General features: G+C 43.3%; 1 protein-coding gene and 1 pseudogene across 2 annotated transcripts; one reads left to right on the top strand and one right to left on the bottom strand.

Annotated features, from left to right (window-relative positions):
* Positions 1 to 93,577: 93,577 nt before the first annotated feature.
* On the bottom strand, positions 93,578 to 95,477 carry LOC121531175 (annotated as a pseudogene).
* Positions 95,478 to 155,963: 60,486 nt separating this feature from the next.
* Positions 155,964 to 448,953, top strand: LOC121531906 (nuclear receptor ROR-alpha A). 2 transcript variants are annotated; one of them, XM_041837448.2, is made up of 12 exons: positions 155,964 to 156,303; positions 279,200 to 279,220; positions 356,329 to 356,358; positions 431,561 to 431,646; positions 433,020 to 433,161; positions 434,145 to 434,540; positions 435,145 to 435,266; positions 435,432 to 435,564; positions 438,941 to 439,048; positions 440,073 to 440,183; positions 440,439 to 440,551; positions 442,575 to 448,953. In XM_041837448.2, exons 1-12 carry the CDS (start codon positions 156,150 to 156,152, stop codon positions 442,737 to 442,739), a joined length of 1,581 nt encoding a protein of 526 aa, XP_041693382.1. In that variant the 5' UTR covers positions 155,964 to 156,149; the 3' UTR covers positions 442,740 to 448,953. The 2 variants fall into 2 exon arrangements, with proteins under 2 accessions (XP_041693382.1, XP_041693383.1); XM_041837449.2 differs by lacking the exons at positions 155,964 to 156,303; positions 279,200 to 279,220; positions 356,329 to 356,358 and adding an exon at positions 384,700 to 384,831.
* The last annotated feature ends 9,599 nt before the right edge of the window (positions 448,954 to 458,552 follow it).

Genomic DNA, 458,552 nt, shown 5'->3' with positions numbered 1-458,552 from the left:
AAACTATAGTTTTGCCAAGTCGGTAAGGACATCTACAGTGGGGAAAAAAAGTATTTAGTCAGCCACCAATTGTGCAAGTTCTCCCACTTAAAAAAATGAGAGAGGCCTGTAATTTTCATCATAGGTACACGTCAACTATGACAGACAAAATGAGAAAAGAAAATCCAGAAAATCACATTGTAGGATTTTTAATGAATTTATTTGCAAATTATGGTAGAAAATAAGTATTTGGTCAATAACAAAAGTTTCTCAATACTTTGTTATATACCCTTTGTGTCAATAGGTGCTGTAGGTGGGTGTGGTGCAGGAATCAGGCGCAGGACGCAGAAACTTAGTCCAACAGACTTTAGTAAACACAACTCAAAATATGAGCCAAACGAGGCCGGAGACGATCGTTACGCACACAGGCGTAAAACAACAGTAATCACAAAATGCGCACAAAACGTGCGAAAACCCTCTCCAAACACAGAGGAGGAAAAACGAAGCACAGACTAACGACAGTAGGTTCAATCATACACAACACATGACAACCACAACGAGAACTTATAGGACACAATAATGAACACTAAACGATAACAGGTGTACAACAAACAGACAAAACCAAACGAACAACGAAACATACAACGGTGGCAGCTAGTACTCCGGGGACGACGACCGCCGAAGCCTGCCCGAGCAAGGAAGAGAGGCAGCCTCGGCCAAAACCGTGACAGTACCCCCCTTGACGCGCGGCTCCAGCCGTGCGCCGACCCCGGCCTCGGGGACGACCAGGAGGACGCGGAGCAGGGAGCGTCGGGTGACTACGATGGAATTCTGTCAGGAGAGACGGGTCTAAAATGTCCCTCCTCGGCACCCAGCACCGTTCCTCCGGGCCGTACCCCTCCCACTCCACGAGATATTGGAGACCCCCCATCCGACGTCTCGAATCCAAGATGGACCGAACTGTGTACGCCGGAGCCCCCTCGATGTCCAATGGGGGCGGAGGAGTCTCTCTGATCTCATCGTCCTGGAGTGGACCAGCTACCACCGGCCTGAGAAGAGACACATGGAACGAGGGGTTAATACGATAATCACTAGGCAGTTGTAATCTGTAGCACACCTCGTTCAATCTTCTCAGGACTTTAAAAGGCCCCACAAACCGCCGACCCAGTTTCCGGCAGGGCAGGCGGAGGGGTAGGTTTCTGGTAGAGAGCCAGACTCGATCACCAGGTGCGTACACCGGCCCCTCACTGCGGTGGAGATCGGCGCTCGCCTTCTGACGACGGATGGCCCGCTGCAGGTGGACGTGCGCAGCGTTCCACGTCTCCTCCGAGCGCCGCACCCACTCATCCACCGCAGGAGCCTCAATCTGGCTCTGCTGCCACGGTGCCAGAACCGGCTGGTAACCCAACACACATTGGAAAGGGGTTAGGTTGGTTGAGGAGTGGCGTAGAGAGTTCTGGGCCATTTCTGCCCAGGGAACATACCTCGCCCACTCCTCCGGCCGGCCCTGGCAGTACGATCTAAGAAACCTACCCACATCCTGGTTCACACGTTCCACCTGCCCATTACTCTCCGGATGGTAACCCGAGGTCCATAAACGCTCTCCAGACTCTGGAGGTGAACTGGGGACCTCGATCAGACACTATATCCTCGGGTACCCCGTAGTGCCGAAAAACGTGGGTGAATAGAGCTTCGGCGGTCTGTAGGGCAGTAGGAAGACCCGGCATTGGGAGCAAACGACAGGCCTTAGAGAACCGGTCCACAACGACCAGTATAGTATTATTCCCCTGCGAGGGGGGAAGGTCTGTGACGAAGTCCACCGAGAGGTGAGACCATGGTCGTTGTGGAACGGGCAGGGGTTGTCACTTACCCCTAGGCGGATGTCTAGGCGCCTTACACTGGGCGCACACCGAGCAGGAGGAGACATAAACCCTCACATCCCTGGCTAACGTTGGCCACCAGTACTTAGCGCTAAGGCAGTGCACTGTCCGGCCAATACCAGGATGTCCGGAGGAGGGTGACGTGTGAGCCCAATATATCAAGCGATCCTGAACCTCGAGCGGAACGTACGTCCGACCCTCCGGGCATTGAGGAGGACTAGGGTCGGTACGCAACGCCCGCTCGATCTCAGCATCGACCTCCCACACTACCGGTGCCACCAGACAAGACTCCGGCAGTATGGGAGTGGGCTCAACGGACCTCTCCTCCGTGTCATACCGCCGAGACAGTGCGTCTGCCTTACCGTTCTGGGACCCAGGGATGTACGTGATCTTAAATACGAACCGGGCTAAAAACATATTCCACCGCGCCTGGCGAGGGTTCAGTCTCCTAGCTGCCCGGATGTACTCCAGGTTACGGTGGTCAGTCAAAATGAGAAAAGGGTGTTGAGCCCCCTCAAGCTAATGCCTCCACACCTTTAGGGCCTGTACCAAGGCTAACAGCTCCCTGTCCCCTACGTCATAATTTCGCTCCGCCGGACTGAGCTTTTTGAAATAAAAGGCACAGGGGCGGAGTTTAGGTGGCGTGCCGGACCGTTGCGAAAGTACGGCCCCGATACCGGCCTCGGATGCGTCAACCTCTACCTGAAATGGTAAAGCGGGATCCGGATGCGCCAGCACCGGAGCCGAAGTAAACAGGTCCTTCAGTCTCCCAAAAGCCCTGTCCGCCTCGGCTGACCACTGCAAACGCACCGGACCCCCCTTCAACAGAGACGTGATGGGAGCTGCCACCTGTCCAAAACCTCGGATAAACCTCCGGTAGTAATTTGCAAACCCCAAAAACTGCTGCACCTCTTTAACCGTGGTTGGAGTTTGCCAATTACGCACGGCTGACACCCGGTCAACCTCCATCTTCACCCCTGACGCAGACAACTGATAACCCAAAAAAGAGACCGACTCCTGGAAAAACAGACATTTCTCTGCCTTGACATACAGGTCGTGCTCCAACAGCCTCCCCAACACTCGGCGCACCAGGGCCACATGCTCGACTCGGGTAGAAGAGTACACAAGAATGTCATCAATGTACACGACCACCCCCTGCCCCTGCATGTCCCTGAAGATCTCATCCACAAATGATTGGAAGACTCAAGGAGCGTTCATCAACCCGTATGGCATGATGAGATACTCGTAATGACCCGAGGTGGTACTAAACGCTGTCTTCCATTCATCGCCCTCTCTAATGCGTACCAAGTTGTAAGCGCTCCTGAGATCTAATTTTGTGAAGAAACGCGCCCCGTGCAATGACTCCGTCATAGTCGCAATCAGAGGGAGTGGATAGCTGTATTTCACCGTGATCTGATTGAGACTACGGTAATCAATGCACGGGCGTAACCCTCCATCCCTTTTCTTCACAAAAAAGAAGCTCGAGGACGCTGGGGAAGTGGATGGCCGTATGTATCCTTGTCTCAGAGATTCGTCTATGTAAGTCTCCATAGCTCTCTTCTCTTCTTGAGACAGAGGATACACATGGCTCCGTGGGAGCGCTGCTCCTGCCTGGAGGTCTATCGCACAATCTCCCCGCCTATGAGGAGGCAACTGCGTCGCCCTCGATTTACTGAACACGATTGCCAAATCCTCATACTCGGGGGGAATGCGCAATGCGGGCACCTGGTTTGGACTCTCCACCGAGGTCGCCCCCACGGAAACACATAGACATCGCCCCACACACTGGGCAGACCACTCCATAAGAGCCCTCTCTTGCCACGAAATAGACGGATCATGGATACTCAACCAGGGAATTCCCAGCACCACCGGATACGCAGGAGAGCCGATCAGATATAGCTGGATAGTCTCCTCATGACCCCCCTGCGTACACATCCTAAGTGGTGCTGTGACCTCCCTGATCAAACCCGATCCCAACGGACGGCTATCTAGGGCATGAACGGGAAATGGGACGTCAACAAGGCGAAGGGGAATCCCTAATTCTAAACAAAATTTACGATCAACAAAATTCCCAGCCGCGCCTGAGTCTACTAGCGCCTTATGCTGGGAATGAGGTGCAACCTGTGGAAATCGCACAGGTATACAAAAGTGCACAACAGAGAGCTCTGGGTAAGTGGGGCGCCTACTCACCTGGAAGGACTCCCCAGTGCGGGGCCTGCCGTCTTCTCCCCTAGGAGACCCTCCCCAGCACCTGGCCGCGGTGTGTCCTCCACGACCACAGTTGGTGCAGGGGACGGCCCCCCTCGTGCTCCGACCCCTCCTCTCTCTAGCGCCAGCACCCCCGAGCTCCATCGGGCTCGGCTCGGAGGTGCTGGAGGATGGAATGGACGGACCCCACTCGGAACGTCCGCGGGTAGCCAGCAGGGTGTCCAGCCTGATGGACATGTCCACCAACTGGTCGAAGGTGAGGCTGGTATCCCTGCAGGCCAGCTCCCGATGGACGTCCTCCCGTAGACCACAACGGTAGTGATCTATGAGGGCCCGCTCATTCCACCCTGCATCCGCCGCTAGAGTTCGGAACTCCAAAGCGAACTCCTGGGCGCTCCTCCTCCCCTGCCGGAGGTGGACTAGACGCTCCCCCGCCGCTTTCCCCTCAGGTGGATGGTCAAACACAGCCCTGAAGCGGCGGGAGAACTCCAAGTATGTGATGGTGGAGGCGTCCATCCTCCTCCACTCGGCGTTGGCCCATTCCAACGCCTTGCCGGTAAGACAGGAGATGAGGGCGGAAACGCTCTCGTGTCCCGAGGGCGCCGGGTGTACGGTGGCCAGGTATAGTTCTACCTGCAGGAGGAACCCCTGACACCCGGCAGCGGTGCCATCATACGCCCTCGGGAGCGAGAGCCGAATTCCCCTGGGTTCCGGAGCTTGAATGGGCTGACTGGCCGATGGTGATGGCAAGGAAGGTGGAGCGGTGGGTGTCCCTCTGTTCTCCCATCGTTGCAAGGTGGTGATAACGTCCTGAAGGGCGGTCCCGATACGGAGGATCTGGTCATTCTGCTCACGGACGCGCTCCTCCAGAGACTCAGGTGCTGCTGCGGCTCCTGCTGATTCCATCTTGGTGTATGATTCTGTCAGTAGGTGCTGTAGGTGGGTGTGGTGCAGGAATCAGGCGCAGGACGCAGAAACTTAGTCCAACAGACCTTAGTAAACACAACTCAAAATATGAGCCAAACGAGGCCGGAGACGATCGTTACGCACACAGGCGTAAAACAACAGTAATCACAAAATGCGCACAAAACGTGCGAAAACCCTCTCCAAACACAGAGGAGGAAAAACGAAGCACAGACTAACGACAGTAGGTTCAATCATACACAACACATGACAACCACAACAATAACTTATAGGACACAATAATGAACACTAAACGATAACAGGTGTACAACAAACAGACAAAACCAAACGAACAACGAAACATACAACGGTGGCAGCTAGTACTCCGGGGACGACGACCGCCGAAGCCTGCCCGAGCAAGGAAGAGAGGCAGCCTCGGCCGAAACCGTGACAATTTGTTGGCAATGACACAGGTCAAACGTTTTCTGTAAGTCTTCACAAGGTTTTCACACACTGTTGCTGGTATTTTGGCTCATTCCTCCATGCAGATCTCCTCTAGAGCAGTGATGTTTTGGGGCTGTCGCTGGGCAACACAGACTTTCAACTCCCTCCAAAGATTTTCTATGGGGTTGAGATCTGTAGACTGGCTAGGCCACTCCAGGACCTTGAAATGCTTCTTACGATGCCACTCCTTTGTTGCCCGGGCGGTGTGTTTGGGATCCTTGTCATGCTGAAAGACCCAGCCACGTTTCATCTTCAATGCCCTTGCTGATGGAAGGAGGTTTTCACTCAAAATCTCACGATACATGGCCCCATTCATACTTTCCTTTACACGGATCAGTAGTCCTGGTCCCTTTGCAGAAAAACAGCCCCAAAGCATGATGTTTCCACCCCCATGCTTCACAGTAGGTATGGTGTTCTTTGGATGCAACTCAGCATTCTTTGTCCTCCAAACACGACAAGTTGAGTTTTTACCAAAAAGTTCTATTTTGGTTTCATCTGACCATATGACATTATCCCAATCCTCTTCTGGATCATCCAAATGCACTCTAGCAAACTTCAGACGGGCCTGGACATGTACTGGCTTAAGCAGGGGGACACGTCTGGCACTGCAGGATTTGAATCCCTGGCGGCGTAGTGTGTTACTGATGGTAGGTTTTGTTACTTTGGTCCCAGCTCTCTGCAGGTCATTCACTAGGTCCCCCCGTGTGGTTCTGGGATTTTTGCTCACCGTTCTTGTGATCATTTTGACCCCACGGGGTGAGATCTTGCGTGGAGCCCCAGATCGAGGGAGATTATCAGTGGTCTTGTATGTCTTCCATTTCCTAATAAGTACTCCCACAGTTGATTTCTTCAAACCAAGCTGCTTACCTATTGCAGATTCAGTCTTCCCAGCCTGGTGCAGGTCTACAATTTTGTTTCTGGTGTCCTTTGACAGCTCTTTGGTCTTGGCCATAGTGGAGTTTGGAGTGTGACTGTTTGAGGTTGTGGACAGGTGTATTTTATACTGATAACAAGTTCAAACAGGTGCCATTAATACAGGTAACGAGTGGAGGACAGAGGAGCCTCTTAAAGAAGAAGTTACAGGTCTGTGAGAGCCAGAAATCTTGCTTGTTTGTAGGTGACCAAATACTTATTTTCCACCATAATTTGCAAATAAATTCAGAAAAAATCCTACAATGTGATTTTCTGGAGAAAAAAAATCTCAATTTGTCTGTCATAGTTGACGTGTACTTACGATGTAAATTACAGGCCTCTCTCATCTTTTTAAGTGGGAGAACTTGCACAATTGGTGGCTGACTAAATACTTTTTTTCCCTACTGTACTTTGTGCATGACAGAAGTAATTTTTCCAACAGTTGTTTAGAGACAGATTATTTCACTTATCACAATTCCAGTGGGTCAGAAGTTTACATACGCTAAGTTGACTGTGCCTTTAGACAGCTTGGAAAATTCCAGAAAATATTGTCATGGCTTTAGAAGCTTCTGATGGGCTAATTGACATAATTTGAGGTGTACCTGTGGATGTATTTCAAGGCCTACCTTCAAACTCAGTGCCTCTTTGCTTGACATCATTGGAAAATCAAAAGAAATCAGCCAAGACCTCAGAAAAAAAATTGTAGACGTCCACAAGTCTGGTTCATCCTTGGGAGCAATTTCCAAACGCCTGAAGGTACCACGTTCATCTGTGTATGTACACTTCTGACCCACTGGGAATGTGCTAAAATAAATAAAAGCTGAAATAAATCATTCTCTCTACTATTATGCTGACATTTCACGTTCTTAAAATAAAGTGGTGATCCTAATTGACCTAAAACAGGGAATTTTTACTGGGATTAAATGTCAGGAATTGTGAAAAACTGAGTTTAAATGTATTTGGCTAAGGTGTATGTAAACTTCCGACTTCAACTGTAACTGCTGGGCTTTTCTCAGAGCCTGGGAACTCTGTGATAATATGTGATTAGCAATAGGTGATAGAAGAATTGTAAAATAATTAAGTAACAGTTATGTCTAAAATTGACATTGAAGCAACAGAAAATTATGCCCTGCTCCATGTGTATAACAGGACTAAAGGCAGATTCACAGATGTTTTCATTGACAAAGGATGAATAATCAACCTAATGTGAAGGCTTGAATAGTGCTTTCAGTGCCCACTTAAAAAAATAATGAATCACTATAATTTACATAGCAGATTGAAGCTTGCCACAAAGACCTGCAAACCCTGTCCTTGTAATTGTTCAGATAGCAATGTGTGATTGTGTCCTTGTAGCCTTTTAGTACATGGGCTTTTTCATAAGAAAGCCTCCATTTCTGACGCATACACCCACCCCATCCCACATCCCAACCTACATTTTTAACAACACTGGTGGGGGCTGGCTTTGTCTCTAGACCCTGTGTAGGGACAGATAATGATGAATAGCTTAGTATCGACTGTTGACTCAGCTGTGTCATGCCTCGTAATAAACAGGAATTACCAGTGATTCCCCGGGCTGGCCATCCAGTGATTATTATTATTTATTTTTTCAAAGGAACTCAGCTTTAAACTTACTCTTGAAAGTTATAGTAGTAGAATGCACAAGGTGCAATTTCGAAATTGGGTAGTGCATCAGCAGTTTTCCTCTTGTCATGTTAGTCATTGCATACTTTAGAGAGCTATTGGTCCTCTGTAGCTCAGCTGGTAGAGCACGGCGCTTGTAATGCTTGTAACGCCAAGGTAGTGGGTTCGATCCCCGGGACCACCCATACACAAAAATGTATGCACGCATGACTGTAAGTCGCTTTGGATAAAAGCGTCTGCTAAATGGCATATTATTATTATTATTTATAACTTGTCAGAAATGTCCAGATCAACTAGCCCATGTCAGATAATGTTTTTTTATTTAGGTTTTTTAGCTCATAGATATTGTTGTAATTTTTTAGTCACTCAAATATCACATGAATACACATTAGACATGGCAAAATGTATAGAATTGCAAGAAAATTTGCTTTAAAACTGCAACATTTTCTTTGCACCCAATGACAAAATGTGTAGAATTACAGGAAATAAGCTTTAAACCTACAAAATTCTCTCCACCAACAAGAGGGGTGTGAACAGTTTGTGTCATAAACAGTGCTTGTGCCCATAGAAATAGATGTGGGTGGTGGGGGGCACTGGATGTTCCACAATGCTGGAAAGGGGGCCTTGAGTGAAAAAGTTTGGGAACCCCTGCAATAGAGGAAGAGCAGACTTTAGACTCCAGTGTCACAAATGTAAATGTCCTGTTGTGTGTCCGGCAGTTGCCTGGTTACCTAGGTGTTCCTCTGTTCTTTAAGCACAATGTGGAAATTACTACATGATCTTGTGCAGCTGATGCACCCATGTTGCAAGAAATGATTGCATTTATGGTCCATCTCAAGACATTCTGGAAGTGCTTGGTTGTATAGAAATATTTTACATTTTAGTCATTTAGCAGATGCTCTTATCCAGGGTGACTTACAGTTAGTGAGTGCATACATTTTCATACTGCCCCCCCCCCCGTGGGAAACGAACCCACAACCCTGGTGTTGCAAGCGCCATGCTCTACCAACTGAGCTACAGGGGACCAGTAAGGTCTATACCTCAGTAAGGTTATATGCCAGGTACCATTATCTTTAGGTATCTTTAGGTCTAACTTGCAATAAAAGGTATGTAGCCTATAAGCAAATTAAGAAACAAAAAACCTGTGCCCCCAATTTAGGACTACTTTAGAGTGATCTAACACATTAAAGCATCCTGCACTTTCTTTGCTACTACAAATATAATGCAGGAAAACATTTTACAGTAGAGGAAAATATAAATAATATTATTTGGAAGACAATCCAACCCAGTCTTCTGTATGAACTGACGTGTATTGAGTACAGAAATAAATCTGGATAAGGAAGAAGAAATGGTCTACCATTTATTGAAACAAAAACAGGCTAGTACATGCCGTTAAGAGATAAAAGTGTCTGTAACCTGAATGGTAGGGCTGAGAATTGTCAGGGATCTTATGATACAATATTATCACGATACTTAGGTGCCGATAACACTAGCTACAGTAACAACAACAACAACAATTATAAAAATATATATTTTTTACAAATAGATACTTGGAGTCAAATATCGATATAATATCGTCCAAAAATAATATTGCGATATGCAACTGTATCAATTCCCCCCATTACTACTGAATGGTTGATCTGGGTTTGGGAGGTATGTTTCATAGCAAAGCTGCTTAGCAACCCCACCGTCTATAATCCACTGTCACAAAAATACATTGTGTATCTTGATCAATAGACACAGCAAACAAACCTAGATCCTACCATGGCACTAACAGCTTAGTAGATGGACAGAACAATTGGAGTATAAGAATAAACATCGATATGTGTGAAAGAATAAAGGGTAATGGTTTACTGTTTGCTTTAGGTCACAGCTGATTAGATGTTCCAATCATATCACTGCATATAGCATTAATAAAAGTTAGATTTTCTAAAGCTGGCATATGTGAGTGATGTTTCTGGATATTCCACATCAATGTATTCCTTTCCTGTATTAACCTGATACTGCAGTGAACACTGATGAGGGTGAGGTAGTGGGACTCAACACCACCATGCAATAATTTACATTTTTATATTTTAGTCATTTAGCAGACACTCTTATCCAGAGCGACTTCCAATTAGTGAGTGCATATATTTTTCATACTGGCGGGGATATGCCTCCATCTATATTTAGTTTTATGACATCATGTTTGACCTACTCCACTCAAAAGGAACAGACTCCGGTATCAAGAGGTACATAATGCATATGCAACTATCCTCAGAAGTAGGCCTACTATTTATTAACACTGTTACTGTATGTAGTAAGTTAAGTAGTAAGGATAATCTTATTTTTTCATCAAGAACTTGGTGTTCTATCATAGGACCTTTACAGTAAATGTCCAGGGCAAGTGTAGGACCAACTCTATTTATGGTTATTTATTTTTAGTGAAATGGAAGATTGTTTTCATGCCAAAAAACACACACTAGTGCCTTCCTATTCCTTATCTCTCATGTCTATTTTAGAGCCTCACCTCCTGTTGTAAGACTTTGAAGACAAAGAGCCATACTGTGTAACTTTGTTATCGTAAATGCTGTTTTAACAGACTTTGTTAAGCTTGCCAAAATATATTCCACTTAAGTGATAATGCCCAAGAAGCCGGTGTTTGGAGAATATATTGGCACGGGTGTTGTTATGCCTGAGATGAAGTCCTCCAAACACCGGCTTCGAGGGTATTATCACTTTTATACAACAGGTTACCAACATTTTGAAATAGTGATTGACATATTTGCATTAAAAACGTTATTTTGATGAATTTATTCATACTATTTCATCCTTCCACAAGATATAGTCCCGACACAAATCTAGGGTTGCTACCCAAGCCGGCTGGTTGTTCGTTCTATCGGTTCGGTTGCTAGAGACACGACCCAGTCGTTCGTTCTAAATGTTCCATTGCCATACTGGCTGGCAACGTTCGTATCCCTTGCTTGCTAGCTAGCCAACTATGGCTAACTTACAGTCACGTCAAAAAGCAGCCAGAATAACAGCAATGTGGCTGCATTTGCATTTGTTTAAGCTGTTTTCTAGTGACATTTATTTGGATACATCCATAACAATGAGCTAATGAGGCGTGATTTTGCCTGGTATAGAAAATGTACTCACTCGTCAGGACATTGTTGTTTAGAGGATCTAGCCAACAACACAGCTAACACAATCACTTCAAACTGAAGCTGGAAAGACTGCAAACTAGCTGCATTTCGTTTCGTTTTACCTTTTTTCAATTGACATTTCTTTGTATATCCATAAAAATGATGCCAGCTGATTTCGACTGGCTGAGAAACGCTCCCTGCCTGTCTGTCTTGTCCCGACTCCCGACACGTTCATTACTATGGGACAGCTGGAGATCGAATTTGAATATTGAAACAATGTTGCAAATGTCGGAGAGACAGATAGCAGGGTTTATACAAATCTCCACTGTTGAAAACTAAATGTTAGTCTAAAAGAAATGTGAGATCATGTCTAGATGCTTTTTATAGTGGAGATCAAGTTTATAAAATGCCTGGCTGGGCTGATGAGACAGTGGATTACGCAGTCAGATGGAACAGAGTAAATAGGCATTTTAACGTCATAGATTTAGCCGGTGATAACTTGTGGAATAGACACTGGCTGGAATGTGGTTTTAACCAATCAGCATTCAGGATTAGACCCACCTGTTGTATAATAAATAATATTTCACAGGAAAAATACAAGTACTTTGGAATTGGACATTCCATTTAGCAAAAAACCATGATTATTTTTCTCTGAAATAAAACCATCAGATTTTAAACAAATACATGTCTGTCATTTTTTTTCTTTAAACACACCAATCTCTTTCATAATTCCTTTAAACAATAAAATCTAATTTACCAACATTTAAAAAAATTTATATATAGAGTGTTTTGGAATGAAACTCTTCACATGTTTCTGGTCTTGCCAGGTCTTGCCAGGTCTTAACAACATAATAATGACATTTGTTATAATTAGATTATATTTACCTTGAGTACAGTGTAAATGGTACATTCTATGTAAGTTGTTCTAAAAATAAAATAAAAAAGTGACCCACAATAATCCTTCTGATTATCCCTGTGACCCCCTAACCTTCCCTGTCACAGGGAGCCGAGGAGATGTGACCCCCAACTCAACAATTAGCCAATATTTTATGGCCACCCACATTAGTACTAAGTACTAAGCTCCAACCTGCTTCTCCATCTCCATTTCTCTATTTTGGCCTAATTTATTTTTGGTCTAGGAATATGGTCCACTCCTGGTCTAGGAGGTACTCAATTGACCTTCACAGCATCATGTAACGACAGCTTAATCTCTCTTGCTTTGTTCTCCCATGCCCATGAGCAGTACTGTTGTAACAGAAGCAGAATTAACCCAAAACGGATCAAAATCCAAATGCATTAAGTGTTCAATAAAAACAAAATCACTATTTTTAGCTAGTGACAAAGAGAGGATGAGAGGCGGTCATTTAATCACGCTGATATAACTGTTACCATGAGTTAGAGGTAGGCCCTCTGTTTATGGTACAGTCAGGCTAAATCAAGGTTGCCAAAGTCAATCCATGGGCCCAGACTCAGGCTAAGTCATTGGAAGTAATTACTGGGGTATAAATATTAGACGTGCGTCAGGGTCCTACGTCACGTCATGTGAGCTGAAACACGATCAGTCATGCAGAGTGGCCATCGGAGACTGTACCACGTCACTGCAAACTAATGCCTGCCTGAAGACCTACAGGGTGCCAGCCCGCAGTGATGCTAATTTGGGGGCACTCAAATAATTAATTTGCATCTGGAGTGACAGGAGATAGCATGTGTGGTCTGAATAAGGATTTAGCTAACCAAAAGTTGTATTGTATGAGCTGTGTTGAGTCAGTGTTGAGGGGATTGACGATTAATTATCTTAGGTTTATGACTTCATTACACAGACAGAGCAGATGCACTAAATTGACCCTCCTGTTTAATGATTGTTCCAGTGTCACAGAACTGATGGAAGCCTTACAAAACATAAACATTTTATTTTTCTCTTATAGTAAAAAATACATCTTCAGGAGACCTCAAATGATCCACTTCCTATGATGAACCTTGGACTATAGTAAACTTTAAGTCTTATGTGGCATTCAGCTATATACAGATATGTCAGTCATATGTAGTTCAGTTCACTACAATACATATGGGGGAATAAAATGCCAGATACACAATAAGTAAGAGCGGTCTCATTTAGCAAAGGCAGTGTAGACAAGGCCAATATTCTTCACCTACTAGCGACAGATTCTGTATACAGTCAGATATATTTTAGAAATACAACGTTCTGACCTCTGACCTGGCTCATTATGTGGTCAGCAGGAGGTACAGTAGGGTCAGGGAGGCTGCTTGAAGCATGTTGGACCGGCATGTACTGGCTGTGTCTGGAAGCTTCTGCACCTGCCTTGCTGCATTATATAGGGGCAATTCCACCATAACACAGTGATGCTGAGACTCAGGTTTTTCACATTAAGTTAAACAAACCATATAACCCTATTCACAAGGACTACCTTTAACAATGTCCACTGAACATTTTACTTAAACACTTTTTCTTGAAGAACAGTGCAGAAGCAAAGTTTGGTAACAGACTGACGGCACAAACAGCACAAACTGTCATTCTGTTACCAAACTTTGCATCTGCACTGTTCTTCAAGTAAATGTGTTTTTGAAAAGATGTCAGTGGACGTTGTTAAATCTTAGTCTCAGCATCACTCTGTTACCATGAAATCGCCCATAGCCATCTCAATCACTACAGGCCCTGTATGGATCTTACACCAACCATGATCTGCTCTGTACATAACAACCACACACATACAGTGCCTTGCAAAAGTATTCACCCCCCTTGGTGTTTTTCCTATTTTGTTGCATTACAACCTGTAATTTAAATTGATTTTTATTTGGATTTCATGTAATGAACATACACAAATAGTCCAAATTGGTGAAATGAAAAAAATAACTTCTTCAAAAAAATTAATAACGGAAAAGTGGTGCGTGCATATGTATTCACCCCCTTTGCTATGAAGCCCCTAAATAAGATCTGGTGCAACCAATCACCTTCAGAAGTCACATAATTAGTTTAAAAAAGTCCACCTGTGTGCAATCTAAGTGTCACATGATCTGTCACATGATCTCAGTATATATACACCTGTTCTGAAAGACCACAGAGTCTGCAACACCACTAAGCAAGGGGCACCACCAAGCAAGCGGCACCATGAAGACCAAGGAGCTCTCCAAACAGGTCAGAGACAAAGTTGTGGAGAAGTACAGATCAGGGTTGGGTTATAAAGAGATATCAGAAACTTTGAACATCCCACGGAGCACCATTAAATCCATTATTAAAAAATTGAAAGAATATGGCACCACAACAAACCTGCCAAGAGAGGGCCGGCCACCAAAACTCACGGACCAGGCAAGGAGGGCATTAATCAGAGAGGCAACAAAGACAGCAAAGATAACCCTGAAGGAGCTGCAAAGCTCCACAGCGGAGATTGGAGTATCTGTCCATAGGACCACTTTAAGCCGTACACTCCACAGAGATGGGCTTTACGGAAGAGTGGCCAGAAAAAAGCCATTGCTTAAAGAAAAAAATAAGCAAACACGTTTGGTGTTTGCCAAAAGGCATGTGGGAGACTCCCTAACATATGGAAGAAGGTACTCTGGTCGGATGAGACTAAAATTGAGCTTTTTGGCCATCAAGGAAAATGCTATGTCTGGCGCAAACCCAACACCTCTCATCATCCCGAGAACACCATCCCCACAGTGAAGCATGGTGGTGGCAGCATCATGCTGTGGGGATGTTTTTCATCGGCAGGGACTGGGAAACTGGTCAGAATTGAAGGAATGATGGATGGCGCTAAATACAGGGAAATTCTTGAGGGAAACCTGTTTCAGTCTTCCAGAGATTTGAGACTGGGACGGAGGTTCACCTTCCGGCAGGACAATGACCCTAAGCATACTGCTAAAGCAACACTCAAGTGGTTGAAGGGGAAACATTTAAATGTCTTGGAATGGCCTAGTCAAAGCCCAGAACTCAATCCAATTGAGAATCTGTGGTATGACTTAACGATTGCTGTACACCAGCGGAACCCATCCAACTTGAAGGAGCTGGAGCAGTTTTGCCTTGAAGAATGGGCAAAAATCCCAGTGACTAGATGTGCCAAGTTTATAGAGACATACCCCAAGAGACTTGTAGCTGTAATTGTTGCAAAAGGTGGCTGTACAAAGTATTGACTTTGGGGGGGTGAATAGTTATTCACGCTCAATTTTTCTGTTTTGTTGTCTTATTTCTTGTTTGTTTCACTTTTTTTATTTTTTTTTGCATCTTCAAAGTGGTAGGCATGTTGTGTAAATCAAATGATACAAACCCCCAAAAAATAAATTTTATTTCCAGGTTGTAAGGCAACTGTCACGACTTCCTCCGAAGCTGCCTCCTCTCCTTGTTCGGGCAGGCTTCGGCGTTCGTCATCACCGGCCTTCTAGCCACTGCCGCTCCATATCTCATCATTCCATTTGTTTTGTCTTGTCTATTACACACACCTGGTTCATATCCCCTCCTTAGTACATGTAAAAGTGTTCCCTCTGCCCCCCTTGTCCTTGTGGGTGATTGTTGAATGTGAGATGAGAGTAGCTCGGTTGAGCTACGTGTACTTCGTATTGCCGGGGTATATTTTCCCTGTGTGCCTGTTTTGTTCCAGTGCGCCTGTTTTGCGCACTGGACTGTTGGACGCTATCCAGCGTAACTTTGTACTACGGAATAAACTCTGTATTCTGTGATTTACCCTCCTGCGCCTGACTCCTTCAAATCACCTCTTACAGCAACAAAATAGTAAAAAGGCCAAGGGGGGTCAATATTTTCGCAAGCCACTGTAGCTAGCTTGGACTTCTCAGATTGGATCTACTGTAACTTATATAAACAGGAACACCCTACTTTCCCAACACATTGGCTGTTTACAGTATACATGCTAATAGGAAGTCCTAGAATACCCAATGGAGTGATGGAGGGCACCATAAATGCATTCATAATATGCAATTTTGTCCACAGACAGTATTTTCAGTCAACCTAATAGGACCTGATTCCTTCAGTATGTTTGAGGGTCCGTTCAAGTGCGGCATCTCTCTACTTACACCTTAGAGCAAGGTGCCTGCTGCCTGCCTGCCTGCTAGGTTGATTGTATTTCATGGGCTTACGCAATATTGTCTTAATACCCATTAAGCAGAGAGCAAACAGTGACTCGCTGTGTGACAACAGAGCTCTGACGTGTAAGTGGGTCATGTGAGCTGGTTGGGTGATCTGGTGGTCTCTGGTGGAGGGAACTGTGGGGGTGATCACTTTTCCTAAGTCTATAGATTTGGTTTACAGCAACTTATCTACCTTCCTTTTTCCTCCTTATCTCATGTCTTCATTCTCATGCCTATAGGTTAAACAATATTCATGTCTTTTTATGCATAATATATTCAAATGCATATTACATTTTCAGGCCTAAATTATTTAAAATTTCAAGATTCACAAACAATGACCAGCAGCTAAAAGATCAAGGATAATATAAGAAATGGCAATAAAGTAATTCATTTTGGACTGGGAGACAAGCAAATTCTGTGTTTTTCCCTCTTGCAAAGGCTCCTTTTGCTCCCATGGCAACGAAGCCTAGCTCCAAGGGGAAACCATGGAGATCCTGCCTTTCATGTGCAAGATCCTTTTATTTAGACACATACGCTGATAATGCCTGTTCCTGTCTGCTTTTAATCTGGTGCACCAAAACTCCCCATCATACTGTATCTCCCCAACCTAAGAGGTTCCTTCTCCAAATATTAATCAGAATTGTACTGAATGAGTCAAAAGATGGTTGGCATCTCTTGATTGAGATGTTAACATGCTGGAGAATGACTGCTTTCATTCATGGTGTTTTTTTAAATCTATGATTCCGCTTTAAAAAAAACACCTTCCTCCCAGCAAGGCCATAGACCACTGTGGGATTCATTCACATTTTTGTAACATAGCATTGTTAATGTTGAACTGAATGAATAAGTCATGAATAAAGTACACTTTTTGGGGCTCAAACTACAGTACAGCCTGTAGTTCACCTTATCAGTCAATAATATGCTCTGCCTACATGTAGTCTATTGGTGAGGCAGCAGCTTTTGATCCAGTTCCCTGAGAGGCAGAAGCAGCAGAATAAGTGAGACACATCTAGGTCTCTGTCTGTATCATCTTAACTAACCCACTTACTGTGATCCACTTCTCAACCTCCAAACCACAGAAAACTACTCTGTGAGTTGCTGTGTCAGTTCAGGATAAATGTCACAAGTTTGTCCGTGACATGAACTTGACATTTTACATTTATCCAAGTTTCTTAATAGAGATTATGTTTTTGATGGTTGTTATCAAAACATTGTCTTATTAGTTGTATAAGATCTGATACCTTGCTTAGAAGTATGCCATCCATAAGACTTAGATGACGTGATTTAAGGTGCACTGCCCAACTTTCATTTACAAACTGTCCTTTTCTTTATACGTCTGATGACATTATGTTGAGATAAAACCTAGTATGTGTTTGCCATGGGATGATACATTGCACAGATAATGCACACAGTGGAAGCTGCTATTGACTGACACGTTTTATGGGGTTTGAGGGCATCTTATATCATGACGTTAATAGTAGCTTCATTCCTCTGTAAGTAGGCAGATTCAATGAGTTCTTTGAAGTGTGATCTTCTAACACAACTATTGGAGGTTGACTGAGCTTGTTTTGCCAATAGCTTTGTAATGTTGCAGGATAAATATGTTAGCAGAGGGTCCATGTACTGGTTTGATTAGATGTGGCAAACCTGCACTGCCCCTGTAGGAAATGAGAGGAGAAACATGTAATTTAAATACTTACTAATTTGCTACAACAGTGTCTAATATATTCATCAAGTGTTTACTCTATTGTGTGCATTAATGATCATTGGTCTATCTGTAGACATGCATAATGTTTGAGTGTACAGTATGAACAGGTTCCCATGTACAGTGGTTGTCATCTTCCTTGAAGCTCTACATGAGAGTGCTTCAAACAGGAATTAATTTAACCTAAAGACATGATTGAAGTGTTGCCGCAGAACGCATACATTAATGCAATGCAGACATTGAGTGAATAAGGGCAATTTAAAGAGGACATGTGACAGTAAGACACGTGGTGAGGTTCAACATTCATACATTTACTAATGGTCACCACCAGTCACTAGTTACCATTCTAAATGGCAGCTCTTGTTTTCAATCTTTAAACAATGTTTGAGCGGCCGGTACAGTATTTAAAATATTGTACATTCCATTTTATTATCTTTATGTTTGTTCCAATACGATGCTTGCTAAAAGGGACAACTAAACTGAGACTCTTTATTTCAATATCTAACAAACAATGCTTTGCCTTTGTAGGGCTTAGACTTGGAAAATCTACATAATTTAGCCAACTATTCTTATTCAAACACAACATGAGCAAACATGTCCCATGATTTACATAAGGGCTCCAGATAACTTGGTTGACCAACACGTGGAGATAAAAATGGCCTCCATGGCCTCAAAGTCCTGTTCTTCCAAACTGGGCAAACATGTAAGTTAGGTGATGGATATGCCTTTTCCATCGGTTTTCAGGGCAATGGCAGATATACAGTATATTTGGAAAGTATTCAGACCCCTTGACTTTTTCCACATTTTGTTACGTTATAGCTTTATTATAAAATGGATGAAATTTTTTTCCCCCTCATCAATCTACACACAGTACCCCATAACGAGAAAGAAAAAACAGGTTTTTAGAAATGTTGGAAAATTTATAAAAAATAAAAAACTGAAATATATCATTTACATAAGTATTCAGACCCTTAACTCAGTATTTTGTTGAAGCACCTTTGGCAGTGACTACAGCCTCGAATCTTCTTGGGTATGATGCTACAAGCTTGGCACAACTGTATTTGGGGAGTTCCTCCCATTCTTCTCTGCAGATCCTCTCAAGCTTTGTCAGGTTGAATCGGGAGCGTCGCTGCACAGCTATTTTCAGGTCACTCCAGAGATGTTGAATTGGGTTCAAGTCCGGGCTCTGGCTGGGCCACTCAAGTACATTCAGAGACTTGTCCCAAAAGCCACTCCTGCGTTGTCTTGGCTGTGTGCTTAGGGTCGTTGTCCTGTTGGAAGGTGAACCTTCGCCCAGTCTGAGATCCTGAGCGCTCTGGAGCAGGTTTTCATCAAGGATCTCTCTGTACTTTGCTCCATTCATCTTTACCTCGATCCTGACTAGTCTCCCAGTCCCTGCCGCTGAAAAACATCCCCACAGCATGATGCTGCCACCACCATGCTTCACCGTAGGGATGGTACCAGGTTTCCTCCAGACGTGACGCTTGGCATTCACTTGGTGACGCTTGGCAGAACCTGGTTTCATCAGTCCAGAGAATCTTGTTTCTCATGGTCTGAGAGTCCTTTAGGTGCCTTTTGGCAAACTCCAAGAGGGCTGTCATGTGCCTTTTACTGAGGAGTGGCTTCGGTCTGGCCACTCTACCATAATGGCCTGGTTGATGGAGTGCTGCAGAGGGTTGTGCTTCTGGAAGGTTCTCCCATCTACACAGAGGAACTCTGGAGCTCTGTCAGAGTGACCATCGGGTTCTTGGTCACCTCCCTGACCAAGGCCCTTCTCCCCCAATTGCTCAGTTTGGCCGGGCGGCCAGCTCTAGGAAGAGTCTTGGTGGTTCCAAACTTCTTCCATTTAAGAATCTTATATAGACAGGTGTGTGCCTTTCCAAATCCTTTTCAATCAATTGAATTTACCACTGGTGGAGTCCAATCAAGTTGTAGAAATATTTCAAGGAGGATCAATGTAAACAGGATGCACCTGAGCTCAATTTCGAATCTCATAGCAAAGGGTCTGAATACTTATGTAAATAAGGTATTTCTGTTTTTTATTTGTAATACATTTCCCAAAAATTATTAAAACTAGTTTTTTCTTTTTCTTTATGGGGTATTGTGTGTAGATTGATGAGGATTTAGTTTTATTTAATCAATTTTAGAATAAGGCTGTAACGTAACAAAATGTGGAAAAAGTGAAGAGGTCTGAATACCTTCAGAATGCACTGTAGGTCAAAATGAATTGCAGTGTCATGTTTTACAATTCTTCTACAGCCCTTAGCTTTGAAAGCTTTGCTTGAACTCTTACGGTTTGGTTATCCATGAAGCCCTCCCTGCATAGAGAGAATGCTGACTCTACACACATCCTTACTCTTCAATAATTCATGGCAGACTATGTCATTTAGTCTTGTAAGGTTGTTAGGTATGCCTTAAAATTACATGCGAGCAGTTGGATAACACCAATCACAAAGCCTTGTTGGTACTTTTCTCAATAGCTTGGAAAATAAGTGTTTCATGCCAGCTGTTCTACCTGTTGGGCCAATAATAAATAAATATAATATTACATCAGTTCCATTTTGATGATGTAAACCCAGCACAGAGAGCTAGGATTTGGATTGTGCATCAGTCTCTCATCACTCAGGCTGTATGGTTTATATTTGCATGCTGGCTGGAGAGCAGAGATTCAGATCAGAGCTTAGTGCTGCCCGTCATCACTGCTGTAGCGAGTTCAAACTGTGTTTAGTGCAATGATCCATGCAAGGACTTTATGGCTTTGTTTATTTCGTATGTGGTCATGAGTGCAGCTTGTTCTTTTTCATACCTCACTGAGAACATACTTGTTTACAGAAATCCTAACCTTACATATTGAATCATGTCAAAAATAGGTGAAACCTATCCTTTTGTTGCTACCAGAGTTTCAAACACATGAGCGAAGCCTTTTTTTTCTTTTTGTTGGGCTGTGTACACACCCACGCAACGCAGTCTAGGATTACAGAGAGGGCTCCTCTGAGTGGTTACGCCATGCTAATGAGACTCAGAGGTAACGTTAGTCAAAACATCGGCTACCGGTGGATGAATACTAATTTCACTAAAGGCCAAGGAGAGAGTGCTTTCCCCATCCATTTACTAAGGCCTTTTTAATTACTAGATGCTTTGGTCAAACAGCTGTGGGAGCCACAACATAGTGTACTTGCAATACAATGTCACGTTCGTTTAAGGACGGGTCAGACCAAGGCGCAGCGTGATATGCGTACATGTTTATTTAAACTATAAACACACGAACAAAACAACAAACAAACGAAACGTGAAGTCCTAAGGCTGAACACAAAACAAGCCTAAACACGGAACAAGATCCCACAACTACCTAGTGCCAATAGGCTGCCTAAGTATGACCCCCAATCAGAGACAACAAGCGACAGCTGCCTCTGATTGGGAACCACACCGGCCAACATAGAAATACACATACTAGATAACACACCTCGAAAATACACAACATAGAATATACACACCCTGACTCAACATATAAGAGCCCCTGAGTCAGGGCGTGACATACAATAACATCGCAATTCTGATTTTAGGGTCAGTCAGCTATGTTATTGTACAATAATACACCTGATTTGCTCTACTTTTCATACACAGAACATTTTCTTTTTTACACAGCATTGTATTTTTTATATATATTTTTTAGGGGGTAGATCAGCTTTAATATTGCGGAAAGATTGTGGCTTCTATCAATGTAATTGTCTGCATCATTTCCAATCCCCCATATATTTGTTGGTAAATATATACAGTATATAATTTTAAATATATATATTTTACATATATTTTCTATATATTCTTTATTATTTTCCCCTACCCTACCACCCCTAATGAACAACAATACTTAGGCTTCTACTTCCAGCTTATACATACTATATACATTTTACGGACACAGTATATTTTACATTAGTTATATTTTATTTGTTTTTAGTCCCAGCCTTCAGCTACCCTCAACCCCTCCCATCTATCTCTGAAGACCATCCAGTTTGGATTTCTAGCTGCCATATATTTTTCCACTGTGCTGTGATGTTTCACAAAAGTTCTGAATCTTTCTATTCTCATAGGTTCTACAGATTGTAAATTAAAGAAACATTTTTGCTAAGAGTATTATTATATTATTGATCGATTGACTATGACTTTTCAAATCACCCAGCAGGGCTATTTTTTGAGTTAGCTTCAGCCATTCCTGAACCTGCGACTAAAAACAAGCGACGTATGGGCAGTACCAAAACAAGTGACCGAATTATTCTGTCTCTTCGCAGCAAAATCTGCAGAGCTGGGATGGCTATATCCCCCATATATATAACATCCTATTGGTTGCAAGAATTGTGTATAATAATTTAAATTAAATAATAAATACGTTTTGAATCTGGCGTCATTTTGTGTATCAGTTCATAAACCATGTGCCATGGAATCGGTACATCGAAAATCTCCTCCCAACTATTTTGCAACCTGTATGACACAGCTGTCAATTTTTGGTTCCTAATATGAAACTGGTATACTTTTTTATTAATCACAATTTTCTTTAGCCAGTTTTGGTCTTTAACGCAGGGCCGACAGACAAGTCCATTACCTTCTCCCCTTTTCACTTGTCTCCTCCATTTTTGCGGTAATGATGCAATCAGTTGGTTGTCATTTTGGATAGAGCAAATGCTTCCATATATTTTTGTTAACTGCATGTGTGACATAACTCCACCAGTCCTATTTATTATACAGTGGGGAAAAAAAGTATTTAGTGAGCCACCAATTGTGCAAGTTCTCCCACTTAAAAAGATGAGAGAGGCCTGTAATTTTCATCATAGGTACACGTCAACTATGACAGACAAAATGAGGAAAAAAAATCCAGAAAATCACATTGTAGGATTTTTTATGAATTTATTTGCAAATTATGGTGGAAAATAAGTATTTGGTCAATAACAAAAGTTTCTCAATACTTTGTTATATACCCTTTGTTGGCAATGACACAGGTCAAACGTTTTCTGTAAGTCTTCACAAGGTTTTCACACACTGTTGCTGGTATTTTGGCCCATTCCTCCATGCAGATCTCCTCTAGAGCAGTGATGTTTTGGGGCTGTCGCTGGGCAACACAGACTTTCAACTCCCTCCAAAGATTTTCTATGGGGTTGAGATCTGGAGACTGGCTAGGCCACTCCAGGACCTTGAAATGCTTCTTACGAAGCCACTCCTTCGTTGCCCGGGCGGTGTGTTTGGGGTCATTGTCATGCTGAAAGACCCAGCCACTTTTCATCTTCAATGCCCTTGCTGATGGAAGGAGGTTTTCACTCAAAATCTCACGATACATGGCCCCATTCATTCTTTCCTTTACACGGATCAGTCGTCCTGGTCCCTCTGCAGAAAAACAGTCCCAAAGCATGATGTTTCCACCCCCATGCTTCACAGTAGGTATGGTGTTCTTTGGATGCAACTCAGCATTCTTTGTCCTCCAAACACGACGAGTTGAGTTTTTACCAAAAAGTTCTATTTTGGTTTCATCTGACCATATGACATTCTCCCAATCCTCTTCTGGATCATCCAAATGCACTCTAGCAAACTTCAGACGGGCCTGGACATGTACTGGCTTAAGCAGGGGGACACGTCTGGCACTGCAGGATTTGAGTCCCTGGCGGCGTAGTGTGTTACTGATGGTAGGCTTTGTTACTTTGGTCCCAGCTCTCTGCAGGTCATTCACTAGGTCCCCCCGTGTGGTTCTGGGATTTTTGCTCACCGTTCTTGTGATCATTTTGACCCCACGGGGTGAGATCTTGCGTGGAGCCCCAGATCGAGGGGAGATTATCAGTGGTCTTGTATGTCTTCCATTTCCTAATAATTGCTCCCACAGTTGATTTCTTCAAACCAAGCTGCTTACCTATTGCAGATTCAGTCTTCCCAGCCTGGTGTAGGTCTACAATTTTGTTTCTGGTGTCCTTTGACAGCTCTTTGGTCTTGGCCATAGTGGAGTTTGGAGTGTGACTGTTTGAGGTTGTGGACAGGTGTCTTTTATACTGATAACAAGTTCAAACAGGTGCCATTAATACAGGTAACAAGTGGAGGACAGAGGAGCCTCTTAAAGAAGAAGTTACAGGTCTGTGAGAGCCAGAAATCTTGCTTGTTTGTAGGTGACCAAATACTTATTTTCCACCATAATTTGCAAATAAATTCATAAAAAATCCTACAATGTGATTTTCTGGAAAGAAAATTCTCAATTTGTCTGTCATAGTTGACGTGTACCTATGATGAAAATTACAGGCCTCTCTCATCTTTTTAAGTGGGAGAACTTGCACAATTGGTGGCTGACTAAATACTTTTTTTCCCCACTGTATACTTATTTCACCACTTACCATAATGAGATATATGTTTTAATTATACTTACCATAATATATGTTTGTAAACTTACCATTAAGAAGTATCATGATAATTGAGTGTCCATATAGCTGTACCATGATATTTGCATTGTTAGGCATACTGTAGCTGCGACTAAGTAAACCTCTAATTATCCTCCAATATTCCACCCTCTAAAACCTCCCCCTTCCCAAGTTGGGTTATCATCACAGTGACTGGCTAGCCAGTCCTAGGGCCTTTAAGACATAGGGGCCCATCCTTTAAAAAGAGCATGTGGTGTCACCTACAGTACATAACCAGATTCGCTGCCAACAGCATTTCAAACGCCATCGACTCGGTTGTACTGCATCTAGTTTGGTTGCCTGTTTTGCATGTTATTTTGGCATTAATATGTGGGGTTGGTAATGTTCTCTAGTTGTGTCGTGATTGGCTCAGTGTTCTGTCACTCATGGGGACACTACGTCACCGCAAAATCTACGGGTAGAGCTCGAAAATTCAAGCCCATTGGGTGCTGCCATAGAGTTACATTAGAAGTGCCCATCCAAGAAGGCTCAAGGTCATTGGCCACAGATAAAATGACGTAAAGTCACGTTATATCTACAGTATCTTTGATTGGACTGATCATGTCAACATCATACTTTAAAAATCTTAGCTATCAAGCTAGCAGTCATCATCATGAATCAAGTCGACAATCTGGCAAATCCATTTCAATCCTTGTGATATGAAGATAAATTATGATGAGAAATTATAGAGATTGGTGCTCATCGGCCATTGGACATAAACATTACACAACAAGTTGGAAATCGCATATTCAACAATTCATGATTTGGAAGGAATCAGTGGCTGACTGCAAGCATTGCAAGCAATCACTAGCCTGCTATTCAGTGGAGTGGATGTGTGGTCCAAGTCTGGGTTTAAGGGTCTCTTTTCCAGGCTTAAAAGGATGAACATTAAACATTGGCCACGCTGTCAATCCAGCATGACATCTGCCGCTTTCAAAACAACTGGACAAAGTTTGATGACAAAATTAGCCCACGAAGGACTCCCACACCACCTTCCTGTTCAAGTGAGCATAGCACAACAAGGTGGTATAGCCTGTTTTAGAGAAATGTAATCATCGAATATTGTACGAGCCTTCATAGTTTGCTTATATGCCCCCTTTATTTATCCTACGGTTCGGACTTGCTGTACAGGGAGAATACTGTAAGAAGCTTAGTGAAGAATAGACTCAATCACTGAAGGAATGAGGGGGAGAGGATAACTAAATCTAATCGTCTCCTTGTTCAGTGATCGATAATCAATGCACGGTCGCAGACCGCCGTCTTTCGTCTTCACAAAGAAGAAACTCGAGGAGGCGGGTGAAGTGGAGGGATGTATATACCCCTGGCCCAGGGACTCAGTGACGTATGTTTCCGTAGCCTCCGTTTCAGCCTGTGACAGGGGGTACACATGACTCCAGGGAGGTACAGCGTCTACATGAAGGTTTATCGCGCAATCCCCCGCCCGATGAGGTGGTAATTTAGTCGCATGCATCTTGGAAAACGCGTGCGCCAAATCGAGGTATTCAGGGGGAATGCGCACGGTGGAGGTACCGTCTGGACTTTCCACCTTGGTTGCACCAACGGAAACACCTAGACACCTACCCTGACATTCTCGCGACCACCCCGTGAGAGCCCTCTGCGGCCATGAGAAGGTGGGGTTGTGGAGTGCTAGCCAAGGGATACCTAATAGCACAGGGAAAGCAGGAGACTCAATAATCGAAAAAATAACCTGCTCACAATGTGTCACCTGGGGGATCATGGTGACTGGTATAGTGACTTCCGTAACAAACCCGGACCCTAATGGTCGACTATCAAGTGCTCGGATGGGGAGTGGAATGGATAGGGGAACCAATGAAATGCCTTGACGGCGTGCGAATGCCCTGTCCATAGAGTTCCCAGCTGCGCCTGAATTGACTAGCGCCTTACACTGGGGAACTATCATGTGATCGGGAAAGTGGATAGGTAGGGTACAGTGCGCAGCAGAGGGCTCTGAACAAGTGTGGGTGTTTGATACCTGGGGTGATGCGAGAGTGCCCTGCCTACCGCCTCCAGGCCCAAAATAACTTTGACTATGACGTGTGGTGTACTGTCCCTTCGTGCCATCAGAGTGGCACTATCGCTGTCTTCCTCCACTCTCTCAGACGGCGGCTCCACCCAGCTCCATCAGCTCGGGATCCGAGTCGTCCGGGGTGTAAACGGGCAGACCCCTACCAGGACGTCCTCTGGCTGCCAGCAGGTTGTCCAAACGAATGGCCATGTCCACCAGTTTCGTAAAGGACAACATGGTGTCCCGGCAGGCTAGCTCCCGTCGGACGTCCTCCCGCAGATGGCACCGGAAATGGTCGATCAGGGCCCGCTCGTTCCACCCGGACCCCGCTGCCAGAGTCCGAAACTCCAACGCGAAGTCCTGCGCGGTCCTCGTCCCCTGCCTCAGGTGGACCAGCCGCTCGCCCGCCTCTCGACCCTCGGGCGGGTGATCGAAGACCGCCTGAAAAAGGCGAGCAAACTCCCTGTAGTCCTCCAACGCGGCTCCTCCTTCGTTCCACACCGCGTTGGCCCACTCCAGGGCTTTCCCACAGAGGCAGGAAACGAGGACGGACACCTTCTCCCGCTCCGATGGCGTCGACTGATGCTGGAGAAGTAAAGCTCCAGTTGGAGGAGGAATCCTTGGCAGAGCGCCGCCGTTCCATCGAACTCCCGTGGTCGGGATATCTGGATCCCTCCGGGTGCTGGGGTGTAGGTGGCTGGATCCGGTTGGCCAGCTGGTCTCGACAGATCAGGTCCTCTCCTCTCCAGGTGTTGGACGACCTGAAGAACCCGATCCATCGCTTCCCCCAAGCTGGCCAGCATCGTGGAATGCTCCTGGACTCGTGCCACGACTCCAGGCATGCGCTCTTCTCCCGCTGACTCCATAGCGGGTGGGTGATTCTGTGATGCGTGTGATGAAAGGAGTCAGGCGCAGCAGGGTAATCACCGAATACAGAGTTTATTCCTTCATTATACAAAATACGCTGGAATAGCGACAAATGAAACAGGCACAGGGGAAACTATCTACCCTGGCAATACCTGTAACGGTATCTCCATACAATACATAGGCACAGGGGAAATATCTACCCTGGCAACAAAATGGTACGAGTAGCTCCACCGAGCTACACTACTCTCACATTCAAACAATCACCCACAAGGACAAGGGGGCAGAGGGAACACTTATACACGGACTAATGAGGGGATTAGAACCTGGTGTGTGTGATTGACAAGACAAGACAAATGTGATGATGATAATTGGGGCGGCAGTGGTTAGACGAACGCCGAAGCCTGCCTGAACAAGGAGGGGAGGCAGCCTCGGCGGAAGTCGTGACAGCTGCATTCCCCTCTTCCCCCTCCAAAAGGACCACAATGGAAATAAGCTTTTAAGCTTAATTGTGTTATCCTTGATGATTTTCTTAAATTGTATGTGGAGGCGACAAAAGCTGGAGCGCCCTTATGTACAGTTGAAGTCGGAAGTTTACATACACTTAAGTTGGAGTCATTAAAACTCGTTTTTCAACCACTCCACAAATTTCTTGTTAACAAACTATAGTTTGTGCATGACAAAAGTCATTTTCCAACAATTGTTTACAGACAGATTATTTCACTTATAATTCACTGTATCACAATTCCAGTGGGTCAGAAGTTTACATACACTAAGTTGACTGTGCCTTAAACAGCTTGGAAAATTCCAGAAAAGTATGTGATGGCTAGAAGCTTCTGATAGGCTAATTGACATCATTTGAGTCAATTGGAGGTGTACCTGGGGATTTATTTCAAGGCCTACCTTCAAACTCAGTGCCTCTTTGATTGACATCATGGGAAAATCAAAAGAAATCAGCCAAGACCTCAGAAACAATATTGTAGACCTCCACAAGTCTGGTTCATCCTTGGGAACAATTTCCAAACGCCTGAAGGTACCACGTTCATCTGTATAAACAATAGTACGCAAGTATAAACATCATAGGACAACGCAGCCGTCATACCGCTCAGGAAGGAGACGCGTTCTGTCTCCTAGAGATTTACGTACTTTGGTGCGAAAAGTGCAAATCAATCCCAGAACACCAGCAAAGGACCTTGTGAAGATGCTGGAGGAAACAGGTACAAAAGTATCTATATCCACAGTAAAACAAGTCCTATATCGACATAACCTGAAAGGCCGCTCAGCAAGGAAGAAGCCACTGTGCTCCAAAACCGCCATAAAAAAACCAGACTACGGTTTGCAACTGCACATGGGGACAAAGATCGTACTTTTTGGAGAAATGTCCTCTGGTCTGATGAAACAAAAATATAACTGTTTGGCCATAATGACCATCGTTATGTTTGGAGGAAAAAGGGGTAGGCTTGCAAGCCGAAGAACACCATCCCAACCATGAAGCACGGGGGTGGCAGCATCATGCTGTGGGGGTGCTTTGCTGCAGGAGGGACTGGTGCACTTCACAAAATAGATGGCATCATGAGGAAGGGAAATGATGTGGATATATTGAAGCAACATCTCAAGACATCAGTCAGGAAGTTAAAGCTTGGTCGCAAATGGGTCTTCCAAATGGACAATGACCCCAAGCATACTTCCAAAGTTGTGGCAAAATGGCTTAAGGACAACAAAGTCAAGGTATTGGTGTGGCCATCACAAAGCCCTGACCTCAATCCTATAGAAAATGTGTGGGCAGAACTGAAAAAGCGTGTGCGAGCAAAGAGGCCTACAACCTGACTCAGTTACACCAGCTCTGTCAGGAGGAATGGGCCAAAATTCACCCAATTTATTGTGGGAAGCTTGTGGAAGGCTACCCGAAACGTTTGACCCAAGTTAAACAATTTAAAGGCAATGCTACCAAATACTAATTGAGCGTATGTAAACTTCTGACCCACTGGGAATGTGATGAAAGAAATAAAAGCTGAAATAAATAATTCTCTCTACTATTATTCTGACATTTCACATTCTTAAAATAAAGTGGTGATCCTAACTGACCTAAGACAGGGAATTTTTACTAGGATTAAATGTCAGGAATTGTGAAAAACTGAGTTTAAATGTATTTGGCTAAGGTGTTTGTAAACTTCCGACTTCAACTGTATGTATTTTTTTTATTGTCTAATAAATTCATTCAATCAACCTGTTTAGCTAAAAAAAATATATATATATATATATATAAAAAAATTTTTTTTTGCCAGTTTTGCATGTTATTTTGGCATTAATGTGTCACATATCAGTTTGCAAACAATATATATATATATTTAATAAAGCCGCATACAAACAGCTCCAAAATGCAAGTGTTTCAGCCTAGCTAAGTGCTTTTGTGGTGGTGGGGCAGCCAGCAGAAAATACAGAGCGTAGGGTTGGTAATGTTCTCTAGTTGGCTCAGTGTTCTGTCACTCATGGGGACACTACGTCAAAGCAAAATCTACGGGGAGAGCTCGAAAATTCAAGCCCCTTGGGTTCTGCCATATATTTACATTAGAAGTGCCCATCCAAGAAGGCTCAAGGTCATTGGTCACAGATAAAATGACGTCAAGAATGTCTTGTATGCTGCTGCATAAATTATGTAATATGCCAAGGAGATATATATACTGTAGCTAAGAAAGTAATACTAAGTGTATGTTGTGTAGTAAGCTGTTAGTAGCCCATGTGCCTCACCCTAATAATTTGGTCCCTTTCCCTCTCATAACTTAGCCTACTGTTCTGAATTGGTGGTGCACGTGTAGCCTATAGCCTGTTTTAGAGAAATGTCATCATCGAATATTGTAAGAGCTTTCATTGTCTGCTTATATGCCCCCTTTATTTATCGTACGGTTCTGACTTGGTGTACAGGGAGAATACTGTAAGAACGGCCCATGTTATAAATAGTTATATTGACTCCGTTCGTCCTAGCTCGTTCATTAATGTCTTAATTGGAATTATGGATTGCCTCTTCTCCGCTCGTCGTCCCCTTATGCCATAGTTTGTACATCTCAATTGTCAGTAGAAACCACATTTGTTTAAGCAAGTCAGCCATATCAGCAATGTTTTTTTTAAAGGCAGTAAATGAGGCTGAATGAACTGTTTTGCTGCCAAACAAGGCTCCGCTGATAGCCAGGTGTAGCAGTGGTAAGGATTCACTCCATGGTGCTGAAAAGAAAGCTCTGCTGTTGGGACAGCTTTATGAAGGCCCTAACAGTTTGTGGGCAACGTTTGTCACCGTTATAGTGCAATTAATGTATTGTTTAGTGTTGTGTTGTGTAGTGGCTTTGCTGGCATGCATCAAAAACATTTTTTTTTAGTTTGCCCCACCAAGATTTACATACTAAGATTGCCCCTGAGCCACAGAGACACATTTTGTCCTCTGTTGGGTTTCTATGTTTGATATCCAGTTGATGCCAGAGTCAAAGGCCAAAAAGCTCAGATCTTATGGAGGTGCATTTGTTTTTTCTCTGTGTGTGAGGGTGCATGTGGGCATGCATGTGAGTGGTCAAAGTTGTGTGTGTCTTTCTATAACTGAGAGTATGCATGTGCCTGTATTAGTGTGAAAGTGTGTTTCCTTCACTCAATACTGTATAAATGTGTTTGTGTATTGGATTTCACTCCTCAAGGTCAGGGCTCCTATTTAAAAGCATGGTACGGAAGGTGCTCTACAAAGCCTTAGCTGTGTGGGGGTGTTTGTACACATCTCTTTTGATTTAGTCAGAGCTGACATTCTGTCTATCTGAGGGTGGAAAACCATGGAGCTGGTCCCATGGAAGCAGGAATCTCACAGCATTGGGAAGCTGCTGGCATCTCAACAGGCATTTCTGACATAATTACAGCATGCCTGTGTGGCAGTTTGTCTGTAATTGCCACACATGCTGTCTAAGCTAATTAGGGAAAAACATGCTCCCTGGCAGTGGAAACACAGAGTGCTTTGTCACTACCGAGCCCCTGCTCAATGGAATGAGGTCCACACTGCCATTATAGTGTAAAGCAGGGATGTTCTTGTGTGATAACCCTTGATCCCTAGCACTTCCTCTTTCCTCATTGAAATTACATAGTTTCCTTAAATATGGAAAATCTCATAGCGATGGTCCAGCATTTCAGGTTTGGTTGATGTAGTCAATGAACTTGACGTGACAGGCCGTGCCCCACGACTAAAGTAGCACACACCTGAATCATTACAGTTACAGCAGTTGTTTTACTGACTCAGTTTGGCAATCAAAATAAATCGTGTCAAATCGTTCTGATGGCAAACAAAGGATGAGACACAGGTACATTAGTGAGATACAAAATATATGACAGATCATCAAACAACTCATTGTTTGTTGTATAGATTGTCTCATATACTGTACGTTGACACTACTGTGCCACTGATTGTATGACATCATGTCATTAGATTCACAGCTTATGAATTAGTGCCCTTGTTAAGGTACACTGACAGTGCATGCATGAAGCCACTGCCTCACTGCTTATCGCAGTGCATCATTCTGAGGAGCATCCCGGTGGCCGGTACAAAGTCACTGTTACTACAAGGACCTCATGGCCGATCTCCCAACGCGACATACCTTCCTGCTGTTCACTCACTGCAACAACACTGTTGCAGTTTCCATGCAGTTTATTACGGAAACGTGTGTGGTTCAAAGTATGGCTTCAGGCATGCAGGTTATTTTGTCTGCTGGTCGGAAATGACCTGTAGAGACCTTGGAGTGATCTGTTGCACCATTAGTGTGAGGATGAATACGAGCATGGTCATTGAAACGTTATTTTAGGCTAATGGAATCAGGAAGAGATACAATCTTACGTGTGTGGCTTCAAAAACCATTTGAGTTTTGACACCTATGCTTTTGGCTTTGGTGACCATATTAGCATACTGTGTACACTTTATGTTTTTGCATTGTATTTGCATTGAGCTATTCTGTTTTCCACATCACCAACGGTATTTCTACAAGTTTATTTTTACTGGATGCATCATTCATGAATGGTCCATGTAAGGTCAGCATGTTGCCTGCAGTTGCAGCAGCTTGGTGTATGCCGCCCTCTCCTGGTTATTATTCCATATTTCTATGGACATAAATATTTAACTAGATATGCTATAGTCCAGGGATCATAGACTAGATTCAGCCGAGAGCCGATTTTTTCTTGAGCAGATGGTCAGGGGTTCGGAACATAATTACAAATACTTTGTGACTGCAAATTGACTGCAAGAAGCCCAAATATATATAATATTTGACTAAAACAATCATTTCAAACCTTGCCTACATTTGTATACGATTACATATCTCTCTATTATGCGTGGGAATACTTGGTGCTGATTTGCTGTTTTTTTCCAGTCTTTTATGTCCAACAATATATATATATATATATATATATATATACTGTATAATAAACATTTTGCTCCAAAAACTTTGGGGGCCCAATAAAATAACCGTCGGGACAAATTCGTCCCGCAGGCTGCCAGTTGGGGAACACTGCAATGGTCCATGAGCCAGGGGGGTTGGTCAGGCTTACCTGGGCAGACGATGTTTCATTGTGATTTTCTTGAAGGTCTATGTCCCTAGAGTTGGAAAATATGTGATAGCAGAGCAGCAATGGTAGATTTCTCTGTGTTATCACTCTTTTTTCATCCCTCTTTCCCATACATTTTTCCCATAGGGATTTTACCCTATGACAAAAAAATGTCAGGAAACAACAAGTTATTGCTCACACATACCCTGTAATCATATGTCCTTTGAAAGCTTAGATTCACAGCTATCAGACTCATTTTCAGATTGTTCAGGTCAACATAACTTTGACCATTGACCTCTAGGGTACATATCAGAATTACCTGTAAAAGAACACTTTAAAAAGGAAACCCTGTCAAGTGGTTCTGAAAGGTCATCAAATTACCTTTCAAATGATATATAACTATTGTTTCAAAATAGCCCATATTGTGCCATTGACATTAGAATATTGGTTAGCCATAGAATTCCATTATCACTTTGGTGATAGAGGCACCAAATTTCACACACCGCTAGATCCGGGTTTATAAAGACTTATAGACACAGGGCAATCACATAATTCATCCTTTAAAAAAAACCTAGAGTCGATGTCCATGCCCCTGTGGAAATGTAGTTAGCATTAAAAGAAATCCCCATAAAAATCTGTCAGTTTAAGCTAGAGCTATCCACCCCATCCACTGATGTCGCACTTCCGCATCTGCGGTGAAAGGTGACAGATTATGAGACATCCCAAAAATCGGTCTCCTCACAAAATCACCTGTAGAGTCCGAACGGTTTGGCCTACAAACTATTTCCCTACTAGATGAGAAAGATGAGACTCACGAACATGATGGTGTTCACTGTTTTGCTCTACATTTACATTTTTAGTCATTTAGCAGATGCTCTTATCCAGAGCGACTTACAGTTAGTGAGTGCATAAATTTTTCATACTGGCCCCCCGTGGGAATCAAACCCACAACCCTGTCGTTGCAAGCACCATGCTCTACCAACTGAGCTACAGGAGGCTCTACGACCCCCACAAGCGTCTTGGTACTCGTCTGAAGTCGGTACAGCCAATCTGTCAACTTCTGTCTGTAGCATCTGAACAGTTTAGGCTACACATTAATATTACCCCTCTGTGGAACGGTGAGACTATCACGAACACGTACATGTCAGTTGTTTTCCTCTAAGATGCCCACAGGCTTCACAAGACTTGAATGAAGGTCCCTGGTACCCTGGTATCCCTGGTATTTGAAAAAATGGAAGTACAGTATATATGGAGACTGTTTACTGCCAAACAGTAGTTTCCTGATCTTTCTTACAGTGCCTTCGGAAAGTATTCAGACACCTTGACCTTTTCCACATTTTGTTATGTTACAGCCTCATTCTAAAATTGATTAAATTGTTTTTTTCCCTCACCAATCTATACACAGTACTCCATAATGACAAAGCAAAAACAGGTTTTTAGATTTTTTTGCAAATTTATTCAACAAAAAGAAACTGAAATATCACATTTACATAAGTATTCAGACCCTTTACTCAGCTATTTTCCGGTTTCTCCAGAGATGTTCGATTGGTTTCAAGTCCGGGATCTGGCTGGGCCACTCAAGGACATTCAGAGACTTGTCCTGAAGCCACTTATGTGTTGCCTTGGCTGTGTGCTTAGGGTCGTTGTCCTGTTGGAAGGTGAACCTTCGCCCCAGTCTGTCCTGAGCGCTATGGAGCAGGTTTTCATCAAGGATCTCTCTGTACTTTGCTCCGTTTATCTTTGCTTAGATCCTGGCGAGTCTCCCAGTCCCTGCCGCTGAAAAACATCCCCACAGCATGATGCTGACACCACCATGCTTCACCGTAGGGATGGTGCCAGGTTTCCTCCAGACGTGACGCTTGGCATTCAGGCCAAAGAGTTCAGTCTTGGTTTCATCAGATCAGAGAATCTTGTTTCTCATTGTCTGAGAGTCTTTAGGTGCCTTTTGGCAAACTCCAATCGGGCTGTCATGTGCCTTTTACTGAGGAGTGGCTTCTGTCTGGCCACTCTACCATAAAGGCCTGATTGGTTGAGTGCTGTAGAGATGGTTATCCTCTGGAAGTTTCTCCCATCTCCACAGAGGAACTCTCGAGCTCTGTCAGAGTGACCATTGGGTTCTTGGTCACCTCCCTGACCAAGGCCCTTCTCCCCAGCTTGCTCAGTTTGGCCGGGCGGCCAGCTCTAGGAAGAATCTTGGTGGTTCCAAATTTCATCCATTTAAGAATGGTAACCTTCCCCAGATCTGTGCCTCGACACAATCCTGTCTCGGCGCTCTACGGACAATTCCTTCGACCTCATGGCTTGGTTTTTGCTCTGACATGCACTGTCAACTGTGGGACCTTATATAAACAGGTATGTGCCTTTACAAATCATGTCCAATTAATTACATTTACCACAGGTGGACTCCAATCAAATTGTAGAAACATCTCAAGGATGATCAATGGAAACTGGATGCACCTGACCTCAATTTCGAGTCTCATAGCAAAGGGTCTGAATACTTTTGTAAATAAGGTATTTCTGTTTCTATTTTTAATACATTTGCAAAAATGTATAAAACCTGTTTTAGCTTTGTCTTTATGGGGTATTGTGTGTAGATTGCTGAGGGGGAATAAATATTTAATCAATTTTAGAATAAGGCTGTAACGTAACAAAATGTGGAAAAAGTCAAGGGGTCTGAATACTTTCTGAAGGCACCGTATATCTCTCAAAAAGGACAGACACTTCAGAATAAACTTCCTTTATATTTATTTGGGGGACTATCTGTTGTTCCATGTATTGCATCTGTTATCCAATGCGTTTGTATGGGCTAATAACAGTAAGGCCAAAAATATTTTTTCTTCAAATATAAATAAATAAATAAATTGGGGATACTTCAAATCAGCTAAATGGTCCTTGGCATAATCTTCTTAAAACAATTCCCCCTCCCCCCAGCTTAGACAGGCCTTAGACTGTTATGGGATTTATTAACCCCAACAAGTAGAGACAAGTGAGGCACTTATTTTAAATCACGCTCTCCATAGCAGATGTGTGTAAGATTTTTAAACAGGTCAACATGCACAAGGCCGCAGGGCCAGACAGATTATCAGGACGTGTACTCTGAGCATGCGCTGACCAACTGGTAAGTGTCTTCACTGACATTTTCAAAATGTCCCTGACTGAGTCTGTAATACCAACATGTTTCAAGCAGACCACCATAGTCCCTTTGCCCAAGAACACTAAGGTAACCTGCCTAAATGAGTACCGACATGTAGCACTCATGTCTGTAGCCATGAAGTGCTTTGAAAGGCTGGTCATGGCTCACATCAACACCATTATCCCAGAAACCCTAGACCCACTCCAATTTGCATGTTGCCCCAACAGATCCACAGATGATACAATCTCTATTGCACTCCACACTGCCCTTTCCCACCTGGACAAAAGGAACACCTACGTGAGAATGCTATTCATTGATTACAGCTCAGTGTTCAACACCATAGTGCCCACAAAGTGCATCACTAAGCTAAGGACCCTGGGATTAAACACCTCCCTCTGCAACTGTATCCTGGACTTCCTGACGGGCTGCCCCCAGGTGGTAAGGGTAGGTAACAACACATCTGCCACGCTGATCCTCAACACGTGGGCCCCTCAGGGGTGCATGCTCAGTCCCCTCCTGTACTCCCTGTTCACCCATGACTGCATGGCCAGGCACGACTCCAACACCGTCATTAAGTTTGCCGATGACACAACAGTGGTAGGCCTGATCACCGACAACGATGAGACAGCCTATAGGAAGGAGGTCAGAGACCTGGCCGTGTGTTGCCAGGATAACAACCTCTCCCTCAATGTGATCAAGACAAAGGAGATGATTGTGGACTACAGAATAAAGAAGAGGACCGAGCATGCCCCCATTCTCATCGACGGGGCTGTGGTGGAGCAGGTTGAGAGCTTCAAGTTCCTTGGTGTCCACATCACCAACAAACTATCATGGTCCAAACACACCAAGACAGTCGTGAAGAGGGCATGACAAAGCCTATTCCCCCTCAGGAGACTGAAAAGATTTGGCATGGGCCCTCAGATCCTCAAAAAGTTATACAGCTGCACCATCGAGAGCTGCATCACTGCCTGGTATGGCAACTGCTCGGCCTCCGACCGCAAGGCACTACAGAGGGTAGTGCGTACGGCCCAGTACATCACTGGGGCCAAGCTTCCTGCCATCCAGGACCTCTATACCAGGCGGTGTCAGTGTTAGGCCCTAAAAATTGTCAAAGACTCCAGCCACCCTAGTCATAGACTGTTCTCTCTGCTACCGCACGGCAAGCGGTACCGGAGCGCCAAGTCTAGTTCCAAAACGCTTCTTAACAGCTTCTATCCCCAAGCCATAAGACTCCTGAACAGCTAATCAAATGGCTACCTGGACTATTTGCATTGTTCCCCCACCTTTACACTGCTGCTAGTCTCTGTTTATTATCTCTGCATGGTCACTTCAACTCTACCTACATGTACACTACCGGTCAATAGTTTTAGAACGCCTACTCATTCAAGGGTTTTTCTTTATTTTTACTATTTTCTACATTGTAGAATAATACTGAAATAACACTGAAAACACTGAAAATACTGAAATAACACATATGTAATTATCATGTGCAAAGCTGTCATCAAAGCAAAGGGTGGCTATTTTTTTGAATCTTAAATATAAAATGTATTTTGATTTGTTTAACACTTTTTTGGTTTCTACATGATTCCATGTGTTATTTCATAGTTTTGATGTCTTCACTATTATTCTACAATGTAGAAAATAGTACAAATAAAGAAAAACCCTTGAATGAGTAGGTGTTCTAAAACTTTTGACCGGTAGTGTACATAATACCTCAATTACCTCGACTAACCTGTGCCCCCGCACATTGACTCTGTATATTGCCTCACTACTGTTATTTTACTGCTGCTCTTTAATTATTTTAATTTTTAATTTTTTACTTATACATTTTTTACTTAACACTTGTTTTTCTTCAAACTGCATTGTTTGTTAAGGGCTTGAAAGTAAGTATTTCACTGTAAGGTTTACACCTGTTGTATTCGGCGCATGTGACAAATACAATTTGATTTAATGCAGCTTACCATTAGTTTTTGTTGGAAAGGACGAGGACCCCTATGGAACAATCCTTGGAAAGCTTTTCAGAATTGGTCCATATGGAAAACTGAAGGCATACTAACCGTAAATGACGTGGTAGGAAATGCAATTATTTCCATGACAGAATTAAAAAGCAATTTTGGACTGACCAATGTAGACATTTTCAAATATATGCAATTTAAAAGTTTTATATCATGAAATTTCGACCTGACAGCTTTTGGACAACAGACCAATATTGAGGGAATCCTCAAAAATATACTCATATGATAGGTAAAATATACAAAACATTGCAGAGAACCTATCCAATTGACAATCTCTTAGAAACAAATGTAAAGTATTGGACCCAAGATGTAAAAATAACTGATATTGGCACAAGATGGAGTGTTGGAACATAACGAACGAAATTACAGGTAACCAAATGACCGTTAACCAATACAGCACAATTCCCAGTTTATGCTACAAAACCAACTTTATAAGAGGTTTAAAAATGGGTTATTTTTGACTCAAACTTCCATGACATACAGTAAGGCATTGTTGGCAGAATAGATGGATGCAATTCAATGCATGATTAATATAATTCACAAAGACATTTCTTGGTTGTACAAAAAACATTGCTATCAGGTTGTAAATCACAGCTGGCCTGGTACACTGTTTGCGGCCTCCACCCATTTGAGATGCACTGTTTCAGTTTCAATGACTCAATATTTTGAACAAAAACGGACGACTGTAACTAAGGCTGGGAATGTCAATACAATCAAACTGGTAAGGGCAATGTCAAACACAAGGCGTGACACATTTCTATCCGGCCCGCGCAGTGATTTGGGTTTTGAATTCATTTCGCACACAGATGCGCTGCACTACAAGTCATAAGCAAGTATAAATTAGTCAACAGTTGAGTCATCTACTTTATGAAATTACAGCCTGATGCACTGGCATCGGTGAATTCAACTTCAATTGCGCTGCTTTCGTGTGTCCTGTTTACAGCATGCAGCGGAGGGAAAGTGTAGGCCTACAGACATGCCACAGTCCTAGCTAGGCTACTAAAATGATGCAGTCTGGCCTTGGTTTTTAAAGCTTGACAATGAATAACCAAAAAACAAAACCTGCAACAAAACACCATGCAAAGGTGAAACATTTGAGCAGTAGCCTAGGCTGGCTACTCAACTACAAGACATTTTGAGTGCACCATAAAGCAATGCTGCATTCAACCGCACTGGTGATCAATGCAGTGCAAAGAAATGAAAAACATGTTTTAAGTTTAAATGTTACAACAACCTATAGCTACATTTTTGTTATTTGGAGTTATTAAAAACTTTTTGATTAGGGTCGCAGCATAGTATGCACATCTGCAAGCATAGCAGCAAAGGCTGGACAAATACTATTTATCTCTTCTTTTGTTTTAAAATATGTTACAATTATATATATAGCATCCTATGTACATAAGTGGACATTATAAAGGGCCACATTTCTTCAATGTTGCCCTTTAAATTTTAGAAAAAAATAGGCTATGTCTGGCCCGCGAACTCGTTGTGTTTTTTCAATATGGCCCGTGCGCTGATTGAGTTTGACAACCCTGGGCTAGCATATCTATTTATCTAGCTATTTATTTAGCAAGCTAAAAACACGGAGCCTAACGTTAGCTAGCTAGCTAGGAGCTGGGAGGATGTCATGTCATTGGAGGAGTGGGTGAGTGACCAACTTTTCCCCCTCATATCGTTTTTCCCGCGACCGGGAGACTCATGGGCGGGGCACAATTGGCCCAGCGTCGTCCAGGGTATGGGAGGGAATGGCCGGCAGGGATGTAGCTCAGTTGATAGAGCATGGCGTTTGCAACGCCAGGGTTGTGGGTTCGATTCCCATGGGGGGCCAGTATAAAAAAAACACAAAAAAAACTGTAAGTCGCTCTGGATAAGAGCGTCTGCTAAATGACACAAAAAAAAAAGAAAAAAAAAAGTAAATGGCTTATTTGCATATAGGCCTGCTGTAGCTCTGAGTGGCTATGGCGCACCGGTCTGCGTAGACTCCAGTTCTGGACAAGACAGATGTTTTTATTAGGTTTTATTCACTGCCGTGTCTATTAATTGTCCAAACGCACAGCCGCTTTTCCACTCTATATTGTTACAGAAATTTAACAAATGCCTTACGTCATTCCCAAATATTCTATGAGTTCATGAAAACGTGAAAATTACCATATCTAAGTGCTCGCTTGTCAGAAAATGTAAAAAAAAAAGGTGTCATATTCTTCCTGGGGTGTATATGAACAGATATTATATTTAATGTTGCTAAAATGCTGTCAGTTCAACTTTAAGTGTAAAACTAACAATGATTCAATAATTAATGCCTTCTGCGAGTGCTATAAAGTCTATAAAGTCTATAAAGTCAAAAAGTTATGGGCAAAGTTTGAAAGCTGGCTGTTAGAAGTTTTACAATGTAAGTTTACTTTTAATCTGTCTATCTGCATATTTCAAGACATGGCATATGGGGGTGCGGTGAGATACCCAATGGGTTGGACAATATTCTTTACATAACTTATATTGAAGAAGCTATTACTTAAATATTGGAAGTCAAATGATACTCCAACATTAAGAGAATGGAAGAATCAAATGATTTATTATTTAAATATTGAAAACAATCAGACAGAAACAACATAATACAATTTGAAGTGGTATGGGGCAGAGTCTTACAAGCATTAGAAACAACATTGGGTGTGGATACGATGGGAACATGTGGGTCTAAGCAAGTGTGATGTTACAGACGCAAAACCAGATATCTCTAGCTTAAATTGACAGATTTTTATGGGTATTTTTGTATTATGCTATCGACCTTAAGGGGTTAATGTTTGTGGAAATGTAAAGTTGTCTATTGTTTTTATGTATGTTTTAGTTTATTGTCAAAAAATATATATATATCAAAAAAGGAAATGACGAGGAGTCAGTTGACATTAAATATTCAAATTTGAATGAAATTCTTTCAAATTTTATTGGTCGCATACACATATTTAACAGATGTTATTGCGGGTGTAACAAAATGCTTGTGTTCCTAGCTCCAGCAGTGCATTAATATCTAACAATTTACAACAATACACACAGATCTAAAAGTAAAAGAATGGAATTAAGAAATATATAAATATTAGGACGAGCAATGTCGGAGTCCAGAGTATAAATATATATATATGTGATGGGATGTATAGACATTATAGACATTAGGGACAGTATGTGGATAGAATATTTAGTATACTGTATCTGTAGAATACGTAGGATATAATAGTATAAATACAGCAAAAGTTCAACAGGATGGCATTGACTAGAATACAGTATATACATATGAAATGAGTAAAACAGTATGTAAATTATTAAAGTGACCAGTGTTCAATTATTACCAGTGGTCCTCTGTAGCTCTATTGGTAGAGCATGGCGCTTGTAACGCCAGGGTAGTGGGTTCGATCCCCGGGACCACCCACACATAAAAATGTATGCACACATGACTGTAAGTCGCTTTGGATAAAAGCGTCTGCTAAATGGCATATTATTAAAGTCCATTATTCAGAAAGTATTCAGACCCCCTTGACCTTTTCCACATTTTGTAACGTTACAGCCTTATTCTAAAATGTATGAAATCGTTTTTTCCCCTCATTAATCTACACACATTACCCATAATGACAAAGCAAAAACAGGTTTTTATAAATTTTTGCATACAGTGAGGGAAAAAAGTATTTGATCCCCTGCTGATTTTGTACGTTTGCCCACTGACAAAGAAATGATCAGTCTATAATTTTAATGGTAGGTTTATTTGAACAGTGAGAGACAGAATAACAACAAAAAAATCCATAAATGTTATAAATTGATTTGCATTTTAATGAGGGAAATAAGTATTTGACCCCCTCTCAATCAGAAAGATTTCTGGCTCCCAGGTGTCTTTTATACAGGTAACGAGCTGAGATTAGGAGCACACTCTTAAAGGGAGTGCTCCTAATCTCAGCTTGTTACCTGTATAAAAGACACCTGTCCACAGAAGCAATCAATCAATCAGATTCCAAACTCTCCACCATGGCCAAGACCAAAGAGCTCTCCAAGGATGTCAGGGACAAGATTGTAGACCTACACAAGGCTGGAATGGGCTACAAGACCATCGCCAAGCAGCTTGGTGAGAAGGTGACAACAGTTGAGACTTGTCCTGAAGCCACTCCTGCGTTGTCTTGTCTGTGTGCTTAGGGTCGTTGTCCTGTTGGAAGGTGAATCTTTGCCCCAGTCTGAGGTCCTGAGCGCTCTGGAGCAGGTTTTCATCAAGGATCTCTCTGTACTTTGCTCTGTTCATCTTTCCCTCGACCCTGCATGATGCATGATGCTGACACCACCATGCTTCACCATAGGGATGGTGACAGGTTTCCTCCAGACGTGACGCTTGGCATTCAGGCCAAAGAGTTCAGTCTTGGTTTCATCAGACCAGATAATCTTGTTTGTCATGGTCTGAAAGTCCTTTAGGTGCCTTTTGGCAAACTCCAAGCAGGCTGTCATGTGCATTTTACGAAGAGTGGCTTCCGTCTGACCACTCTACCAAAAAAGGCCTGATTGGTGGAATGCTGCAGAGATGGTTGTCCTTCTGGAAGATTCTCCCATCTCCAGAGAGGAACTCTGGAGCTCTGTCAGATTGACCATCGGGTTCTTGCTCACCTCCTTGACCAAGGCCCTTCTCCCCTGATTGCTGTTTGGCCGGGCGGCCAGCTCTAGGAAGAGTCTTGGTGGTTCAAAACGTCTTCCATTTAAGAATGATTGAGGCCACTGTGTTCTTGGGGACCTTCAATGCTGCAGACATTTTTTGGTACCCTTCCCCAGATCTGTGCCTCGACACAATCCTGTCTCTGAGCTCTACGGACATTTCCTTCAACCTCATGGCTTGGTTTTTGCTCTGACATGCACTGTCATCTGTGGGACCTTATATAGACAGGTGTGTGCCTTTCCAAATCATGTCCAATCAATTGAATATACCACAGGTGGACTCCAATCAAGTTGTAGAAACATCTCAAGGATGATCAATGGAAACAGGATGGACCTGAGCTCAATTTCGAGTCTCATAGCAAAGGGTCTGAATACTTACAGTATCAGTCAAAAGTTTGGACACACCTACACATTCAAGGGTTTTTCTTTATTATTACTATTTTCTACATTGTAGAATAATAGTGAAGACATAAAAACTATAAAATAACACATATGGAATCAGTAAGTAACCAAAAAAGTGTTAAACAAATCAAAATATATTTTAGATTCCTCAAATAGCCACCATTTGCCTTGATTACATTTTTGCACACTCATGGCATTCCCTCAACCAGCTTCACCTGGAATGCTTTTCCAACGGTCTTGAAGGAGTTCCCACATATGCTGAGCACTTGTTGGCTGCTTTTACTTCACTCTGCGGTCCGACTCATCCCAAACCATCTCAATTGGGTTGAGGTCGGGAGATTGTGGAGGCCAGGTCATCTGATGTAGCACTCCATCACTCTCCTTCTTGGTAGGTGTGTTGGGTCATTGTCCTGTTGAAAAACAAATGATAGCCCCACTAAGCCCAAACCAAATGTGATGGCGTATCGCTGTAGAATGCTGTGGTAGCCATGCTGGTTAAGTGTGCTTTGAATTCTAAATTAATCACAGACAGTGTCACCAGCAAAGCACCCCCACACCATAACATCTCCTCCTCCATGCTTTACGGTGAGAAATACACATGCAGAGATCATCCGTTCACCCACACCGCGTCTCACAAAGACACAGCGGTTGTAGACCTCCACAACTCTGGTTCATCCTTGGGAGCAATTTCCAAACACCTGAAGGTACCACGTTCATCTGTACAAACAATAGTACACAAGTATAAACACCATGGGACCACGCAGCCGTCATACCGCTCAGGAAGGAGACGCGTTCTGTCTCCTGGAGATTAACGTACTTTGGTGCGAAAAGTGCAAATCAATCCCAGAACAACAGCAAAGGACTTTGTGAAGATGCTGGAGGAAACAGGTACAAAAGTATTTATATCCACAGTAAAACAAGTCCTATATCAACATAACCTGAAAGGACGCTCAGCAAGGAAGAAGCCACTGCTCCAAAACCGCCATTAAAAAGCCAAACTACGGTTTGCAACTGCACATGGGGACAAAGATTGTACTTTTTGGAGAAATGTCCTCTGGTCTGATGAAACAAAAAAAAAACAACAACAAAAAAAACTGTTTAGCCATAATGACCATCATTATGTTTGGAGGAAAAAGGGGAAGGCTTGCAAGCCGAAGAACACCATCCCAACCGTGAAGCACGGGGGTGGCAGCATCATGCTGTGGGGGTGCTTTGCTGCAGGAGGGACTGATGCACTTCACAAAATAGATGGCATCATGAGGAAGGAAAATTATGTGGATATATTGAAGCAACATCTCAAGACATCAGTCAGGAAGTTAAAGCTTGGTCGCAAATTGGTCTTCAAAATGGACAGTGACCCCAAGCATACTTCCAAAGTTGTGGCAAAATGGTTTAAGGACATCACAAAGCCCTGACCTCAATCCTATAGAAAATGTGTGGAAAGAACTGAAAAAGCGTGTGCGAGCAAGGAGGCCTACCAACCTGACTCAGTTACACCAGCTCTGTCAGGAGGAATGGGCCAAAATTCACCCAACTTATTGTGGGAAGCTTGTAGAAGGCTACCCGAAACATTTGACCCAAGTTAAACAATTTAAAGGCAATGCTACCAAATACTAATTGAGTGTATGTAAACTTCTGACCCACTGGGAATGTGATGAAAGTAATAAAAGCTGAAATAAATAATTCTCTCTACTATTATTCTGACATTTCACATTCTTAAAATAAACTGGTGATCCTAAGTGACCTAAGACAGGGAATTTTTACTAGGATTAAATGTCAGGAATTGTGAAAAACTGAGTATAAATGTATTTGGCTAAGGTGTATGTAAACTTCCAACTTCAACTGAATGTATTTGTTTTAACTAATTGCTATAATTCTATCATATTTGCATCCACAAATACATTGTTTTGTTGTTTTCTTTCTAGGCACAAATGTGTTGACAGAGAGATTTGATTATCTACCATTTGCAATTTTCACAGTATGTTTTGAAGTAGGCTATCCCACATTCAGGCAGCTAGGCAGGTATGCACTAACAATAATTTTTCATTAACATATTATGGTTGGTTTTGTAGACTGTATATGTTAGAGTTATGGCTGACTTGACTGGCCTGGCTCGCAGTCGGCATTCCAATTAATCCCAAAGGTGTTCGATGAGGTTGATGTCAGGGCTCTGTGCAGGCCAGTCAAGTTCTTCCACACCGATCTTGACAAACCATTTCTGTATGGACCTCGCTTTGTTCACATTGTCATTGTCGTGCTGAAACAGGAAAGGGCCTTCCCCAAACTGTTGCCACAAAGTTAGAAGCACAGAATGGTCATGTGTGGCTCAGTTGGTAGAGCATAGCACTTGCATTCCCACGGTGGACCAGTATGAAAAAAGTATGCAGTTACTAATGTAAGTCACTCTGGATAAGAGCGTCTGCTAAATTACTAAAATGTAAAATGTAGAATCGTCTAGAATGTCATTGTATGCTGTAGCATTAAGATTTTCCTTCACTGTAACTAAGGGGCCTAGCCAGAACCATGAAAAACAGCCACAGACCATTATGCCTCCTCCACCAAACTTTACAGTTGGCAATATGCATTCGGCCAGGTAGCTTTCTCCTGGCATCTGCCAAACCCAGATTCGTCCGTCGGACTGCCAGATGATGAAACATGATTAATCACTCCAGAGAATGCGTTTCCACTGCTCCAGATTCCAATGGCGGCGAGCTTTACACCACTTCAGCCAACGCTTGGCATTGCGCATGGGGATCTTAGGCTTGTGTGCAGCTGCTCTGCCATGGAAACCCATTACATGAAGCTCCCGAAGAACAGTTATTGTGCTGAAGTTCCTTCCAGAGGCAGTTTGGAACTCGGTAGTGAGTGTTGCAACCGAGGACAGATGATTTTTATGTGCAACGCGCTTCAGCACTCGGTGGCCCCGTTCTGTGAGCTTGTGTGTCCTACCACAGTTTGGAACTCGGTAGTGAGTGTTGCAACCGAGGACAGATGATTTTTATGCGCAATGCGCTTCAGCACTAGGCGGTCCTGTTCTGTGAGCTTGTGTGGCCTACCACTTCACGGCTGAGCCGTTGTTGCTCCCAGACTTTTCCACTTCACAATAACAGCACTTACAGTTGACCGGGGCAGCTCTAGCAGGGAAGACATTTTACAAGCTTACTTTTTGGAAAGGTGGCATCCTATGACGGTGCCACGTTGAAAGTCACTGAACTCTTCAGTAAGGCCATTCTACTGCCAATGTTTGTCTATGGAGATTGCATGGCTGTGTGCTCGATTTTGTAGACCTTTCAGCAACGGCTGTGGCTGAAATAGCCGAATCCACTAATTTGAAGGGGTGTCCACATACTTTTGTATATACAGTGTATTTGTACTCAGTGCACACAAGCCCATTTTGGCAGTGACTGTCTTGGAATAATAGGGTGCAATCGAAGCAGCATGTATGTAAAAATACATAACTTAAGTTTACATTCACTTTCCATTCACCTGTATGGACTCTGCATCACTCTTTGTCTTACGATGTACCAACATAGACTGGCTAGCTTCCTGTCCTCAGCATACTTTGCAAGTCAATATTATTCAAAGGATGTCTATGTACAGAATATGGCTTTATATAGGCCAATTTGGGCTTGGAGCGCATGCATCTTGGAAGACAGGTTTATTTTGGTGAAACTCAATTTTTCAAGTCTCCTTGAGCGTCAGTGTATATCCTTGAGAAAGAGGCCAGAGGCAAAGATACTTTCTAAACAGTGCTCTAAGCTCTTTCCATACTAGTGTGGTGAACACAGCCTACATTGGAGTAGATGCAGGATTCCTTCCGTAAATTACAGGTCCTCCAGGTTCAGATGTGTCCACTAGGGGGTGGACTGGTACCCTGTTTGATATCTGATTCCTCTTGTCATACTGGCCTGAGGTTTGCCATGCACTAACTGAGGGTAGTAAATGGTTTCCATGGATGGAATTGGGGATAAGAGTTGAACTACCCTCCCCTCAGGTATCTTATATTTCATTTTGTAACCTCTAAAATAGTGGGATGTTCACTGTCTGATGGTTTCTGTAAGTACCTGTAAAAGGAAATGCTTGTATTTGACTCTTCTTGCACAACAGATTTGCATTGGAAAATCCAAGTGACTCAGTGTTGTGTATATGCCACACAAATAGGCTCCCAGTCCTAAGGCAAATCACTGAATTTTAGTGAGCCTGGCATTTCGCTAACCAATGTGCCTAAAGTGGCTTTGTGTTTTAAATTGTTACCTCTCTCATCCCTTCAACACAGGGTGGTAGACTGGGCACTAAGGGCCGGACGGCTGTTGTAGCCTCTTTTTGTGTCTTTGGAGCGGTCTTGTTCTTCTCCACTAGATGATGTGAGTTGGAGGGCTAGAGCTGATACAAATTGACGTGTCTCCCCATCACAGGAGCAGAGCTGCGGCTGAGCCTCGCTCGCTTCCCCCGCACTGGGCTGTTTTTGTTCGCCGGAGCTCATGCGGATAATTTGCGTAGATGTAGTGGAGGGCTGTCACAAGGATTTGGCTCAAGGGGTGTGGGAATATAACAGAAGCGTCTTCCATGCTCAAACCCAGCCTTAATGATTAGCATTAAATATGAATGTCTTCTTTTTGTAAGCAATGTATTAAGCTTCCTACTCGGCCCTCTCTCATCCGCCTTCCACTCTCTTTCATTCTTTCATTCTCCTTCTCTCTCTCTCTCTCTCTCTCTCTCTCTCTCTCTCTCTCTCTCTCTCTCTCTCTATCACTGTTTTCTGTCTCATTTGGAAATTGGTTGAATAATCCAGATGACAAGGAACCTTTAGGTCATGGCTTTTCTGTTTAGAAATATTCTAAATTCTCTGAGCAGGAAGAGTGCAAACACAGTCTATGCTACTGAGCTCATGCTTCTTTACAAATGTAGCAGGAACAGCTACAGAGACAACAATCTCTTTGTGGCTTCCAAGCTCTCAAACAGGGTCAGAGCCAATGTTTCTTTCAAGGGTGACCTCTTCACTACTTGGCTGATCTGAGGCCAGTCCAACAAGCCATGACTACCAGAGTTGGAGATTAAGTGATTTCACTGGGAAGTATAGGTACAACCCCCCCAAAAATAGACCTCCCCGGGCGTTGGAGCTAAGGACAAAGTGACATTGTGAATGCTAACATCTGTGCAGAACCTTGCAGTACCAAATGCCCCAGCCCAAGTTTGAGCAGACTCTGCCGCCATCCTCCAAGGAGCAGCCATTTTGGATGGCTTTCCCGGCACAGATGTTGCATATTAAAAAGTAGGACTGTTTTGGAGAGAGAGCTACAGCAGAGAGAGAGGGACCGGCTCTCTGAGGGGTTCACCTGTGCTGTCATCCGAGAAGCCAATCCAAGAGAGGGGCCTGACTAACCGACCAAAAACAAAATGACATTCATGATAAAGTCATTCCACTTCCTCTTTGACCCTGAGAAGGTGTGGATATGGACAAATTACTTCACACTTGAGAGCCTCTTGTTTACCACATACTTTTTTCATCACAATTTAAATGTTATTATAGCCCAATCATTTTAATGTTATTATTATTTCTAGGTTTATTCCAAAACCTATTCTATGGTCACATCTGCTTATGTATCCTCTTATAGGATCCATATAATACAGCATAATGAATTACATTAGATGCATAATTTGATAATAGAATGCTTTGCAGTGCTTTGACCCCAGGTGACCCTGTGTCCATCTACACGATTTGCAAAGACAGTAGAGTATGAAGATAGGCTAAAACTGCTTCTCCAATAGAACTCCCTGATCACACTTGTAGGCAATGTCATGGTGACTGACGTTGGCTAGCTAAGTTCATGCATAGAAACATAGAAACACGTCATCGGGTCTAACTGGCGTCTTGCGCCGAACTGCGCATGTGCAGGCTGTTAAATCAAAAGCACTTCTTCAATATAAAGTAGTTGTTGACGAAAATGAAAATGTGTCAGTTTGTCAATTTTACGACGTTGGAGTAATACCATGTTCAACTACTTAAGACATTGGCTCGAGTCTAGGTTGTGCCTTTAGATTTCGAGAAAATAAACAACTAAGGAATAATTTTTCACTTCTCTCATTGACTTCTCAAACCCCAAACCCTGGCCTGTTTGATCTGTTTCGCAAACGGAAGTCTCGCGATTTTCAGCTCTGGGTTTAGAAACTGTGCGATTAGTACTGTCTCCACAGCTGAGCACGCTGAACTATGAAACATACCAAGTGTCCACAAGATGGAGATATTGACCAAACTAAAGCTGGCTGTCTTTACCTGGCTGCACATGAAACACAAATTAGTGATAAATTGAAATAAAATATATGTTTTCTGTATGTGAATGGCTCTGCATTTGTGAATTCCTATGTGTGTGTGTGTGTGTGTGTGTGTGTGTGCGTGCATGTGTTTGCATGTGTATGTGTGCATAAGAGAGCAGCTGTGTACAGGCTATATGTTTGACTATGTGTTTGGGTAGGCCTATGTGTTTGTTTGTGTTTGTATACCGCTCCCTATCACTCCAGGAAGGCAGTGTTCCTGTTAGCAGAGTGCCTGGGAGTGGTCCCTGAGCTCATTGGCTAGTGTCTCATAGACTGTGTGTGGGTAGAGTTCAAAGGGGGTTGGCTGTGCTGTGTTGTGCTGTGCCCCGCTGCCCGCGGTGCAGGGGAGGGTTCAGGTGGGTGCCGACCTCCTGCTCCAGCGGGCTGTAAGTAAAGTGGCTTGGGCCCGCTGCTCTTATCCAGGGCCATGGCTGCTGCTCTGCTGTAGGGACGCCTTGGCCCTGATGATGAAAGCCTCTCCCTCCCCCACATCCACCTTTAGAGCCAATGGGGTTTTCGGCCATAGTTACAGTAGGAACATGATCATCAAATCACACAAATATTTCCTCAGTAAAAGTGTTGTGAAATCATTCTCCATGAAACCAAAAGCTTTGTTTTATTTATTGGAAATAATTATTGCAATTATTGTAATTATATTGATTCCATGCAGCCAGTTAGCGATGGAGAAAATAACTATTGTAACAATGAGAAATCCCCAAACCTTCAGCCTTAAAGACATAACAGCTGCAGTGTCTAGCCTTATTCCATTGTAGGTGTTACAAATGTAGGTCCTTAATTTGATCACCCTGTTACAGGAGAACGTTCCTGTAATGCAGGACATTTAAAACATGTAGTGTATTTGAGGTTTAAAAATGCTTCTGAAGTTTGTAATTTCCACTGATGAAAAATGTATCAACCCCTACAAAAATGTCCATTAATTATAATCCACATAATATTTCACATTTCCTGTTGCTGCAGGATTATCTTCCAGCTGTATCAAAATGGCTCAAATTAAGATCCTACATCTATAGAAATAATCGTTGTGTAACATTCGGAATACTATGCTTGCACACATCCAGATAAAATTCCACATTAAGCCAATGTATTAACCTGTAAACATGTTGTTTTTTTGCAGTAGAGCAGAGAAGGATTCATACCATGATGATGCTGATTTTGTTCTGTAGTAAACTAGAGAAATACATGAAAGGCAATTACATGAAAAGGCGAAACACTCCTACATTATATTAACATTGAAAGACATGTGCTGAACAACAACACATTTGCTCTATTCAGTGCTGCACTGAGCGCAGTTCACCCAAAGTACAATAAATAATGACGAGCGTAAAGAGGATAAAGACCCATCAAATTCATCCCTTGCTGCTCGGCTCCAAAACATCATTATAGAAACAATGCAGTCTATCCAAGGAAATATCAATAGAATGCACTGTTTCCTCTTGTTTCTTACATGGATGCTGTCTTTTTCCCCCTCTATCTCTGTCATAGGGCATTTCAGAACATGAGTCAGTCAAGGGCACCAGGTTCCTCTAGACCAGGGGTGTCAAACTCATTTTGCCCTGCGGGCCACATTCTGTCTTCAACGAGGTCCGGAGGGCCACAGTAAAAATTGGTTATAGTTCCTCGCCGTCAAAATTAGCAAAAAATTGTCCTCTATCCATCGTTTTGGGAATTTTCTATGCTCCCTGACTGTCTAGCTTTCATTTAGGTGATTATTAAGCTGGACACAGTCACAAAACTGTATGCTGTAATCCATTATCGTTTCAACACAGTTTCGATTTAGTTTGAGTCATTTTAAAGTATATTGAGTTTGTTTTTATTTATTAGGAGAATGGCGCCTCACAACCACCAGCCATAGATCTATTAGTGTGCGCAGTCGCCCTCAATGGTGTATGGTGACCACATTGTATTACTGCAGACAGTGGCACCTAGTCCTCTATTGGCATATTTTGGCTACCTTTTGTGCCCATGTAGTGTGCCACATTGCCCTCAAGCATTGGCCATCTGACCAGGGACAGAGCTTTAAACGCCATGCTAATAATAGGAGAACATGGCGAGGTAGGGGCTTTAAGCAATTATGTCCCACTGTCGGACGTGATGGGTGAAAGAGGCCAGTGATAGGGGAATGGAGAGCACATGGTAGTGAGGAGAAAATCACATCTCTGGGGTTCAGATCATCAGGTGAGTTGCTACTCCATAACTCAAGCAACTGCTGTTCTGATGCTAGTGGAGGAACGGCAGAATCATTAGCAGTGGGGGGAACCTTCAGAGGTTGAGGTACCAAGGACAGTCCAAGTGCATGAACTGTGGCAACAGCACTACCTGAACAGGGCACAGGGTTAGGCAATCCAGGCATGAAAACGTCCTCGGCTGTTTCCGCTGTCTGATTCCAAGGTCTTGGTGTCTCCCTGGGTTACAAAGACCTGCCCTTGAACTCAGCTCCTGGGGAATCAGCTCATTCTCTCTTGAAAAGTAGAGAAAATATACTATTATCCAACAGAGTGAATCTCCTGTGAAATACATTCTGAGATGATAAGAACACTGACAGGAGTATGAAGTTTAAGCAGGCTTTCAGACCAAAGTTTGTTTCCACAGTGACGTTCATATTTGTATGTTTATTGTGTGTGTGTATGTGAGCTCCAAAAACAGTATCACAATACATGTGCTCCTCACTGTGGCCAAAGACATGGTGCAATTTACATTATGCACACATATACGGAATAGAGCAGCAACAAATAAAAACCACCGCCTAAAAATAAAACAACTTGAGAATTAATTAAAGTGAGAGTCTGCAGCAACAAACACATATTTAGGCTAATATCAACTTTAGCTAACAAGTGGAGGGAACTTGTGATTGATAGCGTCTGCCACATATAACAGCTCCAACATGCCTTAATCCTCCTCTCCAGTCGTTGCACAGCACTAAGATGCACAATGGCTGATCTTTTATTCCTTTATTCAAATCCCATCGATTGAATGGAGTGATCAGAGGCGTTGCCCTCTCTAGAAGAGCTTAATCTCTCGCTGACACATAGAAGGCTTGCTGGACTTTGATGATGCAGCCGGCATATCCTTTTGGGCTTTCAAACAACTCTGTGTGCGCCTGCCTGCCTGCCGTACCTCAGTCAGCTGTCTGGAGAACAATCATTCAGTACAAAGCATTGTCAAGGCTTCAACAAGCACAATCCTTACCCCGCCCGGCTGCCTGACGTTAATTCACCACCCTCTGTCTCCCAGCCCGGCTGCCTGTAATGTACTGTGGGATAGGAGAATGAAATCACAGATGCAATTAATGATGCTTTTAGAGGCCATGGTTCAAGCAATGTGCTGAAATCCTCCGATTTGGCCAGTGTTCAGGTTGCGAGCTGTAAACTGTAGCCTAATCAGACTTCTAGCACAACCATAACCTCTGAAGATTAACTTTGAAGCAGTGGCGACTCGTCATTCAGGGCACCTGTTTTGATCCCCACCTGTTTAGCAAAAAAACCAAAATACAATAAAAAATTACCTGTTTTGCATGTTATTTTGGCGTTAATATGTGTCACATATCAGTTTGCAAACAATGTAAAAAATGTGTTTTAAAACTTTAAGTTAATAAAGCTGCATGCAAACATGGTCTCTTTTTTGCTTTCTTGAGTAAGGCAGCTCCAAAATGCAGTTGTTTCAGCCTAGCTCAGTGCTTTCTGTGGTGGTGGTGGTGCAGCCAGCGGAAAATACGGAGTGTAGGGGTTAGTAATGTTTTCTAGTTGTGCCGTGATTGGCTCAGTGTTCTGTCACTCATGGGGACACTACGTCACCACAAAATCTGCAGGGAGAGCTCAAATATTCAAGCCCCTTGAGTGCTGCCATAGAATTACATTAGAAGTGCCCTTCCAAGAAGGCTCAAGGTCATTGGCCACAGATAAAATTAAGTCAAATTACGTTATATCTACCATAGCTTTGATTGGACTGATCATGTCAACATCATACTTTCAAAATCTTAGCTAGCAAGCTAGCACTCATCGTCATGAATCAAGTCGACAATCTACTGGCAAATCCTTTTCAATCCTTGTCATATGAAGAAAAATTATGAAGAGAAATTATAGATAAAACGCATCGGCCATTGAACATAAACATTACACAACAAGTTGGAAATCGCATATTCAACAATTCATGATTTGGAAGGAATCAGTGGCTAACTGCAAGCATTACAAAGCAATCACTAGCTTGCTATTCAGTGGAGTGGGTGTGTGGTCCAAATCTGTGTTTAAGGGTCTCTTTTCCAAGCTTAAAAGGATAATCATTCAACATTGGCCATGCTGTCAGTTTAATAATAACTGGAAACTCGGAACTGGGAAATCTCAGACTTCAGTGACTCAGAAAAAAACGAGCTCCGACTGAGAAAATACGTTTTGAACGGTCATCCAACTCGGAATTCCAAGTCGGGAACTCAGGCCTCTTTCTAGAGCTCCGACCTGAAGATCACTGACGTCATGATTCGACATTGTTTTTTTCAGAGTTCCCAGTTGACTTGAAAGCACCATAAATACAGATAATGCCAGACTTTGATGACAAAGTTTGATGACAAAATGTGCACACGAAGGACCACCGCACCACCTTCCTGTTCAATGAGCACAGCACAACAAGGTGTCCAAAAATGTATTGTATGCTGCTGCATAAATTATGTAATATGCCAGGGAGATATGTATACTGTAGCTAAGAAAGTAATGCTAAGTGTATGTTGTGTAGTAAACTGCTAGTAGGCCATGTGCCTCACCCTAATAATTTGGTCCCTTTTCCCCACATAACTTAGCCTACTGTTCTGACTTGGTGGTGCGCATGTAGCCTATAGCCTGTTTTAGAGAAATGTCATCATCGAATATTGTAAGAGCTTTCATTGTCTGCTTACAGTGGGGAAAAAAAGTATTTAGTCAGCCACCAATTGTGCAAGTTCTCCCACTTAAAAAGATGAGAGAGGCCTGTAATTTTCATCATAGGTACACGTCAACTATGACAGACAAATTGAGAGAAAAAAATCCAGAAAATCACATTGTAGGATTTTTAATGAATTTATTTGCAAATTATGGTGGAAAATAAGTATTTGGTCACCTACAAACAAGCAAGATTTCTGGCTCTCACAGACCTGTAACTTCTTCTTTAAGAGGCTCCTCTGTCCTCCACTCGTTACCTGTATTAATGGCACCTGTTTGAACTTGTTATCAGTATAAAAGACACCTGTCCACAACCTCAAACAGTCACACTCCAAACTCCACTATGGCCAAGACCAAAGAGCTGTCAAAGGACACCAGAAACAAAGATGTAGACCTGCACCAGGCTGGGAAGACTGAATCTGCAATAGGTTAGCAGCTTGGTTTGAAGAAGTCAACTGTGGGAGCAATTATTAGGAAATGGAAGACATACAAGACCACTGATAATCTCCCTCGATCTGGTGCTCCACGCAAGATCTCACCCCATGGGGTCAAAATGATCACAAGAACGGTGAGCAAAAATCCCAGAACCACACGGGGGGACCTAGTGAATGATCTGCAGAGAGCTGGGACCAAAGTAACAAAGCCTACCATCAGTAACACACTACGCTGCCAGGGACTCAAATCATGCAGTGCCAGACGTGTCCCCCTGCTTAAGCCAGTACATGTCCAGGCACATCTGAAGTTTGCTAGAGTGCATTTGGATGATCCAGAAGAGGATTGGGAGAATGTCATATGGTCAGATGAAACCAAAATAGAACGTTTTGGTAAAAACTCAACTCGTCGTGTTTGGAGGACAAAGAATGCTGAGTTGCATCCAAAGAACACCATACCTACTGTGAAGCATGGGGGGTGGAAACATCATGCTTTGGGGCTGTTTTTCTGCAAAGGGACCAGGACGACTGATCCGTGTAAAGGAAAGAATGAATGGGGCCATGTATCGTGAGATTTTGAGTGAAAACCTCCTTCCATCAGCAAGGGCATTGAAGATGAAACGTGGCTGGGTCTTTCAGCATGACAATGATCCCAAACACACCGCCCGGGCAACGAAGGAGTGGCTTCGTAAGAAGCATTTCAAGGTCCTGGAGTGGCCTAGCCAGTCTCCAGATCTCAACCCCATAGAAAATCTTTGGAGGGAGTTGAAAGTCTGTGTTGCCCAGCGACAGCCCCAAAACATCACTGCTCTAGAGGAGATCTGCATGGAGGAATGGGCCAAAATACCAGCAACAGTGTGTGAAAACCTTGTGAAGACTTACAGAAAACGTTTGACCTGTGTCATTGCCAACAAAGGGTATATAACAAAGTATTGAGAAACTTTTGTTATTGACCAAATACTTATTTTCCACCATAATTTGCAAATAAATTCATAAAAATTCCTACAATGTGATTTTATGGATTTTTTTCTCCTCATTTTGTCTGTCATAGTTGATGTGTACCTATGATGAAAATTACAGGCCTCTCTCATCTTTTTAAGTGGGAGAACTTGCACAATTGGTGGCTGACTAAATACTATTTTCCCCCACTGTATATGCCCCCTTTATTTATTGTACGGTTCTGACTTGGTGTACAGGGAGAATACTGTAAGAATGGCCCATGTTCAGAATTCTGTCGCTGTACATTTCAAAAGTGCTGAACAAATAGTTATATCGACTATGTCCATCCTAGTTCGCTCATTAATGTCTTAAGCGAAATAACGGATTGCCTCTTCTCCGCTCATCGTCCCCTTATGCCATAGTTTGTACATCTCAATTGTCAGTAGAAACCGCATTTGTTTAAACAAGTCAGCCATATCAGCTATGTTTTTTTTAAAGGCAGTAAATGAGGCTGAATGAACTGTTTCGCTGCCAGACAAGGCTCTGCTGATAGCCAGGCGTAGCAGTGGTAATGTTTTGGGACTGCTGTTGGGACTCTGCTGTTGGGACAGCTTTATATAGGCCCTAACAGTTTGTGGGCACCGTTTGTCACTGTTATAGTGCATTTAATGTATTGTTTGGTGTTGTGTTGTGTTGTGTAGTGGCTTTGCTGGCATGCATAAAACATTTTTTTGTTTTGTTTGCCCCACCAAGATTTACATGCTAAAATCGCCACTGCTTTCAAGAGGGTACTGGTCCTGTGGCATGTACACTTTTTGTCCTTTTCGGATATAATATTATGTTATCTAATTCATCAAATTCTGTAATCGGGTTCAGGACTTATCACATCTATGATTTGATTTAGTTGATGAGTCCATTAGGTTTTTGGGTAGTGTGTGTTAGATGAGTGGTGACATGATAATATAATTGTCCTATTTTCGCTTACGTAATTTATCTACTGAATTAAGATAACATCGTAACAACATTGTCATAGCTGCTTTACGCCAATGTTTCCGTGGTAGTTTAATGATTACTGAAATTCATTCGCACCTACAATATCAACGCTTAGATTTTTGTCTTAAATAGACGGAAGCACAGATATGTTTTATCAAAAATAAAATCACAATGATACAGTATGTTCTTTTCAACAAATAAATCCCAGGTTTTAATATATCTCTCCATTAAAGTGATAGATTTGACTTGAAGAACACCCACACAGCAAAGGATGTCAGTGTAGAGAAATGAGCCTATGTAGTCACAGCAGGGGATAGAATGTCATCTGTGTATCAAATGTGATCATCGTTAGGGCCTCGTGGTTTTCTGGTAACATCCTCTGACAGCCACACAGAGACCATCCCTCACTCTGTGTCCGCCTTACCTGGGAAATGACCATTCCCATCAGACTAGGTTTGTCATCCACTGCACATGTCAACATAAGGATTCCTTATGTGCTCTGATGGGCTGTGGGTACACACGCATGCACACACACACACACACACACACACACACACACACACACACACACAGAGACACAGGTTAATAATAATCGCAGCTGAGGAGTGCACAGATTGTAGGTGTGCATTCATGTCTGAAACAATATCCATAAGGGTGGACTTAATGTATGAAGTCAACAGAAGCTGTGCCGGCCTTGTGTTAAGATAAATAGAAGCGCTAACAGCAATGCTGATGACTTGGTAAATACATTGTGTTTCACGTACAGTACAGCAATACAATACAGTTTTATTTATTTAACCTTTATTTAACCAGGCAAGTCAATTAAGAACAAATTCTTATTTACAATGACAGCCTGGCAAGAGGCAAAAGGCCTCCTGTGGGGATGGGGGCTTGGATAAAAAACACACACAAAAAAATATATAAGACAAAACTGACAACACAGACAGAAAACACTGGCAACAGCACAAATACAACAGCAAGCAAAAAGTGGATGTGTGTGTGCAGGCATGCGTGTGGTGTGTGTGAAGTAAAACAACATGCTTCCTTGCATAAGGCAACACAAACTAGTGACAACTAGAAACAACTACAACAACCTGTTCATCTATTTGTCCTTTGAACTCCTCCAGTGGACACCAGGTCCTGGAGTTTTAGGTTGGCTTGGAGGGAATTCAAAGACCATGGGGATGTTTAATGAAAGGACCTTTTTCCATGTTCGGTTCAAATTTTCGGGACTGTCAGCATAAAACAAGATTGAGATCAGAGCTTGTGAGAGTTTTCACTTCAAGCTAGAAGAGAGGATAGATAAAATGTCTGTTTTCCTAAAATGGCCTTACAAATAAGAATATACCAGTGTTTGAGCCTGCGTGTTGCTAGTTATGTCCACCCGACAGCACTGTAGAGATCACAATGGTGAGTTAGACGCTTCTAATTGGTGACAAAACGAAGGGCTGCATGATACACAGAGCTTGAGGCTTGCACATAAATAGTATCACCATAGTCCAACACAGAGAGAAAAGTACGACGAATCAACTCTTTTCTGGCGGCAAAGGAAAAACAAGCTTTGTGCCGGTAATAAAACCCAATACGCAGCTTGAGTTTCCTGACAAGGTTCTCTACATGGGTGGTGAAGCGCAACTTCTCATCCACCCAAACTCCCAGATATTTGTACGTTTTGACTTGCTCTGTAGAATGTCCTTCCAGGGTAGTAATTACATGGAGTGTTTAGTATTATAAAATACCATGCATTTTGCTTTAGAGGAATTCAGAACAGATGCTGTTGAATGATGTTAAAAGCTGTTTGAGCTTTTTCAAAAGCCAAAGTCACGCTGCTGCCACTTGAATAGAGAGCCATGTCATCCAGTGATGGGTAATTCGCGAACAAACAGCTCTTTTTGAACAGCTCTTTTTGGTGAACGTCGGGAGCCGTTCATTTGGCTCCCTGATTTGCATACTGCTACTACTGCTTTTTGAGCTCAAAACAACTTTTTTCTGCAGATAAGTTACAAAATAATTATCTAAAGTGGGTGAATCCTCCCTGCAGAAACAATAAATAGTGGGGATAGCGCATCAATCTAGTCCACGCAGATTCTTTCAGTGCATAAAAAAAGAAACATATTATTTGCAGGCCATCTAATAATTTGGCCAGGTAACATTTTGGGGGAACTTCCATTTCATGATCTGACATAATGGTAGTCACATTTTGGGCATTACATTGGAGATAGCAATTTCTTTCATGGTTCTAGGTAGATTTTTAAGCATTTTGAAAGAAGAGCCGTTTCGGAGCCAAATGAGCTGGCTCTCTTACGTGAACGGTGCCAAATGTGCCGGCTCACCAAATAGACACGGAATGCCAATCACTAGTGTCATCCACATAAAAACAGGGGTTGGAACCATCGTTTCTTTTGAACAGAACCACAAAAAAAAAAAAAAAAAAAGTTTGTTACTTGCAATATGTTTTGTGGACATCACCAGACAGATGTTGCTCTCCAGTTTTGTAATGAATCAAATGTGTGGTTGACTTTATTCTGCCACTGTGTCTTCTTATTGTCTCTGCCTTAGGCCTATACAGTGCATTCGGAAAGTATTCTGACCCCTTGACTTCTTCCACATTTTGTTATGTTACAGCATAAAAAAACAAAACAGATACCTTATTTACATAAGTATTCAGACCCTTTGCTGTGCGACTTCAAATTGAGCTCAGGTGCATCCTGTTTTCAATGATCATACTTGAGATGTTTCTACAACCTGATTGGAGTCCACCTGTGGTAAATTCAATTGATTTGACATGATTTGGAAAGGCACACACCTGTCTATGTAAGGTTCCACATTTGACAGTGCATGTCAGAGAAAGAACCAAGCCATGAGGTCGAAGGAATTGTCCGTAGAGCTCTGAGACAGGAATGTGTTGAGGCACAGATCTGGGGAAGGGTACCAAAAAATGTCTGCTGCATTGAAGGTCCCCAAGAACACAGTTGGCTCCATCAACTCCATCAGTTGGAACCACAAAGACTCTTCCTAGAGCTGGCCGGCCAAACTGAGCAATCGGGGGAGAAGGGCCTTGGTCAGGGAGGTGACCAAGAACCCAATGGTCACTCTGACAGAGCTCCAGAGTTCCTTTGTGGAGATTGGAAAACCTTCCTGAAGGACATCTCTGCAGCACATGTTTTTCAGCGGCAGGGACTGGGAGACTAGTCAGGATCGAGGCAAAGATGAACGGAGCAAAGTACAGAGAGATCCTTGATGAAAACCTTCTCCAGAGCACTCAGGACCTCAGACTGGGGCGAAAGTTCACCTTACAACAGGACAACGACCCTAAGCACGTAGACAAGACAATGCAGGAGTGGCTTCAGGACAAGTCTCTGAATGTCCTTGAGTGGCCCAGCCAGAGCCCGGACTTGAACCCGATCGAACATCTCTTGAGAGACCTGAAAATAGCTGTGCAGCAACGCTCCCCATCCAACCTGACAGAGCTTGAGAGGATCTGCATAGAAGAATGGGAGAAACTGACAAAATACAGGTGTGCCAAGCTTGTAGCATCATACCCAAGAAGACTCAAGGCTGTAATTTATAAAAACCTGTGTTTGCTTTGTCATTATGGGGTATTGTGTGTAAATTGATGAGGAAAAAAACAACAATGTAATACATTTTTGAATAAGACTGTAACGTAACAAAATGTGGAAAAAGTCAAGGGGTCTGAATACTTTCCGAATTCACTTTAAATCATGGTGTCAAGGCATATGAACTAACAAGTTATAGAGCAAACAACACAATAATCACAACACGTAGGTTGTAATATGGATGTTTTTTCTGGATTGGCTTCCGTGGTGATTTTACCCACGCATTGCTACTGACTATGTTAGATTGGCTACTGTGCACCCAGGTCACTTGCTAACAACTTGTTTGTGACTGCTAATTCCAGAAGCTAGATGTGTTGATTATATCCCCTGAACTATTATCTTCAGCAGGCTCTAACAGGCTATTAAGCTAACTAGCAAGTTAATTCACACAAATGCTCATGGTCATTTCCAGTTAGCTGCAGTGCAACATAACCAAAGTCAAAACCAACTTTTTTTAAACACATCAATCTATGCATATTTGGCCAGTAACAATATCATCATATGTGTATTTGTTTTGTAGATGGACATAACCTTGGCCTTAACATTATTTTTGAGTTATCCTTGTTGAGACTGTTGACAAAGCTATTGCTTGACTCAATAGGCCTACTGTTAAAGCGGCAAGACTCAATACTATTAAAGCTGCAAGACACAATACTGTTAAAGCACCAAGACATGGGCATTATTGCATATAGAGTTTGCTAATGTCGACTGTAAAATCAGAGACCTAGCCTAATTTATTTCTTTATTTTATTTCACCTTTATTTAAGCAGGTAGGCCAGTTGAGAACAAGTTCTCATTTACAACTGCAACCTGGCCAAGATAAAGCAAAGCAGTGCGATAAAAACAACAACAACACAGAGTTACACATGGGATAAACAAAACATACAGTCAATAACACAATAGAAAATCTATATACAGTGTGTGCAAATGTAGTAAGTTATGGAGGTAAGGCAATAAATAGGCCATAGTGCAAAATAATTAAAATTTAGTATTAACACTGGAGTGATAGATGTGCAGAAGATGATGTGCAAATAGAGATACTGGGATGCAAATGAGCAAACTAGATAACAATATGGGGATGAGGTAGTTGGGTGGGCTAATTACAGATGGGCTGTGTACAGGTGCAGTGATCAGTAAGCTGCTCTGACAACTGATGCTTAAAGTTAGTGAGGGAGATAAGAGTCTCCAGCTTCAGAGTTTTTTGCAGTTCGTTCCAGTCATAGCAGCAGAGAACTGGAAGGAATGGCAGCCAAAGGAGGTGTTGGCTTTGGGGATGACCAGTGAGATATACCTGCTGGAGCGCATACTACGGGTGGGTGTTGCTATGATGACCAATGAGCTAAGATAAGGCAGGGATTTGCCTAGCAGAGATTTATAGATGACCTGGAGCCAGTGGGATTGGTGACAAATATGTAGTGAGGGCCAGCCAACGAGAGCGTACAGGTCACAATGGTGGGTAGTATATGGGGCTTTGGTGACAAAACGGATGGCACTGTGATAGACTACATCCAATTTGCTGAGTAGAGTGTTGGAGGCTATTTTGTAAATGACATCGCTGAAGTCAAGGATCGGTAGGATAGTCAGTTTTACGAGGGCATGTTTGGCAGCGTGAGTGAAGGAGACTTTGTTGCGAAATAGGAAGCCGATTCTAGATTTAACTTTGGATTGGAGATGCTTAATGTGAGTCTGGAAGGAGAGTTTACGGTCTAACCAGACACCTAGGTATTTGTAGTTGTCCACATATTCTAAGTAAGACCCGCCGAGAGTAGTGATTCTAGTCGGGCGGGCGGGTGCAAGCAGCGTTCGATTGAAGCGCATGCATTTAGTTTTACTAGCGTTTAAGAGCAGTTGGAGGCTACGGAAGGAGTGTTGTATGGCATTGAAGCTCATTTGGAGGTTTGTTAACACAGTGTCCAATGAAGGGCCAGATGTATACAAAATGGTGTCGTCTGCATAGAGGTGGATCTGAGAGTAACCAGCAGCAAGAGCAACATCATTGATATACACAGAGAAAAGAGTCGGCCCGAGAATTGAACCCCGTGGCACCCCCATAGAGACTGCCATAGGTCCAGACAACAGGCCCTCCGATTTGACACATTGATCTCTATCTGAGAAGTAGTTGGTGAACCAGGCGAGGCAGTCATTTGAGAAACCAAGGCTATTTAGTCTGCCAATAAGAATGCGGTGGTTGACAGAGTCGAAAGCCTTGGCCAGGTCGATGAAGACGGCTGCACAATACTGTCTATTATCGATCGCAGTTATAATATCGTTTAGGACCTTGAGCGTGGCTGAGGTGCACCCATGACCAGCTCGGAAAATGGATTGCATAGCGGAGAAGGTACGCTGGGATTCGAAATGATCTGTTTGTTAACTTGGCTTTCAAAAACGTTCGAAAAGCAGGGCAGGATGGATATAGGTCTGTAACAGTTTGGATCTAGAGTGTCACCCCCTTTGAAGAGGGGGATGACCGCGGCAGCTTTCCAATCTCTGGGGATCTCAGACGTTACGAAAGAGAGGTTGAACAGGCTAGTAATAGGGGTTGCGACAATTTCGGCGGCTAATTTTAGAAAGAAAGGGTCCAGATTGTCTAGCCCAGATGATTTGTAGGGGTCCAGATTTTGCAGCTCTCTTAGAACATCAGCTGTCTGAATTTGTGTGAATGAGAAGTGGGGGGGCATGTGCAAGTTGCAGCGGAGGGTGCAGAGCTGGTGGCCGGGGTAGTGGTAGCCAGGTGGAAAGCATGGCCAGCCGTAGCAAAATGCTTGTTGAAATTCTCAATTATTGTAGATTTATCGGTGGTGATAGTGTTTCCTAGCCTCAGTGCAGTGGACAGCTGGGAGGAGGTGCTCTTATTCTCCATGGACTTCATAGTGTCCCAAAACTTTTTGGAGTTAGTGCTACAGGATGCAGATTTCTGTTTGAAAAAGCTAGCCTTTGCTTTCCTAACAGCTTGTGTATATTGGTTCCTAACTTCCCTGAAAAGTTGCATATCGCGGGGGCTATTCAATGCTAATGCAATACGCCACAGGATGTTTTTGTGCTGGTCAAGGGCAGTCAAGTCTGAGGAGAACCAGGGGCTATATCTGTTCTTAGCTCTGAATTTTTTGAATGGGGTATGCTTATTTAAGATTGAGAGGAAAGCACTTTTAAAGAACAACCAGGCATCCTCTACTGACGGAATGAGATCGATATCCATCCAGGACACCTGGGCCAGGTGAATTAGGAAGGCCTGCTTGCTAAAGTGTTTTAGGCAGCGTTTGACAGTGATGAGGGGTGGTCGCTTGACCGCGGACCCGTTATGGACGCAGGCAATAAGGCAGTGATCGCTGAGATCCTGTATTTAGAGGGTAAGTTAGTCAGGATGATATCTATGAGGGTGCCCACGTTTACGGATTTAGGGTTGTACCTGGTAGGTTCCTTGATAATTTGTGTGAGATTGATGGCATCTAGTTTGGATTGTAGGATGGCCGGGGTGTTAAGCATATCCCAGTTTAGGTCACCAAGCAGTACGAACTCTGAGGATAGATGGGGGGCAATCAATTCACATATGGTGTCCAGGGCACAGCTGGGGGCTGAGGGGGGTCTGTAGCAAGCAGCAATAGTGAGAGACTTATTTCTGGAAAGGTGGATTTTTAGAAGTAGAAGCTCAAGCTGTTTGGGCACAGACCTGGATAGTATGATAGAGCTCTTCAGGCTATCTCTACAGTAGATTGCAACTCCACCCCCTTTGGCAGTTCTATCTAGACGGAAAATGTTGTAGTTGGGGATGGACATTTCTGAGTTTTTGGTGGCCTTCCTAAGCCAGGATTCAGACACTGCTAGAACATCAGGGTTGGCGGAGTGTGCTAACGCAGTGAATAACTCAAACTTAGAGTGGAGGCTTCTGATGTTAACATGCAAAAAACCAAGGCTTTTACGGTTACAGAAGTCAACAAATGATAGCGCCTGGGGAGTAGGAGTGATACTGGGGCTGCAGGGCCTGGGTTAACCTCTACATCACCAGAGGAACAGAGGAGGACTAGAATAAGGATACGGCTAAAGGCTTTACATTTACATTTACATTTTCGTCATTTAGCAGACGCTCTTATCCAGAGCGACTTACAAATTGGTGCATATACCTTATGATAGCCAGTGGGACAACCACTTTACAATATATACTTTTTTTATTATTTTTATATATATATATCTTTTTTATATTTTATTTTGGGGGTGGAGTAGGGTAGAAGGATTACTTTTATCCTATCCCAGGCATTCCTTAAAGAGGTGGGCTTTCAAGTGTCTCCGGAAGGTGGTGAGTGACTCTGCTGTCCTGGCGTCGTGAGGGAGCTTGTTCCACCATTGGGGTGCCAGAGCAGCGAACAGTTTTGACTGGGCTGAGCGGGAACTGTGCTTCCGTAGAGGTAGGGGGGCCAGCAGGCCAGAGGTGGATGAACGCAATGCCCTCGTTTGGGTGTAGGGACTGATCAGAGCCTGAAGGTCCGTAGGCAAGCACCATGGTCTTGTAGCAGATGCGGGCTTCAACTGGAAGCCAGTGGAGTGTGCGGAGGAGGGGGGTGACGTGAGAGAACTTGGGAAGGTTGAACAACAGACGGGCTGCAGCGTTCTGGATGAGTTGTAGGGGTTTAATGGCACAGGCAGGGAGCCCAGCCAACAGCGAGTTGCAGTAATCCAGACGGGAGATGACAAGTGCCTGGATTAGGACCTGTGCCGCTTCCTGTGTAAGGTAGGGTCGTACACTGCGAATGTTGTAGAGCATGAACCTACAGGATCGGGTCACCGCTTTGATGTTAGTGGAGAACGACAGGGTGTTGTCCAGGGTCATGCCAAGATTCTTTGCACTCTGGGAGGAGGACACAACGGAGTTGTCAACCGTGATGGCGAGATCATGGAGCGGGCAGTCCTTCCCCGGGAAGAAGAGCAGCTCCGTCTTGCTGAGGTTCAGCTTGAGGTGGTGATCCGTCATCCACACTGATATGTCTGCCAGACATGCAGAGATGCGATTCACCACCTGGTTATCAGAAGGGGGAAAGGAGAAGATTAATTGTGTGTCATCTGCGTAGCAATGATAGGAGAGACCATGTGAGGATATGACAGAGCCAAATGACTTGGTGTATAGAGAGAATAGGAGAGGGCCTAGAACTGAGCCCTGGGGGACACCAGTGGTGAGAGCACGTGGTGCGGAGACAGATTCTCGCCACTCCACCAGGTAGGAGCGACCTGTGAGGTAGGACGCATTCCAAGAGTGAGCCGCGCCGAAGATGCCCAACTCGGAGAGGGTGGACAGGAGGATCTGATGGTTCACAGTATCAAAGGCAGCATATAGGTCTAGAAGGATGAGAGCAGAGGAGAGAGAGTTAGCTTTAGCAGTGCGGAGAGCCTCCGTGACACAGAGAAGAGCAGTCTCAGTTGAATGACCAGTCTTGAAACCTGACTGGTTTGGATCAAGAAGGTCATTCTGAGAGAGATAGCAAAAGTTTTGGAGAGAAAAGAAAGAAGGGATTCTGGTCTGTAGTTGTTGACATCGGAGGGATCGAGTGTAGGTTTTTTGAGAAGGGGTGCAACTCTCGCTCTCTTGAAGACGGAAGGGACATGGCCAGTGGTCAAGGATGAGTTGATGAGCGAGGTGAGGTAAGGGAGAAGGTCTCCGGAAATGGTCTGGAGAAGAGAGGAGGGGATAGGTTCAGGCGGGCAGGTTGTTGGGCGGCCGGCCGTCACAAGTCGCAAGATTTCATCTGGAGAGAGAGGGGAGAAAGAAGTCAAAGCATAGGGTAGGGCAGTGTGAGCAGGACCAGCGGTGTCGTTTGACTTAATAAATGAGGATCGGATGTCGTCAACCTTCTTTTCAAAATGGTTGACGAAGTCATCCACACAGAGGGAGGAGGGAGGGGGAGAAGGAGGAGGATTCAGCAGGGAGGAGAAGGTTGCAAAGAGCTTCCTAGGGTTAGAGGCAGAGGCTTGAAATGTAGAGTGGTAGAAAGTGGCTTTAGCAGCAGAAACAGAGGAAGAAAATGTAGAGAGGAGGGAGTGAAAAGATGACAGGTCGGCAGGGAGTCTATTCCTGTCCGCCCTGTTCTGTGAGCTCGCAATGATTCATCAAGCCACGGAGCAGGAGTGGAGGACCGAGACGGCCGGGAGGATAGGGGACATAGAGAGTCAAAAGATGCAGAAAGGGAGGAGAGGAGGGTTGAGGAGGCAGAATCAGGAGATTGGAGGGAGAAGGATTGAGCAGAGGGAAGAGATGATAGGATGGAAGAGGAGAGAGTAGCGGGAGAGAGAGAGCGAAGGTCGCGACGGCGCATTACCATCTGAGTAGGGGCAGAGTGAGTAGTGTTGGAGGAGAGCGAGAGAGAAAAGGATACAAAGTAGTGGTCGGAGACTTGGAGGGGAGTTGCAGTGAGATTAGTAGAAGAACAGCATCTAGTAAAGATGAGGTCAAGCTTATTGCCTGCCTTGTGAGTAGGGGGAGACGGTGAGAGGGTGAGGTCAAAAGAGGAGAGGAGTGGAAAGAAGGAGGCAGAGAGAAATTAGTCAAAGGTAGACGTAGGGAGGTTAAAGTCACCCAGAACTGTGAGGTGTGAGCCATCCTCAGGAAAGGGACTTATCAAGGTGTCAAGCTCATTGATGAACTCTCCAAGGGAACCTGGAGGGCGATAAATGATTAGGATGTTAAGCTTGAATGGGCTAGTGACTGTGACAACATGGAATTCAAATGAGGAGATAGACAGATGGGTCAGGGGAGAAAGAGAGAATGTCCACTTGGGAGAGATGAGGATTCCTGTGCCACCGCCCCGCTGACCAGATGCTCTCGAGGTATGTGAGAACACATGGTCAGACGAGGAGAGAGCAGTAGGAGTAGCAGTGTTTTCTGTGGTAATCCATGTTTCCGTCAGCGCCAAGAAGTCGAGGGACTGGAGGGTAGCATAGGCTGAGATGAACTCTGCCTTGTTGGCCGCAGAACGGCAGTTCCAGAGGCTGCCGGAGACCTGGAACTCCACATGGGTCGTGCATGCAGGGACCACCAGGTTAGAGAGGCAGCAGGCACGCGGTGTGAGGCGTTTGTATGGCCTGTGCGGAGAGGAGAGGACAGTGATAGACAGACACATAGTTGACAGGCTACAGAAAAGGCTACACTAATGCAAAGGAGATCGGAATGAAATTAGCTAAACACCTGGGGAAGCGAGGCCTCCCTCACTAACCTTTCACTGAAACACTCAAATACAACTCTTCCAACTTCCACTTTAGAAATTATAATTGCTGTAATCTACAGTAGTTCAATGTTTCCAGGAATAGACTAACTTAGTTTGTTCAGCTAGCTAACTTGGTACAGTATTCTTCTTGGTACAGTATTCTGCCCAGAGCACCGTATCCTATGACGCCATAGCTAACTAGCATGCTAGCATCCAATAACACACGGTTTAGCACCAATACTTGGTTAGAACAAACTACCAATGGATCATTCATGTCCGTGTCTAGTTCCTTTCATAACACAGAAGTAATTAAACGTTGGCTAGCTAGCACAAAGTCAGTCATGCTAGCTACACAAGTGGACTACACATCTTGAATGTTCAGAAAGTGAAGCTTACGTTGCAAAATTCTCATTGACTAAAATGATACAGTACTGCTAGCTGGTAATGTTGGCTAGCTATCAGTGGCTGCAGTGTTGACTGTTTGAAAATGTAGCTGGCTAGCTAACCTTGATATTTTCTCTATACTACACCTTTGTCTTTGATACCAAGACAACTATGTAGCTAGCTAACTTTACACTAATCAAATCGTTCCATTGAAATGTATTTAGTTGCTACAGTACTGCTAGCTGGTATGGTTGGCCAGCTAGCAGTGGCTGTGGTGTTGCTACCCGCTAGCTAGCTAGCTTTAATGGTCCAGGTAGTGGGTTAGCTAGCTAGCCTCGTGCTTCACCGGGCTCAGCCGAATACACTACAATACTTACCTACAATAACTACCTACAATAACTTCCTGGATAAACTACCTACAATACCTACCTACAATCTAAATGCATGGTTTAAGCTTTACTCAACACATATAAAGAAGAAGCCAAGCTTACCTCCCCGCTTAGAGGAACACAACCTCACCCCATCGCTCCTCACACCCCTAAGAACTGGTCTTCTAGTGTGTTGGGTACAGAGAATTAAAGGGGCAGATTTCCGTGCGTTGTAGAATAGATTCAGGGCTCCCGAGTGGCGCAGTGGTTTAAGGCACTGCATCTCAGTGCTTGAGGCGTCACTACAGACCCCCTGGTTCGATTCCAGGCTGTATCACAACCGGCCATGATTGGGAGTCCCATAGGGCGGCGTACATTTGGCTCAGCGTCGTCCGGGCTTGGCCGGTGTAGGCGTCATTGTAAATAAGAATTTGTTCTTAACTGACTTGCATAGTTAAATAAAGTTAAAATAAAAACAAAAAAGAAATAAAATGATGTACAGACAAGGATATGGAAGGATATGAGTACAGTGGAGGTAAACCTAAGTGTTGGGTAAGGATGAAAGAGATAGCATCACTGGAGGCACCGATTGAGCCGGTCTCCGCGTGTGTGGGGGGTGGGACAAAGGAGCTATCTGAGGCAGGTTGAGCGGGACTGGGGGCTCTACAGTGAAATTGTATAATAAGAACTAACCGAAACAGCAATAGGCAAGGCATATTGACATGGGAGAGAGGCATAAAGCAATCACAGGTGTTATTCGAGAGAGCTAAGACAACAACTGGTAATGGCGACGAAACTTTGGGCTGTGGCTAAACAGATAAACAGGACAAATAAACAGGATGGGGTACCGTGTAAAGGAACAATCCAGCAGGCATCAGCTGTGTAGCTGAGTGATCATAAGGTCCAGTGAACAGCAATAGGTAAGTCCAGGAGTAGTTTGATGGCTGCTACGGCGCAGGAGGCACGGCTGTTGATTGCGTGTGCTAGCGGGCCGGGGCTAGCAGATGGATCTTCGTGGTCGTCGCAACGGGAAGCCTGTTGAAACCACATCAGGCGATTACGTTGGCAGACCAGTCGTGATGGATCGGCGGGGCTCTGTGTCAACACTAGGAGGTCCCGTCCAGTTGACAGCGAAGTAGATAGCCGGGAGATGGGCCTGGCACGAGGCTAGCTCAAGGCTAAATGGTGCTAGCTTCGGGACAGTGGTGATTAGCCAACAACAACATCCATTCGGTTGCAGCTAGCTAGTTGTGATGATCCGGTGTTAAACGTCCAGTGATTCAGTGATTCTGGCAGAAAATCCGATATGTTCTGGGTCGATAGCGCACTGTGCAGACTGGCCGATAATTGTCCAGGCTAGAGCTGGCTGGTAGGTAGTACAGGCCACGGACAATGGTGAAAACCGCTAATGGTGGCTAATAGCAAGTAGCTAGCAAGTAGCTAGTTAGCTGGCTAGCTGGCTAGTTTCAGCCGGTTCTAGATAAAGCAGATAACAGTGTTTAATTAGTTCATTGATTTGTCATGTCCATGCCGTAGCAATCAGTCTGCACAATTAACAATCACAAATTATTTAATTAAGGTTATACCCCTTACTGTACACTTGGAGACCTGTGATAGAGACATTGTCCTACAGGTAACACAGTTATTATTGCCCTTAGAAGAATCACTGGTGTTCAAGAAACAGATGACAATTTCCACAGTGTTAAATTTACATTACATTTTCGTCATTTAGCAGACGCTCTTATCCAGAGTTCAACTAGTTTTCCTTGATAATGGTTTCCAACATACAGTGGGGAGAACAAGTATTTGATACACTGCCGATTTTGCAGGTTTTCCTACTTACAAAGCATGTAGAGGTCTGTAATTTTGATCATAGGTACACTTCAACTGTGAGAGACGGAATCTAAAACAAAAATCCAGAAAATCACATTGTATGATTTTTAAGTAATTAATTTGCATTTTATTGCATGACATAAGTATTTGATACATCAGAAAAGAAATATTTGGTACAGAAACCTTTGTTTGCAATTACAGAGATCATACGTTTCCTGTAGGTCTTGACCAGGTTTTCACACACTGCAGCAGGGATTTTGGCCCACTCCTCCATACAGACCTTCTCCAGATCCTTCAGGTTTCGGGGCTGTCGCTGGGCAATACGGACTTTCAGCTCCCTCCAAAGATTTTCTATTTGGTTCAGGTCTGGAGACTGGCTAGGCCACTCCAGGACCTTGAGATGCTTCTTATGGTTTTCTTTGAGACTGTGGTCCCAGCTCTCTTCAGGTCATTGACCAGGGCCTGCCGTGTAGTTCTGGGCTGATCCCTCACCTTTCTCATGATCATTGATGCCCCACGAGGTGAGATCTTGCATGGAGCCCCAGACCGAGGGTGATTGACCGTCATCTTGAACTTCTTCCATTTTCTAATAATTGCGCCAACAGTTGTTGCCTTCTCACCAAGCTGCTTCCCTATTGTCCTGTAGCCCATCCCAGCCTTGTGCAGGTCTACAATTTTATCCCTGATGTCCTTACACAGCTCTCTGGTCTTGGCCATTGTGGAGAGGTTGGAGTCTGTTTGATTGAGTGTGTGGACAGGTGTCTTTTACAGGTAACGAGTTCAAACAGGTGCAGTTAATACAGGTAATGAGTGGAGAACAGGAGGGCTTCTTAAAGAAAAACTAACAGGTCTGTGAGAGCCGGAATTCTTCACGAACTATATGCTCTGGTTTAGTGCATGTTGTCACAAGTTTACCCAAGTATGGTCTTATTGTAGTTCATTTAGGTGTTATATTAGGTTTTACGTAGTCCCATGTAGCTCAGTTGGTAGAGCATGGCGCTTGCAACACCAGGATTGTGGGTTCGATTCCCACAGGGGACCAGTATGAAAAAATATATGCACTCACTAACTGTAAGTTGCTCTGGATAAGAGCGTCTGCTAAATGACTAAAATTTTAAAAATTTAAAAATGTGTTATAGCACAGGTAGGGATGACAATTTACACACTGCTACCCTTCAGGGCCAAGGATGAGGAACACTGAACTAGTGCACACTTTGAGAGGAAGGGTGAATAATCAGGCCATAAACTGACCCTCTACACCTAAGCCGAAGTATGCATTCATACAATCCCCCTCATAGGCTTAAAAGGAATGAACCGGTGGTGTAAGGAATATGGCAGAACTCCCCCCAATCATGATTGCAGCAATCCATTGCTTTAATAAATCCCCCTAGAGTCGATTGTAAGTAAATAATAAAAACATCCCCATCAAAATCCGTCAGTTTAAGCTAGAGATATCCGTTTTTTTTGCAGTGTGCCTTGAATTCTAAATACATCACCGACAGTGTCACCAGCAAAGCACCCCCACACCATCACACCTCCTCCTCCATGCTTCACAGTGGGAACCACACATGCAGAGATCATCCATTCACCTACTATGTGTCTCGCAAAGACATGGCGGTTGGAACCAAAAATCTGAAATTTGGACTCATCAAGACCAAAGGACAGATTTCCACCGGTCTAATGTCCATTGCTCGTGTTTCTTGGCCCAAGCAGTTCTCTTTTTATTATTGGTTTCCTTTAGTAGTGGTTTCTTTGCAGCAATTTGACTATGAAGGTCTGATTCACGCAGTCCCCTCTGAACAGTTTATGTTGAGATGTGTCTGTTACTTGAACTCTGCGAAGCATTTATTTGGGCTGCAATCTGAGGTGCAGTTAATTGCCGATTTCTGAGGCAGGTAACTCTAATGATCCTTTCCTGTGGCGGTCCTCATGAGAGCCAGTTTCATCATAGCGCTTCATTGTTTTTGTGACTGCACTTTAAGAAACTTTCAAAGTTCTTGACATTTTCCAGATTGACTGACCTTCATGTCTTAAAGTAATGATGGACTGTTGTTTCTCTTTGGTTATTTGAGCTGTTCTTGCCATAATATGGACTTGGTCTTTTACCAAATAGGGCTATCATCTATATACCAACCCTACCTTGTCACAACACAACTGATTGGCTCAAACGCATTAATTAACTTTTAAGAAGGCACACCTGTTAATTGAAATGCATTCCAGGTGACTACCTCATGTAACTGGTTGAGAGAATGCCAAGAGTGTGCAAAGCTGTCATCAAGGCAAAGGGTGGCTACTTCGAAAAATCTCAAATATAAAATATATTTTGATTTGTTTAACACTTTTTTAGTTACTACATGATTCCAGATGTGTTATTTCATAGTTTTGATGTCTTCACTATCATTGTACAATGTAGAAACTAGTAAAAATAAAGAAAAACCCTTGAATGAGTAGGTGCGTCCAAACTTTTGACTGGTCATGTATATGTATAGGACTGACACTTCAAAACCTTGTTCCTTATGATTTATTTTTTCTGTATTTTTTACCATTTATGAATGTGTTATTCAATGCATTTCTGTGGGCTATAGTAGTAAAGGCCAAATTCCATATTTTATCAAATAACTTTAAGATATTTCTTATGGATACCTGAAGGGGTCCTACAATTCTAACTCAGATAGCTAAATGATCCATTGTATGACCATCTTAAAACAATTCTATATGTCAGCTTTGACTGTACAGTAACATGCTATACATGACGTCAGAGCTCAAGTTCTCCGCTTCACAGCGCTGTATGGGTTTTGACTGACAGCCGTTATAAACTTGAGCACCGTGTGCTACAAGAAGATGCCCCCATCCCTCCCACTAATTGGGCTACGTTTGCACATTTGTCGTTGTCTGAGTGAGAGAAACACTGTAAATTGAGAGGAGTCGATGTGTTCTGAAAGATGAGATGTTGAGGATTATAACAAATACCGCTTTGATGTCATACAATCAAACCACACACCTGTGAGTCCAATTGTGCACTTCACATCTCCATATTTGAAAACGCATGTAATTTACAGTATCAACGTTTATGATTGCTATGTTTGATCCACAGTTACAAGGATGACATGCGTTACACCCTAGGTTGTCCTGAACAGAGTGAGCCTATGTTTGTCATATTGTGAACACAATTAGCCGCGGAACACGCACTTGAATGCACTCATGACTCCATTCTATGCACACCAAAATTACAATCTGTTTGTCTGATGTGCCTTTTGAAAGCCTAACACTGTAAGATCATATTTTCTAACTTAGCTAGCCCTGTTGACAATAGAATATTCAAATGATGCCCACCTGACCCAGATTGTGATTTATAATGGAACGTTTTTGGATTGCGTAAACAACAACAGTTATTGTGTGACGGTGTGGAAACAGGGCTGTGTTCCAAACAAAAAACGACAAGTGTGCTTGCTTCAGTTCCTCAATGGCAAAGCTAGGAGAGCTCAAAAAAGCACATAGTTGAAGGCTCTTTCCTTGAGTCATAAAAGTGCATTGAAATTACATAGGAACTGTGCACAGTTTGGAGAGATGTGTGGCCACTTGGAGACACCAGTTAGACTTCTCACTCAAAGTACAGTAAATGTAAAATGCACATGAAATAAACAGTGTAATGTTTGGATTCAGTCTTGTGTCAGGTGAACTGTTGTGTCCTCACCTTTGGTCTGATCATTTCCCCATAATCTCCAAAGTGTCCTCTTTCAGTTGCTACCATGGTCATGCATATGCTTTTATATTTCTTCCGTTAGAAACATTTCAATTTGGCCCTTTCCATATAGGCCAATTTCCACGAGTGTAAGGGGTTAAATCTGAATATTGCTGTAGGCAAGAACAAGGGTACTACTACCCTTTTTATCTGAAATACAAACCAATCAAGCTTTTTAATACACTAGCTGACTAGTTAGCAGAAAACACTGTTGCCTCTCAGCATTGCCAGATAGCTAGCTAGCTATCTAACATAGCTGTACTGGCCATCGTTTTAAGCTGCTAGCTGGGATATAAACAATGAGGATGAACTGTCACTCCAAAACCAGTTGACCAATAGAGATGCATCATCTACGTCTCCCTCTAAACCCTTCCTACACTGAATGAATGTGCCAAAACTTTGCAATGGCAAAAAAACAAACAGCGAAAGCAAAGGGCAGGGTAATGTCACCAAAGATAGAAAAAATCGTAGGCAAAGAGGGAAGCGTTTCATCGCAATCACGTTATCATGGAAAATGTTTCCGATAATTTTTTACAATTGATTTGTTCTTGCCTTTCAAAATTTTGCCTTGCAATATTATTTATTTTGCTCTCAACACGTTTGGTTTAATGTTTTGCTTTCAATATCATATTTTTTTTTTGCAATAATAACAATTTTGTTCTCTTATTGAAAAGGTTTGCTTTATAGTAAAGGCACAAAAGCAAATCCCTCAATATGTCTCCCAATGTTGTTGACATAGATAATAAACAACAGGGGACCTAAAATTGATCCTTGAGGCACACCTAAGCACAACTCTACAGTGTCTGACTGGGTTTGATTTGACAGGTAGTTCACAAACCACTCCAGAGCACGACCAGTAATCAAATACACAATCTCTGCACAAAGACAGTATGGTCCACAGTGTCAAATGCTTCTGACAAGTCTATGAATACAGATACACAATGTAGCTTCTTATTCAGGGAATAGTGGATATCCTTCAAAACCTTCAAAGTTGCTGTGACAATGCTGTGGCTAGACTTGAAACCTGATTGCATACCACTCAAAGTATTGTTTTCCTGGAGGTAGGCCTTAAGCTTCTTATTGACTAGGGACTCAACACCTTTGCCAGAACAAACAATTTAGATATGGGCTGATAGTTATTTAGCAGAGTGGGATTGCCTCCTTTCAAAAGAGGTAGGACAAATGCTGATTTCCACAACTTGGGGATTTCATTACATTCTAGGGTGAGGTTAAATATGCATGTTAAAGGGGGAGCAATGATGTCTTTAATTAATTTTGGTAAGCAGATCAGGGCCAGGGGATTTTTTTGACATCAATTGCTTTCAGGTCTCTACGCACCTCTGAGACAGAGAAATGCGAGAAGGAGAACCTGGAGGAGGAGTGCTCGGGAGTGTCAGGTAATTTTACAGGGGGTTCATGTTGACATTTAACCCTATCAAATAATCTGCCTGCATCAAGAAAATGTTGATTAAAAGAGTTCAGAATAAAGGTTCTCTTAGTTACCACCTGTGAGTAAACCATGTGCATCTTTTTTGCACTCTAACTCTTTCACTACTTGCCAAATTTGGAACAATTATTCAGATTATCAACAGTAGATTTGAGGTAGTGGTCTGCTTTCAGATTTCAGGTGGGTCATAGCCTCACCCTGATTCTGAAGGTGTTTAAAAGCCTTCCAATCATCAGCTGAATTAGACCTTTTTCCTTTAGCCCACAAAGCATTCCATTTCCTTATGATTTCAGCTAGTTCATCTGAGACCCATGGGTTGTCTCTGCCCTTAATTATGTATTGTTTGAAAGGGTCATGCTTCTTGCATACATCCTGGAATGCTTTATGGAAGTAAGTACGAATTCAACTCTATTGCAGGCAATGTTAAAAAGCCACTGAACATGCCGATTGGCACGTGTGTTCTTCTGTTGCTCATTAGAAAAACTAGATTTCAGTCTTGGAGGTGTGTTTCCTGACCGATTCCCCGTTTGGTTAATGAGACACTGTACAGTAGATGCGGAAGCCTATTTCACTTTCTCAAAATAAATCTGTAATTCATTTGGACGTTTTTGCCGAGGATGTTTCAGTTGCGCAATTTTAATTCTAACTAAGGTGTTTGGTGCAGTATTTCTCAAGTACATTTGTTTTGCAACATGTTGTCTTATGTAAACAAAGTCGGAGCTGCTGAGCAGGTCTGCCTCACTGTCTATGGTATTGGATAGAGAGCAATCACATCAGCTGTTCACCCCATGTTAGTGGGCAAATGGACATTGTCAAATCGAAACCCAACCTTCATTTACCCGTTGTGACGCACGGATGTTCCAAACTCAGTTTTAGACGAGACTGACTTTATGAACAAAATTCTCCTATTTACACTTTGAAGTCAATTTTGACACTAGAATAACTGTTTCTGACTCGAATCATGCCACATAGGCCGTTCTCAAAAATGAGCAGTCGCTCATTAAAAACATAATGTAAAAAATACTGAGTATCATACTGCTTCCAGTTTCCTTTCATGATGATACGTGGAGGTAATTTTGGAATTTTACCATCCCTTACACAGGCAAAAGCACAGTGATCACAGGGCAGGCCTGGGTAGTTGGGTGCAGACCGAAAGGTGGGGGCCAAGCGGTGCAGCACGCCACAGGAGTAGCCTAGGTATCACACACACTTGGGAGAGGCTTGTGTCAGGAGGCTGGTTAGGAGAGGAGGCTTTCAACCAGACAGGTGCGTGGTGGAGGAGCGATTGATATCTGTTTGCATTCTCCGATAGATGTTAGATGTGTAGGTTAGATGTTAGATACTGACAGCACTGTTCAGAGGCAAAGGGTTGTTAAGGTGGGAAAGTCTAATGATTTCACCCGAAATAAACTACATGCTATAAGGTAAGAGCACTAACAAGGTTATGTGAGATGTCAGAGTACGGTCTTTAAACACATCTACAAAGTTAGAAACAACAAGACCTTTCAACAGGCTTTTCCACCAGAGAACACTCAACGTAGTGTCAAACACTGGTGGCTGGTGGCATCTTAATTGGGAAGGATGGCTCATGGTAATGGCTTAAACAAAATGAATGGAATGGTATCCGTGTTGAATACCATTCTATTTATTCTATTCCAGCCATTATTATGAGCTGTCCTCCCCTCACCAGCCTCCTGTGGTGTCAAAGGATGGCAGACCAACCCATCTCCAATGAAAGGAGGTTTTACATATCTGCAATCTTTTCCCTCATTTTGAATGAATGGATGTGATTATATTCCTTATTTTCTTTCCGGTCACAACAAACATAATGAATAAAACAAATTATTTGACAACATTTTTGTTGTGAAGATGTTGTGTAGCTCTGCAGGTAGGCATAATTGGGAGCCATTTTGGCCAGCTTTTGTCTTCTTCCTTATCAAGAGGTACTTTCTGATAGGACGCCTTTGAATTATTACTCATATGCCCAGTAAAACATAAAATGTTTTACTTACAAATCAGCTATTAACAAGAGCAACAAATACAGTATATTCCCTGCCTCTTCAAGCTCCATTACCCCCTTAAAATGTCACGAAATTGCCAGCACAGAATTCATATTTATCACTCTATTTGCATTCTGCAATGCTGATCATATTCAAACAGAGCTTTGAACAATGTGCACTTTTCCTGTCACAGAACTTTCATGTATTGTGTTGGATCAGGAAAAACTAAGCTTCTCGCCTGTGAATGTGTAGTGTCTATCTGGTGCAAAGTTTTACAAAACAAACCTGCACCCCTTGGCTGAGGAGACAGATACTCTGCTGACTTGCACACTTTTCCAGAGAATTGTACATTTGTAAGGCTGAATCGATACAATTAAAATGTGCCTTTGCTTTTAGAAGTTCACCTTCCATTTCAAAGTGGGAACCTCAGCAAAGTTGTTATTTTCTTGGTCTCCGTCATTTGCATCAATACTATCATCACTGACAACCTGCCTGCAAATTTAAAGAGCCACTGTGCATAAAACAAATCATTTCAGGATGTCAGCAATAATGTGTCGTGGTGGTGATGCTAATCTGTTTACGGGTTTCTTCATGATACACTATAGGTTTCTTTGTGTTAAGTGCTTTGATTGCATGTCAGGGAGCAATGATTTGTGTGTGGGTGTGGGTGTGCGTGCACACGTGTGTTGACACACTCTGCAACATTATTGGTAAACTTGTAACTTTATTGGTTTATTTATTGTTTTTTATGGATCCCCTTAAGCTTTTGCCGAAGCAGCAGCTATTCTTTCTGGGTTCCACATAAAAACATCAAACACAACAAGTAACAAAACACTGATATACTGATAGACAAGAACAGTCACACAAATGTCAAATACAACTATATACAAACAATACAACTAAAGAATAATGTGTGTGTAGATTGTGTGTGTTAGAGTGTGATAGAGTGTGTCTGTGTGCGCGTGTTTGTATGTGTGTGTATGTGTTATTTCACAGTCCCTATTGTGCCATGAGATATTTTATACATTTTCTAAAGGTATATTGCTGTTTGCTTGAGTAATTGGAGATGGAAGGGAATTCCTTACAATCATGGCTCTGTATAATACTGTGCGTTGCCGTGAATTCGTTTTGGACTTCGGAACTGTGAAGAGACTGCTGGTGGCATGTCTTGCGTGGTATGTATGGGTGTCTGAGCTGTATGTTATTTGATTATGCAGACAATCTGGAATTTTCATCACAGTAATATTTCTCATAAAAACTAGAAAAGAAGCAGTTCATATCTCATCTACCCTCAGCTATGTTGTTGATGCTAGTTCTGTATGTGCAGTTAAGGGCAAGGCTCTGTTTTGAGCCAGCTGCAACTTTTCTTTGCTGCACTTGACCCTATTACCGGACAGAAATTAAGATGGAACAAGACCAGAGCCTGAACAACTAGTACAGTTGATGTATGTGTAAAAAACGCAGACATACACTCCCCATCTTCACAACAACTTTGTCAATATGACTTGACCATGATAATTGACCATCCAATGTTACACCTAGGAGTTTAGCTTCCTCAACTTGCTCAATGGTCACACCCTTTACGCACAACTCCAGTTGAGGTTTAGGTCTTAGAGAATGTTTTGAATCAAATACAATGCTTTTAGCTTTAGATGTATTTAAGACCAGTTTATTATTAATCACCCATTCTGATACTGACTGTAACTCCTTATTTTGAATTTATGTGAGCTCACTGGCTTTGGGTGCTGACATATAGAGTGTGGAATCATCCGTATACATAGTCATTCTAGCTTCGTGTAAGACCAGTGGCAAATCATTTGTAAAAATAGAGAAGAGTTACGACCCAGGTCAACTGCCCTGAGGGACACCGCACTGTACATATCTGATGTTAGAGAAGCTTCCATTGAAGAACACTCTCTGGGTTCTATTGGATAAATAACTCTCCAACCATGTGATGGCAGGTGATGTAACGCCATAGCAACAATTTATGATCAATAACATCAAAGGCTGCACTGAAATCTAACAATACAGCTCCCGCTATCATCTTATTATCCATTTATTTTAACCCATCATCAGTCATCTAAGTCAGTGCAGTACAGTGCTGAAAGTCAGCAGTTAACTTGTTCTCTGAAAAAAAGCATTGTATTTGGTCAAACACAATTCTCTCTATCAGTTTATTAAGAACAGGCAGCAAACTGATTGGGCAGCTGTTAGAGCCAGCCATGGGTGCTTTACTATTTTTAGACAGTAGAATTACTTTAGCTTCCTTCCGCGCCTGTGGACACATACTCCTTTAGGCTTTGGTTAAAGATATATCAAATAGTGGTGGCAATACAGTCTGCTACCATGCTCAATAGTTTCCCATCAAGATTGCCTATACCTTGTGGCTTATCATTATTGATGGATAACAACAGTTTTCCCACCTCTCCCACACTAACTTGACCAAATTCAAACAGAAATCCTTCTCTTTCTTTATTAGATATTTTATACAAAAATATGATGGTTCACTGTTCAATGTTGTCATTTCACTTCTGAGTTTTCCCACGTTACTGGTGAAATAGTCATTGAAATAATCAGCAATATCGAAAGATTTTGTTATACCTAAATGACCCATCAACTTCAATGAACGATGGAGATGAATTGGGTTTTCTGTCAATTATATAATTTAAGGTACTCCAAAGTATTTTCTCATTGTGTTTTATGTCATTTATCTTGGTTTGGTAATATAATTTCTTCTTCTTTTTGTTAAGTTTAGTCACAACATTTCTCCATTTACAGTATGTCAACAAATCAGCTGAGCACCCTGACTTGTTTGCCACATCTTTTGCATAATTTCTTTTAACCATACACTAGGGCTGTGTCGCAGCCGGCCGCGACCGGGAGACACATGAGGTGGCGTACAATTGGCCCAGCGTCGTCCGGGTCAGGGCTGGGATGTCCTTGTCCCATCGCGCTCTAGTGACTACTTGTGGCGGCCGGGCGCATGCACGCTGACTTCGGTTGCCAGCTGTACAGTGTTTCCTCCGACACATTGGTGCGGCTGGCTTCCGGGTTAAGCGAGCAGTGTGTCAAGAAGCAGTGCGGCTTGGCAGGGTTGTGTTTCGGAGGACACATGGCTCTCGACCTTCGCCTCTCCCGAGTCCGTACAGGAGTTGCAGCGATGGGACAAGACTGTAACTACCAATTGGATATCACGAAATTGGGGAGAAAAAGGAGTAAAAAGTAAATAAAAAAATAATTAAACAAAACCTTCCTCTTGAGAGGACAGCTAGTTGCTAACCAGTCAATGTTATGATCACCCGGAAAATAGACCTCTCTGTTAAGATTACACACATTATCAAGCATTGCACACACATTATCAAAATATTGACTGTTAGCATTTGGTGGCCTATAGCAGCACCCCAAAAGAAGAGGCTTTAGATGAGGCAGGTGAACTTGCAACCACAACACTTCAACAACATTTGACATGAGATCCTCTACAAGCTTTACAGGAATATGGCTCTGAACATATACAGCAACAATATCCCCCATAGGCATTCCTGTCTTTTCTGTAGTTATATCCTTGTATTGCTACTGCCGTATCATCAAAGTGAGTTTCAGAGATGGCCAGTATATGAATGTTATCCGATGTTAGGAAGTTATTGATTTCATAAACCTTATCTATAACCCTACATATATTAATATGGGCGATTCTTACCCTTCCATATCAACTGAGGACAATATGTGTGGAAAATATGTAACTCATCTGAAGTGTGTCTTTAGGGCAACATGAACAGGCACCAAATATTCACATTATAGTGTGTGGAAATTGACTGATTCTCTATGCTGTGGGTGTGATGTGTTGATGTTGTATGTTCCTTGAACTACAGTGTATGTCCAATTTTACCCTGACACCCATCAGCAGTGATGTTCCCTAGTCATTAGGATGATCACGAGATCATCATGGGGTTCTTAAAAAGAGGGTCTCTCAAGCACTTCTGTAGAGGAGTAGTGGTAATGAACAGGCCAACCAGGCTGTCAATATGGTCTGTGAAGTGAGTTCAAAGGGGAAAATAAAGTTGGAGTCGGGGTTCAGTGAGTGTGTAATGGCTCTGGCTGGTTCTATTCATCTTCAGGAGCCCCAGCCTTCCTTCATGTTTGATAGGCCCTTTGTTTTCATCACGTATAATTATCATGAGGCTTTTCACACTCCTTACCCTCCTCATCGCTCAATTATAACACAATATTGATTTGTTCCTGGAGACACCATTAAGGATACACAGGCAGGAAATCATCATATGCAGACTGATATGATAAATGTGTATTAATCACGTGTTACATTAAAATGTCATCTTGTAGTGCTATTAAGCGCTAAATAAATGATTAAATTAAACTATTTTGGCTGCTGAAGAGATGGACTCCCAAACATGTTTTGGTCATTTTGTTCAGAGCTGACGGACACTGTGTGTACATATCTAATCGATCTGTTTCTTTGAATTAATCTTAATACAGTAACTTATCACCTCTACTTACAGATAACAGTAGTTGTAATGATACACACGCCCACTTGAAATCACTCATCGTTTTCCAAAAGGCTCCATAACTCTCCTCCTACTGTGACAGTGTTTTATTAGCTCAGGTAGGCCTACTTCTTTACATGGACATGGACTGAAGTAAATTTTTTCATTCTATGGCAGAGAGTCTGTGGTCTACATATTACAGTGGCACAGTGAGCACAGAACCGAGAACGAGATAGAGGGAGTGTGCATGCAGCTACAGAACAGGAGCATGTGGCAGTGTCAGCAGCCTAGCGCGGCGCCGGCCAGGCTTTCTGGGGTTGGGGCTGTGCTGTGCTCCATACGGAGGGCCTGTGTCGGGAGCCCTGGGGCCATACAGTCCCAGGTCAGCAGATGGGCCTGTGATTACTATTTCCAGGCTTGTCTTACCTGACCACTTCTTTACTCCGTGAACAGCTGTTTCACTCGCTTCACTGAGACGCTACATGAACAGCCATTTTTCTTCTGCTCTTTACTTTGTACCTAGTATAAATCTTTACTGTGACCCTGCTCCGGGCTCCATCCACCTGTGTCTTACCTCGGGCAAAAGCCCCCTTTGAGGATTCTTTTTCTTTTTTTCTCAGAAAGACTATGAACTGAATTGTGTTTTCTCAGACAAAGGACAAAGGTACTGTAAGGTTTCCATAATAATGAATCTATTTCTATGCCTCTTTTGTTCAATATAATTTTTAGCAATTATAAAGATATCCAAACACTGAGTAGTGCAAGGTCTAGTGAAGTGGAGTAGTATTTTAAGGAGAGCACATGCTTCTCATCTTTGCTGTCTATGCTGTATTGTGCCTGGATGTAAATAACGTATTCTGCCTGAAAATGTATTCTGCAAATGAAACTAAAACAAAGAGGAATAATAATAATAATAAATAATATATATATATATATATATATATATATATATATATATATATTATATTGCATATTTGAAATGTATTCCTAATTAGTTATTCAAATGAGAAATGCCTCAAATTGATGGCACTGCAAATTTAACAACATGAAATGAACTGTACATAATGACTTAACTTTTTGAAAATCAAAACGGCATAATACTGGTAAAGCTTTTACAATACAATATTGTACACAATATGAAGTAAAAGTGAAAGATACCCTTGTAAAAGTAAATAAACACCTTGTGATAAACTGTTAGAACAAGACAGAAACAAACCATAAAGACTGATAAAGAATATGTATTATCTGTGAAACCTTGTCAGGTCTAGGCGTTATATAATTCATGCTGTACCATTTTTGGGATGAATACCCTCTTTAGTAGACCAATTCATCAAACTGCAGGGAATAATGTTCTACATCTTTAGGAGCACCTGGTGTCCACACTATTTATGTATTCTAAACCCTAACAGTACAAACACTGTACTCCAGCCTAGATTGTACCTAAAACATCCATTGCTATTCAATATTCCTGGAGCTTTTTTCCTAGATTAGGAATTTTAAGGGTACAGTGGCTTGCGAAAGTATTCACCCCCTTGGCATTTTTCCTATTTTGTTACCTTACAACCTGGAATTAAAATATATATTTTGGGGGTTTGTATCATTTGATTTACACAACATGCCTACCACTTTGAAGATGCAAAATATATTTTCTTGTGAAACAAACAAGAAATAAGACAAAAAAACTGAAAACTTGAGCGTGCATAACTATTCACACCCCCAAAGTTAATACTTTGTAGAGCCACCTTTTGCAGCAATTACAGCTGCAAGTCTCTTGGGGTATGTCTCTATAAGCTTGGCACATCTAGCAACTGGGATTTTTGCCCATTCTTCAAGGCAAAACTGCTCCAGCTCCTTCAAGTTGGATGGGTTCCGCTGGTGTACATCAATCTTTAAGTCATACCACAGATTCTCAATTGGATTGAGGTCTGGGCTTTGACTAGGCCATTCCAAGACATTTAAATGTTTCCTCTTAAACCACTCGAGTGTTGCTTTAGCAGTATGCTTAGGGTCATTGTCTTGCTGGAAGATGAACCTCCGTCCCAGTCTCAAATCTCTGGAAGACTGAAACAGGTTTCCCTCAAGAATTTCCCTGTATTTAGCGCCATCCATCATTCCTTCAATTCTGACCAATTCCTGATGCTGCCACCATAATGCTTCACTGTGGGGATGGTGTTCTCTGGTTTTCCTTGATGGCCAAAAAGCTCAATTTTAGTCTCATCTGACCAGAGTACCGTCTTCCATATGTTTGGGGAGTCTCCCACATGCCTTTTGGCGAACACCAAACGTGTATGCTTATTTTTTTCTTTAAGCAATGGCTTTTTTTCTGGCCACTCTTCCGTAAAGCCCAGCTCTGTGGAGTGTATGGCTTAAAGTGGTCCTATGGACAGATACTCCAATCTCCGCTGTGGAGCTTTGCAGCTTTTTTTTATAACCCAACCCTGATCTGTATTTCTCCACAACTTTGTCCCTGACCTGTTTGGAGAGCTCCTTGGTCTTCATGGTGCCCCTTGCTAAGTGGTGTTGCAAACTCTGGGGCCTTTCAGAACAGGTGTATGTATACTGAGATCATCTGGCACACAGGTGGACTTTATTTAACTAATTATGTGACTTCCGAAGGTAATTGGTTGCACCAGATCTTATTTAGGGGCTTCATAGCAAAGGGGGTGAATACATATGCACGCACCACTTGTCCGTTAGTTATTTTTTGAATTTTTTGAAACAAGTTATTTTTTTCATTTCACTTCACCAATTTGGACTATTTTGTGTATGTCCATTACATGAAATCCAAATAAAAATCCATTTAAATTACAGGTTGTAATGCAACAAAATAGGAAAAACACCAAGGGGGATGAATACTTTTGCTAGGCACTGTATGTCAGGATGATATTTTCTGTGAGATATTAAAAGGAGAAAGGTTTTTGAGAAATAATTTGTGTTGGAAAATGAGCAAAGCTGCATGATCAAACCCCATGGTGTGAGAGAAATCAGACTTGAGTTGAACTTCCATTGTAACCAACTAAGCAGAGAGTGTGCTTTATTGGATGTGAGAGTTTGAGATAGTGTATGAGATACCTACAGCCTTTGGTCTGAGAAAACATCAACAAATCTAAAGTAACATCTACTCCACAATCCAAGAGAGACCAAAATACTTTTGGTGAGTAGTTGAGAGCAGAAACAAAAACCAACTGGAGGGAAACATTTAACCAGGAACAAAAAGGTGCAACTCAATATTAGGAAGGTGTCCTTAATGTTCTGTACACTCAATGTAGATTCAAGCTCTGGAGGAAAAAAAGGTAACGGCTCATTTATTGATGAAAATGACATGATTGAGAGAGAGGATGTCTTTGAAATGCACAACACATAATAATGACTGATATTCTTGCATGTAAGCACAGAGGAAAATTGAATGCTGGTGCTAGACGTGGCTGGTGCCAGACATGGCAAGCGAGGTAGTGAACATTTTGACAAAAATACATTCAGTATTTATCATTAGACATTCAACAAATAATCCTGACAGACTCCTTATGAACGTTATTGTTTGCTGATTAATTCTCACTATTAGGTTTCTACCACATGCTGCTGTCGATCAGAATTTCCCCTTTCATGGAGCGAGTACATTTAGATCCCCAGCCCCTCCCTTAAACCCTGCAGTGTGCTCTCAAGCAAATGTTTGGATATGAATTATGGACATTTTTGATGGGAAACTTAGTGCATTAGCGTTTCATTTAGCTTGGCCTTATCCTGAAGCTCTGCTCCAACCTGCGAGGGACAGTGCTGGACATATAACTCTCAGCAGCGGGAATGCCCAAAGGGACGCAGGCCTCTCTCAGTCAGGGCACGGGCTGGCCGATTTATCTGCCAGTGGCCTGGGTCTGTCTTATACAAGCTTTCACACAGGTGGATTTATCACCCCCTGCCTGGGCCTGCAGCTCCAGCCCTACCAACTCTATACAACACTCCATTTTTTATACTCGCTCAGTAACCACAACCATTTCTGCTCAGTCTCCTCAACCTCTGGAGCCTGGTTGGTTGTACTTTCCTAGACATGTTTTATTTGTGTCAACACTCTAATTTGAAGGTAGTTACAAACTACAAAGAAAGATATATGATATTGATGGTATTTATTTATTCTCTTTTATTTTCCCTGACGCAGAGATAATGCTTTAGCATATCTAAAATACCTGACAGGTACTCGCCACCCTGTGCCTTCTGTGAACCGGATGGCACTGCAATCGCTACTCCATCTTCCTCCTTCAAGGCACTCAGAATCAGAATCACCTTTATTCGTGAAACACATTTGCATGTATAGGAATTTGACTCAATTAAATGGCGCTGCCACAATAAACAGAATATACAGACAGACAATAAAAAATCTGAATATATAGACACAGAATTTACACAATGAACACCAGGCAAAAAAACTACAGACTACACCAGGGGTTCTTAAACCTTTTCAGCCTGGGAACCAAATGAGAAATCCTGTGTGTCAGTAAAGCTGTAGGTGGGTGTGGTGGTGGAATCAGGCGCAGGACGCACAAAATAAGTCCAAAAGACTTTAGTGGTTTAGCAAAACAACACAGCACGAAAATCAATGCCCTGAGGCGAGAAACTCCGCACGCAGGCGAAATAAAACGGGCGCACTAAACACGTGCGACAAAATACTCCAACATCAAATGGAGAGCCGCTCAACCGAGCAAACTGTATACACAAGCAATACGCACGACAGTGAAAACAATCACACACAACACTAGACAAACACAACGAGAACTTATAGGACACTAATTACACTAAACGATAACAGGTGTCACAACAAACAGACAAAAGCAAACGAACATAGAAACATGCAACGGTGGCAGCTAGTATTCCGGAGACGACGAACGCGCGAAGCCTGCCCGAGCAAGGAAGAGAGGCAGCCTCGGCCGAAACCGTGACAGTACCCCCCTTGACGCGCGGCTCCAGACGTGCGCCGACTCCGGCCTCGGGGACGACCAGGAGGAGCGGAGCAGGGTGCGTCGGGTGCCCACGATGGAATTCCGTCAGGAGAGACGGGTCCAAAATGTCTCTCCTCGGCACCCAGCACCGTTCCTCCGGACCGTACCCCTCCCACTCCACTAGATATTGGAGACCCCCCAGCCGACGTCTCGAATCCAAGATGGACCGCACGAGTACGCCGGTGCCCCCTCGATGTCCAATGGGGGCGGAGGAGTCTCCCTGATCTCACTTTCTTGGAGTGGGCCAGCTACCACCGGCCTGAGAAGAGACACATGGAACGAGGGGTTAATACTTTTATATTCAACAGGTAGTTGTAATTTGTAACACACCTCGTTCAACCTTCTCAGGACTTTAAATGGCCCTACAAACCGCCGACCCAGTTTCCGACAGGGCAGGCGGAGGGGCAGGTTTCTGGTAGAGAGCCAGACTCGATCACCAGGTGCGTACACCGGTCCCTCACTGCGGTGGAGATCGGGCGCTCGCCTTATGACGACGGAGGGCCCGCTGCAGGTGGATGTGTGCAGCGTTCCATGTCTCCTCCGAGCGCCGCGCCCACTCATCCACCGCAGGAGCCTCGATCTGGCTCTGCTGCCAAGGTGCCAGAACCGGCTGGTAACCTAACACACATTGAAAAGGGGTTAGGTTAGTGGAGGAATGGCGTAGGGAATTCTGGGCCATTTCGGCCCAGGGAACGTACCTTGCCCACTCCTCCGGCCGATCCTGGCAGTATGTTCGAAGAAACCTCCCCACATCCTGGTTCACGCGTTCCACCTGCCCATTACTCTCCGGGTGGTAACCCGAGGTGAGGCTCACCGAGACCCCCAACCGCTCCATAAAAGCTCTCCAGACTCTGGAGGTAAATTGGTGACCTCGATCAGACACAATATCCTCGGGTACCCCGTAGTGCCGGAACACATGGGTGAATAGTGCTTCGGCGGTTTGCAGGGCAGTAGGAAGGCCCGGCATAGGGAGCAAACGACAGGCCTTAGAAAACCGGTCCACAACGACCAGTATAGTGGTATTCCCCTGTGAAGGAGGAAGGTCAGTGAGGAAATCCACCGAGAGGTGAGACCATGGTCGTTGTGGAACGGGCAGGGGTAGGAACTTACCCCTAGGCAGATGTCTAGGCGCCTTACACTGGGCGCACACCGAGCAGGAGGAAACATAAACCCTCACATCCCTCGCCAACGTGGGCCACCAGTACTTGGCACTAAGACAGTGCACTGTCCGGCCGATACCAGGGTGTCCAGAGGAAGGTGACGTGTGAGCCCAATAGATCAATCGATCCCGAACCTCGAGCGGAACGTACTTCCGACCCTCCGGGCATTGCGGTGGACTAGGGTCGGTGCGTAACGCCCGCTCGAGTTCAGCATCGACCTCCCACACTACCGGTGCCACCAGACACGACTCCGGCAGTATGGGAGTGGGCTCCACGGACCTCTCCTCCGTGTCATACCGCCGAGACAGTGCGTCTGCCTTACCGTTCTGTGACCCAGGGATGTACGTGATCTTAAATGTGAACCGGGTCAAAAACATATTCCACCTCGCCTGGCGAGGGTTCAGCCTCCTCGCTGCCCGGATGTACTCCAGGTTACGGTGGTCCGTCAAAATGAGGAAAGGGTGTTGAGCCCCCTCAAGCCAGTGCCTCCACACCTTTAGGGCCTGTACTACGGCTAACAGCTCCCTGTCCCCCACGTCATAGTTTCGCTCCGCCGGACTGAGCTTCTTGGAATAGAAGGCACAGGGGCGGAGTTTAGGTGGCGCGCCGGACCGTTGCGACAGCACGGCTCCTATACCGGCCTCTGACGCGTCCACCTCTACCTGAAATGGCAAAGAGGGATCCGGATGCGCCAGCACCGGAGCCGAGGTAAACAGGTCCTTCAGCCTCCCAAACGCCCTGTCCGCCTCGGCTGACCACTGCAGACGACCGGATCCCCCTTCAAAAGAGACGTTATGGGAGCTGCCACCTGTCCAAAACCCCGGATAAACCTCCGGTAATAATTCGCAAACCCCAAAAACTGCTGCACCTCCTTCACAGTGGTTGGCGTTTGCCAATTACGCACGGGCCGACACCCGGTCTACCTCCATCTTCACCCCTGACGCAGACAACTGATAACCCAAAAGGAGACCGACCCCTGGAAGAACAGACACTTCTCTGCCTTGACATACAGGTCGTGCTCCAACAGCCTCCGCAACACTCGGCGCACCAGGGCCACATGCTCGACTTTCGGGTAGGCGAGTACACGAGAATGTCATCGATGTACACGACCACCCCCTGCCCCTGCATGTCCCTGAAGATCTCATCCACGAACGATTGGAAAACTGAAGGAGCGTTCATCAACCCGTATGGCATGACGAGATACTCGTAATGGCCCGAGGTGGTACTAAAGGCTGTCTTCCATTCATCGCCCTCCCCAATGCGCACCAAGTTGTACGCGCTCCTGAGATCTAATTTAGTGAAGAAACGCGCCCCGTGCAATGACTCCGTCATGGTCGCAATCAGCGGGAGTGGATAACTGTACTTCACCGTGATTATTGAGACCACGGTAATCAATGCACGGGCGTAATCCTCCATCCTTTTTCTTCACAAAAAAGAAACTCGAGGACGCAGGGGAAGTGGAGGGCCGTATGTATCCTTGTCTCAGAGATTAGTCTATGTACGTCTCCATAGCTCTCTTCTCCTCCTGAGACAGAGGATACACATGGCTCCGTGGGAGCGCAGCTCCTGCCTGGAGGTCTATCGCACAATCTCCTGCCTATGGGAGGCAACTGCGTCGCCCTCGACTTACTGAACACAATAGCCAAATCCCCATACTCAGGGGGAACGTGCAATGCGGGCACCTGGTTTGGACTCTCCACCGAGGTAGCCCCTACGGAAACGCCTAAACATCGACCCACACACCGGGCAGACCACTCCATCAGAGCCCTCTCCTGCCACGAAATAGATGGGTTATGGGTACTCAACCAGGGCATGCCCAGCACCACCGGATACGCAGGCGAGTCGATCAGAAATAGCTGGATCATCTCCTGATGACCCCCTGCGCACACATCCTAAGTGGCGCAGTGACCTCCCTGATCAAGCCCGCACCCAACGGACGGCTATCTAGGGCATGAACGGGAAGGGGACGTCAACAGGAAGAAGGGGAATCCCTAAGGCTAAACAAAACTTCTTATCAACAAAATTCCCAGCCGCGCCTGAATCTACCAGCGCCTTATGCTGGGAATGAGGTGCTACCTGTGGAAAACGCACAGGTATACAGAAATGTGCAACAGAGAGCTCTGGGTGAGTGGGGCGCCTACTCACCTGTCGTCCTCTCCCCTAGGAGGCCATCCCCAGCACCTAGCCGCGGTGTGTCCTCCCCGACCACAGTTGGTGCAGGAGATGGACCCCCTCGTAAGCCGACCCCTCCTCTCTCTAGCGCCAGCGCCCCGAGCTCCATGGGGCACGGCTCGGAGGCACTGGAGGGTGAAATGGACGGACCCCCTCGGGACGTCCGCGGGTAGCTAGCAGGTTATCCAGCCTGATGGACATGTCGACCAACTGGTCGAACGAGAGGCTGGTGTCCCTACAGGCCAGCTCCCTACGGACGTCCTCGCGTAGACTACATCGGTAGTGATCGATGAGAGCCCGCTCATTCCACCCTGCATCCGCCGCTAGAGTACGGAATTCCAAGGCGAAACTCCTGGGCACTCCTCTTCCCCTGCCGGAGGCAGACCAGACAGCTCCCCGCCGCTTTCCCCTCCGGGGGATGAGTCAAACACCGCCCTGAAGCGGCGGAGAACTCGTCGTAGGTGATGGTGTTCGCGTCGATTCTCCTCCACTCTGCGTTGGCCCATTCCAACGCCTTCCCGAAAGGCAGGAGATCAGGGCGGACACGCCTCGTGTCCCGAGGGCGCCGGGTGCACGGTGGCCAGGTAAAGCTCCACCTGGAGAAGGAATCCCTGACACCCGGCCGCGGTCCCATCGTAGGCCCTCGGGAGCGAGAGTCGAACTCCTCTGGGTTCCGGAGCGGGAATGGGCTGACTTGCCGATGGTGCTGGCAGGGAGGATGGCGGTGGAGAAGTCCCTCGGGTCTCCCAGCCTCGGATGGTGGTGATCACCTCCTGCAGTGCGGACCCCATCCGCAGGATCTGGTCACTCTGTTCGCGGACCCTGTCCTCCAGCGTCGCCTGTGCTGCTGCGGCTCCTGCTGATTCCATTCTTGAAGGTGTGTGATTCTGTCAGTAAAGCTGTAGGTGGGTGTGGTGGTGGAATCAGGCGCAGGACGCACAAAATAAGTCCAAAAGACTTTAGTGGTTTAGCAAAACAACACAGCACGAAAATCAATGCCCTGAGGCGAGAAACTCCGCACGCAGGCGAAATAAAACGGGCGCACTAAACACGTGCGACAAAATACTCCAACATCAAATGGAGAGCCGCTCAACCGAGCAAACTGTATACACAAGCAATACGCACGACAGTGAAAACAATCACACACAACACTAGACAAACACAACGAGAACTTATAGGACACTAATTACACTAAACGATAACAGGTGTCACAACAAACAGACAAAAGCAAACGAACATAGAAACATGCAACGGTGGCAGCTAGTATTCCGGAGACGACGAACGCCGAAGCCTGCCCGAGCAAGGAAGAGAGGCAGCCTCGGCCGAAACCGTGACACTGTGTTTTCCTGGGACCAAAGCTTATGTAAATATCGGTACATTTAATTGTCCTTATGCCTAAAACAAATACAACATAGACAAAAACAAATAACAATGAAATGAAATACCCATATAAATAGCAATTATTGTTTATTTTTCCCCATTAAAAACACTCTTACATATCTGTCTAGGTTGTAACTGTTGCTGTTAAAATACAATAAATCATTTCATTATGAACTGGAATAAACTGATTGATCACATCAAACAGATGTATAACAGAACACACACAGGCACAGTTTGATAGTGCAATCCTAAGTAACAGTACAGATGAAATATTATCAGGCTTACTGAAGAAAGTATTGTTTAAAAAAAGGTTTAGGTTGGAACTGTTGCCTGATAATTTTTCATCTTCATCTGTACTGTTACTTAGGGTTGCACTAAGTAAAGTAGCTAACTAACTTGCTTGGCTAACGTTAGCTAGCTATTAGCTGTGTACAAGGGGATTGTTTGAAAGAGAAACTCACATCTACTACTATGAGCGCTAGTACTCCCTTATTTCTGCTTATCATCACCTGTTAGAAAATGACAACAATGATAGCTGACTTACTTTTTCACTGTCGAAGCACTGTTTCCTGAAGCATTGTGCCCCGACAAGAAAGTGGAGCCGTATACGCCGTGAGCGATTGTAAATGGAGCTTCGTAGTATTCTATACCCTGAAGAAAGGTGAAGTATGAACCCACCCACACCCTTGAACACCTACTTATCACTTTGCACCTTATTCCCATCATTCTCATGATCCTTAAACCAGAGCTCATATGAGGCTGATGTTTCTGTAGATATAGTTTAACCAAAATATTAGATTGTGATTCTAAAGGCAGAGGTTAGAGTCCTCTTATCCACCGAGAGAAGTCTGTTCTGTGAAATACTGTTTCCTCAATCGGATCCCTCATCTCCTTAGTTGCTGTAATTATGTTCCTATTTATCCTTAGAGAAGTCTTTGCTGCCAAACGGTAGGTCGCATCAATTGAACTGACTTCAACAAACGTAGAGTGACTGCACGGGTGCCCTCTGATGATTATTTAAGTTAGGATAAACTTGCTAAGGCAATAATTAAACTTTGGGCAATTGATGTTGTTCATAACCACTTTGCAGGTGTTTTGAAATAACTCCCTGGGTTTACCGTCATGCTGTGGATGTTTGGTCAGGATGTGTCGTTTTAATTTGTTCGTTTTGAGAGACTCATTACTAAGCACTTCCCCGCACAAAACACATTGTGGGCGCTCCTCGTTATTTCTCAAAGGTTGTATGAAAAAAAGAGAGAGAAACTCATCTCTGTATTTGCGCAGTATGAGCTCAGTCAGAACTTGTGGCTAGCTTGAGTCCATTTGATGACAGCGGTGGGTGATGGTGAGTGAGAATGACAAGTCAGTGGCTGACAGCGCATCATCTGCTGCTGAATGACAGTGCTGCAGCGTGTGGGTCACAGAGTGATCTTCAATAAAACTGCAGATAAAAGATCTGGTAAACCACGAAGCAAACGGGCATCTCCCTCCCACTTGCACAGCTGCCAAACTGAGCAGAGACACCACTGCTAAGCAGAGAGCGCACTGAATGGAGAGCGCAGTTGCACTTGGCCAAATCAGTCCCAGTAATGAATTAAATAATTATACATTTACTATGACACGCCGCGATCCACCATTAAAAGGAGTTAAATATGTGTCCAAAAAACACAAATATTTCCTGAGCTTTCTTATATCTCCTAGATATAGGACAGACACTTCAGAACCTTATTCCTTGCGATTAATTTTTTGACTGTATGTTTTGCCATTTATTAATGTGTTATTCAATGCATTTCTATGGCCTATAATAGTAAAGGCCAAATTCAATATTTTATCAAAGAATAAAAATAAAAGTATATATTTTATACCTACAGGGGTCCTAAAATTCCAAATCAAATAGCTAAATGATCCATGATATGACCATCTTAAAACAATTACATATGTTAGCTTAGAGGATAAACACTATAAGCTCCACACCTAACTGGGATAGAGCTGAGTGGGACTTCATCGGGTTCTCAACTGGGCACCCCCCTTCATCTGTGTTTTGTCGATAAACCCACGACACCTCAGGGGGGCTCGACTGCAGAACCAGCGTCCTGGAACTACCCCCTCAATCCACCACTGCCTGCTTTGCTCTGCCACTGCTCATTCCTCTGCAGCCTGCTTGCTGACGTCAGCCACTGGCTTCTTCCTTGCCACTCCTTCAATGCCGAGTAACCCCAGGGCTCTCCAGAATGATTGGCCTGTGAAGCCGACCTCAACTGGTAGATTCCAGGCTCTCCATCTATTTTGCTGACTCTCAAGGATGAGGGACTGGTATTTCTTAAGCTTCCGCTCATGTGCCTCCTCTATCATCTCCTCCCAGGGCACTTTGAGCTCGATGAGAACCACCAGCTTGGTGTCTCTAGACCAGACAACGATATCTGGTCTGAGGCTTGTCTCCGCTGGGAATCTGAGCTGCTTCTTGAGGTCTGTCCGCATCTCCCAGTCGCTTGCTGTGGCAAGGATCCCTTTGCTCCTTCTTCCCTTTTTCTGTGATCTCTCCTGACCTGAGGAAGTGGATGAAACAGGGGCCCTGGGTGAGTTGCTTCGGCTTTCTCCATGCTTACTCCAGTCCCGCAGCCAACTGAGTCAGTATTTGGTCATGACGCTACCTGAATTTTCCATCGGTCAGACCTGCTAGGCAGGAGGAGAACATGTGCTCTAGGTTGTCTGGTCTTCACATTGGCTCTCTGCCAATCCCCATTTGTGGAGGTTTGTTGGTGTGTGCAAAACATCATACACAGAGCAAAGCAGATACTTAATCCGCTTCCCTTCCATGTTCCAGATGTTTTGCCAGGTGGGTGCCCTCTTTCGCACACTCTCTCATCGTATCCAGCTGCCCCGTTTTTTCATGGCTACTGCTCTGACATGCCTGCTTTCTTCCTCAGACTTTCGGACCATCTCTGCACCATGCCACAGCACTTTCTTCCAGCTTGACCTGGTTGTGCATCCCAGACCCAGCCTGCCTTGGTTTACCGACCCAACAATATCAGTGTGTTGCTGCCATTCCTCCACCTCCCTGGCTAACCACTTGATCACTTGATGTGGGGCACTCTACCCACATGTACATATTACCTCAACTACCTCGACTAGCCTGTGCCCCCACACATTGACTCTGTACCGGTACCCCCTGTATAGCCTTGCTACTGTTATTTTATTTTACTGCTGCTTTTTAATTATTTTGTATTTATATTTTTTACTTAACAGTTATTTTTCTTAAAACTGCATTGTTGGTTAAGGGCTTGTAAGTAATTATTTCACTGTAAGGTCTAGACCTGTTGTATTCGGCGCATGTGGCAAATAAAATGTTGTTTTATTTTATTTTATCTCTGCCTAGTGAACCCTGTCACCCTTGCTGTTCCGCAGCATCATAGCCTGACGTGCTTTTGTTGCCTTGTACTCCTCTACCACTTATGTAATTGGCAGCTGCAGCTTGCTGCATGTGCTGTACAAGCCGATAGCAAAAAAGCTTCTTGGGATCGCCAGCCATCTCCTAAGGAAGCTGTTCTTTTACATCTAAAGTGCCTCTACTGATGAAAGAGGTACTTCAAAGACAAGCAGTGGCCAGAGAAGTCTAGGAAGTACCCTGTGTTGATAGCCCCATGCCTTAAACTTGCCCGGTAGGCCACTCTTCTCCAGAGTTGTCCTCCACATGTCGGCTTGCAAGAGCATCTCCTTCACACTCTCTTTGTCATTGAGCTCGGCCCTGTACCACTTCGCCAGGCTCTTCACAGGCTTCTCTCTGACGGTAGGGATGGTATCCTCTTCGATCTTGGATCGGTACCGTCCCTTTTTCAGGACTTCTTGACTTTGCAGGCTTGAACTCTATTCTGGTCCATTTGGTAAACTCTTCCAGATCTTCCAAAATCCATTTGCCTTCTGGAACTGACTTAGCTGTGACTATCACATCGTCCATGAATGCTCTGATTGGAGCCTGCTGGATGCCGCATGCTAGAACAGCACCCCGTCTGAATTTTTCTGCTGATTTCACAAGGAGTTTCATCGCTCCTTGTGCTTTGAAAGGCTGGTCATGGCTCACTTCAACACTATCATCCCAGACACCATGGACCCATTCCAATTCACATACTGCCCCAACAAATCAAAAGATGACGCAATCTCTATTGCACTCCACACTGCATTCTCTTACCTGGATAAGAGGAACACCTATGTGAGAATGTTGTTAATTGACTACAGATCAGCGTTCAACACCATAGTGCCCTCCAACCTCATCAATAAGCTCAGGACCCTGGGACTGAACACCTCCCTCTGCAATTGGATCTTTCTGATGGGCCGGCCCAAGGTGCCACGCTGACCCTCAATGTCAACAAGACAAAGCAGCTGATCATGGACTACAGGAAATGGAGTGCCGAGCATGCCCCCATCCACATCGATAGGGCTGTAGTGGAGCGGGTCGAGAGCTTCGAGTTCCTCTATGTCCACATCACTAAGGAATTAACATGGTCCACACACACCAACACAGTCGTGAAGAAGGCACGACAACGCCTGAAGAGGCTGAAAAGATTTGGCATGGTCCCTCAGATCCTCAAAAAGTTGTACAGCAGCTCCATTGAGAGCATCTTGACCGGCTGCTTCACCACTTGGTATGGCAACTGCTTGGCCTTAGACCGCAAGGCGCTACAGAGGGTAATGCGTACGGCCCAGTACACCACTGGGGCAGAGCTCCCTGCCTTCCAGGACCTCTATACCAGGCGGTGTCAGAGGAAGGCCCTACAAATTGTCAAAGACTCCAGCCACCCAAGTCATAGACTATTCTCTCTGCTACCACATGGAAAGCGGTACCGATGCACCAAGTCTGGAACCAACAGGACCCTGAACAGCGTCTACTCCCAAGCCATATGACTGCTAAATAGTTAACCAATAGCTACCTGGACTATCTACATTGACCCCCTTTGCACTAACTCTAAGTTTGAGAAATGTATGCACTCACTAACTGTAAGTCGCTCTGGATGAGAGCGTCTGCTAAATGACTAAAATGTAACTCATCATTTCTCAAACTCGGTCCTGGGGACCCCAAGGGGTGCACGTTTTGGTTTTTGCCCTAGCGCCACACAGCTGATTTAAATAATCAACTAATCATCAAGCTTTGATTATTTTAATTAGCTGTGTAGTGCTAGGGCAAAAGTCAAAACTTGCGCGCCCCTTGGGGTCCCCAGGACTGAGTTTGGGAAACGCTGCACTAACTCTTTTGACTCATCACATACGCTGCTGCTACTACTTATTATCTATCCTGTTGCCTAGTCACTTTACCCCTACCTATATGTACTGTACATATCTACCTCAATTACCTCGTACCCCTGCACATCAACTCGGTACTGGTATCCCATGTATACAGCCATGTTATTGTTACTCATTCTGTATATATTCCTAGTGTTATTATCTTTCTATTATTTTTTATATTTTTCTCTCTGCATTGTTGGAATGGGCCCATAAGGTGGCTTGCGAAAGTATTCACCCCCCTTGGCATTTTTCCTATTTTGTTGCCTTACAACCTGGAATTAAAATGGATTTTTTGGGGGGTTTGTTCATTTGATTTACACAACATGCCTACCACTTTACAGATGCAATATATTTTTATTTAAGACAAAAAAAACGAAAACTTGAGAGTGCATAACTATTCACCCCCCAAAGTCAATACTTTGTAGAGCCACCTTTTGCAGCAATTACAGCTACAAGTCTCTTGGGGTATGTCTCTATAAGCTTGGCACATCTAGCCACTGGGATCTTTGCCCATTCTTCAAGGCAAAACTGCTCCAGCTCCTTCCAGTTGGATGGGTTCTGCTGGTGTACAGCAATCTTTAAGTCATACCACAGATTCTCAATTGGATTGAGGTCTGGGCTTTGACTAGGCCATTCCAAGACATTTAAATGTTTCACCTTAAACCACTCGAGTGTTGCTTTAACAGTATGCTTAGGGTCATTGTCCTGCTGGAAGGTGAACCTCCGTCCCAGTCTCAAATCTCTGGAAGACTGAAACAGGTTTCCCTCAAGAATTTCCCTGTATTTAGCGCCATCCATCATTCCTTCAATTCTGACCAGTTTCCCAGTCCCTGTCGATGAAAAACATCCGGGGTGATGAGAGGTGTTGAGTTGCGCCAGACATAGCGTTTTCCTTGATGGCCAAAAAGCTCAATTTTAGTCTCATCTGACCAGAGTACCTTCTTCCATATGTTTGGGAAGTCTCCCACATGCCTTTTGGCGAACACCAAATGTGTTTGCTTATTTTTGTCTTTAAGCAATGGCTTTTTTTCTGGCCACTCTTCCGTAAAGCCCAGCTCTGTGGAGTGTACGGATTAAAGTGGTCCTATGGACAGATACTCCAATCTCCGCTGTGGAGCTTTGCAGCTCCTTCAGGGTTATCTTTGGTCTCTTTGTTGCCTCTCTGATTAATGCCCTCCTTGCCTGGTCCGTGAGTTTTGGTGGGCGGCCCTCTCTTGGCAGGTTTGTTGTGGTGCCATATTCTTTCCATTTTTTAATAATGGATTTAATGGTGCTCCGTGGGATGTTCAAAGTTTCTGATATATTTTTATAATCCAACCCTGATCTGTACTTCTCCACAACTATGCCTCTGACCTGTTTGGAGAGCTCCTTGGTCTTCATGTTGCCGCTTGCTTGGTGGTGCCCCTTGCTTAGTGGTGTTGCAGACTCTGGGGCCTTTCAGAACAGGTGTATATATACTGAGATCATGTGACAGATCATGTGACACTTAGATTGCACACAGGTGGACTTTATTTAACTAATTATGTGACTTCTGAATGTAATTGGTTGCACCAGATGTTATTTAGGGGCTTCATATCAAAGGGGATGAATACATATGCACGCACCACTTTTCCATTATTTATTTTTTAGAATTTTTTGGAACAAGTAATTTTTTGCATTTCACCAATTTGGACTATTTTGTGTATGTTCATTACATGAAATCCAAATAAAAATCCATTTAAATTGCAGGTTGTAATGCAACAAAATAGGAAGAACGCCAAGGGGGATGAATACTTTTGCAAGGCACTGTAAGTAAGCATTTCACTGTTAGTCTATACCTGTTGTTTAAGAAGCATGTGACAAATAACATTTCATAAATTGCTTAGCTGTCTGTCATCTGTTGTCCGTCATGGCTGGCCATAGCAGTGGTCTGTCCTGTAGGTCAATCATCATTAGGACAGACATGGCTGAGACATGCCAGTGGGGCATAGTATTATCTATTTTTCATTTTTCAAGTTGCCTTTAAGTGGAATCACAGTGAAAACAACCCTTTATTCCATGCAAAATGGCTTCTTTGTGTGGTTTTCATCCACAGGGTTATTTCTGATATGTTCCATGATTACCTTAGACCAGACGATCAGTGAATAAAAAGAGACCATGTTTATCTGCTTGTTTCAGAGAGAAATGTGCCTTACATCAGACAGTCAGTGGGTCAGCATTGTGACCCTGTGCTTCCAGCGGTGGCTTTGAGGCACAGTGCTCCTGAAGGGCCACTCTAACCAGGCCCTGGCTCTGAGAGAGAGGCAGCAGGAGAGGGCACAACTGTATGTGAAGAAAGGCAGCTCTCAACAAGCATTAGCTCATAAAACCCAGGGGCCATTGTAGCACTTATGTAACTGGGAGAGCTCAAAATAAAGAATATATTTGTCACAGGTGTCTGGGCAGTTGGTGAATGCTAGGCTATGCATTATAGATGTGGGGTAGATGGGTCTCAGCCCATGACACACTCTGCAGTGACACCCCTATGGATTTGCCAATGGAACATTCCATCAACACTGTGCTTTAAGGCCACTCTTAAAAGTGATGCATAGAAGAAAACAACTGTCTCAGCAAATGTCCCTTTAAATCATGTCAACATAGATACAGTGCATTCGGAAAGTGTTCAGATCCCTTGACTTTTTCCACATTTTGTTACGTTACAGCCTCATTCTAAAATTGATTAAATTCAATGTTTTCCTCATCAATCTACACACAATGCCCCATAATGACAAAGCAAAAACAGGTTTAATTTTTTTGGGGCAAATGTATTAAAGATAAAAAACTGAAATACTTTATTTACATAAGTATTCAGACCCTTTGCTATGAGACTCGAAATTGAGCTCAGGTGCATCCTGTTTCCATTGATCATCCTTGAGATGTTTCTACGACTTGATTGGAGTCTATTGATTGGACATGATTTGGAAAGGCACACACCTGTCTATATAAGGTCCCACAGTTGACAGTGCATGTCAGAGAAAAAACCAAGCCATGAGGTCGAAGGAATTGTCCGTAGAGCTGGGAAACTAGTCAGGATCGAGGTAAAGATTAACAGAGCAAAGTACAGAGAGATCCTTGATGAAAACCTGCTCCAGAATGCTCAGGACCTCAGACTGGGGGCGAAGGTTCACCTTACAACAGGACAACGACCCTAAGCACATTGCTAAGAAAACTCAGGAGTGGCTTCAGGACAAGTCTCTGAATGTCCTTGAGTGGCCCAGCCAGAGCCCGGACTTGAACCCAATCTAACATCTCTGAGGAGACCTGAAAATAGCTGTGCAGCGACGCTCCCCATCCAACCTGACAGAGCTTGAGAGGATCTGCAGAGAAGAATGGGAGAAACTGCCCAAATACAGGTGTGCCAAGCTTGTAGCGTCATACCCAAGAAGACTCAAGGCTGTAATCGCTGCCAAAGGTGCTTCAACAAAGTACTGAGTAAAGGGTCTGAATACTTATGTAAATGTGACATTTCAGTTTGTATATTTAATACATTTGCAAAAATTTATAAAAACCTGTTTTTGCTTTGTCATTATGTGGTATTGTGTGTAGATTAATGAAGGGGAAAACCATTTCATCAATTTTAGAATAAGGCTGTAATGTAACAAAATGTGGAAAAGGTCAATGGGTCTGAATACCTTCCGAATGCACTGTATGCCCGTGTAAATACTGTCCACGGCAAGGTGGGCTGCCTTTTTGACCCATGGGCCATTACGCCATGTACACTACTTCTTTGGTGGCATCAGATCATTCATTTATTTGTTTTTAATCATCACTGTATGGGGTTTGTATTCAAGTCATGTTGAAAATAAGTTAACTGGAAAAATAGTAATTACTTTAATATCTTTCAGTACAGTGTCATGACAGTAAGTCAACAGAAATGGTTTACAGCCATATTAAAAATAACTTGTGTGGCTAGAGTAAAAGGTCAAATGTCAAAGGTCAAATTCCATTGGTGTATCATTAAATCAGGCAGTAAATACAACTCATAGCTCTTTATGGTTAACCATGTCTGGATAATATACTGTATTTTCTTGTAGGAATAGTAAAAGCAGTGAATTTATGCCCTTGACCTTACCTTATTCTTGCATATTCATGCTTAGAAAATCATAAAATCTGCATTTAATCCTTCAAAAAGGCATTCAGGGCCATAAACGTAATGTAAGTTATCTGACAACTTTTTTAGTTGTGTTGAGTAAGAGCTACACAACATAGTTCCTGCTCCAGAGTGCTGTAAATGCATAGTCAGCCCAATTGTGATAACAAATATCAGTTGGCTGCTACAGAAACACTGTAGCAGCCAACTGGACAATGTGCGGGAGGCAAGCCCTTCGGCCAGTAGCAAGCTGGTCCCAGCCCACTGGCAGAGGCTACGGCGTACCCGCCTCCAGCCTGAGCTGCGCCTCCACTCACAGTCCGTCACACCAGCCTGCAGTGCATGCCTGGCAAACGCTGTTGCGCCTTGCCAAGGAAGATTTATACCTGGTGCTTGACCTAGTTGAGTTTTCTTTGCATCTATATTAGTGGAGGAGAGGGCTTGGTTGAGGGAAAGAGAAAGGTCACAAAGAGCTCAGGTCCTCTACTGAGGCATCAGGATGATGGAGCTGGCTAATTTAGTCAGCAACAGTTGTCCTCTTGGCTGCCACAGATGGTGAGCTGCAGCTCAAGGTAGTGTGTAAACCACCAAGCCTTGAGAGCAAGTACTGTATCACCCAACAAAGGCCTGGTCATAAACCACACAGGTAACTAAATGTATAGCCCTTTTGTTGAGTATGGAAAATGTATTCACAGTGTTGAATGAAAATACACTCTTACCTCTATAGTGTCTTTCAAAAGGACTTACAGCACTGAGAAACCAGCAACTACGAATAAACTCCAGCACAGCAAGGTTAAGAAAGGCTATTCCTTATATTTCTTTGAAATTCTAAATGTTATAGATATTTCTGTCTTTTAAATCAGTGTGAATGACCTTTACAAAAAGTTATTGTACAGTAAGCATCTCTTTGCTGTAATCTTATTTGTGGAAAAAAAGGCACCCAGATATAGGGCCAAGTTGTATCATGACAAAGTAATACAACAGTAGCATTTGGAATATAGTATTTTTTTTAACCAACACTAATATATTGAATTTATGCCACAAACATTTCTCATACTATTGTATTCAACACAACAGCATTGTTTTCATTCAGTTTGGCAACGTTGAATCATTATAAGTCACATGGCATGACCAAAAATAATTTGATGTCTATGGAATAAAACACCTGAGAAATACAGTATGTTGGAGCACAGAAGAAATTTACATGATAGAATAACCTTCCTTGGATGAGAAAAAAATAAAAAGATAATGTATTCAGTGTATTTGTGGTCATGCTAATCAGTTCTTTATAACCAAGAGAATAGCATTAAATCACCTCGACAGGGGGAACGAGTCTCAGGAATGAAGAGAATGAAGGAGCCTCTGGATCTAATGAATTCCCCGTGGAATAAACACCTCAGAATAAAGCCTTAATAACAAATTAAGTGGTTGTTGCCATCTTACCTTTGTAGAACATACCCACAGATACGGCCCTGTGAATGTGTTCAAATTATTTTCATCAGCTCCGGCAACAGCAAGAAAAGATAAGAGGTAAGCTATCCAGTCCTCAGACAGTCTGTGTTAAAGATATGGCACAGCTCATTTCCAAAGTAATCCCCTGTTTCCTTTGCTCTGAGTTAGACTGGAGCACAGGGGTCACAAAATAATGATATTCAAAGTTGTTCCTGTCTTTGGAAGGTCATGCCACCTTCAGCCTCATGATCTGCCACCTTGGCAAACGACTGGACACTCTTACTTGTGACATAGGTACAGAAGTAACAGAGTGATCTTTCTGACCAATATTGGAACATACTCTACTAGCACTTGTGAACAAGGAAGCAACCAATGGACAAAGACATGGGCAAGTTTTTCTTCATTGAATGATCCCACTGAGCCTTCTTTGAAGGAGTTCTTCTTACAGCAGGAAGGTGGATAGGGCAGATTTTAATCAATACAGGAAAACAAGGAACTCTGGGGACGTGAGTAGCCTGCAACTCAGGATGAAGATTAAACACCTCTGTCTAAAACATGCTCTCCTCGTGTCAGGAAGCCTGGTCTACTTCAAATCCATCTATCACATGGTATCAAACTGTGTTTTTCTAACAAAGCAATGTTGTATGACTTGTATTCTTCCCTACAGCTGTAAGTGAGCTACTACATCATAAATCATTTCAGACAAAGCTCAGCTTGACCCCTAAACGGTTGTGTATCAGGTTATTCTGATTCAGGAGCAGAAAGGGATGTCATTTGGCCTCAATCGCTAGGCTGGCTTCATTTGAGCTTGAACAATGGTCGACTAACTGTCATGGGTTGATTCTTAATAACAAACGATCTTCGCTTTTGTCCCATGTCTCATGCCGAACTTTCAAGGAGACGTGAACATTCTCTACATCCTCAGAACTCACTATGTTCTTCACCTAAAGCAAGAGCTACTGAACATAAATAACATCTTATTTTTGAACGTCAAATGATAACCTTGTACAGACCTGGAAACCTCATTCTCTTGTTTAAGTCCTCTGCCTCACACACGTATGATGTATAAACCAATGTCTACGAAATCATTGTTTATGTCCTCATGGATTTATAACTAACAACTTAGGCCTATGTGCACTGTAATGGTTGCATCAGTGATTTTCTGAGGTTAGAATTTAGTCACGTTTTTCCAACTACAGTGGCTTGCGAAAGTATTCACCCCCCTTGGCATTTTTCCTATTTTGTTGCCTTACAACCTGGAATTAAAATGGATTTTTGGGGGGTTTTATCATTTGATTTACACAACATGCCTACCACTTTGAAGATGCAAAATATTTTTTTGTGTGAAACAAACAAGAAATAAGACAAAAAAACTGAAAACTTGAGCATGCATAACTATTCACCCCCCCCAAAGTCAATACTTTGTAGAGCCACCTTTTGCAGCAATTACAGCAGCAAGTCTCTTGGGGTATGTCTCTATAAGCTGGGCACATCTAGCCACTGGGATTTTTGCCCATTCTTCAAGGCAAAACTGCTCCAGCTCCTTCAAGTTGGATGGGTTCTGCTGGTGTACAACAATATTTAAATCATACCACAGATTCTCAATTGGATTGAGGTCTGGGCTTTGACTAGGCCATTCCAAGACATTTAAATGTTTCCCCTTAAACCACTCGAGTGTTGCTTTAGCAGTATGCTTAGGGTCATTGTCCTGCTGGAAGGTGAACCTCTATCCCAGTCTCAAATCTCTGGAAGACTGAAACAGGTTTCCCTCAAGAATTTCCCTGTATTTAGCGCCATCCAACATTCCTTCAATTCTGACCAGTTTCCCAGTCCCTGCCGATGAAAAATATTCCCACAGCATGATGCTACCACCACCATGCTTCACTGTGGGGATGGTGTTCTCGGGGTGATGAGAGGTGTTGGGTTTGCGCCAGACATAGCGTTTTCCTTGATGGCCAAAAAGCTCAATTTTAGTCTCATCTGACCAGAGTACCTTCTTCCATATGTTTGGGGAGTCTCCCACATGCCTTTTAGCAAACACCAAACGTGTTTGATTATTTTTTTCTTTAAGCAATGGCTATTTTCTGGCCACTCTTCCGTAAAGCCCAGCTCTGTGGAGTGTACGGCTTAAAGTGGTCCTATGGACAGATACTCCAATCTCCGCTGTGGAGCTTTGCAGCTCCTTCAGGGTTATCTTTGGTCTCTTTGTTGCCTCTCTGATTAATGCCCTCCTTGCCTGGTCCGTGAGTTTTGGTGGGCGGCCCTCTCTTGGCAGGTTTGTTGTGGTGCCATATTCTTTCCATTTTTTAATAATGGATTTAATGGTGCTCCGTGGGATGTTCAAAGGTTCAGATTTGTTTCATAACCCAACCCTGATCTGTATTTCTCCACAACTTCGTCCCTGACCTGTTTGGAGAGCTCCTTGGTCTTCATGGTGCCGCTTGTTTGGTGGTGCCCCTTCCTTAGTGGTGTTGCAGACTCTGGGGCCTTTCAGAACAGGTGTATGTATACTGAGATTATCTGGCACACAGGTGGACTTTATTTAACTAATTATGTGACTTCCGAAGGTAATTGGTTGCACCAGATCTTATTTAGGGACTTCATAGCAAATGGGGTGATTACATATTCATGCACCACTATTCCGTTATTTATTTTTAGAATGTTCTTTGAAACAAAAAAAATAATTTCATTTCACTTCACCAATTTTGACTCTTTTGTGTATGTCCATTACATGAAATCCAAATAAAATTTAAATTACAGATTGTAATGCAACAAAATACGAAAAACGCCAAGGGGGATGAATACTTTTGCAAGGCACTGTACCTTACTGTGGAATTTTGGGGTAGCTATTGCTCTCCAGACAGAGTACACACTGCAGATCCCCTATTGTAAAAAAAGGCCTATGTGGAAACCCAATTTTTTCCTTTGTGTTAATTAGCCACTCACAGCCAGGGATCAGAGTGGCTACACTGGGTTTTCCTCTGGAATAATGCCTTTGATTAAAAGAACCCTGCACTCATGAGTAGGTCCATGTGATGAAACCAGCTCAGACTGGGGGACCCCCCAGCTCTTGGAGAGAGAAACCGCCCGCCTGCCCGCCCGCCCGCACGCCCACCCCCTCCCCATTCTCCCCCTCCTCCCCTCAGACGAGAAAGGGGAGAAGAGGGAAGAACAACAACAGAGCTGCCCTGGAGTGCCCACACTGCTCCATCATTTCATATGCATTTTTTCCCCCATGCTGCTCCACCACTCTGTGTCATTTACTAGATGAAAGACAGTTACAGCAACATCTTAACCAATATCCACGGCAACTGAACACAAAAGGGTGTCTTTTTCAAAAGTTCAAGTGTGTTTTATATGATATAAGAACACTCTGGATGGAGCATGAAATGGCATAGAATGAGAGGAGCGAAGGCTGTCACGGACACGTCTGGCTGGGAAGACTTTGGGCTGTGTCTTCTCAGAACCCAGGTCACAGTCAGAGGCTCTGGCTGAATAATTGATCAATGAGTGAGCAGTGAAAACTGAAACACAGCTTAGCACTATGTTTCCCTTCTCCCCCTGTAATGTGCATGGAATCCCATAGATCCATCAGCCACATGCAAAGCTGCACTGAGTTAAAAGGCCTCCAAGTTCAGTTAAATTATTCAGCATCCCACCAAGATGATGAATTATTGAGATAAAAGTAAGTTCCCATATACGGCCATGTAGTCTGCTGTAGACATCGCCCACTCTGTGGACACGTATGGGTGCTAGCTGTGTTTGTGTGAAGAAGCAGCGAGACCGAAACTTTTCAAGTCATGAACACCCATAACCGTGGTTGATAGAGGAAGCAGTGATAAAACCATATTTGACCAGCTGAATGACCAGCTGAATGAATGACAGGTAAAATCAAAAGAAATGCTTGTTATGTCAGCTATTAAATTGAATATTCTGTGGAGACTTGCTTTTAAAGGGATAGTGCAAGATTTAGGCAATTATGCCCTTTTTCTACTTACCCAGAGTCAGATGAACTACGATGGTTCTTTCTTGAATTATGGTGGCATTTGGGCATGACATTTTGGAAAAAATTAACTTAATCTTTCTAGATTTATTTTCAATTGAAATGTATTTGGTTACCTTCCCATTCTAAATGAACTTATATGGTAGCTTAATGACTTTAAATAATGTTTACCATTATTTATATTTAGTATTGTATTAGGATCCCCATTAGCTGTTGCCAAGGCAGCAGCGACTCTTCCTGAAATAAAGCATTACATAATACAAAATATTGTGCACCATACAAATGTACTTTGCTCCATTATTACATTACAATTTTACAATACTACATTACATTACTAAGAATAATGCGTGGTGTGTGTAGCGTGTGTGTGTGTTAGAGTACATGTGTATTAGAGTGTGTGTGTCTCTTCACAGTCCATGTTGTGCATGTGAGATGTGATTTTATCTGTTTTTTTAATCAGATTTTATTGCTAGCTTGAGATACCGGAGGTGGGAGAGAGTTCCGTATAGTCATGGCTCTATATAAATGTAGTACTGTGCATTTCTTAGCCTCTGTTCTGGACTTGGGTACTGTGAAGAGACCCCTGGTAGCATGTCTTGTGGGGTATGTACAGTGCATTCGGAAAGTATTCAGACCCCTTGACTTTTTCCACATTTTGTTACGTTACAGCCTTATTCTAAAATTGATTAAATATTTTTTTTCCCTCATCAATCTACACACAATACCCCATAATGTCAAAGCAAAAACACGTTTTTAGAAATGTTTGCAAATATATTAAAAATAAACTACTGAAACATGACATTTACATAAGTATTCAGAGCCTTTACTCAGTACTTTGTTGAAGCACCTTTGGCAGCGATTACAGCCTCGAGTCTTCTTGGGTATGACTCTACAAGATTGGCACACCTGTATTGGGGGAGTTTCTCCCATTCTTCTCTGCAGATCCTCTCAAGCTCTGTCAAGTTGGATGGGGAGCGTCGCTGCACAGCTATTATCAGGTCTCTCCAGAGATGTTCGATTGGGTTCAAGTCCGGGCTCTGGCTGGGCTTAGGGTCGTTGTCCTTTTGGAAGGTGAACCTTCGCCCCAGCATGATGCTGCCACCACCATGCTTCACCGTAGGGATGGTGCCAGGTTTCCTCCAGACGTGACACTTGGCATTCAGCCCAAAGAGTTTAATCTTGGTTTCATCAGACCAGAGAATCTTGTTTCTCATGGTCTGAGAGTCTTTAGGTGCCTTTTGGCAAACTCCAAGCGGGCTGTCATGTGCCTTTTACTGAGGAGTGGCTTCCGTCTGGTCACTCTACCATAAAGGCCTGATTGGTTGAGTGCTGCAGAGATGGTTGTCCTTCTGGAAGGTACTCCCATCTCCACAGAGGAACTCTGGAGCTCTGTCAGAGTGACCATTTGGTTCTTGGTCACCTCCCAGGCCCTTCTCCCCCAATTGCTCAGTTTGGCCGGCCGGCCAGCTCTAGGAAGAGTCTTGGTGGTTCCAAACTTCTTCCATTTAAGAATGATGGAGGCCAATGTGTTCTTGGGGACCTTCAATGCTGCAGACATTTTTTGGTACCCTTCCTCAGATCTGTGCCTCGACACAATCCTGTCTTGGAGCTCTACGGACAATTCCTTCGACCTAATGGCTTGGTTTTTGCTCTGACATGCACTGTCAACTGTGGGACCTTATATAGAGAGGTGTGTGCCTTTCCAAATAATTTCCAATCAATTGAATTTACCATAGGTGGACTCCAATCAAGTTGTAGAAACATCTCAAGGATGATCAATGGAAACAGGATGCACCTGAGTCTCATAGCAAAGGGTCTGAATACTTATAAGGTATTTCTGTTGTTTTATATTTTTTTCGCTTTGTCATTATGGGGTATTGTGTGCAGATTGATTAGGATTTTTATTTATTTAATCAATTTTAGAATAAGGCTGTAACGTAACAAAATGTGGAAAAAGTCAAGTGGTCTGAAAACTTTCCGAATGTACTGTATGGTTGACTGAGCTGTGTGTTAACTGATTGAACAGACAGTTTGGTACTTTCAACACGTCAATACCTCTCACAAAGTAATGAGGCAGTCAATCTCTCCTCTACTTTGAGCCAGGAGAGATTAACATGCATGTTGTTGACGTTAGCCCTCTGTGTACTTTTAAGGTGCTTTTATATCTTTGTAATCAGTGATTTTCAAGACGGTAACAACAATTACATAAAACTGAGAGGCACACATTATACTAGTAAAAACAATAATATTTTAATAGCCTTCTTTGTTTTTATTGATCTATACAATATATTAAATACTTTTGTTCACTGTTGTCAGGCCCTAACTCAGGGGAGGCTTATATGTTGAGTCAGGGTGTGTATATTCCTTGTTGTGCTTGTTCTATGTATGAGGATCTAGTATGTCTAGTTCTATGTTGGCCGGTGTGGTTCCCAATCAGAGGCAGCTGTCGCTCGTTGTCTCTGATTGGGGACCATACTTAAGCAGCCTATTGGCACTGTCTAGTTGTGGGATCTTGTTCCGGTTAAGGTTTGTTGTATCTACCTTAGGACTTCACGTTTCGTTTCGTTTATTGTTTTGTCGTGTGTTTATTTAGTTGAATAAACATGTACGTATATCACGCTGTGCCTTGGTCTGTCCCGTCATTGAACAAACGTGACGGAAGATCCCACCAAACGAGGACCAAGCAGCGTGCCCAGGCGGAGCGGATGGCCATGTCACAGGTGGCCAATTTGTGGTCATGGGAGGAGATATTTGCGGGGAAAGGACCATGGGCTAAGGTAGATGCCCAGGCAGGAGAGGAGCAACGGCAACACGGAGGAGGCCGGTCGAGGAGGAAGCCCGAGAAGCAGCCCCAATATTTTTTTTTGGGGGGGGCACACGGGGTGGTTTGCGGAGCCTAGGGTTAGAGCAGAGCCAACTCACCATACTCACACGAAGAGGCGTATGACTGGGCAAGCTCCGTGTTATGCGGAGCTACGTACTGTGTCGCCAGTGCGCCGGCACAGTCCTGTACGTCCTGTGCTTGCACCACGCACGTGCCGTGCGAAGATGGGCATCCAGCCAGGACGGGGTGTGCCGGCTCAATGCTCCTGGTCTCCAGTACGCCTCCTCGGTCCCGCATATCCTGCGCCAGTTCTATGAACTGTATCGCCAGTGCGCGTGCACAGCCCAGTGCATCCTGTGCCAGCGCCCCGCACGTGTAGTGCGAAAGCCAGTGGTGCGCGTCGCCAGTCCGGTCCGGCCCGTTCCTGCTCCTCGCACCAAGCCAGTGGTGCGCATCGCCAGCATGGCCCGGCCCGTTCCTGCTCCTCGCACCAAGCCAGTGGTGCGCGTCGCCAGTCCGGCCCGGCCCGTTCCTGCTCCTCGCACCAAGCCAGTGGTGCGCGTCGCCAGCCCGGCCCGTTCCTGCTCCTCGCACCAAGCCAGTGGTGCGCGTCGTCAGTCCGGCCCGGCCCGTTCCTGTTGTTGATCCATCCTCGGTTTTCTCCTATCACAGCCATTAAACTCTGTAACTGTTTTAATAAAGTCACAATTGACCACATGGTGAAATCCCTGAGCGGTTTCCTTCCTCTTCGGAAAATGAGTTAGGAAGGACACCTGTATCTATGTAGTGACTGGGTGTATTGATACACCATCCAAAGTGTAATTAATAATTTCACCATGCTCAAAGGGACATTCAATGTCTGTTTTTTTATATTTTGACCCATCTACCAATAGGTGGACTTCTTTGCGAGGCATTGGAAAACCTCCCTGGTCTTTGTGGTGGAATCTGTGTTTGAAATACACTGCTCGACTGAGGGACCTTACAGATAATTGTATATGTGAGGTACAGAGATGAGGTAGTCATTCAAAAATCATGTTAAACACTTTTCTTGCACACATGGAGTGAGTCCATGCAACTTATTATGTGACTTCATAAGCAAATGTTTACCCCTGAAAGTATTTTGGCTTGCCATAACAAAGGGGTTGAATACTTATTGACTCAAGACATTTCAGCTTTGTAAAAATTTCTAAAAACATCATTCCACGTTGACATTATGGGGTATTGTGTGAAGGCCAGTGACACAAAATCTCAATTTAATCAGTGTTAAATTCAGGCTGTAACACAACAAAATGTGGAAAAAGTCAAGGGGTGTGAATACTTTCTGAAGTCACTGTTGTCGCCATAACTTGCCTAAGTTCTTGTCTCATGAGAGTGAATTTTCTCCCTGGTGTTGTAGTTATAACTGCCATCTGTTGACATGCACATCCAGCCAGCTCAAGTCCAATCACCCTCTATGATGGTGTGAATTGTACCCAGGCTTCTGAAGAGGAGTTTGGGTTCACTTTTCTTGGCTTGAATGGGAGAGGAAACAGATGATACAATTAATTATCAATAGCTGCCTCAGTAAATCAAAGGCACTTTGGCAGCCCATGACAAAGCCAAAGTGAAACTGCCTGAGTGTCTTAGCCATCTCCTCATCTCCTATTCTCAACAACTGCTCTCTGGCCGCCTGCCTCCCGTCCATCCACAAGGTGTTTGAATAGACTGTTCAAATATTTTCACTGTTGATTTCCTCCTCTCTCTTTTAGTATGAAGGAAACCTCTCTCAGGAAGAGAGCAAATCCTCCTGACTTACTGTATTAGACTCTCCTCCCCATCACCTCAGCTATAATGAGCGCTGGCTGGGTCCGAGGCAGGGAGGCCAGGGTAATAGTACCTCATTATCTCCCTGCCCAGGCCGATGCTGGCCTCTGTATTCATCTTTATTTCTTATGGTAAGGTAAACATTTACCCAGCGGAGAGGCGGTAGGCCTTTAGGCACTGGGGAGCTGTGGTAATGGAAAGAGGGCCCACTGGAGCTATGTCCACCTTCCTCTTTAACAGAATAACTCACTCACGCTCACTTTGGTGTGAACCTTTTATTGGAATTTACAACTGTCTTGGGACTACTCCTCTGCAGAGGTTGAACCTTGACCGTGGCCTCACAAAGCAAAGGCCATTAGGCAAGGTTTTTACAAGCTTAAGAAAGCTAGACAGGCCCTGTGGACAAGCAATCAATATTAAAACTGCCCCAATTTTTCTTTTTAATGCTGTTAAACAAATAGTGACCGTCCATCATGACCTGACCTGGTGGTCATTATGGTGAATGATGTAAGGGTGTTTGTATTGTGAAATCTATTAGTTACCCAGCAGAGGCAAATACGCTTCACATACAGAGACATGATCTATGACATACAGCAAACTATGCTGTACATGGTTCATTGCAAGTTATGTGTATGATAACTACATATAACTTGATTATTGCCACTGACTGTGTATGGCATGAACAAGTGAACATATCACAGATATATTATGTTTGTATCAGCTCCCTGCTGTGTGTTGGAGAGGCCAGGCATGTGGTAGGCATGGAGTTGAGGGTACACAGCCCCTCCCCCTACAGTGTGTGGGGTGAGAGGGGTGAACTCTCTGGGGTAACACAGGCTCATTAGGCAGCCAGCTCCTTCACATAACCCAGCTGGATCTAAGTGCCAACTGACTGGGAAGCCATCTCAATCTCTCCAACTCTGTTTCTTTCCATTTCTATCTTTCCCGCTCCATCTCTCCATATCCATCTCCATCTCTCTATCTCTCAGTGCCTTTTTTAGAATACTCTTACTGTGATGGGTAAACTGTACTGCAAACCTGCAAAGAAAAATGCAGACTCTGTTCCCCTCTCATCATAGAATTCCTCCCCTCTGAAATTATTAATTCGCAGAAATAAGTACTTGTTCTTGTATATTCATAAATTTTTGTACTAAAGGAATCAGCTATATTGTTATATCTCATTCATTATATATTAAATTGCAATTTTTTGGAATTTCAAAGATGGGATAAAGGTAGTGGTAATGAGTGCAGACATCATGCAGAATACCCCTGTCTACCTTGACTGAAATTGCAGGATTAATCCATACCGCCTCTCCACTGTTTTAGAATGTTTCTCAAAATTCTGTAATTGTTAGGTATTTTACTTCCACATGAATTTAATTTGACCTCCCACCGAGCAGCCCACCATTTTCCGAGCCTGTAATATCAAGTGTTTGATAATGATTGTTCAAAGGCCTTTTCAAGGACCCGCTGGTCACATACTTGTCCATGGCCTGATAAGCCATTTTGCCTCCCCACAAGCTCTGCTAATTATGAACTCAATTAGGGCCCTCTCTGTGCCTGCTGCCTGAAAGCTCATGTTGTATTATTGATATTCTGACTACTGCAAGAGTATGATTTTTGTGTTTAAATTAATTCTTGATAAAATACATTATTAGCTATGATACAGTATTTCAATTGTATTTGACCATAAGAAGTGTGCACTTAAGAATCACTTCGTGTATTTTCTTCAAGTCAGCATCCCATTTGTCTTTGAATAGCAAGGTACCTAGAATAATGTAACAACTGTGTTACCCCAAAGGATAATTGTGACACTATCACAGCTCATTGCTGTTGTTATGACAGTAATTGGTGCCTTACTACTCATAATCAAGTCATCAGTAAAACCAAACTAAATAGATGACCAAATGCACCAACAATGGGAATACGGCCAGAGCAGAGGGCTTTTTTGCATGACCCAAAGGGAATAGCATGCCAAGCGTTTCTCCTAAAACTTCACTAGGAATTCTGTGCTCTGTATTACTGAGTACAAAGGCTGCTAAGCGGGATAGCCAAATTGGAATTCAGATTCTATTAAAAAGCCATGCCCAGCAGCAAATAACTCATAATGGGCCCAGTGCAATGGGAAAGGAGACCATTAAAGGGGAAACATATTAAAGCACTGTTGATCTATTTTCCGAAGATAAACATAGCGAGTGCTGCCTGGCTGGCCAGGGCCGCACCAATGAAGATGTATTTTTGGGAGGTTGATTAAAAAGACAAGTCAGGAGATGTGCACTGCAAATGGGATGGAATATTTTTCTTACTGGGAACAGTTATGGACTCTACAAGGTGTCGAAAGCATTCCACAGGGATGCTGGCCCATGTTGACTCCCATGTTGACTCCATCCCACAGTTGCATCAAGTTGGCTCGATATCCTTTGAGTGGTGGACCATTCTTGAGACACACAGAAAACTGTTGAGCGTGAAAAACCCAGCAGCGTTGCAGTTCTTGACACAAACAGGTGCGCCTGGCATCTACTACCATACCCTGTTCAAGGGCACTTAAATCTTTAAATCATTCACCGGCTGAATGGCACACATACACAATCCATATCGCAATTGTCTCAAGGCTTAAAAATCCTTCTTTAACCTGTTTCCTCCCCTTCATCTACACTGATTGAAGTGGATTTAACAAATTACATCCATAAGGGATCATAGCTTTCACCTGGATTCTATGTCATGGAAAGAGCAGGTGTCCTTAATATTTTGTATACTCCGTGTATGTCTAGTTAACTGTTGTTGGTGGTTTGTTGCATAAATGTGACAACTCTATGTGTTCTGAAACAGCTGGACTTCAGACCCTCTTTGGATGAGTATCCAGTGTTGGGTTTTATGGTTTTGGGTTTAGTCATAATGCAGGATGGATACAGAATACATACAGAACTACAACCACCATATTACCACCTGTGAAGAGACATCCAAAGACCAAGACGTCTAATGTTCCCTCATGTGCAGCGCTTGTCTGTCGATTTCTCATTTGATGCTGTTTGACTCCTGACATTTCATCAGGGTCTCATCTCCAGGCCAGGGATGAGCCATCATCAGGCCACATCAGGCATGGAGAAGCAATCACAGTGGGGCCTTTCTTTAGTCATGGTGTGTTTCCCCAGTGACAGTAGTCACACTGGCTGTGTGTGCATGGTGGCAGGGTGTTTATCCCCCTCCCCAGGACCTGGCTCTGACTCTGGGCTGGAACTGGAGCTGCCCTGGAGTGTGGAGATAGAGACAGACAAGGAGAAAGGGAGCCAGAGAGTCAGCCACAGCAGGGTTGGTCTTCTGTAACAGTGCTCACGCCACACCATCAGCCTCACAGAGATACCTGGTTGTCACCAAGACGTGGCTCAGAGTTAGGATCCACAGACCGCTCATTCGGAGTCTGACCCATCATTGCCTTGTCAAGGAGAAGTATTATTCTCATGGCTAGTACTTATCACAATACAGGCCTGTTCAATCCTGTTTCTAGCCACAGAGCTTGAAGGGATGGGCAGTCACATGGGTTGTGGATTCATGGTGGTGATGTAGGGGGAGCAGAGTGATCTGTGGAGCACTGACACTGACTGCCATTTACAAGCTACCGTAATGTATTTACCCTTATGTGTCCCTCAAACCCCTTAATCATCTGTTTTCAATCAAATGGTTGAAATTATAGTATTTTACTAACATCATCATGTCAAGCATATTTCCATGAGTATCTTACTGCTTTAAAGAAATGTCGCCCAGTGTCCACATGATAATTTTGCATGTTCATCAATGTTGCACAGTCACACCCTGATCTGTTTCACCTGTCTTTGTGATTGTCTCCACCCCCCTCCAGGTGTCGCCCATCTTCCCCATTATCCCCAGTGTATTTATACCTGTGTTCTCTGTTTGTCTGTTGCCAGTTCGTTTTGTTTCGTCAAGCCTACCAACGTTTTTCCCCTTGCTCCTGTCTTTCTCAAGTTCCTGTTTTCTAGTTTTCCCGGTTTTGACCATTCTGCATGCCCTGACCCTGAGCCTGCCTGCCGTTCTGTACCTTGTCACACCACCCTGGATTATTGACCTCTGCCTGCCCTGACCCTGAGACTGCCTGCCGTTCTGTACCATTTGGACTCTGATCTGGATTACTGACCTCTGCCTGCCCTTGAACTGTCGTTTACCTGCCCCCTGTTTTTGTAATAAACGTTTGTTACTTCGACACTGTCTGCATCTGGGTCTTCTCCTGAAACGTGATATTACGAACTGGCCATCACTGACCCAGCAGATTCGGACCAGCTCCGCAACGCCATCTCCTCCCAAGGAGCCACCATTGGAAGACACAAGGAGTTGCTTTTTGGTCTTATGGAAAGGTTCCAGACCTTGGCCGAACACCATGACAGAGCGTTTAACACATTGCTGGAGCAATTCCGCGGGTTGTCTGTTAGGCAGCCTACCACGACGGTAACCTCCCAGTCCCTCAGTAACCCGGCTCTTAGCAGCGCGGCCTCCCTGGCCAGCCCGGTTTCCCGAGAACCCCGCTTACCTCCCCGGGAACGCTTCGCTGGAGAGTTGGGAAAATGTCAGGCATTTCTCGCTCAGTGTTTGCTCAACATCCAGCTGCAGCCCTCCTCCTTCCCCTCGGACCGCTCTAAGATAGCGTACCTCATCACGCTGATGTCCGGGAGGGCTCTTGCCTGGGCTACGGCAGTGTGGGAACAACAGTCGGCCGTATGCTTCAGTCTGGATGAGTTCACGCAGGAGGTAAAGAAGGTTTTTGATGCTCCATTGTCCGGGAGAGAGGCTGCCCGGAAGTTACTCCAGCTTTGGCAAGAATCCCGCAGTGTGGCAGACTATGCAGTGGATTTCCGCACGTTGGCAGCTGAATGTGCCTGGAACCCGGAAGTGCTGTTGGACACGTTCCTGCACATAGTATCGGAGGAAGTTAAGGACGAGCTTGCAGCCTGGGAACTACAGACGGATCTCAACTCACTCATCGCTTTGACCATTCGGATCGATGGGCGACTACGGGAACGAAGGAAGTAGAGGAAGTCCGATTCCACCTCGCCTCCGAGGCATCCCGGAAGTCCCCGACGGCTCCTTTGCCGAGAGAACCCGAGGCTCCCCGAGTTCCCCCGAGAGTCTCCGAAGTCTGCCGATTCACCTCTTCCCGAGCCGATGCAACTAGGCAGAGCTAGGCTGTCTCCAGGCGAATGGCAATACAGGCTTCACACGAAGAGTTGCCTGTATTGCGGGACTACTGGTCATTTTGTGTCCACCTGTCCACTAAAAGACCAGGCTCACCGGTAGGAGCGAGTACTCTGGTGGGCCATGCGGATAACTTTTCCTCTCCCCTTACTCGCACCCCCTTTCATGCCATCGTGCTGTGGGGGAACCAGTCGAAATCTCTCCGGGTGCTCATCGACTCTGGGGCCAATGAGAGCTTTATGGACGCAACCCTGGCTTCCGAGCTGGGCTTCCCACTCAGCCCCTATCCATTCCCATGGATGTTAGAGTGCTGGACGGGCGCTCAATAGGCCGGGTCACCCACAATTTTTTTATTTTTTATTTTATTTCACCTTTATTTAACCAGGTAAACCAGTTGAGAACAAGTTCTCATTTACAACTGCGACCTGGCCAATACCACCCACATCAACCTACGAGTATCAGGGAACCACAGTGAGACGATTAAATTCCTGCTAATTAAGTCTCCTCAGGTTCCCGTGGTATTGGGTTTCTCTTGGCTCCATCGACACAACCCCTTTATTGACTGGTCTACTGGTGCCATCATGGGCTGGAGCCCATTCTGCCACGCTCATTGCCTTAAGTCAGAACAGCCTGCCCCGGGACATCTTCCTGGAGGCTAAGTGGTTGCCTCGGACCTCTCCGTCATTCCCGCGGAGTACCAGAACCTCCGGGAGGTGTTCAGTAAGGCCCGGGCCACATCGCTTCCACCGCACCGACCCTACGACTGCGGAATCGACCTTCTCCCAGGCACCACTCCGCCCCGGGGACGACTGTACTCGCTGTCGGGTCCGGAGACCAAGGCTATGGAGACCTACATTGAGGACTCCCTAGCTGCCGGGTTCATCCGTCCTTCTTCCTACTCCGCCGGTGCAGAGTTCTCCTTTGTGGAGAAGAAGGACAAAACCCTGCGCCCGTGCATCGACTACCGGGGCCTCAACAACATCACGGTGAAGACCGCTACATGGTACCACTCATCCCCTCTGCTTTCGAGCCGCTCCAGGGGGCCAATGTGTTCTCCAAGCTGGACCTACGGGACACCTACCACCTGGTGCAGATACGGGAGGGGGACGAGTGGAAGACTGCCTTCAACACAGCCAGCGGTCACTATGAGTATCTGGTCATGCCATTTGGCCTTACCAATGCTCCAGCTGTGTTCCAGGCCCTGGTTAATGATGTTCTCTGCGACATGTTGAACCGGTTCATCTTCTTCTACCTCGACGACATCCTTGTCTTCTCCCGCTACGCCCAAGAACACGTGCTCCAGGTCCGACAGGTCCTCCAACGCCTCCTGGAGAACCAGCTTTTTGTGAAAGCGGAGAAATGCGAATTCCATCGCTCCACCACCCCCTTCCTGGGCTACATCGTCGCTGCAGGGAGTGTACAGATGGATCCCGGGAAGGTGAGAGCTGTGGTGGATTGGCCGCAGCCTACATGCAGAGTGCATCTGCAATGTTTCCTGGGATTCTCCATCTTTTATTGCCGCTTTATCCGGGGTTACAGCACCCTAGCTTCCCCCCTTTCTGCACTCACCTCTCCCAAGGTTCCGTTCACATGGTCCCCAGCTGCTGACCGGGCGTTCCGGGACCTCAAACACCGTTTCACCACTGCTCCCATCTTGGTTCATTCTGACCCGTCCCTCCAGTTCATGGTGGAGGCCGATGCTTCGGATTTGGCAGTGGGGGCGGTCCTGTCCCAGTGTTCGGCCCTGGACCTCAAGTTACATACCTGCGCCTTCTTATCCCAACGCCTCAACACCACGGAGAGGAATTTCGATGTGGGGAATAGTGAGCTTCTCGCGGTGAAGATGGCGTTGGAGGAGTGGAGGCACTGGCTGGAGGGGGCGGAACATCTGTTCATTGTGTGGACAGACGACAAGAACTTGGAATATCTCCGCACCGCCAAGCGTCTCAATTCCAGGCAAGCTAGGTGGGCCCTGCTTTTCACCCGGTTCAACTTCTCCCTCTCATACCGACAGGGATCCAAAAATGTCAAGCCTGATGCGCTGTCACGCTGCTATTGCCCCGCGGCTACACCCCGGAATCCGAGACCATCGTTCCCACCTCGTGCTTGGCGACGGCACACAGTTGGGGAATAGGGAAGCAGGCCCGGGAGGCGCAGCGTTCCCAGCTGAACCCCGGGGGAGGAGAGGTGCTGGGTCCCCGCTAGGGACATCTGGGACCTAGGCCTCAACGCTGAGTTTCAAAGCCGGCACCCCGGTCAACCAGGTATGCGCCCATGTAGGACGCCAGGTGGCGCCCCTGGAGGGGGGGTACTGTCACACCCTGATCTGTTTCATCTGTCTTTGTGATTGTCTCCACCCCCCTCCAGGTGTTGCCCATCTTCCCCATTATCCCTAGTGTATTTATACCTGTGTTCTCTGTTTGTCTGTTGCCAGTTTGTTTTGTTTCGTCAAGCCTACCAGCATTTTTTCCCCCTTGCTCCTGTCTTTCTCAAGTTCCTGTTTTCTAGTTTTCCCGGTTTTGACCATTCTGCCTGCCCTGACCCTGAGACTGCCTGCCGTTCTGTACCTTTTGGACTGATCTGGATTACTGACCTCTGTCTGCCCTTGACCTGTCGTTTGCCTGCCCCTGTTTTTGTAATAAGCTTTTGTTACTTCGACACTGTCTGCATCTGGGTCTTCTCCTGAAACGTGATACGCACAGGATGTGCCTTGTGCCTTGGCTGTGCATCCTCACTCCAGAAGTCTAATGTTGTCTGGTAAAGGCTTGTTTACTGGTTCACTATCCGTGCCAATGGTAAGGTGCTTACCGATGTTTTGAATAATCATCCAACATGTTTCAGCTTGTCAAACAATTATTCCATTATTTTTTATGAGGCTCTGTTGTTTCCCTGTAAATGAAGACAGGCAAAGAGCTTAAATTAAGTTTCTTAGAGACTAAACAACATAATTCTCTAGCAGAGAGAGAGAGAGAGAGTGTTCCAAACAGAGTTCCACTTTAAAAAAGCCACCCATTACTTGTGGAGTGACTGCTCTGTGTAGTTACCTGAGCTCCAGGTTTATTTTTACCCTCCCTATGTCCCTCATTCTTTAGCGGCTTCAGGAGATGGCGTTAGTTTGGCTTCATCTCTGACAAAAGATAAATGAGCTCTGGGTCTGTGGTGATCCACTATGGCTGCCAGGGGGTTCCAAAATAGCAAACTATTCTTTCATATGGGGCGAAGTGATATGGAGTGCGATGCAGTAGGCGCTAACATTTACAATCTCATAGTATGCAGGAATACATTTCATTCTTTATTTTTTGTATTACTTTACTTTAAAACTTAAAGCTGTCTGTGTGCATGGGGTAAGACAGTACTTTCGATATACTTACAAAAGCATGACAGCAACCTCAACTCAAGAAATATCACAAAGAGAGCATATCTTAATGATGTTACAATAATTTGTAAAAGGAACATGTATGCCAAATACATTGTATGTAAAAAGCTACTGGCCAAATTCAGGGATAATTACACGTCTGATGTAAGGAGAGCATGTTAAGTTAAGTAGATACAGTCTTTCCTAACATGCATGTGATGCGTTTATTATTTCCCCATATTTCCCCATCTACAGTAGGCTCTGTCATTGTATGTAACAATGTGTAAACATTAGGATGGATTTGCCGAGCACCACACATCGTTTGATAGCCTTTGGATCTCAGATGTTGTCATTAATCACCTTCATTAACGCGAACACAGAGGAGAGGAGAGGAAAACAACAGTGATGTGTTTTCATGGGGAAAATGTCCTGTGTCAACAGGAGCTCCACCAACGCTACCAGCTGAAAGAAAAGTTATATTTAAATGAGGCGCTACAGAGCTGTGGAGGCGCTTTGAAGAAATGTGCTCGGCACAAACAAGAGTGAGCGGCAGCCTCTCCTGTGTTTTTAACAGCCGAAACATGGCTGACACCTGATGGGTGATCAAACACAGATCCTCTCTCCCTGAATCCTCATGGGTTCTCATCTTTGTACTCTTCTCTCCACAGATGAATGTGCAGACCATGTTACTGGAACACCCCTCCACTCAATATTTACAAAAGCCACCAGACTGTCTCTATGTTCTCTGTAAAGGGAAAATTGTTCATGGGTTTTTCAGAATTATGCCTCTGTGTTGACTATAAACCTGTCATAGCTTGAGCTGTAATGCCACCCAGCTTGTTTTGAGTCCTTCAATAAATTCTGATTCTGATGTCCTGAAGTGAGAGTTAGTCTGCTAAATCACCTCTGAGTACGAACCGCCTAAGTCAAGGTGCCTTATGGGAAATGGAAAGGGCTTGTGGAGAACTCACAGCAGCGTCTCACAGTAAGAGAGGTTAGGATGTTATTCAGGCCATAGGGACTCCCATTTTTACCTTATCCATTTCTCACTCTAGTCTAGCTCCATAATGATGCACCCTTGGTGGGCTGCATGAGTACTCGTTAGAGCAGGGGTGGGCAAACCTTTTGGCTTGAGGGCCATATCGGGATTTCAAAATTCAATGGAGGGTCACACAGATTTTTTGGGGACCGATTTGTTTGTCAAAATCAATTTGCGGGCCAGATAAAGGCCAGTTATTTTTAAATATATAGGTCCATTATAATTTCTACATACTTTCTATCTATAATATAAGTATGTGCATTACGATGGGAAGCAATCAGAGGAACACAGGCAGGTCGACACCCACACAGGAGATGTGCACTGTGAGGGATGCTCCTTGTCACTGAGGTGAGGTGATTTATTATTTATTTTCCAGTAACTCCCAGCTTGCATTGAGCACTGGGCCCTCCTGTCAACAAAGTGTGGGTACCACAAGACCCTACTCGCTCTCTCTCTCTCTCTCTCTCTCTCTCTCTCTCTCTCTCTCTCTCTCTCTCTCTCTCTCTCTCTCTCTCTCTCTCTCTCTCCCTCTCTCTCTCTCTCTCTCTCTCTCTCTCTCTCTCTCTCTCTCACACACACATTTGACAGCTTCTCTGCTCCTTCCAGCATTGAGCCAATAGGAGTGTGAGCCTGCAGGTTACACTAATACAGCTTATTTGTACACGTTTATGTTGGGTAAGTGGAACAAGGAAAATAATGGTGGCTAGATTAAAAAGCATTGAATGACAGAGCTCCAGTGGTGTTGGACTGAGATGGAGTCTGGCAGGCTCTGCACGCCTGGGCCTCCAGGCAGATGGTGAAGGCTGGGATTACATAACGCCAGGTACAGCCATATGTCTCTCCACCACACACAAACTACTTCAGGAAACCATAGGTTCCACTCCCACTGCAGCCCAACTGAGACCAAAGGCCAAGTTTGTTGCACCCTGATCCCAGACCAGGTGTTCAGCAAGTTGTTTCCTCATGCTGTCGTAGTGAAGGCTGGCAGGAAGACAGACAATGCTCCACTGTATGGAGAAGTCAATGACCATTACCACAAAGCATTACATCCAGACGGATATTGTACAGGTACTATTTTGTACTGTGCTAATGAAGCCGGGTGTACTGTAGAAATGAATGTTGCATGTTTTCTGGATTAGTGAAGGAATTTATATATTTTTGCTTACCTGTAAAGGAGATACTTTTTCTATGACAGACAATGAATTCCAAGGTACATGAATTGGGTGTGAGATTTTAAGAAAAGATGACCCATGTCGAATAAGTGATGTCCGCTTCCTGAACTTTGGTTATTGTTAGCTCCAGGACTTAGTAAAGAAAGCTTAGGCAATCTCTGAGCTTCTTAGACCTTCATTCTTGACTAATTTCATGGTAGATTTCCCTATTATGATACAACTGGTTTGAGCAGAGAAGTCTTAAAATACACACACGCGAGCTGTCACGACTCCCTCCGAAGCTGCCTCATCTCCTTGTTCGGGCAGGCTTCGGCGTTCATCGTCACCAGCCTTCTAGCCAATGCCACTCCTCTTTTCATCATTCCATTTGTTTTGTCTTGTTTTCCACACACACCTGGTACATATCCCCTCATCAGTCTCTGTATAATTATTCCCTCTGCTCCCCATGTCTTTGTGTGTTATTGTTCCATGTGGAGCTGTCGCTAGCTCGTGTTGAGCATTCTTTTACATGTTTTACCGCAGTGAGGCCCCGGTCTTTAACCGGATGATCGGGTCTGGCTCTCGACCCAGAACCTGCCCCTCCGCCTGCCCTGCCGGAAGCTGGGTCCGCGGTTTGTGGGGCCGTTCAAAGTCCTGAGGAGAGTGAACGAGGTTACGTATTGGTTGCTGCTCCCTCCTGATTACCGTTTTAACCCCTCGTTTCACATGTCTCTCCTCAGGCCACAGGCCGGTGGTGGCTGGTCCGCTCCAGGAGTCTGAGGTGTGGGAGGTCCCTCCGCCCCCTCTGGACATCGAGGGGGCCCCGGCATACTCCGTCCGTTCCATCCTGGAGTCGAGGTGTCGGGCGGGGGGTCTTCAGTACCTCGTGGAGTGGGAGCGGTACGGTCCGGAGGAGCGGTGCTTGGTCCCGGTGAAGGATGTCCTCGATCCCTCCCTGTTGCGGGATTTCCACCGTCGCCATCCGGATCGCCCTGCTCCGCGTCCTCCTGGCCATCCCCGGGGCCGGTGTCGGCGCGCTGCTGGAGCTGCGCGTCAAGGGGGGTACTGTCACGACTCCCTCCGAAGCTGCCTCATCTCCTTGTTCGGGCAGGCTTCGGCGTTCGTCGTCACCGGCCTTCTAGCCACTGCCGCTCCTCTTTTCATCATTCCATTTGTTTTGTCTTGTTTTTCACACACACCTGGTACATATTCCCTCATCAGTCTCAGTATAATTATTCCCTCTGCTGCCCCATGTCTTTGTGTGTAATTGTTCCATGTGGAGGTGTCGCTAGTTCGTGTTGAGCATTATGTTACTTTTATCGCCATTTAAGTCGCACTGTATTTGGTTTACAAATTGCTGTGGACTGCTGTATTGGCCAAATAAACCCTATTCTATGATTCCCACCTCCTGCGCCTGGCTCCGTCTTACTCACCTTGTTACACGCGCACACGCGCACACACACACACACACACACACACACACACACACACACACACACACAGAGGAAGAGAGATAGATAGAGGGAGGGACTATCCATTTGAATGGGAATACTGTATTATCGGAGATCAACCATCCATGGGAAATTAGTGAAGAAAAGCTGAAATAATAGACAATAGAGGGAATATAGGTAAACAAGGTCCTTCATTGTGTTAATCACTATAGACCCTGTACGCTTTCCTTCCCCAAACATGCTAATGGAACTGCCAACCACGACTAAGAGCGGTTTGGAAATGATTGATTGCCAGAATTATATCAAGGTGACTTTCACTCAGTTCCATCAGGTTGTTTAGTTTGATCGATAATAAGGAACACACTTAACAGGGAGAGTTCTGCTGTAAGAACTCATTCATCAGTTATACCTGCAGTCATTATCTTTTCCTTGGCTCTTTGAGTAACGTTTTACAGAATGGCTAAAGAATAGTACAGATACTGTATGGTAGCATACCTGAGCAAAATGTATTTTATGGTGACTAGTTACCAGAAGTTATTTTGCATTCATGCCCTGACGTGAACTTGCCCCATGCATGGAAGGAAATATTCTAAACCCAAAGTGTGGATTGCAGTTTCTTTATAAATCTGACAACAACTGCAGCACACAGAACAGCTTTGCCTGATTCCTCGTTGAGTCGTTTCCCCCTCCTGTCCTCCCGTCCTCCCGCCCTTCTGCCTCCCATCTTCCCATTCTCCTGAACCCTGTCTAAACGGCCGTGTTGGCCCTAGTCACACACTCCCCCTATATGACTGTATGAGAGGGTCAACCCAGCTTTAGAGATGAGAGCTCTGTATCTCTCTGTCCGCTTGGCCCAGTGCCCTTGTCTGGCCTGCACACAGAGCCCACTGTGCCTACGGGCTACAACAACACACACAAAGAGGCCCCATGTGTGAGACCACAAATTAAAGATCAGACATCAATGTTTACCATAGGATCTCTGAGCAAGCTGTTTATCACGGTGAACTTAATGTGTTCCAGTTGAGAGAAGAGGATCCCCAGTGTATGCCAGTCAAGTGTGTTTTTTATTGAAGTTTTAAAAAATATCCACACAACAGGGGATGTTTTGGATTGAAAAAGGAAAGACAGTAGAGGTCTCATTCATAAAGGATGGAACATATTTTGGGTGGAGCAGGATGGATGGCATATGCAGTACCAGTCAAAAGTTTGGACACACCTACTAGAATAATAGTGAAGACATCAAAACTATGAAATAACACATATGGAATCATGTAGTAACCAAAAAAGTGTTAAACAAATCAAAATATATTTGAGATTCTTCAAAGTTGGCACCCTTTGCCTTGATGACAGCTTTGCGCACTCTTGGCATTCTCTCAACCAGCTTCATGAGGTAGTCACCTGGAATGCATTTCTTAATGCATTTGAGCCAATCAGCTGTGTTGTGACAAGGTAGGGGTGGTATACAGAAGATAACCCTATTTGGTAAAAGACCAAGTCTGTATTAATGCAAGAACAGCTCAAATAAGCAAAGAGAAACGACAGTCCGTCATTACTTTAAGACATGAAGGTCAGTCAATACAGAAAATTTCAAGAACTTGAACCCTGTGAATCATTTATTTGGGCTGCAATCTGAGGTGCAGTTAACTCTAATGAACTTATCCTCTGCAGCAGAGGTAACTCTGGGTCTTCCTTTCCTGTGGCGGTCCTCAAGAGATCCAGTTTCATCATAGCGCTTGATGGTTTTTGCAACTGCCAAAGTTCTTGAAATTTAACTGACCTTCATGTCTTAAAGTAATGATGGACTGTCATTTCTCTTTGCTTATTTGAGCTGTTCTTGCCATAATATGGTATTTTACCAAATAGGGCTATCTTCTTGTCAGGATGTCAGTGTGATGCGGTAGGACGAAGTCAGGCGCAGGACACAGAGCTAATTGAAAACGTACTTTACTCGTAGGTAACGTAAATAACATAACCTCCACGCAGGGAGGAAACAAACCCGCTCACCAGACGACAACCAAACATGAACAAACACGCACAAAATACAGTGGGAGTCAGAGGGTTGAATAGGGAAGTAATCAATACCAAATGGGAACCAGGTGTGAACAATAAAGACAAGACAAGTAGAACACAGAAACATAGATCGGTAGCAGCTAGTACTCCGGCGACGCCGAACGCCGAAGCCTGCCCGTGCAAGGAGGAGGAGCAGCCTAGGCTGAATCCGTGACACTTCTGTATACCACCTCTACCTTGTCACAACATAACTGATTGGCTCAAATGCATTAAGAAATGAAGCTGGTTGAGAGAATGCCAAGAGTGTACAAAGCTGTCAAAGGGTGGCTCCTTTGAAGAATCTCAAATCTAAAATATATTTTGATTTGTTTAACACTTTTTGGGTTACTACATGATTCCATATGTGTTATTTAGAATAGAATAATAGAATAATAGTGAAGACATAGTTTTGATGTCTTCACTATTATTCTACAATGTAGAAAATAGTAAAAATAAAGAAAAACCCTTGAATGAGTAGGTGTGTCCAAACTTTTGACTGGTTCTGTACGTTTTTCATTTCCCCAAAATAAGTTTGATAAATCAATGTAATTTATGTCTTCACTGTCATTCATGTCTATATAAATGTTCCATGACAATTAAACATAAAAGTAGACTATGTACCTGAAAGTTGCTAAGTGTGTGGTCTGACATGACCACCTACTGCCTCTCTGTCAGAACCATGGGTAAAATCTAAGCCCTGACCAAGTCACCCACACCAGACTAAAGTTTGGAGTGTTCACATATCAAATATGAGAAGACAGGGCAAATCCCAGGACGTGGCAACAAATAGCCCACCAGCCCCACCTCACCTCTCTGAGAGGCTTATGCAAACCCTGGGGGAGGGTGATGGATTTCCCCCCTTACCCACAGTGAGAGGAGCAGATGCTGGAGAAAGATTTTGGACATCACTAGAAGTAAAATATGAGTGTGTGTGATATACTAGTTCACAGAGTTCTGAAGTTTCAATAACTTTTCACAAACTTGGAGGGCTAAGAGAAGAGATTTTACACCCTCATGCTGTGTGGAGTGTCTCCCGAGGAAGGCCAGATTTCACAAGTTAGATTTGTTGACTTCGGAACGTTAGATTTGTTGACTTCGGAAAGTTAGATTTGTTAACATCAGAAGGTTCGATTTAATGACATATTGGAGATAATTTACATTTCAGTTCTCTATGGATGTATTCATCAGATTGTGTTACATTTCAAACAATAAGGCTTGTCATTACACAATTAACTGAACTCATGTGGTACATTGCATACCTTGAGCTATCCGCTAAACAACAACGAAGGCCACTCAAATCAAATACCTGCGTGCTATAATTGTTAAACTGATTAATTCATAAACAATTATTTTCTTATGTTCAATGTTGTTACTCTGATTGCATTACGGGCCAATTTTATTTCAGTTACAAAGCACAGAGGTGCACTTAAAGTTTCACAGTCTGCTAAGGCTGTGTTTACACAAGCAGCCCAATTCTGATATTTTTTTCACTAACTGGTCTTTTAACCAATCAGATCAGCTCTGAGAAAGATCGAATGTGAAAAGATCTGATGTGATTGTAATGCAGAGCCATGATAAAACCATGCACTCACTGTAATGCCATTGTTAAACAATCATACACTAGAGTCTGGACCAAAATAAATATTGATGCACAAAGATCAGAGAGCCAGCTTGATAAATCCTATCTGTCCTGCTTACATTCCATTTGTCCAACTAAAAATGGTCCTATTCATATCTATAATAATTTCTCGACCCTATTAGTGAATGCATTGTTTATTTTGAAAAGGGCATTAGACTAGAGAAGAGGAGGGGGCTGTTTAAAAATGATTGGATTTAACCAGTGGAGGTAGAGGTAGCTCTGGCACAGTGAGTTATGAATGCCCAGCAGAGAGGAGCCTCTTCATTAGGGGAGTGATTAAAATTGATGGGAGCCCATAGAGCTTAGGTTCCCCTGAACTCCCTGGAGCATAGCTCTCATTCTCCGTTAATTTATTTGGGACTTTGTGTTGATCAATAAAAGGAGCCTGCTCTTCACCATGGGGTCTGACTGGAGGAGAAAATACGGAAGAAAAAAAAAGTGACAAACATTACTGTGAACAATTCAGGCTTTAGAGAACCTTGGGGAAAACTCTGGCTTCAGCTTTTGTTTTTCTGTAATTGTCTTTACAGGGTCTCTATTTTGTTCTGTGTGAAACTGAGGCACTTCCTTTCAAGGCTCCCAAACACTTTCAAAAAATATTTTCTATAAGAAATGTTTCTGTTTAGTGTGTCCAATGTCATTTGATTATGATTGGCTTGGTCAACACAAAGGAAAGTACAAGTTATTCCATGTAGCACTACATTTTATATTTTACATTTTAGTCATTTAGCAGACGCTCTTATCCAGAGTGACTTACAGGAGACATCAAACTGTGAAATAACACATATGGAATCATGCAGCAACCAAAAAAGTGCCAAACAAATCAAAACATACTTTATATTTGAGATTCCTCAAATAGCCACCCCCTGCCCCGATTGACAGCCCTGCACACTCCCGGCACTCTCCCAACCAGCCCCACCTGGAATGCCCCCCCAACAGTCCCGAAGGAGCCCCCACACATGCTGAGCACCTGCTGGCCGCCCGTCCTCCACTCCGCGGTGACCCACCCCAAACCATCTCAATTTGGCAGAGGTCGGGGGATTGTGGAGGTCAGGTCATCTGATGCTGCACTCCATCACTCTCCTTCTTGGTAAAATAGCCCCTACACAGCCTGGAGGCGCGCCGGGCCACCGTCCTGCCGAAAAACAAATGACAGTCCCACCAAGCCCAAACCAGATGGGATGGCGCATCGCCGTAGAGCGCCGTGGCAGCCACGCTGGCCAAGTGCGCCCCGAATTCCAAACAAACCACTGACAGTGTCACCAGCAAAGCACCCCCACACCATAACACCACCTCCTCCATGCTTCACGGCAGGAAATGCATATGCGGCGATCATCCGTTCACCCACACCGCGTCTCACAAAGACAGAGCGGCTGGAACCAAAAATCTCCAACTTGGACCCCAGACTTGGACTTGGACCCCAGACCAAAGGACACATTTCCACCGGTCCAACGTCCACTGCTCGTGCTTCTTTGCCCAAGCAAGTCTCCTCTTCCCATTGGTGTCCTTTAGCAGTGGCTTCCCTGCAGCAATTTGACCACTACAAATCATATTTTCATTTTTAAAATTAGGCATCTAATAGGTTTATCAGGTAAATGTATATTTAATAATGCTGTATCTCTGCTGTATCAGCTATTGTAGCATAGTACAGTTCATCCTAATTTACTAGTGTAATTAGGTAATCTACGTATCCGGTTGGAAATATAATAACTATTACAGAGGTCTTTCAGTATTGATCAGACTTATTGCATTAATTAAAATGTACATTGTGGACTCCATGTGGACAGAAGGAACACACTTATGTAATTACTGAAGGAATCAATTTCTGTGTGGTGGACATGGGCCCGATATTAGGCTGAGATATTGAATTGGGTCCAGGTCGTCTTTGTCTAAGACTCTAAGTGTCCAGCTCAGACCATTGGTGTAACAGGGCTGTACTGTACGGCTCAGGGCCAGCTGCTCTGCTCCCCACTGTCTGCTACTCCAGGCCTGGGCTAAACTACAGTGGGGAAAAAAAGTATTTAGTCAGCCACCAATTGTGCAAGTTCTCCCACTTAAAAAGATGAGAGAGGCCTGTAATTTTCATCATAGGTACACGTCAACTATGACAGACAAATTGAGATTTTTTTTCTCCAGAAAATCACATTGTAGGATTTTTAATGAATTTATTTGCAAATTATGGTGGAAAATAAGTATTTGGTCACCTACAAACAAGCAAGATTTCTGGCTCTCACAGACCTGTAACTTCTTCTTTAAGAGGCTCCTCTGTCATCCACTCGTTACCTGTATTAATGGCACCTGTTTGAACTTGTTATCAGTATAAAAGACACCTGTCCACAACCTCAAACAGTCACACTCCAAACTCCACTATGGCCAAGACCAAAGAGCTGTCAAAGGACACCAGAAACAAAATTGTAGACCTGCACCAGGCTGGGAAGACTGAATCTGCAATAGGTAAGCAGCTTGGTTTGAAGAAATCAACTGTGGGAGCAATTATTAGGAAATGGAAGACATACAAGACCACTGATAATCTCCCTCGATCTGGGGCTCCACGCAAGATCTCACCCCGTGGGGTCAAAATGATCACAAGAACGGTGAGCAAAAATCCCAGAACCACACGGGGGGACCTAGTGAATGACCTGCTGAGAGATGGGACCAAAGTAACAAAGCCTACCATCAGTAACACACTACGCCGCCAGGGACTCAAATCCTGCAGTGCCAGACGTGTCCCCCTGCTTAAGCCAGTACATGTCCAGGCCCGTCTGAAGTTTGCTAGAGTGCATTTGGATGATCCAGAAGAGGATTGGGAGAATGTCATATGGTCAGATGAAACCAAAATAGAACTTTTTGGTAAAAACTCAACTCGTCGTGTTTGGAGGACAAAGAATGCTGAGTTCCATCCAAAGAACACCATACCTACTGTGAAGCATGGGGGGTGGAAACATCATGCTTTGGGGCTGTTTTTCTGCAAAGGGACCAGGACGACTGATCCGTGTAAAGGAAAGAATGAATGGGGCCATGTATCGTGAGATTTTGAGTGAAAACCTCCTTCCATCAGCAAGGGCATTGAAGATGAAATGTGTCTGGGTCTTTCAGCATGACAATGATCCCAAACACACCGCCCGGGCAACGAAGGAGTGGCTTCGTAAGAAGCATTTCAAGATCCTGGAGTGGCCTAGCCAGTCTCCAGATCTCAACCCCATAGAAAATCTTTGGAGGGAGTTGAAAATCCGTGTTGCCCAGCGACAGCCCCAAAACATCACTGCTCTAGAGGAGATCTGCATGGAGGAATGGGCCAAAATACCAGCAAGTGTGTGTGAAAACCTTGTGAAGACTTACAGAAAACGTTTGACCTGTGTCATTGCCAACAAAGGGTATATAACAAAGTATTGAGAAACTTTTGTTATTGACCAAATACTTATTTTCCACTATAATTTGCAAATAAATTCATTACAAATCCTACAATGTGATTTTCTGGAAAACATTTTCTCATTTTGTCTGTCATAGTTGACGTGTACCTATGATGAAAATTACAGGCCTCTCTCATCTTTTTAAGTGGGAGAACTTGCACAATTGGTGGCTGACTAAATACTTTTTTCCCCACTGTAACTGAGATGTGAAACAGAGGTCAGAAGAAACACAGGGGGATCGACTGTCAACAAAGTACAGGTGTCTATTCTATTTCTATGCTCTAAATGTGAGCTTCCTGGATGTTATGTGCAAAAGAGCCAGGATCATGTTGCAATGGACATAGAAAATGACCATGAAATTAAGTACAAAGGCACTATTTACTGTATGTAATGAAAGGAGACTGTTTTATCTGAATGTGGACATTTCAACCTCCCTCTGTAGCCCAGTGGATCCACAGTGAGGAATGCTGTGTGAGAAGTATTTTTGTGTCTAGGCCTCTGAATCTCTACCCTCTTAGAAAAACGGGTTTCAAAAGGGTTCTGTGGCTGTCCCCATAGGAGAACCCTTTTTGGTTCCAGGTAGAACCCTTTTTGTTTCTAGGTAGAACTGTTTTGGGATCCATGTAAAACCCTCTGTGGAAAGGGTTCTACATGGAACCCAAAAGGGGTTCTTCAAAGGATTCTACTATAGATCCGGTAAAGAGGTCAATCGAACTTGACCAAAACAATGGAATTGCCAATGAAACACGTGGGGGAAAGGGCTGTGGGGGAAAGATCCTGAATCTCCTCATTGGCCCCCAGCAAAATTAACCTACATTTAGGCTATTGTTTTATGTGTTTTTCACACTATGTTAAGGTAAAAATTGGAGTATAATGCTTGTATGAATGTCAACCCCAACCCACGTTCAAGTCATATTAACCCATCAACTGCATTACAGTTAAAAACGACCTTGACTAGCACCACCGTTTTCTGTATGCTAGCTATGCTAACCAGCTTATACGAATGGGAGTACGCATTTATAAGTCACTTCTTCTATACCTGAAAAGGGACAACTGCTGAAGTTTAGAGTATGTGAGAGCAGGCAAAGGGGAAGGGTTGGAATCACAGCTCTGATGAGATGCTACTCTCTGCTCAGACACTGGAGAGCTTTTTGATTCTTTGCACATTTTCCTAAACTCAGACAAATATATCCAGAAGCTATCAGTGGATTCCATATGAGCTGGTTCGATAAATAACAGTTGTAATGACAGGAAGCAGTGTCAATCAGACGTCAGGGGTGGAAGCAGAAGTAAAATAAACATGAAACACAGAGACTAAAAAGAGAGTTATATAAAGCTCTCCTTGAAGTTCAGCATCACACCTCTTTACCCCCAGTGTGTCTGTTCTATAATGCCACAAAGTAGGGATGGGTTGATGCTGCCTTTTTCATCTCTAAGCCTTTTGTTAACATGGAGAGAGAGTGAGGGAAAGACTGAGAGAGGCAGAGAGAGACAGAGAGAGACAGCGAGAGAGAGGAGGAGGAAGGAAAGGGTGCTGGGGATTGGACCCAGTCCCTGCACACCCAATTAAAGGAATCTTCTTCTCAAAGACACAGTCTGGCAATATGGGTTCAGACATTTGTCTTCCTGAGTGTTGTGATTTACGGTACCATGGCGCTAAAGGCTAAATTAGCAACCCCCCCAACATCAGAGACGGCACAATAATGTCTGATGGGCTGGATTTGTCAGATAGCATTGGGCAGGCAGTTTGCTGCTGTCTTGTTTTCATCAGAAGCTGTTAGGCAGCTGAGCATTGTGCTTTCTGCTTTGTGAATATAGAAAGGAGCTGCTACAACATACCAGTGGCTTTTGCATCAGGACTCTTTTAAAAGACGATGAAATGGGGCCTCCCGAATGGCACAGCGGTCTAAGGCGCCACTACAGCCTCGGGTTCGATTCCAGGCTGTGTCACAGTGGGCCATGACCGGGAGACCCATGGGGCGGCGCACAATTGGCCCAGCGTCGTCCGGGTTAGGGGAGGGTTTGGCCGGCCAGGATGGCTCATAATAATGGCTGGAATGGAGTTAATAGAATGGCATCAAATACATGGAAACTATGTGTTTGATGTATTTACTAACATTCCACCAATTCTGCTCTAGCCATTACCACGAGCCCGTCCTCCCCAATTAAGGTGCCACCAACCTCCTGTGGTCTCTACATGTGGATATGGCAACTGCACATCATCCTATATTATATATGGTATTATAAATCTAAGGATTTTTCCTCTTCCTCGTTCTTGCATGAATGTAACATTTTATGAAATTACATTTTGTGCTCTCTCATTCCAGTGTCTTATCATATCACATATCATGGAAACCAAAATGGAGATTAAATGTTCTTCCAGTTCTTCAAATGATGAAAATATTTATGGTGAAGTGAATTCTCTGGGTCATTAGTGTAATGAGGAGAAATACTACAGTATGAAGCAGAGCAGTAGGATGCCGGTCTCCCAACTAATGCATACATCCCCAACAAACATTATATCTTAGAACATGGTATTTTGGTGAGAATGTAAACATTTCAACATTTTAAAAATTAAATGTGAACTCAAAAGGGCATTGAATAGCATGAATAAAGGTAAATCACCTGGTTGGGTCGGTATTCCTCCTGAGGTCTATTAAAAAATGTTGAACCAATTAGCTCAACTATTACTCAAAATGATTAACACAGCCATTCACAAAGGTTCATACAGCACTAATTTAGCTTTTATTTAAAAAAGGTAAGGATGCCACCCAGTGCTCTCACTATCACCCTTTATCTTTGATAAGGTACTGTCATCCTGTCTTGAAAGGTACTTACCCAAATTGGTACATCCAGACCAAAGCAAATTTGTTAAAAAACGATTATCCTCAGATAACCTCCATCGTCTATTACATATCCATGCTTCATCAGAAATCAAAGCTCCTTGGGCAGTTCTATCTCTCGACGCAGAAAACGTTTTTGATAGACTAGAATGGTCATATCTTTTGTCGGTTTGGGAACATATGCGACTTGGCTCCAATTTCATTAATATGATTAAAATACTATATGCCAATCCCTCAGCCACAGTAATAACAGAATAAGTAGAAGTAGCAGGCAAGGTGATGCCATCTCACCTCTGCTATTTTTATTGTCTATGGCCCAAGCAGTTCGACAATCGAAACAAATTACACCAATATCTCTCAATTCTATGGATCACGTCATCTCATTATACGCTGATGATATCTTACTTTATCTACAGTGCCTTCAGAAAGTATTCATACCCCTTATTCCACACTTTGTTGTGTTACAGCCTGAATTCAAAATCGATAAAATTTTATTATTTTTCAACCATCTACATAATGACAAAGTGAGAACATATTTTTTGAAATGTTTGCACATTTATTGAAAATGTAATATCAGAAATATCTAATTTACATAAGTATTCATACCCCTGAGTCAATACATGTTAAAATCACCTTTGGCAGCGATTACAGCTGTGAGTCTTACTGGGTAAGTCTCTAAGAGCTTTGCACACCTGGATTGTACAATATTTGCACATTATTCTTTAAAAAAAAATTCAAGCTCTGTCAAGTTGGTTGTTGATCATTGCTAGACAGCCATTTTCAAGTCTTGCCATAGATGTTCAAGACGATTTAAGTCAAAACTGTAACTAGGCCACTCAGGAACATTCAATGTCATCTTGGTAAGTGTCAAAGGTGGTGAAGTCAGGCGCAGGACACAGAGGATAAGTAAAGATGACTTTACTCGAACACTAAATACGCACAAAAATAAACGTCTCCAACACTGGAGGGAAAAACACCGTCAGGAGGGAGGGATCTAAAATGTCCCTCCTAGGCACCCAGCACCGTTCCTCCGGACCGTACCCCTCCCACTCCACGAGATACTGCAGACCCCCCATCCGACGTCTCGAATCCACGATGGACCGGACTGAGTACGCCGGAGCCCCCTCGATGTCCAGTGGGGGCGGAGGAGTCTCCAGTATCTCACTGTCCTGGAGTGGACCAGCTACCACCGGCCTGAGGAGAGACACATGGAACGAGGGTTTAATGTGATAATCATTAGGCAGTTGTAACCTGTAACATACCTCGTTCAATCTCCTCAGGACTTTAAATGGCCCCACAAACCGCCGACCCAGCTTCCGGCAGGGCAGGCGAAGGGGCAGGTTTCGAGTCGAGAGCCAGACTCGATCTCCAGGTGCGTACACTGGACCCTCACTGCGGTGGAGATCGGCGCTCACCTTCTGCCTACGGATAACCCGCTGCAGATGTACATGCGCAGCGTTCCATGTCTCCTCCGAGCACCGAAACCACTCATCCACCGCAGGAGCCTCGATCTGGCTCTGATGCCATGGTGCCAGAACCGGCTGATACCCCAACACACACTGGAAAGGGGTCAGATTCGTGGAGGAATGGCGAAGAGAGTTCTGGGCAATCTCTGCCCAGGGGATATACCCCGACCACTCCTCCTGCCGGTCCTGGCAATAAGATCTCAGAAACCTACCCACATCCTGGTTCACTCTCTCCACCTGCCATTTACTCTCAGGGTGGAAACCCGAGGTAAGGCTAACCGAGACCCCCAAGCGTTCCATGAACGCCCTCCAGACTCTAGAGGTGAATTGGGGACCCCGATCAGACACTATATCCTCGGGTACCCCGTAGTGCCGGAAGACGTGGGTAAACAAAGCCTCAGCAGTCTGTAGGGCAGTAGGGAGACCCGGCATTGGAATGAGACGACAGGCCTTAGAGAACCGATCCACAACGACCAGAATAGTGGTATTCCCCTGGGAAGGGGGAAGGTCCGTGACAAAGTCTACCGAGAGGTGAGACCACGGCCGTTGTGGAACGGGTAGGGGTTGTAACTTCCCCCTGGGCAGGTGTCTAGGCGCCTTACACTGAGCGCACACCGAGCAGGAGGAGACATAAACCCTCACGTCCTTAGCCAATGTTGGCCACCAGTACTTTTCACTAAGGCAGTGCACTGTCCGGCCAATACCAGGATGTCCAGAGGAGGGTGACGTATGAGCCCAATATATGAGACGATCACGAATCTCGAGCGGAACGTACATCCGCCCCACTGGACACTCTGGAGGAGTAGGGTCGGTGCGTAACGCCCGCTCGATTTCGCATCAACCTCCCACACCACCGGTGCCACCAGACAAGACTCCGGCAGTATGGGAGTGGGCTCAATGGACCTCTCCTCTGTGTCATATCGCCGGGACAGGGCGTCTGCCTTACCGTTCTGGGACCCTGGGATGTAAGTGAGCTTAAAAACAAACCGGGCCAGAAACATGGCCCACCTAGCCTGTCGAGGGTTCAGTCTCTTCGCTGCCCGGATGTACTCCAGGTTACGATGGTCAGTCAGAATGAGAAAAGGGTGGTTAGCCCCCTCAAGCCAATGCCTCCACAACTTTAGGGCTTGAACCACGGCTAGCAGCTCCCTGTCCCCCACGTCATAATTACGCTCCGCCGGGCTGAGCTTCTTCGAGTAAAAAGCGCAGGGCCGGAGTTTAGGAGGCGTGCCTGAGCGTTGAGACAGTACAGCCTCAATACCGGCCTCTGACGCGTCCACCTCCACCTGGAACGCTAAAGCGGGGTCCGGATGCGCCAGCACCGGAGCCGAGGTGAACAGGTCCTTCAGTTTACCAAACGCCCTGTCCGCCTCAGCCGACCACTGCAAACGCACCGGGCCCCCCTTCAGCAGGGAGGTGATGGGAGCCGCTACCTGTCCAAAACCCCGGATAAACCTCCGGTAGTAATTGGCAAAACCCAAAAACCGCTGCACTTCCTTCACCGTGGTTGGAGTCTGCCAATTACGCACGGCTGAAACGTGGTCAATCTCCATCTCCACCCCTGACGCTGACAATCGATGGCTCAGGAAGGAGATGGATTCCTGGAAAAACAGACATTTCTCTGCCTTGACATACAAGTCATGCTCCAACAGCCTACCCAACACTCGATGCACCAGGGCTACATGCTCGGCTCGTTTAGAAGAGTAAACTAGAATGTCGTCAATATACACCACTACACCCTCCCCATGCAAATCCCGGAAGATCTCGTCCACAAAGGATTGGAAGACTGAAGGAGCATTCATTAACCCGTATGGCATGACGAGATACTCATAGTGACCCGAGGTGGTACTAAATGCTGTCTTCCACTCATCTCCCTCCCTAATGCGCACCAAGTTGTAGGTGCTCCTGAGATCCAGTTTTGTGAAGAAACGCGCTCCGTGTAATGATTCCGTCATACTCGCAATCAGAGGGAGTGGATAACTGTATTTAACAGTGATATGATTGAGACTACGGTAATCAATACACGGGCGCAACCCTCCATCCTTCTTCTTCACAAAAAAGAAACTTGAGGACGCAGGAGAAGTGGAGGGCCGTATGTATCCCTGTCTCAGAGACTCGGCTATGTATGTCTCCATAGCCGCCGTCTCCACTTGAGACAGAGGATACACATGACTACGCGGAAGTGCAGCACCTGCCTGGAGGTCTATCGCACAATCCCCCTGTCTATGAGGTGGCAATCACGTCGCCCTAGTCTTGCTGAACACGAGTGCCAAATCATTATACTCAGGAGGAATGTGCAATGTGGGCAATTGGTTCGGACTTTCCACCGTGGTCGCCCCTACGGAAACACCTAGACATCGCCCAACACACTGGCCAGACCACTCCTTGAGAGCCCTCTGTTGCCACGAAATAGTGGGGTCATGGGCGATTAACTAAGGAAGCCCCAGCACCACGGGATACGCAGGAGAGTCGATCAGATATAACTGAATGATCTCCTCATGACCCCCCTGCGCCTTCATCTTTAGTGGCGCTGTGACCTCCCTAATCAACCCAGATCCCAACGGACGGCTATCTAGGGCATGAATAGGAAAAGGCACATCTACTGGTAGGAGGGGAATCCCTAACTTAACACAAAAATGACGATCAATAAACTTCCCAGCTGCGCCTGAATCGACTAGCGCCTTATGCTGGGAATGAGATGCAACCTGGGGGAATACTACAGGTATACACAGATGAACAACAGAGAGCTCTGGGTGAGTTGGGCGCCTACTCACCTGGAATGACTCCCCAGTGCGTGACCTGTTGCCTCGATCCCCTGGAGGCCCTCTCCAGCACCGAACCGCAGTGTGTCCTCTACGGCCACAGTTGGTGCAGGGGACGGCCTCCCTCCAGATCTCTCTACTCCTCTCTCTAGTGCCAGCACCCCCGAGCTCCATAGGGCTCGGCTCGGAGGTGCTGGGGGATGGAATGGACGGCCCCAACTCCGGACGTCCGCGGGTAGCCAGCAGGGAATCCAGACGGATTGACATGTCCACCAACTGATCGAAGGTTAGATTGGTGTCCCTGCAGGCCAACTCTCGTCGAACGTCCTCTCGCAGCCTGCACCGATAGTGGTCGATGAGGGCCCTCTCATTCCACCCCGCATCCGCCGCTAGAGTCCGGAAGTCCAGGGCGAACTCCTGTGTGCTCCTCTTCCCCTGTCGGAGGTGGAACAGACGCGGCGTCTATTCCCCTCCATTCGGCATTAGCCCACTCCAAAGCCTTGCCGGATAGACAGGAGATGAGGGCGGAAACGCTCTCGTATCCCGAGGGCGCCGGGTGTATGGTTGCCAGGTAGAGTTCCACTTGAAGTAGGAACCCCTGACACCCGGCTGCGGGCCATCATATGCCCTCGGGAGCGAGAGCCGAATCCCACTGGACTCCGGAGATGGTATGATGGGGCTGGCCGATGGTGGTGGTAATGTAGGAGGAGGTGTGGGCAAGCCTCCTCTTTCCCATCGGCGCAGGGTGTCCATCACGTCTTGCATGGCGGAGCCGAGTCGATGGATCATGGCGTCCTGGCTGCTGACCCGATCCTCCAGTGACTCGGTCACTGCCGCTGCTCCTGCTGACTCCATAGGTTGGTATGTTATTCTGTCAAAGGTCGATGTGTATGCGGTGGTGAAGTCAGGCGCAGGACACAGAGGATAAGTAAAGATGACTTTACTCAAACACTAAATACGCACGAAAATAAACGTCTCCAACACTGGAGGGAAAAACACCATATGCGTAAAAGACACAATGAGTATAACACCGACACAATGCATCCAAGACACGCGGACAATAACATACAAAGACAAAACATAAAACAGGTGAACTTATACGTGACATAATCAATACAGAATACGAAACAGGTGTACCAACTAGGCATGACAAAACAAACATCGAAAACATCAAGCGGTAGTAGCTAGTACTCCGGGGACGATGAACGCCGAAGCCTGCCCGAGCAAGGAGGAGGAGCAGCCTCGGCGGCATCCGTGACAGTAAGCAACTCCAGTGGAAAGAATGGCGCCGGAGAAGATGGCTGCCATTTTACAGCCCTCTCACCAATTGTACTATTATGTGTGTTTTTTCGCGTTATTTGTAATTTATTCTGTACATAATGTTTCTGCCACCGTCTCTTATGACCAAAAAGAGCTTCTCGATATCAGGACACCGATTACTCACCTCATATTGGATGAAGTTTTTTCTTCAACGTGTCGGACGCGAAGGATATTCTACAGACACCCGACAAGGCCCAAATCCCCGTCATTCGCATGAGAAAGAGACGGAGATATCGTGGACGTAGGTCGGGGTGCCTTGTAAGGATCCGACGGCGAGCGAGTAAACTGCCTCTTCCATCAATCCTATTAGCCAATGTTCAAACATTTGAAAATAAATTGGACGACCTAAGATCAAGGTTATCCTACCAACTGTAATATCTTATGTTTCACCGAGTCGTGGCTGAACGGCGACATGGATAACATACAGCTGGCGGGGTATACTCTACATCGGCATAAAATCAAATAATAAGGAAGTCTCAAGGTTTTGCTCACCTGAGGTAGAGTATCTCATGATAAGCTGTAGACCACACTATTTACCAAGAGAGCTTTCATCTATATTTTTTGTAGCTGTCTATTTACCACCACAAACCGATGCTGGCACTAAGATTGCACTCAATGAGCTGTATAAGGCCATAAGTAAACAGAAAAACGCTCATCCAGAGGCAGCGCTCCTACTGGCCGGGGACTTTAATACAGGGAAACTTACATCCGTTCTACCTCATTTCTACCAGCGTGTTAAATGTGCAACCAGAGGAAAAAAAACTCTACACCACCTTTACTCCACACACAGAGACGTGTACAAAGCTCTCCCTTGCCCTCCATTTGGCAAATCTGACCAATACTCTATCCTCCTGATTCCTGCTTATAAGCAAAAACTAAAGCAGGAAGCACCAGTGACTCCGTTAATAAAGAAGTGGTCAGATGACGCAGATGTTAAGCTACAGGACTGTTTTGGTAGCACAGACTGGAATATGTTCCGGGATTCTTCCGATAGCATTGAGGAGTACACCACATCAGTCACTGGCTTCATCAATAAGTGCATCGATGACGTCATCCCCACAGTGACCGTACATACATACCCCAACCAGAAGCCATGGATTACAGGCAACATCCGCACTGAGCTAAAGGGTAGAGCTGCCGGACTCTAACCCGGACGCTTATAAGAAATCCCGCTATGCCCTCCGACAAACCATCAATCAGGCAAAGAGTCAAAACTATTACAGACTACAAAGGGAAGCACAGCCGCGAGCTGCCCAGTGACACAAGCCTACCAGACGAGCTAAATCACTTCTATGCTCGATTCGAGGCAAGCAACACTGAAGCATGCATGAGAGCATCAGCTGTTCCGGATGACTATGGGATCACGCTCTCCGTAGCCGATGTGAGTAAGACTTTTAAGCAGGTCAACATTCACAAGGCCAGATTACCAGGATGTGTACTCCGAGCATGCGCTGACCAACTGGCAAGTGTCTTCACTGAAATTTTCAACATGTCTCTGACTGAGTCTGTAATACCAACATGTTTCAAGCAGACCACCACAGACCACACAACACTAAGATAACCTGCCTTAATGACTACCGACTCGTAGCACTCACGTCTGTAGCCATGAAGTGCTTTGAAAGGCTGGTCATGGCTCACATCAACACCATTATCCCAGAAACCCTAGACCCACTCCAATTTGCATACCGCCCCAACAGAACCACAGATGATGCAATCTCTATTGCACTCCACACTGCCCTTTCCCACCTGGACAAGAGGAACACCTACGTGAGAATGCCATTCATTGACTACAGCTCAGTGTTCAACACCATAGTGCCCTCAAAGCTCATCACTAAGCTAAGGACCCTGGGACTAAACACCACCCAACTGGATCCTGGACTTCCAGACGGGCCACACCCAGGTGGTAAGGGTAGGTAACAACACATCTGCCAGGCTGATCCTCAACACAGGGGCCCCTCAGGGGTGCGTGCTCAGTACCCTCCTGTACTCCCTGTTCACGAGTGAATGCATGGCCAGGCACGACTCCAACACCGTCATTAAGTTTGCCAATGACACAACAGTGGTAGACCTGATCACCGACAACAATGAGACAGCCCATAGGGAGGAGGTCAGAGACCTGGCCTTGTGGTGCCAGGATAACAACCTCTCCCTCAACGTGATAAAGACAAAGGAGAAAAACTGTTTTAATAAAGTCACCATTGGCCTCATGTTGAAATCCCTGAGCAGTTTCCTTCCTCTCCGGCAACTGAGTTAGGAAGGACACCTGTATCTTTGTAGAAACTGGGTGTATTGATACACCATCCAAAGTGTAATTAATAACTTCACCATGCTCAAAGGGATTTTCAATGTCTGTTTTCTTTTTTTTTACCCATCTACCAATAGGTGCACTTCTTTGCAAGGCATTGGAAAACCTCCCTGTTCTTTGTGGTTGAATCTGTGTTTGAAATTCACTGCTCGACTGAGGGACCTTACAGATAATTGTATGTGTGGGGTACAGAGATGAGGTAGTAATTCACAAATCATGTTATTATTGCACACAGAGTCCATGCAACTTATTATGTGATTTGTTAAGCACATTTTTACTCCTGGACTAATTTAGGCTTGCAATAAGAAAGGGGATGAATCCTTACTGAATCAAGACATTGCAGCTTTTCATTTTTAATTCATTTGTAAAAATGTCAAAAAACATAATTCCACATTGACATTACGCGGTATTGTGAGTTGGCCAGTGACACAAAAGCTCAATTTAATCCATTTTAAATTCAGGCTGTAACACAACAAAATGTGTCCCTCAATCTCTCCCAAATGCATTGAAGATCATAGACAAATTCAGCTCCATCTCAAGTTATAAAATAAATCTAACCGGATCTACCCTACTGCCTCTCAAGAACCTGACATAGGACCCCATCTCTACTTATGGAATACCAATTGTTTCTCATTTTAAATATTTAGGAATATATACACTCACATGCCAGTTTATTAGGTACACCACCCTTTCACGAAAATGTATAGCTCCTACAGACAGTGAGTCACGTGGCTTGTTATATAAAGCAGGCTGACAGGCATCAAGACATTCAGTTACTGTTCGATTTAATGTTAGAATGGGCAAAACGAGTGACCTAAGCGACTTTGAGCGTGGTATGATCGTTAGTGCCAGGCGCGCTGGATCCAGTATCTCAGAAACGGCCGCCCCCCTAGGCTTTTCACGCACGTCAGTGTTTAGGGTTCACAGAGAATGGTGCGGCAAACAAAAAACATCCAGTCAGTGGCAGACCTGTAGGCGAAAACAGCTTGTTGATGAGAGAGGTCGAAGGAGAATGTCAAGGAGCGTGCAAGCTAACAGGTGGGCCACAAACAGACAAATAACAGCGCAATACAACAGTGGTGTGCAGAACGACATCTCGGAATGCACAACTCGTCGATCCTTGTCTCGGATGGGCTATTGAAGCAGACGACCACACTGCGTTCCACATATCAGCTAAAAACAAGAAGAAGCGGCTCCAGTGGGCATGCGATCACCAACACTGGACAATTGAGGAGTGGAAAAACATTGCCTGGAACATGACAGCGAGTTCAGTTTACTTGAGTGGCCTGCACTGTCCCCAGAACTCAACCCAATAGAGCATCTTTGGGATGAGATGGAACGGGTTGCTCGCAGCATGAATTTACCACCGTCCAATCTGCAGCATCTGTGTGATTCCATTGCGTCAGCATGGACCAACATCCCTGTGGAATGTTTCCTAATAAACTGGCCGGTGAGTGTATATTTCCTTCTTTAGATAAAACCATTGCCAAAAACTTCAACATAACGCTCAAATCAATTAAATCGGACCTCAGTAGATGTACAGGTTCTAATGGCGGGCTGGGAAACATAGATTTCGGGTGGGGAGGGAGGACGTAGGTGGATGGGGACTGGGGGGTTGGGGATGGGTTGGAGAGGGGAATACTTTTTTTGTTTGTTTTTGCCTTGCATAAAAAATATTACAAAAATGTTGATACTGTTCTTTATCTTTGTATGCATTTCTCTGATGTTTTTTTTTTTTGTGGCAGCCCACAGGTACAAGAAAATATAAAATATGAAATGCAAATATGATAACTGAATATATGAATATATCTGAATGAATATGACTTAGAATTATATACCTGTACCTGTAACCCCCTTCTGAAAAAATGACAAACTAAATAAAATGTTGGTCACAAAAAATGATATGATGTTGATAAAAAACTTTTTCTTATCCCAATTTTCTTTCAATTATTAAAAATAAGATTTTAAAAAAGCACAAGCTGAAGACTCTTTACCGACTAACCAGATATATCCAGATATTAAGCTTGCATCTCCTGTCAATGCCATGTCTCTATGCTTCTGTCTCTGTGTTACACACACACACACACACACACACACACACACACACTACTTTTACTGTCATTGGCACACACCCCCATACAAACACATATAAAGCAACAACCCATAAGGACAGCAATAACCCACAAGGACAACTAACTAAGCTCCAGAGCCAGAGTAGTATAGAGTTAGTGGATAGTAGGCCATCCCTGCAGCCAGTGTGGAAGTGAAGTGTGCTCTCACAAGGTGAGCTGATGCTAGAGGAGAGGAGAGGAGAAGGCAGCCTTACGGTCAGCAGGGAGTGAGTGGGCCTCTGGGAGAAACTCTTAACTTCTGTCAGGTACAAATAACCACGCCATTTTTCACCTCCTGATTTTTAACTGAGAAAATCACTCAGGTCCCTAGTCATATGAACTCTACACACATGCCATGAGTCAATTCTAACTCTGATAGAAAAGATTTGGCCATACATAACCTGACAATTCCTTTTTCCTCACACAAAGAGGATTTATGACCAGAGAATTTGTTTTCCTTTGTAGTTTGTCATGTCTTTAGGATATTTGCTCAGTCCTAGGGGCACATTGACTATGTAATGTAAAGTAATTTACTTTGCATGTCTGTGTTTGTGTGGACAGTAATTATGGGTTGAATGGATGGGAAAGAATAATTACCACCAGCAGCTATAGTAGTCCTTTAATGTAGAATGTATATCACATTTTACTGTCATCAAGACATTATATATATAAAAAAAACGGATTCCCGTTCAATTACATACATAGTGTACATAGCCACATAGTATGAATGCACTTGTTGTGTTGGTTGTTTCTGAGTTGGCCTATGGCACTAATGAAATTAAGTTTGACTGTCAGGAATGTAAAGCTAGCTGCCTGTACAGCAGCACTTATAAAATAAAATCTAAACATTTATTTATAGTAAGTTCAATGATTTGCTATTGTCAAGTTGCTGCTAGGTGGTGCTGTTCAGTAGTATTGTTTCATTCAAAGGACGGAGACACAAAGTTCCAGATACAGATAACTATGATAGTCTATACATCATCTTTGACATATCTCAGTTAAACTGAAACAGTATATAGTATACCGTATACTGTGTAATTTGTGTATCACATTTTCATGTTAAAATTCACAAACCTTTGACTGCATAGTTGTCTCCTGTGAGATTGGAGTTGGCAGAACTCTCTGATGTCTTGTGTACCCAGGAGGCCCTGAACATTCATCCTGTACTGTTCTGAATGTCTGAGTGTACGTGCCCTGTGCCAGAGTACTCCACCATATATCACATCATTTAACACTTTGAACTGCCACAAACGTGTCACTCTGCTCTCTCCTGATACCACGATCTGTCAGATTAAAATCATAAATACAATCATTCCCCCAACGCTGGATCTTTATTCTGTCAACTGTTTCAATCCGCTGCCGTGCCTCTTCATTTCCTACACATGAATAAGTGAAACATCATTAATATGTCTCTTTCATTAAGGCCTGGGACTCCACACTGCAGTAAATCATCAAGAGGAAAATTTGTAGTGCATCTATGTTTGGAGGGGAAACATTCTAATGTCCGATTTGTAAAGAAACAAAGAGATGTCATAATGTCTACTCTGGACAAAACATCAGTATTTAAAAATCACATTTTCTAATTTCCTACTATTTGGTCCCGCTATTGACATATTACACATTGCACAGGATATTTTCTGTACATTTTTTTTTTCATTTTGGTTTGGATTTAATCTATTGAACCATTGGTTGAATCTTTACACCTGCACTTGACCAATATGTTGAAATAATAGCACAAGGAAATGACCCACATTTTCTAACTTTGTTTTACTCCAGTGCACAGAACGATCGGCTACTCCTGGAATGAGATGAAGACTGCCCAAAGTCAAGTTCACTGGAGAGGCGTTGTTGATGGGCCGATGGGCCTAAGTAAGTAAGTCATTTTAAAATGACCCTCTCTTTTGACAAAAACAGGCACTCCCAAGACATGCTGAAAAATAGAGTTCATCAGTCTCAGAGGCTATTCTATTGTCTGATAAACTTTATATCTGAAAGGTGTCCTGTCTGGTGTCTCTAGTGTCTTCCTCCTGTGTTCTCCTGATTTGAAATATTGCTTCACATAATGAGGGAGAAAAATAGAGCAGTGGTGCACCCCTGAGCTGGTGTCAGCTTAATCAATCATTTTTAAACACAGGGAGAGAGGCAGCCATGTAGCACTGCCCACCTCACATCCGCCACATCCTTCCCCTGCTCCAGTAGATGACAGCGGCATAATTCATTAGAACTCAAAAATTAAACCAGCAGCATCAAACTCGTCCTTGCATCCTTTGTTTAAACAGGGGATGTGGAGGGGGTGTGTGTGTACGGGCGTGCGTGTGTACGTCTGTGCTTGCGTGCGTACGTGTGTGTGTGGGGGGGGGTTCTTTAAGAAGAGCAAGCCTCAGATTACGCTCATGTACATATAGTACCTTCAAATTCAAGTTTCCTTGGTTTACCCATTGAGCTTATATACACCCGTTCATGTTGAAGTGACGCCAAAGGCTATGTGACTTGTCAGTGAATGTCAGTTAAACCTAATCTGTACCGAGTTCTGACTGAATTCCTCCATCCCGTTTTGCATAGCAAAAAGTCGGAAATTTACATACACTTAGGATGATGTCATTAAAACTCCACAACATTATTTTTAACAAACTATAGTTTTGGCAAGTCGGTTAGGACATCTACTTTGTGCATGACACAAGTAATTTTTCCAACAATTGTTTACAGACAGATTATTTCACTTATAATTCACTGTATCACAATTCCAGTGGGTCAGAAGTTTACATACACTAAGTTGGAAAATTCCAGAAAATTATGTCATGGCTTTAGAAGCTTCTGATAGGCTAATTTACATAATTTGAGTCAATTGGAGGTGTACCTGTGGATGTATTTCAAGGCCTACCTTCAAACTCAGTGCCTCTTTGCTTGACATGATGGGAAAATCAAAAGAAATCAGCCAAGACCTCAGAAAAAAAATTGTAGACCTCCACAAGTCTGGTTCATCCTTGGGAGCAATTTCCAAATGCCTGAAGGTACCACGTTCATCTGTACAAACAATAGTACGCAAGTATAAACACCATGGGACCACGCAGCCGTCACACCGCTCAGGAAGGAGATGCGTTCTGTCTCCTAGAGATTTACGTACTTTGGTGCGAAAAGTGCAAATCAATCCCAGAACAACAGCAAAGGACCTTGTGAAGATGCTGGAGGAAACAGGTACAAAAGTATCTATATCCACAGTAAAACGAGTCCTATATCGACATAACATGAAAGGCCGATCAGCAAGGAAGAAGCCACTGCTCCAAAACCACCATAAAAAAGCCAGACTACGGTTTGCAACTGCACATGGGGACAAAGATCTTACTTTTTGGGGAAATGTCCTCTGGTCTGATGAAACAAAAATAGAGCTGTTTGGCCATAATGACCATCGTTATGTTTGGAGGAAAAAGGGGGACGCTTGCAAGCCGAAGAACACCATCCCAACCGTGAAGCACGGGGGTGGCAGCATCATGCTGTGGGGGTGCTTTGCTGCAGGAGGGTCTGGTGCACTTCACAAAATAGATGGCATCATGAGGAAGGACAATTATGTAGATATATTGAAGCAACATCTCAAGACATCAGTCAGGATGTGAAAGCTTGGTCACAAATGGGTCTTCCAAATGGACAAAGATCCCAAGCATACTTCCAAAGTTGTGGCAAAATGGCTTAAGGACAACAAAGTAAAGGTATTGGAGTGGCCATCACAAAGCCCTGACCTCAATCCTATAGAAAATGTGTGGGCAGAACTGAAAAAGCATGTGCGAGGCCTACAAACCTGACTCAGTTACACCAGCTCTGTCAGGAGGAATGGGCCAAAATTCACCCAACTTATTGTGGGAAGCTTGTAGAAGGCTACCCGAAACATTTGACCCAAGTTAAACAATTTAAAGGCAATGCTACCTAATACTAATTGAGTGTATGTAAACTTCTGACTCACTGGGAATGTGATGAAAGAAATAAAAGCTGAAATAAATCATTCTCTCTTCTATTATTCTGACATTTCACGTTCTTAAAATAAAGTGGTGATTCTAACTGACCTAAAACAGGGAATATTTACTAGGATTAAATGTCAGGAATTGTGAAAAACTGAGTTTAAATGTATTTGGCTAAGGTGTACAGTGAGGGAAAAAAGTATTTGATCCCCTGCTGATTTTTTATGTTTGCCCACTGACAAAGAAATGATCAGTCTATAATTTTAATGGTAGGTTTATTTGAACAGTGAGACAGAATAACAACAACAAAAATCCAGAAAAACCCATGTCAAAAATGTTATCAATTGATTTGCATATTAATTAGGAAAATAAGTGTTTGACCCCTCTCAATCAGAAAGATTTCTGGCTCCTAGGTGTATTTTATACAGGTAATAATGCTGAGATTAGGAGCACACTCTTAAAGGGAGGGCTCCTAATCTCAGCTTGTTACCTGTATAAAAGACACCTGTCCACAGAAGCAATCAATCAATCAGATTCCAAACTCTCCATCATGGCCAAGACCAAAGAGCTCTCCAAGGATGTCAGGGACAAGATTGTAGACCTACACAAGGCTGGAATGGGCTACAAGACCATCGCCAAGCAGCTTGGTGAGAAGGTGACAACAGTTGGTGCGATTATTCGCAAATGGAAGAAACACAAAAGAACTGTCAATCACCCTCGGCCTGGGGCTCCATGCAAGATCTCACCTCGTGGAGTTTCAATGATCATGAGAACAGTGAGGAATCAGCCCAGAACTACACGGGAGGATCTTGTCAATGATCTCAAGGCAGCTGGGACCATAGTCACCAAGAAAACAATTGGTAACACACTACGCTGTGAAGGACTGAAATCCTGCAGAGCCCGCAAGGTCCCCCTGCTCAAGAAAGCACATATACAGGCCCGTCTGAAGTTTGCCAATTAACATCTGAATGATTCAGAGGAGAACTGGGTGAAAGTGTTGTGGTCAGATGAGACCAAAATCGAGCTCTTTGGCATCAACTCAACTCGCCGTGTTTGGAGGAGGAGGAATGCTGCCTATGACCCCAAGAACACCATCCCCACCGTCAAACATGGAGGTGGAAACATTATGCTTTGGGGGTGTTTTTCTGCTAAGGGGACAGGACAACTTCACCGCATCAAAGGGACGATGGACGGGGCCATGTACCATCAAATCTTGGGTGAGAACCTCCTTCCCTCAGCCAGGGCATTGAAAATGGGTCGTGGATGGGTATTCCAGCATGACAATGACCCAAAACACACGCTCAAGAAGAAGCACATTAAGGTCCTGGAGTGGCCTAGCCAGTCTCCAGACCTTAATCCCATAGAAAATCTGTGGAGGGAGCTGAAGGTTCGAGTTGCCAAACCTTAATGACTTGGAGAAGATCTGCAAAGAGGAGTGGGACAAAATCCCTCCTGAGATGTGTGCCAATCTGGTGGCCAACTACAAGAAACGTCTGACCTCTGTGATTGCCAACAAGGGTTTTGCCACCAAGTACTAAGTCAGGTTTTGCAGAGGGGTCAAATACTTATTTCCCTCATTAAAATGCAAATCAATTTATAACATTTTTGACATGCGTTTTTCTGGATTTTTTTGTTGTTATTCTGTCTCTCACTGTTCAAATAAACCTACCATTAAAATGATAGACTGATCATGTCTTTGTCAGTGGGCAAACGTACAAAATCAGCAGGGGATCAAATATTTTTTTCCCTCACTGTATGTAAACTTCCGACTTCAACTGTAGGTGTTGCATAATGTCTTATATTGACAACGTGTCTTTTCACAGTGGTTTGATTGAGTGACATTAAACAATGAAAACAAAGTATATTATTGACGGAAGTGTGTGGTCCATGGCATGCAATGAAGCCTTAGGCTGGCAGGAGTAAAACTGGAAAGATACACAGGCATTGCCAATGATGTTGTTAAATTATCACTTTTTTCATACTTGAGACTCAGGAACGACTCACACATAAGGTATGATTTGGTGTGAGGTCAGTCTCTGTCAAGGGACACTCCCTCTAAACAAATTAGGGAGCATTATTGTGAAAAATCATATTTGACACAAATCAAGGTAAGACATTTTTGTTTTTGTTTATATTTTGCTCCACTGGCTACTTAATTTTTGTCAAACCTGTATAAGATCACAGTTCCAGTGTTTCAGTGATGGGGAGTGTCTGATTATTCACAACTCTAGCAGATACTTTGAATGAAACAATCTTTTTGAAAGATAAATATTATTGTATACAAAAGGCAATGGTAATAGCTGATGATTGTGATGAATAATACCATGAGGGATTATTATGGCTTAATGTGGAAATTGTGATTATTGGTTCCTCAGAGTAAAGAGAGGAAAATGGTTAAGTAATGGCAAGCCAATCAGAGGCAGACTATTTGTATATGTTTGTATCCAGTTGATGTAACTCTGTAGTTCATCAAACATGTTGCCCCACACTCAATATACAGTATCGGTTGGAATGTCTACGATTACACAAAAAATTGTATAAAGATAATCTATACTTCCAAAGCTGTATCAATCTAAACAATACAACAAGCAGTAGTGCATACAAGCGGCAGTACCCTCTCCATCAAACTACACACATACAGATACAGAAGCATATACAGGCCGGTTTGAATATAATGACAATTAAAAGAATGTTGCTAACAAGTATCGATTGGATAATGAATGATGCACTCTTACTCCACTGAGCAAATTGAAATTGATCTGCTGATTAAATATATAGGGTTTGGAGTTACATTAGGCATCACAAAACTTTACCTTTTGATCCACCACAGCTGTTGATATTGCAAATAGCGGTGCTTTGTCTTTGTTTATTAGAATATGAAACAGAATCCACAGTACATCAGAGCAGACAAATATGAAACAAAAACATACTCTCTCTTTTCTAAATGAACATCACACAATGCTATCACCTAGCATAGACTTCGTTGAACCCCACTGCACCACGATATAGTGCACTATGGTGTTATAGAGTACCATAGTATGAGTCATGAACCTAGTGGTCAAACAGGGAAATGGTTCCAATCGTTTTTCCAACATTCATTTTTCCCATAGGGTATTTTGGAAACACTTAAAATAAGGGCTGTGTTTCATGTAGGCTTACCATGGCGTGACATTTTGATAACCGTGTAAATCTCTCTAGGACAAGGTGACTTTTATCAATATAGTCGCCTGTAATAACCCCCCAAAAATGAAATGCTAATTAGTTGCTAATGTGGATACAGAACTATAAATGCCATGATGATCTGGACGAGACTGCAGAATCGTTGCAAAGGTAAGAATCTCTGGATTAACTATCTAATGTTAGCTAAATGTAGTACTTAATAAATTGGCTGAATTTCTTTAAATTGACAATTCTGTGAAGTGTCTTGTGCAAGTTTTAAATTGACACAATACCTGTTAGCAAAGATGTCAGTTAGCGATGACGTGCAGGAGCTCTGCATGATGTCTACTTTGATGCAAATTAGCATTTTTGAATCTGAGAGTAAATAGAGCTGAATATATTGATAAAAGTCACCTTGTCCGAGAGAGATTTACATGGTTATCAAAATGTCATGCCAGGGTAAGCCTACACGAAACACAGCCCTTATTTTAAGAGTTACTAAAATCCCCTATGGGAAAAATGAATGGTGTAAAAATGATTGGAACCATTTCCCTGTTTGACTGCTAGGTTTTATGGGTATTATGACACCTCCACTGTGGGGCTCTATAGATTTATTGCATGGTTGTTATGTCTATAGCCTGTTGGTTATGAGAAAGCCTAGAGATATCCCATCTTGATATTTATACTTGATTTGCGGACTATTCGAGTGCAAATCTACAAACTGGAATAACAACCCTTGTCATCTCAATGCAATGCACAATGGGCAATTGTTTCCCCCCTGAAATAAACAATATCAAATAAATGTTACTCTGCATGTCAAACTTGATTCCTTATTGTAAAAATGAGGTAGCAGCGTAAGAGGATATGAAAGAACTGTCTGGCTGTGGTTTGAAGTTTGAACTCATATTTCATTTGGCTGGGGGCCATCATCAGTGTAAACACAGACTGAAGCCTTGTGAAAAGAGAGAACAGCTGAACAAGGCTTACGTTGGTAGATTTTAAAATCAGTCAAATCATGGCACTGTGACACCAATCTAATTTCTAGTTTAATAGTCTTCCCAAGAGTCCGTGATGTGACAGAAATGTAAGGACATGATTTACCTGCATTGTACTGCCAAATTTGGATTTATAGCTAAACTTTATCAAGTTATCATTTGTACCTTTGTTATTCCTGAATTAATAGCAAAGCCTAGTAACCGTAATAACAGCAAAATAATAATAATAATAATAATAATAATAATAGTAATAAATATAGCTGCGAGCAGCAATGAACAGAGTTCACAGGATGACAGAAAGGACACAAGATCAGTTGGATAACAAAGCAAGCACTCTATCATGTAGGAACTACTGTATCTTCCTTTATGTGCAATCAGTGAAAGCATTACCATGTTTATATCTCTATACCACAAGGATGACGCAAGTGAAGTTTATTCTAGTGCTGTTGGTTGGTTATCTATAAACGCAGCAGGTAATCATTCGTAAAGTCATTACTTAATGCATTGAGTTTATATACCAATTCTGGGGTCAACTTGACTAATGGTTTATGTTAAGATTTGTGAAATATTTTCAGCGTTAGTATATTGCAGTCATCTTTGAATTCTGGGTCTTTGTTTTGTCAATCTGTTTGTGTAAATTATTGAAATCTCAGTTGGTACACTCCACATTAGCATTCCAAAATACTTCAATACACTCTTACAGCTGTTATATGCTAAATGCGCATGCATCAGCCCACAGTGCACAGACGTCAATTTAACGTCTATTCCACGTTGGTTCAAGGTAATTTCATTGAAATGACGTGGAAGCAATGTTGATTCAACCAGTGTGTGCCCAGTGGGAGGACTTTCTCATTTTTCAGAATAAAATATCCGCTTTTCACTATGTTCAGACCACATAATATGACAACAATATGTGATTATACAGATATATAGTACTATTCGTGATATTTCACATTGTTCGTCTGCATAATTTACATCTAACATTAATTTGCATCAGACAAAGCCCACTTGATCAATCTGGAGTCAATCTGACTTTGTTTGCGAAATATGAAGCCGATTCTAGATTTAACTTTGGATTGGAGATGCTTAATGTGAGTCTGGAAAGAGAGTTTACGGTCTAACCAGACACCTAGGTATTTGTAGTTGTCCACATATTCTAAGTCAGACCCGCCGAGAGTAGTGATTCTAGTCGGGTGGCGGGTGCAAGCAGCGTTCGATTGAAGAGCATGCATTTAGTTTTACTAGTGTTTAAGAGCAGTTGGAGGCTACGGAAGGAGTGTTGAATGGCATTGAAGCTCGTTTGGAGGTTTGTTAACACAGTGTCCAATTAAGGGCCAGATGTATACAAAATGGTGTCGTCTGCGTAGAGGTGGATCGGAGAGTCACCAGCAGCAAGAGCGACATCATTGATATACACAGATAATAGAGTCGGCCCGAGAATTTAACCCTTTGGCACCCCCATAGAGACTGCCAGAGGTCCAGACAACAGGCCCTCCGATTTGACACATTGAACTCTATCTGAGAAGTAGTTGGTGAACCAGGCGAGGCAGTCATTTGAGAAACCAAGGCTATTTAGTCTGCCAATAAGAATGCGGTGATTGACAGAGTCGAAAGCCTTGGCCAGGTCGATGAAGACGGCTGCACAGTACTGTCTTTTATCGATCGCGGTTATAATATCGTTTAGGACCTTGAGCGTGGCTGAGGTGCACCCATGACCAGCTCGGAAACCAGATTGCATAGCGGAGAAGGTACGGTGGGATTCGAAATGGTCGGTGATCTGTTTGTTAACTTGGCTTTCAAATACTTTCGAAAGGCAGGGCACGATGGATATAGGTCTGTAACAGTTTGGATCTAGAGTGTCACCCCCTTTGAAGAGGGGGATGACCGTGGCAGCTTTCCAATCTCTGGGGATCTAAGACGATATGAAAGAGAGGTTGAAGAAGTTACTAATAGGGGTTGCGACAATTTCGGCGGCTAATTTTAGAAAGAAAGGGTCCAGATTGTCTAGCCCAGCTGATTTGTAGGGGTCCAGATTTTGCAGCTCTTTCAGAACATCAGCTGTTTGAATTTGGGTGAAGTAGAAGCGGGGGGGGGGGCATGGGCAAGTTGCAGCGGAGGGTGCAGAGCTGGTGGCCGGGGTAGGGTTAGCCAGGTGGAAAGCATGGCCAGCCGTAGCAAAATGCTTGTTGAAATTCTCGATTATCGTAGATTTATCGGTGGTGACAGTGTTTCCTAGCCTCAGTGCAGTGGGCAGCTGGGAGGAGGTGATCTTATTCTCCATGGACTTTACAGTGTCCCAAAACTTTTTGGAGTTAGTGCTACAGGATGCAAATTTTTGTTTGAAACATCTGTCCGGTGGAGTCCACAAAGCATATTGCATGACCTACAGCATGGTCAATCAAGTTAATGTTTCTGACATTTTCGAACTACAAAACAACTTTTGATTTAGAACACCGGAGAGTTACCGCAAGTCACAAAGAAACAGGTGCTGCCTAAACTATTCCAGCACCATTTCAACTTCAACATTTCAACATCATCAAAATTTCTATGCTTAGTCTAATACAGTGACAACTAAAACATTCCAAACACTATTTAGTCCAATCAACACAAGCTAAATATAATGTGGCTGTCCATGGTACTGATTTCTGTGTGTGTGTGTGTGTGTGTGTGTGTGTGTGTGTGTGTGAGAGAGAGAGAGAGAGAGTGTGTGTGTGCGTAAGTAGAAAAAACATGTTGACTCACCCTACTTGTAGAGAAATGCCAATGCCATCCTCCGCTCTTTCATGTTGCCGAAACGGTCTATGACTCTGTCATACAGTACACGCTTTTAGTTTTTGTTGTCCTAGGCTACCTGGCTAAAATGTTTGCTCGCTAGCCTAACTTCCTTTCATGGGTAACGATTAGCCAGCTAGTTAACATTAGCCTACATATTGAACTTCCATCCTCTTAGGCCAGAAGCACAATGTATGAATTAATGATAGATCAGAATTGCCATTATAATCATTGGCCAGTACGGAGAATTAAGTAAAACCACAAGTCCAAATCCCTATCTCCACCCATGGCTAACTTAGGAAAGGGCCAATTTTAGCTAGCTAGCCACCGGAGGACAATAACACAACGAGATGCAACAATTCAAGTTTTTTTTGGTCAATTACGATTGGCTTTTGATGTGATGTGATTGGCAAAGCTCACTGTTCTATCTGTGTGAAGCCAAATCCAAACTGGCTTCCCTTGGAACTTTTTTTTGGTGCGCTAGGTCCATTCACAGTTGAGCTCACTCAGTTTAGCTCAACGTTGATTGCTATTATTGTATTTTTTTTTTATCAAGGGAGGCCAAATGCTCGCCGGCTTCCCTTGCATTCAATGCTACGGGCGGCAACAATATCATACTCTTTTAGACCAGACAGCATCAGATAGACGGGCTACACATACAGAGATGCGCTGTTTCGCTCGCTCGGATGCTTTCTCTGATGAAATATATTCAGGTTCTTGTGAGTTGAAAGAAAATTATGAAACACAGAGAGAGGAATTATACTTTTGGGGGGGGAAGTCTGGCTTCCCTTGGGATACATGAATACACTTCACTGCTGAGTTTCCGATTTGGAATTCCGAGTTGGATTACCTTTCAAAATGATTTTTTTCGCAGTCTGAGGTCGTTTTTTTCACGAGTTCCCAGTTGTCTTGAATACACTGAAGTCGGAGATTTCCGAGTTCCTAGTTGTTATGAACGCGGCAAGATTAGGCCTACCGAATGGGCAGCGGAATGCGCCCAAGTGTTTGTAATTACACCACATGCAGTGTAGACACACAGGCCCAAGCGGAAATGAATGCGATACCTGATGTAGCCAACTTCCACGTAAGCGCAGACATACCTGTGCTCTTCCCCTGCAAATATACGTGTGCATTTTCCTATCTTTAGCCTTGTTTTAATGTATATGATCTTTAGCGAGACAGTTTCGAGAGAAGTAATTTTTTCAGATTTGAAATGAAAAAAAAAAAGAAAGCAAGACAGGCTCCAGCAGCTTTGATCAGCGGTTTGAGATGGTCAGTTTCAGACCAGCTTAATCTACTGAGAGAAATACAGCCCTATGTTCTGAGTCCCAATATTTTTTATTAAAAGAAAATATATTAATCAGCAGCAGCATTGTCATTAGCAGCATCCTCATCAGCATCTCCTCAATATCATACTCCTCATCATCCTCATGATCATCACATTGACATAGAGACTCATGTTCATATAATCACTTTTTGGTGGCCTATCTCAGCTGTATACATTTGGAGGAATTTCTTGAAAGCTGCATAAATAATTCCAGTGCTACCAATTATGCACGCGTCTATGGGCTTTTACACTGTAAACCTTAAAATTTAGATGATGGGGGTGTTGGTGGTGGTGATGGTGAGAGCAAAAAAAAAGCTGCATAGCATCGACTGTGCAGGCATGGACGTGTTCTCTTCATTTTCTCTATAGTTGATTGTCGTGGCATAAGCCTAGGCATATTATTTGTCAATATTGATTCTGTAAAATTTTCAGTAAATTAAAAATAGGCTATAATATTATGGGATGTTGAAGTTGTTTTTTTACACTGAGGGACAGCTTTTTAAACACTGAACAGGAGATAGCGTATTGTGCAGATTTCTCAATGTGCCTATTGATGATTTTTGAACACACTGATGAAAGACTATAGCCTACAATCAGAGTTGATCATGTGAATTAATATTGGGATGATAAACTCGATAGAAGCGCTGGTTGGCTGCAACAAACTGCCATGCCCATGAAATAAACTCGCAGGCACTACTGCACATCTATTAATCGGCTATTGACAACCTCTCCCTTTTCAGTTGCATGACTGAAGCTCTCTCTAGCGCTGCCGATGGACAATCAAACCTTCACACCCACCTCTAGATACACTCGCATTTTCTCATTTCTTAGTTCTACTTCTACTCTAAAATAGATAGCTAGACGCACTCTCGCGGCTCACAAATCATAGAGGCTTTTCGTGAAATACTAGCAATAGTTTAACAGTAAATTTGAAATTCAACATGGAGTCCCCTCCAGATCCAGCAAGCGACCCGGGCAACAGCGCCTCTGAGTCGGCTACACCGGCCAGGGAAACCCCGGTAAACCTGGAGACGCTCCGAAAAGCGAACCATCCAGCCCCTGTTCGAAGGCAGACCTGTTCAAGTACCAACAGAGGTAAGCGGCCGACATCTCTCATCATGAGAAATATTGATTGATTACCGAATTGATGCCTCAAACTTCAAAATGAATTATTTGCATGGAGAACTTGAATTATAGAGGTCTTAAAGAATGGTCTATACCTGAATAGTGTTAAAAGCACCTGGAACATAGATTAATTGTTATTGCGCTGCATTTGTAAAATGTCCATATTTAATATGATGAGCGAGTTGCTTCTGTGTTGCCCTGGTGTTCAAGCACAACTGACAGAGATCCAACATTGTCGAATGTGTCATTGGGAGACAAATTATACTCTGTGAATAAAACAATTATAGTTAGGATAGTCTATTACACAGATCGATTAGGGCCTACAATTCCCTTAAAACACAAGCACACCAACTAGGCTATATTATCTTTATACACGTTTATTAGGCTACACTACACAATGGTAGGTTACTAAAGATAAGTGAACTTTGGGAAACTGTTATCTGTTAAGCTATCGAACACCAGACCCTTCAACTTCTAAAGGGACATGTCTTTTATGTCGTATTTATTAGCACGTGATTTACAGAAAAGATAGCCTGTAATTTTGTGTGTGTGTGTGTGTGAAATAGACAAATCAGCAGCAGGAATTTGATTTGCCTTGCCTTGCGAGCGCGCGCCAGCTCTGACACATTGTAGTGGACATGAAGAGATGACAACTGCCTAATGATGGACATGATAGACACTGTGGTCATTTTATCAAATCAACTTTGATTGTGTTGGTGCCGTATACATGTATTAAGAATATGTGTGATTGAGTACCGTGCGTGTTGTACAGTAGGCTACAGACATTATTTAGCCACACCCCCTCTAGACTGCTTCCATTCAACTCATCCAAGTTCAATGGAAATATATTTCCAGACAATATTACTCCAAAGTACAGTATATTCACATACTACTATGACACTAAATTACATATTAGACATGTAAATGTATTCATCGCACTGTGGTTTGCATGAGCACATTTCCTCTGCGGAAGGGGTATATTTAGAGTGTGATATGGTGAATGTGGAATGTAAACTGGTTATGTAACAGGTAGCAATAAACAGAAGCGCGCGCAGAAAGAGAGCGATAGCGAAAATCATTACATATATTTAGCTTTGTAGATGCGTTCTTGACTCCACAGTTCAAGACAAGTGTAATGGTTCTTATCACTTAGCATTCCAGCTGCAACGATTTTTGTCACGAACACGAGCTTGAGCTTGTTTTAACTTAGTAGATCCCAGCCAGTGCTCAGTTATGTAATAACAGGCAAAGGCAGGTAGTTGTGAAGGCATTTCGGACCGAGCCTTTTTATGTTCATCTGTCGGCTGTTTTATGAAGATGTCTGGCTTCTAGACACTTTTAACCTGCTGACCCATATTCACTCCCACCCATTTATGCATAGGATTAAAGTGTCTGGAAGAGAAAGACAGGAAACATTCTTTTTTTTTTGCTCTGTTATGTAATGCTTGAATGGGTGGGGAAGTTTTTAGTAACAGGCCTACTTATAACCTACAACTAATGATGTTACTGTATTCTTCTTCTCCAGCTGTTAAATTTTTATTTTTTTATCACAAATATGATGAAATCAAGAAGTAATATATTTTTATTATCAAAACTTGTGCGATTTCTTTGATTATCTGTTTTCCAGAGTCTTATTTTTTTAAGGGGGGCTGAACTTCCTGATTTGGCCTCATTGTTTTGGCTTGGTCATTAAGAAATGCAGCTTCCATAACTGAAGCCAAACAAGAGTTGTCTTGGGGGGTGGTTTAATGTGGGTGTCTCTTGTGTGTGTGTTCGCACGTGGCAAGGGTTTGTACATTCAATCTGCCAAAACGGTACACAGTTACAGTCACTCACCCTTCTAGATAACTTAAAACAGTCTAACAAGGTCTTGTGTCTTGAAGTCGCCTAGGCTAGCTTTCGCCAATTAGCTTCAGCCGGCTGGTGATATTGTCCCTTGTAAATTGTGTTATTTACTGATGGCCCCTAGCTATCCCCATAGGGATATTGAATGTCAAACCAAATTGACCATGGGCATTACGATCAGGTCATGTGCAGCTGCGCTCCGAATTGATTATTACTTGGGTGCTGCCAGCTGTGGGCATGTAGGCAGGATTTAAATAAACCCAATCCAAGGAAAACTGTTACGGTACCCTTAATTCCATGAAATACCCTTTTTTCCTATCATCTTGCAAATCTCAGTTTTGGACGAGACTGACTTGATGACCAAAACGATCCTATTTATACTTTGTAGTCCATTTTGACTAGAATAAATGTTTCTGACTCATGTCGATGCCACATAGGCCGTTTTATAAACGAGAAGTTGCTTTTTAGGGGGAGTCGCTCTTTAAGGGCTTGAACACACCAGTAGAGTTTGCCTGCCGAGAGTACTTGCGAACCGAGTGAAAACAGATTTTAAGAACGGGAGATCCACATTCGGTGCGATGTGTGCGACCCTTTAAACTGATTTTTTAATAATTGAACCTTGTTAAATGTATTTTCCCCACAGTGCATTCATTTATTCAAAATATTTGTAATTGCTATTGGTTGGTGGCACAATCCAGTATGAGATTACTCAACAATGTGAACCAATAAAGATGTAAAGCATTTCCAGGATTACAGTGCTGGGTTCAGACACTGCATTTTAGGATATACACAAAAAACAACATCTGAAATACTGCAGACGCTTACAGAGGAACACTTTCCGTTTTTACACCCAGTGTATTGGAATTTCTGAGGATGCACATTTCTTATCCCGTATGCAGAGCATTTACTGTTTTAACCCTGAGCACTAATACCCTTTAAGTAGAAAAGGCTTACTTCAGCAGAAGCTGTGCTGGAAGACTAGAGTGGGTCAGAGAACGGGCCTTGGAGGTCTGTGGATATCATTAGTGGAAAGAAGAAAGGGTGTTATTTTCATGTTGCAGGATCCCTCAGTTCGTGAGGAGCAAATTTGGAAACAATCAATATTAATGGCTTGTTATGTAAGTTGACGGCCTCTGCGGAGGCTGGGATGAAGCCTCAGAATTACACAGGGAAGCTGAAGCTCTGAAGGTCCTCAACCCTGCACTTTCTAGTCCTGAACGAGCCTCAGCTACGCTGTTGTGTATGTGTATCTCTCTGTTTGTATATGCTGTACATAATCACACTATGGAGACTGCCTTGAATGAACGGTTAAGAGTAGAGTATTGCGTTATTGACACTGGGATTACTGTAGTGCAGGCTTGTATCTGAGGCTTGAGACGTGATTATAATATTTAGTGTGCTGTGCTGTTTTAACATAATTTTCTCACCATGGAAAGAAAGTGGTAAGACTGCTGACCTGCCATTAGTGCAGGACTTCCCATATAACTTATCAGTTGGCATGGCAGATAATCATTTTTTTCATGTTTTTACCTTACTGCAACATTATGAAAGCTATCATCTGGTGAAGGGCAGACAGGCTCACTCCAGCAGGTGTATTGTTCGGTAGGACAGTGATATACTCATACATATTGCACACACCTCAACATACCATATCACACAAGAGTAGACGATTGTGCAGGTTGCCTTACCATTTATCTAAAATTGTGTTAGCTGTTCTCTGTCTGTCATGCAGGCTGGAGTTATATACAGCACTTTAGACACTTTTAACATAGGTGCCATGACTTATGTAGTTTTCTTTGTCTGGACATTGCTAGTCCAAACTAAACTCCTCATGGTATGTCCTTTCTAGACACTTAAGTGGACTTCACTACCACAGCCTGCCGATTGGTTCTATTTGTGCAGACGGAGGCAGTGCTGTGGGCTGGAGTGGTCAGCATGTGTTTACTCTGTGCTGACAGAAGACAGATGAGGCAAAGGGAAGCAGAGGCCTCTAAACAAGGTTCTTCACAAATCCTGTGAAAGCCTGGAGCTGGCACAGTGCTCACGCTACTCCGTTGGACAGCAGCGTTAGTGAGGCTGTGACATTCTCAAATACCAGGGATTACAGTTCTCTGCTCGCTGAGGAGGGCCAAGCAGCAGGTAGCCGCCATGCAGACAGCCAATGAACATCCTGGAGAGCAACTCGTTTGTGTGTCTTTCTTTTTGGCAGACAGCCCTTGACATAATAATGGGCTCTGTCTCTCCCTGTTGTTAATACTTTGAGGAGTGTGAGGTGTCCCAAACTCTCTTGTTGTTGGCTACCTGTCATGTTTTGTATCAGCTGGAGGGCTAAATTGTGTTGTAAAACAGGGTAAGGGTTAGGATTAGCCTATGCAAAGTTCACAGTACAAGACATGTCCATTTAGTCCATGTACTGAGGTAAATGCAGACACAAAGTTGTTTAAATATGGAAAGTGTTAGTCAGATTTGAAAGACCTAAGTGAAAACAAAAATGCTAAATGAATGGATGACGCACCTTCTTTAACCATTTTGCATGGTTCCTTACCATGGTAGTTTGTATGTGAAGGGTTTCTATATCCACAATATCTCCCCCCAAATATAGAATCAAATTGCATTTGTCACATGCTTCGTAAACAACAGGTGTAGACTAACAGTGAAATGCTTACTTACGGGTCCTCTTTCAACAATGCAGAAAAAATGTAATACAAAAATAGAATTAGTGACACAAGGAATAAATACACAGTGAATAGCAATGATGAGTAAAAATAACATGGCTATATACAGGGAGTACCAGTACCGAGTCAATGTGCAGAGGTATGAGGTAATTGAGGTAGCATATACAGTAGGTAGGGTTAAAGTGACTAAGCAACAGGATAGATAATAGACAGTAGCAGCAGTGGGTAGCCATTTGATTATCTCTTTAGCAGTCTTGTTTAGCTGTCTTATGGCTTGGGGGTAGAAGCGGTTCAGGTTCCTGTTAGTTCTGGATGTTCTGCTTACTTCGGCCCAGGCCCTAATCCCCGGGACTCGAAAGAGGAAGCAACGGCACAAAAGAGGCAGACGAGCTGGCATCCTGACTAGACTACGTTAGCGTGCAAATAAACCGCCTCTACCCTCCATTCTGTTGACAAAGTACAGTCACTAGAGAACAAACTGGACGAGCTCCGTTGAAGTCGTGGCTGAACAAGGACATGGATATTATATATCTACCTGGATTTTCCATGCATCGTAAAAACCGGTCGGCAGCCTCGGGTAAGATGAGGGGGGAGGGGGTGTGTCTCTTTGTTAACAACAGCTAGTGTGCGATCTCTAATGTTAAGGAAGTCTTGGGTTTTTGCTCGCCTGAATACCTCATGATAAGCTACAGACCATACTATTTACTGCCTATTTTTCGTAGCTGTCTGTTTACCACCACAAACCGATGCTGGCACTAAGACCGTACTTAACGAGCTGTATAGGGCAAACAAGAAAATGTACACCCAGAGGCGGCACTTCTTGTGGCCGGTAATTTTTATGCAGGGAAACTGAAATCCGTTTGACCTCATTTTGACCAGCATGTCACCTGTCCAACTAGAGGTGACAAAATTCTATATTACCTTTACTCCACACACAGAAAGTCATACAAAGCTATCCCTTACCCTCCCTTCGGAAAATCTGACCATAACTCTATCCTCCTGATTCCTGCTTACAAGCAAAAACTAAAAAAGGACTGTATCGCTAGCCCAGACTGGAATATGTTCAACCGATAAGATTGAGGAGTTTACCACATCAGTCACCGGCTTCATTAATAAGTGCATTGACGATGTCGTCCCCACCAAGGTTATTATAGTAAACGAAAACTGAAACTAAAATAAAAATTGCAAAAACTATTTAGTAAACTGAAATAAAACAAAAAACATTTGAAAAACTACAACTATAGTAAAATTATTACGTTTGACTGCAAAATGAACTAAAATAAAATAACAAACCATCATAAATTATATTTAGTTGTCTTCTAAACTTTGGGAAAAGATGAAATGGGGTTTTCAAGCTTTTAAAAAAGAAACACCAGTCAGTAGGATACAGACAGCTCAAGAGGTATGCTTAGATATGCAGAAAAATAGACATACTTTTGACAGATGTAAGCATAATGATTATGGCTCTAGATTGCAGGAAAAAGCAATCAAAATGCAAAATTCTCCAACTTCAGGATGGGGGCCTAGCCCCCCTCTGGACCACCCCCCAGTCATCCTCATGTAGTTTGTGCCCCCTCAGAGTTTTTTGGGGTGCATGATCTCGTCTACAGCTTCCTCGCATCGAAGATTGTGCCTGAGGTCACTGTCCAGCCAGAAGGTCAACCTGGCAGGGCATTAAGTGTCCCTGTGTGAGCTACGGAAATACCTGTAAGAGGTAAAGGTGGGCATGTTTACAGAGTCACCTCTCCAGTTCTGGCAGGCAAGGATGGCTGTTTATCTAAAGCTGTGCCCTGTGGCACTGGATCTGGTTTCTGTCTCTGCATCCCAAGCGTTCGTGGAGGGAATATTCTCTCTGTGGACAACTGTCATTAGGCTTGAGAAACCGAAAGTCTTGTTGAAGATAAACCAGAAAATCTTGTTTGGTTGAACAGAAACACACACACACACACACAGCTGACTGTGAACTGATAGATTTTTGAAGAAGTATTGCTTATGTTTTTGCTGTTTTTATTAACCTTATATGAAGGGGTTAGTCAGTGATACATGTTTAAAGGGACACTTCGGGATTTTGGCAATGATGATTTTGTGGATACCAGTTTTATGAGATGAACTTGTGGATACCAGTTTTATGTCTCTGCGTTAGCTAGCAAGCCAGCCAGCCAGCTAACGTTTGAAGAACATCATGAACATTCTATTGTCGTCCGACATAAAACTTGTCATTGTTGTTTGTATAAACACAAAAACGACAGGCTGCATGACATCAGCAGCCTGGTGGTCCAAAATAGCATAACTGGTGTATTTTAACACCAATTAACACATCCGTTTAATAAATGAATTTAGTATATGTCAATCTAGCAAACCAGGCAACTAAAAGCAACTTTCTAAACAATGTTTTGGTTCGTTTCTAGCTTGTTAGCTAGCTAGCTAACGTTAAGTTAGCTGGCAAGCCAGTTCAAATAATGACCATATCATATAGCTGACAATGTCTTTAACTTTAGCTCATTTGTATTCATTATTACAGGAAAATAAACTCACAACAAGATCATTATTTACAAGTTAATTGCGAGCTAATTACAGAAAATAGCTTACGTTTTGAGTGTGACTAAATAAAAGCAAGGCATTCTACTGGAGAATTTTAGAACTTGGATACTGTCTCATTGGCCTAACATTATCCTAATTTGACTTTGGTGCAGGTCATGTTGTTATTTACATTACCGTCTCTGGTAAGCACACACTATATCAAATCAAAGTTTATTTGTCACATGCACAGGATACAGAAGGTGTAAACAGTACAGTGAAATTGTTTTTTAGACATGTAGCTAGCTAGCTAAACAATTAACCATAATCCCAACTCATAATGTTACTACCCTGCATGAATCTACAGGTAGCTAAAGCTAACCAACTATGTTCAATGTTAGATAGCTAAGTAACATTAGGCTATAACTAGCAATGTAAATGGCTCTGAGATACGAATAATATTACTACACAGATCAATCATGTAATGTTAGCTAGCAAACCAGCCAGCCAGCTAACAGTACGCTTTACATGCAATGAAAACGACTTTCTGACAAAATTAGAACTAATAATATCTGAAAATGTAGCTAGCTAGACTCTCTTACCCGTATACATGGATGAATGCTTCTCCCTCTTTGTCACGGATGCCATGGTTTCCCTTAGTTAGAAGATGTAATCCTGAGACAGGTGTTTTATACAACAGCCTCCTATGTGACTACCTCTGCATATTTGCAATCAAAAGCCTGAATTTTCTCCATCTCCTTAGCTATCATACTCTGCTTCCACCAGGCATTTCACTGATTTCAAAACTTGCAGTTCTTTGTGGTCCTCTGTAGCTCAGCTGGTAGAGCACGGCGCTTGTAATGCCAAGGTAGTGGGTTCGATCCCCGGGACCACCCATACACAAAAAAAATAATGTATGCACGCATGACTGTAAGTCGCTTTGGATAAGCGTCTGCTAAATGGCATATTATTTGTGATATCTTTCAAAAAAGCTGCGTTAGAAAGGATTACATACATATACTGAGCAGCTCATGTTATAGAGAGAAGCGTGCTACATGGCAGACCAATCTGAACTCATCTCTCGGCATGGCTAGCCCATCCATTATCTCAGTCAATCATGGCTAGCGGGAAGGTTCCTGTCTTTTTTCCGTGGCTAAACCAACTAGGCTCGTAATTTTAACAATGTTTTATTCAGGTTGTAACACAACAAAATGTGGAATAAGTAAAGGGGTATGAATACTTTCTGAAGGCACTGTTTGTACATACAGTATGTGATTTGTTTCAGGAAACTAGGCATATGTCGTGTGTCACTACTGCACAGGAGAGGCATTTGAACATTTTTTAAATCAAACTGTTTATTTTTACAGAATGCCTTCTGGAACATGTGAACTTTCATGTGCCTTAATAACAAACTTGTATGATATCTGGTTGAGAGAATACCAAGCGTGTGCAAAGCTGTCATCAAGGCAAAGGGTGGCTATTTGAAGATTGTCAAATATAAAATATATTTTGATTTGTTTACACTTTTTTGGTTACTACATGATTCCATATGTGTTATTTCATAGTTTTGATGTCTTCACTATTATTATACACTGTAAATATAAAGAAATGGTAGTGTATGTATTGCGATTCGATACTATGATATTATTGCGATTAGATTTTCCAAACATATTTCTCAGTATACAGTGGGGGAAAAAAAGTATTTAGTCAGCCACCAATTGTGCAAGTTCACCCACTTAAAAAGATGAGAGAGGCCAACTATGACAGACAAATTGAGAAAATCACATTGTAGGATTTTTAATGAATTTATTTGCAAATTATTGTGTAAAATAAGTATTTGGTCACCTACAAACTAGCAAGATTTCTGGCTCTCACAGACCTGTAACTTCTTCTTTAAGAGGCTCCTCTGTCCTCCACTCGTTACCTGTATTAATGGCACCTGTTTGAACTTGTTATCAGTATAAAAGACACCTGTCCACAACCTCAAACAGTCACACTCCAAACTCCACTATGGCCAAGACCAAAGAGCTGTCAAAGGACACCAGAAACAAAATTGTAGACCTGCACCAGGCTGGGAAGACTGAATCTGCAATAGGTAAGCAGCTTGGTTTGAAGAAATCAACTGTGGGAGCAATTATTAGGAAATGGAAGACATACAAGACCACTGATAATCTCCCTCGATCTGGGGCTCCACGCAAGATCTCACCCCGTGGGGTCAAAATGATCACAAGAACGGTGAGCAAAAATCCCAGAACCACACGGGGGGGACCTAGTGAATGACCTGCCGAGAGCTGGGACCAAAGTAACAAAGCCTACCATCAGTAACACACTACGCCGCCAGGGACTCAAATCCTGCAGTGCCAGACGTGTCCCCCTGCTTAAGCCAGTACATGTCCAGGCCCGTCTGAAGTTTGCTAGAGTGCATTTGGATGATCCAGAAGAGGATTGGGAGAATGTCATATGGTCAGATGAAACCAAAATAGAACGTTTTGGTAAAAACTCAACTCGTCGTGTTTGGAGGACAAAGAATGCTGAGTTGCATCCAAAGAACACCATACCTACTGTGAAGCATGGGGGTTGGAAACATCATGCTTTGGGGCTGTTTTTTCTGCAAAGGGACCAGGACGACTGATCCGTGTAAAGGAAAGAATGAATGGGGCCATGTATCGTGAGATTTTGAGTGAAAACCTCCTTCCATCAGCAAGGGCATTGAAGATGAAACGTGGCTGGGTCTTTCAGCATGACAATGATCCCAAACACACCGCCCGGGCAACGAAGGAGTGGCTTCGTAAGAAGCATTTCAAGGTCCTGGAGTGGCCTAGCCAGTCTCCAGATCTCAACCCCATAGAAAGTCTTTGGAGGGAGTTGAAAGTCCGTGTTGCCCGGCGACAGCCCCAAAACATCACTGCTCTAGAGGAGATCTGCATGGAGGAATGGGCCAAAATACCAGCAACAGTGTGTGAAAACCTTGTGAAGACTTACAGAAAACGTTGACCTGTGTCATTGCCAACAAAGGGTATATAACAAAGTATTGAGGAACATTTGTTATTGACCAAATACTTATTTTCCACCATAATTTGCAAATAAATTCATTAAAAATCTTACAATGTGATTTTCTGGATGTTTTTTTCTCATTTTGTCTGTCATAGTTGACGTGTACCTATGATGAAAATTACAGGCCTCTCTCATCTTTTTAAGTGGGAGAACTTGCACAATTGGTGGCTGACTAAATACTTTTTTTCCCCACTGTATGTCTGCTGCAGAAAGAAAAGAGAGAGCGATGAGAAAATTAGTTTTGATCAGTCAGGGAAATATACTGAACAAAAATATAAACGCAACATGCAACAATTCCAAAGATTTTACTGAGTTACAGTTCATATAAGGAAATCAGTCAATTGAAATAAATTATTTAGGCCCTAATCTGTGGATTTCACATGACTGGGCAGGGGTGCAGCCATTGGTGGGCTTTGGAGGGCATCGGCCCACCCACTTGGCAGCCAGGGCCAGCCACTGGGGAGCCAGGCCCAGCCAATCAGAATGAATTTTTCCCCACAAAATGGAGGTCCTGGGCTGGCGTGGTTACACGTGGTCTGCGGTTGTGAGGCCGGTTGGACGTACTGCCAAATTCTCTAAAACAACGTTGGAGGCAGCTTATGGTAGAGAAATTAACATTCAATTCTCTGGCAACAGCTCTGGTGGACATTCATGCAGTCAGCATGCCAATTGCACGCTCCCTCAAAACATGACACATCTGTGGCATTGTGTTGTGTGACAAAACTGCACAATTTAAAGTGGCCTTTCATTGTCCCCAGCACAAGGTGCACCTTTGTAATGATGATGCTGTTTAATCAGCTTCTTGATATGCCACGCCTGTCAGGTGGATGGATTATCTTGGCAAAGGAGAAATGCTGACTAACAGGGATGTAAAGAAATGTGTTCAAAAATGTGAAAGAAATACGCTTTTTGTGCGTATGGAACATTTCTGGGACCTTTTATTTCAGCTCATGAAACATGAGACCAACACTTTACATATTGCGTTTATATTTTTGTTCAGTGTAAAAGTGCTAAAAACATTATGGTTCACTATTTAAAAAGAAGATGGAGAACAAGCTATTTGATGGAAAATATCAGAGTTTTGGCGCATGTACAGCCGACTAGCGCTAGATAACGCTACCTACAGTAGCAAAAAATATAAAATTTATTCCACATTGAGATTCCACACATTGACACAAGTGTTTTGTATGTTTGCTCATATGGAGATCTTTCAAAGTTTTAATCATTAGGGCATTGTATACTAGTCGTGTTCACTACTGTTCTTTGTATTGTGGTCTGTCTTTGTTGAAGACAGTAGCAAGAACCATGTGAAAGAAGCTCTGCAGGTAATAGTCCCTGTCGTGAAGCTACAGTAGTTTGCAGATGCACTGTTGGTCTCCCCCTGCCAGACATACCTAATGCTAGTACAGTATCATGTGTACGAGGCACACCATGCTATTACTTTCAATCAGGAATGCTCCTAAAATTTGACCTCATGATTATCATTGAGCCTTAACATCTGGAGTTATACCTACCAAAGTTCACACTTCTTTGAAAGCGTTTGAAAGTGTTTGATATTGATACTCAAAAGGACTTATTCTGTTTGCACCAAGTAAGCCTACAGGTTATGTTATTTGAGGGGTAAAAGCTAGGTCCGACCAAGTCAATCTATGAAGTTTGATAATTTGTGTCTATTCTAAAATGTATTAAGATAAAGTTAATCCACCACTTGCCCCAATTTACTTTATTGATGAAACATAGTTTATTGACATTCAAACTTTACTGGAAGTTTTGTCCTTGTGGGACAGTTTATTTTGGAGTGTGCATCACCAGTGCCTGAACTGGGGCTGGCAAGGAAGTCTCGGCTGGTGACTAGAAGCAGATTTGATGTGAAATCTCCGGCGGTGAGCGACAGCTCAGATCTGTGGCCCATTTACTGAAGTTAATATCTGAGATAGTACGTTTGAATAGTAATGAACTGAAATACTCCAGATGCATTATTGGAGGGTGTTAAAGGAGTCTATATTTAATGCTGCACACTGTGACCTAAGCAGTGCTGCTGTATAGGATGGCCCTGCAGGGCTGTGTTATGAAGTGGGCCCCTCTGAGGAGGCCTCATGGGAGAGGGAGGTGGTGAGTAGGGGCTAAGGGATAACTCAGTGGAAATCTTATGTCAAACCCAGGGCCAAGCCCTAAGCAGCTCCACTGGTCTGGAGGGTGTACAGAAGTTTAGCAGGTAGGTGAGCTTTCCTTCAGTGAGAGTGTTTAGGTGCCTATGATCAGTGAACAAGCCAACATTGGTCAACACTCACATTCCTCTCACCTGAAAGTAATCAAGTCTTTGTGCAGTTTGTGAAACTGTACCATTGCACCAAAATCAAACTTATCCTGTCATCAGTTCTACATCAATTGGACATACAGTGGCTTGCGAAAGTATTCACCCCCCTTGGCATTTTTTCCTATTTTGATGCCTTACAACCTGGAATTAAAATGGATTTTTGGGGGGTTTGTATCATATGATTTACACAACATGCCTACCACTTTGAAGACGCAAAATATTTTTGGGGGTGAAACAAACAAGAAATAAGACAAAAAAACAGAAAACTTGAGCGTGCATAACTATTCACCCCCCCAAAGTCAATAATTTGTAGAGCCACCTTTTGCAGCAATTACAGCTGCAAGTGTCTTGGGGTATGTCTCTATAATCTTTGCACATCTAGCCACTGGGATTTTTGCCCATTCTTCAAGGCAAAACTGCTCCAGCTCCTTCAAGTTGGATGGGTTCCGCTGGTGTACAGCAATCTTTAAGTCATACCACAGATTCTCAATTGGATTGAGGTCTGGGCTTTGACTAGGCCATTCCAAGACATTTAAATGTTTCCCCTTAAACCACTCGAGTGTTGCTTTAGCAGTATGCTTAGGGTCATTGTCCTGCTGGAAGGTGAACCTCCGTCCCAGTCCCAGTCTCAAATCTCTGGAAGACTGAAACAGGTTTCCCTCAAGAATTTCCCTGTATTTAACGCCATCCATCATTCCTTCAATTCTGACCAGTTTCCCAGTCCCTGCCGATGAAAAACATCCCCACAGCATGATGCTGCCAGCACCATGCTTCACTGTGGGGATGGTGTTCTCGGGGTGATGAGAGGTGTTGGGTTTGCGCCAGACACAGATTTTCCTTGATGGCCAAAAAGCTCAATTTTAGTCTCATCTGACCAGAGTACCTTCTTCCAAACGTGTTTGCTTATTTTTTTCTTTAAGCAATGGCTTTTTTCTGGCCACTCTTCCGTAAAGCCCAGCTCTGTGGAGTGTACGGCTTAAAGTGGTCCTATGGACAGGTACTCCAATCTCTGCTGTGGAGCTTTGCAGCTCCTTCAGGGTTATCTTTGGTGTCTTTCTTGCCTCTCTCATTACTGCCCTCCTTGCCTGGTCCGTGAGTTTTGGTGGGCGGCCCTCTCTTGGCAGCTTTGTTGTGGTGCCATTTTCTTTCAATTTTTTAATAATGGATTTAATGGTGCTCCGTGGGATGTTCAAAGTTTCAGATATTGATTTATAACCCAACCCTGATCTGTACTTCTCCACAACTTTGTCCCTGACCTGTTTGGAGAGCTCCTTGGTCTTCATGGTGCGGCTAGCTTGGTGGTGCCCCTTGCTTAGTGGTGTTGCAGACTCTGGGGCCTTTCAGAACATGCGTATATACTGAGGTCATGTGACAGATCATGTGACACTTAGATTGCACACAGGTGGACTTTATTTACCTAATTATGTGACTTCTGAAGGTAATTGGTTGCACCAGATCTTATTTAGAGGCTTCATAGCAAAGGGGGTGAATACATATTTTTTTTTCATTTCACTTCACAAGTTTGGACTATTTTGTGTATATCCATTACATGAAATCCAAATAAAATGCAGCAAAATAGGAAAAACGGCAAGAAGGATGAATACTTTTGAAAAGCACTGTACACTACCAGTCAAAATTGTTTTTCTTTATTTTTACTATTTTCTACATTTTCGAATAATAGGGAAGACATCAACACTATGAAATAACACATATGGAATCATGTAGTAAACAAAAAAGTATTTAACAAATCAAAATATATTTTATATTTGAGATTCTTCAAAAGCCACCCTTTGCCTTGATCACAGCTTTGCACATGCTTGGCATTCTCTCAACCCGCTTCACATGGAATGCTTTTCCAACAGTCTTGAAGGAGTTCCCACATATGCTGAGCACTTGTTGGCTGCTTTTCCTTCACTCTGCGGTCCGAATCATCCCAAACCATCTCAATTGGGTTGTGGTCGGGGGATTGTGGAGGCCAGGTCATCTGATGCAGCCCATCCATCACTCTCCTTCTTGGTCAAATAGCCCTTACACACCTGGAAGTGTGTTGGTCATTGTCCTCTTGAAAAACAAATGATAGTTCCACTAAGCCCAAACCAGATGGGATGACGTATCACTGCAGAATGCTGTGGTAGCCATGCTGGTTAAGACAGTGTCACCAGCAAAGCACCCCCACACCATAACACCTCCTCCTCCATGCTTTACGGTGGGAAATACAAATGCAGAGATCATCCGTTCTCCCACACCGTGTCTCACAAGAACACGCCGGTTGAAATCAAGAATCTCCAATTTGGACTCCAGACCAAAGGACAAATGTCCATTTACAAGATGCATTAAACATGGTTAAAGCAACTATGGAAAGTCAAAAGGGGCATCAAAAAGTATTTGTCCCAATAGACCAGTTTAGTTGCTTCTTTGCATATTGTGTTCTGTGTGTTCGTAGGTTTGTGTGTATTTGCTGCACTTTTATTTGTTCAGGTTTAGATAATGCGAACTCCCAAGTTCCTTAAAACCAAACTGAATATGTTGCTTCTTTAGTATGTCGCTATGTTGTATGTGTTATGTGTTTGTGCACTGTAAACATTATGTAAAATAAGTATTACTTGTAGAGAAAGAGAAAAAAAAAAGATTAGGAAAATATTTAAAATGTAGTGATGCTAAATATATTTAACATCAGAAAAATAGGATAACATTTTTATCCGACATGTTCATTTTCAATTCAGAAGGGATAGGGTGACAAGGGCCAAATCATGTACATCATTTCCTCTAATTAAATTGTTTCAGCCTTTAATTAATGTGACTAACTCCGGTGTGCCTTTGGTTCACTTTTGTCAAGTAGACACTTGAGTATTACACATTTAAACAAAGTTTACTTCTAATAAACAAAACAATAACCCAACTTGAAAATCAGTGTCATTTCCATTGGCTTGAGTATTTATATTGGAGTAACAAGCGAAACCTAATCTCATAGCTAAATAAAAAAGAGAGAGAGAGATACAGAGATATAGATCCATTCCCTCCAGGTAATGTTGCCACTTAATCGAATTAGCTCTACTCTCAGGCTTGACAAATTCTTCAAACACCCCTGGTGACTTCTGAGTGCCGATTACAATCAGCTACTATTTTCAGCGTTTGATTAAAATCTGGCGAAGTTGGACAGAATTTTTTAGAGTGCAGAACAAACTAATTATTAATATTTGAACCCATCTCTCCAGCTTTTTCACCAATTACAGAAGGCCAATGGACTTCAGTGGTTAAACATACGTATTAATCATGTTGAATCACATTGTATGTGAAACTATTAGCTTATTCTTATTTAAATATAACCCAGTAGTTGGGGGTATATTGTCCAAGGACATGTTGTGTCGTTATTGACCTTCAGGCTTCCTCCATAACGACTACATCCTAATTGTGAGAGTGGGCATTAATGTGCACTTGTTTTTTTCCAAGGCTAGAGGCCATCTGCAAGTTTATAGATTATTTAAATAAATTTCATAGCCAAATACTGCTTTTGATATAAGCCACTGTAAACATACAACCAAGCTTCAGTTTCTTATGCACTCCATCCATTTACTGTGAGACAATGACATTGAACAGAACTGATTCTAATGCTCCACTTATGTTGACAATCATTCTTATCCCAATTGTTCCATTTTCATAATCCCAAATCATCATCTTTCTCAGAAAGAATAAAAAAAAAAAATATTATTTTGAAAAACAGATTTTGAATGTGAATAAGCCACTAATTAATATTTGATTATTGCCTGTGTGGATTGATTGCTGTAGAAGGTGCATTAAGATAGAGTGGGTGCTCCTACAGTATGAGGCTCCATCAAAGCTGCTGGGCCGATCTGTAGTAGACAGGGATTGAAAGTTGGACTCTTCACCATATTTGCAACACCAATCATGTTCACATCCTCTGACAAAAGTTTATCTGTCTTATCGATCAATATTTGCTACTTTATTTTCCTAATTTAGTAAAATAGATTAGCAATAATTAACAGCATGTCGGGTTATTAAAAGGCTATTTTTAAGCGACAGACTGAAATAGATACGCAGAAATAGGAAGATGGAAGTCCTGGGTCAATGTTCCTCTGTTGAGAGTGAGATATTACGACGTAGTGCCATCGTAGAGTCATATGGGTATCTCAACAGGGATTTTGCATTCAGCTTTATATAAATAACCATTTGAATGGGAAAACTCTACATATCCTATTTTGCCAAAACCGCTGTTCTGTGCTGAAGGTCATTTGAGGCCTGACCTTTATCACACATGCAGTAGGTGGTATTTGTATTTGTATTTATTAAGGATCCCCAAGGCAGCAAGGCAGCAAGGCAGCAGCTACTCTTCCTGGGGTCCTGCAACATTAAGGCAGTTATATACAATTTATAATATTACATGACATTATATTTCATAACACTTTACCCAATACATTTAGTGTGTTCCCTCAGGCCACTACTCCACTATCACATATTTACAATACAACATCCATGTGTACGTGTGTGTAGAGTGAGTGTCTATATGTATGTGTGGATGTACCTGTGTGTGTGTCTCTTCACAGTCCCTGCTGTTCCACAAGGTGTATTTTTACCTACTAGCATCAGTTACCTGATGTGGAATAGAGTTCCATGTAGTCATGGCTCTATGTAGTACTGTGCGCCTCCCATAGTCCGTTCTGGACTTGGGGACTGTGAAGAGACCTCTGGTGGCATGTCTTGTGGGGTATGCATGTGTGTCCGAGCTGTGTGCCAGTATTCCAAACAGACAGCTCGGTACATTCAGCTCGTCGACACCTCTCACAAAAACAAGCAGTGATGAAGTCAATCTCTCTTCCACTCTGAGCCAGGAGAGACTGACATGCATGTCATCAATGTTAGCTCTCCGTGTACTTTTAAGGGCCAGCCGGACTGCCCTGTTCTGAGCCAACTGCAATTTTCCCAAGTCCCTCTTTGTGGCACCTGACCACACTACTGAACAGTAGTCTAGGTGTGACTAAACTAGGGCCTGTAGGACCTGCCTTGTTGATAGTGCTGTTAAGAATGCAGAGCAGTGCTTAGTTATGGACAGACTTCTCCCCATCATAGCTACTGTTGTATCAATATGCTTTGACCATGACAGTCTACAATCCAGGGTTACTCCAATCAGTTTAGTCACCTCAACTTGCTCAATTTCCACATTATTCATTACGAGATGTAGTTGAGGTTTTATGTTTTAGTGAATGAGTTGACCCAAATACAATGCTTTTAGATTTGGAGGAAACCCTTATTTAAGAACCCCTCAGAGGAAGTGTTGAGTATCTGTGTGGGTTTTCATTGCATTGATCCGGACACAATGTCCCACTATTTGAATGGGTTTTATGTAATCTGCTTGGAACACAGATTACATGTTAGTTTGTCTTTCAAATAGTCTTGTAAACCCGATAGTTACAGGTCTTGGATCAGATTATGTCTTTTACAGACATTTAATCCTCACCTTTCTATCGCATACATTTTGTCTTACTTAGCTAATATATTGTAAGCAGGAGAGGAGGAACAGTTATAGCTAGTTCCACTTGATAAGTTTCAGATTTCACTACTGTACATCCTAACAACTTCACAGACATTTCCATCAGGTTATTCAGTAAACTTTACTTTCTTTCTGACCGACTAATCCTCTCTGTCGGATATAGTTTGTTCAGGCCTTGCTCTTTGATAAATAAAAGAGGCTAACGTCAAAATCAGTTTTTAATTGTGAGGGAATATTCATTATGTGTCATTTTGCATTAAACAAGGGTGGCTTGCTATGCTCATTAATTTCAACTTGCTCCACAAGCAGTTTGTTGGGCTCTCTTACCTGGCGCTGCGCCACAGTGTCTTCTCAAAGAGCCACTTCATCTCTGTCAGGGACAGGTGGAAATTTGCTGCACATTTCTAATTGGACAAAGTGCCTTTCAAACTCCCAGCCATCACTCACACATCAGATTATCATCAGGCAGACCAAGTGTCAACATCAGTGGAGGCTGCTCAGGAAAGGACGGCTCATAGTAATGGATGGAACGGAATAAATGGAATCGTATTATCAAACACATGGTTTCCATATGTTTGATAACATTCCATGCATTCCAGCCATTATTATGAGCCGTCCTCCCCTCAGCAGCCTCCACTGGTCAACATAGGTTTCTCCTCTCTCTCTCTCTCTCGCTCTGTCCCTCGCTCTGTCCCTCTAAGCTAACTCTTTCTTTCCCTGCCTCCTAGTGGCTCAGGGCACAATATACAGCATTGATTTCCAGATTACTAAAAAGACAGAAGTTTATAACGGGGACAAATATACAATAAGCATCTGGCTGACCTATTACATTCATAGGCACAGATGTATATCCTGATTTGAATCCAGGCAGGAGAGATTGTTGGCGGTCTCCCCAGTCAGACAGGATGATTCTGCCTGCAGGGAGTTAGCTTAGCATGTAGCTCCACTGGCCCTCAGACACACAGCAGACTAGACTGAGGTGAACCATTCCTCCACTTAATGCAAATGCAAGGACAAATTCAGAGATGATCCCAAGACGCTTGTGCCAACATAGCCCTGAGCACTTCGCACCTCATGATCCGTTCATCAGCTGCAACTGGGACAAAACCCACACAGGCAAGAGAGTAATTTGTATAACAGAAGTGCATCATGCACCAGCACACACAGACAAAAAGATACCACATGCGCACACATGCCAGTCTCTTTCAGCTATCGTAACGTTACAGTAACTGAGCTCTGTATACAGTAGTTTGGTCGTAGTATTTGCTGTATAAAACCTCTGAGAGGCCCTTATTGACTTTGGGAATGTGGAAGCTGTCGGTCGGTGCTGAGGCCTCTGTGTGTACAGTACAGTACACCTGAGGCACCGCTGTGATTATCCCACTGCACTGTTATCTTCACAGTTTAATGCTGCACAATTCAGTCCTGCCCTGCCTGCCCAAAGGATCTATGGCATCTTGTTTTGACCCTGACAGGATTCTTGGAATGCCTCCCTTGAAAACCACTCAACTGCTATTTCACCTGAAAAGCAGAAAATATCTCCTGAATTCTTTGTTAGTGATAGACCAAGCAGGTTGCGGAGAGGTAGTCAATGTGGCATCACTTCAGCCCACCTCTCAAATTGATAAAGCTGTATGAGTGGGGTCCTATTGGGGGTGATGTTGTGTTTGTGTAGTTTATTGAGTCACGAAAGCCTGGGGTATATGGTGTGGATAGGATATACAATTGGATGTATGGCCTTGCTTATCTATACCCTCTGTCTATTTAAACACAGGCACATAGAAGTGCAATATTATCATGGGTGCATTCGATATTATTTCAATGGAAAATGGATCTGTACCTGTGGTTGGTCATGTGTTTCTATTATACCACAACCCAGACAAGCATTGCCTGCTATGACTGAGCTGAATGTCTAGTAATGTCATGTTTCATATTGTTCAGTACACAGAAAAAGATAAGCGATCAGTCCTTTTATGGAATAACAAGTGGTGTAGCATGAGTTCTCAGAGTGTGAAGCAGATGGTGAAAGGCTGCCATATAATAGATCTCAATATTAACTGTAGAGCATGCTGGGAGTGTTGGTGGATGGCATACGACAGAGTAAAAAAGAAGCAGTGACCTTCTGTCCCGTCATTTACCCCCTCGCACCCCCCACGCTGCTCTCAAATTACTTTGTTTTACCCAATTAAAGGAGCCGGCTGGGCATCAACCAGGCTGCTATTTTTCGCTCACCTGGACTCATGACATTATCGCTCTGTCATCAGGAGAGATGGGCATCAGTGGGAGTCTCCAGGCTGCATGCAACACGGCAGAGTGCTGCCTCAGTCCCCTCAGTGTTCAGTGAGATTAATGCAGTGATCCTCCACCTCACTGGAGTCTCATTCAGCTCACTCACCTTCTCCCACCACACCACCACAACACCGCTACACTACGCACATCCTCCTCAGCACCTCCTCAGCAGCCATCGGCATACTATGCAGAGTTTCAGGAGGTCATCTCACTCCTCTACGTAGATACTAATAGACTGTTTATGAATATGACACCTCCAAAAATGATCAGTACATTTTGACCGGGACAGTACTTCTCAATATTTATTATATCACTTTAGACATGGAGTTGTCTTGTTATGGATTAAATATAACATGGTCTCCCTCTATCCTTGTATGGCCTGATGATAGAGAGGACAACGGCCCAGAAAGACTGCTATGGCAGGGGATATGTTCAGGGCTGGGGGGTATAGTGGTTAACAGCCATACGAGCACAGATTATGTGCTTGAAGGGCCTGAGCCCTGTGCCAGCAGTGACAGTTGGGCTGGGAATTGAGCAAGCCTGGGCCGTACGGCTTGACTCTGCTCTGAGACACCACTGGGTATAGGCAGGACTCATCTCTGTAGTCCTCCTCCTCCTCCTCCCGGAGACACATTGTGGCCAGCCGCTCTCCTCGGCCCTGTGGGGGAACGGGCCCCTGGTCCCGCTTGATGAGGACTTACTAATGGCGGTTTCTTTGAAAACCGACGGGGTTGTTTGAGGAGGAGTGTCTTTTACCTCCCTCCAGCTTGGCTTGGCTGAGCATTTGTCAGGCCGCCTGTCTTTGCCGCTCTGCCCACTCGACTGTCCGCCAAGGGGCCCACATATCTGCCTTTTGTTTCACTTTCAAATAAATGTTGATGATTTACCAATAAAGAGTAAAATAGTATTTTGATGATAGCTGTAGGCATATGGAAAAGGCTTTGTCACAATATTATTACTTTCTACAGCAAATCAGGCAGGACAAAATAACTGATTTGTGAATTTTTGTTAAGTGTTCATTTATCCCCGCAATTCAGTTGCCCAAATATAAAACAATATGCCATGCAGAAAACAATCTCTGTATCTCCTCATGCACGATTTATCTAAGAATGAACAGTTGTTTGGCAACAGTAGAGGTCTGTCTGATTTCATTTGCTTCAGCGACTGTGTGTGTAGCTGTTTTGTCAGTTTAGTAGGAAAATAAGTAGCTGCCTTTTATGAACTAAGCCCTCTTGACACTGTGTATTTGCTATAAATTGCTATAAATCCTTCATAGGTCAGAGATGTACACAAGCCAAAAATGACAAAATGAACATCTCAGTAGACATTAAACTACTCAGTTTATTTTGCCAAACATTGTTGACATTTTTGAATGCTAGTATGAACCTCTAGTAATCTTATTTTTTTTTTTTTTTTTGCCTTCATAAATCCACCAAGTAAGTCTTGAAGTTAATTCATATTTTCAATTAGCTTCATTTTCGATACGTAGAACATGTAGATGGTCTATTTATCCAGCCTGTCTAATGATTTAAAGAAAGCCTGTCCTCACTGTACTGTATATCTCAGAGTGGTGGGAGGCCTCTGCCTCCAGAGATAGAAGCTGTTCTTCCTGCCCTTCTCGTTACCATCACCAGCTCTGCTTCCTTCCTTCTGGAGACTCCATTAGGAAGTTGGACGCGTCCTTGGAAGTCTCCTTTCTCTAACTTCTCTTGTCTTCACCCCCTCTCTCTCTTTCACTCTCACTCTTTTTTCCTTCTTGAAACTAGGGCGGAGGTCGTAATGGCGAATTTGATATAACAGCCGATCTGCTTCCGTGTAGCACCTTGTCAGCTCCAAACAATAGGCATAGGTTTGCTGCTGGAAATATTATGCGGCATAATGAACATTGGCCAATTCCCTGAGAAATGTCCTCCACTGGTCATTCCCCGAAGACATGAGAACATTTGTCTGCATACATTTTACCAGTTCCGGCCCAAAAGAATGGATGTTGAAACAAAATGAATTCATATTCATGTGTGAAGTTATTTCACCTGGGGAGAGAAAAAGTCCTTGTATTCCATTATTTGGTTATTAATGGCTGGCTAGATTCCTATACTGTACTGCCTGTCTGTCTCAACCTGGCTTGGCTGGTCCTTGCTGTGCTCAGCTTAGGTTTGATGCTGATTTAAGCTCTTGCTCTAACCTATTGCATAACATTGCAGCTCTTAGGCCGAACATGAAGCCTGGGAAGAAGTAACAGATGTTAGCAGTTGCATAATAACAAGAAAAAGGAGGCCGGCTGTGATGTTGAACAGTGGTGTGATCAAAAGGTTTTAATTTAAACTGACCCCTCTGTCTCAGTGGTATCCCAAGGCTGCCTCTCGGCTGGAGCTGACAAAACACAGGCCTGTACAGGTCTGCTAGATGAAGGAATAAAATAGCAAATTCTCCCTGAATATACTAGTCCCATAAGAACATGCAGAGCCTTCAGAAAGTATTCACACCCTTTAATTTTTCCACATTTTGTTGTGCTGTAGCCTGAATTTAAAATGGATTAAATTGATACCCCACAATGTCAAAGTGGAAATTCGTTTTTAGACATTAAATTTTTTACAAATTAATACAAAATGAAAAGCTGAAATATCTTGAGTCAATAAGTATTCAACCCCTTTGCTATGGCAAGCCTAAATACGTTCAGGAGTAAAAATGTGCTTAACAAGTCACATAATAAGTTGCATGGACTCACTCTGTGTGCAATAATAGTGGTTAAGATGATTTTTGAATGATTACCCTATCTCTGTACCCCACACATGCAATTATCTGTAAGGTCGAGTAGTGAATTTCAAGCACAGATTCAACCACAAAGACCAGGGAGGTTTTCCAATGCCTCGAAAAGAAGGACACCTATTGGTAGATGGGTAAAAAAAAAAAAAAAAAGCAGGCACTGAATATCACTTTGAGCATGGTGAAGTTATTAATTATGTTTTGGATGTCGTACCAATACACCCAGTCACTAAAAAGATACAGGTGTCCTTCCTAATTCAGTTGCCAGAGGGGAAGGAAAACGCTCAGGGATTTCAGCATGAGGCCAATGGTGATTTTACAACAGTTACATAGTTTAATGGCTTTGATAGGAGAAAACTGAGGATGGATCAACAACATTGTAGTTACTCCACAATACTAACCTAACTGACAGAGTGAAAAGAAGGAAAACTGTACAGAATAAAAAATATTCCAAAACATGCATCCTGTTTGCAATAAGGCACTAAAGTAATACTGCAAAACATTTGGCAAAGAAATTAACTTTTTGTCCTGAATACAAAGCATTATGTTTGGAGCAAATCCAACACAACACATCACTGAGTACCACTCTTCATATTTTCAAGCATGGCGGTGGCTGCACCATGTTATGGATATGCTCGTCATCGGCAAGGACTAGGGAGTTTTTTTAGGATATCATTTTTTTTTGGTCACATGCTTCGTAACAGTGAAATGCTTACTTACGGGCCCTTCCCAACAATGGAGAGAGAAAATAATATAAATATTTGAAAAATAATAACAGGAAGAATATATTCACAATGAGTAACGATAGCTTGACTATATACACTGGGTAGCAGTACCGAGTCGATGTGCAGGGGTACGAGGTTATTGAGGTAGATATGTGTATATATACAGTACCAGTCAAAGGTTTGAACACACCCACTCATTCCAGGGTTTTTCTTTATTTTAACTATGTTCTACATTGTACAATAATAGTGAAGACATCAAAACTATCAAATAACACATATGGTTATAAGTGTTAAACAAATCAAAATATATTTTATATTTGAGATTCTTCTAAGTAGCCACCCTTTGCCTAGATGACAGCTTTGCACATTCTCGCAACTAGCTTCATGAGGAATGCTTTTCCAACGGTCTTGAAGGAGTTCCCACATATGCTGAGCACTTGTTGGCTGCTTTTCCTTCACTCTGCGGTCCAACTCATCCCAAACCATCTCAATTGGGATGAGGTCGGGTGATTGTGGAGGCCAGGTCATCTGATGCGGCACTCCATCACCCTGCTTCTTGGTCAAATAGCCCTTACACAGCCTGGAGGTGTGTTTTGGGTCATTGTCCTGTTGAAAAACAAATGATAGTCCCACTAAGCGCAAACCAGATGGGATGGCGTATCGCTGCAGAATGCTGTGGTAGCCATGCTGGTTAAGTGTGCCTTGAATTCAAAATAAATCACTGACAGTGTCACCAACAAAGCACCCCCACATCATCACACCTGCTCCTCCATGCTTCACGTGGGAACCACACATGCGGAGATTCTCTGTTTATCTACTCTGTGTTTCACAAAGACATGGCGGTTGGAACCAAAAATCTCCAATTTGGACTCATCAGACCAAAGGACAGATTTCCACCGGTCTAATGTCCATTGCTCATGTTTCTTGGCCCAAGCAGGTCTGTTCTTCTTATTGGTGTCCTTTAGTAGTGGTTTCTTTGCAGCAATTCGACCATGAAGGCCTGATTCACACGGTCTCCTCTGAACAGTTGATGTTGAGATGTGTCTGTTACTTGAACTCTGTGAAGCATTTATTTGGGCAGCAATCTGAGGTGCAGTTAACTCTAATGAACTTATCCTCTGCAGCAGAGGTAACTCTGGGTCTTCCTTGCCTGTGGCGGTCCTCATGAGAGCCAGTTTCATCATAGTGCTTGATGGTTTTTGCGACTTTCCGGATTGACTGACCTTCATGTCTTAAAGTAATGATGGACTGTCGTTTCTCTTTGCTTATTTGAGCTGTTCTTGCCATAATATGGACTTGGTCTTTTACCAAATAAGGCTGTCTTCTGTATACCACCCCTACCTTGTCACAACACAACTGATTGGCTCAAACGCATTAAGAAGGAAAGACATTCCACAAATGAACTTTTAACAAGGCACACCTGTTAATTGAAATGCATACCAGGTGACTACCTCATGAAGCTGGTTGAGAGAATGCCAAGAGTGTGCAAAGCTATCATCAAGGCAAAGGGTGGCTACTTTGAAGAATCTCAAATATAAAATATATTTTTTTACACTTTTTTGGTTACTACATGATTCCACATGTGTTATTTCATAGTTTTGATGTCTTCACTATTATTCTACAATGTAGAATATAGTAAAAATAAAGAAAAACCCTTGAATGAGTAAGTGTGTACAAACTTTTGACTGGGTCTGTATATAGGTAGGGATAAAGTGACTAGGCAACAGGATAGATCATAAACAGTAACAGCAGCATATGTGATGAGTCAAAACAGTTAGTGCAAATAGTCTGGGTAGCTATTGGTTAACTATTTAACTAACTATTTAGCAGCCTTATAGCTTGGGGGTAGAAGTTGTTCAGGGTCCTGTTGGTTCCAGACTTGGTGCATCAGTACCGCTTGCCGTGCGGTAGCAAAGGGAACAGTCTATGACTTGGGTGGCTGGAGTCTTTGACAATTTTTAGGGCCTTCCTCTGACACCACCTGGTATAGAGGTCCTGGATGTTAGGGAGCTCTGCCCCAGTGATGTACTGGGTCGTACGCACTACCCTCTGTAGCGCCTTGCGGTCGGATGCTGTGCCATACCAAGCTGTGATGCAGCCAGTCAAGATGCTCTCAATAGTGCAGCTGTAGAACGTTTTGAGGATCTGAGGGCCCATGCCAAATACTTTCAGCCTCCTGAGGGGGAAGAGGCATTGTCGTGCCCTCTTCACAACTGTCTTGGTGTGTGTGGACCAAAAGACTCACAGCTGTAATCGCTGCCAAAGGTGATTGATTGTAGCATGTATTGACTCAGGGGGTTGAATGCTTATCTAATTGAGATATGTTAGTATTTTAATTTTCACAAATCTTTCAAAAATAAAAAATAAAATATTCCACTTTGACATTACCAAGTATTTTGTGTAGATCGTTGAGAAAAAAGACAATTAAATCAATTTTAATCCCAATTTGTAGCACAACAAAATGTGGAAGAAGTCAAGGGATGTGAATACTTTCTGAAGGCACTCTAGACAGTACCATGTATAATGTACAGCAGAATGTTAGCAGTCATATCCAAGAAATATAAAGATAATCTGAGATTATTTGACAGTACTTATATTTCACATATTTATGATTGTAATCAGTGTTTTAATAAAAAAAGGACATTAACAAGTATATCATATTTTATTTAAAATCAGAGGTAATAATGCAAATGTGCAAAAACCGTCAAATGTGCACTGTAGTGTATTGTTGATGCAAAATTAGCCTTGCCTTCATGCCCCTTGGCAGTTTGTATTTAAGATTGAACAATGCCTATTTTCAATTCTGAGCATGATCTTCTGGTGCATAGAAAGATGAAAAGCTATTAGTTGGATACATTTATATAACTGCATTTTTTGCTTTCGTTTTGTTAATGGTCTCTCACCAGGCAACCTCGCCAGGCAGATTTTCGTCTCTAATGAAATTTATTTGGATATTACATTTTAATTGGAACAGTATTGCCATTAATTGGACAAACTAGGGGATCATGTTGTGGAAAGGTAGTTTCTCAGAGAGGTGATTTGAAACTCACTGTTTCGATTTAGAATTCACCATTCTGCTTTGTTTCAATTGTGTAGCAGCCAGTCAGAGGCTAGTGCTCGAGGTCTCTGCGGCACTCAAGGCTTACATTGTCTTCATTATAAGCGATTAAGGAATAGGTCAATTTAGTGTGCTTGGCTGGTCTGAGCAGTCTACATCGTACTATAAAATGGCTTCATCTTCATCTGTTCAGAGTTTTTATGGGTCTGGGTGATCACTCAGGCAGTAAATATGAGCAGTCACTTTTTTATGCATGTTTGCATGTCTGATTACATGTAGGAGTGAGTCAGGGCAGTATCTTTTTAAGGGTTGTTTTGTTTGTGCTCTTGCTGTGTGTGTAGTGTGTGTTTGTTTATGCTCTGTTTCAGTATGTTTGCCGTCTCTGCTGATGAGTTGCTGTCTGACAACAAAATGCAGTGTTACGCCTGCAGTGTCTACTACTGTGAGCAATTAACCATGATAAAAAATCTAGAGATTAGTCTTGTATGATTTTAGAAACACATGGAGACACATTTGCTGAAATGGAAAACATGTCCTGTAACATAACATTGTAACATAACATTTTTGTAGAATGACTTGTTGACAACACAGGAATGTTGGTAATGGTAGGTACAAGAGATTGAATGTCTGTGTCATATTGCATACTGTACTAGTTTGAATTGTAGTTTTCTTCTACTGAGTGTGTTAGGACAGGTCAAATTTGTTCACGTAGACTAAATGCATCATTCTATCTAATTTCTCGTTAATTGGTTTACCAGAAACACCATGTGGGATGCAGCACCTTAGTAAATGCTGTCCGGAGAGAGAATTGACACTCACTAACCATAAAATGTTAATTCGATATTCCAGGGCAGGTGGGCCACCTGTATGTCAGTGTATTTAGACAGGCCATTTGGTAAGGAGAGAAAAAAAAGGTGCCAGGGGGACCAGGTGTAGATACAGTGGGGAAAAAAAGTATTTAGTCAGCCACCAATTGTGCAAGTTCTCCCACTTAAAAAGATGAGAGAGGCCTGTAATTTTCATCATAGGTACACGTCAACTATGACAGACAAAATGAGAAAAAAAAATCCAGAAAATCACATTGTAGGATTTTTAATGAATTTATTTGCAAATTATGGTGGAAAATAAGTATTTGGTCAATAACAAATGTTTCTCAATACTTTGTTATATACCCTTTGTTGGCAATGACACAGGTCAAACATTTTCTGTAAGGCTTCACAAGGTTTTCACACACTGTTGCTGGTATTTTGGCCCATTCCTCCATGCAGATCTCCTCTAGAGCAGTGATGTTTTGGGGCTGTCGCTGGGCAACACAGACTTTCAACTCCCTCCAAAGATTTTCTATGGGGTTGAGATCTGGAGACTGGCTAGGCCACTCCAGGACCTTGAAATGCTTCTTACGAAGCCACTCCTTCGTTGCCCGGGCGGTGTGTTTGGGATCATTGTCATGCTGAAAGACCCAGCCACGTTTCATCTTCAATGCCATTGCTGATGGAAGGAGGTTTTCACTCAAAATCTCACGATACATGGCCCCATTCATTCTTTCCTTTACACGGATCAGTCGTCCTGGTCCCTTTGCAGAAAAACAGCCCCGAAAGCATGATGTTTCCACCCCCATGCTTCACAGTAGGTATGGTGTTCTTTGGATGCAACTCAGCATTCTTTGTCCTCCAAACACAACGAGTTGAGTTTTTACCAAAAAGTTTTTTGGTTTCATCTGACCATATGACATTCTCCCAATCCTCTTCTGGATCATCCAAATGCACTCTAGCAAACTTCATATGTGCCTGGACATGTACTGGCTTAAGCAGGGGGACATGTCTCGCTCTGCAGGATTTGAGTCCCTGGCGGCGTAGTGTGTTACTGATGGTAGGCTTTGTTACTTTGGTCCCAGCTCTCTGCAGGTCATTCACTAGGTCCCCCCGTGTGGTTCTGGGATTTTTGCTCACCGTTCTTGTGATCATTTTGACCCCACGGGGTGAGATCTTGCGTGGAGCCCCAGATCGAGGGAGATTATCAGTGGTCTTGTATGTCTTCCATTTCCTAATAATTGCTCACACAGTTGATTTCTTCAAACCAAGCTGCTTACCTATTGCAGATTCAGTCTTCCCAGCCTTGTGCATGTCTACAATTTTGTTTCTGGTGTCCTTTGACAGCTCTTTGGTCTTGGCTATAGTGGAGTTTGGAGTGTGACTGTTTGAGGATGTGGACAGGTGTCTTTTATACTGATAACAAGTTCAAACAGGTGCCATTAATACAGGTAACGAGTGGAGGACAGAGGAGCCTCTTAAGGAATAAGTTACAGGTCTGTGAGAGCCAGAAATCTTGCTTGTTTGTAGGTGACCAAATACTTATTTTCCACCATAATTTGCAAATAAATTCATTAAAACTCCTACAATGTGATTTTCTGGATTTATTTTCCTCAATTTGTCTGACATAGTTGACGTGTACCTATGATGGAAATTACAGGCCTCTCTCATCTTTTTAAGTGGGAGAACTTGCACAATTGGTGGCTGACTAAATACTTTTTTCCCCCAGCTGTATACAGTATATACATAGAAACATGGGATCCCAGTTGCTGTGCTGTGCAGTATTTGTATAAGACTTACTTTAAAAGGAAAATAAAGAAATTAATATCAAATTCAGCTTATTGAAATTATGTGGTCTCTCTGCTACCAGGTCACTGTGTGTCAACAGAAACCATGAACACCTGTGAAAGAGAGAACACAAATATCAGTTTGAAGCCTGAAAGAAATACACTCAATTGAGTAAGTTCTGACTGCGCTCAATTGTGTAATTAAGTAATAAAGTATTAAAACGTTAGAGCTGTTTTCTTAAATTAATTTCTCAATGCTATGTTGATTGAGTTCTCAATAATAATTCCTTCATTTAACTGTTGCTGAAGTACAGAGTGAAGATGGCCATAATGGCATTCCAAGAAGAGAAACCAGGGGGAGTCTTCCTTCTATAGTGAGATTGCTGAGCGAAGGCCTGATTGGAGTGCAGTATAGAGAAACGAGGTTGGAGTGTGGAGGATAGGGGGGTGAAGAGGGAGAAGGGGCTCGTAGACACAGGAGGGGCCAGAGGGAGAAACTTCCCCCATGCTTGTCAGAGTTTGAGTAAGTTGGAAAATGTATGGAGCCCACAGGCAGCACTGCTAATTTTAGATGAAATCACCTAAGTGGTTTGGCTAATTTATCCATCTTCCTCAGCATCACCTCCTGGAATCCCACTCTCTCCCTCGCCCCCTCCCCGTCCCTCCCAGATCTGTCCACATAGCGTGAAGGTACCAGGAGGTGACAGTGGGAACAGAAGGGTATTTTGTGCCCAGCTGACTCTGAGAGTGCTGGGTACTTTCAACCTCTTGGAATACATTTGGATTCAGTGTGAACCTTGATGACACTCTGGTTTCAATGATGTGTTATTTTTTCTGTGATTTATGTCAGTTGATAGTAAAAGCAGGAGAGGCGAGTAAAATCATCACCTGCAACGTCTAAATATGACATTTCCTATAAATAAAAGAGGGTCATGATCAAGACATGGAGCCTGAGTTTAGGTTATCAAGTTGGCGTAGAAATGTTGATGCTGAAAGTCAGGAAAGAACTGAAGTGGTGACACTGGCAATGAGATGCAAAGAAGGTTCTGATAGGAGAGTCTGGACCAGAAACTCTGTGTGCAAAGGAGGAGTCCATCCACACTGCCATGAGGTCCATCCCCTGGACCTGTAGAAATAAGGCTGTTTGGTGTGCATTGCTGCTTCTCCTTAAACACAATTCAGTATTGGCTCACAGATCTCACCTTGTTTTTATTAATTGTGTGTATTTGAACATCAACCTAATAGAAGCGTATGAAAAAGGAACTTTAAATTGCCGTGAAGGTCTAAGGCCAGTGTAGATTGGCTGAATATTTTTCTTCCCAGTAATTAAAATCCTCTTATGCTCTTTGTAGCTGCTTGTAGGTCCATCAGAAAGAAAGTCCTTGGAATTCAAATGGGAAGATAAGACAAGGACCAACATCCTTGAGGGGGCTGTCAGGGTTATTTTCAGGCTAATTAGATAGTCCCTATTTAATTTGTTTTGGAGCTTTTATAGACATCGGGAATATGTAATGCATCCATATGATGAGAAACAGAACATGTGTTGTCAATATACTGTAACTTGAGATTGTTTTGTTAGAATTTGAATCCTACTTTTTCAGTCAACTAAGAGCAAACATGGAAATCAAATCACCAGCTAAATTGTTAGCTCTAGAAAAGTAATCAGATGACTAGGTGATTCTAATTGTTTGTCTGCAATCGCATTACTTAAGAAGGGGATAAAGCAAGGGAGAAATCTGCAGCTCTTGTAGTGCTAATAAGAAAGAGAAGTGTAACAGCGTAGCTGAGTTCTAAAGTAAACTGCTGTGGGTTTTCTAGGATTTGTATTATTATATTGTTTTCTACCACCTAATTTAATTTCTAAGCCCTTATCTATTGTGCTGGAACAAGCTTAGTAAAAGAAAAACTGAGCAAAACGGTGTGATCATGTCATTTAGATTATGTTAGCCACATGAAAGAAATAGTGCATTACACCCCAGGTCTGTGCAGCAATCCATTCATGAATCAATCATTTTGAAAGGGAAGCAAAGATCAAAGAGTAGTGTTTGTTTAAAGTTGCCTATGAAAGAGAAACAGAAAGTTAATCTCTTGAAAACTTTCAGGACAATTATAATAATAAATAATAATATGCCATTTAGCAGACGCTTTTATCCAAAGCGACTTACAGTCATGCGTGCATACATTTTTGTGTATGGGTGGTCCCGGGGATCGAACCCACTACCTTGGCGTTACAAGCGCCGTGCTCTACCAGCTGAGCTACAGAGGACCACGACCATTATGAAAAGGCCTCATCTTTTCTCAATATTGGATTTTGCAGCCAAATTAAATATTAAGTGACTGCTGTCTCGCATTCCACGATGAACAGGTTAGCCATGAAGTTCACTAGTAATTCACGGTCGCTTTGAAATAAAACAAACTATGAAGACTACACTATATGGAGCTGTCTGCTAGATTATGCTTACTTAGGTACCTACAGTGGGGGAAAAAGTATTTAGTCAGCCACCAATTGTGCAAGTTCTCCCACTTAAAAAGATGAGAGGCCTGTAAAAAAAATCCAGAAAATCACATTGTAGGATTTTTTATGAATTTATTTGCAAATTATGGTGGAAAATAAGTATTTGGTCAATAACAAAAGTTTCTCAATACTTTGTTATATACCCTTTGTTGGCAATGACACAGGTCAAACGTTTTCTGTAAGTCTTCACAAGGTTTTCACACACTGTTGCTGATATTTTGGCCCATTCCTCCATGCAGATCTCCTCTAGAGCAGTGATGTTTTGGGGCTGTCGCTGGGCAACACGGACTTTCAACTCCCTCCAAAGATTTTCTATGGGGTTGAGATCTGGAGACTGGCTAGGCCACTCCAGGACCTTGAAATGCTTCTTACGAAGCCACTCCTTCATTGCCCGGGCGGTGTGTTTGGGATCATTGTCATGCTGAAAGACCCAGCCACGTTTCATCTTCAATGCCATTGCTGATGGAAGGAGGTTTTCACTCAAAATCCCACGATACATGGCCCCATTCATTCTTTCCTTTACACGGATCAGTCGTCCTGGTCCCTTTGCAGAAAACAGCCCCAAAGCATGATGTTTCCACCCCCATGCTTCACAGTAGGTATGGTGTTCTTTGGATGCAACTCAGCATTCTTTGTCCTCCAAACACGACGAGTTGAGTTTTTACCAAAAAGTTCTATTTTGGTTTCATCTGACCATATGACATTCTCCCAATCCTCTTCTGGATCATCCAAATGCACTCTAGCAAACTTCAGACGGGCCTGGACATGTACTGGCTTAAGCAGGGGGATATGTCTGGCACTGCAGGATTTGAGTCCCTGGCGGCGTAGTGTGTTACTGATGGTAGGCTTGGTCCCAGCTCTCTGCAGGTCATTCACTAGGTCCCCCTGTGTGGTTCTGGGATTTTTGCTCACCATTCTTGTGATCATTTTGACCCCACGGGGTGAGATCTTGCGTGGAGCCCCAGATCGAGGGAGATTATCAGTGGTCTTGTATGTCTTCCATTTCCTAATAATTGCTCCCACAGTTGATTTATTCAAACCAAGCTGCTTACCTATTGCAGATTCAGTCTTCCCAGCCTGGTGCAAGTCTACAATTTTGTTTCTGGTGTCCTTTGACAGCTCTTTGGTCTTGGCCATAGTGGAGTTTGGAGTGTGACTGTTTGAGGTTGTGGACAGGTGTCTTTTATACTGATAACAAGTTCAAACAGGTGCCATTAATACGGGTAACGAGTGGAGGACAGAGGAGCCTCTTAAAGAATAAGTTACAGGTATGTGAGAGACAGAAATCTTGCTTGTTTGTAGGTGACCAAATACTTATTTTCCACCATAATTTGCAAATAAATTCATTAAAAATCCTACAATGTGATTTTCTGGATTTTTTAAAAATTATTTTTATTTTGTCTGTCATAGTTGACGTGTACCTATGATGAAAATTACAGGCCTCTCTCATCTTTTTAAGTGGGAGAACTTGCACAATTGGTACGTGATATGGCATGCATGATACGTTTGATTTATGTATGCTGGAAGAATGAAGATCGTAACTGCCATGTAGCATAGAGAAAGTGGTAGGATTGAGAATAATTCCTTTTTCTACAGTAGTTCAGATGTATGCCTAATTCAAACAATATTCTGCTTTATCCTATGTTTTGATGAAACATACTGGTATTCTTGGGTTGCTTTCTGCCCATCTAGAGTGAGTCCTCTCCTCTATAAATCATTTCACAGCTCAGAGAGAAAGGATATATTTGCGGTGTTGTATGCGAGCCAGCAGTTCTTGGCAGAGCCAGTGTGGGTTGTATGTGCCAAGCACCTGGTCAAACTGAAGACAATGAGTGGCTTATGTATTCTCTTTATCCCAGGACGTCTCAGATGATATCTAGAATGTTAGAAGTCTTAGGGGCCCTTTTAAGAAAAGGCCAGGCAAAATAAAGCTCAGCATTTTTGACACAGTGAATGGATTTATTCTGTCTTATATTAACAATAGTATGGACTTCATCAGTTCTATGCAAATCAAACAATCAATACTCATATTTCCTTCTTTAATTTCCAAACTAATGGTTTACCTATTGTTGCCTATAATCTTGCCTTTGGACAGAGGACATCTGCCATTGAGATTGAGCCTGTTGTAGGCTACTGTAGATTTGACATCCATTATGTTATGACATCCATTATGTCGCTAAGGTATGAACATAAAAATAGTGAATTCTCAGTATGATGATAGTGTAGGAAGGATTGGCTGAATTTGAGTGAATCCTGCAGAGAAAGAGTTGCAGAGAGTCGAGGGCCCTGCTTGAGTCATTTAGTGATGATCTAATAATGACTTCCACAGATGGGTTTGTTGGCTGGAGCACTCTGCTGAGTGCACTGTGTAGGCATGCGGTAGAGAGTGTCAAAACGTCTCCCGTGCAGGATCAACTCCAGGCTCTGGGAATGGATGCCGTCTGGCAGGCACGCTGGCAGCCGCCCTGTCAGCCGCCCACCCAGCCCCTCTACTCTAGCCTGCCTAGTGCCTCCACTACCTGGCCTGGAGCCCGGCCAGGGTTAATTATAGTGGAGCTCAGGAGTCTTGTGTCACTGAGGATGGCAGTCAGAATATTGTCATACTGCCATGTCCTATACAGCAAAGACAAGAGGAAAGGCACACTCCTCTACTCGTCCTGAGTTTGAACAGACTCACTCTATTACTAAATTATCACCTCTATATCCCTTAACATGGAGTAGTACACAGTTTCATCCCAGGGCTCCAAGTTGTCCAATGTGATGTAATATCATAGCTTTAATGAGGCAGAGAAAGAGGTGAAATATATTTTGACATTTTCAAGGTATTTTTCAAAGTTGCCCAAAAGATTATGAATGTCAAAGCTAAAATCTAAATCAAGTTGTGCATCTCACTATCAACTCTCATCTCGCTGTTCTTAGAAGTAAAGTGAGCTACCTTCCTTTTTCGCAAACAAATGTGTCTAGTTATGCTGGTGTACACTGCCCTAGAAACAAAGAACAGTTTGTGTTGCAAAGTTTTCTCCCCATCTAGTTATTTTTACAATGCCCTATTTCCGCCATTGTTGTGGCATTGTTTTAACCTTACATGGAACAATGTTTCCGAAGTCAAATTAGCTTTCATTCAAAGAAATGATGTAATATAATGGTTTGATGGTTTTGCCTGTGAAATTGGAAGAAATGAATGTCCATGCCACTGGGGTTAATAATATTCCTCCTCTTCAACAAGTACCTTGGGATCTTAAGTGTCCTTGAAGCCAGACGGCATCTCACTGACGCCCCAGCCGACACTTCCAAGCGGACACTTCCAAGCGCTGCTCTACAGCACTGATGGGTAAAGGCAGTCCACATTCTCAGAACACTAACCATATTCTCTCACACCTATTCACGTTCTCACATCCGTTGAGAGCTTAATCTATAGTTTTTCTATATTTACAAGATATATGGCCAATCCTTATACAAAACCATCATTTTTTTCTTCCTCTTTTATATGGGATCTTTACTAAATCCATGACCAATGAAGGATATTTTTTTTATTTGCGCTTAATTTTTTTTTAATGCAATTAATTATGATATAATCTTCTTTGTCGATGAGAAACACAAGTGTTACCGTCAACAAATCAGTAGCAGCACATCAGTGTTGTGCATTAGGAGTTTGAGAACTAAACTCAGCCTTCATGCAAGTCAATGTGCACTTGGACCGTTGGTCCCAGCCGCTAAACGCACATGGCGAGGGACTAGTGGAGCGCCGCGGCGAGGTCTCACAACCCGCTTTGATAGGACCGAGTCAGGGAGGCTCGGCGCAGCGCGTAGCGCGAGGCAACCAGGCCCGTCGAGGTTTACGCCACCTGTTTGTTTTCCCTTTCCTCGGCAGCGGAGATCTTAAAAGCCTCATTGTGCCTGGCCCGCGGGGAATAGGGGTGTTAGATACAACAAAAAAGGTGACTGAGGAGTTCTGGGTTGGGGGATTATGATTTATTAATCTACACTCCTTTAAATTCCAACATAACCATCTGGGTTTACAGCCCTCACTCTGGGGAGTAATCTCAATGCACAGAACAATTCAGATGCCCTGCTTTTTTTGTCTTCTGTGTAACTGCTGGAAAGTGAAGACAATATAACAGTACAGTGCAGCTGGGAGACACAGGGGGAACAGAAGTGTGGAGGCCAACGGTTCAAGATGAGAGGGTCACCGGTATGAGGCACAGGAACGTTTACGCTCTCTTGAGGATGAGGACTTTACTTTTGTCCCCAACAACAAACTGTTGGTTTACTCTCTAACACTGCTCTGAAAAATGCAATCCAACATAAAGAAGTTGTGCACTTTTGTTTAGTATTCTCAACCCTTTTATTGAATTGACCTCAAAGCAAATGCACTTTAATGCCAACATTCCTAGATATTTCCTCAATTACACTGTGATGTCTGCTCCAAAATATTGTTAAGAAATAATTACTATTAACAGTAGTGAAATGAATGCTTACTTTGATTAGGCATACAGCCTAACATAAAATAGTACACTCTCAAAGTATCAGCTCTAATACCTTAACAGATGCCCTAATGATATAGTGAGGGCAGGATTACAGTGAAGTCAGTCCCACCTGTGAGAGTAGAACCAGTGAAAAGTCAAACTCAACAGTTCTGGTGCAGTAATGGCCTGAGGTGGACTTTTCTCTCCACAGTACAGATCATCTAGCAGGAGAAAAACATTTCTTTGCAAATCTTTCACTGCTTGACTTGGCTCCAGACCCAGCGCCAGAACGAATCAGTTGGACGGGCCTTTGATTTCCATAGGCGGATAGGCGGGCCTGTTTTTTCACGGGACCTTCTATGTGTGCAAGTGCTTGCTCACATTTTTTTCATGGGTGTAATAGTAAAGACTATAGGCAGCTTGTCAGTTTCAAGTTTGGGGAAGCTTACAATTTATCCTACCATTTATACCAGTCTGCGTGCCAGTTAGGATTCTCAAAATTATTGTCACGTGGTTAATCAGAAAATGTAAAATGATCCAAATCTAAAAGTTAAAATTCAACTATGGCGAAAGCACTAGCCTCTGCTATATGGACACATTGATACACTGTGTTCCATTGGCGGCTAAAGAAATTAGATCATATAACTCAGAAATAGTCTATAGGCCAATGCAGCAGTAGGCCTAGAACTTCCATGATCAACTAAGTAAAATACATAGTCCTAAAGCCGACCAAATAAAAAAAAGTAGAAAATATCCTGATGAAAATTCTGGTTCTTTCAATCACGTTCATCTCTCTTCTCCGCCTGTCTGACTCCCTTAGTATCTGTCTTGACTTAAGCTATTGCTAGTGAAGTTCAACATTGTATCAAATCATCACAGGGTCCGGCCCGAAGCTGTCCCTAACGAACATGCAACATTGTATCAACTAGCCAATTCCGGGCCCTCAAAAATTCCTGCACCAGTGAGCTCTGGACAGAAAGCTGTTTTGTATGACGTGGGATAATCAGATCATGAGATTTTGCTCTTTCACACCAAGGCTTGGTAATTATCGAGGCTGGGAATGTCGGAAAGATTTTTAAAATACTCATTTGCAATAGATGTTAAAAAAACTGACTTTGTTGACTTGTGTGAGGCAAAGAAAAAATTAGTGTTGTATGTGGTGAATTAAGACAATCAGAAATAAGACATTGCCAAATGGGCACTTTCCTACATATGCATGCATTCTGGAGAGAGACACACAATATCTTTGCCACCCCCCCCACCCCACCCCCCTTCTTCTTGATGCAACATTTTTTATTATACTCAAGACACATATTTTAGACGTTTTCACTGACAGCTGCAACTCAATCAGCTAGACCTATTGCCACGCGCACTAACCAAATTGCGGGCTTCCCAAACACACATGTGATTTGAAACAATCCACAGCTATATTTTTAAAAGAAGCTAATGATCCTCTGTGGCTAAATCATGCTCCCTGGTGAAGTATTTTGAATTATTTTATTTAGACAGGAGTAATTATATAATTTTGCTGAAACATCAATTTACTTTAGGGCAATCCAGCATCCTAACAGTGCACTGTGCACCTGCCAACTTTCCTTTCCAATTCGCAAGAGGATGAAACCAGAGATCTGTATATAATGACGAGATGCTCATGTCTCCTCCCTAACAATGGGAGTCTTTGTCCCAAAGGCGGGAAGGCAGGCGACAAGCTTAGGTCTGCATATTATTCCCATAGAAACGCATTGGGCTTATACTGGACAGATTTTGGCGAGAGTGAGCCTCTTCCTCTCTGCTGAAACTATATCACCGTAGAAAGCATCCGAGCGAGAGAAACAGCGCCTCTCTTTACAGTATGTAGCCAATTTATCTGATGCTGTCTGGCCAGAAATAGTACGACATGCCATACTCTTTTGGTCCAGACAGCATCAGATACATGGTCTACACATACTGAGACAGAGGGGCGCTGTTTCGCTTGCTCGGATGCTTTAACTGAGATTGCTGCGTCTTTCTGTCGGCACGCGTCTCTGTCAAATAAATTATCAATATTTCAACATTTTATTTGGATGGGCAAGGAGGTACAGTAGGGCGGTCCAGGCAACAATGTTGAAGCACACCCTTCAGAAGCTGACAGCTCATCATCACAGCTTTTAGCTCTCTTTATAAATTCACAGGAAGCAGTTTTATATCCTAGCGTATAAATGCAATAGTCTGTGTCCTATCTTTAAAAAGAGCTTAATTAATTCCTAACACTGGATATACAAACATAAGCCTTAGTCAAAATCACCAGGAGATAATCAAAAAGCAACTGTGCAACAAAATATGTATGTTATGTTATGTAAATTAATAGACACCACATCAAATATCTACTAACGTGTATCATGTTGCAGCCCAAATGTTTTGATATTTTCAGTGGTTTTCATCCTATAGAGGCACATTCTTTTTATCTGGTGTAAAATTACACAGCCTGTGCAGAGCTGTCAGCTGCACGCCAGATCTCAGCCAGGCTACATATGCAGTCAATTATGATCCACCGTTTCCCCTTGATAATACATAGATGTCACTAAGACTGTATTTATTTTGGGGTTGCATAGATGTCTTTAACATGAAAGCCATCCATCATTCTAGAATGTTGTGGTCTCAGCCTGGCCTGTCAAGATACTACACTAGGCCTAGTAATAAAAGTGTGATGCATTTTTAAACAAAGCCACAGCCATAATGGAGTGGTGTGTGTGTATGTGTGTGTGTGTGTGTGTGTGTGTGTGTGTGTGTGTGTGTACTGCTGACTGCCGTAGAGTGTGCAATAGAGTGAGTATACAGTACATTCAAAAATGCCTTACTTTGAATTTTTTAATAAAGAGAAAAACAAGTCCTGAAATCAGAAAATTGAGGCAATGTAGGTCCACATAGCTTTTAAATTGAGCACAAACATCTTAATGAAAGTATGCCTTTGCAGTAACAGCGTGACAATGCTTAGATTACAATTTATGATAAATTATCCTCTGCAGTCATACTGTGCTCTCCAACAGGCAAGTCGTGATAGAGATATTGGAGTTGCAAGAGTGTTTGGGCTATTAAGATTATTACATAATTTATATATTTCACCCTGCAGCACATTACAATGTGATCTGTGCGATTGAGTGTTTCTCTTTTACTAGCTGCCAGGGATTTCCTCTAAATTGCAGTCTGAGAGAGTGCTCAAGAACAAAGCTGCCCCTCTGTCCATTAGACTGAGCAAAGCAGCTATCCTTTAGACCTGGCAAAGTTTTGGGAAGGACACTGATGCCTCTAGTCTACTTCATAGAGTGCAGCCGAGCCTCGCCATGGGAACCAAAGTTTGCAATTGAAGAGTGGATGGGAGGGAGGGAGGTTGGGGATGTAAATGGGACAGGGGTGTGGGGTGGTGGGGGTCTGTGAGGCAAACGGACACGGACACAGTGATGAGGATGTGAATAGATGGTCTAAAATAAGAAGTAGCCCCTTGGTCAGATTGGTGGCAGATGGAGGTTCAAAGAATGAAATGATGCCAGCATTCTTTGTGCAGTCCAGTGCCAGCGCTGCACTCTGCTGTGGACCACTAGAGACCAGGACAGGAGCGATGTGAGAAGACAGCTGCTAAACTCTATAGCCTCACCAACACACTGCAAGGTCACTTTGGGGGAGACCAGGAGACTGCACCATCAAACTGATGAGAGAAGATGTACTTGTACCATAAAACTAAGGAGGCAATAATTACTTACAAAAATTGATATTATGCTAAGGTAGCAGTATGTGGAACAATCGTTTTTCAAGGTGGCATTAGTTACGTTTGACGTTATAATCATGAAAAGTAATATGCCATTTGGTGGGGAATTGCACAAGTTCATATTTGTGTCACATAAAAAGTCACTCACAAGATACGCTTGGAAAAGTTTCAGACAATATCGATGTGTTCTAAACAAACACTGTTTTAAATGAGTACACGGTGCAAAAAGTTTTAGACTTTGTGTAGAAAGTTTGTATAGACCGTGTAGAAAGTATGTATAGAAAGTTTGGAGGTGTTACTAATGACTTTGAGTGTCCCTGTGGAAAGTCTCCTTATGTACCAGACAGTCTAAGTGTTGGGGAAGGGAAGTGAGAGCAGAGCGGTGTGATCCACTAGTTTAATAAATCATGGCAGATGAGTTTATCATGGAGATACAGAAGCTCCTCCGGGTCCCTGGCTAACACTCGCTACAGTATCTGGGAGCTGGTACAACACATGATAAAATGCCTCTGTCACATACATCACTTTTGTAGCCTCTAACTTTTTAACTTAATTGCCTTCAATGGGGCGGGCTGAGTGGTTGTTTATCAAGTAGCCCACTGTAGAGTCAAATAAGGAGAAGACGGCTTAAGTATCAGACTAGGCATGTAGTATTCATTTATACGTTCAGTGGCGCTGTATACCTCAGTATCAGGGGGCACTGAGTGCTTTTATCTGCTTAATCCAGTTTGATTATCTGCTGGAAACAAATGTGAATTATTCTTGTTTACTCTAATTGAGTTATTGGGTAAGTATTTGTTAATACAAGTTGAGATCATTAGAGTTGCTCTCGCAGCGGCAATGATCGTATCAGAATCTCCCTGGCGTGTACTGAAGATTTGGTTATCTACATACACAAAGCTGATGCAGCTCGTCACCTCAGCAGAGAAAGTATCTTTATTATAGTGTAATTGATAGACCAATAGCAATATTTTAGCATTTCATTGAAATAAGAAGTTGTGACCTGATTTGTGTAAAAGTATTGTATGTAAGGGAAAGTAGGAAACTATTGGGTGTTTTCCCTTGAATTGTGCTGTTTTAGTGCGAAAACCAAACTCTTTAGAATGACTTTGAGGTCAAGAACAACTGGTGCACCATTCCTCCACTACTCCTCTCAGGGAATACAAGTCAGTAACGGGTATCTCAGCTAATGACTTGGGAGAACAAACCTTGGTCTCTTAACATCTAAGGCTTATTATTTTTAGCTCTGGCCAATGCTAAGCTTATCCGTCTTACAGGGACCAATTTTTGTGATATCAGATGTGGAAATGGAAGCTAAATGACTTAAGGGGAAGATTGCCCACACTGCAAGTAGGCTACCCTGACCTTCAATAAAGCTAAGCTTGACTTGCCTACATTTCCCTCTTTTCAAAACAATTGGGTCGTAACATGATGTTTCGGTATTAACTGCTGTCCTCTGTGATCAGTTTCTTAGACCATTGAGAAGTCAATTTCTACTGCCATCCAGGGGTTTTGATGTGATGTATATTGGTGGTCATTAAGTTAAAGAGCACTACCACACATAGTAGATAAACTGTTGAACTCAATCATAAACGTCCAATGCAACACATATTTTGGATAAAATCCTTACACATTTTTTCACAGAGGGATTTTCTTTTGGGAATAGCGAACTTTTATTTTTTTTAACCACTAGTCTCTCTCCCTAAGTGAGCCCAATTGCAACCCGGGTCTGAGAGGGATTGTGTCTTTGTTACCAATGTTTGCAGTTTCCCATCAGGCAGGCATCGTGATGCAGTTTGGTTATTTGTTCAACTTGACTGTTGGACAGGACATTAAAGTGTTGATGTCAGGTTGACCACACACTGAGTGCATTTCTAAACATACTGGGAAGTTTTGTGAGTGATAGGAGGTGCTGATCTATGGCTGTCATCACTGTTAACAGCTGGACGATTCCTCCTAAATGGTCCAGCATGCCACAGAACACCTGCAGTATTCTGTAGAGAGGCATACTATGTCACAGGACAAATAAAGCAACAAACCTGTATACTGTAGCCTGTATATTTTTTCTGTTTATACCTGTAGTGTACATACTGTGTACATACCTGTATTTCTTTGTAATGCCCCAGTAAACATACTCATTTGAGGACTGATATTACTGATACAAACTATCATCTCTTTGACACATGGTTCAGTACACTCAGTGCTTCAAAGTTGATGTTTTAGACTCCTAGTAATGAGACGAAGTACAGTACATAATGAGAAATCTCATGACGCTTTTCCAGGGTTTTTTGAATGTATTTGGTAAAATGTTTATTATGCCAAAGACCAGGGCTGGCTTCTCATTAGCTGATATACCCAGTGCAAGAGTTATAGCCTGCATTAGTCTTTTGGGTTAGTCTTCAAAAGCTCCCATATTTATACCCATCAAATAGCAGTGACTGCCTGCGACACCCTTGTGTGCATTCGGGGGAACTTGCTTAGTTAAATGCTGCAGAATAAATGCAAAAATGTGAGATAAACTTGACAAGATCAAACACAGTGGTGAATGTACAGACGCTGGCCAGTGTTCTGAGTATACTGCATTATTCATGTTCTTCAGCATGGGGAGCCTAATGAGAGTCTGGTGGCTGTTTTTGGATGTAGAGTTGTGGAAATCTCAGTGTGACCCACACCAGAGCACTAGATATATCCTGGATTCATATCTGACTGCTCTAGAAATGCAGCAAAACTCAAGTTCCACGAAATTCACTAGCGCTCTGATTTTCAAGAATTCTGATTTATCCCCTTCCTGAATCCTTCTAATACATGTCTCCTAGTCAACCTTCCATATCATTTCTACTTTCTGATTTCAATAATGTATTGGCTCTCTCACACCAACCAAGACTAGGCTAGTATACAGTGAGGGGAAAAAAGTATTTGATCCCCTGCTGATTTTGTACGTTTGCCCACTGACAAAGACATGATCAGTCTATAATTTTAATGGTAGGTTTATTTGAACAGTGAGAGACAGAATAACAACAAAAAATTCCAGAAAAACGCATGTCAAAAATGTTATAAATTTATTTGCATTTTCATGAGGGAAATAAGTATTTGACCCCTCTGCAAAACATGACTTAGTACTTGGTGGCAAAACCCTTGTTGGCAATCACAGAGGTCAGACGTTTCTTGTAGTTGGCCACCAGGTTTGCACACATCTCAGGAGGGATTTTGTCCCACTCCTCTTTGCAGATCTTCTCCAAGTCATTAAGGTTTTGAGGCTGACGTTTGGCAACTCGAACCTTCAGCTCCCTCCACAGATTTTCTATGGGATTAAGGTCTGGAGACTGGCTAGGCCACTCCAGGACCTTAATGTGCCTCTTCTTGAGCCACTCCTTTGTTGCCTTGGCCGTGTGTTTTGGGTCATTGTCATGCTGGAATACCCATCCACGACCCATTTTCAATGCCCTGGCTGAGGGAAGGAGGTTCTCACCCAAGATTTGACGGTACATGGCCCCGTCCATCGTCCCTTTGATGCGGTGAAGTTGTCCTGTCCCCTTAGCAGAAAAACACCCCAAAGCATAATGTTTCCCACCTCCATGTTTGACGGTGGGGATGGTGTTCTTGGGGTCATAGGCAGCATTCCTCCTCCTCCAAACACGGCGAGTTGAGTTGATGCCAAAGAGCTCGATTTTGGTCTCATCTGACCACAACACTTTCACCCAGTTCTCCTCTGAATCATTCAGATGTTTATTGGCAAACTTCAGACGGGCCTGTATATGTGCTTTCTTGAGCAGGGGGACCTTGCGGGCGCTGCAGGATTTCAGTCCTTTATGGCGTAGTGTGTTACCAATTGTTTTCTTGGTGACTATGGTCCCAGCTGCCTTGAGATCATTGACAAGATCCTCCCATGTAGTTCTGGGCTGATTCCTCACCGTTCTCATGATCATTGCAACTCCATGAGGTGAGATCTTGCATGGAGCCCCAGACCGAGGAAGATTGACAGTTATTTTGTGTTTCTTCCATTTGTGAATAATCGCACCCACTGTTGTCACCTTCTCACCAAGCTGCTTGGCGATGGTCTTGTAGCCCATTCCAGCCTTGTGTAGGTCTACAATCTTGTCCCTGACATCCTTGGAGAGCTCTTTGGTCTTGGCCATGGTGGAGAGTTTGGAATCTGACTGATTGATTGCTTCTGTGGACAGGTGTCTTTTATACAGGTAACAAGCTGAGATTAGGAGCACTCCCTTTAAGAGTGTGCTCCTAATCTCAGCTCGTTACCTGTATAAAAGACACCTGGGAGCCAGAAATCTTTCTGATTGAGAGAGGGGTCAAATACTTATTTCCCTTATTAAAATGCAAATCAATTTATAACATTTTTGACATGGGTTTTTCTGGATTTTTTTGTTGTTATTCTGTCTCTCACTGTTCAAATAAACCTACCATTAAAATTATAGACTGATCATTTCTTTGACAGTGGGCAAACGTACAAAATCAGCAGGGGATCAAATACTTTTTTCCCTCACTGTAGCTACCACATAAAGGAGCCAGCAATCTAGCTAGTACACTACAGACAGTCTTTTACCTTCCAAAAAAATGGAGAAATAAAGAGGGTTGAGTTCCTTTAAAAAATGTAAAATGACATTCACTGAAGTAAATATCAGATTACAAAAAAGTAGTATTTAGTTTACTGTGCATACTAAATACGTACTGCACATTAGTGTTTAGTTTACATTCTTGTCAATGTGTACTTTTCAGCTTAACTCAATTGTGATAATTCTCAACAAATGATAGGCAAGTTCCTGATACACTGCGGTCTTGACACAAAACTCCAGAGGGTTTTTCTCCCATCAAGCAGGGCCTGTGGTTAAATGCAAAGTTTGCCACTATCATTGTAATAAGCCACTGCAACAAAATAAGGATTATCACTCCAGGAGGCAGTGGTTCAGGAAGAGGACTCTGTTCCAACCAAAGCCTGAGAAGCACTGCAGCCAAGCCTGCTATTAACACCACACATCCGTTGAAGAGGAAGCTGCGATGCTGCACTGCTTCTGAACTTGCTGTCTTTATTTCTGAATCCAAAATGGCAATAACATATTCAGACTGAAGGGCCTCAATTAGAGGCTTTACAAGTAATTGGTGTCTTAGATTGCCTCTGGAAGTGTAGTGCTCACATCAACAGGACCCTGCTCTGTCTGTGCATTACTGGGATCTTCAAGGAGAGCAATGGTTCAAAGGTATTGGAGAGGCTGTGGCCATGTCTCACCTCACCCTCCCTTTCCTGGCCTGCCTCACTCCTCTTCTCTGAGGCACTGCAGCAGCCTCTGAGTCAGTCAGTTGGTCAGTCAGTCTGTTCAGATGTGTAAGCATTGTGCAGACATTTAGTTACACAGGAATACAAGCCACATACTCTCACAAAGGAAGGCAAATAGAAATGCAAAGCAATGTGACTGACAAACTATTGAGTTAGGCACAATGTAGATATAATATGAATGTTTATCTCCCTACATTTAACCTCCAGTAGAACTATTACACTGGTGTTGTCCTTCTCTCTTATATCTTTATGGCTGAGCTCAAACTTGTCTTCACTGTGAGGAGGACTGCTTTTTTATGGCTGTTTCCCCGTAGCCCTTTAATGCAGTCAAATTACCTAGTGGCCTCAAGGGTGGAATCTTATTCATATTTTTCAAAATGTCATAACTAATAAACATTATTTTAAAAAACAAGCCGAAAATCCGGTGTTTCTATGTCAAAAGGATTTGTTATATTTCAGTCTTATGTGATGCATATAAAGTGTAATATTGGGATTCAAACTCAAAATGTAATACATTTCCACTTTATATCTGACATGGTACAGGTGTCTTCTTTTTTTTAAGCCCATAACCATGTGTGTGAGGTGTATACTTGTGTTTCAAAGTAGATTTGTTTAAGACTACCAAGACTCTGATTTAGCCCACTCCAGTAAAAGGTTAATAGGATGATGATGGTATTGCAGCAGAAAGGAAAGGAGACCCAGCAGAGATATTGTATGGTAGACACACAGTGAACACTGCTGTGAAGGGGGAGGGGATGTCAGCAGTTTTCTCTAGTCTATGAGTCATGCCATAATGGCATACGTCTGGCATGTCTATTGACATGTGCAGGTAAATCATGCTAATTAGAATCAATGAAATGAGAAGCTTCCGAGAATCACACTGCCTACCCTGCAAACATGGTACATCCTGAAGACATTCAGTGACGTTCCCATTAGGCCCCGTAAGGGTTTCCCGTAGTCCTTAAGATGTTGCGTGATGGTCTCAAGGGAACGTTATCTGGGGGACCTTTGTGTAGTTCCCTGTAAGTTCACAGGACGTTACCAAGGACCATGTCAGGACCTTTTTAGGACGTTCTCTGGACTTTCATTTTACTAGTCCTTAGGACGTTGCATGATGGTCCCAAGGGAACGTTCTTCGGGGGACCTTTTTATAGATCCCAGTTTGTCCCGGGGATGGTTTTAGGACGTTCATGGGATGTTGTGTCTTGGTCCTCTGAACGTTCTTTGGACGCTGTGTCATGGTCTCCTGGAGGTTTTGTGTCTAGTTCCCGGTTGGTCCCGGGGACACCCCAGAGGAAATGTTTATGATGTTCTTGGGACGTTGGGTCATGGGGCCCCTGGAGGTTTTGTCTAATTCCTGGTTTGTCCCGGGGAAGTCCCCAACTACGTTTTAAGGACATTCTTGGGACTTTGTTTCATGGTTCCCTGAAGGTCCTCGGAATGTTCTTGGGATGTTTTGTCATGGTCCCCTGGAAGTTTTTGTCACGTGATGGTCCCAGGTCACATTCATTATCTATAATACATCTCTGCACTAATGTTGCACGGTATACCGAAACTTCAGCACTTTTCTGATACCAGAACATGAAAAACGGTTCGGTACTAGAATTTTTGTTACTTTCTGTACTTCTGTCAAATGTGTCTCACGTCATATACGGATTGAGAGGATCAAGTCTGTCTAGTAATTTGTCTGAATCTTCTCAAGGGGGCAGTAGTAAGCTAGCTAGGCTAGTGGCTACTTGTGCTTGCGCATGCAGCTGACACTGCACAAGCCACTTTTGAGAAGCATACGAGAGAGAAAATGTAGACCACATGGCTTCTTCGAACAAAAACATCATACCTCCACACCCGCAGCTTGTTGACAAAACTGTCTCCAGAAGCAAACTATGGGAATATGTATAAATACATATACATACAGTGAGGGAAAAAAGTATGTGATCCCCTGCTGATTTTGTACGTTTGCCCACTGACAAAGAAATGATCAGTCTATAATTTTAATGGTAGGTTTATTTGAAAAGTGAGAGACAGAATAACAACAAAAAAATCCAGAAAAACGCATGTAAATTTTTTTATAAATTGATTTGCATTTTAATGAGGGAAATAAGTATTTGACCCCTCTGCAAAACATGACTTAGAACTTGGTGGCAAAACCCTTGTTGGCAATCACAGAGGTCAGACGTTTCTTGTAGTTGGCCACCAGGTTTGCACACATCTCAGGAGGGATTTTGTCCCACTCCTCTTTGCAGATCTTCTCCAAGTCATTAAGGTTTCGAGGCTGACGTTTGGCAACTCGAACCTTCAGCTCCCTCCACAGATTTTATATGGGATTAAGGTCTGGAGTCTAACCACTCCTTTGTTGCCTTGGCTGTGTGTTTTGGGTCATTGTCGTGCTGGAATACCCATGCACAACCCATTTTCAATGCCCTGGCTGAGGGAAGGAGGTTCTCACCCAAGATTTGACGGTACATGGCCCCGTCCATCATCCCTTTGATGCGGTGAAGTTGTCCTGTCCCCTTAGCTGAAAAACACCCCCAAAGCATAATGTTTCCACCTCCATATTTGACGGTGGGGATGGTGTTCTTGGGGTTATAGGCAGCATTCCTCCTCCTCCAAACACGGAGAGTTGAGTTGATGCCAAAGAGCTCCATTTTGGTCTCATCTGACCACAACACTTTCACCCAGTTCTTCTCTGAATCATTCAGATGTTCATTGGCAAACTTCAGACGGGCATGTATATGTGCTTTCTTGAGCAGGGGGGACCTTGCGGGCGCTGGAGGATTTCAGTCCTTCACGGCGTAGTGTGTTACCAATTGTTTTCTTGGTGACTATGGTCCCAGCTGCCTTGAGATCATTGACAAGATCCTCCCGTGTAGTTCTGGGCTGATTCCTCACCGTTCTCATGATCATTGCAACTCCACGAGGTGAGATCTTGCATGGAGCCCCAGGCCGAGGGAGATTGACAGTTATTTTGTGTTTCTTCCATTTGCGAATAATCACACCAACTGTTGTCACCTTCTCACCAAGCTGCTTGGCAATGGTCTTGTAGCCCATTCCAGCCTTGTGTAGGTCTACAATCTTGTCCCTAACATCCTTGGAGAGCTCTTTGGTCTTGGCCATGGTGGAGAGTTTTGAATCTGACTGATTGATTGCTTCTGTGGACAGGTGTCTTTTATACAGGTAACAAGCTGAGATTAGGAGCACTCCCTTTAAGAGTGTGCTCCTAATCTCAGCTCGTTACCTGTATAAAAGACACCTGGGAGCCAGAAATCTTTCTGATTGAGAGGGGGTCAAATACTTATTTCCCTCATTAAAATGCAAATCAATTTATAACATTTTTAACATGCATTTTTCTGGATTTTTTTATTGTTATTCTGTCTCTCACTGTTCAAATAAACCTACCATTAAAATTATAGACTGATCAGTGGGCAAACGTACAAAATCAGCAGGGGATTAAATACTTTTTTCCCTCACTGTACATATATATACATCCTCTACCACATGTACAGTGGGGAGAACAAGTATTTGATACACTGCAGATTTTGCAGGTTTTCCTACTTACAAAGCATGTAGAGGTCTGTAATTTTTTATCATAGGTACACTTAAACTGTGAGAGACAGAATCTAAAACAAAAATCCAGAAATTAAAATGAATTAGCATTTTATTGCATGACATAAGTATTTGATACATCAGAAAATCAGAACTTAATATTTGGTACAGAAACCTTTGTTTGCAATTACAGAGATCATACGTTTCCTGTAGGTCTTGACCAGGTTTGCACACACTGCAGCAGGGATTTTGGCCCACTCCTCCATACAGACCTTCTCCAGATCCTTCAGGTTTCGGGGCTGTCGCTGGGCAATACGGACTTTCAGCTCCCTCCAAAGATTTTCTATTGGGTTCAGGTCTGGAGACTGGCTAGGTCACTACAGGACCTTGAGATGCTTCTTACGGAGCCACTCCTTAGTTGCCCTGGCTGTGTGTTTTGGGTCATTGTCATGCTGGAAGACCCAGCCACGACCCGTCTTCAATGCTCTTACTGAGGGAAGGAGGTTGTTGGCCAAGATCTCGCGATACATGGCCCCATCCATCCTCCCCTCAATACGGTGCAGTCGTCCTGTCCCCTTTGCAGAAAAGCATCCCCAAAGAATGATGTTTCCACCTCCATGTTTCACGGTTGGGATGGTGTTCTTGGGGTTGTACTCATCCTTCTTCTTCCTCCAAACACGGCGAGTGGAGTTTAGACCAAAAAGCTATATTTTTGTCTCATCAGACGACATGACCTTCTCCCATTCCTCCTCTGGATCATCCAGATGGTCTTGCGTGCGCTGCAGGATTTTAATCCATGACGGCGTAGTGTGTTACTAATGGTTTTCTTTGAGACTGTGGTCCCAGCTCTCTTCAGGTCATTGACCAGGTCCTGCCGTGTAGTTCTGGGCTGATCCCTCACCTTCCTCATGATCATTGATGCCCCACGAGTTGAGATCTTGCATGGAGCCCCAGACCGAGGGTGATTGACCGTCATCATGAACTAATTTTCTAATAATTAACAGTTGTTGCCTTCTCACCAAGCTGCTTGCCTATTGTCCTGTAGCCCATCCCAGCCTTGTGCAGGTCTACAATTCTTACTGGTTGGTAGGTGATCAAATACTTATGTCATGCAATAAAATACAAATTAATTACTTAAAAATCATACAATGTGATTTTCTGGATTTTTGTTTTAGATTCCATCTCTCACAGTTGAAGTGTACCTATGATAAAAATTACAGACCTCTACATGCATTGTAAGTAGGAAAACCTGCAAAATCGGCAGTGTATCAAATACTTGTTCTCCCCACTGTACATATTACCTCAACTACCTCAACTAGCCGGTGCCCCCACACATTGACTCTGCACCGGTACCCCCCTTTATATAGCCTCCCTACTGTTATTTTATTTTACTCCTGCTTTTTTTTTCTCAACACTTTTTTATTATTAATGCAATGTTGGTTAAGGGCTGTAAGTAAGCATTTCTCAGTAATGTCTACACATGTTGTATTCGGCACATGTGGCAAATAAAATTAGATTTGATTTGACATACATACATACATACATACATACATATATATATATACATATATATATACACATCCTTAAAAAAAATATATATTTCCCTTTATTACTTTCCAATCCCACCACCCCTTCCCTAATTGGAGTAAACTAGTGAACAACAATGCTTAGGCCTCTACTTCCAGCTTATACATACTATATACATTTTATGGACACAGTCAATTTTACAATAATTCTATTTAGTTTGTTTTTACACCTGAACTTCTTCAACCTCTCCGATCATTTTCATGATGTCCATCCGGTTTGCTTCTATATGCCATATCTTTCTAACTGTGCTCTTTCACAAAATCTCTCAACCTATAACCTATATACTTATTATGGACACAGTATGCTTTACATTAGTTATCTTGTTGTTATTAGTTGTTGTTAGTTGTTATTAGTCCCATCCTTCAACCTCATTCAACACCACCCATCTATCTCTTAACACCATCCATATAGAATTTCTATTTGCCATATATTTTTCTGTACTGTGATGTTTTACAAAAGTTCTGAACCCTTCTATTCTCATTGTTTCTACAGATTGTAAATTGAAAATAAACATTTTTTCTAGAAGTATTATCATATTATTGATCGATTGACTATGACTTTTCAGATCACCCAGTAGTGCTATCTGCAGGGTTAGCTCCAGGTAAATTTTGCAATCCTTTAGCCATTCCTGGACCTGTGTCCAAAAACAAGCTACAAATGGACAGTACCAAAACAAATGATCTAATGATTCTGTCTCTTCGCAGCAAAATCTGCAGAGCTGGGAAGATTGTATCCCCCATATAAATAACATTCTATTGGTAGCAAGAATTGTATATAATAATTTAAATTGAAAAATTCGATGTTTTGAATACGGTATCGTTTTGCGTATCAATTCATAAACACTATGCCATGGAATCGGTACGTCAAAAAAAATCTCTTCCCAACTATTTTGCAATCTATATGGGACGGCTGTCAATCCTTTGGTCCTTAAATGAAACTGGTATACTTTTTTATTTATCACAATTTTATTTAACCAATTATGTTCTTTAATGCAGGGCCTTACTTTTTCCCCCTTCCACTTTCCTCTTCCATTTTTGCGGTAATGCTGCAATTATTTGGTTGTAATTTTGGGTAGAGCAGACATTTCCATATGTTTTTGTTAGCTGCATGTGCAACATAACTCCTCCAGTCCTACCTATGATATCATTTATGAAGATTATACCGTTTTTTAAACAATTATTGAAAAAATAATGTTTTTTTATCAATTAGTATATTTGAGTTTAACCACAATATTTGTTGTTATGGGAATACTTTGCTTACAGAGCAAGTGAGGGCCAGCCCACCAAAACAACTATACAAAATGTGTTACAAAGCAGTACAGTCCAAGGGAGGTTTAGTTGCAAAACGACATAAACGACTATTTTACACAGTACATTTGCATTGTAACGTTATTCTACTAGCAGCTACATTTGAATTATTTTTGAGTGACAATGGCATGAACATATAATCAGCATGAAATTCAAGTGAGCATTATAAAATGTTTACTACCCAAAAGTATTGTGAAATGCACTCATAACTTAGCTATGACAGCAATATATTTAGACTACTTTGTGTTTGTCTGGCCACTAGCCAACCAGCAGCCCTGGGTGGAGCATTGCACCCTGGGAGTTGAAATGCACCCTGGGAATCATAGTATGTGTAAAATCCATTGTATTTCTATGGTGTAGACTATTGCAATATAGAAGCTTCAGAAATTAGCTTCAAAATGTTTTTTATGTAGTTTTGGAACTAAATTTCCAAACTAAAACTTAATTTATTACATTCAATTATTTAGCTGTAATGAATATTGAATCATAGGTCTAATGAATGTAATTTGACCCCATATTATGGCCATAGATGAGCAGTTTAACCCTGATATGTATACAATTACATTTTAAAACATTTTAGATGTAATTGTAAAAATATTTTTCAGTTATGGTTTTGCATAAGAAAATGTAAGATATTCTTCTGTTATTTTTTATTTTATTTATCCTTTATTTAACTAGGGAAGTCAGTTAAGAACAAATTCTTATTTACAATGACGGCCTACAGGGGCTGGGATAAAAAAAAAAAAGGGACAAAACACACATCACGGCAAGAGAGACACCACAACACTACATAAAGTTCCTTGGTGTCCACATCACCAACGAACTATCATGGTCCAAACACACACCAAGACAGTCATGAAGAGGGCACGACAAAGCCTATTCCCCCTCAGGAGACTGAAAAGATTTGGCATGGGTCCTCAGATCCTCAAAAAATTATACAGCTGCACCATCGAGAGCATCCTGACTGGTTGCATCACCGCCTGGTATGGCAACTGCTTGGCCTCCGACCGCAAGGCACTACAGAGGGTAGTGCGTACGGCCCAGTACATCACTGGGGCCAAGCTTCCTGCCATCCAGGACCTCTATACCAGGCGGTGTCAGAGGAAAGCCCTCAAAATTGTCAAAGACTCCAGCCACCCTAGTCATAGACTGTTCTCTCTGCTACCACACGGCAAGCGGTACCGGAGTGCCAAGTCTAGGTCCAAAAGACTTCTCAACAGCTTCTACCCCCAAGCCATAAGACTCCTGAACAGCTAATCATGGCTACCCGGACTATTTGCACTGCCCCCCCACCCCATCCTTTTACGCTGCTGCTACTCTGTTAATTATTTATGCATAGTCACTTTAACTCTGCCCACATGTACATATTACTTCAACTACCTCAACTAGCCGGTGCCCCCGCACATTGACTCTGCACCGGCACCCCCCTGTATATATAGCCTCCCTACTGTTATTTTATTTTACTTCTGCTCTTTTTTTCTCAACACTTTTTTTGTTGTTGTTCTATTTTTACTTTTTTGTAAAAAATAAATGCACTGTTTGTTAAGGGCTGTAAGTAAGCATTTCACTGTAATGTCTGCACCTGTTGTATTCGGCGCATGTGGCCAATAAAATTTGATTTGATTTGAAGAGAGACCTAAGACGACAACATAGCATGGCAGCAACACATGAAAACACAGCATGGTAGCAACACAACATGACAACAACATGGTAGCAACTCAACATGCCAGCAGCACAACATGGTAGCAGTACAAAACATGGTACAAACATTATTGGGCACAGACAACAGCACAAAGGGCAAGAAGGTAGAGACAATAATACATCACGCGAAGCAGCCACAACTGTCAGTAAGAGTGTCCATGATTGAGTCTTTGCATGAAGAGATGGAGATAAAACTGTGAAGTTTGAGTGTTTTTTGCAGCTCGTTCCAGTCGCTGGCTGCAGCGAACTGAAAAGAGGAGCGACACAGGGATGTGTGTGCTTTGGGGACCTTTAACAGAATGTGACTGGCAGAATGGGTGTTATATGTGGAGGATGAGGGCTGCAGTAGGTATCTCAGATAGGGGGAGTGAGGCCTAAGAGGGTTTTATAAATAAGCATCAACCAGTGGGTCTTGCTACGAGAATACAGAGATTACCATTTTACGGAGGAATATAGAGTGCAGTGATGTGTCCTATAAGGAGCATTGGTGGCAAATCTGATGTCCGAATGGTAAAGAACATCTAGCCGCTCAAGAGCACCCTTACCTGCCGATCTATAAATGACGTCTCCGTAATCTAGCATGGGTAGGATGGTCATCTGAATAAGGGTTAGTTTGGCAGCTGGTTGGAAGAGGAGCGATTACGATAGAGGAAACCAAGTCTAGATTTAACCTTAGCCTGCAGCTTTGATATGTGCAGAGAGAAGGACAGTGTACCGTCTAGCCATACTCCCAAGTACTTGTATGAGGTGACTACCTCAAGCTCTAAACCCTCAGAGGTAGTAACCACACCACTGGGGAGAGGGGTATTCTTCTTACCAAACCACATGACCTTTGTTTTGGAGGGCAGAGAAAGCTTGTTGGACACTAAGAAAGCTTTGTTGTAGAGCGTTTAACACAAAATCCGGGGAGGGGCCAGCTGAGTATAAGACTGTATCATATGAATAAAAATGGATGAGAGAGCTTCCTACAGCCTGAGCTATGTTGTTGATGGCTGAGAAAGCAGATGTTCTGACTTTATACACTGCACTCTTTGAGAGAGGTACAGTGCCTTGCAAAAGTATTCTTCCCCCTTGGCGTTTTTCCCATTTTGTTGTATTACAACCTGTAATTTAAATGGATTTTTATTTGGATTTCAAGTAATGGACATACAGAAAATTGTCCAAATTGGTGAAGTGAAATTAAAAAAATAACTTATTTCAAAAAATTCTAAAAAATAAACAACGTAAATGTGGTGCGTGCATATGTATTCACCTCCTTTGCTATGAAGCCCCTAAATAAGATCTGGTGCAACCAATTACCTTCAGAGGTCACATAAATAGTTAAATAAAGTCCACCTGTGTGCAATCTAAGTGTCACATGATCTCAGTATATATACACCTGTTCTGAAAGACCCCAGAGTCTGCAACACCACTAAGCAAGGGGCACCACCAATCAAGTGGCACACTCTCTAAAGGGACAAAGTTGTGGAGAAGTACAGATCAGGGTTGGGTTATAAAAAATATCAGAAACGTTGAACGTCCCACTGAGCACCATTACATCCATTATAAAAAAATGGAAAGAATATGGCACCACAACAAACCTGCCAAGAGAGGGCCGCCCACCAAAACTCACGGACCAGGCAAGGAGGGCATTAATCAGAGAGGCAACAAAGAGACCAAAGATAACCCTGAAGGAGCTGCAAAGCTCCACAGCGGAGATTGGAGTATCTGTCCATAGGACCACATTAAGCCGTACACTCCACAGAGCTGGGCTTTACGGAAGAGTGGCCAGAAAAAAGCCATTGCTTAAAGAAAAAAATTATCAAACACATTTGGTATTCGCCAAAAGGCATGTGGGAGACTCCCCAAACATATGGAAGAAGGTACTCTGGTCAGATGAGACTAAAATTTAGCTTTTTGGCCATCAAGGAAAACGCTATGTCTGGCGCAAACCCAACACTTCTCATCACCCCGAGAACACCATCCCCACAGTGAAGCATGGTGGTGGCAACATCATGCTGTGGGGATGTTTTTCATCGGCAGGGACTGGGAAACTGGTCAGAATTGAAGGAATGATGGATGGTGCTAAATACAGGGAAATTCTTGAGGGAAACCTGTTTCAGTCTTCCAGAGATTTGAGACTGGGATGGAGGTTCACCTTCCAGCAGGACAATGACCCTAAGCATACTGCTAAAGCAACACTCGAGTGGTTTAAGGTGAAACATTTAAATGTCTTGGAAAAGCCTAGTCAAAGCCCAGACCTCAATCCAATTGAGAATCTGTGGTATGACTTAAAGATTGCTGTACACCAGCGGAACCCATCCAACTTGAAGGAGCTGCAGCAGTTTTGCCTTGAAGGATGGGCAGAAATCCCAGTGGCTGGATGTGCCAAGCTTATAGATACATACCCCAAGAGACTTGCAGCTGTAATTGCTGCAAAAGGTGGCTCTACAAAGTATTGACTTTGGGGGGTGAATAGTAATACACGCTCAAGTGTATAACTCTTGTTTGTTTCACCCCAAAAAATATTTTGCATCTTCAAAGTGGTAGGCATGTTGTGTAAATCAAATGATACAAACCCCCCCAAAAATCCATTTTAATTCCAGGTTGCAAGGCAACAAAATAGGAAAAATGCCAAGAGGGGGTGAATACTTCCGCAAGCCACTGTAGTTAGCAAACCAGGCCAAAGACCCCTCAGAGACACCAATACTCCTTAGCTGCCTACAAGAACGGAATGGTCTACCGTATCAAAAGCTTTGGCCAAGTCAATAAAAATAGCAGCACAACATTGCTTAGAATCAAGGGTAATGGTGACATCATTTAGGCCCTTTAAGGTTGCGGTGACACATCCATAACCTGAGCGGAAAGCAGATTGCATACCAGAGAGAATACTATAGACATCAAGAAAGCCAGTCAGTTGATTATTGACAAGTTTTTCCAACACTTTTGATAAACAGGGCAAAATAGAAATTGGCCTATAACAGGTAGGATCAGCTTGATCTCCCTCTTTAAATAAAGGACTGACCGTGGCTGCCTTCCAAGCAATGGGAACCTCCCCAGAGAGGAGGGACAGGTTAAAAAGGTCAGAGATAGGCTTGGTGATGATAGGGGCTGCAACCTTAAAGAAGAAAGGGTCTAAACCATCTGACCAAGATGGTATTTTGGGGTCAACTTTAAGGAGCTCCTTTAGCCCCTCAGACTCTGTGACCGCCTGCAGGGAGAAACTTTGTAGCGGGGCATGGGAAAAAGAGGGAGGAGCATCGGGGCTAGTCGCATTAGAAGGGGTGGGAGATGAGGAAATGTTGGACTGGCAAGGAGGCATGGCTGGGTCAAATCGGAATCCTGACTTAATGAAGTGGTGATTAAAGAGCTCAGCTATGTGCTACTTGTCTGTAACAACCACATCATCAACATTAAGGGACATGGGCAGCTGTGAGGAGGAGGGTTTATTCTCCAGGTCTTTAACCGTTTTCCAGAACTTCTTGGGGTTAGACCCACAGAGAGAGAACTGCTCCTTAAAGTAACTAACTTTGCCCTTCCGGATAGCCTGAGTGCACTTATTTCTCATTTGCCTGAACGAGAGAGCCAGTCAGCCTGAGTATGGGTGTACCGAGCCTTTCGCCAAATGGAATTCTTGAGGTAGAGTAACTCTGCCAGATCACGGCCGAACCAGGGGCTGAACCTGTTTTTAATTCTCATTTTCTTTATATTTACCACTGAAAATATAAAAAAAGAAGGTTCAAGCGTCTTTCACAGAGGGGATCAAGCTGATTCTATACCAATTTACAGAGGCCAGGTCATTAAAGTTTTTTTAGCAAGCGTCTATGACAAATCAGGACAGGTCGTTTCACTGAGCAGCCATTACGAACACAGGCTGTAAAACAGTGATCACTAAGGTCATTACAGAAAACACCAGACGGATACCTATCAGGATTATTAGTGAGGATAACATCAAGGAGAGTAGCCTTTTCTGGGTGTTTGGAGTCATACCTTGTGGGATTGGTAATAATCTGAGAAAGATTTAGGGAGTCCATGGTGTTTTATTTTTGAAAGAAATGGAATATACACTGAACAAAAATATAACCGCAACATGTAAAGTGTTGGTCCCATGTTTCATGAGCTGAAATAAAAGATCCCAGAAATCTTCCATACGCACAAAAGCTTATTTCTCTGAAATTTTGGGCACAAATTTGTTTACATCCCTGTTAGTGAGCATTTCTCCTTTGCCACGATAATCCATCCACCTGACAGGTGTGGCATATCAAGAATCTGATTAAAGGCCTCCCGAGTGGGGCAGCGGTCTAAGGCACTGCAATGCTTGGGGCGTCACTACAGATCCGTGTTTGATCCCGGGCTGTGTCGCATCCGGCCTTGTCAGGGAGATCCATGAGGCGACGCGTCGTCCAAGTTAGGGGAGGGTTTGGATGGCTGGGATGTCCTTGTCCCATCGCGCTCTAGCGACTCCTGTGGTGGGCCGGGCGCGTGCACGCTGACACGGTTGCCAGTTGTACAGTGTTTCCTCTGACACATTGGTGCGGCTGGCTTCTGGGTTAAGCGGGCAGTGTGTCAAGAAGCAGTGCGGCTTGGCAGGGTCCTGTTTCGGAGGACGCATGGCTCTCGACCTTCGCCTCTCCCGAGTCCATACGGGAATTGCAGCGATGGGACAAGACTGTAATTGGATATCATGAAATTGGGGAGAAAAAGTTGTAAAAAGTAACAAAAAAAATAAGCTGATTAAACAGCATGATCATTACACAGGTGCACCTTGTGCTGGGGACAATAAAAGGCCACTCTGAAATGTGCAGCCTGATCAACTCTATGCGAAGGAGATGTGACGCGCTGCATGAGGCAAATGGTGTTCACACCACATACTGACTGGTTTTCTGATCCACAACTTTTTTTAAAGGTATCTGTGACCAACAGATGCATATCTGTATTCCCAGTCATGTGAAATCCATAGAATAGGCCCTAATGAACTCAGTAAAATCTTATATTTGTTATTTTAGTTGCTATGCCAGTTCAATGTTTATAAAAATAATAAAGCCCAGTGGTTATTCTGTGACTTTAGCTAATACGCATTCTTTTTTTTGCCATGGTATCGTTTTGCTATCCAGTATCGTTTTGTTATTGAGTGTTGTTTCAGTATCGAGTATTGTGATACTAAACCTATTGGTATCGAAGTCAAAATGCTGGTATTGTGACAGCACTTCTCTGCACTTAGTGCCAACTGCACTTCTGTTTTAGTCATCAGTTAATCTGACTATTCTCTCATTAATTTCATTTACTTATTTCAGCAATTTGAGTTTGAGTTTTCATTAGAGTTGTCTAATGTTGGTGGGGCATATTATTCTGTTTTAACCCTTTGACACATACAATCACATATTTGTGATCATTGTTGATTGGTCCCTGCAGCGTACCATCACAAATATGTGATTGGAACAGTAGCAACAGAACGCATTATGCAACAAATGCTTCTAAGCAGCATTGTTGTCTGAAAAGCATCTAAACAATGTTTTGTACTGATGGAAAATAACGTTCTTCAACTTTATTCCTCAATTTCACCTTTTATTGTAAAAGATGAATGCGAACATCATCCAAGCATCCAAGCATCACACGGAACACATCCACAGCCAAACTCATTCCATAAACCAACCAGTCTACATAACAGGTTGCGCTGACAAAAAACAAAACATAAGTTAGCGACCGAACAGCTAGATGTTGTTTACAATTTACCACATCTCTGTTGAGCACAAGGAAGAAATGTAATATTGTTTATGAAAGAGATACGTGTCAGCTACGCTAACAGCGGCTAAATTCTTTATGATGGCAGCCATGTTTGTTTATGTTTGACAAGCGAAAACTCCCTAATCCCAGAATGCCATTCACTATAAAACGCAAATAAACAAAGTCAATGTCAAAGATGTCTGCACCCATTGCCCGAATAAGATCAACTTAATTTGGCCACTTTTCAGCATATTACAAATCTTCGATGTGCTTGTTACAGTGTATACAAGAACCTGAGCATATGACTTGACAAGTCATTTACAGTTTTTGACAAATCACAAAGCAAATAAAATGTTATTACCTCACAGATTATCACCTCAAATACAAGCCTACTGCCTAGCCTAGCCGTAGCACGAAAGCTAAACAGGGTTGCCAGATTTTACTTGAAGTTTATACAAATGTAACCACGTTTTGGAAGGAGATCGATAAGTGGTCCACCCACGTAACGTTCAGCCTGTAGATGATGCCAATGTTCCCTCTAAGTTGCGCGTGCGCAGTAGCTCAGAGACTGCCGCGCAGCTCCCCGGGACTACCGCGCAGAAATATTAGCCCACAGAGAGATGCAGGAGATTGAACTTCACTCAACTTTCTAGAGCAGTGGTCACCAACCAGTCGATCTCCAAGGCATTCCTAGTCAATCGCCAAACATTTCTGTAATAAAACCAACGATAAAGCCTTGTGTTCATATATTCTTTTAGTAGTCTCGGGCTGTTGGCTGTAGGTGCACCCGATTCAGCTGCCCTGCTCGCCGGGTAGGCCAACTGTTGCCATTTTGAACCATTTCATGTGTCTGAAGTTACAAACTTTGCCTTCCCGGTGGGCCCAGAGAGCATATCAAGTGCACTATAGGCCTGCCGCAGGCCAATCGGATGGCTCAGATGACCGTGTCTGCAGTAACGTAGCAGGCATAAAAGAAAGCTACAGCAAAGTTTAATACCATGACTAGAGAGAGACTGTCAACGAATACAGCAAAGAGATGCTGTTTTTATGAGTGAGTTTATGTTTAAGTTGTTACTTAGCACTGTCAACACTTTTTATTCAACACTTTTATAAGCCATAAAATGCATGTTCTTCCTATTTCCACTCAGCGCTACAACAAGCACTGCAGCAGTAATGAATGAGTAGAAAGGTGTATCTATAGGCTTGCGATGTTGTTATTATTAGCGGCTTGGGTCTTTTTTAATATATAGGAAGAGTTCACTTTCTCTTCATAGAAGTAACAACATGAATTTGTGCATGAGACAGAAATAATGCGGTGCAACTCGAGTTTCGCTATCATCTGGAACACGGTGTCCCTTTTTGGTAAGGGAGAGCGGAGGGATGTTGAGAGGCAGACCCTCAGTCTGCTGCTCTCTCCCTCTGCTGAGACTGACCATCAGATGCAGGCACCATCAGCCTAATAAAATAAAAATAAAAAAGCAATTATTTAACTGTATGCTCACTCAGCTGTGCTTTACAAGTAATGGATCTATTACCGATGTGATCATATAGCCTACCTCAAATGTTGAAATACAATTTTTTTAAATGGCCCGAACAACAATGCATTGGCGGGGCAATTCAATCAAAACCAATATGCGGTGATAATGTATTGGGCCTATAGCTTACTGCACAAACCTCATTGCTACAGTACTGTTTTTAATTGGTCAATGTTGCACAGACTTACATTTTTTAAGTTAAAAGAAAACTGAAATCTCAGGTTGCATTTTGACTCAAAGTGAGCTTGACTCTGAAAAGGTTGGTGACCACTGTTCTAGAGTTTTTCCTGTTAACGCTATCAGTGTTTCCCTTTAATGTGGCTGTTGTGATCGAAACAACACAATATTAGCCACTTTCAATGCAACATACCGAAACAAAATTAACTATGCAAGAGATTTTGTTGTAGGCAGAACGCATCGGAGTAGGATTCTGTTGCCTCCTTGTCTGAAGGACAAGTGGATAAACAGGTTAATGTCAAGCCCTGCATGTTATATTTTTCAAAAGTCTGGAATATAGGCCTACATTGAACACCACACATTGGCTGCTACTGTAGGCTGAATGATAGAACAGCTATTTCCATGTTAAAATGTTATGGAATGCATTTTCTCCATTGCTTTTGATGTTAGGCCACTCTGGTAGGCCTACATTATGATCAAATAGCGACAGTAGCCTACATGGCCACTGTTAAAACTGTAACTTAAAGTGGTACAGCCTCAGTGTTCACAGTAAACGCACGCTGGAAGTTGCACAGAATCTTCACTATGTTCAAGTTTGCGCTCAGCAGACCTGAGATTTGCTCACTGACTACAATTTTTTGAGGGAACATTGGATGACGCCAAAGCATAAACCTAAATAATCCTGTCTAGCTCCATAGTTTACGATAACCCATTATATCTACAACCTCACCTCACTCATGCCACGGTCTCTGCACACAATATAGCTGATTACACGCACACACCATTCAATCTGATCATCCACACAAACTACCTCACTTTGTTGCTTACATGACTTGATCCACCCTGTTCTCGCTCTCCTCTGCCCCGACCAGGCTAAAACCTATCCAAGCCATAATACTCACCGCATTTGATGATTGCGAAATATCTTCCTCACTTGGCGACGAGGCAGGCATCTGTAGGCTACATGCTCAGTAGTGATAATAGGTTGACATGATGACAAAATGTACACACCGCTGTAGCCTAGTTTTTCGAGGGGAGAAGAAATGAAATGAATTAAAAAAATGAACCAAAAGTATTTAGGATGGTAGCTTTTCCCTTAGCCATGGTCGGCGTATGTAATATGTGCTCATACCCCACTCGCACTTTGTTTGTTCACAACTATTGTATCAAACCCACCAGATTTAGCACCTCCAGTTTCCCGCCCTGTCTCATATGCGCAGCCCCTCAGACAGGCTAATATCAAAGCCTCTTTCAGATAATAATACATGTAGTATAGATGATAATTAAGTGATAATACCAGAGAAGCCGGTGTTTGGAGGATATATTGGCACGGGTGTCGTCGAGGGCTGGCAAACCGTGCCAATATGTCCTCCAAACACCGGCTTCTTGGGCATTATCACTTTCATACAACTGGTTGCCAACATATTCAAATAATGATTGACATATTTTAATTAAATGTATTTTGATGAATTTATTCATACTATTTAATCCTTCCACAAAATATAGTCCCGACACAAATCTAGGGTTGCTACCCATGCTGGCTGGTCGTTCTACCAGTTCGGTTGCCAGACGTTCAGTCTTTTCGCTCTGTATCTATGTCGTTCATTCTAAATGTTCCATTGCCATATTGGCTGGGAACGTTCTTATCCCTTGCTTGCTAGCTAGCCGACTACGGCTAACTTACAGGCACGTCAAACAGTGCAGCCAGAATAACAGCAAAGTAGCTGCATTTGTGTTTGTTTAAGCTGTATTCTAGTGACATTTATTTGGAAACATCCATAACAATGAGCTAATGATACCGTATTTTTCCTGGCATAGAAAATGTGCTCTCTCGTCAGGACACTGTTTTTCGAGAGCTAGCCAACAACACAGCTAACACAATCACTTCAAACTGAAGCTGAAAAGAATGCAAACTAGCTGTACTTCGTTTAGTTTTAACTGTTTTCTATTGATAATTCTTTGCATATAGTATATCCATAAAAATGATGCTTTTTCATGATTTCGACTGGCTGCCTATCTGTCTGTCTCATCCCGACTCCCTACTGCAAATGTCGGAGAGACAGCAAGGTTTATACAAATCTCCGCTGTTGAGAATTAAATGTATTCTAAAAGAAATGTGAGATAATGGCTAGATGCTTTTTATAGTGGAGATCAAGTTTATAAATTGCCTGGCTGGGCTGATGAGACAGTGGATTGTGCAGTCAGATGGAACAGAGTAAATAGGCATTTCAACATCATAGCTTTAGCGGGTGGTAACTTGTGGAATAGACACTGGCTGGAATGCGGTTTTAACCAATCAGTATTCAGGATTAGACCCACCTGTTGTATAATAATAATAATAATAATAATAATAATAATAATAATAATAATAATAATATAATTATCAATAATACTATAGATACTCACTGCTACTACAGAAAGGATAAGAGATTGAGTGGTAAAAAATTACAGTTTTATAAAGCCTACTATGAAGCAGAAAATGCAGTCTTGATGCAGAGAATAGCAGCAAAATGCAACAATCAAATTCTAGAACAGCAGCATAGAATTTTGGTACCGCGTTCAAAAATAACTCACATTGTAAGGGCCGTTATTAATATTTAGAACTTACACGTCAAAAGGTTAATGTTACTCCTGAATCACTATGATAAATATAATTGTTTTTCTTCAGTGTATTTTTAACAGAGCTGAGATTTACTTTGAAGTGCAAAGTGTAGGAACAGGCCTACAGGTGAAATCAGTCATTGATACAGACATGGTGGCATAGCAGGAAGATTAGAATGCCGTGAAGCAAGAGGTTGTGAGTTCAAATCCCAAGTAAGGACATGTTAAATAATAATTACTGAATGAATAAACATACACAATGTAATCATGTATGTCAAAAGGTGTCAAATACACTGAGTATACCAAACATTAGGAACACCTTCCTAATATTGAGTTGCACCCTTTTTTTGCCCTCAGAACAGCCTCAATTCGTCAGGGCATGGACTCTACAAGGTGTCGAAAGCATTTCACAGCGATGTTGGCCCATGTTGACTCCAGTTCTTCTCACATTTGTGTCAAGTTGGCTGGATGTCCTTTGGGTGGTCAACCATTTTTGATACACATTGGAAACTATTGAGCGTGAAAAACCCAGCAGCGTTGCAGTTCTTGACGCGTCTGGCACCTACTACCATACCCCATTCAAAGGTACTTACATTTTTTGTCTTGCCCATTCACACTCTGAATGGCACACATACACAATCCATGTCTCAATTATCTCAAGGCTTTAAAATCCATATTTAACATCTCTCCTCTTGTTCATCTACACTGATTGAAGTGGATTTAACAAGTGACATCAATAAGGGATCATAGCTTTCACCTGGATTCACCTGGTCAGTCTATGTCATGGAAAGGGCAGGTGTTCTTAATATTTTGTATAGTCAGTGTATGTAAGTTGAAAACACTATGTTAAAAGTACTGATTTTATGTGGGTGTCCCTAGCATTGCCAAAAGACAAAGAGCTGTGACTGGATCAGTGGGTCACCAATCAGGGCCTTGATGGGCTTGGCAACAGAAGCAAGGGTTGATGTGTAATGAAACTAGGGTGTGCGTGCCCTAGGTATAATTATTTTTTTGGGGGGGACATTTCTTTACGACCATCAGGTGATGTCCCAGGACAAACCAGGAAGTAGAAATAAACCTCCAGGGGACCATGACACAACGTCCTGATGACTTTTCGTGACATCCCAGGGACGTCCTAACGACTCATTATTGTTTGCAGGGTAGTGCCTTCGTCATGGAGCAGTGAAAAAGAACTGCAGTGGTCTTAGAAAACAGAATGGTAAGGGTTGTGGTGTGTATGGATGTTTCAGAAGTGTTTCTGTGAAGTGTTTGACTTTGACGTTTTTTTGTTATAGTAACATGGCACATGGGCACCCTAGACTCTTAGTCGGTGGGCCTGCCTGTGATTCAGAGGCTGGGGCCAGTCTCCATGCCTTTTGAATGTTTCAGTGAAGCCTGCCTGGAGATCCTGGTTTAATCCTGCTCTCCCCTGGCCCCGGCCCCAGCCCCGGCACATTGCTGCCAGCATGGCTGCCACGGAGGCTCCACTGCTCATGTAGGGGGCCGAGATGTGGTCAAGCAGATGCAGATATTCAACTTCCTGAGGGCCAGCCTATCTCTGCTCTCCCCCAGTGCATGAGATAGGCAGGTGGGATTAGAGCACTGAAGCATCCGGCTCTCCCTCTCTGACTCTTAACAACCCCCATATCGAAATCCTGTCAGCGAGCTGCTTTGTCTCTGGCATTTGCATTTTGTAGTGGCTTGCATATTGAAGAGCTTGGAATCCTTCTCGGATTCCTCACTCTGGCAGGCCTTCTTAGGAACTATAGCAGTCAATACTAATGAGAATGTTATTTTAATTTTATTTCACCTTTATTTAACCAGGTAAGCCAGTTGAGAACAAGTTCTAATTTACAACTGCGACCTGGCCAAGATAAAGCAAATCAGTGCGATAAAAACAACAACACAGAGTTACATATGGGGTAAAACAAAACATAAAGTCAAAAATACCACAGAAAATATATATACAGTATGTGCAAATGTAGCAAGTTATGGAGGTAAGGCAATAAATAGGCCATAGTGCAAAATAATTACAATGGTATTAACACTGGAATGATAGATGTGCAAGAGATGATGTACAAATTGAGATACTGGGGTGCAAATGAGCAAAATAAATAACAATATGGGGATGAGGTAGTTGAGTGGGCTAATTTCAGAAGGGCTGTGTACAGGTGCAGTGATCTGTAAGGTGCTCTGACAGCTGATGCTTAAAGTTAGTGAGGGAGATAAGAGTCTCCAGCTTCAAAGATTTTTGCAGTTCGTTCCAGTCATTGGCAGCAGAGAACTGGAAGGAATGGCGGCCAAAGGAGGTGTTGGCTTTGGGGATGACCAGTGAGATATACCTGCTGGAGCGCATACTACGGGTGGGTGTTGCTATGGTGACCAATGAGCTAAGATAAGGCAGATATTTGCCTAGCAGAGATTTATAGATGGCCTGGAGCCAGTGGGTTTGGCGACGAATATGTAGTGAGGACCAGCCAACAAGAGCGTACAGGTCACAGTGGTGGGTAGTATATATATATTATTATTATTATATTATTAGTATATGGGGCTTTAGTATATGGGGCTTTGGTGACAAAACGGATGGCACTGTGATAGACTGCATCCAATTTGCTGAGTAGAGTGTTGGAGGCTATTTTGTAAATGACATCGCCGAAGTCAAGGATCGGTAGGATAGTCAGTTTTACGAGGGCATGTTTGGCAGCATGAGTGAAGGAGGTTTTGTTGCGAAATAGGAAGCCGATTCTAGATTTAACTTTGGATTGGAGATGCTTAATGTGAGTCTGGAAGGAGAGTTTACAGTGTAACCAGACACCTAGGTATTTGTAGTTGTCCACATATATAGGTCAGACCTGTCGAGAGTAGTGATTCTAGTCGGGTGGGCGGGTGCCAGCAGCGTTCGATTGAAGAGCATGCATTTAGTTTTACTAGTGTTTAAGAGCAGATGGAGGCTACGGAAGGAGTGTTGTATGGCATTGAAGCTCGTTTGGAGGTTTGTTAACGCAGTGTCCATTGAAGGGCCAGATGTATACAAAATGGTGTCATCTGCATAGAGGTGGATCTGAGAGTCACCAGCAGCAAGAGCGACATCATTGATATACACGGAGAAAAGAGTCGGCCCAAGAATTGAACCCTGTGGCACCCCCATAGAGACTGTCATAGGTCCAGACAACAGGCCCTCCGATTTGACACATTGAACTCTATCTGAGAAGTAGTTGGTGAACCAGGCGAGGCAGTCATTTGAGAAACCAAGGCTATTTAGTCTGCCAATAAGAATGCGGTGGAATACAGAGTCGAAAGCCTTGGCCAGGTCGATGAAGACGGCTGCACAGTACTGTCTATTATCGATCGCGGTTATAATATCGTTTAGGACCTTGAGCGTGGCTGAGGTGCACCCATGACCAGCTCAGAAACCGGATTGCATAGCGGAGAAGGTACGGTGGGATTCAAAATTATCTGTTTGTTAACTTGGCTTTCAAAATCTTTCGAAAGGCAGGGCAGGATGGATATAGGTCTGTAACAGTTTGGATCTAGAGTGTCACCCCCTTTGAAGAGGGGGATGACCGCGGCAGCTTTCCAATCTCTGGGGATCTCAGACGTTACGAAAGAGAGGTTGAACAGGCTAGTAATAGGGGTTGCGACAATTTCGGCGGCTGGGGGGGCATGGGCAAGTTGCAGCGGAGGGTGCAGAGCTGGTGGCCGGGGTAGTGGTAGCCAGGTAGAAAGCATGGCCAGCCGTAGCAAAATGCTTGTTGAAATTCTGGATTATTGTAGATTTATCGGTGGTGATAGTGTTTCCTAGCCTCAGTGCAGTGGGCAGCTGGGAGGAGGTGCTCTTATTCTCCATGGACTTTACAGTGTCCCAAAACTTTTTGGAGTCAGTGCTACAGGATGCAAATTTCTGTTTGAAAAAGCTAGCCTTTGCTTTCCTAACTGCTTGTGTATATTGGTTCCTAACTTACCTGAAAAGTTGCATATCGCGGGGGCTATTCGATGCTAATGCAGTACGCCACAGGATGTTTTTGTGCTGGTCAAGGGCAGTCAAGTCTGAGGAGAACCAGGGGCTATATCTGTTCTTAGTTCTGAATTTCTTGAATGGGGCATGCTTATTTAAGATTGAGAGGAAAGCACTTTTATAGAACAACCAGGCATCCTCTACTGACGGAATGAGATCGATATCCATCCAGGATACCTGGGCCAGGTCAATTAGGAAGGCCTGCTCGCTAAAGTGTTTTAGGGTGCGTTTGACAGTGATGAGGTGTGGTCGTTTGACCGGGGACCCGTTATGGACGCAGCAATAAGGCAGTGATCGCTGAGATCCTAGTTGAAGACAGCAGAGGTGTATTTAGAGGGTAAGTTAGTCAGGATGATATCTATTAGGGTGCCCATGTTTACGGATTTAGGGTTGTACCTGGTAGGTTCCTTGATAATTTGTGTGAGATTGAGGGCATCTAGTTTGGATTGTAGGATGGCCGGGGTGTTAAGCATATCCCAGTTTAGGTCACCAAGCAGTACGAACTCTGAGGATAGATGGGGGGCAATCAATTCACATATGGTGTCCAGGGCACAGCTGGGGGCTGAGGGGGGTCTGTAGCAAGCGGCAACAGTGAGAGACTTATTTCTGGAAAGGTGGATTTTTAGAAGTAGGAGCTCAAGCTATTTGGGCACAGACCTGGATAGTGTGATAGAGCTCTGCAGGCTATCTCTACAGTAGATTGCAACTCCACCCCCTTTGGCAGTTCTATCTAGACGGAACATTTTGTAGTTGGGGATGGACATTTCTGAATTTTTGGTGGCCTTCCTAAGACAGGATTCAGACACTGCTAGAACATCAGGGTTGACGGAGTGTGCTAACGCAGTGAATAACTCAAACTTAGGAAGGAGGCTTCTGATGTTAACGTGCAGAAAACCAAGGCTTTTACGGATACAGAAGTCAACAAATGATAGCTCCTGGGGAGTAGGAGTGATACTGGGGGCTGCAGGGCCTGGGTTAGCCTCTACATCACCAGAGGAACAGAGGAGGATACGGCTAAAGGCTTTAAGAACTGGTCTTCTAGTGCATTGGGTACAGAGAATAAAGGGGGCAGATTTCCGGGCGTTGTAGAATAGATTCAGGGAATTATGTACAGACAAGGATATGGAAGGATATGAGTACAGTGGAGGTAAACCTAAGCGTTGGGTAACAATGAAAGAGATAGCATCACTGGAGGCACCGATTGAGCCGGTCTCGACGTGTATGGGGGTTGGAACAAAGGAGCTATTTGAGGCAGTTTGAGAATGTCTTGGGGTTCTATATTGAAATTGTATAATAAGAACTAACTGGAACAGCAATAGGCAAGGCATATTGACATGGGAGAGCGGCATAAAGCAATCACAGGTGTTATTAGAGAGAGTTAAGACAACTGGTAATGGCGATGAAAGTTTGGGCTGAGGCTAAACAGATAAACAGGACAGGGTACTGTGTAAAGGAACAGTCCAGCAGGCATCAGCTGTGCAGCTGAGTGATCATAAGGTCCAGTGAACAGCAATATGTGAGTCCGAGAGCAGTTTGAATTCGTGCTACAGCACAGCGAGCAGGAAGCACGGCTGTTGTTTGCGTGTGCTAGCGGGCCGTGGGCTAGCAGATGGATCTTCATGGTCGTCGCAACGGAAGCCTGTTGAAACCACATACGATTACGTCGGCAGACCAGTCGTGATGGATCGGCGGGGCTCCGTGTCGACTCTAGGAGGTCCTGTCCGGTTGACAGAGAGGTAGATAGCCAGGAGATGTGCCTGACTCGAGGCTAGCTCAAGGCTGATTAGCCAACAACAACATCCATTTGGTTGCAGCTAGCTAGTTGCGATGATCCGGTGTTAAAGGTCCAGTGTTTTAGTGATTCCGGCAGAAAATCTGATATGTTCTGGGTCGATAATGCGCTGTGCAGACAGTGCAGACTGGCCGATAATAGTCCAGGCTAGAGCTGGCTGGTAGGTAGTGCAGGCCACGGACAATGGTGAAAAACCGCTAACGGTGGCTAATAGCAAGTAGCTAGTTAGCTGGCTACTCCCGTCCTATAGACAAAGAGGAAGATAGCCGGGATATGGGCCTGGCTCGAGGCTATCTCAAGGCTAACTGGTGCTTGCTTCGGGGGCAGTGGTGATTAGCCTACAGCAACATCCATTTGGTTGCGGCTAGCTAGTTGCGATCCGGTGTTAAGGTCCAGTGATTCAGTTATTCCGGCAGAAAATCCGATGTTCTGGGTGAAAACTGCTAACGGTGGCTAATAGCAAGTAGCTAGTTAGCTAGTTAGCTGGCTGGCTAGTTTCAACTGGAGATTCTAGATAAAGGTGAGTAAATAATAGAATCCATTCCACATTGAGTGAGGCGGGTTGCAGGAAAGTATATTTAGTAGAAGGATGAAAAGTGTGATAGGAAAATATGTACGAAAAATACAAAAAACTGTCTATTTACACGGACACACAACAAAGAACACGACCGCACTACTACGCCATCCGTGATCAATTGTAATAATTGAAATAGTCTTGTCAGGTGATATACCTCTAAGTGTCATTTTAAACCTTCTGCCACACATTAAATTGTGTTATGTAGTTATGAACAAGACAGCTAAATAACTTCAACAAAATCATACATTTCTCCTACACACACATTTTTTTTTCTGTGTTGAGTTACTGGAATCTCTGAAAGTAATTCCCAAACCAGCCACATCACCAAGGATTGATGCCATGCATAGGGCAGAGTCAGACCTGTTTAGTGACATTTAAATGTAATCATGAGCGTAGTCGACAGGGGCCTCTCATTTCCTGGTGATTGACATTATGCTTGAATATTTATTGTTTCCAAAAATTAAAGGTGCTCTCTCTCTGTGTGTGTGTGTGTGTGTGTGTGTGTGTGTGTGTGTGTGTGTGTGTGTGTGTGTGTGTGTGTGTGTGTGTGTGTGTGTGTGTGTGTGTGTGTGTGTGTGTGTGTGTGTGTGTGTGTGTGTGTGTGTGTGTGTGTGTGTGTGTGTGTGTGTGTGTGTGTGTGTGTGTGTGTGTGTGTGCGTGCGCGCGCGCGGGCGGGCGGGTGGGTGGGTGGGTGGGATGGTTTGTTTATGGTGTGTGGTAGTAGACAGTTTGTGTGCGGCGGTAGACCTAGCTGCCCCGTAGGACCCCCTTGCTGCTGCTGCCCACTCGCTGACTCAGTAAAGGCCACATTTGCATAATTATCAGTTTAATTGGAGGGAGGCAGCCAGAACATGGCCCATTTATTGTAAACTAGGGAGTCCACACTGCATTTGTTACACAGATATAGGGGGCTGAGAGATTACGAAGCAAGCAAATTGCCAGCTCATGTTTTTTCTCTCTCTGGTTAACCTGATAATCGTCCATGGTAACAAACTGCATCACCCACATACATTTTGTCAGATAATTTTCTAGATGATAAAAAAATCTGCTCATTTTGGAATAATTTGATATTCTTCTTTGCCACTGGCTATAAAACAGGGTGAAATCACTTTATAATTTTGAATTAGTATGGAAACAGCATCCAACCAAACTGATCATTGAAATATTAATTTCCTTGGAGAAAGCTTCCTGTTTGCCACAAAGAGAGGAAATGATAAAAGGTGCTCATGTGCTGTAAGAAAGCAAAGCAAGGTGTAAGCTTGCTGGGGGAGGATGATACAGTAGGAGGTGGACAGAGGGGAAGGTGGTGCGCCTCAGTGCAACGCAGATCAGGCAACACATGGGGGTCCCATCTGGGCTTTACAGTCCATTGACAGTAGAATTGTATTAGACCCCCCGACACACACACACACACGCATCCTGTGTTCATCTCCTAGGCTTCAGCTGTGCCCCTGACTGTCAAATCCTCCACTGCTGAACAATTAACTGGGAGACTGTGAACTATAATTAATGTAATTAATATTTTGTGTGGAAGAAGTGGAAGAAGGAGAAAAAACACAAAGCTAGTTTTAATTGAATGAAGCTTTGGGCACAGGTCAGAGCTAGCTGGCTTTATCTCTGCTCTCTGATTCCCAGTGCCCAACGCAGCCACACAGGTGTGCATGAGGTGTCTGCTGGAAATGCGCTCACAACATGCCGTGTACATGTTACCTCTATAATTTGACTGATGCCACTTGTGCGTGTACTGGACATATTTCCACACACTGGCATGCCATTGAGGGACACACAGTATTTAGGATGCTATGGAGACTGTCTGTGGAAGCAGGAGCTTTATTCCATTGTGAGAGTTGCCCTATCTCTGCAGGAGGCTATTCTTCAGCATACAGTCTCAGTTTCCCTCTGTCATAGAGTGTGTGCTCTCAGTGTGCAGGCTAACAGTGGTGGGTAGGCAGGGCCTTTGAAAGTGGCTGTAGTATGAGTGTTTGTGCCTGTGTCTGCTGCAGTAGCAGCACTGGGCAGCCTCTGATCAGCCTGAGCCTTGCCTGCAGAGAGCTGGCGCTCTCTCCAATCCCATTCCACGTTCAAAGGTAGAGCAAGCCCCTTGTCTTTGATGTGCTCTCTGACACTAGAGTCACAGCGCTGCCACCGCATGCCTCCTGGCAGTAGACGAGCCTGCCGAAAAGAGGAGAAAAAAGCCCAAACTTAATTGGCTAGTCACAATGTATTTCTTCAGACACAGCTCATATTTCATTCTCCGACCTACTTTCTCTGCCCGTTGATGATATTTGGTTGAAAAAAGTAAACAAAGGAACGAGCTGGAGAGAATAGGTTTTCTTGGTGCTTGTTGGTTACAGAGCTGAGCCTGGATTAGTGGGAGAACAATGGCTCCCTCAAAATGGATCCTCCATACTTCACTCAGTCTGTCTCAGATGCAAAGCTCACCTAACCACACACACTTTACAGAATTAATTTGATTAATTCTCAGGATTAAAGGTGCACATTTAAATAAACTATGAGCTATTTTGTCATCAGATATCAGTGTTTACCGATATGGTGTCTGATCTGTCCGAGAACTATGCAATTCATCACAACAAGGGGTTACATTTTAGCATAACCCAGCTTGTTATGCATGTTGATAAAGATGGAGCAGAGAGCAAGTGAAATCAAATGCATTTTGGTGCAAGATGTATATTAGCACCTTGTGAGCATCTCAGAGGAGCGTCTGTCTTAATGATTAATGCCAGCAGATAGACCTCTGAGAATTAGCAACTCAGGGTGATATTTACGCCCACCACTCAGTATATGCTAATGGCCGACCCATGGTCGCATTTCCAGGAACAAGGAATTCTGAGAACTGGTGAGGAGAAATGATAATAACTTGGAGAAAAGCTTTTCTTCAGTTCCTCCAGGCATAAGAGTTTGTTGAAGAATCAGTTGTTAACGTTTTCTGACTGACTCACTCTGCTCAAGGAGTCTCACTCTAACTCCTTGCTCTGCTTGCCCGAGTGGTACATTACAGCACCTTTATAATGGAGTAGCTCCACAACCAGTCTATGCACTGTATGAGTGACTCAATGTTCAAGTGGTTTATTTATGAATGGTTGTCAGGAAAACACAGTCAGTTGCTATTGAATTTGACTTCTTTGTCGAGGTACACACCCATGTTACTTTTCGAGACTTGGCAGACTCGTACAGTAATTGTTCAATGATGACAAGCTCACTGTCTCAGATTAATTCGTTTTTGCATCACGGTTTTGATTAAACACATTCTGGTGGATTTCCACTCTTGATTACATAGTAAATGTGTTTGGGAAGTAAGGCGGATGATGCATGTTCTTTCAACATAAGGCCTGGACGGGTGGTATGGAGTAGCCAGTCAGTGTTACAGTAATCCAACCTGTGCTGATGATAACCACTCAGTCATGTCACGGTACAATGACAAGGGAGATTTAGGGAGAGAAATAGATTTGTAAGGTTCCACACCCTGCTCTTTGGTGCTGTGCCAAAAACACCTTTAAAGCCAGGATGTAATCCTAGATTATAAGCTCTTTGTCAGATGTACATGTCACAAGAACAGCCAGGAGAATCCTATGCCTACACATTGGAAGGATTACAGCAGGTTTTGTTTGCATGTTTGGACCTGCGCATGGAAGCTACAGTATCTTGTAGGAGCCCGTTTTTTGTAACTTCATTTTGTATCTATGTACACTACCGGTCAAAAGTTTTAGAACACCTACTCATTCAAGGGTTTTTCTTTATTTTTACTGTTTTCTATATTTTAAAATAATAGTGAAGACATCGAAACTATGAAATAATACATATGGAATCATGTAGTAACCAAAAAAGTGTTAAACAAATCAAAATATATTTTATATTTGAGATTCTTCAAATAGCCACCCTTTGCCTTGATGCCAGCTTTGGACAAGCTTGGCATTCTCTCAACCATCTTCATGAGGTAGTCACCTGGAATGCATTTCAATTAACAGGTGTGCCTTCTTATAAGTTGATTTGTGGAATTTATTTCCTTCTTAATGCGTTTGAGCCAATCAGTTGTGTTGTTACAAGGTAGGAGGGTATACAGAAGATAGCCCTATTTGGTAAAAGACCAAGTCCATATTATGGCAAGAACAGCTCAAATAAGCAAAGAGAAACGACAGTCCATCATTACTTTAAGACATGAATGTCAGTCAATACGGAAAATTTCAAGAACTTTGAATGTTTCTTCAAGTACAGTCGCAAAAACCATCAAGCGCTATGATGAAACTGGCTCTCATGAGGACCGCCACAGGAATGGAAGACCCAGAGTTCCCTCTGCTGCAGAGGATAAGTTCATTAGAGTTACCAGCCTCAGAAATTGCAGGCCAAATAAATGCTTCACAGAGTTCAAGTAACAGACACATCTCAACATCAACTGTTCAGAGGAGACTGTGTGAATCAGGCCTTCATGGTCGAATTGCTGCAAAGAAACCACTACTAAAGGACACCAATAAGAAGAAGAGACTTGCTTGGGCCAAGAAACACGAGCAATGGACATTAGACCGGTGGAAATTTGTCCTTTGGTCTGGAGTCCAAATTGGAGATTTTTGGTTCCATCCGCCGTGTCTTTGTGAGACACGGTGTGGGTGAACGAATGATCTCCGCATGTGTATTTCCCACCGTAAAGCATGGAGGAGGTGGTGTTATGGTGTGGGGGTACTTTGCTGGTGACACTGTCTGTGATTTATTTATAATTCAAGGCACACTTAACCAGCATGGCTACCACATCATTCTGCAGAGATACGCAATCCAGTTTGGGCCTAGTGGGACTATAATTTGTTTTTCAACAGGACAATGACCCAACACACTTCCAGGCTGTGTAAGGGCTATTTTACCAAGAAGGAAAGAGATGGAATTCTGCATTAGATGACCTGGCCTCCACAATCCTCCGACCTCAACAAAATTGAGATGGTTTGGGATGAGTGGGACCGCAGAGTGAAGGAAAAGCAGCCAACAAGTGCTCGGCATATGTGGGAACTCCTTCAAGACTGTTGGAAAGCATTCCAGGTGAAGCTGGTTGAGAGAATGCCAAGTGTGTGCAAAGCTGTCATCAAGGCAAAGGGTGGCTATTTGAAGAATCTCAAATATAGAATATATTTTGATTTGTTTAACGCTTTTTTGGTTACTACATGATTCCATATGTGTTATTTCATAGTTTTGATGTCTTCACTATTATTCTACAATATAGAAAATAGTAAAAATAAAGAAAAGCCCTTGAATGAGTAGGTGTTCTAAAACTTTTGACTGGTGGTGTATGTATTCATGTTTGCTGACAATTATTATTACTAAATAAAAAACATTTGATCACAAAATGTTTTTATATTCTGTATGTTTATATGGATAGTTTTCTGTGTACTAAAATCTTTATTTTCTCCATCACCTATTGCCTCTACATCTATCACACTGTTATCAATTTTGCTGACAAAATATAGAGTCAATAGTGTATTTATGGCCAGGAATCATAACTAGCAAATAATGTGAAGATTTGTCCCTCTACCACATCTCTTCCATCCATTGTATTACCTTATAATCTCGCAACCAGCTCGTTTAAACCCTTTGGAACCAATTGTAGGAGAGAGCCTGTCTTGAGATGCCCCCAGTGGAGAGAGGCTAGGCTCATTAGTTGAATCCCCACCTTGGGCTAATGCATCCCTCTAGGAGTACCACAGAGAGAGGGTGGAGAGTAAGACATTTCTTTGACTCCTTCTCAGGTGTTTCTTTCAAACATTTTCTTGCATGTATCAGCAGCTGAGAGGGCGATGCATGTCGCCAGTTTTGAAGCCGCCCTCGGCTTTCTGTGCAAACCTTTGGTGGGATTTTCTACAAAGCTGCATGCTCTGTTGGCGTGCCAGTGGTCAATAGGGTACTGGATCTAATATAGTATGGTAGAGTATGTTACACATAGGTTTTTGCTATTCATTTTGATGTCAGAATGGATTGATACATGGACAACTACAAACAAGTATTATTTTTTTCATCTTGATGCCTTTACCCTCTTCTGAACCTGGCATGAGGTTCACCGACGGGACACTATCCAACACGTTGGCGCATCCTGTCCATAGCCCTGCATATTTGTGTGTAATCTGACGTTTTCCTATTAGTAAATGGGATAAAAACTCTTGTTTTGTTAGTAATGATTGGGGAACAGGAGGCCACAAAGCAGGCAGGTCCCCACTTAACCAGAATTTATATTTTTGGCACTTAGAGGAGGGTTTTTGAGGGCTGTTATCTATGGCCTCCCCCTTGAACATGTAAACAGACCATTTATTATTAACTCAGGTTTAAGGTAGAGCATTAATCCTCAATGACAGTTTGCCTACTTGTTAAGGCAGCCAGTTCTTCTGCTGGCTGGAGCAGATGGGTTTCAGCTGCTGCTACTCTAATGCACCAACTCACCAGATAAGCCTTTCTGGCTGAGACCAGTATCATCTATGAAATATGGTGAGTTAATGTTGGGTAGTTAAAGTGTTAACTGTCCATTAAATGGCAACATACTCTACATGAGATTTTGTGCCTGTGAAGGCAATTTATTAAACAGCCTCCTTCCTGGTTCTTTCCCGTATGATTTTGCTGCTTTCTCAAGGGACTAGAATTGGGGAAGTTTAAGAACCTTACTCTCTCACATTTTCATCTACGGCGGTAGCATCTGCTCTTTGGCCCTGTGAGATGTTCTATTAAGTCTGGTCCATCGTGAACTGAACTTCAGCCGTGTATTTGCCTGAGATGCCTCCCTATTGGACAGGAGCTTGGCCCTTCTTTCTCTTTTCCCTGCTGTTGCGCAACAGCTCCTGTAGAGCCAGCTGCTGGAGAGCATGTCCTGACTTGAACCCAAACTGACAAACTGAGTCACCCTCTCAGAGCAAGGCAGACCTCAGCCTGGCGCACGGCCCAGGGGTGGGCCATCCTCCTCTTCCTCCACCCAAACAGACCCTACCACTTACAGGTCATGGGGGGCGGAGATCCAACCACCTCACAATGAAGATAGAGGTTCATAAGCCCCCGCCCTCTTCTCTCTCGCTCTCTTGCATTTATGGATCTTTTTCTTGAGCTGTCTGACTACGCTGGAGGTGTTATGGTGTGGTATGAGCCCACATAGTCTCAGACCCAAGGGCCACTGATGCGCCTCTGCTGAACACCCTGCTCTCTCTGTCCTCTCTTTCACACTTTCAATCTTAGAGTGGTAGAGTCAATATAAAATGTGTGATTATTCTTCGAAAGAGACTGTTCTGGAGCTGGGCTTTATCTGTCACAAGGATGCAGGCTAATATGAAGGATACCATCCCATTGAGTGTTATCATTGAGTATGCACAGGGTTCCATCACCAGGCAATTCCATCAGGAGGTGGCACAGGTTGAAAAGGCAGCGTAGATTTTGGTGCAGTGAAATGAGGTTTGCGTGAACACCACCAACACATTTTAGCACATAAATCTACAGCAGCCTGTGGGAATCACATATAAGACTCCGAGAGAGAATGAAGAGCGGGAGAAAGGAGGACGTTTCAGACTTGAAGGCCCTGTCTCTTTTTGAGGAGTAGTAGCACTCCCTCTGTGACAGCGCCAGCTTTCTATGAGGAGAAGAAAGGTCCCCCGTTATCGCCTGTAGGGCTGCCGTCAGTGCTGCCGTCAGTGCTGACAAAAGCTACAGTACATTACAGTCCAGGGTCTGAAAACACTCTCTCTTGTTATTCCACAACATCCACACAGTTCCCGTTTTTATTGGTCAGTTACATAAAACACATTGACTGTTAAAGCTAGAATCCTTAATTGCTACATCCATTTTTGGACATAAATGTCTCATGAGGTTAGTTCAACTGTCGTACCCCATCAGAACCCAACATATAAGCTTGTTTTACTCCAGTGTTTGTAAACAATGTAAATGTAAACAAAAACTATATACTGTAGCCTCAAAACATGGTTAAAACTATAATTTTGTTATCATGGATGGTCAGTCCTTCCATCCATAGCTTTGTCTATGAATTTGAAATTTGAAATTTCTCCAGGCTCATCCCTCAGCTTTTTACCAAAAACAGAGGCGGGGTAACCACTTTGTTATTGTTTCAATTAAGGACTATAGCTTTCAATTTAATGATGATCATATGTTGAAGATACATAATTACAATAAACAATGTACTTTCGCTGTACATGACTAGGGTGAATATTGCAATAAAAGCAAATGCATAGGATTTTTTTTAGAAAGTTCAAACATGCAGTGTTATACACAAAGTGTACAAAACATTATGCACTCCTGCTCTTTCTATGACATAGACTGACCAGGTGAATCCAGGTGAAAGCTATGATCCTTTATTAATGTCACTTGATAAATCCACTTCAATCAGTGTAGATGAAGGGGAGGAGACAGGTTAAAGAAGGATTTTTACGTATTGAGACATGGATTGCATATGTGTGCCATTCAGAGTGTGAATGTGCAAGACAAAATATGATTTAAGTGCCTTTGAACAGGGTATGGTAGTAGGTGCCATGCGCACTGGTTTGTGTCAAGAACTGCAGCACTGCTGGGTTTTTCACGCTCAACAGTTTCCCATGTGTATCAAGAATGGTCCACCACCCAAAGGATATCCAGCCAACTTGACACAACTGTTGGAAGCATTGGAGTCAACATGGGCCAGCATCCCTGTGGAACGTTTTCGACACCTTGTAGAGTCCATTCTCTACAAGGTGTAGAGGGGGGAGGGGGCAACTCAGTATTAGGAAGGTGTTTCTAATGTTTTGTACACAGTGTACATGAGCCATCCTAAATACATTTCAGCTGTAGAGTACAGAGAAGAAGAGGACTAGAGCAGATATTTCAATGAAGACTGCTCTAATTCCTCCTTCATCACATGATTATGATGATGGAAATGTAACCAACTACTGCTGAGAGAAATGTTCAGACATAAAGAGAGCTGTATGAATTATGGCATGAAGGTAATTCTATCATTCTTTTGATATTACACAGTCATTTCTGCTCTGTTGGCTTTGAGTAAGAATGCTGCCATTAGTTACACAATAGAGCGTCTGGTTTAATTAACCATGTTTTTCCTACTCAAGTGTACTTTTCTCTAAGCCATTAAACCACTTGAATACCACATTCAAAATCATCACTCGCGCATCGGCCAATATGATATTGTCTTGTGCAAACAGCTTCACCAAAAAATGTGGTATTTTTCTAAGCCATTCAGATGTCTTGGTATTTCAAGCACACTCCGAAGAAAAGGAAAGATTTGGTGGAATCACCAGCCATTCAAATGAAATGGAATATCATATTTTGTGGGCATGCTTAATTTGGATTAGCCATATGAAAGCAATTAAACGGAGGCTGCCATTTACGGGATGGTGGGAATGCAAATGTCAATTTGTCTGTTACCACTGGAAATAAGTACCAAATTCTTGTAACCATGTCCCGTTCAGCTTTCAGCCCTCACAAATTATATGGGCCTGTCAGGAGGAGGGAGAGCAAGAGGGAGCTGTCTGGCCCTGCACAGACACTGCACAAACACAGCCACAGCTACAACCCCGGCCACGGCACTGCTCTACTGATGTCTCAGGCAAGGTCAGATAGAAGGACCTCATGCTCCCATTCATCTGCTACAGCCTGCTCCGCCCCTCACTGTCAAAGCCTGACCCATACTCTGCAGTGTGTATGGGAGAGGGAGTGTGTGTGTGTGTGTGTGTGTGTGTGTGTGTGTGTGTGTGTGTGTGTGTGTGTGTGTGTGTGTGTGTGTGCGTGTGCGTGTGCGTGTGTGTGTGCGTGTGCGTGTGCGTGTGTGTGTGCCTGTGTGCGCATGTGCACTCTACACTGCGCTGGGGGCCAAAACACTAGAGATTGCTTTGATCTGGATTCTGAGTGTCTCGTCCAATCACAATCTTGTCACCGGCTCCCCACGGCAGGACAGACTCATTCATGGTGCAGAGAGTAGACCTTGCATTTTATTACTTTATATACTGTACACTTCATTTTACTAAAGCTGTGCACACAAAATGACTCCATGCATATGGGTCTGAGAATTGCAGTATGCTATCCAGTGGAAGGCAAGCATTTACTTTATGATCTGACTACACTGGAAATGGAACCAGTGTGGTGATACAGTGCAGTATTTAAGAATTGTCAAGCCCACGGGTGGTAGGTAGCCTAGTGGTCAAGAGCGTTGGGCCAGTAACTCGTGTAGCTCAGTTGGTAGAGCATGGTGCTTTCAACGACAGGGTTGTGGGTTCGATTCCCACAGGGGACCAGTATGAAAAAAAAAAGTATGCACTCACTAACTGTAAGTTGCTCTGGATAAGAGCGTCTGCTAAATGACTAAAATGTAAATGTAACCGAAATGTCGCTGGTTCGAATCCCTGTGCCGACTGTCGATGTGTCCTTGAGCAAGGCACTTAACCCTAATTGCTCTGGATAAGAGCGTCTGCTAAATGACTAAAATTTAAATATGTATATTGTTGCTATGCAGGGCACTTGTCCAATTTAGTAAAGGAGACACGCATCTTCAACAGGTATTTGATTTGATTTTCACTTGCCTCTCTAAAGATAACTGACAACAAAGTATCTAGTCAGTGTTATGTCCCAGTCATAGAAGGTTAAGTTGCCTCCGTGAGCTGGCCAAACTGTTTGTTACTCCAATTAACAGATGTCACGCTGCTTGCTTAGCAAGTACTTCTTCCTCCTGATACCTCTTGCCGTAGATGGAAATGAGGCTCAAACCCAGGACCTCTGCCTTGCTAGCACACGTGACCGCTCTCCTTGACAACGTACCAACCGATTGAGCTGTACAAAAGGATCCAATTGGATAGCTGTGGAGTGAGCTTACGGTACGTTCTTAACGCCGTTACACAATGTTTATTCAACATACTTTTATCTAAAATCGATACCCAATAGATATGATCTACATCGTGTAGTCCAACCTTGTGTGGTGTTATAGTCATCTGTTAGGTATATTGTAGACATGACACAGCAAAAGCAAATGGCTTTTAGTGTTTCTAATTGGTTGTTTTGTTGATTTGGAGCGGCAGAGTAATAAGCAGGGAGTCCAGGGTGTGACTAACTGACAGTAAGACAGATGTGTTGATAACTGGTGCTGATAGACAGTGAGTGATAGGATGGTTGTGTCATATCGTTTGTATCCATGATAACTCCAGCCCTTACTCGGCATCGGGTGGACAGAAAACAAAGGAATAATACTCTCCTCGTAGCTGGGAAGTGTTTTTCAGTCCAGGAGTAAGTTCTGGAGAACTGCCACATACAGTACCAGTCAAAAGTTTGGACACACTATTATTCTACATTGTAGAATAATAGTTACGACATCAAAACTATGAAATAACACACATGGAATCATGTAGGAACCAAATCCAAATATATTTTAGATTCTTCAAAGTAGCCACCCTTTGCCTTGATGACAGCTTTGCACACTCTTGGCATTCTCTCAACCAGCTTCACCTGGAATGCTTTTCCAACAGTCTTGAAGGAGTTCCCACATATGCAGAGCATTTGTTGGCTGCTTTTCCTTCAATCTGTGGTCCAATTCATCCCAAACCATCTCAATTGGGTTGAGGTCGAGTGATTGTGGAGGCCAGGTCATCTGATGCAGCACTCAATCACGCTCCTTCTTGGTCAAATAGCCCTTATACAGCCTGGAGGTGTGTTGGGTCATTGTCCTGTTGAAAAACAAATGATAGTCCCACTAAGCGTAAACCAGATGGGATGGCGTATCGCTTCAGAATGCTGTGGTAGCTACGCTGGTTAAGTTTGCCTTGAATTCTAAATAAATCACTGACAGTGTCACCAGCAAAGCACCCCCACACCATCACATCTCCTCCTTCATGCATCACGGTGGGAACCACACATGCGGAGATCATCCGTTCACCTACTCTGTGTCTCACAAAAAATCTCAAATTTGGACTCATCAGACCAAAGGACAGATTTCCACTGGTCTAATGTCCATTGCTCGTGTTTCTTGGCCCAAGCAAGTCTCATCTTATTATATGTGTCATTTAGTAGTGGTTTCTTTGGAGCAATTTGACCATGAAGGCCTGATTCACGCAGCCTCCTCTGAACAGTTGATGTTGAGATGTGTCTGTTACTTGAACTCTATGAAGTATTTATTTGGCCTGCAATTTCTGAGGTGCAGTTAACTCTAATGAACTTATCCTCTGCAGCAGAGGTAACTCTGGGTCTTCCATTCCTGTGGTGGTCCTCATGAGAGCCAGTTTCATCATAGCGCTTGATGGTTTTTGCGACTGCACTTGAAGAAACTTTCAAAGTTCTTGACATTTTGTAGAACATATTACAAATAAAGAAAAACCCTTGAATGAGTAGGTGTGTCCAAACCAATGACTGGTACTGTAAGTAGTAAAGTCCCTGTAGACACACAGGTTGACGTTTATTGTCATGAGTCTTGTCCTGGAGGCAGAACTGAGCGATTTTCCCAGCTAGCTGCAAAATTTAAATGGGCTATATTGTTAAAATGCATGAAAAAAAAGTTAAACATTAGGGTTAGCAGTGCGGTTAAGGTTAGGGTTATGTTTAAAATATGATTTTATGGCTTTATGACAGCTAGTGACCACTTTGCAGAGCTGCCTCCAAAACTAAATTAATGACGAAAAAAGCTAACCTGCTGTAGACACCCCATTTAAATGTCTAAATATTATTCCAAATATATTTCATATTGAGCGAACATTCATGATATCAAATGATAATCAACTGGTACCCTAAACAAACATTTCAGGATTAATTTTCAATAAACAATTGCCTTTTTTATTGTATACTTAGTATGTGACCACAGGAGACCTATATAGCCAGGAGCGAACCTGATTTAGCTCCGTGCTGATGTGATTTTGGTAACAGAATGAATCCTTGTCTCTGGTCAGAGAGCTGCATTCGCACCTTGTAACCAAAGACAACAACCAGTCGGCAAACGTGGACTGTGCACCCAGTACAAACACCTGCTTGACAAGAAAATCATGTGCCCAGTTGTGCTTAACATAGGAGGAGAGAGAGAGAGAGAGAGAGCCTGGGAAAAAACACACACAATGCCTTCCTTCCCGGCTCGGCAAAACAGAGAGGCCTTGCATTTGTAGGAGGGGTGGGATGTCTAACAAGAGCTAATGCTGTTTTTGCATGTAATCACAATTTCTATTTCCATGAGCTTGCTAGTTACTCATGCTTCCCTTCAAACTGGTAGAGCGCCTCTCTTGCAGGAGCGCCAGTATTTTTAGGATGTTGTGAAGTTTCCTTGGCTGCATACAGAATGAGATGCTCGCCTTTAGGGGATGTCGAGTTTGAAGATGATGTCCTTTGGATTTGATTAATTCAGTAACGGGGAAAGGAGCTGTCCCTGACTGAAAATAGACTGCCTGTAAATGACTATATCTCTGTTGTTTTCTTACTTTCTTCCTTTTGCTCTTGTTCACAGTTATCAGTGTTTTATGACAGGAAGAAAATAAATAATTATGGGAAAAGATGAGGGTCTAACTGTGGAGCTGATGGTGTGCGTGTATGTGTGCGTGCGTGTGTATTCATGTTTGCATGAGCATGAAATAATAGACTGAGCTCAGAGCAGCCTGTCTCCTTCCCTATAGAACACTCCTCTTCTTCCACTTTTCTACCTCACTGCTCTTGCCTTTTGTCGTGCCACACCTGTCACAGACTAGTGCTCTGAAGTGTGCCATCAAGGCCTGCTTTTCCTCAAACATCATTTGTCTGTAGTTTTTGCAATGTCATTTTTGCTGAATATTGGTAATGTTAAAAAACACAACCGCTGTTGGTTACAGGTTGTATGGAAAAGCCGATATCAAAGCCTTCCAAGGAAAACGGTTTCTATTCTATTCTTCTATTCCAGCCATGAACGAAAGCACCCACTTGTAATGGACGTTTTTTTGTGTTTTTTCCCAAATTGGTTGTCTGAATCGACTGTCCGTAAATAAGAGGCATATTTTGACAACTACAAAATGGTTACCACAACACAGTACACTCAACAAGGACTGAGTGGTTTAATTATGGACCAATTCATAGACATTTCTAACATTTTCCCCAATTCTCAGTTTATTTGTCAGGCGTTGGACAGTGTTTCCATTTAGTATAAACAACAGCAGTGGTTGGCCCATTTAACAGCAACAATTCCCTTTGATGTCCTACATTTCACAATCCCCCCCCAAATACTGCCAAAAACCTCCACCATGCACATGCAGCATCCTGTAAGGCTATGTCAGTCAAGTGCTAAACATTCTGGTTCATTTAATCTATTCAAGTGAGTTTAATGACATGAACAATTCTTACAACAAACCCTCCAAAGATGAAAGAAATAGGAAACAAAAGCACATTTGATACAACTTTGATATACTGCTTTGATACAATGCTAATTAGATCACATGCAGTCTTCTCCTGAAATCTATTCACGTCCTCTATACTAATTACACCACTCTGATATGGCACAATAGGAGGATAGTTAGCTAGCTATGCTATGAAACCCAGAGCAGTGCTGTGACAAAGAAGACTGATGGCCTATGAGTGGTGACACTGACACCATGATAGCATGGCCTGGACATTAGTCTGTACTGCTCGTCACGTAGATCCAGACTGGTCTGATGACAATGATGCCCTGCAGGCGGTGGCATCGGTGTGGTAGATGGTTTGGAATGGATAATTTTGTGTCTCTAAGGCTGTGTTTACACAGGCAGCCAAATTCTGATATTTCATATCAGATCTTTTTCAGAGCTGATATGATTGGTCAAGAGACCAATTAGTGAAAAAAAGATCAGAATTGGGCTACTGTGTAAACACAGCCTTTGAGCAGTGTGTAGTCCTCCTCATATAACTAATGAAGAATCCTCAGCTTTTGAACATGCCGTTCACCTCCTTCACCACTAATTAATGGCTCATTGGAAGAGAGCTGCATTTCGCCAAAGCCTTTTTCACCTATTATCCACTAGTTTAATAAAGGCCTCCTCTGCATACTGAGTGCTTATTAAGCCAGCTTGGTCCATGTAAACTCTCCAATGAAAGTTATCCTGCAAAGTGTGTTTTACGAATGAATTAAAGATGGCTCCCCACTCCCTCCCTGCCTGGTAAACACGGCCGCCTGCCGCATCATTTACATGCAGATTTATACAAATGAGCGCCATGCTTAATGCAGACTTAATGCCTGGTTAAAAGTCAAAGCCATTCAAAACAGTGTATGTGGAATCACAAGTAGACGTAGACTCTGTATATCACAAAGCAGCTCTTAATCACTGTCATCTTTTGTACTCGCGTTTTGTCTTATCTGCAACAGAAATTATCATACATCCTGTTTTGTATTTTCAGGAGATTTTTTTCGCTGTCCTCCTGAATACTACCCAGGGTATACTGTACTGTATATTAGTGTCTGGGTTTCTGTGAATAGGTAAGACATACTTTCCAGTATACAGGGTTGATACCGGCTACTGTGAGCTGAGCTAACTGTAGGAGAAGCAAATCTCAGCTGAGACTGGGAGAGCAGTTCATGATCTGACAAAAACAGGCGCTGATGTGAAAATGGCTCAATTACGATGGTCATAAACTGGTTAGGGCCCACGTGGAGCCAGCTGGGGGCATGGATCTTTTATTTCTCTGGCTCAGCCAATATTGCTTCAGCACATTAAAATGTGTGGCTGATGGTGCTCAGGAGACCTGGGTGTGTCAGAGAGGGCTCTCCTATTACAGATGTAGGATCTTAATTTGAGTAATCCTGCAGCAGCAGGAAATGTGAAACATTATGTGGATTATAATTCATGGATATTTTTGTAGGTGTTGATACATTTTCTGTTAGGGCAAATCAAGTCTGAAATTTCAAAGTGGAAATTCCAAACTTTAGAAGCCGTTTTAAAACTCAAATACACTACAAGTTTGCATTTCAAGCTTTGCAGGAAAATTCTCAGCAGCAAAAGAGTGATCAAATTAAGATCCTACATCTGTAAACAAAGAAGGAGCTGAGGAAACACTGCTCCCTCAGCAGAGCCACAATTATCCATGCTGTTTTCCTGGGGAGAGAACAAAACACAGCCCAGCACCATCCAGGCAGGCAGGCCTCTCTCTGTCCTACAGGCTAATAGCAGGGTTTCAGTCCTTCAGCTTTATGGCTGGCAACATGATGTCAGCATCAAAACACCACATCTATCCAGTAGCCACAGATCAAAGCAAGTCTTCAAACCTGGGTTTTTGTCTCTGACAGGTATTAACGATAAGGGTCCTTTTCTCTGGCTTCTGTCTGCGAGAGAACTGAAGTGAACACACCTTATTTTCTTGTGGAAAGCCGAGATGCACACAGACAGATGATCACAGTGGCTGTTTGGGCAGCCGATAGCGCTATCCACAGGCTGCCGCTGACGGTGTGTCTCTGACAATTAGACTGGTGTCTGACAGGGAGCATGGTTCAGACACTGTGTTAAGAGACTTTGTCATATTCACAGCCCATCAGAATGCAGGTCGGCCCCAGCTGAAGTCAGTCATCCCCTATTACCGGTGGCCCTATTAGCCCGGCTGTGACCTGTGTGGTGGAAAATGAAAGCGTGGAGGTGCAGTCATTTATATAACCAATGTCAGGGTGCGTTGGACATGGACGCCCCCCTCTGCAGAGCGCGGCTCATCAGCCTCTCTGATCAGATGTGGATGCATAATACATACACCAGTAAGTGGAGGAAAGACATTCAAAGACACTGTCCACCTTTCAAATTAGATCCCACAGACATGGCAATCAGTCAGACACATCAGTATTCATCCGTGGGTGAGGGCTGGCTCTCATACACAGGGAGGGAGGCTGGCTTTGCTGGGCTGTGTGTGGATCCCCTTTCTATTACGTTTCAACAAGCCTTACAATAACCAACGTACAATACACCCTCAGTGAATAGACTGGGCTTCTAGCAGTAGTATTACCTCTGTGTTACCCAAAATGGACTTTGTCTTGTGTGGTGGTGTGCAGTGTTCATTGCCTGCCCAGCCAATGTTTGGGCCATGGGTGTGAGAGAAAGGAAGAAGGCACTGCCAACACTGTTTTTAATGTCCCACACTGTTTTCCATTCAGTTTGCTTTTAGCTTTGCAATGGCAGTAGTAATCCACAAAATGTGGACTTCTGCATTATGTTTAAATGCAGAGGTTTTAGGGAAAGTAGGCAATGTGTTGGGATAGCAACCATTTAAGTGTAAAGGTGTTATAGATTGTTGCATTTTGAGATTAAACTTGCCTCAGTAGATTATAGTGAAGTATCACACCTAGGCCTGTCCTCACATTGCTTCTTCCCCCCCTATCATTAGTTCCTCCCCAAAACCACCATGAGTCTCCAATTAGGAACGTGTTCTAGACCACTCAGGTGTATAGGAATACATCTCCTATGTATCTTCAGTAACATCTGTGGATAGTAACGAATGATTTTCATAATAATATTGACATTTTAAAACTGTAAAGTTGTACCTCTTTCTCTGAACCAATGTCTAATAACTTTCCCCCTTCTCTTTTCCCTATATGTTATTGTCCTGCTGCTGGTGGCCTCTCCCTTGTGACTCCAGGTAAGAAACATATTTTGTGGCACATAGACTACAGCGAACAGTGTAATGTGAAGTAGCTACAACATTCAGATACTAAATCATTGTCACTTTGGTGTACGTACTACAAATACAACAGCACACATAACAGATGCAGTGTTATTTGTGAGCAGACAAAATTAGGCCTAAACTACCAGAGATATTCTCCAGGCCCTAAAGACAGCATGTGGACCATATTTCAATTACTGTACAACAAGCATCCATGAAGCTAACTCATTTGGGCTTAACTCAATTACTTCAGTTTAATTCCACTGGAAATTGCACATAAAATCTGAATCTGCACACTCTATTACGGAGTAAAAACATAGAAAGTCCTTTAGCCTCCGCTGTTAATTATACTTGAGTCAAGCCAAACTGAACACTTGTTTCTAATCAAAGCAGTTACTTCTCTGCCTCTTGGTCCTCCTCAGCAATTACACACTGTAAAGAGGACTTATTTAACAGTCTAGTTCGTTCAAATCACAGCTCGATCTGGTCAAGCAAATCCTTGCTATCAACCTCCTGTTGTAATGACAAAGGTGGACCAGGATGGTAACTGAATCTAAATAACAGACAGTGGAACAGAAACAGATGTGCTAGTATCATATTCCAGACGAAGACTCAGATCCAGGTCTCATGGAAGATGTTTGGTCCTGTGGTGTCCAACTGTCAGAGTTTCCTCAGGACATCTAATTGGCTTTGAAATGGAAACAATTAGTCTAGCAGCTTAGATAGCCTGTTGCTCCTTAAAACGCTGTGGATCTAAAACTTGTCATGCGATTCAAAGGGGATTTTATGTAAGTGTGCTGCCATATGGACCGCTACTTTTTTCAGTATGTGTTTAATGCCCCTCTAATGATGTACTAATGAAATCAAGGAAGACAGAGGTCTTATTGAGGAATCGACTGTACAGTGAGGGAAAAAAGTGTTTGATCCCCTGCTGATTTTGTACGTTTGCCCACTGACAAAGACATGATCAGTCTATCATTTTAATGGTAGGTTTATTTGAACAGTGAGAGACAGAATAACAACAAAAAAATCCAGAAAAACAACATGTCAAAATGTTATGAATTGATTTGCATTTTAATGAGGGAAATAAGTATTTGACCCCTCTGCAAAACATGACTTAGTACTTGGTGGCAAAACCCTTGTTGGCAATCACAGAGGTCAGACGTTTCTTGTAGTTGGCCACCAGGTTTGCACAAATCTCAGGAGTGATTTTGTCCCACTCCTCTTTGCAGATCTTCTCCAAGTCATTAAGGTTTCGAGCCTGACGTTTGGCAACTCAAACCTTCAGCTCCCTCCACAGATTTTCTATGGGATTAAGGTCTGGAGACTGGCTAGGTCACTCCAGGACCTTAATGTGCTTCTTCTTGAGCCACTCCTTTGTTGCCTTGGCTGTGTGTTTTGGGTCATTGTCATGCTGGAATACCCATCCATTACCCATTTTCAATGCCCTGGCTGAGGGAAGGAGGTTCTCACCCAAGATTTGATGGTACATGGCGCCGTCCATCGTCCCTTTGATGTGGTGAAGTTGTCCTGTCCCCTTAGCAGAAAAACACCCCCAAAGCATAATGTTTCCACCTCCATGTTTGACGGTTTGATGGTGGGGATGGTGTTCTTGGGGTCATAGGCAGCATTCCTCCTCCTCCAACCACAGCGAGTGGAGTTGATGCCAAAGAGCTCGATTTTGGTCTCATCTGACCACAACACTTTCACCCAGTTCTCCTCTGAATCATTCAGATGTTCATTGGCAAACTTCAGACGGGCCTGTATATGTGCTTTCTTGAGCAGGGGGACCTTGCGGGCGCTGCAGGATTTCAGTCCTTCACGGCGTAGTGTGTTACCAATTGTTTTCTTGGTGACTATGGTCCCAGCTGCCTTGAGATCATTGACAAGATCCTCCCGTGTAGTTCTGGGCTGATTCCTCACCGTTCTCATGATCATTGCGAGGAGCATGGAGCCCCAGGCCGAGGGAGATTGACAGTTTTTTTGTGTTTCTTCCATTTGCGAATAATCGCACCAACTGTTGTCACCTTCTCACCAGGCTGCTTGGCGATGATCTTGTAGCCCATTTCAGCCTTGTGTAGGTCTACAATCTTGTCCCTGACATCCTTGGAGAGCTCTTTGGTCTTGGCCATGGTGGAGAGTTTGGAATCTGATTGATTGATTGCTTCTGTGGACAGGTGTCTTTTATACAGATAACAAACTGAGATTAGGAGCACTCCCTTTAAGAGTGTGCTCCTAATCTCAGCTCGTTACCTGTATAAAAGACACCTGGGAGCCAGAAATCTTTCTGATTGAGAGGGGGTCAAATACTTATTTCCCTCATTAAAATGCAAATCAATTTATAACATTTTTGACATGCGTTTTTCTGGATTTCTTTGTTGTTATTCTGTCTCTCACTGTTCAAATAAACCTACCATTAAAATTATAGACTGATCATTTCTTTGTCAGTGGGCAAACGTACAAAATCAGCAGGGGATCAAATACTTTTTTCCTTCACTGTATATGGCAAAAGTCTGTGTAATTGTAGGCATAATACGGTAGAATAGATATAAAGAAAAGGGTTAAATAGTAAACATATGGTGTTGATTTAGTTAACTGATATAATCAATAATTATGCCAAGGGTTCGGTTGTAGAAGCCTGTGCTGTGAGTTAAAACAAGTGGAGAACTCTGTTACTTCAGATGTCTGCTTTTAATTTGTCTCAGCATGCCTGAGGAAAGGTCATGATCCAGATGTTTTTATCCTGCGCTAGCGCTGCTGCTCCTCAGCTTTCAGAGAGAGAGAGCGAGAGAGAGAGAGAGAAATAATCAATCCTGGTATTTCTTAACGTGTGGTGCGATGCCTTCATTTCCCCTATGAATAACCATCCTCATTTATTATGTCCAGGCCTGTCCAACAGAGAACCGTGCTGGCTCATTTGTATGGTAGGGGAGGGACTGGTTGGGATGGCCGGGGAGGCCTAGCTATCCATGTCTGACAGGATCTACACGCTTATTGTGGCATTGAGGTGACTGAGCCGGTTCCAGAGGATCCCTCTCTCCCCACTGTGACAGGTGGATCCGCCCCCTACCCCTATCTTTACCCCCCTCTCTTTAAGCACCCTACCCCTACCGCTACTTCCCTCTCTCTCAGAGCAGCACCCCTCTATTCACCCTGCAGGGAGAGACTACTTTGCCTAACAGAAGTTGTAAAAAGACCCCCAACTATGAAACAATATATGAAGAGGTTGATTGAAAAGGGAAAGTGGAAAATGTTCTGGTCATTCTGGATAGTAATGTAAGCAAGATCAGCTCTGTTTTGACTTTTTCCAAATTCTAATTACGTTAGTCCCTCTCTTTTGCAAGACTTACTGTCTGTGGTATTCTTGATTCTTTAGTTTATATAAAATGTTTGAGAATATTCAACATTCTAAAAGCTATCATAGATTTGTATTTAGATGAAGGGGCCCCACTCATGGGGACACTTTTTACTGCGCTGCAACATATGTTTAATTGATCATACTGTACACTCTGTATCATACATTCATGCATATATACAGTGAGGGAAAAAATTATTTGATCCCCTGCTGATTTTGTACATTTGCCCACTGACAAAGACATGATCAGTCTATAATTTTAATGGTAGGTTTATTTGAACAGTGAGAGACAGAATAACAACAAAAAAATCCAGAAATACGCATGTCAAAAATGTTATAAATTGATTTGCATTTTAATGAGGGAAATAAGTATTTGACCCCCTCTCAATCAGAAAGATTTCTGGCTCCCAGGTGTCTTTTATACAGGTAACGAGCTGAGATTAGGAGCACACTCTTAAAGGGAGTGCTCCTAATCTCAGCTTGTTACCTGTATAAAAGACACCTGTCCACAGAAGCAATCAATCAATCAGATTCCAAACTCTCCACCATGGCCAAGACCAAAGAGCTCTCCAAGGATGTCAGGGACAAGATTGTAGACCTACACAAGGCTGGAATGGGCTACAAGACCATCAGCAAGCAGCTTGGTGAGAAGGTGACAACAGTTGGTGCGATTATTCGCAAATGGAAGAAACACAAAAGAACTGTCAAAGAACTGTCAATCTCCCTCGGCCTGGGGCTCCATGCAAGATCTCACCTCGTGGAGTTGCAATGATCATAAGAATGGTGAGGAATCAGCCCAGAACTACACGGGAGGATCTTGTCAATGATCTCAAGGCAGCTGGGACCATAGTCACCAAGAAAACAATTGGTAACACACTACACCGTGAAGGACTGAAATCATGCAGCGCCCCCAAGGTCCCCCTGCTCAAGAAAGCACATATACAGGCCCGTCTGAAGTTTGCCAATGAACATCGGAATGATTCAGAGGAGAACTGGGTGAAAGTGTTGTGGTCAGATGAGACCAAAATGGAGCTCTTTGGCATCAACTCAACTCACCATGTTTGGAGGAGGAGAAATGCTGCCTATGACCCCAAGAACACCATCCCCACCGTCAAACATGCTTTGGGGGTGTTTTTCTGCTAAGGGGACAGGACAACTTCACCGCATCAAAGGGACGATAGACGGGGCCATGTACCGTCAAATCTTGGGTGAGAACCTCCTTCCTTCAGCCAGGGCATTGAAAATGGGTCGTGGATGGGTATTCCAGCATGACAATGACCCAAAACACATGGCCAAGGCAACAAAGGAGTGGCTCAAGAAGAAGCACATTAAGGTCCTGGAGTGGCCTAGCCAGTCTCCAGACCTTAATCCCATAGAAAATCTGTGGAGGGAGCTGAAGGTTCGACTTGCCAAACGTCAGCCTCGAAACCTTAATGACTTGGAGAAGATCTGCAAAATCCCTCCTGAGATGTGTGCAAACCTGGTGGCCAACTACAAGAAACGTCTGACCTCTGTGATTGCCAACAAGGGTTTTGCCACCAAGTACTAAGTCATGTTTTGCAGAGGGGTCAAATACTTATTTCCCTCATTAAAATACAAATCAATTTATAACATTTTTGACATGCATTTTTCAGGATTTTTTTGTTGTTATTCTGTCTCTCACTGTTCAAATAAACCTACCATTAAAATTATAGACTGATCATGCCTTTGTCAGTGGGCAAATGTACAAAATCACTTCTCAGAGAAGTAGACATGGAATTCTAAATTTTATATGCAGGGGGTATTAGTATTGCTGCAAGGAGACACAATTACTCACATGAAAGGGCCCTTGCTAAATGAGCTTTGCATTTAACAAACAAAACTAGAAATAGGCATATGTAGACAGCTATGCATATGTAAATTGCACGTCATCATGATTTATGAAGTTGAAAGAGTGTAGTTGCTTGGAAGTGGATCTGTGAAGTGTTGAAAAAGCCATTGAGAATCATGTCATTCTCCTGCTTTGATTAGTGTTTAATGAGATGGAGCGCAGTTATTCTAACCAGGAGCCATGAGCAGGTAGTAGATGAACCAAAACCTCATTTCAAATTAACAGCTTGCTAGGCCATAAACAGTAATGTACATTATGTAGTCATTTTTTACAGCTTGTTCATATTAGCCCTTATGAAAGTTTGAGGTCATCTGAACCATGTCGAAGTCGCTTTCCTAGCTATTTCCTATATCTTGTGTAGTCTAAATGTTGCCTTTAAAACATGGTTTCACCAAACAACGGTGAAATACAGAGGAAAAGATGTGGGGTCAACCATGTCTGTGTTTGTTTGTTTGGTCTGCTTCAGAGGCCTCTTGCAGGACTTACAGAACCAGAGTGGCATCGACAAAGATTGTGGTCCTACAATGCCGCAGTGGGTATGCAGAAGAAAGCAGCCTTACTTTGGCTAATGGCACACACACACACACACACACACACACACACACACACACACACACACACACACACACACACACACACACACACACACACACACACACACATACTTTTTATAGCATCAACAAGGGGAGTGTCAGAGGAGTCAAAATGCCAGAGTAAGTGTTTAACTCAGCTCAACCCTTCATAGACACTTTAAATGGAGTGTGCTCTCCACCCTTCAACCAAGAATGAGACCAGGTGGAGTTTAGTGTGTGCCACCACTCTCTCTCTTTTCTGCCCCTCCCCTCTCCCTCTCTCTCCCTCTCCCTCCTGCTCCCTCTCTCTGTATCTAAAAAGTAGTAGAAAGGGGAAGTTAATGATTTAAGAACCACCACACTGTCTCTTTAAGTGGGGATTGCAAAAAGAGAAATTGAGACCAAGGGAAAAGGGGGGTTTTGGGGGGGGTCGTAAGTGTAAAAGTAAGGCGGCCGGCAGGAGCGGAGCTGCAAGGTCACCTCTGCTGTAGTGTCGGGCCAGGGCTGTCGGATCGAAGGCATGGCGAAGGGGCTGCTGTGGTACGGACCGGTCTCCCAGGAATGCTTCAGGAAGATCTGCTGCCATACCTGAGGCAGCCGCTCATTTATCTGGAATGCGGCGCTCCGACTGCTAACGACCAGCTCAAATTGGACAATTTTTTCCCATTTGTCAGCCAGCCAGCTGCACTGGCTCAGCTGCGCATCTGTGCGGAGGGAAGGTGTAGGACAATGAAAGTTTTACACTAATTTTTCTCACTCTGTTGATTTTTGAGAGAGTTTTCACCTTTGTTTCTGTCTGTCTGTCTGTCAGTCTGACTAAGTCTGCCCTGGCACTGCCTTGCAGGAAATGAGCGTGTTTGGCATCAGGCAGAGTTGTTTCCTGTGATATATTTTAGATCTCTGCACACCAGGAGGTCCTTAGTATGACTGGTAATGTGGTTGCATTGGAGGATATTTCACTTTTTGTGTGGTTTTCTCCAGTGGCATGTCTTACTCATAACAATCTTGTCATTGCTTATATGTAAGCTCTACTGTACCTCCAAATCACAATGACAAAGAATGTGAAATGATCCACATCCTATACAGTGCATTTTAGTCGATCAAGTAAATCAAGTGCAAGTAAATGCAGTATTTAAGTCAATTTAATATACTGTTACAGTAACAAAAGCACATTCCTATAATTATTTCTTCCCCTTATATTTCCATAATTGCTTTACAAGTTGGCTCAGATTTCTAAACAACAACAGTATTTGCAAACCATAGGAAAGAACGTTTTAGAAACTCACCTCAGTTCTTCCTCTCCACACCCAAACTGAAGTTAGAAAAACAGAATGTATCTTGTTCTGTCCTGAGGTGAGGGGAACCAACACAGCTATTTACAGACATGTACTGCCTCATTTTACCTGTGCTACCCAAATTACTACCAAAAACACTTAGCTTTTTTCCTTCAAAATGCTAATTTCATTACAGAAATACATTCCCAACAAGTGTATTTTACTCCAGCAATTTTACTGTACATACTGTACGTTTTGTAGTCACAAAAACATAAATCACGTATTCTACAAATGTGTCTGTGCTCATCTGTGTGTGTGTATGTGCTCTTCCATCTATGTTAAACATGGTCTCAAAGATCATACCACTTATAGGATCATGCTACATACTGTACTACATCCCAACTGTAGCCAGCTGGAGAATGGATCTGGTGTGGTGCTGAATAGGTGCTTAGTGTCAGATAAAGCATTGTCTGGATCTATTATTCCAGTGGGGGCTAAGTATTTTAGTATAAACAGCATATCTCAGTTTGTTTGAATGATGCAACCTTTTTGCAATACGCTTGCAGTTGCAATCTTCCTTTTCATGTGATCAGTGTTATTGTAGCTTTGTTCAAATTCATTTCAAAACTTGTTCACCTTGGTTGAATTAGTGCTGCATAATTTCTTATATGTATCAATGCAGCATTGAAAGTAGCTTTGTATGACTCAAGAAAATAATACACCAAACAGTATGCATAATATATTTTAACTTATATTAAAAACCTCTTGTAGTCCATTGTCCTGTCTTTGGTAGAGTGCACATTTCATGTTCATGTGTTTGTGTATAGTGCTGTCTCTCCATCTTGCTTTCTCTCTTGTGTTTGTGTATGTTGTGGTGCTCTGGAGTCCTCAGTAACAGGACAGTTGAAGATCTCTGCTTGTCACTCTGGGTGCAGTGTTGCAGGAAGTGACACATTGTGTAGGACAGCGTAACACACAACACACACATTCATTCTGATGTGTGATGACAGGATGAAGCCAGTGGACACACCTGTGATTGGGTCTGGGTTACTCTGCCCATATCCACGCTGGTCTTGTATTATGTGACATTGTCTCCTTTGTTGGTTACTAATGATCCACCATACTGTGAACAACAAAGCCTACTGCTGAATATTGTCCCTGTCTGGGGTGACTTATTTAGTTGTAGACCGTGTAATTTGTTTAGCTTGTTTTTCTCTAAGATAAGATGTAGCATAGTGTGTGGGATGATGAGGGAGAGAAGTGGGATGATTTTAATACTGAGGATCAAGGTTAATGAAGTCAACATGCAATTAACCCATGTTGATGCAATGTACTGCATGTACTACCTTCTTTAATAACCACACCAGACACTGCATGTCTCAACACTGGCGGGTTGCACTGTTCATTTGTCATCTATCACAGTGTCTTGGCATTTAAATACAATGGGGATGCACAGCTTTTCCTTTAGTGGGATTTCATTTGCTTTGATGTTAATAACACACTACAGTACAGGACCCTCAAATATGAATTCATATTATAAAATCAACACCAGGCAACTTTTCAGTGGGAAGAAGGTGGTATGTTTTGTAAGTTCATGGAAAAGGCCAAGTTTGATACATTCTGTAGGTGTTTACTAAATAATCCTGTACAACAAGTGAAGCAGAAACTTAATTGTAACTAATTAGCTCCCTAGAGGTTTAATTGGATCTGCATTCTATATTCCCCAGTTTACCTGCAATATGTAAATCCTGCCTCTGTGTTGGGTGAGAAAAACACAGTTAGTAGGGTGATGGGATGGAGGTAATTAATAAAGTAGAAATCCGTCTGTAACAAGCTTAATTCTTCTGTCGGGTTTGAGTGTCTTCACCCTGGAACGCCCCCTTAAGACATTTTCTACCCCGTCTAATTGATTGTGCAATCTGTGATGTTACAGAGTAACTCTCTGTTAGGAGAGGTCAGGTAGTAGGAAGTCTTTGTTCTATGGTGAGATGTGATGGTATCGCTGAATAAAAAATGACAATGGGTATTGTCTATGTAATGAACCTCACCGCATCGCACTCACCTAAAGGAATTTGGAAATCTGTTTGGATTGTGTTTGAAACGGGGAAAAATCCAGCATTCCTTTGAGGGAAGTGGGATTTATAAAAAGGGCAGTTGTTTTGTTTGCATGATTTCACCTGAGAAATTAAGACGCTAATGCACCCCCAGCACCATCTGTCCACCTTGACTTTGGAGTACACTTATCTGGGGTAGACCCTCAGTAGCTCAGCTCACATTCCCTTTTCATCCATGCTGTCCTGGTTTGGTAGTTGGCCGGCGGGATATTGTTCATTTTCTCCTTGACAAATTAAATGGGGGGTTAAAGGCTAAATAAACTATGTCGCAGCCAAAACAGGATATTGGGTCTCAGTGAGTTAGTGAAGCTTAAATCCCCAACTATAAAATTACAATGGAAGTATATTCATTCCAGACCCAGACCCTTGACTACTGACAATACCGTTGTCCATCCTGTTTTGTTTCTATAGCAACTCTAACTTTCTTGGACTGTACTGGTCTAGCCTGAACAAACAGTAAGTAGGTAAACTAGTAGAAAGCAGATGTCTGATCACCATTTGCCGGTTCCACTCACTGACTGAAAGATTTATTTGTAACACAGCTCTTTTCATTTCACAAGACTGCAATCACAGTTCCCCTCCAAGCTGGTTTTGGTTTCACCACGAGAAGTGACCTCATCAACAAGGCTTTTAATTTGAAACGAGACATTGCATAGATGTGTGAGTCTTGGAAAATACCTATTTTTAGAAACCCAACAATTTAACCAAAGTCATCTGCGACACTCTGCTTTGTCAGTATTTGCAATCACAACGATGAAATGTGGAGGAAAAGGAGAAACTGATGGAATCATCGGGAAATGGTTACGAAAGGAACTGGGTGTGGAATGTTGAGACGTCACAAGACTTTTCCATTTGATCACAGAGACTTGGAGGGATGAAACTAAATTGGTTGTCAAGTGTTGGCACACAGACTGGTGGTGCTTTTGGTTGGTGTTATTTAACAAGTGTATAGGTACACTACCGGTCAAAAGTTTTAGAACACCTACTCATTGAATGGTTTTCCTTTATTTTTTACTATTTTCAATAGTGTAGAATAATAGTGAAGACATCAAAACTATGAAATAACACATATGGCATCATGTAGTAACCAAAAAAGTGTTAAACAAATCAAAATATATTTTATATATTTGAGATTATATATCCGCCCTTTGTCTTGATGACAGCTTTGCATACTCTTGGCATTCTCTCAACCAGCTTCACCTGGAATGCTTTTCCAAAAGTCTTGAAGGAGTTCCCACAAACGCTGAGCACTTGTTGGCTGCTTTTCCTTCACTCTGCCATCCGACTCATCCCAAACCATCTCAATTGGGTTGAGGTCGGAGGATTGTGGAGGCCAGGTCATCTGATGCAGCACTCCATCACTCTCCTTCTTGGTAAAATAGCCCTTACACAGCCTGGAGCTGTGTTGGGTCGTTGTCCTGTTGAAAAACAAATGATAGCCCACTAAGCCCAAACCAGATGGGATGGCGTATCACTGCAGAATGCTGTGGTAGCCATGCTGGTTAAGTGTGCCTTGAATTCTAAATAAATCACAGACAGTGTCACCAGCAAAGCACCCCCACACAATAACACCTCCTCCTCCATGCTTTACGGTGGGAAATACACATGCAGAAATTATCTGTTCACCCACACCACGTCTCACAAAGACACGGTGGTTGGAACCAAAAATCTCAAATTTGGACTCCAGACCAAAGGACACATTTCCACCGGTCTAATGTCCATTGCTCATGTTTCTTGGCCCAAGCAAGTCTCTTCTTCTTATTGGTGTCCTTTAGTAGTGGTTCTTTGCAGCAATTCGACCATGAAGGCCTGATTCACACAGTCTCCTCTGAACAGTTGATGTCGATATGTGTCTGTTACTTGAACTCTGTGAAGCATTTAATTGGGCTGCAATTTACATTTACATTTTACATTACATTTACATTTTAGTCATTTAGCAGACGCTCTTATCCAGAGCGACTTACAGGAGCAATTAGGGTTAAGTGCCTTGCTCAAGGGCACATTTACGTCATTTAGCAGACGCTCTTATCCAGAGCGACTACAAATTGGTGCATTCACCCTATAGCCAGTGGGATAACCACTTTACAATTATACTTTTTTTTTTTTTTTTTTGGGGGGTAGAAGGATTACTTTATCCTATCCCAGGTGTTCCTTAAAGAGGTGGGGTTTCAAATGTCTCCGGAAGGTGGTGAGTGACTCCGCTGTCCTGGCGTCGTGAGGGAGCTTGTTCCACCATTGGGGTGCCAGAGCAGCGAACAGCTTTGACTGGGCTGAGCGGGAACTATGCTTCCGCAGAGGAAGGGGAGCCAGCAGGCCAGAGGTGGATGAACGCAATGCCCTCGCCTGGGTGTAGGGACTGATCAGAGCCTGAAGGTACGGAGGTGCCGTTCCCCTCACTGCTCCATAGGCAAGCACCATGGTCTTGTAACGGATGCGAGCTTCAACTGGAAGCCAGTGGAGTGTGCGGAGGAGGGGGGTGACGTGAGAGAACTTGGGAAGGTTGAACACCAGACGGGCTGCGGCATTCTGGATGAGTTGTAGGGGTTTAATGGCACAGGCAGGGAGCCCAGCCAACAGCGAGTTGCAGTAATCCAGACGGGGAGATGACAAGTGCCTGGATTAGGACCTGTGCCGCTTCCTGTGTAAGGCAGGGTCGTACTCTCCGAATGTTGTAGAGCATGAACCTGCAGGATCGGGTCACCGCCTTGATGTTGGCGGAGAACGACAGGGTGTTGTCCAGGGTCACGCCAAGGCTCTTCGCACTCTGGGAGGAGGACACAACGGAGTTGTCAACCGTGATGGCGAGATCATGGAACGGGCAGTCCTTCCCGGGAGGAAGAGCAGCTCCGTCTTGCCAGGGTTCAGCTTGAGGTGGTGATCCGTCATCCATACTGATATGTCGGCCAGACATGCAGAGATGCGATTCGCCACCTGGTTATCAGAAGGGGGAAAGGAGAAGATTAGTTGTGTATCGTCAGCGTAGCAATGATAGGAGAGGCCATGTGAGGATATGACAGAGCCAAGTGACTTGGTGTATAGGGAGAAAAGGAGAGGGCCTAGAACTGAGCCCTGGGGGACACCAGTGGTGAGAGCACGTGGTGCGGAGACAGCTTCTCGCCACGCCACTTGGTAGGAGCGACCGGTCAGGTAGGACGCAATCCAGGAGTGAGCCGCGCCGGAGATGCCCAGCTCGGAGAGGGTGGAGAGGAGGATCTGATGGTTCACTGTATCAAAGGCAGCAGACAGGTCTAGAAGGACAAGAGCAGAGGAGAGAGAGTTAGCTTTAGCAGTGCGGAGAGCCTCCGTGACACAGAGAAGAGCAGTCTCAGTTGAATGACCAGTCCTGAAACCTGACTGGTTTGGATCAAGAAGGTCATTCTGAGAGAGATAGCAAGAGAGTTGGCTAAAGACGGCACGCTCAATAGTTTTGGAAAGAAAAGAAAGAAGGGATACTGGTCTGTAGTTGTTGACATCAGTGGGATCGAGTGTTGGTTTTTTTGAGAAGGGGTGCAACTCTCGCTCTCTTGAAGACGGAAGGGACATGGCCAGCGGTCAAGGATGAGTTGATCAGCGAGGTGAGGTAGGGGAGAAGGTCACCGGAGATGGTCTGGAGAAGAGAGGAGGGGATGGGGTCAAGCGGGCAGGTTGTTGGGCGGCCTGCAGTCACTAGTCGCAAGATTTTATCTGGAGAGAGAGGGAGAAAGAAGTCAAAGCATAGGGTAGGGCAGTGTGAGCAGGACCAGCAGTGTCATTAGACTTAACAAACGAGGATCGGATGTCGTCAACCTTCTTTTTCAAAGTGGTTGACAAAGTCATCCACAGAGAGGGGAGGAGGGGGGGAGGATTCAGCAGTGAGGAGAATGTGGCAAAGAGCTTCCTAGGGTTAGAGGCAGATGCTTGGAATTTAGAGTGGTAGAAAGTGGCCTTAGCAGCAGAAACAGATGAAGAAAATGTAGAGAGGAGGGAGTGAAAAGATGCCAGGTCGGCAGGGAGTTTAGTTTTCTTCCATTTCCGCTCAGCTGCCCGGAGCTCTGTTCTGTGAGCTCGCAATGAGTCATCAAGCCACAGAGCTGGAGGGGAGGACCGAGCCGGCCGGGAGGATAGGGGACACAGGGAGTCAAAGGATGCAGAAAGGGAGGAGAGGAGGGTTGAGGAGGCAGAATCAGGAGATTGGAGGGAGAAGGATTGAGCAGAGGGAAGAGATGATAGGATGGAAGAGGAGAGAGTAGTGGGAGAGAGAGAGCGAAGGTTGCGGCGGCGCGTTACCATCTGTGTAGGGGGCAGAGTGAGTAGTGTTGGAGGAGAGCGAGAGAGAAAAGGATACAAAGTAGTGGTCGGAGACATGGAGGGGAGTTGCAGTGAGATTAGTAGAAGAGCAACATCTAGTAAAGATGAAGTCAAGCGTATTGCCTGCCTTGTGAGTGGGGGGGATGGTGAGAGGGTGAGGTCAAAAGAGGAGAGGAGTGGAAAGAAGGAGGCAGAGAGAAATGAGTCAAATGTAGACGTGGGGAGGTTGAAATCCCCCAAGACTGTGAAGGGTGAGCCATCCTCAGGAAAGGAACTTATCAAGGCGTCAAGCTCATTGATGAACTCTCCAAGGGAACCTGGAGGGCGATAGATGACAAGGATATTAAGCTTAAATGGGCTAGTGACTGTGACAGCGTGGAATTCAAATGAGGAGATAGACAGATGGGTTAGGGGAAAAATTGAGAATGACCACTTGGGAGAGATGAGGATTCCTGTGCCACCACCCCTCTGACCAGATGCTCTCGGGGTATGCGAGAACACATGGTCAGACGAGGAGAGAGCAGTAGGAGTAGCAGTGTTTTCAGTGGTAATCCATGTTTCCGTCAGTGCCAGGAAGTCGAGGGACTGGAGGGTGGCATAGGCTGGGATGAAGTCAGCCTTGTTGGCGGCAGAACGGCAGTTCCAGAGGCTGCCTGAGACCTGGAACTCCAGGTGTGTGGTGCGTGCAGGGACCACCAGGTTAGAGAGGCAGCAGCCACGCGGTGTGAGGCGTTTGTGTAGCCTGTGCGGAGAGGAGAGAACAGGGATAGGCAGAGGCATAGTTGACAGGCTGCAGCAGATGGCTACAATAATGCAGAGGAGATCGGGATGAAATGAACTAAACATCAGGGAAAGGAGAGAGCAGGCCTCCCTCACCAAAAAAAAATATATATATATAACTCTCCCAACTTCCACCTCAGAAACTATAATTGTTTCACTGAACCACCCGAGTAAAACTCTCCCAACTTCCACTTTAGAAATTAGAATTGTTGTAAACTACAGCAGACTGTTATCAGTAGCTGTAATTAAGTACAGCAGCTACCAACCACCTAACGTTAATGCCTCGGATGAGGTTAGAAAAACAGCTGAATGGTAGCAGCTAGCTGGCTCAATCACAGGTACTCTTAAGCATGAAATAACATTGGAAACAATTAACCATAGTTGCAAAAAGTTACCAGTAGCTACCCACTAGCTAGCTAGCTTTGTTGGTCCAAGTAGTGGGTAGGCTAGCCTCGTGCTTCGCCGGAGTCCGCCGAATACAGTCCTTACCTACAATAATTACCTACAATAACCTTCAATAACTACCTGAGTAAGCTACCTATAATACCAAACTACAATACCTACCTACAATCTAAATACATGGTTTAAGCTTAACTCAACACCATATAAGAAGCCAAGCTTACCTTTCATAACGCAGCAACGATTAAACGTTGGGTAGCTAGCACAAAGATATTGTATTTAGCTACCACAGCCTGCTGGTAGTGTTGGCTGGCTAGCAATGGCTACTGTGTTGACTTTGTTTGAAAAACGGCGTCGCTGCGAACGAATGTAGCTGGCTAAAAGGATATTGTTTTTAGTTGCAACCGTTGCTAATAGCAACTCGCCAGCTAATCCAGGAGGTGAGTTAGCTAGCTAGCTTCGTGCTACATCCGGCACCGCCGAATACAAAAGTAACCTACAATAACTACACAACAGCTACCCACAACAGCCCACGATGCCTACCTATACTACTTAATAATATACAGCCCACGATGCCTACCTATAGTACCTAACTACAATCTAAATACATAGTTTAAGCCTTACTCGACAAAGCCCAAGCTATGTATAAAGCCAAACTGGCAGACTGCAATCAGTAGCCGAAATTAAGTACAGCAGCTACCAACCACCTAACGTTAAATTTCTGAGGCAGGTAACTCTAATGAACTTATCCTCTGCAGCAGTGGCGGTCCTCATGAGAGCCAGTTTCATCATAGCGCTTGATGGTTTTTGCGTCTGCACTTGAAGAAACTTTCAAAGTTCTTGAAATTCTCTGTATTGACTGACCTTCATGTCTTCAAGTAATGATGGACTATCGTTTCTCTTTGCTTATGTGAGCTGTTCTTGCCATAATATGGACTTGGTCTTTTACCAAATAGGGCTATCTTCTGTATAGCCCCCCTACCTTGGCTCAAACGCATTAAGAAATTCCACAAATTAACTTTTAACAAGGCACACCTGTTAATTGAAATGCATTCCAGGTGACTCCCTCATGAAGCTTTTTGAGAGAATGCCAAGCGTGTGCGAAGCTGTCATCAAGGCAAAGGGTGTCTATTTGAAGAATCTCAAATATAAAACACTTTTTTGGTTACTACATGATTCCATATGTTTTATTTCATAGTTTTGATGTCTTCACTATTATTCTACAATGTAGAAAATAGTGAAAATAAAGAAAAACCCTTGAATGAGTAGGTGTTCTAAAACTTTTGACCGGTAGTATATTTCCCTATTGCTGGTGTATTTATTCAAGTGAATATGGTACTGGAAAGCTAATTTTTCTCTTGGCGTAAGGTTGAGAGCAATTTACCAGGCTATACTGTGGTTCAAAACATGGAGCCCCACCAGATATACCAGACCTGTAAAAACACAAGTAGGTTTTTTTTCAACTTAATTTACACTTTTATTGAAACATTAAAGTTGTGTGTATTTCTGTATATGATTAATTCACTGTTTATTCATAGTTAACAAATGCTATGTTGAAGCTGAGGTGTGAGCTAACTTTTCATTGAGAGAGTCAGTGGATGAATTACGGTGCTTTACCATGCAGGAGAATGTTCATCATCAGCTCTAGCTAAGCATGCCAGGCATGCAGGTGGATGTCTGGGAGTACATTAGCCTGTCCTGCAGGACCGTGATAAGAACCCACAGTTCATGCACATCAGTCAGGGAGAGCAGGACTAGATTACTTGAGCACTTAACAAATTATTATTTAATAAAATACCATGATATAGAACAGAAAAGTAAAATTAAAGAACCATTGATAATGTCATGAAATCCCTTGCTTCTTATTTTTTTCCCTTTAGAAATGGTGATATATCAATTGTTTTTACATGATAAACAAGCTTTTGTTAATACATTTAGTTAGTGCTTATAAATATGATATAGATATAGAATTCATGCATTTGTTTTCTGTGATATAGACATCAATCTCAGCTCATTATTTGCTCATGTAGGCCCTCTGTAAACACCTCACTGACAGTAAACAACATACTATTTTAGCCCAGCCAGTAGTGGTGAACCACAGGGTTCATGCATTATGAAGCTGCTGTAAAGATTGTGTTTCCAGAGTGCACCATGTAGCCGTTGGACTAAAGTGAAATATAACCTGAATTTGACATTTTCTAATATCCTACACCAAACTTTTTGTTTCAAAAAGATAGGGACGGTAATTGGTACACCAGTAGAAAGACTGCCGATCCTTCTGGGTATTGTGGGTGACTGCAGGGACAAGGCGAGATTGGGACACGGTAATTGCAAAGACAAGGGCTGAGAATAAATGGAAAAATAGTTCTTTACTGTCAGATAGAGGAAGGTCAAAAGTACAAGTGTATGACATCCATACATGTTACAGCATATTATTCACAATGTACACAGGGGAACGGTATCTTTTCTTAGATATCCAATTCATCGCCTTGGTTTCTGTCAAAGAGAGGAGCTGATCTCCGCTCAAGTTTCCCTAACTGCACAGCAGCAACAAGATGTGATACAAGATGCATCATGTCAACAACACTAGGTCACAGTGAATATCAGAGCAGGTTCTGCTTCTTTTCTTCTCCCCAAAATCATTATTTCATTATTTGATTAATGCTTCCATGGTGTTGTCACAGTGCTTATACATTTCCTCTAAGATTAAAGACAAACAGCTGCAATTTATTTTCCCAGATGAGATATTGATCACTGGTGGTAGACTGGGCGTCAGATGTCTTCCCTGAAAAATGAATGTCAAATGGTACGCATCACATGGAAAGTTTTGGAGGAGACCGTCCTCACTCTCGGTAAAGCTGAGGGCTGTCGGTAGTAAAACAGGACATTGGCAATGACTGTCAATACACATACTGTGCCTTCAGTATTCACACCCCTTTACTTTTCCCACATTCTGTTATGTTAGAAAGTGGGATTAAAATGGATTTAATTGTCATTTTTTGTCAATGATATACACAAAATACTGTAATGTCAAAGTGGAAGAAAAGTTCTGACATTTGTAAAAAATAAAATAAAAATATCCACTAATATATCTTCATTAAATAAGTATTCAACCGCCTGAGGTTATTGTCCTACCAAAAAGGTGAATTAATCTCCCAGTGTCTGGTGGAAAGCGGACTGAAACAGGTTTTCCTGTAGGATTTTGCCTGTGCTTAGCTTCATTCCATTTATTTTTTGCCTGAAAAACTCCCCAGTCCTTAACGATTACAAGCATACCCATAACATGAGGCAACGACCACTATGCTTGAAAATATGTAGAGTGGTACTTAGTAATGTGTTGTATTGGATTTGATCCAAACATAACACTTTGTATTCAGGACAAAAAGATAATTGCTTTGCCAACATTTTTGCAATATTACTTTAGTGCCTTGTTGCAAACAGGCTACCTTCTTTTCACTCTGTCAATTAGGTTAGTATTGTCGAGGAACTACAATGTTGATCCATCCTCAGTTTTCTCCTATCACAGTCATTACACTCTGTAACTGTTTTCAAGTAACCATTGGCCTCATGGTGAAATCCCTGAGAAGTTTCCTTCCTATACGGCAGCTGAGTTAGGAAGGATGCCTGTATCTTTGTAGTGATTGGGTGTATTAATACCAATCTACCAATAGGTAGCCTTCTTTGCAAGTCATTGGAAAACCTCCCTGGTCTTTGTGGTTGAATCTGTGTTTGAAATTCACTGCTTGACTGAGGGACCTTACAGATAATTGAATGTGTAGGGTACAGAGATGAGGTAGTCAGTCAGAAATCATGTTGAAGCACTATTATTGCACACAGAGTCCATGCAATTTATTATGTGACTTGTTAAACAAATGTTTGCTCCCGAACGTATTTAGGCTTGCAATACAAAAGGGATTGAATACTTATTGACTCAGCTTTTCATTTTGAATTAATTTGTAAACATTTCTAAAAACATCATTCCACTTTGACGTTATGGGGTATTATGTGTAGGCCATTGACACAATCCATTTTAAATTAAATTCATGCTGTAACACAACAAAATGTTGAAAAAGTCAAGGGATGTGAATACTTTCTGAAGGCACAATATAATACTTTCTCTAAATAGTTTTTGAAATTCAAATTTTTAGACCCTTTACTTTAGGGTAATTGTATTTAATTTATTAACATTAACATTCCAGTTTGATTTTGAATTCAACTGTATAACAACATCTTTACAATGTGTACGATCACAATGTCTTAGAAGACATGCTATTTTGACCCTGTAAGACTCTTAAAACTACTTTTAAGTGGTTTTTTGTTGTTGTTTTATTTCATAGTGGCTGATATTTCTAGTAATTGTTGAAGGACATTAAGCTTGTCCTCCATATTGGTGGTTTGCTGTCATTCTATAACATTTATAACTGATTTATTTGTCACGATCTCCACTGGGTAGTTCCACAATACAGCAGTAGCTGCAGTTTGAAAAATGTCTAACATAACATTACTTATTTCCCTTTCTTCCACTCTATGGCCATAGCAACAGCTTCTCCTCAGCTCCTCCTTATGATAGCTGAGTGGACGGGAACAGGCTGGATGTTTGGCTTGACATGCAGACTTCCTCTCCATCAGACATAATAAAGGACATATCTTTGAGAGAAATGAAAAGGACTGATGTCCCAGCCCCTTGTAGTAGCTGTGTCTCTGTAATAGACTGTTAGACTGGAGTTTCATGAACATTGTAAAGAGATATGGCAGCACATATGCTCAGAAGCATATGAAAGGCTCCTCTCTGTTGTGTTGTCTATTCACATGTGGAGGATCGCAGATGATGACTTCATTGTAGAGAATGGAATGAGGCCCACTACGGTAAAGGAAAGCATAATGGTGGAGAGAAGAGCCTAAAGATATAGTTACTGAATAAAACAACAAGTTATCATATCTAATTCAATCTGGAGCTTGAGGGACTGTTGTCGCATGTTGCGTCTGTGCTGTACATATTTTACCATTCCTGAGATAATACATTACAGAGCTATCACATCGTGTTAACTAGACATCAGCAAATTTCACAGACAACACAACTTGAATCATGCGAACGTTGTCATAGTTCACTGTGATTTGTACTCTATAAGAAAAGCACTGTAATGACATGTTATTGTGTTATAAACATGTGGACTGTCATTCATACTTACAATGATTGACCATATCAATTCACATACACTACATGGCAAAAGTATTTGGACACCCCTTCAAATTACTGGATTCGGCTATTTCAGCCACACACGCTGCTGACAGATGTATAAAATCGAGCACACAACAAACTGTAAGTGCTGTTATTGTGAAGTGGAAACGTCTAGGAGCAAAAATGGCTCAGCCTCGAAGTAGTAGGCCACATAAGCTCACAGAACGGGACCGCAGAGTGCTAAAGCGCGTAGCGCATAAAACTTGTCTGTCCTCGGTTGCAACACTCACTACCGAGTTCCAAACTACCTCTGGAAGCAACGTCAGCACAAAAACTGTTCATCGGGTGCTTAATGAAATGGGTTTCCATGGCTGAGCAGCAGCACACAAGCCTAAGATCACCATGCTCAATGCCAAGCGTCGGCAGGAGTGGTGTAAAGCTCGCTGCCATTGGACTCCGGAGCAGTGGAAACGCGTTCTCTGGAGTGATGAATCACGCTTCACCATCTGGCAGTCCGACGGACGAATATGGGATTGGCGAATGCCAGGAGAACGCTACCTGCCCGAATGCCTAGTGTCAACTGTAAAGTTTGGTGGAGGAGGAATAATGGTCCAGGGCTGTTTTAGTGAAGGGAAATCGCTACAGCATACAATGACATTCTAGACGATTCTGTGCTTCCAGCTTTGTGGCAATAGTTTGGGGAAGGCCCTTTCCTATTTCAGCATGATAATGCCCTCGTGCACAAAGCGAGATCCATGCAGAAATGGTTTGTCCAGATAAGTGTGGAAGAACTTGACTGGCCTGCACAGAGCCCTGACCTCAACCCCATGGAACACCTTTGGGATGAATTGGAACGCCGACTGTGAGCCAGGCCTAAACGCCCAACATCAGTGCCCGACCTCACTAATGCTGTTGTGGCTGAATGGAAGCAAGTCCCTGCAGCAATGTTCCAACATCTAGTGGAAAGCCTCCGCAGAAGATTTTGAGATGTTCGAAGAGCACTTTTGGCCATGTGTATACAATACAGTACATGATATACATACAGTACATACAAAACATACAAGGAGACAAGTTATGGCACAACTTTGTGGCAACATTTAGGTTTGAGATGAATGATGAAGTCATTGTACCAGGATCAGCAGTAGCAACGACAACATAACTCAGACATCTCCAGAGAAAAGGGTTAACTCAGTCACGGAACAATAGTGCTGAGCTATTAGAGCTTTTTGAGATCGGTTCAGTTTCAATTCAATTTTTTTTAATATACATTAAATGCACTATGCATTATGTGGGTTGAATGCTGTAACAACACAGAATAAAACCTTTCTTATTACAGCACAGTGCTCCACACAGACTGGACAAGTAGGCGCATGCGCAATGGATTATGGTCATTGTAGTTAATTATCACGTTTTCTAAGCTAAACTATGTAGAATATTGGCCTGTTGGAAACTACAACTCCCTACTACATCGCACAGTTCAGGCTTGATCTGATTCATCTCTACAGAAAATGCGCATTGAGCTCACAGAGAAACAAAAAAAGAAATGGTGAACAAACCTCAGTCAATTAGTTGTTTTAAAAACTGAAAAATAACCGACATTTCGTTAAACGCTCAGCACTACAGTACAAACACACAATTATGTGATCTGTATGTTTTACTACAATGGCTAACTGTATTATCCATGTAATTTAAAAAAAATTTGTCCATTGTAATTTCAGTCTTTTCACGGGAAATCATGAAAAGCTAGTCTCTTACAGGACAGTAATTTATCAGTTGTGTTTATCTCTCTGTCTCTGTAGAGCTCTCTGTCTCTATCTCAGCACGGCTCTGTGAACCTTCTGGATCACTGCCATACTGGATTTAACATGAGTAAATAAATAAATAAATAGGCACTTGAAATTAGAGCTTTTCTGTTCTATTGCTTTGTTTAATAATAGCTTACCCTGTCAATTTCACAATGGGGTGGCAGTTAAATATTTGAATATGTTATACAAACAGCAAAAGCATGGACTTGTGAAAATATTACTATGTCCATCAAATAGAATCCAAGTATTAGAAATGAAATTGTACCCAGGTTTCCATTTGATCAGTGTAGTTAGGGCGAGCGCTGCAGATGTGTTTTCTGTTCCGTGCCAGTGTGGCAGTCAAGCATGAATTATCTCACTGTTTCTGTCGGGCAAAAAAACAAAGAGACGGAAGAGGGAGGCATCAATTAGCTACTCCTGGGGAAAATAAAAGCATTGGAAACTAATGAGTGTATTGAGTTTACCCGCTGTTATATAATTTATGTCTTGTTAAGTCATCCATCACCTCCCTGCATAGCTACAAGTGTGAGACTGTGTTGCTACAGTGTTGCTATCGCTGGTGGAAAAACTATCTTATATGTAAGTGTGAGTCTCTTATAATCCCATAGATTTGTCTGCTGTAAGTGATGTTATTCATCACACAAAATGTTGATCATGGGCACTGCCAGTATATACATCCATTAATTTTGATGATTGTTAATTACATGCATATTTTTACCCAATATAGCTGAAATGATGATTTTGACGTGGGAAAGGATCTCCCTCAGTAGAAAGACATGTCTGAAGCTCTTCTCTATGAGCTCTGCTGTGACTCAGAGAGGCTTAGGAGGATGTGGTCCTCTGACTCAAACATGATCTGCCAATGCTTCTGTACACACCCACTTATTTTCTCACCCCCACAGCACGTCCACCAAGAGCCCCAGATACAATCCCTGTCTTTTTCTTCTCCCCGGAAAACATCACCCCACACTCCAACTTGTTGATGGTGATTTGATTCAACAGTTCAGTCAACTGCATGAAGAAGGGAAAGGGATTTTCCTTTCATACGGCAACAACTGAATGCATGCCGTTCAGGACAGGAAAAAATAAATATTTGAAGGACAGTTGTTAACCCTTTGACGCGTACAATCACATATTTGTGATCATTGTTGAGTGGTCCCTGCAGCGTACCATCACAAATATGTGTTTGGAAAAGTAGCAACAACGTCTAAACAACATTGTTGTCTGAAAAGCATCCCAAAAATGTTTTGTACTGATGGAAAATAAAGGTCTTCACAACTTTATTCCTCAATTTTACCTTATACTGTAAAAGATAAATACAAACTTACATTTAACATTTTAGTCATTTAGCAGACGCTCTTATCCAGAGTGACTTACAGTTAGTGAGTGCATACATTTGTTTTTTTTTGTTTTGTTTTTTCATAATGGCCTCCCGTGTGATGCATCATTCAAGCATCACACGGAACACTTCCACAGCCAAACTCATTCCGTAAAGCAGTCTAAATAACAGGTTGCGCTGACAAAAAACAACGTTTTAAGTTAGAGACCTAACAGCTGGACTTGTTTACAATGTACCACATCTCTGGTGAGCAGAAGGGAGAAATGGAATATTGTTTAGAAAAGAGATGCGTGTCAGCTAAGCTAACAGCAGCTAAATTCTTTATGATGGCAGCGATGTTTGTTTGTTTGTTTGACAAGCGAAAACTCCCTAATCCCAGAATACCATTCACTATAAGATGCAAATAAAGTTAAAGTTAAAGATGGCTGTGCCCATTGCCCCAAAAAATATGAACTTAGTTTGCCCATTTTTCAGCAAATTACAAATCTTCAATGTACTTGTTACTGTGTATACTAGAACCGGAGTGCATGACTTGACAAGTCGTTTACAGTTTTGACAAATAAAATGTTATCACCTCACAGATCATCACCCCAAATACAAGTCTACTGCCTAGACTAACCGTAGCACGAAAGCTAAACAGGGTTGCCAGATTTAGGTGAAACCATTTTAGGGTGTTTGTGGGGGGTTCATTTAATTTATAGGGGATTTCAAGTCCATGGGGGGGTGGAAATGGGGGAAGGTATCGTGGGGGGAATATTACTATGATGGGAGATTTGTCAATAAATGCGGGGCAAACACAGGAGAAGTTTTTAAGCTAAATAAAAAAATGTAAACGGGAAAGGGGGGTCTGAGCTGGAAACCCTGAGTAACGATAGTTAGAATCTAAGTCAGTTGTGTGAACCATCCCTTCACCTCGTTTTGTTATAACATCTTTGGTCTGACAGATATTTAAGTGACAACCAGAATGCATTGTATGATATCATTACACATGGCACCACACATACAGTGGGGAGAACAAGTATTTGATACACTGCCGATTTTGCAGGTTTTCCTTCTTACAAAGCATGTAGAGGTCTGTACATTTTTATCATAGGTACACTTCAACTGTGAGAGACGGAATCTAAAACAAAAATCCAGAAAATCACATTGTATGAGATTTAAGTAATTAATTTGCATTTTATTGCATGACATAAGTATTTGATACATCAGAAAAGCAGAACTTAATATTTGGTACAGAAACCTTTGTTTGCAATTACAGAGATCATACATTTCCTGTAGGTCTTGACCAGGTTTGCACACACTGCAGCAGGGATTTTGGCCCACTCCTCCATACAGACCTTCTCCAGATCCTTCAGGTTTCGGGGCTGTTGCTGGGCAAATATGGACTTTCAGCTCCCTCCAAATATTTTCTATTGGGTTCAGGTCTGGAGACTGGCTAGGCCACTCCAGGACCTTGAGATGCTTCTTACGGAGCCACTCCTTAGTTGCCCTGGCTGTGTGTTTCGGGTCATTGTCATGCTGGAAGACCCAGCCATGACCCATCTTCAATGCTCTTACTGAGGGAAGGAGGTTGTTGGCCAAGATCTCGCGATACATGGCCCCATCCATCCTCCCCTCAATACGGCGCAGTCGTCCTGTCCCCTTTGCAGAAAAGCATCCCCAAAGAATGATGTTTCCACCTCCATGCTTCACGGTTGGGATGGTGTTCTTGGGGTTGTACTCATCCTTCTTCTTCCTCCAAACACGGCGAGTGGAGTTTAGACCAAAAAGCTCTATTTTTGTCTCATCAGACCACATGACCTTCTCCCATTCCTCCTCTGGATCATCCAGATGGTCATTGGCAAACTTCAGACGGGACATGCGCTGGCTTGAGCAGGGGGACCTTGCGTGCGCTGCAGGATTTTAATCCATGACGGCGTAGTGTGTTACTAATGGTTTTCTTTGAGACTGTGGTCCCAGCTCTCTTCAGGTCATTGACCAGGTCCTGCCGTGTAGTTCTGGGCTGATCCCTCATCTTCCTCATGATCATTGATGCCCCACGAGGTGAGATCTTGCATGGAGCCCCAGACCGAGGGTGATTGACCGTCATCTTGAACTTCTTCCATTTTCTAATAATTGCACCAACAGTTGTTGCCTTCTCACCAAGCTGCTTGCCTTTTGTCCTGTAGCCCATCCCAGCCTTGTGCAGGTCTACAATTTTATCCCTGATGTCCTTACACAGCTCTCTGGTCTTGGCCATTGTGGAGAGGTTGGAGTCTGTTTGATTGAGTGTGTGGACAGGTGTCTTTTATACAGGTAACGAGTTCAAACAGGTGCAGTTAATACAGGTAATGAGTGGAGAACAGGAGGGCTTCTTAAAGAAAAACTAACAGGTCTGTGAGAGCCGGAATTCTTACTGGTTGGTAGGTGATCAAATACTTATGTCATGCAATAAAATGCAAATTAATTACTTAAAAATCCTACAATGTGATTTTCTGGATTTTTGTTTTAGATTCCGTCTCTCACAGTTTAAATGTACCTATGATAAAAATTACAGACCTCTACATGCTTTGTAAGTAGGAAAACCTGCAAAATCGGCAGTGTATCAAATACTTGTTCTCCCCACTGTAGCTGGCATTTAGCTTAGCATTAGCTCATCATAATCAGTACACCCTTCCAATAAGTATTTTACACACATCATATGTGTCCATTACAATCTATCCAAGAATCGTAATGCATGATTTGTCACCAGTACTTGAAATCGTGAATAAAACAGTAAATACATTATGCTCCATACATATATACGGTGTGCTACAGTACAAACGACAACACGATATACAGAAACTATAATGATAACGTAATAAGGCACTTACTTTGATAGGAAAACACACATGTCCAAAGTTATTATTAGTAAGGAAAACAACAATGAAGGCAATGCGTGCGACAGCTGGAAAATGTGCCAGGGGGATAAAGTTTGTGCAAGTTCTGTTCTGACTGGAGATGCGCTAATGTCTGCATACTTGATCTGGGGAAACACCGGGGAAGTGCTTGGGCTCTCATCGAAGAAATAAGTTTGTCCGGCTCAGTAAAGCCTCAAACATAAATTGTAAACCGTAACAGTGAAATTGGCTACTTTTATGTGAATTAATGAGGAGGCGGAACACACCTCAATTCAAACTGTTGTTAAAAAATAAAACCTGTTAGAAAATTATTTGAAATTGACAAGTGAGCCTATAGATAATTAGCAGTCAGCGTGCCTTGGTTTGAGGGTAGCACAGGTTAACTGTCCTGTTGCGTAACAATCACATTTTGGAACAGTGAGTGCATTCTGACAACATACAGGTTAAAAAAAAATCACGCTGGGGGCGACCATTAGAGATATATGGAACTCACGCGTGAAAAAGTTAATGATATGAAACTGAGCCAGCTGCTTGAACAGAGTTCTGAGTGGTGATAACCATGAGAACAGACCATATGGATGTATGCTCTGAGAATGGACAGGAACACATCTACAGTGCCTTCAGAAAGTATTCACACCCCTTGACTTTATCACATTTTGTTGTGTTACAAAGTGTGATAAAAATGGATTTAATTGTCTTTTTTTTTGTCAACAATCTACACTGTAAATCTGGAAAAATAAAACACTAATATATCTTGATTAGATAAGAATTGAACCACCTGAGTCAATACATGTTGGAATCATATTTGGCAGCGATTACAGCTGTGAGTCTTTCTGGGTAAGTCTCTAAGAGCTTTCCACACCTGGATTGTGCAACATTTGCCCATTATTCTTCAAGCTCTGTCAAATTGGTTGTTGATCATTGCTAGGCAACCATTTTCAGGTCTCACCATAGATTTTCAAGCAGATTTAAGTCAAAAGTGTTACTCGGCCACTCAGGAACATTCAATGTCTTCTTGGTAAGCAACTCCATTGTAGATTTGTTCTTGTGTTTTAGGACAAATTTTTTGCAGTATTACTTTAGTGCTTTGTTGCAAATAGGATGCATGTTTTGTAATTTTTTTTCTTCTGTACAGGCTTCCTTCTTTTTTTTTTTTCTTTTTTTTTTTGTCATTTAGCAGACGCTCTTATCCAGAGCGACTTACAGGAGCAAGTAGGGTTAAGTGCCTTGCTCAAGGGCACATCGACAGATTTTTCACCTAGTCGGCTCGGGGATTAGAACCAGCGACCTTTCGGTTACTGGCACAACGCTCTTAACCACTAAGCTACCTGCTTTTCACTCTTTCAATTAGGTTAGTATTGTGTAGTAACTACAATGTTGTTGACCCATCCTCAGTTTTCTCCTATCACAGCCATTAAACTCTGTAACTGTTTTAAAGTCACCATTGGCCTGTTTCAAAGCCAACATCCCTGAGCGGTTTCCTTCCTCTCCGGCAATTGAGTTAGGAAGGACGCTTGCATCTTTGTAGTGACTGGGTGTATTAATACCAATCTACCAATAGGTGCCCTTCTTTGCGAGGCATTGGAAGACTTCCCTGGTCTTTGTGGTTGAAATTCACTGCTCGACTGAGGGACCTACAGATAATTGTATGTGTGGGGTACAGAGATGAGGTAGTCATTCAAAAATCATGTTAAAACTATTATTGCACACAGTGTGAGTCCATGCAATATATTATTTGACTTGTTAAGCACATTTTTACTCCTGCCATAACGCTTGCCATAACAAAGGGGTTGAATACTTATTGATTCAAGACATTTCAGCTTCTTATTTTTAATTAATTTGTAAAAATGTATTAAACATAATTCCACTTTGACATTATGGGGTATTGTGTGTAGGCCAGTAACAAAAACATCTCAATTTAATCAATTTTAAATCCAGGCTGTAACACAACAAAATGTGGAAAAGTCAAGGAATGTGAATACTTTCTGAAGGCACTGCATGGGATGAAATTACTATGTTTACTGACAAATATTTATACTTTCCTTAGAGTAGAAGTGAGAATGGCCACAATGTCCTCTGTCCCATTCCCTACTGCTCCTGGTAGCCAGGACAAACATATTTTCACGATTTTACTAATATCATCAAAATCAATAAATCATTGCATGTTTTTGGGCTCATTCAGTAGTTTTTACCTGATAAAGTAGAATCATGTTGAAAAATAATGTTAAAAGTACTATCTATATTACTAAACCATACATTGAAAATTAAACTGTTGCTGCTTCCTGTTGTCATGGATTTTAGATTTATGGCCGAGTGTCAAAACATCGGTTCTAGATGTCCAATTTCATAGTCAATATGCTGACATAAGTTGTGATATTTTGAAGAGCAATACATACAAGTTACTACCTACACACGTAACAATTGTGTTCAGATTACTTATATTTTTCTAAATTAGTACCTTATAAACTTCACACGCACCAATATTTACCAAGTCGCCACTCAAGACAGGAATTGATTAGCTTGTTCGACTGTAATCAATAATGTGCCCAAATTAATCACACATCAATATTGAACTGAAATCAATGGAACTGGGACAATAACTGCGGTGACGTACCGTTTGCGATCTTCTAACTGACAAACCTCAATGAACTTGAGTATACTACATCTGTCGATCGATGAGAACCTCCATTTATATCGCTGTAAGAAAATTATTTTGGTAGATGGCCAATACGGAAAAGGAAACAACACATTTTTGACTGGATAATTTCCGTGAATCACCACCTTACATCGGTTTCTAAATCGTGGCAGGGATTGGCTTTCATTAGAATTATTTTTTAACCCTCAAATCCATGAATTCATGTGAGGCCAGAGACGTTTATGGGAGGAGCGCCAGAATTTGTTCTAGCCATTGTGGTCTGAAAATGACAGTCCACTATGGACTGGCGCGTATGACAAAAACACTGGTACTAAACCAAAGAGATTGATCTGTTTTAAGCAATCAATTTAAACACATCTCTAATCAGAGGTTAAATAAAAGTGTGTAATTCCACAAAATGTTATGTGTTGAAAATGCAAGTTTGTGTAATGTAGTAACACGTTTTGTCCACCATAGGGAAATTAGCGTAATATAACATAATTCAATATGTGAATGTAATTCAATATTTTAATATATGATGATAGTACATGTAGCATAATCACACATTTTCACAACAATTACATCTTTCTACTTGAGAGTAAAAAAATGCTCCTAAGCACAATTAACCAGGTGCTCTAGACTAGAGTGTCCATAGGGTCAGTATAGGCTGAAGATTTGACGTCCCTACTCCTGGTATTGAGAAACTGTAGTCAGCTCCTCAAGACCATCATCAGTCTATACTCAGACACATACTGTAAACAGCCCTGTGTCTGTCTGATCAGTTTTTTTAGCCCACGGTCAAAAAATTTGCTCCCTCACCCAAAACCCACTCGAAATGTCCGTCTTTTAGCCTCTCTATTATTTCCTTATTTATGTACATCACATTTTTATTCGGAATCATTATTTAATGAAGAGCGTCATTATCAACCTTAATTATTAATTTTCCTTTCTGCGTTTGCTTCCGAGGGAGGCTGGCTGGCTGGAGGAGCAGGCGTGTGGGAGGGGATGGAGAGAGTAGTGGTGGGGGCTCTACCATAAGCCCAAACTCCATCCCCATTCCCATCCCATCTCCTTCAGCACCAGCCACAGTCCAGGCTCCAGCCCTAGCCCAAGCCCCAGCCCCAGCTCCAGAGATGCTGAGTGCCCTTGTGATAAGGTGTGAGGCCTGTCTGCCACTGACTGACAAGCCTGCTCTTGCCATGCCAGTGCCTGGCGCTCAATAAGGGAAAATGTCAGCGTGATTTTGGGAAATGTCATTTATCTCGGCTCTGTAGTCGTGCCTGTAACCCACATTTTGCATCATCATGATGATGTGGCCGTTGACACTTTGCTTCTTGAAAGTCTAATATCTTGGAAAACGTGACTGCTGACATGCAAAACATTTTGGGACTGTGTCAACAGTGGACTAATAAAAAAAATACAGAAATAGTTTTTGAGTGGATTTTCCCTTTAATGTCCATTTGGCATAGTCAGTTAATAATGTAATGGTTCATTTACCTACACTATTTTACATGTTTCTTGTGCTTTAAGATCTGAATAGTTTAACCATTGTATATTCTGCTGAATTTATAAAGTATGTATCACAAACCATCAAAGTGTCTGGTGTACGGAGGCGTTCAGATTAGGGGATTCAATCGATACCAAGACAAAGGCTTTCTGTATTGGTGATGTTACGCAAGATCTGTGAGTTGAAGAGTGTGTTTGTGATGTGTAAGAAAAAGCCCCCAGATTCAAGTGCAAATCTGCATGTCTTTGTCAGAGTGTGTGTGGGCTGTTTGCTCGAGAGGGGACGTGTTCCTCTGTTATTTAGAAAGACAATCCTCTCCAAAGATGAGTGGGTTAACAGGAACCATTAATTGGTTTAGCAGGATTCATATGCACTCAAGTTCCGGCTTAGCTTCAAGGCTGAAAATGCTTGTATTCACATGCATTCAGCAGCCACTGCTTATTTTTCTCTGCAAATGATCTCACTGTGAAGATAGGCTGTTTAACATTGCTTTTAAGCCTTAGGTTTTGATTTGGGGTTCTAAGATGAAGCAGAGCTGCGTTTGTACGCACGTCATCACTTTTAATGTTGGATTCAAAAAACCCAGCTGTCATATATTATTCAACAAGTTTTCCTCTTTTCTCTGAAGCACTACACCATACTACCTCTGGTTGCAGCTTGCTTCTAGCAGCCATTCAATTCACAGGCTACTGTATATTATTCAGTACTGTATATTTTTCCTCCATATAGTTCACTCAATGTGACATTTGTGGGACACACTGATAAAGTAATTCTTCCTGCAGCTTAGACCAACTCTATAGGACTAAACAGAAATTCCCCATTATTTTTTATATATTTTTTTGAGGGAGACAATTACTGCCCTTGTGTGCGGAGTAGCAGGGTAGTCCCCGACAGAAAGAAGTGTCTTTACACCGACTACATGGGAGCCTCACGGGAGCCTAGTGAGTATATTGTCTCTCGCTCTTAGCCAAATGTATTTCCAGTCTGTCTGTGATACCCTAACAAAAGGAGCAGACCCACAATTCCCAACATATTTGTCAAATCACCGCACCTGTGAAGATCACTCTGCTCAAGATAAATTTGAGGTTGGAGTGTTCGGCTACTGAATCAATCTTTTTATTACATTGTTGTCTCTATTTGGGCGAGCGGTAGGCTGCAGATGAGCGTTCTCCTCACATGAAGTGCAGTGGTGAAAGCCATGATAAATTGCACTCTTTGTTGACACCTTCATTGGGTTATTTATGGCTCATTAATTGAACTGAAAAGGAGAGTTGTAGGCGCAGCGGGGGGAGTCACTGCGCCAGGCCTTCATGGTGCTGCCTCGCAGCGGCCCACAGGGCTGGGAGGAGAGAGAAGACGAGAGGAGGCATGCTATTCTCACATCTGTCTGTCTGTTTCCTGTTTGCTGGGGAGAAAAGTGAGAGAACACACTCGTCAGGGGCGGGCAGAGAAACGGGGAAGACAACCATGAGAGGACGGCTCCCACCCATCCCATCCCAGCCCCTCTCTCACATAAGCTCCCTCCTTCAAAACCTGAAAGGGGTTTTATTTTAATCTCCTCCTGTGTATTCTTTTAGTTCAAGGAGATGTGCTTTAATCATCTTGAGGTTTGTATTGTAAAGGACAGAATGCACTGTTCATATTTTAGAGCTCGGAATCGAGAAGAACATAGCTGCAAGATCTGTTTGCAATTACATTAATGCTTTCTTTGATATTAATTCAGTAGGCCTATTCATTCCATGATGTGAAATTGCATTATGAGCTTGTATACACAAATGTAGGATTTGCTACAAGCAGTATTATGTTGCTCTGACTGAATAGTCTATAAAATAAAATATCCCCTCTCTTTTGATCTACAATCTCCTTTCAAAGCTTTGGATTTCCCAAGGAGGAAAGGGGCACTTCAGACATGAGCTCAGGAACACACTTGATTAACAAGTGGATTAACGATGCTCGTTTCATGGAAGGGTGTACCCCAAAGAACTTCAAAGGCCAACTGGAGTGAGTGCCCACGAGGTACAGTAATGAGGCCTTCCTTCCTGAGAGCACTGACAGACTTTATGCCTTCACTTCATGTCAACCTGATAATTTTTTCATTTCTGGTGCTTATGGTGGTATTTTTCTGTCTCTTTCTCTCATTGATTCCCCCTCTATTTCTGTTGATTGGTCTTAGCGTTCCTTTTTTCACCAATGGTTTGTTACAGTAAGTCAGTGTTATCATGCTGCAGGAATACACTTGTTATGTTCTGTTTTGTATGTCAACTATCTCTGCATAATTGCAGATTTCTAGTGTAACACCAGACATATCCCATCCTGACTGGCTGAGTTTGACCCACAGGAGCAGAGCAGGACCATGTTAGTTTGTATAGTTTCTAAGTCTCCTCGTGTGTCCATGTCCTTGAACTGTAAGTGCTTAAGCTCATCCAGCCAGACTCCCCTACTACCCTACTGCTGACATGTCACTCCCGTCACAGCTGCCACCTACAACCCTACTGCTGACATGTCACTCCCATCACAGTTGCCACCTACAACCCTACTGCTGACATGTCACTCCCGTCACAGCTGCCACCTACAGTGAGGGAAAAAAGTATTTGATCCCCTGCTGATTTTGTACGTTTGCCCACTGACAAAGAAATGATCAGTCTATAATTTTAATGGTAGGTTTATTTTAACAGTGAGAGACAGTATAACAACAAAAAAATCCAGAAAAACGCATGTCAAAAATGTTATAAATTGATTTGCATTTTAATGAGGGAAATAAGTATTTGACCCCTCTGCAAAACATGACTTGGTGGCAAAACCCTTGTTGGCAATCACAGAGGTCAGACGTTTCTTGTAGTTGGCCACCAGGTTTGCACACATCTCAGGAGGGATTTTGTCCCACTCCTCTTTGCAGATATTCTCCAAGTCATTAAGGTTTCGAGGCTGACGTTTGGCAACTCGAACCTTCAGCTCCCTCCACAGATTTTCTATGGGATTAAGGTCTGGAGACTGGCTAGGCCACTCCAGGACCTTAATATGCTTCTTCTTGAGCCACATTTGACGGTACATGGCCCCATCCATCGTCCCTTTGATGCGGTGAAGTTGTCCTGTCCCCTTAGCAGAAAAACACCCACAAAGCATAATGTTTCCACCTCCATGTTTGACGGTGGGGATGGTATTCTTGGGGTCATAGGCAGGATTCCTCCTCCTCCAAACACGGCGAGTTGAGTTGATGCCAAAGAGCTCCCTTTTGGTCTCATCTGACCACAACACTTTCACCCAGTTTTCCTCTGAATCATTTCATATGTTCATTGGCAAACTTCAGGCGGGCATGTATATGTGCTTTCTTGAGCAGGGGGACCTTGCGGGCGCTGCAGAATTTCAGTCCTTCACGGCGTAGTGTGTTACCAATTGTTTTCTTGGTGACTATGGTCCCAGCTGCCTTGAGATCATTGACAAGATCCTCCCGTGTAGTTCTGGGCTGATTCCTCACCGTTCTCATGATCATTGCAACTCCACAAGGTGAGATCTTGCATGGAGCCCCAGGCCGAGGGAGATTGACAGTTCTTTTGTTTTTCTTCCATTTGCGAATAATCGCACCAACTGTTGTCACCTTCTCACCAAGCTGTTTGGCGATGGTCTTGTAGCCCATTCCAGCCTTGTGTAGGTCTACAATCTTGTCCCTGACATCCATGGAGAGCTCTTTGGTCTTGGCCATGGAGGAGAGTTTGGAATCTGATTGATTGATTGCTTCTGTGGACAGGTGTCTTTTATACAGGTAACATTACATTTACATTTTAGTCATTTAGCAGACGCTCTTATCCAGAGCGACTTACAGTTAGTGCATACATTATTATAAATAAAAAAAATCATACCCACTGTGGGAATCGAACCCACAACCCTGGCGTTGCAAATGCCATGCTCTATCAACTGAGCTACATCCCTGCCAGCCATTCCCTCCCCTTCCCTGGACGACGCTGGGCCAATTGCGCAACGCCCCATGGGTCTCCCGGTCGCGGCCGGCTACGACAGAGCCTGGATTCGAACCAGGATCTCTAGTGGCACAGTGAGCACTGCGATGCAGTGCCTTAGACCACTGTGCCACTCGGGAGGCACCCTTTAAGAGTGTGCTCCTAATCTCAGCTCGTTACCTGTATAAAAGACACCTGGGAGCCAGAAATATTTTTTGAATACTTATTTCCCTCCATTAAAATGCAAATCAATTTATAACATTTTTGAAATGCGTTTTTCTGGATTTTTTTGTTGTTATTCTGTCTCTCACTGTTCAAATAAACTTACCATTAAAATTATAGACTGATCATTTCTTTGTCAGTGGGCAAACGTACAAAATCAGCAGGGGATCAAAAACTTTTTTCCCTCACTGTACTACCCTACTGCTGACATGTCACTCCCGTCACAGCTGCCAGTCAGCTCTCAGTGACTCCGGCCCACGTCCTCCAACACTTTATGTCTCTAAACACCAAGTCCTCAGTGTCTCTGTGAGAGAGGGACATGTCTGGACCTGTCTGTCACACACGGTGGGGGCCATTTTCTTTCTAAGCACCAGGGTGTCTTCCGGAGAGGCTCAGCTTTTAGATTTGTATCCAACAGTAGAGTGGCAGGTTGCGTCAGTCTGGACAGCTACTGTACTGTACCATAGTGGACCAACATTCCTATCTTCTCCCTCCATGCTTTTTTATTATTTTGAGCTGGCAAGCACACAAGTGATGGTAATCTACACTTCAATTAGATTGCACTACTCATCAGATTCTATCTTGTGTGCTGGAGCTAGAGAGAGTGAGTGTGCTTTGAGGCACGCAAAGTGTCACTGTGAAATAGTACCTTGGTATTACTGTGAAGGCTACCCGTTGAGTGTGTGTGTCTGAATGAGAAAAAGACTGATCTGACTGAGTTTTAGTAAAGGCTTATACTGTAGGTAAAGTACCTGCAAAACAAATGATGATGTGCTTTTTAAATGCTGTGCCTTTTTCACTGCAACCTGCAACCAGCAAAGGGCTGGCTCTACTCACCAAACAGACCCACTATTAGTATAATACATAGTCTATTGTCTATGGTGTGTATTTGTCATTCAACCAGTTGTAAATTACAGTATACCGGGGACCACTGAAATAGATAGTTACAAAAGCAATGTAAAATAATATTTTGCTTGAATTGTCACTGTTAGTGATGTTGTGTACTGTACTGTATGTTGAAATTATTAATGTGTTTCTCCTTTCTCTCTTTTTGTTTTTCGGTGATGTTGTGTGCTGTGCCTCGCTGCTTCATGAACCTGATCATGTACCAAAGGTAAGTGTCGTAATGCCTGTCTCATAATCCAGTCATTGAGTTATTTAAAAATAGATGGAACCACTTACTTTCTAAATGTACACTCATAACATTGACCAAATGTACTTCTGTGTAGGTGGACTCACGAACAAGCAAGGTAAGTGTACTACATATTATAACTGTATGTCTGTCAGCATCAACAGATGATTGTATTTGTCTCTAACAAAATAACAAAATTACCATATTTATGTTAAAGAAAATGAGTAAAAAGGCCTCACATTCCTCCATTTGGTATTTGTTTCCTTCCGATGTGTTAGCTAGGCCGTCTCTTCCTCTGCAACCGTTGCAAGGCAGTCACACAGAGCAGAGCTACAGTTCAAGTGTTCTTCCACTGAGTGGCAGGTATTCTGTTCTAATACTGGCCACCCGCTAACACAGGCAAATCAAGATGGATGGGTAGATTACATAGTTTTTATCATCCCTTAATGTGAAGTTATACGGTGACAGAGAACTCTCCTGGAAGAGGACAGGCCAATGTTTGAAACTTTTGCAGGCAGGAGATAGCACTCTCCAGGCACAGCCATTAAGTTCCATCAGGGAGGCAGTCTCAGGTAGGCAGTAGACACAGTGCCCTGGCCTCCCCTGCTGCCACAGCTGGGAACATCTCTCTATATTTATTTCTTTCTCTCTCTTTCTTTCTTTCTTTCTTTCTTTCTTTCTTTCTTTCTTTCTCTCTCTCTCTCTCTCTCTCTCTCTCTCTCTCTCTCTCTCTCTCTCTCTCTCTCTCTCTCTCGCTCTCGCTCTCGCTCTCGCTCTCGCTCTCGCTCTCTCGCTCTCTTGCTCTCTCTCTCTCCTCTGTAGAGGAGAGCCACTCCACATGGAACTATAGCACTCCTATCATCACTATGAGGTGCTTTGTTGTCCTTTTAAATGCAAGTGTCAGGTCTCAAGTAGTTGCTCATCTCCCTCCTTTTGTGCATGAACATAATTATATTGTGCTATCTTCACTTTGTTCAATGATATTCTCCTGTATTGATACTGAATGGTAGCCATGGTCAGATTTTGAAGGGAAAAATGATATAAAAATATAAAAAACATGTTAGAAAGGTTTGCTACAGCTCAACACTGAGCACAATCCGGCCCTCTCCACAATGTGAAAATGTAAACAGATATTCCTGTATTTTTTTTATCAAAGAGAATGTGACTTGTACTCTACTATACAGTCCATGTGGGGGGGAGAGGTGGGGATGGAAATGTGTTCTCTGTCTTTGTTAGTATGTCACCTGCTGATAAAAGTGCCTTGATGTTGGAATAACTAACAAAATGTGGAAAATCTGAATATATTTAGCAGCACATTTCAAACCAGGCTGTATGCAGTGAGGGTCTCAGCAGCACATTGCTGTCTAAATTACTGGTTATTGACAGACCTTCAGCGTCATGGGTTTCGTGTGTTCTTTGAATCTGTGGTACTCTAGCAAATGTGATCCTCTCTGATGCTTCTATTTGAACTTATTTTGATGTCCCTGAGCATTAAGAGAAGTGACAGCTTACAAATAAATCCATAATTATCACATCTGAAAGCCGCCATCCCAACTACTAAATTATCCTTATAACTTCTTCTGTGTCCAATTTTTTAATAATCTGGTGCAATAGGTACAATAGAAGCATACATCTGGTACAATAGAAGCAATTATTGGTACCATGATTGTCTTCGAAAAGTGTATTTATTTACATAAAGATTGAACCCGTTTTTTCCCCTTTACTATAATAGGGAATCATTTTTCTGTAAACAATGCCTGTAGTACAGCGGTCGGCCTTGAACTTTGTGGATTCAATTAGAGGGGGCAGTCTTTCTCCCCTGAATTTATCGCCTGGTGATGATACCAGGCACGCCAAAACTCCATCCCACCAAAACAGGCAGAAATGTGTTTTCAAACAGCTCTTACACTAAAAGGGCATTATGATAGTTTTCACAATTTCACAGGATTACAGTATTTCAACACAGGAAAATCAAATGTTTGACTGCAATGGGCCTTTAAAAAAAGTCTAAATAGGCAGGACTGACTAAGGTTTAATGGAGTATAAAAAAAAACCGAAGGACAAGATTGTTCCCATTGTGTTTCCCCAGTGTATTTCCCCACAGAGCAAGGCCTGCCAAGGCCCCGCGGGCTTCATTTCACCCCTTCAAAACCTAACATCTTTTTTTGAGTGTTCTGAAGATAGGAACACAATGACTGCCTGTAGAATGTCATCTTAATTCTACCTGGGAACACAAAAGACTAATCATGGCCATCACAAAAGCCTTGTTCCTGTCACACAGTGTGTGATAGGACAGGCTCAGGCAGCATAAAGGCCCTTCAGAAAGCGAAAGATAGACAGGGAGGAGAATGGTCCCAGGCCAGACCTAGGATTACCGCTCTCCTGTGTGGGGTGAGCCTATAGGACTGCCCTCCTGTCTTGTCAGTAGAGGACAGGTTTAGGACACACATCAGACAGGTATTATATAGGAAAATCTATATTTATCAATCATGTTTTTGATGAGAACATCACCCAGACTTTGGCTATGTGTATTGTATTTGTAATGCATGTCCCAATCTTTAGTTTGATATAGGCTAATAGTTTCATGCTGAAGCAACAGCCTGGAAGAATTCTATAGGATATACTATATTGCTACTGGATTAGAATTACTTCTGAATATATTGGGTTTTCCTCTCCTCTACTGCCCCACATCCTCAGTGAGACACTACCACATGGCACTGTGGAAAGGGGTCATGTTTATTCAACAACGGCTGGAAAGAAAAACCCATAGAACCGTTAACTGCTGTCCCTTTCACCATTGGGCAGCAGTAGCGGCATCAGAGAAGTGTTTTCGGTGGCTTCTCTCCTCTGCTCCACCTTCTGAACAGATATCGATATTCCCCTCTGAGGTTCTGCCGCGGTACCTCCCCCTAAAGGTGCAGCTAAAGCTCATCTAATTGGTCGCTGGGCTTTAATTAGCTCAGTGCGTTTGCATGTCTGCCATTAGGAATTAAAAAGGGGTGGAGTGGTAGCTGACATTTTCCCTTCTCTCCTTCGCCTCTTGCCAGAATTCTTCCCTGTCTAATTCATCTCATCTTCATTTCCCCAGATCCTGTTTTTAAAGTTTTATTTAGGCTGTCATTTATTTAACAAGGGATTATTTATTTAGTGCATCAAATCATTCCTGAATGAATATTTATATATTTGTGGGAGCTTTAAATATTTACATGTCTCCACTTCTGGTTTTCAAGCCACTGTAACGAGTGTTGTTGTTGGATGTTCAGGGGAATAACAAGACTGGTTTCAAAGTGAAAAGTCCTTTGAATATATTCAAACTTAATTTCTTTGAAATTATTATCAGAGTTGATGCCCTGATTATACTGTAATTGGAGGTACACTACCATTCAAAAGTTTGGGGTCACTTAGAAATGTCAATTAAAATAACATCAAATTGATCAGAAATACAGTGTAGACATTGTTAATGTTCTAAATGGCTATTGTAACTGGGAATGGCTGATTTTTAATGGAATATCTACATATGCATACAGAGGCCCATTATCAGCAACCATCAGTCCTGTGTTCCAATGGCACGTTGTGTTTGCTAATCCAAGTTTATCATTTTAAAAGGCTTTTTGATCGTTAGAAAACCCTTTTGCAATGATGTTAGCACAGCTGAAAACTGTTGTGCTGATTAAAGAAGCAATAAAAATGGCCTTCTTGAGACTTGTTGAGTATCTGGAGCATCAGCAATTGTGGGTTCGATTACAGGCTCAAAATGGCCAGAAACACATAACTTTCTTCTGAAACTCGTCAGTCTATTCTTGTTCTGAGAAATGAAGGCTATTCCATGCGAGACATTGCCAAGAAACTGAAGATCTCACGCAACGCTGTGTACTACTCCCTTCACAGAACAGCGCAAACTGGCTCTAACCAGAATAGAAAGAGGAGTGGGAAGCCCCGGTGCACAACTGAGCAAGAGGCCAAATACATTAGAGTGTCTAGTTTGAGAAACAGACGCCTCACAGGTCCTCAACTGTCAGCTTCATTAAATAGTACCCGCAAAACACCAGTCTCAACGTCAACAGTGAAGAGGCGACTCCGGGATGCTGACCTTCTAGGCAGTTGCAAAGAAAAAGCCATATCTCAGACTGGCCAATAAAAATAAAAGATTAAGATGGGCAAAAGAACACAGACACTGGACAGAGGAAGATTGAAAAAAAGTGCTATGGACAGACAAATCGAAGTTTGAGGTGTTCGGATTACAAAGAAGAACATTTGTGAGACGCAGACCAAATGAAAAGATGCTGGAGGAGTGCTTGATGCCATCTGTCAAGCATGGTGGAGGCAATGTGATGGTCTGGGGGTGATTTGGTGGTGGTAAAGTGGGAGATTTGTACAGGATAAAAGAGACCCTGAAGAACGAAGGCTATCACTCCATTTTGCAACGCCATGCCATACCCTGTGCACGGCGCTTGATTGGAGCCAAATTCTTCCTACAACAGGACAATGACCCAAAGCACAGCTCCAAACTATGCAATAACTATTTAGGGAAGAAGCAGTCAGCTGGTATTCTGTCTATAATGGAGTGGCCAGCGCAGTCACCGGATCTCAACCCTATTGAGCTGTTGTGGGAGCAGCTTGACCATATGGTACGTAAGAAGTGCCCATCAAGCCAATCCAACTTGTGGGAGGTGCTTCAGGAAGCATGGGGTGAAATCTCTTCAGATTAGCTCAACAAATTGACAACTAGAATGCCAAAGATCTGCAAGGCTGTAATTGCTGCAAATGGAGGATTCTTTGACGAAAGCAAAGTTTGAACGACACAATTATTATTTCTATTAAAAATCATTATTTCTAACCTTGTCAATGACTACATTTCCTATGCATTTTGCTATATTTCCTATTCAAACTCATTTCATGTACAGTGGGGAAAAAAAGTATTTAGTCAGCCACCAATTGTGCAAGTTCTCCCACTTAAAAAGATGAGAGAGGCCTGTAATTTCCATCGTAGGTACACGTCAACTATGACAGACAAATAGAGAATTTCTTTTCCAGAAAATCACATTGTAGGATTTTTAATGAATTTATTTGCAAATTATGGTGGGAAATAAGTATTTGGTCACCTACAAACAAGCAAGATTTCTGGCTCTCACAGACCTGTAACTTCTTCTTTAAGAGGCTCCTCTGTCCTCCACTCGTTACCTGTATTAATGGCACCTGTTTGAACTTGTTATCAGTATAAAAGACACCTGTCCACAACCTCAAACAGTCACACTCCAAACTCCACTATGGCCAAGACCAAAGAGCTGTCAAAGGACACCAGAAACAAAATTGTAGACCTGCACCAGGCTGGGAAGACTGAATCTGCAATAGGTAAGCAGCTTGGTTTGAAGAAATCAACTGTGGGAGCAATTATTAGGAAATGGAAGACATACAAGACCACTGATAATCTCCCTCGATCTGGGGCTCCACGCAAGATCTCACCCTGTGGGGTCAAAATGATCACAAGAACGGTGAGCAAAAATCCCAGAACCACACGGGGGGACCTAGTGAATGACCTGCAGAGAGCTGGGACCAAAGTAACAAAGCCTACCATCAGTAACACACTACGCCGCCAGGGATTCAAATCCTGCAGTGCCAGACGTGTCCCCCTGCTTAAGCCAGTACATGTCCAGGCCCGTCTGAAGTTTGCTAGAGTGCATTTGGATGATCCAGAAGAGGATTGGGAGAATGTCATATGGTCAGATGAAACCAAAATATAACTTTTTGGTAAAAACTCAACTCGTCGTGTTTGGAGGACAAATAATGCTGAGTTGCATCCAAAGAACACCATACCTACTGTGAAGCATGGGGGTGGAAATATCATGCTTTGGGGCTGTTTTTCTGCAAAGGGACCAGGACGACTGATCCGTGTAAAGGAAAGAATGAATGCGGCCATGTATCGTGAGATTTTGAGTGAAAACCTCCTTCCATCAGCAAGGGCATTGAAGATGAAACGTGGCTGGGTCTTTCAGCATGACAATGATCCCAAACACACCGCCCGGGCAACGAAGGAGTGGTATCGTAAGAAGCATTTCAAGGTCCTGGAGTGGCCTAGCCAGTCTCCAGATCTCAACCCCATAGAAAATCTTTGGAGGGAGTTGAAAGTCTGTGTTGCCCAGCGACAGCCCCAAAACATCACTGCTCTAGAGGAGATCTGCATGGAGGAATGGGCCAAAATACCAGCAACAGTGTGTGAAAACCTTGTGAAGACTTACAGAAAATGTTTGACTTGTGTCATTGGCAACAAAGGGTATATAACAAAGTATTGAGAAACTTTTGTTATTGACCAAATACTTATTTTCTACCATAATTTGCAAATAAATTCATAAAAAATCCTACAATGTGATTTTCTGGATTTTTTTGTCTCATTTTGTCTGCCATAGTTGACGTGTACCTATGATGAAAATTACAGGCCTCTCTCATCTTTTTAAGTGGGAGAACTTGCACAATTGGTGGCTGACTAAATACTTTTTTTCCCCACTGTATGTTTTCATGGAAAGCAAGGACATTTCTATGTGACCCAAAACTTTCGAATGGTAGTGTGTATTATGGAGACTCTGGCTGCAGTGATGGTAATTTATTTGGCTGTTGATGTTCATTTGAACGATAATGAATGATTCATGTCATGGGGTGCTGTGTGTAAACATGACCTTGTGTCAACTGATGCACTCTGAGATTCCTACTTGACCAAATTATTTTTATCCTTTTAGGCCATTTTAGCCTAATGCCCCCTTGTCTCTGGATCTTGTTTTACACAGACTTCATTGTGTAATAGTGGATTATTTTAAGAGGAGAATGATCATTAATACATCACTGTTCTCAGACCTTGAACCAGTCATGCCCTCACTGTTTACAGTGCTGTGATTGCCACTGGTCCAGCTGGGCATGATGAGCCACACCACTGTGTTTCCATACACCCAGCCTTATTAACAGACGTTGCAGGCGATACGATACTGTAGCAGGAGAACAGTGCAGAGCGGGCAGGTAGCAGGCAGTTAGGCAGGCAGACGGGCAGCGTGGCTGGTTAGCTGTTTAACCAGGGAACGCCTCTTTCCACTAGAACTAGAACCTCCAGCCTAGATCCTAATGACTAACTACAATGAGGAGGGGAGGGGAGGAAGAGGCTGATTTGTTCTGCATGCTAAATATGGCCTGTAATCTTTATTCCTCAGAGTACCTTATTAAAAGTGAAAGGAAGATGAAATCCCACCACCCGGGCCATCCGTTCTGCTGTTTATTAGAGAGGCTTTTCTCTGCTAATATTGAGGTTATGGTAACCTTAGCGGTGATAGATGCATCTTGTGACTTCAGGTAATAATAGCAATGATTGATTCCCACCTGAACCCTGGAGGTGTAATCTAGCGAGATGGAAAAGATAAAGTGGCAGGGAGGTTCTGAAAGATACACTCAGGCACAGGCAGATCGGATCCAGGAGTGCTGTTTATCATCGGCTAGACAACCCCTTGTTGTCAGAATATATGATGCTTCACTTCGTCTCTAATTCATCATTAATTAACTACTGTTTTCTCTACTAAAATCCATCTCTATTTGTCAGTTTTATTTGTGAACTTTCATTGAAAATATATATTTTTGCTGTAAGTGTGTAAATTGTACGGAAGCCCTGAAGCCCAAGGCAAAAAAATAAAAAATAACTTACTCTTAGAATTATCTCGTCCGAACAACTTACTATATCATTCAAACTACTTAGCATATTGTTTGAATGACTTAGTATCTCGTTTAAACGACTTATTAAAACAAAGTAATTCTAACGAGATACAAAAGGCTCAATTTTCAGCTGGTGTTAAGGCGGCGCTAGGGTCAAACACACGTTAGTATGAAATTTCACCATGTAAAAACTGCTGCACTGGCATTTTCCAGCCCTAATGCCAGGTTCAGCAATTTGCCTGTCTAATATCAGCTCGCTTACGCTCAGATGGGTGGAGTGGAAATGTTTGAGGTGTTTACTTAAAAACATGATCCATAGTGCTAATTTCAGGCAGGGCTGATAGGGATACAGTTGAAGTCGGAAGTTTACATACACCTTAGCCAAATACATTTAAACTCAGTTTTTCACAATTACTGACATTTAATCCTAGTAAAAATTCCCTGTCTTAGGTCAGTTAGGATCACCACTTTATTTTAAGAATGTGAAATGTCAGAATAATAGAGAGAATTATTTATTTCAGCTTTTATTTCTTTCATCACATTCCCAGTGGGTCAGAAGTTTACATACACTCAATTAGTATTTGGTAGCATTGCCTTTAAATTCTTTAACTTGGGTCAAACGTTTTGGGTAGCCTTCCACAAGCTTCCCACAATAAGTTGGGTGAATTTTGGCCCATTCCTCCTGACAGAGCTGGTGTAACTGAGTCAGGTTTGTAGGCCTCCTTGCTCGCACACACTTTTTCAGTTCTGCCCACAAATCTTCTATAGGATTGAGGTCAGGGCTTTGTGATGGCCACTCCAATACCTTGACTTTGTTGTCCTTAAGCCATTTTGCCACAACTTTGGAAGTATGCTTGGGGTCATTGTCCATTTGGAAGACCAATTTGCGACCAAGCTTTCACTTCCTGACTGATGTCTTGAGATGTTGCTTCAATATATCCACGTTATTTTCCTTCCCCATGATGCCATCTATTTTGTGAAGTGCACCAGTCCCTCCTGCAGCAAAGCACCCCCACAGCATGATGCTGCCACCCCCGTGCTTCGCGGTTGGGATGGTGTTCTTCGGCTTGCAAGCTTTCCCCTTTTTCCTCCAAACATAATGATGGTCATTATGGCCAAACAGTTATTTTTTTGTTTCATCAGACCAGAGGACATTTCTCCAAAAAGTACAATCTTTGTCCCCATGTGCAGTTGCAAACTGTAGTCTGGCTTTTTTATGGCGGTTTTGGAGCAGTGGCTTCTTCCTTGCTGAGCGGCCTTTCAGGTTATGTCGATATAGAACTCGTGATACTATGGATATAGATACTTTTGTACCTGCTTCCTCCAGCATCTTCACAAGGTCCTTTGCTGTTGTTCTGGGATTGATTTGCACTTTTCGCACCAAAGTACGTTCATCTCTAGGAGACAGAATGCGTCTCCTTCCTGAGCGGTATGAAGGCTGCATCGTCCCATGGTGTTTATACTTGCGTACTATTGTTTGTACAGATGAACGTGGTACCTTCAGGCATTTGGAAATTGCTCCCAAGGATGAACCAAACTTGTGGAGGTCTACAATTTTTTTCTGAGGTCTTGGCTGATTTCTTTTGATTTTCCCATGATGTCAAGCAAAGAGGCACTGAGTTTGAAGGTAGGCCTTGAAATACATCCACAGGTACACCTCCAATTGACTCAAATGATGTGGTTGAAAAACAAGTTTTAATGACCTAAGTGCATGTAAACTTCCGACTTCAACTGTATGTGTGCATTCTGGAGCATTCTGTTAATGACGCTCAGAGACAATAGTCCCAGATGGGGTTTTTCCTGCTCCACACTTTTACTGTTGTTGAGATGCATAAGATGGCAGAACTATTATTCTATTAGCAGCTAATTAATGAAGCTCATTTGTGTAACTGTTATTAAACCCTTTGAAAGATTGTTTGTGTTCAGATGAAATTAAACGCATCCCAGAAGCCATCCATTGTGGCGGATAGATTAAAAGAGAAATACGGCTCTTTGAAAAATGTTTTTATGGGTGGACATTTTTCACCGTACCTCAGGGGCAGTGATGACAGGGAAACACTGCAGTCCTCCTTCATGTTGAGATCCTTTTTTTAGTCAAAGTACCAGGGGAGAACACTAAGTGTGATTTATTCATCCCTTGACCAGTAAAAGGTGTCAGCCAGGTGAAAATGGATGCTGGGAGAGTATTGACAGGAGAAAGGGCCATGCAGTTGCCATGCTCTGTCACACCAGATAGAGCGAGGGGGGAATGTGTCCTCTGCTATACCTCACTGTGTGTGCTTTGTAGGAGGCAGTTATGATAATACACACACCGTGACTAGTAAAGCCTTTTTGCATTTATTTTACTTTGTTGCTGCAGTATATGGTGTTCCCACTCTCTCTGTTGGAGAGTTCTGATTTATCTAATGGAAAATGTACATGTTTCTATTCCTTATATAAGCAGTCCTCTCTGCATTTCTATATGATATTATTATTTTATTTTATTTGTGGCCGTTGCTTAACAGTATCCTGGAGCGCATTGGATACATCTCAGACGGGGATCTGATTTCCCACATGAACAGATCAAATCACCTCTTTTGTTCACTCGTTCTATCTGGCAGTGTGGAGAGCTGGAAAATGTTAGCAGGGCTTTCCCTTATTGAGGAGAAGGAAGATTAAGAAATCAAAAGCAGTGTAGCTTGAGAACAAAAACCCAGAATTTTCCATTTTTCCACAAGTCCAACTGCAAAAGGGTAGAGCATCTCCCTGGGATTTTATATTTAGCATTTGCTATGCTACTTATGAAATATTTCGTAAATGTGAATATATTAGACAAGGAGAACAGTGTGGCAAGTCATTCCATATGCACTGCCATAGCAACAAGATGTTCCGCCTTATCTGTTTAGAGCCCATGATTCTTAAACTGTTGGTTGCCCACGTTTCCATTTTTAATCAGGGAGTGTTTGGTATACCCTGCAGCAGGGATCTAGATAAAAGGATTAACTCAGCCTCTACTAGTTAACCACGTTTCCACCCAGCCAGCCAGCCCCCAAAATTTAAAAGTATGGATTTGTAATGCTTATTTCAATGTATTTTCATCATGTCTCATGACATTTAAAAAATATATTTTTTTGTCATTTAGCAGACGCTCTTATCGAGGGCAAGTAGGGTTAAGGACACATCAACAGATTTTTCACCTAGTCGGCTCGGGGATTCGAACCAGTGACCTTTCGGTTACTGGCCTAAAGATCTTAACCGTTAGACTATCTGCCACCCAAATGATGGATACAGATACGGATATGAAACTGAATATTGAAGCCTCTCCCTGCATTAGTACAGTATTTGATATTGATTATTTCAATAATTATAATGTATCGAAAGTGCTATTTTACATGACTGTCCATAACTTACAGTATAGCTTTACTTCAGGGAACAATAATATTGGCCCTTGCCAGTGTATAATTCCTACATTATTGATGGCTTTATGTATCAATAGATTTTGAGGTCTGAAACGTCAAACTGATATGGTGCAAGTTATGTGCCTATTTTTGCAAATATGTATTACTACATTGAAGCATATTTTTTTGCAATTTGTTACAACATTTAGTTCCTACACATGCACACATTTGAGTTCAGCTTTCAAATGTGTTTCATTTGAGAATTATAGACTGTAAAATATGATACTATAATAAGATATTACTTATTTTCACCAAAATGTCTCAATATTGAAATTGCTATTAGGTAGAAACTATTGTAAATTACAGTGATATCTCTTCTTTCCAAAATCTCCATCCCCAAAATTCTACATTCTAAAACACAAACTGCCAAGGATCTGTCAGGCTCCTGAAAAATGACTAAACTACTAACTATAGTAACAATTTCAGCATTAGCAACACACACCCAAAACCAGGACTAGAAATATGAAAGGACAAATGTAAAGAAAAAAATATTTCAATACACTAATAGTTCATAAATGCGTTGAATACCCTGGTTAAAATTACAACCTTGTGAAGTGAAACTTTGACCAAAGCCTTGACTAAAGTGTTGGCTAGGAGAAGATAGAGTTGTGTCTTGTGGAGGCCATCCAGATGTCTTCATTAATGAGTGGTTCCAGAAGGCCCTGCTCTGCTCTGTTAGGCTGCAGGCAGTACATTATGCTGGCCACATACAGGACCCCTGGTTGGATAGCACAGACTAGCTGAGTAGAACTTGCGCCTTTGTCACTGCTGTTACCATTAGCCAGAGATTTGCATATTTCTCTGGGAAGCATTAAAGGAATACAAAAAATACTAATTCACTAGTGAAAGTCTCCCTTTCAAGATTAAAAGAGCTCCATTAGAAATGTATGACTGCTCATGTAGTTTTTATTTAATTTCTCTGTCACTGTCCCCCCTACTTTTGTGGGAAGGCTTTGATTATCCTCCAGGTTGTAAAAAACTGAAATAGAAAGAAATAACAGCTGCCACTGGTACTAATGCTGCTTGGTGTAAATGGCAATTGCCTTTCATGCCAGAACTCCTTTGTTCTTTTGATTAACTTTGTCTAAAACTCTCATGGTGTATTTAGGCCTTAAGGAAACAATGAATCCTTCAAACTCAGTTGAAGCTCAGGATACTTGAGTTGGCTCCTCATACCAGAAAACGGTGGCCATATTAGTGGCTCTAGGGTACAGGTAATAATCTCATCTCATTTTGAAAATGTTCCTCTAACTTATGAGTGATTGGAAAATACATCAAGACAACATCTTCAATCATCAGTTGATTTTCTCAAGGAAAATGTAACCATCCTGTAGTGTTTTACACTGTTTAGGAGTATGAGTTAAGACAATATGTGAGATGACAACCAACTTTGGAATGCCTGACATATGGTACACTTTATGTTTATACAAAGCAAAGGTGACATGTTTTACCATTTCAATTTGATTATTGTAATTATAACATCTAGTTCATTCATAATGGTTTGTGTAATTTCTTAATATTGTATTAGTAAATTCATACTAACAATTAACCTACATTTATGATTAAGATTTCTTATTATTTAGGCCTTAACATTGTTTTCAAGTTGTCTTACTCACCTTCATCAAATCAAATCAAATTGTATTTGTCAAATGTGCTGAATACAACAGGTGACACCTTACAGTGAAATGCTTACTTACAAGCCCTTCTTCCCACTGAGTTTATGCTGGCGCAGAGAGAGACTCAGTAAAGTACATGCGGCTAGGGTGATTCTGCCACACACACACCTGGATGACGGCATGTGAGAAGCACTCCTAGAGGAGGTGCCCACAATGCTTATCACTCTGACCTCAATTCAGGGAAGAGGGACAATTTTCCAAACAGCTGGGGATCAATCAAAGCCAACTTGAAATGTGCCACCTACCACTTTTACATTAGGAAACACGCTGTTCAAAATGGGGCATTTTTACTCTATTTTTGATTATTTTACAGGCAAAGCTGTCTCCTCATGGGGCCACAAGTGCCAAATTAAACCCCCCCATGCCACCTCCTCTCTCCTGGGCTATGTAAGCTACAATAGGGAGGTGAAGGGGATAGGGGAGGAAAATTTGGACTTAAAGGGATAGTTCACTCAAAATACAAAATTACACATTGGTTTCCTTACCCTGTAAGCAGTTAATGGACAAGATGTTACAGCAATCCATGCTTTGGTTTAGTTTCCCTGGCACTGTTTCCACATGCTAATGTTTTAGCATTTGTGGCACAAATGTCATTCAAGTCATGGGACCGATATTATATATTTTTTTGCATCATGTTTAAATAATCTGAAGTATCTAAAAATGATTGTGAAGCTCAACAAAGTCAACAAAGTCACTAATAGATGTTTTTAGCGAAAAATGCTAATATCGGTCCCATGAATGGGATTTGTGACTTGAATGGGATTTGTGACACAAATGCTAAAACATTATCATGTGGAAACAGTCGCAGGGAAATTAAACCAAAGCATGGACGTTGTCCATAGAATACTTACAGGGCAAGTAAACCGATATGTAATTTTGTAATCTGGGTGAACTATCCCTTTAAGTCTAGGGATCTAGTCACACAGTGAGGACAAGATGCAGGATTTAAGTTTGAACCAATATTCCGCACCCACCATCCTCTCTTTGCGTACTATATTTTGTATATGTTATGTATGTGAACTACGGTTTCAAAGCTACCGGTAATTTACCAAAGTTACCGGAATCTTCAGGAATTTAGGTAATTAAGTGAAAATGTACCCGTGTGGCTCAGTTGGTCGAGCATGGCGCTTGCAACGCCAGGGTTGTGGGTTCAATTCCCACGGGGAAGTTTTGCATTTTGGCACTCACTACTGTAAGTCGCTCTAGATAAGAGCGTCCGCTAAATGACTAAAATGTCAAATCTATGGAATACTATTCTTACTTTGGTCGTTTATACTTTAATAACTTTAAAAAAAAATATATATATATATATATATATTATTCATTTATCATATCTGTGTCCATATTGTCCGTGAGTTTCTAGTAGATAGACCATATGGTTCAAGAAAATATAGCCTAATTTATGAAAAATGGATCTAATCAGCAATGGCATTATTTTCTGTTAACTCTGCAACTCTTCCAACTATTGACTGTGTTCACAACTGCCACCAATTTGACATCAACACATTGACAACAAATGCATATTGACATAGTAAAATAAAAAATATGAAGGATATTTCATGCTGAAACCCTCATACTAAACACCAATCGTATTCACTAAGTTGATGGTTTATATTTAGGATCATGTTTCACAGGTTAGTCATTCTATTTTATTTTATTTTAAAATCATCTTAGTTATTATTTCATATATTTTACATGTGATGAGGCCACATAGAGGGCCAGAGATGATTAGACACCTGTGATAATCTGAAGTTCCCAAAAGGGCCACTAGATGTCTTGTGATAGATTACATAAACTCCTTGAAAGATAACAACATTGTTGTAGTTTACTGGTAAATGTCAAATGTTTCCAGTAATATACCCTCTCTTTGCAACCCTAATGCGAACACCTGTTCTAATTTGCTTGACAGAATGTCCAGTCTGACTGATAATGACAGTAGTGGCTCCAGTTGTTGCAGCCTCAGACAGGAGCAGAGGTTCCTCTGGTGTCTCCTAGCCTCTGCTTGGGCTCAGAACACCTCTCCTCCCTCCCTGCTGCTGAGTTTAGGCTGGAGTCATTCCGCTCCCAGCAGGTGTCAGTGTAACATAGTCAGGAGGCAACACTACTGTCCCTAAGACAAAGACTAAGACAAACTCTCCAGTGTATCTTTAAAGCACACATATCTGGTTTACCTGCACCGTATGTCCCCCTGCCAGTTTGTCTGTAGATGAGACTTTTAAAGTACAGAGAAAGTTTAGGAGGAAAATAAGCAAACAGGCATTCAACAGGTGCCATTGAAAGCAGGTGCAGCAATTGCTGAGTGGTTACCTTTGTCCTGCACCTGTACATTTATATTCAGTCATTGAGAAGGACAAAGGCATGAAGACTGAACGCAAACCCAATGCAAAATCTATCACACAGGCTCCTCCACAGCATGGTGTTGTGGCCTTATCATACAATCTTCAACCATTCTGTTATCATATTGAAAATGTCACATTTACCAGTCTCTGGTAAAATAATCAATTTATTGTAAAAGTTTGATGATGACAATTTACAACTGAATGATTTCACGCTTTTACTCAATGTATTATAATTCTCTAGATTATATGTCAACAAAATACTTTCTAGAATATATTGGATGAAATGCGCTTTGAGTCAAGTTTCTGCAGTAAACTGTGCTGAAAAAGTACAAGTGCATACTGTACATTCCAGAAACCTCACTGAAGAAAACTAACCTCAGAAATGCACCATAGTGCTCATTACATGTCTGTGGTTGAACATAAGTTCTCATTACACTTTGCAACAAAAAATACAAACATTTCCTTTGGACCGCATGTCACGTCTTAGCCTCGTAAAACCAAACAACATTTTGTTCCCAGAAATCTAAATTAAACAATGTGTTGGAAGTGATGTACATTATCGTTTTCCTGTGTTGTTTTACTCCCCTGAACCTAGTGCTTGGTCTTCGTCTTGCCCATCTGTTGTGTCAGTCCTCCAGAGTAATGTTAGACACAAGGTCAGCAGAAGACCACAGACTTGCCACATATGCTCCACAAACTGTTGATGTCGGTCAGGAGAGGAGGAACATAATAATCCAGATTAACCACGATAATGAGGTTGTTGTGAGCCATTAATTCTGGCAGGTGAGGGGGCAGCGGGGGGAATAAATAATGTGGCTGTGTCTTGTGACACGGCCGTAAAGAATGGGCATCTTTCCAACAGCTCATTTCAACTCTTCTAATTGGCCTCATTGTAAATGAAAAATGTAATAGCTGGCCTGGCTATTAATGCTGACTTTTATGGATTGGATGCTTTTGTACTTAATATACGGCCTCAGTTGTCCCTTTTATTCTTGGGCAGTGTTCTGTCCGCCCATGATGTATTGCACCAGGAGGAAACTCATTGGAACACAATGGGGTTTCAGCCCATGTGAAGCTCTCTGGCGCAGGTCCAGAGTGGGCAGGAGAGGAGAGCGGTCTGAGCAGCGCTGTGTCCGAGGCTTCCTCCCTTTACCGCTGTCTGGTGGTGGTGGAACATGCAGCTCTAGACTGTAGATTGAAGGTTTTTTACTGAAAGGGTCCAAGGCCATGAAGAGGGATACAGTGCTCAGAACAATATGACCTTGTATAGCACTCCATCAAATCGGCTGGGTTTCTCATATGTCAGGAAACACATACAATGGAAAGAGAGCCATAAAGCCTGGTAAAAGAATCAGACCCTATGGAACTGCCAGTAAGCAGCCTTCTCACCAAAGAGAACATCCCCGTGAGCTTCATCTATGGAGGGGAAGGAGGTGGCTGTTTTTTGTCCCCTGGGAAGCTGTTGGCCAGGGACCATAAAGCCTGCAGCCGCCAGCCCCTCTGAAATATTCATCACATAACTTTTCTCTTTGGCTCGCTTTTCTCTATATGTTTTTAGCAGATGGTAACATTTTTGAGTGGAGAACAAAGTTGTAAGGGGAATATGATTTCACTCGTTGCTATGGGAACAGAGAGAGATAAAGATGTTTCATGGTTCACTGGATGCCTAGACTTACTGTGTGTGTGTTTGTGTGACCATTGTATTTGTGAATGTGCATGATTCTGCAGTCACTGCGTTTCGCTAAAGGACGTACAGATATAGGATCTTAATTTGAGCCAGTTTGCTACAGCTGGAAAATAATCCTGCAGCAACAGGAAATGTGAATTATTATGTGGATTATAATTAATGGACATTTTTTGTAGGGGTTGATACATTTTTCATTAGGTCAAATCAAGTCTGACATCTTCAAGTGAAAATTACAAACTTTAGAAGCATTTTTAAACCTTGAATACACTACACGTTTACATTTCCTGCTGTGCAAGAAAATTCTCAGCAACGAAAGAGTGATCAAATTAAGATCCTACATCTGTAAAAGGTCATGATGGAACTAAATAAGAGAGCTTCATAGTATTGCATGGAGTAGCATGAGTTCACAGTACTATAGAAATTATACAAGGTCCTGTCAAAAGTTGTATGCAAAGTATACTGATTTATTTTGCCCTGTGATGGTGTTAAATATGGTGCTCATTTCACAGTGTATAAACTTTCTGTCTTAATAGCAATGAGTTGGTTGCATGTTCGCTCATATTAACATGTCACTTAAAAGGGAGGATCTGTCAATAAATGCAGCAATAACACAAGCAACTTATCTCATGCCGTTTACAGCAGTGCTTCCAAACCACTATTCTACCATTTGAGAGCAGCTAATTAGATTGTGAGGGTTGTGTGATATGGGGTCCTGCACATGAAAGCTTCTCACTGGAGATGAGTCGGGGGTTGTCTGTACCCCAAACAGTGCTGATAGCACAGCGACTCCTCTAATTCCACTCGCAAAAATCACATTCTAATTGGATGTCTGATTTTAGCAACTTCTTCAGCAATTTCATGAAATTGCTTTTTGAAATGCAATAATGTCAATGATCTTAAACGACAATTTTCTCACTGGCTGGCTGCAGTCAACTGAGGAGTGTCTCTTTTCAGCCTTCATCAGGCAGTAATTAAAAGGTCCTCCTTCTGCTTGTAAACCATTGACCCCTCAGAATTTATCACAGGGCTCATTTGTAAGCACGAGGAGCTGCACCTCTAGGCCAAAAGGAGACAGGGAGGAATCCCTGTAAGAATCAGGTACAAAATGACAGTTTTGTTGGCTAGTAATTGTTTAAGCAGCTTTAGCTTCTTGTTAAATGTCAAATGTGGTGTCCTCTACACTAGACTCTGCTTGTAGGGCAAATCAGAGTCAGCACACACGCTCACACGCACGCACACACACTTAAAAACACAGAGGCATGTTTTAATTTGACTTGGCAGTGTTGTACACAAACAGAACCGTTGAAAATATGGTTATTAAAGTAGGCACCTGCAGACTGGGCTCCAAGCCTTTCACTGTTCTCCCCAGACATAGAAGAAGACAAAATAGTTAACCAGACGGGAATGAGTGGTGAAGTGTAGTTTAATGTGCTGATTATATTCATCAGACAAGGCCTGTGCTCTCTTGGTCCACAGCAGAGCTGCCCTAAGGGACAGTGAGTGATTCCGACCACTCAGCCTCATTATGGAATCATATTAATATTTAAGGGGCTGGAATTGACGAATAAAGAGGTAATTGATAGCATCAAAATGGAAGTGTTTGAACTCCAACTATTGTATTATTTAAATATATGTAATAATGTGGCAATTAGGTGGTAGGAATGCATCCAAACAGCCTTAAAAAATTAAATATTTTAGTCAGATTAAAACTAAATCTGCGTCTGCTGCGCTCCGTTTGTGAAGGGTTCACTCAGATATAATTACGGTTATAGATGAAAGTCGTAAATTACTTTTAGTTGGATCTGTCCCAAGGAGTACATTGTTCTAGTAACTCATCTACTGGGGTTAAAGCTATGTTGTGTCTTGATAAGGGCATGTGAACAGATACATGCTGTAGTGGTGGTAGAGGAACAGTGGATCCCATGGAGCTGATGCTCAGCTCAATCAATGGGCAGGGAGCTGCAGTGAAAAGGTGAGTGCAGCCATGCAGAGGAGAGGCGAGGGCTGTGAGTCACAGGACGAGTGGGGTTTTTCCTTCTCACTCCAGGGGCCTCCCCAGGGCTCACAGCACAGCACAGCACAGCACTCACTGAACACCCTCTAGTCTAGTCCACCAGACCTCACAACTGTTTAGTCCTATTCCTATTTATTCCTTAAAATTCTTATCTATTCTGTGCACAAGTGTGACAGTTTAGGGACAGAATATATTTTCTCAGAATGTTCATGTCACATTTCAGAAGGTATACATACTGTATATGACATTCAGTCGACTGGGTTGGATGGAGAAAGAAAGAAAGAAAGGTACTGTAACGTGTATGGTAGGCCTGCTATAAGCCCGTTGGGTCTGCAGGCAAGTCTATAATTCAGACTACTGTGTATGATAATGATGATCAGGAGTTCTACTTTGAATAACATGAGGGAGGAACAATGTGCATATGCTTAGATTATTATTTTGCATATAGTCAGGAGAGTATGCTATGGAGTTTATCTAATTAGGTATTACCTCATTCAGCCCATGGCGACGTAAAACCACCATTCACCTCTCCACTTGTAAGGATCTCTGCATTGTGCCTGAAGTCTTGCTCACTCTAGCCTGAGAATTGATCAAACAGTGATGGGATCTGGAGGAAAGCTAACTAAGAGCTGTTATGAGAGTGGCATATGGAGACACAGCCGTGCAGGTGCATCCAGCCTGCTATTTGATTGTTGCCTAGAGATTGATAATCAGTAGAAGAAGGGAATGAGGATGATGTTCAGCCTTGCTAATGCATAAGGCACCAATAAATGCTTTTTAGACAGAGCATGAAAAATAACAGCACACGGACAGATTGCAAGCAGATGCCTGCACACCTGTAGCACTTCTCATTTTTCAGAGTCAATTTTGTCCCTGGTTGTTTTTGGGGTGTAAAGTATCTGAAAGGCAGGAGGAATAACATTGAAATGTGGCCTCTGTATTATGCCCAGCCAAAGAACAACACTCATAGCAGTAACAATGAAATATAACCAAGCTGTAGGTGTAGAAATGTAAAGTTAAATCTAGGTAAATGCAAGAGTTGGCACAAAAGTTTTTAGGACGTTGTGTCATAGTCCCCTGGAGGTTTTGTCTAGTTCCCAGTTTGTCCCGGGGATGTACTGAGGATGTTTTTAGAACTTTCTTGGGATGTAGTGTCATGGACCCGTGGAGGTTTTTGTCTAGTTCCCGGTTTGTCCCGTGGACGTCATCTGATGGTTGCAAAGAAACGTTCTCCCCCACAAAAAAATACATTTGACCCTTGTTACTTTTGCCAAGCCCATCAAGGCCCTGATTGGTAATCCAGTCACAGCTCTTTGCCTTTTGGCAATGCTAGGGACAACCACACACAAACAGTACTTATCACATACAGTGTATTCAACTTACGTATTTAACACACTTTGACTCAAACAGTAATTGTTATTTAACATGTCCTTACTTGGGATTTGATCTCACAACCTCTTGGTTCACGGAATTCCGATCTTCCTGCTACTCCACCATGTATGTATCAATGACTGATTTCACATGTAGGCCTGTTCCCACACTTTGCACTTCAAAGTAAATCTCAGCTGTTAAAAATACACTGAAGAAAAACTATTATATTTATCATAGTGATTCAAGAGTAACATTAAAACAGAATAATATGCCCCACCAACATTAGACAACTATACCAAAAACCCAAACTCAAATTGCTGAAATAAGTAATTTAAATCAATGAGATAATAGTCAGATTAAATTATTATTAAAATAGCAGTGCAGATGGCACTATTTTGTTAAGCGAACAGATTTATTACAGGTAATGAATGTGTAGGGAACTTCGGAAATTGTACAGACTTTGTGGCGCAGCAGAAAGATTAGCATACCACAAATCCAGAGGTTGTGATTTCAAATCCCAGGTGGGGTCATATTAAAAAGTCAGTACTAAGTGGTCATGTCAAATGTAATCATATTGTCATTGATTAAAACTATTTTAGCTGAACAGCGTACCACTTACCTTAAAACCCTGATACCATTTCATTACTTTACTTATAATGGTTTGGGACACCTGGGACAATCAGGGGAGCTTCAGGGGACCATAACACAATTTAACAAGATCGACCTAAAAATATCCTTGGGGGCGTCCCCAGGACCAACCGGGAACTAGACAATACCTCCAGGGGACCATGACACAATGTCCCAAGAACGTCCTTAAAATGTCCCCGGGACAAGCAGGGAACTAGACAAAACCTCCAGGGGACCATGACACAACGTCCCAAGAAGGTCTTAAAAACATCCTCTGGGACACCCCGGGACAAACCGGGAATTAGACAATACCTCCAGGGGATGTCCCCAGGACAAACTAGAAAAAGGTCCCCTAGAAAACGTTTCCTTGGGACCATCACGCTACCTCCTAAAAAGGTCCAGACATGGTCCTCAGTGACATCCTGGGAACTTATAGTACAAAGAAATAGACAAAGGTCTCTCAGAAAACGTTCCCTTGGGACCATCAAGCAACGTCTTAAGGACTAGTAAAATGAATGTCCTTAGAACGTCCTAAAAAGGTCCTGACATGGTCCGCTTTGACATCCTGGGAAATTACAGGGAACTAGACAAAGGTCCCCCAGACAACGTTCATTTGGGACCATCACACAACGACCTAAGGACTAGTAAAATGAACGTCCTTAGAGCGACCTAAAACGGTCCTGACATGGTTCTCTATGATGTCCTGGGAACTTACAGGGAACTAGACAAACAAAGGTCCCCTAGAGAATGTTCCCTTTACGCAACGTTCTTAGAACATTCTCAGAACGTCAGAGGGATAATGTCGTGCCGAAACCCTTAAGGCACCTAATGGGAACGTTGCAGAATGTCCTCAGGACGTCCCATGTTTGCTGGGACGTTGCTAGCTAATTATCCAGTTGTGGCCATCTGGCTAGTATAAACAAGGGCTACAAATTTGAGGTAGTTAGCAACAACCTTAGCGCAACTTACTAGTTAGCTAACATTAGCTATCTACAAATTTAGAAGCAGGCACAAGCCAAAAATAAGATATCAACGCTACTACCACCTGGTCTGGAGTATTTTAACGAGGCTGACGGCGGATGATCTATGCTATGTGAACAACAAAAAATTTACTACCGACATCGGCATATTGTACTGTCGGCACCACGGCCATGCTAATACTATGGCTGAATCGCGATCGATGATTTGTGATTAAGGAGTGGAATCGGTGCGGAAGGCTGTATCTTTTGCCAGATAAAAACACAAATGGACTGGATCCAGTGAGTGGATTCTTCTCGCAGAGAGCCAGTGTTGGTATAAATAGATGGACAATTTGTAAAATCGTCTGCCTGAACATAAGCATCTTGTGCCACTTTAATTGGTCAATTTCCCGCCTGTATTGAGTGCCTAGATTGATTTATTGCCTTTTTTAAGCGGCCATAGGGACCCAGGGAACAGCTGTGCCAGGCGTCCACGTCGGTACTGTTGTAAAAACAAGGAGCTGAGCACTGTGCGTCCGACAGCAGTCACTGTGGCGTGGCAGACAGCTGGCAAGGACAGCGTCTGGTATCTGGCACCGCTGGAGATGCAGGATTTATTTCAGCAAACACTGCTGGAGTGGAGGACGCCTGCCCCGGTGGAGCTGACACACACACACACACAAAAGCACACACACACACACAAAAGCACAAGCCCTGTCTTGATTGCTATATTGCCATGATCATATGAGGGTTCCTGTGATTGCAGCCAGAGAATAGGCCTATTTCATGTGATGATTTCCCCCCGTCCACTTGACATAGACGTGCCTCCTCAGTGAGGAGTCTCTGAGTGGTCTGTCTCTCTGGGTTTGACTGATGGCTCCCAAATCTGAGTGTGTCTCGGTTGGATTTGTCTGTATGTGAATGACAATAGTGATACACTCCCCTGCCTCGGCTGTGAGGGAAACAATTCAATCACACTGAAGATATGGAATAATATATCTATTTACTTGTGCACGTGTCCTTCCCGTGGCTTGTACCATCTTTTTTATAACAGTGTGAGGAAGTGTGAGGACAATAGTGGAGGAGTATGTAGTGTGACTGTCTCAGTGAAGTTTCCTAGCTCCCTAGCCATGATCTATGACCTGGGCTTGTAGTGAAACAGCTTTTCAGAGCATGTTTATGACGAGGTACGACATCTGGATTCTGCAAGACATTAGAGAAATACCTTAATAAACACAAACACATGCTTGCATTTCCGGTCCCTGACAACTTATTTTTCCTCATCAGGTTTCTGTGGCATTGTGTGTCTTTTTGATTACTCACACAATAATTGCTCCCTGTGGGACCCTGTTAGCCGCAACATAATTCATACAGTATTTGACCTCAGCTTTAGTCTCTTGCTTCCAACAAAGAGATTTATTTGTTCTGTTTCTCATACAATGATGAATCTACAGTATCCAAATCAACCCTTGCCCCTCATCGTCAGACACAGACACAAATATATAACCATTTGCTGGAGCAGCTCACACAATCCAGTGTACTGTATGTTGAAGCACCCACTGTAGGCAGCCGTGCCCAACCCTTGTCTTTGGAGTCCCTGTCCAGGGACATCTTGTGGAAATGTGAGAGCAGATAGCTGAGTGTTTCTGTTTGAACTGTGATTCTTAGAAATTCCTGCATTTAGCACTGGGGATTGGGGGCTTGAGGCTTCCGCAGGCATTTGAATGCAGATCTCGTGAGTCCCTCTAAAGGCGGTAGAGACAGGACGTTGCAAGAGAGAGGGAGAGAGAGCTAGCTACAGTCCTCTTCTAGTTCTTAACTCAGGAGATGAAAAGATGAAAGGGACTTAAACTCCCTCCCTCCTTCCCTCTCTCTCTGTCCTGTGGGATTGAAGTGCATTATGTAATCCCCAGTAACTTGCCACACCCTGCAGTAATAGTTTAATTAAAGAAGGGTAAGTAGGCATCATGTCATACCACCTGCCATGCCATCACTCCATACTGAGTGAATTCTGAACCAAAGACACCTCTCAATCTACCACTGCTCTCCTTTTTGATAAACACAAGGAGATAAACACCTCTGCCCCTATTAAAGCTGTTAGCAGAGCTCATACTGACATGGGCGACATGTAACCTGGCGGTTAAGAGAGTTGGGCCAGTAACCGAAAGGTCGCTGGTTTGAATCCCCGAACAGACTAGGTGAAAAATCTGTTGATGTGCCCTTTAGCAAGGCACTTAACCCTATTTTCTCTAGTAAGCCTGCTAAATGGATAAAATGTAAATGTAATGATTCACACTGAGACAGGGCAGCAGAGGCAAGCCTGTTCATTATCCCACACACTGCCTGTGACCCCGGTGGCGAAGCCTCCTTCCTCTTTCCTCTTCTTCCAACAGCCTCCCTCTCTCTCTCCCTCCCCATCCCACCCCACCCAGTCCCCAGCCAGCACGGGAGTGTTCAGTCTGTCAGCACCGCCACAGCACTCTGAGAGTCTGAATGGAAACAGGCAGGAGCCTGTGCCAGCACAGACCCAGAACAACGGGGTTAATGTGAAAACATTTTTGGAACACTTCACGTGATCACGTTTTCATATGTGTAGTTTCATGTTATCACATGTTATTTTACATGTTGTCACATGTTATCACATTAACTTCACATAAGATCACATGTGATCACCAGTGGTGATTTTAGCATGTAAATATTGGTGGGGCAAACTCAAAAAAAAAAATTCATGCATGCCAGCAAAGCCACTACACAATATTGTATTATTTTATTAGGCCTACAGTGCATTTGGAAAGTATTCAGACTCCTTGACTTTTCCCACATTTTGTTACGTTACAGCGTTATTCTAAAATTGATACTTTTTTTATGTCCTCATCAATACCCCATAATGACAAAGTAAAAAAAGTGTTGTAAATTGTTTTTGCACATTTATTACAAAAAAAAAACATGTAAATATCACATTTACATAAGTATTCAGACCCTTTACTCAGTACTTTGTTGAAGCACCTTTGGCAGCGATTACAGCCTCGAGTCTTCTTGGGTATGACGCTACAATCATGGCACACCTGTATTTGGGAGTTTCTCCTATTCTTCTCTACAGATCCTCTCAAGCTCTGTCAGGTTGGATGGGGAGCGTCGCTGCACAGCTATTTTCAGGTCTCTCCAGAGATGTTCGATCAGTTTCAAGTCCGGGCTCTGGCTGGGCCACTCAAGGACATTCAGAGACTTGTCCCAAAGCCATTCCTGCATTGTCTTGGCTGTGTGCTTAGGGTCATTGTCCTGTTGGACGGTGAACCTTCGCCCCAGTCTGAGGTCCTGAACAGTCTGGAGCATGTTTTCTTTAAGGATCTCTCTATACTTTGCTCCGTTGATCTTTCCCTCGATCCTGACTAGTCTCCCAGTCCCTGCCAATGAAAAACATCCCCACAGCATGATGCTGCCACCACCATGCTTCACCGTAGGGATGGTGCCAGGTTTCCTCCAGATGTGACGCTTGACATTCAGGCCAAAGAGTTCAATCTTGGTTTCATCAGACCAGAGAATCTTGTTTCTCATGGTCTGAGAATCTTTAGGTGCCTTTTGGCAAACTCCAAGCAGGCTGTCATGTGCCTTTTGCTTAGGAGTGGCTTCCGTCTGGCCACTCTACCATCAAGGCCTGATTTGTGGAATGCTGCAGAGATGGTTGTCCTTCTGGAAGGTTCTCCCATATCCACAGAGGAACTCTAGAGCTCTGTCAGAGTGACCATCGGGTTCTTGGTCACCTCCCTGACCAAGGCCCTTCTCCCCCGATTGCTCAGTTTGGCCGGGCGGAGTCTTGGTCATTCCAAACTTCTTCCATTTAAGAATGATGGAGGCCTGTAGAAACATCTCAAGGATGATCAATGGAAACAGGATGCACCTGAGCTCAATTTTGAGTCTCATAGCAAAGGGTCTGAATACTTATGTAAATAAGGTATTTCAGTTTTTATTTTTAATAAATTTGCTAAAAATTCTAAAAACCTGTTTTCGCTTTGTCATTATGGGGTATTGAGTGTAAATTGCCGAGGATTTGTATTTATTTAATCCATTTTAGAATAAGGCTGTAACGTAACAAAATGTGGAAAATGTAAAGGGGTCTGAATACTTTCCAAAGGCACTGTATGTGGTCTAAAAAGGAAGGAAAATACAATCACAAGGATCCACTTTTATAGACAATATACTGACGCACAGACAGCGCATTGCACAAACAAACAACCCTCGCAATATCAACTGGAATTACATGGGTCTATTACTGAACTTTCTGTTGAAAATAAATATTTGAATGGGAAGAGACTGTCACTGGCAAACATGGTTACAGACCGAACAACATTATATAGTATCCCCTCCTCATTGAGAAAAGCACATGAGCTAATTATAATACACAAAGTAAGCAAAACAATGAAATGCAACATCATTCCAAAATTGCCTAAAATGATGAATAAGATACTAATGAGAGACCTATATAAGCAATATAACAATTGAGATGTACAATCTATGGCATAAGGGAACGATGAGCGGATAAGAGGCAAGCCGTAATTTCGATTAATATAACTATTTTTCAGCACTTTTGAAATGTACAGCGACAGAATTCAGAACATGGGTCGTTCTTACAGTATTCTCCCTGTACACCAAGTCAGAACCATAGGATAAATAACGGGGGCACATAAGCAGACAATGAAAGCTCTTACAATATTCGACGATTACATTTCTCTACAACAGACTATAGGCTACATGTGCACCACCAAGTCAGAACAGTAGGCTAAGATTGGAGGGGGAGAGGGACCAAATTCTTAGTGTGAGAAACATGAGCTACTAACAGCTTACTACACATCATACACTTAGTATTACTTTTTTAGCTACAGTATACATATCTCCCTGGCATATTACATCATTTATGCAGCAGCCTACAATACATATTTTTGGACACACTGTTGTTGTGCTGTGCTCACTTGAACGTGGCACGGCGGTCCTTCTTGTGGGCAAACTTTGTCATCAAACTTTGTCATCGAAGTCTGGCATTCTCTGGATTTATGGTGCTTTCAAGACAACTGGGATTGGGAACTCGAAAAAACGACAAGGTCGAATCATGACGTCAGTGATCTTCAGCTCTAGAAAGAGGCCCGAGTTCCCGACTTGGAATTCCGAGTTGGATGACCGTTCAAAACGTGTTTTCCTAGTCCGAGTTGTATTGAACTCACTGAAGTCTGAGATTTCCCGATTCTGAGTTTCCATTTGTTTTGAATGCGGCAGAAGTCATGCTGGATTGACAGCATGGCCAATGTATTCAACCTTTTATGGCCCATGGTGTTGCGTGTGAATGTTTATCCTTTTAAGCTTGGAAAATAGTCCCTTTCAGACAGATGTTTTATATCCTTAAACCCAGACGTGGACCACACACCGTCTCCACCGAATAGCAGACAGGAGAAGCAAAATAGTGATTGCTTTGCGACGCTTGCAGTAAGCCATTGATTCCTTCCAAACCACTCATTGTTGAATTTGCGATTTCATACTTGTTGTGTAATGTTAATGTCCAATGGCCTATGAGCACCAATACGTTTTATCTATAATTTCTCTTCATATGACAAGGATTGAAAAGGATTTGCCAGTAGATTGTTGACGTGATTCATGATGATGACTGCTTGTCTAGCTTGCTAGCTAAGACTGTGAAAGTATGGTGTTGACATGATCAGTCCAATCAAAGCTACAATAGATATAACGTGATTTGACATCATTTTATCTGTGGATAATGACCTTGAGCCTTCTTGGACGGGCACTTCTAATGTAAATCTATGGCAGCATCCAAGGGGGCTTGAACTGCCTAGCTCTCCCTGTTGATTCTACACACTCATTTTAATAACATTTGGGTGAAGTAAGCAATCATTTCCTTTCTTTTTTCGACATCAGACCTGCCTAATTCTCACTTGAAACATCATTTTTGTGTTTAATAGGCTAAATTACACAATCCGTTAACATATGACCCCAACGTGATCGATTTTTGCAATTTGTGGTCTATGATATTTCAGATTTATATATGATCATTTTTTAAGAAGTAGGTTGAATGTAGTGAACTACTTTTTCAAAGTGTAGCTTAACTTCTTCCAGTGTGAAGTAATTGGTAGCATGGTAAACTATATTTTCGGAGTAGCTTCCCCAAAACTGGTAAATCATTTAGTGTGCCATAGAAAAGCCCTGCGTTGGAGATGTTTTAAGGGCTGCTTATTCCTCCATTGGTAAATGGTAAAAAGCAGAATAGAATAGAATTAAGCAGAATTAGATAATTACTTATTAAAAAACTGTGGCTGAATAAATGAAGTGTGTTGTGTAGCTATTAGAGGATGGAAGCTATTATGTTAAACGTTTTGATTTGTGAAGTGGGATGTGGATGTGCTAATCCATAGACAGTTGGTGGTGCTTGAGGGAGGGGAGGGAGGGGGGGGGCATTAAGCCATGCATGCAGTAGGAGACATTAGGTTGATGTACTCGGACGGGTTCTATTAAGCAAGAAAAATATTGGATGGTCAATGAAACCCTGAAGGCAAAAACTATGCATATAAGAATAAATGTTATTTTATCTCTACATGAGGTCAATGTGAAATGATAGCATGCAAATATGCATGTTGTTACCAACATTAATAATGTAAGAACCCAAGTATTTACAAATTAGACAGAGGTTAAAAATATTCTGTAATTTACTACACAGACTGAGTGGTGAGTATGAGCAGCAGCAGACCTAGAGTGGCCTGCCGTACGTCTCGTGCTCAGCTCCAGCCCCAGCCTCAGTCCTCTCCCCTGCTCTCCTCTCCAGTCCTCTCCCCTGCTCTCCTCTCCAGGCCTCTCCCCTCATCTCCTCTCCAGTCCTCTCCCCTGCTCTCCTCTCCAGTCCTCTCCCCTCATCTCCTCTCCAGTCCTCTCCCCTGCTCTCCTCTCCAGTCCTCTCCCCTGCTCACCTCTCCAGTCCTCTCCCCTGCTCACCTCTCCAGTCCTCTCCCCTGCTCTCCTCTCCAGTCATCTCCCCTGCTCTCCTCTCTAGTCCTCTCCCCTGCTCTCCTCTCCAGTTCTCTCCCCTGCTTTCCCCTCCAGTCCTCTCCTCTGCTCTCCTCTCCAGTTCTCTACCCTCATCTCCTCTCCAGTCCACTCCTCTGCTCTTCTCTCCAGTTCTCTCCCCTCATTTCCTCTCCAGTCCTCTCCCCTGCTCTCCTCTCCAGTTCTCTCCCCTCATCTCCTCTCCAGTCCTCTCCCCTGCTATCCTCTCCAGTTCTCTCCCCTCATCTCCTCTCCAGTCCTCTCCCATCATCTCCCCTGCTCTCCTCTCCAGTCCTCTCCCCTGCACTCCTCTCCAGTTCTCTCCCGTCATGTCCTCTTCCCTGCTGTAGGTCTCATGTGCTCAGCTCCAGCCCCAACCTCAGTCCTCTCCCCTGCTCTCCTCTCCAGTTCTCTCCCATGCTCTCCTGTCCAGGCCTGGCTGCCAGGGCCGTCTGAGGCTGATAAATCACCATGCCCCTCTGCCGCTTCTCTGTTTTCTTTTCAAATGTTGAATCTATGGATTTTTCCTTCATTTCATTGACCTGTGCATAATGGCGTTCTCACTCCTCCTCTGTTGTGAAGGAGCCCAGCACTGTAGACATGCTTGCCCAGGAAACCACTGCCAGACTGGGCTTTGTGTTGCTTATTGTTCAGCCTGGAGAAATTAATGTGCTGTGAAATTAGCATTTTATCTGACTGCAGATACAGTAATGGAGGCAATTAGAGTGCAGAGGAGAAGCGGTGCTCTGCGGTGTTCTGCTCGGGGTAGTGACTGTACTGCCGACTGGCTGCCGTGCCGAGGTAAGGGACACACCCAGAGCTATAGAGCTGCAAGAACCAACCCAGTGGAGAGAGAGCTGCACAGCCGGCCACAGAGATAACACAGTCAATCACCTCTGTCTGGCAAACAGGCTGGCTCTGGCAGCGCTGTCTCCCTGAAATTGCTGTTTGTTAAAGAACACATTTGTTTTATAAAATGACACTGCCTCATTTAGATTAACTAGTTGAGAGTTGGGAATTGAAACTGCCCTGAAACAGGTTTTTATTAATATATCGGTATAAAGGGTTGTAAGTGTGAATTAATAAATAGTTCACTCCTCTTGGAGAATATATCTAAACCAGGGGTGAAAGTAAGGCGGTACGGTCTAGTACGGCGTCCCGGCAAAATAAATAGTGGGGGTATGCCATACTGGTAAAACATGAGCCTATCACAATCATTTAAACAAAATGTCAAGAAAACTGTAGGCTATTACACCATTATTTATCATTACCGCATATCCGAGGCATTAAAAATGCGCAAATGGACTTGAAAATGGGTGGTATAGCTACGCTCCTAAATGTGATGTGGTTTGACGAGAACACAGACATTTTGCCAAGGCAGAGATGAGTGTCCGACACCGAGACGCGCGCGGACAGCAGAGGACACAAAAATTCTGGCTTAATGACAATTGACAAATTGGTGTTTTGTGTAACAGATGTCTCTTTCCATTCACCCATTTGGAGGCTGGAAATATGTTGCGAGTGGATGAACTTGTGCAGGTAGCTTAGTAAAGGAGCCCTTTTAAGTGATTGACAAACAGATGAAACATCATGACTGGTTGTGTTTATGCCACAATAAAAGGTAATACATTTTAAAAGTTAAATGACAAATCTTTACGAGTAGGCCCACAGAGATCATATTGAATTAATAGGGATTGTATATGTAATTCTATGATTAGGCCCATAAATGTTTTGGTTCATGCTCAAGCGCTTCCCGTACCGGGAAGGAATTAAATCTACTTTCACCACTGATCTAAACTGAATAGACAGTAGATATTACGTAAAGTGTTGATATTACTGTTCCAAAAGACTGAGAGTGAGGACTACGGTAATACAGTCTGTGTACATTTCAAGCTTAAATCATTTCTCACCAGTTATTTTCAGACATGACATGGTGTATTTACTGCACATTGTTGACTCTTTATCACTTCTCCACATTGAAATGGATCCCCAAATTGCGTGCCACTGGCAGAAAGATATTTGGATGCTGATAGAATCTGTTGTTGTCACCTGAAGCTTTCATAGACCATTAATTTATTCTTCAAAATATTCTTAGATTTGATGCTGTAGGGCCGATGCCAGTGTAAAGAGAAGTTTAATATCTTAAAGCAAGATACAGTACATTCCTGGTACTGCCTGTGTGTGTATTTATTGTTTGACTGCTGAAGTTGTGTACTTAGTACATACAGTATGCTCATACAGCATAACTGGACACTCACTGTATTATAGTTTTCTGTTATGTTATAATGCTGTTATGGCACTGTTTATCCCTCTGGGTTATATTATACATCCTGCCACAGGACAGAGCACAGATTTCAAGCTCTCTTTTTGGTTCATATGACACTGTCTGTCTGTCTGTCTGAACAACTGTGGAACAGGTGCATACTGTAGAGTATGCTCAGTGAAGACTCATGTAACCACAGTTTCAATGTCTTTATTGAAGTCCTTTACCTTGATAAAATATTTCAGTCTAACTAGTAATTCAGTTAGTTTACACTTAGTGCAGTGAAGTACCTTGTTTTATTTTTGTTAAATTATGTGGCTCCTTATGTTTGACCTTGTTGGGCAGTTCATTACCTATACACTGTCCTATGAACTTCAATTTGAATTCTACATTGCTTTGTTATGGTGATTCTTTGAGCAGATTGAATACTTTTTACGAAACCCTTTGCTATCTTCTCTTCTTCAGACATGTGGGTGTCTGAGGGAGAGAAACAGACCCACCACCTCCACCCCTCTGCTTTTCTGAGTAAAGACAGCATGACTTCTGCAGTTGGAGGATCACGCCCAATAAGAACATTATCCCAGTGAGTGCACTGGGGTGGCAAGATCCATAGATAATACCCCACCTCTTAAACCCACCCCCTCATGCTCACAAAGCAGGGTGATAGAGGAGAAACCACTCTCTGCACCTTATAAAGTACGTAGGAAAGGCACCACACAGATAGCTAAATTATTTATTCCCTTATACTGTACATGTGGGTGTAGTTTACATGTCACTCAGTGTCAACAAACCTATGCCTAAATGGAGTTGGCTGTCTCCTCTTTTTAGCTGCAGCGTAAGTCTGGCTGTGAAGGGAGGTGTATAGACAACAGTAGTTGGCCCGCTGGGTATTATCCATTTTAATCGGGGGTTGGTTCAGTTGCCTCTAAGGAGAAGGAGATAGATGACTACATGCCATGTGTTGAAGTATCTGTGTGATTACAGAAGCGCTGGTCTATGCAGCTTTGATACCTGTCACCCGGCACAATGTTTACTCTTATAAATGATGCCAATCATGTGGATGAGAGCCAGAATACCAGCTGAATGAGAGAGGTCTCAAACAGCCACTTACTAACAGTTGCGTAGAGGATTAACTAGTGCAGTCGTGGTCTTTTTCTCTCTCGTTTCACCCCCTCTTCATTGTGAGTAGCATTGAAAGGCTCGCTCCTCATTAAGAGGAGTCTTGAAGTGGGCAGCAGCGTTATGCAACCTTAGCTCTCCAGTGCACACGCCACGCTGCCAAGTGATCCCAGCCTTTGTTTGCTCTGGGTCCCAGAGCTGGTCTGAGACCAGGCGTTCTAGGGAAAGTTGACATGATCCAGGAGAACAATCTCTCCTGAGTCCAGTCCAGCCCAGCAGGGCAGCCAAGCCAGAGGGCCCAAGGTTGGAGTGTGAACTCTGCCCAGAGGCTCACATATCGTTTGAGTTAACAACGTGCTGCAAACGGCATGTTTACATTCTCCACAGCAGGGGAAGAAATCCTTACCAAATCTGTCTGTATGACTGCTGGTCAGATGTGAAACAGATGTGCTGGAATTAAGGAAATTATGTTGATTTCCCTCCTTTTGTATGTGATCATGATTACTAAAGAGCCATATTGAGTGGGGTAGATTACACTGAGAGAGACTCATGGTGACAAACTGTACAGTAGAGTCACCCTCTCTGTCTTCCACACTAAGAGGCATGTACTGTATGTTGCAGGGACACAGTTCTCTGCTTATGCAGTACAATGCCCTCTACAGGTGCATAATGGTGACAGTTTTCTTCAGTATATCTTACCTACACTGCCTAGTGAAAGTCTACACACCCCTTGCAGTCTTCACATTTTTCTGCCTGAAAATGTTATTCAATTTTTTTCCTATCAATCTTCACAACCTACTCCACATTTTCAGTGAAATAAAAATTATAGAACATTTTACGAATTAATAGAAAATAAAAAATGAAGATGTATCATTTGCGTATGTCTTCACACCCCAGAGTTAATACTTGGTGGAAGCACCTTTGGCAGCCAATACAACTGTGTATAATTTTGATTAAGATTCTACCAACTTCTAACTCTTAGGGTAACACATAACTATTGTTTTTGTCAAAATTGCTCAAGCTCAGTACATTTGGTTGGGAATCATTGATGGACAGCAATATTCAAACCGTCTCAGATGTTCAAGCACATTTAAGTCAAGACTGAAATTGGACCACTCAAGAACACCCAACACCCGGTGGAAAGCCATTCTGGTGTATTTGGCATTACAATTTGTATAATTGTCCCTCTGAAAAATAAAACTGTACTCTGAGCTGCACTTACTGCAGGTGGCCTGGGACACCTATCCAGGGACCTATGGTGTGAGGTCATCCAGAAGCCTCTATTAACAACAGCCAGAATAGCACTCTAAGGCCCTATTGTTTTCGCTGGGTTAATATTCCAAGAATGCCACCATGCTCAGGCTTGTACACGTATTCTCCTGATTAGAATTACAAATTGTTTATGTGTTTAATCTGTGACAAGTGTGGTGTAGAACATTGCTTTAATTCATTTGTGTTTAGTTATTTTAATGCATTATTGCTTCTTCAATCATGCAACTCATGCACGATACGGTTCTCATTGGATGAACATGTTTCATTTAGATCTGTAATTCCCCTCATCAGGCACAGGGAAAGTAGATTAGAGGTACTGGGGAGGGAGAGCAGGAGGTTCATTAGGAAGACTAGGTGTATTGCTCTGTGCATAGGTTGGTCTCTGGTGGGCATACATTTTCATTCACAGCCATGGTGAGGAAGACACATTTTGAAAATACTGAGCCATGGAACGGAGCGTGATTTGTGGTGTTGTCCGATTGTCCCCAACATGCCAACACATTGTCCCACTCCTCCCCTACACCTCCTCCCCTCTTCCCAGCACCTTACTGACACATTGAGATATGTTTCACTTACAATAACACATATTTTATTCCTTCTTTTGGATATTCTTAAATCTCTTATCTTATTAATCTTTTTTTTTTTTTTTTTTTAGAAGGTCTTTTGCCGCAGGCGGCAGAATTGGAATTTGTGTTTAGTGGATTCCTGTTCCCTAATGGGGAGAGCTAAATGAGTTTGGAGTCTTCCTGAATGCTCTATAATTGTGATGAGGCTCAGCTCCTCTGAACAATTAAAGATGCAGGAGCCCTGTCTCTTCTGAGATCCGTCCCTGATCACCGACATGCATTGCTTTCCCAGCATAACCCTAGACGGTGCAGTTTAGCGATGCGATAACCACTCTCGCTCCTCTTCCTCCAGCGCTCCGCTGCCCAGCAGGCAGGCACTTAAGCAGGAAATCTCAAGGTCGGCATCGCACCCCAATGCTATGATCAATTTATTACTCCCTGTCAAAGCATTTGAGGGAAGGCGCGGAAGATCTGCCAGTTTCTCCAGTGAGCCCACACTACCCCCCCCATACCCTGCTCATGAGTCTCACATAGCAGGCATTTATATGTGTCCCCACAGAACAAAGCTGAGAACAAAGCGGTGCTGGAATAGTCTCAGTCTGGCCCGTGGAGCTATGCGTGGCTATGCTAATGTCTCTGGGCTGGGAGGAATTTTATTGAATGGCTGAGTGGCGGAGGTAAGTAAGCGTGTCTGGACGTGGGGGCCTTTGGGTGAGAGAGATGAAGTAATAGGCTATTCCAGGGGTCAGCCCATGTGAATGTAAATATTTATATAAGTGATTCAAATACCCTCCCGCCTCCCGCCTACTTCATTTAAATAAGGAACCGAATGTAAACCGATTCATTTCCTAAAGGCTCGGCTGAAAGAGGAAGCAGGAAGGAGGGTTTGTGGGAGAGAAAAGAAAGAAAGACCAAACAAATAGTGACGTAAATCTGACTAACCTGACTTTTGCCTTCACAATGCATAGATCAGAGCAGATTGCATCCCTTCTTTTTTTTTATCCCCCAGCGACAAGGCCGTGGAATTTCACACGGTCACATCCATTTCCCAAAAGGGTCAGATTGACTTAGTCTTGCCAGCAATATTTCTCTCTTTATTCTATTTTTTCTCCTTCAAAATAATATCTACATTTTCGACAAGTGATACACAGAATTGAGCCACTCTAGAGCTTCATACAGAGTCCTATCTTTCCAAATGCCCCTCTATGCACTGCTATGCTGCTGTGGATGGTATGTCTGATCATGTTGAGTCTAGGTCCTTTGTCCTGTGTAGTATACCACCGTGGATGCTCTGGACAGACCTCTGAATTTAACATTGTCCAACTACAGTCTAGACAGACAACTCTTACATGCCTTTCAAAGGAAACAGTTCTAATACACTTTTAAGATGTTTATTTATTCTCAAAAGGCATTTATGATTTTTTTAAGGCAGTTGTTCAAAGGATGAATGAAAGAATCCATCTAAATGCTTGAGTCTAAAACCAGCTTGTATTGTGAGAAACAATGCAGAGTTACACTGAGTGTACAAAACATCAGGAACACCTTCCTAACATTGAGTTGCAACCCCTTTTGCCCTCAGAACAGCCTCAATTTGGCGGGGCATGGACTGTACAAGGTGTCGAAAGTGTTCCACAGGGATGCTGGCCCATGTTGACTCCAATGCTTCCTTTGGGTGATGGATCATTCTTGACACATTCTTGATACACACAGGAAACTGTTGAGCGTGAAAAACCCAGCAGTGCTGCAGTTCTTAACACAAACCGGTATGCCTGGCAACTACTGCCATACCCCGTTCAAATCTTTTGTCTTGCCCATTCACCCTCTGAATAGCACACATACGCAATCCATCTCTCAATTGTCTCAAGGCTTAAAAATCCTTCTTTAACCTGTCTACTCCCCTTCATCTACACTGATTGAAGTGGATTTAACAGGTGACATCAACAAGGGATCATAGCTTTCACCTGGATTCACCTAGTCAGTCTATGTCATGGAAAGAGCAGTTATTAATGTTTTGTTTACTCAGTGTATATTAGGACTATATGTCTGTACCATGCTGACCAGGCCTTTTACCTTATTATATAAACAGGCCCAGCAGACCTATCTGTGTTCTCCATTGATATTGACTTACTTGTCTTTGACAGCTTTAATCTAATCTAAATGATCTGCCTCACAACTTGTCATTTCTCCTGTGACGTGATAGGCAAGATGAATGGGCTCCCTGGCTGGTTTAAACCATGAACTCCTCCGATTGGTCTTGCAACTGATCATGTTTGTTTCACTTGTCTTCTTATCTGGTAACAGTTGGAATTCCTGATGTGTAAACTGTTACACAGCACATAGAGGCGTCTCGATTGCTGTCCAAGTATAATTGAAATGATGGCTACGATATATTATGATCATATAGGCTCATTTTGGAGGCAGTAATAAGAGATGGACTCAAGCTAAAATCATGGCCTTGACATTGCCTTTATAGTGTTGACGTGTTAGTCATGCCTTACATGTCTTTATCGGTAGTCAATGTTTCAGGCTCAAAAGCTTTTGATTTCAACCAGCAGACCAGATCAGTCAGCTGTTGTCTGTCAGTGTCTTTTTCTCTCCCATCTGAAGCTGATTATATCATCATCTGGCAATAATTATAACATTGTTATAATAATAATATATAATACTGCATATCCTTGCTCTAGAGAGAAGCCATTTGCTTTCATTTAGTTAATAATTTATGTACACAACTTGTGTTGAGAGACATTCAATAGCATAAACTGGAGTTGATTAGAAGATCACAACTATAGATCATATGTCTTACTATTGATGGATGTGTGTTCTTTATGATTCATGTTTGTGAAAATTGGGCTTCATCCACCTGCAAGAGAAAGTATTATATAGGAAACAGACCTATCCTATTTGTGACCATGGCCTTTCTATGGGCTTTAGTTGACTCTCAGATAAATGTTTATTGGGCACCTCGCTCTGAATAGAATATTGGAATGAACACACTCACTGAGCCATCTTCAACTATTCCAATATGGAATTATAAGCATGGATGAGCGAACCATAAAATACCAAAGCACTGCTGTTTACTTCATTAAAGTGAAGAGAGTCTGCTCGTTCTTTGCTGCAGAATGCATTGATTTATATGCTTTGTTTCATGCTTCATCAAGACTGATACTACAATATTTGTATTAGTTGTCCCATAATGGTTAATTGGACCAAATAAGAAAAATTATCAACATGATCTGTTCAGTGATAATGGAAAGACAAGAAAAACAAAATAAAGTTCAAGTAAATAACCCAACAGAGGCTTGTGCTACACTTGTTCTACATGGTATACATACATACATCTCAGTATACATATTATGATAACAGACAGCCTTTTCTTTCCGATGTGGGAGAGTGAGACAGACTTATGATAATGAGCTCAAGACGGGGAAGTCTATGGACTGTCTTATGTCAAAAGGAATTCTTTAATATCCTGCACTAAGACCCTTTAGTGGTCATCAGGGAGAATTAGACATGGTGCTGCAAATCCTTCTGACTGTGGTGGGGCTGCAGCTTGGCTCTCCTGACCTTATCACACCTTACATCAGCTAAATCTCAGGCTGAGTACTAGGTCAGGAACACACCAACATACTATGCTTTACAGTACTATAGTATAGAGCCCTTTCTGTCTCCAGATCACCACTTCTCTCTGTGTCTGGCTGGCTGGCTGTTCATCCGTCCGGGGAAAGCCCTCCCTGCTTGGCTCCCTGCAAAGTCTCCATCACACAGCACGGAGGCCACTTCTGAAACTGCCTTACAACAAGACTACACTGTCTCTGCTGTCTCTGCCTGCACAGTCTCTGTCTGCTGTTGGCATGGCCTGCTTGCACCGGAGCCATGGGCCTCTCATGGCCACGAGCACCGCTCTAATCCTGCATTTGAAGAGGATCTGTGGGGGTGAGTGAGTGGAGAGGAGGCGCTCTATAGAGGGCATCCAACTCTGCCACCATCAGAGCCCAGCTCCCCAGGCTCCCCCCAGGGGGCCTTCCTGTGAGCTGCACTGCAGCAGCAGCAGGGTGGGGAGGGGAGGAGAGTAGAGTAGAGGAGGCCTGGGCCTGGCTCAGCCAGAGTGCCAAGCCCCAGCCAGCCCTAGCCCAGGGAGGGTGAGATCATTCTGCTGCTCGACCCTCAGCTCTCCCATGACTCTCTCCTGGTCCGGGTCTGGGTCCTCCCCTCTGTCAGTGTACAACGTCGCCACGGTGACATCTGATGAGGGTTGTTTCATTTTCCCCCAGAAATGCTCCATTGACCTACTTCACCTTAATCCTTTGCTGTGACTTTAATTGACTAGAGGGGGGTTGGGGAGGAGAGAGGTGTGTGTCTGTGTGCACTGGGAGTCGAGGGTGTTGGGTGCAGGGAGGGACAGGCGGAGGGAGAGGGCGCACAGGAGCAACCAAGAGAGAAAGGGAGATTTGAGAGCCTCAGTGATTTCCTGCTGCCACTGTGCTATGTTCAGGCAGCAAATGTATTTGATGCTGTTATGTAACTGTAATCATCATCCTCTCTAATCACATCAGCGGCTTTGTGAAGCACCCAAAATAGAGGGATTGTGGGCTGGGCCAGGGAATGGACTGAGGCCAACCAATAGCATACAAGAGTGCATACATTATTTTATTTTTCATACTGGCCCCCCGTGGGAATCGAACCCACAACCCTGGCGTTGCAAACGCCATGCTCTACCAACTGAGCTACATCCCTGCCGGCCATTCCCTCCCCTACCCTGGACGACTTGTGCGCCGCCCCATGGGTCTCCCGGTCGCGGCCGGCTACGACAGAGCCTGGATTTGAACCAGGATCTCTAGTGGCACAGCTGGCACTGCGATGCAGTGCCTTAGACCACTGCGCCACTCGGCGCCCACACTTGAAATGTGATTTAATCTCAGGGCCTTTTGCCCTTGTAAAACAGATATCATCACATTGTAACTAAACAAAAAACATGTCCCTTTTTCTCTCTTCATCAAGGCCTCCAAGCCTCCTGCTGTGTCCTTTCTTTTCATTTCACCACACAAGTTTGGGGATAATAAAGCACAAATGAAGCCGCCTCCGTTTAATCCTGAAGAGTGCTGTCCAGATTGAGCTGCCATCGCTGCTCACTAAACACCTTTGACTGTTTGATCTGCTGCACTTCTATGACTGGACTCATTCCTCATCTAAAGAATCCACTGTGTTCTAGCAAATCCCCTCAGTATACCTGTAAAGTCTATTTCTCTGGCGAGTCTCAATTAATAAGGCAATGGGACACGTTGATTGCTGATAGTCAGTAAACTAATCCTGATGTGTTTTCAGAACACCTTTAGATCCAATGCCAGTAACATGGTATTTCCCTGGTAGTTTGTTATGTCATGTTTTATCCTCTGATTCAGTCAGCTCTGTTGGCACACAGCCAGTTGGAATGCCACTTATGTTATTAATGTAATAGGCAGGGGAGAAACTGGATGCAATGACCTCTTTCTTTCTTCTGCTGCTGATCTCCATGTTTCTGGTGGAGGATCAGGAAAACACAGAAGTTTCCACTAGTGTGTCATCTCTGACCTACAACATCTGAGGTCACTGCTTTCAGTGTTACCTGTTTTTCAGAGGTGTTTGTTTATAACTGGACTCTTCCACTAGTTGCCGTGCCTCTGTCTTTCTGCCAATTACTTTCATTACAATGGATTAGTAAGGGGAGAGGTAATGTCTGTCACTTCTCCAATTTATCCAACAAATGGAGTGTCAGGATAATCTCTATAGAGTAACGTGTTCCAGGAGTCTATAGAGGCTGTACAGTCTACACCCCTTACTGTTCTGTACTGTGTTACACCCCTTACTGTTCTGTACAGTGTTACACCCCTTACTGTTATGTACAGTGTTACACCCCTTACTGTTCTGTACAGTGTTACACCCCTTACTGTTCTGTACTGTGTTACACCCCTTACTGTTCTGTACTGTGTTACACCCCTTACTGTTCTGTACTGTGTTACACCCCTTACTGTTCTGTACTGTGTTACACCCCTTACTGTTCTGTACTGTGTTACACCCCTTACTGTTCTGTACAGTCTACACCCCTTACTGTTCTGTACTGTGTTACACCCCTTACTGTTCTGTACTGTGTTACACCCCTTACTGTTCTGTACTGTGTTACACCCCTTACTGTTCTGTACTGTGTTACACCCCCTTACTGTTCTGTACTGTGTTACACCCCTTACTGTTCTGTACTGTGTTACACCCCTTACTGTTCTGTACTGTGTTACACCCCTTACTGTTCTGTACAGTCTACACCCCTTACTGTTCTGTACTGTGTTACACCCCTTACTGTTCTGTACTGTGTTACACCCCTTACTGTTCTGTACTGTGTTACACCCCTTACTGTTCTGTACTGTGTTACACCCCTTACTGTTCTGTACTGTGTTACACCCCTTACTGTTCTGTACTGTGTTACACCCCTTACTGTTCTGTACTGTGTTACACCCCTTACTGTTCTGTACTGTGTTACACCCCTTACTGTTCTGTACTGTGTTACACCCCGTACTGTTCTGTACTGTGTTACACCCCTTACTGTTCTGTACTGTGTTATACCCCTTACTGTTCTGTACTGTGTTACACCCCTTACTGTTCTGTACTGTGTTACACCCCTTACTGTTCTGTACTTTGTTACACCCCTTACTGTTCTGTACAGTCTACACCCCTTACTGTTCTGTACTGTGTTACACCCCTTACTGTTCTGTACTGTGTTACACCCCTTACTGTTCTGTACTGTGTTACACCCTTACTGTTCTGTACTGTGTTACACCCCTTACTGTTCTGTACTGTGTTACACCCTTACTGTTCTGTACTGTGTTACACCCCCTTACTGTTCTGTACTGTGTTACACCCCTTACTGTTCTGTACAGTCTACACCCCTTACTGTTCTGTACTGTGTTACACCCCTTACTGTTCTGTACTGTGTTACACCCCTTACTGTTCTGTACTGTGTTACACCCCTTACTGTTCTGTACTGTGTTACACCCCTTACTGTTCTGTACTGTGTTACACCCCTTACTGTTCTGTACTGTGTTACACCCCTTACTGTTCTGTACTGTGTTACACCCCTTACTGTTCTGTACTGTGTTACACCCCTTACTGTTCTGTACAGTCTACACCCCTTACTGTTCTGTACTGTGTTACACCCCTTACTGTTCTGTACTGTGTTACACCCCTTACTGTTCTGTACTGTGTTACACCCTTTACTGTTCTGTACTGTGTTACACCCCTTACTGTTCTGTACTGTGTTACACCCCTTACTGTTCTGTACTGTGTTACACCCCTTACTGTTCTGTACAGTCTACACCCCTTACTGTTCTGTACTGTGTTACACCCCTTACTGTTCTGTACTGTGTTACACCCCTTACTGTTCTGTACAGTCTACACCCCTTACTGTTCTGTACTGTGTTACACCCCTTACTGTTCTGTACTGTGTTACACCCCTTACTGTTCTGGACAGTGTTACACCCCTTACTGGTCTGGACAGTCTACACCCCTTACTGTTCTGTACAGTGTTACACCCCTTACTGTTCTGTACAGTTTATACCCCTTACTGTTCTGTACAGTCTACACCCCTTACTGTTCTGTACTGTGTTACACCCCTTACTGTTCTGTACTGTGTTACACCCCTTACTGTTCTGTACTGTGTTACACCCCTTACTGTTCTGTACTGTGTTACACCCCTTACTGTTCTGTACAGTCTACACCCCTTACTGTTCTGTACTGTGTTACACCCCTTACTGTTCTGTACTGTGTTACACCCCTTACTGTTCTGTACTGTGTTACACCCTTACTGTTCTGTACTGTGTTACACCCTTTACTGTTCTGTACTGTGTTACACCCCTTACTGTTCTGTACTGTGTTACACCCCTTACTGTTCTGTACTGTGTTACACCCCTTACTGTTCTGTACAGTCTACACCCCTTACTGTTCTGTACTGTGTTACACCCCTTACTGTTCTGTACTGTGTTACACCCCTTACTGTTCTGTACAGTCTACACCCCTTACTGTTCTGTACTGTGTTACACCCCTTACTGTTCTGTACTGTGTTACACCCCTTACTGTTCTGGACAGTGTTACACCCCTTACTGGTCTGGACAGTCTACACCCCTTACTGTTCTGTACAGTGTTACACCCCTTACTGTTCTGGACAGTGTTACACCCCTTACTGGTCTGGACAGTCTACACCCCTTACTGCTCTGTACCGTGTTACACCCCTTACTGTTCTGGACAGTGTTACACCCCTTACTGGTCTGGACAGTCTACACCCCTTACTGCTCTGTACCGTGTTACACCCCTTACTGTTCTGTACAGTGTTACACCCCTTACTGTTCTGTACAGTTTATACCCCTTACTGTTCTGTACAGTGTTACACCCCTTACTGTTCTGTACAGTGTTACACCCCTTACTGTTCTGTACAGTGTTACACCCCTTACTGTTCTGTACAGTTTATACCCCTTACTGTTCTGTACAGTGTTACACCCCTTACTGTTCTGTACAGTGTTACACCCCTTACTGTTCTGTACAGTTTATACCCCTTACTGTTCTGTACAGTGTTACACCCTTACTGTTCTGTACAGTGTTACACCCCTTACTGTTCTGTACAGTTTATACCCCTTACTGTTCTGTACAGTGTTACACCCCTTACTGTTCTCTACAGTTTATACCCTTTACTGTTCTCCACAGTGTTAAACCCCTTACGTTTCTGTACAGTGTAACAACCCTTACTGTTCTGTACAGTCTACACCCCTTACTGTTCTGTACAGTGTTACACCCCTTACTGTTCTGTACAGTGTTACACCCCTTACTGTTCTGTACAGTTTATACCCCTTACTGTTCTGTACAGTGTTACACCCCTTACTGTTCTGTACAGTGTTACACCCCTTACTGTTCTGTACAGTTTATACCCCTTACTGTTCTGTACAGTGTTACACCCCTTACTGTTCTGTACAGTGTTACACCCCTTACTGTTCTGTACAGTTTATACCCCTTACTGTTCTGTACAGTGTTACACCCCTTACTGTTCTCTACAGTTTATACCCTTTACTGTTCTCCACAGTGTTAAACCCCTTACGTTTCTGTACAGTGTAACAACCCTTACTGTTCTGTACAGTCTACACCCCTTACTGTTCTGTACAGTGTTACACCCCTTACTGTTCTGTACAGTCTACAACCCTTACTGTTCTGTACAGTCTACACCCCTTACTATCCAGTGTGTTCAAATATGAGAGAAGGCCTTTCCATGTTCCAGACATGATGCTGCTGCCATAGTGGAAAAACAGACAGGTTGCAATCCAGACTTTGCAGGAGAGAACAGAAAGCGGCGAGGCATGACTTTGTATTATCAAACACAGATTTTCTGGCCGGAGATCTAGATGGGTTTATGACAGACTACTGCTCCTTCTCTTCCGAGTGGACGCCATCTGGCGTTCCCAGAGCTGACGACAGAGACGAGCGGAGGATCCAGATTGGCTGTCAGCCGGCTGACCGTGACTCTGGGGACCAAAGTCATTCCAGGGGGGTCGGGGGCTAACCGATGTAGTGTGGCCGTCCTCTGGGGTCTGATTGGGTGGCTGAAGGCCACCTGAATGTCCTCTAGAAGTGCAGTCCTGTGTCACACACTGACACACTCATGTTAGCCTGAGTACCGCTGAGTCCTCTCCTGACAAAACAAATGCTTCTGTCTCGGAAAAACACTTTCCATGTCTGCCTCTTTATTCCCAGCCCAACCTGGGTGGTGAAGGGACATAGGGAGGCAGCATGAACAGTGGGGCGTCTTTCTTACCATTTCATGTTGACTGTGTCTGCCGTTGTCTCCTCTGTAGTCCATGACAAGTTTCATCCGGGCTTGGGATACAGTCAGACCACCGTGCTTTGTACCTTGTTAATAATCAACAATGTGACAAATGCGCTTGATCCTGGTATTCGCTTTGCATCGGTGATGCCTCACAGTGTGTCATGTGTTTGTTGTTGTGGAAGGGCAGGAGGTTTGTGGTGTGCCTTTTCCCCTCCAGCTGAAACCTGTCAGTCGCCCAAGAGAGTAGAGCCCAGGTTTAGGGGACAGCTGAGGCTGAGGCAACCCTCCCTGACAGCCCTGCTCATCTCATTTGGAGCAGTGCATTCTGGTCCGCCCAGCGCTCTCAGCCTGGACAGGATGTGTTCCCTTCCTGCCACTTTACATCCACCATCTCTACATTTAATTAGAATCACTTGTCATGTCTCGTATATCACCTGGCCCTCTTGGTGTCAGCTGTCAGCCAAAGAAATGTGATAGTTATTCATTGCTCCGCACAAGTGTAACAGCAAGGTCACAGAAGAGAATGCACCTTGAGCTAACTGTGCTTAAAGTGTGAGTGGGTGGGTGTGTGGGTTTGTGTGTGAGCAGCGCATATGTGTGGAGATGGAGAGATATTACGAGATATTACAAAGCAGGCTCTCTTGTTGTCATATTATAAAATTAAATGAAATAATGAGTATAAAATATATTTTTGCGATGACATTACAGGACAGTATTATCAGTGGTACGACATTGACATTGTAATAACTCATTGCTGTTCTAAGATAGTGTCTGGGTGGGCTCTGTGGGGTTGAGCATACTTTTAAAGGTTGTTAGTGGACTCAGTGGGTATTGGCTAGCTGTGAGGCTTGGCTGATCTGAAACTTCATTCTGCCTGCTTGGACAGCACCCAAGAGCTCTGCTGCTCAGAGGTACACAGGCAGCCATGTGACTTCAGGGGCATATAAGCATTGCTTACATTGGACACTGTGCCAAGATAATGCATACATGATGGATGCACTAAACTGGATGCACCCCATCATGCATATTGAACTATTCACCTGAGATCTCCCTTCAGTCCCCTAGTCCCACACACCTCTCCCTGTTGCCCTGATGGGGCAAGGCTCTGTTTGATTTTGTTGTCAATGCTGTCCCCGTTGCTTTTGTTGTCCCTTTTTTCAGCCATCTCTCCCCCTCTGTTTTTCTTCCTCCTCTCTCTCTTTCTCTTTCTCTCTCTCTCTCTCTCTCTCTCTCTCTCTCTCTCTCTCTCTGCTCTCTCTCTCGCTCGCTCTCTCTCTCTCGCTCTCTCTTTCTCTCTGTCTACAGTATGTTTATCTCTCTCTCTCTCTGTCTCTGTGTGTGTGCAGATTGATTTAACATTGTCATTATATAACTCCACTTCTCCCCCTTACATCCTGGAGCGCTGCTGACAGTCAGCTGACAGCGCCCAAATGTCTGCTGGTAAACACTCTCGTCTTTCTCCTCTTTTCTCTCTTCTCTCCTACTCCTGTCCTTCCCTCCCTCCTACCCCCTTCTTCTCAGCGATTAGGGATTGATTATTTCCTCTGTCCCTCTGCCTCCTCTTCCATTGGTTGTGCTCCATATCCCGGGGCCAGTTTCCACATATTAGCACCCGAGGCCAGGGGAAGCAGGCAGATACGCATTGCCTGCCATGGCCTATGGATCCCGCAAGCCAGTGAAAAATGAGCTTTGGAGAGGCAATATATTGCATCCAATTTAGAGATGTAGGCAGAAATGCATTTCTCTTTTCCCGAAGACTGAAGGAAGGAAAAAATACCCCAGATAATTTTTATTCCGTGTTTTTATGTGAATTTTCTTTTAAATATCCTTTTAGTGTTTTTCATTTGCATTCATGAAATAATTATACGTCCGTGTTTTAGATTGTCTTTCGACAGGTTATGAAAATAATCACTTGTGTCTTGGCTGACATTTTTGCGTCTCAACTTGAAAATGCCTTTTGAGTCGAAGGCAGCATTTAGGATAGCTACATTTATCAGACATGATTTGGCATATGCACAGGAATTTCTCCTCTTTTTCGTCAAGGCGTTATCCTAAATGAATTGTCCAAGTGGCTTAGGCTCTCTCAGCTCAGTGCTGGAGAAGACATTGAAACAAAGCGTATGTGTGAGGTTGTCTCTGGAATGATGAAAGGAACTGCCTGGTAATGACCACATTGACATTCCACCTCCTCCCTGCTCACTGCCTGTTTTCTAAATGATTCCAGAAGTTTTGACTGCCTTTCCGTGGCACTTCTCTAAATGATTTCTGAAGTAATGAAACAAATCACCAAAACACTTCAGACTATAAAGCCTGCATCAACAAAATAAGCAAATGGAAAGTCTAACCCCCATCTCCCTCTCACTGATGTGAAATCCTAGCCGTTTGTTTCCTAAGCCCAAACTCCAGGCTAAGATGTGTTCCAAAGCTCTGCTGCCTTTGTGCTCAGGTACAGAAAAGTGTTACTGTATGTGCCAGCTATTTCCTGTGTATTACCCGGCCTGCCAAAAACTCACTGGAGAAGACAAGAGGGGGATTCACTGGGGAGAATTGCAGCCCATTGGAGATGTGTTTCTTCTCTGTTAAAAGGATGTGTTTCTATACACAATTCAATGTGCTGACACCCCAACTGTGAGGTGTTAAAATTGGCACACAACAAAAAAAAAAAATATTGTCAGTGCACGGTATTGTGGTGCCATTGAACTCAAAAAGTAAAACATGAAAGGCATGATTTGGTTTATGTTGGAGTGTATTTATTCACAACAATACAATGCTGTTAGGAGATATGTGTGAATGTTATTTTTTTTAATATACTATGCCAATTATTATATTCTACAGATTTTACAGAACATTTTGCTGCCAAATTTGTACAATTGGATTTACAGTTGGCTGTATTACAACAGACAGTCTGCTAACTGTATTTTTATATTAAACTTGTTTCAAGTTTTAGAATATTGTGATCTTTGGGGGAATAGAAACATCAAGGAATCAGATTTTTGCTATTACTTTATGAAATCGAATTTGAAGACAATTTGAAGAACAAAAAGCTACTATATTACAAAAAGCTAGAACAAAAAGCTGCTAGGCTATATTATATTAAGCTCTGCATTACGTCAAAAATGTAGCTGACTGGGGCTGAAGCTGCAACCATGGGTAAAATGCAACTGGGTTTAGCAGCTCATCTAAGCAGGCAGTTAGCTAAGTTCAGCTAATTAATAAATAACCATGCCATGGTCTTGGATCAGTGCACCTCTAATGTGCTGGGACTCCTTGCCTCTGCTGCATCTACATTCAGCCTTGCTCTGTAAACTCTACTCACCAGGTCTCCACTGAGCCTAACCCTCCATCTCCCCTCCACCAAATGAATTTTTAACCGTGGTTTCCAGTGCAGTCTGGCTAGACATGGAGAAGGCATGCATTGGAGGGTTAGTAGGTTCACCACGGCAGCCGTTATCTAGTTAAGACCTGTTTCTAAATGCAATGTCTGTGTACTGTGTAGCCATGCAGGGAATTCTCTCTCTCAGCTTGTTCAGGGCTCTGGATCTGTTCAGCTCCACTCATAAAATAACAATAGGCCTATATCACAGCACTACTCTAGAACGTCAGTGCTCTCTGAGAGGATTATCAGACAGCTCTATAACATCCAGACAACCACAATCACAAAGCCTCAGTAGGCAACCCACTCATGTCTATTCTAAACATTTAGACATATTTACATGTCTTATTTGCGTGTCGGTTGAGGCAGAAATATAATATCCCATCATCATTACTACAGTCAGTGAATTAAATCCACCAAGCAAAGCAAGTTGGATTAGTTTTTCTCTCAGTTTGATTGTGGTTTGTGTTGTTTTTAGTTTTAAACCGTGTTTTGATTCAGAAAGTTGTTTTTGTGGGCAGGAAATACATTGAAACAGCACATTTTAGCGTGTGAAGAACATGCCTGACCACCTAAGCCCCAGTCTACCACAACAACTAGCACTGACACGGAACTTCACACTGTGCACAGATCAATCACAAGCCAGTCTGTAACTGTACCCAGGCCTCTCCTCCTCCCTCAAACTCTCTACACAGGTAGGCTATAGACTTCCCGTGGGAGGGACTTCTTAGAGTCTTTGTGTGGTTTGTCATAACATATGTCACTCATGAGTGTGACAAATATCAGTCACATGACCCTCCCACTCCCTAACACCCGCCCCCACATCTTCATGGTGTGAGTGGCATATCGCTGATGCAGAGTTCATCTCCTTTACCAAAGGAGCTGTAGTGTCTCTCTCACATGGACACCTGATAGAAGATAAGCACCATCTCTGTCTTCCCCTTCTGCCACCTGCTCACTGAGTTGCCATGAAGTAATTGTGTCCTGGCTGTCTGCACAGCCGAAATCAATAAGTGCTCTTCATGCGGTGAGTTAGTCTGGATCCTGAGTAATAATTAAAGAGCTAGCAGCAGCTCTGTGAGGTACACACGCACACACAAACTGACACATGATGACTAATGCTGTTTAAAATGCTTCCCTTACACAAATCAATAGTTCTTATTTATTTCTCTGTCTTCAAGGCAGACTAAGCTAAATTCTCCTTGGTGGTTGTAGGTCAGTGTGTCACTGTGCCAGGGCCTGACGCTGAGCCATCTTGACAGCCTCCCAGCACAAAAAAATATATAACTCCCCTTCCCAAAAAAACATGTCAGGAGATGGCATTGTTGCTCCAGAGGGGTGAGAGGCGGGCATACACACAGACAGCCAACAAACATGTACTCACACACATCATCATGCCACTACTCCTCCAGAGGACAGGGCCAGAAACCATCTGTTTATGTAGCTATTTCACACATTTGACTAACTATGGCAACCAGCAATGCAGAGTTATAGGGTATATGTGAAATAATGCATAGTAATGAGTGAGTTATATAAAATATTTCCACTGTATTGGGTTCTCATAATTGAATAAAGCATGGAAGTGCTCTGAATATCCCTGTGAAGTAAAATGGTAGTCACTAAAGTGTAGAAGCCAGCTTAATAGAGAATGAATGAATAAATGATGAGGAGTAAACAAACCATAGTTTATGGAAACTACTTCAAAACATTACTCACAAAATGTACTGCAGCAAGTATGTGAGTAGTAGTCATTGCATGGGGAAAATATGGGGTTCAGTTGGAAGCCATAGACATCATGAGTCTCTGTTAGTCTGTTCATTTCTTTGGTCAGTATATTGATGGTGTCACGATCGTCGTATTGAACAGACCAAGGCGCAGCGTGATGAACGAACATGTTTAACTTTATTCTCTTTAGTGATAATAGAACACAATCAACAAAACAAGAAACGACTCGTGAAGTCCACGGTAACAATGACCGAACACGGAACAAGAACCCACAAACACAAAGGGAAAATAGACAGTATAAATATGGCTCCCAATCAGAGACAACCAACGACAGCTGACACTCGTTGCCTCTGATTGGGAGTCACTCTAGCCAACATAGAAATAAACACAACAGAATTACCAACATAGAAATAAACACATAGAATGAACACACCCTGGCTCAACATATAGAGTCCCAGAGCCAGGGTGTGACAGATGGGAAATTTGGTAAGACTCTTCATCATTAGTTTCAGCTACAAATCATACAGAAAAAAGAGAGAGCGAGAGAGAGAAAGAAAGAGAGAAATTAGACCTACAGTGAGGGAAAAAAGTATTTGATTCCCTGCTGATTTTGTACGTTTGCCCACTGACAAAGAAATTATCAGTCTATAATTTTAATGGTAGGTTTATTTGAACAGTGAGAGACAGAATAACAACAAAAAAATCCAGAAAAACACATATCAAAAATGTTATAAATTGATTTGCATTTTAATGAGGGAAATAAGTATTTGACCCCCTCTCAATCAGAAAGATTTCTGGCTCCCAGGTGTCTTTTATACAGGTAACGAGCTGAGATTAGGAGCACACTCTTAAAGGGAGTGCTCCTAATCTCAGCTTGTTACATTTATAAAAGACACCTGTCCACATAAGCAATCAATCAATCAGATTCCAAACTCTCCACCATGGCCAAGACCAACGAGCTCTCCAAGGATGTCAGGGACAAGATTGTAGACCTACACAAGGCTGGAATGGGCTACAAGACCATCGCCAAGCAGCTTGGTGAGAAGGTGACAACAGTTGGTGCGATTATTCACAAATGGAAGAAACACAAAAGAACTGTCAATCTCCCTCGGCCTGGGGCTCCTTGCAAGATCTCACCTCGTGGAGTTGCAATGATCATGAGAACGGTGAGGAATCAGCCCAGAACTACACGGGAGGATCTTGTCAATGATCTCAAGGCAGCTGGGACCATAGTCACCAAGAAAACAATTGGTAACACACTACGCCGTGAAGGACTGAAATCCTGCAGCACCCGCAAGGTCCCCCTGCTCAAGAAAGCACATATACAGGCCTGTCTGAAGTGTGCCAATAAACATCTGAATGATTCAGAGGAGAACTGGGTGAAAGTGTTGTGGTCAGATGAGACCAAAATCGATGGACGGGGCCATGTACCGTCAAATCTTGGGTGAGAACCTCCTTCCCTCAGCCAGGGCATTGAAAATGGGTCGTGGATGGGTATTCCAGCATGACAATGACCCAAAACACACGGCCAAGGCAACAAAGGAGTGGCTCAAGAAGAAGCACATTAAGGTCCTGGAGTGGCCTAGCCAGTCTCCAGACCTTAATCCCATAGAAAATCTGTGGAAGGAGCTGAAGGTTCGAGTTGCCAAATGTCAGCCTCGAAACTTTAATGACTTGGAGAAGATCTGCAAAGAGGAGTGGAACAAAATCCCTCCTGTGTGCAAACCTGGTGGCCAACTACAAGAAACGTCTGACCTCTGTGATTGCCAACAAGGGTTTTGCCACCAAGTACTAAGTCATGTTTTGCAGAGGTGTCAAATACTTATTTCCCTCACTAAAATGCAAATCAATTCATAACATTTTTGACATGCATTTTTCTGGATTTTTTTGTTGTTATTCTGTCTCTCACTGTTCAAATAAACCTACCATTAAAATTATAGACTGATCATGTCTTTGTCAGTGGGCAAACATACAAAATCAGCAGGTTATCAAATACTTTTTTTCCCTCACTGTAGGTAGCCCTATTCCTTCAACACAAAGTAATGGGTACAGTAGAACATACAAAATAATGAATAGACACGTGATTTGTAATATGCTGTAGATAAGTGCCAAGTGATATTACTGTATTTTCTGTATATTTTGTGTGTGAAATGGAGAGTACTGTTTCTATGGCACAACAACTTAGCTGCATGGGAGAACAGCTGATAGCCTCACTTCATAGTGATGGGTCAGTCCTACTTTATGTCACAAATGGCTGATATTGTCATTCTCAATCGGTCTTAAACTTCCCCCCATAATAGTGGCCAGCCTAATCCAGCCTTTTCCCAGTAAGATGACTTTTTTTTACCATCCCCCCACGCACGCACACACACACCACTGTAGCCAGTGTCCCCAGACAGTCCCTGCAGATATCCTCAGGAGGACATTTACATGATTTGTACAGCAGCAGCTGTTGTTTTGAGGATCTAAAATCATTGTTTTTAGTCTTGAAATCTGACTCCTTTTCTTTCTTTATTAGGCATGTTACCCACTGGCACACTTAACAGAAAATAAATAGCTCTGATTTTCAGCAACCGCTGTTTTACTGAGAATGTGAACATGTGACTAGCTTAATAGGAGATTAGGAGAATAGGACATTTTAAATGGAAATAACAGGCAAATGAGACATTAGTCATTGCAGTCAAAAACATGATTTTCCTGTGTTTTATACAGTACCAATCAAAAGTTTGGACACACCTACTCATTCCAGGGTTTTTCTTTATTTTTACTATTTTCTACATTGTAGAATAATAGTGAAGACATCAAAACTATAAAATAACACATATGGAATCAAGTAGTAACCAAAAAAGTGTTAAACAAATGAAAATATATTTTATATTTGAGATTCTTCAAAGTAGCCACCCTTTGCCTTGATGACAGCTTTGCACACTCTTGGCATTCTCTCTACCAGCTTCATGAGGAATGCTTTTCCAACAGTCTTGAAGGAGTTCCACATATGCTGAGCACTTGTTGGCTGCTTTACCTTCACTCTTCTGGGGGGGAAAGAGTGAGAGAGAGAGCAGGGAGAGGGAGGGAAAGAGTGAGAGATAGGGGGAGGGGGAGAGGATTAAGTAGGAAAATGCAAAAAAAGGGGAAACAGCAGAAGCCAGTGAACAACAGTAACAATGGGAAGAGGGATACTGGTGGATAGCAGAAACAGAGGAATAAAGAGCCCTTGTGTAGAGCCTGAGTAGTACAGTGAACCCACAACCTCCTGTCACTGTATAAAAAGAATAGTGGGACAACCCCAAGGTGCTGGGCTGCTAGGTGCATCTCCTAACAAGCTCACTGTTCAAAGGCTTTTTCGTGCTCTAGAGAACATGAAAGGCACGTTTAAAAATGTAAAAGCCCGATCTGTTCCAGTGCTATGGAGCGGCAGCAGGAAGCAGATTTCTACGTTGCCATAATTCCCTAGTTGCTTGCTTTGTAAATTAATTAAGATGTTTATGACAGCTGCTTGCACCTAATGGAATGCTTATAGACGTTGTCATGAATTATTACTGATGACCATGGCTACTACTCTTATATATTGCTGAGATGGTATGGCCAGTGCTGCTATAATGTAGACACTCCGGTCCCCTTATGCTTTCTGCATTCACTTGAGTGCTTTGTGTATGTAGGTTGTCTGCATGTGATGGGTGATGTCTGTATGCATGCATTCATGCGTACATGCTTGCATCCATGAGCCCATGCTTGTGCTCATGCGTCCATATGATTTCTTTATTCTCAAGCATATGTGTGGCATATCTCTGTCAGTGTGTCTTTGAGCACCTTCAATTCATCTTGTATCTACTACAAGAATGAGCAAATATTGTCCAGTGTGACTGAAATGCTGTCAGTGGCCAGCAATCCAGGAAGTGTTTGAAACACCATTGGGAAGGTTAAAAGGTTGACATGCTGTCAAGCCTGTCTGACTAGCATCATCATCATTGATGTCTATTGGTCCAATCTGATGTTTAATAGGTGGGGGGCCGTGTGAGGACGGTCCTGTCTATAGGGTGCTAATGCTCAATCTGGCTACTGTTCTCTCAGTAACTTGTCCTGTAACTGTCCCTGGTCTTGGACATATTACGTTACTGCCCTTACGGCCACTCTGTTTTCATAGCTTACAGAGGAAGCCAGTGCATGTATATTAGGATTGTCATTCTACTGAATACACCAGCAGCCCTTCCTGTTACCTTCTACAGTTGTTAGTGTAGGACAATGGTGTGAACTGTGGTTGACCTGGCCAGCCCAGAGGAAGGTAGCAGGCTGTGTTCTGCTGTTCACTGGGCTCCACACTGGGGCTGGTTCATTTAGAAGGTATAAACAACCAAATTACTGACATAGGAATGAAGGAAATGTAGGACATACAGTGGGGAAAAAAAGTATTTAGTCGGCCACCAATTGTGCAAGTTCTCCCACTTAAAAAGATGAGAGAGGCCTGTAATTTTCATCATAGGTACACGTCAACTATGACAGACAAATTGAGAAAAAAATTCCAGAAAATCCCATTGTAGGATTTTTAATGAATTTATTTGCAAATTATGGTGGAAAATAAGTATTTGGTCACCTACAAACAAGCAAGATTTCTGGCTCTCACAGACCTGTAACTTCTTCTTTAAGAGGCTCCTCTGTCCTCCACTCGTTACCTGTATTAATGGCACCTGTTTGAACTTGTTATCAGTATAAAAGACACCTGTCCACAACCTCAAACAGTCACACTCCAAACTCCACTATGGCCAAGACCAAAGAGCTGTCAAAGGACACCAGAAACAAAATTGTAGACCTGCACCAGGCTGGGAAGACTGCATCTGCAATAGGTAAGCAGCTTGGTTTGAAGAAATCAACTGTGGGAGCAATTATTAGGAAATGGAAGACATACAAGACCACTGATAATCTCCCTCGATCTGGGGCTCCACGCAAGATCTCACCCCGTGGGGTCAAAATGATCACAAGAATGGTGAGCAAAAATCCCAGAACCACACGGGGGGACCTAGTGAATGACCTGCAGAGAGCTGGGACCAAAGTAACAAAGCATACCATCAGTAACACACTACGCCGCCAGGGACTCAAATCCTGCAGTGCAAGACGTGTCCCCCTGCTTAAGCCAGTACATGTCCAGGCCCGTCTGAAGTGCATTTGGATGATCCAGAAGAGGATTGGGAGAATGTCATACGGTCAGATGAAACCAAAATAGAACTTTTTGGTAAAAACTCAACTCGTCATGTTTGGAGGACAAAGAATGCTGAGTTGCATCCAAAGAACACCATACCTACTGTGAAGCATGGGGGTGGAAACATCATGCTTTGGGGCTGTTTTTCTGCAAAGGGACCAGGACGACTAATCTGTGTAAAGGAAAGAATGAATGGGGCCATGTATCGTGAGATTTTGAGTGAAATCCTCCTTCCATCAGCAAGGGCATTGAAGATGAAACGTGGCTGGGTCTTTCAGCATGACAATGATCCCAAACACACCGCCCGGGCAACGAAGGAGTGGCTTCGTAAGAAGCATTTCAAGGTCCTGGAGTGGCCTAGCCAGTCTCCAGATCTCAACCCCATAGAAAATCTTTGGAGGGAGTTGAAAGTCTGTGTTGCCCAGCGACAGCCCCAAAACATCACTGCTCTAGAGGAGATCTGCATGGAGGAATGGGCCAAAATACCAGCAACAGTGTGTGAAAACCTTGTGAAGACTTACAGAAAACGTTTGACCTGTGTCATTGCCAACAAAGGGTATATAACAAAGTATTGAGAAACTTTTGTTATTGACCAAATACTTATTTTCCACCATCATATGCCAATAAATTCATAAAAAATCCTACAATGTGATTTTCTGGAATTTTTTTTCTCATTTTGTCTGTCATAGTTGACGTGTACCTATGATGAAAATTACAGGCCTCTCTCATCTTTTTAAGTGGGAGAACTTGCACAATTGGTGGCTGACTAAATACTTTTTTTCCCCACTGTATATATATATATATATATATATATATATATAATGGCATTGTTCTCATAGGACTCTTACTCAAGTTTTGTTTCTGACATGGTACAAATAGTGACGCCAAAAGGGTAAGGACTTTCAGTAACTCAGCTGGGCTGTCTATTTTATCATTTACCATTTCTACAATATTAATTTGTTGTTCATGGCATATTTTTGCAGTTTGCGCTGTGATATATCTCCATGGATAGGATGAAATAGTTGACTGTAAATTATGATAGTGATACTGATATCACTACTAGTTGGTATTATAATATGGTAATTATTATAAGACTAACACATCCCTGAGCAGGCTTCATTTTGTAGGAGAGGGGATTGTGTTCCTATGTTAGTCAGCTGATCCACCATGGTGGAAAGAGTGTCACAGGCAGACGGAAAGCCCTGTGGGCTTGTGTTACTTAGGAGTCAATGGGACAAATAAATAAACACAGCCCATTCCGTTGATTACACCATCGGAAGGAGGCTCACTTCCCCTCTCATCTCCTCACAGTAAGGAAGCGCTGTGTCTTGTCTCTGTGTGACTTTATACAGTCCCGTCCTCTCATTAGATTTACATGGAGACGAGGCAGCACACTGAAGCAGCATTCATCTACACCACCGCTACTGTAGCTGTGTGAAATATGTATTCAGTCTTTCATCCAGCTCTGAACCTCCCGTGGATGGTTTATATAGTAGTCGTGTGTAAAGTCCTATGTTGTGGTAGCTTTGAAAAACAGAGGGGGGAACTGTGATCTGTGTTGTATTAATCATAGTCCAGCTCCCTAGCTGTCCCCTTATCACACATGTGTGTAATTACAGGATATTTGTGCTTTAAGAACGGCTCTGTTGCCTGGAAATGGAAGAAATTGCTCCTGTGATGAACTCCCTGCTAATAGCACTACCTTTGATCTTGATGGAGCATGGAGAGCTTGCAGAACGTGCAGGTTTTAATTATGAAATACATGAAAAATAGATGGCGCACTAAGTGCCAGCCATGACTACAGTGATTTGCTGTAGCAGCCAGTGCAGCGAGCTTACGTCTGCAGTTTTTTTAATTCTCTCTCTCTCTCTCTCTCTCTCTCTCTCTCTCTCTCTCTCTCTCTCTCTCTCTCTCTCTCTCTCTCTCTCTCTCTCTCTCTCTCTCTCTCTCTCTCTCTCTCTCTGTCTTTCGCTCTCTTCTCCAGTGCTGCTCAAAAACCTTCAGACAACTCTCACGCTGCTGCCTCTCCCTGTTTCAAGCAGCAGAGAGTGTTCAGTAAGAGCAGGATATTAATTAGAGTATTGACGGACATGTAATTCATCTCCCAGGATGTGTTATTACATGGGAGGCTTCAGAGGGCCAGTTTGCATTATTGGCCAGCTCTCTCCCTTCTGAACAATTACAGCCAAGTCCTTATCAGCACACACTTCAGTCCACTCTTCTGAGACCTGGGAAGACACATAAGTAAGAAGAAGCTTCTCAATTGACTCAGTAGACACGTGCCTATACATATTTGCTCAGCATTTATACTTAGGGACCAGAGTTCCTCCACGTGACCTACCCAGAAAAAACTCTGGGCCTTATGTCTAATGGCGCCGGAGGAGATGGCTGCCGTTTTACAGGCTCCAAACCAATTGTGCTATTGTGTGTGTTTTTTCGCGTTATTTGTAACTTATTTTGTACAAAATGTTTCTGCCACCATCTCTTATGACCGAAAAGAGCTTCTGGATATCAGGACAGCGATTACTCACCTCGTACTGGACAAATATTTTTTCTTTAACGAGTTGGACGCAAAGGATTTACTTCAGACACACGACAAGGCCCAAATCCCCATCATTCGCAGGAGAAAGAGACGGAGATATCGGGGACGTAGGTCGGGGTGCCTTGCAAGGATCTGACGGCGAGTGGGTAATCTGCCTCTACCATCAGTCCTATTAGCCAATGTACAATCATTGGATAACAAAATAGACGAGCTATGATCACGAATATCCTACCAACGGAAAATTAAAAACTGTAATATCTTATGTTTTACCGAGTCATGGCTGACCGACGTCATGGATAACATACAGCTGGCGGGGTTTACGCTGCATCGGCAAGATAGAACAGCGGCCTCCGGTAAGACAAGGGATGGCGGTCTGTGTATATTTGTAAACAACAGCTGGTGCACGAAATCTAATACTAAGGAAGTCTCGAGGTTTTGTATGATATGCTGTAGAACACACTATTTACCTAGAGAGTTGTCATCTATATATAGCTGTCTATATACCACCACAAACTGATGCTGGCACTAAGACAGCACTCAATGAGCTGTATAAGGCCATAAGCAAACAGGAAAACACTCATCCAGAGGCGGCGATCCTAGTGGCCGGGGACTTTAATGCAAGGAAACTTTAATCCGTTTTACCTCATTTCTACCGGCATGTTAAATGTGCAACCAGAGGAAAAAATTTAGACTACCTTTACTCCACACACAGAAACGCGTACAAAGCTCTCCCTCGAACCCTCCATTTGGCAAATCTGACCATAATTCTATCCTCCTGATTCCTGCTTACAAGCAAAATCTAAAGCAGGAGGCACCAGTGACTCGGTCAATAAAGATGTGGTCAGATGACGCAGATGCTAAGCTACAGGACTGTTTTGCTAGCACAGACTGGAATATGTTCCGGGATTCTTCCGATGGCATTGAGGAGAACACCACATCAGTCACTGCCTTCATCAATAAGTACATTGATGACGTTGTCTCCACAGTGACCGTACATACATACCCCAACCAGAAGCCATGGATTACAGGCAACATCCGCACTGAGCTAAAGGGTAGAGCTGCCGCTTTCAAGGAGCGGGACTCTAACCCGGACGCTTATAAGAAATCCCGCTATACCCTCCGACGAACCTTCAAACAGGCAAAGCGTCAATACAGGACAAAGATTGAATCGTACTACATCGGCTCCGATGCTCATCGGATGTGGCAGGGCTTGCAAACTATGACAGACTACAAAGGGAAGCACAGCCGCGAGCTGCCCAGTGACACGAGCCTACCAGATGAGTTAAATTACTTCTATGCTCGATTCGAGGCAAGCAACACTGAAGCATGCATGAGAGCATCAGCTGTTCCGGATGACTGTGTGATCACCCTCTCCGTAGCCGATGTGAATAAGACCTTTAAACACGTCAACATTCACAAGGCCGCAGGGCCAGACGGATTACCAGGACGTGTACTCCGAGCATGCGCTGACCAACTGGCAAGTGTCTTCACTGACATGTTCAACCTGTCCCTGACTGAGTCTGTAATACCAACATGTTTCAAGCAGACCACCATAGTCCCTGTGCCCAAGAACACTAAGGTAACCTGCCTAAATGACTACCGACCTGTAGCACTCACGTCTGTAGCCATGAAGTGCTTTGAAAGGCTGGTCATGGCCCACTTCAACACCATCATCCCAGAAACCCTAGACCCACTCCAATTTGCATACTGCCGCAACAGATCCACAGATGATGCAATCTCTATTGCACTCCACACTGCCCTTTCCCACCTGGACAAGAGGAACACCTATGTGAGAATGCTATTCATTGACTACAGCTCAGCGTTCAACCCCATAGTGCCTTCAAAGCTCATCACTAAGCTGACCCTGGGACTAAACACCTCCCTCTGCAACTGGATTCTGGACTTCCTGACGGGCCGCGCCCAGGTGGTAAGGGAAGGTAACAACACAATTGCCACACTGATCCTCAACACGGGGGCCCCTCAGGGGTGCGTGCTCAGTACCCTCCTGTACTCCCTGTTCACCCATGACTGCATGGCCAGGCATGACTCCAACACCATCATTAAGTTTGCCAACGATACAACAGTGGTAGGCCTGATCACCGACAACGATGAGACAGCCTATAGAGAGGAGGTCAGAGATCTGGCAGTGTGGTGCCAGGATAACAACCTCTCCCTCAATGTGATCAAGACAAAGGAGATGATTGTGGACTACAGGAAAAGGAGGACAGAGCACGCTCCCATTCTCTTCGATGGGGCTGTAGTGGAGCAGGTTGAGAGCTTCAAGTTCCTTGGTGTCCACATCATCAACAAACTATCATGATCCAAACACACTAAGACAGTCGTGAAGAGGGCACGACAAAACCTATTCCCCCTCAGGAGACTGAAAAGATTTGGCATGGGTCCTCAGATCCTCAAAAAGTTATACAGCTGCACCATCGACAGCATCCTGACTGGTTGCGTCACTGCCTGGAATGGCAACTGCTCGGCCTCCAATCACAAGGCACTACAGAGGGTAGTGCGTACGGCCCAGTACATCACTGGGGCCAAGCTTCCTGCCATCCAGGCGGTGTCATAGGAAGGCCCTAAAAATTGTCAAAGACTCCAGACACCCTCGTCATAAACTATTCTCTCTGCTACCACACGGCAAGCGGTACCGGAGCGCCAAGTCTAGGTCCAAAAGGCTTCTTAACAGCTTCTACCCCCAAGCCATATGATTCCTGAACAGCTAATCAAATGGCTACCCAGACTATTTGCATTGTCCCAACCCCCCACCCACCCCCTCTTTTACGCTGCTGCTACCCTCTGTTTATTATCTATTCATAGTCACTTTCACTCTACCTACATGTACATATTACCTCGACTAAACGGTGCCCCCGCACATTGACTCTGTGCCGGTACCCCCTGTATATAGCCTCCCTACTGTTATTTTACTGCTGCTCTTTAATTTTTAATTTTAAAAAATGTTTTTACTGATCTTTTTTTAACTTAACACTTATTTAGTTTATTTAGTAAATATTTTCTTAACTCTATTTCTTGAACTGCGTTGTTGGTTAAGGGCTTGTAAGTAAGCATTTCACTGTAAAGTCTACACCTGTTGTATTCGGCGCATGTGACAAATAAAATGTTATTAGATTTAATACTAGATGAGAGTGATGGTATGAAATGTATGTCGTTTCGAAAATTATTCAGTGGTTTTCTTTGCCTCCTTAATTTTCATTTTGAAATAGGTACCTGCTGGACAGGTCTGTTAACTAATTGTCATAGGACAGACTATCAGTGCACACATCAGTTCCTTTGTATACAACATGTTATAAATATAGTACTGTAGGCCTATCTGGTCTTGTAAAAATTGGATGGAAAGAGTTTTGCAGGGGTAGATATGAAGATAAAACATGTTGAACATGACAGGTGAGAAGTCCAGAGACTAGATTCCTATCAGGATTGTGACAGGTCAGTCTGATGAGAACCTCACTAGCAGCATGTTATCTGTGATAGTGATTTAGACCTCTGGGAAACGCAGTATAGTAGCATGTGAACTGCTTTTGTGGTTTCCTGTAGAGATGCCTGTGTGGCGAGACATCCTTAGTGCTGCACATGCACAACAACAGCAGACCACACAGAGAAGAACCCAGAGCTTTGAAAAGGTTGATCTGAGAGCTTTATCACCTTTAGTTAGTTATTTTTCTAGGCCTCCTGAATAGGTTAGCCCAAGGGAGCACATTGCAAAAAATGATCTAGTATTGCAAGTTTGATATTTAATGACTGTGATATGATTAACTCCAGTATTAATAATATATATGTATTACATTGCTACATGTGTAGGACTCAGTTAATTCTGAATTTATAAGGTCTTATCCTCAGGGAACAGTTGGGTTGTCTGGGTCTCAGCTTGAACCTGGGAGAACTTCCTTCTGTAACCTTTCTGAGGTGATGCAGGAATATGTAAGCATGTTGAATTTCCTTTCCGGTGAGAACGGGAGGAGATTGGCTATAGCGAGTAGTGTATGAGCCCTTTGCTCACTTCACTTTTCTGGCCACCGTTCAGTTCCATTCTCTCGACGACCTCAAGGTCTTCCTATTCTAGATATTCCTGTGAAAAGGCTGTAGAAATGACTGTACTGTGTGTGTTTCTCAGAAAGGAAGTACATTCTAGCTGGAATTCCTTTTCTGAACCTAGGTCAGAGGTCACAGCCTCTAAGCCTCAGACTGACTGACATTCTGTTTCCTCTCTCATGTCCAGTTCTGCTCTAACCTCTGCCGAGTCATGTATAATTCACGATCCACCGGATGTTCCGGTTTTCAGGGGAAATGGAAAGAGAGCCTGGGACGTGACTTCCGATTCTGGACGTTAACAAGGCGACACTACAGCTTAACTCCTCCTCCACATTTACTGGATTGGTTGAACAGTGCAGAAGAGAACCTCCCCCGATAGTTTTTTTTTTCTTCTCGTCAAGGCCATTATGTAGGGCAGGGTTCTTCAATTCCGGTCCTGGAGGGCCGAAACACTTCTGTTTTTTATTTCTACCTGGTAGTTAATTGCACTCACCTGGTGTCCCAGGTCTGAATTAGCCCCTGATTAGAAGGAGAGGATGAAAAACAGAGGTGTTTCGGCCATCCAGGACCGGAATTGAAGAACCCTGATGTAGGGGATCTAGTTTCTTTTACATCTGCTACATTAGGTTAGTTCTGCTCTGGCTGTTGTGGGTGACCCTTGGCCAGCACTTGAAATACGCAATATCATTAGATAAATAAAAGCATGCATTTACTACTGTAATGTTTGTTTGACATAGATATTATTATAAACCTTGCGAGGAAGTATGTACTCCAGAATCCATGCAGTCCAACTGTGTGTTGTTTCGTGTGAGCCTATGCACCCAGTAGTGGTCAGTGCAGGCTGGTGTACAGTACAGTGCATCAGGGTGGTCTGGATGGGCTGTATTTACGGTTCTGGCTGAGACGGTATTGGGTTTCGTATGTGGTTCAGGCTGGATCCCAGGCAGATTACTGAGAGCTGGGAACTGCCTGTTCAGATAGTCCAAACACAGAAAAGCCTGCCTGTGCTGCGCCCCTGGCCTCACTTTGACCAGTGCTGAGGAGCTTCCTGTATCCGCTGGCCTCCAGGGACCAGCTCTCAGAGGGGAGTTACATTACAGGCAGGATCAGAGAAAAGCACTTCAGAGTAGGAGAAACACTGTCGTTTGGCTTTTCACCTGCACCACTCAACAGAGCATCACACAGAAACATTGAACAGAATGCCAGACTGTTTTTATTTTATTTTTTATGAAAAGGAAGTTGTTCATTTTCACAAGCATTTCACTATACCCGCAATAACATCTGCTAAATATGTGTATGCGACCAATACAATTTGGTATGCTTTTTTAATCATTACATTTTTGCATTTATAGTTTATACCTGTATAATAAGGCTAAGTGTGTCACTGCAGAAGGGACGCTTATTGAAATGACTTTGTGTATGAAAGTTAGAACACGGCACTGATCTCCCGAAGTTGTTCATTTTCACAAGCATTTCGCTACACCCGCAATAACATCTGCTAAATACAGTGGGGAGAACAAGTATTTGATACACTGCCGATTTTGCAGGTTTTCCTACTTGCAAAGCATGTAGAGGTCTGTAATTTTTATCATAGGTACACTTCAACTGTGAGAGATGGAATCTAAAACAAGAATCCAGAAAATCACATTGTATGATTTTTAAGTAATTAATTTACATTTTATTCCATGACATAAGTATTTGATACATCAGAAAAGCAGAACTTAATATTTAGTACAGAAACCTTTGTTTGCAATTACAGAAATAATATGTTTCCTGTAGGTCTTGACCAGGTTTGCACACACTGCAGCAGGGATTTTGTCCCACTCCTCCATACAGACCTTCTCCAGATCCTTCAGGTTTCGGGGCTGTCGCTGGGCAATACGGACTTTCAGCTCCCTCCAAAGATTTTCTATTGGGTTCAGGTCTGGAGACTGGCTAGGCCACTCCAGGACCTTGAGATGCTTCTTACGGAGCCACTCCTTAGTTGCCCTGGCTGTGTGTTTCGGGTCGTTGTCATGCTGGAGGACCAGCCACGACCCATCTTCAATGCTCTTACTGAGGGAAGGAGGTTGTTGGCCAAGATCTCGCGATACATGACCCCATCCATCCTCCCCTCAATACGGTGCAGTCGTCCTGTCCCCTTTGCAGAAAAGCATCCCTAAAGAATGATGTTTCCACCTCCATGCTTCATGGTTGGGATGGTGTTCTTGGGGTTGTACTCATCCTTCTTCTTCCTCCAAACACGGCGAGTGGAGTTTAGACCAAAAAGCTCAATTTTTGTCTCATCAGACCACATGACCTTCTCCCATTCCTCCTCTGGATCATCCAGATGGTCATTGGCAAACTTCAGACGGGCCTGGACATGCGCTGACTTGAGCAGGGGGACCTTGCGTGCGCTGCAGGATTTTAATCCATGACGGCGTAGTGTGTTACTAATGGTTTTCTTTGAGACTGTGGTCCCAGCTCTCTTCAGGTCATTGACCAGGTCCTACCGTGTAGTTCTGGGCTGATCCCTCACCTTCCTCATGATCATTGATGCCCCACGAGGTGAGATCTTGCATGGAGCCCCAGACCGAGGGTGATTGACCGTCATCTTGAACTTCTTCCATTTTCTAATAATTGCGCCAACAGTTGTTGCCTTCTCACCAAGCTGCTTGCCTATTGTCCTGTAGCCCATCCCAGTCTTGTGCAGGTCTACAATTTTATCCCTGATGTCCTTACACAGCTCTCTGGTCTTGGCCATTGTGGAGAGGTTGGAGTCTGTTTGATTGAGTGTGTGGACAGGTGTCTTTTATACAGGTAACGAGTTCAAACAGGTACAGTTAATACAGGTAATGAGTGGAGAACAGGAGGGCTTCTTAAAGAAAAACTAACAGGTCTGTGAGAGCTGGAATTCTTACTGGTTGGTAGGTGATCAAATACTTATGTCATGCAATAAAATGCAAATGAATTGCTTAAAAATCATACAATGTGATTTTCTGGATTTTTCCATGACGGCGTAGTCATGGAGTGTATCAAATACTTGTTCTCCCCACTGTATGTGTATGCGACCAATACAATTTGATTTGATTTTTAATAATTTTTCTAAATATAATTTTCATAAAGCTCTGCTTACCTTTATTGTTCCTCTGAGAGTATTAGGAAACAACACTTGGCAGTAAACTACGGTGATAAAGATTCATAACTTATTTAGTATCATTGTAAATATTAATATTGCGTTTTTGTTCTGAACCTTCCTCCACACGATGGCCTCTAAAAAGATCGCCATGCGATCCCCAATTAAGGCCTGGAACGTTGCGGCAGCGTTACGGGACTGTTTCGCAGCGCTCGCCATTTGTTTAAGCACTCAGCTGAGGGAACCTGGGCTGCGGCGTCTCACCAATAACAACAGCGCTTATCGCTCCACTCCCTGCGGTACAATTAAAATTCTGTCAGAGTGTTCAATCTGCCTCCCAGCCATGCCTGCTGTTCCCGTGGCCCTCCTGGGCCACGTCTATTCCTCTGCCACCATGTATAATTCACGAGCCACCACACAGCTCCACACACAGCACTGAGGGCTCACCTGGAGACTCACAGGACCAATAAAGCAGAACTGCACTGGGGGAGAATCATACAGGAGTGTGGCAAACATACTGTACGGAGGGAAGAGTCTGCAAGATAGCCCTTGTGGTCAACAAGGGCTCTATCTGGTGATCAGTGGGTCACTGATAATTTCAGATATCCAGGCTTAGAGAAATATATTATAGAGAAATATAAGCTTGTTTTTTTCTCCCTCTTTCTCCTCTCTTCTCTTGAAATACAATTGTGGTGTCCTCTAAAACTCATTTTGATGTAAATTTTCTATTTGCAGATAATTCCATAGCGATGCATTGGAGTAACCTGTTGAGCTCTCTGAGTGGTTGCTTTTAGTTAAAACCAATTAGAAATGACCAGAAATAACAGCGCCTGGAGACAGAGAAGTCATTTTTCTCTTACGCCTCCCCAGAGAGTTGGCCTCTCTATGGATTAAGTGTTTTAGTATATTAGGGGGCAGCTGATTAGAATCATTATGCTTTTTTAATCATTACATTTTTGCATTTATGGTTTTTACCAGTATAATAAGGCTAAGTGTGTCACTGCAGAAGGGACGCTTATTGAAATGACTTTGTGTATGAAACTTAGCCTTCCTAAAGACTGCCAAAGTTAGAACACTGCACTGATCTCCCTAATTACAGCGTATTGTGTACAGTATGCGAGTATTCATTGTATTGGGAACTCAATACAGTATATTGTACTCTTTTTTTTTTGTATGGCATGATGCTTTGGAAGTAAACTACTCTGAAAGTGAATGGTATCTACAGTTCCATTGTGTATTAGATAAAAGAGGGCCCTAGTAATGGACACTGCTGGGCTCTGAGTACCTGTATCCAATAGTCCATGATTTCAGGAGAATACCGCTACTCCCTACCTGACACCAGTGTGTGAGGCCTCCTGTATCTGGGACTGCTGTGCTGGTCTGGTTTGGCCTGGTCTGATCCGTGCTGGCCGTGTCCTTGTGTGCGTTGGGCGTGGAGCGTTGGCGTGCTGAGCAGAGCGGAGCAGGAAGTGCGCCTCCATGTCTCCCCAGACTGAGCAGTGAATGATGATAAGTGAGGAGCGCCAGTCAATGAATCAAGCAGCAGGAAGGCAGGGAGCAGCCAGGGGGAGAGTGTGATGTCCCCACGGGAGGGGCCTTGCATTAGGAACTTCCTCGTCTGTGTGTTTCTGGCACAGGTTAAATGGATCGCTCCCATTAGCGTGCTGAGAGGACAGCTCCATTATATGAAGGAGACTGTAACTTTGAATGTCACGGTGCAACAACCCCTGAGCGCAACGGCGTCTCCCAGGGAGGGAGGGTGACAATAACCATCCATGATAATCATTCCCTGTCAAGCTTTAAGGAACCTGGAATTATGACGCACGGCCTGCCGCGATCCTCAGACTTCATTACAGCGCTGTCACTTTGAGCTGCAGCGCTGGAGAAGCACCACTCCGATGCCTGGCCCCAGCCCTCTCCCCTGCCCTCTCCCCTGCCCACTCCCCAGCCCTCTTCCCTGCCTGCTCCCCTGCCCTCTCCACTCCTGTTTCAGTGGCATGTTTACAGGATATGTGCCGCCCTGCAGATAGATGTGGAGGAGGTTAACCTCCAGCCGTCTGCACACCGTCTCCTTTCTGATTTGACGAGGGGATGATTCTCATGAGAAGAGACTGGAGAGAACGTGTTGAGGAGCAGAATGTGTGCTGTGAATGTTTACCACTGAGGTAGAATCAGAATGATCAAAGACTTCCAGGTGACAGCTGTCCCTTCCTTCCATTGTGACAAATGGTAATCTCTGCTAGAACTATTCAGTAGTCAAATGAGGGAAGTTTCATGTAACAAAATGAAATGCTAACAAAAATGTATTGGCTAAAGGGAACATCAATGTAATGGCCATAGATTTGTCTACACCCTACTTTGGTCTTTTAACTGCAAGCTTGTTTGTGTTAGATTCTCTGTCTGCCAAGGAGAGACTCACCTACAAAGTGACCTCTGAACCTGCCATCCAGTGGAGTAGACATACACTGGCAGGCATCACCAATGTCAGTGCCCAGAGCCTAGCCCCATCCTCCCCCTCCCACAGCCTGATTCACCCATTGGCTCCCCGGACCCTTCCCCGTGCCACCTCCAATCAGAGGGATCTGAATGACACATAGAGGAGGAAGTGGGCTAGCTTTTCATCCCTTCCTCCCCTCCCCTGCCTAGCAACATGCCATTTTTCTAAGCGAGCCTGTAACTGTGTTGACAGTAATGATTTCCTCCTCTATGTCCAAGTAAATCTTTGGTGTAACGATTCGTTTTCATATCTCTAAGTGACATTGACAGAATGGCTGTTTGTGATGTGGGAAGGATGGAAGACTGATAACTGATAGGACTGATCCGGCAAGATTCAGATGGGGCTGATATACAGTGTTGTGTAAGGCAGTGTAGTGTAGGGTAGTGTAGTGTAGGGTAGTATAGTATAATGTAGGGTAGTGTAGTATAATGTAGTGTAGGGTAGTGTAGTGTAGGGTAGTGTAGGGTAATGTAGTGTAGTATAATGTAGTGAAGTATAATGTAATGTAGGGTAGTGTAGTATAATGTAGAGTAGGGTAGTGTAGTATAATGTAGTCTAATGTAGTGTAATATAATATGGTGTATTATAGTGTAGTGTAATATAATGGAGTGTGGTGTAATATAGCGAATTGTAGTGTAGTGTAGTATAATATGGTGTAGTGTAGTATAATGTAGTGTTGTATAATGTAGTGTAGTGTAGTATAATGTAGTGTAACATAGTATCTTTCCATATATAGACACACCCTATGTGTTTTAATAAAATCAACTACAGTGGGGAGAACAAGTATTTGATACACTGCCGATTTTGCAGGTTTTCCTACTTACAAAGCATGTAGAGGTCTGTAATTTTTATCATAGGTACACTTCAACTGTGAGAGACGGAATCTAAAACAAAAATCCAGAAAATCACATTGTATGATTTTTAAGTAATAATTTGCATTTTATTGCATGACATAAGTATTTGATCACCTACCAACCAGTAAGAATTCCGGCTCTCACAGACCTGTTAGTTTTTCTTTAAGAAGCCCTCCTGTTCTCCACTCATTACCTGTATTAACTGCACCTGTTTGAACTCGTTACCTGTATAAAAGACACCTGTCCACACACTCAATCAAACAGACTCCAACCTCTCCACAATGGCCAAGACCAGAGAGCTGTGTAAGGACATCAGGGATAAAATTGTAGACCTGCACAAGGCTGGGATGGGCTACAGGACAATAGGCAAGCAGCTTGGTGAGAAGGCAACAACTGTTGGCGCAATTATTAGAAAATGGAAGAAGTTCAAGATGACGGTCAATCACCCTCGGTCTGGGGCTCCATGCAAGATCTCACCTCGTGGGGCATCAATGATCATGAGGAAGGTGAGGGATCAGCCCAGAACTACACGGCAGGACCTGGTCAATGACCTGAAGAGAGCTGGGACCACAGTCTCAAAGAAAACCATTAGTAACACACTACGCCGTCATGGATTAAAATCCTGCAGCGCACGCAAGGTCCCCCTGCTCAAGCCAGCGCATGTCCTGGCCCGTCTGAAGTTTGCCAATGACCATCTGGATGATCCAGAGGAGGAATGGGAGAAGGTCATGTGGTCTGATGAGACAAAAATTGAGCTTTTTTGGTCTAAACTCCACTCGCTGTGTTTGGAGGAAGAAGAAGGATGAGTACAACCCCAAGAACACCATCCCAACCGTGAAGCATGGAGGTGGAAACATCATTCTTTGGGGATGCTTTTCTGCAAAGGGGACAGGACGACTGCACCGTATTGAGGGGAGGATGGATGGGGCCATGTATCGTGAGATCTTGGCCAACAACCTCCTTCCCTCAGTAAGAGCATTGAAGATGGGTCGTGGCTGGGTCTTCCAGCATGACAACGACCCGAAACACACAGCCAGGGCAACTAAGGTGTGGCTCCGTAAGAAGCATCTCAAGGTCCTGGAGTGGCCTAGCCAGTCTCCAGACCTGAACCCAATAGAAAATCTTTGGAGGGAGCTGAAAGTCCATATTGCCCAGCGACAGCCCCGAAACCTGAAGGATCTGGAGAAGGTCTGTATGGAGGAGTGGACCAAAATCTCTGCAGCAGTGTGTGCAAACCTGGTCAAGACCTACAGGAAACGTATGATCTCTGTAATTGCAAACAAATGTTTCTGTATCAAATATTAAGTTCTGCTTTTCTGATGTATCAAATACTTATGTCATGCAATAAAATGCAAATTAATTACTTAAAAATCATACAATGTGATTTTCTGGATTTTTTTTTTAGTTTCCGTCTCTCACAGTTGAAGTGTACCTATGATAAAAATTACAGACCTCTACATGCTTTGTAAGTAGGAAAACCTGCAAAATTGGCAGTGTATCAAATACTTGTTCTCCCCACTGTATATGCATTGAGCTTGTCTGATGCTTAAAGCTTATGGTTTGATGAAATAAGACAAATGCCTCAAGAGGGCGCCAGAGATCTAGATAACCAGAAGAAAAATAACTTTACATGACCCAACTATCCTCATCCCGCTCCTGCTGGCTTTCGCAGATTCTGCCATTACTCTCCTGAAGTTACCGGTAATAGGCTACACAAGGAGTCTGCAACCTTTCTCATGTGGAATGCCAATTTATCTTACAATTTCTACTGAACCAGTTATGGTTTTCATATTCTGGGCCCTCAGTGATTCCCGTGCCAGTGAGCACGGGACAGACACCACTGAAGGCTATTTGCGCAAGGGATAAGAAGCAGTGATTGACTTAGGCAGGAGTTCACTGGAGCTGAGTACCTGCACCTCAAATGTTCTACTGCTTGAGCTCCTGTTCCTCTTATAGAATATTAGCTCAAAATCAAGTACTGATAAGAAGTAATCAGGTAGGCCTGTTTTATGACGTTTCCATTGGATCAGAGCATGACATTTTTCCCTTTCACACTGAGTGGTTATCGAAAGGGAGAGCGCTGGAAAGATTTTTTAAATACTTTGAGGAACTATTTTAATTCTCAATGGATGTAAAAACAGACTTTGTTTGCTTGATGTTTGAGGTGAAGAAAACATTACTTTGAGAAGCTCCACAGGTCATTAGTGGTGGTGCATTAAGCCAATCAGAAATACTATCAGATCCCCAAATGGGCACATTTATATGCCTACATTTGCGCGCAGGCCAGGTAGCCTATAGGCCTACTTCTATGCGTGCGTGTCCTTACTCAACATTGACAGGAGCGCTCCAAACAAAAGACAATGACTAAATTGACAAAACTCGTACATGGAATGAAATAAACCAAAACTTGTTTCTCACAAGTATAGCATAGGTTGGGCACTCTGCAAGCAATGTGTCCACGCCGACAATGAGAACGGGAAGACTGGAATTATAGTATTGAATGCATTAAAATAAATTACCGTAACAAACATTGTAGATAAGAAATTATAGGAATTAACGGTAAATGTACTACTGTTGATATACAGTACCAGTCAAAAGTTTGGACACACCTACTCATTCCAAGGTTTTTCTTTATTTTTACTATTTTCTACATTGTAGAATAATAGTGAAGACATCAAAACTATGAAATAACACATATGTCATTATGTAGTAACCAAAACAGTGTTAAGTAAATCAAAATATATTTTATATTTGAGATTCTTCATAGTAGCCACCCTTTGCCTTGATGACAGCTTTGCATACCCTTGGCATTCTCTCAACCAGCTTCATGAGGTAGTCACCTGGAATGCATTTCAATTAACAGGTGTGCCTTGTTAAAAGTGAATTTGTGGAATTTCTTTCCTTCTTAATGCGATTGAGCCAATCAGTTGTTTTGTTGTGACGTGACAATGTAGGGGTGGTATACAGAAGATAGCCCTATTTGGTAAAAGACCAAGTCCATATTATGGCAAGAACAGCTCAAATAAGCAAAGAGAAATAACAGTCCATCATTACTTTAAGGCATGAAGGTCTGTCAATCCGGAAAATTTCAAGAACTTTAAACGTTTCTTCAAGTGCAGTCGCAAAAACCATCAAGCGCTATGATGAAACTGGCTCTCATGAGGACCACCACGGGAAAGGAAGACCCAGAGTTACCTCTGCTGCAGAGGATAAGTTCATTAGAGTTACCAGCCTTAGAAATTGCAGCCCAAATAAATGCTTCACAGAGCTTAAGTAACAGACACATCTCAACATCAACTGTTAAATAATATAATAATAATAATAATAATAATAATAATAAACTGTTCAGAGGAGACTGCGTGAATCAGGCCTTCATTACATTTTACATTTTAGTCATTTAGCAGACGCTCTTATCCAGAGCGACTTACAGTTAGTGAGTGCATTTTTGTTCATACTATTGGTTGAATTGCTTCAAAGAAACCACTACTAAAGGACACCAATAATAAGAAGAGACTTGCTTGGGCCAAGAAACATGAGCAATGGACATTAGATCGGTGGAAATATGTCCTTTGGTCTGATGAGTCCAAATTTGAGATTTTGGGTTCCAACCGCCGTGTCTTTGTGAGACGCAGAGTAGGTGAACGGATGATCTCTGCATGTGTGGTTCCCACCGTGAAGCATGGAGGAGGAGGTGTGATGGTGTGGGGGTGCTTTGCTGGTGACACTGTCTGTGATTTATTTAGAATTCAAGGCACACTTAACCAGCATGGCTACCACAGCATTCTGCAGCGATACGCCATCCCATCTGGTTTGCGCTTAGTGGGACTATCATTTGTTTTTCAACAGGACAATGACCCAACACACCTCCAGGCTGTGTAAGGGCTATTTTACCAAGAAGGAGAGTGATGGAGTGCTGCATCAGATGACCTGGCCTCCACAATCACCCAACCTCAACCCAATTGAGATGGTGTGGGATGAGTTGGACCGCAGAGTGAAGGAAAAGCAGCCAACAAGTGCTCTGCATATGTGGGAACTCCTTCAAGACTGTTGGAAAAGCATTCCAGGTGAAGCTGGTTGAGAGAATGCCAACAGTTTGCAAAGCTGTCATCAAGGCAAAATATATTTTCATTTGTTTAACACTTTTTTGGTTACTAAGTGATTCCATATTTGTTATTTGATAGTTTTGATGTCTTCACTATTATTCTACAATGTAGAAAATAGTAAAAATAAAGAAAAACCCTGAATGAGTAGGTGTGTCCACACTTTTGACTGGTACTGTATGTAATGGGGAATTGATATACACTAACAATCAAACGCAAGCAATGAATGTACACAAATTGTGGGGAGAGAGCGCATTCTGGAGAGAGAAGTGCGTCTGGGCGCATGGTCAATCTGACATCTGCATTGGCCATGCAGCATTTACGGTAATATGGCCTCAGCATACATCTTGCGGTTCGCGGAGCAGTGCAGAGCTGTTGTCAAGGAAGTGAGTTTGTGTTCATACATGATGTACCGCCCCCACATACCATCAACCAATCATGTCAATGAGGAGCTATACAGAGGCCTCTGCATTGTTACAAAATTTGGGAGGCGCATAGCGATGCAGTACAGAGCAATTCCATCACACCCTCCATATGGAGCCTCCGACAACATTTTCGGATCAAGCATAAATTGGCTTTTAGTCTTCGCAATGGATTAGTTCACTGAGATGGGTACATATATATACAGTGGGGAGAAGAAGTATTTGATACACTGCCGATTTTGCAGGTTTTCCTACTTACAAAGCATGTAGAGGTCTGTAATTTTTATCATAGGTACACTTCAACTGTGAGAGACGGAATCTAAAACAAAAGTCCAGAAAATCACATTGTATGATTTTTAAGTAATTCATTTGCATTTTATTGCATGACATAAGTATTTGATACATCAGAAAAGCAGAACTTAATATTTGATACAGAAACATTTGTTTGCAATTACAGAGATCATACGTTTCCCGTAGGTCTTGACCAGGTTTGCACACACTGCAGCAGGGATTTTGGCCCACTCCTCCATACAGACCTGCTCCAGATCCTTCAGGTTTCGGCGCTGTCGCTGGGCAATATGGACTTTCAGCTCCCTCCAAAGATTTTCTATTGGGTTCAGGTCTGGAGACTGGCTAGGCCACTCCAGGACCTTGAGATGCTTCTTACGGAGCCACACCTTAGTTGCCCTGGCTGTGTGTTTCGGGTCGTTGTCATGCTGGAAGACCCAGCCACGACCCATCTTCAATGCTCTTACTGAGGGAAGGAGGTTGTTGGCCAAGATCTCGCGATACATGGCCCCATCCATCCTCCCCTCAATACGGTGCAGTCGTCCTGTCCCCTTTGCAGAAAAGCATCCCCAAAGAATGATGTTTCCACCTCCATGCTTCACGGTTGGGATGGTGTTCTTGGGGTTGTACTCATCCTTCTTCTTCCTCCAAACACGGCGAGTGGAGTTTAGACCAAAAAGCTCAATTTTTGTCTCATCAGACCACATGACCTTCTCCCATTCCTCCTCTGGATCATCCAGATGGTCATTGGCAAACTTCAGATGGGACATGTGCTGGCTTGAGCAGGGGGACCTTGCATGCACTGCAGGATTTTAATCCATGACGGCGTAGTGTGTTACTAATGGTTTTCTTTGAGACTGTGGTCCCAGCTCTCTTCAGGTCATTGACCAAGTCCTGCCGTGTAGTTATGGGCTGATCCCTCACCTTCCTCATGATCATTGATGCCCCACGAGTGAGATCTTGCATGGAGCCCCAGACCGAGGGTGATTGACTGTCATCTTGAACTTCTTCCATTTTCTAATAATTGCGCCAACAGTTGTTGCCTTCTCACCAAGCTGCTTGCCTATTGTCCTGTAGCCCATCCAAGCCTTGTGCAGGTCTACAATTTTATCCCTGATGTCCTTACACAGCTCTCTGGTCTTGGCCATTGTGGAGAGGTTGGAGTCTGTTTGATTGAGTGTGTTGACAGGTGTCTTTTATACAGGTAACAAGTTCAAACAGGTGCAGTTAATACAGGTAATGAGTGGAGAACAGGAGGGCTTCTTAAAGAAAAACTAACAGGTCTGTGAGAGCCGGAATTCTTACTGGTTGGTAGGTGATCAAATACTTATGTCATGCAATAAAATGCAAATTAATTACTTAAAAATCATACAATGTGATTTTCTGGATTTTTGTTTTAGATTCCGTCTCTCACAGTTGAAGTGTACCTATGATAAAAATTACAGACCTCTACATGCTTTGTAAGTAGGAAAACCTGCAAAACCGGCAGTGTATCAAATACGTGTTCTCCCCACTGTATATATATATATATATATACAGCTCTGGAAAAAATTAAGAGACCACTGCAAATTTTTCTTAAATCAGCATCTCTACATGTATGACAGCCATTCCATTCCAGTGTCTGTTGAATTCCAACACAATCTACTGAATTAGGTACTGATTAGGTGATCACATAAACCAAATCTTATTTAATGAGGAAAAGTATAAAATCCACTGCTGTGGTCATCACTATCCTCTTGCAATAGGACCAGCTGGATGACAAAAATAGTGCTAATAGTACCTCAAAAGTAATATTAATCAAAAAATAACTATTGACCATGCCAAAAGATTTGAAAAGGAAAGTTTTGAGTGAGGAAAAGAAGGGTTCAATTCTGGCTTTAATGGCAGAGGGATACAGTGGGCGTCAGGTTGCTTCCATCCTTAAAATTTCAAAGACGGCGGTTCATAAGAACAAGGTCAAGCAACAGACATTGGGGACAACAAAGCTACAGAATGGCAGAGGGCGAAAACGACTCTCTACTGACCGGGATGACCTCCAACTCATTCGAATGTCATTCAACAACCGTAGGATGACATCAAGTGACCTACATAAAGAATGGCAAACGGCAGCTGGGGTGAAGTGCATGGCGAGTTCGAAACAGGCTCCTAGGGGCAGGGCTGAAGTCGTGCAAAGCTAGAAAAAAGCCCTCCATCAATGAGAAGCAATGAAGAGCCAGGCTGAGGTTTGAAAAATACCATTAGGATGGGGCCGTAGAGGACTGGAGTAAGGTCATCTTCTCTGATGAATCCAATTTTCAGCTTTGCCCAACACCTGGTCGTCTAATGGTTAGAAGGAGACCTGGAGAGGCCTACAAGCCACAGTGTCTCGCATCCACTGTGAAATTTGGTGGAGGATCGGTGATGATCTGGGGGTGCTTCAGCAATGCTGGAATCGGGCAGATTTGTCTTTGTGAAGGATGCATGAATCAAGCCACGTACAAGGTTGTCCTGGAAGAAAACTTGCTTCCTTTTGCTCTAACATTGTTCCCCAACTCTGAGGATTGGTTTTTCCAGCAGGAGAATGCGCCATGCCACACAGCCAGGTCAATCAAGGTGTGGATGGAGGACCACCAGATCAAGACCCTGTCATGGCCAGCCCAATCTCCAGACCTGAACCCCATTTGAAAACTTCTGGAATGTGATCAAGAGGAAGATGGATGGTCGCAAGCCATAAAACAAAGCCGAGCTGCTTGAATCTTTGCGCCAGGAGTGGCATAAAGTCACCCAACATCAATGTGAAAGACTGGTGGAGAGCATGCCAAGACGCATGAAAGCTTTGATTGAAAATCAGAGTTATTCCACCAAATATTGATTCCTTAGTTAAAACATTAGTATTGTATTGTTTAAAAATGAACATGAACTTATTTTCTTAGCATTATTCGAGGTCTGACAACACTGCATTTTTTTTGTTATTTTGACCAGTTGTCATTTTCTGCACATAAATGCTCTAAATGACAATATTTTTATTTGGAATTTGGTAGAAATGTTGTCAGTAGTTTATAGAATAAAACAAACATTTTAATTTCACCCAAACACATACCGATAAATAGTAAAACCAGAGAAACGTATATTTTTGCAGTGGTCTCTTAATTTTTTCCAGAGCTGTATATAACTAAAACAATCTCGGTCAACCAACAACCTAGCGACCAAACAAACAACCAGTCGACTAATTGGGGTCAGCCCTAGTAGGGGAGTATAATGTAGTGTATTATAATGTAGTGTGGTGTGTTTTAGTGCAATGGTTCTCAAACTTTTTGACCCGTGACCCCCAAAAAGGAGTGGTTCAAAGCTCGCGACCACCGTGCACGCAAATGCATGCATGCACATGCGAACATGTGCCCACAGTCGTTACGCAAATGTATTCTGTCAATACAGCCATAAACGGTGATGCAGTTTCAAAACGCAAAATACAAAAATAAACTCTGTTTTACACCTGTATTTTGAGCTGATAGTAATTCAGGTTAGCAGCCAATATCAACTAGCGATATCATGTCACTTCTCTGGAGTCCAGATCAAGCAGGATCATACGGCCTACCTGTATGCAGCGGAGGTTGCAGGATCAGATGGAAAACATGGTCTGTCTTTAGCCTTTTTCTTCTTCACAAATATCGTAATAAATTCATCAGAATATGTTATATCTTCATCCCATAAGTATTGAAGGCAGTGCGATGTTACAGCCATCTTCAGACATATAGCCTGTAGCGACCCAAATTAGGCATAAAATAAAATCGGCAGGTAGCCTATTGTTCTGGCAAAGATGCATCCGTAGCAGATTGCTAAACTGTATTTTATTTGGATAATATAAACATACTGTTTTGAGATCTGGAATTAAAGGAGGATTACCGATTGTTTTTAACCTTGCGGAATGTCTCAGTTGGACAATAAGTTTGGCCGTGAGCATTGGAACAATGCTGTAGCCTGATCATAGAGACATGGCCCCTAGGTTACTGTTTCCCCTAACTCTTTCTGCTCAATGGACCTGATTTCAGATGTGTGTCTGTGTACAGAGAGCTGACGGGCTTACAGTATTTGTTTTCCCCCTCGTTGCTCTTTGACTCGTTTCCCCTCAAACGTGTCTGAAACATTGTTATCTCCGGCCAGTACCCGGAGAATTATTGAATCATGTCAGCCCTCCATCCCCTGAGTTTCAGATGCAAGCTGTAGAAAAATTAGCCATTGCTTCCGCATGACAAGTGGGATCTATTAGTGTTCTTTCGCCCTGCAAAGCATCAGCATCCGAGCCTGCTGGGGCCCATGGTTGGCTGTGCGCTGGCCCTCGTCGGACTCTCAGGGCATTAGACCCATGCTGCAGACGAGAGCGGCTGCAGCCGGAGACAAAGCTGGAGCCAGGGAGACTCATCAGATGAGTTGACACCCGAAGGGGGGAAGGCTGAGGACTGCCAGTCCCGCTCCCTCTCTGCCTCACCCTCAGAACACAGGTCTGACTCAGGACGGTGGCGCTGTGACTTCACTCTGTCTTCCGCTCTGGGGAACAGACTTCCTCATGTACACACTATAGGCCCTGTGAGGTCACACATGGGGGCATTACAGTGTTTGTGCAGATTTGTATTCTAGACTAGAATAGTTTATTTTTTAATGAATTTTCATGATCTGGATGCTGTCCGTGGGGTTTGAGCAACCTTGCCAGGGTTGTTGCTATGGCTTTTTCAGTAGGAGGATGTAGGTGGGCCAGTCACACCACTGCCCTGAACCTGAATGGGACCTCTGTGATCTCTGTGACCTAGCCAAGAGACAGGAGAACCACAGGGCCACAGCAGCACAGTCACATAGCAAAACAGCCATGTGGTGCTAGGGGTTAAGTTAGGTGTAACGGAGTTAAGAACGTACCGTAAGCTCACTCCACAGCTAGCTTGAAATGTCGCGCATGGAGCCATCCAAGAGGTACCTTTTGGGTGGCTTAAACCATTGGAACGTTGTCAAGAAGGGCGGTCACGTGTGGTGAAGCAGAGGATCACTGGTTGGAGCCCAGTATGAGGCAGTTGGACAGTGGAGGAAGCTAAGCTGTTAGCAGCACACTGACCCCTGTTACATAGGCACAGGGATATTGTATGACTGTCCTCAATTTTCTGATTTAATGTGGTTCTAACAAGTCTGTTTCTCTTTTTTTTGTTCAGGTATTTCAGTAACAAAGAAGACACATACCTGTGAGTACAAACCATTTTATAACATGTATTCAACTTGTTGTTTGAAATTAATACCAAAATGATTGAAATATGGACATTAGCCTACATTATTGCAAAACTATAATGGAATACAACAACATAACATATTACCTACCGACCTGTTTTTATAAAACCATCTATTTTCAAATCACACACTGCAGTATACCTTATACTTAGGATGAAAAGAAGATTCAATGATTGTTTGGTTTTTTATTACTACTGTATGTACTGTAGTATTCTCATATCACACATTGACCTCCAACAGCAACATGACCTCTCACTTTGACATTTTCCCAAGTCAATTTTTCTTTATTATTGCAATTCTTCATTATTCCCTATCTGTGTGCAGAACTGGAGAGGATATTTTAATAATGCCAGAGAGGAAATTGAAATGATATGTAGTCATATGACAGTCTGAAATCATGCTCTGATATCCCAGCCAGACAGTTTGCTGAAGCTCCTCTTTGTTCTCTGCAAGGCTTGCAACTTAAGAAAATACAAGGATGTGGTTTGTTTGAAACCTTTAGAGGCTGGGTTAACTACAAGCACTGTACATTTCTGAAAGAGAGATGCTTTCAGAGAAATACAGAGATACCGGTATGGTTTGTGACACAGCATGGTGCTATGAATGCTATGTAAATGCCAACAGTAAGCAATCTCAGAGATTCTCTGCCTCTAACCTGAAGCCACACAATATTTATGTTGAAGAATGATGGTTTCCTAGAGATCTGTTCAGTATTGTGACACAGGTGAAGACTGTAGATATAACATAAATGTATAAATAAATGTATCTAAAAACTGTAACTCAGGTTATTGTGTGTGTGTGTGTGTGTGTGTGTGTTAATGTGTGCTTGTGTGTGTGCACGTCTCCATCTGTGTGTGCATAAGTGGGAGAGACGAGCTCTGAAGGTTATGCTTTCACTCTGTTCATCATGATGAAACTTGTGTAGAGGGAAGACCATAGGGCTTCTCTGTAAAAGCGGACCGACTGTCTCAGGGTTAGATCACTCCCTGGAAAGCACTAAAAAAAATCAACATCACAGAGCTGAACAGAGGAAGTGGTCCTCGGGCTGCACTAGCCGGCCCTCTAGCCAGCCCTACCTGAGTGAAGCAGTCAAGTAAACTCTGTCTCTGAAAATAACGTTACGGTCATGTAGATGTTTGTGTTAAGCTACTTGCCCGGCCAGAGGGATGAATGAGTGTTTGTTTGAAGTGTGTGTGTTTGATATTCAACCTCTTCTCCTATGTAAGGTAAAACAGAGTCCTTTGACCATTTATCCAATAACCCACTGCTGTCTTAACTAGACCAGAGCTAAGCACCACTACACCGGAAGGGGCCTCAAATCAAAGAGCATGATTTAGGAGTCTGGGTTTAAAGCCCTGGGCAGAGACTGGACTGCACACTTTCATTTCAATTAGAAATATTCAAATCTGATCCGTGTCAAGAAATCAAAGTAAAGCGCTTTAACAAGTCACTGATTGATATGCCGTGAAGACAGGAAGAGGCGATAGTCCTGAGTCAAAAGGATGTGTATGCACAGGGAATTATTCAAAGGCCAGTTAATGGTTGCGGACACTGTGATGGAAGATCTGGCGGATTAGGAGAGGAGCGATAGTAATTCTGGCTAGAGTAGTCATAATGAGGTGAATATACAGTAGCTCCATCCAACATGGTGGTTTAAGGCTGGCTATACTGCGGCACTATATAAGTCTCTCCAACTACAACCACACCCTGACTACCATCACTTCAGTCAGTCAGACTGGGCTATCCCATTGCGTCTCCTGCAGGGCCAGGCTGGCCAGTGTTGAGTGTCTCTGTGGTCTTAGCTGAGCAGACTCAGGGAAAAACCTCCTTCCCCATCCATTCAGCCTAGAGAGCCCAGAGACAGAGCCCATCCCTCTATCTTATCTCTCTCCTCTCTCCCTGCCTGAGTGATCAAACCCCTGGAAGCTCCCTGCCAGGCCGCCACGCCAGCCAGTCCCCTCATCAATATAAATTACAGGGGCAGCTGTTCCCTGGCAGACGCTCCTCTCCTCTCGTCCACTTTCCTTTTTTGTCATTTAGCAGATGCTCTTATCCAGAGCGACTTCTCCTCTCTCTTATACGTCTGGGCATTTTGGATGGTAATGGACACTTCATTCATTGTGCTGCTGACCATCATGGTCTCTCAGCATTCAGACTGTGAAAGAGAATGAGAGTAAATGTACAGGCCTGGGCTGGAGCCTCTACCTCCATCCACCATTTCGGGTGGTCCAACTCCAGCAGGCCAAATAACTTTTAGCACAAAGCTATAATTCTCAGTAAGGAATCAAGTATGGTTTTCCTTACATTTCCGCTGACAGCTTTATAGAGGCTGTGTTTATTTGGTCCTACTGAAAGGCAGAGTGGGCTGCAGAAGGGCCCTAAATGGTGATGTTTAGCAGCTGTATTTAGACTCAAAATAAACAATTACAGTGCCTTCAGAAATCCAACACAACACATCACTGAGTACCACTCTTCATATTGTCAAGCATGGTGGTGGCTGCATCATGTTATGAGTATGCTTGTCATCGGCAAGGACTAGGGAGTTTTTTAGGATAAAAATAAATGTAATAAAGCTAAGCACAGGCAAAATCCTAGAGGAAAACCTGGTTCCGTTTGCTTTCCAACAGACACTGGGAGACAAGCAGGTTGGCTGCTAAGTAATGTGTTTACACATTACAGCATATCAATTAATATTTGGTGTTTTATATCGCTTGCACTTCTAGAGGCCAAAGGCTTCCAAACTGGCAGCGACTAAAGGGCAAAACAGACCAAAAGGTAATGACAAAAAGACTCAACCATTATCGTTTAAGACTTGCTGCCACTCCAATCTGTCCCCTGTACATTTTAAATTGATGAGGCACTATAAACAGCCTTCTCACTAATGGGTGCAACAAATATAGCCACTTACAAGGTCCGCCTCAAAATATGTTAAAGAGAAACTTCACCGCTAGACACTATTTGGGGTGTTTTTCCAGTCCCCCTACATGTTTCAGACATAATTATGCACTATAGCAGTATTGAGCCTGCTGTCTGATCAAAAAATTAATGGAGTCATGTTTTGTAACAATTATTGTTGTTGCCTTTGTGTTTTGCCGATTGCACCTTCATGCTAGCAGCAAGTAGATATGGTTGTCCTTGTTCAATAGAGCCATTGAACTTGTCTCAATGATGTTCGTATTTGCCAGGACATTGCAGGATGTCTAGGTTGACACATTTTCCCTGGCTTTGTAAAGACTACAGCCTGACGGGAGCCCTACTTCCTTGTTTGCACAATCAAAGCAGGCTTTTCAAAACGGGGGCGGTACTAGTTAACATGTTCACGGGAGCTATGTTACCATGCACTGGCTATCAGAGATTGCTAAATAATTAGCTACAATGGCTGCTTCTGATGATTCCTCTTTCCAAGAAGAGCTGGACGACTAAACATTTTTTAAATGTTATTTTACAAAAGAACATACAGGCCTATTTATTTGAGACGGAATACATTGAAGAGGAGTTGAGACAGTGAGAAACATTATTGCGAGACCAGCATGCAGCAGCGTCAGCCTAGACCAGGAGGACCAGGACTCAGGAAGGCAAATGACAAACGAGTGAGTTGTTTTGCTGTCGGTAGCTAGCTAGCAATATAAGCTCTCTTTTTACACAAGGCAGTGTTGTTCAGTACAGTTCAATTTCTTGATCGATTCAACCTTAACGGGGCTTGTTAGTCCCCCTACAAGCCAAGCTAGCCAGGTTTGGCAAGCTAGCTTTGTTTTCTATACCTAAAATGTATTTTAGTCTAAGTTATAGCTAGCTAGCTAACTATCCTAGCTAGCCTCAGTGCATCTCATTAGGAGCAAAACTGGAGAAATGTTTTGATGATGATGACAAAGAGTAAAGGAATAACTTTGGCTTTATGACTCATATTAGTCTTTAATTATACCTGTTTGTTTTAGCTAGCTCGCTAACGTGTGTCTGTGAGATGTCTCATATTCTACACCATGCTGCTACAGTAGGAATACAGACAGTACACATTGATTGCCCATGAATGTCTAATAGCGTTTTTTTTGGCTTTCTCTCACAGACAATACCGCTTGGATACAAATAAGTTGATTACTCTCAAGAGGAGATGTGAAAGGTTGTCACGAACGTCGTATGAAGGAGTGGACCAAAGCGCAGCGTTAGTAGCGAACAATAAACGACTCGTGAAGTCCTCAGTGACAATGACCGAACACGGAACAAAAACCCACAAACACAAAGTGAAACACAGACAGTTAAATATGGCTCCCAATCAGAGACAACCAGCACACAGCTGACACTCGTTGCCTCTGATTGGGAGTCACTCAGTCAAACATAGAAATAAACAACCTAGAACACCCAACATAGAAACAGAAAACATAGAATGAACACACCCTGGCTCAACATAATGAGTCCCAGAGCCAGGGTGTGACAAAGGTCCCATAACAACAATCTCCCCTTGTATCAAAGTGACCGCGAACACGTCACTGCACCACCCAAACACACCATGGTAGTGGTGCACAACTCCAGAATTTTTGGAGTCGACTCCGACTCCTGTTGTTGGAGTTGAAAGGACCCACTCTTGCTCGACTCCGACTCCTGTGGTTGGAGTCGAAGGAGTCGACTCTTGCTCGACTCCCAAAACATGCTGAAACGAATACGCACACACGTACACACCACCTCATTATTGTAGTCCTACTAGGAAGACTACATTTGCGTTCTACAGGACTGACATGAGCATGGTGCTGCCCATTTACTCATCAACTTAGCCTATAAAATACCTATTTTGTTTGAATAGGTGATGTGTAGGAACTAGAATATTTCAGTGATACTTCTGCCCTGTGCAGCCTTGACGGATCCCATGGGATGATTGAGTGCGACCGCGCCTAAATACGAGCAAAACAGGGGAGGGCTGGGTGGGCATTCCTCCTCGGCGGCGGCTCCGGCTCCGGGCTTGCCCACCACCCTCCAACAAACCCCCCATATAGCGCCCCTGGTCCGGTCTGGCCCCGCTGGCTGGAGCTGGACTGGACGTAGCAGGAGCGGTAGGCTTCAGCTCCTTAGTGGAGCAGTAGAGCGGTACCTGAATTGGCACCGATGACCCAGGCACGGGTTGTGCCGGACTGACGACTCGCACCCCTGGCTTGGTGCGAGTGGCAGGAACGGGCCGGGCCGGGCTGGCGACGCGCACCGTAGACTTGGTGCGAGTGGCAGGAACAGGCCGGACCGGGCTGGCGACGCCGCACCGTAGACTTGGTGCGTGGAGCAGGGACAGGCCGGGCCGGGCTGGCGACGCGCACCGTAGGCTTGGTGCGTGGAGCAGGGACAGGCCGGGCTGGGCTGACGACGCACACCGTAGGCTTGGTGCGTGGAGCAGGGACAGGCCGGACAGGGCTGGCGACGCACACCGTAGGCTTGGTGCGTGGAGCAGGGACAGGCCGGGCAGGGCTGGCGACGCACACCGTAGGCTTGGTGCGTGGAGCAGGGACAGGCCGGGCAGGGCTGGCGACGCACACCGTAGGCTTGGTGCGTGGAGCAGGAACAGGCCGGGCTGGGCTGTCGACGCACACCGTAGGCTTGGTGCGTGGAGCAGGGACAGGCCGGACTGGGCTGGCGACGCACACCGTAGGCTTGGTGCGTGGAGCAGGGACAGGCCGGGCAGGGCTGTCGACGCACACCGTAGGCTTGGTGCGTGGAGCAGGAACAGGCCGGGCTGGGCTGTCGACGCACACCGTAGGCTTGGTGCGTGGAGCAGGAACAGGCCGGGCAGGGCTGGCGACGCACACCGTAGGCTTGGTGCGTGGAGCAGGAACAGGCCGGGCTGGGCTGTCGACGCACACCGTAGGCTTGGTGCGTGGAGCAGGGACAGGCCGGACTGGGCTGGCGACGCACACCGTAGGCTTGGTGCGTGGAGCAGGGACAGGCCGGGCAGGGCTGTCGACGCACACCGTAGGCTTGGTGCGTGGAGCAGGAACAGGCCGGGCTGGGCTGTCGACGCACACCGTAGGCTTGGTGCGTGGAGCAGGAACAGGCCGGGCTGGGCTGTCGACGCACACCGTAGGCTTGGTGCGTGGAGCAGGAACAGGCCGGACTGGGCTGGCGACGCACACCGTAGGCTTGGTGCGTGGAGCAGGGACAGGCCGGGCTGGGCTGGCGACGCACACCGTAGGCTTGGTGCGTGGAGCAGGAACAGGCCGGACCGTACTGGGAACACACACCACTGGCCTTAAACGGGGATCAGGAACGGGCCGGACCGGACTGGCAATACACCTCAGTACCTCTCGCCGTGCCTCTACAACTTCCTTCCCTCCTCTCGCCAATGGCTTCCCGTAACCCGGTGGCCTTCTCTCCTCGTCTCCCATTTCGCCCCTGTGGCAGCCTCCTGCTGCCCAGTCGCCCATGCCGTGTGCCCCCCCTAAAAATTCTTTGGGGTGCCTCTCGTCCGTCCGACGATGGCACTGCTGACGCCGCTGCTCCTCTCTCGCCAGGGCCTTAATCCTACCCCAAGGTCCCTTGCCCCCGAGCATGTCCTCCCAGGACCACGATTTGCCCACCTGGGCCATCGCCAGCCTCTCCATCTCCTTTCCTGGCGCTTCCTCCCATGTCCAGTCTGCCTGCTCCTGGACACGCTGCTTGGTCCTTTTATGGTGGGTTTTTCTGTCACGAACGTCGTATGAACGAGTGGACCAAAGCGCAGCGTTAGTAGCGAACATACTTGCTTTATTTAATTAAAGCATACACACGAAATAACAAAACAATAAACGACTCGTGAAGTCCTCAGTGACAATGACCGAACACGGAACAAAAACCCACAAACACAAAGTGAAACACAGACAGTTAAATATGGCTCCCAATCAGAGACAACCAGCACACAGCTGACACTCGTTGCCTCTGATTGGGAGTCACTCAGTCAAACATAGAAATAAACAACCTAGAACACCCAACATAGAAACAGAAAACATAGAATGAACACACCCTGGCTCAACATAATGAGTCCCAGAGCCAGGGTGTGACAAAGGTCCCATAACAACAATCTCCCCTTGTATCAAAGTGACCGCGAACACGTCACTGCACCACCCAAACACACCATGGTAGTGGTGCACAACTCCAGAATTTTTGGAGTCGACTCCGACTCCTGTTGTTGGAGTTGAAAGGACCCACTCTTGCTCGACTCCGACTCCTGTGGTTGGAGTCGAAGGAGCTCGACTCTTGCTCGACTCCCAAAACATGCTGAAACGAATACGCACACACGTACACACCACCTCATTATTGTAGTCCTACTAGGAAGACTACATTTGCGTTCTACAGGACTGACATGAGCATGGTGCTGCCCATTTACTCATCAACTTAGCCTATAAAATACCTATTTTGTTTGAATAGGTGATGTGTAGGAACTAGAATATTTCAGTGATACTTCTGCCCTGTGCAGCCTTGACGGATCCCATGGGATGATTGAGTGCACCTTACGCTGATAAGCCTATTCTTTGCCATGTTATAAACCTATTCGGATGGGTATTACTAGAGACGTTGTTTTTGTAATTATTATCCAAGCATGTGCGGGATTCCAGAGGACAATTCACACAGGATTAGTTCTTCCAAACTGCCCCCTGTAATTCTTAATTTTTTCAAGTTGAATTGACTCTGATGAGTAAAAAATTAAATCAAAAGTAACACAATAAAATAACAATAATGAGGCTATATCCAGGGGGTACCGGTACCGAGTCAATGTGTGGGGGTACAGGTTAGTCGAGGTAATTTGTACATAAAGGGGTAAAGTGACTATGCATAGATAATAAACAGCGAGTAGCAGCAGTTTAAAAACAAAGTGGGGGGGTGTCAATATAAATAGTCCGGGTGGCCATTTTATTAATTGTTCAGCAGTCTTATGGCTTGGGCGTAGAAGCTGTTAAGGAGCCTTTTGGACCTAGACTTGGTGCTCCGGTACCGCTTGCCATGCGGTAGCAGAGAGAACAGTCTATGACTTGGGTGACTGGAGTCTTTACAATTTGTTGGGCCTTCCTTTGACACTGCCTAATATGTAGGTCCTGGATGGCAGGAAGCTTGGCCACAGTGATGTACTGGGCGTACGCACTACCCTCTTTAGCGCCTTATGGTCGGATGCCGAGCAGTTGCCATATCAGGCGGTGATGCAACCAGTCAGGATGCTCTTGATGGTGCAGCTGTATAACTTTTTGAGGATCTGGGGACCCATGCCAAATCTTTTCAGTCTCCTGAGGGGGAATAGGTGTTGTCGTGCCCTCTTCACGTCTGTCTTGGTGTGTTTGGACCATGATAGTTTGTTGGTGATGTGGACATCAAGGAACTTGAAACTCTCGACCCGCTCCACTACAGCCCTGTCGATGTTAATAGCTGCCTGTTCGGCCCTCCTTTTCCTGTAGTCCACGATCAGCTCCTTTGTCCTGCTCACATTAAGGGAGAGGTTGTTGTCCTGGCACCACACTGCCAGGTCTTTGACCTCCTCCCTATAGGCTGTCTCATCGTTGTCAGTGATCAGGCCTACAACTGTTGTGTCGTCAGCAAACTTAATGATGGTGTTGAAGTCGTGAACAGGGAGTACAGGAGGGGACTAAGCATACACCCCTGAGGGGCCCCAGTGTTCAGGATCAGCGTGGCAGATGTGTTGTTGCATACCCTTACCACCTGATGGCCGACCGTCAGGAAGTCCAGGATCCAGTAGCAGAGGGAGGTGTTTAGTCCCAGGGTCCTTAGTTTAGTGATGAGCTTTGTGAGCGCTATGGTGTTGAACGCTGAGCTGTAGTCAATGAACAGCATTCTCACATAGGTGTTCCTTTTGTCCAGGTGGGAAAGGGCAGTGTGGAGTGCGATTGAGATTGTGTTATCTGTGGATCTGTTGGGGCGGTATGCGAGTTGGAGTGGGTCTAGGGTTTCCGAGATGATTTTGTTGATGTGAGTCATGACCAGCCCTTCAAAGCACTTCATGGCTACCGACGTGAGTGCTACTGCTACGGGGCGGTAGTCATTTAGGCAGGTTACATTCACTTTCTTGGGCACAGGGACTATGGTGATCTGCTTTAAACATGTAGGTATTACAGACTCGGTCAGGGAGAGGTTGAAAATGTCAGTGAAGACACTTGCCAGTTGGTCCGCGCATGCTCTGAGTACACATCCTGCTAATCCGTCTGGCCCCGCGGCCTCGAAGTGAGCATAAAATGCATTTAGCTCGTCTGGTAGGATCACGTCACTGGGCAGTTCATGGCTGGGATTCCCTTTGTAGTCCATAATATTTTGCAAGCCCTGCCACATCCGACGAGCGTAGAGACGGTGTACTAGGATTCAATCTTAGTCCTGTATTGACGCGTTGCCTGTTTGATGATTCGTCTGTGATAAGCGTCCGGATTAGTGTCCCGCTCCTTGAAAGCGGCAGCTCTAGCCTTTAGCTCGGTGCGGATGTTGCCTGTAATCCATTGCATCTGGTTGGGATATGTACGCACGGTCACTGTGGGGGGGACATCGTCAATTTATTTATTTTTATTTTACCTTTATTTAACTAGGCAAGTCAGTTAAGAACAAATTATTATTTACAATGACGGCCTACACCGGCCAAACCCGGACGACACTGGGCCAATTGTGCACCGCCCTATGGGACTCCCAATCACGGCCGGTTGTGATACAGCCTGGAATCGAACCAGGGGGTCTGTAGTGACGCCTCAAGCACTGAGATGCAGTGCCTTAGACCACTGCGCCACTCGGAAGCTTCATCAATGCACTTATTGATGAAGCCAGTGACTGAGGTGATATACTACTCAATGCCATTGGATGAATCCCGGAACATATTCCAGTCTGTGCTTGCAAAACAGTGCTGTAGCGTAGCATCCGCATCATCTGACCACTTCTGTATTGAGCGAGTCACTGGTACTTCCTGCTTTAGTTTTTGCCTGTAAGCAGGAATCAGGAGGATAGAATTATGGTCAGATTTGCCAAATGGAGGGCGAAGGAGAGCATTGTATGCATCTCTGTGTGTGGATTAAAGGTGGTCTAGATTTTTTTTTTTCTCTGGTTGCACATGTGACATGCTGGTAGAAATTAGGTAAAACTGATTTAAGTTTGCCTGCATTAAAGTCCCCGGCCACTAGGAGCGCCACTTCTGGATGAGCATTTTCTTGTTTGCTTATGGCCTTATACAGCTCCTTCAGTGCGGTCTTAGTGCCAACATCGGTTTGTGGTGGTAAATAGACGGCTACGAATAATATAGATGAAAACTCTCTCGTAGATAGTGTGGCCTACAGCTTATCATGAGGTACTCTACCTCTGGCGAGCAATACCTTGAGACTTCCTTAATATTAGACATCGCGCACCAGCTGTTATTGACAAATAGACACACACCCCCATCCCTCGTCTTACCAGACGTAGCAGTTCTGTCCTGCTGATGCACGGAAAACCCAGCCAGCTCTATATTATCCATGTCGTCGTTAAGCCACGACTCGGTGAAACATAAGATATTACAGTTTTTAATGTCCCATTGGTAGGATAATCTAGAACGGAGATCATCCAGTTGTTTTTTCTCCAGTTATTGCATGTTGGCCAATAAAACGGATGGTAGAGGCAGGTTACCCACTCGCAGACAAGACATTGTTACATGTAGAATAGGTCAGCATGCTCATTGATGGCCCCTACTTTACGTCCAATGTCCACCAGATGCATATGCATTGTCTTTTGCCGGATGTTTAGCCTGCATTTTTCGTACTTGATGCACATGTACTTTGCTTTTCAACTAGCTAAAAGCTAGCTAGTTGGAGTACGTATGTGTACTTCTGTTTGTACCACATCATGGTAAAGCAACGCACAAGTTGAAAATATTGAACGCATGCGGTACACAACGAACCGCAGCCTTGTGCGGTATCCCCAACGTAGCGATGCGGACTGCTCCATTGACAAAGAATGACTAACGCCGGAATGCAGAGTTTGATGCATCTGGTGGACATGAGTGAACTTTTGATTACCAATGCACGGTTTTGACTGTCTGCCTGGTGGCCGACATGCCTACCTTTGCCTGGCTCACCCTCCCATCTCTCTCGGTTCCTCGCTAGCTCGCTCCTCTTTCTTTGCTGTGAAAGATGTGAGAGCTTGTGTTCTTGAAGTAGACTACAGCAACTTCCTCCGTTGCAAAAATACTGAATCTATCGAAGCTACGCTTGACACCCAGAAATGGGAGTTGACACCGAGAGTTGACAGGCACGGAGTCAAGGAATTGATTCTGTTGGAGTCGACTCCCCACCAATACCATATGCAAGTATTCCTTTTGTAGAACCGTATTATTTATTATAGGCGTTAGTAGTATATATTTTTTGTATATACATCGCCATAGCTGTTCCTGCATACTGCTGTGTAAACTCACCTTGGTCTCCAGAGCAAATAAACTTTGTCTTGAAATGTGTTTTCTCAAGAGGGTATTGTGCTTTCATAAATACCTTGGGCTGTCCTGGCTTGTTTCCGAGTCAGATGATGTTGTGCTTGAACTTGTTTCTGTCTGAACGCTTTCATCCAATAAGCCTACAGGTTCTGTACTACTAAAGCTGGTGTAAAGGTCATCATCAGCAGCAGCAGGATTAGTCGGTAGGACACACAGTAGTCAGTGATTAGCCAACCTTTTACTACTTTGTCCCCATCAATATGCACTCAAACAAGGTACTATATCCAGCCACCCCCCTCATGTCAATAGATCATGTATACTAACCTTCACACACATTACCCACCCCCAACAGACACCAGTCAGTCACCCACACCTAATACCTCATTTTTCTTCAATTTAGATTTCAAGCCTTGCATGAACTATCAACTAAGCCTCCATAATACAGATACAACTACAGTAGAAGGTGTAGCTTACTTGTAAACACAACAACTATGACAACGACACGGACCATGTTTATGCCTAGCTCCAGTATATTTATTTGCTCATCTTGGAGTCATGGAAAGATTTAGCAAAGATGACTTACACTAGTTCCTGGTGCTGAGCTTTATATTGATGGGATCTGACTCAAAATAGAACACAAAGTCACGTTAGCGGTAGTTATTTAGCTAGCTGGCTAATGGTTAGATACGGTCCGGTAGACTGTAGCTAGGCTGTAGCTAACAATGTATCCTAACGAAGCTAATGTTAGCTTGCAAAGTTACAAATCACATCGTCAGATAGCAGCTGGTTAATTACATTGATTTGCTTTGGAAAGTCTAGCCTGCTTATTATGAAAGCTAGCTAGATAGATTTTGGTTTAGATAAACCTGTAGCTCAGTTGGTAGAGCATGGCGCTTGCAACGCCAGGGTTGTGGGTTCGTTTCTCACGGGGGGCCAGTATGAAAAATGTATGCACTCACTAACTGTAAGTCGCTCTGGATAAGAGCGTCTGCAAAAATGACTAAAATGTAAAAATGTAAAATAAACAAATGTAGTTACCCCCTAAAATTTTTTATATTAGTTAGCTAGCTACTTAGCTTGGTAACATTAGCTACGTTATCTCAGCTCAACTTATTTTCTGCTGCGCTGATGTTGGCTGATCGAATGCCTTCCTCTTTGAAGTGAAGGGGAAAATCTGTGGATTAGCATAACTTTTCAACGTTCGACAACCTGGCAACCCGATCAGTTTCGAAATCCTCTGGCTGAAAGTGCTGGCTACAAACACAGACATTTTGATATTTTTCCACATTAACTGGATCCATCGGAGCGGTGCTACGTCCTGAAATAGCTATGAATTCTGGATATTGTGGTTTGCTTACATCCAGGAAATGTAGATGGCCCGTTTCTACCGGTGACATGCAGAAACGCTTGTATTTGCATGTAGTGATGATTTTATGACAAATAAAAAGTTTAAAAGAGCAGCAGTGAAATGTCCCTTTAATGAGCCACAAACAACAATACCATGCATCCAGTACAGGGTTGAATTTGAATTGAAGGCAGTCAATTCAGGAAGTGATTTTAATTTAAAATTCAGAAATGTAAAAACTTTTGAAATACATAGCTTCTACTTTTCAGTATATTGAGAAGTCATTTATTGAATTGTAATTTTGGTTTACTTATTGGATTGACTGCCTTCAATTCGAAATGAGCCCAACCCTGACCCACTAGTGGTCAAAAGGTTTTTGGGGTTCCAGAAATACTGTACGGTTCTGTATTCTGTGTTGTTGAATTTTGGTACCGTTCCAAGTACAGCAATTCTTTCCCCATCCACATAATTTTCCCACAATGCCCCATAAATTACAGTATGCTGCAGTAAAACATTTCACAGTATTTTACTGTTGATAATGCCCAAAATTACTGTATAAATTACAGTTTTCCATTACAGCGCATACTGAGAATGCGTCATCTAATGCGCAATTGTGTTGTTTCCCGCCATTCGTTGATTTTGGTAGAGCATCCCCTTATCTAATTATCAGCTGATTATCAACTGTTGTCAAACACACGTGGGTCTGAAACAACACTTCTCTTCCTCAATAGCATGCAGCAAATTCTACTAGATGAAAAAACAAAATGAGTATGACATCCAGACATTTAAAGCACACTCAATTTCGAAATTTCATATACTATAAAATGTTCTATTTTCGCATACCCAAAATGCCTACTATTTTGAACGCAAGTACTGGTATTTGGATACGGCCTAAGTATTTTTTGTGTCGAATGGCCAGAGGGAGGCAGTATCACAGATGTAGAAAGGAGATGGAGGAGAGGAGACATATAAGAGACGCATAGGAGAGAGGAGAAGTCGCTCTGGATAAGAGCGATGACTAAAATGTCAAATGTAAATGTAAGAGGAGAGTAGAGGAGAAGACTGCACACTATATAGCTCAGACTCATAAATACACTGAGTGTGCTTTAGGGTGTATTTATCTCCATTGTCACGACAGGCAGCCCCCACTTATTGAGAAACATTTACATTTTTACATTTTAGTCATTTAGCAGACGCTCTTATCCAGAGCGACTTACAGTTAGTGAATACATTTTTTTTTTTTTTTATACTTGCCCCCCGTGGGAATCAAACCCACAACCCTGGCATTGCAAACGCCATGCTCTATCAACTGAGCTACATCCCTGCCGGCCATTCCCTCCCCTACCCTGGACAACGCTGGGCCAATTGTGCGCCGCCCATGAGTCTCCCGGTCGCGGCCGGCTGCGACAGAGCCTGGATTCGAACCAGGATCTCTAGTGGCACAGTTAGCACTGCGATGCAGTGCCTTAGACCACTGCGCCACTCAGGAGTACGAACATGGCCTCATCCCTGCATCTTCATTTATTTACCTGCTCTGTTCAACTCAACCACATGATTTAGACATCACAGCACACACAATAGACCTGAAAACTGTCTGGAAAATAGTGTGTTATCATTAAATCGATCACAATATGGAGCTTTTATGTTAAAAAATGTATATCCATATGCTGTTATATTTTTTATTTTTTTGTGCATGTAGCTAATGCCTTTGAAATGGTATGTCTATTGTATTCAAATGGTGTGTTTTAACAGTACATATATGTAGAACCTTCTAGAACCTATTTATGCACCACTCCTGGTGTGTTTGACATGACTAGGTGATGGATACCTCCCCATGTTAAACATCTGCTGTACTTGTTATTATTACACATCAGATCCCATTATTCCTCTGCTGAGAGGGGTTATTTATTGCTACTCTGAGCATAAATATTTGTGGTTAATCGAACATGAGATGTATGGTCCTTAATCATGCTGTACACTGCCAATTTGGAAGAATAATATGTCCCAGTTGCTATCTAATTTTGCTTGGCAACAGACATACTCCTGTGGAATAGCCTGAGGCAGAGTGAGTCTTCTCTGCATAGCTCAATGTTCCCCGCTCAGTGTTTGTTTGAAGGTATTTCATCATATTGTTGCCTTGATTCAGCTCTGCAGGGATTTGTTAGTTGCATGTGGGAAGTGCATCCAGTACATACGTACATTGTTTAGCTGGGGCTGATAATGAAGATCAGGCAGGCAGAGTCACACAGCTACACAGTGAGATACTACTAGTCACTAGTGGCAGACACAACACTCATACACTGCTACATCACATATAGCAGTACTCACACTCAAAAAACGATGACATGACTTCATAGATTTATATTGTACTTTGTTTGAAATAAACAATTAAGCGCAAATGCAAACATTCTTACAATTCTTCAAATATGTTTTTGTTTGAAGATGCATATGCAAGCATTTACTGAATAATTTGTATGTTATAAAATAGATTTGAGAATGAAATATTATGTTATGATTTATTTCAATTGGTACCAATACTGCTGGGTGTCGGTCGAGTGCCCGAACCAAGAGAAGCCTGTTCTGCTGCTGAACACTTATTCAATTCCCAGCATAGACCTCAAACTTGATTTTTTTCTCTCAAATTGACACACCATCTTTTCTTCTTCTTCTTCTTTACAATATATTATATTTCACCATAGTCTATTTGTTTGTTCCGTGAAAATGATATTTTATTTTTGGACAGTTTGGTTTAATCCACAATAGACATAATTGTTTGGGTGAAATAGGTCAGTATAATCACCACAGTGAGGGATGGACAGCCGCTCGAAAAGGAAATCAATAGAGCTATCTATTTGTCGTTAACCAGGCCAGCATTATTTTTCTAAATTTTTCCTCTCCAATGTAGTTTTTTTTTTCTCCCACACAATATGACAGGTCCTCATTTTTCAGTAAAAGCATTATGTCTGCTATTTTGGAAAATTTCAAATGGCCTTTGTAAAATGCACTTTCTTTGCATAAGTTTCTCAGAATGGAGTGGGTTCTTTATCACCTTCTGGGACCACTGTGTGTGTGAAAGGAAGAGAGACATGGGGAGCTGTGGTGGACTGGTGGGGGGGTCCCACAGCGGTTTGGGGGGCTGGGGTGCTGTCTTTGTAGGGCTGGGGTGCTGTCTTTGTAGGGCTGGGGTGCTGTCTTTGTAGGGCTGGGGTGCTGTCTTTGTAGGGCTGGGGTGCTGTCTTTGTAGGGCTGGGGTGCTGTCTTTGTAGGGCTGGGGTGCTGTCTTTGTAGGGCTGGGGTGCTGTCTTTGTAGGGCTGGGGTGCTGTCTTTGTAGGGCTGGGGTGCTGTCTTTGTAGGGCTGGGGTGCTGTCTTTGTAGGGCTGTGGTGCTGTCTTTGTAGGGCTGGGGTGCTGTCTTTGTAGGGCTGGGGTGCTGTCTTTGTAGGGCTGGGGTGCTGTCTTTGTGGGGCGTTAATCTAGTTCCTCTCCGGTGCCGTGTCTTTGTGAGTGCCTGAGCCAGCGCGAGGAGAGGAGAAGAGAGGCTTTGTCAGCACTTCCTCACCCTGTCTCTTTGTGTCTCACCCCAACCTGAAAGGCCCTGTCTTGAAGTCATATCAGACCAGAAAACAAGAGTAAGTGACATGTGACAAGGACACACTGCTCGGACGAGCCAGCTAAAATAACTGTCCCCATTTGCTGTGGGCGATTTCTCTTCAGCAGGCTGCCTGCCATCCCAGGTGAGGGGTTGAGGGGTTGCTGAGATGGCATGGCGAGGTGGGGTAGGCTGGCTGGCATGGCTGGCAGGGCAGGGTAGGGCAGACAGTCACGCAATGACCATGCCACAGAGGCCGGCCTTGCATGAGAGCAGGTTATCTGCCTCATCACTTTCCCAGGGTGCACGTCGTCCAGCCAATACAGGACAAGAGTGTCAGCATGTAATGAAAGCTTTGATTCATGGAGGGTGACAGAAGAGGAGGTCATAGAGCTCCTCCGGATATGATCCTGAGTGATGCTGACGGGAAAGCTTTAAGATGGGTGCCATAATTAAATGTCCTTGTGCCATCATTAACTTCTGGAGAAGAGATAGAGAAGAGGTAGCTATGAAAATACTGATGCAATGATATCAGGTTTGAATAATGTGGCCCATAACTAACATATATAATTAAATTCCTGAATTATTCAGATGTAAAATTGTTGAATAAACTATGCAGACTAAGATGTTCATTGTCATAGTTGTGTTTATTGTGATTGTTAGCAGATCACGCTGCATAGAAGTCATGTGGATTGAAGAGGCAATATTATCTGTTTTTATTTTAAGGATCGAACTGCTGCTATTTAAAATGAAATACACTATTACATAATGCAATAGCAAGCTGAAATATAGAGCACACTTGTATTCAGTTAAGACACGGAGATACAGAAAGGCAATACGTCTATTGACAAGAAAAAAACACAGTGAAGCTCTTGGTGATCTATACATTCTAGTTTGTGTTGATCACATGTGAACATTGTATTGGATTACTTTCATTAGAGATCTGGTGCTATTCTGGTGCTATTAATGTTTTTGGGTGCTTGTATGCAGTGATGTTATCCATGATCATTAAGATTCCACAGATAACAGGCATGTGGATTTCAAGGCCTCAGCATTATAGGATCCCAGACATCAAAGGAAGGTTCTTATTCTACTGTGTCTGCGGCAGAGGGGTGAAAAAAATGAAAACTGTGAGAGAGAGGGAGTCAGTAAAGTAAGGGTGGCTGAGAGATGCATGCAGTATAACCCACCTGTTCATATGTCATGTTATGATGCTTTATAATGGGTCGAGGGCTCCTCCTGCATAGTTAGCTTCCTGCTAAATTTGTGTCCTCTCTCTGATTAAGTGGAAGTCTCCTTAATGATGTCGTGGCTGACTGCAGGTTGGTTCACTTTAAAGATCAACTTCATTTCTCACCCCGCAGTCATTAAAGTCAGAGTCTGCGTAATTCAAATCAATTCACTGGTGATTCTTCGCCTAGAAACTAAAGACAACGCTGCCTGTCTTTGTTTGAGGTTCCTGCTTTCACTTTGTTTTCTTTTTACAGCTTATGTAACACCATAAAATATTGACATTAAAATAATAATAAAACAAAATCTAAATTTAAAAAATGAGGGTAAGACATTGCCCCTCTTTGTCTTTCTTTTGCTTTTATATGTACTTGAATTCCAAATGTATACCATAAACAGATTTTATCTGGTCGTTGTAGTTTTCTCCCTCAGTCAGAATTGTACCATCAAGTGTTTGCCATCACGTCTAAGTGAGCAGCTGAACAGAAAGTGTATTGACTATAAGAGTGATAGAAACATTATGTTACAGTAAAGTGCTTGATTACAGAATCAAGGTCGACTCAGAAGACACAGAGCAGCATTATCCCTTAATCCTGTGTTTTGGTTTCAAATAGCCTTTTTTACCTAATCTTCACTAGTAAAATGACAAACATGAATACGGAGGTAGGTGTTTAAACTTGCATTACCTGCAGTATTCAGGTCAAAAGCTTATACTGACTTAAAGTGCCTCTATATTATATGAAAGAAGAACAGATGATCATGTGCTTGGCGCTCATAACATTTTGTTACGCTGGTATTACAGAAGACTTCCCAGCCTTCTGATGAAATTCCCTCAGGCTTGTGTTGGTTTGGAGGGCAAAATCTGGAGAGTTCTCTTAGAATATCTCACTTATGTCTTCTTTGAGGCACACTCATTCCTTTTTTGTTATGTTGGACCTGGACCTACTTTCAATTATTATATGATACATATTAAGATAGAAGTTAAATCACACATTTTTTATTTCATGGATGTTTTCATAACTTGCAAATAACTTATTGCTCATATCAAGCCTGATGTCTGTGGTTTGTCCTGTGTGTACAGTATCAGATACTCATACAGTACAGCTCCTCACTGTGACCATGCTACCCAGCCCAGGCCTAGCTCAGCATGTCTGTCTCTCCGTGCTCTGGGCTGGCGGAGCCCGTGGAAACTTAAAGGTGCTGTGAAAGACTAAAAGTGGGCCAGGCGCTGACGCCTCCTGTTGACCTACCTTGTTCGTGGGGTCCAGGTACAGAATAGTGACAGGCCTCCTCCTCTGAGGACCACATTACTAATGTGTGAGGGTGCAGGAGGAGCACACCCTGTGATGAATCAATCCACCACACCCATGGCATCCTCATAAGTCAAGAGTAAAAGTGTTCAGAGCGCGCCGGCTAAAAGTGCTACTGCTAGCTCATTCCATCCTCCATGGAGAAACTCCAGCAAGGCCCAACAGAAGGGGGGAGGCTAAGTGCTGTGTGCATCCATAGCCTGAAGATCTCCCTCCTTCTTAAGGAAAAAGTTAGTCCCTCTGGTGGGTCGCTGGTTTTATAGAGTGCTGTGAACTTTGGAAAAGTTACTTTCATGCTTGAGCAGAGTTCATTTTAATAAACAGAACATGAAATACTGTTATTTTAAGGCTAAAACAGTTTTCTTCAGAGGTGTTTTGTACAGAGCAGTCACAGGAGCAGGCTTCCCTCATTATTCATGTTGTGTATCCAGAGAGAAGGGCTTGGTGAATTAAGACAGAAAATCATTAGTGCACTTTCTAATTTACAAGCAGGGATACACATTTTGTTTCACTAAGGAGCTCATTGAATTTCTGTTTAAAACAGAAATATATAGAAACCCTGTCTGTGAACATCCTTGTTTGTTGCACTTTTTTCATTCTTCCCCTCAAGTCAGAAGGTTAACTATTTTAGTTTACATGCCTACCTCCCCCAGAGTTGATGTTGCTCTATATTGGAGATGTTGGGGGAGTGTGTAGGTTTGACACTAGGTAATACATCACACACTCCAGGGGGTCTCCCTGGTATGCGCCTCAATAATGAAGTTCATTCGTTAACTTCCCCCGCAAAGGCCAAGTTCCCCTGCTGGCCTTTTCAACACCGCTACTCTTACAAGAGTCACCCCTCCAAAAAACAAAAACATAATCATGCTTTTCCCCACGACAGCCTTAGCCGGCGCCTCTGCAGCACATGAAGAATAAGCAGGTCCATTACCAATCCCTCATGCCTGGTTATGGACATAATTATCACAGGGAAAAGGACCTGCTCTATTTGGTTTGTCATGGAGGGGGTGCAGAGGGGTGCAGAGTGTCTAATCACCTTCCCCTCTCTGTCCTGCTCGAGATGGAGAGGCTGGTTTTGGGGAGTCTTGCCAGTTCATTAGAATTCACAGGGTTCCGCCTCCCCGCCTAGCCAGGCTAAGCCTCTTGCACGGCTGCAATGCCTCCTATAATCTCTCCTTCTCCCATGCTGCCTCTCTCTCAAGCCTAATATGGCTTCCCCCTCTATCCCCACAGGCAGCTCTGTGCAAAAGGGACTCGGGATGCATGATTGTACAAATTTGATGTGTATTCAGATTTGTTGGACATGTGTATTTTTAAAACAATTGTCAGTGCTATTGAATATGCTTCTACAGCTCAAAGGCAGCTTACTTTCCTTTGTCATGATCTTTATGAATATACTGTGCATATGAAGTGAGCACAATTCTGTTTCATTGATTTACTGATACATTCCATTTTTCTATTCTAATAGCAACCTCCTTGTAATCCGTAATCAAATACCTTCCACAGTGAGAAGGAGTTATTGTTTTGACCCATCATGATCAAATGAGGAGCAGATCCTATTCTGCATCTTGTAAACATAGTATGTCTCTTTCTCATATTACAAAATAAGGAATGTCCAAAGACAAAGGAATCATCCTGGCATCCCAGTTCTATTAAATTTAACAACAACGTCAAACCACTACAAACTAGCTGCTGGGGGGCATCTGATGTTTTCAATTAGAGGAGTTTACTGCTTATCAAATTGTTTACTGCCAAATGTCTCCATATTCTTTAATACCTGGAAGGGTCCTCATTTAATTTAGAGCAGACATGTACTTCTCTGCACAACATTAAAAAATGTTATCTTGATCTTTTGACATTTCCATAGTTTATTTCCATCATGACGCACATCTTTTCAAGTCTACTGAACCCTCTTCTGTGGTAGATGTCGTAACTCTTCTCTTCTCATCCTTATTTAACATATAAGAGCTTTGTGTTATAAAATCTAAATCAAATTAATATAATTGACTTGTAAATATTGGAATGTATGATTGCTCTCAGAGATTGGATGAGCATGGAGACAAAATATCATTTTGTAGCTATACTTTATAAATTATGGTGATTGTAAATTTTACATTTACATTTTAGTCGTTTAGCCGACTCTCTTAGTGGACCTAGTAGCAGAGGTTGTAGTCCTGTTTTATTCACCCACATTATAGTAAATAGACTGTAGTGACTTTGTGTATACAGTTATTATGTCAGTAATGGCTGTGGCATAGATGTAACCTAATGCACCTCCCCCTGTAGTTGTAGTAATGGTGGACCAGCTCTTATATGTAATTTTACTGAGGCTTTTGTTTTTCGTCTGTGTGGCCTTACTGCTCTATAAATATGTGTGGGTTTGTGAGCCAGGCTGAGGCTGATGCTGGCCTGGGGCTCCAAATATGGAGAGCAGTGTACAGTCACTAATGGAGAGGCCACTGATCACACTGTCACTGTGTGTCAGTCAGTCAGCAGCTCACCAACACCACCACTATCCTCTACAGCTGCCTGCCTCAATCCACACCACACCGCACACCATGCTCAATGGAAAATCCATGACCAATAATGTTTCCACAGTATTTCCTCTAGGTACACATTATACCGTCACCCTCATCCACAGGCATGGCAGCATACATGTATGTTTCTAAACTCTCCAAACCCCTCTTTAAATGCTCTGCTCCCACCCCACTGAAAGAACCCCAATAGTCTCCTATTTTCCCTGAAATAGATATTCCCTTTGTTGTCTGTGTGATTTATTGAAGTCTTCCCCACAAGTGGAAGCCGCAGGAAATTGCCTGAAATGGCTCTAAATTGGTTTATGATTGTCTCGTATGGGTCGGTGCTGTTATGGTTTCATATTATGCCCTCCACTGCTTGGAATTGATATGAAATTGATCTGTATTGTTTTCATTGGGTGTGTGTTGGATCTTGTTAATTCTACTTCAGCTGGGGGCTGGCAATACACACACATACCCCTCCACATCTTCCATGTCGCTGTACGGATTATTCACCATTTGTCATAGTATCTGTATCTCTGATATGTGTCGTAATCCTGGGAGACAGAGGGTGGTGAGCACTTAGTGGAGCGCTGGGGTAGTGGCGTGGTACTGTAGGAGTTAACATGGATCAGCTGCGTCCCACGTCAGCCAGCCCAGCCAGGCAGTGAGGGAAGGCGTGGAATGGCTACTGACAGACTGCTAATGAGGCCATTATCAGCTCTTGTCCTCTCCTCCAGGGCACCAGTGGAGGCTCCAAGTCTCCTCTCAATTGAATTCCATCCCACAGGGCTTGTTTACAATAAATACATTTGCTAGAATTAATCAGAGAGGAGCGCGAGACACTTGACTGAGCCTGTGTTTATGCAGAGAGGCAGTGAGTATGGACACACTGCAGCCCGGCTCAGCCCAGCTCAGCTCTTGACTGCTCTGAACTGCAGCTAGAGCTGGTTCTCTGTGGACACACTGACACTGGCTCTGCACACACATCAGGGAGTCATTGCTAATTCTTACCTCTCTGATTTGGGATAAGTTCAGTAAACACATATGCAAGATATTATGGGTACTAGTCCATCTCCAGATGGAACTGAATAGAGATCAAAGAGTTACATCACCTGGGATATTTATTGACTATAACCGTGGAGGATATTCAATGTCATAATGTGAAGAGGTGGTATAACACACAAAAGACAGTGTAAACCAATGACAGCAGTGTAACATTGCACAGTTCATGGATTACATACATAGAATTGATCTTACATTATTACATCACCACATTCATATAAAGACATTAACACTCAGTTGTTTTGTGATTTAGTCAATGTGGTAATGAGTTCAGCAACACCTCAGTATTGTCATACTGTCATTGTGAATGGACTGTAGTCAGGGGAGCTTTCCATCATTTTGCATACAGAGGAAGTGGCCTTTCTGGCAGCAGCTGTCCTCAGAAACACCAGGTATTTCCTGACTTGTAGCTGTAAGTCAGCTGGTCCAGTATGTCTACTCTTCTCACTGTGCCTAGGATACAGAAGCTTTATCCAGAGGAAAACCTGTATTGAGACAGATTATTACAGTATACAATCTGTCACGATCGTTATGAGAAGCGGACCAAGGCGCAGCGTGATAGGCGTACATACTTTTATTAAGTGTACACAACACAAACAAAAAACAACAAAACGATACGTGAAGTCCTAGGTAATACAACAAACCATACGGAACAAGATCCCACAATAAACTAGTGAACACAGGCTGCCTAAGTATGGTCCCCAATCAGAGACAACGAGCTACAGCTGTCTCTGATTGGGAACCACCCTGGCCAACATAGAAATAAACGATCTAGAACAAAACCCATAGAAAACTAAACATAACAAGTCCACACCCTGGCTCAACATTTAAGAGTCCCCAGAGCCAGGGCATGACAGTACCCCCCCCCCCCAAAGGCGCGGACTGCGACCGCGCCAACCAAACACAACAGGGGAGGGGCCGGGTGGGCATTCCGCCTCGGAGGCGGATTCGGCTCTGGGCGTGACCACCACTCTCCCTCTACCCCCCGTAGCGCCCCTGGTCTGGTCTGGCCCCGCTGGCCGGAGCTGGACTGGACACCCGGTGGAGCGGATTGCTCTGGCTCGGAGTGGAGCACCTGACCGGTGCCGACCAGGCACCGGTGGAACAGGCACGGACCGTGCCGGACTGACGACGCGCACCACTGGCTTGGTGCGGGGAGCAGGAACGGGCCGGACCGGGCTGACGACGTGCACCACTGGCTTGGTGCGGGGAGCAGGATCAGGCCGGACCGGGCTGGCAACGCGCACCACTGGCTTGGTGCGGGGAGCAGGAACAGGCCGGACCAGGCTGGCAACGCGCACCACAGGCTTGGTGCGGGGAGCAGGAACGGGCCGGACCGGGCTGGCGACGCGCACCACTGGTTTGGTGCGAGGGACAGGAACAGGCCGGACCGGGCTGGCGACGCGCACCACAGGCTTGGTGCGAGGGACAGGAACAGGCCGGGCTGGACTGTGGAGACGGACTGGAGGTCTGGAGCGGAGAGCTGACACAACCCGTCCTGGCTGAATGCCTATTTCCACACAATATGTGTGAGGCATCAGCACAGGACGTACAGGGCTGTGCACTCGTACTGGCACTACAGCACGTGGCACTGGCGCAGGATATCCGGGACCGAGGAGGGGTACTGGAGGCCACGAGCGTTGAGCCGGCACACTCCGTCCTGGCTGCATGCCCACCTTAGCACGACACGTGCGTGGTGCTAGCACAGGACGTACAGGACTGTGCCGGAACACTCGCGGCACAGTACGTGGCTCCGCATAACACGGAGCCTGCCCAGTCTCACGCTCCCTAGCCTGAGTACGGGGAGTTGTCTCTGCTCTACCTCTAGGCTCCACCAACCACCCTTCCAGCCCCCCAAACCTGGTGGCCTCCTCTCATAGTCCGCCGATGCGCCCTTTAGCTGCCTCCAGCAGCCCCGTCGTCCACGCCGTGTGCCCCCCCCAAAAAATTACTTGGGGTTGCCTCTCGCGTGTCCGTCGTCGGCACGGTTGGCACCGTTTCTCCTCTCTTGCCTGGGCCTTTACTTTTGCCCATGACCCTCTGCCCGCGAATATGTCCTCCCAAGACCACCATTCGCCCACCTGGGACATAGCCAACTTCTCCTGTTTGGCACGCTGCTTGGTCCTCTGATGGTGGGATCTTCTGTCACGATCGTTATGAGAAGCGGACCAAGGCGCAGCGCGATAGGCGTACATACTTTTATTAAGTGTACACAACACGAACAAAAAACAACAAAACGATACGTGAAGTCCTAGGTAATACAACAAACCATACGGAACAAGATCCCACAATAAACTAGTTAACACAGGCTGCCTAAGTATGGACCCCAATCAGAGACAACGAGCTACAGCTCTCTCTGATTGGGAACCACCCTGGCCAACATAGAAATAAACGATCTAGAACAAAACCCATAGAAAACTAAACATAACAAGTCCACACCCTGGCTCAACATTTAAGAGTCCCCAGAGCCAGGGCGTGACACAATCACAAACTATCATTTTTCTATACAATGTGACACTCTCAGGATGCATTGTGGCTTATATGCTTTGTCAGTCAAATCCAATCAAATATTATGTGTTACATGCTTCGTAAACAAATGGTGTAGACTAACAGTGAAAAGTTTGAATTTGAAATCAAACAATGACTATGAGGTTAAAGTGCAGCTTTAATTTGAGTGTATTTGCATCCATATCGGGTGAACCGTTTAGAAATTACAACACTTTCTGTACATTTTAGGGGAGCAAAAGTATTGGGACAAATTCACGTATACGTATGTGTATTAAAGTAATAAAAGTATTTGATCCCAAATTCACAGCACGCAATGACTACATCAAGCTTGTGACTCTAAAAATGTGTTGGATGCATTTTCTGTTTGTTTTGGTTTCAGATAATTTTGTGCCCAATAGAAATGAATGGTAAATGATGTATTGTGTCATTTTGGAGTCACTTTTATTGTAAATAAGAATAGAATATGTTTCTAAACCCTTCTACATTAATGTGGATGCTACCATGATTACAGATAATCCTGAATGAATCGTGAATAAGGATGAGTGAGAAAGTTACAGACGCACTCAATTATTTTATTGATAACGATTTAAAGGTTGTCTCATCGTCGTCGGTGATCAGGCCTACCACCGTTGTGTTGTCAGTAAACTTAATGATGGTGTTGGAGTCGAACAGGGAGTACATGAGAGGACTAAGCATGCACCCCTGAGGGGTCCCCGTGTGGAAGGTCAGCAAAGGCTAATGTGTTTTTGCCTACCCTCACCACCTGGGGGCGGCCCATCAGGAAGTCCAGGATCCAATTGGAGAGGGAGGTGTTCAGTCCCAGGGTCCTTAGCTTAGTGATGAGCTTGGAGGGCACTATGGTGTTGAATGCTGAGCTGAAGTCAATGAACAGCATTCTCACATAGGTGTTCCTCTTGTCCAGGTGGGAGAGGGTAGTGTGGCGTGCAATAGAGATTGCGTCATCTGTGGATCTTTTGGTGCAGTATGCGAATTGGAGTGGGTCCAGCTGGTCAGTGCATGCTCTGAGTACGCGTCCTGGTAATCAATCTTGTGAATGTTAACCTGTTTACAGGTCTTACTCACATCGGCTACGGAGAGAGTGATCACACAGTCATCTGGAACAGCTGGTGCTCTCATGCATGGTTAAGTGTTGCTTGCCTTGAAGCGAGCATAGAAGGCATTTAGCTTGTCTGGTCCTTACTGTGTCAATGATGGCCGGTGGGTGCTTTCACACATTGTCCTCAACCAAGGTTTTACAAAACTCATACAGATTCACGTACAGTAAACATACACCCACCACAGACACAATGCACACAAACAAACTCAACTCTATCCTTCCCACTCTCTCTTTCACACACACACAGACAGTGTAGTGTAGTGTAGATGTTCCTTTCATCAGAGATAAGCAGTCTTTAGACTAAACTGTAGTTATCTGCAGTCATCTGAAAGTTTGGGAAGAAAGTGCAGAGCAGAGTGCAGCCAGGAGAGAGTGTGTGTGTGTGAGGTCACAGTGGGGCCTGGCCGCCCAGGGGCCAAAGCCTGCTGTTTTATAAACAATGACCTCGCAACAACAGCAGTGAGATGGCCCCTGGTTTTAGACTGACTGATACTGTAGCAACTAGTAGCACACGGCCAAGGCAACCACACCACAGTGTTGTCTGTGGTAAAAGTGACAGTTTTACCCTGGCTCTGCGTGGGCCAGCAGACTGACTCATCTAGAGAGCAACACAGGGTGTTGTGTATGAAATCCAGCCTGAGAGGCAAACACTAGGTTTCAGTATGACGGGGGAATTAAATGTGTTTACCACCGCATCACTTTCACTCATTTGTAACCACGATACGCTTCATTTGATGATATCTGCAGCTGAAAGATATTTTGTTCATTAGATTGTGCGCAGTGACAGACCCGTGTTGACATAACATGAGCCAATGTGTTTACAGTGTTTCTAATGGATGTGGTCCTCTGTAGCTCAATTGGTAGAGCATGGCGCTTGTAACGCCAGGGTAGTGGGATCGATCCCCGGGACCACCCATACGTAAAAATGTATGCACACATGACTGTAAGTCGCTTTGGATAAAAGTGTCTGCTAAATGGCATATTATTTATATTATCATGTAGAGGTCGTAATAAAACACGTTCATTTGCTAGATTTATGGCGTCATGGGCAGGAGGTTCATACCCTTCCTGCAGCAGTCCCAATAGGACAAGTTGGCTGTAGACATGTACACATGGTGGAATATGGAACATTAGAGGGATGTTTGCCAAATCAATGTTTGATAATAACTGGGCATGTCAAAAATTGCAAAGGAATTTGGTAAAACTGCCAGTCCAATCTATTAGCATGAAAGATGTCTAAATAATGCAATGAAATATTTTGAATGTTTCTTGAGAAGGGATGATATGGAAATTCAAAATGAACCCGGTTATTGGCCAGAGCCGGATTGCACTATGACCAGAATATTGTATCAGATAGTGCCAGCTGGTAAGGCGTCTGAACAGATTATCATATGAGCGAGAGAGAGAGAGAGAGAGCGAGAGAGAGGGCGGGAGAAAATGACAGAGAAAACGATAGAGAGAGAGAGGGCGAGAGAAAACAATAGAGAGAAACTCATCCGCCAGTCACTGTGGGGTAGAGGGGATCAGCCAAACCCTTTCGTCACTATCTCCCCTTTCTCACCTGCCAGAGCTTGCGTGTGAGCCATGGGAGAGGGGGAGAGGAGGTGAGAGGTGTGTGAGTCCTGTGGAGAGGTCAGGGGATGGGGCTGAACCTCTACTCGTCTGTCTGGGCTCTGTAAGGCCCCACCGCTGCTCTGGAGGCAGACATCTGGAGGCAGAATGAGTAATAATATCTAGAGAAGAGGAAGAGAGGACTTCTACTATCACTGAGCCACAGGGAATTAGACAGCCTCTCTCTATATTCTCTCCCCTTTGCTCTCTGTTTTCTATATTATCTCCTTCCCTCATTCTCTCATTGAATGTATTCATCTACTTATTTTATTTATCTTCCCTTTTCTCTCTAGTCCAGTCTCTCTTTAACTTTTTCCTTCTCATGCCTTAGTTTTCCTATTTTCTTCACACTATGAAAGCAGAGGAAAAGGGAATGGAATTTTTGTTTCTGGCAGAGCTACTGTTATGACTTTATCCTGGCACTAAACGATCAGCAAGACAAGATAGTGAAAGTGTGCTGTGTCTAGCGAGCCCTCAGACAAGCCTCAGCACTGCAATCAGTGCCTGAGCTCTCAGCGCCCCCACTGGCTGCCTTCTGTGCCAATCAAAGGCAGGGGGCGGGGAACAGGCGGACATGAGTGCTGATGTCACAGTCACATGGATTCTCATGTGGTCATGCTCGGAGGCTGAGAGACAGAGCTGTGCTGGCCAGCTGCTGCTGAGACAGCAGTGGAGGGCTTTGCGCTGGTGATAGTGCTCTCTTATGGACTCGGAGCTTAATGATGTATTTTGTGATTTCAGCTATGAAAGGTAAGAGCAGAATGCATGCATGCTGTTTCCACGGTGCAATAGGCAGCCAGAGTAACAAGTAGGGAAGTGAAGCTTCTCTCTATTCACTGCCTGCCAACTCTCCATTTCAGAGAGAGAGAGAGAGAGAGAGAGAGAGAGAGAGAGAGAGAGAGAGAGAGAGAGAGAGAGAGAGAGAGAGAGAGAGAGAGAGAGAGAGAGAGAGAGAGAGAGAGAGAGAGAGAGAGAGAGAGAGAGAGAGAGAGAGAAGAGAGAGAGAGAGAGAGAGAGAGAGAGAGAGAGAGAGAGAGAGAGAGAGAGAGAGAGAGAGAGAGAGAGAGAGAGAGAGAGAGAGAGAGAGAGCTGTCAAAATGTTTCTTTTTTCTGTGCTATTTATTTTTTCTATTCTGGGAGGAAATCAGGTTAGAAATTCGAAAACAGATGATAAGATGTGTGTAATGGGACTGTTACTCTCATGGTATCTGTTATATCTGCTTTCTCTGTGCTGGTGTCTGTTTAATAAATTAGAGCCAGTGTGGTCATACTATAGCACTGATCTCTTTCTGATGAGAAATACAACCCTCGAGCTATTGCGACAATTCCAAGTTTTGGGGGGTAGACGTAGGGGGGTGGACGAGGGGAGAGGACGGACGGACGGGACGGGGGGTCCTGGGGTATCTAGGGGGGAAGATGAGGGGGTTCAGGGGGGTTCAGGGGTCCCTTTAGCAGTTATTTCTCCTGGGCTATTAATTATGTTGTTCATGTCCAGAGGACGTGTCTCTCTGTTCGGAGGGGAGTGTTGCATGGCAGACTGGCAGTGTTGAACGTGGCTTGCAGACGGGGCGACAAGGCACTGGCTGGCGCGACTGGTAGACTAGGATTCTTTGAGTTGATACTGGTGTGTGTCTGTGTCTTGTTCCACTGACCTATTTTTTGGTAGTTGGGTATACAAGCATGGCCATGGGAGCAAGGCTGGGTCCTCCTCCCAGTCTCAGTGTCGTGATCCTGCATGCTTAATCCCAGTTCTCCCACCCCCACCATCATACAGTCACACACACGCATGCACAAGTACACATGCACACACACACACACACACAGACCATCACCAACCCCTTTTGGGCCACGAACAATGCATTCACATCCATTCACACACACACACACACAAATACACACTCATTCTTGCATATACACATATGCATACCCAAGCATTATGTGCTCTTACACACACACACACACACACACACACACACACACACACACACACACACACACACACACACACACACACACACACACAGAAAATAGTCACTGTGAAGCTCAGGCAGCTGTCATTGTGTGTTAGATGCTACATCCTCACCACTTACTGCATGTCTAATACATATATTGTGTGGAAACATTTTTGCATTTTTCACTGCATTCTTATTTAATATTTATAGACATGTAATAAACTGAGACTTGAGAATTTTGAGAATATTATCTTGACCACCTCTGTACCGAGAGGGAGAGTTGTGTGAAGTTTTGAACACGCACTTTGAATGCGCACTTGATCACAATGTGTGAAAGTCCTGTGATAGAGTGAGATTACATAGTTGACAGTGATGTGTGAGAATTGTGTGAAATTGTGGGAGAGTGACATTTTGTGACACTGAGGCAGATTTGAAAGATCAGCTCTCTAACCCAATGCCCTTTTATATAGACTTTTATTTTGAATATGGAAAATGTAGAAATATATATTTATTTATTGGTGACTGTCCAAAATCAAACATGTCTTTCCCGTTTCTATTCCAGATGCAATTTCCGTTATTTTTCAAGATGTATTTATTACTGTATAAGTGCAGGTCTGCATTGAATCAAGATGTATTTATTACTGTATAAGGGCAGGTCTGCATTGAATCAAGATGTATTTATTACTGTATAAGGGCAGGTCTGCAATGAATCCATAAATCAATAGTGTCATTATTCAGTTAAATTCATCTCATCACAATACATAAATGAGCTGGAATAGATTTTTTGAGGATTTGAAGCTTTTCCAAATAGATACTTGTATGATGGCAAAGACAGAGGGGCGATTCCATGCCAGCATGGCCCGAAAATATTTTGGGTATCACCAATTGTTCTGGCAATTCTCACATTAAAAACCTAATTTGGAGGAAGGATGTTTAACATTCTTTAAATATATATATATATATTTTTTTTATCATGATGAAAGTAGTCATTTTAGGCCCTTTTTAGACCTATACAGTACATGTCTCCTGTAAGACCATATGATCTGTGAACAGTATGGTACAGACAACATCTTGGTGCCATTATACTCCTTATACTGTGGAGTATGTCTATATTCTGAAATACAATTTTTCACATACATTGTTTGGAAAAATATACTCTTCAAACACATCACATTTCCAGAGTGGGCTCTCTGCTACTTTGGAAGAAATTATACAAATTATAAATTTTATACATAGATCATTAACCAATCACAGCCCTCCTGTAAGATTGCACATTCAGCAGATCAACAGCAGAGGGAGTTCCCTTTGAATCCGTTTTCCCATTAACTGTGTTGGTGGTGCTCATAAAACTGATCATAACTTTAAAAGAAGTAGAGAGCCCACTCTGCAAATGTGATGTACTTGTAGAGTATATTGTTTAAAACAATATGTCTAAAAATGAACAAAACCGAAAAGGGTACTTTTGTGATATTCATATTAATAGTTTTAATGTGGAATAAATTCATGTGTAAAATGTTATTTCACAATATAGCGATACTCCATATTTTAGAGCACACTATTAGGAGTTGTGCTGGCATTTAATCACCCAGAGGAGTTGTGTATTGATATGTATTTTTACAACAGATTGTGTTTTATATGTCACTACCTTTCAACAGAGCTATGGTCGTGGTCTCTCTCTCTCTCTCTCTCTCTCTCTCTCTCTCTCTCTCTCTCTCTCTCTCTCTCTCTCTCTCTGTCTCTGTCTCTGTCTCTGTCTCTGTCTTCTCTCTCTCTCTCTCTCTCTCTCTCTCTCTCTCTCTCTCTCTCTCTCTGTCTCTGTCTCTGTCTCTCTCTCTCTCTCTCTCTCTCTCTGTCTCTGTCTCTCTCTCTCTCTGTCTTTCTCTCTCTGTCTTTCTCTTCACAGTCGCACAGCCACACCACTGCCTCGCAAGTACCTAATTACCTGTAATGGAAACATCCCTCTCATTACCCCATGCAAATTAGCCAGCCTACTCAGCACAATTAAGATGAAAATTCAAAATATTAATTACATAATTAAAGACCTTTGATGTACCAAAAGACAGAAAAAAATAGTGTGTTTCATCTACATTATAATTAACCCTTCATCAAGATATGAATACGAAGCTTCTGTTTTGCATACAGACAGTGCATCAAAATGTGATTTACCACGAGTGTCTACTAGACTGTAAACAATGTTCAGGGGATGGAGACAACGTACAGCTATATTAACAAGCCAGTAAATATTTGCTGTAGCTTTGGTGCTCTTTGTCTCTTCCTATCAGCAAGCGGGTGAAGTGCTCTTGACTAGCGCCCGCATGCTGTAGGGTTCCCACATCCCAGCTCAGGTTAGGAAGAACAAGAGTCACACTGATCATAATTTAAAAATCTAATCCTATAATTTTTTTCTTCTAATCTAAATAAGAATTTTCTCAAAACATAATCTCCTTTTATAGTATAATCTCCTTTTATAGTATAATTTTCCTCATCTGTTTTAATCTTCATATATTAAATCGCCTATGTGTTTATGAAAATATTTTGAGTTCGATTTCGTATTCTCAGAGCCCATCCAACCATCCATTATTACTAATGGCAATGTAAGAGTAGAGAGTAAGCTAACAGCCGTCTCTTACACAGAGATGTGGTGTGTTTAGGAGCCATGAATGCTCAGATCTCTCCCTGCACAATGCCTTGGGTAAGGACGTGGAGTGGCATTTCCACAGGTTATTAAAGAGTGAGGTGTGCCGCTGTCTGGAATGCGACCGACTGACCGACCGACCGACTGTGCCGCTGTCTGTGAGACCGACCGACTGACCGACGCACGTCCTGGCTGCCTGGCCGCATGTGGATGGACTGGTTAATGAGATATTGATTGCCCATTGAGAGCATGGATTTTTGATTTAGCTCCACAGAGGCTCCGAGGACAGGGACGTGCAGTCTGGAGTGATAGAGGAGACTGCAGGAAGGAGATTGAGCCTAACACAGGGCAGAACCCAGCACTGATGCTCCTTCCCTGTACCCTGTACCCTGTACCCTGTACCCTGCCGTATGCTATGGCTGTGGCTACGGCTATACTGTGCCATGATATGCCCAGGCCTCCACTCTAGCACTTGAGGATACCTGACAGTTTGGCAATGCAACTGGTTGCTAGTCACACCTCACACTCCAGACAGATTAACTCACTCACTGATTTGAGGTTATATCAGATCACACTCTCCTGCCTTATTTTTAATCACGGTGTGGTCTCATACAAACACAGTGGCTCATGAAGTACAGTATTACCCCATTTCTGATTTTACAGTTCCCTGCTGAGCAGATAGCTCTAACGGAAGGGGTCATTTTCAGAGAGAGAGAGAGAGAGAGAGGGGCAGGAGCAGGAACAGGAACTCTGGGAGGTCAGACCTGTTTCTTCTAACCAATTAGATTAGGTTTTCATAGACCAGCATACTCTACACTGTTGCTGTCAGTCTTCAAAGGGCCTTTGGATAGAGACAGCTCTGTATGCAGCATCAGTATTAATCTGTAGACTCAGTATCCATTGACCTGTTGTCTGGATGTGAATCACACCATTTCCATGATATGCATACATTTTCACAATGGATATCATTTCAACACAATGTCATTTTATGTTCTATACTGTATGTTATCGATCTGATATTATATCCATGGTGTGTTTCTCTGTGCGTCTTTGCTTGCACTCTCCTGCACCTGCAGTGTCCTCCCAAGCTCATCCTGCCGGGTCCAAGAAGTTAAAAGCGATTTAACAGATTGAAGAGGGGAAAGATTTTCTGAGTACTTTTATTCTGTGCGTGTCTTGTAGCATTGCCTTTTTTCTCCACAGGTCTCTAGAGGGCTGTCCACAGGCCTTTTGAAGTTGCATCAAAGAGGAAATGGGGGAGAAAAAGCATTATTGATTTTGCGTTTTGTCTGACTCAAATACTGAGAAATAAAGACACATAAGGAGAGAGGTGTTGGCACCGGGGCTGCTTTGAGAGAGAGGGGGGAGGGAGACGGAGAGATGGGGGGATACAGATGTATAGGTGAGGCACTCGAGAGAGATAGAGTTAATACATCTCTCCCCAGAGCCTCCTGCTCTGTTCAGCCTTGCTGTTTCCCCTGCTAGCTACCTTTGTGCTCCTCTCTAATGCTGCAGTAAATAAAGCCCATTAAAGAAGGCCAGAGACAAACCTCTCTAGTCTCTCTTCCTCAATGTCAGATACAGTTCCTTCAGAAAGTTTTCATGACTTATTCCACATTTTGTTGTCTTACAGACTGAATTCAAAATTGATTAAATAGATTTGTTTCTCACCCATCTACACACAATACCCCATAATTACAAAGTGAAAATATGTTTTTAGAAATTTTTGCAAATTTATTCAATATGAAATATCAAATTTACATACGGATTCACACCCCAGAGTCAATACTTTGTAGAAGCACCTTTGGCGGTGAATACAGCTTTGAGTCGTCTTGGGTATGTCTGTATCAGCTTTGCACATCTGGATTTGGGGATTTTCTCCCATTCTTCCTTGCATATTTTGGTGAACAGCAATCTTCAAGTCTTTCCACAGATTTTCAATGGGATTCAAGTCTGGGCCACTCAAGGACTTTCACATTCTTGTTCTGAAGCCATTCCAGCGCTGCTTTGGCTGTATGCCTGGGGGTCATTGTCCTGTTAGAAAGTAAATCTTCACCCCAGTCTAAGGTCATTTGCACTCTGAAGCAGGTTCTCATCAAGGATTTGCCTGTAATTGGCTCCATTCATTGATCCCTCTAGCCTTACCAGTCTCCCAGTCCCTGAACAGCATCCCCATAGCATGATGCTGCCACCACCATGCTTCAAGTTTTACATTTACATTTGAGTCATTTAGCAGACACTCTTATCCAGAGCGACTTACAGTAGAGAGTGGATACATTTTTCATACTTGTCCCCTGTGGGAAGCGAACCTACAACCCTGGCGTTGCAAGCGCCATGCTCTACCAACTGAGCCACACAGGACCAGGGGTGGTGTTAGACGGGTGATGAGCTGTGCCTGGTTTTCTCCAGACATAGCTCTTTGCATTCTGGCCAAAGAGTTCAAATTTTCTCTCATCAGACCACATAATCTTTTGCCTTATGCTCTCAGAGTCTTTCACGTGCCTTTTTGCAAACTCCAGGCGTGCTGTCTTGCCTTTTTCTCAGGTGTGGCTTCCGTCTGGCCACTCTCCCATAAAGCCCAAATTGGTGAAATGCTGTAGAGACTGTTCTCCCATCTCAGCCAAGGAACTCTGCAGTTCTGTCAGAGTGGTCATTGGGTTCTTTGTCACATCCCTGACCAAGGTCCTTCTTTCCCGGTTGCTTAGTTTGGTTGGACGGCCAGCTCTAGGCAGAGTCTGGGTAGTTCCATATTTTTTCCAATTCCCATTGATGGAGACCACTGTGCTCTTGGAAACGTTCAACACTAGAAATTGTTTTATACCCTTCCCCAGATATATGCCTCGTCACAATTCTATTCCGGACAATTCCTTGGGCTTCATGGTATAGTTTCTGCTCTGACATACACTGTCAACTGTGGGAGCTTTTATACTGTAGGTGTGTTTCTTTCGAAATCATGTCCAAACAATTGAATTGGCCAAAGATGGTCTCCAATGAAGTTGTAGTGACATCTCAAGGATGATCAAAGAAAAGTGGATGCACCTGAGCTCAATTTGGAGTGTCATAGCAAAAGGGTGTAAATATTTAATCCATTTTGAATTCAGGCTGTAACACAACTAAATGTGCAATAAGTCAAGGGGTCTCAATACTTTTTGAAGGCACTGTATCTTATCCCCAGCTCCAGCAGGTCGGTGTCATCCCCTCCCCTCACCCCACTGTTGAACTGCTTTTCTCTGACAAGCCAAGCTGCTGAGTTCTCAGCTGTAATCAAATCTGTGCGCTAGGTAAGTGTGAAGTGGCAGGCTAGAAGAGAAGCAGTTGTTTGTGGGCTTTCACCCTTACCTGTCAAGGGTTGGCTGATGAAAGTAGAGTGGTTCTCTGCTGTAATTGACCTAAGAGTGGCATAAGTAAGGCCCTTCTGACTGGAGCTGACACCACCCTGTTCTACTCAGCACAGTTATGTTACGTTGTGTTACGTGCATGTTACAGCTAGCTATAGTAGATTACCCTGATAAGGGGAGCAGGGGTACCTCATGCCAGAGGTTAGAGGTGGGACATGCTGGGGCATGCATCTCCTCTCCATGGAGAACTGCTATAGCTCATACATGGATCCAGGGAAGGAACGAGGGATGATAAATGAGTAGTGACTAGAATGTTGATGAAATCAGGGAACAGGCAGGAAAAAAACAATTGAACAAAGATCGTTGCAACAGGCATACCGTGACACAACGTGATTACAAAAGGGAGGGAACTGAGTGAGCAGTTTGATTAGATGTCCCTGCAGAGGCCTTCAGGGGGGCTACTTGTGGAATGGCATCATTTAGCTCTGATCAGGCACCTGCATGTCCTTCAGCCTGTAGAGAAACACAACCACTCAGGTGGAGTAGTACTCCGCAGCACTAGGGGGTGCTGTCCCAGCGGGGTACTTCACATCACATGCAGGTAATGGAAAGAAACAGGATGAAACTGTGACCTGTGGGCCCTCCCCATCTGAGAGCCTCTGTCCTGACTCTGGTCATGTGTTGCCACTACACAGCAGAATGGAGCAGATAATGGAGGAATGCCTCATAGAGCCCCATGCGGGCCTCAGAGTGATAGTATCTCTCAAGGTTACGGGCTTTATGAACGACTTCTCCAAACTAAGCTGTGTGAGATGCATCTTATGATCATCATAAATAACAATGGAAAACAGCCTTGTTGTAACAGACCACTTATATTAGATTTTTATGCACATATATTTGTTAGAAATAAAGTAAATGCTGCTTCAGTACAAGATGAAAGGATTTAAAATATGCTATGCAGTGTAATGAACTTAGTTTGAAAACACAGGACATAGCATATTCAGGAGCATAATGCTATTGAAAAAATACCTCTTTATCCAAGCCAATAATTTATTGGCTCCTTTTTTTTCTATTTGTAAATTAGCCCATTATATTCAAACCAGTGTGATGTAAATAGATATTTTGACCTCACAGATTTTTTTGGTTAACTTAAAATGACATCAAACAAACATTCCAGTGTTTTTGCCTTGAGTTACTCTACTATACAGTGAGTGGAGCAGTGTGGCCAACACAGAAGGAATCGCACAGAGACAGTGGTTGTGTCCGAATACCCATACTAGCATCCTAAATAGTAAGCCGTTTTATAGTATGTGCCATAAAAAAAAAAATAATTGTGCTTTAAATGCCCGGATGTCATACTCATTTCGGCTTCTCATGTAGTATGAATGAATTGTAAACTTTTAGGGAATTTCACACCCACAGTGCATTCGAACCGGATAAAAGGAGTGCTTTGAGATTTGATAGTTCTCTGAAAGTAAACAAAAAAACAATTTATGATGGCAAAGAAGATGAGCAAAGAGTCTCCTGCAGTGTTGAAATATAAGTAGGTTTTTGTTGTCCTTAAAATTGTCATGACTATTTAATAGTTTTTTGCAGCCTGTCGTGCCTTTACTTTAGCTAAATAGCTAACGTTGGCCCAAAACAATAAAACTCTGGTGTTAGTGAAGGGTCACTGGGTGGGGCTACAGACGATCCTTTTCCGGTTTATATATGCAAAGCTGTAGCAAAGTAGTACGTTACGGCCATGGCATACTGCATACTTTTTACTAAACATTATGTCATAAATAGTATGCGACGATGAGTACCTACTATGCAGTTTAAGTATGTAGTACGCTAGTATGGGTATTCAGACAGGTCCAATGTGTGGGAGGGAGGGAGGGAGAGAGAGAGGGTGGGTTGTGGTTGGCTGGCAGTGGAGAGGCCCTTGACCTTTCTGAGTTGACCCCCCCCCCACCGGCAACATAGAAGATCTGATTGCTGATTATGAGTTCATTCCTGTCGTGCTGAGCGGTTTGCATGTCGCAATCCATTCCTCTCCAACTGAACTGATTAATGTAAGGAGCTGGAGATGCTACATCTCAGAGAGATTGCAAAAAGGCTCTCGCAGAGCCTGGTAATCTGGAGTGCAGCTGGCAATCACCCAGCACTGGCTCAAGAGGCTTTTTGGGTTGTTGTTTTGTTGTTGTTGCTTGAAATCGTTTTTTAGGGGGGTGTAGTTGTATTTGTTCCCCTGGGCTCTCCTTGTTCCTGGAGATGACTGTGGACTACAGGAAAAAGAGGACTGAGCACGCCCCCATTCTCATCGACGGGGCTGTAGTAGAGTATGTTGAGAGCTTCAAGTTCCTTGGTGTACACATCACCAACAAACTATCATGGTCCAAACACACCAAGACAGTTGTGAAGAGGGCACGACAAAGCCTATTCCGCCTCAGGAGACGGAAAAGATTTGGCATGGGTCCTCAGATCCTCAAAAAGTTCTACAGCTGCACCATCGAGAGCATCCTGACTGGTTGCATTACTGCCTGGTATGGCAACTGCTCAGCCTCCGACCGCAAGGCACTACAGAGGGTAGTGCGTATGGCCCAGTACATCACTGGGGCCAAGCTTCCTGCCATCCAGGACCTCTATACCAGGTGGTGTCAGAGGATGGTCAAAATGGTCAAAGACCCCAGCCGCCCTAGTCATAGACAGTTCTCTCTGCTACCGCACGGCAAGCGACTACCGGAGCGCCAAGTCTAGGTCCAAAAGGCTTCTTAAGAGCTTCTACCCCCAAGCCATAAGACTCCTGAACAGCTAATCAAACGGCTACCCGGACTATTTGCATTGTCCCCCCCCCTCCCCCACCCCTTCTTTTACGCTGCTGCTACTCTCTGATTATTATCTATGCATAGTCACATTAACTCTACCTACATGTACATAAACTCAGCAAAAAAATAAATGTCCCTTTTTCAGGACCCTGTCTTTCAAAGATAATTCGTAAAAATCCAAATAACTTCACAGATCTTGATTGTAAAGGGTTTAAACACTGTTTCCCATGCTTGTTCAATGAACTATAAACAATTCATGAACATGCACCTGTGGAACGGTCATTAAGACACTAACAGCTTACAGAGGTAGGCAATTAAGGTCACAGTTATGAAAACTTAGGACACTAAAGAGGCCTTTCTACTGACTCTGAAAAACACCAAAAGAAAGATGCCCAGGGTCCCTGCTCATCTGCGTGAACGTGCCTTAGGCATGCTGCAAGGAGGTATGAGGACTGCAGATGTGGCCAGGGCAATAAATTGCAATGTCCGTACTGTGAAATGCCTAAGACAGCGCTACAGGGAGACAGGACGGACAGCTGATCGTCCTCGCAGTGGCAGACCACGTGTAACAACACCTGCACAGGATCGGTACGTCCGAACATCACACCTGCGGGACAGGTACAGGAAGGCAACAACAACTGCCCGAGTTACACCAGGAACACACAATCCCTCCATCAGTGCTCAGACTGTCCGCAGTAGGCTGAGCGAGGCTGGACTGAAGGCTTGTAGGCCTGTTGTAAGGCAGGTCCTCACCAGACATCACCGGCAACAACGTCACCTATGGGCACAAACCCACCATCGCTGGACCAGACAGGACTGGCAAAAAGTGCTCTTCACTGACGAGTCGCGGTTTTGTCTCACCAGGGGTGATGGTCGGATTCGCGTTTATCATCGAAGGAATGAGCGTTACAACGAGGCCTGTACTCTGGAGCGGGATCGATTTGGAGGTGGAGGGTCCGTCATGGTCTGGGGCGGTGTGTCACAGCATTATCGGACTGAGCTTGTTGTCATTGCAGGCAATCTCAACGCTGTGCGTTACAGGGAAGACATCCTCCTCCCTCATGTGGTACCCTTCCTGCAGGCTCATCCTGACATGACCCTCCAGCATGACAATGCCACCAGCCATACTGCTCGTTCTATGTGTGATTTCCTGCAAGACAGGAATGTCAGTGTTCTGCCATGTCCAGTGAAGAGCCCGGATCTCAATCCCATTGAGCACGTCTGGGACCTGTTGGATCGGAGGGTGAGGGCTAGGGCCATTCCCCCCAGAAATGTCTGGGAACTTGCAGGTGCCTTGGTGGAAGAGTGGGGTAACATCTCACAGCAAGAACTGGCAAATCTGGTGCAGTCCATGAGGAGGAGATGCACTGCAGTACTTAATGCAGCTGGTGGCCACACCAGATACTGACTACTTTTGATTTTGTTCAGGGAAACATTATACAGTTTCTGTTAGTCACATGTCTGTGGAACTTGTTCAGTTTATGTCTCAGTTGTTGAATCTTGTTATGTTCATACAAATATTTACACATGTTAAGTTTGCTGAAAATAAACGCAGTTGACAGTGAAATGACGTTTCTTTTTTTGCTGAGTTTTATTACCTCAATTACCTCGACTAACCTGTGCCCCCACACATTTACTCTGTACCGGTACCCCCTGTGTATAGCCTCGCTACTGTTATTTTACTGCTGCTCTTTAATTATTTTTTAATTATCTATTTTTTACTTAAAACTTATTTTTCTTAAAACTGCATTGTTGGTTAAGGGCTTGTAAGCATTTCACTGTAAGGTCTACACCTGTTGTATTCACCGCATGTGACAAATAAAATGTGATTTGATTTGATGAGAGCGCTCCCTGTGCTGATCGCAGGTCCTTGTCTGCCTGGGTCCCCGGCTGCTGCAGCCCAGCCCGGCCCACCCTCTCGAACATCAGCAGCGTCAGCACAGCCCCTCGCTCAAAGTCCCAGGATGTGCTTATGATCACCCTCTTATAGGAGGAGACCAATTTGGGCAGAAAAATTAACTTCATCCCTGATGTGAACAAAAGCTCTTCGTTCATTTTCCGAGCTCCCAGACACCAATACAGGGAACAGAAGCATCAGATAAATTGAAATAAATTGCTCAAGAGAACTTGTTTTTGGAGAGAATTTTATTTTAACTCTATATTAGGCACAATTTTCCAGCTGTTTAATTGACCTTGGCAGCAGTGAAACTAATGGATTTCTTTCTTTCAGAAAAGCTGGCATGACTGCTTTATTTGCTTGAAGGGGTTTGTCGCGAAGTTACAAATCAGCAGCTGCCTTCTTCAAGTTTTGTTTTTGTCAATAGTTGGAGGGGAGTGGAGCGCTGCATGGTTCGGTTCTGTTTCCCCTGCGCTGATGGCTGTATTAGTTAATGCCTTTCATGTGTGACTTTAGGGGGACTGAGGAGGAATTTGCCCAAACAGTGTTCTCAATTATTATCAAAGCTGTGCAGGCCACTGCTGCACTCTAATCACTTCCCGCTGTTAAGTACATTACACACAATTTTACTACGTCATCTGTCATCCACTAGACATACAATATAATATATGTTTTGTACAGTGGGGAAAAAAAGTATTTAGTCAGCCACCAATTGTGCAAGTTCTCCCACTTAAAAAGATGAGAGAGGCCTGTAATTTTCATCATAGGTACACGTCAACTATGACAGACAAAATGAGAAAAAAAATCCAGAAAATCACATTGTAGGATTTTTAATGAATTTATTTGCAAATTATGGTGGAAAATAAGTATTTGGTCAATAACAAAAGTTTCTCAATACTTTGTTATATACCCTTTGTTGGCAATGACACAGGTCAAACGTTTTCTGTAAGTCTTCACAAGGTTTTCACACACTGTTGCTGGTATTTTGGCCCATTCCTCCATGCAGATCTCCTCTAGAGCAGTGATGTTTTGGGGCTGTCGCTGGGCAACACGGACTTTCAACTCCCTCCAAAGATTTTCTAGGGGGTTGAGATCTGGAGACTGGCTAGACCACTCCAGGACCTTGAAATGCTTCTTACGAAGCCACTCCTTCGTTGCCCGGGCGGTGTGTTTGGGATCATTGTCATGCTGAAAGACCCAGCCACGTTTCATCTTCAATGCCCTTGCTGATGGAAGGAGGTTTTCACTCAAAATCTCACGATACATGGCCCCATTCATTCTTTCCTTTACACGGATCAGTCGTCCTGGTCCCTTTGCAGATAAACAGCCCCAAAGCATGATGTTTCCACCCCCATGCTTCACAGTAGGTATGGTGTTCTTTGGCTGCAACCAAGCATTCTTTGTCCTCCAAACACGACGAGTTGAGTTTTTACCAAAAAGTTCTATTTTGGTTTCATCTGACCATATGACATTCTCCCAATCCTCTTCTGGATCATCCAAATGCACTCTAGCAAACTTCAGACAGGCCTGGACATGTACTGGCTTAAGCAGGGGGACACGTCTGGCACTGCAGGATTTGAGTCCCTGGCGGCGTAGTGTGGTACTGACGGTAGGCTTTGTTACTTTGGTCCCAGCTCTCTGCAGGTCATTCACTAGGTCCCCCCGTGTGGTTCTTGTGATCATTTTGACCCCACGGGGTGAGATCTTGCGTGGAGCCCCAGATCGAGGGAGATTATCAGTGGTCTTGTATGTCTTCCATTTCCTAATAATTGCTCCCACAGTTGATTTCTTCAAACCAAGCTGCTTACCAGATTCAGTCTTCCCAGCCTGGTGCAGGTCTACAATTTTGTTTCTGGTGTCCTTTGACAGCTCTTTGGTCTTGGCCATAGTGGAGTTTGGAGTGTGACTGTTTGAGGATGTGGACAGGTGTCTTTTATACTGATAACAAGTTCAAACAGGTGCCATTAATACAGGTAACGAGTGGAGGACAGAGGAGCCTCTTAAAGAAGAAGTTACAGGTCTGTGAGAGCCAGAAATCTTGCTTGTTTGTAGGTGACCAAATACTTATTTTCCACCATAATTTGCAAATAAATTCATTAAAAATCCTACAATGTGATTTTCTGGATTTTTTTTCTCTCAATTTGTCTGTCATAGTTGACGTGTACCTATGATGAAAATTACAGGCCTCTCTCATCTTTTTAAGTGGGAGAACTTGCACAATTGGTGGCTGACTAAATACTTTTTTCCCCCACTGTATATTCTATTGTATTGTTCAACAGAGCAATATATTGGATGATCACTAGGAAACACACACACACACACGTTAGAGAACCTTCCTGCATTCATGTATTCATACATTCCTGCACACTTGAAAGCTAATTTAGAGCTTATGTTGCGATGACTATATCTGTGCTCCACACTAAAGTTAATAGAGGAGCAGATGAGACACCATCAGTGCTCACGGAACAAATGCCTATCGTCTGTGCTCGGCTTCCTTTGTGATGAGAGAGACACAACATGTTCCGTGTGTGAGCCCTAACCACAGACGGCCTCCAAGACACAAACAGAGGGGGTAGGGGGAGGCCTGTGTGTTTTTGTCATTGAGTGCGTGAGAGACATCGAGAGAGGGATGTGTTCACTTGGCTTCTGCTGCTCTCGTGGTAGGGGGCATGTGGTTTGTGTCTGAGAGGAAGAAATGAATTCATTTGTGAGCTGTGTTTGCATGTGTGAGATTATTTGCTTTCTTGCTTAACTGCCGGCTAGATTTTTTTTTGCAATATCCAATCACATGAAATTCCAATGCATATTTTGGAAACCTTGGTGGCCTCTTAATTGCTACCATTACTTACTGTTAAAGCAACATGCATTGTTTTAGCGGTTAACCTGAATGCTATCACATTGACCAGGGGTGCTCAAATTGTTGGGCTTGCTGGTTCAAAATATAATCTGAGTGGTGAGTCACGTGCTGAACAAATATATATAATTTTTTTAAGCAATAAGGCACGAGGGGTGTGGTATATTGCCAATATACCATGGCTAAGGGCTGTTCTTAGACACGACGCAGTGCGGATTGGATAAAGCCCTTAGCCATGGTACATTGGCCATATACCACAAACCCCCGAGGTGCCTTTTTGCTATCATAAACTGGTTATCAACGTAATTAAAACAATTATTTTTGTGGTCTGAAAGCTGTGGTCTGTCAGACTGTATACCACGGGTATGACAAGAAATTGTATATTTACTTTTCTAATTACCTTGCTAACTAGTTTATAATAGCAGTAACGTACCTATGGGGTTTGTGGTATATGGCCAGTATACCATGGCTAAGGCCCTGAAATAGACCATAGACAATGATCAGACTGATGATCTGTGTCAAAGTACTGTCTTTGGGATATGATACCAGCTCAATGAGCAATGCAGGGATCAGAACTCTGTTTTGATCTTTGACACATTTTATGGGCATTGATTAGATGGTGCTTTACTTTGATCTAAAGGTGGAAAATGTTGTTTCTTGATTCTCTGGTTCTGGGATTATTATAATTTATACATGAGGGATTTGTTTTTTCCCAAGCTTGAGCAATCTTAAGTAAAGACACTGGGCTATTGTCTCTGTTCATATTATTTATCTCATTAGCATCTGGGTAGGATGGAAAGAAATCATTGAAATAATTGATTCACTTATACTCTTGAAGAGAGTGAGACTGTGGGAAGATATGTTTGATAATTTTCTCTCTCAGATGTAGCTTTGTAAAGACATGCAGTATTTTATCAAAGCTTTACCACCACTATTACATTCTCAAGCAACCTACAGTAGGGCTGCAGAAGTTTTATAGTCAAATATTTCTGGACAAATGAAATTGTTCCCCAAAAAAAACACAAGCTGCACTTTCCTCAAAACCATCTGCTATATAATCTAAGAACTGAACAAACCCCATTGTGCTCATGTAAAGGAAAACATTCACTTATACAGTTAGTTACAGCACTGCAGTTACAATTACCTGGTAGTATTGCTGTTCAGTGCCGTATCATACTTGTAGAAAATTGTTTAAGATGATTACATTCAAAACATAGACCTCCTGTTACACATCGATTTGTAGATTATGGAGTAAAATACAGTTTTGGATGATCTATTCACTGTCTCTTTTGGAGAAACTCTGAAAATGCAGTATGTCTATATTAATACTTCAGTATCACTTCAAGGCAATCCAGGGAGAGTTAGGTTTTATTGTACACTGAATGTTAGCCATTGCAACAGAAATGTTATGGATGTTATAGATGTATGCTCATAAAATAGTTTTCCTGTCACAAAAGCATATCCCTTTTTAACTACAGGAAAGGCTTTCTGCAGATTAATTTCAGTGTATTGCTCCCTTTGTAGAGGAAACAAATTGGGTTTAATGGAATTAGTGTGTTCGCTGCATGAATCTCAAGTCTATTCCTGGAACATATGATTGTGTTTAACGTGATTGGATATCTGCAGCGCCTTTGAGCGAAACGGAAGAGCGCAATGCCAGCTGAGTGTTTCTCCTTTAACCCATGTTTGTTGTCTAACTACAATATGGATGTGGAGGGCTCACTGTGTACTCTTGTGATAGAATAATATTTCCTGAAGGTCATTTGGGATCATAGCATGCCATTAATAATTCCAGCAAGCATCCAACATATCAATCTGTTCCGCTGCATCCATCCATCGCTCCCTTCCCTTTTGAAGACAAATGCAGCATCTTCAGGTTGGAGTGAAATCAGGCCCAGAGGCTAAAATATTGGAGGTGGTATTTTCAGTTGGGAAAAACATCATGAAACACATTTAGCTGTGGTCACACATACTGCTCACTCATTAGCCTGTTAAATTATGTGCTTATGCATGAAACACACACAGAGACACACAGAGACACAGACATTCTAGAATGAACACACACACACACACACACACTACATCCTTGTGTATACCCACCCTGGGTATTGTGAGTGTTTTGCAGAAAGGGAAGCAGTGGACCTGTGCTGTGTGGTAAATCCCTACTGCTCAGCATATCCTCCCAGTCAACCAGCCATTCTACAGGGATGCAATTATCACCCTCCCTCAAGCCTAGCCGCGCGCCATGACAAGGTGTTACTAGAGAAATCATCAAAGCCTGATTTTAAATGAAGCATTATGTGAAAAGTGAACGTTGTGCGTGTGTGTTCCTGCTCAGTGGTGTGTGCTTACAGTACAGTATGTGAGAGAAGCCGCTAGGTTTCTGTGTCTCTTTTGAACAGGCCTCAGAGGCAAGAAGCCCTTGCTCAGAGGTGGTGGGTCCTATTGGGAGCAGATAGATGTGTTGTCAGCGGCGTGAGCTGGCCGGGCGCGGTGGGTGGGCAAGCGTGAGGCTGGGTGAAAGATGGCGGTGTGCGAGGAGAGTGTCTGTGCACAGCTGAGGCTGTGACAGGAAACAGTGAGCGCTCCACTCCTGTCGCTCCATCCCTCCCATCCAATGATAGATCTCCAATCTGATGATTTTAATAGCAGGAGGCCAGCTCTCATGATGGACCTATAACAGAACACACACAACTCAGCCTCACATTCAGCTTCTACTCATCATCAATACTGTAGCATTACTGGAAACATACTGCTATTAATGAAACCTTTACATCTAGAACGATAGGACTATTTGTATACATTGGGTTTTTTAGCGAACAATTTTTTAAACGTTTGAATATTTTTTGGACCAATCACAAGTGGGCCGCCGCCCCTAATGCCCTAATGGGGGGGCCACCACTGCTATATAATGTTTTGCTATCTGCTGAGAGGACACCTGTGTCTGTGAATATACATGTATCAGCCATGACTAGCCCTATACTGTAGGACTGACCAGTCAGTCCAGTCAAATCACTATCAAATCTGAACTGCTTACCCTGGCCAATTTGGAATTTCACATCTCTGCCATGTCAAGAGCTGTATTCCTTAGCTTGTCTGACGATGTGTCCACAATCCCTTATCTCCAGCTGGAGCGAATTATTTAGAAGAGGAGATGTACTGAAAAAGTATGTTGCACTTTGTTTTCTCTGAAACCATTCTGTTATATTGGTTCCTTTTACATTACAGGAAAAGTGAATGGCTTACTGACAATGTGTGGCAGTCAGGTTGTGATTCTGATTGGCTGTTATAGTAGGTCATAATAAAGGCAGGTAAGAGGTAGCTAGGCTATTACGCAGGCTGCAGCGGACGGATGGACGGACAGAGAGAGGCTCAGATTAACATGATAAAAAGAGCCTGATTGAACTGCACACATCCACAGGAAGCTGGGCTTTGGGGGTTCAAGGTTATCTGGACAAATCAGACTCCTGTTTCCATTAATTCCCTCACAGACCAAGCAGCTCTGCTTCTTGGGCTAATCACCAAATGTAGCAATTCTGATGTCTGCGAGCAAGTCTGGCAAGGGAATGTGTGTGAATCCTAATGACATGTTTAACATTTCATATTTGTCAGGGGGAAGTGCTGCATATACAAAATAAGCAATCTCTTTAAATGTTTCACCGCTTAAGTACTGCTGTAGAGACGGGCGACCATAGAGACCTCTCAGTGGGGTTAAGTGGACCGGGCCGGCAGGCGGGCAGACTGCCTCTCCAAAACATTCACAGGCATGTTAACAGCAACTTCTCAATGCTATTACTCAAACTGAACATTGTAAGTGGCAAGTGGACTACAAGACAATGAATTTGACTGAACATGGTATTCACTTCCATAAGATCCATTAAAATGTTTAGCAAAATCAGTTTGATAACCACCTCTCTGTTCAACAGTCAATGGAGAAATTTACTTTAATCAGATTTACTGAATATTAATAATAATTATGTATTTAACTTGTATAGCTAATATTATGTTGATTATTGACTTATACTGTAGATACATTTCCCCTCCTTTCACTCCTCACAGCCAATGTTAACCAATCTCCATTACTCCAGCACAGGAGGTTAGTGGCACCTTAATTGGGGAGAACGGGCTCATGGCAATGACTGGAGCGGAATTAGTGGAATGGTATCAAATACATCAAACACATGGTTTCCATGTGTTTAATGCCATTCCATTTACTCCATTCCAGCCATTATTGTGAGCTGTCCTCCCCTCAGCAGCCTCCACTGTGTTCAGGCAATGCTGAGTGTGTGAATGGGTATAAAGGCATATACAGTATAAGGGACAGTGAGCTCCAGTCTAAACAAACAAACAGACAGGCAGGCTGGGTCTGGGACTGACCACCGCATTCTGTAACAGGGTCTTATCAGGACCTACCTCCTGTCTGGACACAGTGAGGCTCCCTTTCCTCCTCCCCCTCCTCCCTTCTGCCTGGGTGCTCCCTAAACATGGGCCTTCATTAGCAGGGCTAAATATCCCCGCTCGCTGCAATTTCTATCATTTCTCGCCTTCAGGCCATTCGATAATTACCTGTTCTCATTTCCCCTCCTTCTGGCCAGTAGGGAAGTGTCCTGAGTTGCATTACTGTGCACAGAATATTATTATCAGAATATTGCACATTTTCCCTTCCTGCAGGTTCTGACATAGGGAATATGTGGTCAGAATAGCAGTGACTGACAGCTGTCTGTCTTTAATGTTTCCTTAGAGCCTAGCTACTTTGTTCCTGCGTTAAAGGAGGGATTTTGATGGGAAGTGGAATGAGAGCTTAATGTAGCTGGCAGGATTTTTTAGCAGCATTATGCATTGCATTGCACTTTGTTGCTTGTGTGTAGATGTGGAAGAACTGTCAGGTTTTGTGAATGCAACCTCACCAATGGGTCTCCTTGGGAGAGCTATCCCTGCTCTTGGCAGGTTGGCAAAATATACTATATGCGTGGGAGAGATGCTGTGGTGTTGTATGGGAATGCTCCATACAGTACAGTCTGTGTGGGAGGGTCGTCACTTTTTTTAGAAAATGGGGGGTATTGTGGTCAAAGGTCCACCGGTTCCAACATCCTATTCTGCAGTTTATTACAACCCATCACAAGCCATTTAACTGGCACTGAATCAGAGAATGGATCTGCTGCCTGGTCACAAGGAGACAGTGGCTCCACTGGTCTGAAACTCAGTGGATAAGAGCAGAAACAATGTGTGATAGCAGAGATAAGGTCTGGAGATGTATCTGATCTTGATTTGGAGCGGCACAGCCTCATTTCCTGGCAGCTAAATGCACTCCTGTCGGTAAACGCCAGCAGCTGCCGGAGTGAGAATAGTTTCTTTATTTGAGAAATGCAGCTCCTAGAGGGTAATGTCACGCATGGTATATATTTTACTAAACTCACCACCCTGACTAAACTGGTTGGAGAACATGAATTGGGAGAGAGCTTATAGCTCAGGCTCAGATCACGGCTGTTCTCTCAGACAGGAGCCGGTGAGAAGCACTCCTCAGTTGTTCCACCACGTTGAGAGAAGCACCTGCGACTTGACTTGACTCTGTAATTGGGTTCACTGAGTCATTGTAGGCCACTTGTGATGAAAGCCGATCGAAGCCAAGCTGAAAATTCCTTTAAATGGCTACTTTCAAATGAAGATTGAAAGTTGAAAGGACCTGTTTGTTAAGCAGAGAGCTTGGTTAATGTGAGCCTGTGATTGATGTACATGCCTAAGCCCTACCAGTGTCTCCCCCATGTCGTTCTGTGGGGAGCAGTAATGATTGGGGACACGGTGTCGGTCACTTTAATCCCTAATGAAGGAGCGTCCCAGGGCCCGTTCAGCACTCTGATGGCACTGCAGCCATAAACCCGGAGCTGTCAGGGGAATTGGGGCACTAAAGCAAATGGCCCCAGACACAGACATGCTGTCATTATGGTCTAATTCAGACACAGCTTTGATGGAAAAATCTAGTGATGGGGGAAAAAGTCCTTACAGTTACGTATCACAATATTATTTCAGACGATATTATATCGATGCTTTGACTCAAGTATCGATTTGTTCTTGCTAGGTAGCATTAGCTAGTGCTAGTTGACTGTACCTGCGCCAAAACGCTGGGATTTTTCATCCAATCTTCTTTTTAAATAGTGAGCCAACATGTTTTCAGCACTTTTATTTCCATGACTGATCAAAACTCATTTTCTCATGCTCTCTTGTCTTTCTGCAGCAGACATATAGTGAGCAATATGTTTGGAACATCAAATCGCAATAAATATACAGTCGTGAGAATTGCAATACATATCAAATCGGCACGTAAGTATCGTTAAAGTATTGTATCGTGAGGTCCCTGGCAATTTCCAGCCCTAGAAAAATCCTTGTTATAGTCTTCATTTTGAAGAGGAGTACAGTCCAGTTCTGGACGTTCACTACTTTCCTTCACCCATTAATTCTGCTAGTAGCCTAAACCTGACCTTATGATCGGGGACTGGCCAACATTAGTCTGGCTTTATGCTCATTCTCTATCTGTCAGTTGGTTCATGTTCCATTGAAAGAAAGCCTCATTTACTGTAGGTCGTGTTACACAATCTGGTACTGTACACTGGATATCCCAAGATCAATATTTTGGTTGAAGCCTCAAGCCTCATAGAGGGACACAAAGTAAAGGCTTCCTTAAATGATGGAAGTATTTTTTCATTATTCAAACAATTTGTGAGGAAAGCTTTGCTGGTCTTTCAGGACCTCAGAAGAGCTCTCTATATACCCAGCAGCCTATAGATACCTGTTTATGTCTAGGAAGTGCTGTGTTGGCTAGACTGGTTTGAGACACCCATACCTGGGCCTCAGTGTGTGGAGATTGAACAGTTGAACAAAATAAAGTTTGCCTTGCTACTTGAACTATATGCTGACACATCTTGTACTCACACTGCTCATGCCTCATGTGCGACAGCTGCTAAGTAATTAATAATAATCTTCTCCCTGCTAGTGATTTAGCTTTCATGACTGCAGCTTACCTCAAATTGAAAATAAATGTATAGATAAATGCCTTTGCTGCACCAACAAATTATACAGCTGTACCTCAAAAGAGCCATCTTGTATATTTTGGGAGTAAAAGAGCAATTGGAGAAAACAAACAAACATCGTTATGAGTGTTGACAGATTAATAAGCATGCTATGCTACCCAGCAGTGAAGATACAAGTGATTAGCTTTCAGAATGGCACACCTCATCATGGTAATTATACTTACTATATAATTATCAGATCTAGTATTCACCACAGATTATGGAGATAATTGAGGCTCGTTCTTGGTTTGCCAAGTTCTCCATGCTGACAATTCTGTCTAAATCACTGCAAAGTAAAGGATAAAAATAATACATATTTTGTTATACACTGAATATAACTACAAAGGTTTTTAGAGGGAATTTCGTTAAAACTCTCTCTCTCTGTATTTTAAGAGTAGCCTCCGTACACACTCACACACACACTCATACACACACACACACACACACACATCAATGTGGATGTTGACAGTGGTAAGATGGGGCTATGTATGCGCTACATAGTTTTTTTCTCACTGCTTCTGTTCTCATGTATCTGGGCAAATCCCACGGTGACGAGGCATAGAATCTGTCATGGAGAAGGCATAAGCCTTTCATATGCATAGCAGAGATAAGAGGCAGCCATTTTATCAGGCGAGCTGTCTTTCCAACATGCTCGTATATATGTCCCCGGAAGCGCCTCCACAAACATGGCCCTTTAATGACACTGCCCCGCCCTCGTCAAGAGGACGCCCCATTTGTTCCCGGCTCTAACCTGACAATTATGCCAATTACACAAGGCAGCCATGTTGACAAACACGGCAGGAGAATTGCTGCCGTCGACTTGGAGCAGTGCAGGAGTCCCCCGCCGCGACCTTCTCTGTAATTTAACTAGCAAGAAGAAGGATTGCAACGGCTTTTTAGAAAACTCCCCGAGCCATGTGTTATTTTACGACGGGATGCCAGCCATGCCACCAGTACAGCCTCTGACTGTAATTGATATGGTGTGTTCTTCAGAGAGAGAGAGTGAAAGATAAATAAACTTGCTTGCTCTTCATCACTGTATGTGGTTTGCTTAGAATTATAAAGGGTCTAGTGTTACATGTTGAGCAGCACTAAGCCAGAAGCCTGGTCTCACTGAGGCCAAGGGAGCATGTAGAAAGTTGTAGAGATGGATTGTGTTTCCCCTGAGGATTGGATCCCGAATAAGGCCCCACCGCCATTAGTCCGTACTCATTTAACCCTTAAATTGTAATAAGCCATTGGCACCTGAGTATGTTGACTTGCTGCCACATGAGGTGAGAAAAGAGATCCTGCCAATACGTAGGCTTATTAACAATGCAGGGCAGAGCTGGCCAATTGGCAATGTGCTGTAATGTGTGGAAATCTTAACGAACAGGTAGAGAAATACAATGCCATTGTCTCAGTAAATACTGTATAGTGATCTCTTGGCTAGAGAAAAAAGTAAGGCTATTTCATTGAGTTTATAAGTAAGACTATTTCATACAGTTTCTAAGGCTATTCCAGCTAGTTGGCTGCAGCAAACATCCAAATATGATTTAACAAGAATAATGGTCTATTGTTATGAAATCGTCTTGGCATACTTATGTCTTGCATTTACACAATCAATGCCTCATGAACACAAACACATGATTCTTATTCTCTCTCAGAATTAAAAAGTGCACAATCATTGGCATAATGTATGCTTTTAATGTGAGGTCATAGCATCTGATTCCAAACAATGAAGTAATGCACACACAGTATATGACTTGACTTTGGCGCAGCTGCAGCAAGACGAGACTTGTGAAATTCAGAAGCATTATATGTAGTGTATACGATACGAGTATGGTTTGCCATATGACGTTACAATGTTTTGGAGTCCTGTTGTCATGGTGAACTACAGCTCCAGGAATTATTTTTCCTGGCCTGCTTTAGCCCCTGAAGGAACATCCACTGAAAGTCATCTGTTTGCTAACCACCGTAGTTCGCTGTTAGACATACAGGTTAGGACATCATTGTGCAAAGGTGAACCTGAGCCCAGATATGATCACCTTAGCTGAGGGGTGGAAATCCCAGTGTCGTGGCTGAGTCTGGTATTTATCTTGTTTTACCCGAATGGCCAATTTAGGCCTAATCCCTGTCATGGTGTGTCAGGACCTCGACATGCTAGGCTTATTTCCAGAGACCAGGCAGCCCAGGCAGGCAGGCTGCTATTCCAGGCCTGGCCTAGTGAACAGACCCAGTTCCCTTATGTGCCTGTCGCTTGCTGCATTTATATAACCTGCTGCAGTTCTCTTTAGTGGGAAAACAATATAGGTCAGGTCACATGGTTATTAGGACAGTGGGAAATTATTTTATGGGAGCTCAGTGTATAGCTGTTTGATGTGCTGTGTGGAGAGGAGGCTAGACCCCCCCACCCCCCTTGTTATGTTCTCTTGTTATGGTCGTAAGGACATAATAAGCCAATGTCTTACCACGACTTAATCAATTCCGTGCCATGTAAATGTAGCCGTCAGTTGGGCACTGGCTGTGAGTGTAGCCTTACCTCCACACACACTCAGAGGCCTGTGATTTACACTGTTATCTGATGAACTGAGGCTACAGGATCCATTAGTGCCCATCTAGATTACATCAATTAGACCCCTGGCCCTAGCTGCCACAACTTCACAATGCCACTGGATGGATTGATTAACGACAGTTTGACTGGATGTTATATAACTGTCCTTTTGAAAGAGTCAGTGTTTGATAGCCTATGTTGCTATTTAAAAGACTTGCAGGGCCTTAAGGGACATATTTTTGTTGTCCTGTTCTCTTTGCGTAAAATTAGCTATTAGGGCTGTCCCCGACCCAAAAAAATATTGGTCAACCGAAAGTCGTCTGTTCTTTCGGCCAATCGATTGGTCGAAAATGTTAAACGTGTATTTTTCCATACATAGACACACCCTATGTGTTTTAATAAAATCAACTATATACTTGTCTGATGCTGGTTGATGAAATACGACACAAATGACTCAAGAGGGAGCCAGAGATCAAGATAACCAGAAGAGAGAAACCTTAACCTGACCCGACCATTCTCCTCCCGCTCTTGCCGGCTTTCCCAGATTCTGACATTACTCTCCTGAAGTTGCCATTAATAGGCTACACGAGGAGTCGGCAACCTTTCTCATGTGAAATGCCAATTTATCTTAACATTTCTACCGATCTGTATGCCAGTTATGGTTTTCATATGCACATTTTCGTGGAACAGCTTCATTTAATTTATAATAACGTCTTCGTATCTCAAAATCATTGTCATGTGGTTAATCAAAATTCTATCGAAATGAAAATGATACTAACCTAAAAAGTAAATTCTATTGCCATTGCCAACTATGTTAAAATAGCCTACATAAAGCCAACAAATAAAAACATTGCAGCCTGCAGGTAGAGAATATCCTGATGAAAATAAATATCCTATGAATCACATTGGCTATGCATGGCCTGTCTGCAACTAACATGAAACATTGTATCAACTATCAACTTGGGTCCAGCCCGAAGCTAGCACTAGCAAACTTGCAACATTGTATAAAATATTCTGGGCCCTCAGAGTTTCCCGTGCCTGTGAGCTGGCACAGACACAGCTGTAGGCTATTTTGCGCAAGGGATAAGTGCTCATCAGGTAGACCTGGTTATCGAAAAGGAGAAATTGACTTATTTATATGCCTATATTTGCGCGCAGGCCAGGTAGCCTATAGGCCTACTTCTATGCGTAATCAGGTGTGCATCCTTACTCAACATTGTAGCCCCCCAAACAAAAGACAATGACTAAATTGACAAAACTCGTAAATGGAATGAAATAAACCAAAACGTGTTTCTCACAAGTGTAGCATAGGTTGTGTGCTCTGCAAACAACATGTCAACTCTGACAATGAGAATGGTAAAAGACTGGAATAATAATATATTGAATGCGTTAACAGAACATACCATAACCAAACAAACATTGTAGATTAGAAATTATAGGAATTAACGGTAAATGTAGGCTACTACTGGTGATATACAGTACCAGTCAAAAGTTTGGACACACCTACTCATTCAAGGGTTTTTCTTAATCTTTACAATATTTTACAATGAAGAATAATAGTGAAGACATCAAAACTATGACATAACACATATGGAATCATGTAGTAACCAAGAAAGTGTTAAACAAATCAAAATATATTTATATTTGAGATTCTTCAAAGTAGCCACCCTTTGCCTTGATGACAGCTTGGCACACTCTTGGCATTCTCTCAACCAGCTTCACCTGGAATGCTTTTCCAACAGTCTTAAAGGAGTTCCCACTTATGCTGTGCACTTGTTGGCTGCTTTTCCTTCACTCTGCCGTCCGACTCATCCCAAACCATCTCAATTGGATTAAGGTCAGGGGATTGTGGAGGCCAGGTCATCTGATGCAGCACTCCATAACTCTCCTTCTTGGTAAAATAGCCTTACACAGCCCTTAGTGTGCCTTGAATTCTAAATAAATCACAAACAGTGTCACCAGCAAAACACCCCCACACCATAACAACTCCTCCTCCATGCTTTACGGTCGGAACTACACATGCAGAGATCATCCGTTCACCCACACCGCGTCTCACAAAGACACGGCGGTTGGAACCAAAAATCTCCAATTTGGACTCCAGACCAAAGGACAGATTTCCACAAGTCTAATGTCCATTGCTCGTGTTTCTTGGTCCAAGCAGATCTCTTCTTCTTATTGGTGTCCTTTAGTAGGAATTATGGACTGTCATTTCTCTTTGTTTATTTGAGCTGCTCTTGTTATAATATGGACTTGGTCTTTTTATTATGGCAAGAACCCCCCCCCTTAAGAAGGCACACCTGTTAATTGAAATGCGTTCCAGGTGACTACCTCATGAAGCTGGTTGAGAGAATGCCAAGAGTGTGCAAAGCTGTCATCAAGGCAAAGGGTGGCTACTTTGAAGAATCTCAAATATAAAATAAATTTTGATTTGTTTAATACTTTTTTTGGTTACTACATGATTCCATATGTGTTATTTCATAGTTTTGATGTCTTCACTATTATTCTTTCATGTAAAATTTTTTACAAATAAAGAAAAACCCTTGAATGAGTAGGTGTGTCTAAACTTTTGACTGGAGGAATATGTAATGGGGAATTGATAGACACTAACAATCAAGGCAAACAATTCACACAATTAAGTTATGAAACAATAAATATGAGCTAATTGGCGGGAGAGAGCTACAAAAAAAGCTTGGTCAACCAACAGCCTATCGACCAAACAATCGGCCAGTCGACTAATTGGGGTCAGCCCTATTAGCTATTACAATTAAGATTTGTAATTTGTATGTTCAAAGCTGTCAGGTCTTGACATTGGTCAAGAAGGTCAATTTAAGAGCAACTGTAGAGTTTTTGGGTCGGGGACAGCCCTAATAGCTCATTTTTCCATAAAAACCTGTGAACACCACAATGCATTAAATAGCAAGGACCCAATGCCTTCATAACATATTAGAATGCTTGATTATTCAGAACTAGTCTGGAGAAGACATTATTCTATCCAATTAATAAGCAGAGAAACAGCCTGTTCTTCTAAGTGATTTCTGAGAACTTTTCAAGGCATTGTAATTATTGGCAAGGCATGTCAAAGCCAAATTCAGATAGCTGTTTGGAAGTCTCCATTTCCATCCAGTCAACTCTCTTTTTAATCTCCATTTGGTTTTGATAAGGGAAAAGGAACGTCAATCAGCCAAACTAATGGAATGTGCGTTTTGTAATTCGCTCAAAGGGAACAGTAAATTGAAAAGAGTTTGCAACCTTTTAACACACACCAGCGCTGACAGTCAAGCTCCATTATCTGACAGCTGGAGAAGTTAAAAATAACTATGCTCGCAGCAAATTAGACGTATCATTTGGCTTCTAAAGTGAGAGATGAATCTGTGTGTGAATGCTCCTGCCATACCGTGACACGAGGGCAATATATCAGCCTCTGTTTGTCTGTCTTTTTCATAAACTCCAGATGGAATAGTAAACAGATGAAGCAATTTAGTATTTTCTCTGAGTCTGCTCCATCAATCTTACAGTCAGGTAGCAGCAGCCCAGTCACCATACACATTTACATTACTGTGCTCTGCTCTCCCAAGCCAAGGTGCATAAATCATTGTTTCGCTACATGCAAGGTTATTGCTATCGCTCAAAGCCAATCCTCAGAGTGTTTCATATGTAACTTTTTTATCTCACTATAAATCTGACATCATTGCACATTTGTGGAGAAGACTTTGGAAGATTCAACTGCCCGGTAGGCTATGTCTAGTCTGACACACACAGGGTAGACAGCTATATGAATCTTGATTCCACCTGCCACACTCAGGTTTTCCATGACATTGAAATGCATCTTGCCCACTTATGCATGTATTTTATGTCAGGTGTTCTGGGCCATGGTGTCAGTTACCATTTAGCATGGTAATCTAAGTGTAACTGTGGGATCCCTTTTACAGTAAGGGAAGTAAAGAGATTTCCATGAGTAGCTTATGTTTCAGTGGAGGTGTAGGATTGCCTCTAAATACCTAACAACATAATTGTTAATTGTTAATTGCAACAATTTCAAAGATTTTACTGAGGTACAGTTCATATAAGGAAATCTGTCAATTGAAATAAATTCATTAGGCCCTAATCTATGGATTTCACATGACTGGGAATACAGATATGCATCTGTTGGTCACAGATACCTTAAAAAGAAAGTAGGGGCGTGGATCAGAAAACCAGTCAGTATCTGGTGTGACCACCATTTGCCTCATACAGCGTGACACATCTCCTTTGCATAGAGTTGATCAGGCTGTTGATTGTGGCCTGTGGAATGTTGTCCCACTCCTCTTCAATGGCTGTGCGAAGTTGCTGGATATTGGCAGGAACTGGAACACGCTGTTGTACACATCGATCCAGAGCATCCCAGGCCATGTAAGAACTGGGACAATTTCAGCTTCCAGGAATTGTGTACAGGTCCTTGCGACATGGGGCCATGCATTATCATGCTGAAACATGAGGTGATGGCGGCGGATGAATGGCACGACAATGGGACTCAGGATCTCGTCATGGTATCTCAGAGAATTCAAATTTCCATCGATAAAATGCAATTGTGTTCATTGTCCGTAGCTTATGCCTGCCCATATCATAACCCCACCGCCGCCATGGGGCACTCTGTGCACAACGTTGACATCAGCAAACCGCTCTCCCACACGATGCCATACAAGCTGTCTGCCGTCTGCCCGGTACAGTTGAAACCGGGATTAATCCGTGAAGAGCTCATTTCTCCAGCTTGCCAGTGGCCATCAAAGTTGAACATTTTCCCACTGCAGTCAGGTCAAAACCTTGGTGAGGACGACGAGCACGCATATTAGCTTCCCTGAGACGGTTTCTGACAGTTTGTGCAGAATTCTTCGCTTGTGCAAACCCACAGTTTTATCAGCTCTCCGGGTGGCTGGTCTCAGACGATCCCGCAGGTGAAGAAGCCGGATGTGGAGGTCCTGGGCTGGCGTGGTTACACGTGGTCTGCAGTTGTGAGGCCGGTTGGACGTACTGCCAAATTCTCTAAAACGACATTGGAGGCGGCTTATGGTAGAGAAATGAACATTCCATTCTCTGGCAATAGCTCTGGTGGGCATTCCTGCAGTCAACATGCCAATTGCACGCTCCCTCAAAACTTGAGACATCTGTGGCATTGTGTTGTGTGATAAAACTGCACATTTTAGAGTGGCCTTTTATTGTCTCCAACACAAGGTGCACCTGTGTAATGATCAAGCTGTTCAATTAGCTTCTTGATATGCCACACCTGTCAGGTGGATGGATTATCTTTGCAAATGATAAATGCTCACTAACAGGGATGTAAAAAAATGTGTGCATAACATTTTAGAGAAATAAGCTTTTTGTGCGTATGGAAAATTTCTGGTCTCTTTTATTTCAGCTCATGAAACATGGGACCAACACTTTACATGTTGCGTTTATATTTTGGTTCAGTGTATTTCCATTCTTTTGATTCCTGTTTCACCTTTGTGATGCATATCCTTGTTTTGATAATGCGTGTAAATACCTTAAAGACATGCTTCAGAACTTTGGCGACTACTAAGTATTTTCTAAACCTGCTTTGGGCTGGATGTGTCAATGTGTAGTTCATACATGCATAATCTATGAGCAGAATTATTGTTCTACCTCAATTAGCCACGAAATCCCTCATTTGAAAGAGACTGTTTTTCTGGAAGCTGTGCTGTGCCATTTCCCCTACATTTTCCCCCATGTGGGCCAGCCCCTTAGCAATTCGAGTTCAACCAATGAGATTCAGCTCCTCACCATTTGAGTGACAGCTAGCAAGAGGCACATGATGCACACACAGCAGAGCGAGAGAGAGAGAGCAATTACGTGGTGCACATATCTGCACATATGTGACGTAGTACGCAATTTCCGGGGACCACTTTTGGCTCGTGCGTGCTTCTTTCAGAACTACTGGCTAAAAAGTATACAAAAGTACCGGATAATCTCTTTAAGCCCAAGAGGATGTCAGAACATTTAATAATGTAACGGATAAACATGTCTGGATTTCACTGTATACTGAAATAAATTTGACTGAGTATGGCCCTTAACCAATCCACTTGTTATGATGTAGTCTATGACACCTATCCATATCAACATATGACATTGATGTGATAGAAGGAGAAATGTGTTAGATTGACAGAATGAAAGCCCACCTCTCTCTTCTGGTGCACATCTTTGACACATGTTACTCATATCTCTCATTAGCGAAGATTTACGCTGGAAGCACCTTCCCTGTGAATTCTCAAATATGCCTTCTCCCGCTTCCTGTGTGTGTGTGTGTGTGTGTGTGTGTGTGTGTGTGTGTGTGTGTGGGAAGCTCTCTCTGATGTTTTCCCTCTTTATATAATCTCCACCTTCCCAGCACAATGGATTTAGCCTGACCTTGAATGAGAAAGGGCTCAAATTGCTGCAGCATCTAAATATCAGAGCATGCACGCGATTAACACAGCCCTGGACAAGCCATTACATTAGACATAGGGGCATACATTGATTGTTTAATAACTTTCAATGAATGCCTGGGAAAAGGACAGCTGACAACTGGCAATGATTTTATCCCCCATAGCAAATGCCTGCTTTTTATGTGATGCATCTAAGCCACCAAAGAAATCAAATCTTTACGATGCAAAAGAGGAAGCTTTTTCCACTTTACGTGCACAGCAGGCACTTGGCTGCGCATATGAATTTTGGAATCCAGTGTTAACTCTATATTTGGATTCCACTGGAGTGGATTAAGGATTTTTTACTGCAAACCCACGGGATTCTGGGAGACATAAAAGAGGAGGCTGTTTGCATCCACGCTATACAAATAATTGCAGGTTTGAAATCGACTGTAATTTCAAGCACCAGCTATATGGGAGAGTGTTGCTTTGATGTACAAATCCAGAATTCACGGGGGATTAGCATCCCAAAGGTTAGCAGTTGCTAATTATGGGAGATTGGTTCTACATATCTAACAAGGCAAGGAGACAGTCTTAATAAATAAGATGATTCATAAGGAACAAGGATACTCGATAAGAAGGGATGTATTTTATTTTGCATGGAGTGATACCCTGTAATGCCCTCTTCTCCTTATGTGTTGGAGTGTGAATGGACTGGAGCTGTGCCTTCTCTATTTCGTTAACAAAAGCAATGAGATTTTACAGATATATAATTTTTTATATGATATCTTAGAATGATATACCTTGATTGTATTTGCGAGTTTCTGTAGTGTAACAAATGCTTGTTACTATTCTACCAGCAGACTGTGAAGCTGCATTATCATAATCCCTAGTTCCATTCCACTAACCACCACTAGCTAAATGAATCTATAATTTTTGCCTTGAGCATGAGAGGTGATAACAGCTGCATGCAACAAAATGCAATGAATTAAACTGAACTTAAAAACACCCTCTTAGTTGCTGTTACCTCAGACCTACTATGGATTATTTTATTTTCTATTGTTTTATGTACTTGACTTCATGTTTCATTTAGTTATCTGACCATTATAGGCTTGGCATGCTGTTAACCCTTACAACCTCTTTCCGCTTTTAACTCTCAATAGGAGAATGTACAAAGGAACAGGGGTTCCTCAACTTTTTTGCTTCGTGACCCACCAATTGAGTTGAGCGGTGAAAAATAATACACAGACCAAAGAATAAGTAAAAAATATAATCTTGGCATTGGAGAGAAAATGTTGCAGTTTTAAAGCAAATTTTCTGCAATTCTACACATTTTGCCATGGAGCTGAAATAAAATGTTGCACTTTTAAAGCACATTTTTCTGCAATTGTATACGTTTTGCCATGGAGCTTAGAGAAATGTTGCAGTTTTAAGCTGATTTCCTGCAATTCTACTCATTTTGACTAATGCTGTGATCTTATGCTTAAATATTATAACAAAATAAATGGGTGCATTATGTTTTCTACATACTTTCTATTTGGTTTTAGTCATTTAAGTTTACACTGAAAAAGTTTTTCCATCCCAAAAATGTGTGTGATGGAAAAACATTTTCACTGTAAACTTAAATGACTAAAACCAAATAGAAAGTATGTCGAAAACATAATACACCTATATATCTTTTTATAATAGCCTATATATATATATATACACACATTTTTGGGATGGAAAAGGAACAACGTTTTCAGGGTAAACTTAAATGACTAAAACCAAATAGAAAGTATGTAGAAAACATAATGCACCTATATATTTGTTTTATAATAGCCTATAATCTTTGAGAACTTACAATCAACAATATATATATATATATATATATATATATATATATATATATACACACTACCGGTCAAAAAATATTTGTCTTTATTTTTACTATTTTCTACATTGTAGAATAATAGTGAAGACATCAAAACTATGAAATAACACATATGGAATCATGTAGTAACCAAAAAAGTGTTAAACAAATCAAAATATATTTTATATTTGAGATTCTTCAAAGTATCCGCCCTTTGCCTTGCTGACAGCTTTGCATACTCTTGGCATTCTCTAAACCAGCTTCACTTGGAATGCTTTTCCAAAAGTCTTGAAGGAGTTCCCACATATGCTGAGCATTTGTTGGCTGCTTTTCCTTCACTCTGCGGTCCAACTCATCCCAAACCATCTCAATTTGGTTGAGGTTGGGGGATTGTTGAGGCCAGGTCATCTGATGCAGCACTCCATCACTCTCCTTCTTGGTAAAATAGCCCTTACACAGCCTGGAGGTGTGTTGGGTCAATGTCCTGTTGAAAAACAAATGATAGTCCCACTAAAGCTGTCATCAAGGCAAAGGGTGACTATTTGAAGAATCTCAAATATAAAATATATATTTTGATTTGTTTAACACTTTTTTGGTTACTACATGGTTCCATATGTGTTATTTCATAGTTTTGATGTCTTCACTATTATTCTACAATGTAGAAAATAGTAAAAATAAAGAAAATCCTTTTCTAAAACTTTTGACCGGTAGTGTATATGCACAGAAAATGTAATCCCGCGACCCACAAGTGGGTCCCGACCCACAGTTTTGGAGCCACTGCAGTAAAGTACTCTCTCCTCCTCAGGCTCAACAGCCCCTCCCTTGGCCTGGTAGATCGGAACTGGCCATTCTGGCCTCTCTTCACATGGCCCTAAATTAAACATGTCCGGGACGAGGCGGGTGCCTGCTCTGCCTCGGGAAAGGCTTTTTCATGTCTTAATGAATGTGCCTGGGGGGGGTCCCACAGGGGGCTCCACTTCACCCCTCATTAGGCAGGGGGGCTGTTTCTGTGCTCATGCTGTGGAGAAGCCTCCTGGAGAGGGAGCCCTCCCACCGCAGCTCCACGTCCCACGCTCCCCTACCCTGGCCTGGACCCCGGTTTCTTATCCGCCCCTCTCTCTCCATCCCTCTCTCTGCCTGTATCAGACCTGAGTCCGTACTTCCCTGCTCCCCTTTATACTGTACGGGGCCTTATCAGAGACAGGGTTGTCTGCGGGGAACCAACTGTGAAGCTGCACACTCCATAGAGATGACAGGGACACTCGGCCATGGGGACGGGAGCATGCTCCTAATGGCATTTTAATAGCCTTGTTTGGTTTGGACCTGTGATTTATTGCTGTACATACCAGCGCTAAGATTTTTTTTGTCTTTACTGACGTCAAGTAAACTGTTTTTGCATGGGTCTTGAAGGGTTCCTGTCTTCTGAGAACTTGTAATGAAAAAAAGGTTGACAGACTCATCAGGATTGTGTTAAAAAGGAAGCTTTATGACAAACCATCCTGTCTTCATTAGTGGCTGTGACAGGCGTCTGCTGTGGGCCTTGCTCTGAGGGCCAGCTGTGGCCTTGGCAGGCGCTGTTAGGAGGGGGAGGAGAGCCACTGTAATACTGTGGAAGTCCCTGTCTGTCTCCAGCTCTGGCTCAGTAGTTCTCTCCCGGTGTACCCTGCACGGCGTATCCTGCTTCTCCAGTGGAAAGTATTGACTGCTTCCTGGTGTTGATGAATCAACAAAGCATGGCGGCTTCCTGGTTAAGGCGATGCGAGGTGGTGCGGTGGAGAGGGAGGGATTTACTGGCTGTCAGCTCCCTCTCGGCACACACTGGTTCAATCAACATTGTTTCCACATCATTTCAATGAAATTACGTTGAACCAATGTGGAATAGATGTTGAAATGACGTCTGTGCCCAGTGTGCTGACTTTGCATCGGAACAGAATGGGCTGAAGAGCTGATTATTATTCTAGGGCTTTTGGGATGTGTTTATACAATCATTAATCTTGGTGCTTCTTTATTTGCCTGGGATTAAGCTCCATGGTACATTCACTGACAGTCACTGAAGCAGGTTCAACTCAAGGTAGCAGGCAGCTAGGCAGCGAATGCTCTGCTCTGCCCCCTTCTGCAAACAAAGCGTGCAAGGAGAGAAGCATGCTTTTTGCATGGCTGCTTAATCCTGCCATGTTAAACAAAACCAGACCAGTGTTTATAGGGCTATGAAAACAGTGGTGCAGCGGGACTGTGCCTCACACGCTGTAAGCAGTCTGTGAACTCTGTGTGGCAGCAGACAACTTCTCATACTCCCCTGTTATCTAGGAATGTGCTCCATACAGCCTGGCTCAACTGGGAAAGAGCATATAACTACTGTTGTGGTGCAGTTCCTCTACAGGGAATGGGGAAAAATAAATAGACATTCATTAATGTACTTCTGCATACCCAGGAATACATGTGTATTTAAAAAAAGTGACATTATTTAATGGTAATGCTTCCAATATGATACAGTATCTACCTGAGAATAAATGGTAGTTTTACAGCATTATAAATGTGGTTTCCACAATGATAAGGACTCCATTCACATTCATAGTAATTCATTTGGCTTTAATCAGCCAGATTGATACTGCCAGCAGCAAAATTGAATAAATAAATAGATTTTTAAAGCGCCTTGCAAATTTCATCAGAAGTAAATATTTAACATTATGGCAATCAAGTGTTTGGAGTCAAATCATTTTGCACATTTAGTGTCATTAAAGATAAATGATGCGTGATGGAAATGTTCACAGTGTAAGACACTAAAAGCGAAGGGTTTCGTTAATGGATCAGTAAAGGCTCTCGCTCTCACACACACTCCATTTCACTCTCTGCACCTGCAGGAGAGAACCAAGTCAAGGTGTCTGAATAGGGCTTGCATGGTGGAAGACAAAACTGCCATGTGAAAAGGTAGTGAGACAGTGACTGGATCCAGTGTTTGAAAAAGCTCTCTTTCTGAGGTTCCATGACACCGCTGATCTCTGGAAAGGTTGGGTGCCTCTAGTTTCAGCTCTATCTCCCCTGGATCTGTGGGGGACAGGATTCAGTATCCCTGCTAATGTAACAAGCCCATTTGTCTCAATCACACATCCCTGGAAGTATCGCCTGGCCGTTGCTGTAATTCATCTTGCCTGTCCTTGCCTTCTCTTTCCGTGCTGATGAGAACACAGGACCTTCAAACAGAGTGGCAAAGGTGGTGTACTGTCACTCGTCAGTCTACTACAAGCATTAACTGTTGTGTAATGGAGGCTAGGACATAAATATAATAACATCCATTGTGAAAGCACTATGACAACATTCTCTAAAAGGAAGTCTCTCAAAGCAACCACTTATTTAGCAGCACATCTATTTTATCTGTATCATTCCAATTGAATTTCAACAGTGTTTTCTGTCATGATGTATGAATTCTATTATCTTTAAAACTGGTCTTCTTATAATTCATTATTTTCTGCTGCCTCCATAAACATCCATCCAGCAACAGAATGATAGCTAGCCTTGAGGTACATCACACTGTGCTGCACAGTACAGTCCACAGGACATGTTGTGTAATCTGATATTATAGTTAGGAAGGACTGTGACATACTCAGTGGCTGCTGTTTGATTCATGTCTTGACACACAAGGCCACCATGATGTTTAGCTGAGGGTCAGAAGGCATCCCTGTTCATATGCTTGGGAATGACTATTATATTGAGTGTAGATGGTATGGACCAAGTGTTTAGCTACGTTAGCCCTATACCCCTGGCTACAACACGGTATCCCTTCCATTACTTCTGGCTCATGTGGAGCTTCCCTCAAGCTGATGATTGCTGTCTGGAGCCAGTCTGTGGAAGTCAGTCAGTGTGTGGAAACAGGTTTTCCTAAGGAGAGCACAGAGGGACAATTACTGTCAGCCGAAGTATTCTCCCTGCCTGCTCTCCATGTGTGTTCTGGCTCTGTGACCCTGACCCACTGACCCTGGGCATCAGCTTGAGCCAGGATCTCCAGCCTCCCTCCCCTCCACCCCCACAGAGGGACAGTAGCCTCTCACACACCGTCTGCCATGGGCATGTCCCAGCAGACAGGATTTATACACGTCTCCTCCACGCATGCACACACACACACACACACACACACACACACACACACACACACACACACACACACACACACACACACACACACACACTGCGCACATGTCCCACACACACATTCAGTACCCCACATGTAGGTTCAGTACCACACACTTTCCACATAGATGGAACATCCAAATGTACCACATTATTAGCACACACACAACACCAACAGGACGTTGTCTGGATGTCAGTCTGCTGCATGTTGTCATACATAACTTTACGTCTCTCTGTGAAGAATAGAGTCTTATAGTAAGGATCATATTCAGTGAAGCCCAGCAGCAATCAAGCTTCTTACAGAAATGCATATTAATGCAGCAATTACAAGAGAAAGGAAGTGGTACGGCATCACAATGGTGAATTCCCCTGTGCAATGGAAGAAGCTTCTTTGTTGTTATGTAAAAGCTTCTCTGTATAATTGCACTGGATGTATTGAAGCTTTCATTCCTTATATGACAAAGCCTATTCCCCCTCAGGAGACTGAAAAGATTTGGCATGGGTCCTCAGATCCTCAAAAAATTATACAGCTGCACCATCGAGAGCATCCTGACTGGTTGCATCACCGCCTGGTATGGCAACTGCTTGGCCTCCGACCGCAAGGCACTACAGAGGGTAGTGTGTACGGCCCAGTACATCACTGGGGCCAAGCTTCCTGCCATCCAGGACCTCTATACCAGGCGGTGTCAGAGGAAGGCCCTCAAAATTGTCAAAGACTCCAGCCACCCTAGTCATAGACTGTTCTCTCTGCTACCGCACGGCAAGCGGTACCGGAGTGCCAAGTCTAGGTCCAAAAGACTTCTCAACAGCTTCTACCCCCAAGCCATAAGACTCCTGAACAGCTAATCATGGCTACCCAGACTATTTGCACTGCCCCCCCCACCCCATCCTTTTACGCTGCTGCTACTCTGTTAATTATTTATGCATAGTCACTTTAACTTTACCCACATGTACATATTACTTCAACTACTTCAACTAGCCGGTGCCCCCGCACATTGACTCTGCACCGGTACCCCCCTGTATAAATAGCCTCCCTACTGTTATTTAATTTTACTTCTGCTCTTTTTTTTCTCAACACTTTTTTTGTTGTTGTTTTATTTTTACTTTTTTGTTAAAAATAAATGCACTGTTGGTTAAGGGCTGTAAGTAAGCATTTCACTGTAATGTCTGCACCTGTTGTATTCGGCGCATGTGGCCAATAACATTTTATTTGATTTGATTTGATTATATGTCTCTGTGTATTCCAATGCCAGTATGTTGACCTGGCCTCCAGGGATATGGAGGTAGAGAGGTGCTTAACTAAGGCACTGTGCTGACGACAAGCCTCAATCAAGCCTTTAATCACAGCCTGCTCAGCTCAAGTGGCCAGCGAAACTTTTAAAGCCAGAGCAGGAGAGAAGACATCCCCCCTCCATAGCTCTGAATTTAAACAGCTTTCGAACGGATGGCTTCTGAAGCAGTCAATCTGCTGGTCCTCTGTGATTTCAGCCTCAGTGATTTTGAGTTCCACTCCAGTCCAGTGCCATGTTTCAGTATGTATCTGCCAACAAAATAAACAACAACACTCTACATTCAGTGTAATATGAGAGATGACTAAGTACACACAGTGTGTTCTAAAAGCACATAAACATTTGCTTTTTTAAATGAAGATTAATATAATTCCATTTCATTCCATTTAACTGTTGCAAATTGTTTGCCTCCCATCTCTCACGGCTTACTATGACTAACTTGGATCAGGGGCAGAGCAGGCAGAATCAGAATGAATACAGAAGTGTGTGCGGCAGTCTCCAGATTGACTGTGTTGTGGCATCAGAGCAGAGCATGCAGTGTGCCTCTCTCTCCCTCCTGTTCCTGTCCTCCTCTGGGACTGGGACCCAGACGCACAGTGACAGAGAGAGAGGGGGGTGCCCCGTGGCACTGGAGTCCCCTGTACCAGGGCACAGCTTCACCTGTCACTGATCAGAGGAAGGGGGAGGGGAGAGAGAGAGAGCAAGCTCAGGTGGAGGAGGGCGGCCGTGCCGGGGACGGGAGGAGAGCGCCGCCACACATGCTCCCCTTCACGGCACTCGTCTGCTCTGTAAACCAAGGCTTTTGTTGTTTCCCCCAGAGTGCAACACACAGACTCCCAGTCAGGAAGCTCGTCAATCTTTGCCATAACAACACATAAATTAAAGCCCAAATTACTGTTCCTCTGGCGGAGGAAAAGACATGGAGAAAGATGTCTCGTGCTGCGGTTTGGGAATACTCTTTCCCTCTCCTGCTCCCCCGCATTGAGGGTGTCAGAATGCATTTCAATAAGGTAGTCAGGTAAAAACAGAGGCAGAGAAGTGCTGCTGTGTTGTACAGGCATCCCGAGTTGGGCAGTGTTGAAATATTAATGGCCTCACACACAAACACACGCATGAGTTCATCCCAAAAGCAGCCCAGGGCTATCGTCCAGACCTGGGTTTTAGCAAAGTCATTTCAGTTTGCAGTGCTATACAGGAATTATAGGGTAGCTCAGAGCTGTTCCACTGAAACTAGAATATCTCGAGTGATGGTGATCATAGTTGATAGAGAGGAATTAGCAGGAGGCAGCATAGAGACATCAATAATGTATCAATTATGCTTTTCTCTGTTCCAGTCCTCATGGTCTAAATATTGTTGGCTGGTTTGTGTGTTGAACGGACGGAGGCGCTTTAAAATTATGGTACTGGCTTTTCCTCTGCAGGTGAATATCTGAATCTGATATCTCTGAGCTGCACTGGTGTAGTAATGTCATGAGGACAGACTCATGGTAATTAGCCAACAGACTGTCACGCCCTGACGTATGGAACTCTTGTATGTTGAGTCAGGGTGTGGAAATCTATGTGATGCATTCTATGATTGTGATCTAGGTGTTGTGTTTCTATGTTTGGCCGGGTGTGATTCCCAATCAGAGACAGCTGTCGCTCGTTGTCTCTGATTGGGGATCATACTTAGGTAGCCCAGTTGCCTACTATGTTGTGGGATCTTGTTCCTGTGTTGGCCTTGTATTGTGTATAGCCTTGGACTTCACGTTACGATGGTTTGTTGTTTTGTTCTTGTGTTTATTTGAGTATTAATAAACATGTTCACATCGCATGTTGCACCTTGGTCTGACCCGTCTCTCAACGTTTGTGACAGAAGATCCCACCAAAAACGGACCAAGCAGCGTGCCCAGGAGCAGCAGACACCCTGGACACAGGTGGGGAAGAGTTTTTGGACATGGGAGGAGATTTTGGCAGGGAAAGGACCCTGGGCGAAGGAGGAGGCCCAGGCAGGAGAGGAACACAGAAGGCGTCAGCCGAGGAGGAAGCCCGCGAGACAGCCCCAATAAATGTTTTGGGGGGGCTAAAAGGGTGGTCGGGGATCGATAGAGAAGAGCCCCGACCACTGCACTTGTGGGGGCTCAAAGAGGAGTCCTCACTGGAGGAGGAATGGGCGCGGAGAGTAAAGGACTGGTACAGTCGTAGACCTCCAGCGCCGGTTCCAAGTCCGGTACGCCTCGTGCCTGATACTCGCACCAAGCCAGTGGTGCGTGTATCCAGTCCGGTACGGCCCGTACCTGCTCCTCACACCAAACCAGTGGTGCGTGTCGCCAGCCCGGTACGCCCCGTACCTTCTCCACGCACCAAGCCAGTGGCGCGTGTTCCCAGTCCAGTACGGCCCGTCCCTGCTCCTCGCACCAAACCAGTGGTGCGTGTCGCTCCGGAGCCAGAGCAGTCCGCTCCACCGGGGTCCAGTCCAGCCCCGGTCAGCGGATCCATTCCGGAGCCAGAGCAGTCCGCTCCACCGGTTTCCAGTCCAGCTCCGGTCAGCGGATCCATTCCGGAGCCAGAGTAGTCCGCTCCACCGGTTTATAGTCCAGCTCCGGTCAGCGGCTCCACTCCGGAGCCAGAGTAGTCCGCTCCACCGGGGTTTAGTCCAGCTCCGGTCAGCGGCTCCACGCTGGAGCCAGAGTGGTCCGCTCCACCGGTTTCAAGTCCAGCTCCGGTCAGCGGTTCCACTCCGGAGCTAGAGTAGTCCGCTCCACCAGGGTCCAGTTCAGCTCCGGTCAGCGGCTCCAGTCCAGACCCAGACGTCAGCCCCTCTCCAGGTTCGGGGTCTCCCACACCAGGGTCCAGACAGGGCTTGGTGCATCGTGGGAGGAAGGATAGGGGAAGCATCGCGCCGAGGTCCAGACTAGACCAGGGGCGCAACGGGGAGGAAGAGGTCGTCACGCCCGGAGCCGGATCTGCCTCCGAGGTGGAATTCCCACCCGGACCCTACCCTGTTATGTCAGGTTTGTGCGGTCGGAGTCCGCACCTTTGGGGGGGGGTACTGTCACGCCCTGACGTATGGAACTCTTGTATGTTGAGTCAGGGTGTGGAAATCTATGTGATGCATTCTATGTTTGTGATCTAGGTGTTGTGTTTCTATGTTTGGCCGGGTGTGATTCCCAATCAGAGACAGCTGTCGCTCGTTGTCTCTGATTGGGGTTCATAGTTAGGTAGCCCAGTTGCCTACTATGTTGTGGGATCTTGTTCCTGTGTTGGCCTTGTATTGTGTATAGCCTTGGACTTCACGTTACGTTGGATTGTTGTTTTGTTCTTGTGTTTATTTGAGTGTTAATAAACATGTTCACATCGCACGTTGCACCTCGGTCTGACCCGTCTCTCAACGTTCGTGACACAGGCTCCAGTCCCCAAACAAATAACAGATTTATACTATTCTGTCTGTGCTCTGTACCACTGCTGTCCTTTGCCACCGACATTCAAATAACTTTTCTTCTGCTGTGCAATTGAGAATAAAAAAGTGCTTGTTCTGTTAGACTACAACATGACAGCAGTGCCTTGGGAGATGAAAGGAGGAAGGATCTGATTCTAGCTCCTGTTTGGCTGTCTGTCTGACTATCATGGTTTCAATTTAGCATACACTCTATCTTTATCAAACTACAGCTGATCTCCTTTGCCAAAGGGGGAAATTAATCTAGCAGTCAAAATGTGGGGAAACTACGATATAAAAATGTGGCTTACTCTGCACTTGCCAGCTTGTCCACTGACCCGTTGTACCAATGGTATTTTGCCTGTGTAAACTGTATCTAGTTAGAGATTCTACTAACATATTTCTGTATTGTAGCCCAGTGTGGAGTCAAGTGTTATTTTTTAACATTTGCCTAGTTGTTGTTGTGTTGTGAAATGTTTTGCAGAAAATTTGATTAAACTGTTTTGTCCTTGTTTGTTGGATTGGAGAACCATTGCTAATCTGCCCATAATGCTGCCCTGTACATTGGCGCAGCATTGCTGTCCAATCACTTACATAATCTCCAACATGAGCCCACTGGTTTGCATCATTTGGTCACTGACAGCTGTCAACACACAGACAGCAACCCCCCCCCCCTCCCTTACACACACACACAAAGCAGAGTCTCCCTGCTGTCTCTCAGTAAAGGGATGCAGAACCACATCCATATCCTTAAAACATGCCCACCACTACAACTGCAGTCTTACATTTTCTGCCTCTTACCACAAATATACACTTAAAAATAATGATCCATCTAATAATGTTAGAATGCACACCACAGATGTTGTGTCCAATGAAGAGGCAGATAATAATATAATATGCCATTTAGCAGACGCTTTTATCCAAAGCGACTTACAGTCATGCGTGCATAAATTTTTTGTGTATGGGTGGTCCCGGGGATCGAACCCACTACCCTGGCGTTACAAGCGCCATGCTCTACCAGCTGAGCTACAGAGGACCACAGATGAAGACATTACACCTTACTCTATGAGGTCTTCCATCACTCAGAGATATGGTATATATTTTAAAATCTACATGTAACACCCTTGTAGTAGGTGTAGTCGTCCATGAGGAATGATCTAGAAGCTGTGCCACAGCCACAACCCAGTAATGGGTTAAGCTTTCAGCCTCAGTTTGTGTCTGTAATGTAAGGGATCATCCTAATCCTCTAAAGGTTATGTCAGTAGTCCAGTTGTCCAGGAAAATCTGAGTTTGCAGTGGGAATAACTTGGAGAGCCTCTGTAGTGATTTGTTTATGTCAGTATTTGCACTGCCATGCACATATTCCAAAGCTATTTCATTTTTATAGCACAAATTTAAAAAAAAAACCTTGCTTGAGTAAGATCTGGGATCATATGGGTATGAAGAATTCCATTCTGAAAAGGCTTACCATTAGAAAATAAAAAGCTGCTTATGGTTGTTTTTTGCTTCAGATGATGTGGAGCACCTGCGCTACTAAACTGTAGATAACAACCTGTTCCAATGAGTAGCAGTGTAACATGAAGAATTCACATCAGCTATTCACCATTAAATGATAAACCTTTTTACATAATTGATATACCTTCAATATATTTTGTCAACACCACACTTTTCCTCCCTCCTCAACGATGCTCTCCAGGTACAAATGAAACTATAGCATATTTGAGAGGCTCAGGGGAAAATGCTCACTCTGACAACAACTGTCTTTGTGGTGCTTATGTCAGCGCTAAAGCGCTAGCTACAGAACGCAGTACGCTATGACAGGGTCCCGGTGAGCAGTTAGCATGCGTAAGGCAAAACCTTTGTTTTCATTTTGTAAACGGTTTTCTGTTCATTTCCTGGCATTAATAAGTGCAGTGTTATCTTGGTGTGGGGTTTGATCTCAGGGTGGTTTGGTACACAGTGAAGGACAGAGGGGGACACAGATGGGACTTGGCCTCTTCCATTGTACATGTGCTCTGAGTGACACATCATCCTCAGTCTCCAAAGGGCCTTTACGTGATGTGAATCAGTGTCCTTGAACTGCACAGCGACGGACACAGACAGAGCCTCTCTAACAAGTTGTGCAGTATGACAGACCTAGGCTTCACTACTACATGAGGCTGGTTACTACACAGTCCTCTCACCATGCACTATCCATTGTGAAAGCCGAAAGCCACCCACACCAGAGGCTGATCCTCCACAGAGGATCTTAGTCATTACCTTTTCCATTCTTTCTGTAGATGGGTATTTTGTGAATGCTACCGTATGATTCACAGTACATTATCTGTGTGCCTCAGCAGGTCCCCCCTCTCTTTGATGTGGCCTGTGTGTGGAGGCAATCTCACAGCGCTATGCGGAATGGGAGGCTGCTGAGATGGGCTTTAGCATGGCTGCCCGTCTCACTGTGCCTGGCTTTGATGTCCTAAACAGAGCGGGCAGGGCTGCCTGGCAGGCGGGCAGGCAGGCAGGGAGGGAGCACGGCAGGCAGAGAGTCAGGGAGACAGGCAGGCAAGCGCTATGAATGGGATCATCAGCAGTGAGCAGCGCTGGTCAAGCCCAGACACAGAGCCAGCAGCTAGCTGCCTCACAGTGGCAGTTAACACCACGGCTTGTGTCAATAGCTATTGACTTCCAGATCTGAAGTACTTAGGCACAAGGCCTTTCTGTTTGACCATCGCCCCCTGTGTGAATTAATTTTAAACCACTCACACTATCCGAATTTTAGCCTGACTGGGAGCTGCTACAAATACCATTCAAGATGGCAGCTTGCTACAAATATTGACGTGAACTCATGGCTAAGGTGACTTATTGGCTTATTTGATCTCCATGCTGTCATTATTCTGTATTTATTTCTCATGAATCTATACCAGAAAGCAGCTTATTTCACTGTGAAAATTACCATTAGATTGGGTTATTTTTTTACATAGTAAACCACAAAGCCTACCATAGCTAGACTGGAGACAAACCCTTTTTTACTGTTGAGTGCACCGAGCATTCAGAGGCTTGTGTAGTAGTGTTATCTGGTGAGGCTGTGTGCATTCCGGGCTTCGCTGCTGCAGATAGGGCTTTCTGAGCCATCCTCATCAGTGTGTGCCCAGCCCTGCCATTTCCACTCCCTCTGCCTTCACCTGATGTGGCACAGCCTCTGTCAGGCCTGAGCGAGCATCCAGCCAGCCTCTTCAGGGGAGATGAAGGCATCTCGCAGCTACGCTGGGCAGCAATCTAAGCCTGGAGCTCAGAGCCTGGAGCTTGTGGGAAAGAGAGAGGGCTGGAAGTTGGGAGCTGGAAGCTGAGCTCAGAGGAGAGAAGGCAGCTACAGACACAGTCATAGTGACAGCCCTGCACTGCCACCCAGTGGCCAGGGCCCGCCAATACAGCCCTGTTTCTCCACTACAACCCCAGCCAGCCTTAATTACAGCACGCTTCACTTGTTGTGAGTGCATGTCAGAACAAATTATGTTGGTAATGAGGCTGAAAATGTTAAAGGAGTCGCAACACACTGCACCGCTAATGCTCATGCAGGGAGAGCACAAACACAAACAATGGAGTGCACTGCCCATAATGCCAGTGTTCAAACAGAGATAACCAAAACGACAACCGTCTCGACACAATGCAGGAATTCATAATGATTATTTATAAAGTAACCCTCTCAGCGAGCGTGTCAAAACCTGGCTCCTGGTTTGTTTTCCCTGTAGTCTAGGCAGACTAGGGGCATTAGCCCCTATTGTACAGCAGGACACCCAGTCATCTGATAACTGACTGGTGCGTGTGCCAATGCTCTCTTTGTTCATTTGACTGAAATGTAGGCTAATTCTGCATCTAGATGTGAGGTCTTGTTGACTTCTGCAGTGCTAACAGAGCCAGCTAACAGAGATTCCTGAATTGAGGGACAGTGTGTGTATAGTTGTAAAGGGTTGGAAAGGGTTGGAGGATCAGCGGCCCTCCCCTGGGCACGCTTCAGGGACACCGACATTATCCACATGACACAACAGACGCTCACAGGCAGCTGATTAAATGGGCTCCGAGTCCTCTGGATGGAAGACGCATTTGATATGATTAAATTAATTTGAAGGGATTGGATGTGAAGGTGTACTAAAGTAATACAGAGCTTCTATCTACTCTGGCCTGGAAGACAGACCCCGCTCTAGAAGAGGACTAGGCCTGGGATATAAAGCTAGGGGAGAGACTGATGTAATACCTTGTCATACTATAGTGCATGTACTACATGTAGATGGTTTTAGATGGGTCATGAGTAAAATGTATACATTTTCAGCACTAGTAAGAGTAGGCTGTTTGATAGTGCTCTTTGCTCTGATTGGCTATACTAGATGTGCAGTTGGAGGGAGCCACTATAGAGCAGGGAAAGAACCCACTGTAATCTTTCCTCAGTGTAGATCAGATAGTATGATTTGTCCGGTGCTACGGCGTGCTGTAGCGATGGCAGTCTGAGATGCTGGCAATGTGGAGGAGAGCTGGGTTATAGATAGAGATCTAGTGTAGAGGCAGAGAGAGACATTGTGTCAGAGGCTGCAGTGATAAAGCATGAGAGCTGTAGGACAGGCTGGGGGTTCTGTGTCTGAGATGCCTCTCTGTGTTCCGCTGCCCTGTGGCCTGCTGCTCTGCTCCTGTGCAGGAGGCCGGGATGGATGAGACCTGTCCCCCCATGCCTGTGTTCTCTATGCCCGCTAAATCACACACTGGCCTGTCAGCAGCGGAACACTATCGACCTCACTGAACTCTACTGCACTTTACTACTGTCTCAAGTGACAGCCTTCATCCACTCCCACCTCTCTGGGCCTCATATAGCTACTCACCAGCCCAATAGGAAGGTTATCATTCTTTGTGGCCATACTGGGGTTACTGCTGGGGTATGGAGGGTTTTGAAGTTAAAGATGCAACATTAAGTAATTTTTTCCACTGGGGAATAAGTCCAGTGATGTGGGTGAATTGTAGTCTGTGTCATTCAGTAGGGCTAGGATTACCACTGTGTAGTGGAATGGTGATTGTGGGTAGCTGTGACTTTTCCTTATGTAATTTGTGCCTGCAATGTAAATCAACACTGTGTTTACAGTGGTTGGCTGGTGGCACAGTGAAGATTCAAAATGGCCTCCTTCATGCACGACTCAGTAAATATTCATTTAATGTTGTGTGGAAGTGAGGATTCAAAGCCACTGGATGAGATGTTTTTGAAACGCAGTGCTCTTTCATGTACCAACATGCTAAACATACTGAGGGTGTTTTACTGTGACAGCAAAATGTTAATTTTTTATTTTCTTCTCTCCAGCTCAAATCGAAATAATTCCCTGCAAGATCTGTGGAGACAAATCATCAGGCATCCATTACGGTGTGATAACATGTGAAGGCTGTAAGGTAAGCACCCAGAGAACTAACATGTGGGTGTTGGGGTGGGATGGGGCGGGGCGGGGAGACAGGAAGCAGAAAAAGTTGAACTTACAAATAGATACCTTTGAACATGTTGTCTAACTTTTGAAATGATCTTTCGAGAGACTATAAAATGTAAACACACAGAGAGCATCATCATTAAAGTGGTCAAGCCACACAGAGGACATCACGGAGCTCCACTTTTAGCAGGACAAAGTGACTCCTCTGCCTTGTACTGCCTCTCCATCCCAGGGACATGTTGCTTCAATGATTCTGCTTCTGCTGCAGCTTGCTTTTTCTTGAAATAAAATCATCAAAAGAAGTGCTTTGAATTTTAGAGGATTGTTGGCTGTTTGCTACAGTATGCCGCTTTTATCGAAGCTAGATTTTGTACTGTTTCAAATACACCAGCCATTCACAGTGAAGGGAATTTATTTTGTGCTTCTAGTGTATTCTTGTTCCTGTGCTTGTCACTAGGCGAGTCATTAGTATTCCTTCGACAGGCAGCAGCACCTTTACTGGTTTCCTCCTGTGTTACAGAGAGACAGAGGCTCTTTCAGCTGCTCCTCAGAGTGTCTCTCTCTCCCCCAGACGAGCTAGCTGCCTGGGAGAAACAAAACGCTGAAGAATAAACTGCTGAAATGTATCTTTAATGATTGCTAATTACTCCAGGCAGAGAGGCATTTAATGATATGTGCGAGTACAACAGTTTGGACCATAAATCACAGCATTATTAAAGAGCGCTGCTTGTCACCAGCAGTTCTAGCCCGGCTCATGTAATGGCTGCCATTATGAAGCAACTTGGCAGCTGTCAGCTGTTTTCTTGTAATTAAACAGCCAATGAGCAGATAATTAAGACATATGTGTATGGAGAAGTGGAGTGGGGCATGTTGATGATGTGCTGGAATCAATTCATTAAGTCAAAGGATGAGGAATCCAATCGGTGTGTGTGTGCCATCTTTTAGCACTGTACGTGTTGGAGCCCTGTTTTTAATCAACACTAATAACCCAGACTATAGAAAAATGCTGTCTACAATTACAGTAATACCCAAACACACTACCCCCTGCAGTAAACATTGTTAAAACACACCACCCCTTCAATAAAACAACATACCTCTTTATACAACTGACACTAGAACACAATAGCCTGCAACGCAATGGCAGTTCAGTATTCTACATTATTTCAGCAACAATACCCTCCATAGTGATGAATACTGTAGGCTTCATCACTCTCAATAAGTACCCAGTGAAACACAACGTTTAGAGAAATAAAAGCCTATCAGTCATTGGATACAGCAGGACCACTATGGTTCAAATTGTAAGCATGGTTGTCTCCACTCCCTCTCTCTCTCCTGTCTTAGGGCTTCTTCAGGAGGAGTCAGCAGAGCAATGCGGCCTACTCATGCCCCCGTCAGAAGAACTGCCTGATCGACCGCACCAGCCGCAACCGCTGCCAGCACTGCCGGCTGCAGAAATGTCTGGCAGTGGGCATGTCAAGGGATGGTACGTACCACCGTCAACAAGAGGGGAGGGGACGGACACACTCTCAAGACAGGACAAAACATGAAAGTGAATAGGGCATTATGGGCAGATAGAACAACTGGATTATGATATTTGTTTATGAAAGATAGATGCGACAGATTGTTATATCATAAACGCCAGAGTGGCTAGAGTAGAGAAGTGTGGTCTAGACAGACGTCATTGTCTGAGTAATTTCCACCAGTAACTGGCGTGGCTGTGCGGTAGGTTGGCAGGTGTGACAGAAAGTAGGGTTGATGAACAGAGGGTCGTTAGGAGGTGTCATTAGTGCTGGACTGGTGCAGCTGAGGCGCAGTAATGGAAGCTCACAGGTGAGTGTCTATGGGGGAGGAGGGACCTCCTGCAGGGCATGTGGCTGGGCTGGGCTGGATTGGGTTGTGCTAGGCTGGAGGGATCAGAGGAGCCTGTAATCAGGCCAGGCCTTTAGAGCCTTTTTGCTGCTCACACACGCAAGCACACACACACCATGCACACACACACCATGCACACACACACTATGCACACACAATCAGGACAGGCCAAGGTGACTCCTGCATTCACTCAGCACACCAGAGTCCATCTGCCCGCGCTCCCCTCTGCTCCGTTTGCTTCCACTCTGTCCACACACACACGGGCCGCCAGACCCCAGAACTCTGAGCTGAGGCGGCTCACTCTCAGGACCAGCTCTGTTTAGTGTGCAGGGCTCCATTAAACACACTGTCTCGTGTCTGAGTGGCCTGTAAGCTGTGAGTCATTCTGGTTTACTGTAGGTTGCTCTCCCGGGGGAGTTCTCATGCAATAAAGATGTTAGTGTTGAAGGTTTCGTAATGCTGACTGCTCCACTAATACTTCCTGAAATCACAAATCTCCTTACCTGTTATAGACAGGCTAAACTGGAGTCACAGGTGAGTGATATGTCAATGTGTCAGTAGTAAAGGAGTGTCTGCTCTCTCCCTCTCTCCCCACAGCGGTGAAGTTTGGGCGCATGTCGAAGAAGCAGCGGGACAGCCTGTATGCGGAGGTGCAGAAACACCGGCTGCAGCAGGCGCAGCGTGACCACCAGCAGCAGCCCGGCGAGGCTGAGCCGCTCACACCCACCTACGGCCTCTCGGCCAATGGCCTCACAGAGCTCCACGACGACCTCAGTGGATACATGGATGGCCACACCCCTGACGGCAGCAAGCCCGACTCAGCAGTCAGCAGCTTCTACCTGGACATCCAGCCCTCCCCTGACCAGTCCGGCCTGGACATCAACGGCATCAAGCCCGAGCCCATCTGCGACTTTGCCCCCGGTTCAGGCTTCTTCCCCTACTGCTCCTTTACCAACGGAGAGACATCCCCCACCGTGTCCATGGCTGAGCTAGGTGAGGAGCAGGGGGGAGATGGGAGAGGAGAGTGGGGAGAAGGAGGGAGAACAACTCAACCGTGGGGCAAATGACACAAAGGTTGCTTAAAATAGCAGGTGGTTGGAGACTCATCTCCAACACTCATTAAAAGAGCCTCTTTTTTGTAATTAGTTTCCATTAATTAGGGCCAATCAGGATCCAGCAGGGCACGCGTCTGGGGAAATCATTTTTTTTGGCTCCCCTGTGCCTTGGAACTCCTTTTAACAGATGTGTTTTCAAAACCATTTAAATTCTTATACTCAATATTTCTCTCTGAGCAAATGTGACCTTTGTTTCAAGTAATATTGTGCGGCCGACCGCCCCTCCTCCCAGTGCATAACTAGATTGGGTTTGGCTGAACCTTCAGCTGGGAGCTTCCTGGAGGCAGTAAAAGGACATGTCAACAAGCCTCTTACCAGTCAAAAAAAGGCCATGTTCTCCACCTCCTCGTTGAAAGCGCAGTAAATAAATCATATTTTCATGTGGCATAGTTCATATGTGAGCTCCTCCCATTCCCCTTGAGCAGCGTTCAGTTCTGACACTGTTCTGATGTGCTGTGCTGTGCTGTGTGGTTGTGTTGCAGAGCACCTGGCCCAGAACATCTCCAAGTCTCACATGGAGACGTGTCAGTACCTGAGAGAGGAGCTGCAGCAGATGACCTGGCAGGCCTTCCTGCAGGAGGAGATGGAGAGCTACCAGACCAAGGTACTGTCCAGTATACTACACTTCCACCAGCATCACCACTATCACGACCACAAAGCAGTACTCACACTAGAGCTGCTCTACCTGCCTTACTGTTCTACAGACACAACAGAGCTAATCCCATCCTTTTCTACAGCAGATAACCCTTTTATCTTTCCTTCTCTCTAGCCCCGGGAGGTCATGTGGCAGCTGTGTGCTATCAAAATCACAGAGGCCATCCAGTACGTGGTGGAGTTTGCCAAACGCATCGACGGCTTCATGGAGCTGTGTCAGAACGATCAGATAGTGCTGCTGAAAGCAGGTATGACAGCCCGTCAACACGGCTCACCGCCGTCTCTCCCCCACACACCCCTCAAACTCCCCTCTCCCCCTCAGGTGTTGTCACAAGGGCGTAGCTGACCTGACTACACAAAGCCTCCCTCACAGACTGACTGTGTTTCACAGAGCCCTGCCTACCTCCTCCCTCTGTCCCTCTGTTACTGTCCCTCTGCTGTATAACCGTACACAGGCTTACAGTGCCTTGCAAAAGTATTCATCCCCCTTGGCGTTTTTCCTATTTTGTTGCATTACGACCTGTAATTTAAATTGATTTTTATTTGGATTTCATGTAATGGACATATACAAAATAGTCCAAATTGGTGAAGTGAAATGAAAAAAATAACTAGTTTCAAAAAATTCAAAAAAGTTAATAACGGAAAAGTGGTGCATGCATATGTATTCACCCCCTTTGCTATGAAGCCCCTAAATAAGATCTGGTGCAACCAATTACCTTCAGAAGTCACATAATTAGTTAGATTGCACACAGGTGGACTTTATTTAAGTGTAGGGATAATCAACTAGATTCAGCAAAAATGAAATACTTTTTTCCCCCACTGTACTGTATATCTCTCTATTATACGTGGGAATACTTTGGAACTGATTTCCAGAATTAAAATCACTTGGAGCTGATTTGCTGGTGTTTTACAGTGGGGAAAAAAGTATTTAGTCAGCCACCAATTGTGCAAGTTCTCCCACTTAAAAAGATGAGAGAGGCCTGTAATTTTCATCATAGGTACACGTCAACTATGACAGACAAAATGAGAAAAAAAATCCAGAAAATCACATTGTAGGATTTTTAATGAATTTATTTGCAAATTATGGTGGAAAATAAGGATTTGGTCAATAACAAAAGTTTCTCAATACTTTGTTATATACCCTTTGTTGGCAATGACACAGGTCAAACGTTTTCCGGAAATGGTGACAGAGATCCCTTGTCTACCGTGACATTTTAAACCAGTGCCATATCATAAAGCACAATAACGGCTTCTATTACCGTATTTTCCGCACTATAAGGTGCACCGGATTATAAGGCACACCTTCAATGAATGACCTATTTTAGAACTGTTTTCATATATAGGGCGCACCGGATTATAAGGCGCATAGAATAGAAGATACTGCAGTCAAACGTTTGACTGGGGTTGCGTTATGCATCCACTAGATGGAGCTGTGCTAAAGGGAATGTCAACAAAACAGTCAGATAAAGTCAAACTTTATTAAGCGTTCTGACAACTCCGTTCACTCCCATGGTAACGTTGTTCAAACGTTAATGTGCATATTAACAATATCTCCCAGCCTTGCTCACTCTTCTCCCAAACGTGGAGGGGAACTTTTCCCTGATTCAGTAAACACGTAGTAAAAGAAACAGTCTGATACCACTAAATCAAACGTTAGTGCATAACTCAACATTATTCAGTTACGTATAACACGTAAAGCTCACTTTTTCAGTTCATTCCCCGTCCACGAATCCCTCGAATTCTTCTTCTTCAGTGTCCGAATTGAACAGTTGGGCGACTACGGCATCCAACCTGCCCGGCTCCCTCTCGTCATTATCCGAGTCAGTGTCGCTGCTGTTGCCTGGCAGTTCAGAGATTATTCCTGCCTTCGTGAAAGCTTTGACCACAGTTGAGACTGATATATCAGCCCAAGCATCCACGATCCATTGGCAGATAGTGGCGTAAGTCGCCCGGCGCTGTCTCCCCGTCTTGGTGAACGTGTGTTCGCCTTCTGTCATCCACTACTCCCACGCAGCTCGCAGTCTAGCTTTGAACGCCCTGTTGACACCAATATCTAGCGGCTGGAGTTCTTTAGTTAATCCACCCGGAATGACGGCAAGCTCAGAATTAGTTTGCTTCACTTGTTTTTTGACAGCATCGGTGATATGGGCGCGCATTGAGTCATAGATCAATAGGGACGGAGCTGTGTGGAAAAAGCCACCCGGTCTCTTGACGTAAATTTCTCTCAGCCACTCACTCATCTTTTCCTCATCCATCCATCCCTTCGGGCTAGCTTTGATGACGACGCCCGCTTGAAAGTTTTCTTTTGGCAAGGTCTTCCTCTTGAAAATAACCATGGGTGGAAGTTTCTGGCCATTAGCCTGGCAGGCGAGAACTACAGTGAAGGATGACTTCTCATTCCCTGTGGTGCGTACAGACACCGTACTGGTCCCCGTTTTCTCCACAGTGCGGTTCACGGGAATATCAAAGGTGAGTGGAACCTCGTCCATGTTGGTGATGTGCTCTGGCCGGATCTTCTTTTCAGTGATCTTCTTTTTGCAGTATGCGCGGAAAGTGACCAGCTTTTCTTGGTAATCTTTTGGCAGTTGCTGCGATACGGTAGTTCGTGTGCGGATGGAGAGATTACGTCTTTTCATAAAACGAAAGCACCAAGAAGGACCGCCTCGAAATTCATCGATGATCATGTCCCGTGCTAGTGCTGTTGCCTTCATTCGAATAGTGACTGTAGAGACGCTTCTACTTGCTGCTCTCTGTTCAACAACCCACTGTTCGAGTTTGTCCTCTAACTGTGGCCATCTCGCTTTGTTCCCTCGGAAACTCTGTTTAGTCTTCTTTACTTGGCGCAGGTCATCTTCTTGCTTCCTCCACTTCCGTACCATTGATTCATTAATGTTGAATTCTCTCGCTGCTGCTCTATTCCCATATTCTACTGCGTGACCGACAGCCTTGAGCTTGAACTCTGCGTCGTAAGCGTGTCTCTTGAAAGGTGCCATTTTGGGGTCTTTATACACACACAAGTGGTGTGGGACTGTGAGTAAGCACAGTACCGGTGTTTACTGACTACGGTAGCCGTAATGCTGCAAGCGGTGCGGCTTTGTAGTTTACCAGTCGTACTGAAACATTTCATTATTATTAAATTGTTTTTATTGGTTTTTCATACTGAAACATTTTGACAGAGCGCCTTGAGCGCTGTGTACAACCAGTATGGATCAACCAATTAACCAATTGATCCATATATAAGGCGCTCCGGATTATAAGGCGCACTGTCGTTTTTTGAGAAAATTAAAGGCTTTTAAGTGCGCCTTATAGTGCGGAAAATACGGTACATCTCTTTTATCCTCTGATCCAGTCCCACACAGCGCAGCAGTATACAGCATTATGTTTCACCATCCTTTCTTATTAGGGTAAAGAAAAATGTGTATAAATGGAATGCTATTACTTGTTCCATGTGATGGGCTTCTGTTTAAACGGAATAGGAGGTATAACACACAAATGACAGAGGAAAAAACACAAAATAGTGCATATGATGTGTTGGGCCTATAGTGATGCCTGACTGGCGTCTCTAACTGGATCTGTAGAAGAGAAGAACCCAGATTTAGCATGATGTTATTTCTGTCTCTGCAGGCTCTTTGGAGGTTGTGTTTGTGAGAATGTGCCGTGCCTTCGACTCTCAAAACAACACAGTCTATTTCGATGGAAAGTATGCTGGGCCCGATGTGTTTAAGTCATTAGGTAAGTGCTCCAAGTGTTCAATCCTGTGCACGTGTGTGCGGTGAATTTGTGTGCACAAGTGTGTGTGCGCAAGCATGAGCGTGTGTGTGTTTCCGCAAGCTTGCATTGCTATATATAACAGTCAAACCTAGCGTATCTCTTTATGTCCCTCCACAAAGTGCTGAGGTCCAGGAAGCTAACACTGAGAACTCATCCTTGCTTCACCTGGATCTCTCCTCTCCCCATTGGATACATATGGAAGAATATAGTTGTTACTGAGTCACTGCTGCTCCATATGGCTCCTGCTAAAATGGAATAAATCAAGCCAGATTGAGTGCCTTTTGGGAGAGTTATATCAAAACCATCATTAAAAGCGCCATAGAATATGTCAGGTGTAAGCAAATAGCATTTGCTTTTGAATGCCATGACATTACTAAGACACTCCACAGTGTATTCTCCTGTGCATCCAAATGCCTTTGGAGGATATTAATGTGTCCTTGTGGCAGTGTGAAAGTGTAGTATGAAAGCCTAACAGGTGTGTGTGTGTGTGCGCGCACAATCGTGCGTGTGTGCAAGATTGAAGAGTAACAATGCTGTGCTATTCAGTGTCATGAGTGTGGCCTCCCTATCAAGCCTCTCAGTGTCCTCAGCCAGCCAGTCAGTCAGACAGTGCTCCAGAGAGAGAAGAGCCTCGGGGCCCCGAGCAGGGGACGGGGGAGGCAGAGTGATGGGGCTCCAGAGCTGCGCTGGCATCAGCCTGTCTCCCACAATCCTCAATAATTGATCTAACTAAAAGACTCATTAGTGACCTCATTCTGGGTTGCGTAATGCTACCCAACTGCCAGAATGTGGCTAGTCTGCGAGGGAAAAGTCAGTAAAAGCATCGCCTGTTCCGCCTCAGACGCTCCCCTGTGCTGTCAGTGCACTGCACCTCTCTGCCTGTGTGCCTCTCTCCCAATACAGATGAAGAGTGTGACTTGCTCTTTGGTCTGCCTCATCCTCATCCCCAAGCCTCTCTCTGTGTCTGTGTCCTTTGCTCTGGCAGGCTGTGACGACTTGATCAGCTCCGTCTTCGAGTTTGGGAAGAACCTGTGTTCTATGCACCTGTCTGAGGATGAGATTGCCCTGTTCTCCGCATTCGTGTTGATGTCTGCAGGTAGGTGTCACTGGCAGTACAAGCGGTGGGGGGGGGACGACATGCATATACACACTGCAGGGTCTCTTATGTACCTCATGCCCTGAAACGACTCTAAAAATACTTCCATTGAAAACCATCCATTCAGCATGTTCCTCAATTAGACACAGAGATCAGTCATCAGTATTACTGTGTTACTGAGTATTACACCTTTCTCCACAGTAGATTCAGAAAACCTTGCAGTGATGATAATGGTTGTGTTTCTTCTCTGTGTAGACCGGTCCTGGCTCCAGGAGAAGGTGAAGGTGGAGAAACTCCAGCAGAAGATCCAGCTGGCGCTGCAGCATGTCCTGCAGAAGAACCACAGAGAGGACGGCATACTTACCAAGGTACACCTCACACCTACTGTCTGTCTACACACCCACTCTCATCCACTGCATCTTTCTGTAATCTCATGGAGGGACAGTATATAGACCGGAACTCAACTGGAGCATCCAAACCTCTCCTGAACTCTGAAAAGGATTGTGTACAGTAATGCAGTTATCCACTATTGAACAAACATTATATTAGATCAAGTAGTAGATTTCAGAGTTGGCATCATACACAAGCTAAACTAAGTGAATATTTTGGAGCAGAGATACAGTGAGGGAAAAAAAGTATTTGATCCCCTGCTGATTTTGTACGTTTGCCCACTGACAAAGACATGATCAGTCTATAATTTTAATGGTAGGTTTATTTGAACAGTGAGACAGAATAACAACAAAAAAATCCAGAAAAACACATGTCAAAAATGTTATAAATTGATTTGCATTTTAATGAGGGAAATAAGTATTTGACCCCTCTGCAAAACATGACTTAGTACTTGGTGGCAAAACCCTTGTTGGCAATCACAGAGGTCAGACATTTCTTGTAGTTGGCCACCAGGTTTGCACACATCTCAGGAGGGATTTTGTCCCACTCCTCTTTGCAGATCTTCTCCAAGTCATTAAGGTTTTGAGGCTGACGTTTGGCAACTCGAACCTTCAGCTCCCTCCACAGATTTTCTATGGGATTAAGGTCTGGAGACTGGCTAGGCCACTCCAGGACCTTAATGTGCTTCTTCTTGAGCCACTCCTTTGTTGCCTTGGCTGTGTGTTTTGGGTCATTGTCATGCTGGAATACCCATCCACGACCCATTTTCAATGCCCTGGCTGAGGGAAGGAGGTTCTCACCCAAGATTTGACGGTCCATCGTCCCTTTGATGCTGTGAAGTGGTCCTGTCCCCTTAGCAGAAAAACACCCCCAAAGCATAATGTTTCCACCTCCATGTTTGACGGTGGGGATGGTGTTCTTGGGGTCATAGGCAGCATTCCTCCTCCTCCTCCAAACACGGCGAGTTGAGTTGATGCCAAAGAGCTCGATTTTGGTCTCATCTGACCACAACACTTTCACCCAGTTGTCCTCTGAATCATTCAGATGTTCAATGGCAAACTTCAGACAGGCCTGTATATGTGCTTTCTTGAGCAGGGGGACCTTGCGGGCACTGCAGGATTTCAGTCCTTCACGGCGTAGTGTGTTACCAATTGTTTTCTTGGTGACTATAGTCCCAGCTGCCTTGAGATCATTGACAAGATCCTCCCATGTAGTTATGGGCTGATTCCTCACCGTTCTCATGATCATTGCAACTCCACGAGGTGAGATCTTGCATGGAGCCCCAGGCCGAGGGAGATTGACAGGTCTTTTGTGTTTCTTCCATTTGCGAATAATCGCACCAACTGTTGTCACCTTCTCACCAAGCTGCTTGGTGCCCATTCCAGCCTTGTGTAGGTCTACAATCTTGTCCCTGACATCCTTGGAGAGCTCTTTGGTCTTGGCCATGGTGGAGAGTTTGGAATCTGATTGATTGATTGCTTCTGTGGACAGGTGTATTTTATACAGGTAACAAGCTGAGATTAGGAGCACTCCCTTTAAGAGTGTGCTCCTAATCTCAGCTCGTTACCTGTATAAAAGACACCTGGGAGCCAGAAATCTTTCTGATTGAGAGGGGGTCAAATACTTATTTCCCTCATAAAAATGCAAATCAATGTATAACATTTTTGACATGCGTTTTACTGGATATTTTTGTTGTTATTCTGTCTCTCACTGTTCAAATAAACCTACCATTAAAATTATAGACTGATCATGTCTTTGTCAGTGGGCAAACGTACAAAATCAGCAGGGGATCAAATACTTTTTTCCCTCACTGTACGCAGAAACTGTATGTAAGAAAGGTGTACAAGCGCCATAAGCTGAGGCGTCAAGATTTCCCCTGGTGTGTGCCTGTATCAATATTTACCGGTCAGTTTGTGAGAGATGTTTTTTTAGCGTATCTCCATGTCCTTGCCTTACTGTGAATCTAAATAACAGCATGTCTCTTTTCTTTTCTCCCCACAGTTGATATGCAAGGTGTCAACACTGCGAGCGCTGTGCAGCAGGCATACAGAGAAGCTGACAGCTTTCAAAGCAATATACCCAGACATTGTGCGTGCCCACTTCCCCCCCTTATATAAGGAGCTCTTCGGATCGGACTTTGAGCAGTCCATGCCCGTTGACGGGTAGCCAGCAGCCTTGCCAGGTGCCAGTGTGGCCACCGTGGGGAATGTCATGGGGAGCATGAATCTAAGACACTTTAACGGTGCCCTGCACAAACCAGGACGGCCGGCACGCTGCACACCTTTCTTTCTTTTTTTTCTTGAGGGGAGGGTTGGGGGTGTTTGATTCTGTTCGTTTATTTCATTGGGATTAGTTGTCTCTGTTTGGAACCCAGGTGGGACTCTAAGCCCAAGGGACATGAAGAGAAGTTGGAGACTGCTTTCTCTCTGGATGAACTTGACCCTCTCATGCACATCATTCCAGCATGGTCCCATGATGTCTCACACTGATTAGCACTCATTGTTTTGACTTGTTTCTACAAAACAGAATTTACTGTATTGAGAAAATTATATTGAATTTGGTTGTGCACATGCCTAATTTAAAAATCTCCTCAGCAACCAACAATCTGTCTCTCTACCTGTCCTCTGGAGCTCCAATGTCCCATGTCTTATTGCATTGGAAAACAGATCCATGTCAATATTTATTTGTTATTAAATCTATACTGTATCATATACCCTAACGAAGATAGCTGTCTGGGCATGTGTATCATCCATTAATCCTTAGTAAAGATTATGTTAGAATCTCCAAATGGAAATTAATTGCTGCTAATGTTCATGTCCTGGTCAAGTTCAGCCCCTGTTCTCCTGTGTTCAGTTGTATGTTTGGAATGCAGTGCTTAGAATGAAAACTCGCAGTGACTTTGAGAGAGGCTCTTTCTGCGTGGCAATGTAAACGGCACCTCTCTATGGACAATCGTCTAAAAAGAAAAGTAGAATTCTGGTAATTCTAGTCAAAATGCAATGATTTTAGCTGTCAAAGACTCCATCCATCATGGTTGCTTAGTGAAATCATGGAAGGCCATCTGCTATTAAACCTTGTGTGGACAGGTGCCCTGGAGAAACATAGGGCACTGCTACACCGATAAGAGTCCATCCCACCTGTTTTATTATATACTACAGGGTATACGGTCAGAAGTACCTACTATACAAAAAAAAAGTAATGTTTATAGATTCTATTTTAAATAACATTAGTATTCAGACTATTCTTAATTGTTGAATTGATAAGGCACTTTTATTTGCACCTTTCTTTAATTTAAGACTTGTATATTACCTAGTGATGTGTTGCATGTGCACAAGAAAAACAAGTTGAACCATGGTCACAGAGGCTAGTCCTTAGAGCTGCAGACACTGCTGGTCTGGGTGGGGGTTGGTTTGTTTGGGTTGGGTTAGTTTCGTTGGGTTAGTTTCGTTAGGTTGGGTTTGCCTGTGAGATGGCTAGCATGGTATGGTCTGGAGAGGCAGGCAGGTCACATTCACTTCATCACCTATTAGCGTAACACCTCTGGCACACATGCATACACTCTCAAACAAAAGCACACATGCACAATGAACCTGGAACTCAAGATGTTTGCGTGTTTGTGCTCAGTCCAATGTCTCCTTCTAGTGGAGAGTAGCGACACAGCAGGCCAGGTGATGGAGGTCTTCAGAAATAGAATGCCTATTAGAGAGCGGTCCACACACAGCCCTCTCTGACCAGCTGTTGATCCATCTTGTTAGCCTCACACGTAAGCATGTTTGTGTTATCAGGGTGTAGGAGTGATTGTGACTGTCTCTTCCCAAAGGCCTCAGCCCAGCTATGCCATTTGTCATGGGACAGAAAAGGAAAGGGGAAGAAGGAAGTGTAATATTCAAAGCCTTGTCTGGTAGTAAAGCTTCTATTTTTGTAACATGTATAGTGAATGAAACTCATGAAAGAGAGGGGGAGAGAAAGAGAAGTCAGGTAGCACTTACTATATTCCCGCAATAATTAGAGAAGCTGTTGTTTGTCATGTTTCTCTCCTAGTCATAGGCTACAATGGTAGAACAAGTGCTATTGTCAGAATGCTTCGTTGTTGTGGTTCTGTTTTTTTTCTAGTGTGTCTTTCTTGTCAGTGTGATAGAGAAGTGGTAGAAAACCCCCTGGATGTGCCATACAGTAGTTTTTGCTCCTGCTTTGCCGTCTACCTGTCCATAATATAGAATGGATTGTTCTGACATTCCAAACAACTCATTGGTGGCTTGTATAGAATTCCCATTATAATCCTGATATCCCTTTAGATTACCCAACACAGCATGGTTACAGTTTAGACACAACCCTTACCATAGTGGTTTGGTTTGTTTTTCTGTTTGCACACGATGATTCCTCTGCCGTGCAATTTGTACAAGACAAAAAGGATTGTGCTGTCACCCCTCAGGGAAGAGTTATTTTACGCTTTCTGTTTGAAATTGTTTCTGTTGTGTTGTTGGTCCTCATTAGGTATAGTTAATGTGTTGTTCAGGGATGTTCGATAATAAGTGGTTAAGAAGAACGTGAAATTCATTGCTGAGTAGTATTTCCCTTTGCTGATGTACGGTACTTAAGGAGTTGTTGGCTAATTACCAGAAATTCTAACTATGCCCTAGAAGTCAAGCTCATAATAAACACAAACTTTATTTTCTCATGTTTACAGTCAGTTTTCCCATTGGCCATACAGAATATGTTTTATTTGATATGCAGTTTATTTATATTACATACAATTCCAATAATAACATACTACATTTGGACTAAAGTGGTGTCACCAGGGTCAATGTCACCAACTATGATTATGATTACCCTCTTTGTTAGATAAACAAAATATACTTACGCAATATTAAATATTTATTCTTTAGGCTGTATTAATGCTGTACCTAAGTAATCATCTGTGTAATAGTCCAATGTTATTCTGATATATATTGGCCTATGTGATCACCAGTAGCCTCAGACTACTAACCAGTGAAACCCAGTCTGTCTCAACCAGTGATTGACAATCCAGGTGACAGCGGGCCTGGCCTGTCGCCCAGTGAGAGAGATATGGATGCTCAGGGAGTTAACAGACAGACAGAAAAAGACACAGACAGACAGACAGAGCAGAAGCAGCATATTCTCAGCCAAGAACAATGTGGTAGCTTTGTGTAACTATTACGGGTTTCTGCCGGGTAGCCACTGGAGTGGAATCCCATTTCCTGAAACACAGATGTCATTCCCTGTCTCTATATCGCTCAAACAAGTCCTAAATTAATGGTCTCTTTGTCAAGCAATTGCAGCATCAACCCAAAACAAAAAGCAGTCATTTCTTACCACTTTCTATTCACTGTGTTATGTCCTTCTTGTCTTGGTTCCGACTACAGTTTGTTAGCTGTATTGATTAGACAGTGGGGATAAATCAGAGGCATTGGATCCTTTGTCTGTGACAGTTTCAACAAACATCTCTGCACCCACATGGTGTGGGGGATAAGTCATCCTGCATGCTTTCATTTGAGACATGTTTAGCAAAGGATCACTGTCTGCTAGTCAATCAATGTAAATAACACCTTATGGTCCTTCTGTCTCTGCTCTCTGTGGCACTCGTGTAAACAAGCAATAGTGTGTATGTGTAAGTGTTTACTCACTGTGTGCATAAGACAAACCCCAGACAAGGCTTTAATAAACTAAGAGGAACAGGGTTATGTGGATGAGGAGTCTGTTAAGGCTTAGCGTTCCCTGGATTTGAAAGGTTTCGGTAACACTGAGATTGATCCATCCCGTAAAGTGCTCAAGTGTTATAAGCATGACATAATGCCTCTATACAATTTATAGTCCTTCAAAGCGCACTGGAGCAAATGACTAAACACTCAGTCGTATGTGTTCAGTGCAGAATAATTGTTATGAAAAGAGACAAACAACTCACCCTCCTGCTTGTCATACATGTTATGTTGAGATGCTTTGACTGCCTGAGGCATGGGACTCCTATTTATTTGCCATAGAATATAAATTGTAATGATAGGTGTAATGTCATGGTTACAACTGTGCTGTCTTTTGAAGTTTTAAAGTGTTACCCAGATCTATCAGTCAATTTCATTGCATTTTAACAATACTCTCATTTTCCAAAGCACATCTGATACAGTTTTAAGATAACAATACATTTTAGAATATAGTAAAAAAAACGAACAAAAATGTTTTAGAAAAAAAACTTCTAGCCATAAACGAATGTCAAGCAATAATATATGTGGTGTATTATTTGTTATTTTGTGCTTAGGCTTTGGACATCTGCATGTAAATACACCTCTAATTTATCACTTTTGGTTTTAATTTGTGTTCTTTTGTTCTGGTTGTTATTGTTTCGTCTGTATATTTGACTGGTTCTGTTCCCAGGTGGAGGGTAACAACCACATATGGCCTGGCCTGTATATATTAATTTCTCTCTCTTTCTCCCTCATCCTCGGCTTTTAATCCACAATATTTAATGTTATTATTGATCACATGTATAAAGGTAACTTTGTAACTTCTGTCTGTATTGGTAAGAAGAAAATACTCCTACTAAGGCCTACTCAGTGCAAATATGTATCTGTTTATCAAATACACCATGCTGTACAATATCTCTGATTTTAGTATGCTTCTCTCCTTTAGGATTAGTTTGATAGTGGTAGGGTGTGCCAACATTTATTTTGTGTTATCCTAATGTGTGGTGCTTGTGGGCAAAGTCCTGATTCCTAGACTAGGCAACCCTATTAGTCCATTAATTTCATTGAGTATTGGTGCATTATTTGATATTAGGACTCAATAAATAATCATGATAATGATTATGATTATGATTATGATAGTGGTAAATTTACTTCAATACCCAGCCAGTACCTGTATCAGTGTGCTAGTCCTGGGATAAGGCTCTTATTTCCTTCTCACTTTAAAATTATTAGCAAATCCAGTATCTGCTAATTAACAGGTAATTTAAGGTTGCTTTTCTGATTTCTGAAGAAAAAAAAACTCTTCAGGCTGAAACAGCAGTATTGTGTTTTTATTTTTTCTGATTGTAAAAACCACTTGCTGAGGCTGTAGCTGGTCATACTTGCAAATGCTGAGTATTTACCTCTTTTAGCTGTGTAGTACTTTACTTAAAAGTACTGTGCTATTGTCCATTTAACATTGCCATTTTATGGCTTCTTTATTTCAAAGTTAGACTGCCCTGAAACAGTGGTTTCTTGAGACCAGCTTAGACCTTTGGCACCACAGTTAAGTGTTATTATTAAAAATGTACATGAAAAATATCACCATTAGAGGTTACAAGTTTTTTTAAAACCTTTTTCTTTTCACTCTGTAGCAAATATCAGCCAGTATATGCTTGCAATAATAAACAATGTACTACACTGTGCCTCTCAGTGTTACAGGATGCATAAATGGTACAATTTGTTTTGTTTTCCAAACAAACTCAACTGACAATGTATTTGCACAAGTAGGTGAACTCTGTCACTCATGTGTTTCAACATTTTTTATATTCTGTCATTATAAGTACTAGATAATTTCCTTGTTTATTTAAGGCACCATGATAGATATTACAGTTAATAGAAATACGTTTCTCCCTCTTATCTGAGTAGCGTAACTGGGAAGGATGTAATGTAAAATGGTCAAATCGATGATGTACATTCTGGCTGACAATATTGCATAAAAGATGACCTGCTGAACCAGGTTCCGGATTTTACAAAATAATGGACAATCCACATTGATGTTTTTCACTTTGTTTTAGGATCATAACATTTTGATTTCTTTATTGAGAACAGAAAATTGACTAATGCATTGTATTTCAACTATTCATATGTGTATGCAAAATATGCATACAACACATCTGAATTTCTTTAATGTTCTGTGTTTAATGTGAGCTCAAGGGGTTGGGGTAACTTAATATGAAGGGTGGAGTGTGGGTGGGATATTGCTTCATGCGAAAGCAGTATGAACTGTCGGGGGAAAAAAGACAAAACCAGTGTGTGGTTGTCACAAATGTCTAAGTCACATGTTTGCTACTGATCTTACAATGGGGACAGATGATCATGTACCTTTGATCCAGCTCTTTTGAACTCTCTTTAGCAGGTAGTCTATTCACAAAACTAGTCTTGCTCCTTCTTGTCTGATTCTTAAATATGGAAATAAGTATTTTGATTCATTTTGTAAATACAGCTGTAAAGAAAAATAAGAAATGTAATGTTGTCTTTTAAATACTTTCCATTCTAATATGAATGTTGTTATATTGTACTTAGAAACTGTACCTTTAATATTACCTTTATTAAAAGTGCATTGGACACATCGATTTTAGATGTGCTTTATGTGCTGTTATCCCATAATAAAATTTACCGCTTGTAATGGGCTGTTAATTTCTGTCTGCCTCTCTATTGTCTGTCTCCTTTTATACACTACACAGATAATAATTCACTACACAGGTTCCCTACCTGATAGAGGCCTGGATTAAGATCAGCGGTAAACCGCGTTAGCCAACAAGCTTTTCATTGCTTTTGTTTAGGAGGTGTAACTGTGTTAGAGCTGTCAAATCTGTGACCGGCTGCTCTTGCGGTCATTGTCTCAAAACCACACCCGTCCTTTTATCCCAGCCGCATTAGAAGTTCAGATAGAGAAAGTGTAGGCTTTAAAGAAATAATTACACACAGAAAGAATTACATAATAAGGATTTTTTATCAGCCTAATCATTTTACATTTACATTCTAGTCATTTAGCTGACGCTCTTATCCAGAGCGACTTACAGTAGTGAGTGCATCCATTTCATACTTTTCTTTTTCTCTGTACTCGAGCTGTAGATTACATCACACATGCCAGTGTTCAAACTTGTTACAGCTGCATGGGCTTTCTACTAATGCGATAGATATCGCCAGGGGCCGCTTGTGGATTTGACAGCTCTAATGCAGTTGCACCTCCGACACCGCCTAAACAAAAGCAATTAAACGCTATGCGTTTGTTGGCTAACAGGGGTGACTGCTCAATCTGATTGAATCCTGGCCTCAGTCCTACTTATGTTTCCTATCTTATACTCAAAGTGTGGGAATTCATTGAATGCAAGTGGAAATAAGAGGCAAACCATGCCAAAAGAACAGACTGTCCGTCAGCCTTATTGGAGTTGTAATGAAGCCAGCGTCCAGCAGATGGAGACATCTCTGTCTGGAATTCATGTACACTGACCCTAACCAATGAGCTATATAATACATAATTGACCCTAACCCTACAATTCATGTACACTGACCTAACCCTATAATTCATGTACACTACTCCTGGGGTCTTCAGTGATAAGTCAATTAGAAAGGCAGGTAGGCAGGCATGCAGACAGGTAGTGAAACTGGCCTTTACCATCAGGATCTAAGTGAGGATCTTGACTGAATTGGTGTGTGTAGGAGTACTGTGTGTACTTTGGTAGTTAATATTTACATGTATAAATGTTTTAATTATAAAAGGTGAGTAAATAAACATACCCTAGAGGGCATCCCAATACCATAAATAAACCATAGAGATGGATGGAGATTTAATATTTGTATCTGTGCCATTCTGTGACAGCATGGGCAGCGCCATCATCTATTGTGCCAACTAGATGGTGTTGATAGCTTAAATCCATTTACAACACATAGGCAACCCAATTTCACAATACTCTGATCATTGGCCGATCACTCTCAAGTCCTAACCCATAGAAATCCCCACCCAGTTGACTACTTTAAAATTGTGGAAGCCTTCAATAGCAATGTCCATGCTAAAACAGGTTATATTAATCTAGAGATGTATATCTAGCTCTATGAAATAAACCAAAATCTTTTGAGAGTAATTTATAATATATCAATTCCAGGGATATACACTGAGTATACAAAACAATAAGAACACCTGACCAGGTGAATCCAGGTGAAAGCTATGATCCCTTATTGATGTCACTTGTTAAATCCACTTCAATCAGTGTAGATGAAGGAGACAGGTTAAAGAAGGATTTTTAAGCCTTGAGACAGTTGAGACGTGTGCCATTCAGAGCGTGACTGAGCAAGAAAAATGTGGTAGAAGGTGCCAGGCGCACCGGTTTGGTCAAGAACTGCAAATCTGAAGGGTTTTTCACGCTCAACAGTTTCCCGTGTGTATCAAGAATGGTCCACCACCCAAAGGACATCCAGTCAACTTGACACAGCTGTGGGAAGCATTGGAGTCAACATGGGCCAGCATCTCTGTGGAATGCTTTCGACACCTTGTAGAATTCATGCCCTGACGAATTTAGGCTGTTCTGAGGCCAAAGGGTGGGGGGGGGTGCAACTCAATATTAGGAAGGTGTAAAATCTAGGTTTAGGGTTATGGCTAGGGTTGAGCCGGAGTGTGGACATGAAGCTAGGGGTTAGGGTTGTGATTGAGGATAGGGTTAGGGTTGAACCGGGATATGGTATGTGGACATGAAGCAAGGTTTAGGGTTAGTGTTACTGCTAGGGTTAGTGAAAAAGAATGCCACCAACTGGAAGTGGTCTCCGAAAGAGGTACCGGGTTAAAATTAGATACAACTGTCCCGGTAAGAGGAAGGATAATGACCAGCAGGAGACAAGAATACAATCAGTGTTGACAATTTAGTGACTTTGTCCCTATAGTTATCGAGATTTCAGACTCCTCCAGCAACTTTTATTGTAAAAGAGGCTAGCGACAAATTCAGCTACTTTTCATGATGCCTTTGGGGAGTTTTGCCCGCAAGAGTATCTATTGTTTTGATAGCATTAAGAAACTTTCCTCAATCAATTCTGACGCAAACGAGAGTGGGAGAAGCTGTCTGTGCAACAGAAGTCACAGAAACGGCACACACAGGCAGCTTCTATCCCCAAGCTATGAGACTGCTAAACAAGACTGATAAATCTCTAATCAAATGGCCACCCGGACTACCTGCATTGACCCTTTTTTGCAATAAATCTCTTCCACTGACTCTATGCACACACACTGGACTCTACCAAATCAAATCAAATCAAATGTTATTTGTCACATGCGCCGAATACAACAGGTGTATACCTTACAGTGAAATGCTTACTTACAAGCCCTTAACCAACAATGCAGTTTTAAGAAAAATAAGTGTTAAGTAAAAAATTGATAAGTAAAAAATTAAAAATAAAGAACAAATAATTAAAGAACAGGGGGGGCAATGCAAATAGTTTGGGTAGCCATTTGATTAGCTGTTCAGGAGTCTTATGGCTTGGGGGTAGAAGCTGTTAAGAAGCCTTTTGGACTGCTGTAGAACTTTATAACTTTTTGAGGATCTGAGGACCCATGCCAAATGTTTTCAGTCTCCTGAGGGGGAATAGGCTTTGTCGTGCCCTCTTCACGACTGTCTTGGTGTGTTTGGACCATGATAGTTTGTTGGTGATGTGGACACCAAGGAACTTGAAGCTCTCAACCTGCTCCACTACAGCCCTGTCGATGTTAATGGGGGCCTGTTCGGCCCTCCTTTTCCTGTAGTCCACAATATCATCTCCTTTGTCTTGATCACGTTGAGGGAGAGGTTGTTATCGTGGCACCACACGGCCAGGTCTCTGACCTCCTCCCTATAGGCTGTCTCATCGTTGTCGGTGATCAGGCCTACAACTGTTGTGTCGTTGGCAAACTTAATCATGGTGTTGGAGTCGTGCCTGGCCATGCAGTCATGGGTGAACAGTACAGGAGGGGACTGAGCACGCACCCCTGAGGGGCCCCTGTGTTGAGGATCAGCGTGGCAGATGTGTTGTTACCTACCCTTACCACCTAGGTGGTGGGGGCCCTCAGGAAGTCCAGGATCCAGTTGCAGAGGGAGGTGTTTAGTCCCAGGGTCCTTAGATTAGTGATGAGCTTTGAGGGCACTATGATGTTGAACGCTGAGCTGTTGTCAATGAATAGCATTCTCACATAGGTGTTCCTTTTGTCCAGGTGGGAAAGGGCAGTGTGGAGCGCAATAGAGATTGCATCATCTGTGGATCTGTTGGAGCGGTATGCAAATTGGAGTGGGTCAAGCATTTCTGGGATAATGGTGTTGATGTGAGCCATGACCAGCCTTCAAAGCACTTCATGGCTACAGACATGAACGGGTCTGTAGTCATTTAGGCAGGTTACCTTAGTGTTCTTGGGCACAGGGACAATGGTGGTCTGCTTGAAACCTGTTGGTATTACAGACTCAGTTAGGGACAGGTTTAAAAAATGTCAGTGAAGACACTTGCCAGTTGGTCAGTGCATGCTCGGAGTACACGTCCTGGTAATCCATCTGGCCCTGTGGCCTTGTGAATATTGACCTGTTTAAAGGTCTTATTCACATCGGCTACGGAGAGTGTGATCACACAGTCGTCCGGAACAGCTGATGCTCTCATGCATGCTTCAGTGTTGCTTGCCTCGAAGCGAGCATAGAATAATTTAGCTCGTCTGGTAGGCTCGTGTCACTGGGCAGCTCGCGGCTGTGCTTCCCTTCCCTTTATAGTCTGTAATAATTTGCAGGCCCTGCCACATCCGACGAGCGTCGGAGCCGATGTAGTACGATTCAATCTTAGTCCTGTATTTACGCTTTAACTGTTTGATGGTTCGTCGGAGGTCATAGCGGGATTTCTTATAAGCGTCCGGGTTAGAATCCCTCTCCTTGAAAGCGGCAGCTCTACCCTTTAGCTCAGTGTGGATCCATGGCTTCTGGTTGGGGTATGTACGTACGGTCACTGTGGGGACGACGTCATCGATGCACTTATTGATGAAGCCAGTGACTGATGTGGTGTGCTACTCAATGTCATCGGAAGAATCCCGGAACATATTCCAGTCTGTGCTAGCAAAACAGTCCTGTAGCTTAGCATCTGCGTCATCTGACCACTTCTTTATTGACCAAGTCACTAGTGCTTCCTGCTTTAGTTTTTGCTTGTAAGCAGGAATCAGGAGGATAGAATTACGGCTTTGCCAAATGGAGGGCGAGGGAGAACTTTGTACGCGTCTCTGTGTGTGGAGTAAAGGTGGTCACATTTAACATGCTGGTAGAAATTAGGTAAAACAGATTTAAGTTTCCCTGCATTAAAGTCCCCGGCCACTAGGAGCGCCGCTTCTGGATGAGCGTTTTCCTTTTTGCTTATGGCCTTATACAATTATTGAGTGCGGTCTTAGTGCCAGCATCGGTTTGTGGTGGTAAATAGATAGATACGAAAAATATAGATGAAAACTCTCATCGTAATTAGTGTGGTCTACAGCTTATCATGAGATACTCTACCTCAGGCGAGCAAAACCTGGTGACTTCCTTATTATTAGATTTCTTGCACCAGCTGTTGTTTACAAATATACACAGACCGCCACCCCTTGTCTTACCAGAGGCAGCTGTTCTAGTGCAGCGTAAACCCTGTATGTTATCCATGTCGTCGTTCAGCCACGACTCGGTGAAACATAAGATATTACAGTTTTTAATATCCAATTGGTAGGATATTCATGATCTTAGCTTGTCTATTTTGTTATCCAATGATTGTATGTTGGCTAATAGGACTGATGGTAGATTACCCACTCGCCGCCGGATCCTTACAAGGCACCCCGACCTACGTCCCCAATATCTCTGTCTCTTTCTCCTGCGAATGACGGGGATTTGGGCATTGTCTGGTGTCTGAAGAAAACCCTTTGCGCCCGACTCGTTAAAGAAAAAATCTTCGTCCAGTACGAGGTGAGTAATCGCTGTCCTGATATCCAGAAGCTATTTTTGGTCATAAGAGACGGTGGCAGAAACATTATGTACAAAATAAGTTACAAATAACGCGATAAAACACACACAATAGCACAATTGGTTAGGAGCCCGTAAAACGGCAGACATCTCCTCCGGCGCCATTATCTCCATTATACTCACACGTACTTCTGACACCCCAACACACACTTACACACACTTTCACACACTCTATACATACGCCCACACACACATAACATGCGCACACATGCATACTGACGCTACACCTTTACCATAGCTTAATGTCCAGATCCCAGTTCAATGCTAAACCTAGCCTCAAACACAACCCTAGTTTAATTTCCACATCCCTGTTCAACCCCAACACTAGTGGTTGAGTAAGGAATATTTCTATTATAATGTGATGCAGTTAGCCTCATCTCCAGTGCTCACTGACTTATCTAGAGCTTGTAAATTAGAAACCATATATCAGATTCCCCTTCCCTTCAATATTAATTGCTCAACAATTTTTCAGTATTTTGGTTTGCTGTCTATTGATTTCTCAAAAACTCGCCTAAGAGAACTTGGAGGTCATTCAACATTGAATTATAAAAACATGTGGGTGGTTCTTTCATCCATATTTTTTATTTAACTAGGCAGATGAGTTAAGAACAAATTCTTATTTGAGTGAACAGTTAGTTATTCAGAGTGCTTAGAAAGTGCAGTAGTGTATGTAATTACAATATTAAATCAACAGGGGGCAATATTGTAACTATTTTCTTACCAATGCCAATTTCTTCACTAGAATTTCAGTTCAGCTCAGACAGCTCCTCAAAATTTTAGCTGTACTGAAATCCTAGTGATGGCATTGGCATTGGTAAGAAAATAGTTACAATATTGCCCCTTGTTGACTATATGTTTAACACATTTTTGTATAAAGGGCACTCGTAACTCGCAATGACCAGGAGTTTGTGCAGAGATGAGATCTTCTTCTTGTCAAATGTTGACAAATTATTATTATTGTTTGCCTGTGTCTTCAGCTGGTGTAGGCTACAAACAGGGTTTTACTGAGGAAAACTCAATGATAAAACCACATTAGAAAGCCAGTCTGTTGCTCTTAAAGGGCTATTCTGCCACTTTTCAACCTAATTTTCATCCTCTCCAGCACCAAACCAGTGTCTACTGTCTACATATATGAAAACAGCGTGTTTCTGTGATTTGTGGTTAAAAAGGTCAGAAGAAAGGTCCTAAAAAACCTGGAGCGACGAACCGCGACGAACCGCGACGAACCGCCCTTGCTGTCTCTGCCTGGCCGGCTCCCCTCTCTCCAATGGGATTCTCTGCCTCTGACCCGATTACGGGTGCTGAGTCACTGGCTTACTAGTGCTCTTCCACGCCGTCCCTAGGAGGGGTGCATCACTTGAGTGGGTTAACTCAGTGATGTGATCTTCCTGTCCGGTTTTGCGGACAGGAAGTTGGTGGTCTGTTGATATCCCTCTAGTGGTGTGGGGGCTGTGCTTTGGCAAAGTGGGTTATATCTTGTCTGGTTGGCCCTGTCCGGGGGTATCGTCGGACGGGGCCACAGTGTCACCCGACACCCCCCGTCTCAGCCTCCGGTATCTATGCTGCAATAGTGTGTGCCGAGGGGCTAGGGTCAGTCTGTTATATCTGGTGTAATTCTCCTGTCTTATCTGATGTCCTGTGTGAATTTAAATATGCTCCCTCTAATTCTCTCTCCCTCCTCTCCTGGAGGACCTGAGCCCTAGGACCATGCCTCAGGACTACCTGGCCTGATGACTCCTGGCTATCTCCAGTCCACCTGGTTGTGCAGCTGCTCCAGTTTAAACTGTTCTGCCTATGGCTATGGAACCCTGACCTGTTTACCGGTCGTGCTACCTTGTCCCGGACCTGCTGTTTTCGACTCTCCCTCTCTCTCTCTCTCTCTTTCTCTCTCCCTCTCTCTACCGCACCTGCTGTCTCGACCCCTGAATGCTCGGCTATGAAAGGCAAACTGACATTTACTCCTTAGGTGCTGACCTGTTGCACCCTCTATAACTACTGTGATTATTATTTGACACTGCTGGTCATCTATGAACGTTTGAACATCTTGAAGAACAATCTGGCCTTAATGGCCTTGTACTCTTATAATCTCCACCCAGCACAGCCAGAAGAGGACGGGCCACCCCTCAGAGCCTTGTTCCTTTCTAGGTTTCTTCCTAAGTTCCTGCCTTTCTAGGGAGTTTTTTGTAGCACCGTGCCTCTACATCTGCATTGCTTGCTGTTTGTTGTTTTAGGCTGGGTTTCTGTATAAGCACTTAGTAACATCTGCTGATGTAAAAAGAGCTTTATAAATAAAATTTTATTTGCAAAAATGCTTCTCTGTGACATTACAGGGTAGGATTAAGAGGGTATTTTCCTGCTCCCCACATCACCGCGACTCTTATAGTATCCCTCAACGTAATGAAGACAAAGGAGATGATTGTGGACTACAGGGAAAAAAAAGCGGACTGAGCACGCCCCCATTCTCATCGACGGGGCTGTAGTGGAACAGGTTGAGAGCTTCAAGTGTCCACATCACCAACGAACTATCATGGTCCAAACACACCAAGACAGTCGTGAAGAGGGCACGACAAAGCCTATTCCCCCACAGGAGACTTAAAATATTTGGCATGGGTCCTCAGATCCTCAAAACGTTATACAGCTGCACCATCAAGAGCATCCTGACTGGTTGCATCACCGCCTGGTATGGCACTACAGAGGGTAATGCGTACGGCCCAGTACATCACTGGGGCCAAGCTTCATGCCATCCAGGACCTCTATACCAGGCGGTGTCAGAGGAAGGCCCTCAAAATTGTCAAAGACTCCAGCCACCCTAGTCATAGACTGTTCTCTCTGCTACCGCACGGCAAGCGCTACCGGAGCGCCAAGTCTAGGTCCAAAAGGCTTCTCAACAGCTTCTACCCCCAAGCCATAAGACTTCTGAACAGCTAATCATGGCTACCTGGACTATTTTTATTTTTTACTTAACACTTTTTCTATTGTATTTATTTTTTATGCATTGTTGTTAAGGGCTTGTAAGTAAGCATTTCACTGTAATGTCTACACCTGTTGTTTTCGGCACATGTGGCAAATAACATTTGATTTGATTTGATTTATTGTTTTAAAAATGTTTTAACCTTTGACGATGTCATCGGATATAACTTTTTAATGTATATATTTTTTCTCTACAAAACGTAGAAATGGGCCATTTTCACATGTGTTGAGACTGGTATTATGCTGGCGATAATGAAAACGAGGTTGAAAAGTGGTGGAGTTGCCCTTTAAGGGGATAGTGTGATGTTAATTTATAGTTATTGCTGCTGTCAGAAATACAGATGGTTCTAATTCAAAACAACATAGGGAATAGATTGCAGTGGAATTGCAACCCGAAAGTGATTATATAAGACTTTCAGGCGCATTTTGGCTTTTTCACCATTTTCCCAGATTACCTCATGAAAGTAAACAGTGCATAAAAAGAAGTAAAAAATAAATGTACATACGTTCTATTGCATTACATTCCAAGACCATGAGAGTCAATTTAAATGTGAGGATTCTATCAATGAAATAAATCTACAGTAATAAGTCTATAGAGGTATATGTCCAGAATAATTGAACCCTTTAACTGGCACACCAATAAATACATATCCCCCCACTAAAAATCTAAACAATTTGTGCATTTAGCATTAATATAAGCCATCAATTGATATTATTGTGAAGTATATTAATATTGTGAAATATAATATTGTGAAATATATTGCAAATAACAGGCAGACAGTAAATACTGATTTGAATATGAAAATATTTGTATATCTTTCTAATCTGTGAAGTCTACAGCTCATACTGTAAATCCATGATATCCACTTGAAATTCATGTTTCATCTTAAAGCAGTTAATTTGAGCCATAATATGTTCTTCTTTAATGGACCATCTGTACAGGTTTCTGTGTGGATGTGTAATAATGATATATTAATCAGTCTGCATGAAGATATTCATCATGGCCGGGGAAAGCCATAGTGGCTCTCTGTCATTTCAAGAGAGGGCAGTTGGCCATGGTTTCATTGCCAGAAATTGCAAGAGAGATGAGGATACAATTCTGGTGATGCTACACCTTTTCTGATTATGAGGCACAATATGTTGGTATGTTAGTTTAAAAAAGCTTATATGAGTCACGACTGTTTCATCTTGCTGTGCAAGTCAGGGTTGGGGTCAAAGCCATTTTAATAACAGTCTATTTAGGAAGTACACTGAAATTCCCATTCCAATTATTTTCAATGCTATTAAATTAGGAA

Source organism: Coregonus clupeaformis, chromosome 19, assembly GCF_020615455.1.
Source record: "Coregonus clupeaformis isolate EN_2021a chromosome 19, ASM2061545v1, whole genome shotgun sequence".
Classification (NCBI taxonomy): domain Eukaryota; kingdom Metazoa; phylum Chordata; class Actinopteri; order Salmoniformes; family Salmonidae; genus Coregonus; species Coregonus clupeaformis.
This window is presented reverse-complemented; position numbering and strand designations above follow the sequence as displayed.

Excerpts from the sequence above, each read along its gene's own strand:
- LOC121531906 (XM_041837448.2), top strand. The coding sequence starts at position 156,150 with ATGGAGTCCCCTCCAGATCCAGCAAGCGACCCGGGCAACAGCGCCTCT. Across the intron at positions 356,359-431,560 it reads AACAAAGAAGACACATACCT|CTCAAATCGAAATAATTCCC; the intron begins GTGAGTACAAAC and ends TCTTCTCTCCAG. Across the intron at positions 433,162-434,144 it reads AGTGGGCATGTCAAGGGATG|CGGTGAAGTTTGGGCGCATG; the intron begins GTACGTACCACC and ends CTCTCCCCACAG.